Consider the following 524,080-nt stretch of genomic DNA (forward strand, 5'->3'; position numbering starts at 1 on the left):
TTCTGGGTTATACCATGATATAATGTATTGCAATAATCAAGCCTAGAAACAATTAAAGAATGAATGAGAATGTTAAGAGCTTCTGGTTTTAAGACTTTTGATAAAGATCTAATAAGACGTAACTTATAGAAACAGAATATTCTGCGCTGGGCAATCTCAGATTCACTGGGATATTTAACTTTTCGCAAGACGCTAAAAACCTGACTCTTTTCTTCTGCATTTCATACTACTAATTAGTAAAACTGGGTTATTTTCTCTTAGTAATAATAGTAATAACTTTATTCTTGTATACCGCTACACCATCGCAGTTCTAGGCAGTTCACGGGAAAGAGAACTGTACAACCAGTGAAAATACAAGCACTAGGGAAATAACCAGTCAAGAATCAAGTGACAAATTTATCAAAAAGGCAGGTCTTCACCAATTTTCTAAAAGAATAATGACAAAGCATGTGACATAGGGCTTCTATTACAAAGCCGCGCTAGGGCCTTAATCCATGGAATAGTGTGCGCTAAATTGCCACGCGCACTAGCCGCTACCGCCTCCTTTTGAGCAGGCAGTCGATTTTCAGCTAGAAATAGAAATAGATGGCAGATAAGGGCCACAGCCCATCTAGTCTGCCCACCCCAAAGACCCTCCCCTGTGCGCGCACTAAAACCGCTAGCGCGGCTTTGTAAAAGGAGCCCATAGTTTCACTTAGCCAGGCGTTCATTTGGCCTGCTTGAAATGGAAGAGTTCTGTCCAGAAGTCTCTTATAACGGCAAGATTTTAATGTCGGATAGGCAAATAGACAAGAACTGCAGGTGGCCTTGATGGCATGAGCCAGCTCAAAGTGGGAGGAAAGGTAAACGGGAGCCAAACCAAATAGATATTTAAAGCAGATGCAAGAGAATTTCAACAGAACTCTCGCCTCTTATCGGTAACCAGTGCAATTGACAATAAGAAGGAGTGACATGATCATATTTTTTAAGCCGAAATCAATCGAACAGCTGAATTTTGAAAGATCCTTAGTAATGTTGTTTCAAATATGTATTTTTCAATGCATGGTGTTGTTATTCAATTTCATCACAAGAATATGAGAAATGTCATATAAAACATAAACAGTACTGCTTTGGTTCAGTTAAGGAAAAATGGAGGAAAAAGCCTCAGACTGACGCCCTCCCACCTCCACAAAGTTGTACCGATCAACAAAGTTGAAAGTTTCTTTCTTCCATCATCCAGCACAGACAGCCCTGCTTAAGGTTTTTATACTGTGGGAGTGCAATGGAGGTTTTTTGCCAGTGAGGTTACCACCCAACCATCTTTAACCACCTTTGTGGAGGTGGGAGGGCGTCAGTCTGAGGCTTTTTCCTCCATTTTTTTATGGCACACCTTAACTGAACCAAAGCAGTACTGTTTATGTTTTATATAACATTTCTCATATTCTTGTGAAAGTGTATTTGGAATATATTTGAGCTTTTCACAAATCTGAGTTTTTCTAGTTGTTATTCAATTTCAACATGGTTTTTTTGGTGTGTGTTTTTTTAATAATCCATGCATTAGTTTGTTAAACATAAGGATGCTAACTGAAACTGGATACTATTGAGCATTTACATATACACTACCACAGGCTATCTCTACAATGTGTGCCCAATGCAGCGCAAAGTCATATGAGTAGTTGTGTGAACTCTTGCCTGATCTTACTGATCTCTCGCACCAGCAAAGGAGCAATGAACACCATGGTCAGACTTGTCATTAGAATGAAGAAGTTGAAAACCCACATTCAGCCCAGTTAGTTCTGGATCAGAGGCATCAAAAATTGGCCCCAATTCTTCCTATGCCATCAACAATGCCAGGGACGGTAGCCAAGGACTCACTGCTGCCTTTAATCTTGTCCTGTCGCCCCCAGATCCTCACCGATTCCATTAACTGTGACAATTATGGGGAGGGGGAAAAACCAAGCCATAGCTGGTCTCAGAAGCGGAACAGCAAGCCCATGGACGGGAGGAAGGGTAGAGCAAAGCCTGCTTTGCCATTGCCTTGTGCCAGTCATACCTCCTGCCCTTCTCTGTCCTGAAGTCCATAAATCTCACCCAAGACCCTCATCTCAACTCCTCCTTACCTTTCCTAATTCTCCACCCCTTATCTAACTTACACCCTCATCCCCTTATTTAATCCCTTTCTTCCTCATCTTTTAATATCTCCCTTCACCTGTGCCATGCTCTTGCTTTTTGCCTATCAGGAATTTTTTTTTTTTTTTACCATTAATATAACATTTTTCCAGCCAGCCTGAAATTACAATCAGGCAGACATTCAGTTTCCTTAATCCCTCTTCCTTTTGCTTACTCAAACAATAACAATAAATTAAAACCCAAACTCTAAAGCCACTTAGCTTGGGGCTGCAAATAAATATTGAGTGACATGGTGAGAAAGTGGGGCCCTCATGAGGCTTTTGCACTGTAACACATGGGGAAGGGGGGGAAATCTATTGGCAAAAAGTACCGTATTTTCGCGGATATAACGCGCGCGTTATACGTGATTTTACGTACCGCGCATACCCCTCGCGCGTTATATGCCTGAGCGCGGTATACAAAAGTTTTTAAACATAGTTCCCACCCCGCCCGACGCCCGATTCACCCCCCCAGCAGGACCGCTCGCACCCCCACCCCGAACGACCGCTCGCACGCGCTCCCACCCGCACCCGCATCCACGATCGGAGCAAGAGGGAGCCCAAGCCCTCTTGCCCGGCCGACTCCCCGACGTCCGATACATCCCCCCCCGGCAGGACCACTCGCACCCTCACCCCGAAGGACCGCCGACTCCCCAACAATATCGGGCCAGGAGGGAGCCCAAACCCTCCTGGCCACGGCGACCCCCTAACCCCACCCCGCACTACATTACGGGCAGGAGGGATCCCAGGCCCTCCTGCCCTCGACGCAAACCCCCTCCCCCCAACGACCGCCCCCCCCCCAAGAACCTCCGCCCGTCCCCCAGCCGACCCGCGACCCCCCTGGCCGACCCCCACGACACCCCCACCCGCCTTCCCCGTACTTTGTGTAGTTGGGCCAGAAGGGAGCCCAAACCCTCCTGGCCACGGCGACCCCCTAACCCCACCCCGCACTACATTACGGGCAGGAGGGATCCCAGGCCCTCCTGCCCTCGACGCAAACCCCCCTCCCTCCAACGACCGCCCCCCCCCCAAGAACCTCCGACCGACCCGCGACCCCCCTGGCCGACCCCCCCACCCCCCTTCCCCGTACCTTTGGAAGTTGGCCGGACAGACGGGAGCCAAACCCGCCTGTCCGGCAGGCAGCCAACGAAGGAATGAGGCCGGATTGGCCCATCCGTCCTAAAGCTCCGCCTACTGGTGGGGCCTAAGGCGCGTGGGCCAATCAGAATAGGCCCTGGAGCCTTAGGTCCCACCTGGGGGCGCGGCCTGAGACACATGGTCGGGTTTGGCCCATGTGCCTCAGGCCGCGCCCCCAGGTGGGACCTAAGGCTCCAGGGCCTATTCTGATTGGCCCACGCGCCTTAGGCCCCACCAGTAGGCGGAGCTTTAGGACGGATGGGCCAATCCGGCCTCATTCCTTCGTTGGCTGCCTGCCGGACAGGCGGGTTTGGCTCCCGTCTGTCCGGCCAACTTCCAAAGGTACGGGGAAGGGGGGTGGGGGGGTCGGCCAGGGGGGTCGCGGGTCGGTCGGAGGTTCTTGGGGGGGGGGCGGTCGGTGGGGGGAGGGGGGTTTGCGTCGAGGGCAGGAGGGCCTGGGATCCCTCCTGCCCGTAATGTAGTGCGGGGTGGGGTTAGGGGGTCGCCGTGGCCAGGAGGGTTTGGGCTCCCTTCTGGCCCAACTACACAAAGTACGGGGAAGGCGGGTGGGGGTGTCGTGGGGGTCGGCCAGGGGGGTCGCGGGTCGGCTGGGGGACGGGCGGAGGTTCTTGGGGGGGGGCGGTCGTTGGGGGGAGGGGGTTTGCGTCGAGGGCAGGAGGGCCTGGGATCCCTCCTGCCCGTAAGGTAGTGCGGGGTGGGGTTAGGGGGTCGCCGTGGCCAGGAGGATTTGGGCTCCCTCCTGGCCCAATATTGTCGGGGAGTCGGCGGTCCTTCGGGGTGGGGGTGCGAGTGGTCCTGCCGAGGGGGGAGAAGAATCGGACGTCGAGGGGGGGCATCAGGCTTTCAGGATGGGGACAGGACTTCAAGGGGGGACAGGCAGATCTTCAAGGGGGACAGGCAGACCTTCAAGGGGGACAGGACTTCAAGGGGGGACAGGCAGACCTTCAAGGGGGGACAGGCAGACCTTCAAGGGGGGACAGGACTTCAAGGGGGACAGGCACGGAGAGGCGGGGCAGTGCACCGAAAGTCAGGGCGGGTGAACGGTGAGTCGGGGCAACCAGAGGAGAGTCGGGGCAGTGCACCGAAAGTCAGGGTGAGTCGGGGCAACCAGAGGAGAGTCGGGGAGGGCGAAAGGAGAGTCGGGGTGGCCAGAGGAGAGTCGGGCAGCATGCGCGTTATATGCCTGAGCGCGGTATAGAAAAGTTTTTGTACATATCATCGTGATTTCTGCGCGCTATACCCCTGTGCGCGTTTTACAATGGTGCGCGTTATATCCGCGAAAATACGGTACTTCCTGTTTTTTGCCTGGCAAAAACAAGACGAACCATGTCAAAACTAGGTTTGCGGCACTTGCCAGGACTAAAGTCGATAAACAAGATTACATAATCATAAAACATATAAAATCAGATATCAAGAACACAATGCAGGCTCTGCCAAAGATCATTCAAACAGACTTCTCATGCCGTTCCTCAAATATACAAATCTCTGCCATTGTCTGCGCCATCAATTAACAATAACTCAAGCCAGATCCAGCCAATGACTCTCCGCATCTGACTTACAGCTACTACCAAATGCTGCCATAAATAACCACTTTTTAATTTCCCCTTAAACATTTTAGTCTCCGTCAACTTTCTAATTAAATTGGTAAATGATGCTGCTCCACGGGGCCTGCACCCCAAGATTGGACAAGACAACAATTTAGCAAATGCTACAGAAAGATCAGTTGAAACTAGAAAGAAAGCACTGCCCTCTCGCTCTCACAACAGATTATCCACAACAGGGGTCTCCAAAGTCCCTCCTTGAGGGCTGCAATCCAGTCAGGTTTTCAGGATTTCCCCAATGAAAATGCATGAGATCTATGTGCATGCACTGCTTTCAATGCATATTCATTGGGGAAATCCTGAAAACCCGACTGGATTGCGGCCCTCATGGAGGGACTTTGGGGACCCCTGATCCATAATATATTAATGTAGCTCTCATCTTATCCCCAATTTGGATCTGAACAGTGTTATATCACAACAGCTCTTTCTGTTACTTTCTCCAGGAAAAAAAGACGTTTGGAATAGGCCTTTAATTTCCCAATATAGAAGTGAATAGTTTTTTCAAGCTGAACTATGTGCATATATAGATCTTCCCCACAGGAACGGTAAGGCAATCAGCCTTTGGTAAAATTATGTTTTTATTTGCCTTGATTACCCAGACTTTTGAAAGTAATTGAAGCTTATGTCCATCTATGGTAAAGTTTATTGGTGAGGTATAAATTTAAAAAAAACCAAAAAAAAGCCTGCTGCACTTTTCACTACACCGGAAATGAGTGCCTGTGGAACATCCACCTGAATAATGTGCCACTGAGAAACATGTAAATATAGAGAATAATCCATGAAAACCGAGAACTCCACCAGGCACTATAATGAGAGACCAGAATTAAAGCTAGCAGAAAGACTTGTGATTTATGTGGCTAATAATGAAACAAAGGGGGATTAACAGCATCTGGCTAATCTAACTTGCTGTCTTCCAGCTGCTGCCATGCTTTCAGCCTGGCCTTACACTGTCTAAGCAGCTAGAGATTCTTAAGAACATAAGAATAGCCTCACTGGGTCAAGACCAATGGCCCATAAAGCCCAGTAGTCCGTCGTCACAGTGGCCATTCCAGGTCCCTAGTACCTGGCCAAAACCCAAGGAGTAGCAATATTCCATGCTACCGATCCAGGGCAAACAGTGGCTTCCCCCATGTCTTTCTCAATAACAGACTATGGGCTTTTTCCTCCAGGAAATTGTCCAAACCTTTCTTAAAACCAGCTATGTTATACGCTAAAGCCAGCTACGCTTTTCCAAGCTGAAGAGCCGTAACCCACTAGGAGCCTGGATTGGCCACCGTGAGAACAGGCTACTGGGCTTGACGAACCATTGGACTGACCCAGTAAGACTACTCTTATGTTCTTACTTGGGGCAATGGGGGGGACTAAGTGACTTGCCCAGGGTCACAAGGAGCAATGTGGGTTTGAACCCAAAACCTCAAGGTGCTGAAGTTTTAGCTTTAACCACGGCGCCACAGCCCTTTTAAGATTTACATAATTTAGTCACAGATTTTGATGTTGGCATTGCACCTTTTGGTAGCCATTTTTGGACTGCTCCCAGCCTCAGATGCAAAGCAGCAAATTAAAAGCATTCTGCGTACTGATTTCTATCATCTGCCCTGTTTCAATTCACTTAGCAACTGATTAGTGTATATGTAGGAAACAGAGATGAATAATAGAACAATGTATTAATCAAAATTACTCAGTATTAACATTTGGCAACCAAACAATAGCAATCTGGATGGAAAAACACCTATAAATATGTCACTGTGTAATCACAATGTTGAATCATGCAGTAATTCTTTCTCGAGAGATTAGACAGTTGGTGCAGAAATTGGAGATTTTCTAACCGCACAAAATTTGGTACCTCACGATTCTGCATCCTTTTTCTTTGCAACAGATTCAGGTGTTGTATTAGATACATATTGGTGTCAGTTTCAATGCTCTGTGGTTGACAGAGATAGGCTTAGTTCTAAACTAAACTAAACCTTAGGTTTGTATACCGCATCATCTCTACATTTGCAAAGCTCGACACGGTTAACAAGGATTAGGGTAGAAAGGAACTCCAGTGGAGGGAAAATACAAAATGAAGAGAAAATTTAGGACAGAGTAACCAAAGAGAGGAAGAGTTACATTTTTGAAAATAACCAGGTTTTCAGATGTTTACGGAAGAGTTGGAGGGAGCTCAGATTCCTAAGAGGGGAGGTAAGGTTGTTCCAGAGCTGAGTGATTCTGAAAGGGAGGGAGGAACCTTGTTTTCCTACAAGGGAAACACCTTTTAGAGAGGGAAAGGAAAGTTTCAGTTTTTGGGTAGATCTGGTGGAATTGGGGTTAGAGGAATTCCAAGAAAGAGGAATAAAAGGGGGGAGGATGCCGTGTAGGATCTTGAAAGTAAGTTCAAAGAGATTTGCTAACTGTTGAAGAGTTGCCCAACTTACCTGATGTGATCTGCCACAGATGAATTTATTTTCCATTTAATAAAATGTTTAACAAAACTTTTACTGCTGGGAGGTTTGTCTAAGGATATTGGCAATCTTATTTTGACACCAAATTCCAAACAACTCTAGGTTAAACTTAACTCCCCCCCCCCCCCTTTTACAAAACCAGTGCCAGTCGGCACGCTGAATTCGCTGCACTGCTCTGACACTCATAGAGTTCCTATGAGTGTTGGGAGCAGAGAATTTGGTGCGCCGACCAGCGGTTTTGTAAAAGGGGAGGTAGATGAAGTAACCAACTACATACGAGCATCTTCCTATTCCTTCTGCTCGTTCTGTTCATTATGAACTTATTAGAGAAAGCATTTTTTTTTCTTTCACCATCTCTTTCATCTTTAGTGCATCTTGCATTGACATATTTAATAATAATAATAACTTTATTCTTCTATACTGCCACAATCTTGTGACTTCTAGGCGGTTTACAATCAAGAGTGCTGGACATTCAGCAAAATACAATAAGTAGATATTCAGAGGAAATACAGAGATCAGAGACCTCAGAGGGCAATAGTATAGAAATACAATTTGCTGAGCGAAAATGTAATATGTATATTTTAGTAGGTAATGTCCGACAGGACCTGTTGGGGATAAATAGCAACATAAAGTTACGATAAGATGAAGATGACAGATTATATTTATAACAGTGCTGTAAGTTCAGGTGGAATAGGGAGGGGGGAGGGAGAGGGAGCGCGGGTCAATTGTTTAGGTATTTCTGGAGCAGGTATGTTTTTAGGCGTTTCCTGAATTCCCCGTATGTAGTGGGCGAAAGCAGTTGGTCTAGGTCTTTGCCCCATAGGACTGCTTGGTGAGAGAGAAGGTGTTTGTGGTGTTTTTTCATTTTGCAGCCTCTAAGTGGAGGAAAAATGAGTTTTGGGGGTGTGTTTCTCTTGAGTTTGTTATTAGAAAATGCGAAAAGGTCCGTTATTTACTTGGGGGTCAGGCCGTATAGTACTTTGAAGCAGAGGCAGGCAAATTTAAACCTTACTCGGGCTTCCGTTGGTAGCCAGTGCAGCTGCCGATAGTAGGGTGTCACGTGGTCGAATTTCTTCAGCCCGAAGATAAGTCTGACTGCAGCATTTTGCATTATTTGAAGACGTCTTATATTCTTTTGTGAGATTGCTAAATAGGCAATGTTGCAGTAGTCAATAATAATAATTTTATTCTTACATAACGCCAAAGCCATAATAGTTTGAGGTGGTTTACAATAAGAAGAGCTGGACAATCAGCGATGATAGGCACAATGAAAAGTCAACTGAATACATGTAAGCAGGATTCAGAGATATGAGGAGCTGGAACAATCAGCGCATGATCAGCGAAAATAGGCACACTGTGAAGTCATCAAGTAAGGTTTAAATTTACTTAAATTTAAGGTTTAGAACTTTGTTAAAGACATATTTGAACAGGCTTTTTCTATTCAGTTGGATGGCTCTGACATGGTTCAGATTTGCTTGCAATGCAGCCAACAATTTTGAATTAATTTAATTATGATTATTATTTTACCCCTTCCCTCTTTTACAAAACCATAGTATGGCTTTTAGCAGCGGCAGTAACAGCTCCAACGCTCATAGAATTCCTATGAGTGTTGGAGCTGTTACCACTGCGGCCAGTGCTAAAAACTGCACTACGGTTTTGTAAAAGGATGTGGGGGTTAATTGTTATTTTTAATTTTAACTTGTTTTAATTTATTTTATTTGTGAAGTAGTAGGTTTTATTGTATAATTTATTAATGATGTGAACTGCTCCATTATTGTTTTATTGAACCGCCCTGTTATTGTATAAGAAAGGGCGGTACTGCATCAATATCATTGCTCATTAAAATGATGGAGGGGCTGTGGAAAGAATCAGGTAAAAGACAAACGGATGCACAAGTTCATGCCCAAAATAGAGGGTTTGTCCCTCCCAGGAGTTGCTAGAGAATAGTTGCCCAGGCGTGTATCAACCCGATGGGGTACACCTGTCTGACATCAATCTGGACATATTTATTAGTACCCTGCAGCATTTCATCGAGGCCATCTTGAAAGATGTGGGCTGCAACCATAAGCCAAGAAGGAGAACCCAGGATAAGCAAGGTTTCACTATCCCAGGGAGTGGCGGATGCCATAGTGGAGTCGCATACACAGTGACGTAGCGAGGGTGAGGCATCCGGGAGGGTGGTGCCCCTCCCCTGTGCTCTTCTCCACCACCCCATCCGCTCCTTCCCTATCCCCTCCTGTTGCACGTGTTCCCCTTCCCTGTACCTCTATAATGTTCCCGGTGCAAGCAGCAACCCTAACCTACTGCTCGCACCAGCGTCAGCTCTTCCTTTGATGTCACTTCCTAGGTGCGGTTCCAGGAAGTGATATCAGAGAAAGAGCTGATGCTGACGGGAGTAGCAGGTTGGGTGCTTTAACGTTCCCGGCTGCTTATGCCGGGAACATTAAAGAGGTATGGAGGAAGGGAAGGGGCATGCGTGTGAGGGGACAGAGAGGAGGATGGGTGCTGGCACTCCCCCTCCAAGACGATGCCCTGGGCATCCCCCCTTACTATGCCACTGCACGTAGACAGCATCCAAGCTAAGAGAAAAACACTGTTACATTTGCTGATGGCGAAAGAAAAGTGGGATATATAGTAGTGCAGAGGCAGGTGATGTGAACACTCAAGAGACATGTCTCCAGGGAGACCGCATGGCCTTGACTTCAACATCTGACATTTGACTATACCCATCCTTGAACGGGATGGCAAGAGGTGGGGCATCTTGAACAGCACCCGCAAAGGGGAGAAGGATAGCTGGGCCGGATATGCTGTGCAACCCACGGACAGGATGGCTGTTATAGGATTATATGGATGGTGTGCAATTGTGTGCATAATGTTCATTATTGATGGTTTGAAATGCTGGTATTTACCAGAGACTTCAGGACCCTGGAGAAACCAAGATAAAGGCAGACCTAGGTCCAGTAGTAAAAGGAGAGCAGGAGATTCCTTGCCTGTGAAGCCTCACCAATTTCCAGATGGCTATAGAATCCACCAATAGCAGAGGATGAACCCATGGAAGTGGGTGGGGAATAGGCAGAGAAAGGAGAGCAGGTGGGAAAAATACCCGTGAGAGGAAAAAGGCAAAGCTGTATGAAAAAGTTGAACCTATGAAGAAACAAGAGCCAGAGGAAGAAATAGGAAGTTTGGCTAGACAGCCTGAGGGTGGTGAGCCAGAAAACCTTCTTATGGATTTTGAACAACCCTGTTATTCAAAGAGTATGGCCTAGATTCACTAAACTTACCGATCCTCTAACGACGGTCGCAAAACCAGTTTTACTGGTTTTGCGATCGTTAGTGTTTGCCGACCCGATTCACTAAACTGCCTCCCGGTCAATCTCCTACCTGATCAGATCCACCCATGCAAAATGGCCAAGTGATTGATTCACTATCAATTGCTTGTCTATTTTGAAGTGGGTTTTACTATCCTAAAACCCAACTGCCACAGACCTGTTGGTAACACATCTACCACCAGTTCTGGAAAAAAAAAAAAAGTATTTCCTTAGATTACTCCTAAGCTTATCACCTCATATTCTGGAGTTTCCTATCCATTGAAAGAGACTTGCCTCATGTGTATCTATGGTATTTAAATGTCCCCATCATACTCCCCTCTCCCACCTTTCTTCCAAAGAATACATATTGGAATCTTTAAGTTTGTCCCTGTACCCCGTAGGCCAGTGTATTTCAAACTATGTGCCAAGGCACACTAGAGTGCCTCCTGAAATTTCAGGTGTGCCGTGGGTACACTGGGGAGGAGGAGAGGTGCCGGCACCAGCTGACTGCCAACGGGACGTGCCTTGTCCTGTAGACAAGCAGTGGGTGCCAGCGCCTATCCTACTCTCTGGCCTTCTTCCCTTTTGGCACCCCACCCCCCACTGGCATCTCAGGGCCCACCTGAAGGGCCTTCACACACACGCGGACATCGACATGATGATGTCACACATTCGCGTCACGTCATCACGGTGATATCTGCGCACTTCCAGGTGCCTCGAGCCATGGCCCTTACTTTTAGTGTGCCGCGGCTCGAGAAAGTTTGCAGGACACTGCCTTAGGCATTAGAAGCCAAGCGAAGAGCATTACGGAATGTGGCAATCAAGCTCTTAACACAATGTCTTTCTTTTGTTCTAGCTGACCAAGCCGATCCATGTCAATTTGGAGCAGGCAGTGGATTTTCAGAGTGCATAATACATTTCATGGACAATAGCAGGAGACTGCATTTGTGAGCCAGTTTATGCATTTGCAAGTTACTACTACCACAGCGCTGTACATCAAAACACAAAAGAGACAAAGAGCTTACAATCTAGTTGAGACAGACAAAATGGACAAGAAGGTCCATCAATACAGAGGGTTCAGGTGGGGGAACCACATACAGCTGCATTATGATGTCATCAAGAATTCTGGATATGACCTAGATGCATTGTGATGTCACTGAGCAGTCAGACAGATTCTACTACTACTAATCATTTCTTTAGCGCTACTAGACATACACAACGCTGTATATCAAAACATAGAAGAGACAATCCCTGCTCAAAAGAGCTTACAATCTAATCGAGACAGACAAACTGGGCAAGAAGGTGCATCAATACACTGTGCTCAGGTGGGGGGAATTACAGAGGGAATGATAAGGCAGATATTAGTGCTTAGAAGGTGGATTGGTGCTTCAAAGAAGTGGGCTTGGAGTCTGGATTTGAAAGCTGCCAGAGATGGAGCTTGACATACCGAGACAAGCAGTTTGTTCCAGGCATATAATGCAGCAAAGTAGAAGGGATGGAGTCTGGAGTTGGCCATAGAGAAGGGTACAGATAAGAGAAACTTATCCTATGAGCGGAGTGCCCGGGGGGAGGGGGGGAAGAGAGAGAGATATTGAGGAGCTGCAGAGCAAATACACTTGTAGGTCAGTAAAAGGAGTTTCAATTGTATGCAGAAACAGATAGGGAGCCAAATGACTTGAGGAGAGGGGAAACGAGGGCATAGCAACATTGGCAGAATACGAGGCGTGCAGCAGAGTTCTGAACAGATTGAAGGGGAGAGAGATGGTTTAATGGAAAGCCATTGAGAAGCAGGTTGAAGTAGTGTAGGCGAGAGGTGATGGGGTATGGATGAAGGTCTTAGCAGTGCGCTCAGAAAGGGTCTGATTTTAGCGATATTGTAGAGCAAGAAATGACAGATTTTGGCAGTCTTTTGGATATGTGAAGAGGAGAGAGAGGAATCAAAGATTACCCCAAGGTTGCAAGCTGAGGCAGGAAGGATGAGGGTGTTGTTCACAGAAAGAGAACGGGGGAAGAGGAGAATTAAAACCAAACTTTTGTGTCGATTTAAAAAAAAAAAAAAAAGCAAAATAGTTTCCAGCTAAGGGGAAATGCAGGCATGTGGTTTATATAGACAGCATCATTCTGAACTTCATCAAGGGTTTTAATGATTGATTAGATTCCAAGAATCAGCAGTAAAAACAGATTGACCAATATAAATAAACATTTAAAACAAGTAAAAGCTCAGATGAAAATGAAGCTTTAAGGTTAGGTAGACATTTCTAATACTTAATCAACTGTTTTACCCTGCATTATTTTGATAGCATGCACAGTGATGTAATGTAATGTAATGTAATTTATTTCTTATATACCGCTACATCCGTTAGGTTCTAAGCGGTTTACAGAAAACATACATCAAGACTAGAAATAAGAAAGGTACTTGAAAAATTCCCTTACTGTCCCGAAGGCTCACAATCTAACTAAAGTACCTGGAGGGTAATAGAGAAGTGAAAAGTAGAGTTAGAGGAAAAATAAAAATAAAATAAACATTTTAACAAGACAGCATTGATCTAAATACTTTGGAAGGTAGAAGAGAGGAGAGAAAGGAATAGAAGCAGAAAGGGGAGCCGTTGAACAGTAGAATTCTGGAGAAATTTAAATGATAGAAATAGAACAAAACAAAACAAAGACAAAAGGCAAAACAATAGATAAGATTAATGATGAATTAAGATGATGAATTCTGCGAGACCAAAGGATAGCGGATCTGTAGAAATGCAGCAACCTCATATGCTACAAATCTATATTCCATTTTGCAACAGTGGGTTTGTAGCCAGTTCGATGAAAATGAGGCCATAAATTTAAACAAATGAATGGCTGATGGGAAGGTGAAAGGCAATTTTGTGCATCTCAGGAAGCAGAAGGATTAAAAAAATAAAAAGGCCACTGCAATAAAGGACAGGGTCACACAGGAATCAGTTTTTGTCTCTGATAAATTTTGTTCCATGAGGAAAATCATTTCAAAAAGTTCAGTAACTGGTTTTCAAGATATTCATAGTTTCCACATGCGGTAAATTTTTTATTGTTAATTTCCACCTGTTGACTATCATGACAAGACCTGTTTGTGACCTTGAGGAACGTAGAGAATGACACGGTGACAAAATTTATCACCGTTCCCGTCTCCGCAGATAACCGTAGGAAACCATCCCCGTGCCATTCTTTAAGGAGAGAGGGAAGAATCAGAATATGAATGGCCATAACCACTGACCCTCAAGCCTTGCATTGAAGAGAATGCTAGTGTGGAAGGACTGAGGTTCAAATAGATACTAAAGAATGACAATGTTTGTCCAAGTGCCAACTTAGGCCGATTTTTGGACATTTTTCTTTTTTGATTATGAGCCCCTTAGCTTTTTGCTGCTATAAGATATATTTTGGCACTGGATTTAAAAAAAACTAATTTCACAGTTAGTATCAGGTCCTAACTGCATCAGTGATCTTGATCTGTTCCCCCTCTCCCATGCCTTTTTGGTGCAGTCCAATGTATATTGTTACATGTATTCCCACAAATGAAATGCCCAAAGCGAGGGACATAAGCAGGAGTAATTACACTAGTAAAACATATAATATAAATATATTCTGAGAACAAACTGGTTGTACTAAAGAGAACAGTACTGTAAATTACGTTTGCTCCAGAAACGCAAAACATCATCTCTTGTGACTGTGTGCATGCAAAAGAATTAAAGTTTATTTTCCAGTCATGACAACACACAGCTTAGGGCATGGCAATTAAACACATCAAAATATTTCCCTCTTCGCAGTGAGGATTTTTGTTTCCAAACTAGCCTATAGCATCTTCTAAATATGTATATTTACAGTTACTACCTAAAAACAACTGCCCACATCAGCTTTAAAAAGATATCAGATCCAAGATGGTAGATGTGTTGTGATACAGGCTATTCTGATAATGGTCAAGAGAAAGGGAAAGAGTTTTTTCCTTCAGGGTCCTTTTTCTGTCCAGGCTTCCATGCTGCAATTTGCAGTCATCAGTGGAGTCCGACGACTCACATGCTCTCGGCCTTGTTCTACCACCAGCATCTGTTGCTGGTTAACACCAAACCTAGAGTAAGCAGCAAATCTTGCTATCTCAACTACAATGGCAGGGTGGCATTGACATTTCATGCTGCTATCTCCAGTGAGAAAGTTATGTTATGTTATTACAGATTTGTATCCTGTCATATCCTCACAACACAGGACGGATCACATTGATAATATAAGTACATCCTTCTAACCCTAATAAGGTGCCAGAGAAGGAAAATCATATAAACTTATTTTTAAAATAGTTTGGTTTTTTTTAACAAAAAATAAAAAACATAAAAAGGAACCAAATTTGTAAAGGTAATGAATGAATTCCAAGCCTTAACCATTTGGAGATTTCAGCAGTTGGAACCTAACCCAGGTAGAGCTTTGGATTCTTGCCCAGAAATAGCTAAGAAGAAAAAAATTTAAAAAAATTTAAATTGAATCAGGTTGGGCAGACTGGATGGACCATTCGGGTCTTTATCTGCCGTCATCTACTATGTTACTATGTTTCTTTTCATTGATGGAAAATGTAATAACAAATGGTCCTGATTACGATTCTTGGTGAAGCAACCCAGTAACTACATAAGGAAAACCTTTTGGTACCTCCCCATGCAGAGCTTTAAAGAACAAACAACAAACTCAATGCAGGAACAAAGCTGTGGCTGTTAGATAGCAACTGCAGGACCAAGTAGTGCTAGTTTCTCCAGCAGGCCTGGGAAGGCCATGCTTGTGGACCCCCTCAGCAGTTAAATTTTCTTTAATACCAGCATAGCCTCACATGGTCATCTTGGGATCCGTTTAGTGGGCAATTGGTACCTTGGCAATACTGCAGATAACAGTGAGTAAAGTTTACGTCTCTTAAGAAGATGATGCCCTGAGGAAACGTCAGAGCAGAGGAAGAGGAAACCTATAAATAATTCTCTAAAGCATTGATGCGCATCTCTACTTCAATTTACTATACATTGGAATGAAATCCCTCAACATCAGGGTTCTCATGGCCAGTAAGAAGGTGGTGATGTGACCTCATTTAGAATATTGTGTATAATTCTGGAGACCGCACCTTCAAAAAGATAGAGAAGGATGGAGTTGGTCCAGAGGAAGGCTACTAAAATGGTTGGTGGTCTACATCATAAGGTGTATGGGGACAGATTTAGAGATCTCAATATGTATACTTTGGAGGAAAGGCAGGAGAGGGGAGATATGATAGAGACCTTTAAATACTTACATAAATGTGCATGAGGCAAGTCTCTTTCAACTGACAGGAAACACTGGAACGAGGGGGCATAGGATGAAGGTGAAAGGGGACAGACTTAAGAAGTAATCTCAAAAAATACTACCGGTGCCTAAGTTAAGAGGGAAACACCATTTGTCGCCTCCATTTAGCACCTCCCTAGGTACAATTCACCTCAAAGGAAGCACCGGAAATGGCCTTGAAAACCCTGGTCTACGTTTCAGGTAAAAATGGAAGGCATCAATTTTCTCTGCAAAAACACTACCAGGCGCAGACTGTGGATCTGATCACCAACTCTTTGCAACCAAAGTCAGGGTCAGATTATGCAAGATCAAGCATCCATAAATGCAGAGGAAGTTTGATGTCAAGTGAGATCCCTGTGCAGTATGCAATTGAAGTGAGTAACAGGTTCAACCTGCTCAAGCAGGAAGGAGGGGGCTCAAACGAATTGTGGGCAGTGATCAAAGGAATCCTCACTTGGAACAACCTCCAGGTGGAGGTGGTGTATGCAAAACGTGTATCTGAATTCAAGAAAGCTTGGGACAAGTCTGTTGGATCTCTAGGGGAGAGGAAGTGATAGCAGATAGCATGGTTAGGCAGACAAGATAGGCCAAATATCCTTATCTGCCTTCATTTTTCTCTGTTTCTATTTTGTAGAGACAATCCTGTGCTTACTTGTCTTTATAAATCAGGCTTAACATACGTGTTTCAAAAGCTGCTTTCACTAGTACTGATTTACAAGTGGCCTTGTATAAATTTAGGTCACACCTACAGGTACACATGGCAAAACTGTCACATATTGGTTCAGTAGGCATGCTTGGTGTTTGGGCAGTATGGGAAGAGTCACAACTGGCACGTTTATAGTGGGTGCCAACATATATGCCTGCTTGAGCAGACATACTAGTAAATTCTATATATGGCATTCAAAATTGTGCTTCCAAATTTGGGTGTGAACCTACATGTGCACAATTGAATAATGAGCCAACTAGCATCAATAGTTGGGCACTATTAATTATTGATACATAAGAACATAAGAAGCGCCATCTCCGGATCAGACCTTCGGTCCATCAAGTCCGGTGTTCCGCACAATGTGATCCTAAAAATGAAATTTTAAGATGGAAAATACTGAAATTTTAAAATCAAAAGGTTGAACTTTACTTTATCTTGGATAGCTCAACTGTAATAGAAATGCATCACACAACTGGAAACGGGATAATGCTCATACAAAATATATTCCAATGTTAGGACAATGTACGTTGTTTAAAAAAACGCATGCCATTCTATTTGATTGTTGAGTCCGTGAGGTTCAAGCGAATGTAATCTTGAAATCCAATGTTGTTCCCGTCTCAACAATAACTTGTCACGGTTACCCCCTCTTCTGGATTTGAATATCCCTGTCAGGTGTACTCCTGGCATAATTTTTAGTCACCCATATCCTTCTATACCTCTCGTAAGGATCTAGTCTGATTTTGAATCCTAGGATGGTCGATTCCGCAATAATCTCCTCTGGGAGAGCATTCCAGGTGTCAACCACTCTGAGTGAAGCAGAACTTCCTGATATTAGTCCTGAACTTGTCCCCCCTTAGCTTCATTCCGTGTACTCTTGTTCATGTCAAATTTGACAATGTAAATAGTTTCTTCTGCTCTATTTTGTCGATTCCTTTCAGTATTTTGAAGGTCTCGATCATATCCCCTCGCAGTCTCCTTTTCTCAAGGGAGAACAATCCCAGTCTAAGGGGAGGGGGGATTCAACAGAGCATTAGTGTGTGTAAATGTATTTGCATGTGCTAACCAAAGATGCCCATTATATTCCTGTAGGTATCTTTACCAGTTAGTGTGTTCTAACACATTAGCACGTGTTAATGTGACTAACGCTCTTTGAATTCCCCCCCCCATAATTGGCAATAATTTAAATTTACATGTGCATCTTTGTAGTCGGTATTCTATAAAGAAGAGTGCATAAATTTTTATATGCAAATCCAAAGAGGACATGACCATTGGGGGGGGGGAGGCATGGGCGGGTTGGGGTATTCTGAGAATTCTAGTATTATAGAATACAGCAGAACTGCACCTAATTTAGGCACAAGGATTTACAGCAGCTTTCAGCTGGTGAAAATCTTCATGCCCCAAACTGGAATGTAGAGCCTGGTGCTAAGTGTTCTCCTTTAAACAGAAGGCTATTTCTAGAAAAGTGCTTAGTGCTTTTTTCAGTGCCCAAATTTGGAGAATCATGTACTAAATTTAGCCCATAATGTCTGTGCCTTTAATATAGGCCCAATTGCTACAAGATATATACAGGCATCTATGTATCTTTACAAAATAGGCACCTTCTTGCCCTATAACCTAAGCATCCTGTTCTAAAATTATCCTCTAACAGGAGATTTTCTGACCATGATCTAATTTACTATGGGAAACCACTCTGAAACATCTATAAACTGGCTCCATGTTTTTTCAAGGACTTTTGTCCTGAAGAGAAAATATTTTGGAAACGGTTTTGTCTGTAATACATTTAGAACAGGATTCTCTAAATGGTGCCAGTCACATGTCAATCATGCAAAGGTACTACTATTACTACTATCCATTCAGTCGTGTCTGACCCTTGCATACTCTGTAGGCCAATCCTCGCCATGCTGTTTTCCACAGCTTCTTTCACTTCCTTGATGTTCATTTCCATGTCATTCTTGATGATATCCAGATAACGGGCCTTTAGTCTCACCTCCTTCCTTTTGCCATTGACCATTCCGAGTAGCACCTTCTTTTCTAGTGAATTCACCCTCAACACATGTCCAAAATAGGGCAGTTTCTGTCTGGTAATCTTGCCTGCCAGGGTCAACCTTGGGTTTATATGATCAAGAACATCTGTGTTGTTGATCCTAGCTGTTCAAGGGATTCGTAGAAGTCTTCTCCAGCACCACAGCTCAAAGGCATTGATTTTTCTTCTTTCTGCTTTTGTGAGTATCCATGTCTCGCATCCATATGTTGTGATTGGGGACACAATGGTAGTGGTCAGTCTTTGGTGATTGAGATATCCTTGCACTTCCATATTTGGTCCATGCTCACCATAGCTGCATGCCCCAGTGCTGATGCTTGATCTCTGCTGTCAAACTGCCACTGTGATCAGTGAAGGACCATGGAAAATGAAGCTGTCAATCACTTCTATTTCTTCATTGGAGATCTTTATGTGGACCTTCTTGTTGGCAGTAGTCATGATTATGGTCTTTTTGATGTTCAGGTAAAGTCCCATCTTCTTTCTTTCTTTTTTCAGCTTCAGGATCAACTTTTTGAGGTCCTTCTCACTCTCTGTCAGCAGGGTAGTATCATCTGTGTATCTCAGATTTCTGATGGTTCTTCTATTTTCACCCCAACATTCGAATCACCTATGTCCAGCTTCCCCATGATTACTTCTGCATAGAGGTTGAAAAGAAAAAGGAGAGAGGATGTATCTTTGTCATGTACCCTTTTTGATCTTGAACCAGTCTATATCTCCATACCTAGTTTGCACTGTAGCTTTTTGATCATAGTAGAGCAATCTGATTAACTGGATCAGGTGCGCTGGCACTCCTATCTCACTCAGTGCTTCCCAAAGCTTGTTATGCTCAACACAGTCAAAAGCCTTGATATAATCAATGAAGGACATTTAGCGCTTCTTCTGGTATTCCCATGCTTTTTCTATGATCCACCTCAAGATTGTGATGTGATCATGGGTCCCTCTGCCCTTACAGAATCCAGCTTGAGTATCAAGAAGTTCTTGATCAAGGATGTTGCTCAAGCGCCTCTGGATGATCCAAAGAAGCACCTTGCTGGTGTGGGGGATCAGAGTGATTGTTCTATAGTTGGTACAGTCCCTGGCATTGCCTTTCTTCAGCGGTGGGATAAAAACTGATCTTTTCCAGTCCTTTGGCAAAGTGAAGGTCCTCCAGATCTTCTGGCATAGCCCCATCCATGTGGCTCTTCAGACTAGTTTGAGCAGCTCTGCTGGGATTCCATCAATGACAGGTGCTTTGTTGTTTGGCAGCTGCCTCAGCGCACAATCCATTTTACTTTCCAATAGGTATGGTGCTAATGTATAATTCCTCTGTGTATTCTTTCCATCTCTGCTTGATGTCCTGCTGGTCATTAATTTCATTCCCATCACAGTTTTTGATGGTTGATTGGCGTGCAGAGAAAGACTTTTTCACTTGTTTCACCATGGCAAATAATTCCCTGGTATGGCCCTTCTTTTAAGTTTATGCATTGAGCATTCAGGAATTTGTTCTTGTCTTTCCTGGCTGCTCTTTGAAAATCAGCATTGACTCACCTCACTTCATTCAACCTGCCCTTAGCCTTTGCCTATTTCCTCTTATTAGCGATTTGGACAGTGGTTGCAGTTAACCAGTTCCTGCCACATACTAGCTTCTTGCATGACACATGCTTTTCAGCAGTTCCAGTGAGGATTCCTTTGATCGCTGCCCACAATTCGTCTGAGCCCCCTCCTTCCTGCTTGAGCAGGTTGAACCTGTTACTCACTTCGATTGCATACTGCACAGGGATCTCACCATCAAACTTCCTCTGCATGTATGGATGCTTGATCTTGCATAATCTGACCCTGACTTTGGTTGCAAGGAGTTGGTGATCAGATCCACAGTCTGCGCCTGCTAGTGTTTTTGCAGAGAAAATTGATGCCTTCCATTTTTACCAAAACATAGGCCAGGGTTTTCAAGGCTATTTCCGGTGCTTCCTTTGAGGTAAATTGTACCTACGGAGGTGCTAAATGGAGGCGATAAATGGTGTTTCCCTCTTAACTTAGGCACCGGTAGGGCAACTACTACTGGTGCCTAAGTTAAGGTACTGTTTATAAAATATGTGTCTTAATTAGAGTGGGTTTCTTTTCTCTTATTTCCTTCTTAACAAATGGTATTATAAAAATGCAAACCAATTTCATACATATACTATCTAAGAATAATCTTCAACAGAGACAATCTTTAAAAAAATGCATTACTTGCTCTCCCTATGCATGATACAAAATTCTAATTCCATGTCTTCTTTGTGCAGATTTGGTGATTATTACGCAAAATCTGGAACATTTGGTTATAATTCTTTCCTAGTGACAAAGCAGAATAACCATTAAGAGGAAAAGCTTTGAGTATGAAAGAACAGAAATATGGAAGAACAAAACCCAGTTTTACCATTTAGAAACATATGAGAACATTGCTTTTTACTGCTTTGGTAGAAACCAGAATACATAACATACCATACATATGAGTAAGAATATCGTTGGGGGATTATTCAGCCTTTTAAAGTACAATATCTGCACCCCCCCTGAGTAGATGTGCTTATCACTTCAAAAAGCTGTATTGATTTGAAAAGACAGTATATAAATCTGACATTTTATGCTACAATACTAAGAATTATTTTGATCCTTTTCCTTAAGAAATATCCTTTGATAACTCAGCCCTCTCAGAACAAAATGGCAACACTTCTTCCCTATCCCTCAAGAAAGCAGTAGATTATTTCTTGCGACACTGGTTGTTCAAACAGATGAAAAGGACTTCAAAATAAACTATATCATGTCACAATTTATAACAGACGTATAACACTGGAATATTTTTTATGAAACCAATACATTCTTTGGCTGTGTTACTTCTGTGATATATTTAAACCATCTTTCTACAGCATGTTTTAGAAGGCAGTAGAAATTGCATACATAAATGGGAAGAGTGATGATGCCGTCATAATGAGATAGATATGTGGTGACAAGGACCAACCTTTCTGAATTCAAGAATACGTTGGAATGGTTACATATTCTGAGGAACCGTCAGAGGCAAATTACACTAGATTTTAAACGTCCCATTCTGCAGAAAACATAGGTTTTTTTTTTTTCCATAGTAGATGACGTTAGATAAAGACCCGAATGGTCCATCCAGTCTGCCCAACCTGATTCAATTTACTTTTTTTTTTTTTAAATTTTTTCTTCTTAGCTATTTCTGGGCAAGAATCCAAAGCTTTACCCGGTACTGTGCTTGAGTTCCAACTGCCGAAATCTCTGTTAAGACTTACTCCAGCCCATCTACACCCTCCCAGCCATTGAAGCCCTCCCCTGCCCATCCTCCTCCAAACGGCCATGCACAGACACAGACCGTACAAGTCTGCCCAGTAACTGGCCTAGTTCAATCTTTAATATTATTTTCTGATTCTAAATCTTCTGTGTTCATCCCACGCTTCTTTGAACTCAGTCACAGTTTTACTCTCCACCACCTCTCTCGGGAGCGCATTCCAGGCATCCACCACCCTCTCCGTAAAGTAGAATTTCCTAACATTGCCCCTGAATCTACCACCCCTCAACCTCAAATTATGTCCTCTGGTTTTACCATTTTCCTTTCTCTGGAAAAGATTTTGTTCTACGTTAATACCCTTCAAGACATTGGTTCCTTCATATATAAAAATTTGTGCGAGCGTCAAGACTGGTTCATTCTGTTTATCTAATGTTCGCTTCGTGCTGACAATGTCTGTCAATTTCTCCTAGCATTCTAAGGCAACTCGAGTTTGGAAATTTCCCCCGAAGCAGACCCGGTCAGGGTTGAAACGCCTCCAGAAAGAAAAGGCGTCGGGAGTTTTTTTTTAGCATATCAACATTGATGGTGGCTGGTTCAACCTCACGATAAAGCTAAGTGTTGCCTTTTTTCTTTCCCCCTCCTTTTTTTATTTAATACCAGCCGTTTTGCACACTATATTACACATACTTAAGAAGCTGTTTTGCACATATTACCGTACTTACATTCAAGAAGCTCTTGCAGGCATTTGCACACTTTAGGCGCACACATTTTAGTTCATTCAATAAACACCCATTTTCATTTCATAGTCAATCAATTGAAGGCTTTTCACATGCACTTTAAAAAAGTTTTTTCAAGCTATAAATTCACTGAATTTCCAAAAGAACTTTTTAAATTTATATGAATTTAACACATTAATACGAATTAATATTTTAAGTCTCTTATCTATTTGTCTTATTCTATTTATCATCAAAAATAATACATATTATAATATCAAAATTAGTTATCATCAAAAACAATATATATTATAATAATATTAAAATCAGTTATAATAAATTTAGTAATAAAACATTCATTAGGGAACAAAGTGTTAATAAATTTATTAGGGAATAAAATTTCAAATTAAACAGTTGAATAATAAAATACTTTTTGGTAGGGGGTGGTGGACAAAGATGATTATAACAGCATTTAGTGACGATTCCTTCTCTTAAGGTTATTAATACGAGACAGCAATTTATTTTTTCTGTTATGGCCCCTCAAATTTGGAATTCTCTTCCTATTTATTTGAGGGAAGAGTGCAATCTGGAGAAATTTAAGAGTAATTTAAAAACTTTTCTTTTTAAAGATGCCTTTAATAACTAATTAGCCAGTTCTCTGGCAAATTCTATTTCTGAAGTATAATACTATGGAAATTTTCTGTTTCCCCTGCCTTATGTATTTTCCTTGATTGTTCTGCTTTCCTTTAAATATTTTGTAGTTCACTTCCCTTTCCTTCCTTGTGTTTATGGGTTTGTTAAGTCTGTTAATAGTCCTGTATGGACTTAATTATTAAATATTGTATTGTTCCCCAAATATTGTAATTTTTATTATGTTCATCGCTCAGAAATATGATTAAGCGATCAATCAAAAACCTTATTAAACTTGAAACTTGAATATACAAGACAGGAACCTGTAATGGTATACATCAGGGGTAGGGAACTCCGTTCCTCAAAAGCCGTATTCCAGTGGGATTTCAGGATTTCTCCAATGAATATGCATGAGATCTATTTGCATGAACTGCTTTCAATGCATATTCATTGGGGAAATCCTGAAAACCCAACTGGAATACAGCTCTCGAAGACCAGAGTTCCCTACCCCTGGTATACATTATAAGAGGTTCCAAAGACTGAAGTCTGTATAATTTATGATATGTCCACCACTTTTGCTTTAAATATTTAATAGGAATTGTGATTCAGTATTAATACTTTTATGAATACACATATAGCCTTTAGAAATCATTGATCTAAAACTTTACTTATTAGATGCTATGATGGCTTTGATACAATTATGAGCATAGTCAGAATTGGAAGTTTCACTACCAGCAGGACCTCTCAAAGTGGACAGGTTTCAGCAGAGATGTTAGACTAACGATGTCCCACCAATCTGGGCGGCAGCAGATGGGCAGTGTTGGAGACAGAGGATCGTGTTTGATGTGATAACGGCAACAACATTGAATGTATTCTGCGCAGAAAGTCTCAGCAATCTACTTCTAGAACATAAGAATTGCCGTTGCTGGGTCAGACCAGTGCTCACGCGGCGGCCCTCTGGTCAAAGACCAGTGCCCTGAGACTAGCCCTACCTAAGTACGTTCTGGTTCAGTAGGAACTTTTCTTTGTCTTGAATCCCTGGAGGGTGTTTTCCCCTATGACAGACTACGGAAGAGCTTTCCAGTTTTCTATCACTCTCTGGGTGAAGAAGAACTTCCTTACGTTCATACGAATCTATTCCCTTTTAATTTTAGAGAGTGCCTTCTCGTTCTCCCTACCTTGGAGAGGGTGAACAATCTGTCCTTATCTATTAAGTCTATTCCCTTCAGTACCTTGAATGTTTCGATCATGTCCCCTCTCAATCTCCTCTGTTCGAGGAAGAAAAGGCAGTTTCTCTAATCTTTCATTGTACGGCAACTCCTCCAGCCCCTTAACCATCTTAGTTGCTCTTCTCTGGACCCTTTTGAGTAGTACCATGTCCTTCTTCATGTACAGCGACCAGTGCTGGACGGAGTACTCCAGGTGAGGATGCATGAAAACTTGATAACATGAAAACGTGATAACATTATCAAGTCGTGATAACATTATCAAGTCACTAGGACTCGAACACGAGTCGATGGCACCTAATCGCATAGTGTCAATATTTGTATGAAACTAATTTAACGTAGACATCATTCTCAGTTTGTGTTATTACTGAAAGGTTTACTCTTGTGCATTTACATTTTATTTATTTAATATTTACCGCACGACTTTTCAGTGGTAGTGCCCCTTTTACAAAGCCACGGTAGCGCTTCTTCTGTGGCAAATGCACTGAAGTCCATTCAATTCCTCTGGGCTTCAGTGCTGCAGGAGAAGCACTTCTGCAGCTTTGCAAAAGGGGCCCTAAGTTTGTACCTGAAAAAAATAAAGGGTTAAGTGACTTGCTCAAAGCAACAATGAGTGGGAGTGCGATTTGAATCCTAGTTTCTCCGGTTCCCAACCTGATGTTCTAACCCTGTGTTTTCCATATCTGCCCCCTCAATGTTTTTAAGTCTGGGAGTACCCCTCACTAGTCAGATTTTCAGGATATCCACAATAAATATGCATGAAAGATTTGCAGACAGTGGAAGCAGTGTATGCAAAGCAAATTTAATGCCTGAAAACTTGACTAGCAAGGAGGTACTCCAGGACCAACTTGGGAAAACACTAGACACTAGGCTACTCCTCCACTCCAATGGAACGTTTAGTAGAGTCACTGTTACAAAAATGTTTTAATAATTAAATGATTCAATGGGTCTGCAATTATCAAGCCCTGCTTGCTGGATGTAGCACAAGTTTATTTCAATTAAATATTACACATTTACCCAGAAGACACCACTAATAAAGATAGTTTTGCTATGTGTTGATTCTTAAGATGTTCACAAAAAGACCATGTCTTAAGCCCTTTTCCTGTAATTAAAAATGCAAGCCAACATTCAAAGCATGTTATGGACTTGCCAAAGAGCACATAATTTGCTTCTATGTATATTTTTGTAAATTATACAGACAATACTGGGCTATTTAAATATTTCATGTCCTTGTTGCAATTTAACTGAAATATTTTAAGCATTGCGCACATGAAAGGGTTACTTTTCTAAATATCTAGAGTATCAGTATAATTATGGGCCAGATTAGGGCAGAGACAGAAACAGCACTAAAGAATGGCCTTTGAGAGCTGATGCTTGGTTGCTAAACAGATAATTTATCTTTTTAGTTTGTGCCTGCTCAATGCAAGGCTCAAACTAAATGGGCAGTGTCTTTACAGTCGTCAATCACCAAGTATATTCAGAGCTGTAGTATAGTGGCCTCTCCGACACTGGAAGTTTACCTAGAGAGAAAGTGAGCATCAGAGTTATGATACGTTACATTAGTATTTTGTGGATTGCTAATATTCCCCATGAGGAGTTCTATGCAATTCACAAAAAAAATTAACTGGATAGATCCAGGAATTACATTATTACATTCTATGCATGCATAGGGGTTACAATCTTATATGGGGTACAAAGGTTTTATATTAAATAACAACTCAGGGGTGATATGATAAGAGGTCTATAAAATACTGAGTGGAATGGAAAGAGTAGATGTGAATTGTTTGTTCACTCTTTCTAAAAATACAGTGGTACCTTGGTTTGCGAGCATAATTTATTCCAGAAGCATGCTTGTAATCTAAAGCACTCGTATATCAAAGTGAATTTCCCCATAGAAAATAATGGAAACTCAAGACGATTCGTTCCACATCCCAAAAACTTTAATAGAAAATACAGTACTGTATGTACTTGTATTGCAAGATCTCTCATTTTGAACAGTCGCTACCACTGCGGGTGAATTGGGCATGATGCTTTTATTATGTTCAGCCGCACTCAGCGTGAGATGTGCTTATGTTGTATGCACTTGAACTGCGGGTGCATGTATTACATTCAGCCGCGATCAGTGATGTGACGCGCATATATTGTGCGTATTTGACGTGACGCACGTATATGTGCTCGTGCTGCAAGACATTGCTCGTTTATCGAGTTAAAATTTAAGAAAATGTTTTGCTCATCTTGCAAAACACTTGTAAACTACGTTACAGGGTTTGACTGTGCCAGGATTAGGTGGCATGTGATGAAGCTACTAAGTAGTAGATTTAAAACAAACTAGAGAAAATATTTCTTCAAATGTGTAATTAAACTCTGGAATTTGCTGCTGGAGAATGTGGTGAAATCTGTTAGCTTAGCAGGATTTTAAAAAGGTTTGGATAATTTCCTAAAAGCCCACAGGCCATTATTGAGATGGCTTGGGGAAATCCACTGCTTATTCCTAAGATAAGCAGCATAAAATCTGTTTTACTACTTGGGATCTAGCTAGATACTTGGGACCTGGGTTGGCCACTGTTAGAAACAGGATATTAGACTTGATGGACCTTTGGTCTGTCCCAGTATGGCTGCTCTTATGTGAGTCAAGTCTAGGACAATCAAGCCATTGTGACATCACTGATGAGGTTGGCTCTTAGGCATTGGTGGAATGAGGCATTATGACATCACAATCTCAGCTCTGGAATGTTGCTACTCTTTGAGTTTCCACCAGGTACTTGGGACCTGGGTTGGCCACTGTTGGAAACAGGATACTGGGCTTGATGGACCTTCAGTCTATCCCAGTATGGCAATTCTTATTTTATAGCGGTATACAATAAATAAAATTATTATTATTTTCTTAATATATCTATTAATAGAGAATGAGATGAAGACAAATTTCCCCCCGTCCCCGTGGGAACTCATTTTCCTGTCCCGAGTTCTTTTCCTGTCACATCCCCATTCCTGCAAGCTCTGTCCTCATCTGCAGAAGTCTCAAACACTTCAAAATCATAAAGTGTTTGCGTTCAATGAATTTGCGCTCAATTGTCGTTGCGCTCAATTGTCTGCGCGCATTTGTCTTGTGCGCATTTAACTTGCCACCGCTTACAGGAATGGGGCAGGGACAGCGACAAAACTCGTGGAGATTGGACGGGGAAATTGAGTTCCTGCGGGGACGGGGACAAATGTGTCCCTGTGTCATTCTCTATCTATTAATTTAAGGGCCCTTTTACCAAGCTGCATTATGCCTAACATGTACCTAACACAATTTAAAATGGCACATCACGGGCACCCTCTGTTAACTTAAATGTGTGCATGCTAAAAAAATGTATCTCTTTTTGAGGGGATGGGTCATGGGGGCAGAGAGCGGGCATTCCTGCACTAATCAGCACATTTACATTACTGTTATGTTCAATCTTATATCTTGGTCGAATCCTCATAGATTAGAGTTCTAGACAGGTTACAAGCAACATATTGTTACATAGAATTTTGTATAGCGCTAAATATGTTATAACAAATTATACATGCTACATGAAATTATCACATTTTTATCAAAGTATGCATACAGTCTGAGGTAATATATCATAAATAGCAGCTGACCATTAACAGTGTGTACTGAGTGCAGGAATACCACGTGAGACCTTACCACAAACATAATGGGTGGCAGTAATGTAATATAATGTAATGTAATTTATTTCTTATATATCGCTACATCCGTTAGGTTCTAAGCGGTTTACAGAAAATATACATTAACCCTTTCAGGACCAAGGGACATATTTGTCCCATAACTTAAAAATCCTATCAATTTTGATTGGGATAGTCTACCGTTCTAAATTTGATATGTACGGATTCCATATGATACTGCCTTTATGTAAACAAACTGGTTCCGACATTCATTCATTAGCGTCGTTGCCAGATTGACGAGAAGATTCACTTGCCACACTGTCCATAAGCCAGAAGTGTGATTTTTTAAATAAAAATGATATTTCACAAAAAAAATCAATTTTTTGGCATCTGCAAGCCCTTTTTACCATAAAAATGTCGTCAAAACCACAAAAATTGGCCTACGATCCTTATGGTCCTGAAAGGGTTAAGATTAGAAATAAGAAAGGTACTTGAAAAATTCCCTTACTGTCCCGAAGGCTCACAATCTAACTAAAGTACCTGGAGGGTAATAGAGAAGTGAAAAGTAGAGTTAGAGGAAAAATAAAAATAAAATAAACATTTTAACAAGACAGCATTGATCTAAATACTTTGGAAGGTAGAAGAGAGGAGAGAAAGGAATAGAAGCAGAAGGGGGAGCCGTTGAACAGTAGAATTCTGGAGAAATTTAAATGATAGAAATAGAACAAAACAAAGACAAAAGGCAAAACAATAGATAAGATTAAAGATAAATCATAAGCTGGAAAGAAAAATAAAATAAACATTTTAACAAGACAGCATTGATCTAAATACTTTGGAAGGTAGAAGAGAGGAGAGAAAGGAATAGAAGCAGAAGGGGGAGCCGTTGAACAGTAGAATTCTGGAGAAATTTAAATGATAGAAATAGAACAAAACAAAGACAAAAGGCAAAACAATAGATAAGATTAAAGATAAATCATAAGCTGGAAAGAAAAATAAAATAAAACTTTGTCTTCAATCCACAGTTTCAGCGTCAGTGATGAAGTGGAGCAAGTAAGTTTAGGAGGAGCGATTGACGTTTCCAGAAAGGGCTTCTTCAGGGAAGAGACTTGGCAGGTTTTTACGGCAACATTAGTGCATGGCCATTAATGGGAAAATGAGAAAATTGGACATCTTATGGGTGCAGTAAAAATAGCCTTAATGCATGGGGAAGATCCATGTAAGGGCCTGCTAAAGCCATTTTTTTTGCTGGAGCTTAGTAAATGAACCCCTCAAGTAGCAGTGCTGATGCTTAAACCGACCTGAAGAGTTAAATTAGTCTCACTTTTCAGAATGCCATCGACCTAATTAGGTTTAACAATCTTCGTTTTCTTTTTGCTTGTTTCTTTTAAGGTATGGTTCTGCTATTACAGTGTAAGGTGAAACAACTGTACAAAAAGTACACAATAGCTGACAGACTTCAACATAGATTTATTTACTGTATTGGAATTTTCAGTAAAATCATGTTAGGTAAATTATTGAAAAATACAACCCAGAGTCTTTTAAAAAAAAAAAAAAAAAAAAAGAGGAAAAAATATTTAACTCTGGTGGAGGAGTGCTTCTGCTTTATGGAACGATTAAAAAAAAAAAAAGAATACACATCAAAATCTGAATTTGCATGTTCTAAAGATTTTTTCTTTTACAGTAAAAGATAATGGCCTGCAAGCAGTAGCAGAGCAAGGGTAAAAGGCACCTGGCTCCCCTCCCCTCCTTCTCCGCCATGTGTGCGTGCCCCCTTCTCTTCCTCCCGCACCGCTAGTTGCTCACCGCTGTGACCAACAACTTCAAAATGCTTCTTGTGACCATATCCTCTCCCTCTGTCACTTCCTACGTGTGGCACCCGGCGGTGACGTCAGCAGGAGCAGACGCAGTTGCGAGAAGCATGTTGAAGTTGTTACTTGTGGCAGTGAACAACTAGAGATCCGGGGGAAGGGAAGGAGTGGGAAGAGGCAGGGGGTGCCAGCTCCCCCACTATGATGGTGCCCAGGGCAGACCACCCCCCTCCCCTTACTATGCCACTGCCTGCAAGGTTTAAAATCATAAATAAATACAACTTCAGTACCAAGATACTTCAACAGACACTAAATCATTAAATGGAATGTATTTTCCCTGTCGTCACTGACTAGCAAATGAAATCAATCTTCTAAACATAAGAGTACTGTATTTGCCAAGCTCTACGAGCCAAATTTTAAGGCGCATGTCCTACTTCGAAGCCTATCCTGGAATAAATGCTGTGGGATACCTCTTTAGTACCTAATGATTCTTCAACAGTCTACAAAAAAAAAAAAAAGCTAGAACAAGTACTGCAATTTTACTGTTGAAGGAGTTAAGTCAATCCAAGACTTAGGGCTCCTTTTACAAAGGTGCGCTAGCGGTTTTAGCGCATGCACTGGATTAGCGTGCGCTAGCCGAAAAACTACCGCCTGCTCAAGAGGAGGCGGTAGCGGCTAGCGTGCGCTATTCCGCGCGTTAAGGCCCTAACGCGCCTTCATAAAAGAATCCCTTAGGAGGGAAGCTTATAAAGGTGGATTTATTTTTACCTCTAACTTGTGCTATTTTAGCACAGGTCCCATTTTACGGAATGAGACCTAGTTTATCCTGAGTTAACAATAAAATAACCCATTTTCAAAAAATTTATCCAGATATCTTAACCCTCCCCCCCTTCCCAGGTTAATTCCCCTCCCAAAGCCTCCACCTAGGTAATCTCCTCCTACTCAAAATACCAACCAAGAATACAGATCCCTGAAATGTAATGTAATCTTTATTTGCAACCTAAATGTAACCTATTTGTCATATTACCTAGAAATGTCCAGTCATCTTACTATCTAATTGCAAGTTCTTCTGGAAATTATCCAGCTATCTTACCTTCTATTCCGCCTTGAACTGCAAGGTATAGACGGAATAGAAGTCACTAATGTAATGTAATGTAATATCTTCCCTCCTTAGTCTGTTACTAGCCATTGCCTATACCCCTTTCTTTTGGTGTCCTACCTTGTCAAAACATAATTTTGTCATGACCTCTCTACTTTTAAGAACACATGAAGTGTCAGGCACAAAAGGAGAAGTTAAAAAAAAACAAAAAACCTAGTAGAGTGGGGAGAGAGGAAACAAATATATATTCTTAAAAAATTAATTAAATATTTATTATTTGCAACTAGCCACAGTTCTAAGTGAGGAAGTAACCTAAATGTCCTTCACCTTAATTAACATTGCTTTCTCCACAAGTCACTGAACCAAGCTATCCAATATCTTCATTATACACTTCTCCCTCCATATTCGCGATTTCAGCAATCGTGTTTTCGATTATTCATGGTCTTTAGCTTGCTGGTTCCTCCCCCCAAATTATGTCCGCTTGCATAGAGAAATCGCTGATTCCAAGCTTTTACAGAGAAATTAGATGATTCCCAGCACTTTCTTCAGCGTGTTTTGCCTCTTCTTCAGGAACAGGCCAGGTCTCCCAACATGTTATTTGCGGCTTCATCATATTCACGATGGTTTTTAATAGAAAACAGCAAATAACATATAAAAAAGTTATTCGCGATTTTTCTGTATTTGCGGTTTTGTTAATCCCCTATCACAGCGAATACGGAGGGAGAAGTGCACTTAAGGCTTTTCAACTGGAAAAACTCGGGATTAAAACTCACAAAAGTTGTCAGGTAAACATACAATTTGAATTTTGTCATTTGACGTCCAACAAGCAATGGAATACAGTCATTGGCCAGTGGTATTGTAGCAATATTCTAGGACTATTAAATAATGGGATAAATTTCCTTCTTTGTTTTTATTATACTTTTTATAGACCTAAATCTATCTGGAGGCTTTTCAGTTTTAGTATGACTTGGGCAAATAAATTTTTAGTTAATACCTAGGAGCTATCTTCAGTAGAATAAAGCTAGTGTTCATACAGTAGCATACAGTGTTATCAACATTTAATTCAGCAATACACACAGTAGAAACTCTCCATCTATCACCAAATGGCTTTGTAGCTCTTCTCAATATTTAAAGAAAACCATTTCACTCAAGGTCCATAATATACAAAAAAAAAAGAAAAGTCTAAGTTGCAGTCTCTTGAAGGAGAAGTGGAAAAGTTAGTAAATAGACATGATGAGCAGCTTTCAGATGAGAAGTATACCCCAACTTCCTGGAAAAGAAGTTTAAAAGTTAAGGTCTTGGAATTCCATTTAAGAGAGAGAAATTGCAAAGACCTTCTCAGCTAAAAAATAAATTTCTATAGGGTCACATAGCTAATGAACTCTCAACACAAAATGAGACATCAAGAAGTACAAACTGGCAAACCCCTGTGATTAATAAAATCTGTTCACTTTATATTAAAATAACCCTTGAATGATTATGGAATGTTGAGATCCTTGGGCAGAGGAATTCCTCCCTTTATATTGCTACCATGGTTCTCAGAGCTTTATAAGATATGTGCAAATGTATTTTTTTGTTTTAATTTTTCAGTTGGTTCTGCAGCATGGCTGTTGCGTATGTTGGCCGAGCTTGTCTACTTTCAATTGCATTTCGGAGGTACTGGACCCCTCCACAGCGCTCCCAAATCTCTTCAAATTGCCTGGGCAAAATTTCAGCCCCCCTTTTTCGAGTTAGGCCAGTCTCCTCGAGATTTAGCTCACACATTTCCATGTCATCCTTCCCTGAAACAAAAAATACAAAACCAAGTACATTACAAACATATCCTCGGTTATAAGGTTTTCATAATGCGGATGTCATGAGGTGTTTGTGCTCCTTGGCTAGCACATGCCTAAAAAGGGGTGGGGGAAGTTATCAATACTAGCTATTAATAAGATGGGTTGGGAGTACCCTAATAGTGTGGTGGCATGAGATCATGGATAACTGAGTTCAATTCCCAGTGCAGCTTCTTGCGGGCCTGGCAAGTCACTTAACCATCTATTGCTCCAGGTACAAAAAAACAGCTTAGATTATGAGCCCACTAGGGACAGAGAAAACATCTGTATATAATATGTACAGTACTGCCTATAGAAATTATCGGTAGTTATCGGGGTTATTTTTCCATCGGGGTTATTTTTCCATCAACTTGTGCTATTTTAACATAGGTAGGGCCCTTTTTATGTAATGACACCTAGTTAATGAACACTTCTTAATGGTAGCCCACATTGATAACTTCCCCACTAAAATGTTTTACACTAAGAGCATAGAGACTGGAACATAAGAATTGCCACACTAGGCCATCTAGCTCAGTATCCTGCTTCTCAGCAGTGGCCAAGCCAGAGTATCTGGCAGAGTAGCCTGATTCCATGCTATTAACCCCAGACATAAATTATGGCTTTCCCCGTCTAGTTTAATAGTAGTTTATGGGCCTTTCCTCTAGGAGAGAAGGAAGGGGGGAGGGGAGATATCATACAGATGCTTAAATACTTGAAAGGTATTATTATATAGAAACAAAATGTTTTCCAGAAAACAGAAGATGGTAAAACTAGAGGACCTGAATAGAGGTTGTGGGGTGGTAGACACGGGAGTAATGTCAGGAAATTCTTTTTCATGTCAAGGGTGGTTGATGCTTGGAATGATTTCCCAAGTGAAGTGGAGGAGATTAAAACTGTGATGAAATTGAAAAAGGCATGGGATGAACACAGAGGATCTCTAATTAGAAAATGAATGGTATAAAAACAAACCTTATATGGTTGCATGTATGTTTGATGTGCTGAGAGGTGCTTAGAAGATGAATCTGGCTGCAAAGAAGGAAGGTACTGGGAAGACTGCCATTGCCTGTGTCCTGTATATGGCAGTCCGGTTTAGGAAGGGCTGGAGAAGACTTCAATAGAAACTCCAGTAATTTAGAACGTGAGGACAGTGTTGGACAGTTTGTTATGGTCTATATTCCACAAATGACTAAATAGTTAGGATAGGCCGGAGCAGGCTTCGATGGCAACTCCAGTAGTTTAAAACTAAGGACAGTACTGGTGGACTTCTATGGTCTATGGCCCAGAAATGCCAAAGAAAGACAATTTAATCATGGACTAATAATGTGTGTGACTAGTGAAGACTGGATGGACTATTTAGTTCTCTTTATCTGCTGTCATTTACTATGTTATCAATTCTACTTCACTCAGGTTTTTGTTGACCTCTGTCATATAGTATCTCCCTCAGCCATCTCCTCTTCAAGCTAAAAAGCCCTAAACTCTTAAGCCTTTTCTCATATGAGAAAAATTCCATCCACTTAATCATTTTGGTCACCATTCTTTGAATCTTTACAAGGAAACATTATCCCTAGCAAGACTATCACTAGGGATGTCATTTTACAGGTGGTGCTGACAGGGCTGCAGTGAGTGGGTGTCACTTCTGGCTGAAGACTATTGGATTGCCAAGGAAAATGCTGGTAGGACCCACAGGAAAGTGAGGGAATGTGTTCAGAGGGGAAATAGGGGAACAGACCCCTCCCCCCCCCAAGACTACTGGAATAACATTGCTTGTGAGGTGGCTCATAAGCAATTATTCATTTACCAATATAGCCAGCAACCTATGGGACTGTTATACCATGGGTTGCTGATTCCCATGATCAACCAAGGTGCTGTAAAAGCTTGCCTTTTATTGCACCTTGGTAACTTCCTCCCTAAATTACAAATATTTAGAGACATAAGTGTTTTTCTCTTTCTTTAATGGTTAGTGCAGTGGGCTGAGAACCTGGGTTGTTGCCACTGTGGCTCCTTGAGTAAGTCACCTAAGCCACCACTCTCCCAAGTAAAAAAAACACAACTTAGGGGTCCTTTTACTAAGGCACGCCAGCCATTTTAGTTCATTAAAAATTAGCGCGCACTAAATGATAACGTGTGGCAACGCATCCATAGGATAAAATGGATGCGTTAGTATTTAGCATGCATTAATTTTTAATGCACACTAAAACGGCTACCGCACCTTAGGTAAAGGACTACTTAGATTGTGGGCCCACTAGAAACAAAAAAAAATACCTGCATTTAATGAACTGCTTTGGCTGTACCATAGAAAGGTGGTATATCAAAACCACAACTCTTTACCCTTCTCTATGTGCATTAAAAAAATCTTCAAAAGCTAGTTGGAATTAAATAACGACATTGAATATTGGTAACCAAATGATGTGATTAATGTGAAATAGGCAAGACACATACTGATTTTAGGTTCAATAATGTCTGATGCATTTGTTTAACTGATGGTCTTTCCTATGATAAAATTATATGCATAATTTATTGTTTACTGGAAGCTTCTATACCGCTACTAATGACTGGGGAGTCAAGGCTGAGCAGTTTGCATGAGCTTCAGTAAAGGTGTTACAATACCTAGTTCAAATTGATATATACTTTATTATGATGCATACTTATCAATCAGCAGGCTTTGTTTGGTAAAATTTCAATTCTATAAATATAAGTTGTCTATTTCGGACAGTTTCTATAGAATAATATATGTGTATTATACATTTTGCCTCATCTGTCTCAATGAAGATCACAGGTATTCCGATGCCCACTTTGAAAAGTTAACAAAAACTGCACATTAATGATTATTTAGGGTACAAATGAAAATAATAAGACAAAAGGATGGAGGGACCTAACACTATTGAAAAATGAGTGCATGTATTATTTAACAAAATTTTAAAAAACCTCTTGATCATGTGAGAGAATTGAGTGTTTTGGGTGGGGAAGAGGTAGGGAAAAATACCAACCAGCTACTAGGAGTATTGGTGCCTTATCAGGATGAAGTTCCATCTGTCGGGCAATCCATGTACCATCAAAATGGGCATACCACCAGCCTTTCTTCTTGTTCTGAGGATCTTTGTACTGGTCCACAGGGCGAATGAAGGGGATGCGGAAATAGCGCTGCTGACGGTTCATTTCAATTTCCTGCTGCCGGGCAGGCAGCTGAGCAGCCAAATTCTGCTGGGCTGGTATAGAAACACAAGCAACAGTTCAACGGCCAGACTAAAGACCAGAAAATCCCACAACCATCAATCCAGCCAAAAAGAAAGTAGTAGCAGGCATTTAATTCAAGTCAAAATACCATTTTAACAGAAATTACCTACACCTTTTATTTTCTAAGCAACTTTTCGGGGGGGAAGGGGGGGCATAGATTCCCCTATTCCACTATCTCAAAGCAGCCATATTTCCTTGCTTGCTTACCAATCAAGCGGCCGATCTGTAGAGGTTATAGAATTTGTAAACATCAAAAGGAACATGAACCGTTCTTATTCTGTGAGGACCCCTTTTATTTACAGATCACCAAATCCAATGGACTCTTTGCAGTGATGAAAAGCAATACAAGCCATACAAACACTAAAGAGCAAAACATATGAAATACAGATTTAAAAGCAAAGGAAATGGGGGTCCCTAGAACTATTTGCATAAACTCCATTTTGAAACATTTTCTATTTAGATGATGTTGGCCATTACAGTTGCACTTCAGGAAAACTGGAGGAAGAAGAGCTGCTGTTGCTGTTTCCATTGATAATACAGAAAAGGAGACTTTCTGTAAGGGAAAGGGAAAGGAAATACTGATGAGGGACTAGGATCCCAAACTAAAGGAAGGGAGTTCCAACCAAAAGCTGAAAGAGCAGCCAACGGACCCAAAAATTAGGGATCTATTGTTTAACATTTCAGAAAAAGATTCAGCTTCTAGATAAGAGAAAACAGAAATTGGGAAAATATTCTGAATTTCACTTGAAAGTCAAATATCAGTGTTCTGTTGTGTGGATGGTGCCTTAAGGTGCACCACACAAGTGACATAAAGAAGTCATTAGTGAAATGTGTGGACCTATTTTTTTTTAAAAAAACAATTGTTTGTAAGATAAAGTCAGAGGATCGATGACAAACACGGAGTTAGAATACTATTTTCATCTGGGAGGGGAGAGTCAGATTTTACAAGCACAAACCGTTTTCAAATGATATTTGCTTGGTTTGTATACGGAGGGGTCCTTTTCCTAAAATGCACTAACAGGATTAGCATGCTATATATACTAAGGAGCCCGTTTTATACCTTTGGATTTCTTAGCATTTAGTGCACACTAATGGTTAGTGCGCACTAAATCCATTAACATGCCTTAGTAAAAGGACCCCTTAAATGAATTATATTAAAAGCAATCTGAGTAATACAATCATTTATTTAAATGTCAGATCGGAGGCCTGTAGAACAAAACACAAATATATAAAACTGCCAAAAATAATTTTTGTATGCCATATATGAGGGTGTTTCAAAAAGTAAAAGCAAATTTAATATTTTGAGATATATAATGCAATTGGAGATACAAATTCTATGTCATTTTTCCACATAATCACCCTCATTTTCAACACACTTAAGAACATAGCATAAGAACATAAGAATTGCCGCTACTGGGTCAGACCAGTGGTCTATCGTGCCCAGCAGTCTGCTCACACGGCGGCCCTCTGGTCAAAGACCAGTGCCCTAACTGAGACTAGCCCTACCTGCGTACGTTCTGGTTCAGCAGGAACTTGTCTAACTTTGTCTTGAATCCCTAGAGGGTGTTTTCCCCTATAACGGACTGCGGAAGAGCGTTACAGTTTTCTACCACTCTCTGGGTGAAGAAGAACTTCCTTACGTTCATATGGAATCTATCCCCTTTCAATTTTAGAGAGTGCCCTCTAGTTCTCCCTAACTTGGCGAGGCAGAACAACCTGTCCTTATCTACTAAATCTATTCCCTTCAGTACCTTGAATGGTTCGATCACGTCCCCTCTCAATCTCCTCTGTTCGAGGAAGAAGAGGCCCAGTTTCTTTAAACTTTTGCTGTTTGGCAACTCCTCCAGCCCCTTAACCATTTTAGTCACTCTTCTCTGGACCCTTTCGAGTAGTACCGTGTCCTTCTTCATGTATGGCGACCAGTGATGGACGCAGTACTCCAGGTGAGGGCGCACCATGGCCCGGTACAGTGCCATAACAACCTTCTCCGATCTGTTTGTGATCTCTTTCTTTATCATTCCTAGCATTCTGTTCGCCCTTTTCGCTGCTGCCGTGCATTGCGTGGATGGCTTCATCGACTTGTCGATCAGAACCCCCAAGTCTCTTTCCTGGAAGGTCTTTCCAAGTACCGTCCTGGACATCCTGTATTCATGAATGAGATTTTTGATACCGACATGCATCACTTTACACTTATCCACGTTGAACCTCATCTGCCATGTTGATGCCCATTCCTCGAGCCTGATTATGTCACATTGCAGATCTTCGCAATCCCCCCGTGTCTTCACTACTCTGAATAACTTTGTATCATCCGCAAATTTAATCACCTCACTCGTCGTACCAATGTCCAGATCGTTTATAAAGATGATGAAGAGCAAGGGTCAAGTTTCAAGTTTCAAGTTTATTATATTGTTTGATTAAACGCTTTTAAAATTTCAAAGCGTTTTACATAAATAAAATAGAGTAGACTTACTTATACAATTACTATTCGTATAAACATACTGGGAAACAAATTTGGACAAGAAGACAGCTGATAACATTAGGAAGGTGGGGAGGAAATACAATATTTATTTAAAGATTACATAAAAGGAAAACACAATGGGGAGATAAGGGAAAAAATGAGAAACCGAAAGGAAATCTGAAAAAATGAGAAATTGTAATCTGTCAGTTAAAAGCTTCTTTAAAAAGAAGACATTTAAGATTCTTTTTAAATATTTTTAAATCCTGTTCTAATCTGTCCAAGCACCGAGCCCTGCGGCACCCCACTGGTGACGATCTTCCAGTCCGAGTATTGTCCATTTACCCCCACTCTCTGTTTCCTATGTTCCAGCCAGTTTTTAATCCACATGAGTATTTCACCCTCGATTCCATGGCTCACAATTTTCCGAAGTAGTCATTCATTCAGAAGACTGTGAAGACTGCCTCTTGCTTTCAGGCTCATAGTGATTCACCCAGATTTCATCCTCTGTATCAATACATGCCAGAAAGCCTTCTTCTCCTTCATCGTTATACCATACCAAACAGGCTGTGAAAGTCTGCACATGAATCATCTTGTGCTCATCAATCAGAATCCTACGTACCCACTGTGCACACAACTTGCGATACTTGAGAACCTCCATGACAATGGTATGTGCAGATCCAATACTGACATTCAATTCCCTGGCCAGAATTTCTAAAGAAATGTGCCTGTTTTCACAAATAATGGCATCAGCACGACCCACCTTCTCAACAGTGACAGCTGTGTTGGGATGACCGGAGCATTCCTAACAGGATAAGGAAGATGGTAAAGTAGGATTAACTGGAACCATCCACAAATACAAATTATCCCACTTTAGAGTGTCAAATATAGAAAAGGAGGGTAAAAGGGTCTTAGAAACCCTACTTGATTAAACACACGTGTGGTATCCAGACTTAATGGGTTAGAGTCATTGACGCTTATCTCCATCGCTTCCCCAGTGTTTTGCTTAAATATTACTGTTACTGATTTGGTATATAATCAATTTTTTATAAGACATTATAACAGTAAGTATTTTTGAAGGGGTCAGCAACCTCTATTATGATTTTGCCTGAAGGAATGTGGGCCTTGCTCACTATTTTAGGATAAGTTTCATTTCCTTAGTAGGGTGCCTTTTTCTGGGAAATCACGTGTTATATTTCTGTTTCTGCTGTAAGAAAGTGATAATGTACCTTGCCCTCCTGAACATGTATCAAAACTGCAATGCTTAGAAAAGTTGTGTATTTACTATAGTCTCATAAGGACACCCAGATGACCAATGGTATGCTTTGCATTAGGACCAATCATGAGTTGTAAAAATGTCTGTAACTAACCTATAGGGACCCCCCCCCCCCCACCCCGGTAGCATCCCGACATGTATATGAGAATGGTATAAAATAACTTGCTTTTCCTCATTTGGACACTTCTGAGGCAGAACTTTTATTGCCCAGGAGTCCTGCATATGCTGAATAAAGATACTTTTGTACTTTCTTCATGTGTATGGTTTTTGTGGCTGCCCAAGTGACCTTTCATTTTCACTTATCTTTAGTGTGCGGTGTCAATTTGCTGTTACTTCTGGAAATGCCCTTGTACAAATGACCTTCTTCAAATTTTCAAGCCCTGTGAGGCAGTCACTGTCAGTTTTGATAAGGTGGTGGTTCTGTTTGGTAAGTTAAGGCATCAGGGCCTTTTATTTATGGTTTCTAGATTTTTATTTTTGTTGGTTCCAGCAGTATTTCCTCTCCTTTTATCCTATGGGGATTCTCTTTTTCTGTGAGAGGGTCCTTTGTTATTGTCACCGGAAATGGCTGCAGCAGCTCTTCTTCCTGTTTTACTAACACGCAACTGGTTGGCATTTTCTAAATAAGAAACTTTTCAAAATGGAATCTTTGCTATTCATTCTAGGAACTCCATTTCCTTTCTGTCTCATATAAGGCAGGACAGATCAGAATGGGCTGGAGTGGGATTTGACAGCAACTTCAGATATTGGGACATGGGGCAATGCCAGAAAGACTAACAGTTCGAGCCTCAAAAATGGCAAGGACATATCAGGATCAAGATGAAGAATGAGTGTTTTATATCACATTCACACTGTATACAGTATTATGACTATAAGTGATGTATGTATCAGTGAGAGAGAAGGCATCGTGAAGTGGAACTCAGCAAGTAAAATACTGTAATAATACTATTGGACTGTTGACTCAAGAATGAATGTGTAAGTGGGCAGACTGGATGGACCACCAAAGTCTTTATCTGCTGCTATTTACTATGTTACTACATAAAAGGGAAGTCATCTGTCCCCCCCCCCTCCACAAAAGCCAGTCAGAGTAGCAACTGTCCTAGGTAAAAAGCCACGGACCTGCACTCCGATTACCACCTATGGGTGTCCATATTACTCTATGGCTTAAATCTAGGCTTAGATATATCTAATGACCATATAGAAATACACTTCTCCCTCCATATCCATGGGGGTTAGGGGGCAAAGCCGACCCGCAAATATTAAAAAACTGCAAATAATATTCGGGACGGCTCTGACCCACCCCTCTGCTTCCTACGCTCCTGCCCCGTGCAGATCACTCATAGGAAATGGCTGCCGTGAGCTCCCATTGTAGTCTCTTAGCAGCCATGTTAATTATATTTTTTATACTATATTATTTCTTAAACAAACTCAGAAACAGAGCTTTTTTTTTCTCTGGACATGCTTAAATGTAGCCATGAACTGCTCTTTCTTTATTAAAGTCTATGGTTTTCACTTCCAGTAGCAATCATACTGAATATAACTATTAAACAGTACATATAGCTTTTAACCTTCAAAGCCAGACACCCTCACCAAGGCTAGACTTGCTTAAGACCCAAGCTCTGCAGATTTTTGCTACAGTAAAATGAACATCTTTTATAGCTATAATAAACTATAGTAGATCATTAGTTCACAAGGCAAACATTTTGGCTCATTTTCTGGTTGCCACCCACCCCACCCCAACTTTAGGATGATTTTTTTTGGGTTCATGTCGCATAATTTAAAAAAAAGCTAATGTATATTATTAATTTTTAATGATAATTAAAAATGTGCATCAATTTAGCTTGCACTAAATTTTTTTCAGGTACTTAGGGACCCTTTTACTAAGATATGCTAAGAAATTAGCTTAGCGCTTTCTAATGCAAGATTTTCCCATGTGCTAAGTCTATTTTTTACTGTATCCATAAAATAAGCTATTTAAAAAACGTTTGTAGGTCTTGTGCTAATTTGTTCATAAGTGCCGGCTCTTTAGGCACCATTAGGTGCCTTGAAATTCAGTTAAAAACATCGTTTCAATGGCATTTTTTACTGAGTTTGGCAGCACTTTTTAGAGAATCCAGGCCTTAATGTGCAGTAATATGGATGTGCTAAGTGGTTAGAGCAGACATTCTCACTCTGTCCATTAAAAATGAAAAAAACATGCATGCTTAGCCCATGAAAACAGGAAAATTTCTGCAGGTGGCTTGCACATGTCCTCCAGTAAGTGTTTTTCAGTCAGCGTTAGGGTTTAGCACACCTTGGCAAAAGGGTCCCAAAACATGCACGTCCTTACAAGTCACAGACAAAAATACCATGGTGTATTTCTAACAAAACACTTGAAAAACTAAATAATATAAATAGCGACTGTATATATTACTCTGCAGAAAATAGGCAAGAGCTACGTACACCATGGTTAAGTGATCTAAATATTTATACTTCTGTATACTACACCCTTGGATCTGGTCATATCACTGTAGCAAAATATTTTAGATAAGGTTAGTTGTACAAAGCTTATGGGGTCATCCCCCTCCTGGAAGTTAGTCTGAACGCATTACCATCTCCCATTACCACCACCACTTACGTGTGTTGTTCAAAAATGGAGCAAAATCTGCAAATAGATATTTTACATTGTAAAACCATATTACAAGTACACTGCTGCTTATAATTGAACGTACACATTCCATTTCATAAATCCAGGTAGCCAGACTCCTGGGGACTTCTGACTGACTCCAAATATGTCTTCAGTTTTTATTATTTTCCAAGCAGAAAGCTAGTTAATCCATTAGATGTCCAAAATCATCGCCAATAACACTGCAGAAATTAAATTAAAGACCTCAATGGAATGCTTGCATTGAATGGGCAAGTAGACCCAGTGATGAAGCAGTAAAATCATTTTTATTTTCCAGCCACAGTAGGAGCATAACTATGTATTTACAGTCAGCAAATATTTACTAAAAGAATGCCAGTGAGAAAAAACCCCCCTGTCATTCTATATCATCTATAAACCTTAACATGTTAAGAAAAATTGAAGTTGTTCTTTTTGATGTCTCTACAGCAGAAAGACCAAAGGTTAACACCTGTCACTATTTGCTGTCTTCTAACCTGTAACTTGCAGTAGTGTGTGTCATCAGCACCACCTTCCTGCTAACCAAACATCAATTTTAAATGGCATGTCTCAAAGTTCTTCAGCAAAATACAAATGTGTTTCCTGAAAAGAAAACATTCGTAGCTCTGAAAAACACATAAGGGGCAATTCTATAGCTTGGTACAAAGATGTAGGCACCACAATGGAGTAGGCTTAGAGATAATTTTATAATGGCACTTAGGAGTACCTCAGTTTCTAATACTAGCACAAAGCAATGGTACCAGGGCTGTGGAGTCAGAGTTGGAAGCAATTTTGGATGGAGTCAGACTCCCCGATATTTAAAACTATTCAACCAGCCAGGAACAGGTTAAATATCATATTGATGCTGGCTATTTTCTACTGAATATTCGCGATTACGCTAGCTGTTAACTGGCTAAATCGTGCAACATAGCTGGCTAGGCGTGGATATTCAGCGCTTAACTGGGCATATTTAGCAGCTAAAACAGGCTGCATGAATAGCAGGCCTGTCTTTAGCCAACAAGAACTTAACCAGCTAGTGCCAAATATCAACATAACCAATTAACTTGCTGCGGTTAAAAAGAAAACTAAATATACAATGCAGGTCACCGAAAACAGCCCAGCACTGAATATTCAAGTTGAGTGCTGGCATCAGGTGGACAACACACTGCCCAGTGCCAGCTGAATATCGGCCCCAGTTGGTAAAAATGTACCAGTTCTGACTGAAGCTTCAAAATAAAGAATTTACAACATTATGATATATGATAAATTTATCATTTTATACCTATATAATTTTATTCAGGTTATTTGTTCTAATTTCAAATAAATATATTTTGTGATCCTAATTTTGTACATAATGAAATATCCTATGTTTCTGTAATTAATCAAATTCTGTTCTTAGATTTACTATACATTTATGAGTTAGGGTTAGACAGTAGAAAAATAAAGACATTGGCATCAAAGGCTTGGTATACCAACTCCACAGCCCTGATTGGTACACTAAAATGTAGGCACACCTACTTACAGCAGGTCAATGGCTGGTATAAGTTGGCATGTCGATGTATGTAATGCAATGCGTGTAAGTAAAGGTATTCTATAAGTTGTACATGTCACTCAGTGATGTGCACATGTATAGGCCCCCTCAGAATTAAGTACTCAGTAACTTTGGCGTATACTTTATAGTAAGGGTCATCCATCTCGGTCCTCAAGGGCTGCAACCCAGTTGGGTTTTCAAGATCTCCTCAATTAATATGTACAAGATTTATTTACATGCACTGTTTCCACTGTATGCAAAAAGATCTCATGGATATTCATTAGGGAAATCCTATAACCCAACTGAGTTGTGGCCCTCCCCTGCTTTATAGGATACACTTATGAGCATAAACATCAATTTTGGTGCTTTTGACAGGCTTAATTGCTACTACTCTATTGACACCAAGTTATATAGAATGAGGGGGGAGTGTTATTTGGATTGTTTCCTGCCATTCATATGCAATAAGGCTCTGCAATTAAAGGACACATTAGGGCAAAGGTGTCTCCTGATGGGACCTAGCAGAGGGGAGCTCTGGGTTGAGTAAGTCGTAGAGACCTCCAAAAGTACCTTCTAATTTCAGATATAGGTCAAGTCCTGAAATGATGGGGCACATCAGTTATACTTTAAATGGCTGGCTTCTTTAATGGGGCACAATGGTAACAGAACTGACCTCCAAGTGGACAAGCTGAAGGGCTACTTTACAGACATATGAGATTTGGAGCCATAATCAAATCTGCGACAGACAAGTTCATACATATGCGGGAGTACTGAGAAAAAGGTTCATTTTATATACTTATCAAAATTTCAGTCTATATACATTAAAAAAAATCTGCTTTCCAATGTCAGTTTAGAGGAGCAAGCTCAGGAAAGATAATGCGCAAGATACAGAACAGACCAGAGTGTAGTTTTGCCAAGAATGGATCAGACTTTCTCAAGGTTACATTAGGTTGGCTCATGAAGCAGCCAAACTCTGCTTCAATATGTAATTTATACGCTTAACTTCACAATTTGTGAAGCATGAACTATATGTCGGTATGACATAGCATCACTGTCCCACCCCCAAACACACACACACTTTTCTACTTTTATGCAACCTCAACCCACTTCTGCATACCTTTGTCTTACCCCACATAGCAAGCCGGGCTGACAATGGAACCTGTGTTGTTCTGAAAGCAAGAAGAGAGTCTCCTCTGGACTAAGCATCAGCGCCACTCTTTGGCCAGAGAGGACCCACCAGTAATGCCTATAGTCTTAAGCCTCTTTATAGGTTTCAAGTGATGGACTCGGGCCACGCTGTCCCAATCTCCCAACCTGCTACATGAAGCACTGTGGCCTAAGCCATCTTTAATATTTTGAAATTCAAATGAATTTATCAGAATATAAATAGATTTGTAACATATAACATTAGTGCAGTTCTTCAGAAAATGGCATAAGATACATCTTTTTCATTCATAGTATTCAAAGCCAAAGACTGTCCACCTGATATTCAGCACTATTTAGTCTGCTAGGAACAACTCCTACTACTACTACTTTTTATCAGCTAAATAGCACTAAGTTGGCTAATCGTTAATATTCAGCAGGAAGTAGCTGCTATATATCCCACTGAGTAGCCAGTCAGGACCAATATTCATTGGCTGACCAGCTAAGATTAGTGGCCAGATAGACTCACCTAAACAGCAGGTTTATCTTTGACCACTGACTTAGCCAGCAAAGCCGATATTTAGTGACTCACCGGCTATGTCATATGCAGCAAAAAAATAGACCAGAAATTCAATGTTGGTCACGCACATGACTCTGACATTGAATTTCCAGGGTCATTGCTGACCACAAGAGGTAGCCAGACTGCCTCCTATGGCCTGAAAATCAGCCCTTGTGTGCCTAAAAGTAACACCTATTGTATTATCTCACCTGTTTTTCATGCATGCTAGTCTAGTTCATTATGGCCAGCAGATGGCATATCTCTATGGTCTACTGATTACAACAGAATTGGGACAAAGGGCAGTCCAGGGGATCTGGTGGGGAGTGGTCTTGCTTTGGTTCTGGGAGTGGGGTCTTGCAACATTCAAGAGTACGGTAAGTGAGTAGAAAAGGGAGACTTGAAAGGGTGGTTCTAGATATGCCAGGGGGATCGTGAGGGAAGGAGGGAGGAAGACAGCACTTCATTCCATGACCCAAAAGTTAACTTGACATGAGTCAATATTCAGTCCAGTATCCAGTTGACTCTGCATCAATGGGGAAACCGAGCCTGTTAAGCAAACTAGCTAGTTTTGGCATGGGTGTTTATAGGGGATATTCAGTGGCGCTATCCATTTAAGTGCTGCTGACTATTTTCAAATAGTCCCAGACAAGCAATTTAAACAGCCAGAAGCCTCTCCTGGTAATTTAAAATGTTTTGAATATCTACTCCATAATTTTTCCTCTACATACCTAAGAGAGCAGCTTTCTAAAATGGCTGTTACTCTGCAAATGACCCCAGTAGCAGCATCACAATTCAACAGACAGTTCCCACCCCCAACAGTACCCTCCCTTCCAGGACAGGGCTCTCAGCAGCATCTGAAATTCCCCCCAATGAGGGAGGTCCACCACATATGGGCAAGAGCCAGACACATGGCAATCTCCCCAACCAGGGTTAGGCACATCAAAGTTCAAGCCCTCAAGCAGCCCCTCCCATACTGCCCTTAACCTAACAAGGGTCCCTGTTATCTAGTGGGAGAGGAACAATGTCTACTCCTTCCCATTTTGTTTTCCTGCCCCTTCAAAATGGTCACCAAAATTGAGAAAGAATGCTATGTGTTGGGCTCCTGTCCACATATGAGGGGGATATTCCTAACCAGTGAGGGTGCATGGGAGGGAGGTGGGAAGTTCAGATGCTGAAAGGAAGCAGTATACTTTTGGGAAGGGGGGAGTCAGCTGCTATGGAGGTTAGCAGTTACTCAGAGGAAGGGAGAGTCATGCTGCCATCAGGTGGGAGACATTGCATATGGGTCCTTGGTTAATCAGGAGGTTGGGGAGCTAGCATTTTGGGGAAACTGGACATCGGTGTTTACACTTTCCCTTAGAGCAGACACTTAAATGTGTCTTAGGGGAAGTGTAAATAAATAAATACACCTCAACATCCTCTTCACGTCTCCTTACTGTTTAGTTGAATTGCCCCTGTTTTGAAATTCAAAATACAAAACGTTAAATGGTATTCATACTTCTGGGTCACTCCAGAAGACATTTAAAAGCTGCCACTTACAAGTGGAGAAGCTTTTAAAATAATCACTATGTTCACATTTTAGAGCTCCATGTTCTGAATGACTATTTATTAAGGTCATTTTTAATTTTTGACTATCAATGAATCAATTACATTGGTTTTGACGTTATCCTGCACTTAGACAGGATCAGTGCTGTGCAGAATCTATTTTCAAAATGAAGCTTTCCATGATCAAATCTTCATGGCAGCCCTTTTGATTTTTTCCCCAACTACATATACAGAATTTTAGCTAACCAGCGCTGAACTTTCTAATGAAGATCTGTTGCAAAAGTTACTTCCTTCAGACAAAGGATTAGTCTTACCATAATCTGTGACTGATTTGGGAGCACGCTGGTCTGTTTCTGCATTACGCTTCTTGTTCTTGGATTTCCAAGCATGATAAACTTTTAGCCGTCTGTGAAACTCCTCTCTGCAGGCTGCTAGCAGCTCAATATCTTAAAAACAGAGCAAAATATATGTGAAGCACATTTAATGCATACACATACAATGCAACACCACAACACCACAAAAACAGTAACACATATCCTCTAATACTGTGCAAAATATAAAGACAGTAGATGTAAATTTGAAAAAACTGATACATAACAATCACCACTTTACAAATTAACAAATAAAAATAAAACAAATAATGAGAAATAAGAAAATACCATTTTATTGGACTAATCCCTGTAAGCTCGGCCCCCATCCCCGCAAACCACCTGATTCCATCCACACAAGCCTTGAATTGTTTTATATTGAACTTATTATATTAAAGTATAAAAAGAAACAATATTCTGTACAATTGTCAATTTATAAATCAGCGTCTTCTCCCCACTCTCTCTTCCCCATTTCCCTTCAGCACCCTCAGCCCACTCTCTCTCCACTTTCCTTCAGCGCACACACATAAAAACAAGCAAGTAATTTTATATCATTTTCATTCATAGAAATTAAAGTCTAAATAATGCCAGTCACATAACAAAACATGATTTTACAAAAATAATTCCCTGCACAGTCAAGCCTGCAAGGATTACTAGATGTCTTTCAGCAGCTCCCCTCCCTCCCTCCCCCTTACCTTTGTGGCCAAGTCAAAATGATCTACCAACAATAAAATTTAAAAAACACAAAGCACACTGTACGCAGAGAGAATGTTAATTATCATTTATATTCCGCGGGTTTTCAAAGAGGTCAAGGCAGATGACTTTATGCAATGTCACCTCAGTAACAACTATACAAAAATAAACAAATATACCCCCTCCCTTTTTACTAAACCGCGATAGTGGTTTTTAGCGCAGGGAGCTACGCTGAATGTCCCACGCTGCTTTTGACGCCCATAGGCTCCCTGCACTAAAAAACGCTATTGCGGTTTAGTAAAAGGGGGCCATAGTGCAAAATATAGATAGCATATATAAATTCTCAAAACGGACACATTTTGATCACTAAATTGAAAATAAAATCATTTTTCCTACCTTTGTTTGGTAATTTCATCAGTCTCTGGTTGCACTTTATTCTTCTGACTGTGCATCCAATATTTTTCCCTTCTTTCAGCCTCCTGTATGCTTTCTCTCCTCCAGACCTCATTCCCTCCCCCAACTTTTTCTTTGTTTCATCCTGCCCCCTTCTTTTTTTTCCTCTCTCCATGCCCCCTTTCTTTCTGTTTGTCTGTCTTTCTCTCTCTCTCCGTGCTCCATTTCTTTCTTTTCACCCTGCCCCCTTCTTTCTTTCTCTCTCCATGCCCCCTTTCTTTCTCTATGTCTGTCTTTCTCTCTCTCTCTCTCCGTGCCCCATTTCTTTCTTTTCACCCTGCCCCCTTCTTTCTTTCTCTCTCCATGCCCCCTTTCTATCTCTATGTCTGTCTTTCTCTCTCTCTCTCTCCGTGCCCCATTTCTTTCTTTCTTTCACCCTGCCCCCTTTCTTTCTCTATGTCTTTCTCTCTCTCCGTGCCCCATTTTTTCTTTCTTTCTTTGTTTCACTCTGCCACCTTTCTTTCTTTCTCCCTGCCCTCCCCCATGCCACCGCCATTAGGAAACATGCTGCTGCCACTGCCGCCGGGGAAAGGCTGCCACTGCCACTATCGGGAACAGGCCGGCGCTGAGTTCTCCCTCCCTGCTTTTCTTCCCCTTGGGGCCAACCAACTCTCGCCGCCCGACATCAATTCTAATGTCGGAGAGGATGTTCCGGGCCTGCCAGGCAGCGATTGGCTGGCCCAGAACGTCCTCTCCGATGTCAGAATTGACGTTGGGTGGCGAGAGTTGGTCAGCCCCATGGGGAAGAAAAGCAGGGAGGGAGAACTCGACGCTGGCTTGTTCCCGATGGCGGTAGTGGCAGCCTATTTCCCGGTGAGTGGCCAGTTGTGCACCCCCTTGGGGCTTGCACCCGGGATGGACCGCTCCCCCGCCCCCCCCTTTGGTACACCACTGCAACTACATACAATTAGTAGAGGATATGCTCTTTCATTTCAAAAGGCTTGGCTATAACATGAATGTTAAAAGTCCATTTTCTGCACAGTCACTTAGATCGTTTTCCAGAGAACCTTGGTGACTTAAACGAAGAGCAAGGTGAAAGATTTCACCAAGACACAAAAATAATGGAAGCCAGATAACAAGGAAGATAGGATGCACACATGATGGGCAGACTATTGTTGGAATCTTATGCAGGATTATTCTGGCAGATCCTACTCTTGGAAGTCTTACAAAAGAAGCTTCTTGTGTGTCGAATGACTGGAAATTTTGTATCATAAATTTGTGCTTTTGGTATGGAATAAGTAGGTATCCATGTTGTACACTTTCTTTTAATTTTTAATATGTTTCCTTCATGCTTAAAAGATATTAATTTAAACACTGATACATTAAAATATCCTGATTTTTTAATGGGTGAGCAGAGTGAAGAGTGGTATATGGCACATGTTCTGTATTTCAAAAACTAGAGCTGAAAGGAGAAAACTGGTGCTATTTTTGGAGCATCAGCAGGTCAAATATACCCAGAAACAGGTCTAACATTTGAGGCACCAAAATGAGTGTTGGCCAGTGTTATCATTATAGTTCATTAAAACAGTCAGACAATTTAATTCTTAGTGAATTCCCTCTTAATGAGCAAGAAACAGTGTTTCTGGATGAGCTCCTATTACAAAGCTTTTCTTTGTCCTTCAGAGATTCTAGCAATTGATTTGGATTTTTAAAAAAATTGCATCCTCTGATGGAAGATTAAGCATTTACAGAGACATTTTAAATCATAAAGTGCTTCAATAGACAAGCCTTGCTCACAGGAACTTTCCTGTTTCAGCTGAGTGATTTTATTTACATCCAGGAATGCCCTAATTTTTCAGCCACTAAGTAGATAATTTCATGGAGAAAAGCGGTTTACTGATCAAGTCTCAGTTTGTTTCTTTTACACAAGTCACCTTTTGAGCTGGAAAAGTTGGCATCTTTGAACAGAGAAACTAAGATACAACCAAAACACCAAGAAACATGTTCTTCAGATATACGATTCTGACCATTCCCCACAAGCTGAGCTAAAGGGAGATGGCAAGTGAATCGGATTCTCTTAGAACACTCATGACTAATAAATATGATCATTTTGATTTACAAACATGAGTCTTGGGAGTGCAGTTGAATAATAATCTTGCAATGGATCATCGGATCATCAAATTAAATTACTCACTAAAAAAGATTGAGGGTAATAAGAACATAAGAACTACCATCTCCGGATCAAACCTTCGGTCCATCAAGTCCAGCGATCCACACACGCGGAGGCCCAGCCAGGTGTACACCTGGCGTAATTTTAGTCACCCATATCCCTCTATGCCTCTCGTAAGGAGATGTGCATCTAATTTGCTTTTAAATCCTAGAACGGTGCATTCCGCAATAACTTCCTCTGGGAGAGCATTCCAGGTGTCCACCACTCGCTGCGTGAAGCAGAACTTCCTGATATTTGTCCTGGACTTGTTCCCCTTTAACTTCAGTCCATGTCCTCTTGTCCGTGTCACATTGGACATTGTAAATAATTTTTTTTCCTGCTCTATTTTGTCGATTCCTTTCAGTATTTTGAAAGTCTCGATTATATCCCCTCGCAGTCTCCTTTTCTCAAGGGAGAACAATCCCAGTCTCTTAAGTCATTCCTCGTATTCTAAGTTCTCCATACCTTTTATTAGCTTCGTTGCTCGTCTCTGCACCCTCTCCAGCAGTTTTATATCCTTCTTTAGGTTGGGAGACCAATGTTGGACACATTATTCCAAGTGTGGTCTGACCATTGCCCTATAATCTGTAAATATTTTGAGGAATCAGCATTTACTCTTGTTGTGCAGGCTGTTATACTACTGTAATATAGGGCTCCTTTTACGAAAGTGCGCTACCGGTTTTAGCACACGCAGAAGTTTAGCATGCGCTAGCCGAAAATCTGCCACCTGCTTAAAAGGAGGCGGCTATTCTGCGTATTAAGGCCCTAACGTACCTTCATTAAAGGAGCCCATAGTGTATATAGGTTGTCCTAAGTATCTCTTAAAATTCTAGAACATTCAACATATCACAGTAAGGTTGATATTTTCTTTATCTAAATTTGACAGGATTACCCTTATGTGAAGTTATTGCATTGGCTTCCTGTTACTGCCTGTATTCAATTTAAAACCTGTACAATGGTTTTTTAAAATTCTATAATGGATTTCTCCTTTGTATTTACTGGATTTAACCTCTTTACAATCAGGGCAAACAGGTCACCACCCTCAAAATTTGTTTAATATTAAGTTCCCAAGTCCTAAACAGATAAAACAGTTTAGTCATTGGTTTAGGTCTTTTTTTTTTTTTTTTTTTAAATCAAGCCTACAATTTGAAATAATGTTTTTTGGTTTGTTTGTTTTTTTAAATAAAAGCTGAAGATAATTACATGACATTTAGGAGATTATTAAAAACACATTTATTTACAAACTTTTTAGGCGATTGGTTGAAGAGAAATTATTCATATTATGATTGTTTAACTGGGTTTGATCCTAGTCATTGCTTTTCTTTGTGATCCAATTTGAACTCTTCAGGGTAGTAGCAAAATATAAATCATAATGTAATGTAATGCTGGAGAAAGCTTAAAAATGCCTACGTAATTTTTGTTGAAGCATTTTCCAGGCTCTCAGTCTTCCCAATCATGCTATGCAGTATTAAAGCAGCTGCAGACCACAGACTTGTACTTGGATCCGGATTATTGCTGTTGCAAGGATAATTTGAGGGAGGCCACGCAGAAATAGAGTTGTCACCATCCTGGAGACATTGCACTCACTGCCTACTGCTTTCAGTCCTGCAGTAAATTTAAAATGCTTATGGTGATATCCAGTCTTTGTGAGAAGGGAAACTAGGTTATTTGGTGGAAAAATGAAACAAGCTGACACTATTAAACTTACTAGGCTAGACCCGTAGATCAGGACAGGAGCTTCTTCTTAAGGTGTCGATCAAGAAAGAACTACGGAACATCAGGATGTGAAAATAGGACTAGCAGCAGATTTGTGGAACAGTATGACAAGGAAGATTAGAAAGAATATCCTTGGTATCAGCTAGAGAATGACACGGTGACAAAATTCATCACCGTTCCCGTCCCCGCGGGAAACCATCTTCGTGTCATTCTTTAAAGAGAGAGGGAAGAATCAGAGTATGAATGGCCACAACCACTGACCCTCAAGCTTTGCTTTGAAGAATGCTGGTGTAGAAGGACTGAGGTTGAAACAGACACTAAAGAATGACAGTCTCTGGTATCCAGAGCAGATATTGTGATGTCATAATGCCTCATTCCACCAGTGCCTAAGAGCCAATCACATCAGTGATGTCACAATGGCTTCATTATCCTTGGCTCACATAAGAATCAGAGTATGAATGGCCACAACCACTGACCCGCAAGCTTTGCTTTGAAGAATGCTGGTGTAGAAGGACTGAGGTTGAAATAGACACTAGAAAATGACATGGGATTATTTCCCGCGGTGATCCGCGGGGACAGTGATGAATTTTGTCACCGTGTCATTCTGAGAGAGCCTACTTTTGGGTTGGGGATAGGGAGGGAGAGGTGGGATCCTCTGACGTTATATCTGTCAGCTGATACTAAGAGAATATATTATCAGTGTGTGTGTGTGTTGATTGGAGGGTAAGGGAGAGTAAATGATTTTAAGTGAACAGGATTGATCAGGAGTGTGTGAGGGGGAGGGGTAAGACATGAAGGGAGAATTATGTTAGGGCAGTGGGTGATTTGTGGTGGGAAAGATAAGGTGTGGCTGATATTGTAGTAATTTGTGCCCACCCTCCCTTTTGTTAGAGCTTTCTTTTGGGTAGGGGGGAGGGGGTAAGGTTTTGTTTTGGGGGAGGGGGTTGGGGGTTGTATTAGTGAGGGCTGGCAGTCAAAGCTGGTATAAACATAAAAAAGGATGGATAATTCCAGTTGCAGCCTTTAGCTGCGAACAGGGCACAAAAAAGAGAGAGGGTAATGGAGTGCTTCCAGCCACTGCGCATCACTGCCATAAGTATAGCCAAGGGCTTAATATCACTAGAATATTATAACATAAGAGTTGCCATACTGGGACAGACAGTATTCTGTTTCCAACAGTAGCCGATCCAGGCCACAAGTATCTGGCAGGATCCCAAGGAGTAAAATAACTTTTATGCTGCTTATCCTAGAAATAAGCAGTGAATTTTCCTAAATCCGCACATTTAAGTGGAGGAACTCTCAAAGTGGTTATACTTGTTCTTTATAAAAGCTAAGTCGATACCAAATAGCTGATTAAAAGATAATAGTATTGGGGGGGAGAAAGCTGCCCTAGAAGGAGTGGGAAGTGGTTATAGAAATTATTTTTTATATAATCTGTTGTACCGATGGTGTTCCATCCGTGCAGCCAATGTTGTACCCATATTGGTGTATATATATTGCCTTTGTTGGCTCTTGGAGTTTAATTCCTATATAGAGAATGCGAGAAGTGGTGCAAGTGCTGATGTATATGTAAATGGATTACGTGGTTCCACAGACTAGGTAAGCAACATTTCTATAGGAATAGTCTAGGGGCAGACTCTAGTAGCACAGATATTGCAGCAAGGTTACAGGGGTAAGCAGATATTTTACTAATTTTAACTGGATTCAGCAATTTTAATGTATTTTACTTTACATTAAAACAATTTTATTGATGACCATGCAACATCATCCATAATTTACAAATAAACCCACCAGCCCCCTTCCCCTATATGCCTCGCTTTAAATGACAATTGACAATACAGTGGTACCTTGGATTATAAGCATAATCCGTTCCAGGAGCATGCTCGTAATCCAAAATGCTCGTATATCAAAGCAAGTTTCCCCATAGGAAGTAAGGGAAACTTGCTTTGATATGTTGCCCCCCCCCCCCCCCCCGAGGCCAGCAGTGCTGCTCCCCCCCCCCCACGAGAACTGGCATTGCTCCCCCCGAAGGCCCCCCCGCGAACCGGCACCCCCCCCCCGCCACCATCGGGCACCCCCCCCCCCGCCGCGACCTGAGGTCCCTCCAACCCACCCGAACCCTCTTCTTACTTTTCTGTAGCCTCCGCAGCGGTACCGGCATCAGCATGTCCTGTATATGCCGGTGCCTGAAGATCTGCTTCCTGTGCTAGGCCTGAGAGTTCACGTTCGACGTGAACTCTCAGGCCCAGCACAGGAAGTAGATCTTCAGGCACCGGCACCACGCACAGGACATGCTGGTGCCAGTGCCGCTGTGGAGGCTACAGAAAAGTAAGAAGAGGATTTGGGTGGGTTGGGGGGACCTCAGGTCGCGACGGGGGGCTGCCCGCTGGTGGCGGGGGGGCCCGATGGTGGCAGGGGGGGTGCCGGATCGCGGGGGGAGGGTGCCGGTTCGCAGGGAGGGCGCTCGCAAATCGAAGCGCGCTCGGTTTCCGAGGCGCCGATTTTGCGAATGTTTTGCTCGTCTTGCAAAACACTCGCAAACCGGTGCACTCGTAAACCAAGGTACCACTGTATAACCATGAAGCAATCTTATTGCTACTGCTCGGTCAGCATTGCCAATGAGCAAAAGCCAACCTTCTCCCCTTCCACTCTATGTACGCAGCCTGTGCAATCAGAAACCTTACCCCCAACAATCATCATTGCTAACTTTGTCACTGTTCACATTCCTGATCCCCCGCCCCCTCCCTTTATGACCCACATTCCAAATATAATGTGAAAAACAAATGGGCCAAAATTAATGCATCTCAACTTATGGGAGCTCATTAAATAACAGACTGCAACTCTTTGGGTAAGCCGAGAAAGGTAACATTACCGTGTTTTCAGGAATTGGCATTTCTATTTACGGGAGGTTTTGGCATCCCTCGCCTCCCAGAATGTAAGCTGGTGTAACTGTGTTAGTGCCAATACCCAGGCAGTCCAGTAGTTGTCTAATATTGAAGTGTACTGTACAGTACCAAGCACAATTTCCGACAAAACAGTCTTGTAGCACTGTTCAGGGGTCGAAAAGCGCCCGGTATATCCAGCACCATCTGAGTTGCAGTTCCCAAAAAGGGTTTGTTCAAAAATTCCACTATATAATGTCTCATTGCAGTACGAGAACCTCCAGATCAACGGACATTTTTATTTATTTTTCATTTAATTATTTATATTCCATATATTCTACAATTCTATGCGGATTACAAATTATTCAGGTACTGAAGCATTTTTCCCTATCTGTCTCGGTGGGCTCACACGCTATCTAAATATACAAAATGCATGCCCAAATGAGTTATTCAGATTACCACACTTGAGATAGCACTACCCCTCACTGTCAAATGTGCACAAAATAAGTCTCTAAAGTAGCACACTCTCAACAATGTACTTTGTGACTATAATGTTGAACTATGAGCATTCCTTCCCATATCCCCAGGTTTATGTGCAGATCAAGTTTCCATCTCTTCCAATAGTCCTGATAATCTTTAAGAGGTAACAGATTACTCAGAATCTCGGAAAGAGCGAGACCAGAAGGCCTTGAGCAAGCGCAAATGCTCAAGGCCCAGTCCAGCCCAGCACAAGCAAGAGGAAGGATCGCCGATGCATCGCCCAGCCCAGCACAGAAGAGGGAGGATCTTCGGGCACCGGCACCAGCATGTCCTGTGCGTTGGTGCTGGTGCCCAACCGGGGTAAGGGATATCGTTTTGGTGCTCGGGGGAGCATGTAAGATCGCGGGGGGGGGGGGGGGAAGAGTAGACGACTCGAGCGGGGGGGATGCCAGATCGCTTTCCGAGGCACCGATTTTGCAAATGTTTTGCTCGTCTTGCAAAACACTTGTAAACCGGTGCACTCGTAAACCGAGGTTTGACTGTACTTTTAACAAAAACTTCAAGCCTGTAGCGGGGATTCCATGGCCTGCCAAACTACTAGAATTCTGTGTAAGTACGCAACTAGCTAAATTCATAAACCAAACAGATGGATTCTACAAATCGCAACATGGATTCAGACCAAGGCACAGCACCGAATCTCTGTTACTTGAACTAACATCTAAAATAAGACATCAACTCAGCAAAGGCAAACAATCTATTGCTACAATTTGACATCTCTGCAGTATTTGATGCAGTGGACTGCTCTCTCTCCTACTTCTCAAATTAAATGAACTTGGAATACAGGGCACTGTACCACAATGGCTTTCATAATTTTTAACCAATAGAACATATAAAGTCTGGAAAGATGACAAGAGATTTCAACAATGGAAGGCCAACTGCGGTGTCCACAAGGCTCACAACTATCACCCACACTATTTAACATCTAAAGCACTGAGAAACAACCTGCCCTCGACTGGGGATCACATTTTCTGTTATGCAGATGATATCTTCATTCTCTGTATAGCCAAAGAATCCTTCAATAGCACCCTAATTTACCTGAAAAATAGTATTGACGAACTAAGTGCATGGATGATGAAAAACTTCCTCAAACTAAACAAATCTAAAACAAGAATATTATGGTTCCAATACTACAACTTACTACCTAGCACAGAACTAGAACTATCTGAATCGCGATACAAGATGGCGACAGCATAGGTTGGCTGTACGTTTGCTCCCGACAACCTTCTGAATTTAAACATAATTTCCTACCTCAAGGATGCCTAAACGGAGAGGGAGAAGCGTCACTGGGGCCTCGCGGCGCTCCGGGACTCCCGTGGTCGGCGGTATAGAGGAGCTTATCCGGCGTGTGCAGGGCATGTCGACAGAGTCAGGGCTACCCCCGCTGGAGATGCTGCAGGGAAACGGCATGCAGCAGTTCTCCTTGGGGCTTGAGACAACCTTTAGCCCTGACATGCGAGCACCACCCCCGCATCCTCGAACAACCAGTTCCCCGAGGGAGAGGGAGCTTCCGAGAGCCGGAGTGCTTCCCCCTCCAGAGGCAGTAGAGATCAGTTTGGGGGATGGAGATTTGGGCTGCCAGCTGTCTTTGGGGAGCCTGAACATGGAGTTGGAAGCTTCAACAGCTGTGGGAGCTGGTCTGGTCCAGCCTGAACAGCAATCGGAAGACTTGCCAGTGGGTGAGCATAAAACTATACATTTACAATTTCCTCAATTTAATAAACCCCAGGAAGTAACGTTGGACGCTTTGTGGGACTTGGTAGCTACCATTCCTAAAACTATAGCTTCTCAACTTTACCAAGTAGAAGAACAGCTTAAAGAGCACGATAAGGACATTTCTGGACTACAGAAAACTACTAGTGATATTAAATCACAAATAGAAAATCAACAACAAAATATTAAATTCTCTAAAGTAGTACAGGAGGCACTAATTAAGGATAATAGAAATTTAAGAAGAAAGCTTGAATCACTTGAAAACTTCTCAAGAAGTAATAATCTTAGACTAATTAATTTTCCTAAGATTACTACAACTCCTAGAGAAATGGTCAATCGTTATCTAACGGAAATACTGGAAATTCCTGAATCTTCTATTCCACCTTTCACTCAGGTTTATTATCTTCCTGTTAAAGACACTAAAGATCAAAATAATCCACAAGAAGTGATTCAAGAACCATTGGATATATCAGCCTTATTAGAATCTTCAGATAGGGAAGTAGCACTCCGGCTACTTTTTCAGTTGCTCTTACATTGGACAAAACAAGGCTATTGAAATTATACTTTAAAAATAAACATAAAGAATTTTTGGGACTAAAAGTTCAAATGTTTCCTGATTTGGCCAGGGACACACAGAGGTGTAGAAAATAATTTCTGTTGTTAAGACCAGCAATTACTGCCCTGGGTGCTATCTTTTTTCTTCGGTATGCTTGCAAATGTATCATTTACTAAAAGTTACATAAATTTGTTTTCTTTGAACCCTCACAATTGACAACATTCCTATCTCTGTCAAGGCTGGAGAACGCTCATGATGGATAGATGACTGCCTTAGCACAGTTTAACCTATAACTGCTTTTTTTCTTCTTTAATTGATTGCTTACATTCCGTTTAATTCAATCTTGGATCCCATATGAGGACTGGAGCGAGACTTAAGATAGAATTTATCTCTTGATATTATGTTTGATGTTGTTTCTTTATTTCTTGAATCTTGCTTTCTGTACAAGTTAAACGATTGTTTATATTTGAAAATTTATAAATAAATAAAAAAAAAAGAACTGTCTACAGGTGAGCGTCTAAAGGCAGAAAATTCCTCCAAAGTACTGGGCGTTACCCTAGACTTGAACTTAACCTTCAACACACATATCACCTCCTTAGTGAGAAAATTCTTAAGATGAGACAACTGAGAACAATTAGACCAATCCTGACAAAGACTAGTTTCAGGACAGTAGCACAATCTGTCCTAATACCATACCTGGACTATTGCAACTCACTATATTGCGACATTACAGAAAAAGAATGGAAGAGACTATAACTACTACAAAACACAGCTGCGGACCCAGCAGTAATTAACTCTCCCCTTCCACCCTTCCCAAAGAAGGGCCCTCAGGCCCCAACCACATCCGTATCTCCACTGATCCCCTCTTTTACCCTCCAACACCTTTCTCCAGATCTCTTGTGTAGGTCCTAAAAGCTTCCCCTCCTTCTCCCCTCCTCCCCATGCCCACCCCTTCCCCTTCCCTCTCCCCTCTGTTCCTTGCCTCAGTCATGCAATCCACTGAGGACCCCTAGGAAGAAGTTCCCACTACTCCAACAGGGTGTCAAGTTCCCACCACTCCTCAACATTAACCCCTATATCTTTTATGTATTTCCCACTCACTCTTTACATATAGTCCCTCCCATATTCATTCACTTTCATATCTCACACACCCTCTCACACAAGTTCAATAGCAACTGGTGTGCTCTCGGTGCAATGTAACTCTCTGTCCCGCACAGCTATTCATGGAGGCACCACTCTCTTGAATACTCGGCCCTGGTGTCTTTCTTGGTGGGCACCCTATACTTTCTGCCAAGATGCAACTGGGGTTTCATCCTCTCTCAAAAGTGTCCTGGCTTCCTCTGGTATATCTGCCACTTCCAGGGAGACCAAAGTGGCCCATACCTTCCTGGGAGGTTTAATTATCATGTAGAGCCTCCCACTGTTATAGCCAGGGCAAAAGGGTGCAGCCAACAATACCTATGTCCTTCCTGGTGTAAATAATAGGTCACTCCTTTCATTTCCCTTTTTTTCCTCAGAGTGGTCACTGATAAGTCTTGATAGACATCTAGCCTGGTACTGCTCCATTTGTAATCCCCCAGCTTTCTAGCTGTGAAAAAGATTTCTGCCTTAATCCTATAATTAGTAAGATACAAAACAATGTACTGGGGTCTTTTACTGGAGGGTCATCCCAACATTCTGTGAACACACTCAATTCCTATCTCAAGAAGCACATCCTCTTCTCCTTGTGCTTGCCTCAAAAGATCTGTACAGATATCCTGGGAGGCTTGCATCACATTCTTGAAGGCCTCTTCCTCTAGCAGCCCTCTGATCTGTAGACTGCACCGCCTTGAACAATTCTCCAAATAGGCCACTTTGTCCCACCGCTCCTGATTAGAACTGCAAAGTGAGGTTAACTTGTGCTGGGGATCTACCAACTTCTCAGCCACATGATCAAGTCAGGACTCCACATCCTCCTGTTGTCACACTAACTCAGCAACCTCCCATCTAATGCCCATCACTGCTTGTTTAAAAAATGGCCCGGAGAGACTGCAACTCCATTCAAACCACTGCCATCAGTTCCGTCATGCTCTTTGATTGAGGCACACCCAATTCACTGCTCTGCTCTCCTTTGCTGCTCACCTCCTGTCTAGACTTAGGGCTTACAAACGGGGAAAATGTTTCTGATGTTACAATGGGTGATCATCTGGCATCCAGTGGTACAGTTTAATATTAAGATAGGTATAAAGAGGGCTCATTCAAAAGCAAAGGTTCTAGACTTTAAAAAAAACTAACTTTGTTCGGATGGGGGTTTACATCAAAGAATAGTCTGGGTGGAAGGATTGGAAATGCGGTGGGCAAAACTGAAAGGAGTGATTATAAGGGCGACAAACTTTTTGTAAGGCAAGTAAGTAAAAGTAAGAGGAAAAGAAGGCCGCATTGGCTCTCAAAAAATACGGTAGCTGAGAAGATAAGGAATAAGAAGTTAGCTTTCATAAACTACCAAAGATCGCAGAAAGAGGAAGACAGGCAAAAATATCTGGAAAAGTTAAGAGAAGTTGGTCATGTAGTCAGGAAAGCAAAGATGTAAATGGAAGAAAAAATAGCTGACACGGTAAAACGGGGAGACAAGACATTTTTTAGATATATTAGTGATAGGAAGAAGTGAAAAAGTGGCATTGTGAGACTCAAAGGTGAAGGGGAGGAATATGTAGAAGCTGATAAAGAAAAGGCCTAATTGTTTAACAAATATTTCTTCTGTGTTCACGGCTGAAGCACCGGGAGCGGGACCGCAGAAGACAAATGTGAAGATGGTGTACATCCGAGGGTGCTGTAGGAACTTAGGGAAGTTCTGGTAGCTCTGCTGACTGACCTTTTCAATGAGTCTCTAGAGCCGGGAGTAGTACCGGAGGATTGGAGAAGGGCGTTTGTGGTCACTCTCCATAAAAGTGGAAGTAAGGAAGAAGTAGAAAATTACAGGCCGGTAAGTCTGACTTCTGTGGTAAGCAAATTAATGGAAATGCTTTTAAAACAGAGAATGGCCAAGTTTCTGGAATCCTGTGGATTACAGGACTGGAGGCAACATGGATTCACTTAGAGGTAGGTCTTGTCAGACAAATCTGATCAATTTCTTTGACTGGGTGACCAGAGAATTGGATACAGGGAGAGCCCTAGATGTGGTATATTTAGATTTTAGCAAAGTCCTTGACAGTGTTCCATACAAGCATCTAAAAAATAAAACGAGTGCCTTCGGTATGGGCCCCAAAGAACCAGACTTGTCCAAGAACTGTTTGAGTGGAAGGTGACAGAGGATAATGATCAATGGAGATTGCTCTTAAGAAAGGGATGTTAACAGTGGTGTGCCTCAAGGTTCTATTCTTGGGCCTGTTCTTTTTAACATTTTTATAAATGATATTGTTGAAGGGTTGTTGGGTAAGATTTGCCTTTTTGCAGACGATACCAAAATCTGCAATAGTGTAGACATGCTGGGTGGTGTGAATAACATGAAGAAAGACCTGGAAAAGCTTGAAGAATGGTCTGAAATTTAGCAGCTAAAATTTAATGCTAAGAAATGCAAGGTCATGCATTTGGGCTGCAAAAACCCGAGGGAACAGTACAGTTTAGGGGGTGAAGAACTTATGTGCATGACAGAATAGCGGGACTTGGGTGTGATTGTATGTAATGATCTTAAGATGGCCAAACAAGTTCAAAAGGTGATGGCGAAAGCTGGAAGGATGCTAGGGTGCACAGGGAGAGGTATGGCCAGTAGGAAAAAGGAGGTATTGATGCCTCTGTATAAGACTCTGGTAAGACCTCATTTAGAATATTGTGTACAATTCTGGAAGCAGCACTTTAAAAAAGATATAAAAAGGATGTAGTCGGTCCAGAGGAAGGCTACTAAAATAGTGTGTGGTCTTCAACCTAAGGCATATGGGGACAGACTTGAAGATCTCAATCTATATACTTTGGAGGAAAGGCTGGAAAGGGGAGATATGATAGTTATTTAAATACCTATGTAATATAAATGTGCATGAGTCGAGTCTCTTTCATTTGAAAGCAAACTCTGCAATGAGAGAGCATAGGATGAAGTTAAGAGGCGATAGGCTCCGGAGTAATCTGAGGAAATACTTTTTTATGGAAAGGATGGTAGATGCATTGAACAGTCTCCCGGATGAGGTGGTGGAAACAGAGACTGTGTCTGAATTCAAGAGGGCCTGTGATAGGCAATTGGGATCTCTCGGAGAGAGAAAGAGATAATGCTTAAAGTGGATAGGCAGACTAGATGGGCCATTTGGCCTTTATCTGTCGTCATGTTTCTATGTTTCATGTTGAAATATCAGTGCACTAAACTATTTTGCTTTTGTTATTTAAACACACCATGCATAGTACTATAGGGGAGTTCAGATCTCCACCTGAATTAATGAGTTCAAGGTGGTATAGTTCTTCATCATTTCTTGTAAGTTAAGTTAATTATAAATTACAATAAGTTAATTTTCCACCATTTCTTGATAGAGTTTTCACTACTTCATTTTAAAATAAATAAGTTCATAACTTAGCTTTGTAATAAATGATTCACCGTCCCGACACGTTTTGCTTGACTTTATCAAGGTCGGGGGAACTTAGAGCTAAAGCCTGCGGCTGCTCTGAATGGGAGAATGGAAGGACAGAGAGAGATGTTGGTTGGGGAAGGGAATAAGGTCCAGAGGACAGGAAGCATGCAGAAGGCAAAAAGAAAGAAATATTGGCTGCACAGTCAGAAGGAAGTGCAACTAGAGACTAGAGATGGATAGATGGGTATTGTCCTTCTAACAATTTGCTGAACAGAGTTTTATGAAAGAATATGCCTGGTCCTTTTAGAAAGTTGAAATGCTGAGGAAGGTATTGCCAGGGACAGGGTTCCAAAAGGTGTGGCAGAAAATTCAGAGGTTGGTTGGTTTCTCAGAAGCTGAAACCCTGCCATAATCGCACTTCTCTAGTGTTTACTAGAGCTGTCCAATTCATGAAAAATTTTGACTCAATTCAATTTTGCCAATTGAATCGATTTTTCAGTTTCATACACTTTCTGTGATATAGCTTTAAAATTAGCTGCCGGGTTTATTTTGCAGCCTCTTCATCCTCCCCTTTCCCTCTCCAACCCCAATGTAAAACCAAACAAGCCAGATTAGCACAGATCGATCCTACAGTCAATACCAACAGAAAAGCATGTCTTTTTTCACACACACACACACACACAACAGATACACTCTCACCCAGTATAGAATAAGTAACCACAAACTAAAAATAGAATATGTAGATAACAATGAACCTGCACCCTAAGAAACCAGATTCTACATACAATACAGCACCACAGAAACAGTGATTCATGTCCTTTAGTACTGTGTAAAACAGGGCTGCCCAGGTTTTCAGGATATCCACAATGAATATGCATGAGAGAGATTTGCATACCAAGAAGGCAGTGCAGGCAAATCTCTCTCATGCATATTCATTGTGGATATCCTGAAAACCTGGCCTGCCAGTAGATCTCAAGGACCGGACTTGGGCAGCCCTGGTGTAAAATATACAGGCAACAGATGTAAATTTGAAAAGACTGACAAATACCAACCACCACATAGAAATAAAACAAAAATGGAAAATAAGATACCGTGTTATTGGACTAATACATTTTTCTATTAGCTTTCAGAGACCAAAATCTCCTTCCTCAGATCAGTACCATATACTGCTGTTATGGTATCCTTTCCTGACCTGAGGAAGGGGGTTTTGGTCTCTTTAAAGCTAGTCAAAAATGTATTAAAATTAGTCCAACAAAAAGATCACCTTCTTTCCATCTTCAAAGTATTAACGCTTATTAACACAAATAGCACAGATACTTAACGTAACAGGTGTTATCCGGAGACAGCAGGCAGATAGTCTCACTTGTGTGAGAATATGCTGCCTGCTTGTCCTAGGATAAATATTACTTTATTTTCAAGCAAAACCCCCCAAAACTTTTGTTATCTCTGGGTTTCTGCTTTCCTTATTTTCTCTTTCCTCTCTCATTCCTTCCAATGGCTTTACCCTCTTTCTCCCCAATCCATCTAGCCTGAAACCCCATCTCTCCTTGATCAAGCATTTCCCTTCTGTGTCCGTCAGTGTCACCATTCCACCTCTTTTCCAGCATCACCCTTCTATGTGCCTATTTCACCTATGTCCCTTTTCCAGAATCTTCATTGTGTTCCTGTCATTATACTCCCCCCATATTCACCATCTACCTTTGGAATGTCCTTATCTCCCCCTCTCCTTTTTCAGCATTGCCCCATCAACCCTCCATTTCAGTATTATCCCAGTGTGCCTATCTAGCCTTTTTCAGCATTGCCTCTCTCTGAAAACAAATCTACCCCCCTTTCAGAATTGCTCCCCCTGTGTTCCTTTCTACCCACTTTCAGCATTTCACCTTATTCTTATTGACCCTTCTCTGTGACACTGTTTGTCTCCATTTCCAGCTTATCCCCCCCCCTTCTTCCTTTGTTTCCGCATCCTGTAGCCAGCATCTTTCCACCCTTCCTCCTCCCCCCAGCATGACATGTTACCCTCTTCTCTTTCTCTCTCCCGTCCCCATAGTATGACATCTATCCCTCCTCGCTCCCCCCCCCACCCTGCCTCTCTCCATGAAGTCCTGCATCTGGCATTCTCCCTTCCACCTGCTTCCCCCTCTCTTTCCTTGTTCCCACACCTTATAGCCAGCATTTTTTCATCTGCCCTCCTCCAATCCAGTATGACATCTTTCCCTTCTCTCTCTCCCCCCTCCCCCATGAGTTCTGCATCTGGCCCTTACCCTTGCACCCACAACCCCTTCCCTGCAGCCTTATTCAGTGACTTAGCAGGGGCAGCGATTAAAACAGGCTTTCAGTGGCGGAGCCTTCCCTCTGTGAGTCTCGCCTACTTTGTTTCAACTTCTTGTTTTTATGCAGGCGGGATTTGCAGAGGGAAGGCCCCGACACCGGTCATTGCCGCTACTGAGTCACTGAAGAGGGCCAAGGGGAAGGAGGTGCGGGTGCAAGGTAGAGGACCAGATGTGAAAGCTGCCGAAGAGGAAGGAGTTCCCAGAGAATGATGCCAACCCTGGGAGAACTCAACACCCCACTCTGGCAGAGGAAAAGCTTGAATCGGTGAGTACAATTTTTTTCCAAAACAAATTGATTAGAATTGATTCAGCCACAACTGAATCGCTAAATCGATTTGAATCAGGCAGCAATAGTGTCTATCCCTCTCCCAAGGGAACTGCAATGGATAGGAGATGTATGTGGGCAGATGGTGGTATGGAGTGTGTTTGTGTATATGTGTCTTTCTCACATGTCCTTCTATAAACTTTTCCTCCTTTTCTGCTTTACTCACCTTTCTAATGCCAATCTCTTAACCTTTCTTCTCACCTTTCTCCATTTCTAGTATAAATAGCAAACAAACCTCTTGCACTAATAATCTCTGAACTGAATTAGCTCCACTTGCAAAACAAAATTGAAATTTCATTTCAAATTAAATTTTTTTTTACATACCACATGAAGTATTGATTGCATCACGCAGCTCTGCATATTTCCACTTGCTTAGGTCATGTTTCTTAGAACCAGCAACAGACTTGGTGGCTTGAACCTGAGCACTTCTGCAAATGTAAAAAAAAATAAATAAATAAAAAAAATTAAGCACAACCTTAGTAAAAGGACCCCTTAATATGGGGTAAATATGCAGACTTAAGCACAAGTTATTTTTCTTTTCAAAATTTGGGACCACCCTCTGCATAACTTTTAATAGGAAGGGATCCATGGCAGCTAAGATTTAATGCAAACAAAAATGCATTTGGGCTGCAAATGCCCAAGAGAGCAGCATAATATAAGGGGTGAAGAACCTTTGTGCAAGAATGAGGAGTGGGATTTGGGTGTGATTGTATGAGATGATTTTAAGGTGGGCTGAAGGCTAAGAGGTCCTATGTTGGGCAGCAGCAACATAGCAGAGCCACACACTGAACGGGAGAAAACAATGGCAAACCACTCCTGTACTCTGCCGTGAAAAACATCACAGGATGGATTCTTGTGTTGCCATGATTCGGTGGCCGACTCAGTGGCATAATCCAAACAAGTAGAAAAGGTAACAGCGAAAGCTAGAAGGATGCTTTGATGTATACAAAGTGGAATAGCCAGAAGGAAGAAAGTGGTGATGATGCTCCGGCGGTGATCCCAGGGGCGGAAATCGCAGTGCTGGGCTCAAGCCAGGTGGGAGGAGCACCCAAGGAAATGAACGCCGAGCAGTCAACATTTGGAGCCGCGGCAGGTATCCCGCTGCCTTCAACTCCTCCGGTGGTGCCCTAGAAATCATTTGGCAGGCCTTGGAAAGGCTCGATGATTTGCTGATTAAGTCTACACAAGAGGTACTTAATCTCTCAGGGAACGTAGATTATTTGTCTAAAAATATCGAGAAAATTAAACAGGACTCTACTGAACAAATATTTCAGGTTAAATCTGAGATAAAAGATTTAAAAGAAACAACATCAATTTTGATTAAAGATAAGAACTTTGTACACCAAAAGATGGAACAATCACCAGCCTTAAATCCAGTCGACTACTTTAAAAAATATCTACCGTATTTTCGCGGATATAACGCGCGCGTTATACGCATTTTTACCTACCGCGCATACCCCTCGCGCGTTATATGCCTGAGCGCGGTATACAAAAGTTTTTAAACATAGTTCCCACCCCGCCCGACGCCCGATTCACCCCCCCAGCAGGACCGCTCGCACCCCCACCCCGAACGACCGCTCGCACGCGCTCCCACCCGCACCCGCATCCACGATCGGAGCAAGAGGGAGCCCAAGCCCTCTTGCCCGGCCGACTCCCCGACGTCCGATACATCCCCCCCCCGGCAGGACCACTCGCACCCCCACCCCGAAGGACCGCCGACTTCCCGACAATATCGGGCCAGAAGGGAGCCCAAACCCTCCTGGCCACGGCGACCCCCTAACCCCACCCCGCACTACATTACGGGCAGGAGGGATCCCAGGCCCTCCTGCCCTCGACGCAAACCCCCCCCCCCCCCCCCAACGACCGCCCCCCCCAAGAACCTCCGACCGCCCCCCCCCAGCCGACCCGCGACCCCCCTGGCCGACCCCCACGACCCCCCCACCCCCCTTCCCCGTACCTTTGGTAGTTGGCCGGACAGACGGGAGCCAAACCCGCCTGTCCGGCAGGCAGCCAACGAAGGAATGAGGCCGGATTGGCCCATCCGTCCTAAAGGTCCGCCTACTGGTGGGGCCTAAGGCGCGTGGGCCAATCAGAATAGGCCCTGGAGCCTTAGGTCCCACCTGGGGGCGTGGCCTGAGGCACATGGGCCCAACCCGACCATGTGTCTCAGGCCGCGCCCCCAGGTGGGACCTAAGGCTCCAGGGCCTATTCTGATTGGCCCACGCGCCTTAGGCCCCACCAGTAGGCGGACCTTTAGGACGGATGGGCCAATCCGGCCTCATTCCTTCGTTGGCTGCCTGCCGGACAGGCGGGTTTGGCTCCCGTCTGTCCGGCCAACTACCAAAGGTACGGGGAAGGGGGGTGGGGGGGTCGTGGGGGTCGGCCAGGGGGGTCGCGGGTCGGCTGGGGGGGCGGTCGGAGGTTCTTGGGGGGGGGGCGGTCGTTGGGGGGGGAGGGGGGTTTGCGTCGAGGGCAGGAGGGCCTGGGATCCCTCCTGCCCGTAATGTAGTGCGGGGTGGGGTTAGGGGGGCGCCGTGGCCAGGAGGGTTTGGGCGCCCTTCTGGCCCAACTACACAAAGGTACGGGGAAGGCGGGTGGGGGTGTCGTGGGGGTCGGCCAGGGGGGTCGCGGGTCGGCTGGGGGACGGGCGGAGGTTCTTGGGGGGGGGGCGGTCGTTGGGGGGAGGGGGTTTGCGTCGAGGGCAGGAGGGCCTGGGATCCCTCCTGCCCGTAATGTAGTGCGGGGTGGGGTTAGGGGGTCGCCGTGGCCAGGAGGGTTTGGGCTCCCTCCTGGCCCGATATTGTTGGGGAGTCGGCGGTCCTTCGGGGTGAGGGTGCGAGTGGTCCTGCCGGGGGGGGGGTGTTGTATCGGACGTCGGGGGGGGGCATCAGGCTTTCAGGATGGGGACAGACCTTCAAGGGGGGACAGGACTTCAAGGGAGGACAGTGCACGGAAAGTCAGGGGGGGTGAACGGAGAGTCGGGACAGCGCACGGAAAGTCAGGGCAGTGCACGGAAGTCAGGGGGGTGAACGGAGAGTCGGGACAGCGCACGGAAAGTCAGGGCGGGCGAAAGGAGCGTCGGGCATCATGCGCGGTATACCCGTGAGCACGGTATACAAAAGTTTTTGTACATGTCATCGTGATTTCTGCGTGCTATACCCGTGTGCGCGTTTTACACGGGTGCGCGTTATATCCGCGAAAATACGGTAATTAGATTCTCAAATTTCCTCAACAAGCTATTCCTCCATTTAATAAGATGTATTATATTTCTACTTTGTTTCCAAAGCTGCTGATGAAGAAAATTTAGTGCAAGGAAAAAAAAATTGAAAAAGATTTATCTGCTATATTGGATGAATCCCTTTCCGAGATAAAGGAAAGGGCGACATTGCTTGTCTCTTTTCTATTCGAGCAGGACTTGAATTCTGTGATGAAACTATTTCCGCAACTCTCATTTAATTTTTTCTGGGGAAAGGATCTGGATTTACCCATACATTTCAAAAATTACACAAGATTGTAGAAAAGAATTTTTGTCTATGCGAGATGAAGTTAAAAAGTTGGGGGCTTCCTACTTATTAGCATACCCCTGTAAATGTTTGATTCGATATTTGGGGATTAAGTATACTTTTTTTGTACCATAACAATTAAGAGCCTTTCTAGACCTTAAAAAGATTTCTAGTGATTTACAGATTTAACTGGAAAATTTAATTATTGGAGTTATTGATCCTAATAAATAATAGTTTTCTTAATAATAGTTTTCTTTTTGTAAATCCTCTCCATGGGTTTAATGGACGCCTCTTGTTAAATGGTGGTCTAAGAAAGAAAATATTTTGATGTCTTCTGTTAATAATTTTTCCTATTTCTAATACGTTTACCTTTCTGTATTTCTGTAACAAGTGTTGTGTTATTGCAAATTTAATAAAAATAAAGTTTAACCCCCCCCAAAAAAAAAATCTCAGGGAAATGGCTAGTACAGTCTTGGAAGTTTACTAAATATTTAAGGAGCAAGCTTTCCAGACTGCAGAAGTCTTGGCTTTGAGCTAACCTTTTTAATACTAATTTTATAGGTAATAATGAAAAACTAGTATTAGTTCCAACAGTCTGTTTGGGTAAATGCCTTTGTTAAGATAAACAGTTATCTTAAGAACAACATTTATCCAAATAGACTGCATTGGAACTCTTAACTAAGTTTTTCATTATTAACTACACTGCTGATAAGTTCATTGGCTGTGGTCACAGTTGTCTTGAGGAAATAAAGCTCTACAAACTGATCTAAGAATTGTGGTTTCTTATGTGAGCAATATGGCTTATATTTTAACCAGCACAATTAAATTACCAGAAACATATTTCTCATCTTTGATTAATATAGTATTATGCAATGCACAATATTAAAATGTGGTTCACCAACTTTCTCCCATGGCTTCCCTCTTCCGATTCTTTGCTACTGATTTCCCTCACCCCAAATTTATGGAAATTAAACCCCTGGAATTCAGAAGATAGCACAACAGAGAAGTTTGGACAGAAGTGAGTCCCTTCTGTGTGCTTTCTACTATAGTCTCCAATGCATTACTAGTCCTGTATACTCACTCAAACAGCTGAGATGTGCAACCAGGAAGTAGGATCATAGGACAAAAGTATTTCCTGCTCACTTTCTTTTTGGCTGTTACTTTTTCAGTACTGACCAACCCTCCCTCCCCCCCAAAAAACAAACAAAAACCAGACAGTTGTTGAAAAGAATCTGACAAACTCAGTACTGCACAGAAGTGTAAGAGAGACCAAAGCGAGGGCCAAGCCCTCCTCTATATGTCACTACAATTTCTCAATAAGCACACACTCACTTGGCAAAAATTCAAGTTACACAGCGCTATATTTAACAACTAGACTCTCACATTAATTAATCAAATCGAGCCACAGACAAACAAGCAGGACATTCAAGTCCAAACTGAATATTAAAAGCCACAAAGGCTTAAAGTCTAATAGATGCTGGCATTGTTGTCTCGCGGTAGGGACATTGGATCATTTACTGTTCTATTGTCCATTGATACTTAAATTTTGAAGATCCATCTGGGATCAAGTGAACAAAATATTGGAAAATCCAGTGGCATTGACATACGATACCATCTTATTTGGTACATTAATGAGGGCTAAAAGCCAAATATCTGCTCGGAATAACAAACTTCTCTTTATAATGGCAGGGGTTGTCATACAACTTATTTTGAGGAACTGGAAAAACTGGGATCGGTTAAATTATACTTTTTGGTGAGAATCTCTATGTCATACATTTAAAATGGAACGTATAGTGGCATTATACGAAATTTATGGATATTTGGGAGCCATTGACAAAATTCAGTAAGGAGTGATTGTTGATTTTGCCCTTTGATAATATACGTCCAGGGTGGGTGGGTGGGAAGATATATTTTTAATTTTGAGTGTAAATTGTTGGATAAATATAAGGGGGATGATATATGTATTTGTTATGGAATATAATTCTGATTGAATTTAAGTGCTGTTAAAGTGTAAGATGACTGTATAATATGTTGCACTTATTTTTGGCTTTAAAATGAATAAAGATTTATTTAAAAAAAAAAAAAAAAAAAGAAGAAGCACCTTAGATATTTTCTTAATGTGCATCTAAGTTTATACTAGCTTGTTTTTCATTCAGTACTACAGCCATGCTGCAACCCCAAAGATCAAGATGGCAGTAGGATGGAGCAGCAGTTACAATCCACAAATTCTGGATACACAAAAAGCATTGAGATGAACTGCATGGAACAAGAGTTAGCAGATAAGACTAGCCATACTGGGTCAGAGCAATGGCCCATCTAGCTCAATCTCCTGGGGCAAGCAGTGACTTCTATGTCTGTCTCAATAGCAGACTACGGTCTTCTCCTCCAGGAACTTGTCCAAACCTTTCTTAAACCTAGATATGCTAAACACTGTAACCATCTCCTCTGGCAACAAGTTCCAGAGCTTAACTATTCTTTGAGTAAAATAATATTTCCTCCTATTTGTTTTCAAAGTGTTCCCATGTAATTTCATCGAGTGTCCCCTGGTTTTTGTACTCTTGGAAAGGGTGAAAATTCACTTTTACTCGTTCTGCACCACTCAGGTTTTTGTAGATCTCAATCATATCCCTCCTTAACTGTCTCTTTTCCAAGCTTAAGAGCCCCAACCTGTTTAGTTTTTCCTCATATGACAGTATCTCCATTTTGGCCACTCTTCTTTGAACCTTTTATAATTCCACTATATCCTTTTGGTGATCAAAACACTGACGTAACTCATACAGAATGGCAGTCACAATCCTAAAAGGCAACGGCACTACTTTGAAAGGTTAGGTGAGAGACATGGGGATAAGGGGAAGTGGATGTTGAGTTCCATGTTGGAATTTGTATGCACATCTACCAAAGTGGATGAACTGTTGCTTCAGAGCTGCCAAAGGGGCAGACCCACTCAGTGAGAGATTCAGGGCCAACCCCCAGCTCGTCCTGCTCATCACTCTGCTCCAACCATTGCTTCATCAAGATCTGCCTATCATTCCCACCCCAGTCTACCCATTGCTCTGTCCAACTCCACCTCTGGCAAAATTGATTAGCGGCCAGAGGCAAAAGGAGTTGCCTCCTTGAGCCAGGGCAGCATGAAAGGCTTCCATGAAAAGTTATCTCGTGGCAGCAGGAAATGACCTTTAGGGGTCTTTCATGCTACTGCGGCATGGAGAGGAAACTCAGCAGCAGATCCCAGCCCATCCGTGGGAGAAGATCCGCGAGTCTCCCGCTGAAATCAGGAGACTTGGTAGGTCTGCTACTTGTGTGCTCTGGATGTCCATTTTTATATTTAAATGCCATAATTTACTATGCTACCATATAAATACAAAATATTTGCTTAAATGACAGCGAATTTTCTTTTAGATTTTATATTTGTAGGTAACAAAACAGCAACATAATAGGCTTAGTAAACTGAAATCAAAATTAAACAGAAGAAAACATTTGCGCTACTTGTATAATTTCAACATTTAAATTTATATAAATGCTCTTTGTGCACTCAACTTGCAGAAAAATTATCCCCTGAATGTTATAAGCTGACAGTGAAGTACATTCTATGTTACTGTATAACATTTAAGCCATCAATTTTTTATAAACAATCCAAAGCATAATTACAATTTCAAAATGTCATCTTCTCTAAAATTGGAACACAATGAAATAGTGAACTGGCAAGAACATCATTCAGGACAAGCTTAATTAGGATTTTAAGACTCAAAATGCTATTTGAATATTAGCAGTTCAGTGCATTAAAGGACAGCTAATAAGCTTCCCCCAAAAACAAACAAACCAATTTAAATAAATCCTAAGGCATTTTCATATAGCAACTATCTTTTGAGCAGTTCCTGAAATATCTATGCTTAACAGAACCAAAAGTAAAGATCTTTAGTAGAACAAACAGTTTTCAAGGCATTAATTCAATTGAGTGGCTCAGCATACAGTATAGTTTTAAAGGTAATAGGCCTTCAATAATGACAAAACCATAGCCACTTAGTCCTTAAATCTCTTCATTTCTGTATCTAATAGAGCTTACTAAATCTGTTATAGTGTAGTGGAGAATTGCATATTACACACAACAACAAAAACGCTCCACTCTTTTGGCTAAGAGCAGTGCCTTGAACGGAAGAATAAGCCTCAGGTTTTAAAGTGACGCCACGTTTACACTTCCAACACTTACAAGAGTTTTGCTACATTAAGCGATTTTTGCCCCGTGCTGGAATTTATCAGCCTAGCGGCTAGAGCAAAGCCTGTACGGAAGTTTTTTGGAGCCAATGATGTGGGTGGATGAGGTTTAAAAGACCTGAGGCTTTTTCTTCCGTTCAAGGCACTGCTCTTAGCCAAAAGAGTGGAGTGTTTTTGTTGTTGTGTTTATCTAATAGAGCACACAATGGGTATGTGCCAAACCCAGCTCAACAAACTCAACACTACACAGGACTGTAGACATTTTCTCATCTATTCTGCAAACTGACAAAACGAACTCACCCACCTGCAACATTTTATTGTGAACTGATCATCATAAATGAAAGTATGGTAATCTCCCTACTTCAATTAAGTAATCAATAAAGACATCTATCATTTACCATTCGTATTCTAAAATCATAACATTATGACAGAAGAAGTAACCCCAACTCAGTCAGTTTACTATAGTCAGTCAGTTTAGAAATAAACAGTCAAAGCCATGAATCTGAATTAGTCAATACTTTACTACCAGAACTGAGAATTAGTCAAATGATACCATATCACCATCCCATTAGGGAATAACTGAAAGACACATCTTTAGCAATTCAGGAGTCTGTGATTACCCCAAAATTAAGGATGTTGACATTCGGGGAGGGGGAGGGGATTGCAGCGGGTGCGGGCAGGAAAGATTGAGAATCTCTCCTGTCGATAATCTTTTTTTTTTTTGGGGGGGGGGTTACGGCAGGTTCTAGCAGGAAAGATTGGGCATCTCTCCTGCTGCGATTGGGCAATTTTTTTTCCCGAGAATAGAGCTTAAAAGTAGACATAGTGGCGGTTTGAGTGATTAAAGGCCTGAACGTACAGGCCATTCTCAACCCCCCCCCCCCCCACACACACACACACACACACATTTTGGCCGTTTCTTTTGAGAATGGACATTTTCCTGCTGCCTACTTTGAGCGCCTAGGGCCTTAGGCCAAAAAGGGACTTAGCCTTTTTTTTTTTTTTTATTATGCCCTTCTAAGTAAATTAAATCTAGCATATGTCCTTTATCCGATTCTCTGGTCACACAATCAAAAAATTCAATCAGGTTTATTTGGCACGATTTATCTTTAGTAAAATCATGTTGCCTCAGATTCTATAAGCCATTAGATTCTAGGAATTTCACTATCCTTTCTTTCAGCAACACTTCCATTATTTTTCAATAACTGAAGTGAGGCTTCATCTCTACGACCACTTTTGTGAATAGGGACCACATCTGCTCTTCTCCAATTCCCAGGAACCACTCCTGTCTCCAGAGATTTGTTGAACAAATCTTGAATAGGACCTGCCAGAACCTCTCTGAGCTCCCTCAGTATCCTGGAATAGATCTCATCCGGTCCCATTGCTTTGTCAACCTTCAATTTTTCAAGTTGTTCATAAACACTTTCCTCTGTGAACAGCACGGAATCTACTCCATTTCTGTGTATAACTTTGCTAGTAAATCTCAGTCCTTCTCCAGGATTTTCTTCTATGAACACAGAAGTATTTGTTTAGCATGTTTGCTTTTTCCTCATCACTCTCCATATATCAGTTCATAGCATCTTTTAGTTTTGAAATTCTATTTTTCATCTGGGCATAAGTCTCTATTTGTAATTAAAATTGCTACAAAAAGGCAGTAAGCTTCATGTCAGCGTCTATTCTGACAGTGTTGTGTCGAGTCATTTTATTGTCCAATTCTTCATGTCGTGTAAATTTGTAGTGAAGTGGAAATTCCTTGTATGGACTATTATGTAAAAAATTTTAATTCCATTTTGAATAAGGTTGTTTTCAATTAATAAAAAAAAAATCTAAAAAAATAGCTACTGGCTCAATACGTGCTGCTTTGTTCTTTTGATATGACTGGACTGTAGCATTCAGAACTCTTGTTTATTTTTTTCTAAATCTAGGCACCAGGTTACAAAATTAAAGAACACCAAATTCATCTGGTGTGATATAACATTAGCTGAGCTGATGTCACCTGCTGGTAATATTTATTGAATGATGGTGTGGGTAAAATGGGGGGGGGGGGGCAGAGGGTGAGGGGAATATATGAGGTGTTGTCAAGGGTCTGTAGAATAAGGATTAACAAGTTTATAAGAGGAGGTAAGAAAGGGTTAATAGACAGAACTTGTAAGAAAGAAAAATGATTAGGGAGGTTTCTAAGGTGATGGGGTGGAGCAGTCACATGACTGGTTGAATGTTGTGGCAGGATGGAGTGAATTCTGTGAGGAAAGGGGAACAGTAGAGTAGTCTCTTCAGGAAAAGATTATCCCTCCCTCTCATTTTTGCTGGTGTTATGTTTTGTGTCAATGTTATGGGGTGGGGTGGGGGGTATAGGTTATATGTCGACTTGGGTGGGTTTAATGGAGCTTATGGGGTTGGGGGAGGTGGTAGCAGCTTTGGGTGGGGTGGAAAATGGGGTTTGACCCAGTTGGATCTGGGAGATGAGCAGTAAATAAATAAATAAATGTAACACTCGTATGCAATACCGCTGCGAGGGGAAGCATGGCCTTGCGTCACTGTGGGTCATGTTTGGGGGAATGTTATAAATTTAAAGACTTAACGGGAGCTAATTTTGACACCAAATAGCTCCCTGGGGGGGGGTGTGAAATATGCATTGGGGGTTTGTTGGTTTTTGGACACGGATTGTATTATAAGTAGAGATAATATTCAGATAGATAATAAAGCTGCAGCCAAATAAAATTGAGTTGTGTGATTATTGATTGATGGTGATTAGCTTTCAGTTGCAGGTGACGGGAATGCGAATGCTAATGTTAAGAGTAAATGTATTCGGCACTAAACTAAAACTAAACTAAAACTTAGGTTTGTATACCGCACCATCTCCACAAGCGTAGAGCTCGGCACGGTTTACAGGGTTAGGTTGAAAAGGAGCTACAATGAAGGGTTATAGGAAAGGAGCTAGGAAGATAAAGAGGGACAGGGTACCAAAGAGCGGGAGGTGTTAGATTTTTGAAAAGAGCCAAGTTTTCAAGTGTTTGCGGAAGGATTGGAGGGAGCTTGAAATTCTGAGCGGGGATGTGAGGTTGTTCCAGAGTTCTGTGGTTCTAAAGGGGAGGGATGTTCCTAGTTTTCCTACGCAGGATATACCTTTTGCAGAGGGGAATGATAGTTTCAGTTATTTGGAGGATCTAGTGGAATTAGGGTTAGAGGAGTTCCAGAAGAGTGGGATAACGGGAGGGAGGTTGCCATGTAGGTTCTTGAAAGCTAAACAGGCACATTTAAAGAGGACTCTGGAGTGAACTGGGAGCCAGTGAAGTTTGGACAGGAGTGGGGAGACGTGGTCGAACTTGCCTTTAGCGAAAATAAGCTTGGCCGCGGCGTTCTGGATTAGCTGAAGTCTATGGAGTTTTTTTTTTAGTTAGGTTTAAGTAGATGGAGTTGCAATAATCCAGTCTAGAGAGGATGGTGGATTGAACAAGGACGACGAAGTGAGAATGATGAAAGTACGATCTCACTTTCCTCAGCATATGAAGACTAAAGAAGCATTTTTTTACCAAGAAGTTGAGGTGGTCATTGAAGGAGAGAGAGGAGTCTATGATGATGCCAAGGACTTTGCTTGAAAACTCAAGCTGAAGAGTGGAGGCGGAAGATAATGGGATGGAGGTGGGTAAATGACCTAATATTGGGCCGAGCCAAAGTAGTTTTGTTTTGGACTCGTTCAATTTCATTTGTACAGAATGTGCCCAGGATTGAAGGTTCATTATACATGCGGATATGTTCTCAGCGAGGTTAGTGAGGTTCGAGTCGGTCTCAAGGAGGATGAGGATATCATCAGCATAGGTGTAGAGAGTTTCCAGGGGGGGATAGATGAAGGAGTTTCAAAGAGGACATGTAAATATTGAAGAGGATAGGAGAGAGGGGTGAGCCTTGCGGGACTCCACATGTCGGCTTCCAGGGAGAGGATGAGGTAAGGTTTATGTTAACGGTGTAGGAGCATAAGCGTAGGAATTTCGAGAACCAGTCTAGGACTGTGCAACTTATGCCTATTTCAGAGAGTTGGAAGATTAGGATATCATGATGGACGACGATGAAAGCTGCGGAGAGGTCGAATTGTAGAAGTACAGCAAATTTGTTGCGAGAATGAAGTTGTTGTACCTTAGAAATTAGTGAGGCTAATAGGGATATGGTGCTGAAGTTGGGTCTGAAGCCAAATTGGTGGGGTAGGAGAATAGAGAATCTTTCTAGGTAGGATGAGAGTTGAGTGGATATGATGGATTCTAACATCTTGGTTAGGAGAGGGATATTTGCTATTGGACGGTAATTGGAGGGAATAGAGGGGTCAAGGTTGGTCTTTTTCAGTAGAGGGGTTAGTGCAATATGTCCCATTTCGGAGGAGAAAAGGCCCGATGTTAGAGCATCGTTTATAAGTTTGGTGAGGAAAGCGATGGCCTGTGTAGAGATATTCTCAAATAGGTAGGAGGGGAAAGGATCCAAGGTACATTTGCAAGTTTTTAGTTTGAGGCAGAGTTTGGAGACTTGCAATTCGGAAACAAGCTTAAAAACGGTCCAGGATCTGTCGGCTGGAATGGGATTGGAGACATGTAGGGAAGGGTTGAGGTCAGTAGAGATTAGGGAGTTATAGGGGACTGTAGGAGGGAAGGAGCATCTTAGGGTGGTAACCTTTTCATTGAAGAATTTTGCAAGGGCATTTGCTGATAGAGACGAGGGGAGTAAGGATGGGTCCTTTTTTGTACTTAAGAGCACCAAATGTTAAACAACGCACTGATCTGGTTGTTGGATCTGGAGATTTTATCTCCGAAGAAATTCTTCCTGGCTTTTTTTAGTAATGAATTGTAAAGTTTAATATTGACCCTCCAGGTCTGTCTATCTGAGGGGGATTTAGATTTTTTCCTTTTACGCTCCAAAGAGCGACATTTCTGTTTCAGCTCTCTATGGAGCGGTAGATACCAAGGGGCCTTTCGGGGGTAGGAGATGGTTTTTGTGGATATTGGAGCGAGGGAGTGATAGATGGATTCGGAGAGGAAGATACAATGCACCAGCAGGATTCAGAGTCTGTAGGCTTAGGATTGGAGGAGAGTTGGTTGAGAAATTTGGACCAGAAAAGATTACTCAAAATTTTCTTGTGGAAGGTTATTGAATGGGAGGAATGGGATGGGGATTCAAGGTGTGACATGAAAATGGGGAGGCAAGTAGCCCCTAAGAAGTGGTCAGACCAAGGGACTTGTTCCCAATGGGTGTCATCGGTTGAAGTTTTGAAGGCAGTAAGGTCGAGGAAAGTGGTGAAGTCTAGTGTATGTCCTTTTTCGTGGGTTGGAGAAGAGGTAGGTGAGGGAAAACCTAGAAAGGTAAGGAAGTTGTTAAATTCGATCATGTCCTTGCTGTTGGTGTCATCAAGGTGGAGATTAATATCACCAACAATCAATAGTCTTTGAAATTTAAGAAAGGCGTTTGTTATAGCCTCAAAGACGAGATTGGAGGAGTTGTTCCAAGGGGTGGGTAGGCGGTATAGTAATAAGATGCCCAATGGGTGAGTGCGGAGGTCATCATTGACAGAGACAAGCATATATTCTAGAGAGGCGTGAGTGCCCTTCTCGAGGAGCTGGACGTCAAAGAAAGATTTGTAGACCAGTGCCAGTCCGCCTCCTTTTCGGTTGGATCTGGGGGAGAAGAGGCCTTGATAACCATGGGGGAGGAGTTCGTTTTGTGTAAAAAGATCATGAGAAATGAGGATGCTCATACAAACAGCACTCCAAACATTCATCAGATGTGTCTGGTTTGATGCTATTGACTGACTTCACCATGATGTTTTCAGTAGCTTTACTTATTTAATAGACTTCTTGTTGGCCCCCTCTTAATTACTCCAGAACTCTGCTGCCTAGCTGTTGCTCTGGGGGTTTTCCCATGACTCAGCTCCAATGGCATCCTGTAAACTTCCACTTTTTCCCCACTCCTTCTTTCTACTCTCCCTTCTCCTCCAACTATATTCCCTTCCTATCTTCCTCAGTGACTCCTATATCAACAAAGTTAACTTATGCATACATACCTTTTTTCTACTAGCCCTCTAACTTTGCTACCTCTCTAATTAATTCTTTTTCTGTTCAGTTACATACCCACTTTTATCATTTCTCTTTCTGCTTCTCCATTTTTCTTACTTATGAACTTTTATATTGCTTTTCCTAGTGTTTTTTATACTGCAAAGAATCCAAGCCAGGATACCACATCATATAAGACAAAAACAAAGTGCTAGATTCAAACATGCAGCATGTTTCTTTGTACTGTAGAAATGTGATGTCACTTTATGACCATTTCAGCATGTAAAAGCAAAATTTTAAACTCAAGTTAAGAATTTCAAAAATGTAAATGATTGTGAGCACGTGCACTGATTTTCAAACACCCTCAAAATAGAGGAAAATCAAATTTAGAAAGTAATTTTTACATCTGAATTATTGATAGGTTTAGTATGAATTCATTTCAGTTTAGTTTATGATTGTAGACTATGTGTTTTCAGAGGGTTTATTTCACCCACCTATACAAAAGTTCAGACATTTCTTTGGCCATTTCATCCCTAAAGAGAAAATTAAGATACATTTTATATGGTAGAACAAACCATCAATGGGGAAATATACAGTAATTTTTCAAAAATTTATGTAAAACCTAAACCAATCAATCCACCTTATCAATCCACAAAATGATTTCTCCTTACTGTCCTATTTCACAGTTTAAGCTGAGCTGACTTGTAGTAAGTAATCCTATATAATAAAACGCTAGCCGCGCATGCGCACTCCCATCAGCGTGCTTCCGTGATCAGTAGGTCTGTGGCCGCAGGAGTGCACATACGCGAATCCCCAGCACCTACCTACACTCGCCGGAAGGACTGGACCCCAGCGCTGGACATCCTGCTCTCCTGTTGGCTCCTCTCACTGGCGGGGATCGAGAGGAGCTGCGGCGAAACTTCAAGGGGCGGGAAGGGAAGCTCCGAAAAAAGACTCCAGCCACTAGGTCGTCGTCTTCGCTCCTCTCCCCGGCACACCTGAACCCCCGTTCATCCTCCCATCCTCCCATCCCTTCGGCTCCCTTAGTCTCTTGCCGCCGCTCCTCTTCTCTTCACCCCCCGCGGTCCCGCCTCCCATCCGACCCTCCCTTCGGTTCCCTTAGTCTCTTGCCGCCCCGCGGTCCCGACAAACGTCCTGACTCCAGCAGGGGCCGCAGAACTCTAAACACGCTGCTTCGCGGCCTGCTATTGCCCTGATTTGCTCTGCCCGACACGGCAGAGCAAATCAGGCCAGTAGCAGGCCGCGAAGCTGCGTGGTTAGAGTGCTGCGGCTCCTGCTGGAGTCAGGACGTTTGTCGGGACCGCGGGAAAAGGGTGCAAATAAGAGAAATCTGAAAGGTGCTTGAAGGAAATGAGAAAAACGTCGGCAGTCAAAAGGAAAATGATATGACAAAATTATATTCATACCGATGCTGTACAGGAAAGTGCAAGGTAGTCACCCCCCCAGCTCCCCCCCAAAAAAACCAAACCAAACACCCCTTGAACTTTATTTATAGGACATTATAAGGTATTCTGGAGGTAACACACAACTCGAGGTAAAAAAAATGTGCTGCGAGGCAGACAGCTTTGCTTGGGGGGGGCGGGAAGACAGAAGGGGGGCCACGGAGAGACAGTCAGGGAGGAACTGGAAGGGGAGAGGGAAAGGGGCCTGCTTTGGGGGAGGGACGTGCTGGGAGACAGACAGCTTTGCTTGGGGGGGGAAGACAGAAGGGGGGCCACGGAGAGACAGTCAGGGAGGAACTGGAAAAGGAGGCTGCTTTGGGGGGAGGGGTGTGCTGGGAGGCAGACAGCTTTGCTTGGGGGAGGGGAGACAGAAGGGGGCCACAGGGAGACAGTCAGGGAGGAACTGGAGGGGGAGAGGGAAAGGGGGCTGCTTTCTAGCACCCGTTAATGTAACGGGCTTTAACACTAGTATAGCCATAATTGCATGTTAATGAACTAAGAAATGAGGATGCTCATACAAACAGCATATAAAGAGATCATGTACTTACTTTGGTAAGCTCTTTTCCAGAAGATAAGTGAGACATTCTAGACAGCTGGGTTATTTCCCCATACCGCATGCTTCAGAAGGAATCCACTCCGGCTTTTTAACTCTGCCTCTGGTGTATTTCATTGTGCTGTTTAGCTCCCTCTAGAGTTAATACCCAAGTACCGAAGGAGCACCTAATATACGTGAAGTAGAGGCACCTGTAGCAACAGGCAAAATAAATTGCTCTGCTCAAAAGTAACTAAATAGTACCATTAACCGCCAACACAGGCTTCAAAGGAGCACAAAAACTACTCCCCAAGAAATGGAACATATATACAAATTCTTCCCGGCCCCCAAGGGCTGACAGGCATCCAAGAATCAGCTTGGAGAAGCATAAACAGACTGAAATATGTAAGCAGGCACAGGAAGGAGCCTGGAATGTCTTACCTATCTACTGGAAAAGAACTTACCAATAAGTACATAATCTCTTTTTCCAGTGCAACAAGTGAGACATTCTAGACAGCTGGGACGTGTTCATAAGCAGTCCCCCCCCACCCACCCAAATAGCTAGGGTGGGCTTGTGTGCCGGCCCTTAGGACCCGAAATCCGAGTCCTGTCTAGCAACAACATCTACTCTATAGAATTTGGCAAATATGTGAAGAGAAGACTACATTGCCGCCCTGCAAATCTCCTCAGGAGATACAGATCTAGCTCCGGCCCATGAAGAAGCAACACTCCTAGTAGAATGCATCTTGGTGGAAACAGGGGACTGTTTCCCAGAAAGAATATAGGCTGACGAAATGGCCCTATGGATCCATCTGGAAATCAAGGCCTTGGACGTGGGAATGCCCCACTTAACAGAATGTGTCAGCACAAACAGATGGTCAGAGAGGCAAAACTCGTTAGTGACCTCCAGATACCGCAGAATAACTCTGCGCACATCCAGTTTCTTCAACAGACAATCCTGTGTCCTGGAACTTGTCAGCTGAAAGGCAGGCAAACACACTTCCTGATTAACATGAAGGTCGAAACCACCTTTAGCAAAAAGGAAGAAATCATCCGAAGGGAAACCCCTGCCTCTGAAATTCGGAAAAAAGGGTCTCGGCAAGACAAAGCCCTATATTTCTGACACATAACACGCTAAAGTAGTGGCAACCAGATGAGCAGAACACACACAACTGCAGTCATGCGTGCATAAGGAAAAACTGTAGGGTGCTAAACAGCCACACCGGAGGCAGAGTGAAAAATCCGGAGTAGATTCCTTCTGCAGCATGGCTGTATGGGGAAATAACCCAGCTGTCTAGAATGTCCCACGTATTGTACTGAAAATATATTTTAACATAAGTTATGTGTTAAAGTGATTTCAGGAGACCATCTTATTATTTTGCTGATTTTGTTCATTTTTTTTTTTTAGAAAAGCAAAAATGAGCAGGATTAGCATCTCAGTTCTAACATCCTCATATCTCACTTGCCTGCTTTTGATGTTAGAGATGCTCAAGTCTGACTTGGAGACTGAAAAAGATTATGTTTGCATAAAAGGAGGATTAAAAAAAATGTCAAAAAACACCCTAAAGTTCAACAGATTTTTGATGTGTCTAGATTTAAGTAGGTTAATGTTATAGGACTTGTTTGATGCATTTGGGGAAGAATATAAATTTTGCCAAGCAATTAACCTTCTATTAACTTTGTCTCGCCAAAGGATATTTCAAGGGTAAATAGGACTAAGGGTCCTCTCCTACCAACCTTGTCTAAGCTTGGTCCCTCAGGGGCCACAAACGGGCCAGCTTTTCAGGATATCCTGTATGGAGTTGCACAAAATAGAGATAGTAGACATGCAAATTTCTCTCATGCATATTCATTAAGGATAGCCCATTTGTGGCCCTTGGGCTAAACTTGGTTAAACCTGCTCTGGACTATTGCCTCATGTAGATCTGGCCACCAACATCAAGCTAACAGAATTTTCTGCTCAGTTCAGAGGATGCTGTTAGGAGAGTATCAGAAAGATTCAAAGAAAACTATTCAGGGTAACCTAGTACATCAAATCATGTGGCAGTGAAATCAATAATCTCATTTGGTACCTGGAAGAGATGTACTGACAAAGGATGAGTAAACTGAACAGTAATTGATTGCAGGACAACATTTTTATTCTCTTCCATTCTGTAAGAGTGCATCAAGGGACTTAGAAGTGCCTTGAGGGCTTGTGCTGTTCATTGTCTCCCCCCCCCATACACACACATACAGCTTGGCATCCAGAGAGGGCCACTTACTTAATCTGTGATGTTTTGTAAAGAAGTGTAAAGAATGCCAAGTTGCATCTTTCTATCTCCCTTCTTCAGATGTGTATGTTCTATGAGCACAGTCGTTAGCTACCAATCTTACAGAATGTGATTTAAATGAAAGAACAGGCTTATTTGATCTCATACAAGTTTCTGAAATGAATCTACCCCAACAACAACAAAAAAACCTGATAGCTTTATGCACTAAACATAAAAAAGATCTACTAACCTCAAAGGATAAACAATGTTCAGATTTTTTACAAGTATGCTCTTTGTAAATAAAAAATGAAGCCCTTTCAACATCTAAAAATTAAGTTTTCTTCTTACAAAATGTATAATTAAAAAAGAGTCAAAAGCACAATTTTTTGATTACGGTGAAAAATAGAATTGGCTTTTAGAACATTATCTAATAAAATTTTTGCAAAAAAAAAGGTACATTAAAGTCATGTTTTCAGAAATCTCACATAGATATCCTGTGGAGATAATCTTAAATAGGCTGCCAAAAGGTAGGTGCCAAAACATAGGCAAAATGCTGGGCATTATAGTATTCTATATCATAAGTTATACTTGTGTAGGTTCTGCCCATGTGTACACCTTCTTGCAGATATACACTGTGGGATGGATTCAGTACTCACAATTCAACACTAAATGGTATTCTATAATTATAGGTGTTCCGGGATGGGTGTGTTCCAAGAATTGGAATATATGCTAACAATCATGGAATTACACCATTAGTGCCTTCTTATATCCTCATAGCATTCCCCCCCTCCCTCCCTCACCCCCCCTCATCTGTCTAGTTCATCATAGCTTATTATCCTATCCGGGACACACTGAGTTGCTTGTCCTTAAGTACCTCTCTCCTAAGGATTCAATGTCAGCTTGATGAGATGTACCATATATACTCAACTATACGTTAACAAATATGGGCTAAAAAAGGCATTAAAAAACCCATAATTGTCTTATCTACAAGGCCAAAAAGAATTAAGCACCCCTCTAACTCTGTCAGCAGCATGATCTCTTCCCTGTCAGCCTATGGGTTCAGCATTTCAAACCCAACCCCCCTCCCTTCACATCTGAGCCAACAACTCTCTCCCTCCCACCTCTGGAATTCAAAATGTCTCTCTCTCTGTCAGTACTGACATGTTAACTGCTCTCCTTGCTTGTTTGTGTGTCTTCTGTGGTTGCCCTCTGTGTCTGCTGCAGTTGCCCTCTGCTCTCCTTTGCAGTGACTCGTCCTTTCTTAAGGCCCTTCGCAAAGGCGCTTTCGCTAAGGCGAGCGCCTTTAAAGTGCCGAATGGCTGAGCGCTATTGGCCCCTCCCCTTTTAAGGGTTAGTTCCGGTGGATGACGTCGGGCGTGGACGGAGCTAACTCTCACCGCTGTCCCTTGCTCTCTCCTGCCTTCTCTCCCTTACTGTTTCTCTCCTGCCTTCTCTCCCCTATTGTTTCTCTCCTCTGTCTCCTCTCCTGGCTTTGTTCACAAGCCTCTTCTACCCGAGCGCTATTGGCCCCCTACTACAGATGATTTTAGCGATAGGTTACAGATCACTTACAACAGATCAGCAATTTCATGTTTGAGTTCTTTCAGTACTCTGGGATGTATACCATCCGGTCCAGGTGATTTATCACTCTTCAACTTGTTAATTTGGCTTAGTATGTCTTCCAGGTTCACCACGATTTCTTTCAATTCCTCCACCTCATCACCCTTGAAAACCATTTCCAGATCAGGTAGATTTCTTACTTCTTCTTATGTAAAGTCAGAAGCAAATAATTCATTCAGTTTCTCCGCTATAGCCTTATCCTCCCTGAGTGCACCTTTTACTCCTTGGTCATCCAATGGTTCCACGGATTCTTTCAGTTTTTCTGCTTCTGATGTACCTAAAAAAAACTGTTACTATGAGTTTTTGCCTCTTTGGTAAGTTGTTCTTCATATACTTGTTTAGCTTTCTTTATCAATGCTTTGCATCTAAGTTGCCAGTGCATATGTCTCTTCTTATTTTCTTCATTGGGATCCTTTTCCAATTCTTCAAAGGATGTTTTCATGGCTATAATAGCCTCTTTCACTTCACCTTTTAACCACGCCGGCTCTTGTTTTCTCTTCTTTACACCATTTTTTAATACGTGGAAAACATCTGGTCTGGGCTTCCATGATGGTATTTTTAAAAAACATCCATGCCTGATTTACACTTCTGACTTTACAACAGATCCTTTTAGCTTCTTTTTAATCATTTTCCTTATTTTATCATAGTCGCCCTTGCAAAAATTAAATGCCGCTACAATAGATTTCTTTACTGATGTCACTCCATTTATCAGCTCAAATTTGATCATGATCACTGTTTCCCAGCGGACTCAACACAGTTATCTCCCATACTATGTCCTGCATTCCACTAAGGACCAAATATAAAATAGCTCCCCCTCTCATTTTCCTAATTATTGGCCATGCGCTAAATTCGCCATTGGTGCATGTCATTAAAAAAGTTACTGTGCGAGCCACTACCGACACCTATTTTAGAGGCGGAAAGGACCCATGCACTAACCCCATGTCAATCAATTATTATGCAGCAATGCCTCAGGCACTAACTGATTAGTGTGTTGATCACATACTACAAGTGGGGGAAACTGTGTGGCTTAGGAGGAAGGGGAAGGCAACTTGACTGGTAAGTTGAATACTGTCAGCAATACACCACAAATTATCCCCCATCGTGGTTGGCATGGTGGTGACTTCACAACTAGCAATTAAACATGGGCATACTCAGTGTGGTAGGTGAGGCCCTGTCACCTTATTGAGCAGACTGGATGGACAATGAGGGTCTTTTTCTGTGAGTCTCATTTATATTCAGTGAATTTCCATGAGATTTTTTTTGCATGCACTGCCCATCCCTAATCTATATAATAAAAACAGGGGGGCAGGGGGAGGGGGAGGCCCTATACCTCTTTAATAGCTTAAAAATTTCTATATTCTTATGGAATATTGGTCCCAGCTGTGTCTAAGCAATATGTTCACTAAGGGGTCCTTTACAAAACTGCGGTAAGCACCAACACACGCTTATTGCAGATTAAAATTCACTACAATGGAGCATCCTGCAGGAATTCTGGCATGTGTGCATGCATTCCACATGCTGATAATGTTTTAACACTGGGGTGGGGGTGTATGAGGGCAGAGAGTAGGCTTGCCCAGCGCTAATCAATTAGCACAGCTACATCGCTATATGCTAAACAATTAGCCTGTGGTTAGTGCACTAACCCTTTAATGTCTACAAAAAAGATGTAGTTAAGGCAGAGTATCGCCAACATTTTAAGGTGAGGCACACTAATCTCATGGCTATGGCTGGAGGGCACCCAGAAATGTGCAGATGTCAATGTGATGACATCACAAGCATGCGTGATATAATCACATTGATGTCCGAACATGCGCGGAAGTCCTCCAGCCACGGCCCTGAGCATTCTATTACTGCCGGTGGTGGGGGAGTGCTGCAGAAGGAGCAGAGGCACAGGTACTGACTGACTGATTACAGGACATGCCTCTCGCCTATGATTCTTCTATCTAGAGCTCTGCCTAGGTTCATAAATTAAAAAGTAATCTACTTCCATATTTACACGAAATAAACAGCAAAACAACATTTCTAAGTACAAAAAAAAAAAAAAAATTAAAACCAAGTCATACATTGTCATTTTCGGGCCTGGTACACCAGTTCTGCAAACAAAAAGAAATCTGGATTAGTCTCAACATTTCTTAATTAGGCTTCTGACAGACAGGAGTGTGAAAAGGTTAGTTGCTCATTTTTTTTTCCTCCTTTTGATTTCATATTTATTGATTTTTCCTTGAAGCAGTCAAAGAAAGTGACAAACAAACCAAAACTACACAACTATAATTTTCTAGAAAATTATTTCACTGGCTAATTTGATTAGATAATATCACATTATAGATAATTACTTAAAGCATAAATTTAGACTCAATCATATTTGCCTTAATTTATCTGTGTTTATGTTATTCTGATCATACTTGTTTAAAAACTATTTTATTACTGTAAATCAAAAGTTGAATACATGCAAACATAATTATATAGATATATATCCTGCAATATAAAATGTCTGTCCTTACTTAGCAGCTAATGAGACAGGTTGAATGATTTCAGTATTCAATCTGTAAAAAAAACCAAAACTTGCAGGTAAAATACAAAAACAAAAATGACAAATATGACTCACATAAAACAGGTGTAACACTAATGGATATTAGAATTTACTCTCATACCCCCAAATTCTGAATATGGCATCTGAAGTTGCACGTGTATATCGGTGTGTATACCCAATGTATGTGTTCAACTTAACTGATAGGCCTCACCAATGCTGATAATTGGTAATTAACACCTCATAACATATTAATTGGAGTTAATTGAAAGTTACACACACATATGAACAGCCTTACTGGGTCAGACCAATGGTCCATCAAGCCCAGTAGCCCGTTCTCACGGTGGCCAATCCAGGTCACTAGTACCTGGCCAAAACCCAAGGAGTAGCAATATTCCATGCTACTGATCCAGGGCAAGCAGTGCCTTTCCCCATGACCCTCTCAATAACAGACTATGGACTTTTCCTCCAGGAACTTGTCCAAACCTTTTTTAAAACCAGCTACGCTATCCGCTCTTACCACAACCTCTGGCAACGCGTTCCAGAGCTTAACTATTCTCTGAGTGAAAAAAATTCCTCCTATTAGTTTTTAAAGTATTTCCCTGTAACTTCATCGAATGTCCCCTAGTTTTTGTAATTTTTGACGGACTGAAAAATCGATCCACTTATACCCGTTCTATTCCACTCCCCTCAGCCGTCTCTTTTCCAAGCTGAAAAGCACTAACCGTTTTAGTCTTTCCTCATACGAGAAGAGTTCCATCCCCTTTACCATCTTGGTTGCTCTTCTTTGAACCTTTTCTAGCGCCACTATATCTTTCTTGAGATAAGGAGACCAGAATTGAACGCAATATTCCAAATGAGGTCGCACCATGGAGTGATACAGGGGCATTATAACGTTCTTAGTCTTAACCATCCCTTTTTAAATAATTCCTAGCATCCTGTTTGCTTTTTTGGCCAACGCCACACATTGGGCGGAAGGTTTCATCGTATTGTCTACGATGATACCCAGATCCTTTTCTTGGGCGCTAACCCCCAAGGTGGACCCTAGCATCCGGTAACTGTAATTCGGGTTATTCTTTCCAATGTGCATCACTTTGCATTTGTCCACATTAAATTTCATCTGCCATTTGGACACCCAGTCTTCCAATTTCCTAAGGTCCGCCTATAATTTTTCACAATCCGCATGCATTTTAACAACTTTGAACAGTTTAGTGTCATTTGCATTCTTTTAAGTTATGAGCAAGTTTTTAGCTTGTGCACCAATGTGCACACAACTTTGGCATGTTTTCCTTGGCCTAAAAGGGTGCATCTAAAAGTTATGACACATAACCATTGCAAAGCGTGATTCTACTTAAGTTGCAAATAACTTTTATAATATTGCACTTAGCGCCACAGTCAACATCAATTTTTTAGGTGTGATATATAGAATCAGCCCATGGTATATGAGATTTTTTTAACATGCACCTTTAGTAAACATGGCTCTAAACATGCTTGATACGTACAACTATGCATTCATGTGAACGCATGATTGTATATGTAAGTACATATAATATAGAGCAGAGGTGCTCAATGTTGGTCTTTGAGGGCCACAACCCAGTCAGATTTTCAGGATTTCCCCAATTAATACGAAGGATATCTATTTACATACATGCCCCCCCCCCCCCCCATTGTATTCAAATGGGAAAAAAGCCAAGCCGTCATCTAATATAAACTGTTTCCATTAATTTGAATTTTAGAAAAACTCTACAACCCTAATCACACTCGTTGTCAACCATGGTACCCAGCAGGGTCGGCTTAAGGGACTGTGGCACCATGAGTCAATTTTTGCTTTGGGGCCTCCAACTCCATCCGCAATCTGATATCCCTTCCTCTACTCTTTCACTCTCCCCTCACCTGTGATCCGATATCTCACCCCCCCCTCTTTTCAAGTGCTCCCCTCCTGCTGCACCAGGTGAAAGACTAGCTCAGGGTGCTGGTGATAAAAGGTGCCATAATCCCAGACCTACATCTATCCCTCCAAGAGCTGAAGGTAGACCGGCATCCTTTATCAATGGTGCCCTGGACTGGGGTCTCACCTCGTCTATAAGTTGAGCCAGCCCTGCCTTGCAACAATTAACTAATAAAACCTGTGTAGAACAAAGCTTACAGAATACCATGGTGGAACCTAAACAGATTACTGAAGATTAGAGAAAGATAATGCACGTAGATAAGAAGAATTTGAGTTGTTTTTGCATAGTAATATATGTCATGAGTACGTTTAACTAATAGACAAGCGAAAACCCCTTTGTTTCCTAGTGTCAGGGAAAAACACAAAAACTGCAATATTATACAAGTGCACTTTAACAGAATCAATTTTTTTAGCTACAAGAGGGGCTTTCCCTTAATATTTGCTAGCAATTATGTCTGTCATTTTTTTCAGCAGTACAGTCCTTTATGTTACCGTTATCTGTTGTATTGTGTCATACGTTAAATTCAATGTTTTTGGAAATAAGAGCGATTTCCATTTATGAGTACTCAATATCATTAACAATATAAAAAGAGAAATTGATTTCCTTTATTTATGTAATGTAATGTAATGTAATTTATTTCTTATATACCGCTACATCCGTTAGGTTCTAAGCGGTTTACAGAAAATATACATTAAGATTGGAAATAAGAAAGGTACTTGGAAAATTCCCTTACTGTCCCGAAGGCTCACAATCTAACTAAAGTACCTGGAGGGTAATAGTGAAGTGAAAAGTAGAGTTAGAGGAAAAATAAAAATAAAATAAACATTTTAAAAAGACAGCATTGATCTAAATACTTTGGAAGGTAGAAGAGAGGAGAGAAAGGAATAGAAGCAGAATGGGTCAGCGTCAGTGATGAAGTGGAGCAAGTAAGTTTAGGAGGAGCGATTGACGTATCCAGAAAGGGCTTCTTCTGGCCGACAGTCCCAGGATGCCTATGTCTCCTCCCCTGCGATGTTCTCCCATCCATGCATTCCCTCCCAGACACACTGCCCGTGCCCCAGCCGCTCCAAGGAGGCTGCCCCAGATGAGGTCCACGGTGAATGCAGGATTCTCTCCTCTGCGGGAAAGCCACCCGGAGCCGACAGTTGATCTTCTTAGCGGATTGCAGGGGGGGAAGAGTTCACATTCTTGGTAGGATCGGGTCTGAGTGCTCTCGGTGGTTGTGGCTGGTCTCATTGCTGCTTAGATGTAAAAGCAGTTGATCTCCACTGCTGCTGATATTTAAAAGCAGGCAGATTGATCTCTCCAATGGACTGCAGGGGGAGGAGTTCACGCTCCTGGCAGGATCGGGTCTGTGGGCTCTTGGTGGTTGCGGATGTACCCGCTGCTGCTTAGGTGTAAAAGCAGTTGTTTTCCCAATGCTGTTGATATTTAAAAGCAGGCAGATTGATCTCTCCAACAAATTGTATGGTGAAGAGCACACATGTCTGGCTGGATTGGGACAAAGGCTCTCGATAGTGGCGGCTGGTCTTGGTGCTGCTTAGGTGTAAAAGCAGTTGATCTCCTACTTCTGATAATATTTAAAAGCAAGCATATTGATTTTTCCAACGGAATGCTGGGGAAGAGCTTACTTGTCTGGCTGGATCAGGGCAAAGGGCTCTCGGTAGTGGTGGCTGGTCCTGTTGCTGCTTAGGTGTAAAAAACAGTTGATCTTCCTAGTGGACTGCAGGGGGAGGTGGAGCTCACACTCTTGGTTGGATCGGGTCTGTGTGCTCTTGGTAGTTGCGGATAGTTCCGCTGCTGCTGAGGTGTAAAAGCAGTTGATTTCCCACTGTTGCTGATATTTAAAAGCAGGTAGATTGATCTCTCCAATGGACTGCAGAGGGAGGAGCTCACATGCCTGGCTGGATCGGGGTAAAGGGCTCTTGGTAGTGGTGGCTGGTCCTGCTGCTGCTTAGGTGTAAAAAACAGTTGATCTTCCTAGTGGACTGCAGGGGGAGGTGGAGCTCATATTTACCCTGATTCTGAGGTTCTAAGAGTTTTTCTTTCTCCCTGATGTTTCTTGAAACTTGCAAAAAGAAAACGCTACTTCCCTTTTTTTTATTATTATTATTTATCTGATGCATACAGGGTTACGTCCTGGTTTCTAACATTTCCTGGTTTCTAACACTTCCTAGTTTCTAACACTTCCTGGTTTAGCTTTATTTAAAAACCATTTCTAACTTTGCTTAAGAACTTTTCTAATAAGTTGCTGAAGAAAAAGTCCAGTTTTATTGATTGAAATTCAGAATGTTAGTGAAAGTCTTTTTAGACTATTAGTGAAAGTCTTTTTTTCCAAATTTACCACATACCGAAGCGACCAAAGCGAAAGTAACTAATTTCTGCTTTTTATCTCCCCGGTCACAAATAGAAATGCTTTGAGTGTTTCAACTATACTGTTAACTCGTTATAGGCTGTTCACTGCTTGTTAGGAAAATCATGTGTCTAAACAACATGTATTACTTTATTTGTTTCCTTAGCAAAATATATTATGAGCCAAATGAAACTGTACCCATGCTTTGATAGAATTTCATGGGAAAGACATTTCCCCCATAGATCCTAATTTGTTTTAATTTTTAGGTTGTATCATTTTTTTTGTTTGTTTCAGCAAAGTTTCAATATTTCAATATAACCTATGTGTTAATATGTCCATCCTTTTACTTGAGGTTGATTTTCTTTGATTCTAATTCCTGTAGGCTGACAAATATAATTCAGCCTATCCAAATATTAGACCTTAGGTTATTTAAATGAAAGCAGTTAAGTTTTTGGTTTCTTTTATATTTCATCCTTTAATGCTGTACCTATCCTGTTAGTAATATTACCCAGGTATAGTTGGAAACAAATTAAATGATATACACAGTATAGATATTTCTGCCTTATTAATTGCAGATCACTTCACAAAGGCAATTGCCATATCAAGGGAAGCTGGTTTGCTACATGAAAAATCCGTGTTGGTGCCTTTCGATGTCTGTTAATGACTTATTTGCACGATCATGGACTAATGCTATTTGAAATATCATTGCTGAGAATCTTCATCCGTATGGCACCTTGATGATGGATGAGTCCCAGCGGAAGGACCTTGCTACCAGAGAAGGAATCCCTAAAGACCTATCAGCGAAGACTTCTTGACTACTGCTACTAAGAACGGGATGACTTTCGTGACCTTGAACTTCTACAGCTTTAATTATGGACTTATTGATTTACACTTTAACTCTTTTATGGACTCATGTAGTATATATATATATATATATATTCATCTGTTTGTGATTATTTCTAACAACCCTATTGCAAGATCCATGTGTTTCACTTGATTGTGACTTTTATGCATTTTCATCCTGTTTTGACTCCCACAAATCGCTCCTTAGCTATAGCTATTTTCCATTTTCAATTAGATTATTTCCATCCCCTTTCTTGCTACTAAGTTGAGAGAAAGTGCAGTGAAGAAGAAGCAACGAGCCCAGCTGACGTAAGAAAATTTGATGTGATTACCTGGACGTCCACCCTGGCCTTGAGCATAACTTGATGGTGTCTGGACCCAGTCGAGTCTGCACTGATCCCAGCTATTTTAGAGGGGCATGGAAATAATCTAACTGGTTAATTTATCCCTTTTGGATATAGTATGATCATGACAGGATGAAGCCATAAAAGAAAGGTATATTAAAATGTTAGCCACCCATATTCACTGTGAACTTGATCCACATCCTGAATATCAGATCAGATTTTGAAACCCCCCACCCAGATTATGAACCCCCCCCCCATTCCCCCGCAGATGCTTAGTTGCTCGAACTATCTCAAAAGTTGAAATAGGGACTCCCTACACCTACAATATTGCCCATGTGGATCAGGATATGACAAGTTATTAAGAGTCATTGGTATAGCACCTTCTTTGCTTATCAAACGATAAATTAATACTCTATCACCATTATTCTTTTCTACTAATAGTTGCATATAGAATTGCTGAGTTATACTGTGACACATGCCATTAAAGTTTAGATGGGGTTGGGTTAGTTTATTTGTCCTCTTAATCCATATCAAGCCTACTTATTGAGCATCAGGGCCTTATGCCTATGCTCCGTGACCAATAACCTGCATGACCTTCAACCACACCTTGACCTTGGAGTTGAAGATTTCATAATCTTCAAACAGGGGGATGAGGAGGGGGAGGAAAGTCCTGTAATAATGAATATAATTAACCAATGAAAGTGTGAAATGTAACAGGCACCAACGTGGGCCAGAGCTGCTAGAATCATATAAAAGAAAGCTCCCTAGACCATAGTTTCAGAACTCATCGGAGGTTTTCCATCAGCCTGGCCAGCCTGGTGTATGCTCTATCACTCTATATGCTGTGTGATTTGTTCCTGTAAGATGTTACTACTTGATTATTAAATTCATACCAGCATAAAGAGAGTTGAGTGGTCTATCTGTGAAGCCTAGGGTCTTCAAACCTTAAGTATAAGTTTCATTCCCCTTGATACTACTCACTATGGGACCTTACATAAATTGTTTAGTGCCCTCAGACTCAGATTTTAGACTGCATGATAAAGGTGCCTACAGGATAGGGGCTTTAACAGTACTACAGATCATCCCGCACAACACAGTGCAAATAGTAAATCTTTAATAAATCAGGTAAGTCAAACTTATCTGTACCCTTCTCCTTCACCACCAACTCCAGACTCCGTCCCTTCTTTCTTGCTGCACCGTATGCCGTACAGGCTGCCAGAGTCAATGCGTCATGCTCAGTCTCTAGCAATATTCAAACCTAAGTTAAAAGCCCTCTCATAAGAACATTAGAAGATCTCATACCCTTTTTATATTTCCACCTGTAAAGGGCTGCAAAAGTAAAAAATACCACGATCGTACCCTTGCTTTTTAGGCAGCTTTTTATGATAAAGACTTTCAACAATTTCTATCTTTGTCCCATGCTTACCCACATTTTAGAAAACAATTGAAAACAATTAAAAACATTTCTTTTTTCTAGGTTTATAGCCAACTAGACCTTACCTACATGATGTCCTCCCAATTGTGTTTCTTTTTATTAATCTTTTGTAAACCATGTTCAACTTAACGGCTATGCAGTCTAGAAATCCTACGTTATGTTATGTTTTTTGAAGCTACTTTTGACTCTCAACTCCCAATCGCTATCAGTTAACTATACCCATTGCATTATTCCTTCTGCCAGAAATTTCCCAACCTTGAAATGTCCTGTCTGTCCAAATTAGATTGTAAGCTCTATTGAGCAGGGACCATCTAATGAATGCCTATGCCTTTCAATGCTATAGAAATGATAAATAGTAGTAATAACATTATCAAAGGCATTGAACATTGCACAAAAGTCTACTTTACATACAATTAAAACTATTCTACTCAAGTTATTGTATTAATGGATGTCTACAATTCATTTTCATTCTTGCACGTAAAAGATATTCAGGTACAATAAATAATAGCAACTTACTGTTCTTGCAAACTAAGCTATTCCTAGTCATCACTGTTTTATGGCTATCAGGATTAGCTGGCAGTGCTGTATTCCTGCAAAGCAGATCACATCAATAACCAGCATTTTCTTTTTCCAAAATGAATAGCATACAATGAGAATAAAGCAGAAGCACTTCACTCATCAAAGCCTAAGATTTCATTTCAGAATATTGCAGAAGTGGCTTAATAAGAGGTAAATGAATGAATAACTAACTGACAAATCACTGCTACACTGGCTTTCAGTTACTGTGCGTGTTCAATGCTACTGATCTGAAAAACATAACAAATGTTCTGCTGGGTCAGACTTGGACCAAAGGCCCATCTAGGCCAGTTTCTTGTAATGACAGTAGCCACCCCATCACTAGCAATATTTGGAAAATCCTAGAGAATAGATTCATTTCCTTCAGTTTCCTAATTAACTTATTTTATCCAAGGGTTTTGTAACCGGATAATTCTCTTCCTCAATTGTCTCTTCTGTGTTGCAAAAAGCCCTAATCCGCTCAGCATTTGTTTGTTAAAAGCACCATTCCATTTCCTTTATTTATTGATTAAAAATTTTATAGCCCACTCTTCCAGCCCCACTCAAGGATAACCAAAGCCTATTATACAAATAAAATAATACAGTACTGAAGTAGTGATGCATATCTATAAATAACCAATATAATCAGTACCGAAAACAGCAGACTAGGGAAAATTGTCAAGGGAATAGCCCAAGTCTTTATCTTCTTGGAAACTTTTAAATTGATTCAATTCCTTCTGGATTCCCTCAAGCAATTTATTCCACAACATGGATGGCACAGCTCCATAATATATTCTGGCTCTAGCTCATAAGCTCTATAGAATATTAAAAGTAGGAATAGATAGTGTTGACCACAATAGTTTGCCGCTTGCATTATCCAAGTGGCAACTGTTGTGGTCAACATTGTATTTCATGATACCACAAAAGTTGGAACCAAGATCTTAAACTGAGCACTCTTTGCTTAAAAATGGAAAAGCTGGAATGTCTTCCAATTTCACCAAAATCACGCTGGCTGCTTCATTTTGGACTAGTTAACACCTACATACGAGCCCATTATGATAGTCCAAATGGGCTAATACCAGGGTCTCTATCTCTGTTTTAAAAGAAATGTAGTCCACAAGTGGTTGAAGCCTTTATACTATTCTTAATTTAAAAATGCAATCTTAATAGGCCTTCATTCATATAGGAACCAAGGAAAGGCTCCAAGCAAATTCTACATTTTAAAAAACCCATTTATATTCAGGATGTGATAATCAGTGGTATAGAGAGGGCGAGAGGCACCTGGGGCGGTGGCGCTCCTTCCCCACCCACTCCTGCGTGCCCTTTCCCTTCCCCCATACCTCTAACGTTCGCGGCGCAAGCAGCAACCCCAACCTGCTGCTCACACTAGCACTGGCTCTTCCTCTGATGTCACTTCCTAGGCGTGGGTCCAGGAATGATATCAGAAGAGCCAACGCTGGCATGAGCAGCAGGTTAGGGTTGCTGCTCGTGCTGCAAACGTTAAAGAGGTATGGGGGAAGGGAAGCAGCACACACATGGTATTGGGGGGTGGCAGGGAAGGAGGGGGGCAGAAAGGAGGATGGGTGCTTGCGCCCCATCAAGAGGGCGCCCGGGGGACCCCCCCCCTCACTATGCCACTGGTGATAATGCCAGCATCCCATTTCATTCACCAAAGACTCACTATGGGCTCAACAGTCAAAACAAGTATATTTTAACTCAAAAACTACTTAATCTTGTCCAAGATAACTTAAAAATGAATAACATTATGCATACTTTTTAGACTCCTAACACTGAGCTGAGAACTTCAGGTACTGTCTACAATGACTCCAAGATCTTTCTCATGGGTAGCAACTCCTAATTCTGAACCTAGCATTGTGCAAGTATAGTTGAGATGTTTCTTTCCTGTATTTCACTTTGTGATTGTCAACATTAAATTTAATCAGTGATTTTGACACCCAAACTCTTTTGCAGTTACATAGAAACAACTGCAGATAAAGATCATATTGACCTTTAAAGATGTTCAGTTTCTGGGACACACTGTGATTAAGGTGCTTTTGACATTTGAACTTTGAAGGTTAGTAGGGCAATTTTGTATGTTATTCTATAGTTTATGGGCAGCCAATGTACATTCTTTAAGAATGGTGTGACATAATCAAATTTCCTCTTTATGGTTTATACCTATATCTGAGAGTAATCGTGGTTTATAACTATATCTGAGAGTAATCATATCAAAATGACGTGATGGAGTACATCAAAAGCCAATGAAAGATCGAATTGTAACAAAATTGCATAGTGATTTTAGGACAACAGACTTTGAATTTTAGAAATTAATGATATTAATAGAGTTTCTGTGCTAAAGTTGGATCGAAAGCCGTGTTGAAATGTGAGAAGAATGGAAAATTTGTCCAAATAATTGGAAAGTTGTTTAGAAATGATAGATTCTATCATCTTGGTTAATAAAGGAATGTTAGTTATTGGACGATAATGGGATGGAACCATTGGATCTTAATCTGTACCCTTCAGTAATGCATTCATTTTCAAGAAGATAGTTTCTCAGTAATGTTAACCACGAAACAACTTGGGAGGAAATATTACAAAAGATGTAAGAAGGAAAAGGATCTAAGATACAACTATTTTATCCAAGTCTTATCACATAACTTCTTAAGTTGATTATCATTTACAGGTTCCAAAGTACACCATGCTCTGGGATCATTTTGAGTTCCCAAATTGACATCAATTTTTAATTTTGTTTAATAAATACACAAAATCAAACTGCTTGCTGGCCAAATGTCCTTCCAAGATTATGAAAGTTGCAGCACTCGATTTTAAAAGGGATTTATTTAATTGGTTAACAACTACTCTTATCAGAGGGTTATTCTGTGAAGAAATGGGACACATTTTGATAACACCTATCCCTAAGAACATAAGAAACGCCTTCACCGGATCAGACCGAGGTCCATCCAGTCCGGTGTACACGCGGCGGCCCATTTAGGTACTCCTTTTTGGAGACCCGACTTTACCGTATCCCTCAATATGATATGCAAGAAGGTGTGCATCCAACTTGCGCTTGAATCCCAGTACAGTAGTCTCTGCCACAACCTCCTCCGGGAGTGCATTCCAAGCACCCACCACTCGCTGTGTGAAACAGAACTTCCTGACATTTGTCCTGAACCTGCTGCCACTCAGTTTCAGGCTATGACCTCTTGTCCGTGTCACCTCTGAATATGTTAGCAATGCTGCTTCCTAAAGACCAGAAGAACTCAATTGCCTTGAAGTCCAACTACAGGCCCATAGCAAGTATCCCCTTATTTACCAAACTACTGGAAGGATTGGTCAACTTGGAACTAATGAATTATCTAGACAAATTTAACATTCTTAGTGAACATCAATCAGGATTTAGAAAAGGTTTTAGCACTGAGACAGTTTTAGCTTCAATTCTTAATCATCTTTACAATCTTTTTAGTAAAGGTACCAGTGCTTTGATCTTGCAACTAGATTTTAGCAGTGCTTTTGATCTAGTTGACCATGAAATAATGTTATATTACCTAGATGCAATGGGGCTGTCGGGAAGAGTTTGGAACTGGTTTCAGGGTTTTCTAACAAAAAGATCATACCAAGTGGTTTGTGATGGGGAATACTCTAGTTCCTGGAAAAACCCTTCGGGGGTGCCTCAAGGTTCCCCGCTATCACCCACCCTATTCAATATTTACATCTCGTCCTTAGGACATCTATTACAAAAGTTAAATCTAAAATACTATATATATGCTGATATTTCTATGTTAATTCCTTTGAATAGCATAACCAATGAAATTTTAGAATACATTTCCTACATTATGACTGAAATAGAACAATCAATTTTAAATTGAAATTAAATACAAAAAACCAAAAGTTTTCTTAGCAAGCCCAAAGGATAAAATTACTAGAACATCGTTACACCTAAATGGTCATGATTATCCGATTTCTAAAACTATAAAAATATTAGGAGTCACATTAGACACCCGTTTGTCCATGGCTGAACACATGAACTTAGTGGTGAAGAAGTGCTTTTTTGCACTGTGGAAATTAAAGACCATTAAAAAAATATTTTGATCCTTTATCTTTTAGATTATTGGTGCAGTCATTGGTTCTATCTACATTGGACTACTGCAATATCATTTACTTGGGTGTACCTAAAAAAACTGTGAAAAAATTAAGAATAGTTCAGAACACGGCTGTCTGTTTAATATTTGGACTGAAGAAAAGCGATCATGTTAGTCCCTACTATAGATTACTGCACTGCTTACCAATGGAGGCACGGATAATGTTTAAGTTTTCTTGCATTTGCTTTAAATTGGTTTGGGGAATAGCTCATACCTATCTCTTACCTCATTTTGTGCTATACAGCCCCAGAAGGACAACCAGAAACTGTAATTTATTTGCCTATCCAAGAATCACTGGTTGTAAATACAGGTCCTTTCATGTTTCAAGCAAGTAAACAGTAGTCTTGGTTAGGTAATTACATCAATGGAGCCAGGTTGACCAAAGGCTCATTTCGGAAAGAAATTAAGACTGCATTGTTTGACAAATTTATTTCCTAAACAGAAGTCATACTAAATTTAATAATTCTATTCTGACTATTCTTGAAAAATATGTTGTACTTTTACTATTTGTATTTTGTAATTCGCCGATTGTCCAGTTCTCTTCAATGTAAACCTAGAAATCGTATGATTGTGGAGGTATAGAAGAATAAAGTTATGTTATGTACCAAGTTCTATCTACTGGTAAATCCTCTGGACTTTCTTCTCCGTAGATCGAATCATGATGATTCATGTTGGTAAAAGAGGACCTTATAATCCTGATTTTATCATTAAATAATTTACCCAGGTCATCTACAGTTGGTCTATGAGTCAAATTGTTTGCATTGGTAAGAGATTTCCATAGTCCAAATAGAACCTTATTCTGACCTTTAGCTCCACCTTAAGTAGTGTTCACTTTGGACTTTGCTTGCTATGCAAAACATGCTTTTCAAAAATGGAAGAGAAGGCTATATTCAGTAAATGGCACTCAATGCTATTCTATAACGGGCACTTAAAGATGAACACCCATTATAAAATAGTATTGCATGCTGATTTTTGAGTGCCAGGACCTTTGCTTGCTGAAACCAGGTGTAATTCCCAGTGCCCAATTTAGGCACACATTCCTGATATTCTCTAATGCTTTGTGCAAATTTTAGGAATACCCCTAACCCATCCATGGCCACACCCTATTTTGGGTTGAGTGCTATGGGATTTTGACACACATTGTTATAGAATAACGCTTAGCCAATTAGTGCCCGATTACTGGCATTAATTATCTCATTAGCCAATTTAGTTGGGCACATATCTTAAATCGGCGTTCAAATATCAGCGCAAAATTTTGGGTACCATATATAGAATATGGGGGAAAATGGTAATATGATAAATGCATGCACAAAATTGCTCTGAAGCAGCAATAACACAACATCAGCTACTGTGAGAATACCCCCATCCCCCTACCCCAACATCCTTTTTTATTTATCTCAGCTTGGGAATGTTTAAGAATGTGGGTGAGGATTTTGAGAAGCAGCAACACTAAACAAAATTAAGGATTTTGATTCATCCATGGAATCCAGAAATGGAACTACAACTGGTTCTTAACAACCCTTAGGTTTTAGATTGCAGATTAACACTCTAACACTAAAGATTCCTTACAAGAGTTAAAAGACAAAAGCTATAAGACAAAAACAAACAAACAACAAAACACCCCCAAAACCCTGTTTAGCCCTGTTTGTAAAGTAATGGTTTAAAGATCCTAAAGGTAGTTTTGAACTATTTAGTTATTTGCATTTCAGATGATATATATATATATTAAAAAATTATCTTAAAAGTTGCCCTATTTCTTTTATGACAATCTAAGGGGTCCTTTTACTAAGCTGCGAAAAGCACAAATGTGTGATTATGGCAGCAAAAAATGGTGAACCGTGGGGTGCACTGAGGCTCCCATGATAATTTTGCCATGTGTGTGTGCTACTCGAATGATGCAAAATAAAATGTATTTTTGGGTGTAGGAGGCATATCTGAGGGAAAGAGAGTGGGTGTAAAGTGGGTGGCAGTAGGGGCTCATGTGCTAATACCCATATGCTAATGGGAAAATTACAGTAAACTCCCGCAAATTAGCGAATCGCAGACTCAGTAATTCGCGGTATTTTCCAACTGCCACTTCCTTATACTAAAATCATGGTTACACCAATCAGGAGCTGCTTTGGCACGCTATCTGGCCCATATGACATCAATTCAAAGTTCCAGTAATGGACAGAGAAAGATACTTCACTATCAACTGATTCATCATATTATACCGGACCATGGTGTGCCCTCACCTCGAGTACTGCGTCCAGCACTGGTCGCCGTACATGAAGAAGAACACGGTACTACTTGAAACCATCCAGAGAAGAGCGACTAAGATGGTTAAGGAGCTGGAGGAGTTGCCATATAGTGAAAGATTACAAAAACTGGGCCTCTTCTCCCTCGAACAGAGGAGATTGAGAGGGGACATGATCGAAACATTCAAGGTACTGAAGGGAACTGACTTAGTAGATAAGGGCAGGTTGTTCACCCTCGCCAAGGTAGGGAGAACGAGAGGGCACTCTCTAAAGTTGAAAGGGGACAGATTCCGTACAAACGTAAGGAAGTTCTTCTTCACCCAGAGAGTGGTAGAAAACTGGAAAGCTCTTCCGGAGTCTGTCATAGAGGGAAACACCCTCCATGGATTCAAGACAAAGTTAGACAAGTTCCTGCTGAACCAGAACGTACGCAGGTAGAGATAGTCTCAGTTAGGGCGCTGATCTTTGACCAGAGGGCCGCCGCGTGAGCAGACTGCTGGGCACGATGGACCATTGGTCTGACCCAGCAGCGCCAATTCTTATGTTCTTATGTTGAAAAGAAAGGAAGGAAAAAAGTTAATTCATAGCTATATGGCATAAAAACCCACTAGGACTTTATCAGGGAGAAAGCTATGTCAGCAGGAGCCACAACAGAAGCCTGAAGCTAATTCAAAACCAAAAAAGAAATATAAATATTGTGCAAAAATGCATTTTTTTCCAATCTTGTTTAATTTTGAATTTCTGCAATAGAGCCTGCCGCTCTCTGGGCACCAACAGCCATATCAGATCTACTCCTGTAAGAATGATTCCAGCTTCTTTGTTGGCACTGGAAAGGCAAGTACATGATCATTTGGATTTAATGTAATTTAATATGTTTTGCTAAGCTGCAAGAGCTAGTGCCACACTGCAAATGCTCCAATGCCTATGGGCGTTGGAGCATTTAACATGTCAGTCTGTGTTATCAGGCTTGGTAAAAGAGAGGGATAATCAGCAGAATGCATTAAAAACATGTTACATCTAAAAAAAAAATAAAACAATGACCTTTTCCTTCCCTCATCCCTATAGCCCCCTCAACTGCTCCACTCCCAGAAAAAGATCTATTTGTATGCACTGCTTTCATTGTATGCTAATAGATCTCATGCATATTCATTGGGGAAATCCTGAAAACACGACTGGATTGCGGCCCTCGAGGAGGGACTTTGACACCCATGGTCTAAATGATTACCTTTAACAGTGCATTCATAATATCTACTAGCTGGATCACTCTTGCAACATTTAATCAAATCTAACTGGACATGTTTTAACGCCAAAAAGTGTAAGGTCATGCACCTTGGCAACAGAAATCCATGCAGAACTTACACCCTAAATGGTGAGACCTTAGCAAGAACTACAGCAGAACGGGACTTGGGAGTAATCCTTAGCGAAGACATGAAGTCTGCCAATCAAGTGGAGAAAGCTTCATCCAAGGCTAGTTAAATGATGGGTTGTATCCGAAGAAGCTTTGTCAGCCGGAAGACCGAAGTTATAATGCCATTGTACAGTTCCATGGTGAGACCTCATCTGGAATATTGTGGACAATTCTGGAGACCGCATTATCAAAAAGATGTGCATAGAATGGAGTCGATTCAGCGAATGGCCACCAGGATGGTCTCAGGACTCAAGGATCTCCCATTATGAGGAAAGTCTGGGTAAGTTGCTATACTCACTCGAGGAGCGTAGAGAGAGGGGAGACATGATTGAGACGTTCAAATATGTCACGGGCCATATTGAGGTAGAAGAGGATATCCTTTTTCTTAAAGAACCTACGGCGACAAGAGGACATCTGTTGAAACTCAGGGGTGGGAGATTTCATAGTGACACCAGGAAGTACTTCTTCACCGAAAAGGTGGTTGATCATTGGAATAGTCTTCCACTGCAGGTAATTCAGGCCAGCAGCACGCTGGACTTTAAGAAAAATGGGATAAGCATTTGGGATCACTTCAGGGAAGAATTTAGGGGGTGGGTCATTAGAGTGAGCGGACTTTTGGGGCTGTGGCCCTTTTCTGCCGTCATCTTCTATGTTTCTATGGATCTAAACAACAAAAAGCAGATCTGGTACTGAGATAATATCTCAACAACCATGGATAGAAGCTGTAAAATTTCTATTAACTCATACTCTTTAGGAATACCATTCAACAAACAGGATGTACGAGACTGTCTTCTCTGTGAGATGTTATTTCTGGTCTATTGGATTATCTTCCCTTCTACTAAAACTATTAATTATTACTATAGCACTACCAGACATACGCAGCACTGTACAGAGTCACGAAGGAGACAGCCCCTGCTTGAAGGAGCTTACAATCTAAACATGATGCCATGGATACAGTTATGGGGAATGGTTAATCTGCTGGCTGGGTTGGTGGGCAGTGGGGAAAAGAGTTATGGATTAAAGGCTACATCAAAAAGGTGGGTTTTTAGTTTGCTTTTAAACAAGGGATGGGGTGTGGCAGACAAACTCAGGTAGTTTATTCTAGGTATAGGGGGCAGCTAGATAAAAGGAACAAAGTCTGGAATTGGCAGTGGAGGAGAAGGGTACAGCTAAGAGCAGCTGATCTGAGGAACGGAGTTCTCTGGGAGGTGTATAAGGAAAAAGAAGAGAGGAGAGATATTGAGGAGCAGCAAAATGAATTCTATTTCTATTGGAATATTCTTCAAATCATTAAAAAGAATATAGAGAATTTTTTCACAATTCGGGTCCGAAAGGGACAGCTCAGGTACCTGCTTGTAATTTTCTCAACAAATCATTTATCACAATTTTAGGTCTACTCCTTGCTCTCTCAGTGATTCCTGAAAAAATTTTTATTTTTAATTTTGGAATCATTAAGGTTCAACATTCAATTTTATTTAATATGCTGCAAATTAACAAATTAAGGGGTTTATGAAGTTATATTAGACATAATAAAATTAATTAAAATTAAAGAAATAAAATAAAGGAAGAAAGAGGGAAAAATCACACAAGGATGCTAGTTACAAGTGTTCATAATTATAAGAAAGGGAAGTCAGGAAGGAAACCATTAAACCCTAGCAGAACAGAAGGAAGGGAGGGAATAAATGAGATACATGCATTGATGAGGTACTCTCTAGGGTCACAAAAGAGAACATCCTATCAGTGAAAACCCAACAGAAAACATACCATATGCTTTAGAGAAAAAAATATGTTTGAAGTGCAGCCTTAAAGTTGTTTAATCAACTTTTCAATACAAAGATTAAAAAGGATTGCATTTTAGTTGGTAGGTGCTATAAAAGAAAAATAAGTGGATCTGGCATGATGGGAATAGATCTGCAAAGAACATAAGAGTTGTCATACTGGGACAGACCAAAGGTCCATCAAGCCTAGTATCCTGTTTCCAACAGTGGCCAACCCAGGTCACAAGTACCTGGCAAGATCCCAAAAGAGTAAAATATATTTTATGCTGCTTATCCTAGAAATAAAACGTGGATTTTCACAAGCCCATTTTAATAATGACTTTTGTTTTAAAAAATTATCTACACCTTTTTTTAAACCCGGCTAATCTAACTGCTTTCACCATATTCACTAGCAACAAATTCCAGAGTTTATTTACACCTTGAGTGAAGAAATATTTTCACTGGTTTATTTTAAATCTACTCTAAGTAGCTTCATCGCATACCCCTAGTCTTAGTATTTTTGGAAAGAGTAAAGACGCGATTCACATCTACCCATTCCACTCCACTGAGTATTTTATAAACCTCTAACATAGCTACCCCAAGCTGTCTCTTCTCTGGGCTGAAGAGCCCTACTTGCTTCAGCCTTTTCTCAATGTGAGCTGCCCATCCCATCACCTTTCTTCTGTAACTTTTGTAATTCTACTATATATATTTTTTTAGATGCAGCAACTAGAACTGCACACAGTATTTGATGTGCAGCCGCACTATGGAGCGATACAAGGGAAAGGTACTGTTACCAGATGTTAATTAGCATTTTTTCACACAACTATCCAGTTTTAGACAGGATTTCATCCTGTCATTCTGTTTGTATTTTAAATGCCACACAACCTTAATTTGTTTTAAAAGGTCAGAAAAAACCATGAAGAGGATTTCCTCTTTGTCCTATACACTTGCTTTAAAGGCTCAATAGCATCGAAGACTCCATATTCCTGATACCTAGATAAAACAAATTTGTTGAGGCAATTAACAAGTCACAAAACAATTCTTCATCTATTGTATTCTGAATAATTTTGATGTCCCTATTATATCATTGATTAAGCGCAATATACAACTCCATCTGAAATTCCAAGAATAAATGGTCTGGATAAGGCACTATGCAAACGTTATTTACCTTATCACTAATTTTTTTGTGTACACATAATTAACTTTAAATTGCACCCTAATCTGTGGGTTAGGAAATTCATTAGAGTCCCTCATTCAATTACCTCATGAACAAAGTTAAAAGAATAATCTGAACTTTTCTACAAGAAGATTCACCAAGCAGAAAATTAAAGTCACATATTTAAAAAAGAAAAAAAATGGAAACTTTAAGTACCATTTTGTGACTGAATTCTCTTAAAACCTAATCTTGGTGGGGAGTAGACAAATAATATTCATCCATGTTCACTTAGGCTTCCACAGCTGGCATCATGATTGTTGTCTAGGTCATATTGTGTCTAAGTAAGTGGAACTGATGTTTCAGCCATCATGCTGTGGCTTTCTTTAGGGGTATGCACTAGTGCTGCCTGATTCGAATCGGTTCCGAATCGGTTCAAAACAACAACTACAAAAAAAACAAACGGCTTCACGATTCGCCTGACCCTCCCTCCTCGCCCCCTAAAGCAGAAGTGGCAGGAAGTGCTGCTGTCAGCTCCCCTCCTCCCCCCGGCTTCTGGCTCCCACTCTCTCGGCCTTCCGCTCCCCCCGCACTGTTTACCTTCTAGCTGTAACAGCCTGCCAGCAAGATGGCAGTGTTAGCGATCTTAGTACCGCTTTGGAGCTGGTTCCTCCGTCGCGGTCCCGCCCCTCCTCTGATGTCAGAAAAGGGGTGGGACCGCGACGGAGGAACCATCTCCGAAGCGGTACTAAGATTGCTAACACTGCGATCTTGCTTGCAGGCTGTTCCGGCTGGAAGGTGCGGGAAAGCCAGGTGGGGAAGCGAAAGACCAGGGGGTGGAGCTGGACACCGGGGGGGGGGGGAGGAGTGAGCAGTCCTTCGGGGTGGGACAGGCAGGCAGGCTTTCAAAGGGGTGGGATAGGCTTTCAAGAGGGGACAAGCCTTCAAGGGGGGAGGCAGACCTTCAAAGGGGGGGGGGACAGGTCTTCAAGGGGGGACAGGCCTTTAGGGGGGACAGGCAGGCCTTCAAGGGTGGGATAGGCTTTCAAGGGGGGACAAGCCTTCAAGGGGGGGTGAGGCAGGTCTTCAAAGGGGGGGGACAGGTCTTCAAGGGGGGACAGACCTTTAGGGGGGGACAGGCAGGCCTTCAGGGGTGGGATAGGCTTTCAAGGGTGGATAGGCCTTCAAAGGGGGGACAAGCCTTCAAGGGGGGGAGGCAGGCCTTCAAAGGGGGACAGATCTTCAAGGGAGGGGACAGGCAGGCCTTCAGGGGTGGGATAGGTCTTCAAGGGGGGGACAAGCCTTCAAGGGCTGAGGCAGGCTTTCAAAGGGGAGGCAGGCCTTCAGGGGAGGGGGCCCTGGTATTTTCTGTACACGGAGGGAGGGAAGGGGGGTTCAAAGAGATGTGCATATGCTGGACTTTGGGGAGGAAGAAATGGGTCTGGAAACAGAGGAGAGGGAGCGAGGGAGAGAGATGATGGACAATGGGATTTAGGGAGGGAAGGAACAGAAAGGGAGAGAAGTTGGACGCAAGGGATGGTGTGGAGGGGGGATAGAGATACTGGATAGGAGGGTAGTTGGGAAAAGAAAGGGAGAAATGGTGGACCCTGGGGTGGTGGAGAAGGAAGGAGAGATGCTGGATGAAAGGGTAGTTAAGAAAAGGTGGATCTGTGGAGGGAGACGAAAAAAAGGAAAGATGCCAGACCTCCTGGGGAGGGAAGAGAAACGGAAGTGGAGGACAGAGATGGAAGATGGATGGTTAGCAGGGAGAAAGAAGAAAGAAGGAGACCCTGGCAAGCAAGTTATCACAAGACAATCAGAGCCTGAGACCAACAAAATTGGAATAATATCCAGACAACAAAAGGTAGAAAAACTAATTTTATTTTCTGTTTTGTGATTACAATGTCAGATTTGAAATGTGTATCCTGCCAGAGCTGGTGTTAGACCGCAAACGTGAGCTAGGATTTAATATAGAGAGGAAAAGTCTTTTTTGTTTGTTTATTTTGTTTACACCACAGCGCCAGTGTGGTTAGGAGAAGGCAAAGGGGGTGAAGAGGCTGTAAAATAAACCCACCAGGATGTTTGAGAAAAAACACCCAATTGGGCAGGAAAATCGAATCGAATCGAAAAACCAATTCAATAGGCTGAATCTAATCAAATCGAAATTTTTTTTCCTGAATCGGGCAACACTAGTATGCACTGTGTGGTCTGTAGTTTGTCTTTATATATAATGAGTTCTCAAATCTGATTGGCTGATTCTCAAACTTATGACCAATGAACTTTCCTGCAAAATTCAATGGACTTTCCTACTTCAATTTGCAGCCAAAATCTCCTTCCTTCCTGAGGAAACCATCCATCTCAAATCCCAACCAAATCAGGTTTAAAAACCCACTATATAAAAAGACAAACTGCAGACTTCCTAACATACCCTGAAAGAAAACTACAAAACGGTGGCTGAAACATTGATTCTACTTACTCAGATGCAGCAAGACCCAGACAATTGCAACAATCAATATTCATGCAATTTTCTTTTTTTGTAATTATTATTATGCAAATTTACATTACAAAGTAAAAAAAGACTTCACTCCATTAATATTAATACAACAACACAGCTGTGCACCCAATGAGTTTCTACCTTTTCTCCTCCCTTCCTCTCTTCCACCCCAAAGATTCTTCTTCTCTCTCCCTATGTGCAGCATATTTCCTCCCCTCCCCCTGAGTAGCAGCTTTCCTCCCCTCCCACCCATTTCCCTGTGTAGAAGCTTACCATCCCCTCCCTCCCATCCCCATGTGCAGCACACCCCACCGACTCTTCCATCGTGAGACATGACAAACTTCTTAATCCTCTTAAAACAGCAGTGGTGGACAGTCAGCAGCAGCATCGCTTTGAACCAGCTACTCATAGACCTGCCCCACTAGGGCTTCCCTCTGCTGCCTCATCAGGAACGTTATCAGTGAGGTGGCACAAGGAAAGCCCTGTCAGGGCAGGCCGCAAGCAGCTCGTTCAGACCGATGTTGCTGCTGAACATCCACCACTACTGCTTTAGGAGGCCTCGGAGGTATGTCGGGGGTGGGGGGGTGGGGGGGAGGAGGTGAGTCTGATTTTCTCAGGCAACGTATCGATTCACTGAAGTAAACTGGTCAATCAATTTGAATCGGCAAATCAGGCAGCACTAGTAGAGGCATATCATTTTATTATACCAACTAGAAATGTCACCCCCATCTTCCTGTACCTGTTCCAATAGCTCTTTCCAGTAGCCTCTCAAATTTCTTACTCAAACATGTATTTACCAAATCAAGGATGGATTCCTGTGTAATCAGTTATCTTTTTTTAAAATTTTTTTATAATGCAAAACAGGGAAATGATTTCGAGAGATAATGGGAGGACAACAACAATCAGATCCTACTTAGGCACTGACAAACTGCAGACTTTATAACATACCCTGAAAGAAAGCCAGCACTATGTAGGGACAGGAACTCTGTAAAAATAAAGCAGCTGATACACAGTATAAGAACATAAGAATTGCCATACTGGGACAAACCAAAGGTCAATCAAGCCCAGCATCCTGTTTCCAACAGTGGCCAACCCAGGTCACAAGTAACTAGCTAGATCTCAAGTAGTAAAACAGATCTTATGCTGCTTATTCTAGGAATAAACAGTGGATTTCCCCAAGCTATCTCAATAATGGCCTATAGACTTCTTTTTTAGGAAATTATCCAAGCTTTTTTTAAGTCCCGCAAAGCTAACTGATTTCACCACATTCTCCAGCAACCAATTCCAGAGTTTAATTACACATTGTGTGAAGAAATATTTTCTCTAGTCTGTTTTAAATCTACTGCTTAATAGCTTCATCACATGCCCCCTAGTCCAAGTATTTTTGGAAAGAGTAAACAAGTGATTCACATCTATGCTTTCCACTGCACTCAGTATTTTTTAGACCTCTATCATATCACCCCTGAGCCATCTCATCTCCAAGCTAGTCCTAGCTGCTTTAGCCTTTCCTCATAGGGAAGTTGTCCCATTTTTGTTGCCCTTCTCTATACTTTTTCTAACTCTGTTACATCTTTTTTGAGATACAGCAACCAGAAATTGCACAGTATTTGAGGTTCGGCCGTACCATAAAGCAATACCATGGGCATTATTACATTTTCATCTTTGTTTTCCATTCCTTTCCTGATAATTCCTAATGTTCTATTTGTTTTTTAGCTGCTGCTACACATTGTGCTGAGGGTTTTTAACATATCCTCAACAATGACTCCTAGATCCTTTTCCTGGGCACTGACTCCTAACTTAGAACCCAACATCATATAGCTAAATAGTTCACCCACATGCATCACTTTGCACTTGCTTACATTAAACGTCATCTGTCATTTTGGCGCCCAGTCTTCCAGTCTCACAAGGTCCTCTTGCAATTTTTCACAATCCTCTTGCAATTTAACAACTTTGAACAACTTTGTGTCATCAGCAAATTTAATTATCTTACTACTTATTCCCATCTCTAGGATTATCGATAAATAAGTTAAAAAGCAGAAGTTCTTCCCTTATTTCGCCCATTCGGTTGTATCAGGAAGTTGTGGGAGAGTTAATATTTTTCTGGGTTGGGGAGAATGGAGGTTGTCAAAATGATGGACCTACCTCGCCTCCTCTTCCTCTTTCAGGCTCTACCGGTGTGGGTTCCTCGGAAGGTGCTACTAGGGGTGCAGCGTAGTATTTTTCATTTTATATGGGCTGGTCGTCGTCCGTGGGTGGGTCAACGGGTTCTATATTTGAGCAAAAAGGAAGGGGGTCTTGCGGTTCCTAATGTGGTGAAATATTATCAGGATACCCAACTCTCCTTGAGTGGCAGACCCAGGACCCGAAGCTGTGGGTGGACATAGAGTGGCCTTGGAGGGAGTGGGGTACCGTTACTACATCTTCCATGGGTGCCAGGGAGGGAGGGGGTGAGTAGGGCCTTATCCTCTGTCCGAACATCCTTGAAGGTATGGGGTGCATTACGGCGGGTATTGTTACAGGGGAGACATTATTCGTGGTTTACCTCGCTCCGTTATAATTCTGAGTTTGTCTCGGGTTGGGGGGAAGGGGTGTTCGTGAGGTGGGAGGCTCAGGGATTAGTTTGTTTAGGACAGTTTTGTAACCTGGGTTTGAAGAGGGTCCGACCCTTTGGGGAGCTTCAGACTTGTTATAATCTGCTTCCTAGAGATCTTTTTCCCTACCTGCAGGTGGTGCATTATATCCAAATCTTGGGCTTTTGGGGGGGGTGGGGAGATGCTGGCATTTGAGCTCTTACTGGGCCCGGTTCTCCGTAAGGGGGCCTTGTCGGCGATCTATAAGTGCCTCAATGCTGGGGGAGCGCTAGCGTTGCCTTATATGAAAGCCTGGGAGGAGGATTGGGGGTCTGTTATCCACAGGGAGGTGTGGGAAGTGATTTAGTGAGAGGTTTCTTCTGGCATTGCTACTTTTGATAGTTGAAAATGGATTTAAGGTGCGCTTTCGGTGGTACTACACCCCTAAATTATTGGCAAAGATGAGGGGGGAGGGAGGGGCCAGTACCTTTGGTCTTTGCTGCTTGAGACCCTTAATTATATTTTTTGGGATTATGGATTTGGGATCTGTCACTGGGGGCAGGGAGGGGGTATGCTTCGTTATGATATTCTCATGGTGAGCTGATGTCTGTCCTGGCAAGCTGTTTGATTTTGGGCTTGCTTTTCTGGTTTTGTTCTAGGGAGACATGATCGCTGTTGGAGCTCTATTTACTTGTTGGATTGTTGTATTTTTTACGCCTGCGATTTCAGTGTGTGCATTTTTTCAATAAAAGTTTTAATTATTCAAAAAAAAAAAAAAAAAAAAAAAAGCAGCGGTTCCAGCATAGATCCCTGGAGAACCCCACTATTTATGCAAAAAATACCTCTCTGTTATACTTCTTTTCTATACGTGTTTTGTTTGGAAGAGATGGTGATAAACGCTCTTCGCTATGACTGCGTCTCAAATATGTTGTTAATTATTTAAACAACGTTGAGAACTCCATTGCCCTGACGCAGCTACATAGCAAAAGGTTGCAAAAGTGGACCGGCAAAGACAGCAGGAGAATTAATATGCCTGCAGCACATAATTGAGGCCCTGCCTAAGTTAAGTTCTTTGCAATATTCTTTTGTTCATGAAGTGAAATGTTCTTAAGAGTATAACACTTTGAAGTGTAAATTAGCATTGGACGATTAACACCTAGGCACCTAGGCAGGAGCGGAAGGGGAGCCAGTGAGGTATATTCCCTTTCTAATGCAGTTCAGTTAACATATTTCACAACGCACGGAGATCTGAGGCTCCTTCCCCTTTTAAATAATTAGCAACATATTTGAGACACAGTCGAGGAGAAGTGCGTTTATCGCCATTTGTTCCAAACAAGACAACACATACAGAAAAGAATTATAACAGAGAGGTATTTTTTGCAGGAATAGATCTTGTCTCTCTAATTTCCACATACAGTGGAACCTTGGTTTACGAGCATAGTTCGTTCCAGAAGTTTCCCCATAGGAAAGAATGGAAACTCGCTTGATACGTTCCCCCCCCCCCCTCGAGGCCACCGGCGCTGCTCCTTTCCCCCCCTCGAGGCCATAGGCACTGCTCCATACCCCTTCCCTCCTGCAATCCTACATCCCTCGCCGAGCACCCAAATAGCATCCCTTACCCTGATTTGGCACAGGCACCAGCACCAATGCACAGGACATGCCGGTGCCCGAAGATCCTCCCTCTTGACTGGGCTGGAATGGGCCTTGAGCATTTGCGCATGCTCAAGGCCTTCTGGTCTCGCTCTCTCCAAGCGTGCCATCCTGTGTGCTTGTACGTGGTGAGCGTGTTGTCGGGGCAGCGGCTGGCTTGGCTCAGGAGAGGAGCGGTCGTGCGCATAGGATGGCGGCCGGCTTGGATCAGGAGCCAGGAGGCGCTGACAGATGGCAGAGGCATCGACCGAAGCGGGAGGGCAACCGCACGGGGACCCCGAGGGAAGGAAGCCACCACGCTGAAAACGCTGCAGCACCCACAGGTAGGTGCCCACCTTTGCTGAGAGCTCATTTATCGGAGCGGTGCTCGGTTTGCGAGACAAAAGTTTGCTGAGTGTTTTTCTCGTCTTGCAAAACACTCGCAAATCGCGTTACTCGCAAACCGAGGTTCCACTGTATATTTTATTTACCCTTCTCCATTGAGACTATTGACCATTTAAACCTACTCTCTGTTTTCTCTGTCTTTCAACTAGTTCTTAATCATAATAGGACATTTATTTATTTTAAAAAATTAATATTCTGCATATCCTACAATTCTATGCGGATTACAAATTATTCAGGTACTCAAGCATTATTCCCTAACTGTCCTGATGGGCTCACAATCAATCTAATGTACCTGGGGCAATGGGGATTAAGTGACTTGCCCAGGGTCACAAGGAGCAGTGCGGGATTTGAACCCACAACCTCAGTGCGCCGAGGCTGTAGCTCTAATCACTGCACCACACACTCCCACATTAACTTCTATCCCATGACTTTCTAATTTCCTCAGAAATCTTACATGAGGTACTTTATCAAATGCCTTTTGAAAATCCAAATACATGATACAACAAGTAAATACAGGGAAAAATGCTCGAGTACCTGATTGTAAAACCGCTTAGATAACCCGGATAGGCGGTTTATAAAATCCTAATAATGGTATCAACCGGCTCACCTTTATCCACATGTTCATTCACCCCTTCAAAGAAATGCAGTAGATTGGTGAGGCAAGATTTCTCTTCATTAAACCCATATTGACTTTCTCTCATTAATCTATGCTTATGTATATGTTTTTGTCATTTTGTTCTTTATAATAGGCTCTACCATTTTCCCCGGAACCAACATATAAAATAATTTAACCTACTGAAAACCACTATTAGTGACAACAGGATAAGCAGCCAAGTTGAAAGTTCTATGATTTTACCCTTTCCCCTTCTGTACTTGTATGTTTTGCTATATGTCTTAATGTAATAAATGCAGTCCGTCTCCCCTAATTTTTAACTGTACATCACTTTGAAATTTGAAACTGTGATTTAATCAAACTTTTAATTAAACTTGAAACCTTATAGTATCAACTTAAAATCTTTCATATGGCCTCTTTCAGGGATTCTCCAAGGGGTATTCCTCCTTTGGTTGTGGGTGTCCTGAAACCTAACTACCGGTATGTCCCTAGTACTGAGTTGAGAGCCACTGCCTTTCAATGTTATACTGTATATTGTTAAGGGACCCAGAATGTAATACTGTTGTACTTCTGAATTACATTTTAACACCTTGTTAAGCTACTTTGGACAATCTATAGGGCTAATAAGGCAGGAAATAAGGGTAAGATTACATCAGCTATTATTTTTTAAATTCAGTAGGAGAATCTCAGTTCCTGATAACTAAAAAGCAGGTAGCAGGCCAAAGCCTGTAGAAGGATAGGGAGAGAAAGAACCAAATGCTACCATGAACAGAGCTAAACTAGAAGTCCTCAAAATGTTAATGCTGTGTTAAGCAATAAAACTCAAATTAGCAAGATGTTGCCAGTCAAGTAATGGCTATAATAAACCTCTCAGTAACCTTTTATGTTAATAATGTAAACATGTTTATTTCTCCTATGCTTCCCTGGCAATGTAATTGGCTGTTCTGTGATGCGACATAAATGCTGAGAGTACAGGCTTCACATTCTGTGCCACACTCTTTGCTCCTCAGGCTCCTCAGTCGTTCATGCAAAATTTATGCTTCACACGCATCATTTGATGGCTGCCCAGGGCTCAGCACAGTGTGGTGGCTCTTCTACATGGTTCATGAGACAACTGATGCATTCGGCATCCAAAAGTGAGCAAAACGAATATGATCTTTCAAACATCTCCATCTGCTCTCCAAATGGTACAGAAGTATTTCTTTACTCCATGGTTACGTGTTCACGATCTCGCACACAGATTTTTGTAAAAACAGAAACAGCGCACTAATGGGATTCTCACCCGTTCACAAAGGTACTATTACCTCTTATCATTTCTATAGTGCAACACTGTAAAATGCAATAGCACAAATATCACAATCATAATACATGAACAATACATAATATATCACAGCATCAATAAAGCATAGTTACTTACCGTAACAGGCGCTATCCGGGGACAGCAGGTAGATATTCTCACAGATGGGTGGCATCAAACAGGTTGAAAAGGTGACAACAAAAGCTAGAAGGATGCTAGGTTGCATAGGGAGAGTTATGGCCAATAGGAAAAAGGAAGTATTGATGTCCCTGTATAAGACTCTGGTGAGACCTCATTTAGAATATTGTGTACAATTCTGGAGGTCGCACCTTCAAAATGATATAAAAAGGATTGAGTCAGCCCAGAGGAAGGCCAGTAAAATGGTGTGTGGTATTCATGATAAGGCGAGTGGGGACAGACTTAAAGATCTCAATCTGTATACTTTGGAGGAAAGGCGGGAGAGGGGAGATATGATAGAGATGTTTAAATACCTACGTAATGTAAATGCACATGAGTCGAGTCTCTTTCATTTGAAAGGAAACTCTGCAATGAGAGGGCATAGGATGAAAAGAGGTGATAGGCTCCAGAATAATGTGAGGAAATACTATTTTACAGAAAGGGTGGTAGATGTATGGGAACAGTCTCCCAGAAGATGTGGTGAAGACAGAGACTGTGTCCGATTTCAAAAGGGCCTGGGATAGGCACATGGGATCTCTCGGAGAGAGAAAGAGATAATGGTTACTGCGGATGGGCAGACTAGATGAGCCATTTGGCCTTTATATGTTTTTTTAATTTTGCAATTCTAGAGAACTGACTTATCTTTCACAACTTCTACTAGAATAGAACTAAGATCCTATTGCTGATCAATAACAGCCTTAGGCCTCAAAGACTTTCTGAACTAGCTCTATTAAAATGTGAACAATGTAACTTATTTTACTGGAGCAGCATCCCAGTAGAGCAGTGGTCCCCAACCCTGTCCTGGAGGACCACCAGGCCAGTCGGGTTTTGGGGATAGAAACATGACAGCAGATAAAGGCCAAATGGCCCATCTAGTCTGCCCATCCACAATAACCATTATCTCTTCTTCTCTCTGAGAAATCCCATGTGCCTATCCCAGGCCCTCTTGAATTCAGACACAGTCTCTGTTTCCACCACCTCTCCTGGGAGACTGTTCCACACATCTACCACCCTTTCTGTAAAACAGTATTTCCTCAGCCTCAGATTACTCCGGAGCCTATCACCTCTTAACTTCATCCTATGCCCTCTCATTGCAGAGTTTTCTTTCAAATGAAAGAGACTCGACTCATGGACATTTATATTACTTAGGTATTTAAACAACTCTAACATATTATAATAATAATAATAATAATAACAGTTTATATACCGCAGGACCGTGAAGTTCTATGTGGTTTACAATGATTAAAAAGATGCTACAAATTGAGTGGAACATACATAGTTAGAGATTAGTGGCTAACAGTTTAGGGATCAGATTTAAGGGAGAGATTGTGATGGGAGCGATTCTCCAGATTCGTTACCTAGGTACTTCAAGAACAGGTATGTTTTTACATGTTTCCTAAATTTGCCATAGTTATTCACGTGTATAATTAGTTTTTCCAGGTCTTCGCCCCATAAGGCTGCTTGATACGATAGAAGATGTTGATGGTGTTTCTTAAATTTACATCCTCTAGCCGATGGGGAGATAAACTGCAGGTGTGTACTCCCCTCTCTTGCCTTTCCTCCAAAGTATAGCGATTGAGATCTTTAAGTCTGTGCCCATATGCCTTATCGCGAAGACCACACGCCATTTTAGTAGCCTTCCTCTGGACTGACTACTTCCTTTTTAGATCTTTTTGAAGGTGCAGCCTCCAGAATAGTACACAATATTCTAAATGAGGTCTCACCAGAGTCTTATACAGAGGCATCAATACCTCCTTTTTCCTACTAGCCATGCCCATCACCTCCACTATATGCAAATTTCTCTCATGCATATTCATTAGGGCTATCCCAAAAACCCGACTGGCCTGGTGGTCCTCCAGGATAGTGTTGGGGACCACTGCAGTAGAGAAATTAAAATATAAAAGGTGGAAAGAAATAAGGATAGGCTGTCACTGAAGCAAATTTACAAATTTAAGGGCTCATTTTACAAAACTGCATTAGGCTTTTTTTATTGCTGGCCCCGACAGTACCATGAATCGGTAGTATGGAATATTGCTACTCCTTGGGTTTTGGCAGGTACTAGTGACCTGGATTGGCCACCGTGAGAATGGGCTATTGGGTTTGATGGACCATTGGTCTGACCCAGTGAAGCTATTCTTATGTTCTTATTATCTCCAATGCTCATAGAATTACCATACTATACTTTTTTTTTTATATACCACAATTTTGCCCTAGGATTCACTGCAGTTTACAACAAGATTTAAGAATAGAACATGTACATTGAACAAAGAGTTGGGGGATTCAATGTGTTACATCAAGATTTAAAAACAGGACATGAGTATAGAGCAGGGGGGAGGCTATAGGTCCAAGGAGAAAAGATGGATCTTAAGATTCTTTCTGGCATGGTTGTTGCAGGTGGAGGGGAAGACCATTCTATATCCCGGGTCCCTGGTATGCAAACGTTGAATCATGCAGTTTCTTCCTATGTATGTTTGAAAAGGGGGGGAAGGCTAGTTTGTACAGTTGGAGTGTTCTAGCATTGAGGAAGGAGTGTTTAACTGTGATGTCTGTGATAAGTCCTGTGAAGTTCTTCCCGTAGATGGCTTTGTGTACCATGCAGGCTGTCTTGTATTATATTCTGCTCTTCACAGGAAGGAAGTGTAATTCATTCAGGAGTGGAGAGACACTTTCATATTTTCTCTTTTGGAAAATCAGTCTTGCTGCCGTGTTTTGGAGTAGTTGTAATCTTCTGTAATCATATTCTGCAATGCCTATTGTATAAGGAATTGCAGTAATCTAGGTAGGGGAGGAGGACCGCCTGAGTGAATATTCTGAAGTTGGATTGCTGTAATTTCTGAACCATAAGACTTTGGTCTTTAGTTTGTTCAGTTTTAGGAAGTTTGTTGTAGCTCATACACAGAAGTCATTGTCTAGTCATCCTATGTGTGCTGTGGCTTTGGTGAAGGTTTTCTTTAACAGGAGGCGGTATAAAGATGCCATCCGCGTAGGAGGGGGCCTGTGAATTTCCTGCCAAGGGTACTTAGGTATATATTAAACAGAGAGGAGGACAATGGTGGGCATTGTGAGATGACTTCCATGTTTGTGACTTGTCATGGTCCTTTCTCACCTCGTAGGTTCTGGTGGATAGGAATTCTGTGAACCACTTCAGTACCATGCCTCCTATGCCCAGTTCGCTGAGTTTATATAGTAGAAGTGAATGGTCCACGGTATCGAATGCTGCCGAAATTTCAAACTGTAAAAGAATTGACTTTGTTTTGTGCCCTTGCTTAGGTATTCTTTTGAGGTCAGCTCTAGTAGAAGCGACTGTGCTATGCAAAGATCTGAAGCTATGTCGTGTGTGGTGTAGCACTTCTGCTCTCTGTAGATATTCTACTAATTGGGCATTGACACATAGTAACATAGTAACATAGTAGATGACGGCAGATAAAGACCCGAATGGTCCATCCAGTCTGCCCAACCTGATTCAATTTAAAATTTATTTATTTTTTTTTATTTTTCTTCTTAGCTATTTCTGGGCAAGAATCCAAAGCTTTACCCGGTACTGTGCTTGGGTTCCAACTTCCAAAATCTCTGTTAAGACTTACTCCAGCCCATCTACACCCTCCCAGCCATTGAAGCCCTCCCCTGCCCATCCTCCACCAAACGGCCATATACAGACACAGACCGTGCAAGTCTGCCCAGTAACTGGCCTTAGTTCAATATTTAATATTATTTTCTGATTCTAAATCTTCTGTGTTCATCCCACGCTTCTTTAAACTCAGTCACAGTTTTACTCTCCACCACCTCTCTCAGGAGCACATTCCAGGCATCCACTACCCTCTCCGTAAAGTAGAATTTCCTAACATTGCCCCTGAATCTACCACCCCTCAACCTAATCAGTTTTGCAGGCCATGGGATTCTTGCTACTGGCCTAAAATGTTCAGGTTTGGTACAATCTGATCCTGTCGCTTTTGGGACTGGTGTCAGGACGATGGCAGATAAGGATTTGGAGTATTTGCCCAGTGCTAAGCTGAGTCTGGTGAGGTCAGTTAGCCATTGGATGAATGTGGTTGGTGCATGAGCTAGCAGGTGTGATGGGCAGACATCTAGGCAGCATCGTTTTTTTTATAGTTTGTTCAGTAGATCTGAGATTGTGCTTAGGGTGGTTGGTTGGAATTCATCCCAGCCTATATCTGCTGGGATGCCTGTGTTGCTGTCTTCTGCCTGGTAGTCCAGTTCATTATTTTGATCCAAGCTTTGTTTGAATGAATCCCTGACTGTTTTTATCTTGTGCTGGAAGTAGGCGGACAGATTGTTGGCATCAGGTTGCTTCATACTGGGGTCAGCTGTTAGTTCTTTTGTAGATATGAGTGCTGTGAAAATCTTAAAGAGGTTTTTAGTGGCGTTTTCCGAGCAGTTAATCAGTTTTCATAGTAGACCTTTTAGCGTCTACTATGGCCTTTTTGTACTAATTCACTTCTCTTCTCCATCAGACATAGTTGTCATGGTTTTGTGATTTTCACCAAGTCCTTTCCAGCTTTCTCACTCCTGTTCTCAGTGCTTGTAGACAATTGGAGAACTACAGGTTAGCTTTATTCTTTGGTTTTACTGTTTTCATCGGTGCGATGTCATCGAGGGTGGATGAAGTTAGCTCTTGCCATTTCACTATGGAGTTCTCTATGCCTGTTTTAATGGGGACCAGTCTGACTGAGATCCATTCCCAGAACAGTTCAGGTGAAATCCTGCCACGCCGAACTTGTAAGGGTTTGCACAGTTTGGTGTTGTAAGCCTCTGGCAAGTTCAATTGGAAGGTGAACGAGTAGTGAGCTGACCAGATAGCAGGATCCCATCTACCTAGCTCTGCCATTGTGTGTGGGTTATTTCATAGGGGGAGGATGATAAATTCAGCTAAAGTTGCAAATTGCAGAATAAGTTTGCCTTAGAGTCTGTCTGGTACTCCAGATGCAGGTTGATGTCACCAAGTATTAGATTTGGGAAAGAGGTTGAGACGTGTGAGATGAGATTGTAGAGTTTTTTTCCATCGCAGCCCAGTTACCTGGCAGTTGGTAAATTAATAATATGCCTAGGTCTTTTCCACCTTTGTGGTTAGGGCTAATGCAACACATATATTCTAGATTTTGGTCTGCTTTGCTATCGATAAGTCTGAATGAGAGTGGTGATCTGTACAGGATCAGGAGTCCACTTCCTTTCTTTCTATGAGCATCGGAGCTAATATCGCAAAGATTGGTAATAAAAAAGCTTAACACAGCTTCGTAAAAGGGGGATGCAAGATGGCAGAAATGGCAGATTCACCCAGAAACACACTTACACACTCATTTATAGAATAGTGTCTAATTATTTCTGCGGCAATTGGCAAACGGGGTGTGTCCATGGGGGCATAGGCAGCTCAGGGGTGTTCCCTTAAAATGCATGCAGTGTCAAAGAATAGTGCAGATCCATGTGCAACTTGCATGCTGTTATTTACACCTGGTTTCAGCTTGTGTATCTCCTCACGGTTAAGTTGGGCGAAGATCCCAGTGCTATATGCTATTCTGTAAAGGATGCTGATCCTGGAACACCCATTATAGAATACCATTCAGGGCTGATTTTTTTTCACTACTGAAATTTAATCACCATTTACCAAATCTAGACCATAGTGTGCACTCTTTCTGGACTATCCATGCATGCACACATAATTGGGAAACAGTATACACTAGGTGCAAAGTGTGTAGTACTGGATTCTATAAATGGCACCTAAATTTGGGTGTGATCCCAAGATGCGTATGCAACCTAGTTGGCTAATATGTTGTTAACCATGACTAATTGGCTGTTAACAACTAACTATTGACATTCATTGGCACTAATTAGGACTTGCATGCGCATATGGCTGTGTGCTATTCTATGTTGGGTGCCCAAATCCAATAGCGTACAATTCAAAAGGTGGTGTGGTCATGGGAGGGACATGGGTATGTAAGGTGCATTCCCAAACACTGCATGTATTGTTACAGAATAATGGGTCAGCGCACCCAACTTGGCACCAGCGTTTACATCAGGTGTCAGCAGGTGCAAGTCTGGTATGAGAATCGGCGCTAAACATGATTCGATATAATATGTGTATCATTTATAGGATCACACTTAGTGCTTGTCTTTTCAGACATCCATTTTTGACAGCCATTTATAGAATCCGGCCCTTTGTGCATAAATTTTTTTTTTAAAAGGCAGAGAAAACCAACAGGAAAATTTTCTGGCTGCCCATCCCTAGAAAAAAATGTTTTCAAAAAGTATCTCTGTAAATGCATATGTACAGTTGCATAGTAAAGGGGGAGGGGAATGGTCCACCCCAGGCGCCGTTTTGGTGGGGGTACCGGCACTTCTCCGAACTCCTGCCTTATGCATGCCTTTCCATCCATCCCGTGTACCTACTTAGGACCAGATGCACAAAGCTGCGACACCACGGTAAAAAATACCATGGTGGGAGCGATTTTTCTTTTATCAGCGATTCTCAGCACAATAGCATGCAAATAATATGCATGCTATTCGTGCGGAGAATCATGGGTACAAGGGAGGAGGAACTGTGCCTTGCACTTGCTCCTCCTCCTCCACTTTCTTGCCCTGTCAAAAAAAAGCAGCCCCTGCTCTTCATGCCTGCTGGTACAGCTGATCGGGGCAGGGGAATCCTCCATCATCTGAGCCGGCAGGACACCTCAAAGCTATGGCGGCTTTGAAGAAGTCCTGCCGGCTCAGCTGACTGGGGATTCCCTTTCCATGATCAGCTCAACAGGCAGGAACGGGCTGCTTTTTTTTTAATAGGCACAGCTATTGTGCTCACACAGCTGAGCCCATTAAAAAAATAAAATCACATGAGCCCCAAACCGGGACCCCCTGACACACCCTATCCCCTACCAAGCCCCCCCCCAAGACACCAAGTCCCCTGCCTTCCAATCCCCAACCTCTCCCACCACTCCCAAACAAAATCCTAGTGGTCTAGTGGGCTGTGGGGGGGAGGAGAAATCTGGTCAGACCCCCCGAGCTCAAGGACCCTCCACCCCCGATACTGCCCCTCCCCCGTACCTTTTGTCAAAAATCAGGCAGGAGGGATGCCAACTCCCTCCTGCCTTGAAGGGCCTCCTCTTCAAAATGGCGTCCCTTTACCCTCCAGGTGCATTCCGGGATGCACCGGGAGGGGCCTAAGACTCTGATTAGCTCAGACGTCCAAGGTTCTTCCCCCGGAGTGAGGTCTTATGTGCCTGAGCTAATCAGGATCTTAGGCCCCTCCCAGTGCATCCCAGGATGCACTGGGAAGGGGGAAGGCCACCATTTTGAAGAGGCAGCACTTCAAGGCAGGAGGAAGTGGGCATCCCTCCTTCCTTATTTTCAACAAAAGGTACGGGGAAAGTGGTGTCAGGTGAGGAGGGTCCTCCTGTTTGGGGGGATTTGACTTGACCCCCCAGCCCACCAGGATTTTATTTTGGCGTGGTGGTCAGTTAGATCAGAAGGAGGGGGCTTGTGTAGGAGGGGTGTCAGAGGGTCCCAATTTTGGGGCCCCCTGTTAGCAGGGCTGTGCTTTTTTTAATGCTGTTGGGTTCCCTTTTGTGCATCGCTAGGAGAGCTTATTTAAATACTAATGAGCTCCTAGTGATGTATTTGCAGAGGGTTATCATTGGTACGGGGGTTTGGGAAGGGGAGGAATGCAACAGGGGTGGGCGGGGAAGTGCAACTCCGCCTCGGGCGCCCCTTACCCTTGTTACTGCATATGTATGCCATATTAAACATCTATTTAATATTTTCTTTGATCATTAGAAAGTTTCTAGAATGAAGCTAAATACACTGAATATACTGCTGCTTCCAACTATACAATCCAGTAGTGAGAGGTGAAAGCAATTACAAGTTAAGTTGGCTGATGACAGTGTCAGACATTAATGTGGTGGATGCACTCTATCTTCCGATCAGTAATGTCTAGTTCAATTCCAGAGGCTATAAATCGCATTGCATATCTTGCAAGAGGCACCAGACTCATTCCATGGCTCTTGCAGCTGGCAAAGTTTTTGGATAAACAAATTACAATGTTGAAATGGAATTTGACAACTTACAGAATAAGCAATGTGCCGAACTACCCTACTCCGCCCCTTTTCTGCTGCAGAAAAAATAACTTTGGCTGCACCCCAGGAGTTTAGTCTTGGATTGATTCTTTAGGATGCGGTGATATATTTTTTCCCTCTATCCTAACCACATCTGCATAGCAAATAGCAAGAAGCTGAGAAAAAGTATTGCATGCACTAGCGTCATCCCACTGGCTACCCATTGCCAAACGCTGCATTTTCAAAGGCTTAAGGCTTGCATTAAAGTCCATACACAACATGGTGCCCTGCTGCATATCAGCTAAACCAGTGTTTCCCAACCCTGTCCTGGAGGACCACCAGCCAGTCGGGTTTTTGGGATAACCCTAATGAATATGCATGAGAGCGATTTGCATATAATGGAGGTGAAAGGCATGCAAATTTGCTCCATGCATATTCATTAGGCTATCCTGAAAACCTGACTGGCTGGTGATCCTCCAGGACAGGGTTGGGAACCACTGAGCTAAACTATGACGCTACGTCCCGAATCGACCCCTCCACTCATGGCTACAATTACCCCCTGACCAGAGCCTCCGACTAGAAACTGCCAGATGTAGATCCTACTCCCAATTCTTATCAAAATACTGGAATCAACTACCTCTACACATCAGATCCCTCAAAGAACTTTTGAACTTTAGGAAGGCAATAAAAACCTACCTCTTCACATAATATTTATTCTGTATCACCAACTCAGGATGAATTTGTATTACACTACTTCTACTATAAATCACCACATAAACGTATTCCAAAAATCCCACTGCCTTAGAGGAATAGAAAGAGGTAAGTTCAGCAAAAAGAAAAATATCTTTAAGCAAATGGAGAAAAGACCTCAGTTTTTTTCCAGGGAAAATTTCACAGGGACCTCTATGCCAGCCGTATACAACTTATAGCTGCATAGGAAAAAAACATCCTAGGTCGATAAAAACTCCATATGTTCAAAAATCCTTAAATATCTTATAATTTATAATCCAAAAGGCAACACTTATCTCAATAATTTACTGTCCTCCAGGCATGGTTTGAATCCAAACAGTTCACACTCTTCTCCCAATGCCGTTGTAATTAGCATGGAAATTACAACGGCATTGGGAGAAGAGTGTGAACTGTTTGGATTCAAACCATGCCTGGAGGACAGTAAATTATTGAGATAAGTGTTGCCTTTTGGATTATAAATTATAATCTTTCCTGTCTAAACATTGTAATTTCTCCCCTATTTATCCTCACTACTCATGTATGTTTTCACCCATAACTAACATTTTTTTTTTCATATGTATGTATTTTTATATAATAACAAAAGTTAGTTTAAATATTGACACCAATGTTTTATTTGTATTTTTTTGTAGCATTGTACATCGCCTAGTAATTTAAAATAGGTGATTCATTAAGAATAAATAAACTTGAAACTTGTATACGGCTGGCATAGAGGTCCTCCAGGTGAAATTTTCCCTGGAAAAAATTGAGGTCTTTTCTCCATTTGCTTAAAGATATTTTTCTTTTTGCTGAACTTACCTCTTTCTATTCCTCTAAGGCAGTGGGATTTTTGGAATACGTTTATGTGGTGATTTACTACTTCTACTATAGCCATACTACCTAATTAATTGTATCTTGTTTGTTTAAATTATTATGTATGTTACCTTGTACCCCGTTCTCAGCTCTTTGGGGAGGATGGGAAATAAATTGAATTAAATAAATAAATAAATCAGCTATAGTATACCTGCGTAAGGCTATGTCGGGCTGGCCCTCTTCACTGATTAATTCTGCTTCACTCTGTGCAATTCTCATGGCAAGCTCACGGTCGCGGCGCTCTTGTTCAAGAATTGCTTGCTTCTGGTTCTCCTCTTCCCGCTCAAGTGCTAGCTGCAACTCTACTTCAGCCTGTAGGACAAAAAATAAGATTTCTATCAGGACTTCTCTGTTCCCCTCCTTGCCAAACCTGAACACCTTAAACCAAAATTAGTTAACCAATTCGCAATTCTTATCTCCTTAAAATGAAGAACGTTTTTATCTAGACCTGTTTCAGTTCTGTTCAAGTTACAAAAAGTGTTCTGATTGAGCAGCTGACCAGAGAAACTAAAGCTTGCCCTCCTTCTTAATCCCCCTCCAGTGGTTGTCTTCCCTCTCCCTCTCCCCTGAAGGAGGAACTGTAAGTTTCAAGTATTATGGCCATTCTGAACAAAACAACAAGCAGGTTAGAAGAGTAGCCTGGTGGAAGTATAAACCAAGGGACAGAATCTTACTTTTTTTTTTTTGGGGGGGGGGCTCCTTCCAGGAATATTTATTTATTTTAAAAAATTATATACCACCTAAAATCTAAACAGTTTACAAAACAACATACAAAATAAATAACAATACAACATATACTCTACAAAAACTGTCCTACATCCTACATTGCTAACAGTACTCATTTCATTCACATGAATGCATTAAAAAAATAACTGTCTTGAAGAGTTTTTTTAAATACAGTGGTACCTTGGGTTGCGAGCATAATTCATTCCAGAAGCATGCTCGTAATCCAAAGTACTCGTATATCAAAGCCCATTTCCCCATAGAAAACAATGGAAGCTTGGACGATTCGTTCCACATCCCCAAAACTTGTACCGGTAGTACGTAGACGCAGAAGAGGAAGGGTTAAGTGACTTTGCCCAGAGTCACAAGGAGCTGCAGAGGAAATTAAACCCAATTCCTTAGCCAAGCCAAAAGGAGCTGGAACAAATGAGAAGACCGACTACTGTACCTACCTTCCTCACTTCACTTCCAGCTCCTCCAGCGTCGGGAGCACCACTGTCACCTACGAAGTCCTCCGTCAAGTGTCACCCACTAGCTGGTTGCCAGCATCTCTGCCTCTAACAGCCACAAGTCCTCCAGTGGGGTCCTTTTAGTCAGCGGCCACCTTTTAAGCAACCCAATGCCCACCTGAATTTGGGAAAGCGAGTCGAGCAGAGGATTGCCCTTTTAAGGTTAAACGGCAGCGGCCCTGAGCTCGGTTTCAGTTGCCAGTGACCCGCAGTTGGGCAAGAAGCGGCTGAATAGGCGCACACGCAGCTGGCGGGAGGATGGGCATTTGCCCGACCGCCCTGGCATTCTCAGACTCCGGCGATGTTTGAGTCGGCAGCAGCGGTGGATGTGGTGCCGGTGTCACCGCCTATGCAGCTTTTGCCTTCTGTGCCCTGGTAGTGCGGCCTCAGGCTGGAGTTGCTGCCGTCAGAAAAAGGAAGAGTAGACACCAACCGTCAGAGGCTCACAGGCGGTGCGTAAGTGTTCATTTACTGAGGCAACGCTCGGTTTGCTGGTCACAGTTTGCTGGAGTGTTTTGCTTGTCTTGCAAAACACTCGTAAACCGCGTTGCCTAGTTTCTTTTGTAGAATATTAGTATAGCAGCGCAGTATCTGCCTATAATTTAAGCTATAGATCTGATATAAATGCTTGCACCTAATGTAGACTGCTGAAAATGGATGTAAATTAGAGCATTCTATAATTGCAACATGTAACTATGCGCCCCACCCATGCATACACTCACCTTCAAACCACACACCATTAAATCTAGACGCCATCTTATAGAATAGCATCTATATGGAATACTAGTATTTATGTGAGGATATTCTGGTAATTTATGCTTGTTCTTGGCCCCTAAATGTTGGCACATTCTTTACAAAATAACCTCCTAAATGTCTTTCGGTACCTGCATTTCTAGTTTGATTTCTGGCTTTGAATACAACACAAATTCCATAATGTTTGCCTTAACATAAGAACATAAGCATGGCCTCTGCCGAGTCAGACCATGGGTCCATCATGCCCAGCAGTCCGCTCCCGCGGCGGCACCCCCAGGTCCATGATCTGTAAGTGATCTCATACCTAAAACATTCTATTCCTTAATCCTTTAATATCCTGAATGGTAACCCTCTAACTATACCCTTCAATCCCCTTTTCCTTCAGGAAATCATCTAATCCCATTTTGAAACCCAAAATCGTACTCTGCCCTACCACCTCCTCTGGTAGCGCATTCCAGGTGTCCACCTTCCTAGCATTTGTTTTGAATCTGTCTCCTTTCAATTTTTATGAATGCCCTCTTGTTTTTGTTGCCCCCGTTAGTCTGAAGAATCTGTCCCTCTTTACCTTCTCCATACCCTTCATGGTCTTATAAGTTTCTATCATGCCCCCTCTAAGTCTCCGCTTTTCCAGGGAAAAGAGCCCCAGCTTCTCTAGCCTTTCAGCATATAAAAGGTTTTCCATGCCTTTTATCATCCTTGTTGCTCTTCTCTGGACCCTCTCGAGTATCGCCATATCCTTCTTAAGGTACGGCGACCAGTATTGAACGCAGTACTCCAGATGCGGGCGCACCATCGCCCGATACAGTGGCAGGATAACTTCCTTTGTTCTGGTAGTGATACCTTTTTTGATAATACCCAACATTCTATTCACCCTCTTTGAGGCCGCTGCGCATTGTGCCGCCGGCTTCATTGTCCTATCCACTAAAACCCCCCAAGTCCTTTTCTAGTTTGCCTTCTCCCAGTACCATCCTCTCCATCGTGTAGTTATACATCAGGTTTCCTTTCCCTATGTGCAAGACTTTACATTTCTCCACATTGAAGCTCATCTGCCACTTGACTGCCCACTCACTCAGTTTGTTCAGGTCCCTTTCTAGTTCTTTGCATTCCTCCACAGTTTTAACCCTACTGGAGAGTTTTGTGTCTTCCGCAAATTTTATAACTTCGCACTTCGTCTCTGACTCCAGGTCATTTATGAATATATTGAACAGCAGCGGTGCCAATACTGACCCCTGCGGGACGCCACTCATGACCCCTTTCCAGTCAGAGTAGTGTCCCTTTACTCTTACCCTCTGTTTCCTGTCTGCCAGCTAATTTTTGATCCATCTGTGCATTTCCCCTTATATCCCGTGGTTCCACAGTTTCCTTAGTAGGTGCTCATGGGGTACCTTGTCGAAGGCTTTTTGGAAGTCCAGATATACGATGTCTATAGAGTCACCTTTGTCCAATTGTTCATTTATCCCCTTAAAGAAGTGCAGTAGGTTCGTTTGGCATGATCTTCCTTTACAGAAACCATGCTGGCTTGTTCCCATCAGATTATTTCTTTCTATATGCTCATGGATACTGTCCTTGATCAATGATTCAGCCTTGACTTGATTTCAGCAAAACTTTGATGGCGGAGAGTATGACTATTTGAAGGGATGGTATTTCTTATTTCCAAGCTACTTTCCTTGTGCATTTTGTGATAAAGGTCAAAGCTAATGAGTCTGGCTTTCATTATTAAACCATGTGACATGACATTTTGTATGCACTTTATATATATGTTTAAACAAAACATTTGTTTTAAAATCACATCCATTAACTTCACAGTCCAGTTGCTCATGCTGGATAAAAAGCTCTGGGTGTCATTATACAGTCTACAATTTGAAACTAAGAGACACCTTTTGACAATACTAATGCCATGACAGTGATTTGAACTTGCACTGAATGTTATGGGTATAAAGGGAACATAAGCTCTGATTGCAGCTGAAATGCTAAGTGACCTGTAAAACTCAGAAATCAGAACCAAGCCTGCACTTTTAGCGAAACTGCACCCACTGAAATAAGCATGATTTGTGAACCCATTACTCGGATGAAATGTATAAAGAAAAAGACAGCAAGGATTTATAAAAGAAGGAAACTGCAGATGTCCATCATTAGGCTCTACTTTATGGAAGCCTACAATGTAATTTTTAAATCCTTTCAGGCATTATCAGACTAGAGAGATAAAACAGCAAAGAGATGAAAAACCCAATAAACCTGAACTGTATTCCCTTCAACGTCAGCTTCATTGCTTTCATTGTATCATGCTAAACAGAAGATTACTGGCATGCATGGAAAATCAAATAAGTAGAATTTTAATTAAACCAGAGATTCTCAAAGCTCTGTTTGATTTAATCAGTTACCAGTGTAAAGGAATTCTTATTTTATTTTTACACTGAAAATGCTATATTTCATCCTGCTGTGCCCCCTAAATTGTGCTGGACTATATTAAGACATCACTGAGAACAAATTCTATTTTTCTTGAATTGTTATATTATGGGGCTAATTTTCAAAAGAGAAAAATGTCCAAAACTTGGCAGGGGGATTAGCACTATAAGAGGAAAAGCTGGCCACTCCCCATTAGAAACACAATAGGGTGAACACAATAGATATGTTAAATAAAGTATAGGATACAAAAATATTCCTCCTATGAACAACCAATACACTGGGAGATCACCGCAAAGAATGAATGTCAAACATTAACAATAATGGTGAAATGTTACATTAATAAAATAATTAAATTGTGATAATGGGTCCTCAGTTTACTGAGGAATCTTAAGGATCATTTAGTACGGTCAACTTTCCTCACTCAAGGACCAGGTGACACTGACATTGGCTCTCACACAGCGTGCGGCAGTTGTGCAATGTGCACTTTGACTACTCAAAAAACTTACACCTTACGGGCCTAGTTGGACAGTATATGTGATAATCTGCCTGTGTGCCCTTGTTTATGTAGGGTGCACGATTTGACCAGTACAGACCCACTTAATGGAGCACAAGAGCCGCATAAACACAGGATCTTTTACTTCACCGATGGTCCCACACTGCCAGGAATTCCATCATGTCTTTATTGACCTTAAATGGTTGGTTATTGAACCAATTCCATTGAATTATAGAGGCAATAAATTACAACGCTTAGCGTTACGGGAGCAATTCTGGATTTTTTATTTACAATCTGTCATCCCTTCGGGTTTGAACGATGGGATCGAGTGGCACTCTGTTATCTGAGGTTTAAATTTTGAGCGCTATAGTGATCAGTTTTTTCTGGTTGAGCAATTTGTCAGTTATACGTCAGCTGGTTTGACGTTTACATTTTTTGACGTCATTCCGTTACTATTTGTTCTGCAGTGATTCAGCTGGGTGACTCCACGCCGAAGTGCAATTTTCTTTTGGAAATCAACTTGCAGTATTGCAGTTCTCTCTTGAATCGGAGAAGTCTAAGCTTCAGGTCCAGATGAAGGAGGTTGAGATCCTCCGAAATGGAGCCCTGTTGAGCTTTTCAGTTTGATTGGCATGGACAATATTGTGGCAGGAATAAATGGACTGTCAGCAATTGTGAGATAAGTACTCTTCTGTTCCTTAAAAAGCTGGGCATTTTTCACATTGATTCAGTATTGAAAGAGGACAAATTTGAAAGTTGATATTACCATTCAGGATTTTGTAGCAATATATATACAGTATATATATACAGCAATATACAGTAATTACTAAACATTTGCCCTATATATATATGCTTCATAGAGAGAGAGAGAGAGAGAGAGAGAGAGAGAGAAAATGTTTAGTAATTACTGTAAAAGACAAAATGTAAAAGATATGTAAATGTATTACAACATCACTACAGAAGTTCTATATTGTAACACTATACGGAAGCTCAAGGATTGTAACACCATTTTAGAAGCTCATGTAAACTAGAGAGTTGCGCGGGGACAGAAATCCCACCCGTCCCCGCCAAAGTCCCACCCATCCCCACCCGTTCCCGTGAGGAATCCCACCCATCCCCACGAGGAATCCCTCCGTCCCCACCCGTCCCCACGAGGAATCCCCTCCATCCCCACCTGTCCCTATAAACCAGTGATTCCCAACCCTGTCCTGGAGGAACACCAGGCCAATCGGGTTTTCAGGCTAGCCCTAATGAATATGCATGAGAGAGATTTGCATATGATGGAAGTGATAGGCATGCAAATTTGCTTCATGCATATTCATTAGGGCTAGCCTGAAAACCCGATTGGCCTGGTGTTCCTCCAGGACAGGGTTGGGAACTGCTATAAACTACAGAAATAGTTATTTCATTTAATTATGCTACTGAATTAAAGGCTCTGGTAGAAACCCATTTACAAATAAGCAAAAAGACTTTATTAATTTGGAAATATTAATTGGGAAGAATACATACTTTGTAAATGGGTTTCTATCAGAGCCTCTAATGTTTATAAATTTTTATCAACACAACTAATATACTACTTTATCCTAAAGCAAAAAAAAAAAAGAAACATAATTTTTTTCCTACCTTTGTTGCCTGGTTTCTGCTTTCCTCATGTTCTCATTCAATTCCTTCCATCCACTGTCTCTCTTCTCTCTGCGTCTTCCATTTGCTCTGTTACTGTGCCTTCCTTTCTCCCCCCTTCCAAATTGGTCTGGCACCCATCTTCTTCCTTCCACTCCCCCCATAGTCTGGCATCTCCGTCTTCTTCCCTGCCAGCGTCTTCTCCTCACTCTCTCTTCCCCATTTCCTTTCAGCGTCCTTCTCCCCCCATCTTCCCCATGTCCTTTCAGCATCCTTCTCCACCCCCGTCTTCCCCATGTCCTTTCAGCGTCCTTCTCCCCCCCGTCTTCCCCATGTCCTTTCAGCGTCCTTCTCCCCCCGTCTTCCCCATGTCCTTTCAGCGTCCTTCTCCACCCCTTTGTCTTCCCCATGTCCTTTCAGCGTCCTTCTCTCCCCCCATCTTCCCCATGTCCTTTTAGCGTCCTTCTCCCCCCCATCTTCCCCATGTCCTTTTAGCGTCCTTCTCCCCCGCCCCGTCTTCCCCATGTCCTTTCAGCATCCTTCTCCACCTCTTTGTCTTCCCCATGTGCTTTCAGCGTCCTTCTCCACTCCTTTGTCTTCCCCAGTGCTTTCAGCATCCTTCTCCCCTCTCAGTTTTACCTTAAGCGCCTTTTCCTCTTCACTCCACCTTTCCTTCCTTTCTCCCTCCCTGCCCCTTACCTTTGTGGCGCTTACCCGCCCGACTGACAACAGAACAGGCCCGGTCCAACAAACTTCCCAGCCCTGTAGCCGCAAATCTAAATTACCTTCTTACAGCAGCTGGAGTATTGAAGCTGCTGTAAGAAAGTAATTTAAATTCACGGCTACAGGGCAGGGAGGTTTGACGGACCGGGCCTGTTGTCGGTCGGTCGGGGGACCTGGTTGGCTGTGCTGCACCTGGGGCGGACCACCCTCCCCGCCTTGTACCACTGCCTTTTCCCTGCCTGCCCTGCCGCAACACAGCCGACCGGAAGTCTTCACGATGTCAGTGCTGACGTCGGAGGGAGGGAGGGCTTTGCTTAAGCCCTCCCTCCGACGTCAGCGCTGACATCAGGAAGACTTCCGTTCGGCTGTGTGTGGCAGGGCAGGTAGGGAGATGAGCCTCGCAGCTGAATACATCCAGCCCCGCAGGAACCCCTCGACCCTCGGAGTAGAGAGTTGCGCGGGGACAGAAATCCCACCCGTCCCCACCCGTCCCCGCCAAAATCCCACCCATCCCCACCCGTCCCCGTGAGGAATCCCTCCGTCCCCACCCGTCCCCGTGAGGAATCCCTCCGTCCCCACCCGTCCCCGCGAGGAATCCCCTCCGTCCCCACCCGTCCCCGCGAGGAATCCCCTTCGTCCCCACCCGTCCCCGCGAGGAATCCCCTCCGTCACCATCCTTCCCTATAAACTTCAGAAATAGTTATTTTATTTAATTATGCTACTGAATTAAAGGCTCTGGTAGAGACCCATTTACAAATAAGCAAAGAGACTATTAATTTGGAAATATTAATTGGGAAGAATACATACTTTGTAAATGGGTTTCTACCAGAACCTCTAATGTAAATATAAAATATAAATACTCAGCTGATGAGAACCCACAAACTGTCAGCTGAGGACTTCCTTTGCAGTTGGCCTGGGGTCCCTTTTGCCAAGCTTGGCAGGCAGCAGTAGCGTCCCTGAGTCACAGATGCTGGCACCTCAGTGGCTCATGGATGCTGCCAGCGACTGCTGCGCTTGGTGGAGGGGAGTTCTGACCATCTCTAGAGGAGGTCCTCTGCTGGCGGTGCTTGGGGATCCCCACCAGTCACAGCAAGGGCCAACAAGTACTTCAACACTGTAGAAATAAAACCAGAAATGCATTTCCTTTTCTTTTGAACACAAAACAAAGATATCTGCCATATACATTTCCCAAGGCAGATGACTCTATGCAATGTCACCTCGGTAACAAAATACAAAAATAGACAAATACACCCCCTCCCTTTTTACTAAACCACAATAGTAGGTTTTAGCACAGGGAGTTACGCTGAATGCCTCGCGCTGCTCTCAATGCTCATAGGCTCCCTGCGCTAAAAAACAATATTGCGGTTTAGTAAAAGGGAGCCATAGTGCAAAATATAGACAACAGATATAAATTCTCAAAACAGACACATTTTGATCACTAAATTGAAAATAAAATCATTTTTCCTACCTTTGCTGTTTGGTGATTTCATGAGTCTCTGGTTGCACTTTCTTCTTCTGACTGTGCATCCAATCTTTCTTCCTTTCTTTCAGCCTCCTGTATGTTTCCTCTCCTCCAGACCTCATTCTCTCCCCCAACTTTTTCTTTCTGTCTCCCTGTTCCCCCTTCTTTCTGTCTCTCTGTCTGCCCCCTTTCTTTCTTTCTCCGTGCCCTCCCCCAAGCCACTCGGTTTGCTGCCACCGCCATCGGGGAATAGTCCCCAAGCCACCGCTGTCCCAAGCTTTCCCTGCAGAAGCGTCGCGCTGACCAGCATTCCGCTCCCTGACGTCAATTCTGACGTAGGAGAGGAAGTTCCGGGCCAACAAGGCATTTCTCCTCATTCCATCCAGCCTGAGCCCCATCTCTCCTTGATCCAGCATTTCCCTTCTGTGTCTGTCAGAATTACCATTCCACCTATTTTCCAGCATCACCCTTCTTTGTGTCCATCTCACCTATATCCCTATCTCACCACTTTTTCAGAATCTTCATTTGTCTCTGTCCTTATCTTTACCCCATATTCACCATTTGCCCTTTCAATGTCTTTATCTCCCCCCCCCCACACACACTTTTTCAGCATTACTTCTATGTCTCTATTTCACCTCCTCTTCATGTCCCCTCTGTATCTCTATCCTTATTCAGAAGGTCCTGCTTACCCTTTCTCTTCTTTGTGTCACTATCTCCATTTTCAGCTTTCCCCCTTTTTCCTTTGTTAATGCACCCTGTAGCCAGAATCTTTCCACCCTCTCTCCACTCCGGCCCAGCCCAGTATGAAATATTTCCTTTTGTTTCTCTCCCCTCTCTCTTCTCCTCCCTCACCCACGAGTCCTGCATCTGGCCCTCTCCCTTCTACCTGCACCTGGCAACACCCCCCTGCTCTCTTAAGCAACTCGTCAGCAGCGGTGATCAAGACAAGCTGCCGACATCGAGGCCTTCCCTCTACGAGTCCCACCTTTGTGGAAAAAGGAAGTTGAAACAAGCGGGACTCGCAGAGGGTAGGCCCCGACGCCAGAAGCTTGTGTCGATCGTTGCTGCTAAGTTGCCGAAGAGAGCCGCAGGTAGAAGGGAGAGGGAGATAGGAAGGCTGTAGAAGCTCCGGAGCATGACACCGAACCCGGCCAGGATGATTTCTTTTTCAGGCTGCTGCTGCCGCTACCATCCCCCACCCGAAATGACAAAAAACAGCCTAATGCCCGCGTCGGGAAATAGCCATGCTGAGCAGTGAGCTCAGCACGTACACAGATGAAAGCCTTGCTTGCTGATTGGTCCGGCGGCACGGTGGGGCGGGGCCGCCGGACCAATCAGCAAGCAAGGCTTTCATCTGTGTACGTGCTGAGCTCACTGCTCAACATGGCTATTTCCCGACGCGACGCCAGACTTGCATCGCCAGAATTTAGGTAGGTTGTTTTCATCCCCGTGGGAGTCCCGTGGGCAAGGGGGCGTCCCCGTGGGAGTCCCGTGGGTCAGGGGGGCATCCCCGTGGGAGTCCCGTGGGCCAGAGGGCGTCCCCGTGGGAGTCCCGTGGGCCAGGGGGGGAACCCGCGGGATCCCCGCGGGACCCGCGGGATCCCCGCGATCCCCGTTCCCGTGCAGACCTCTACCTCGGAGGCGTCCCCACGGGATCCCCGTGACCCGAAAGGGAAACCCGCGGGTCCCGCGGGATTCCCGTCGTCCCCGTTCCCGTGCAGCTCTCTAATGTAAACTGCTCTGAATTGACATCCCAGGCATTAGTAGCAGTATAGAAGCTTTCAATAAACAAAAACATGGCATTTGGATATTTTACTAGTACATCTAAATTGCCATTTTCAAAACACATTTTTTAGACAGTTTTCTATGCTGTTTGTCTGAAGTGTGTCTAAATCTCAAGGGGGCATATTTTGGGCAGGATTAGGGTGGACCTATGATCTGGACATTTTTCTGCAATAATGGAAAATTGCAGAATACATCCAGGGCAAAACTTGGACGTTTGAGGCGAGACCTGTTTCAATACCGAATAAGTGCCAAAAAGGTGCCTACCATTTTATGGCACCTTGAAAATAGGAGATTTTCTATGTCTGCTGAATCCATCTAGTGCTTCAATGGTCATGAACTGTGAGTTAGATTTATTAACACCAGTGGCTCAAGATCTTAAACTCATTATGGTCTGAAGAAAAGTGAAAAACCATTTAAAACCTTCTCTGAGTCATTGATACAGAATCAAAAATTCATTCTACCACAATTAAAGCATTATAGTGAGTAATAAAGAAACTACTGGGCTATATGACTCTACCTCATGCTATGACTAATGGCCAACCAGTATATCATAGGCCCAAGTCCCCAATTGTAATCATTTTATTTTTAATCTTTCTTAATTTCTCTGCACATAAAAACATAAGAACATAAGAACATAAGAAGTTGCCTCCACTGGGTCAGACCGAGGTCCATCTCGCCCAGCGGTCCGCTCCCGCGGCGGCCCATCAGGTCTGCGACCTGTGAAGTGGTTTCTGACCACTTTTATAACCTACCTCAAGTTCTATCTGTACCCTTCTATCCCTTTATCCTCCAGGAACCTATCCAAACCCTAACCAAACATAAAGACTTATCTTGGACTATTCAGTAGTTCTAGTAGTCCAATCATGAGGGGATGTTAGGAAAGTATATACTGAAGTAGTGGAATTATTGGGTAGAACATACATATTTGCTCACAAATCACATCCAGATAATTTTTACATATGAGAGGAGGGACAGAGGAGAGCCTTATGAGGTTCAATATGCAATTGGGGAGTGCATTGGATTGACTGTGCTGACACAGAAGGAACATGAATATTTCAAATATGGAGGTGTGCCTAGTCAATCTAGACATCTAACTTAATATTTGTAATTGGCTTAATCAGCACTGATTATTGAAAGCACCATTAAAAACATTAAAAAAAATTAATAAGTCAGTAGGTACCTACCACTTCGAGGTAGTGTCAACACCGAGATGCCTACTGGCAAGTAGGCATGGAAAGGGGAGGATTTGGGGAAGATTTTGGATGTGGTTTCACTTAGGCATACTCATTTAGGCCAAGAAACCCCTGGCCTAAATGGCAGTATGCTTAAGAATGCTTAGGCGCCGCTAGGCCCAATTTTATAAATGGCGCCTACAAGATGATTGACAATTGTGCTCAATGGTGCCTAGGATCTAGGCATTGTTTATAGAATCAGGGCCTAAATACTCACACACTATTCTTGCACTAACCAGTTACCATGTACTAATGTAGCTGTGCTGATTAGCGCAGAATGCCCACTCCCTCCCCCCAGAGACACACCCCATCAAAACAATTATTTTTCTATATTCTTCAGCATAATTATTGTGCACACGTTTGGTACTTCCCGCAGGGATACCTGATCACCATTTCAAATTACATTAGGAGAACATTAGTGCTTAATGCAGCTTAGTAAAAGAGCCCCTAAGTTCGTACCTCAGGCAATGAAGCGTTAAGTGATTTACTCATTATCACGAGAGCTATCAGCGGGATTTGAATATTGCCTTTCCTGGTTCTCACCTCACTACTCTGGACGATTAGGTTTTTACCTGAATAATCTTCTTTCTGTTCATACACATAGGAGTCTGTACTCTAGATGAATATCCTTTGGTCACAAACTGTTGCAGAAGGATGTCAATCACATTTTTCAGCTCCTCTTCCTTCACCAGTGGAGTATAGAGCCATCTTCAGTTTAAACCAAAGCAATAAATATCCACTATAATAGAAGAAAGTAGAAGGAGGAACATGGGGAACTTCCCAAAACAACAGTACATTTAACTCATGAAAAAGAACAATAGCTAGCATGAACTAACAAAATAGGTGTTCCAACGAATCACCCCGAGGTGTGCAACTAACACAATACAAATGGAGCTCAGGAACTCAACAAACTCATTGCTTTATTAGTCATATAGATTACTGCAATGCCATATACTTAAGCCATATAGATTACTGCAATGCCATCTATTTAAGCCTATCAAAAAAAAAATTCTTCAAAGACTCCAGCTAAACCAGAATACTGCAGCCCAATTGATCTTTACAAAACGCAAATCTGACCATGTCTCCCCACTCCTTGCCAAACTTCATTGGCTCCCAATGATCTCCAGAATCCATTTCAAATGTTCCTGCCTGGCTTTTAAGATCATTCACAACATCCTTCCTCCCCTTATCCCACTATCTTATAACTCCTCAAGTCCCGACTCCTCCAGAACCACCTAAAGGTATAAACTAGCCTCAATTTCTGTCAGAAGTGATCCAAAATTGAAGATCTTTGGGCTGACTGTGAACTCAACCCCCTATGGATCCTCACCCTGCGATGGGGGGGGGGGGGGAGTGAAAAACATAGCCGGCTCCCTGAAAACTGTTAAAAAGAAAAAAATATGATTGTGATTGAGTAATTAGTCTTTGCATAAAGTAGAACTGGATGGTCCATTGTACGATGGTTCTTGAATATGTGACTAGGCACTGTTTGCACTCAGTATAATGTTAAAATTATGGAGGAATCTTTTTTCCCCCCTTTGACTGGTACATCCTTCCCATTAATGCATCTGTCTATGGATAGGGTTTTGACATAGATGCTAATTTATTAACCACTGCAGAAAGAGGGTTGGTTTACAGTTACAGTTTACTGAAAGTTGGTATACCACCAATTCTAAAAGTAGGCCCAGGCAGTGAGGGTATTTGAAGACAGCAACTGTAATATGGCAGTTAGTGAAATATAAGCATTCCTTAGGTTCTAAGTTTTAACTGGTAGCACCAACTATTACTGTTCAAATTTCTTCTACTCACTGCTTTCATATTAGGAAAACAACAAAAAGTGAAGTTTAAAATAATGAGTCATTAGAAAACAAACCTTAATCTGCTTTTCTTCTTCTTCCCTCTTCCTCCTCTCTTCTTCCACTTGTTTCCTCTTCACCTCCATTTCAGCTTTTCTGTAAAAATCAGATTCAGGAAGACAAAAAAAATCACCCCACATTCAAAATGAAGCAGATACTAAAAGGGCCAGATTCTATAAATGGCGCTCAACATTTGACATCCCAAAAAATCAGCGCTGGATGGTATTCTACAACAGGTGTTCCGGGATTGGTGCTGGAATCCACACTCAACTTTAGGTAAGAGAAGTAAAACAACTGTAACCAGGTACAAATTTTGGTGCACAAGTTGGGCACAGATCCGAATTATTCTTTAACTGTGTATATTTTAAGGAAATACCCCTTACCCACCCCATGCTCCTGTGATAGCCACACTCCCTCTGCAGATCCACATGGAAGCACTCAGGCACTAAAATTGGACGCTTAAGCATGTTTTCACTCGGATCAACTGTTTTTGCTCCATTTTCACCCTGCACCTGTTAGAATGCTTTTACATACCGAGGTAGCACTGATCGTTCAGTAAGCATATGGGAGGCTGATGAGTTGCAACCGAGTTGAGTGAGTGGATGAAGATTATAATAGGGAAGGAGATTAAATAAATGGCTCAGAAATGCTGAAGGATGCTGAGTGAGTTGACCAATGGATGATAACATGCAGGAGGGCTCAAAGTGAGTGAACTAAGGATGAATGAGTAGCAGGTCCTTGATTGATTGGTAGGTGATTAGTGAGTGAATGGGGGAAGGGGGAAGAGCTATGTGGTTACAGATACTGGATGTGGATGGAAAAAAGTGAGAACCAGGATGACTCAGTCTCTCCCTTCCCCTTCCCTTCTATTCCTCTCTCATTACCTCCTGCACTCTCCCCTTCCCTTTCATATCTAAACTATGACTTTCCCTCTCACCTAACTGCCACTTAGGCATGCAGCCTGCAGGTTCTGACCCTCTTTAGCATGGAGGGGAGCGAAATCATCTGCCACCTCTTGAAGAACCTGAACCACCAACTCCCACTTACCTGTAACTGGAACCCTCCACAGGCATAGCATATACAACAAAACTGTGCATGCATACAATCGGATAAATAGACACTTTGGCCATCAAAAATATAAGTGGCATTATCTCCTATGGATCGCACCCAAAAATGTATCACGACATAAAATGGTCTCATCCCCATGAACACTCAGATAGCTACATCTGAAGGTACAAATTAATTGTAGGCTCCAAGACTCAAATAGGCAACCAGCATAAAGACTTTGACATATGCAGTCTGAGTCTATGAGTAATATTAGAATTCACTATTAAAGATACTAAACAATTAGACAACAATGAAAATTTAAGTAGATACTATTTGGATTGTAAAATTAATCTCATTACAGTGCACTGGGAGATAATCCCAAATAGACTCTTCAGGACTACTCAGTAAGACAAAGTGTTAGTAGAAATTTAAAAAAATTAAAAAAAACAACCAAATTCCCATGCTGGGTGTCTGTTTGGGAGCACAAATCTTAAATTTCCGTTCTTTAACACTCACAGTCGCCTTTCTTCCTCTTCCTTTCTGCGACAAAGCTCCTCCTCCTCACGCCTCTTCCTCTCTTTTTCCATTTCTTCCTGGATGTGGCGTAGCCTTTCAGCTTCCTCTTCCTCCTGTTTCTTTTTCTGCAGTGCGCTAAGAAGCTGCCCAGAGCTTTTCACCAGAGAATCATACTCTTTCTGAATCTGTTCCCTAGTCATTACAGTAGCCTGAGAAAAACACAATATCAAAAACAAACTATATATATTGTTTTAAAGAATGACTAAATGCACATGGTGGGCTTATTGCTTAACAAATAGATTAACAAATGAAGGCACCTGTATTATGATATGGGAGAGAAGACTGGGACTGGGCCTAAACATGCCACAAACTTTGGGGTCTAGCCTTTTAAATTGTTGATAGTTTTGTTTATTAAATGTGTTATAATACCTTTCCTGACACACATAGCAAAGTGGTTTACAGACTCAAATATGAGAAAAGAACACTAATAATATGACAGAAAAGGAGAGAGAAGAAAAAAGGGAAAAAGCAGGAAATTAATACACACAAACTGACTAGAGAGAGAACAAAGGGACAATAGGAAGGGAGGAACAGGATAAAAATGAAAGTTAAAAGACACAGATGCAATGGGACCCACTACAATCTGTCAGATCACTAAAAGCCCAAGTATTATAAAAAAAGGGTCTTGAGTGCAGCTTTAAATTTCTTGAGGGCTAGTTCTGTGCATAATGAAAGTGCAAGGGTGTTCCAGAGCAGTAAGGAAGTGCAATAGAAAGCACTTTATTTAGACATTAACATTTACTTTATGTTTATGGCTGACATACATGTTAGCACCTAAATGCAATATTTAAAACACGTCATTCCTCATTTTGTCCTCTTGAATATTATGTAATATAGCATTCTAGTGCATAATGGCCACCCGGATGGTCTCGGGACTCAAGGATCTTCCGTACTAAAAACGGCTTGACAAATTACAGCTATACTCGCTCGAGGAGCGCAGAGAGAGGGGAGACATGATCGAGACCTTTAAATATATCACGGGGCGTATAGAGGTGAAAGATGATATCTTCAGTCTTACAGGGCCCACGGTAACCAGAGGACACTCGCTGAAAATCAGGGGAGGGAAATTTCAAGGTGATGCTAGGAAGTACTTCTTCACCGAAAGGGTGGTTGATCATTGGAACGAGCTGCCTCAGCAGGTGATTGAGGCCAACAGCGTGTCAGATTTTAAGAGAAAATGGGATATTCATGTGGGATCTATAGGAGAGTAAGAATCAGGGAGTGGGTCATTGGTATGGGCAGACTCGATGGGCTATGGCCCTTATCTGCCGTCTATTTCTATGTTTCTATAATTACCGAATAATAGGTAAGCACACTACTGTAATTTCTATGCCTAGGTGTAACTTACATGGGTAAATGCAGGTATTCTATGCAACTGGAAACCTGCTACAAGGTGAGCAGGTCAGTGCTTTTAAAGATACCATTCTAGAGTTATGCATAAGGGGAAAGAATGCCTTGCACACCTGATTACGTATGTCTGCTTAATTACCATGCCATCAATTTCATAACACAAATTTTCAAAAATGGATTCAAAAACTCTAACAGACATCCGGATTCATAACAAAGAGAAAACGGTCAAGGGTTAACAAATACTCACTGTAATTTCCTGACCTAGCAACATGCTCATCCAAACTGAATCAACAATGTGGCCTGAAACACTGAAGCAAAAGACTGCTGCGGTGCACTTAATTCTTTGAATTTAAATAAAGGATTGTAATTGAGGGAATGGAAAACATACATTATGGATGGTATTTTAAAATGGAACACCAACTCAGAAAGCACAGTTATTTACCGTAACAGGTGTTATCCAGGGACAGCAGGCAGATATTCTCACATGTGGGCGACATCATCCATGGAGCCCAGTATGGACAGTGCTAAAACTGTATTGCCACTAAGTTTTTAGAAACAAGTGGTGTTCCACAGGGGTCGGTGCTCGGACCGCTGCTATTCAATGTATTCATAAATGATCTAGAAACAGGGACGAAGTACAAAGTAATAAAATTCGCAGACGACACCAAACTATTTAGTGGGGCTAGGACTATAGAGGACTGCGAAGGTTTACAAAGGGACCTGAACAAACTAGGAGAGTGGGCAATGAGATGGCAGATGAAGTTCAATGTAGAGAAATGTAAAGTCTTGCACATAGGAAACAGAAACCCGAGATATAGCTACACGATGGGAGGGCTGTTATTGAGTGAGAGTACCCAAGAAAGGGACTTGGGGGTACTGGTAGACAAGACAATGAAACCTTCGACGCAGTGCACAGCGGCTGCTAAGAAAGCGAATAGAATGCTAGGTATAATCAAGAAGGGTATTACAACCAGAATGAAAGAAGTTATCCTGCCGTTGTATCGGGTGATGGTGCGCCCACATCTGGAGTACTGTGTCCAATATTGGTCGCCGTACCTGAAGAAGGATATGGTGATACTCGAGAAGGTTCAGAAGAGAGCAACACGTTTGATAAAAGGTATGGAAAACCTTTCATACGCCGAAAGATTGGAGAAACTGGGGCTCTTTTCCCTGGAGACGCGGAGACTTAGAAGGGACATGATAGAGACTTACAAGATCTTGAAGGGCATAGAGAAAGTGGAGAGGGACAGATTCTTTAAACTTTCAAAAACTACAAAAATGAGAGGCCATTCAGAAAAATTAAGAGGAGACAGATTCAGAACCAATGCTAGGAAGTTCTTCTTCACCCAACGGGTGGTAGACACCAGGAATGCGCTTCCTGAAGGCGTGATAGGACAAGGTACGGTATTGGAGTTAAAGAAGGGTTTGGACAAATTTCTGAAGGAAAAGGGGATAGAAGGGTATAGATAGAGGGTTAATATACAGGTCCTGGACCTGGTGGGCCCCCACGTGAGTGGACTGCTGGGCATGATGGCCTCTAGTCTGACCCAGCAGAGGCACTTCTTATGTTCTTAACTTCACAACTGCGAGTGCCTTCCCGCCTTATGCCAGTTCACGGTATCTCAGTTCTTTATGCAAGCTAAGATACCAAACAAGGGAGTTGGGAGGGATGTGAGAATATCTGCCTGCTGACCCCGGATAACACCTGTTAAGGTAAGTAACTGTGCTTTATCCTAGGACAAGTAGGCAGCATATTCTCATGTGGGACTTCCTAGCTGAATATAATGGGATGGAAGGAGAGTTAGCCATTAAGAAGAAAATAAATTCTGTAATACTGCTTGGCCAAAACAACCATCTCGCCTGGAATAGAAATCCAGACAGTAGCAAAATGTGAATGTATGAATTGAGGATCAAGTAGCTGCTTTGTAAATTTAATCAATGGGAGTGGAACATAAGAAAGCCATTGATGCTGCCATAGCTCGGAACTTGTGTGCTGTAATGCATCCTTCAAGCTGCAGCTCAGCCTGAGCATAGCAAAAGGAAATGCAAGCCGCTAACCATGTGGAAATAGCTCTCTTGGTTACAGGCCGACCCAGTCTGTTAGTATCAAAAGAGATGAACAGTTGAGATGAAGACCTGTTTAGCTTAGTCTGTTGTATGTAGTAAGCCAAGGCATGCTGTTTCTTCAGGATGAGAATGAGGCTTTGGGAAGAATACTTGAAGCACAATGGATCAATTAAGGTGAAATTCCGAGACTACTTTTGGAAGGAATTTAGGATGGATCCGGAGAACCACCTTATCATGATGAAATACAGTGTACGGTGGCTTGGAGACTAATGCTTGAAGCTTACTCACCCAACGTGTGACAGAAAGTGACAGAAATCAAGAAGACCACTTTCCAAATGAGAAACTTAAGATGAGTAGATGTCTGAGGTTCAAATGGTCGCTTCATAAAATTGGTGAGAACTACATTAGGATCCCAGACAACTGGAGATGGTTTGACCAGAGGTTTGGAGATGAAAAGTCCCTTCATAAACCTGGAAACAAGCAGAAAAGTGGCCAGAGATTTAAGGTTGATAGGAACATGAAAAGCACTAATAGCACTGAAGTGAACTCTGACAGAAGCAGTTTTCAGGCCAGAAGTGGATAAATGGAGATGGTAGTCCAAAACTGAAGAGAGAGAAGAGGAGGAAGCATCTTGGTGAGGGAGAGTACACCACAAATTGAAGAGTCCAGTTCTGTTGATAGTACTGCTGAGTAGAAGGTTTTCTTGAAGCAGTTATAATGGCTTGTACCGATTCAGAAAGATTAAAATCTTCTGGAGTCAGACCGAGAGGTCCCAAGCTGTCAGATGTACAGATTTCAGTTGGGATGTAACAGAGAACCTTGACTCTGAGTGAGCAGAGATGGAAAGGTTTGCAAGGGAATTGGATCCTTGGCATTCAGCTGAAGTAGAAGGGAGAACCAAGGTTGTTGAGGCCACCGAGGGGCTAACAGGATCATGGTGGTTGAATTGTTCTTGAGCTTCACTAAAGTCTTGAGAATTAGAGGTATTGGTGGAAATGCATAGAGGAATTTGTTCATCCAATCCAAAAGAAAATCATCTGCCTTCAGATGATGAGGCGAGTACTGCTATGAGCAGAATTGAGGCAATTTGTGATTGTGGACAGACGCAAACAGGTCTATCTGAGGAGTCCCCCCATAGTAAGAAGATGTGTCGTAAACTCTGGAGTTGAGTTTCCATTTGTGAGGCTGAAGAAATCTGCTTAGTTTGTCGCCTAGAGTATTCAGCTTTCCTTGTACAAAGACGACTTTGAGAAATATATTTCGAGCAATTGCCCAGTTCCATATGCCTTCTGCCTCTTGACAAAGAAGGAAAGAGCCTGTTCCTCTTTGTTTGTTGATGTAGTACATCACTACTTGATTGTCTGTGCAAACAAGGAGTACCTGGTTGGAAAGATTCTCTTGAAAAGTTCTTATAGCATTCCGAATTGGCCGGAGCTCCAACAGGTTGATGTTGAATGTCTTTTCCTGAGCAAAACAAGTTCCCCCCCCCAAGCATAAATGGATGCATCTGTGGTGAGTACTTTCTGATGTGAAGGGATGTGAAACAGCAGACCCCTGGAAAGATTTGAGGCATCCATCCACCACTGAAGGGATTGACGAAGGGGTGAGGTGACTGATCAAGAGCTTGGAACCACTGAGATGCTAGAGTCCACTGAGCTGTTCTGAGAAGTCTGGTGAAGGGGGTAACATGAATTGTGGAGGCCATGTGACCTATGAGGTGCATCATGTGTCTTGCTAAGATGGATTGCAGAGCAGAGACTTGAGTGCAAAGATTAAGCAAAGTGTCTTGTCTTTGTTGAGGTAGAAAAGCCCTGAGGTGAATGGTGTCTAACAGGGCTCCTATGAAAAGAAGTAGTTGAGCTGGATGAAGTTGCAACTTTAGGAAGTTAAATTTGAACCCTAGGAGTTGAAGAAATTTTATTGTGAATTGCGTTGCTGATTGAACTGCTGGAGAAGATGCAGCCTTTATCAGCCAGTCATCTAAATATGGAAACACTTAGAAGCCATGAATACAAAGAGTTGCTGCCATGACCACGAGGCACTTGGTGAATACTCTTGGAGATTAAGCCAGGCCGAACAGCAGAACTTTGAACTGAAAGTGTTGATGAGCTATCTGAAAGAGAAGAAATTTTCTGTGAAGAGGATTTGTGAAAAGGATTTTCTGTGAAGAGGATGTGAGTGTAAGCCTCTTTGAGGTCTAGCGAGCACAGCCAATCATTTCGTTCTAGGAGAGGGTATAAAATCCCTAAAGACAGCATGCAAAACTTCTCTTTGACTAGATATTTGTTTAAGTCTCAGAGGTTGAAAATTGGACAAAGACCTCCCAACTTCTTTGAAATTAGAAAATTCCTAGAGTAGAACCCCTGATTTTTCTGAGAACAGGGAACCACTTCTATGGCATTTAGTTGAAGCAGAGCTTCGATGTCCTGAAGTAGAAGGGATGTCTGCTGAGATGTGGGTGTGGTAACGAAATTGAGCTAGTAACCTTTGCTTGATGACTTTGAAGACCCAAGAGTCCATTATGATGAGAGTCCAACGCTGATAAACCAATTGTAGATGACCTCTGATAGGTTGGGGAAGAGGCTGAAGAGGACCATGTAAGTTCAACTTAAGTAGCTCTTTAAGAGGTTTATCGAAATCTAAAGTATCCACTAGTTCGGCTCTGGGTTCAATGTCAGCCTCCAACTTGACAGGGAGAGCCTTTTCCAACTGTCTAATATATTTAGTGAAAGAAAGTCCATCAGGGGAAGACCTTCTTCGAAGAGGAGGCAACTGATTTGAAGGAAGACCATAAGATTCAGAAGCTGATAAAGCAGGCTCATATTCAGAATCAGAGTGGCCACAAGAAAGATCAGAGTAATAAGATTCAGGTGACCTATGGGAACGGCGAGAAGAGGTTCTTCGATGTCAGTACCAATCCAATGAGGATGATGAAGACTGGTGTGAAGATCTTATGAACTGGAAACATGATGCTTTGATGAAGAACTTTGATGAAGATCATCGTAGCTTCGATGGTGATGTTTGAGATTTCAATGCAGATTGACAATGCCTCAAATAGGAGGAACAGTGCCTCGATTGAGAGCGTCAGTGTCTACTGGAGGAGTGCCAATGGGAAGTAGCGTGGCATGTCAGTGTAGACCTGGAATCGGTACCCTGAGGCCTCAAAATATTATGCTTAGGCTGGGCTGGAACTGAGAGACTCGATGCAACCACCGGAGTCTAGTGCAATTTGAACAAATCACCGATCTCCCTCCGGAAAAACTCATTGAGTTGTTCCTTGAATACTTGCACTGGTACCCTATGGTCAATAGCTGGTATCATCGGTGCGGCAGGGTGTCGAGGGGTGGGTGATCTTGAGGAAGATGCACACCCTGTAGGAGCCACAGCCTGCACTGAAGGATAGCATTGGCATCGACGCTTTCCTGCATCGATGGACTTAATGCTATAGAGGCCTGCGATGCTTGCTGGGATGAGGATGGCTTCTGAGCAGGCTTCCCTGATGCTGGAATAACTTCCGATGTTGGTGTCACCAGTACTGAGGGTTTGAAACAACTCACAGAGTCCTGGGCAATCCAAATATCTTTTCTTGTTGGATGCATCGAGCTTTCAACGAACGTTTCTGCAGTGTGGAACAATGCATATAGGAGTCTACCCAATGTTCAGGCCCCAAACACTGCCAACACCAACTATACGGAACAGTAATGGAAATAGGGCGCTGATACAGACAGCACTTCTTAAACCCGCTCGATAGTTTTGACATGGGTGGGAAACTCTCGGCAACAACGTTAAACTCAATTTTGGTGACAAAAAAAGAAAAATATACTGAGGGAGAAAAATGAGGGCCAAAGGCCTGGTTGTAAGAGAGTAGGAAAAAATTATTAGATTATTTTTTTTTTTTAAACCGATCATAAAATAATGAAAGAAAGAAAGAAAAGAACTTGGCAAAAATTTTTTTTAAAAAAAGAGATGTTAATGAGAGGGCAACGATCGCATTGGACAAAGTCCAGAAAAAAGCACTTCTTTGCTCAGTGGAAAATAAAGAACTGATGTACTGTGAGCTGGCATCGGGCAGGAAGGCACTCACAAATGCGTGGTGCAGGTAGTCGCGAAGTTTCTAAAAACTTAAAGTGGCAATACACTTTTACCACTTTCCGTACCGGGCTCCATGCATGACGTCTCCTAAGTGAGAATATGCTGCTTGCTTGTCCTAGGACAGGGGTAGGCAATTCCGGTCCTCAAGAGCCAGAGCCAGGTCAGGTTTTCAGGATATCCACAATAAATATGCATGAGATAGATTTGCATCTCAAGGAGGCAGTGCATGCAAATCCATCTCATACATATTCATGGTGGATATCCTGAAAACCTGACCTGGCTCCGGCTCTCGAGGACCGGAATTGCCTACCCCTGTCCTAGGATAATAAGGATGTTCAAGGTCAATACGTCTGTGATGGTGCTTGTATTTTAGAACAGATCTACCAATTTACTTTAGAGTCTATTCTAAAAGATATTGGAGAAATGGTTATCCATGTGCTGGCAATGTCCAGCATGGTCATCCATTTTGCAAACTGAAACATCTAAAATACAAATGGGGCAAACCAGCACATGGATGTCCATGTTATGAAATAGCCACACAGATATTCATGTGCTGGAACATAAATGCTTATGTCAGCCATATTAATGCCATGAATGTCTATATTTCCCAAAGCTGTCACAGGACCCGATATCCCTTGCCAGAGCTGCTTGGGGTGGGGGAAAGGGAGATGGGGATGGACAGCAACCACTAGGGAATTAAGGCGTGATTTCCCTTAATCCCTCCATGAAGTGCCACACAAATCAGATCAAGTTTCTGACAACTAGACAGGGAAGCAGGTCTGCATTCCAAGATCCATGTTTTTGGACTGAGGCATCTGTTCCCTTTCTGAAATGGTGACTGGATGTTCATATTTTGCAACTATCCTATTCCAAACCAAAACTCACACCATACCCCCTTGCCATATGGACGTACTACAGTTTTTGACATCTGTACCCCAGCTTTATAAAATTGGGATTTAGATGTCCATACAATATGGACATCTAAATTCTGATTTGATAGGTGCCATCGACTCACATTTGAGTCCTAGCGACTTGATGAACATCCATCAAGTTTTCATGGCAGAATACAGAAGTAGATTGCTTGGCCTTTCTTCTGCACAGTATAAATTTGATTTTGTCACAGTTGTTGCATCAAACACAATCCTCTGCCTCCAACACTGCCCATCTGCTGCTGCCCAGATGGGTGGTACATCGTTAGTTTGACATCTCCACTGAAACCTGTCTGGCTTGGGAGGTAGTGAAACTACCAACAGCATAGCTTTCAGCTTCTCAGATGTGCACAAGCCCCAGAGGTACAACAAGCCCATGTACCGTTTACAGATTTACAGAAGTCTAAAAGCTGAATAAAGATTCTATAATAAAAGCCTATAACCCAATGCTAGTGGTCAATCAAGGCAGCAGATCTTAATGACAAATCCATTCCTTATGATTCATTACCAGCTCCTGGCAGTAAGAGGTAGCACTCCCCATGTCTATCTGGCTAATAGTTGTCAATGAACTTGTTCTCCAGAAAGGTGAATAACCAAAGTTTAAACCCAGTTTATAGTACAGGCATTGAACAAAGCAATTCTACAATATACTCATGCATACACCGACAACCACGTTCTTAAATTTATTTTAATCTTATCACTTAGGAGCCCTTTTACTAAGCTGCATTAGGTGCTAATGTGTGCCTAACACAGCAAAAAATGAACTACTGCAGGAAGCGCTAGAGCATCACGGTGTCAGGTCAAAAGCACACCGGGACAAAGGCGCGCGCAGACAATTGAGTGTAGCGTGGAGGTGCGCGCTGCAGAAAATTACAGTTTATACGGCTGCGACGGGGGGGCGTGGGGGGAACCCCCCCACTTTACTTAATAGAGATCGCGCCGCGTTGTGGGGGCATTGTGGGGGATTGTAACCCCCCACATTTTACTGAAAACTTAACTTTTTTAACTTTTTTAGGGAAAAAGTTAAGTTTACATTAAAATGTGGAGGGTTACAACCCCACAAACCCCCCACAACGCCGGCGCGATCTCTATTAAGTAAACTGGGGGGGCTCCCCAACAAAAACCCCCGTCGGAGCCCCTAAAAACTGTAATTTTCTTCGGCGCGTGCCTCCGTCTTGCGCTCAGTTGTCAGCGCGCGCCTTTGTCTTTTGCGGGGTTGTCTATGAACCGAGCATCACGTCATGGTCTTTGAATGCGTAAATTGAGCATGCACGAGGGGTGGAATGGCAGCAGCTCAGGAACACTGCCGGGTGTAAGTGCTCTTTCTGTCAGGAGGATCCCCACCAGCCACGCCAAAAGAGAACTGATTTTTGAGTGGATCTGAACCCAAAGTAGGGAGCTCCAGGCTACCCAGGCCCACCTGGGGCTAAGCCATTGCTTCTTCCAGGCATTTCATTTATTCTAACTGGAAGCATCCATTCCTTCAGGGCTTCCATTCTTTGACTTCTCTAATAATTTCTTCTTATTTTCCTTTTAAATTCCTCCTTACCTTTTTCTCTCACTTCTTTTTCTAATCTCTCCTTGAGCATACTGTCCCTTTGCAGCAGAAACCACTTTTCAGGCTCTGATGAAATGCAATTAATCAAGTCACCCAAACATAGAGAGATTTTGCACAACAGAAATCTCATATCAGCAACAATGTGCTAAAAAGCTCATCACTGTTCACAAGAAAATTGCCAGCCAGCTTTCTCCAGGTCTGAAATCTTCTACCTTCTGTTGCCATTATGACATCATGTCGCCCTAGTTACAAATTTTCATATAAGCTCCACCTTGCCCCAAACCACCTCAGTGATATGAGTGGTTAGGGCTATCTATTAAAAATTATTCTTTCTACTATATTATGATTAATTTTTTTCAAGTTTATGTTTTCTAACAATTTTCTATTACACAATAACTGCATATGACCATTTGAGTTCTCTCTCCTTGTTAGAGAGCTCCCTCCACAGGTTCATAATATTAAATAGCTAAGTTTTGTTCCCATAACCTTCTGAAACACCACTCAAGATGAGAGATAATACCTAACTATCTACTATAACAAAACTCTAAGCGCGCATGCGCACTCCTACCTGCGTGTTCCGTGATCCATATGTCCGTGGCAGCAGGAGTGCGCATGTGAGCTTAGGGTTCTATTAACTTGGGAGAAAAAACGGCACCACACTCACGGAACCCCAAGGATGTTCTGAGCGAAGTTATTTTTAAGTTCTAAGCCGCGGTGGCGGCTCCTCTCATGAGCCCCACCTGAGTCGGAGAAGTCTTCCAATGCAGGCGGGGATCGTGAAACGAGCCGCCACGGCAGATTTAAACTTTAAAATACCTCCGGCACAGAACAGTCGGCATAAGAATGTCGGACATGGGCACGCGATCCCGGCCACTCCTCACACACACTAGCGGGCAAAACAGCTTCCCACGCACCCGAGCAACCTCTAAGCGCGGGCCACCCTGTACTTTAGCTCCTCCAGGCAGCGGCAGACCTATCCACAACCAGGAAGTACTGTAAGCCCTCTGCTGCTCTTCTGTCTGCCTTCCTCTTCTAAACAGCCAGATGCTGGACAGGGGAATCAGGTAAGGGGTGCTGCAGTACAGGGGGAGCAGGGAAGAGGTGCTGCTGGGCAGGGGAGGAGGAAAGAGGAAGGGAGGCCTACTGCAGTACAGGGGGAGCAGGGAAGAGGTGCTGCTGGACAAGGGGGGAGGTAACAGGAAGGGAGGCCTACTGCTGGACAGGGGGAGCAGGGAACATGTGCTGCTGGGAAGGGGGAAGGTAAAACGAAGAGAGAAGGGGTGCTGCTGGACAGGGGGGGGAGGTAAAAGGAAGGAAGAAGGACTGCTTCTGGACAGGGGGAGCAGGGAAGAGGTGTTGCTAGACATGGGGGAGGGAAAACGAAGGGAAAAAGGCTGCTGCTGGACAGGGGGAGGAAAGAGAGACAGAAAGAAAGACAGACAGCAGGAGGGAGAGAGACAGATAGACAGACAGAAAGCAGCCAAGGAGAGAAAAAAAAAAGAAAGACAAAGACACACATCTATTCTAGCACCCGTTAATGTAACGGGCTTAAAGTCAAGTATAAATATATAATATTTGCCTCCCCCCAGTATAATACAGCCATTATCCTTCATATTTAAAGACCAATTCTTCAGTAAATACATTTTTGAAAAGCATTTTGTCCCCGGTTCTATAAGTGGCACCTAGATTGGCAGTGTCTCGCCAAATTTAGCGTGGAACTTAAAACTGTTTAATTGGTTTAATTGACATTAAAAGCCAATTACATTACATTACATTAGTGATTTCTATTCCGCCATTACCTTGCGTTTCAAGGTGGATTACATATGAATTGTTAGGACATTTAGAGGTACATAAGGAGTAGTCTAGACATTTTCTAAGTTGCAAAGGATTGGAGAGTATTGCAGGTGATGCTTGAGATAGATCTAGCTGTGTTAGTTTGGCTTTATGTATTTTTTGAATAGTAGGGTTTTTCTTTCTTAAATTAAACTATTACAGTTCCACATTGAAATTGGCAAGGCACCTACACTAAAAGTGAATGTGGTTGGGGTGGAATTTGGGTGTGGAAAGTGTTAGGGCATGGCACAGAGACAAATTTTCCCCATGGAATCTCTCTATTCCCTTCCTTTCCCCATGAGCACTGTCCCTGTCCCATTCCTGCAAGCTCTGTCCTCATCTGCACAAGCTTCAAACACTTTAAAATCATAAGTGTTCAAGAGGCTTGTAGGGTTAAGGCAGAGCTTGCAGGAATGGAAGAGGGACAAAACAGGGATATTGAGATCCCGCAGGGATGGGGACAAATTTGTCTCTTGTGTCATTCCCTACTAGATGTCGGTAGGCATCTCTGTTAGGCCAACAAAATCTGGTCCTAATATAGGCACCACTAAGCATGATTCTATAAATGGCGCCTAGTCGTTGATTGACAACTGTGCCAAGCTATGTCTAGCCACCAGACACAGTTCATAGAATCAGGGCCTTTGTCTTTTCCCAAAGTGCAAACTCATTCTTACCTTTATTTTGGCTATAAGTGCATCAATGGAAAGTTCCAGATCTTTAACCTGCTTACTCATTTCTTGTTTTCCTTCCTTCAGAGCACAAACCACTTCATTGAACTTGTCCAGTCGTGATTTCAGTGTGTGCACCTTCACTAGGCCATCAATGCTACAGAAATAAAGTTCCATTATGAATTAATAGAAAAGATAATTTGCTATCTCACTTCTGATTGAATCTGTTCTCACCAACCTTGAATTGATGAAACAAACCACTTTGACAAATACATTTGAAGTCCATGAACTATGCATTAATAAACACTTTCAGGCTGTCAAGAAAACCTAAAGGGGCCCCTTTTAATAAGTAAGATAAAATTTTTCACTTTCTGTGCATCATATGCAAACATAAATGCAAAGTCCTATGATTGAATGCTAACTGCTGGGGGTGATCCCAGCATGATCCCATATAGCTACTGCAAGGAAATGTTAATCATCTCAAAAGAGTTTGCATCTGTGGTCAGGCACTTATGCTGTTGGTTGCTACAGAGACAGACTGTTGAGTGCCGCCATCTTTTGATTTTATGCTGCTCTTATCTGGTTGGTGATGCAGTTACAGGATTTTCCATCTGGTAAAAGAGGATGCATGACCCTGCCCTTTTCCACCCTGGGATTGCCCCATCCGTCCCTGGATCCACCCAGTTCCACCCCCCAACCCAGCCCCATACAAACCTCATCTCTTCGGGCCAGAGCTGGAGTGCATCTGCGGATGCAACGTAATGACATCGCATCCACGCATGCGCAGATACACTCCAGCCCCAGCCCCAATCTCACCAGCTTTTCAAAACCTGGACAAAGTGCCGGGTTTTAAAAAACCATCCGCACGCCTAGACATGTCCTCTAAAAGAAGACATGTCCAGGGATATCCTGACGTCTGGTAACCGTATACTAGCCCCTTATGTAGCCCTTAACATGGATGAAACATAGCCTGTGTCAAGTTATTTTATTTGTGTTTTATGTCTGTGTAAGGTCATGAAATGGTTAACTGTTGTTTAAAATATTGCTCTGGTCTACATAGCTGAAGAAAGTGTACAATCTATTGACTTCATCTGCCTAAAATGTATGTCCCTACCTTACCACATTGTAAGCTAAATAGATAAGAGTTTGAGCCATGATGTACCCTGCCCTTCCGTACATTTAGAACTGTAAGAGTTAGATAAGTGACCTGCTAGTGTGAGCTTAGGACCAATAATAATTGTAGAAAAGTTATAGAAGTAACAAATGAAAATTGTAGTTTTTGCATATATTAGTTTGCAAAAAGGGCATAAAAGTCTGTGTATTTCCTGTTTCTGACACTCTAGTAGGCAGGCTATTAATTGCACTAGAGTCCGGTATACCGTAATAAATCTCTTGTACTTTCTTCACGCCTCTGACTTTGTGTGTCCAAGTGACCTTTCATCTGCACTACAATAAATCGTCCTCAGTCACTACATTTTGGCTGAGCTGCTGTTATAACCACCTCTATGGATTCTGCAGACCACCTGCCTGTTGTTTTCTATGACCCAGTTGATATTCAGACCTTAATCGGCCACGGACTGCCACACAAAGATAAGTCTGGAATGCCCCCCCCAAGATAGCCAGCTTTCATTTAGGCACGAGCCACTAATTTTCAGCGGCACTTAAAACAGTTATCACCACTAAAAACAGCAAACACTTAACCAGTCAGCAGCCATTTCTGGCCAGTTGAATTGTTTTGAACACTGACCGGCATATGCACATTAAAAACATTTCTAAGTCCTTTCTCAGAATTTTGACAGTTTGAAGGCTTCTAGATTGGGCATTCAAACACAAAGCAACCCTATTAGAAAGGCTCTGTCTTGGTAATGGACTAATCTCACTGCAGTTCCCAGAAAGCTTGATAATTCATTTTCTTGAGATCACAAGAAACACTGAGAAAAACATCATCTCCTGCAAATAAATAGGACAAATTTACTTTGAACCTTAAAAACCAATATCAATATTTTTTTTATATACTGAATCCAGTAATGTACTGGTAGCCAGTGAAATCACACCACTACAGGAGAAACAGGATTACATAGTAACATAGTGGATGACGGCAGATAAAGACCCGAATGGTCCATCTAGTCTGCCCAATCTGATTCAATCTAAAAATTTGTTGGATTTTTTATTTTCTTCTTCTCCTTAGCTATTTCTGGGCAAGAATCTAAAGTTCTGCCCGGTACTGTTCTTAGGTTCCAACTACTGAAGTCTCCGTCAAAGCTCACTCCAGCCCATCTACACCATCCCAGCCGTTGAAGCCTTCCCCAGGTCATCCTCTCCCAAATGGCCATATACAGAAACAGACCGTGCAAGTCTGCCCAGTACTGCTTAATTCTTCAATATTTACGATTATTTTCTGATTCTAGATCCTCTGTGTTCATCCCACTGTGTTTGTATTAACTGTAAGTACTGTGCATTCTTTTGGGGTAATCTTAATTGTGCTGAGGACACGTGGAGGGGCATTATCAAAAATGTGCCTAAAGTCTGAGGTTGGACATTTTGTGCATGACATCCACAAACCCAGCAGGAAAATTGTCCATTTTCAAAGCTACCAAACGTCTATCTTTTATATTTGAAAATGAGCAAGGTATAAGTTTTGGTCCTTAGGACGTCTACTTTCTTTTTGCCCATTTTCAAAAATAAAACGTCCCTGCAGAAAAACGTACAAAAGCATGTTTTGTAACTGTACCCACCAACTACCTTGTCTGATCGCGGCAGAAGGAATCCCCATCAGCTGAGCCGGTTTTGGGGATTCCTGGTGGCTCACCTGATGGAGATTCTCCCTGCCAGGATCAGCTGAGCCGCAAATCCCTACACCCCTCCCCCTGACATCCCCCACATCCTGCATCTTCCTTGACATCTCCGCCACCCCCCCCCCACACACACACACATCCCTGGGCCCCCCTCCCACCATACCTTCGGAAAAGCAAATGGCAGGAGGGAAGCTCAATCCCTCCTGCCTATAGGGCTGTGTGCTACAATGATGGGGCTTCCCCCTCCCAATGCATCTTCAGATGCAGTGGGAAGGACTGAAGGCCCATATCGGCTTTACAATGGTCCTGATGAAAGCTTACCTGATTACTATTAAAATCAGGGTCACTTCTAGTATCAGATTTTGCAAAAGTGCATATTCAAGAAGAGCCCCATTAAGGAGGTGAGCTTAAAAATTAGTTTTTTCTTTCTTTTTTTTTTTTTTTTTTGGGGGGGGGGTTTGAATTTGAGGTTGTTTGCAACACCAGAGAGATGAGCACAAATCTTCCCTCAATCATTCTTCCACACCCCAGGTCCATAGCTGATAGGTTCATGTGCTTTGGAGCATATAAATGCTGATGGGAAGATTTTTTAAATATTTGTGTATTTCCATTGTAAAACAGGAAGAATGCATATACTTAATCTGTGCATGGCATAAGCAGTGCCTCTTCTAAAATCACTATTTAAATGTGCACAGCAATTTATACATGTAAATAACATTTGTTTATAGGTATAAACCTTATATAATCACCTCCTAAATAATGAAGCAACCATAATGAAAACATTTTTTACAGGTTTGTTAATAATCCTGATTTTGAAGATGATTTCTCTGCAATATCATTTTCCTAATCCTATAATCTGGCTCAGACTATACTGTATGTCTTCAACATTAAGAGGGAACTAAAACCAAATCTATGTAGCATCCTATTTGGAATAGAATGAAGAGTGAAGCAAAATTATCAAACTTACAATATAGCCCTGGAAAAAAAAAGGCCTGTCTGGGAATTCAACAGTGGGCTTCAGTTGCTGAGCAGACTTCTTCAATCTGGGTCCCATAAATGGCAAAAACTGATCAGGATCAAGGCTAGAATAGGCTTCAAGGGCAACTAGTAGTTGGGAACTATGGCAAGTACATCTTCCACAGCTGTGTTTCTCAACTTGGCCCTGGCGTTCCCATTGCCAGTCGGATTTTCAGGATATCCACAATGAATATGTATAAACTTGATTTGCATACACTGCTTCCATTGTATGCAAAAAACTTTTCATGCATATTCATTGTGGATATCCTGAAAAGCTGACTGGCAAGGGGGTACTCCAAGACAGAGCTGAGAAATATTGTTCTATAGTCTATGCCTCAACACTGGCAGGGAGAATGGAGCAAAGAAATGGAGAGAAGCAGCAGAACAGCCGAAACGTCATTGAAAAGTTGAGGTAATTGGGCACGGAAATCAGAGCAATCAGAGCTCTGCTATCTGCCGTCTGCCATCCTGGTTCTCTCTCTCCTTCCCTGTACCGTTTTATCTTCATCGCAAGCAGCCATGAAGTAGCTGCTCGCGTCAACTTTAGTGCTCTCTCTGACGTCACTAACTACCGCGTTTCCCTGAAAATAAGACAATGTCTTATATAAATTTGGGGCCCAAAAAATGCACTAGGTCTTATTTTCGAGTAGGACTTATTTTTTTCATGTACATGATCATCTCTCCCTTCCTCTCCTTCACCCCAATTCTTCCTCTTCCCTTTCTCTCCCCCACATGTGCAACATCTTTCCTCCCCTCTCACCCATCCCCTTGTGCCTTCCCTCTGCAGCATCTTTCTATCCCTCCATCCCTCCCATTCCCCTGAGCAGCAGAACCCTTATACACCCGCCGCCACCCCCACCGCGCAGCCAAACCGCCGAACCCCTTCTGACCCTCCATCCGAATCCTGCCGACCACGACCATAAATACCTTCCAGCAGAGTAGCGTAGAGCCAGCAGCACTCTACACCGGCTGCTTTGCGGCCTTCTGTGTGCTGCATTACTGATGACATTATCAGTGACGCAGCAGGATTAAGTATATTAATCATGAAAAAGTGGAGCGTGTGCAGAATGCATGCCCAATTCAACTCTGGCCTCCTTGCTGGGCATACTGGATGGGCCATGCAGGTCTTTGTATGTTGACATAGCACAGTTACTTACCGTAACAGGTGTTATCCAGGGACAGCAGGCAGATATTCTTGACTGATGGGTGACGGCACCGACGGAGCCCCGGTACGGACAATTTTAGAGTGATTGCACTCTAAGAACTTTTAGAAAGTTCTAGCTCGGCCGCACCGCGCACGCGCGAGTGCCTTCCCGCCCGACAGAGGCGCGCGGTCCCTCAGTTAGTATAAGCCAGCTAAGAAGCCAACCCGGGGAGGAGGGTGGGACGCAAGAATATCTGCCTGCTGTCCCTGGATAACACCTGTTACGGTAAGTAACTGTGCTTTATCCCAGGACAAGCAGGCAGCATATTCTTGACTGATGGGTGACCTCTAAGCTAACAAAAAGAGGGATGGAGGGAAGGTTGGCCATTAAGAAAACAAATTTTGTAAAACAGACTGGCCGAAGTGACCATCCCTTCTGGAGAATGCATCCAGACAATAATGAGATGTAAAAGTGTGAACTGAGGACCAAGTGGCAGCCTTGCAGATTTCCTCAATAGGAGTGGAACGGAGGAAAGCTACAGATGCTGCCATTGCTCTGACTCTATGGGCCGTGACAGAACCTTCCAGTGTCAGTCCAGTCTGAGCATAACAGAATGAAATGCACGCTGCCAGCCAATTAGACAACGTACGTTTAGAAACAGGACGTCCCAATTTATTCGGATCAAAGGACAGAAAAAGCTGGGGAACTGATCTGTGGGGTTTCGTACGCTCCAGATAGTAAGCAAGAGCCCTTTTACAATCCAAAGTATGCAGAGCTTGTTCCCCAGAATGAGAATGAGGTTTTGGAAAGAAAACCGGTAGAACAATGGATTGGTTGAGATGAAATTCAGAAACAACCTTGGGGAGAAACTTTGGATGTGTACGCAGAACCACCTTGTCATGGTGAAAAACCGTAAAAGGTGGATCTGCAACCAGTGCATGAAGCTCACTGACTCTCCTGGCAGAGGTAAGAGCAATAAGGAAAAGTACTTTCCAAGTGAGAAATTTGAAAGGAGAAGTAGCTAAAGGTTCAAATGGAGGTTTCATTAAAGCTGAAAGAACCACATTGAGATCCCAGATAACCGGAGGGGCTTTAAGAGGTGGTTTAACATTGAAAAGCCCACGCATGAACCTGGACACCAGGGGATGAGCTGAAAGAAGTTTTCCATGGACTGGCTCATGAAAAGCTGCAATGGCACTGAGGTGGACTCTGATGGAAGAGGACTTTAGGCCAGAGTCAGACAAAGAAAGAAGATAATCTAACAACGTCTCCACTGCCAGGGAAGTGGGATCAAGATGATGAAGAAGACACCAGGAAGAAAATCTCGTCCACTTTTGATGGTAACATTGCAGAGTGGCTGGTTTCCTGGAGGCATCCAGAATGGAACGAACGGGCTGAGACAAAAGAATATCAGTCGAGTTCAGCCCGAGAGATACCAAGCCGTCAGGTGTAGAGACTGGAGGTTGGGATGCAGAAGGGTTCCCTGCTGTTGCGTAAGCAGAGAAGGAAACAGAGGAAGAAGAAAAGGTTCCCTGGAACTGAGTTGAAGTAGAAGGGAGAACCAATGTTGCCTGGGCCACCGTGGAGCAATCAGAATCATGGTGGCTCGTTCCCTCTTGAGCTTGAACAAGGTTCTCAACATGAGAGGTAGAGGAGGGAAGGCGTACAGGAACAGATTCGACCAGTCGAGGAGAAAAGCATCTGCTGTTAGACGGTGCGGAGAGTAAAGTCTGGAGCAGAATAGGGGCAGCTGATGATTGTGAGGAGCTGCAAAGAGGTCTATCTGAGGAGTGCCCCATTGATCGAAGATAGACTGCAGAGTTACGGGATCGAGTGTCCACTCGTGAGGTTGGAGAATTCTGCTGAGTTTGTCCGCTAAAGAATTCTGAGCCCCCTGAATGTATACAGCTTTCAGGAAGAGATGATGATCTATGGCCCAAGTCCAGATCTTCTGGGCTTCCTGGCATAAAAGGCGAGAGCCTGTCCCACCCTGTTTGTTGATGTAGTACATCGCAACCTGATTGTCTGTGCACAACAGAAGGACCTGAGGAAAGAGAAGATGTTGAAAGGCCTTGAGGGCATAAAACATCGCTCTGAGTTCCAGGAAATTGATTTGATGTTTTCTTTCCTGGGCTGACCAAAGACCTTGAGTCTGGAACTCGTTCAAGTGAGCTCCCCATGCATACAGAGAGGCGTCGGTGGTGATGACTAGTTGATGAGGAGGCTGATGGAACAGAAGACCTCTGGATAGATTTGAGGATACCAACCACCATTGAAGAGACTGACGAAGAGATGATGTCACAGATATGTGTCGTGAGCAAGGATCCGACACTTGGGACCACTGGGTAGCAAGGGTCCATTGAGGAGTGCGCAGGTGAAGACGGGCGTGAGGTGTGACATGAACTGTGGATGCCATGTGCCCCAAGAGTACCATCATTTGTCTTGCTGAGATGGACGGCAGTGGAAGCACCTGCTGACATAGAGACTGAAGAGTCTGGAGACGATTGGATGGTAGGAAAGCTCTCATTAGGAGTGTATCCAGGATCGCTCCAATGAATTGAAGTCTCTGAGTGGGAATGATATGAGATTTGGGTAGATTGATCTCGAATCCCAGAAGTTGTAGAAACTGGATGGTTTGGTTGGTGGCCAGAAGAACTGCTTGAGCGGATGTGGCTTTGATCAACCAATCGTCCAGGTAAGGAAATACATGAAGGTGGTGAGAGCGTAGAAATGCCGCTACCACAATGAGACATTTGGTGAATACCCTTGGAGATGAGGCAAGGCCGAAGGGCAGCACCTTGTACTGGTAATGACAATGATTGATCATGAATCGGAGATATGGTCTTGAGGTTACATTGATCGGTATGTGAGTGTAAGCCTCTTTGAGATCGAGGGAGCATAGCCAGTCGTTTTGATTTAGAAGGGGATAAAGGATGGCTAAAGAAAGCATCTTGAATTTTTCTTTTACTAGATGAATGTTGAGATCGCGAAGATCCAGGATGGGTCTGAGATCTCCTGTTTTTTTGGGGACTAGAAAGTAACGGGAGTAGAATCCCTGCCCCTTTTGATGTAGAGGAACTTCCTCTATAGCGTTCAGAAGGAGGAGGGATTGTACCTCCTGAATAAGGAGGGCCGATTGAGGACTGTTCAAAGCAGACTCTTTTGGCAGGCTTTGAGGTGGAAGAGTCTGAAAGTTGAGAGAGTAGCCGTGGCGGATGATGTTGAGGACCCATTGGTCCGATGTGATTACTTCCCACCGGCTGAGGAACAGAGAAAGTCGACCTCCTATAGGCTGAGGCAGGAGAGCAGGAATAGGGATACTGGCTATACTGTGGAGAATGAAGTCAAAAGGGCTGTGACTTCTGCTGAGGAGGTTGTTTTACAGCTTGTTGCTGCTGCTGTTGTCTGGGAGGCTGACGTTGTTGTTGCCTCTGACGCCTAGGTTGCTGAGCAGTGGTAGTTAATGGACGAGCTGTGAAGCGGCGTTGATAGGCCGATTGCTGCCTATATGGTCTTGGCGGAGGAGGCTTCTTTTTATTCTTAAGCAGGGTATCCCAGCGCATCTCATGAGCAGAGAGCTTTTGTGTGGTTGAGTCCATGGAATCCCCAAAGAGCTCATCCCCTAGGCATGGGGCGTTGGCTAACCGATCTTGATGGTTAACATCAAGCTCGGATACCCGAAGCCAGGCCAAACGACGCATAGCTACTGACATTGCTGTCGCTCTGGATGTTAGTTCAAAGGTGTCATATATGGATCTAACCATAAACTTACGTAATTGGAGAAGAGACGACAAGCATGTGTGAAAAGCGGGATGCTTTCGTGAAGGAAGATATTTTTCGAAAGAAGCCATGGTGGTAAGGAGATGCTTTAAATAAAAAGAAAAATGAAAAGCATAATTACCAGCCCTATTTGCCAACATAGCATTTTGGTAGAGCCTCTTACCAAATTTATCCATGGCCCTTCCTTCTCTGCCAGGAGGGACAGATGCATATACACTGGCTCCTGAAGTCTTTTTAAGGGTGGATTCGACAAATAAGGATTCATGTGGAAGTTGAGGTTTGTCGAACCCAGGAATGGGAATTACCTTGTATAGAGAATCCAGTTTACGTGGGGCCCCTGGGACAGTTAAAGGAGTCTCTAAATTCTTATAGAAAGTTTCCCTCAAGATGTCATGAAGGGGAAGTTTCAAAAATTCCTTTGGGGGCTGATCAAAATCAAGGGCATCCAAAAAAGCTTTAGACTTTTTGGATTCAGCCTCCAAAGGAATGGACAAGGACTCGCACATCTCTTTCAAAAAACTGGAGAAAGAGGAAGTGGCCTGTTTGGAGGATGGGTCAGGGACAGCCGAATCCTCCTCCTCTGAGGAACATTCGCCTTCAGAAAGAAAGGGTTCCTCTGAGTCTCCCCACAGATCAGGGTCTCTGACATGGGAAGAATGGTCCCGAGACTCAGGTGTCGACGTTTGAATGTGTCGGGTTTTGCGCACCGACTTACCCGACCTCATCGATACCGAGTCAGGAGAAGTTATCGGTCGCACCGGTGCCGAAGTCTGCACCGATTGATGGTGAGCTCTCGGCTCCGGTGCAAGGACTGGCATCGATACCGATGAGGTTAGGTGAAGCGGTATCGAGACAGTGGAAGCGGGTAACACGGGTTCCACAATCGGTATCGATACGGGTTGTTCCACAACCGGTACCGATGGCTCGGTGCGGACTGGCACCGGAAGGTTCGGTGTCATGATAGCAGGAAGGAGTCGTTCTAATTGCTCCTTAAGCTGCACCTGAAGGATGGCCGTAATGCGGTCATCGAGGGATGGCACCGGTACCGCTTTTTTCTTCTGCGGTACCTGCGGTGCCGCTCGACGCCCCGGAGATGAGGAGCCCGATGTCGAGGGACTCACCTCTATAGGGGCGGAGCGCTTCCGCTGGCGTCTTACAGGCGGCAGGATTGGACTCACTGCACTCGAGGCCGGAAGACGTTCCAGCGGGGAAGGCTTCTTAGCCGGCTTACCTGACTGTTGAGATGCCGGTGTGGAATCACGCGGCGTCGAAGACGAGGGTGCCGACTGAATCGGTGCCGAAGCCGGAGTTGAAGGAACGGGGTCGGACATCTCGGCACCGAACAACAATCGTTGTTGAATTTGGCGATTTTTTAAAGTCCGTTTTTTTAAAGTAGCACAGCGGGTGCAAGTAGAGGCCTGATGCTCAGGACCCAAACACTGTAAACACCAGTTGTGTGGGTCCGTGAGAGATATAGGCCTAGCACACCGCTGGCACTTTTTAAAACCCGGTTGAGGGGGCATGAAAGTAAAAACGGCTTCCGCCAAATCGAAGGCCGAGGCTTCGATGGTGGCAGAAGGCCCCGCCGGGGAAAACCGAAAACTGAAGAAAAAAAATGAAAGTTTTTTTTTTTTTTTTTTTTTTTTTAACAAAATTGAAAGAAAGAAAAAAGGCAATGAAGCCAAAACGTTTACGCGAGCGGGAAGGCAAGTTAGGAAAAAATTTCAACAGCCGTTGAAAACGCGTCTTCTTAGCTCCGCGGAAACTAAGAAACTGAGGGACCGCGCGCCTCTGTCGGGCGGGAAGGCACTCGCGCGTGCGCGGTGCGGCCGAGCTAGAACTTTCTAAAAGTTCTTAGAGTGCAATCACTCTAAAATTGTCCGTACCGGGGCTCCGTCGGTGCCGTCACCCATCAGTCAAGAATATGCTGCCTGCTTGTCCTGGGATAATTACTGTTACTAGATTAACTAACTACTTATGTCTTTCCCTATGATGATTTCCATGTGCCTACCACTTCAGAGCAAGCCAAGGTCAAGGCATGGCGAGTCATTCTTAAGCTAACCCAGTAAGACATTTGCATGACAAATAAAACTGGCATGAAGAACCAAACAACCAAACATTAAGAACTGTGAGGTAAGCTTTGCTTTCACTAGAACAGATTTTAATTGCTGTGGTCTCTCGGTGCTACTTAGCCATTCATGACAACACTTGGCTACAAAAAAAACTAAAAAGCATTCTCACAGTAAATGCACAATAATTTCTCTAGCATCTAAGTCTGATGTAAGCAATCAAATTTATAGCAAATACGTCTCCAGCCTGTTGTATGAAGAAGGTGTACTGCATAACAATTAGTGTTTAGTTTCTTCAAACACCAAAAGATTGATGCCGCAGTGTGGATTGCCTTCTCTGTGTATTACTACAGGTCACCACATCACTTTATCTCTGCTGACACTAATAAGCAAGATACTTGAAAGACAAAATTTAATAACTACAATGGCTGCTAATGAAATTACCATTTTCTTCACAATGAATTCTTACAACATACAAATGGCCACTATTTAGAGGCCGATCAACAGTTTGAAGAGTAATATTACTCCCCTATTAAGGGACCCTAAATGAACTGTCCCTACTTCTGAGACCTAGCCAGAAGTAAGAAACAATGCAAATTGAACAGAGAGAAGGGGGGTCTGCTCATAATGCCAAGGAGAAAGGTTATAACTAACAACCAGCTCAGATGACAGTGCCACCTACCTTCCCTCTTTTCCATTTAGTCCTTGGAGTCTCTAGACAGGGCCCAGTTGGGTTATGCTGAACTGTTTTGTGTCTCAATCTAAGGTGGTTGCAAATTCGATTCACTGCCTATTGCTTGCATGGGTATATTTACATTGCAGATTTCTTTCATTTAATTTTATACTGTATCACACCCAGGGCAATGATAGCGTACAAATAAGTTGTCAAAGGTTTGGCTTGTTGAAGGTTATCAGTTTGCCATTCCTCAATCTTTTACATCACAGGTTCCCAGACTTGGGCCTGGAGGCACCCCAGCCAGTCAGGTTTTCAGGATATCCACAATGAATATTTATGAGAGCGATTTCCATGCACTGCCTCCTTCTCAATTCGTTAAAATAGCCTTAAACTACACAAAATTTATATACCATAAGAAAAGCTATTTAGTTCATCTAAAATTATTTTTATTACAAATTTTGCAGATAATCTTATAATAAATATCAATCACATAATACAAATTTTACTATCACCAATCATACAAATAACAAGGAACCCTTCCAGTCTCTCTACAATTATAAATTCTCCCTAAAGTGTCCAGTTAGATATCTAATCTTATTTTCACTCAATATACCACCATTTTACAAATCATTCATAATAACTTGTCACAGATGTTAGGAGAAATGTTAGAAAATTATTTTTCACAGAGAGGGTGGTAGATGCCTGGAATGCCCTCCCGAGAGAAGTGGTGGAGAGGAAAATGGTGATGGAATTCAAAAAAGTGTGGGATAAACATAGAGGATCTCTAATTAGAAAACGAAGAATGTAAATTAAAGAGCTTAGGCCGGTACTGGACAGACTTGCATGGTCTGTGTCCCATATGTGATAATCTGGTGTAGGATTGGGCTGGGGAGGGCATCAATGGGAACTCCTCTAACTTGGAACATGAGGATGTTACTGGCCAGACTTTATGGTAGATATCCTGTAAACAGGATGGTTGGATAGGCTGGAGTGAGCTTGGATAGCAACTTCAGTATTTGGAACCTAGGACAATACCAGGTGGACTTTACAGTCTATGATCCAGAAATATCAAAGAAACAAGTTAATTTAATCATGTATTTTTAATGGGTATAACTCAAGGGCAGACTGGATGGACCATTCAGGTCTTTATCTGCTGATATTACTATGTTACTATATGTTACCTAAGAGATGCAAATGAGTTATAGGCTCATATATATCTTTAGATAAATGTTAAACGACTTTCTCATGCATTGCCACAGAAAGGAACCTCCTGTGGCCTGATATTGTAGCTGTGTATGAGAAAAAAAAATTAAAAAGAGAAAAATGACCCCGTTCACTCAGAGATGACAAACAACAATGCCTCCCAAAGCTTCACATCACCCAAGGGATCAGGTGGAGGATGCACTGAAGGCAGGAGCCATCCTCATTTGTTCCTATCCCACTGGCAAGCCTATTCAAAATGTTGCTTGAGTCAAGATGCTAGGGAGAGGGCTGGAGAGTGAGTAGCAAGTCAGGCTGATCAGTTCCTTACTTATGGAGAGGTGGTGCTTCAAGGAGATGTTTCCTACATATTACACTACTCCTCAAAAAACCCTCATTGGACCCTAACTGGCCTCCCAACTATCATCCTATATCCCTCCTCCCCTTCTTACCAAAGCTACTTGAATGTGCTGTTCACCACCATTATCTTGACTTTCTTTCATCTCAAGCTATTGGGTAGGGTTAAATGGCCTTTTTTTCAATGGAGGAGGGTAAATAGTGGTGTGCCGCAGGGATCTATACTGGGACCAGTGCTATTTAACTTACTATAAACGATTTTGAAATTGGAGCTTTAAGTAAAGTGATTACATTTGCAGATTACACTAAACTGTTCAAAGTTGTTAAAACGCATGTGGACTGTGAAAAACTGCAGGAAGACCTCAGGAAACTGGAAGACTGTAAATCCAAATGGCAGATGAGATTTAATGTGGACAAATACAACGTGATGCACATAGAGAAGAATAATCCAAATCATTGTTACTGGATGCTAGGATCCACATTGGGGGTCAGCGCTCAAGAAAAGATCTGGGTGTCATCATTGACAATACGCTGAAACCTTCTGCCCAATGTGCAACGACAGCCATGAAAGCAAACAAGATACTAGGAATTATTGGAAAAAGGATGGTAAACAAGACTAAGAATGTTATAATGCCTCTGTATCAACTCAATGGTACAACCTCACCTTGAGTATTGCATTCAGTTCTGGTCTCCTTATCTCAAAAAATATATAGCGGCACTAGAAAAGATTCAAAGAAGAGCGACCGAGATGATAAAGGGGATGGAATTCCTCTCAGATGAGGAAGGATTAAAGAGGTTAGGGCTCTTCAGCTTTGAAAAGAGACGTCTGAGAGGAGATATGATTGACGTCTAAATCCTGAGTGGTCTAGAAAGAGTAAAAGTGGATCAATTTTTTACTGAACCAAGATTTACAAAGACTAGGGGACACTCAAAGTTAAAGTAATACTTTTAAAATCAATAGGAGGAAATATTTTTTCACTCAGAGAATAGTTAAGCTCTGAAACGCATTGCCAGAGGATGTGGTAAGAGTAGTTAATGTAGCTGGTTTAAAAAAAAGGTTTGGACAAGTTCCTGGAGGAAAAGTCCATAGTCTCCTGTTGAGACATACATGGTGGAGGCCACTGCTTGCCCTGGATCGTTGGCATGGAATGCTGCTACTATCTGGGTTTTCGCCAGGTACTTGTTACTTGGATTGGCCTCCAAGAAGACAGGAAACTGGGCTAGATGGACCACTGGGCTGACCCAGTAAGGCTATTCTAATAAGAACATAAGTATAGCAATATTGGTCCATCTAGCCCAGTATTCCTTCCTCACAGAGGCCCAATCCAAGTCACAAGTACGTGGCAAAAACCCAGATAGTAGAGGCATTCCATCCCACTGATCCAGGGCAAGCAGTTCTTATCCTTAACCCGCTTCAATCAGGCTTTCACCCTCTTCATTCCACAGAAACTGCCCTTACGAAAGTCTCCAATGACTTGCTTCTAGACAAATCCAACGGCCTCTACTTCATCCTCACCCTTCTTAATCTATCCGCAACTTTTGTAATGGTAAATCACCACTTACTTATCGATACACTGTCTTAGCTTAGATTTCAGAGCTCTGTTATCGCATGATTTTCTTCCTATCATTCTCATTACATCTCTAGCAAATGCTGTGGTGGATCCTCCTCTACCGCCATCCTGCTGTCATTCGGTATACCTCAGATTCTGTCCTGGGACCACTTCTTTCTTCCATCTACACTTCTTCCTTTGGTGTTCTAATCTCCTCCCATGGCTTCAGTATCATCTCTATGCTGACGACTTGCAGATCTCTCTCTCTCTACATCTGAATTCTCGACAGACATTCAGTCCTAGGTTTCAACTTGCTTGTCTGACATTGCTACCTGGATGCCGCCATCTAAAATTAATTCTCTAAACAGCACTATAATTGAAATAAAGGTCTTCTCTGAGAATATTAATGTTAATTTTTAACACCTTCAGTAACTCCTCACATCAAATTTTGCACATCGTTGAATTAATTTCAGTGGTCGATTACAGCGGCGGTAAGCTTAATAAAGGGATATGAGCCTTGAAAAACCCCTTCAGGTGAAACATGTTGGCGGTAAAATCCCTGAAAGTAAGACAACAATTTTAAGCTAAGTACTTTAACCATATATACAATAAAGGTGGTAAAATAAATCTATAAAAGTTTAGATAAAAGTTTCATGATCCGGTGAGGAAGTAGTACATAAAGCCTGGTACAATAAATATACTTGAGTCCTAGGTGGTACTTCTGAGGATCTGTAAATGTACAAAATTTGATGTGAGGAGGATGTTCTGGTTAACAGCCATCTAAAATTAAACATGGCCAAGACTGAGCTCCTTATTTTTCCAACTAAACCTGTCTCTTCTCTTCCCCCATTTTCTATTTCTGTGAATAACACCTTCATCCTTCCTGACTCATTGGCCTGCAACCTTGGGGTAATCTTTGTCTCTTTCTCCAAAATATCACTAACATCAGACCCTTTTTTTCTGAGTACACTGCCAAGACCCTCATCACCTCTCGCTTAGACTACTGCAACCTGTTTCTCACTGGCCTTCCGCTAAACCACCTCACTCCCCTTCAATCTGTTCATTACTCTGCTGCATGCCTCATATTCCATCAATGTCACTTCATTGGCTCCCTATCTTTTCGCATACAGTTCAAACTCCTCTTACTGACCTATAAATGTATTTGCTCCATGGCTCCTCAGTATCTCTTCTCTCCCCACACTCGCCCTCCCCCTCCTCTCGGGTACTTTACTTATCAATAAGTCTCTCTTATCTGTATGTACCCTTCTCCTATACAGTCAACTCCAGACTCCATCCCTTCTATCTTGCTACACCGTATGCCTGGAACAAACTTATGCCTAACTTGATAAATCAAGCTCCATCTCTCGCAGTATTTAAATCTAGATTCAAAGCCCACCTCTTTGAAGATGTATTCAATTCCAAACTCCAACCTACCTTCTAAGTATCAATAGCTGTCTTATCATTCCCTGTGTAATTCCCCCACTTGAGAATAGTGTACTGATGCACCTTCTTTTCCAGTTTGACTGTCTTGAATAGATTGTAAACTCTTTTGAGTAAGGACTCGCTCTTCTGTATTTTGATGTACAGCTTTGCGTATGTCTAGTAGTGCTACTGAAATGATTAGTACCACCAGGGAGTTCAAGACCATTGGGTGGAAGGGATATTAGGATAGCTCCATTTTGGACCAGTGGGCCCTTAATTTGTTTCATGGTGCCACCTGAAGGACACTTTTTTCACAACTGTTGAGCTGTATTTTCCACTAAGAACAGACCATGAAGCCTTTTTGTCATGTTCCACTTCACATTCATGAGTTGCTTTGCATGAATTTGGATCACAGAAGTTTATTAATGCCAAATTTGCATAAACATTTGCATGAAAAGTTTACTTTTACAATGTGACTTCATGTAAAACAACAAAATGCCTGGACATGTGCAAAATTGCCAAAATATAGGCATTTTATGCTATTTTATGCACAAAGTGCACTTTTGTCCTTAGAGCCCAAAGTCAAGAGAAAAAGTATCACCTACAACATACTTTGACATATGTAAGTAGACTAACATGGAAATTAAACCACCTTATTCAAGTGGTAGGTACAGAAAGAAATTATGAACAATTTCTACTTTCAATTCTCAATACACTGTCATTTCCTTCTTACCGTGGTTTGTGTTTTCGTTTGCACAGCCACATACGAACAGTCTTCTGAATTTTAATGCAGGCACCAGCTCGGTATTTGATTTTGTTCTTCACTGAAAATACAGATATTCTTATAAACATGTATATTCCTGTACACATATAGGCACATTTAAGTAAACTGCATTTACACTCACTAATACATGTTACTGATTAAGTATGCAATGAATACGTTATAGATTATGTAGGTTATTGTTTTGAGTTCGTTAGTCAATTTAATTTGCATACACTTCAGAGGTATGCACACAAAGGTAAATACAATAATTAGAATGCAAGGGTTAGAGTGCTAAATCTGTTAGCGCAGGTTAATATATGCTAAATCTGTTAGCGCACCTTAGTAAAAGGTATGCTAACAGATATATACGGTAGTTTACTCTAGCTGAGCTATGTACTGGGGTTATTGCATAGAAATCGTGGTATACAAATAGCCCTTTTTTTTTTAACTGGGTGCTAACAATTAAGTTCTTTCTTTATTTAGAAGCAACAGTCAAAATCCAGAAATACAAATCAAGAAAAGAGAAAAATACAGCAAAAATATCTTATCCTTACATGTCATAGAAACATAGAAACTTGATGGCTGATAAAGGCCAAATGGTCCATACAGTCTGCCAATCCGCAGCATCCACTATCTCCTCCTCTCCCTAAGAGATCCCACGTGCCTATCCCATGCTTTCTTGAATTCAGACATTGCCTTTGTCTCCACCACCTCTACCAGGAGAATATTCCATGCATCTAGCACCCTTTTTGTACAAAAGTATTTCCTTAGATTACTCCCGAGCCTGTCACCTCTTAACTTTATCCTATGCCCTCTCATTCTGGTGCTTCCTTTCAAATGAAATAGACTCGACTCACGCGAATTTACACCATGTAGGTATTTAAACATCTCTAAACATCTCTATCATATCTCCCCTTTCCCACCTTTCATCCAAACATATTGAGATCTTTAAGTCTGTCCCCATATACCTTATAACAAAGGCCACTGACCCATTTTAGTAGCCTTCCTCTGGACTGACTCCATCGTGTTCTAAATGAGGTCTCAGCAGAGGAATCAATACCTCCTTTTTCCTACTGGCCATACCTCTCCTTAAGCACCCAAGCATCCTTCTAGCTTTCACTGTCACCTTTTCAATCTGTTTGGCCACCTTAGGATCATCACATACAATCACGCCTAAGTCCCGCTCTTCTGTTGTGCACATAAGTTCTTCACATCTTACACTGGAGGTATTGATGTCCCTGTATAAGACTCTAGTGTACAATTCTGGAGACTGTACCTTCAAAAAGATATAAAAGGATGAAGTTGGTCCAGAGGAAGGCTGCTAAAATGGTGCATGGTCTTCGTCATAAGGCACATAGGAACAGACTTAAATATCCCAAATTTGTTGCCTTCAGCTCTTGGATCCCTCTTTGACCTCTACCCCTCTCCTATCTTGGTGTCTGCTCTTTCCATTCACTTCCTCCTATTTTGGCCTGCTGGGGGATGTGCCTGTCTTCAGTTTCTTCAAGACACAGCCAATAATTCTCTCTCCTCTGGCAGGTATGATGCCATTGACTGGGATAGCACTGCTGCCTACCACTTCTTTGCATGGCCTCAAAGCAGTTCTTTCTCTCACCCAGCAAAGGTTAAAACATTTGTGTGGAAACTGTTTGAAGACAGTCTCAGCTCTCTTTTGCATTGATCCTTCCTTGCTTTACCGGCCTTACATATGTAGTGAAGTTAAGGTGCTCCTTTGGACCGGAGTGATGATTGGACTTAGAACCAGACTGGAATTTATTTTATCTTAACTCAAAACTTAAGTTTTTTTGCTGGGTTTGTTTTAATTTTTCTGTTTTATTTCTTCATTTTCATTTTTCTATTGTTTTTTTTTTTTCTTGATTTGTAATTTATATATTCAATTTGTTAGATCTACTATTCAAATTTTTGAAATGTAACCTTTATTTTATTCTTCCTGGATACTTTGGGTTCTCTGTTGCTAATATTATGATGTTTTTTCTGGGGTTTCTTCTCCTTTCTTTCCTCCTTTCAATTTATCTTTTTATAAAAGTGATGTTGTTTGGGGTGGGGGGATGCTTTCTTCTGTTTCTGACTGGACTTTGAGGTCTCCGTGAAGGACGAACATGGCGGATCTCCTATTGTCAGCATTTACCAAGTTGTATAGTGGTGTTGTATATTCTTTCTTTCTTGGTTGTTTTATGATTTGTTATATGCTGTTTAAAACTCAATAAAAACTTTTTTTTTTAAAGTTCAATAAAGTTTTATTATTTCAAAAAAGTACAAGGATAACAATGTACAAGAGTAATATAGGGAAAAATACAGAAGTGGATCCATACACAATTCAAACGTACAGTAAGGCCTTCACCACAATGAGAGGACTGAATAGGAAAGGCATAAGTAATATACAGAAATGAGAGAAACCCAAATGTATGAGTAAAAACTCAGTTCAGCTGTGAGGAGATACGGAAACATCCAATAACAACTTCCAAGTGCGCTCAAAAGAGCACGAGGACCTATTTTTAAGGGCCGCTGCCCTTTCATATTTGGCTATGACACATATTCTCAGTTTTGTAATACCAGCTTGATAGCCAGTTGTAACAACAAATGGAAAAGTTTCGAGTCACCCATATTCAGGGCAATTGAAAGTTGATGAGTGCCGAGAAAAAAGTGATGTTTTTCTCTTAGGCACTTTAGTTTAGATTGTGCCTAAGTGGTACCTCAGTCAATATATCACTACAGTAAAATGTGTTATTTTACCATGGCTTTGTAACAACTCATTAAATGCTTCTTCAACATGACATTAAGAAAAGACTTTCCTTTAGGGAAAAAATGTCAAAATGCTACTACAAATTGAATTTTCTGTTCTCTATAACCAAGTATTTTGGATAAGGTTAGCTTGGCATCACTTCACTATTTATACAAAAGAACAGACTATAAACACTCCATTGACAGATATGTATCAAATAAACCTCTAGAATTCTTATCAATAGGGAGAAAGAGTTCAGTCACAGACAGTTTAACTATTGCTGACATACACACAAATGGACTGGATTCAGTAAATAGTGCTCAAAATTTGGCACTGAACTGTATGCTATAACAGGTGTTCTGGGATTGGCGACCTTTATAAAACAGTGCACATCTCCAAGATCTCTGCTCAACTTTATGTATGAGGAGATAACGGTTAATGTAGCTTGTTTTATGAAAGGTTTGGACAATTTCCCGAAGGAAAAGTCCATAGTCTGCTTTTGAGATAAACATGGGGGAAGCCACTGCTTGCCCTAGACCAGTACTAACACAATTAACTCCTAAACGTTTCCAAAAGGTGCTTACAAAGATACAAAAAAGGCAAAAGTGTCAAAAGGACTCTATGAGTGTAATCATCAGCCGATCACCACAACCAAACCATAGAACACCAAACAATAAATATAAATTTAGAAATAGGGGCGCTCTCAGTGTGAGGTTTTAGCGACGGGAAAAACAACTCCAGCGCTTCCACATACAAAGACAAAGGTGAATCACCCCCGCCTGCACACCTTTCCCCCCCCCAGCCGGTTCTGTTCCAGTCTCATGGTCCTGATGAAGAGTTTTTCCCGAAACCGGGCTTGGTTGATCTAGAGACTATTTTTGTCTCCTTCAATCTTCATTGACTTCATTGATGTCTGGCTCGTCCCAAAGCTAAGTTGGCTGCGGTTTTATTATGCATCTTGGAGATTAGGCTGGGGAGGACTCTATGAGTGTTTTTTCAGTTTTTCACTCTTTACAACAGTTCACAGTTTGTGATTTATTTATTGATATTGATTCAGCACATTTGATTTCGCACACATGGGGCTCTCTATGATGGTGTGCAGGCGGGGGTGATTCACCTTCGTCTTTGTATGTGGAAGCGCTGGAGTTGTTTCTCCCGTCGCTAAAACCTCACACTGAGAGCGTCCCTATTTCTAAATTTATATTTATTGTTTGGTGTTGTATGGTTTGGTTGTAGTGATCGGCTGATGATTACACTCATAGAGTCCTTTTGACACTTTTGCCTTTTTTGCCCTAGACCAGTAGCATGGAATGTTGGAACTATTTGGGTTTTTGCCAGGTACTAATGACCTGGATTGGCCACTGTGAGGGAGGGCTACAGGGCTAGATGGACCATTGATCTGACCCAGTAAGGTTATTCTTATGTTCTTATCTGAAACCAGGTATAAATCCCGGCACACAAATTGGGTGCAGATTTGCACTACTCTATGACACTGCATGCATTTTAAGGGAATGTGTCTGACCTGCCCATACCCCTCCATGGTCAGGCCACTTTTACAGAGACTTGCAGAAACATGCACTATTTTGTAAATGTATATCTCATCAGAATGTATACCAGGACTTAGTACATATCACAGATGTTGAATTACATTCAGTGGCACGGTATGATGGAGTAATGTTCTAATAAGGGATGATAAGCCTTGAAAAAACCTTGTTCAGGTGAAACATGTTGGCTTCTATTTCCCTCAATGCAAGACCACATTAAAAGCTAAGTACTTTTAAGAATAGAATATCCCCTAAGGGGTGTTATAAAAATAGTATGAAAATAATACAAATTAAAAAATAAAGTTTGTTGCTCCAGTGAAGAAATAGTACATAAATCCTAGAGCAGAATAGAGAATGACACGGTGACAAAATTCATCACTGTCCCCATCCCCGTGGATAACCGCGGGAAACCATCTTCATGCCATTCTTTAAGGAGAGAGGGAAGAATCAGAGTATGAATGGCCACAACCACTGACCCGCAAGCTTTGCTTTGAAGAATGCTGGCGTAAAAGGACCGAGGTTGAAATAGACACTAGAAAATGACATGGGATTATTTCCCACGGTTATCCGCGGGGACGGGAACGGTGATGAATTTTGTCATCAGTGAAAATCTTTGAGCCAAGATGGTACGTCTGAGGAGCTGAGCCAAGATGGTACTTCTGAGGAGCTGGGGATTAGTTGTTGGATGTGAGGAGTTTGTGATATGCACTAAGTCCTGGTACACATCCTGATGAGATACACATTGATGATCCTCACAAAAATATTATAATAAGAAAGTGAGTGCTGCATGGAAAATTAACTATTCTGTAAATGGACACATAAGTGTGTTTTGGCATGGATCTGCCATTTCTGCCCTGTTTCGGCACCTTTCATCCATTAAAACGCTTTTCTGCACTGAAGTAGCACCTAACATTCGGTGCCATATATATAATTCTCCTGAAAATAATTACCTACTGCTAACTCTAATATTTCCAAACTTATTTCGGCTCTTTAAAAAGTACAAAATGGCAGAGGCAGTAAATAGAAAAGTTACATACATTTAATGACGGACAGCACACACCACTGAACCTTTTTCCAGCGGCTGCAGATAAGCCAGTGATCGACGCGCTTAATCAGCTCTGCTAAATGATCAGGATCGGACTTCATGATCTGATCAAATTCTGCAAACTGAAAAGGGAAAACAATGAGTTTAGAGAAGTACCACTGAAGAGAGAAATCTACAAATTTCTGTACTGTAGCTGCCTAGAAAACCAAATTAAGTACAATGCATTATTCAATTTTTCAACCTTGTAAGATGTTTAACGTGCTGATTCACAATAAAGCAATCAAATTCCTCCACTTGGCAAATTTGTAACTAAGAGCCTTAGAACAACTGGCACGCAAATGTTAAAGGCTATTAGAACAAATGTCTTAGGATCTCGTTCTAACAGAATGGTTTTTCATTATTCTACATTCATTGTGCCCAATTTAAAAAGTAACCACTTACCTTGCCAGGTCTGAAAAACACCTTAGTTAAACCAAATTTGTAGTCTTGGTCATTTAAGCCTAAAGCTTTGAACAGAGCCTGTAACATAAAAGTAGTATTAATCAGTTGAAGTTATGCTCAATAAAAAACATTCTTCAGAGTACGCAATAAAATTACTAAAAGCTGAATAATTTCAGTTTCACTCAGTTCCAGACAGAAGGGGAATTTGCTCCAGGCCATTGACTCTGGTAATAAAGATCTTAATACCTTACAGAAGAGCCGGGGGTCCAGGCGAGAGAGCTTAGCAGGCATGTACTTTTTATACATGTTGTAGAGCTCATGAAATGAGGCCCGTGATGGGAATCCACCCTGCATCAAGTCCAGGACAGACACCATGCCTGCAAGCAAATGAGCAATAAAGATTACTTGAGAAAATTAAATAGTGTACTGCAAAGATACAAATGGTTAGTTAATACTGGCAATTACAGAAGTCAGAAACAATAGTCATGTGCTGGGTCTAAACTAATCAGTTACATGTTGTAGTACTTTCCAGCACCCTGTTCTTCTGAAGAGGGGCCTAAGACTGTTCCCAAACTGCACTCTAACCAATGATGTGATGATCAAAACTAAAGTGTAGTAAAGTATTTTGAAAGCTACAATGGCGACACAATTGACAAATTCTTACATTTTTAAATTAAGAGAGGTTTGGAATTCAATTCCATCTATGATAAGAGACTTGAACTCCTTTCAATTATTTCGTAAAGCACTAAAAACCTTTTTATTTTCTAAGCATTTAGCAACTCGCTCTGTTTAAATTTCTTTTTATCATTACTTGTACATTTATGTTTATCTGATTTTTTTCGTCTTAGTCTTTGTTTTATTATTACTGGTTCACCTTATGATTGTTAACCGAGTTGAGCTTCAATGTTTTGAAGATGACCCTATCTATAAATTTAAGGTTTAAGCTTAGTTAGTTTTAGTTTAGTCTGAAATGAGGGAAGCTACTGCTTGCCCTGGATCGGTTCATAGACAAAAGCGCGCGCCAACAATTGAGCGCAGCATGGAGGCGCACGCCGCACAAAATTACAGTTTTTAGGGGCTCCGACGGGGGGTTTTGTTGGGGAACCCCCCCAGTTTACTTAATAGACATCACGCCGGCGTTATGAGGGGTTTGGGGGGTTGTAACCCTCCACATTTTACTGTAAACTGAACTTTTTCCCTAAAAACAGGGAAAAAGTTCAGTTTTCAGTAAAATGTGGGGGGTTACAACCCCCCACATCCCCCTCAATGCCCCCACAACACGGCGCGATGTCTATTAAGTAAAGTGGGGGGTTTTCCCCCCCCACGCCCTCCCGTCAGAGCCCTAAAAACAGTAATTTACAGCGGCGCGCGCCTCCACGCTGCGCTCAATTGTCTGGGCGCGCCTTTGTCGCGGTGCGCTTTTGACCTGACACCCCCTGGATCAGTAGCATGGAATGTTGCTACTCTTCAGGTTTTTACCAGGTACTAGTGACCTGGATTGGACAGAGTGAGGAAAGGCTATTGGCCTTGGTGGACCATTGTTCTGAACGGTGTCAGGTCAAAAGCGCGCCGGGACAAATGCGCGCGCGCAGACAACTGAGCGCAACGTGGAGGCGCGTGCCAAAGAAAATGACTGTTTTAAAAGGCTCTGATGAGGGGTGTGGGGGGGGAACCCCCCACTTTACTTTATACAGATCGCGCCACGTTCTGGGGGCGTTGTGGGGGGCTTGGGGGGTTGTAACCCCCCACATTTTACTGAAAACTTCACTTTTTCCCTAAAAATCAGGGAAACAGTTAAGTTTCCAGTATAATGAGGGCGGTTACAACCCCCCAAACCCCCCACAACGCCGCCGCGATCTGTATTAAGTAAAGTGGGGGGGGGGTTCCCCAACAAAACCCCCCGGAGCCCCTAAATACACTCTTTTTCTTTGGCGCGCACTTCCGTTTTGCACTCAGTTGTCGGCGCGCGCCTTTGTCTTCCGCGGTTTTGTCTATGAACCGGTCTGAACCAATAAGGCTATTCTTATAGTCTGCATATGAGGTGTTAATCAAAAACCTAGACCTCAATTTTGACCTGCTCAATGCCAAAACATCCATGCAAAACCCCATCAGTGGAAGCACTGTGTCTATGATCAGACAGCTGACCTTTTGTTTAACCATTCAAATGCCCATCTGTCAATGACAAGACAGACAGACAAAACTGCTAGTTCATACATGAAGTGTTTTGGGACAAACGCAGAGCAACAGGGGGGATTATGCTAGGAGTACTGTTCATTGATTTGGAGACTTTTTCTGTGCAAAAGTACTTGTACAGGAGGTAGCGTTTCTGTTTTTAATCTGTGGGTAACATTCTTGTTTGATACGTTCTATCCTTGCACTTTTCATAGTTCAGATATTTATTTATTTAAAAAATTTCTAACCCACTTAAGCCTAAGTGGTTTACATAAAAAAAAAAACAATCAGCATAGGCAAATAGATAACTACATTTAAAGCATTTACAATCTGAATCATAATTCATTCAAGAGAATGCCTCGACAAACAAAGTTGTTTTCAGAAGTTTCTTAAATTTATTTATTTAGTCATTCAATTTTCTATACTGTTCTCCCTAGGGAGCTCAGAACAGATTACATGAATTTATTCAGATACTCAAACATTTTTTCCGTCTGTCCTGGTGGGCTCACAATCTATCTAATGTACCTGGGAGAATGGGGGGTTTAAGTGAACTTGCTCAGCACCCAAAAGCTTCAACTGTCTATGAATTGTAAGTCTCATGTTCTTAACTTCTACATCTAGGGGCCATTATGGATCTTCATTCCATCCAATCAGCATCACATCTGCCTTAGCCAGGTTCAGTTCTAATTTGTTGTGTTCAGTCATCCATGTATCTAAAGCTTGCAGACATCTCAACAATGTCCTTTGCAAATCAACTTTCCAGTCATCCATAGGGAAAAAGAACTGAATATCGTCAGCATAAAAACAATAACTGATGTTCAATTCCCGAAAAACCTTCTGCAAAGATACTCTATAGCAATTAAAAAGTAGAGTAGAAAGTGCCGATCCTTGTGGGACACCCCTATATATAGCTACAGTACTTAGATTTTTGAAAGATTTTAAACCTGCATTAAAATGATGGGGCACCAGGAATAGTTATGTAAAAAAAAAAAAAAAATGGATCAAGAAAAGAGGTACGATACAGAAAAAGAAGAGGTACGAACCAGCCACAGCAAAAGTCCAAATCACAAAACAGCCGTTAAAAGGAACAAACCAGCAGCCATCAAATAGATGAACTGTATTAAGAAAGCAACCTTTAGTAAACAGTGTGTTATTACTATCACATCACAGACATTTTTTTTAGCTTTTCGCCTCGTATCTCCTTAGTCTTAATTTTCTTCTTCTTTCTTAACCCTTTTCCCCCCTCAGCTCAAGCCCTCCAACCACTGCAATATCAGAATCGTATCCTTCTAGGTGACTTTAACATACATTTTGACCTAGTTTTAAATTCCATCACCTGCTTGATGACCTCTATCATACCCAACACATTTAAACTTCCACTCATGTAGCTGGTCACACCCTAGATCAGGGGTGTACAATAGGTCGATCGCAATCGACCGGTAGATCTCCAAGGCAACGCGAGTCGATTGCGTTGCCTTTGCGATCTTTTTCTCCCTGCTGCTTCCCCAAGCCAAGCCTGGCACGTACAAGCGCCAGACTTACAAAACTTCACCTCAATTTTGACGTCGGAGAGGAAGTTTGGGGCCAACCAATCACTGCCTGGCTGGCCTGGAACTTCTTCCCCAACGTTAGAATTGACGTTGGAAGTGAAGTCTTGTGGGCCCGGCGCTTGTACGTGCCAGGCCTGGCTCGGGGAAGCAGCAGCAAAATGACAAACTCCTGAGAGAAAGGCAGCGTGCCTGCCAGCATATTCTCCATATCTGCCTCCCCCTGCATCTTTAACTCACCAACAGTCCCTGCTGAACAAGAAGGACGCACCTCTACCACCTACGAGAGCGTCGCCTTCTTATTCCCAAGCGTGTCTTTCACATGTGGAGCCAGCGCGCACTCCGGAGCCAACAAAGCTGCCGCCGCATCCCCTGAGCAAGCGACAGAACACACTCCTGACAGCGTACAGCGCTTACCCGCTTCCGCCGTCATGACTCCAAACAAAACAGCTGTACTCACGAATCTGAAAGGCAGAGTCCTTTTACTACCGCACAAATCCTGTGCCGGTGAAACCAGGTTTGGTGAAGCGGTGGTGGCTTGGGGGCGGGGGTAGGGAAAGAATCGAGGAAGTGAAGAAATCGGCACGATGGCTTGGGGGGTAGGGGGAGAGAGAAAGAAAGGCAGAAATAAAGAGGGGGGCAGGAGGGCAGAGAAAGAAAAGCAGAAATAAAGAAGGAGGGCAGGGGGAGAGAGAAAGAAAGAGGGGGCAGGAGGAGAGAGAGAGAAAGAGGGGGCAGGGGGAGAGAGAGAGAAAGAAAAGCAGAAAGAAAGAGGGGGCAGGGGGAGAGAGAAAGAAAGAGGGGGCAGGGGGAGAGAGAAAGAAAGAAAGAAATATTGGCTTTACAGAAGAAGGAAGTAGAATCAGAGACTCATGAAATCACAAGACAAAAAGGTAGGAAAAATGATTTTTTCAATTTAGTGATCAAAATGTGTCTGCTGTCTATATTTTGCACTGTGGCCCCCTTTTACTAAACCGCAATAGCGATTTTTAGCGTAGGGAGCCTATGAGCAGCGCAGGGCATTCAGCGCAGCTTCCTGCGCTAAAAAACGCTATCGCGGTTTAGTAAAAACGAGAGGGGGTATATTTGTCTATTTTTGTATAGTTGTTACTGAGGTGACATTGCATATTTTAAAATCATCTGCCTTGACCTCTGATAAAAACCCCGAATACAAATGATAATTAACATTTTCTCTAAGTACAGTGTGCTTTGTATTTTTTAAAATTTTATTGTTGGTAGATCATTTTGACTTGGTCATTTTAAAAGTAGTTCACAAGCCCCAAAAGTGTGGGCCCCCCTGCCCTAGATGCTGTCATATCCACATATCCTCTTTTCCAAGACTTAAGAATAGATTCCCCCCAACTGCAGAAACCTTGGATGGACCGTCTTATTTGTTTCTCATTATGATTCCCAGAATCTTCCTACCCTTAATCCCCCTGCCTAAATTCACATGTGATCTTAGCAATCTTACCAAAGATATGTCTGAGGAAAATCTCACTCTAAAAACTCAAACTTTTTCGGATCTCTCTCTGCAGGGACAATCTTCCCTAAAGGGATAAAGAATTGCAAACCCTCTACAATTAATTAGCACCTACCACACTTCTTCACCCTCTTTCTCTTCTGTGTGTTTTAGTCCTAGTCACTGAAAAAACATCAGTGGACAATGACAATGTAGTCATATTAGGACAAAATTCAAGAAAGAGAATGGGAATAGGGGATGGGATTTGGTTTACTGCTTTCTGTGGTTACCATCAAAGCTGTTTACATACAGGTACTTATTTTGTACCTGGGGCAATGGAGGGTTAGTCACAAGGAGCTACAGTTCCCCTGGTTCTCAAGCCACTGCACTAATCATTAGGCTATTTATCCACTCATATTCCTACTCATGATTTACATCATGTCTTCTTTATCAACAAAGAGAATATGAAATGAAAATTGCAATTCCAGGTGATTCAGTCTTGTTCAGAATTATGTAATTAAATCCTAAAAGATTTCAGATAAAAGTTTGAGATTTGCTGCTCTAGAAAACCCATAAACAGACCTCCAAGTTATTTATAAAAAGCCCATTACCTGAGCATTGAAGCTGAGACAGGATCTGTGCCCCTTCAAACTGGTGGCTCGTCATCTTTAAATTGGGCTTGATACAGCGAATAAAACTGGAGCCCTATTGATAAAACAGCAAATTCATGGAACATGTGACTTACAGTTCAGTATGCAATTATATAAACTGAGTAACACAACTTGCATTTTTTTCCAGCCCCAGGGAGCCTGAAGAGAAATATGGACAAGATTGTCTCAAGGAACTAGGGTGTCCTGAGCAAACTTTTGCATCGCTATCCTTCTTCATTGGTGCCTCTTGAATCACACCTTGCCCATGATCTAGTATCTCGCCCTCCATTCCCTCTGTCCACTATCCAGTACCTCCCTCTCTTTCTCAAGTCCCCGCTTCAACGTACTTTCAAACTTGTCTTTACCCCTAGAGGTCGCTGGCAGTGATTCAGCCAGCCCTGGAGCCTTCTCTCTGCCACATGCAGCCCTGCTGCAAACAGGAAGTTGCATCAGAGAGGGTAGGATATGAGAGAGGAAAGCTCCAGGCCAATTGAAGGCAGTGTGCATGAATCATTGGCACTGCTAGCAACAGAGGGGATTGGGGGGGGGGGAGTATTGAGAGAAAAAGGGGGGTGCTGGACAATAGGCAGGGGGCGCACAAAAGATCTTGGGGAAGCCTAGAGGGAACAGGGATTTTGACATCCTTTATCACCAGCACCCTGAGCTGCTGCCTCAACAAGTCCACAGGTTAAGCCAGTCCTGAGTGTAGACAAAATCCTTACATCTTGCCCACCAAAATTCCCACACATACAATATATTCTCAAATATAAGCGGAGATTTTGGGGCCAATAAAATGGCCCCAAAATGGAGGTCTCAGTTTATATTCGGGTCAAAGCTGAGCCACCCCCTCCTGAACCTGTTGCAGTCCTCTGCCGGGCCTGCCGTGAGAACTGGTGGTCCAGCGGTGGCTGGGACCGGAAGCAGTCGTCAATCAACTAGTGGCTCTGCATGGGCAGGAGTGAAGGAAGGTTGTTCCTACTGTGATTCACTGCTGGACTAACAGGGATACTAAAGGTATGCAGGGGTAGGTTAAAATTCTTAGAATTGGCTGGGACAGGAGGCGGGAGGGATCTCTCCTGTCCTGGCCACTGCTGGACCACCAGGTCTCACGGCAGGCCCGGAAGTCATCAGGAGAGCGGGGGGGGGAGGGGGAACAGAACCTGACAGAGAGGGAGTGAATCTAGGTGCAGAGACTGGTGGGGCAGGGGATGGAGGGAGTGAGGGGGCTGGATGCAGAGTTTGCCAGAACAGTGAGGGAAGGGGAACAGGGTGCAGAGTCTGGCAGGATAAGGCAAGGCACTACAATTGAATATTAACCCTCCTGGTTTATATTAACCCTCCAAGTTTATATTATTTTTTCTCCCTTTTTTGGGGTGGGGTGGGGAAGGTTACCTCGGTTTATATTCGAGTATATACAGTACATTCCAAGCAATACTGAAAACAAAAGATTTGTGATAATCTTGACAAAGCAAAACTATTATGGCAAGAACATTTACAGTTCTCACAAAAGCAGGCCTTGTAACTTACAGATATCAAACCAGTTTTTCAACTAGCAACTACAATTTAATGCAATGACATAAAAAAGAAAGTTTAAGATTGATATGTCTAGAAGGAATCCTATTCTGCCACTAGTATATTTCAACGTATGATGTTAGGTTTCAAAGTCCAATCCCCTGCATTACGATCTATAGTACCCATCTTTCTTTAGTCTCATTCGTAAGTATAATTCTGGTATTAAATACTATCTTACTGAAATACTAGATAAAATCTCTTAAACAGCAGCTGAAGCATTTCACTAAATTGTAAACCATTATGGAGAGCTTAATCCTTTTTATTTTTGAGCTGCAACACCATAAGAGGCACAATGGGTAAGAATTTTTCTGCAGTTTTAAAAACAGTTAGAAACATGAAAGCAGATAAAAGCCAAATGGCCCATCCAGTCTGCCCGTCCATAGCATCCGCTATCTCCTCCACTCCCTAAGAGATCCCACCTGCCTGTCCCACACTTTCTTAAATACAGACACAGTCTTTGTTTCCACCTCCTCTAATGGGAGACTATTCCAAGCATCTACCACTCTTTCTGTAGAGAAGTATTTCCTTAGAATACTCCTGAGGCTATCACCTCTTAACATCGTCCTATGCCTTCTCCTTCTGTAGTTTTCCTTCAATTGAAAAAGACTAACCTCCTGTACATTAACATCACAAAGATATTTAAATATCTCTGTCATATCCCCCCTCTCCTGTCTTTCTTCCAGTGTATACATATTAAGGTCTCTAAGACTGTTCTCATATGATTTATGACAAAGACCACTAACTAATTTTGTAGCAGCCCTCTGAATTGACTCCATCCTATTTATATCTTTTTGAAGGTGTAGTCTCCAGAACTGCATACAGTATTCCAAATGGGGCCTCACAATCACCTTCCTTTTCCTATTGGCCATTCCTCACTTTATGCACCCAAGCATCTTCTTGGCTTTGCCCATCTCTTCTTCTACCTGTTTTGCCACCCTGAGACCATCAGACACAATTACCCCCAAGTCCTGTTCTTTATTGTACACAAAAGTACTTTGCCTCCTATACTATACCGACCCTGAATTTTTTAGCAATAAATCTTAGTTGCCAATTACCAGACCATTCTTTAAGTTTTGTCCTGCCTCATGTTATTCACACCCTATTACAGACCATGGTAACATCCGCAAAAAAAGCAAATTTTGCCATAGAATCCTTCAACAATATCACTCACAAAGATGTTAAAAACAGCCGGCCCAAATCCATCCAACATTCCATTAACAGCATCCTCTTACTCTGAGCAAACTCCATTTACCACTACCCTTTGTCTCCTTCCACTTAACCAGTTTTTAATCCAGTTCATCATTTTAAGGCCTATACCAAAGGCACTCAGTTTACCAACCACCTTTGCAACGCCATGCCATAGACTTTGCTAAAGTCCAAGTAAACCATATCTAGTGCCCTGCCCATATCTAACCGTTTGGTCATTCCCTCAAAGAAATCAATCAGATTTGTCTGACAAGACCTGCCTCTTGTAAAACCATGCTGCTTCGGGTCCTGCAGTCCATTCAATTCTAGAAACTCACTATCCTCCACTTAAGAAGTATTTCCATTTACTCACTACTGAGGTCAGATTAGACAGACTGTAATTCCCAATCTCCTTCTCACTTGCACTCTTGTGCAGAGGAACCGCATATGCCCTTCTCCAGTCCTACAGAAGAGTCCAGTCTCTAAAGAAGCATTGAACAGATGATACAACGGCGTCGCCAGAACCTCTAAGTTTCTTGAGTACCCTTGGATGTATTCCATCAGGCCAGATCGCTTTGTCTATTTTTAATTTAGCTAGCTCCTCACAAACACGGTCTTCTGAGAATGTCTACCACACATCCATTTCCATTCGTTTTCTGCGGTCCTAGCCCCAAGTCCTTTATCCATGAACATAGAACAGAAATAATTGTTTAGCCTTATCCTCATCAGTTTCTGTATATTCTGTCCCTTCATCTTTGAGCCTCACAATGCCATTTTGACACTTCTTTCTATCATTTGCATATCTAAAAAATGTTTTGTCCCACAATTTTACCATATCGGCCATCTTTTCTTCCATTTGCATCTTTGTTTTTCTGACAGCTTCTTGTAACCTTTCCACATATTTTTGCCTGTCTTCCTCTTTCTGTGATGTCTCGTAATTTATGAAGGCTAATATTTTTTCTCTTACCTTTTTAGCTACTACATTTGAGAACCAAAGCAGCCTTTTTTTCCTTTTACCTTTCTGTACTTTTCTAACATAAAGGTTTGTTGCCTTTAAAATAGCTCCCATTTATTGTTCTACTTCGTTCAGCTGTTCCCATCCAACTAACTCCTCCTTAAGGTATTTCTCCATTTTGACAAAGTTAGTTCTTTTGAAGTCTTAATATTGAACCACATCATTTGGTGATCACTAGATGCCAAATAATCGCCCACCATAACCTCAGAAACGCTTTCCCCATTTGTAAGCACCAAGTACAGAATAGTTCCATCCCTTGTGGGTTCCATTACTAATTGTCAGAACGATTCTTCCTGTAGCAAATCCAATATCTCCTTGCTTCTAGATGACTCTGCAGCAGGGACGTCCAGCATATTAAAATCATCTATCAGTAGTACTTCCCCTTTCCTAGCTATTTTGTGAATGTCTTCAATTAAATCTTTGTTCATTTCTTCTGACTGCGAAGGAGGCCTGTATATCACGTCAACTTAAATACATTTTCCATTCACTCTTTCCAGATTAATTCAAGAGTGCTTCTTTTTTACCCTCTATGTCCTGCAGTTCTGTCACTTAACATATAACGCCATTCCCCCACCCTTTTTACCTACTCTGGCCCCAATTCACTAACCTGCCCGATCGTGTCCGACCTGTGGCAGGCCGACAAATTTTCAACGTGTCCTCATACAAATGGGGGCAATCAGAGGCACGGCCCCCATCGACCACACGGATCACTGGAGAGTGATCCTGACGCATGCACAGCTCATCTTCTTTGCCTGTAGATGGTCTGTGCATGCTCACCGCGAAAGAAGAGCTGGAAACTTTTTTTTTTAAAATACAGAGCTGGAAACTTTCACAAGCCCGTGGTTTTAACCTGCGGGTTGAAAGAGGGGCTGCACCGCAGGTTAAAACCACAGAGTCAGGACAGACAGCAGGGCGGCAAGAGCAGAAGAATCGGGGCAGAGAGCAGGAGAAGCAGAATCAGGGCAGAGAACAGGAGAATCTAATCTAACCATGCTCTAGTTCAGTGGTCCCCAACCCTGTCCTGGAGGACCACCAGGCCAATCGGGTTTTCAGGTTAGCCCTAATGAATATGCATGAGAGAGATTTGCATATAATGGAAGTGACAGGCATGAAAATCTGCTCCATGCATATTCATTAGGGCTAGCCTAAAAACCCGATTGGCCTGGTGGTCTTCCAGGATAGGGTTGGGAACCACTGCTCTAGTTAGTCCAATAAAAAAAGGTATCACTTGGATTCTTTTTTTAATTTATTTTTATTTTCTAGATATTATGATAAAACAAGAAATCACAGCAAGTTCAGAATATAGCTGACAAAAATCTAGACAGATTTTAAGAGGTGGGATCATATTTCTTCTGTTCTATTAATGCTTCATTACTTTCCAGAGTATTATAGGATTCAGTTTAGAGAGCACATGGTTTGACACCTTACGTGAAAGAAAAGCCATAGGTTTATTGACCTATTAGCAGCTTGAAGTCTTTGCAAGATATGTATTTAAAGGTCCCTTTAATCTCTAGGGCTAGACTTGCAAGCAGAAAAGGCAGCTTTTCCAGTTTAAGCACTTCCTAGGGTCTTTCCTAGGGACCCATGCCTTTATGGAGAATGCATGCCTTTTAAGCTGACTTTAAATGTATGTTATTTTCAGCAGGTGTTTATAGGCCAAAGTAGCTGGATGGCTATAGTTGATCTTGGGGTCCTTTTACTAAGCTGTGATAAGCAATAACGCATACGTACTGCAGATAAAATAAAGCTACTGCAGGGAGCTCTGAAGACTAAAAACAGATTTTTATTTTTTTTTTAGCACTGGCAAAGTATCTGGGGCAGAGACTAGGCGTATTCTGCGTTCATCGGTTAGCACAGCTACATTAACACATGCTAACTGATTAGCAAGTGATTAGGTGGCAGTAAGGGTTCACTTGCTAATGGTCACATACTAATGAAGAAATTATGGTTATTTGTATGGATATGTTATCACACTTATTATAAGTTTAAAAATGAATAAAGATTAAAAAAAAAAAGAAAAGAAATTAGCACATGGTCATTAATAGAAGGCTCAAAGTGCAGGAAAGAACCACACTGGGATAGCACTGGTTACTTTTTAGCACTGCTTAGTAAAAAGAGCCCCTTTATCTGCATCTGAGCTAAAGAAAATATGGGATAAGCACAGAGAATCTCGACGGGAAGAGGACAGGATTGCCATCATTTTCTATGTTTGTATTGTATCCTAGTTATTTTAATGCTGTTTGTATTTGTTGCTATTTAACATTGGTTATTTTTATTGTGCATCACCCTAGGAAATGAATTTTGTTGAATAGGCATAAATTAAATGGATATATATTTTAAAACTCATTTCTCCCACATTACCGTTTAAAAAAATTTTCTCACACACATTATGTTATAGAATATTGCAAATGACCCCTTTCAAAATGATTTCATAACTTTCTAAAAATTCATACTTAAAAAATACAACCGGAAACTACCTCCAGTAGACCTGCAAACTCACTTCATTCTGCACAACCCCACACGAACAACCAGAAACAAAAATATCTTTGCATACCCAAAGATCACCGGCTGCAGATACAAATCCTTCCTGGATAGAACCTTCATGCTCCAAGCGTATAGACAGCAAGTCTGGCTGAGAAACTGCATAAATGAACCCAAACTGACTTACAATGCATTCCGAAAATCAATTAAAACCGCCCTAGTCAACAAATTCATTGACTAAAACAGACCACCCTCTCTCACTATGATATTCCCCTCTGTAAATGCTATTTCAATCTCTCAGGAAGCTTCAATTTCCATGCATTCTTTACCCAAGGAACCCCAATTAGTATGTAACTTTTCTATTTTAGGCTCCTTGTTATTCGCTGACGGTCCAGCCTTCTTTCACTGTGAACCGCCTAGAAGTCGCTTGACTATGGCGTATAGAAAAATAAAGTTATTATTATTATTATGTGTCACTCTGCAGACCCTTCCTAAGAATACCCTTAATGGGAGAACTTCAGCTGAGTGAACAGGTAATATTGGCATTATTACACCATCACCAGATGCTATAAAGCAAAATGTTGCTTTCATGTGAATGTGTCAGATGACCATTCTGCCTGAAATGCAGAACAGAACATCCAAGCTATGATGAGCATTGCCAGCACTGAAAACGAGCAGAAAATAATTTGTCGCTGCATGAGGAAATGTGTGGTGACTAGCTCAGCTGGATATTCGACCAGGATGGAAAGAATTGCTGATCTGAAGCATGTTCACAAGCTGCTCACATACCTAGGGGGCTCATTTTAATAGGTATTTCTGCGGGTGGCACAGTGTTTTATAACACTGCTTGAACTATATCAACGTAAACTGATGCACACAACTCCGTATACGTAGAACCTGTATCCCATCTGAGCAGGAGCATTCCCAGGGACAGGGCTGAGAAATGCTTTTAAAAATGTACAAGTGCCCATGCAAAATAAGGCAGGAAATGAAAATACTAGTAGATATACGTATTTCTAAAAGGAGAGAAAGCTGTTCAAATAATAGAAAACACAAAACAAAGAAAGAAAATATATACAAAAGGATTTCAGGTCTTACATATTCCTTTGTGACAGTATCTTGTTTTTCAATTGGTATCTAATAACTTAAAAGATTGGATAATGTTTTGGAAATAAAAGCAGTTTGGAACATTTTACCTGGAGAGTTGTTGTTTTTTTTGGGGGGTGGGGCGGGGGGTTATGACCAGTGATTGGAACAGCTGTCTTTCTCTACAACACACTGTACAAGTGGTTAGAATCTGAGGGGGGTTATATAAACTTTTATAAATATTTAAATATCTCTGAGGCATTAATACATAGTCTTTGTCAAATGAAGGAAAACTCGGAAAGGAGAGGACAAAGGATGAAGTTAAAAGATGATAGGCTCAGGAGTAATGTAAGAAATTACTTCTTTACAGAAAAGGTCGTAGATGTGTGGAATAGCCTCCCAATGGAGGTGGTGAAGACACAGACTGTATCGAGGAACATGCATGTGGGATCTTTAAGAGAAGAGATAGTGGATACTGTGGCAGGGCCATTCAGCCTTTATCTGCCATCCTGTTTCTATTTGGAATACATGTTTTCTTTAACTTATGTTGATTAGGTAAAAAAAAAAAATAAAAAACCCAACCAAAAAAAACCTTTTAGGGCGGGAGCAAAATAATTAGTATTAATAACAAACACTCAACAATCCAATCTCTTCAATGTCACATCTTAATTACCATAGTAAGCAGCTTTAAACTCATCCATGGCCTCAGAGGTGATTCATTTCACATGAACTTACAGCCTGTGATTCACATAAACAGTCATTGGCCATTCACTTTATTTTAAATTGACATATTTTGGTTTTCTTTTTTGTATAGGCAGTCCCCGGGTTAAGAATGGGTCCATTTTTTAAACCATTAAGTTGAATTTGCATGTAACTTGGATCCTACTATTCTTCCCACCTCCTTGAGGCCCCTCTTGTATCCTTTTCCTTCCATCCCACTATTCCCTCTCTACCACCACATCCAACATTTCTCCCACTCATCTCTCTCTTCTCCATGCAACTCTACCTCACTCTTCTCCCACCATCATGTCCAATAATTCTCTTTCCCTCCCTATGCCCAACAATTCTCTTCTTTCTTCATTTCCCCATGTGCACCATCTCTTTCCCTCTCACTCAGACACTCAATTCTCCCTTTCTATTCCCTCCCCCACCTCAGCATCTCTTTCCCTCACTCCATTCTTCAGTCCTTTTGCCCAAGTTCATGCCCCCTCCCTCCTTCCTTCCAAAGACTAGGGAACACTCAAAGTTACAGGGAAATTCTTTTAAAATCAATAGGAGGAAATATTTTTTCACTCAAGAGAACAGTTAAGCTCTGGAACGCACTGACAAAGGTTGTGGTAAGAGCGGATAGAGTAAGGTTTGGACAATTTCAAGGAGGAAAAATCCATAGTCTGTTATTGAGAAAGACATGGGGGAAGCCACTGTTTGCCCTGTATTGGTAGCATGGAATGTTGGAACTCTTTGGATTTTTGCTAGGTACTAATGATATGGATTGGCCACTGTGAGAACGGGCTACTGGGCTTGATGGACCATTGGTCTGACCTAGTAAGGTTATTCTTATGTTCTTTTCCTTTATTCAGGACTGTGCTCCCTCCCTTCGAACATGCCCCTCCCCCTCCCCCATGTCCCAATATGCACCTCTCTCTCCCTCCCTCCATTCCATGTCTCAGGTTTGCACCCCCCCACCTCCCACAGTTGTTTACCTTCTTCTGGCCAGCTCCTTCCCCCTTCCAGCCGCAGTCGTTTCTCTTGACAAAAGATGTGGAAGCGGACATCAGAGGGAAGGCTTCTGGGTCAGCCATAGGATGTCAGAGGGAAGGCTTCCGATTCAGCCATAGGAGCCATGCATAGGAGCTGCTGCCCGCAGCTTTTGTCAAGAGAAACAACTGTGGCTGGAAGGAAGAGGGAGACAGCCAGAAGGTAAACACCCATGGCAGAGGGTTGCAAACCTGGGACACAGAATGAAAGGAGGGCGGGGAGAGAGAAGGGCACATTGGGATATGGGGGGGAGGGGCATGTTGGTACTCGGGAAGGAGGGAGAGGGGTGCGTTGGGACACCAAAGATTTAATGAGGACCCCATTTGTGTGAATCCGAAGTTGGATGTTCATAAAACGGAGATTGCCTTTATTTATAATTAATTAATATATCTTATTACTAGTCTTATAGCCCATTACATTAACGGGTGCTAGAATATATGTGTGTGTCTCTCTTTATTTCTCTCTCTCTCTCTCCTTAGTCGCTTTCTGTATTTCTGTCTTTCTTTCTTTCAGTTTTTCTTTTTCCTTGGCTGTCCACCACCACCCCTTGCCTGCTCCCCCTGTCCATTCTCCCTTCCTTTTACCTCCCATGTGTCCACCACCACCCCTTCACTGCTCCCCTTATCCAGCAGCAGCCTTTCTCCCTTTGTTTTACCTCCCCCCGTCCATCATCACCTCTTTCCTGCTCCCCCTGTTCAGCAGCAGGCCTCCCTTCCTTTCCCCCTCCCCCCGTCCATCAGCACCTCTTCCCCTGTCCAGCAGCACCTCTTTCCTGCTCCCCCTGTCCAGCAGTAGGCCTCCGTTCCTTTTTCAAGCCCGTTACATTAACGGGTGCTAGTAAAGCCTCCTTCCCTCACATGTCCCCTATTTTCAGCCCCAGCTCCAGCTCCAAACCCATTTTTACCCCCCCAGCCCCCTTCTCCCATCTTTTCCCTTTCAGCCCCAGCACCCTTTTCTCACCAGCAGCATTTCCCTCCCCACTCCACTTCCCTGTGCAGTAGCAGCAAAGTATACCCTCCCCCTCCATTTCCCTGTGCAGCAGCACCTCTGCAAGTCACCAGCTTCACTTGGAGAAACTTTTGCCACAGTTCCTCCTCATGCATATCCCTGCCCCTTCTCACCTACTCCCCCAATCCGTACTCATCTTAAAACCCCTTGCCTAAATCCTTCCCAGACATCATCTGCAAAGATCTCTTGCCCCTCTTCTCTGCACCCAGTGTTCCCCTGAAAACCGTTCTCTAGCCCTTTTTCTTTATCCCAGCCGCTCCTCTCCGTGTAACCTTTGATCGAACCCCTCCTCCTTAACCCATTAACTTGGAGAGTATACTACCGTAACCCCTCCTCTTCTGACTTGTGCACTAACCTGAAAAAGCCCTCTCCTACCACATCCCTTCACACCTCCTGTGCTCACCTGGAGAAGCCCTTGCCGCAGTACATGTGGCACATGTACAGTTTGCCCACGGAAAAAAACCCCCAAAAAAAGAGTGAAGCCGAGTTGCCATGGTGAGGGGCAGAGGCGGGCAGGAAGGAGGAAACTGACGACTGAGGCTCGGGAAGGTGACGGCAGGACTCCACGTTCGCTCCCTCCGCCGCCATCCGCGTCTCCTCGCGGCCCGATGGCGTCTCACAAGCTGGAATGCGACATGGTAAGGTGCAGGCCATTTACGGCTGTTGTGTGGTGACGTAGTAAGCACTCTTGCCGCCACAGCCCAACAGATCAGGGAAGCATGCGGTAAGAGTGTGCATGTGCGCTTAGCGTTTTATTATATAGATAGATTATAGAAATAAAATAACCTCTGAATCATACTGAAATGAAATAGACAATTCATTAATATTCCTCCTCATCCTTGACCATTGGAAAATGATCAATAAACAAACCCTAAACAATTAGCCCTGCTGAAATGCAGCAATAGAATCCAAAAATCATCAGAGAAGTGGTTCGATTCAGTGCTTATGTCTCTAAAAAGAGTTTGTCAACAAGCCAAGCGCCATTGGCGAAAACACCCATCCTCAGAAAATAAGACTAAGTGGGATGCCAGAAAATCCTAAAATATAAAGAAAGACTATTAAACTGATCAACACAGAAGATTAACTTAAAATCAACAAATTGTTCTCAATATTAGACAGCCTTACCAACACAAACAAGATCACAAAGAGCAACAACCCCTCTATTCCAACAGCCCCAGAACTAGCCAACTATTTTAAAGCAAAGATTCAATTCATACGAGACCGGCTACCCCCACCATCCAGCCAGATATACCAGCAGACAGATCTTGGAATGATTTTGAAGAGATTACATTCAAAGACACAAAACAGCTTCTCCTAAAATACTCCAAAGCATACTGCAGTCTTGACACCTGCCCGCCTTACCTGATCAAAGCAGCCACCCCAACAACCATAGGAAAAATAACCCAATGGCTCAACGATAATCTAAAAACTGGCCTTTTCCCCCAAATCAGGAGATGGAATTATCTTAATGCTCTTTCCCAAGAACTCGTGCCTAAATTTACACACACATCTTAATTAAAACTAATTAGCGTCAATAATTGCTCATTAGGTTTGTTATTCAATTAAACTGCACATTCCAAAATTTGCACATGCAATTTTTAATGCTTTTTATAGAATTGGGGGGAAGTGGCCCTTAGCAGATGCATTCATTTAAATGCTGGCACCGTAAAGAATGAGAGAAAAGGGTAAATTATAGTAATGAGCAGAACCAAGCTTCCATCACAAGGAGCAGTCCGACCTCCCATTCCTATTTTATCTTTCCAAAGTACTGACCATCAATAATAATAAAAGGCTAAGCGCGCATGCGCTTTTCAAAGATCGTGATTCCTGGTGGCGTGAGGTGTGCTTCTGTGTCACACCTCACGGCGCCTGCGCTAGCTGGAGGCGCGTGTTCCAGGGACTCCTTCCTCCCGCTGCCGCTGCTCTTCAAAGCGGCCTGCTGAGGGAGAGAGAGAGAGGGCGGGTCAGAGGGCGGACTAACTCAGGGCAACGCCCCCTATTTCCCGGTGCCCGGGCTGCTGCTACTGGTGCTCCAGTCTCCCCGGTAACCGTCTCCAGGGGCAGTAAGCAGAGCGAGAGAAAGATCCCGGAGCGCTGCTGCTCAGGTACCGGGGAGGGGGCCGAGGGGGGGGGGGGGTCGCAATAACCACCGAAGCCCGGGATCGGCTGAACCGGGCAGCTGCAGGGTGCGGTCGGGGCTCGATCTGTCTCGCTGGTGGATCTTCAGACCCTTCCCGATGCAATGTAAGAAACAAAAAAGAAAAAAAAGCAAATCCAGGTAGGCGAAGGCAGGACGGAGGCTGCGATCGGCAGTGGCTGCTGCTACTCCTCCAGCCGCCTAGCTCCTCTCCGCCGGCCCCGGCCGGCAGCCCCCTCCACCCCGTCCTCTCTGCTCCGGTGGCCCACACAGGAGAAGGAGCGGATGAAGCATGATCACAAGGGAGACTGTGCAAAGGGAAATGCAAGGGGGTTGAAAAAGCGAAAGGTGGGACAGGAAGGGAAAAGGGAGGTGGGAGGAAGCCTAAAATGAAAAAAAAACAAACTACTTTATACAGGAAGAGGAGTCTCTAGCACCCGTTAATGTAACGGGCTTAATGACTATCATAAATAACCTTTACCATTTGAAGCAACTAAAGGAGGCTGAAATGAAACTCTGTGGGAGGACAAATGAAAAGAATACTCACAGTGCTCCGCAACTTTTCAAGCAACAAATTTAACTGAGTCTGAAAAACAAGGAAAAAGGAAAGTCGTTATTACAAGTGCCCCAGTTATAAATAAAATCTTTAGTTTCATTACAAAATAGCAAGAAAGACTCTCAGTGATAAATACTATCTTCATTAACAGCTTTGTCAGCTCTTCCAGTCAAAGCTATTTGTGCTCCCTCCCCCCTCAAAGAAACCCCTTACCACTGTGAGAGAATGGAAAATCTGAAATGGTTGGACACAATTTACCTTTTCTGTGTTCACATGCCAATTAGATTGAAATGTAAGATTTTGATGTTATCACCTAAAGCTCTCTTCAAGTTACAACCTACTTTATTTATCATCATTGGTAATGTTCTATGCTCCCGGTGGTTATAACATAGTAACATAGTAGATGACGGCTGATAAAGACCTGAATGGTCCATCCAGTCTGCCCAACCTGTTTCGATTTTAATTTTTTAATTTTTTTTCTTCTTAGCTATTTCTGGGCAAGAATCCAAAGCTCTACCCGGTACTGTGCTTGGATTCCAACTGCCGAAATCTCCGTTAAAACCTACTCCAGCCCATCTAAACCCTTCCAGCCATTGAAGCACTCTCCAGCCCATCCTTCCCCAAACGGCCATATACAGACATAGACCGTACAAGTCTGCCCAATACCGGCCTTAGTTCAATATTTAATCTTATTTTCGGATTCTAGATCCTTTGTGTTCATCCCACACTTCTTTGAACTCAGTCACAGTTTTACTCTCCACCACCTCTCTCGGGAGCGCATTCCAGGCATCCACCACCCTCTCTGTAAAGTAGAATTTCCTAACATTGCTCTTGAACCTACCACCCCTCAACCTCAAATTATGTCCTCTGGTTTTACCATTTTCCTTTCTCTGGAAAAGATTTTGTTCTACGTTAATTCCCTTCAAGTATTTGAATGTCTGAATCATATCTCCCCTGTCCCTCCTTTCCTCTAGGGCAGGGGTAGGCAATTCTGGTCCTCGAGAGCTGGAGCCAGGTCAGGTTTTCAGGATATCCACAATAAATATGCATGGGATAGATTTGCATCTCAAGAAGGTAGTGCATGCAAATCCATCTCATACATATTCATTGTGGCTATCCTGAAAACCTTACCTGGCTCCGGCTCTCGAGGACCGGAATTGCCTACCCCTGCTCTAGGGTATACATATTCAGGGCTTCTAGTCTCTCCTCATATGTCTTCTGGCTACTCTGTTATCTTTAGATGATAACAGAGTAGCTTTACCTCATGTTTCTAAAGCTCATTTGGCATCTACTAGAAATTGTGCTTTTTTTCTACCTAGCACCAGTTTTATGGAATACCTTTGGAATTAAGTAAAAAAAATCCTTAGTAAGGAAAGAGTTTAAAGTCATATTATTTTTAATTAGCTTTTTCTTTGGATTCTGCAGTCTGAATTCTATGTTATTTTCGGCATGTGAACTAATATGGTGTGTTTGAATTATCTTTCCTATTTTAATGGAGTTCTTTTATGGCTGTATTGTAATATTTTTGTAAACCGTTTTGTTCTTAATTGTAATATAAGCGATATAGCAAGAGTTTTAATAAACACAAACAAACATTATGCCCTTCCACAAAAAGCTGTGAAGACAAACAGTAACAGAATTTAAGAATGTGTGGGATAAACACAAAGGAACATTATATAGAAAAAGGATAGAATCCAATTAAAGCAACATTTAAAATATGACTCACTGGAGCAAGGCTTTCATGGCAGCTTCAGAGGTTGGGAAGCAAGACCAATGGCGGACAGACTTCTATGGTCTGGGTCTCATAAATGGCAAAAACTGAACAGATTGAGATCAAAGCCATACAGTAGTGGGCTTAAGGCAGCAACTCCAGTAGTTGTGGAATAAGACTGCACTTCTCCCTCCGTATTCGCTGTGATAGGGGATTAACAGAACCGCAAATACAGAAAAACCGCGAATAACTTTTTCATATGTTGTTCACTGTTTTCTATTAAAAACCATTGTGAATAAAGTGAAACCGTGAATAACATGGTGGGAGATCTGGTCTGTTCCTGAAGGAGAGGCAAAACACGGTGAAGAAAGTGCCAGGAATCAGCGATTTTCTCTGTAAATGCATGGAATCGGCAATTTCTTTATGCAAGCTGATGTAATTTTTTTGGGGGGAAGAGCCAGCAAGCTAAAAACCGCGAATAATCGAAACCGCAAATGCTGAAACCGCGAATACGGAGGGAGAAGTGTAATGCCAGGCAGACTTCTGTGGTCTGTGCCCCCAGATTGGTAGGGAGAGACAGAGATTAAGTATACCAGTAGAACCCATACAGAGTGCCAGATTCAAAACTGGCCACCTTGATGTGCAAACCGGGTGGACCTCTTTATCTGTTGACATTACCATGCAGTGGTGTAGGAAGGGGGGGGTGGGGGTGCAGACTGCCCTGGATACAGACACATCTCCTCTCCACCCACCGACCCCTTCAAAACTTCACCGGCAGAAGCAGCATCTCCTATCTGCTGCTCGTGCTGATCTCATCTCTGCATCCAACATCACCAGGAAGTGATGTCAGAGGGACAGCAGAGGCCAACGTGAGCAGCAGGCAGAAGATGCTACTCGCAGCCAGATACTTAATAATTAAGGCAATATGGGCTGAAGTGGAATTCATCTAACACAGTTCATCCTAAATTGGAGATACAGAACAAGGATTTATAACCTACGGATAGTTCATCTTACATTAACAATTTCAGAGATATGTTAGCTTCACATATCGTTCACTTATAGTTGGATTATTTAAAGTTAGTTTTGCATATAACTGGATCGTTTTGAGGCATGCATCGAGAGAGTTTATATATTATTTATTTTTATTTACTTATTAATTCAATTTTCTATACCGTTCTCCCAAGGGAGCTCAGAACGGTTTACATGAATTTATTCAGGTACTCAAGCATGTTTCCCTGTCTGTCCCGGTGGGTTCACAATCTATCTAATGTACCTGGGGCAATGGGGGGATTAAGTGATTTGCCCAGGGTCACAAGGAGCAGTGTGGGTTTGAACCCACAACCTCAGGGTGCTGAGGCTGTAGCTTTAACCACTGCGCCAAAGTACACACTTGGCTAGAAGGATTTTTATCAAACAGAACATACAGCATAAAAATGAATGGAGAAAGATGAAGAATGGTCAGCAACAAGAGTACCCCAAGGCTCACCATTCTCCCCAATACTTTTCAGCGTATTGATGTCAACACTAGGACATTACGACAGACAAGAACAACCTCATTTCTCCTACTCAGATATTAGTTTGTCTTTTACAGACTGTATGGCTGAAGGAAGAAGATAGTGGTTCACATGGTCTGGTGGTTCACAATGATGATGTGTGGAGAGTGTTGGGTGCTTTTACTTTCTGGTACTACTTTACAATTAACATTAATACCTGTTTAGGAGCTAGATCTTCAGCTACTTGTTGAGTCTCATTTTTTTAAATTTTCCTGTGAACCTGATTATGTGCCGCAAAAGTTAAACCGATTAAAATTTCTAGAGGATCAGTAAAGTATCTCTGGTCCCAGGGGAAGAAGGTACCGTATAAATTACCACACAGTCAAAATGGAAATTGCAGTCTGTTTACACTGCTCAGAGTATATATTACTAGTATTAACACTGGATTCTATAGTAAAAATTCTTTTCTGTAACAGTATACCTGGATTACTATAGATGCTGGTTATTTTGTAACTCTGCAAAGTTTCAGTTCTCTTGCATTACCACAGTGTTTATCAACTGTTTTGTGGCCATAATCACAGCCAAATAAAATTGCGTGAGCTCCTGGAAGCGCAATATAATCTCATTTGCCTCTTTTTGTTTGGTTGCATTGTTGTATTGTGAGGCAAATTTCTTCTTCTGTTTTGCATCTATGGAAAGCCCACCCAGGTCATGAGGGATGCCCAGTTTAAAAATAGGATGTGTGGCCTCACCCCATTTGCCCACAGTCCTGCCCCACACAAACTTCGTATCTTCAAGACCACATCTGGAGGGCCTCTAAGCATGCACCACATTAAAAACTAAAAAGCTAACCAGGGTGCAGGAACATTACCAGAGTGAAATGTGCCCTATGTGACAAACCTCCAACTGATGTGGTGCACTCCTGACCTGCCCACTTTGGTTTCCCTGATGTCACCAATGGATGGCTAAGGTACTGTCAGGCTGATACCTCTGGGAGATAGCACTTTGTAAGACCAGAGAACTGCATCCAGTGACTTTATGGTCAGAAAACTAATAGGGAATTTTAAAACAATTCAGGAACATAAGAACTTTGATGATGACATATTTTGACATCCACCATACAGGACTTAAAGATCTGGGATTCCTAACACATTATAAATCATAAAATTATACTGCTTTGATATCCCTCCATCTCACCCTGTCTCTTCACCCCCACCTCCACCCCCACACACACCTAGACTTTCCCTGTGAGACTGTCACATATGATTCACTTATATATTCAGTTATTTGGCATCTTTTGTCCATTTTCAGGCCTGAAAAAGATTTGACACCTAGTCAAAAACATATTGTAAGTCCAATAAAAAGGGTAACATTTTTTTTTAAAATTATTCATTACCTTTAAAAGTGGGTTAATATGGCTACCACACCATCTGATTCTCAGATTAATAACCTCCAAGATTACTGACATTTTTGCAGCATTACTCTCAGTGCCTACTTCTAGCAGCTGAGATGGTGAGAACCCAAAAATTGGTGCTTTTTTTTCTTCTTGAGCCAAGATTGTGGCTTTTCATTCCCTTAAAGGCAATGTTAGAATAGAGATATCTAGCATTTCATGTGATTAATTGGGCAGGAGTATAGGCAACTTGAGAGTAAAAAGGGGATTATCCTCTATTTGTGCATACTAAGTTTATATGGTGGGGAATGTCTTCTGCTAATGTGTAGTGAGAGTATTTTTCTGGCAAATTGGGAATTCAGAGGAGTACAGGGAAGGTTATGGGGATCAATTTAATTGTGCAAAATTGTGCCTTTTAAACTATTTTAGCTTTTATTGTCATTCACTTTGGGGTTCTTTTAGACTTGTCTCAAAAAATTATCCTACTTTGTTTAATTAAACAATAAAATGGTGAATAATTTAGCAGTGATTCTTGAAACACTAGAAGATAAAGGCCTACTAGCATGCTAAAATAAGAAGATACAGCAAGATGGAGCCCAAGATAGATGCACGAACAAGTCGCACTATTTGTTTTTTTATTTCATTTAAGTGCTTGCCTTTAATTGTTTCTTTTCTTTCGTGCTTACCTGCGAAGCCTTTCATTAACGTCTACCCAACTTTCTACCCACCTGGTCCACGCGCCGCGCCGCGCCGCGCCGCGATGAAGAGCCGAAACCAGAACGCGGCAGAGAGCCAAGGCCAGGACGCTGCGGAGGCCACCGCGAGAGGCCTGCAGCAGTGTCGCTCTCCACCCGAATACTGCCGCCGCTGCCCACAACAGCATGGCTCTCCACCCAGGCGCAGGAGTGGAGCAGAGAGACCTGGACTGAGGCTGAGAGGAGCGACTGTACTCCCAGGCGCCAAGATGAGGAGCCAAACAGGGAGCGCTGCGGAGGCTACTGTCACCTTCGGTGGCAATGATCTTCACTGAACAGCCATCGCGGAAGAGAGGGAGAAGACTGAGGCAGCGGCCCCTGCCCATCACCTCGGGGACGAAACCCGCTGAAAGCCCAATCGAAGCTGCAGAAGCAGCATCGAAAAGTCTCAACAGTGCAGGATCCATCTACCTGACCAAACTCAAATCTGTACTCTATTTTACTCTTTTATTTACCAATTTATTTATTTATTTTTTCTTTCTTTTCTACCACCTCCATCTCGTATTTTTACTTTAATTTACTTTATTTAATTTACTTTATCTAATCTACTATATTCAATTTACTTTATTTAATTTCAATTTTTACCTTATTTAATTTCAATTTAATTCATTACAATTTACTTCATTTAATTTCATTTAATTTCAATGTAATTACTTCATTTAATATCAATTTAATTACTTCATTTAATATCAATTATAATTTACTTATCTAATTTCAAGTTTAAACCTCCTACCTCTCCTGACCCTGCAACCCTCTTCCATCAACGATCCGAGACGGGACTTGGGCATGGAAGAGCACTCCACCCCTCCCCATTACAACTACTTGCTGAACTAGTTGGAAGGCTCAGAGACTCAATACTGATCCTTCCTACCTCTCCTGACTCAGCCACCTCCTCCCATCGGCTGACCGAAATGGGACTCGGGTGTGGGAGAGCCCCTCCCCCCCACCACTGCCAGTCGCTGAGCCAGTTGGAAGGCCCAGCAACTCAAGTTTGAACACTTCCTGCCTTCTCCTGACCCTGTAACCTTATTCCATCGACAGACCGAGAAGGGACTCGGGAGTGGGAAAGTACTCCGCCCCTCCCTACCGCTGCTAATCGCCGAGCCTTCTCCAAACCCTGCAACCCTCTTCCATCGACGCAGGAGGGCACTCCACCTCTACCCACCATTACAATGGTCGCCACACTTAGCACCACCATGAGAACCACACCACCAAATTACCCACAAGCAATCCTACTAATAACACTGCTCCTAACCAACTGGAAAGCAACTGCAAACAACATCTCTCCAATACCAACTATAGCAAATTCTAAGGGAATTACCCAACCAACCTGGCATCTCACAATAGACAGAAACTCAAACTATCAGATCTACACATACCAACCTGCCCCACAATCAACAAGAAGAAAACCAACAAACCCATACAAGACCAAAAAACTACCCCACCAAAGATCACTCATATACCCGAAAACAACACCAACAGACTACACCACTCTCAAATGTGTATATGTGAACACCAGAGCTATAGGCCCCAAAACAGAACGCATAAAAAACTGGATAGAAGAAGACAACCTAGACTGCCTCTTCCTCCCAGAGACCTGGCTTATCTCTGACTCGGACCCTAGAATAACTGAAATTTGCCCAAAGAGCCACAAGTTAACATTAGTCTGCAGAGAAAATAAAAGAGGACGAGGAATTGCCATCATAGCCAGAAACACCATAAACCTAAAAATACAAGACAAAACAACCAACCCATATTTACTAGCCTGTCAACTTTCAAGCACACCACTCAAAGGAACACTAACATGCTCTCTGCTACATAACCCCAAATAACTGGAACACAGCAAAACCAATATTTGAAGAATTCATATATCGAAACTCACTAACAACCTAATCCTAGGAGACCTCAACCTTCACCTCGAGAACCAATCCTGCAAACATGTAGAAACCTTACTATCACACCTCGAGGCCTTAACACAGGGGTGCCCAACACGTCGATCGCAATCAACCGGTAGTTCAGGAAGGCAACGTGAGTCGATCGCAGAGCCCATCCCGGGCTCCGTGATAGACTCGTGTTGCCGTCCCGATCTACCGGGCCTATCAGCCTTCCTCTCCCCGACGTCAAAGACGCCGACATCAGGCTGTTTTTGTCATTTCGGGTGGGGGGTGGCAGCAGCAGCAGCCTGAAAAAGAAATCATCCTGGCCGGGGTCGGTGTCATGCTCCGGAGCTTCTACAGCCTTCCTATCTCCCTCTCCCTGCTTCCGGCCACACCCCCTGCTCCGCGGCTCTCTTCGGCAACTCAGCAGCAGCGATCGACACAAGCTTCTGACGTCGGGGCCTACCCTCTGCGAGTCCCACTTGTTTCAACTTCCTTTTTCCACAAAGGCGGGACTCGTAGAGGGAAGGCCTCGATGTCGGCAGCTTGTCTTGATCACCGCTGCTGACGAGTTGCTGAAGAGAGCCGCGGAGCAGGGGGATGTTGCCAGGTGCAGGTAGAAGGGAGAGGGCCAGATGCAGGACTCGTGGGTGAGGGAGGAGAAGAGAGAGAGAAAGAGAGAGGGGAGGGAAACAAAAGGAAATATTTCATACTGGGCTGGGCCGGAGTGGAGGGAGGGTGGAAAGATTCTGGCTACCGGGTGCAGTAACAAAGGAAAAGGGGGGAAAGCTGAAAATGGAGATAGTGACACAAAGAAGAGAAAGGGTAAGCAGGACCTACTGAATAAGGATAGAGATACAGAGGGGACATGAAGAGGAGGTGAAATAGAGACATAGAAGCAATGCTGAAAAAGTGGGGGGGGGGGGAGATAAAGACATTGAAAGGGCAAATGGTGAACATGGGGTAAAGACAAGGACAGAGACAAATGAAGATTCTGAAAAAGTGATGAGATAGGGATATAGGTGAGATGGACACAAAGAAGGGTGATGCTGGAAAATAGGTGGAATGGTAATTCTGACAAACACAGAAGGGAAATGCTGGATCAAGGAGAGATGGGGCTCAGGCTGGATGGAATGAGGAGAAATGCCTTGTTGGCCCGGAACTTCCTCTCCTACGTCAGAATTGACGTCAGGGAGCGGAATGCTGGTCAGCGCGATGCTTCTGCAGGGAAAGCTTGGGACAGCGGTGGCTTGGGGGCTATTCCCCGATGGCGGTGGCAGCAAACCGAGTGGCTTGGGGGAGGGCACGGAGAAAGAAAGAAAGAAAGGGGGCAGACAGGGAGACAGAAAGAAAAAGTTGGGGGAGAGAATGAGGTCTGGAGGAGAGGAAACATACAGGAGGCTGAAAGAAAGGAAGAAAGATTGGATGCACAGTCAGAAGAAGAAAGTGCAACCAGAGACTCATGAAATCACCAAACAGCAAAGGTAGGAAAAATGATTTTATTTTCAATTTAGTGATCAAAATGTGTCTATTTTGAGAATTTATATCTGCTGTCTATATTTTGCACTATGGCTCCCTTTTACTAAACCACAATATCGTTTTTTAGCGCAGGGAGCCTATGAGCATTGAGAGCAGCGCGAGGCATTCAGCGTAACTCCCTGTGCTAAAACCTACTATTGTGTTTTAGTAAAAAGGGAGGGGGTGTATTTGTCTATTTTTGTATTTTGTTATTGAGGTGACATTGTATAGAGTCATCTGCCGTGATCTCTTTGAAAAAACCCGGAATATGAATAATTAACATTTTCTCTGCCTTTCATTGTGCTTTGTGTTTTTTAAAAATTTTATTGTTGGTAGATCATTTTGACTTAGTCATTATAAAAGTAGCTCGCAAGCCCATAAAGTGTGGGCACCCCTGCCTTAACATATAAAATCCTAGATCCTCAAACCACACACGAAAAAGGACACCAACTCGACATTGCAGCCTACATGTCCTAACAACTCACACAACCAGAGATCCAAACATAAAACGGAAAATGGAACCGTTCCCTTTGGTCTGATCACTACACAAACTCCTTCGAAATCAATTGGACCAATAACAAAAGCATTCCAATTAATCAAAAAATAACTTACAACTCATGCAAATATATCTAACCCACCATATTCTGGACAAAAGCAGACACCATAATCCAATACTACACACCCAAAGACTTCGTCTCACAATGGAACCATCTAAGTACTGCAACTCTGGACGAACTAGCCCCAGAAAAACCCAAAACCAAAATCCACAGAAAATCAGACAAGTGGTTTGACAACGAACTACTCCAACACAAAAGGCAATGCAGACAACTAGAAAGAAAATGGAGCAAAAGCAGCCAAGAATCCACAAAAACAGCATGGAAAATAATGAACCAAAAATACAAGCAAAAACTGAAAGTAAAAAGAAAAACATACTACTCAAAGCAAATAGGAGAAGGACCCCAAGACACAAAAAAGCTATTCCAGCTACTAAAAAATCTCACAGATACCACACTTTATCTAGCCAACAGCAACTCCCTCCCTCCCTCCCTCAGCCACCCTCTTAGCCACATACTTCAAAAGCAAGATCGTAAACATCAGAGCCACGTTCAATGGAATTCCCACTCACATAGGAGACCTCATTTCCCCCCACAGAAAAAGAATCAGTTGCAGCAGACAGAACCTGGTCCCACTTCAACAAACTATATAATAAATACAGCCACGCAGCCTGTGACCTTAACCAATGCCCCTCATACTTATGGAAAGCCTCAAGTATACTATTCTGCTCCCTGCTCCTACAATGGATACAATCTTTACTTTTAGATGGACATTTCCCACAAGATCTCAGCGAAATCATCATAACTCCGATACTAAAAGACCCCAAAGGAACAACAGACCAACCATCCAACTACAGACCCATAGCCTCAATCCCACTGTACGTCAAACTGATGGAAGGCCTCGTAGCCAAAACCTTAACCTCATACCTAGAAAACCACAACTTACTCCACCCCACACAGTCAGGCTTCAGAACCAACTACAGCACTGAGGAATACTAATGGACACAGCTAGACAACATCTATGTACAGGCAAGAAAATCCTGCTCGTACAACTAGACCTCACTGCAGCCTTCGACCTGGTAGACCATGACATCCTCCTACAAATACTAGACTCCATAGGAATCTCAGGCAAGGTACTCACATGGTTTAAAGGCTTCCTACAATCCAGAACCTACAGGGTTAAAACAAATAAAGAAAAACAGAGCCATGGTCCAACCCCTGCGGAGTTCCTCAGGGATCACCTCTATCTCCCACACTATTCAATATATACATAGCCTCCCTCAGCTCCTACCTAGACAAGCATGGCATAACCTCATACATCTATGCAGATGACATCACCATTCTCCTCCCCTTCGACCATCCAGAATCCACCATGACAGGCACAATACACAGAACTCTCGAAACAGTAGCAACATGGATGACAAATCACAAACTAAAACTTAACTGACAAAACAAAATTCATCCTCCTAGAAAACAGCAAAATTCCAACCTTAACAAACCTAGTAATAAAATCGATATCATACCCCATTCAACCCACACTAAGTACTGATTGACAGAGGCTGTACCATGCAACCACAAACCAACAAAGTAATAAAAACATCATTTGTGACTATGAGAAACCTAAGACAAATCCCAAAATTCTTTGACAGGAAACAATTCCAACTTTTGGTACAATCTCTTGTCCTTGTACTAATAGACTACTGCAACATACTATACCTCCCCTGCCCAGTAACCATGATAAAGCAATTACAAACAATACAAAATACAGCCCTAAGACTCATCCACTCATTGAAAAAATATAATCACATCACAGAAGCATACCACGACTCACACTGACTCCCAATACAAGCAAGAGTACACTTCAAATTCTACTGCCTACTATACAAAGCTATTAATGGAGAAAGCCCAACCTACTGGAACAACCAACTAACCCAATCCATCTCAACCAGGCACAGGAGAACCCACTCACTATTCACACACCTACCAACCAAAAATGTCAAAAGAGGAAAACTATATGACAACCTAATGGCCACCAAAGCAGCTAAACTAGACAGACAAATCACCAATCTGCTGCTATCTATGACCACAGACTACAAAACCTTCAAAAAAGAAACTAAAACCCTACTCTTCAAAAAACACATAAAACCTGTTTAACACGCCCAGTACCTTCCCTAACTCCACCTACCACACACTCCACCCATATCTAATCTAAAATGTTTCTTATTACCCAACATGTTGCTCCTTAAGTTCTCGACAATTCTTATGTAATGCTTACCACAATTTTTATGTAATGTTACAATTCTTGTAACCTCCTGACAACTCTTGTGTAATCCGCCTTGAACCGCAAGGTAATGGCGGAATATAAATCACTAATGTAATGTAATGTAAATACAGGTTTTCTATACATTTGAAGATGCCAAATGGACAATTTTGTAAAACAAAAAACCCAAAGTGCAATCGCTTATCATCCTTACAGCAGCCTTATTAACAGTGTTTTCAAACAATTAACATGTCTAAGGTTTGGCTCTTTGATCACTTGTTGGTCTTTTTCCCAGGTCATCTATTTCAATAGTTTTTCCATTTTTAGGAGAGGAGGAGGATCAGCTTTTACAGTTATTGCTGCTTGGCTTTAAAAATCTGCTCTCCTCATTCACACAATAGCTTCAGTAGGAGGCTAACAGCAATTTATGATGATACACCAACATAAGAGTTACAAAATTCCCTGTACATGGATCTACACACATTTTTCCTGTACAATAAATACAGTTTTTTGATAAAGTGTCACTGCTTTACAGTACACTTCTCCCTCCATATTTGCAGGGGTTAGGAGCAGAGCCAGCTCATGAAAAATCGTGAATAACTTTTAAGGCAGACTCTGACCCATCCCCGTCTCCCAGACCTCTCCACACCTTACCTGGTGGTCTAGCGGTGAAGTGGGGCAGGAGCGATTGTCCTATGCTCCTGCCCTGTGCAGAGTCATCAACAAAAATGGCTGCCGTGAGTTCCTGTGGTCTCATGAAACTACAGCGGGAACTCATGGCAGCTATTTTTGTGGATGGCTCTGCACAGGGCAAGAGCTCAGGAAGATCGCTCCTGCCCTGCTTTTCCGCTAGACCACCAGGTAAAGCATGGAGAGGTCTGGGAGGCAGGGGTGAATCAGGGTTTAGAAATTCACGAATAACCAAAGTCACAAGTCCTAAACCCATGAATTTGGAGGGAGAAGTGTATACACATAGAAAACCCTTTTCAAGTGTCTGTTAAACACTCATTGAAAAAGAGTTGGCAAAAGATGTACGAAAGACACATGTCTACAACATGGTCAGTACTCTTGTCATGACAGACACACAAATAAGGAACTGGAAAGTAAATGGTTTACCTGCAGCCCCCAGCTCAAACAAGAAAATTATTGCTTTTATGGGATTCCATCATCAAGAAGAATTAACCTTGGAACACAAGTCAAGGAACCTAAAACAGTGAAGTGTCTTCCAGGATCCTTGGCTACCAGGAATACCAAACAGACACTGTTTATAACTAGGGAAGAAACTAAGAATTCTAAAGCTGATGTTGTTATCCACTTGGGAACAAATGACCTAGCAAGCAATGCCCCACTTGTGGCACAGAAAGCATTTTGAGAGCTAGAGGAGGGGTTAAAACCTTTTGTAAAGACTTTAGCTTTGCCCAGAAATACTGCCTACATATGGAAAAAGGAAAGAGAACTATGTCAAATTTATCCTGTAAATTGCATGTTATGTATATTGGTATTAGATCCCTAGTATGCGTCAAATTAGGATAAATCCAGTGCAAATTGTAACCTGTTAACTATATATTATGTTCAACCTTTAACCCGTTCTGAGCTCTTTGGTGAAAATGGGATAGAAAACAAATTAAATAGATAAATAAAGAGACCTTCAATAGGTGGCTCAGAGCCTGGTGTCATCAAGAAAGCTTTAGGTACATAGGAGGATGGGGAAACACATGGAACAAGATACAACCTTCGAGGTTGCTGAAATACATGGAACAAGAAGAGATTACATTGGGGCTGAATCTTATTATGGCAGGTAAAAGAATCCTTGCTGAGAAATTCAGACAATATGTTTCTAGGCATTTAAACTAGAAGGACACATATGGTGGCCAGCCCCAGCAAAAGACAAGATGTGATGGTAGTAAAGATAGCAATGTACCCAACAATATTAGCAATACACTTCTTAGCAAGGCAACAGGAAGTGAGACAAGACAAAAAATGAAATTACCACAGAAAAGTAGCTTAGGCATTGCTTATGTTCTTATGGAAAGCAATGACCACAAATGCTCGCAGACTAGACAACAAAAATCATTATCTGCAAGCCCTAATGTTAGAGGCAGACTTGGATAATGTAGCAATCACAGATGGGACGCAAACATGCCGGATTATAATCTTTTAAGGAAGGACAGAGACGGTCAAAAGGGTTGAGGAGTAGCTCTCTTTGTAAAGACCAATATCCAAGTGACTGAAATGCAGGGGGCCTGGGGAGAAGAAGCGAGATGGATAGCTTTGAAAAGAGAAGATGGAACTTTATCTATGTGAGCATTGTATACAGATCTCCAACTCAAGTGCACTAAAAGGATAAAGATCTTGTTGCATATATCCAAAACCTAGGGGAAAAGAAGAGGTACTGTTGCTGGGTGATTTCAACCTGCTGGTTGTGGATTGGAAAGTTCCATCTGTGGAATCAGAAAGAAATATAGACAGTGGATGCCCTTCGAGAGGCTCTGCTCAGACAAATGGTGACGGAATCGACTAGGGAAAAAGCGATACTGGCTCTAGTGCTCACAAATGGGGGGAGTGTCCCTAATGTCCGCAGGGGTGCTCACCTGTGAGGTAGTGATCATCAAACGGTTTGGTTTGATATAACAACTAAAGCAGAGGGCAGCCACACATAACTCAAAGTCCAGGATTTCAAACATGTGGACTTTAGTAAAATGGAGGAGCATCTGAAGAAAGAGTTAATAATATGGGAGGGCATAAGAGAAGTGGAACAACAGTGGTCCAAGCAGAATGCAGCAATATAAACAATAACAAAAAAAAGGCTTCTAAACAAGAGAAAAAGGAAATCTATATGGTTCTCCAAACTAGTAGCGGAAAAATAAAGGCAAAAGAGTTGGCGTACATGAAATATAAAAGTACTCAATTAGAGGAGCACAAAATGGAACACCGGATGAAAATGAAAGAAGCCAAGAGAGAGATACATCTGGCAACAGCACAGGCGGTAGAGCAAATGGCTAGAAATATTTTTAAAAAAAGGAAGACAAAAAAATTTTAAGACGAAAAATGAAATTGCAAGACTGAAGGAAGCTATGAACCGCTATATGGAGAGTATTAAGGGAAAAGCAAATGTGCTAAACAAATACTTCTGTTCTGTGTTCAAGGAAGAAAGTCCTGGAGAAGGACCACGAATGGCAGGCAAAATTACATGTGAGAATGGGGTGGACACCAAGTCATTCATGGAAGAAATTATTTATGAACAATTTGAAAAATTGAAGGTGGACAAAGCCATAGGCTGGAAGGGATTCATCCCAGGATATTGAGGGAGCTCAGAGAGGTTCTGGTAGCTCCACTTAAAGATTTGTTCAATAAATCCCTTGAGATGGGAGTGGTTCCGTGAAATTGGAGAAGAGCAGATGTAGTTCCTCTTCACAGAAGTGGCTGCAGATTTGAAGCAGAAACTACAGGCTCGCTATTGGAAAAATAATGGAAGTGTTGCTGAAGGATAGTGAAATTCCTAGAATCTAATGGGTTACAAGATCTGAACAACATGGCTTTACTAAAGGTAAATCGTACCAAACGAATCTGGTTGAATTCTTTGACTGGGTGACCAAAGAATTAGATCAAGGAAGTGTGCTAGATATAATTTACTTAGATTTCAGCTCTTGAACAAACTTGACTGGCTGAAATTAGGACCCAAAGTGGTAAACTGGATTAGAAACTGGTTGACAGACAGACATCAGGAGGTGGTGGTTAATGGAATCTGTTCGGAGGAAGGAAAGGTGAATAGTGGAGTGCCTCAAGGATCGGAGCTGGGATAGATTCTGTTCAATTTGTTTTTGGAGCAATATTGGTGAAGGGTTAAAAGGAAAGGTTTGCCTTTTTGCAAATGATACCAAGATTGGTTAACAGAGTGGAAAATATGAAAAAGGATCTGCAAAAGTTGGAAGAATGGTCTGATGTCTGGTATATAAAATTCAATGCAAAGAAGTGCAAAGTGATGCATGTGGGGAGTACAAATCCAAGGAAGATGTATGTGCTGGGAGGTGAGAGGCTGATATACACGGATGGGGAAAGGGACCTTGGGGTGATAGTGTCTGAGGATCAGAAGACAACAAAGCAGTGTGTCAAGGTAGTGGTTGTAGCCAACAAGCTGTAAAGAGAGAAGCGTAAGCAACAGAAGAAAGGAGATGTTGATGCCCCTGTACAGTTTTGGAGGCCCTACCTGGCCAAGGACATAAAAAGATTTGAAGCGGTCCAGAGAAAAATGATAAAAATGGTAGGGGGTATGAGAAGAGACTAGAAGACCTCAACATGTATATTCTGGAGGAGAGGAGGGACGGGGGTGATATGATACAGACATTTAAATATTTGAAAGGTATTAATGTAGGACCAAATATTTTCCAAAGAAGGGAAATTGGTAAAACTAGAGGACATAAATTGAGGTCGAGGGGTTGTAGACTTAAAGTATTATTAGGAAATTATTTTTCACGAAGAGGGCGGTGGATGCATGGAATGCCCTCCCAGGGGAGGTGGTGGAGAGGAAAACTATGATGGAATTCAAAAAAGCATGGGATGAGCACAGAGAATCACTAATTAGAATATGAATAGACTAACTTTCGTGGTCTGAATCCAGCAAAGGAGATGGTTTGAATAGGCTAGAGTAAGTTTCAACGGCAACTTCAGTAGTAGGAAACTAAGGACAGTACTGGGTAGAAACAACAAAGAAAAAAGACATTTTAATTTAATCATGAAATTGTAATGCATGTGATCACAAGGCAGAATGCATGGACCATTCAGGTCTTTATCTATTGTCGTTTACTGTGTTATGTTATATCCTCTTCATTTTCCTACAATCCAGTTCTAGTCATCATGAGTCAAAATAAATCAAGGGATTGGGACTTGTATTCCACCTTTTTGAAGTTTTACAACCACACTCAAAGCAGTCTACATACAAGTACTTCAAGCATTTTCCCTATCTGTCCGGGTGGGCTCACAATCTCAGGGTGTTTTAACCACTACTCCACACTCTCCTCCTGCAAAACTAAAGCAGCTGAGAGAGAAACTGGGATAGGAAACAAGTAGAGAATGAAGGTCAGCTTTGTAGAAAGCAGAAGAAAAGAACATTAAGCATTACAGTTAGGTACGAAAGAAGAAAAAAAAAACTGCATATCTTAGGGATGAATACAGTTATTTTCTTTCGTTCAGTACTGGGGAAAGAGAACATTCTGAATACCATAATTAAAAGAATAAAACCTATTAACATGTCATTTCCACAGTTATTCAGCATTGTACACAGTGCTTAAATTAATTGAAAGTAGCAACGCAGTACTTCTTATGGTTTTTGTCATTCTCCTACCTTGAATTTATTGCCCACACTGATGAAGCTCAGTTTTCCTGTTTTCTGTTTGGCGTCCTTATTGTTGCTGACAGTTTCAAAGAGTTCCCGGACAAACTTATCTTTCGATTCACAAACCAGTGATTCAAGAGACATATGCAAAGCATCATTATTCTTCTCAACAAATTGGGTCTGTAAATGAAATCATAGCAGGAGAATGTTAATACTCCATTTCTGAACTAGTGCTGATTGCTTTATTAAAATAAACAAGGTAAATCACTCAAGACTGAAAATTAATAATACATTCATGATGGGCATAGTTTTGTCACTACACAACTTAATAAGAGTTAATAGAGAAACAAGTTCTGCGTACTTCATCCTATGCCCTCTCATTCCAGAGCTTCCTTTCAAATGAAAGAGACTCGCCTCATGTGCATTTATGGCACATAGGTATTTAAATGTTTCTATCATCTCTCTCCTCTCCCACTTTTCCTCCAAAGTAAACCTATCGAGATCTTTAAGTCTGTCCCCATACACCTTATGACCAAGACCACCAACCATTTTAGTAGCTTTCCTCTAGACTTGACTCCATCCTGTTTATATCTTTTTGAAGGTGTGGTCTCCACAATTGTACATAATAGTCTAAATGAGACCTCATCAGGGCCTTAAACAGGGGCATAAATACCTCCCTTTTCCCACTGGTCATATATCTCTCCCTATGCACCCTAGCATCCTTCTAGCTTTTGCCATAGCCTTTTCAACCTGTTCAACTCTTGTAACTTCATGCCTAGATTACTGCAATCTGCTTCTAATTGGTCTCTCGCAGTGCCACCTCTCCCCCCTGCAATCTGTGCAAAACTCTGCTGCACGACTCATCTTCTATCAACCTCGCTATACTCATGTCACTCCTCTCCTTGAATCATTTCACTGGCTCCCTATCCACCTTCGCATACAGTTCAAGCTCCTATTGCTGATTTACAAGTGTGTTCATTCTGCTGCCCCTCAATATCTCTCCTCTCTTCTCTCTCCTTATACCCCCTCCCAGAGAACTCCGTTCCTCAGATCAGCTGCTCTTAGCTGTACCCTTCTCCTCTACTGCTAATTCCAGACTTTGTTCCTTTCACCTAGCTGCCCCCTATGCCTGGAATAAACTACCTGAGTTTGTCCGCTATGTCCCTTTCCTTACCTTGTTTAAAAGCAGACTGAAAACCTATCACTCCCCACTGCCCATCAACCTAGCCAGCAATTAACTATTTCCCTTAACTGTATCCATGGCATCCTATTTGTTTGTCTTATATGTTTAGATTGTAAGCTCATTCGAGCAGGGACAGTCTTCTTCATGACTCTGTACAGCGATGCGTACTTCTAGTAGCGCTATAGAAATTAGTAGTAGTAGTTTGGCCACCTTAAGGTCATCACATACTATCACACCAAGTCCCGTTCCTCTTTCGTGCACAAAAGTTCTTCACCCCCTAAACTCTACCGTTCACTCAGGATTTTGCAGCCCAAATGCGTGACCTTGCATTTCTTAGCATTAAATCTTAACTGCAAAATTTCAGACCACTCTTCAAGCTTTGCTGGGTCCTTCCTCATGCTATTCCCACCATCAGGGGTGTCTACTGTAATGCAGATTTTGGTATCATCTGCAAAGAGGCAAATCTTACCCAACAGCTCTTCAACAATATTGCTTACAAAAATGTTAAAAACAGGCCCAATAACCAAATCTTAAGACACACCACTGGTAAAATACCTTTCCTCTGAGTGACTTCTATTGACCACTACCCTCGCTGAAGGATACTAAAGTAAGAGCAAACGCTTTAAGTAATTTACTGACCATCTAGCTAAGAGGGCTATTTTTCTGGACATACATTCAATGGCATCTCTACAAAAGGCAATTTGCAGCACTAGCAGCACTTGTCACAAGGTGGCATATAATTTATAAATATCTTATACCTCAAGATTGCTAGTGGCTTCAAAGTACTCAATAATTTTATATCAATTCCACCAAGTAACCTGAAAGCAGATTAAAAGCTCATCATGTTTAGCCATATTCAATTATTCTGGACATCCCCACAGACATGAACCAGCACAAAGCAAGGAATATTTTCTCTGTGTGTTAACCTACCATCAATTCAAATGACCTCCCCTTAAATCAATACATTAATGTGATGTTAACTACAGCAACTGATCTTTTTGTCCACTAGTGACTCCTTCAACCTCCTATCAAATAGAACCAATGATATCAGGAAGCTTCTACAAATGTATTCTTTGTGTGTCATGCTCCATCCAACTGATATCACATCTGTAATACAGCAAGAGAGAGTTCTCAGTTACCTACACAGAAACTATGAATTTCATTCCACTACAACCACGCAAATCACTGAACTCCATTTAGGAAATAAATTGTGGCCAATATACTGCAGCCCAAACATATATAGTACCATTTTAGACAGGTCTGAGAAGTAGGAATGGAGACAAACATGTCAGTGCATCTCAATTTCACCTGTATTTTAGAACAGAATCTCAACATAGAGCCTGCTCTAAATTACAGGGAAAAGAAAGATTAGGTCCTTACCTCAATAATCTTTTCCTGTAGATTGTCTGGTAGTCCTGAATGCTAGAGTTATGCATTTGAACCTGCAAGTTGCTCGCAGAATGATATCACTCATCTTTCAACTCCGCCTCCTTCCCAGTAGGCTTGCTCCTGTCTCCTCAGTTTGTACAAAACAGCAGTCAAGAACCACTATAATTGAAGACATAACAGGAAGGAGGGTAATGGGGAGAACTACCCAACACTATACTGTTCTGCTCTGAAACAAGTATAACATTATCAAAATTATACAAACTGCTTGAAACCAGCACTAACATTTATGGAGTTCACAGCTACTCATATGTCCTGCTAAGAAGCAGAAACTCAGACTTGATGTCTCTTTTTTATTCAGCTTAACTGAAAGACAGATAAATTCTTCACAGTCAGACACAGATGAAAACTGGGACCAAAGGCAGACAAAGCCCTCTCACAGGGTGGGGCTTCAGGACTACTAGACACATCTACAAGAAAGAAGATTATTGAGGTAAGAACCTAATCTTTCTTTTTAGTGCAATGTGTCTAGTAGTCCCAAATGCTAGGGATATACTAAAGCAGTCCCCTCATTCTAGGATGGTACTACTGAGCCTACCTTTAATACTAAAGACACAAAAGCGGCATCCTCTCTGACTGCCACCTCTACTCTATAGAACCTGGAAAAAGGTATGAAGAGTAGACCATGTCACTGCTCCAAAATTCTCCACAGGTGAGACCCAGGGCCGGATTAAAGGGTATGCCCAGGAGGCACATGCCTAGGGCCCGAAATTGTGAGGGGGCCCCAGGGCCGGCGTTAGGGGGAGCAAACAGGGCAGCTGCCCTGGGCCCACAGATCCAGGGGGCTCCGCGGTCCGAACTTAAACATCTCCCTTAAACCCTAAATGTTCCTTTTCAGAGAGGCCCCGACATGGCAGCCACTCTCACAAACTGCCGGCAGCTGCCCCAAAGCTTTCCCTCTGTGGCGATCTGCCCTGTTGGAAATGGGAAGTTGTGGCAGAGGGAAAACTTCGGGGTACTACTACACAAGAGTATAAAATCCAAGCTCAGATACTGTGTGATATGATGTCACAATAGCATTAACTTATCTGGAAGGCCTATCACTAATTCCACCCAAAAACACAAACAATTGCTAAACACAAGGAAGCACTGCAGATGATCTGGGACAGTCTGAACTTTGCCACAGGGACTGATTGGCAAGACTGTTAAAAACTTCCCAAAGTGACTGAAGGCCTCTATTAAAGCTGGGGGGAGGTGGGGGGTTGTCACTGAGCATTCACAATGACTGCACAATTCTAACTGTATCATTAGACAGACGTTATGTTACTGTGATTTAGCTCAAACATTTTAATGTGCAAAACATTGCTAGGTAATAATGCTAAAATGTCAGTATCATCAACATAGCTTAAGATAAATGTTGTTTAATCAATTCAAAAGTGATACAAGGAAAACAGCAGCGCGTAGGGGGGAATTCACCAAAGGGTGCTACTAAGTGCATGATAAATGCTAAAGACCACCATTAAATTCCTATGGGTGTGTTTATCATGCACGGACATGGTAGCATCCTTTGATTAATTCCCCACTTAGTGGAGTAAATGTAAAAAGGCATCTAGATCTGTTCCATAAAAGAAAGAATGTGCCTGTTTTCCTTTACAGATAACCAGCACAATCAGGTCTATCAAGCCTAGCATCCTGTTTCCAACATGGGGTCAACCCAATTGACATGTGCCTGTCAAGATCCCCAAAACAGCTAGAATCAATTACCATCAGCTCAACCTTTGGACAAGGTGAGGCGGTCCTGAACACTGGTGATAAAAGGCACCAAATTCTCAATCCAGTCTACCTTCAGATTTTTAGAGGCATAGATGCCAAACTGGGAATCTGGCACCTTTTATCATCAGTGCCCTGAGATAGTGCCTCACCTGGGCCAGCAAGAAGGGGAGATACTGGTCCATAGGTGGGAGGGGGAAGAGAGAGATACCAAACTGGGGGGGGGGGGTAAAGGGTCACCATTGCAAAAGTTGGCTCAGGGTATCACAGTCTCTTGAGAAAAGCCCTGGATTCCATATTACCTATTCCCAGGGATAAGCAGTGACTTTTCCTAAATCTACCGTAATAAAAGTTTACGGACTTTTTCCCCAAGAGCTTGTTCAAACTTTGTCTTAAAGACCAGCTATGCTATCTGATTTTCCACATTCTCTAACAATGAATTTCAGACTTTAATTGTAAATTGACTGAATTTTTTTTTCTCCAATATGTTTTAATTTTGTGATTTAGTAACTATGCATATTCTAATATAAACAATAAAGATAGGACATACCGTTTCATAGCAAACAGCGCCAGCAAAATGTCTAATGATGAAGCCTTCGTCATCTCTGACATTCCTGTGGACAGTCAATTTAGACTTCCTGGGAATCTAGAATCACAAAGCAAGTATCAACTGAGATTCTTCCAAAAAAGACCTGAAAAAAAAAGGCACTTCTTCTCAGAATTATATTTTTGCTTCACAGCCACTGCTGCAGTACATACTTGTATCACTTTAACTACTCCCCGATGTACCTAATGTCCAAGCTTCTATTAAATTAAGTAAAACAATCCTGTTACATATTAAAATCTCATGAGAAACTGAAAACAAATAGGAAGCATTCTGCGCTTTTACTTTGTATCAACAATGGACGAAAGAATTGGATTTTTGCTATAATATTTTTGCTATAATATTTTTGCCTTTTTAGAGACTCATTTAGGTTCAATATTTTGTGATGAACCAAGACATCCCAAAAAAGTAAGAAATTGTGTACAAATAAAAAAAAAAGAAGGAAAAGAAAACATTTCTACAAACAAGAGATGACTATCTTGGGGACCTAAAGTCAGTTACTGACCACATGTCTGTCAAGGATTTTGTGCACACCTTTTCAGTAGTCAAGATGAATTACAGTCAAGTACAATATATCTATGTGTTTCAAAACAAGGGAACTCTAAATAAATACTGGACTGTACATCACATCCACAATTTATGCTGATATCATATACCCTTATCATTGGGAAATACAATCAAAATTTTACATCTTATACAACCTGAAAGGAAAACAGACAAAGCTACACTAATGCTTCAATGTGAATAGATTTTGAGGCAATTTGTAACGTGCATTAATGGAGACAAATATACAATAATGCTTTCATATAAAAGGGGCATGCTCACTATTAGGGGAAAAGATAGGAGGGAACAGCCACTGCATTCCTGTGGCGATCTATACTTCAAATGCGATTAACTATCCCCCTCTTATTAACGCATAGCGTGGGTTTTAACACCGGCGGTAACTGTTCCTATACTCATAGAATTCCTACAAGCGTCAGAGCAGTTATCGCTGCTGCTGGCGCTAAAAACTGTGCTACGCCTTAATAAAAGAGGGGGTACATCTCTGATACTGTTACAATTCTATGGTGAAAAATCTGTTACCATTAACACATATTCATCTGTGGGGAATCCCTTGAGCGCCACCCCCCCTCCCCTCCCACGTTTAAATAACAATTTCATGTCAGCAGTTCAGTGAGGATTTTATAAGACATTAGTGATTCTTGAACATATGATATTTTAATGTGTGTTAAAAGAAGGAAAAGAGCAATGGAGGAGTGATCACTTTCTCATGGCAGATCCTCTATAGGAGCTGCACTGTGTCCACTGTTGCATTAGAAATAATAGCGATAATAACCAAGTTAAAGAAAGGCATGTGGTGATCATTTGTAAAGAATCTAAACTTCTAGCTTGACAAGCTGAAAAATAAGAGGTACATTTCATACATAGTAGAATGCATACAACTGTTGTGGGTGGATCAGTGCAACATAGGAAAAATGTTATAACCAACATATTAAATAACATAATAATTTTATTAAATGTGGCTTTTAATTAGTATACCAAGGGCAGGGGGGGGGGTGCAGGCTGTGGAGAGATGTGTGTAGCAATCATGGGCTGCAGTCCACATACGCACGATCGTCAACTCTGCTGGCCTCTACCCATTTTGAAATCAATTTCCTGTTCTGGGGCAGAGGAGTGGTAAAGTAGATGGTCGCAAGCATGTGGACTATAGCTCCATGACCACTTCATGTACCCCATCACAATGCCTATGGGGGGGGGGGTTCTCTACCCCAGGTGGCCACCAAGCCAGGTACACCACTAGCTTTTTATTTGTTCCTGTCATTGAAATCTGTGAAGTATTTAAGCATAGATGTATCGCGCAATGGTGCGCCCGCACCTGGAGTACTGTGTTCAATACTGGTCGCCATAACTCAAGAAGGACATGGCGATACTCGAGGGAGTGCAGAGGAGGGCGACTAAACTGATAAAAGGTATGGAAAATTTTTCGTACGCTGACAGGTTAAAAATGCTGGGGCTGTTCTCCCTGGAGAAGAGGAGACTTAGAGGGGACATGATAGAAACCTTCAAAATCCTAAAGGGCATAGAGAAAGTGAATAAGGACAGATTCTTCAAACTGTGGGGAGCCACAAGCACTAGGGGTCACTCGGAGAAATTGAAAGGGGACAGGTTTAGAACAAATGCTAGGAAGTTCTTTTTTACCCAGAGGGTGGTGGACACATGGAACAAGCTTCCGGAGGATGTGATAGGCCAGAACTCTGTACAGGGGTTCAAGGAGGGTTTGGATAGGTTCCTGGAGGATAAGGGGATAGAGGTAGGTTATAGAAGTGGTCAGAAACCACTTCACAGGTCGCGGACCTGATGGGCCGCCGCGGGAGCAGACCGCTGGGCGAGATGGACCTCGGTCTGACCCAGTGGAGGCAACTTCTTATGTTCTTATGTTTTTAGGTGACTGGGGCCTACACAGAGCGATGGACCAGGCAATTGACACATTGCTGAACAGACTGAATGGACTGTGCAGATCATTGCACTTATAGGAAATACTTTGTGCCTGTGTCTATGGATTAAAGGTGGAGCATAAATAATCTCTGTGAAGACACCTACACTGAGTCGAAAATGGTCCTTATGCTTCTGATGCACTACTGCCGTGAAGTGCTGGTCACTTGGCTGGGGAAGGCGGTTTTCTTCATCCAAAATATCCAGAACACCTACTAATTTTCCTTCAATCAAATCTGTTTGTTAAAAAAAAGTACAAGTTTCCAACACTCTGTAACAGACTGAATTACAAAAATCACCACTGCACAACTATAAAAGAAAAAAAAGAATATATATACGCACACACACTAGGGAAGTAGTATAGAATCTCCTTCATAACGTAAACTTTTGGAGATTTATGGACACAAAGCAGTAGTGGACATTTGTGTCTTTCTTTTGTAGGCTTATTTGAGAAGGAAAAAAAGTACGTGAAGATTTGAAAATACTACGTACATATACACTGTTTAAAAATACCTCTAGTAATGTTCTTTTGCAATGCAACTAAGTGCATGTTCATTGTAGAACATCCCCCAAATTCTGTATATGGAGCCTTAAGTTGTGCGCTCAAATTTGTGCACACAACCAGTACCAATAAGTGGCAATTAACACTTCATAATTGACCTAACTGGCACTAATTAAAATATACGCATACAACTCAGAAAGTACAATTCTTTAAAAAAGTATGCAACAGTTACAGTGCATAAATTTGAAAGGGGGCATGACCAAGAGCAGATCTTGGGCATTCCTAAAAGTTAGGAATATTGTTATAGAATAAACCTGATCCAAGCACAATTTAGGCACAAGCATTTAGGCCTAGTTTTAGCTGACCTAAATGGGTGCACCTAAATTATGCAACGTACACAGGTGCTAAGCGCAATTCAATAAAAGGTATACACACCTTGTAGAATCGTGCTAAGCACCATTCTAATAGGCACCAATTTTTTGGACATTATGCTGTATATAGAATCAGGACCTACTGTATGTACATGGGGGAGAAATTATCAAACAGGTAAACTAAACTAAACCTTAAGTTTGTATAACGCATCATCTCCATAAAGATAGAGCTCGACATGGTTTACAGGTAATTCAATAAATGAGGGAAGGACATAATAAGAAATTAGAAAACACTTCTACTCTTAAAGGGCTCTATTTACATAGCTGCACTAGTAATTCTGTCGCAGTAAATACACTGAAGCCCATTCAATTCCTATGGGCTTCAGTGTATTTACCATGGCAGAATCGCTACCACGGCTTTGTAAAAAGGGCCCAAAAATTGCTTCTAAAGCTGTCCTTATGACAAGACTATAGTACCTAATCAGTCCCTTTCTTGTTCTCATTTTGTATTTCTTCTACTTCTTGTGGCTCTTACGCTCACTTCATACTGAAGATGTATACTTGGTTGAGAAGATTTTGCTAGCTTTACTATTTATGGAGATTTATTTTTTTTATAGAAGTTTATCATAAGAATTCACAGAATATTATAGTTTTTGTTATTCCTTTATGAGAATAATTTAATTTCGGATTCTGTTCTGCCTGGATTCAGTGGAAAAAAATTAGAGCTGTGGTATGATATACTCTACCTATACAATCCTGATTATCCACATAATGCACTTCATTGACACCAAGACCTTCTTTCTGATACAGTTCTTGCTCCTAAATAAAAAGGAAAAAAGATACATTTCCATTTTCAATTTTTTTTTAATGTTGGGCTTATATGTAGACAAGTGGGGGACTTACATCATAAATTAGTACTATTAAGGGTTACTCCCAGATTTGTCTCCCTTGTCCACTGGGTTTGCATGGTGAGAGTGTGTTGCAGACAATTAAAGGGAGGATACACTTACTACAGTGCTAGCAGCACTCATTGGCAGGCAGAGGCCATCAGAACACATCAGAGAAAGCACCCTTTAAGAACTTGGAAGAAAAGTCTTTAATCACTGCATTCTATTGAGATTAGAATAGCAGTTCACTTTTGGATTAGTATTGTGAGTTTTTTTGTTTGGTTGTCGGGTTTTTTTTTCTGCGTGCTACTATCCTTGCTACATCAGAAGTAACCGTAGCATACAAAAAAGCGTGCTAAACTGGTAATAAACCACTGCACTGAATTTGGTGCAGTATATTACATTGACCCAATAAATAAAAATATATAGATAGTAAGAAATACAGAAAACAGAGAGAAAAATAGAGACAACTGAATTAAGGAAGTGCTTTCTCTCAGGATACTGGTGTTGCTAGGTCATACCAGCTGGGAAAGAAAGGTGGGGGAAGGTTGGATATATCATAGAAAGAAAAAAAGTCTAATCTAATCTTCCATTTGTGTGTCGCTCATACCCATACAGGTTCTAGGCGACTTATAGAGGGAGGGAATAGAAGAGGGCAGGGAGGACTATGAAGGGCTAGAAAGGAGTGGAGGGTAGAGAAGCATGAAGGTTCAGTAGTCGAGGATACACAAGAAGAACCACCTTTGGGGCCCTCTTAGAAAATCACATTAAGTATTAATGTGCATTTAACATGGGGAAAAAAGGCTTATTGCAAAACACATTAAGGAGTTTTGCAGTACTTTGCCCTTCAGCAAGCACTAAGCGCACACTATTCTGGGGGGTATTTACGGATGTATCATGGGCAGGGAATGGATGAGGAAGCGTCGTCCAGCTACAGGGTGGATTAAAAATAAATGATTTTTTTAAAGTTTTTTTAAAAATCAGACTTTTTAAAAATTTAAATCAGATTGTGGTAGACCACAAACTGAAACTAAACTCAGATAAAACAAAATTCCTTCTGCTCGAAAAGGCCAAAACTCCCACCATTACAGAACTGAAAATTAAAAACACCAAATACCCAATACAGCCCGAACTCAAACTCCTAGGAGTAACGATAGACAGATGCTGCACAATGCAGTCCCAAATCAATAAAACAACCCAGAAAGCTTTTTTAATTATGAGAAATCTACGTAAAATAAGAAAATTCTTCGACCCAGCACAATTCAGGCTAATTGTCCAATCCCTAGTCTTAGGTCTGCTGGACTATTGCAATTCCCTCTATCTACCTTGTCCTGCCAACATGATAAAACAACTTCAGACTATAAAAACACTGCCCTCAGACTGATCTACTCCCTGAGAAAATATGACCATATTACAACTGCCTTCCTAGATTCTCACTGGCTACCTATGCAAGCACGAATTCAATTCAAATTCTATTGTCTATTATTCAAAGCATTAAACGGCTCCGCCCCCCTCCCCCCCATCTAAACAACCGCCTAAACCAGATTCTCACCTCAAGACAAAGAAGAACTCCGAACCCTTTTGCCTTCCCTCCACTCAAGGGCACTCAGCGCAAAAAGATGTTTGATAACCTTCTGGCGACGCAAGCAGCAAAACTTAACCACTCCATCTCCAACCTGTTGACGGCAACGGGCGACTTCAAAACTTTTCAAAAAGAAATCAAAACCCTACTTTTCAAAAAATTTATCCAGATATCTTAACCCAACCCTTCCCCCTCCTCCTAGATAAATTCTCCCCCAAAACCTCCACTTAAATAATCTCTTCCTCCCCAAAACACCAACCAAGTATTCAGATCCCTGAAATGTAACGTAATCTTATTTGTAATCTATTTGTTATATCACACAGTAACGTACAGTCAATTTAATATCCAATTTGCAAGTTCTTCTGGAATTAATCCAGGTACCTCTCCTCCCTTGTAACCAAAAAAACAAAACCCCAAAACTGTTGTAACTTCACTGGAAATGTCCAGTTAGCTCTTTTGTAATCTGCCTTGAACTGCAAGGTATAGGCGGAATAGAAGTCCCTAATGTAATGTAATGTAATTCTTTTTAATAAATGCTATTTTGAGGAAAAATCTATCTAAAATTAGTTTTCTATTTAAAAATACATTATAATCTAAAATTTAATCATGAAATAAAGATTAGTTATTAATTATGTAGCATGAGGCTGTGTATTCATGCAATGTTTAAATATTTTGGTACGTCTTGATGGATGGAATGATGTCTACAATGATCCCATTGTATGTGATTCTATTAACAACATAAGAAGGGAATGTCTTCCTTGCAAAAACAATCGATAACAATGGAAATGCACATACAGCAGAATACTTACAGGAAGTCATAGCAAAAGCTATAATAAAATATGAACAAAAATTCAAATGTCTAGTACACAGTTTAGTCACAGACAATGCTGCACATGTATCCAAGATTAGAAGAAATTTAGAAGAGCATGACGAGAATACCAAGCTAATAATATATGGTTGCAGTGCTCATTTGCTGCACCTCCTAGCCAAAGACTTGTGTCCCAGAAATAAAGACCGATATCACTGAAATTGCTAAATACTTCCGTTAACAATCATTCTACAGTAGCTCTGTAAAGAATGGGTGTAACCAAGCTAAAGCACCCACAAAATGTTAGATGGAACTCTGTGGTGGACTATTTTGAGCAATGTATTAAGAACTGGCCTATTTTGATGACATCTGGTTGTGAATATTAAGATTGTACCAGCAAGAATGAGTCTAAAGAAAACCATGATTTAAATCAAATCTACCCTGTCCAGCTAGCTCATTCACATTAGCATGTTCTAAGTAGATAACACAGACTTAACACAGAGAGCACTTCTCCTGCATTAATATTTCTGCAGGTCTCACATGCTAATGGAAAAATGAGCACAGGACCTGCAAAAAGAAAAAAAGCCCTAATTCTGTGCAACATTAGAAATGGGTTTATTATTATGCAGGGAAGCCCTGAATTAAAATGTGCTAAACCCATTATTTAAACACTTACTCATCAAAAAATCATTTAAAATTACGTTTTCTTTTCAGAGCCTGGAAACAGATAAGCGTCTAAACCAGGGATGTCAAAGTCCCTCCTCGAGGGCCGCAATCCAGTCGGGTTTTCAGGATTTCCCCAATGAATATGCATGAGATCTATTTGCAAGCACTGCTTTCATTGTATGCTAATAGATCTCATGCATATTCATTGGGGAAATCCTGAAAACCCGACTGGATTGCGGCCCTCGAGGACCGACTTTGACACCTGTGGTCTAAACTGTAAACACACATATTATAAGAATTGCTTCTAGCCCTGCGCTGAACATACAGTATACAGGGACAAAGACATTGCTACACAGCATAAATGAAATGTCACTAAGGGTTCCTTTTACTAAGCTGCGTTAGGGCTTTAACGCGCGGAATAGCACGCGCTACAGTGCCGCACGTGCTAGACGCTAATGCCAGCATTGAGCTGGTGTTAGTTCTAGCTGCATAGCACTGGGTTAGCATGCGCTAATCTGCTGAGTGCGCTAAAAACGTTAGCACACCTTAGCAAAAGGAGCCCTAAGAGGTTCTTTTAATAAAGTTTAGTGCATACCAATCCCCTAATTCTATAAAAAGCAACAAAAACTACAAGCACAATATAGTGCATACCCAAACTGTGTGTGCAATTTAATTGAACAAGCTAATTAGCGCTGATAATTGGCATTTTAACAAGCAAGTTAAGGGTTATATTCCTAAATTTTACATGAAAGACAAAAAAGAGGGCATGGGAATTACAGAATTAGGAATTCTGTACCTAAATTTAGTTATGGTTCCCAGACATACGCACTATACAATAACCCAAGCCTAACTTTATGCGCAGTTTATAGAATAGCACTTTTTTCCGGTTCTGATTGGGCACCTAACATAGAATTTACCCCTAAATGGCTAGGGAAAATTTGTTACGCACTAGCTTTAGCAAAAAAAATGCCCCTGAGTCTTCTTGATCATAAAATCAAAATGGAATGTAACTGATAACGCTTCCAGTTTAGCCCTGATCACTGGATTACATTAACAGTATGTTTAGATGTAAAAATACACTAACCTCTTTCAGAATCCTCTCATTAAAGAACTGTTGCAGCTTTTCATTGCAGTAGTTAATGCAAAACTGTTCAAAACTGTTATGTTCAAAGTATTCTGGAAAGAGAATGCAAAAGGATTTCAATAACAATAATCAAAATCAAGTGAACCAGAACGCACAGTGTTGCAGTTTCATGACACCTCCTTAGACCACTTTTTTGGGGAGGCCGACCACTTCCCCTGGACTGCAGTGGCCTCTCAGCCAAATAGGCTGGCATCCATTGTGACAATCACTCACAAAGCTATTCTTAGGGGCATGCCCCATAATAACGACTTTGGATGAAACCACCAACTCATACTGCTGCAAAAATCCAAAAACCATGGGAGTGTCATTTGAAGGAAGTCCAACTGTGGGGACTACCATGACAGCAGTGCACTCTGGAGAGGACTCATATAAACCTTTGCCCATGGAGCCACATCTATAGTGACTGCTATGGAGCCTAGCACTTGGAGGTAGTCTCATGTCCAAAATCTGAGTGCAAAACTTCTGTCTGCGTGAATCTGGAAGACAGATATGGCCTTCCACCATGTTGAGTAGAATTCTCAAGTAGCCCAGAGATTGGGACAAAACCATTGGCACTTTTAAAAATGTATAATCCAGCCCAGGCTCTATAAGACCTGGACCACTTCAGTCATTTCCTGTTCTCCTTCTGAGAACGATGGAGCGCTGATCAACCAATTGTTCAGATATGGATGTACTTACAATCCTGCCCAGCGGAGATGCGCTGCTACCACCACTTTGGTGAATGTGCAGGGTGCTGTTGCCAACCCAAAGGGGGGCAATAAAAACTGATAATGTCTCTCTGGCACATGGAATCTCAGGAACCTCCTGTGCTCCTGAAACATGGGAATGTGCAGGTAAGCTTGTGTCCAGTCTGGGGAAGCTAAAAATTCTCTTGGAGCTACTGATGTGCTTACTGACCTCACTTTCTCCATATGAAAGCGTGGAACCTTCAGGGTCTCATTGACATGTGTGAAATCTATCTTCTGAGCCTGTCTTGGACACTATGACGTATATGGTGTATCTACCCAAACCCGATTTTACTAGCAGCACTGGTTTTATGGCCTGAATTTACACAAATCTCTGTACTGTTGCTAAAACTCTTCATGACTTTTCTGAGCACTCCACTGGACAGTCTACAAACCAGTCTGTTAAAGGATGGGTGAACTCAAGCTTGTTCCCTCCTAAATGATTTCCAGCACCCAGCAGTCTGACAAGATCTGCGCATAAACCTTTATATACACCAAAAGCCTTCCATCTATCCTCAGGAGGAAGGCTTTGGCCCTAGCATCATAGTGCTTACTTGGAGATTAAAGTGAGATAAGAACTGGAGACTTGGACTAGCCTTGGTCCTCATACAGAACACTGTGGTCTGTCTCATTTTCGGGTTGAAAAAGTATGACCACATTACTCCATCTTATAGACAGTTGCATTGGTTGCCTTTTGAGGCTAGAATATTATTTAAATTTGGTTGTACCTGTTTCAAAGTGTTGTTTGGTATGGCTCCTACTTACTTGTCTCTATGCTTTTAACATTACAAACCTAACAGAATTACTCGAGGCCAATATTTATTTGTTATTCCAACCATCAAACATTGTCGATACAAGAGATTTTTTGATAAATTGCTCAGTTTTCAGGCAGGTAAAATGGACCAATGGCTAAGTACTATTATCTCCCAGGCTTACTCTTATATGTCCTTTAGGAAATTACTAAAAACTGATCTATTTGATAAATTTGTAAACTGATGTTCCAGAATATTGACAGGCAAATTGTATATTGATCTTGTAGCCAAAATGTTCTTGTGGATTTCTACTGTATTTTAGCAAATCATATCTTATTCTTTTACTGTATAATTTTAGTACTATTTAGAGTTTTGTATTTTTATTCATTGATTGTATAATGTTAGCAATGTATGTGAACCGCCTAGAACTTTGCAGTAGGGCAGTATACAAATAAATTATTATTTATTTATTTTTTTAGTTCAATAAGTTTTATTGTTTGCAATAAAGAGATAATAACAAAAACTAACCATAGATTATAAAACAAGTCACAAAAGAGGTACAATCAAAAGAGATAACATTGTACAATATGCAGAAATATAATGAAGCTCTCAAGGTAATGGACATCATACTTAATTAACAATTATCAACATCTATGAAATACAGGAAATAGCATTAGGAGAGATGTTGAAAATCACCATCATGAGGAAATACCAACGGTCATTTATCCAAGATAGTGAGCAGTAAGTCAATAAAGGTGACCAAATGTGACAATAGTTATAATCAACATTACTCAAGTCTTTCCAGTTGTGAAGGACATTTTGGAGTACTGATGCAGTTAATATACAAAAGAGCTAAGTCTCAGGAGAACCATTCAGGTAAGATACTATAGTCACCAAGAAGTATGAGAGAAAAAAATCAATGGCAGTGGGTAGGGGGATTGCTGACAATGTATGCCAGACCCTAGACCAATAATTCTGAAGTAAAGGGCAATAAAGGAGCATATGAGCCAAGGTGCCGGAGCTGATCGAACATGACCAACAAGAAGAAGGTGAGAAGGAATCAATTCTATTGGATAAAACTGGGATCCATGTGGCTCTGTGTAACATGAAGTATATTGATTGGAGTAAGGAGGCAGATTTAAACAGATTTGAAGAGGTGTGTCCAAATTGACGACCAGGAATCTAACTCAGCATTGTGATGCAGATCATCAAACCATTTGGATGAGTTAACAGATTGAATCAAAAATTTTTTCATTTGGAGGAATTTATATCACTCCCATGAGAAGTAATGGAGAAAGCTTGTTCATGAGTTGAAGATGAAGATGAAGATCTCTTGGATCTTTGATGCTCTTTATGCCTGCGACCCGCTGATGTTTCCCACATAAATATCCATCTTCCTGGACATTATTCCCTAACTTAAGTATGTTACTTGTTTATTTTACAGCAGCGGGGGTACCATTCTAGTCGGCCGGCTACGCCCCTGGGCCTGTGGGCTAGGCTGAAGCATTGTTTTCCCCTGCACCAGCGATTATTGGCGCAAAAACATTGTTGTTCAATCCTGCTGTTTCTGATATTCCAGACTCTGTAAGATTTTTTTTAATTTTTTTTTTTTTTTTTTTTTTGGGGGGGGGCTTTATGCGACTTGCCTACCTGTAAAACTTTGGATCCCTTACTGCATTCTATACCTCCTTCTACTGTTAGGCATTAGATATAGATGTACTTGATTTTGTTCTTGTTTCTCCTTATGCATGTCTCACACCTTGCTTATTTTTGTCTGCCCTAAACCTAACAGTCTCTTTTAGATCTACCTGTATAGTTTCCATGAGTGTGTGTTATTATTATGGAAATGACTCCTACCTTCTGTTTTGTCTTGGGCTGCTGTCTATGTCTCTTATTCTAGATTACTCGCTTGTGCTCATCTAACTTTTCTTTTGATCTTGCCTCACAACACGACTGAACAGGGATGATCGTCTCTCACTACTTCTCTACACTAATTTAAGTCTCTGCATCTAATACTAACCTTTCAAAGATTATTTCTCTACTTGTTTAATATGCAACACTCCTTATTATCGTCCTTTCTTTTGATTACCATCCCTGATTAGCCTTTTTTTTTTTTTTTGCACATTGATTAGTCATATTGCTTATGTTATATTTGTGCTCCCATTCCACACTCATTTGTAGTCATCATCTTTTATCTGTTGCTTACGTACTCTGGCTGCATTATGTAATCTATCTTACCTTTTACTTGAACATCTCTACTGTTCTAGTTTATAACCCAGTGACTATAGGCAGGTTGCACTGCTAGTTTGTCTCTCCTATCTCTAGCCATATGTTGCTCTAGATAATGGTTATATTACTGTCAGTAAACCCCTGACATTCTTTGATGGTCTGTACATTCTTTACCTATGCCTTTCCTACAGTTCTCTTGAATTGCGCAGGAAACGTTCTCATAACACCCTTGTGGCTGTACATAATGGTAACTATTCATTTATTACTGCTAAGTACCTCATACACATACACTCTTTGAAATGTTAGCCCTTTTGGCTTGTTCAATCATTTATTTGACTCTTGTATTGTATTTTTCTTTTTTTTTTTTTTTTTTTTACATTAACTCAAATGCCTAACTGAATTGCTGAAGTATATACTGTGTAGTATACTATGTAAATTTAATATTCTATCTCTGACACTTCTACTTAGTTGTACTCATACCATATATGCGTTATTCTGAGTACGGGTCTCTGTTTGCCTTATCGGTCTCCCAGCTGTTTCTTTTCCCTCTATTTATTGCTGTTTTTGATATGATGTCTGCTTCTGGTAGACATCCTGTTACTGTCACAAAGAGATATTTTCCTGTTTATGTTATGTTGTACACTATATGCATTGGTATTGACAAGACTTTCCTCCTTAAGCTATCTGTAATCCTTTCCACATCTGAAGTCACCTGTAGTCTCAAATGACACTATCAATAACATATTTAAATACCAAAGATCTCAATAACCACATCAAAGCAAACAAGATTAAGACCTATGTAGAAGCTGACTTCCCTGACATTATTCTCCTGCAGGAGACCCATTTTGGTCCTGCTGATTCTAAGAAACTGCATAAACCATGGGCTCATCCAACATTCTTCTCCCCTGCTGTGGAGAAGAAGGGAGGTGGCCACTATTATTCAAAAGAGCTCTCACTTATCTATTCTATCTTCTTCATCTGACCTGAATGGTAGATGGGTCAAAACTGTTATCCGTTATCACCAACAAGTAATCACAATTTTAAATATATATGCCCCTAATGCTGACTCACCATCATTCTTTTCGGAGTTAACTTCTACTTTGCTTAACGAGATTGACACCGCTTATATCATAGGTGGAGACTTTAATCTCATATCCGACCCTACCTTAGATAGGAAATCACAAATACGTTACAGAAAACCTAAAGCCTGGTTCTCCTTTCATAATATGATCTCCGAATTACAATTGACTGACATCTGGGGAACTTTACACCCCAAAGATAGGGACTACATTTTCTTTTCACATCCTCACCTCTCATACTCTTGGATTGACTATTTTCTTATCAGTGGCTCTTTAGTTGCTAATGTCACTAACTCAGCGATCAAACCTATTTTCATAACTGATTATGCTGACATTACTCTAAAACTCAAAAGTGGTCCTCCTTCCATACCTGTTAAACATTGGTGCTTTAATTCCTCATTATTACAAGAGGGCTTTAAAGAATTAATTACCAAAGAAATACACAAGTTTTTCAAGCTCAATAGACCAGAACATATTAATTGGATTTGTCTCTGGGATACCATCAAAGCATACATTCGAGGGGTTATAGTCTCTTTTACTGCTAGACTTCATAAAAAACAAAAACAAGAAATTCTTACCATGGAAAACTCTATTTAATTGCTCGAAACATCCCATCAACAAAATCCTCTTGACTTGCAGACCTTACAGAATTTACATAAAACCCGCTTGAACTGAACACTATCTTAAACTCTAAATCTGCAAATGCATTACTGCTACAATCTGCATCATATTACTCGGACAATAATAAAAGCGGCCACTTACTAGCTTCTTATTTAAAGAAAAGGGAAGAACGTAATCACATATCCTGCGTTCGTAATAGCTCAGATGAGCTTATTTCAACCTCGGATTCCATCGCAAAGAAATTTCAAGCTTTCTATTGTGAACTATACACTACAGAGCTAACATCCAATAATCTAGATTTATCTTTTACAGACGACCTTACTCACCCTACCTTATCTTCTGCTCTAGACAGCCCCATTACATTAGAAGAATTATTAGACGCTCTAAATGGAATGGCTAAGAAAAAAGCCCCTGGCCCCTGGCCTTACAATAGAATTTTACAAATCCTTTCATAAAGAGATTCTACCTCATTTCATGCAATTCCTTAACCATGTGGAAGACCTCGACAACTTACATGGAAGCCACGATCATTGTTATACCCAAACCGGGGAAAGATCCTCAGCGTATACAAAACTATAGACCCCTTTCTTTAATTAACCTAGTGGCTGAGAAAATAAAGGCGAAAGAGTTGGCGTTCATGAAATATAAAAAAACCCAAGAAGAGGAGAGCAGAAAGGACTACAGGGTGAAACTGAAAGAAGCCAAGAGAGAGATACGTTTAGCGAAGGCACAGGCGGAAGAACAAATGGCTAAAAATGTAAAAAAGGGAGATAAAAATTTTTTCAGATATATTAGTGAAAGGAGGAAGATAAAAAATGGAATTGCTAGGCTAAAAGATGCTGGGAACAAATATGTGGAGAGTGATGAGGAGAAAGCAAATGTGCTAAACAAATACTTCTGTTCTGTGTTCACAGAAGAAAATCCTGGAGAAGGACCGAGATTGTCCGGCAAAGTTACACGAGAAAATGGAGTAGATTCTGCGCCGTTCACGGAGGAGGGTGTTTATGAGCAACTTGAAAAACTGAAGGTGGACAAAGCGATGGGACCAGACGGGATCCATCCCAGGATACTAAGGGAACTCAGAGAGGTTCTGGCGAGTCCTATTAAAGACTTGTTCAACAAATCTCTGGAGACGGGAGTGATTCCTGGGGATTGGAGGAGAGCGGATGTGGTCCCTATTCATAAAAGTGGTCACAGGGATGAAGCAGGAAACTACAGGCCGGTGAGCCTCACTTCAGTTGTTGGAAAAATAATGGAAGTGTTGCTGAAAGAAAGGATAGTGTATTTCCTTGAATCTAATGGGTTACAGGATCCGAGGCAACATGGCTTTACAAAAGGTAAATCGTGCCAAACGAACCTGATTGAATTTTTTGATTGGGTGACCAGAGAGCTGGATCAAGGACATATGCTAGATGTAATTTACTTGGATTTCAGCAAAGCCTTTGATACAGTTCCTCATAGGAGGCTGTTGAACAAACTTGAAGGGCTGAAGTTAGGACCCAAAGTGGTGAACTGGGTCAGAAACTGGCTATCGGACAGACGCCAGAGGGTGGTGGTTAATGGAAGTCGCTCGAAGGAAGGAAAGGTGACTAGTGGAGTCCCTCAGGGTTCGGTGCTGGGGCCAATCCTGTTCAATATGTATGTAAGTGACATTGCTGAAGGGCTAGAAGGAAAAGTGTGCCTTTTTGCAGATGATACCAAGATTTGTAACAGAGTAGACACCGAAGAGGGAGTGGAAAATATGAAAAAGGATCTGCAAAAGTTAGAGAAATGGTCTAATGCCTGGCAACTAAAATTCAATGCAAAGAAATGCAGAGTAATGCATTTGGGGATTAATAATAGGAAGGAACCGTATATGCTGGGAGGAGAGAAGCTGATATGCACGGACGGAGAGAGGGACCTTGGGGTGATAGTGTCCGAAGATCTAAAGGCGAAAAAACAGTGTGATAAGGCAGTGGCTGCTGCCAGAAGGATTCTGGGCTGTATAAAGAGAGGCGTAGTCAGTAGAAGGAAGAAGGTGTTGATGCCCCTGTACAGGTCATTGGTGAGGCCCCACTTGGAGTATTGTGTTCAGTTTTGGAGACCGTATCTGGCGAAAGACATAAGAAGACTTGAGGCGGTCCAGAGGAGGGCGACGAAAATGATAGGAGGCTTGCGCCAGAAGACGTATGAGGAGAGACTGGAAGACCTGAATATGTATACCCTAGAGGAAAGGAGAGACAGGGGAGATATGATTCAGACGTTCAAATACTTAAAGGGTATTAACGTAGAACAAAATCTTTTCCAGAGAAAGGAAAATGGTAAAACCAGAGGACATAATTTGAGGTTGAGGGGTGGTAGATTCAGGGGCAATGTTAGGAAATTCTACTTTACGGAGAGGGTGGTGGATGCCTGGAATGCGCTCCCGAGAGAGGTGGTGGAGAGTAAAACTGTGACTGAGTTCAAAGAAGCGTGGGATGAACACAGAAGATTTAGAATCAGAAAATAATATTAAATATTGAACTAGGCCAGTTACTGGGCAGACTTGCACGGTCTGTGTCTGTATATGGCCGTTTGGTGGAGGATGGGCTGGGGAGGGCTTCAATGGCTGGGAGGGTGTAGATGGGCTGGAGTAAGTCTTAACAGAGATTTTGGCAGTTGGAACTCAAGCACAGTACCGGGTAAAGCTTTGGATTCTCGCCCAGAAATAGCTAAGAAGAAAAAAAAAAAAAAAAAAAAAAATTTAAATTGAATCAGGTTGGGCAGACTGGATGGACCATTCGGGTCTTTATCTGCCGTCATCTACTATGTTACTATGTATGTTACTATGTTAATACTGATGCCAAGATATACGCCAAACTTTTTGCCTCTAGGTTGCAATCTGTCATTAAGACGCTGTTTGCACCTGAGCAATCCGGATTTATTAATGGCAGGTTATCCCACAATAACACCAGATTACTATCTAATATCATTAATCACCTTCAAACTTCTGATCAAAAGTTAGCTGTTATTGGTCTTGATGCCGAAAAGGCTTTCGATCGGGTGGAATGACCTTTTTTTATTTCATGTCTTGTCCTGGTTTGGCTTTCCACCTAGCTTTATCCGAATGGTCAAGGTCCTTTACACCTCTCCCACCACTAGTCTCAACATTAATGGCATCTTATCCAATTGTTTTCACCCCTCCAGGGGCACCAGACAGGGATGCCCCCTCTCTCCACTGCTGTTTGATCTTGCTTTGAAACCCTTACTCTTGGCCATACGTCATAACCCTCTCATTACAGGTTTTAAAAATGGCGGCATTGAAACTAAACTTTCGGCTTATGCCGATGATATTCTATTATTTGTCACTCCTGACTCCATACCCCCTCTTTTGTCAACCATAACTCAATATTCCTGTTGCTCTGGTTATAAACAAAATACTAACAAGACTGAAATAAGTGCCCTTAACTGCCCAGAACTGCAGAGTGAGGTGGCTGAACTAGATTTTCAGTGGACTGGTAATAAAATTAAGTATCTCGGAGTGTTCTTTGGCCCCACTCTGGAAGAAACTGTGACTCATAACTGTGAATACATCACCTCGATTATCAAAGTCCTGGTCAACCACTGGTCCCCTCTCCATCTAACATGGTGGGGATGCCTGGAATCCATAAAAATGATCTCTCCTAAAATCAATTATATCCTTAACATATTTCCTTTCCTATTACTGAAATCTTTTTATACTTCCCTAGATTCTATTCTTTCATGATTTCTTTGGAATAAGAAGCAACTGCGCATTGGTCTGTGTAAGCTTAAGGCCAACAAAACCCTTGGCGGGGTAAACTTTCCTTGCTTTTACCACTATCACATCTCCTTCTTATTACGTCAAAATACGCTCTAGTCGGTTGATCTTCCCACGGATGACATACCATGTTGGGTAACACTGGAGCAAGACATATATGGAAAACATTTCCTGCACAATCTAGTTGCCTCAGAAATCCCACCCTTTCTTAAAAAGGACCTCATCCTGACCTCAGCAAAAATTACACTCATCTATGTGGACAGTCTTATGGACGCTGGTTGGGGCACGTCTCTTCAAACTCCCCTCTGGAGAAATCCACTGCTAAAAATACAAAATGCTACTATTGCCTGGTCTATTTGGCAAAAATGCGGAATATGGTCGCTACATCATGTAGTTAATTTCTGCAGCTGGATGAGTTTCTCAGAAATTGTTTCAAAATATAATCTTCCTTTGTCACAACAATTCAGATGGCTCCAACTTACTCATTGTCTACAAAAGGCATTTCCTGATCTAACCAAATAAATTATTATTATTATTATTATTATTATTATTAAATCTCTGTCATGATCCCTGATGGGATCCCTGAACTGAGGGCTAGATTCACTAAGCAAACCGGTCATGTACGATCAGTTTATGACCCTTTGCAACCTGATTTTACTCCGGCCCAATTCACTTATCTCTGTGCCGATCCGATTCCGATCCGTGCATGCAAAGTTGGCAGGGATGCGATTCATTAAAGAAATCTTGGAAACCGACTGAGCTGGAAGATCAACACAAGAAGCGACTGCTGGGGACCAGCAGCAAATGCCCTTTCCGACTATCCTCGGCCTGAAATCCCAGCCCTGCAGCCCATCTCTGCCGCTCTGCTCTCTACCTCTTCCAGCCGAGCCCTGCTCTTGCCATCCCAACTCTCCTGCTCTCTGCCGCCCTTCCCTGCAGTGCGAGCCCATGATTTTAAAGTGGGGCTGCACTGCGGGGAAGGGCAGCAGAGATCAGGAGAGTCAATAATTGCCTACTTTTAAAAGTCCTCTGCTATAAAGTAAGGTAACTGTCCACTTCCTGACACCACGAGCCCTCCTGGCAACATCCTGTTGAAAACGTGTTAGCTGTGGCTCTTCACGGCAGGGACTCACCGGGGTGGTGAACTTGTGTCAGCCGCCGGGGAACGCCCTTCCCTGGGAGAGCAGGAGAGTCGGGGCCAGTAAAAAAAAACAAAAAAAACTACCCCAGCAAAAACGGACACCAAACACATGCACAGACCGTCTACAGGGAAAGCAGATGGTCTGCGCATAAGTCAGGATCGCACACTAGCGATCTGTGCGGTCGGAAGGGGGTTTTCCTCCAATCGCCCTCATTTTAATTTTTTTGTTTCATGAATTGGTTGGGCCTGCACGGATTGAGCACGGAGAGTCAGGTTAGTGAATCTAGCCCCAAGTCTCCTCCTGAGTACTGTTGAAAGCGCCTGGAATTACTAACATTAGAATGACCCAGAACCAGAGCAGGGATATCAAATGTCTGTCCTCGAGGGCCGCAATCCAGTCGGTTTTCAGGATTTCCCCAATGAATATGCATGAGATCTATTAGCATACAATGAAAGCAGTGAATGCAAATAGATCTCATGCATATTCATTGGGGAAATCCTGAAAACCTGACTGAATTGCGGCCCTCGAGGACCGAAATTTGACACTCTTGCTTTAGAGACTTGTGGTCTGCTGTCAGGCAGAGATTTGGGCCAGCAATCTGCCATGCCGACCATTAGATCATCCAGACCCTTTCCAAATGGCATCTGTCCTTTGAATGGGAGTCTGCTGAAGGTAGCCTTGGAGGCAGAATCTTCTGCCCATTGCCTGATCCAGAGCATTCTGCGGGATGAAATGGAATAAGCCAAGACTTTGCCCAAGACTCTGATTATGTGGTAGAGAGCATTGGCCACATAATCCACCTCTGCTAGCATAAGCTGGGGCAAAGGCTCACTCTCTGTCAGAGTGATCCTATACATCTTAATATGACCCTATACAAGCGCGTACCATAAACGAGGTTGCTGTAGCTGCCTTAATTCCTAAAACCAAAGCTTTGAACTGCCATTTTAGGACCACATCCACTGTGCGATCCAGTGTATCCTTTAATACTACATCCCCCTCACTTGGCAGGGGCATACGTTTGGTTACCTCAGCTACCAAGGAATCTGATCCACCTTAGGCTGAGTGAACATCTCTTGACAGTTTTGTGCCATATGATACAGCCTAGACATTGTTTTGGTTACCTTGAAAGAGCCCTCAGGAGCATCCCAATAGTCACCAAAGTTCCGTGACTAACACACTCATATCAGGATGCCAAGGAGAAGATGTGGGCTGTGCTCTCACTCCACTAAGGATAGACCACTGAGGCCCATATGCTCAAAACTCACCAAGCTTTTAACGACTGATGCTAATCCAGTTTTAATCTACTTAGCATTTAAGTAGTTCAGCAATTAATGCCCAAAATGGCTAATCGTGGTCTTTTCCGTGGTTTGTAACAGCCACCGATAATCATATGTAAATAGATTACAATGAGCTCATCAATATTAAAATGAGCACTCAGATGATCCATAAAATGAAGCGCTGGTTTTTAAAACTCTGAAATTCTCTGAAGTCTCCAATCACCACTTGGCTTTCTCATCAGCCCATATATATCCAAAGATCTTTCTGAAGAGGTTTATTTCTTTATTTTTCTCTTATCTTTAAAATGACCAAAAATCATAGCACTTAACTTTGAGTTGAAATTTTGACCCGTAGCCAACGTGCATGTTTCACACCAAAATCTACGTCAGGTCACATTTTTCATACTGCCAATCTCCTGTGATTTATGGCAGTTAGGTACATAATTGATAGTATTTTATAACATCATGCTTATCGTCCCTTGATCTGCCTGTGACCCTCCCATGGCCATGCCCCTTTAGAGTTGTGTGTTATGTAATTTAGACACGTTATAGAATAGGTCACAGAGTAGATCCGCTTATAAATCCTAATTAATGCCAATCAATGCCAATAATTGTTATCGCTTGATTAATTTATTTATGTGTGGATATGGTATCAGTGGCCAAAATTGTATAACCAACTTTTGGTGGCCTATATAGTATCCAGTGGTTACTGCATTCTTCATTATCTTCCCTTTAGGTTTGTTGTAACTTTACTGCATGCAAGTTAAGAACAGCTGGATATTAAGAAATTTTTATGAGAGTAAACCTGCCCCATTTGACTGCAGCTAAAAAGTTCACATGCTGGATGATAACACATACAGTACCTTTCACTCGTGCTGAAAATGTGTGGCATTGGGGTGGAAGACCTACTTTGCAGATATTTCAGAGTGCAGGTCTATGAATACTTTCTACAAATGGTACATGAGTGCCAGGTCTGAAATTTTCAAAGGGACTTTAGTGGGAGTTTTCTTTAGAAACTCTGCTTGCAGGCCCCCAAGGGTACAAAGTACAGAAGGACACGGGGACAAATTTTTCCCCATCCCCACAGGAACTCATTTTCCCATCCCGTTTCCATGAGTTCTTTTCCTCTCTCTGCCCCATTCCTAAAAGCTCTGTCCTCATCTGCACAAGCCTCAAACACTTTAAAATCATAAGTGTTCGAGGCTTGTGCGGATGAGGCAGATCTTACAGGAATGGGGCAGGGATGGGGAAAGTGACAAAACTTCTGGGGATGGAATGGGGAAATTGAATTCCTGTCCCTGTGTCATTCTCTAGTACAAAGCTCCCTATGGCGATTAAGTTTTGCCTCCTTTATCTGTACAGCCTGTTATAACACAAGTGGCTCTTCCCTAAATGCTATTTAAAAGGTCAAATTTCAATTAGCTACGTTAACTAGAAGATTCAATATCACTATATCCTTACCAGAAATTTAGAGCCAAGTATTATGACTAGCAAGCAACCATAGTCCTCTGAATTTCAGCTGGAGCATATGGCATCCAAATTTTTAGTTATATCAAACTTCTCCAATTTAACAACCAATTCCATAAATGCAAATAGAAGTTCAACTTACCAAAGCCAGCAATATCTAGAACTCCAATAAAGAAGGAAGAACTCTTGAAAGGGAAGCACAGATTTACCCGATTTACAACACGATCAAAAAGGCGAGCATACACAGCCTTAGCCAAGGCATCTCGGGCGTTGTTTGCCTGTTCTACTTTCAGAGGTACTCTGAAGCAAGGAAACATAATACATTACATTAGAAGCATTTGATACAGATTTTTACATATGCTGTTACTTAAAAAACATTTAAGGATAAATATGAACTTCAAAGAATATGGTGCTCTCTTACTAAAGGGCATTAAGCCCTTAGGCCTGGATTCTCAAGACAGCACAATTCGGAAGGCACCTAAGTGTTTTAATTGGCAATTAATGGTGTGGTAATTGACCTTGCCATTAAAAACCAATTAAACAATGCTCACAAATGGACCAAACTATCTGACACATATCAATGCTAAGCTAATTCAATTCCTATGGAACATATGTATTATACTATTAGATTGAATTCTCATACTGCACACCTTGATTGCAAAGTTGTAACCCATGCACTGCCAAATGGTAACCCTAAAGTTTATTGTAACCTATGAATGTCAACTGTAACCCTATGTAATGTTTATTGAAACATTGTACATGCTAAACTGGAACCCGCTCTGAGCTCTCTGGAGAGGATGGGATATAAATCCAAATAAATAAATAAAATGTTAGACACCGCGAGGCACCTACATTGCTTCTACGCAGACACTTACCAGTGCTGAGCATCAAAAGAGGCATGGTTATAGGCAGGGTTGATGTTTTGCACCATTAAGCGTGTTTCTATGTCGAAGATGGGCACTGGAAATGTAGGCCTGTAAAACCCTGGCCTACATTTCCAGCGCCTATCTTCAACGTAGACTGCAATTCTCAAAATGGCGCCATAGTTTGAGTGATGTACGACCAGCACTATTTTTCAGGCGCTGATCAATTTTGGCACCGTTTAGAGAATCCAGGCCTTAATGTGCAGTTAGCACAAAGTAACAGGCTACCATACAAATACATTTAATTATGATAGTTCCTGTTTCTGCACGTTAAACTACTAAATGTATTTTTTTTAAGACATTTTCATTCAGGGGGCATGGGATGGGTAGACAGTGGGCATAGAAGAGTTAGCATATATATACTCTCAGTGCACATTGACTAACAACACGGGTGCAGTTAGTTCCTCTTAAATAGGAGGTGATAAGTGCTCCATCATTAACTCTGCAGGTACCATTCAATAAAGCTACACATTTGTACACAACCTGCAAATAAAGTGGGAAAGCCCTCTTGAAGTGCATAAAGTCCGATGTGGAACTGTGTTAGCTGTAAATTTTAGAGCACTTTAGTAAGAGGGCTCCTATATATTTTTGACCCACTGGTCCCAACTAAATTTATGCTCAGGTAGCAGAACTCTAGACTGAAATCCACATTGCTTTCATGGACATGCTTTACAAAGTGTGGTAGAAAAATCTGAAAATATGCATCAGAGTTACAATCAACTTAAAACCTTATAAAACTTAAAATACACAGACAGACTAAACAGATCCTTCAGTTGCTCATCTCATTCAGAATAACAGTCATGCCTTAACTAATTTTTGAAATCTTATATACAGTACAGACTCGATTATCCAACTTAAACAGGACCAACCCCTTGTCAGATAAACGAAGCATCAGCTAATATGGAAAACATACTTTATGCATACACAGGCATATGGTATCTGAATTTAAAATATTGTTTATTAACACTATATCAGCAACACTAAAAAAAAAAAAAAAAGGAATAGTAGAGAAACATGGTCTCAGATCAAAAACAGTTCCCTCAATGAAAAAGTGGGGACATGTCCAAAAATTGCTGCACATACTGGAAAAGCATGGTCTCAGCTCAAAAACATGGCTTGTTTGCAGCATGTGAATACTAAGAACAAGAGGAGAAGCCATGCACTTCCTGAAGGTGACACAATGATGTGATGGGAAGGGTCTGTTGGATATGCCAGTCGGTCAGATTAGCAAAGGGGTGCCCAAAAGGTCGATCACATAGGCAACATCAATTCTGACATCGGAGAGGGAAGTTCCGAGCCAGCCAATCGCTGCCTGGCTGGCCCGGAACTTCCTCTCCGACATCAGAATTCACATCGGGGGATAAACTGGTCGGCCCGGCGCTTCTGTTTACCGTGTCGGGAAGCAGGGAGAGCTCACAACTTGATAGCAGGCGGCTTGGGGGCCTGTTCCCCGATGGTGGTGGGGGAGGGCAGGGAGAAAGAAGGACAAAGAAAGAAAGGGGGCACGCAGGGAGACAGAAAGAAGGGAAACAGAAAGAAAGAAAGAGGGGACAGGGAGACAGAAAGAAAGAAGGGGGCAGGAAAAGAGGAAGAAAAAGTTGGGGGAGGGAATGAGGTCTGGAGGAGAGGAAGCATACAGGAGGCTGAAAGAAGGAAAGAAATACTAGATGCACAGCCAGAAGAAGAAAGTGCAACCAGAGACTCATGAAATCACTAATGTTATTTTTTTGTTGTTGTTCAAGATGCTGTTCAGGGTTTCTATTGGGAAAATAGCCAAGCCACTTTGCACCCTTTTGTTGTCTATTTCCAATGCAATACATGAGTGTTTGTATCATTAGTGATAGCTTAAGGCATGATACAGTGGCAGTGCACTTTTTTGGAAAAGCTGATTCTTCACATAAAAAGCTTATTTTCTGCCAATGTTAAGTACATAAGATATTTCAGTGATGGCTCTGCTGCACAATACAAAAACTTTAAAAACTTTGTTAATCTCTGTTATCACTATTCTGACTTTGATTTTCATACTGAATGGAATTTCTTTGGCACAAGCCATGGTAAGTAACCTGCGATGGAATTGGTGAAACTGCTAAAAGGTTAGCAGCACGTGCAAGCTTACAATGGCCAAAAGAAAACCAAATTCTTTCACCAAGTGACCTGTTTAAGATTAGTGACCAAAATTTGACAAAAATCAAGTTTTTGTTTGTTTCGAAAGAAGAAATTAAGTCTGCTAAACTCAATCATGAAAGAAGAATTGGGACTGCCTCTACAATTGCTGGAACTCATGAAAAACATCAGTTTATCCCTGATGGGATACATAAGATACGTGTGAATCGGATATCAAATGATTGTTCATCATTCATTGTAACTATTGGTTCACTGGATGACTCTCCAATTAATGCTTCTCTAAAGATAGAAAATATTCAACCTGGACAATACATAGCATGTGTTTATGATAACAAACGGTGGACTGTAAACATTTGTGCGACATCAATTGAAGAGCATGATACACTCATAAATTTCATGCATCCTCATGGACCAATTCACTCATTTCATTGGCCTCCTAGGAAGGACACTTGTTGGATTTCTGAAGACCACATTTTTGCAATTCTGCCTGCACCAAGCACAGTAACTGATCGACAATACACATTTACAGAATCAACAATTCAACTCATTGAAGATACATTTCATAACATTATGCAATAAATAAAGTGTGACTATGGCTTGGGAACCATAAAGAGACCCAATTAAGGCTTGGGAACCTTGGCTAAGAAATCCACCCACCCGTGGCTGGACTTGCCTGGCTATCGGGTGTGACCTCTTAGCGATGGGGTTGTCTGTTTGAATAAACTGGCAGTGGTTAAACCAACATGGACCAAAGCAAGTTTTGACAATATTTTAATAACTATTAAAAACATATGTAGTGTGCTTAATACTACTAAACAACATCCTTTACTGCTAACTAACATTCTTAGTGCCTGGCAATATTTAGCCATGTTCCACAATTAGGTTTTAAAACAAACAATAAACAGTAAATTTTGTGTGATGTACATTTCTTTCCTAGTTCAACTTGAATATTTGAAGATCCCTCCAATGACAAATAGAATTAATACTTTTAAATAGTTAGTTAAGCTGCTGAGATTGCTGGTGTCAAAACTGAAATACAAAGCTTCAAAAATGGGTAATTTGTTATTAATATTTTTGCTGCTCTGTTTGACTTGCAATATCTTTGCAAATAAACGGAAGCAGGCCTTGAAATTTTCACAGATTGATAACAATCAGTAGTTGAGTAGGTGTACCAAGTGAGAAGAAACCATTTAAATTTGTTACAAATCTATGGCACCCCAAAAATGAAGCAAAAAATTTGTGATTTGAGTTTTTGGCCAACTTTAGCATTAAGGCATTAGAAGAGCACTCAGCCTAGACTTTTGAAACTCTAAAAGCATAAGCACAAAAAGTTGTATATGTAGATTAAATTTCAGGCTAATGTTGGCAGTACTCTTTTGTACAGGAGGTCCTTGAAGTTGGCCATTTGTTTCGTACAACGCGCACAAAAATTTTAGGGCCTCTACTTAGGCACCTCTTAAGAGGCCCCTGTTACTACATGAATTTCATGTTTTTGAGGATGAAACTTTGCAGGGCTATTTTTCACCACCGTGAGAACGGGCTACTGGGTTTGATGGACCATTGGTTTGACCTAGTAAGGCTATTCTTATGTTATGTTCTTTCAAGCCAGAGCATCTATGTGCCAAGTTTTATTGAAATTGGAGACGGTAAGGTGGGAATCATTCAGAAAATTTATACAGTTGGTATGGAATGACCCTTATACAATGTACTGGTGATGATTTTTATGGGATGTCATCACGTCTTATCATCTAGTTCTGGTGCCTATGTTTTGGTTTTGTCCCGCAGAGTGATGAACTTTGTTGACATGAAAATGGCCCGATAGATGGCAATGAGATTAATGACATTGTATCAGGTGACATATGCCAGATTGATTGATAACTGCTTGTGCAATTTTGATCTGAATCCTAATAAAAAGGCACAAAGCTTGTAGGAAATCTTTGAGACAGGCCTGAGATTCAGTTGCCTTTAAACTGACCAGGTCTTGCCTTCAGAAAGCCTTTGTGATTATTTGCAAATGATCCTTGTGTATTTGTGTGAAGTTTTTTTTCTCTCTTTCTCCCTTAGCATTCCAGATGGGAAACAAAGGTTTGTGTTCCTGTTAGGATCATGGAGCTGACAAAGGGAGAAATGCAGTCAGCCTCGATTCTGGATAAGACCACCACAGGAACCACTCAGTCTGCATTCGAGCCCACTGCAGAAAGAACTTGGGGTAAGTCATTCAAGTCCACTGCTGATGAACCTGGGGTGAGATTGCTCCCAAGGGTAGGGACTCACAGAACTACAGAAGCAGACTGGCTAAACAGGAATCATGCAAGGCATGTGCTTGTGGGCAACAGAACTCAGCCTTGAGAGTCTGTATCTTCACACAGTCAGAGATGCCCCGGGGTGATCAGAATCCTCAACAACACCAAAAGCCTGCGATAGGATAATTAAAAACCCTTAAACTCTTAAATAATAAAGATTAAGTGCAAGCAGGACAGGCTCCCTACTCCTCGCTTGAAGAGAGTAAGACTGAGTGGGTGTAGCATGAAAACAAACAATGGGCTCTCTAAAACCCTCGCAACTAATGATGGTTTAGCCCAGGGATCTCAAAGTCCCTCCTTGAGGGCCGCAATCCAGTCGGGTTTTCAGGATTTCCCCAATGAATATGCACTGAAAGCAGTGCATGCACATAGATCTCATGCATAGTCATTGGGGAAATCCTGAAAACCCGACTGGATTGCGGCCCTCAAGGAGGGACTTCGAGACCCCTGATCTAACCCATTAACCTGTATTCAACAGTAACCAATCCAAGTCACAAGTACCTGGAAGAAATCCAAACAGTAGCAACATTCCATACTACCAATCCCAGGGCAAGCAGTGGTTTCCCCTATGTCTGTCTCTCAATAGCAGACAATAGACTTCTCCTCCAGAAAACTGTCCAAACCGTTTTTAGGCACAGTTATGCTAACCGCTGTTACCACATCCTCTGGCAACAAGTTCTAGAGTTTAACTATTCACTGAGTGAAAAAAAATATTTCCTCCTAATTGTTTTAAAGGTATTTCTATGTAATTGATGCAGCTAACTGAAAAACTGGCCACCTTGGAACTGGATTGTTTAACCTTTGAAGCAACAGTGTCAGCCCAGCAAAAGCTAAGTGTTAAATTTCTGAAAAGAATATTTAAGCTCAATGCTAACATAGAAACAAAACATTGTGGGCACATTAAGGCCAAATGGCCCATTCAGTCTGACCATCTGTAGCATCCACTACTTCCTCCTCTTCGTAAGAGATCCCATGTGCCTGTCCCACACTTTCTTGTATTCATACACAGTCTTTGTCTCCACCACCTCTACTGGGAGACTATTCCACACATCTACCACCCTTTCTGTAAAATAGTATTTCCTTAGATTACTCCTCATCCTATGCCCTCTCATTCTGGAGCTTCCTTTCAATGAAAGAGATTTGCCTCATGCGCATTTATGCCACGTAGGTATTTAAATGTCTCTATCATATCTCCCCCTCTCCCGCCTTTCCTCCAAAGTATACATATTGAGATCTTTAAGTCTATCCTCATATGCCTTATGACGAGGACCACCAACCATTTTAGTAGCCTTCCTATGGATCGACTCCATCCTGTTTATATCTTTTGATTGTGTATTCTCCAGAATTACATTACAGTAGAGATTTCTATTCCGCCATTACCTTGCAGTTCAAGGTGGATTACAAAAGAGTTATAGAAGGAAGGTTACAAAGTAAGATCACAGGTCATTTCCAAAGAGTAGATCGTGTAGTATCAGTGAGTTAGGGAGAGGAAAGGGAGAAGGAAGGTGCTCGTGGTATTACGTTTTTTTCAGGGATTTCTTGAAGAGTATAGTTTTTATTTCCTCTCTGAACATCTTGTAGTCTGGGGTTGTTATCAGTAGATCGGAGATTTGGTTATCTAATTTTGCTGCTTGAGTGGCTAGGAGGCCATTGTATAATTTTTTCCATTTAACTTCTTTGATTGGGGGGGATGTGAATGGGGTGTGTGTTTTTCTATGTCTGGTTGAGGTAGTTTGGATGAGGCGGTTGTTCAGGTAGATTGGGCTGTCTCCATTTATAGTTTTAAATAGTATACAGTAGAATTTAAATAATATTCTTTCCTGGATAGGAAGCCAGTGTGAGTTGAGGTATGCCTCTGTAATGTGGTCATGTTTCCTTAATGAGTAGACGAGTCTCAGAGCTGTATTTTGAATCGTTTGTAATTGTTTAATCATTGTTGCAGGGGAGATAGAGGATGTTGTAGTAGTCCAGAAGACCTAGGATTAGGGATTGTACTATGAGCTTGAATTGTGTTCTTTCGAAGAATTTTCAGACTTGTCTAACGTTTCTCATAACTGCGAAAGATTTCTGTATTGTTTTATTTATTTGTGGTTGCATGGTGCAGCATCTGTCAATTGTCATACATAGTAGTTTTAGGGTAGTTTGAATGGGGTAATTGATTGAGTTGATTTCTAAATTGGTTATGGTTGGCACTTTGTTATTTTCAAGGAGGAGAAATTTAGTTTTGTCTGGATTAAGTTTCAGTTTGTGGTCTTCCATCCAAGTCGTTACTGTATCTAGTGTTCAGTGTAGTGTGTCTGTCATTGAGAGCACTGTGAGAGAGAATAGTACACAAAGTTCTAAATGAGGTCTCCGTAACAATCATGTATCCCTAAACTCATTTCATTTGTCTCCTTGGACCATCAGTCTTTAAACTCGGATGAAACAGCGGTGTTCCCAGCTATTCACCGAGAATTTGTCATCAGTCCTCATAAGGAAAATATCATTTACTTTCTTTCATTTTCATTCAAGTATAATTATATGTGTATTCAATGCACTTGTGATTTAAAGTATTTGCACTTAGTTCCTTAATATATTACTTCCTTCAAACAGTAACTTATTCTTCAAAGAATCCAAATTTATATCATGGGGTGCATTCAGGCATTTTGAGGTAATTTTGGGATCAGTACACTAAAAAATAAAATTTAAACGTGTGTGCAACTATGATAATCAGTTAGTACATGGCCATTGCCATGTGCTGATTAGCATATGAGTCCTTACCACCTACAAAATAGGTGGCAGTCAGGATTCATGCACTATTGGCCATATGCTAATAGGAAAATTAGTGGGCCATTATTGAAAAAAATAGAAAAACAAAACCAAAACTGCGTTTTACTAGCTGTGCTAAAAGTGACCTCAACGTGCAGTAAATGTCGTCAGCCATTTTACTCCAGCAGTATAAATGGTCTTAGTGTGTGGGTATGACTAGTGTGACCAAATGGCTCCAGAAAAAAGGGGACGGATTGAGACATTCATTTTACTTCCATTGAAAGCAACCAAGATGTCTCAATCTGTTCTCCTTACTTCCATTGCTTTCAATGGAAGTAAAACCCGGATGTCTCAGTCCGTCCCCTTTTTTCTGGAGCCATATGGTCACACTAGGTATGACACAAGTAAGGGCTTGCTAAGGCTACTTTTTACCTCTGCTTGGTAAAACAACCCCTAAGTGATTTGCATTATTCATGGAAACAAAAATTTGGTAGCTCTTTTAACAAACAGTGCTAAAAAGTGGCCTTAACATGCCCTTACATAACATAACTTTATTCTTCTTTACCGCCACAATCATACGACTTCTAGGCAGTTTACACTGAAGAGAGCTGGATAATCAGCGATTTACAAAATACAAATAGTAAAAGTACAACATATTTCTCAAGGATAGTCGGTATAGAATTATTAAATTTAGTATGACTTCTGTTTAGGAAATAAATCTGTCAAACAATATAGTCTTAATTTCTTTCCGAAATGCGCCATAGGTCAACCTGGCTCCATTGATGTAATTGCCTACGTGGGTCATATCTCAGTGCTAAGGCCATTTTTACTGTTAGGGTAAAATGGTTGATATTTCTGTTTTCCTTATTAAAGGCCGGCCACACGCTGATTGTGCCATTAGTATGTGAGCCCCTACTGCCACCCATCATGCAGGCAATAAGGGTCTGATTCTTTAAATGGTGCCTAACTCGGTAGGTGCCTAGGAAAACAGCACCTGCCACAAGTCAATCAAAGTAGAATCGTGTCTAGCAGCCCTAAATCGAGTTAAGAACCAGTAGGCACCTGGTATATTAGACTAGGGTTGCTGGAATATTAAACTACGGTTTTCATGAGCTAAAATACAAGTGCCTAACTCAATCCACACCCAAATTCTGCCCCCTAACTACGCCTACTCTTCGTGTAAGCATCTCGGTGTAGACATTTATCGTGAGGAAGTAGACGCCTGCTAAGTTAGGCATCTACTAATTACTTTTTAAATTGGTTTTTTTTTTATCATGTTTAAAGGTGCTTTCAATCAGTGCCAATTAACCAATTTAAAAAAAATTAGTAGCCTACATCAGTAGGCGCCTCAATCTAGGCACCTACCAGTAAGCGCCATTTATAGAATCGAGGCCCAAGGGCTCAAGCGCTCACATGTTAGCACGTAGCAATGAAGCTGTGCTAACTGATTAGTAGAACATCTCAGCGCACCTCAGAGTAAGACATTTTTTGGATGAATTACTGTGATTCTCACATGCAGAAATAAAAGTTTAAAAAATCTGAAAAAATATAAGGCGATACCTTTTTCATAAGATTAATTTATCATACTCTACCACAGACAACAAAACCTTCAAAAAAGAAACAAAAACCCTACTCTTCAAAAGACACATAAAACCAATATAGCACAACCAGACTTGTCCCAAGCTTCACCTGAAACACTATCTACCCTTAGCAAATTAGAAAATGTTCAGACTATTCCTAAAGTTCTTCTTAATACCATAATAATTCTTATGTAATCCGCCTTGTACCGCAAGGTAATGGCGGAATAGAAATCACTAATGTAATGTAATACTTTTTTAGCAGCTTTTTTGAGTTATATGCCCTTCATCAGGTCAAAATAAGCCAGTCAAAAACAAAAGATGAATGTTTATTTAGTAATGTTCCATCTAAACTGTGCAGAAGTCCTTCAACCACATCCCTGTCAATGGGGAATGATGCTTCAATACAGTGTTTTCTCTCTTTCTTTTCTTTTAACTTTATGTCATTGAAAATTCTATATATTTTAAGCAAGAGACTTATCTTAACCTGAAAACTTTTCCAAATTCAATACAATCAAATAAGGAAATATATAAACTCAGTAATGTTAAGAAAATTTAGACCGCAAATTATAGGGAGACCCAAAGAAATCTCCAGAGAAGAAATCGAGAAACAACAATTTAATTACTTGTGACAGTTTTGCCTCTAAGCTGTGTGAAAGTTATTCAGAGATTGCCTATCTCTTGCTATTGAAAATAAGATACTGAAATGCCCTCCACTGGCAGAAATGTACTTGGAGAACTCATACATAGCTTGGAGGCAACATCATATATTTTGTTTACTTCTCTTCATCTCCTAAACTTCGACTTTATGATCATTTTCTTATGTAGAACTGTCATATGGTATAATTCACAACATGAAAAATTTAGGTAATGCCATTTTTATGGATTAAAAGTTACAATCCTTATAACATAGCCATACATTTGGTAGACTTCAATCATATCTCCCCTTAGCCATCTCTTTTCCAAGGAGTTCTATCCCCTTTACCACCTTGGTCGCTCTTCTTTGAACCTTTTCCAGTGCCACTGTATCTTTCTTGAGATAAGGAGACCAGAATTGAATACAATACTCCAGGTGAGGTCATACCATTGAGCGATTCAGAGGCATTATAACATTCTTAGTCTTGTTAACCATCCCTTTTTTAATAATCCATAGCATTTTGTTTGCTTTTTTGGCCGCCACAACATATTGGGCGGAAGTTTCATGGTATTGTCTACAATGACACCCAGATCTTTACTTGGGCACTAACCCCCAAGGTGGACCCTAGCACTGTGATTCAGGTTATTCTTCCCTTTGTCCACATTAAATTTAATCTGTCACTTGGACGCCCAATCTTACAATTTCCTAAGGTCTGCCAGTCTGCCTGCAATTTTTCATAATCTGCATGCATTTTGACAACTTTGAACAGTTTTAGTGTCATCTGCAAATTTAATCACCTCACTTATTGTTCCAATTTTGAGAAAGAGGGGAGCAGACACTGAATGGAAGTGGAGATAGGGGGCAGATGATGGATGGAAGTGGACAGAGAGGCATAGATGCTGGATGGAAGGGTTAGAGAAAGAGAGCACATGATGGAAGGAGGGGATAATTTTTTTTTAAAAAGGGGGAAGAGGATAGAGTTAGTGAAATATTGGAGAGGTGAGGGAAAGAGATGGTAATCCAGAATATGCAGAAAATAGAATTCATGTGAGAGTCTGAGCTTTTACCACTGTGGCCTGCAATAAAAAAACCTTAACGCAACTTTCATAAAAGGGGGGAAGGGGTTATTTGTTAATTTGTAAAGTGATGACTGCTATTTCTCTGTTTTTTCAAATTTACATCTGCCATCTTTATATTTTGCTCAATATTAGGGACATGAATCACTATTTTCTGTGGTGTTGCATTGTATGCAGAGTCCAGCTCCTTGGAGGTTCAGTTTAACTTTTGTCTATATATTTCTATTTTACCCCCCCCCCCTTTTTTTTTCTTTTTTTACAAATGCATAGCGTGGTTTTTAGCGCCAGCCATGGCGGTAACAGCTCTGATGCTCGGAGCTGTTACTGCCATGACTGGTGCAAAACACTGTGCTACAGTTTTGTAAAAAGGGAGGTGGCGGGGGTAGCATCATCTACACCCCTCCCCCGTTCCAGCAGGGGAGAGAATTACAAGAGGAGCAGCGCTGACGGTGCTCAGCACCAACTGCCAGTTTCACTAGTGGCCAGATCGGGAGCCCTTTCCAGCAGGGCATCTAGCATCATCTACACCCCTCCCCCGTTCCAGCAAGGGAGAGCCGACAGTTGAGAGCTGCAGTCTGACGCTCAAACCAACGGGGCTCCTTTCTGACTAACTCACCGCCCTCCCCCTCCTTGGCTTATCGAGATCCACTGGGGGTCAAATTTTATTACTGTCTATACTCTTGTTTTAGCTCCATATTTTTTATTATTGTCCATGCTCTTGTTTTAGTTGCCTAAGTTTATTACTGTCTGTGCTTTTGTTCAGTGCCAAATTGCATTACTGCCAAAGGTTTCGCCTTTCTTCCCTACTCTTGATTATGCACTCAGCCAGCCTAATTAAGTCCCCTGCCCCTTCCTTAGCTAACACTAATCCCCCCCTGCTGCAGACTTTCACACACCAATCATCCGGCCCTAACCCCGCCATGAATCCTTTCTTCTGGTTCCTTCTCCTCCTATTCTGCTCACCTCTCTACTCTTCCCTCTGTCTGATACCCCCCTCCCCCAACCTACTCAACCCACCAAACACCAATAATATTTGCCCTGGCCTCAGAATCCCCCCTTTCAAGAAAAATCTCCGAAAAGTCAACCTAAACTCACTAAAGCCCCTGCCCCCAGCCAATCTTCCCAATGCTGTCTCTGACTCTCTCATCCCAGTCCCGACTCTTTATTGCAATGCCAGATCAGCATGCAATAAGACCCAAATCTTGAAGGACTTCTAGATGAGTTCGACCCTGGATTCCTGTGCATCACGGAATCATGGATTGCCAAAGATGATCTTTTAACACAAAATGAGCTCCTCCCCCATGGTTATCAAGGCCTCTTCTCCCCCAGATCCAACCGAAAAGGAGGCGGACTGGCACTGCTCTACAAATCTTTCTTTGACGTCCAGCTCCTCAAGAAGGGCACTCACGCCTCTCTAGAATATATGCTTGTCTCTGTCAATGATGAACTCCGCACTCACCCATTGGGCATCTTATTACTATACCACCCCTTGAAACAACTCCTCCAATCTCGTCTTTGAGGCTATAACAAACGCCTTTCTTAAATTTCAAAGACTACTGATTGTTGGTGATATTAATCTCCTCCTTGATGACACCAACAGCAAGGACACGATCGAATTTAACAACTTCCTTACCTCTCTAGGTTTTCCCTCACCTACCTCTTCTCCAACCCACGAAAAAGGACATACACTAGACTTCACCACTTTCCTCTACCTTACTGCCTTCAAAACTTCAACCGATGACATCCGTTGGGAACAAGTCCCTTGGTCTGACCACTTCTTAGGGGCTACTTGCCTCCCCATTTTCATGTCACACCTTGAATCCCCATCTCATTCCTCCCATTCAAAAACCTTCCGCAAGAAAATTTCGAGTAATCTTTTCTGGTCCAAATTTCTCAACCAACTCTCCTCCAATCCTAAGCCTACAGACTCTGAATCCTGCTGGTGCAATTGGATCTCCCTCTCCGAATCCATCTATCACTCCCTCACTCCAATATCCACAAAACCTATCTCCGACCCCCGAAAGGCCCCTTGGTATCTACCGCTCCATAGAGAGCTGAAACAGAAATGTTGCACTTTGGAGCGCAAATGGAAAAAATATAAATCCCCTCAGATAGACAGACCTGGAGGGTCAATATTAAACTTTACAATTCATTACTAAAAAAAGCCAGGAAGAATTTCTTCGGAGATAATATCTCCAGATCCAACAACCAGATCAGTGCGCTCTTTAACTATAAAAAAGGACCCATCCTTGCTCCCCTCGTCTCTATCAGCAGATGCCCTTGCAAAATTCTTCAATGAAAAGGTTACCACCCTAAGATGCTCCTTCCCGCCTACAGTCTCCTACAACTCCCTAATCTCTACCTACCTCAACCCTTCCCTACCTGTCTCCAATCCCATTCCAGCCGACAGATCCTGGACCGTTTTTGAGCTTGTTTCCGAATTGCAAGTCTCCAAACTCTGCCTCAAACTAAAAACTTGCAAATGTACCTTGGATCCTTTCCCCTCCTACCTATTCGAGAATATCTCTACACAGGCCATCACTTCCCTCACCAAACTTATAAACGATGCTCTAACATCGGGCCTTTTCTCCTCCAAAATGGGACATATTGCAATAACCCCTCTACTGAAAAAGACCGACCTTGGCCCCTCTATTCCCTCCAATTACCGTCCAATAGCAAATATCCCTCTCCTAACCAAGATGTTAGAATCCATCATATCCACTCAACTCTCATCCTACCTAGAAAGATTCTCCTACCCCACCAATTTGGCTTCAGACCCAACTTCAGCACCAAATCCCTATTAGCCTCACTAATCTCTAAGGTACAACAACTTCATTCTCACAACAAATTCGCTGTACTTCTAAAATTCGACCTCTCCGCAGCTTTCGACGTCGTCCATCATGATATCCTAATCTTCCAACTCTCTGAAATAGGTATAAGTTCCACAGTCCTAGACTGGTTCTCGAAATTCCTACGATTACGCTCCTACACCGTTAACATAAACGGTACCTCATCCCCTCCCTGGAAGCCGATATGTGGAGTCCCGCAAGACTCACCCCTCTCTCCTATCCTTTTCAATATTTACATGTCCTTTTTGAAACTCCTTCATCTATCCCCCCTGGAAACTCTCTACACCTATGCTGATGATATCCTCATCCTCCTTGAGACCGACTCGAACCTCACTAACCTCGCTGAGAACATATCCGCATGTATAATGAGCCTTCAATCCTGGGCACATTCTGTACAAATGAAATTGAATGAGTCCAAAACAAAACTACTTTGGCTCGGCCCAATATTAGGTCATTTACCCACCTCCATCCCATTATCTTCTGGCTCCACTCTTCAGCTTGAGTTTTCAAGCAAAGTCCTTGGCATCATCATAGACTCCTCTCTCTCCTTCAATGACCACCTCAACTTCTTGGTAAAAAAATCTTTAGTCTTCATATGCTGAGGAAAGTGAGATCGTACTTTCATCATTCTCACTTCGTCGTCCTTGTTCAATCCACCATCCTCTCTAGACTGGATTATTGCAACTCCATCTACTTAAGCCTAACTAAAAAAAAACTCCATAGACTTCAGCTAATCCAGAACGCCGCGGCCAAGCTTATTTTCGCTAAAGGCAAGTTCAACCACGTCTCCCCACTCCTGTCCAAACTTCACTGGCTCCCAGTTCACTCCAGAGTCCTCTTTAAATGTGCCTGTTTAGCTTTCAAGATCCTACATGGCATCCTCCCTCCCATTATCCCACTCTTCTGGAACTCCTCTAACCCTAATTCCACTAGATCCTCCCAAAAACTGAAACTATCATTCCCCTCTGCAAAAGGTATATCCCGCTTAGGAAAACTAGGAACATCCCTCCCCTTTAGAACCACAGAACTCTGGAACAACCTCACATCCCCGCTCAGAATTTCAAGCTCCCTCCAATCCTTCCGCAAGCACCTGAAAACTTGTATCTTTTCAAAAATCTAACACTTCCCGCTCTTTGGTACCCTTTCCCCCTTTATCTTCCTAGCTCCTTTCCTATAACCCTTCATTGTAGCTCCTTTTCAACCTAACCCTGTAAACCATGCCGAGCTCTACGCTTGTGGAGATGGTGCGGTATACAAACCTAAAATTTATTTTAGTTTAGTTTAGTTTGTGATTACATATTACAGACTGGGCGAAGGTGGTTTCTGTGTTCTGTGTGTACGAAAGACATGGTTCTCTGTTAACACTGACTGTGCAGGCTCAGTCTGTACTAGTCTGGCTTGCCTAGTTTTACAGTAGGTGTATTGATGTTCTACTGCTCAATGCAGTATGTAAAATGCTGCCTTTTCCTAGGTACACTCTTGTTGGTATGTTGGCAGTACCACACTCAGGAGATAATAAAAAGCAGAAGAAAAAGTGGGATTCTAATGATTTTGCTTCTACAGTTGAACTATCTAAAACAAACAACTGTGTTGTTTCTGATGTTGCTACCTTAGAGGCCCTTTCACAAAGTTGTAGCAGAACAAGTGGTCTTAGCATTCCCTTAAGCCGTTTTTCATACACTAAGGCCATTTTTACCGCAACCGTATAAATGGCCTTTTTCTATTTTCTGCACTAATAGCAATGTGCTAATGTTGCTAGTAGCACGCGGCCATTTTAAAAAGCTAATACATATGCACTTACTGCAACCTGTTTTGGAGGTAGTAAGGGCTCATACGTTATTTCTGCGCTAATAAGGTACTGCGTGGTAATGTAGCTGCACTACTTGATTATCACAGGAATGTCCACTCTCTGCACCCAGACACATTATAATTGAGTTTATAAAATTGTAAAATTAACAAAAAATTAAATTTGATAGTTATTTAAAGTTCTTTAAGCTATGTATGGGTAATTGTAATAACGGTGAAACTAAAGTAAATAGAATAGAATTGCCAATCAATGCAATGGATGAGTTTGTAATTGAGTACAAATTAACTCAAAACGCGACTCTATAATTGATAAGCAAACACACATTTCATTATCCACAATTTGAAATCATTCTCTTCTTTTTATTTAATTTCTGTCAGAGCTGAAAATCCAAGTTCGCAAAGATAAGAAGATCCAAATGATAACAAAGCCTTGATTGCTTTGTTGCTCAAGTTAGAGTAACAACTGCATAAAGAGTAAAAATAAAACTAAAATTACTTTCCGTTAATTTTCAAGGACCAATCACATCAAAGAATGATGCTTGTCTTGAGCGATTGAATCCTTATGCACACAGAAGCTCATAACATTGACAAACTCTTGAGTACGCAACATACATGTCATCTATCCTAGTGTATACTTATGAAGGGAATTTTAAAAAATAAAGTAAAATTCTGGAATTTCTCATGGCACACCCAGAAGCTCTTCGAGGCACACAGTTTGAGAGACATGGCCCTAGAACCAAGTTATCCCCCCCTCCCCTGTCCCTCTCAAACCTCAGCAAACTTTTCTCTGCCTGGAAAGTCTGGTATCTGTCTGTGTATTCATTACCTCCCGCCTCTTTGGATGCTGTGGCATTTGCTTTGGAAGTTTTAGACACTACTGGGACAATGGGAAGCAGAATACATCAGAGGGTCAATGCATAATGGGCAGTTAATAAATCCTTCTCCCAGCTGATGACATAGATTGCTGATGTCACCCCCATTTCCTGTGTGCGCTGATGCAACAGATGTGACTGATTATATCATCCCTAGTCTGCACAAGGCCAAGGTAAAGCCTTACTCTGAACCTTAGGCTTATCTCTAGTTTGCCTATGCCTAAATCCTGCCCTGCCCAGGAGCACAGCTTGGAGAAAGCAGAAGCCTACATATGCAGAAAGTAGAAGCCTACACATGCAGAAAGTGAGAAAGTGTGACGCTGGAGAAAGTGTGACGCTGTGTGAGAAGATTTGTGCACTATTATTCTAGAAGGTTATTTTATAAAGCAACATGCAGGCATACATTGCCTTTCTAACATAAATGTTGTTCAAAATCACCCAACTTGAATTCATGCTTTGTTGAAAATGTGTCAGTGATAAATATGTTTGGTTCACCTTTTAATCATACTGTATGAGAAAAAGGTGCACCAACTGTACACAGGTCTTTCAAGCTTTTTTTTTTTATAGGTGCCTCACTATAAAATTAACCCTGAAGGTTTGTAACCTAAATGTTCTCCAAGCTGAATTATGCAATGAAACATATCACTAAAGAATGTGGGTGAAGGTTACTAGTTTATTTTATACCCCTCAGTAGTAAGGCAATAAAGGAGACCTGAACTTCTCTTTTATTAAAGGCAGTTCTTTTAAATAAGAATTAAGGCTAAAATACACAGATCAGTTTATACTGTACAATAAAAATATATGCTCTCAGTTTCCTTACTGCACTGAAAGAAACAACAACAACAACAAAAAAAAACCCAACCCAACAATTTCCAAGCTTACTTGATAACTGTGCCTTTAGTGCCCCCTGCTGTTGTAAGCATGACTCTGGAGGTTAAGCTGACTCGCAGATCCTCCTGATCCAACCCTAGCAGTTCTGCACATGACTCCAGTGACTGACTAGATTTGTTCTTTAGGGTGCATCCACCTAATGAAGAGATTAAGAAAAACAATTAGCCACTTTCAATACCAAAGACACCAGTCAACTTACAGTCTAAATTCTATATTACCAGTAATTTAGGATCTAACTAAGGTTGTTATAAATACTGGACAGAGATTTTACCCAGTTGTTCAAGATACACAAAAGGAAAAACATACACAGTCTAAATATTCAGTTGGCTTTGAGTGTGAACAGAACCACAAACCTTAAACATTAAAAAAATAGAGTTGACTTAAGAAACATTCACTAAATACATAATAGCAATCTCTCATACACACACTATTTCAAAGTAACTTTGCAATATCAGCAAGTATAAAACTATTCCAGGAGTGTGCTGGACCATGGGCGAAAAACAGCCTATATGTTTCTCCACACATCTGCACAGCTGTAAGACACTGCATTGATTGAGATGTCAGGGTCTGTTCTACATGCAGCACTGAATAGTAACATCATAAATATCAGTCAGTGAAGAACTGAATGGTCTATCCAATCTGCCCAACAAAGAGGCCATTCTGCACAGGTTCCACTTCATGATTAAATGCTGGCATACTGTAACAGGGTGCATTTCCCGTCACCGGCCAGCAGAGGGAAGACTCGTTGTATCGGGCAATGGTGCGCCTGCATTTGGAGTACTGCGTCCAATATTGGTCGCTGTACCTTAAGAAAGATATGGCGTTAGTCGAGAGGGTTCAGAAGAGAGCGACGCGTCTGATAAAAGGTATGGAAAACCTGTCATATGCTGAGAGATTGGAGAAGCTGGGTCTCTTTTCCCTGGAGAAGAGGAGACTTAGAGGGGATATGATAGAGACTTATAAGATCATGAAGAGCATAGAAAGAGTAGAGAAGGACAGATTCTTCAAACTTTCAAATAATAAAAGAACAAGAGGGCACTCGGAAAAGTTGATAGGAGACAGATTCAAAACAAATACTAGGAAGTTCTTTTTTACCCAACGTGTGGTGGACACCTGGAATGCGCTTCCAGAGGACGTGATTGGGCAGAGTACGGTACTGGGGTTCAAGAAAGGATTAGACAAATTCCTACTGGAAAAGAGGATAGAGGGGTATAGATAGAAGATTACTGCACAGGTCCTGGACCTGCTGGGCCACCGCGTGAGCGGACTGCTGGGCATGATGGACCTCGGGTCTGACCCAGCAGAGGCATTTCTTATGTTCTTAAGTTCATTTGCATGTGTATACTGCAAAGATACCTGGGAGCTCTCTACTCACCCTGAGTGGAAAATGGGTTAGAAAACACTCCCAGAACAAAAAACCTGGAACTGTACAGCTCTGGTGACCCTTGGTAATCCTAATTATCTGAGCAACCGGAGCATCCAGTGGGAAGTGGGACCAGTGTGCTCAGGGAGAATATTTGAGCGACGAGTGACAGGAAGGTCCACGGGGAACAGTGGTATTGTGATTCTGAATGACTGGTGTTAGGAAGGTCTTTGAGGACCAGAGTATCAGTTGTATCCTGGCTGATGGTGACTGGCTGGTGGCAACCAGCAGAGAGATTGGTACTGGTACCGGAAGCAGCCAGAAAACCCAGAAGTCCAGGGACTGGTAGAGATCGGCACTATCTGTGGTGGCTACATTAGACTGGGGTAGGATGTCCCGAGGTGCCTGGTGGTGAAGTGACTACTCAGCCCATCACATATACTCAATCTCTCTCCCTGCCAATTTGGGGGACACAGACCATAGAAATCAGTCCAGCACTAGTTCTACTTCCCAATTATCAAAGTTGCCATTGAAACCTATTCCAGCCTTGATCCTGATCTACTTTACCATTTATGGGACCCAGACCATAGAAGTCTACTTGGCACTGGTCTTACTTCCCAACCTCTGAACAAAATCATACAGTCCATGCCACATACTTAGCTGCCACCTTTCCAAATCCCATGTTCAATCACACTATGTAAGACACATGAACTTACCCATTAGTAAGCACAGATATTCAATGTGCCAGGTAACATGCAATTAACTAATAGCATGTAAGACTATTCCCAGGTAGTAGCACCTGAGAGTTTTCAAACTCTGAATATGGCCAATTATTACAGATCAATATCGTAAAGTAAAAAATCCCAGATTACAAATGCCTAGGCAAGTTCACTATGCTGTTTGAACATGCGATGTAAATTTGAATTTGCTAGCTTGTTAAATCACTAGTGAGTATATCTAAAATAAAATTTTAAAGCAGGCAGAAAGAAAGCACTATGGACAGAGTACCCGACTTGTGCTCTTCACAGAGTTCAATTCAATGTGAAAGCCACTAGACAGGTACCATGGATCAATGTTTCTCAACTCTGTCCTGGAGTACTCCCTCGCCAGTCAGGTTTTCAGGATCTCCACAATGAATATGCATGAAAGAAACTTGAATATAATGGAGGTAGTATATGCAAATCAAGTTTATGCATATTCATTGTGGATATCCTGAAAACCTGATTGGCAAGGCTGTACTCCAGGACCGAGTTAAGAAATGCTGTCATGGATCACTGTTTAGTTTTATTTATTTTTCTTTACCACAGGATACATTTATGCAGACTTGTGGAAATGATAAATACATCTAATTGCAGAAAAGTTCAACAAAGCCATTCTATATGTTTATTCATGCACAAGTGAAGCAGATTCTACCAGGGATGGCTCAATCAAATAGGTACCTAAGGCAGGTGCTTCTGGGGATTGCCAAAGAGCAGCTAAAACAAGGCAAAGCAATAGGTCCTGAGAATTTGAAAAAAAAAAAAATCTCAAAGAAAAACCAGGATGTATTTTTACTACTACTGCTATTATTTCTATAGCAGTACCAGATATACACAGCACTGCACAGAGTCACAAAGAAAGTCCCTTCTCAAAAAAGCTTATAATCTAGACAGACAAGACAGACAAACAGGATGTCATGGATAAAGTTAAAGGGAACGGTTAATCTGCTGGCTGGATTGGAGGACAATCAAGCCATTGCGACATCACTGATGAGGTTGGTCCTTATTGGTGGAATGAGGCATTATGACATCACAATCTCAGCTCTGCTTCCCAAAGACAAACAGGATGTCATGGATACAGTTAAGGGGAATAGTTAATCAGCGAGCTGGGTTGGAGGGCAGAGGAGTAGGGTTAAGGATTGAAAGCTATATCAAAAAGGTGGGTTTTCAGTCTGCTTTTAAACAAGGGAAGGGGCTTGACGGACAAACTCAGGTAATTTATTCCAGGAATAGATGAAAAGGAACAAAGTCCAGAATTGGAAGTGGAAGAGAAGGGTAAAGCTAAGAGTGGCGGTGTTGGAAAAAGGGCTCACATGCTCATGTGCTAATTTGGAAATTAGCGTATATCCAATTAATGGAGGAAGGCGGCCATTGTATACCAGTGCTAAAAGCAGCCTCAGCGCACTTGAAAAGCACATGCTAGCCATAGTGCAGGCTACATTTTTGCACAGCTTAGTAAAAAGGCCCTTTAATGAGGTTAAGTTGAACAACCAGATGTAAATGAAATAGCACCATCTTTTTAGAAAAGACAATCTTTAATACAACAGTCAGTGCAATCTAATGTGTTATTATCAGATGTTAATACTATCGGCAATGGAATTCCATCTGGTAGGTATTGATCTTCTTTTGACTCAGTCTCTCATGATTATACAGTATTATCCATGCCATTTTGCTGATTGGATTGCTGTCCGATTTAGTTACTTACTCCCTCCCTCTTTTACAAAGCAATGGTAGTGGCTGCTGCTGCAATAATCACTCGGAGGCCCACAGGAATATAATGGATGATGGAGCATTTGCTGCACAGCAGCTGTTACTGCCGCTTTGTTAAAAAAATAAAAATAAAAAAGGGGGGGGGGCTAATATATTACCTTTGTGAATAATGCAATGGACATGTTTTTACTGAAAGAGCATTCCGCATACAACTATTTTCATTCTGAAATGAGTACAATTATTCTTACACCAATCCCTAAATCTTCTAATTTAGACCTGACACTACCAAGCAATTATAGGCCAATTATTAGGATACCATTATTCACCAAATTGTGTCAGGCCATTTTACTCAGAAACATAGAAACATGACAGCAGATAAAGGCCATAAAGTCCATCCACAGCATTCTCTATCTACTCTTCTCCCTGAGGATTCCCACATGTCGGTCCCATGCTTTCTTAAATTCAGACACATGTCACCACCACTTCTACCAGGAGACTGTAACACACATCTACCACCCTTTCTGTAAAAACATATTTTCTTAAATTACTCCTGAGCCTATCACCTCTTAACTTCAGACTAAGCCCTCTCCTACTGGAGTTTTCCTTCATTTGAAAAAGTCTCTCCTCCTGTACATTAATCACATGGAGATATTTAAATTTCTCAATCATATCCCCTCTTTCCTCTCTTTCTTCCAGAGTATACATATTAAGGTCTATAAGTCTGTCCAGACTACTGACCAATTTTGTAGCCACCCTCTGGACTGACACTATCAGGGGTGGAAAATTTCACGGCGACACCTGAAAGTATTTCTTCACAGAGAGAGCGGTTGATCATTGGAACAAGCTTCCAGTGCAGATGATCGAGGCAGACAGCGTGCCAGACTTTAAGAATAAATGGGATACCCATGTGGGATCCCTACGAGGGTCAAGATAAGGAAATTGGGTCATTAGGGCATAGACAGGGGGTGGGTAAGCAGAGTGGGCAGACTTGATGGGCTGTAGCCCTTTTCTGCCGTCATCTTCTATGTTTCTATTTATCTTTCTGAAGGTGTGGTCTCTAGAACCGCACACAGCATTCTAAATGAGGTCTCACTAATGACCTATAGCAGCGGTCTCAAACTCGCAACTCGCCAGGTACTATTTTGAGGCCCTCAGGATTATAAAGAATGATTTATAAAACTTGCTCCTTGTCCAGCGGTCGTGTTCTGGACCTTTGCTCGCCTCACTGCTGTAACCTCACGCAAGCGCTTTCCTGCATCTGTACGCGATTGTCCTCTCCACTACACCTCACAATCTTGTGCAGACGCAGGAAAGCGCTTGCGTGAAGTTACAGCAGTGAGGCGAGCAACGTTCCAGAACATAAGATAACCATTGGAGGCAGTGCCTCCAATGGCACCTTGTGCCTCAAAATAGTTGGTCCAAAATCTTGTCTTTTGCAGTTGATACTTTGAGTTTTTCACTTTCCGCATGTTGCACTGCTTTCAGCTGGGTATAGCTGAAATTATCAGAAGCAATTGCTTCTGATAATTTCAAATTTCAGATGATCCACATTTTGGATTTATAGGTACTTACCTTATGTAAAGTTGCCTTTTCTTTAATAAGACATTAATTATTTTTTCTGCGGCCCTCCAAGTACCTACAAATCCAAAATGTGGCCCTGCAGAGGGTTTGAGTTTGAGACCACTGACCTATAGTATAAAATGGCATTATCACTTCTTTTTTCCTACTACCCATTCCTCTCATTATGCACCTGAGAATCTTTCTGGCTTTGTTACCTTTTCTATCTATTTTGCTACACTGAGATCATCAGATACAAATCACCCTGAAGTCGCGCTCTTCTTTCATACTTCACCTCCTATACTATATTCTGTTCCCTTGGATTTTTGCAGCCCAAGTGAATGACCCTGCTTTTTTTAGTATTCAACCTTAGTTGCCAATTTCTGGATCATTCCTCCCTCATGCTATCCAGGTTGTCTACCCTATTACAGAATTTAGTATCATCCACAAAAGACAAACCTTACCAAAGAAACATGATGGCAGATAAAGGTCAAATGGCCCATCTAGTCTGCCCATCCGCAGTAACCATTATCTCTTTCACTCTCTCTGAGAGATCCCATGTGCCTATCCCAGGCCATCTTGAATTTAGACAGTCTCTGTTTCCACCACCTCTTCTGGGAGACTGTTCCATGCATCTACCACCCTTTCTGTAAAATAGTATTTCTTTAGATTACTCCGGAGTCTATCACCTCTTAACTTCATCCTATGCCCTCTCATTGCAGAGTTTCCTTTCAAATGAAAGAGATTTGACTCATGTGCATTTACATTACGTAGGTATTTAAACGTCTCTATTATATCTCCCCTCTCCTTTCTTTCCTCCAAAGTATACAGATTGAGATCTTTAAGTCTGTCCCCATATGCCTCATGACGATGACCACGCACAATTTTAGTAGCCTTCCTCTGGACCGACTCCATCCTTTTTATATCTTTTTGAAGGTGCGGCCTCCAGAATTGTACACAATATTCTAAATGAGGTCTCACCAAAGTCTTATACAGGGGCATCAATACCTCCTTTTTCCTACTGGCCATACCTCTCCCTATGCACCCTAGCATCCTTCTAGCTTTCGCCGTCACCTTTTCAACCTGTTTGGCCACCTTAAGATCATCACATACAATCACACCCAAGTCCTGCTATTCTGTCGAGCACATAAGTTCTGTACCGTTCCCTCAGCTTTTTGCAGCCCAAATGCATGACCTTGCATTTCTTAGAAATAAGGGCTCCTTAAACCGCCGGCCACGCTAGTCGCTACCGCCGCCTCTTGAGCAGGCAGTAGTTTTTGGCCAGCGCGGGGCTAAGCGCATGATTAAAAGTTGCGTGGTTTGATAAAAGGAGCCCTAAATTTTAGCTGCCAAATTTCAGACCATTCTTCAAGCTTCGCCAGGTCTATCTTCATGTTATTCACACCATCTGGCATGTCTACTCTATTGCAGATTTTGCTACTACTTTTGAGAACTAAAGCGGCTGTTCTAGAATTGATGCTATTTAACTTATTTATAAATGATCTGGAAATTGGAATGGCAAGGTAATTACATTTGCAGATGATGCAAAAATATTCAAAGTTGTTAAAAAACATGCAGACTGTGAAAAATTGCAGGAAGACCTTAGAAATTGGAAGATCTGGCATCCAAATCTGAAATGGAATTTAATGTAGACAAATGCAAAGCGACACACATTGTGAAGAATAATCCAAATCTTAGTAAGCAGTTATGGTCCACTTGGGGAGAGTGTGGCATAGTGGTTAAAGCTACAGCCTCAGCACCCTGAGGTTGTGGGTTCAAACCCACGCTGCTCCTTGTGACCCTGGGCAAGTCACTTAATCCCCCCATTGCCCCGGGTACATTAGAGAGATTGTGAGCCCACCGGGACAGACAGGGAAAAATGCTTGAGTACCTGAATAATTTAATGTAAACCGTTCTGAGCTCCTTTGGGAGAACGGTATAGAAAATTTAATAAATAAAATAAAATAAATAAAAATTTAGGGGTCAGTAGCCAAGAAAAAGATCTAGATCAGTGTATCTCAAACTGTGTGCCTCCTGAGATTCCAAGTGTGCTGCGGTACACTAAGAAGGAAGAGAGGCACCTGCCAGCTGACTTCCCTATGCGGTACAGCGCCAGCGCTACCTGATTCGCTGAAGGCCTGCATGTTTCCCCCTTCTCTCTAGTATCCTCTGGCTTCCCCCTCGGCCTGCTGGTCTCACCTTTAAAGCTAATTACAGCCGCCTGCAGAGGATCGCAGGTAGGTAAAATGATTTTATTTTTAATATAGTGATTGAAATGTGTCAGTTTTGAGAATTTATATCTGCTGTGTATATTGTGTGTATATGAAAAATGAATGGAAAAATTGCATTACAATTACTAAAGGGGATGGGATCTGGGGCAGAGCTTGGGTGGGCCTAGGGAGGTCTGTGGTTGGAGTACTCAGTTGATATTTGTTAGACTTAGGAGTACTTAAGCTTGAAGTAGTTGAGAAACACTGCTGTAAGCAATCAGCTGGCGTCAGTGCTTCTCCTTCTTTCCGGCCCTCTTCCCTGCTGGCACCCCCTACTGGCGGTTCAGGGCCCATCTGGAGGGCCTCTGCACATGTGTGGACATCGACGCGATGATGTCACGCATATGTGTGATGTCATCACCGCAACATCGGCGCACTTCTGGGTGCCTCAAGCTGTGGCCACAACCTTTAGTGTGCCCCGGCTCGAGAAAGTTTGAGAGACACTGATCTAGATGTTATCTTAGACAATATGATGAAATCTTCTGTCTAATGTGCAGCCAAAAAAATCAGATAGGATGATACAAATTATTAGGAAAGGGATAGTATCTAAGACCAAGATTATTATTATACCTCTGAATCACCTTGAGTATTGCGTTCAGTTCTGGTCACTGTATCTCAAAAAAGATATAGCAGAATTAGAAAAGCTTCAAAGAAGAGTGACCAAGATGATAAAAAGGATGGAATGCCTCTCATACGAGTGAAGAAAGGCCTAAAAGTTAGGGCTCTTCAGCTTGGAAAAGAGAAGGCTGAGGGGAGATATAACTGAGGTCTACAAAATCCTGAGTGGTGTAGAATGGCTAAAAGTGAATCGCTTTATCGTTCTCTCAAAAATTACAAAGACTAGGAAGCACTCAATGAAGTTATATGGAAATAACTTTGAAATAAATAGGAGGAATTTTTTTTCACTCAATGAATAGTTAAACTCTGGAACTTGTTCCCAGAGGACATGGTAACAGCAGTTAGTGTAGCAGGTTTTAAAAAAATGTTTTGACAAGTTCTTGAAGGAAAAGTCCATAATCTGCTATTGAAACAGACATGGGGTAAGCCACTGCTTGCCCTGTGATCAGTAGTATGGAATGCCGCTGTTGGGTCAGACCAGTGGTCCGTCGTGCCCAGCAGTCCGCTCACTATTTTGGTTTCTGCCAGGTACTTGTAACCTTGATTGGCTACTGTTAGAAACAGGACACTGGGCTAGATGGATCACTGGTCTGACCCAGCAGGGCTATTCTTATGTTTTTAGGGAGATGACATGGCAACAGTTCAGAGGAAGATTCAATGAAACTAGTATACCAAAAAGAGAAGAGGAGAAGACCAAAAAACGGAGATAGCCAAATGTCACTAAAGCTACAGGTTATTAATAATAATAATTTTATTCTTGTATACCGCCAAAGCCATAATAGTTTGAGGCAATTTAAAATAAGTTGTACTGGACAATCAGTGAAAAAAATACAGTACAAATCATCAGAAATATATACAAGATAAAAAAGATAAAATAATTAAACAATGACTCATTAGGTTACAAATCGATCAAACAACTGTGTTTTTACTAATTTTCTAAAAATAAAATAAGATGGAGCATGGATAATAATATTACCCAGCCAGTCATTCATTTTTCCTGACCGAAATGCAAGAGTTCTAATCCAGAAATCTTTTAAAACGACAAGCATTTACTGTTGGGTAAGCAAACATATGAATTCTGCGTCTAGGCCTGTTAAAAAGGTCTAGAAAAAAGCAATAAGTTGATCCAATAAAGACTCTTCTGAACTCATGAGATTTTGAAATCTTTTTGTTCAATATTGTTCTTTTGGATCAACCTATTATGCAAGAAGCTTAATGTTTGTGCAAACACGTTGAGCTTATTCTCATAAAGGAATAAGGACTCTTGATAGAGGCACTTGTCAAAAACTTTGCCACGTCAAGGTATCAATAAATCTTTAACCTGTGTGGCTCTAGAGATTAATACAAACCAAATCATTTCAGAAACAAATTATTTGTTATGAAGTTAAGGTAAAAAGCAATTTTGAGTGGTGCTAAGTATTACTCCCCACAGTACAATCTTTGGTGTTTGATGGACCTTCGGTCTGTCCCAGTATTGCAATTCTTAAAACTGGAAAGGTAGTTGTATGTTTACGATTAGTAACATTGTCATTTTTACCACATTATCCTTGGCAGCCTAGGAATCAAGTAATAGAGTAAGGTATTGTGTTGTTAGGATCAGGAAACAATAGTTATCCTGTTTCCCAGAAGGCAAGCCTAAACACAAGAAGGCGAGTGTGACATCTATCAACATGTGATATTTCAGATGCAAGAGTAGTTCAAGCTCACACTAAATGGTAAAGGGTCATGGGCTTTGATAAACTGTCTTTTTGTAGTACAACCAAGGCATCAATAATAATAAAACGCTAGAGCGCGCATGCGCTCTCAAAAATTCGTGAGTCCTGGCGCCGTGAGGTGTGCTTCTGTGGCAACATTCTAATTGACACCTCACGGCGCTTGCAGGGGCTGGAGGCGCATGCGTGCGACTGTGCTCTCTACAAACCTCCAGGCTCCAGCGGAGTAGGCAGCACCAGTGGCAGCAAACGAGTGGTGGACAGCAGCCCCGCTCCGGCCATTGACCCTCCACAAACCTCCCGGCTCCAGCGGCGTAGGCAGCACTATAAACACGCTGCTTTGCGCCCTTCTCTGCCGAGTTCCTCTGCCGCGTCTCTGATGACATCATTGGAGACAGACGCGGCAGAGGAAATCGGCAGTAGAAGGCCGCGAAGCAGCGTGTTTAAAGTGCTGCCTACTCGGCTGGAGCCCCGACGTTTGTCGGCGGTGGGAGGGTCAGGAGCAGGCCAGATTGGGCAGTAAAAGAAGGGGGAGGGGCCGAACAGAGCAAGGAAGAGAAGGTAAGAGAAGGGAAAGGGGGGTGGGGGAAAATGCTGCTACTGCTTCTGCACAGGAAAGAGGGGGGGGCAGGAGGGAAATGCTGTTGCTGCTGCATAGGGAAGTGGGATGGAAATGCTGCTTCACAGGGATTTGGGGGAAAATGACAGACAGACAGCGGGAGGGAGGGAGACAGAAAGAAAGAAAGACACAGGGGCAGGGAGAGGGACAGAAAGACAGACAGAGAAAGGGGGCCAGAGAGAGAGTCAGCGGGAGAGGGAAAGGGGGCTGCTTTGGGGGGAGGGGTGTGCTTGGGGCAAACACCTTTGCTCTGGGGGGGAGACAGAAGGGGCCATGGAGAGACAGGGAGAGGGAAAGGGAGCTGCTTTGGGGGGGAGGGGTGTGCTGGGGGGAGACAGAAGTGGCCATGGAGAGATAGGGAAAGGGGGCTGCTTTGGGGGGAGGTGTGCTGGGGACAGACAGCTTTGCTCTGGGGGGAAGACAGAAGAGGGCCATGGAGAGTCATTTGGGGGGGGACGTGGGTGCTGGGGGCAGACAGCTTTGCTCGGGGGGGAGGGGGAGACAGAAGGATACAGACAGCGGCCAAGGAGAGAGAGATAAAGAAAGACAGACATCTATTCTAGCACCCGTTAATGTAATGGGCTTAAAGACTAGTGTATATATATTTTACTTTCTCTGTTCCTAGTGGGCTCACAGTCTCAGGCCCTCTTTTACAAAGGCGTGCTATGAATTTTAGCACAGATTTAGCACAAGCTAAATAAATGCGTGCGCTAACCGCTAACGCATTCATAGGATAACATGCACGCATTAGCGCTTAGCGCACGTCAAAAAGTTTAGCGTACCTTTGTAAAAGAGGGGGGTAAGTTCTGTAGCTGGGGCAATGGAGTGTTAAGTGACTTGCCCAAGGTCGCAAGGAGCCACAGCGGAATTGAACCCAGTTCCCCAGATTCTCAGCCCACTGCACTAACCATTAGTCTCCTCCTCCATATAGAAAAAGCTTCTCACCAACTCATTTTTTTCATAGAATTATTTTTGATCCATTTACTCATATCAACCAAGTTCATGGTAAGAAACAACAGGGTTAAATGTGGTACAGTCACAAAAATATTAACATAGAAACAGTGCCCAACACAAAATTGTTTTTGTATAGTAGTTCAAACATTTGTTAAATAAATCTATTGGCAGTAAAAAAAAAAATAATAATTTTTTCCTCTCTCTGTTCAAATGTTCAATTAATTTTAAAGAGATTTTTTTTTTCTTCTGATTAGATGAATACGGCTCCATACCGGTTTCAGGCAAGGACAGCATTAATTATCTTAAAACCCTGGATGCCCTGCATGTATGCAGCTGCAGGGAGAAGCAAGTGGTATTCAAGGAGGTATTTCCAAGAAAGAACACTGACTAACAGCAATTACAATTCACCTGAGAAAACTAAATATACACAAGTTCAGTTGAGGGTGAGAGAAATGAGAAAAAGGCTAAGGTGTGTTTTTTGTTCTTCCACTTGCAATTTAATAGAAGGCTTCTGGAAACACTGGCATAAAAGCCCGATGCAGAAAGTAACTTGCTTATTATTATTTGAGTCTAAACTAAAACTAAACTAAACTAAACCTTAGGTTTGTATACTGCGCCATCTCCACAAGCATAGAGCTCGGCACGGTTTACAGTGTTAGATTGAAAAGGAGCTACAATGAAGGGTTATAGGAAAGGAGCTAGGAAGACAAAGAGGGACAGGGTACCAAAGAGCGGGAGGTGCTTTTAATGCTATGGACAAGGATAAAACTGCATTTTCTAGACAAGCAGGAAAACAAACTGCAACTTTAATGGATGAGAGTGTGGTGAAGCATTCAGCGCAAGTCACTTAATCCAGGTCACTTAAGCCCAAATTCTGTAACCAGCGCCTAAAGTTAGGCACCTAAATAGATAGGCGCCTATCTAAATTGAAGAACAAGCTCAATTAAGCTTTTTAATCGGCACCGATTGAAACCTAGGTGCCTATCAAGAAAGTGCGATTCTGTAACAAGGCGCCTCTGAAAATTTAGGCGGCCTTCAAAAAAAAATAGGCGCCATGCATGTTAGGTGTGGGCGTGGCTACATATTAGGCACCTTGTTGCAGAATCACTGCTCTTAAGTGCGCTTCAGCGCTCAGCCACGCACCTAACTTTTAGTTGCGCCTAGAGCTGGGCACCTGCAAAACAGATTCTACTCAGCATGATTCATTAAACACCACCCAATTTTACTTAAATCTAACTTTTGGGCGCTTCTTATAGAATTTGCCCTTTAATCCTCCACTTCCCCAGGTACATTAGAAAGACTGGGAGCCTGCCGGGACGTAGGAAGCACTCAATGAAGTTACGGCGTCAGATGAGACGTTACGGCGTCCTGCTTAAAAGTTTTGATCGGACTTTGATACACCCTGAGGCAGCAAGTTAGTGAAACGCTGGGTGTACAGATCAACAGAGATAAGTGGAAAGTTTTTTTTCTTCTATCAACTATGCATAGACAGCCCTGCTTATAGTTTTCTATTTTGGGAGTACAACGGAGGTTTTTGCCAGTGAGGTTACCACCCTACCACCTTTATCCACCATTGTGGTGGTGGGAGGGCTTTTGTCTGAGGCTTTTTCTCCAGTTCAGTTGGAACTTTCTCCTTTGAACTAAAGCAGCACTGCCTACATTTCTATATGACATTGTTCTTTTCTTTTTCTTGTGAAAGTGTGTTTCATTATACTCTACAACACTAAACAGCAAAATACTTTGTATATATAGGGTGCCCTCAGCGTGAGCGAGCAGCAACGGGAGACAAGCTCCAATGCTTCACAAAACAGGCAGAGGTCATGAACCCCCACCCGCACACCATCAGGTGGGGGTTCATGACCTCTGCCTGTTTTGTGAAGCGTTGAAGCTCGTCTCCCGTTGCTGCTCGCTCACGCTGAGGGCACCCTATATATACAAAGTATTTTGCTGTTTAGTGTTGTAGAGTATAACATTTCCTCTGAGCGACCCCTTTCTTGAACCTGTGACTATTCTGCCTTTTTGTAGTATCTTAACACACACATTAAAACATCATAATAGCCAGCAAAGGGGACAAGTTTGGGGTGGAACATATAAACAAAGAGTAGCAGGAGTTTAGATCACTTAATGAAAAAATTGCATGTAAAGTCAGATAAGATGCATGCAACTGATCTCAGCTAAAAAGGGTGTGGTCAGCTGCTTTGGTTCCTCTACTGCACCCAATGGTAGCACTGGAGAAAGTAGCACTGGAGCCATACCTTGAGGACAGTGAGCCTTGGGAGGTTAAAAGATGTTTAGATGATGTTAACCGAGTCGGGCTCCTCTTGGTAGATGACCCGGTCTATAAAACTAAGTTTTAGTTTAGTTTAGGACCTCTTCTATTAAACTGCGCTAGCAGTTTCTAGCGTGGGGAGCCGCACTGAATGGCCTGTGCTGCTCCCGACACTCATAGAGTTCCTATGAGCATTGGGAGCAGCGCGGGCCATTCAGCGCAGCTCTCTGCACTAAAAACTGCTAGCGCAGTTTAATAGAAGAGGGGCTTAGTTTAAAGATGTTTAGATTTTGCTTCAAAAGACCAATTTGTTTTAAACTCTAGGTTACAACAAACCCAAGTGCAAACAGTACAATTGCAGCGGTGGCATTGCTAAGGGTGGGCATGAGTTCACCCAAATTTCTGGCACCTTTGTTACAGCTGTTGAGAATCCCCAAATCCCGTCAGCTGCGTGAGGTATTCCATGGCCAGAACAGGTCTTTCTCTTACTCCTGCAGCCGGTGGCACTGTTCAAGCACTGCCGCCATGACGTGACATCCCATGTACATGCTTGATTTTCATGCAAATCTGAAAACTGAGTATATGAGGGAGGGAACAAGCTGGCACAGCAGCAGTGTGTGGACAATGCCACCCATGGCAGCAAGTAGGAGAAAGACCGATTCTGGCTGTTGGAGTACCTCTTTCAGTTGGTATGGGGCTTGGGGATCTTTACCACCTCAGATATTTATTTGTTGGAAGGGGGGTCACTGAAGCAGGTATAAAATCAGGGGTTGGTGTAGAAAGCATGGGGAAGAGGGATATTATATGTTCATCCATTTCAGGCTCAGGTTTACCCAAAATAAATCTGGCTATACCTATGATTTGGGAATGTCCCAAATTAAAGATGCATTATACATAAGCAGGTAGAAAACTTGGAAAATCTATATAGGACATGAAATTTGTTGTTTTTGAATTTTCTACACACTTGTCTTCTGTCACCTATGATTTTGCTGAGGTCTTGCTTAAGGGATGTGTTGAACCTGGTTAATTCTGATACTATGGTTAAATCTAAAGAATATTATGTTTTCTCTGCCACTCATTTACCTAATAGCCAAGCAGGGTGAAAATCCTTCAATAACTAACTTAGCAGATTTTTTTGAATCTTCACATGATCTACTAGAATATCCCTGGTGACTACTTTTGGAACTGATGAGGATAAAAGTTTAATACTTAAGTCTTTTTTTCCTTAAAAAATAAAAAAATAAAATAATCCTTTTTTGGTCAAAAGATTAATATTTTTCCACAATTTAGGAGGAAACTATTTTAGCACATTAAAAATCACGTTTTGGCTATAAGTGAGATTTTTTTTTTTTTTTTGCTTTCCTTGTAAGTGCTTAGTTTCATATCAAGGAGCCAATTATGTGTTTCTAGATCCTTCTCAGTTGGAAGCCTTTCTTCTTAATAAACAATGCCTCAATTTGTCTCTGGGATTTCCTTAGTTACTATTTCTTGTTTCCCTGGGTATTTTTTCCTTAATCAACTACATTTTTGACCCCAGACATAACAGACAAATGAAGACACTTTTACAGAAACTAGGAATGGTAATAAGTTTGGCAACATTATAGTAATGGGCAATTGACCAGAACCCTCAAGCAACCAGAAAAAAGATCTAAGAAATACTGTAATACTTTAATAAGTTCCTGTGGAATGGTAAGAAACCTAGATTGGCATATAAAGTAGTTGCATCCCTGAGGGACAAAGGGGGATTGGGGCTATTGAATATTCAATTATTTGCGGTGGCATGTCAGCTCCATCATATTAATGACTTGTTCAGAGAGATCTCCAAATTTTCCTTTACTCGTGCAGAAACTGCGTTATTACATCCTTATCACTTTAGTGTCTTATTTCATGCCTCTTTGAAACATTTTCATCCTGTTATTCAAGCCTATCCCATATATTCCACTATGAGAGTGGCTTGGAGGTGGCTCTGCTCCTTATTGAAGGGGCAGGCAAGCAGGAGGCAGGAAAAGAGAAGGAGAGAAAAGCAGAGCAGAGAACAAGAGAGGGGAAGAAGGAGCAAAAAAGGCAGGAGAGCGCAAGGGGCATCACGAGAGGTAGCTCCGCCCACCCCCTGACATCATCCACCGGAGCTCCTCCTTAAAAGCGGAGGGGCCAACGGAGCTCAGCCGTTAGGCGCGTGCCAAATGTGAGCATTAAAGGCGCTCGCCTTAGCGAGAGGGCTTGTGCGAAACGGCCTTGAGAAGGGATAAGCCACCACTAAAGGAGAGAAGAAGGAGACCACAGCAGGCGCAGAGGACACACAACCAGGCAGACACAGCAGGTACAGAGGATACAGTAGACATAGAGGACAGCCACAGCAGGCACAGAGGACACACAGCCAGGCAGACACAGAGGACACAGCAGGCAAAGGACACACAACCAGGCAGACACAGAGGACACAGCAGGTGCAGAGGACACACAACCAGGCAGACACAGCAGGTACAGAGGACACAGCAGGCGTAGAGGACAGCCACAGCAGGCGCAGAGGACACACAGCCAGGCAGACACAGAGGACACAGCAGACGAAGGACACACAGCCAGGCAGACACACAGGACACAATAGGCACAGAGGACACACAACCAGGCAGACACAGAGGACACAGCAGGTGCAGAGGACACACAACCAGGCTGACACAGAGGACAGCCACAGCAGACACAGAAGACATCCATAGCAGACTGGCAAGCGGGCAGCAATGGAAGCAGCAGACAGAAGCAGGATATTGAGCTGCCCAGTTTTCTGCACCATCTGCTGTCTTAAGTATGCGCTCGATGCGGCGAACTGGAGAGCCTGAAGAAATAAGTCAGACTCCTAGAGGGCAAAATACTGGAACTGGAGGCACTTTAAGTAGTGGAGGAGGAAGACAAAGATGCAGAGAACATCCAGACAGAGGACACAATCAAGGAAGAAGTCCGAGAGCTAGAGAAGTTCATAGAGGAGGCATACAGGGAGGCCGTGGAAAAGCACCAGCAACAGTGGAACTGCCGAGATACACCTACAGATAGTGTGGACCACGCGACGGACAACCACCAGGAAGAAATGGGCGATACAGCAGCGAGATCTGGAAACACAAGAAGACGAGTCCATTGCAAGCCAACACCAGGATGAGAGAAAATGGATGGGAACGAAAGACACGGACCTACGGCTGGAGAGATGGACACACCAGGGAAACGGACCTGCGGCTGGAGAATCAAGAGAAGATAGAGAGGACAGCAATCATCGGGGGGGACTCCATCATCAGACAAGTCAACAGCCACAAAGCGGGAGGAAGACTGGATCGGCTTGTGACCTGCCTACTGGAAGCCAAGGTAGAAGACATAGTGAGCCGCATCAACAGGATCATCGACTGTGTGGAAGAAGATGATACAGCGGTGGTGATCCATATGGGGAAGAACAATGTGAGCAACAGGAACTACAACAGGAAAGTACTGAAGGACCAGTTCAAGATTCTAGGAAGGAAGCTGAAGACCAGAACGCAGAAGGATAGCATTCTCAGAGATCCTGCAGGTACCCAGGGCCGATGAAAAGAGGCAGATGGAGCTGCAAGCATTCAACACGTAGATGCGGCACTTGTGTGAGGAAGAAGGATTCCACTTCGTGCGCAACTGGACGACGTTCTGGGGGAAGAGCAAGCTATTCAGGAAGGACGGACTCAACCTCAGCAGAGACGGAATGAGGCTACTTGCAAGCAACATCAAGAAAGAACTTGAGAAGTTTTTAAATTAGGAAGAAGGGGAAAGCTGACAGTCGACCGAGAGAGAAAGTCGATGGTTTTGGAACTGGTATACCTGGAGGATACTGTGCAGGAAGATAGAGGGGAAGACTCACCAATCACAGGCAAGACAGATCGAAAGGAGCATAAGACGGAAGGAAATGCAAGAAAGGAACAAGCCGCAAACTCAAGTGTATGTACATGAACACAAGGAGCCTAAGGAATAAGATGGGTGAATTAGAAGCTATGGCACAAAAAAATAACGTGGACATCATCGGCATCACGGAAACATGGTGGACTGAGGAAAACGTCTGGGACACTGTGCTACCGAGATACAAACTATACAGCAGAGACAGAGTGGCTCAAAAAGGTGGGTGCACTTCCATATACGTCAAAGAGGGAATTGAATCTACTGGAGAGAACACGCCACAAAAGATGGATAAGTTAGAGTCTCTATGAGTCAAAATTCCGGGAACAAATGGAACGGAAATGAAGATCGGCATCTACTACCGACCCCCAGGGCAGTCCGAAGAAATTGATGGAGAAATGACAGATGAGATTAAACGCAACTGCAAGGGAGGCAATGCAGTTATCATGGGAGACTTCAACTATCCAGGATAGACTGGAACCTAGGCACCTCCGGTTGCGCTAGGGAGACCAAGTTCTTGGATGCTGCAGGCGATTGCTTCCTGGAACAACTTGTCAAGGAAAATATAAGAGGAAATGCAATTCTAGAGTTAATTCTGCTAGGTGAACCATCAGTCTGCTCCAGTATGGTTATTCTTATGTTCATCTATTTTAGTGCATAATTACACTGCACAACAAATTTTAACTTTTCTTCTGAGGCAAGAAGAAAATGAGGTTTACTTTATAGAATTTGACCTCATGTATATGAAAATAGCCTCAGTTTTCTCCTATCATGTATAGTTTTTGAGCAAATTGTAAATATTTATAGCATGAGAAGTCATAATATAGCACATTGCGCTGATTTAAGAGTTCCTATAAATATTATTTTCTAGAATCATTTTGCTGTTTAAGTGCGTTTATAAACAAGATTAGGAGCGTCTCTAATTAATGTCCAACAATAGTCAGCCAGCATTGATGAATTCCATCTGTCCCTGATATCGTTTCTCCATTGTAGCAATGTCCTGGTGAAACCTTTCTCCGTGCTCATCACTAACACTACCAAGATTATTGGAGAAAAAAAATTTAATTTGAGGCAACCTGTTTTAATATTTCACAGATTGTTATCTCCAAGCACTAGAAAATATAGCGAAAATGTTAATTTTTTCATTGTAATGCTCTTTTGCCAAAAACAGAGGGTTATACCAAAAAAGTAAGGTCAGTTTTGAATTCAGCAACCCCAAATCACTATAGAATACCCACTACAATTCATGCCCCAAAACCTCTGTTACACAGTGTTATTACTAACAGAATATAAAATCATGGCCAAACACTTGAAGGAGAACACTATGTAAAACCATTTTGGTTCCTGGGCAATAAGTGTAATTTCCCAATTGCTCATGCCTAAAAAGTAATTTTCTAGTCTGTTATTTCCATAAAACTTTGCTTTTTTGACCAAGATAGTCAGATTTTGCAATTTACTTATTTAAAATATGAAAAACACCACTTTCATCTTTTCATTCTTATAATGTCATAAAAAGCATATAATGTCTTTTCATTCTTATGTCATAAAAAACAACACGTGAATCACAATTAACATGTATTTATTTTCAAGTTATATAAAGATGATCACAGAAGATTTAAAAGGAGAAGTTTTCAAGGTTTGAGATTTCACAAATCAGCCCTCAGATGTAGTCTCCCTTCATGTTGACGTTAGTAGCGGCATTCAAAGTCCAGTATATCCTGGTGGAAGCGCTCACCTTGCTCCTCTGAGTATGCTCCCATGTTCTCCTTGAATGTCTCAAGATGAGCATCAAGCACATGGACTCCAAGAAACATCCTAAGCCCATTTTACTGTAATTCTTCAGCAGATTCTCAACCAACTCTACATAGTTTTCAGCCTTGTGATTGCCTAGAAAACCCCAAACCACTGTGACAAAGCTGTTCTCCTTACTAGTTAGCTCTTGGGAAATTCTTTGCACTCCAGGATCTATTTTATCTGTGGTCCAACGAAGACATCAGTTTTGACCTTTGTCTCAGACAGATTAGGGAAGATATCTTGAAGGTACTTGAAGTCTGCCAACTCCTAATCTAGAGCCGTAACAAATTGTTTCATTAGGCCCAATTTGATGTGCAGTGGTGACATCAGCACCTTTTGGAGGTCCACCAGTGGTTCCCACTTGATGCTGTTTCTCCCAAAAGAAAACTTGGTCCACTGTGGCCAGTCCCGCCTTTGTGTTCCTGCTGTTCCAAAGGCAGAGATAGCAGAGAAACTGCCTTGAAGGCCAATTAGAAATGCCACCATTTTTAAGTATTCAATGACCTTCTAGCTGTGCTCATCATACTTCAAGGCACCTAGTAAACTTTGTCCACTGTGGCCAGTCCCGCCTTTGTTTTTCTTGCTGTTCCAAAGGCAGAGAAAGCAGAGAAACTTAGTAAAACTGCCTTGAAGGCCACTTAGAAATGCCACCATTTTGAAGTATTCAATGACCTTCCAGCTGTATTCATCATACTTCAAGGCACCTAGTAAGATATTGATGCTGTTGTAATCTATTTGAGGTGCACTGAGCCAATGGAAGAGATAGGTACTTGTTCCCATTATGGAATAGCACGGCTTTGATGATCCTGGATGAGCTATCAATAAAAAGACAACACTCTTTCGGGTTACAGGCGATTCCAAATGCCTCAGACAGACTGGTCTCATTGTGACAGAAGCAGAGTCTATCTTGATGGGTAAAGAAGGTGGAAAAAGCTTGGTGATGCTTCCTCTTGATCTGTGACTTGCATGCTTTCATCCAACAAGTTCCACTACTTGAGCCTAGACGTCAAAAGCCTCGACATGAGACTTAGTGACGTCGTTGAGGTCTTTTTGGTTTGGATAGTATGAAATTCTCTCATCAGCTGTAATTTTGTAAGCTGGATTTACAACATCCCCCTTACTCTCTGACTTGCTGCTTTCTTCTGAAGACAGCTGCTTTCTCTCTGGAGGAGTGGGTGTGGGAAACTCAGAGCAATGTGGCACCAGAGCAATGGATGAAGGAATGTCTGGATATGGTATTACAGATGCATGCTTGCCAGTTCGATATTTGGAAGGGTCCACCATGCAGAAGTAGCAGTTGTTTGAGTGGTCATTGAGTTCCCACCAAATTCTTGGGATAGCAAATTCCATGGGGTTTTTTTTTCCTCTGTATCATCCTGTAGAAGAACAAAATGAAATTGCTGTAATGAAAACAATACATTTATTTCACCTATGCCTAATGTGTATGAGATTCTCACAACATATTTCATATATGATATATTTTCAAACATTGAAAATTTTAAAATTTAAATATTTTTTTAAATTAAACATCCTAGGAAATTTTAGAGCAGAAAATTCCACCAACCTAGTGAGAAACAAAATGGTCTTACCTTCCAGAGGGTTTTTTGGCAGTGCTTGTATGTGAAGTGAGGTGCCCAAGGTTTGTCTTGATCCCCAACAGGCATACCAAAATATGCCTTGTAGGCATCACACATCATAGCAGATGCTTCTATGGAGTACTTTTTCCCTCTTGTCTTGATAAATTGGCCATATACATAGCAAAATGCATCTACTAGATGTTTGCGCCTTAGTAAAAGGGCCCCTAAGTTTGGAACAATCTGGAATGTTCTGCAAAAAAGGCAAATTTCAAAATATCAATGTCTTGGACACAAAAGCAACATTTGAGGGGCATGATAGATATTTTCTATAATTTTGTAGTATAGGCAATTAAGACCGATCACTTATTAATCAGGCTCAAAAAAAAAAAGGTTACACAGTGCAAATTATCCTATTCTTCAAAATCAATGAATGAACTTTATGCAAACAGTTAAGACTGGCTATTTACTATGGGCTCCTTTTATCAAGCCGCGCTAGCGGTTTAACGCGCGTAATACTATGCGCTAAACCGCCAGCCGCGCTAGCCGCTAACGCCTCCCTTGAGCAGGCGGTAGTGTTTAGGCCAGCGCAGGGGTTAACGTGTGATGAAAAGTCACGCGTGTTAACCCCGCTAGCGCGGCTTAATAAAAGGAGCCCTATGTCACTGTTCACATATTTTTTATGCATGACAATTAAAGGATTCCCAAGCTAATTTCTTTCTGTTTCTAACACTTTCAGATTTACAATCAAGTGATTTAATTAACTTTCCCGCAGCATTCATCCAACCATAGAGTGTGGTGAATAATTTCACTGCTTGTGAATATAATGAGAATGAAGAAGAACATATTTAGTAAAAAGTGTTCATGTACAGCTGGTAGTTAAAGAGGTTAGAGCAGAATGATGCAAACGTGGGAAATCTGCTTTCATTTCACTAATTATTTTCTTTTACCAGGTGACCTTTAGGTAAGGCAAATGAAGAAATGATAACACTATCTAATGATTTGTTTATATATTTACAATTGCAATTTTATAACTGGATACCCTTGAAAAAACTACCTATGCTTTGAGAAGGTTTTTCCCAAGGATACATAATTATTACTCTAGATAAACTGATTTTAAATTTTATTGCTCTTAGAACCTGAATGGGAAATGTATAAAACCTAATTTCTTTGAAATACAGTTATTTATCCGAAAGGAAGAAAAACACGAGCTCTCTGAGAGACCCAGCCATCAAATCCATATTTTTATCGTCTTTCTATCAGTTAATTTAATCTTTGCTTAATTAAACAACATTTATTAACCTGCCTTCAGACTTCAAACCTCTTCCCCAGTTCCCCAAACACTTAATTTTGTCTGTCTATCTGATCTGGAAGGTAGGCTCTGCAGAGTGCAGACTACAAGGCTGCTTTTACAAGAGAAACCTAATTGATTCTGCATATGGTCCCTTTCCCCACAGGTTTCCTTCCCATAAAATTATCTAGAGCAGGGGTGCCCAACACGTCGATCGTGATCGACCAGTAGCTCAGGAAGGCAACGCGAGTTGATCGCGGAGCCCATCCCGGGCTCCGTGATAGACTTGTGTTGCCGTCCTGATCTACCGGGCCGATCAGCCTTCCTCTCCAGTGTTCTCTCTAGGGCCTTTTAGCTGGGCGGTCCGCCCAGCTATCATCTGCTGCTGCCGCCGCTGCTGAACATTAAAAAAACACATAAAAAACCGGCTTGGAGATTTCAGCCCGTAGCGAACTTATGCTCTGTGACTCTAACGTGTGCGTGCCGGCTTCCCTTCTCTTCCCTCAGAAACCGGAAGTTATGTCCGGGGGGGGGAGGGGGGAGAAGGGAAGCCGGCACGCACATGTTGAGAGCCCTGAAGCAAGCGTTCGCTATGGGCTAAGGCGGGAGACAGGTTAGTGAAGCATTTGCTCTTCTTGCTGCCGGGTCCTGCCTACTTTCTGTTTCCGCAAAGGCAGGACCCGGCAGCATTTCCCCCAATAGGTCGATCGCGATCTTGGGCCAATCAGCCTTCCTCTCCCCGATGGCAGAATTGACGTCGGGGAGAGGAATGCTGGTCGGCCGAAGCAGGGACAGCTTGGGGTGGCGGCGGCTTTCGGGCCTGTTATTGGTGGCGGTTTGGGTCCTGGTCCCCGATGGCAGTGGCTTGGGGGAGGGCAGGGAGACAGAAGGAAAGAAGAGAAACAGAAAAAAAAGAAAGGGAGGCAGAGAGAAAGAAAGGGCAGGGAAGAGGAAGGAAAAGTTGGGGGAAGGAATGAGGTCTGGAGGAGAGGAAGCATACAGGCTAAAGATTGGATGCACAGTCAGAAGAAGAAAGTGCAACCAGAGACTCATGAAATCACCAGACAAGGTAGGAAAAATTATTTTATTTTAAATTTAGTGATCAAAATGTGTCTGAATTTATATCTGCTGTCTATATTTTACACTAAAGTCCCCTTTTACTAAACCGCAATAGTTTTTTAGCGCAGGGAGCCTATGAGCGTCGAGAGCAGCGCTGGCCATTCAGCGCAGCTCCCTGCGCTCTAAAAACTGCTATCGTGGTTTAGTAAAAAGGGAGGGGGTATATTTGTCTATTTTTGTATGGCTGTTACTGAGGTGATAGTGCATAGAGTCATCTGCTTTGACCTGTATGAAAAACCTTGGAATAGGAATGATAATTAACATTTTCTATGCGTACAGTGTGCGTTGTGTCTTTTTTTTTTAATTTTATTGTTGGTAGATCATTTTGACTTGGTCATTTTAAAAGTAGCTCGCAAGCCCAAAAAGTGTGGGCACCCCTGCTCTAGAGGCATCACTCCTTGCAGCTGGCCCTGGCGTTTAAGTCAAACATCCTCCCCATTCATGTTTTTCTTCTGTTGCTTGTTTGACTGTCTATTAGACCACAAACTTCAAGAAGTAGGAACAGTCTACCAAGTATATCTATGAAGCATTATGCAAGCCTGGCAAGGTTATACAATTAATACTCTTAAATAATCTTACTATCTATTTCGACTAAACCACACATCTAAAAATTGGCTATTCACCAACTTGTAAATCATATAGTATTTTGTAAAAGGAGGAAAAGACACAAGTGCTCCAAGAAGCAGGGTTTAGATATTGTCTTGCCCTGTTTCTCACAACAGAGCTATCACTAGTTATAAAAACCTCCTTAATCCAATTAATAACTATGCAGTTCAATTCTATTTATTATATTATTTTACTAAATGTCCAAATTTTTTTGTTAACTACATCCAGGCAATGTTTGCTGTGCTCTTACTAAGTGTTCAAAGTTTCACTTAGCTGAATCCAGACCTGGATCTAGCTTTGAAAAAAATTTGGACATTTAGTAAAATAATGTAATAAATAGAATTGAACTGCATCACGGGAGACAAAATCTCACTCCTGCTTGTGTTGCTCAGCGGCTGAAAAAACGATCTTGCAACAGCCGGTTAGAAGAGGGGTAGGAATTGGGAAAGTTCGCTCCTGCCCCGCTGCACCTCCACCGGGGATCGGCAGATGAGGTACGAGGCTAGGGCAGGGAGGGTGCTGGGGGCAGAGCCTGACAAGGTGCTGGATGCAGAGCCTGACAAGGGAGGGAGGGAAGGAAGGGTGCTGGGTGCAGAGCCTGACAGGGGGGAGGGAGGGAAGGAAGGGTGCTGGGTGCAGTGCCTGATAGGGGAGGAAGGGAGGGAAGGGTGCAGTGCATGGTAGGAAGGGAGCTGGGTGAAGTGCCTGACAGGGGAGGGAGGGAAGGGGGCTGGGTGCAGAGCCTAACAGGGCAGGGCACTTGAATATTAAAAGCCGCCCGACATATTCAAGTCAACCATTTTTCTTCCTTTTTGGGGGGAAACAGGGGGGTCTCGACTTACATTCGGATTGACTTATATTCGAGTATATACAGTATAAATAGAAAATATACTGTTGGCCCCAAAATACACACACCAGCTCACTTTGGTTAGTTGTAGAAAAAAAAAAAATCATCCCAGAACCCTAATGGAATTAATATTGCTGTTGAAGAAACCAAGAAAGCCAATCAAAACTCAAAATAAGCCATGTTTCAATCAAAGATCTTTATCAGGGGCATTATCTAAGGTTACCATATTTTTCTCCGGGAAACTGGACACATGACTCCACCCAATTTCACCTCCAGCCCCACCTCCACAAAACCTTCTCTCTTCTTCCAGATGGGCTCCAGCTCCATCTGGAGGACCTGGAGCATGCATGGATGTGTGACATCATCCATGCATGCTCAGAGGCTCTCCAGATGCGGCAAGCGCTCGTTGGGGCTTTCTAAAACCTGGACAAATGCCAGGTAATGGAAATTCTATCCAGGAGCTCAGACATGTTCTTTTTTCCCGGACGACTGGTAACCCTAGTATTATCATCACTGAAAACTTCATCCAATTTATTAATGTCATATTTTTGCATCCTGCATTATGCACAATGAATCTTTATTGCCTTCTCTAAAATCCTAAACAAAAAATGCCTCTAAAATGACCATGTATTTGATTCTCAGCTCATATGATCTGGTCCATTGGATTAATATATGCTGCAAAATCAGTGCTCATAGACCACAGAAGTACATAGTGTGACAGTCATCATGCAATACCAATACCCTTTCATCAAATATAAGGCCCATTATTGCAGGGGTCTGGAAGCAGCCCTAGCGCATAATTTCTCTCCAACTGCGCACTCTACACATTGAGTGTAGTTGCCATAACGGATTAAGTAAATTGAAAGGTGACAAGTAAGAACAACAATACCCAATTAAATGCAGAAGGTGCCTAACAGAACATGAATACCAAATGCAAAACAAACCCATAGAAATGCAAGATCACAAACATACCCACATATACATACATACATACATAAACACATTTTTTTACAAGAAGAATTAAGAAGGATATCAGAAGTAATCAGAAACAGAAGAGATAAAGGAAGTAGATATGAAGATAAAAGACAGACAAAGAAGCGAAAGATTGAAGGGTGAGAACTCAAGACAAATAATAATAATAATAATAATTTTATTTTTATGTACTGCCACACCATATAGTTCTAGGCGGTTCACATTCAAAGAAAATTTATACAAACAGTAAATAAAATACAATTGATTTAAAAATATATATTAAAATCAGGCTAACAGTCTAAAAGAATAATGTACATTTTACCAGTCAAAATTTAAAAAACATCAATTAACAAATTTATTAAATAAGCCAGTTTTCAGCAGCTTCCTAAAAGACATATATGAATGAGCCTGAGAAATGAAGGTACATAACCATGAATTCATTTTACCTGCTTGAAACTCAAATAATTTATCAAAGAATCTCTTATATCGGTAGGATTTAATAGTTGGTTGTACAAATAAATAGTGTCCTCGTGTGATCCTATTAAGTTTATATCGTTCAAAGCATAAAGATAGATAAGTAGGAACCATTCCAAACAAAACCTTAAAACAAATACAACCAAACTTAAACAGCACTCTAGCCTCAAAAGGGGTAACGAGCACTTTTTTCAGGACCCACGCTAAACATATCTGTAATGTAATATGTAAACATAGCAACTGTAATGCTCAAACTGAATAGTATTCAATGCTCCAGTGAACAACAATATACATTAAACCTGATATTTTCATAGATCTTTTCATTTTGCTCTTGGGTTGCTGTAGGTGTTTCCTCATACTTCTTAAATCTTTGGTTTTACTAGGATGAAATTAATTATTAGTATATGGGGTTGGATTTATGATCATTTTTATCAATTATGGGTGGAGGGGTTCTTACCAGAGGTGTGGCCAGATTCCTCAAAATCAATGTTTCCAAGGTGCAAGACCCCAGCTACCACACGAAAAAGATCAAGCTTTTCTGCATCATCCAAACCAATCTTTTTCATAGCTATACACATTCGGTTAAAATCTCCATGGTCATCTAGCAGTGGGTCTTTCAAGGACCCTTGTTTCAAGTACTGTAAAAGAAAAAAGGGGGCATCAAATCTCCAAAAAAATTGTAAACCAACATAATAAATGATATATAGGATGCACTCTTGTTTTGAAGGGCCACTGTCCAAGAAGTATATGAGATGCATTCCTTGAGGCCCTCCTTTGAAGAAGAGAAATAGCATATGGTTGCAGGAACACATATATACTGTGTTATATTGCCATCAGATAGAATATAAAGCAGTAAAAAAAAAATAAATCCCTCTCTTTCAAAAGATCCTTATAAGTGTCATCAGAAATCTTAGATACTTGATTACAACCAGTGAAAGAGCCTATAGGATGCTAAAACTCCCCCTGCTGGATATTCCCTCACAGTGTTAGGGCCAACTTTAATTTCCATAGACCATCTCAAGCGGGAAGAGCCATGAGAGGGGTGGAGCAAGGAAAGCAGCTACCAGAAGTATAAAAGATAAGAGTTGCCATACTGGGACAGACCAAAGGTCTATCAAGCCCAATATTCTGTTTCCAACAGTGGGATACTGGGCATGATAGACCTTTGGTCTGTTTCAGGTAGGGCCAGAGTTGGGTTAATAAGGCCAAGGAAAGGAACCAGTGATCACCAGAATGTTTTGACTACATGCATCTAGCTATTTTGGTTGGCTGATATAAGCTAACCTTTTTTCCTACTGAACACTTGGAAGTCCTGATTAAGGTCTGGCTGGGGCCAGACCTTGCACCCCAAGGAGACAGACTATGTTTAAGGTATGGCAGCCAGACGCCTGCCTCCAGATTCTTCCCTCTGAACCAAGGGTCTCCTTCTTTGTTCCTGATCCTATGAAGTTAACAGGCTTCAGAGTTTTGAGTTAATAAATAATTTTACTTTATTCTTGCAACAGTGTCTGACTGTGTGTAATCATGAAGCCCACCCCAGCCCTTGCTCACAGTACCACATGACCATAGATCTAGCAATGTATTTCTTTAGAGAACTAGAGAAAGACTATTAATTCCATGCAGCCAAAAGTGAAAAAAACATGCAAGATCATTTTTCCAGGTATTAAGTTAGAAGAACAAGTATTTGTAATTCATATTAAAAAATTAAATACACAAAAACTGGCTGGAAGAGTCCACAGAAAATCCAGAAACATAACATGCATTTTAAAAAGGAAGGCACTTCACAAAAACATGTCTAAGAATCACTAGAATACATCAAACGTGTAGATTTATATAAAAAGGATCACCTCATCATCCTGATAATATATGGGAAAGACAAAGAAAGTAATTCAAGTAAGTGTGCAGTTTATTTGCATCTCTCATAATACATATCAATACAAAGTAGCTGAATGTCAATTATACAGAAGCAAATACAACAAACTCAAGTTAGAAAAAATCATTTTTAAGGTACTGCACATATAATAACTGAAGTAAAACAAAAATGCTAGTTTGGGGAATCCAAGATAATCTGTATTTCCCATATCCGGTTCTCAAGAATCCTCAAAGTTCTAGATTTTGGTGATACCAAAGCAAACAAATTATTCCTGTTAGCGTTGAAAATGTAAATATACCGTATTTCATGGCAACTAATCGGGGGGGGGGGGGGGAGAGGGAGGGAGGGAGCATGAAAACAAGTGTGCTGGGGTATGCAGAACTTGAATGTGGAAACCAATACTAGATCTTAAAATATCTTTCAATTCATTTTTCTTTTCCAAGACATAACTCTAAAGCAATAACAAAGCTTGCCTCTTGCACACATATTTGTGTCTGCAAGGAGTCTCAACGGGGGTTCAGGTGTAAAGCAAAGAGAACGCTAATTAGAATTGCAATTGATTCTAAGAACAGTTTACTGTGCACAATGACTAAGGAATGAAAAACAAAACAAAAAGAAAAACCTGCTGTCAACAGCCTGCAAGTGGTAAACAAGCAATCACTGTAGCTAGAAAGAGTGTATCAGCCATAAATAAGAGAATACAGTCGACTCCGCTTAAGTGCAAGGCCTTTGGACCGAACCACCACGTGCGCTTAAATGGAGTACCACTTTTTAGTCATGAAAAATCATAGTACACTGCAGTCAAATGCAATAAAACTTTTATTCAGCAAAAAAAATACATAAAACAATTCTACACATAGTAACATAATAGATAATGGCAGATAAAGATCCAAATGGTCCATCCAGTCTGCCCAACCTGTTTCAATTTAAATTTTTTAATTTTTTTTCTTCTTAGCTATTTCTGGGCAAGAATCCAAAGCTCTACCCAGTACTGTGCTTGGATTCCAACTGCCAAAATCTCCGTTAAAACCTACTCCAGCCCATCTAAACCCTCCCAGCCACTAAAGCACTCTCCAGCCCATCCTCTCCCAAATGGCCATATACAGACACAGACCGTACAAGTCTGCCCAGTAACTGGCCTAGTTCAATCTTTAATATTATTTTCTGATTCTAAATCTTCTGTGTTCATCCCACGCTTCTTTGAACTCAGTCACCGTTTTCCTCTCCACCACCTCTCTCGGGAGCGCATTCCAGGCATCCACCACCCTCTCCGTAAAGTAGAATTTTCTAACATTGCTCTTGAATCTATCACCCCTCAACCTCAAATTATGTCCTCTGGTTTTACCATTTTCCTTTCTCTGGAAAAGATTTTGTTCTACGTTAATACCCTTCAAGTATTTGAACGTCTAAATCATATCTCCCCTGTCCCTCCTTTCTTCTAGGGTATACATATTCAGGGCTTCCAGTCTCTCCTTATACGTCTTCTGGCATAAGCCTCCTTTCATTTTTGTTGCCGTCCTCTGGACTGCTTCAAGTCTTCTTACGTCCTTCGCCAGATACGGTCTCTAAAACTGAACACATACTCCAAGTGGGGCCTCACCAATGACCAATCACCTTCTTTCTTCTACTGGCTAAGCCTCTCTTTATACAGCCCAGCATCCTTCTGGCAGCAGCCACCGCCTTGTCACACTGTTTTTTCACCTTTAGATCTTCGGACACTATCACCCCAAGGTCCCTCTCCCCGTCCGTGCATACCAGCTTCTTACCTCCCAGCATATATGGTTCCTTCCGATTATTAATTCCCTAATGCATTATTCTGCATTTCTTTGCATTGAATTTTAGTTGTCAGGCATTAGACCATTCCTCTAACTTTTGCAGATCCTTTTTCATATTTTCCAGTTTAGAAACAGCACTGTTCCGTCTAATATTCAATATACTGGAAACCTTTTTTTAAACCAACATTCTACTGAAATAATCAATCATTGTTTTCTGCACGCAGATTGCACAATTCAGGCTGTATATCTGACTACTGATGCTGTAAAACTGGCCATAGTTGCGACATCCATTTATCTCCATATAACAACGCAGCATGTGTAGGGACTTCAGCGCATCCAAGAAGAAAACAATCTCTGCAGGTGTTTCATTAGTTGTGATAACCGCAGAAGTATCTTCATCCTCATCAGATTCTTGGTTGCCTGCAGTGTCCTTTATAACTGTACAGATATCGGAATTAGTGCTGTCAGACGATGTGGGCTCATCGTTGTCAACAGCGACATACAGCTCAAACTCTTGTGGCAAGAGTCCAACTGGGAGTTCAATGGACAAAGTGTCAGCTTCAGTTGTTTCAACAGATGCGTGAATTAAGCTCACCCGTCGATAGCAATTTGAAATCGTGGATGATGAGACTCAACTCCACACCTCCCGTATCATGTGAAGAGAGTCGAGAACCATCATTTTTCTCACGAGCTCAGCAGCTGGATTCCATGCTTGCATCAATCACTGCCATCACATATCTTAAGATGAGCGACTTGCAATGACGTTTGAAGTTGGCGATTATCCCCTGGTCCATCGGTTGGATCAAAGAGGTCGTGTTTGGTGGCAGAAACTCAAGTTTGATGTTGGTTAGTCATACGTCATTGCTGTGTGCTGCACAGTTATCACACAGCATTACAATGTGTCTCCTATGCCTTCTCATCAGATTGCCAAGCTTCTGCAACCATTCAATCAACAGTGTTGCCATCATCCATGCGTTTTTGTTGCTTTCAATGTTGCATTTAATGTTTTTGAAGCACCGAGGATTTCGATTCTTCCCAATCACCAGTGGCTCAAGTTTTTCACTACAGTCCATATTGCAACTGAGCAGCAATGTCAATCTTTCCTTTGGCATCCAACAGTTTCAATGCGTTTGAAAGCCAATATTCCATCAGGGATGGCACGCCAGAACATGCCTGTCTCATCGGCGTTGAAAACGTCGCATGGTTCATATCCACCAATGACAGATGGCAACACTTCCATGATGCATCTTTCTGCACCAAACTCATCAGCGTCTTGTTTTTCATCATGCTGCTTCTTAAATTTTATACCGTTATGAACTTTCCATCTCTCTAGCCATCCGTTTGTTGCTTTGAAGTCTTCTACGCTCAGTTCTTTGGATAGTTGTGCTGCTTTCTCCATCAGCAGGTCCACTGATTGGCAATTGCCAACTTCTAGCTTCAGCAAACCATCGCAACAACGCCTGTTCAACGTTTCCAGCCTTCCCAATTCTTTTCCGTTTTCTGGTAGGATTGCTGTTGTTTTGCGAGTCTTTCAATATGACTTACTTTTTTTTGTGAATCCTAGAAATCTGGCTAGGATGAATGCTGTAATGTTTTGCAATAGTGAACTGACTCTCCCATTGGTCAAGTCTCTTTAAGACATCGATACGTTTAGCCAAAGCCAATGACTTTGTCCAACATGGTGGACACGTTCAGCCTGAGACAATGACTTTTGACCAGGATGTTGGGACACGTTCAGTCAAAGACAAAGGTTTTTCTCCACGAGACGCAGTTTCGAAAGTTCGAACACCTGGCCAGGCCTAGACTGCTGATCCAAAACACGTGGCTCATCAACGTGAGAACGTGATTGCTTTTAACCGGAGTGAACATAACGTGAACGAATAGAGGTGGGACTTATAACATCAGTGCGTATAAACAGATTGTGTGCTTATCAGAATTGAAATTATCTGGAGTTTACGTCCATTGATGTTAATGTAAAAAAAATATGGGACCATGGTGGTAGGCTGCAGATATCCGAAGCATGCGCTTAACTGACGTGCACTTAGGTGGAGTCGACTGTATTGGTGCACAGCGTTTGCCTTGCTCATAGTATAAGATTTGACCTGATCAGAAACATATGGACCAGTACTGCAATCTAAGACTGCCACAGTAATTAAATGAATATACTAAATGGTTTGATTTCTTTAAACTATACAAATCTTTCTTTAATATGTCACTCTTAGACTATGTAAGTCAGGGGTGTCCAATGTCGGTCCTCGAGGGCCGCAGTCCAGTCGGATTTTCAGGATTTCCCCAATGAATATACATGAGGTCTATTTGCATGCACTGCTTTCATTGTATGCTAATAGATCTCATGCATATTCATTGGGGAAATCCTGAAAACCCGACTGGATTGCGGCCCTCGAGGACCGACATTGGATACCCCTGATGTAAGTCATCACAGTATGGGAACTCTGATGTTTGCGTTTACTTAGTAATTCAGTGATCAAAAATTACTGATCCAAATTCTAATTCAATAGCCTGGGGACAAAGACTTCAAGTGCTCACAGTTACCAGACTTTAGATGAATCTTGTCCGGTTACCATTTGTGAGCTATCATTAGATCTTTCAGAAAAACCCTTTTGCTTTATGGTACATATGGTCTTCTTTGTGTTTTATTTTTTTCTATTTGTTTTTCACAATTTATTTCTCACTTCCACATGCTACCTGTTGGCTACGTTAATTACTATTTAACAGTTACTTAGCTTAGATTTCTTTAAACACATTTTTCCAAGAAATAGAAAGTGATAAATTCATATCTAGTTTTAGAAAGGCAAGAATGATTACAAATGGCAAGCAATTAATCATTTAAGAATACAATAGCCTACCTCAGGACTCTTGCGGTTCTGTAGTATCTGCTTATCTGTTTCTTTTGTTGCAAAGTACCTCGTACAGCCACGATTTAAATACTGTTTATAAAAATAGAACCAGAAATATCTCATGACAATTTACATACACAATTATATTGAACTAAAGTGCAAAATGAACAGGCATGAGACAAAACAGATAAAATATGAATAATTCATAAGGATAAGCAAATGAAAACACTGTGTTAATATAGGTATTACAACAGAGAGAAAGCCTATAGTTTTGCAATATTCCCGATACACTTTTTTCCCTAACCTTCCACAAATCACTTAACCCTCCAATGCCACGAACAAAATTAGATTATGAGCCTTCTGGAGACAGGGAAATACCAAGTATACCTGAATGTTGTAGGGGTAAAAGCCCCTGCCACAAGGTAAGTAGTGTATTAAAGAGACTGATCATGCCAAACCTGCAGTACACTTTATTTAGATCACAGAATATGCAGTGCCTTATGCTCTAATACGGAAAGCTTTTGCTATGATTAAACCTTACATAGTCATGCCCTCTCTGAAGAAAGAACCTGTGACTCTGGCTGATGCAAGCAAAGGAACGTGGGCATCTGTGACAAAGACATTTGTTCATATCAACCCCAGTCCAGTCTGCCTGAAGCCAGAATTTGGGAAAAGCCTCCAGAAAAACATCAGGAGGCATTTCTGTCATATCATCAGGGCACAGGCTAATCATCTCATATGAAGTGATCTAATCATTGGAAAAACTGCTGATATCAAAATGATATAAAAGAGATTGACATCTTAACTCATCTCTTCAATTGAACATCATTAGAACACATGAGAGAATGGAGGCTGATTCCAGACAGACTTGTATGGTCTCTATTCTGCACATGGAGAGAGGCAAGTAAAGCTTAGACTCCAGTGTGTTGATCATCTTATTGTCACATACCATGAGGGGGGGGGACTGAGCAGCCTAGGAGGGAGGGGTAGGTATCTTGACTGATAAGTGGTATACTGCAGATAATATTAAACTTCTCATCCCCATTATGTTTGGCTGCCTATATGGTTGACATGGTGGTGACTTCACATCCAGCATTTAAATCTGGGCAAAGCATTGATAAAGAAAGCTAAGAAAGAATATGAAGAGAAACTTGTAAAAGAGGCAAAATCTCATAACAATTTTTTTAGGTACATCAGAAGCAGAAAAACCTGTGAGAGAATCTGTGGGACCATTGAATGATCAAGGAGCAAAAGGGACACTCAGGGAGGATAAAGCCATAGTGGGGAGACTGAATTAATTATTTGCTTTGGTCTTAGGTCTGCTGGATTATTGCAACTCCCTATATCTTCCTTGTCCAGCCACTATGATAAAACAACTCCAGACCATACAAAACACCGCCCTCAGATTGATCTACTCACTCAAAAAATATGATCACATAACAACTGCCTTCTTAGACTCTCACTGGCTACCCATACAAGCACGAATCTAATTCAAATTCTACTGCCTGATATTCAAAGCATTACACGGCTCTTCCCCCTCCTATCTAAATAACCGCTTAAACCAAATCTCCACCTCAAGACACAGAAGAACCTCGAACCCTTTCGCCTTACCCCCACTCAAAGGCACACAACGCAAGAAAATGTTTGACAACCTACTAGCAACACAAGCAGCAAAAATCAACCATTCCATCTCCAATCTTATGACAATATCAGACAACTTCAAAACATTCAGAAAAGAAATCAAAACCCTGCTTTTCAAAAAATTCATCCAAATATCTTAACCCCTCCTTTTTTACCTCCAGAAGATTCACCTACCTTCAGATAACCTTCCCCCAAATTACCCACCTTAACACCTTCCAATTAAACAAATACCATAAATAGATTGTAACCTACCCTCTCTAACTGAATTCCATATGTATTTTTCATACAGTTCTTCACTGTCAGTTTAATTTCCATCCTATAAATTCACATAGAATTTTTCTTTTTTCAACCATCTTTATTTTCTCTTCTTTATTAATTTCCAGGTACTTTAGTTAGATTGTGAGCCTTCAGGACAGTAAGGGAATTTTTTAAGTACCTTCTTACTTCTCATTTATAATCTTAATGTATATTTTCTTCAAACCGCTTAGAACCTAACGGATGTAGCGGTATATAAGAAATAAATTACATTACATTACATTTATGGAAGAAGATGTAAGAGATCAACCTGAACCGGAAATGGTTTTCAAGGGTGATCATGCGGAGGAACCAAAAGAATACTCAATGAATCTGGAAGATGTACTAAGCCAAATTGGCAAGTTAAAAAGTGATTACCGTATTTTCTCGCATATAACGCGCGCGTTATACGTGGTTTTTACGTACCGCGCATACCCTTGCGCGTTATACACGTGAGCGCATTGTACAAATTTTTTTTTACATAGTTCCCCCCCGACGTCCGATTCACCCCCCCGCAGGACCGCTCGCACCCCCACCCCGAAGGACCGCTCGCACGCACTCCCACCCGCACCCCCACCCTGAAGGACCGCTCGCACCCCCCACAGCCTCCCGACCCCCCCCCCCATCATGTAGAAGCTCCTACCGGTGTCCTGCTGCTTCCTCTTGGCGGTCCCGACCCCGACACGATCGGGGCAAGAGGGAGCTCAAGCCCTCTTGCCCCCCCCCCCCCGACTCCCCGACACGATCGGGGCAAAAGGGAGCCCAAGCCCTCTTGCCCCGCCGACTCCCCAACTCCCCGACAATATCAGGCCAGGAGGGAGCCCAAGTCCTCCTGGCCCTGGCGACCCCCCTCCCCCGCTAGTTGTTCGGGCCAGGAGGGAGCCCAAACCCTCCTGGCCACGGCGACCCCCTACCCCCACCCCGCACTACATTACGGGCAGGAGGGATCCCAGACCCTCCTGCCCTCGACGCAAACCCCCCTCCCCCCCAACGATCGCCCCCCCCAAGAACCTCCGACCACCCCCCCAGCCGACCCGCGACCCCATGTGCCCAAGGCCCCGCCCCCAGGAGGGACCTAAGGCTCCCAGGCCTATTCTGATTGGCCCAGGCGCCTTAGGCCCCACCAGTAAGCGGAGCTTTGGGACGGATGGGCCAATCCGGCCTCATTCCGCTGTTGGCTGCCTGCCGGACAGGCGGGTTTGGCTCCCGTCTGTCCGGCCAACTACACAAAGGTACGGGGAAGGGGGGTGGGGGTGTCATGGGGTTCGGCTAGGGGGGTGGTCGGAGGTTCTTGGGGGGGTGTTCGTTGGGGGGAGGGGGGTTTGCGTCGAGGGCAGGAGGGCCTGGGATCCCTCCTGCCCGTAATGTAGTGCGAGGTGGGGGTAGGGGGTCACCGTGGCCAGGAGGGTTTGGGCTCCCTCCTGGCCCGAACAACTAGCGGGGGGGGTTCGCCAGGGCCAGGAGGACTTGGGCTCCCTCCTGGCCCGAACAACTAGCGGGGAAGGTCGCCAGGGCCAGGAGGACTTTGGCTCCCTCCTGGCCTGATATTGTCGGGGAGTTGGGGAGTCGGCGGGGCAAGAGGGCTTGGGCTCCCTTTTGCCCCGATCGTGTCGGGGAGTCGGGGGGGCAAGAGGGCTTGAGCTCCCTCTTGCCCCAATCGTGTCAGGGGTGCCGCGGTTGGCTGGGGCAAGAGGGCTTGAGCTCCCTCTTGCCCCGATCGGGTCGGGGGTGCCGCGGTTGGCTGGGGCAAGAGGGCTTCAGCTCCCTCTTGCCCCGATCGTGTCGGGGAGTCGGGACTGCCAAGAGGAAGCAGCAGGACACCGGTAGGAGCTTCTACATGATGGGGGGGGTCGGGAGGCTGTGGGGGTGCGAGCGGTCCTTCAGGGTGGGGGTGCGGGTGCGTGCAAGCGATCCTTCGGGGTGGGGGTGCGGGTGCGTGCGAGCGGTCCTTCGGGGTGGGGGTGTGAGCGGTCCTGCGGGGGGGGGTGAATCGGACGTCAGGGGGGCATCAGGCTTTCAGGGTGGGGACAGGACTTCAAGGGGGGGAGGAGAGTTGGGGCGAGCGAAAGGAGAGTCGGGGTGGCCAAAGGAGAGTCGGGGTGGCCAGAGGAGAGTCGGGGTGGGCAAAGGAGAGTCGGGGTGGGCGAAAGGAGAGTCGTGCGGCGACGGGAGAGTCGGGCAGCATGCGCGGTATACAAAAATTTCTGTACATGAATTTGTGTTTTTCACGCGCTATGCCCGTGTGCGCGTTTTACACGGGTGCGCGTTATCTACGTGAAAATTCGGTAATCACCTGAACTGGATGGTATACATCCCAGGGCACTAAAAGAACTCAAACATGAAATTTGCTTTCCTGCTGTTAGTGATCTATAACCTGTCACTAAAATCGTTTGTAGTATTGAAAGATTGGAGGGTAGCCAATGTTTTGCCGATTTTTAAAAAGGGTTCCAGAGGAAATACGAGAAATTACAGAACGGTAAGCCTGACTTCATTGTCGGGCAAAATAGTGGAAACAATTATAAAAAATAAAACTGTGGAAAACGTAGACAAATATGATTTAATGAGAGAGTCAGCATGGGTTCAGCTGAGGGAGATCTTGCCTCACCAATTTCCTTGACTTCTTTGAAGGTGTGAATAAACATGTGGATAAAGGTGATCCAATTGATGTAGTGTATCTAGATTTTCAGAAAGCTTTTGACAAAGTTCCTCATGAGAGGCTCCTGAGAAAATTAAGCAGTCATGGGATAGGTGGCAAAGTTCAATTGTGGATTAGGAATTGGTTATTGGATAGAAAATAGAGGGTAGGGTTAAATGGTCATTTTTCTCAATGGAGGAGAGTAAACAGTGGAGTGCCGCAGGGATCTGTCTGGGACCGGTACTATTTAACTTATTTATAAACGATCTGGAAATTGGAATGATGAGTGAGGTGATTAAATTTGCAGATGACATTAAACTATTCAAAGTTGTTAAAACGTGTGCAGATTGTGAAAAAATTGCAGGCAGACCTTAGGAAATTGGAAGACTGGGCATCCAAGTGGCAGATGAAATTGAATGTGGACAAATGCAATGTGATGCACATTGGAAAATATAACTTTAATCACAGTTACCAGATGCTAGAGTCCACCTTGGTGGCTAGCATTCAAGAAAAGGATCTGGGTATCATTGTAGTCAATACAATGAAACCTTTCGCCCAATGTGTGGCGGTGGCCAAAAAAGCAAACAAGATGCTAGGAATGATTAAAAAAGGGATAGTTAACAAGACTAAGAATGTTATAATGCCTCTGTATCACTCCATGGTGCAAACTCAAAGTACTACGTTCAATTCTGGTCTCCTTATCTCAAAAAAGATATAGCAGCATTAGAAAAGGTTCAAAGAAGAGCGACCAAGATGATAAAGGGGATGGAACTCCTCTCATATGAGGAAAGACTAAAAAGGTTAGGGTTCTTCAGGTTGAAAAAGAGACGGGTGAGGGGAGATATGATTGAAGTCTACAAAATCCTGAGTAGAGTAAAACGGGTACAAGTGGATCGATTTTTCACTCCGTCAAAAATTACAAAGACTAGAAGACACTCGACAAAGTTACAGGGAAATACTTTTAAAACCAATAGGAGGAAATATTTTTTTTACTCAGAGAACAGTTAAGATCAGAAACACATTGCCAGAGGTTGTGGTAAAAATGGATAGCGTAGCTGGTTTTAAGAAGGGTTTGGACAAGTTCCTGGAGGAAAAGTCCATAGTCTGTTATTGAGAAAGACATGGGGGAAGCCACTGCTTGCCCAGGATCAGTAGCATGGAATGTTGCTACTCCTTGGGTTTTGGCCAGGTACTAGTGACCTGGATTGACCACCATGAGAACAGGCTACTGGGTTTGATGGACCATTGGTCTGACCCAGTAAAGTTATTCTTATATTCTTATAAGGTTAAGAAAAACAGCAGAGTATCACAAAGAATTTCAAATGCTATACCCTCTCCCCTCCCAGCCAAAAATAAATAAATAAAATAAAATTTGTCATTGAAACCACGCCACTAGTCTTTTGGTATAGTTTTTGGGGGAAAAAAATGTGTGTATATATATATATTATATATATATATCTATATATATAGTAAAGTTTCCACTTCAGGGCTCCCCTCAAAGTAAATACAAGTAGCGTAGATAAAAGAAAGAAAGATTTAATAGGTGCTCCAGAATGATATGAAAAAGGTACATTAAAATTGATACATAAATTAGTAAAATGTCCTTTTCCAGCATACTCACTCTAAAATTATCTGGAGAGGATAAATGAAGCTTTTGTCGAATTTCTTCTGGAGCACCTGCACAGAGCCTATAAAATATATGATAATTTCTTTCATCTTGACCTTGTACACAGATCCTGGACTTTTCTAGAAGGTAATGTGAAACAAATCCACCGACAACAGAATTCTATGAACAAGAAAGCAAGAGAAACAAAGTTATTCACAAGGCAGGCTTATAACTATCAAAACAAAACAGAAGGGCAAATTTAACACAGATCATCTAAGTTGAGAGGGCATGAGAATTATGGCTAGATAGTTGCCATGGACTTCTGTACCTGCTGCGAGCAGGGGTAAATGTTACCATGTACATACATCATAACTCCGTCCAAGCTTCACCTTTTAACATGCCTGCTCACAAGTCATATAAAAGTACACATCTTTGCACTGCATATACTTTTACCCTTATAACCCATGGATTAATTTTATAAAAGCAGTTTATAAATAATGTATTCTATAAATCTTCTAAGGGTGGCTCACCGGAGGGAAATCCCACTATCTCTCCATGTCTGAGAAATTTTCTCATCTCACAGACTCCAATCTCACTCTATTACAATGGTTAACCAGATTTCAGAGCTTTTGAGTACCATCAGATCCAAGAGATTGGAAGCACCTCTGACCGAGCATTGGTTACAGAATAATCATTCCATCGAGAAACTTAGATTTGCTTTGTTAAAGGTCCATACCTTAAGGGGTGAGGATATGGCTCAATCACTGCTGTTTAAAGAGCAAAGACTGATTTTTCAATGGAACACTATAGCCCCGTTTGGGTTAAATCATGAAATTGAATGGTCACTAATATATTGAATCAGTAGTATTGCGTAATCGGCTTTACGTGTGTGCTTCATCACCTACCAGGGGTGGAACAGTTCTGGTTAACCATTATAATAGAGTGAGATTGAAGTCTATGAGACAAGAAAACTCTCTCAGACATAGAAAGATAGTGGGGTTTCCCTGTGGTGAGCCACCCTTAGAAGATTTATAGAATATTTCTAATTTAGAAGGAAATTTCAGAAGGAAATTGTTATATTTGTTTTATATAATTACAGTTATCGTTAATGCAGAGTGACAACCCAGTGTATGCAATTACTCCTCTTGAAGAAGTACAACGAAACTCAGCTTGAGTTGAGGAGTTTATCTAGATGACTATTTTACATCTTATATTTGACTCTATGTTATTCAGTCATTTGTGTTGGATTGTGTTGGACACTGGGAGTTTAGGAGGAACCAGAGAGTTGTGCACTCACGGTCACTTCCCAGCTTTATTACAACAGTGTGGGTTTTGACTGGTCTATGCTCTGGAGCTCTTATGACAACCATCATAAGACATACTGGAATGACTACATCTTCCCCAGTAAGATAAGTAAAAAAAGGTTTATTCTTTTTATTATTACAACTGAATTTAGATCAACAAGTTGTGTTAAAGAGAATGGAGGCGGTATTGTGAGGAACGGAGTGCTGCAATGATGGTTCTTCTTTCACATTGATCTAGCTGTTGAAGTACTGAGCGCACTTATTTAATTATTTAAAATAATTTAGTTGACAATACAAAGGTCACAATATTTTGAATGTTAAAATATGGTTAGAATACCTAACATCTGACCATAAGATACCTGTTTTTATTCTAAATGAGTATCACCAAACACAAAGAATTGCCATTACTCTAGTTCTAAAGATGCAAATTAAAGAAAATGATCATAAGTGAACATTCTAAACAAACCCTACATTTAATGGATGACTACACATATGGTGGCACAGCTCCTCATTAATGGACACTACAGATATTGGGGTGGGCACTGACTATTCCTTTTATTCTGCTTCCGTGGCAAACTGGTTTACCCATGGTGATAGATTGTGTAGCCACTTATTCAGGCAATTCAGTCTTCCTACGAGAAAGGCAACCAAAGCTAACAATCCAGGGCAAGCAGTGGCTTTACCCATGTTTGTCTCAACAGCAGACTATGCTTTTTAAAACCAACTAGGCTTTTTTAAAAAAACTACATTAACCGCTCTTAGCACATCCTTTGGCAACATGTTCCAGAGCTTTACTATTCTCCGAGCGAAATTTTTTTTCCTCCTATTGGTTTTAAAAGTACTACCAAATTTTCACTCCATAAGACGCACTTTTTTTTCACCCAAAAGTGGGTGGAAATCTCAGTGCGTCTTAAAGAGCGAAGATACAATTTTTAAACCTCCCATACCATTTTAAAACACCCTCTTCCCCACCACACCTTTTAAAACATCCTCCCGCCTGCCACCACCGTAGTACCTGGTGATCCAGTGTGTATCCCTCCCTATACGTCAAAGAGGGAACTGAGTCTACCGGAGAGAACACGAAGAATAAGTTAGAGTCTCTATGGGTCAAAATTCCAGGAACAAATGGAACAGAAACGAAGATCGGCATCTACTACCGACCCCCAGGACAGTCTGAAGAAATTGATGGAGAAATAACGGATGAGATTAAACGCAACTGCAAGGGAGGCAACGCAGTTATCAAGGGTGACTTCAATTATCCGGGGATAGATTGGAACCTAGGCACCTCTGGCTGCGCTAGGGAGACCAAGTTCCTGGATGCTGTAGATGATTGCTTCCTGGAACAACTTGTCAAGGAAAATACGAGAGGAAACGCAATTCTGGACTTAATTCTAAATGGACTACGAGGACCAGCGCAAGGTGTAGAAGTAGAGTGGATGCTGGGATCCAGTGATCACAATATGATCTGCTTCGACCTGGACACAGGGGTGAAACATTGATCCAGAACGACAGGCACAGCGCTGAACTTCCAAAAAGGGAATTACGAAGGGATGAGACTCATGGTGGGGAAGAAGATTAAGAAGAGGATAAGCATTGTAAAGATGCTAGAACAAGCATGGTCCCTTTTTAAGGACATGGTCACCGAAGCGCAAAATCTATATATACCGCATATCGACAAGGTATCCAAGAGGAAAAAGAACAAGGAATTGGCGTGGCACACTGTAGCGGTGAAGGAAGCAATCAGAGACAAGATGACTTTGTTTAAGGAATGGAAAAGGTCGAAAACAGGAAAACTGGAAAAAGCACAAACAGCATCAAAGCAGGTGCTATTCAGCAATAAGAGGGGCCAAAAGAGACTACGAGGAAAAAATAGCCAAGGAGGCGATAAACTTCAAGCCGTTCTATCGATATATTAAGGGGACACGACCCGAGAAGGAAACTGTAGGACCGTTGGATGACCATGGAATAAAGGGAGTGCTAAAGGAGGACAAAGCCATCGCCAACAAACTGAACACATTTTTTGCGTCTGTGTTTACCAAAGAGGATATACACAACATACCGAACGATGACAGGGTATATGCGGGAAACCGGCATGGTTGACAGTCAATTTAGAAGAGGTATGCAGGCAGATTGATAGGCTTAAAAATGATAAATCCCCAGGACTGGATGGCATCCATCAGAGGGTAACCAAGGAACTGAAAGGGGCTATAGCTGAACTGCTTCAACTAATAGCCAATCTGTCGATCAAATCAGGAAGGATTCCAGAAGATTGGAAGGTAGCGAATGTTACACCGATCTTCAAGAAAGGTTTGAGGGGTGATCCAGGAAACTACAGACTGGTGAGTCTGACCTCAGTACCGGGAAAGATGGTTGAGGCACTGATAAAGGACTGCATCATTGAGCACTTTGACGGACACAATCTGATGAGGACCAGCCAGCACGGCTTTAACAAAGGAAGATCTTACTTGACGAACTTGCTGCACTTCTTCGAGGGAGTAAGCAGGCTTATAGACAACGACGACCTGTTCAACATTGTATATCTGGATTTTCAGAAGGCGTTCGACAAGGTTCCGCATGAACGACTACTTTGAAAAATTGTGAGCTATGGAATCAAGGGTGAAATACTCACGTGGATTAAAAACTGGCTGGCGGATAGGAAACAGAGAGTGGGAGTAAATGGACAATACTCAGACTGGAAAAGTGTCACCAGTGGAGTGTCGTAGGGTTTGGTGCTTGGGCCCATGCTCTTCAACATATTTATAAACAACCTAGAAATTGGCATGACAAGTGAGGTGATTAAATTTGCAGACAATACGAAGTTATTCAGGGTAGTGAAAACACAGGAGGATTGCGAAGATCTGCAACGTGACAAACACGTTTGAGAAATGGGTCGTAACATGGCAAATGAGGTTCAACGTGGATAAGTGTAAGGTGATATATGTCAGTAACAAAAATCTTATACAAAAACACAGGATGTCCGGGGCGGTACTTGGAGAGACCCCCCAGGAAAGAGACTTGGGAGTACTGGTCGACAAGGCGATAAAGCCATCTGTGCTATGTGCGGCGGCGGCAAAAAGGGCAAACAAAATGCTAGGAACGATTAAGAAGGGGATCACGAACAGATCGGAAAAGGTTATCATGCCACTGTACCAGGCCATGGTACACCCCCACCTGGAATACTGCATCCAGCACTGGTCGCCGTACATGAAAAAGGACACGGTACTAATCGAAAGGGTTCAGAGAAGAGCAACTAAAATGGTTAAGGGGCTGGAGCAGTTGCCATACAGAGAGAGATTAGAGAAACTGGGCCTCTTTTCCCTTAAAAAGAGGAGACTGAGAAGGGACATGATCGAAACTTTCAAGATACTGATGGGAACAGACTTAGTAGATAAAGACAGGTTGTTCACACTTTCCAAGGTAGGGAGAACGAGAGGGCACTATCTAAAGTTAAAAGGGGATAAATTCAGTACAAATGTAAGGAAGTAGTTCTTCACCCAGAAAGTGGTGGAAAACTAGAACGCTCTTCCGGAGGCTGTTATAGGGGAAAACACCCTCCAGGGATTTAAGACAAGTTCCTGGTAAACCGGAACATATGCAGGTAGAGATGGTCTCAGTTAGGGCATTAGTCTTTGACCTAGGGGTCGCCGTGGAAGCGGACTGCTGGGCACAATGGACCACTGGTCTGACCCAGCAGTGGCAATTCTTACGTTCTCACTAGCAGCGCACAGGTCAGAAGCAAGCTTTCTGCATGGGCCCGCGCCACTATCTAAATGGCTGTCATCAGTTCTCGCGGGACTGCACTGCAAAGGGTTTAAGTTTGAGACCACTGGTCTACATCATAAGGCATATAGGGACAGATTTAAAGATCTCAATATGCAGACTTTGGAGGAGAGGTGAGATATGATAGAGATATTTAAATACCTATGTGGCATAAATATACATGAAGCAAGTCTCTTTCAATTGAAAAGAAACTCCAGAGTGAGAGGGCATAGAATGAGGTTAAGAGGTGATAGGCTCAAGAATAATCTAAAGAAATACTTTTTTGCTAAAACGGTGGTAGATGTGTTGAATAGTGGTGGTGGAGACAAAGACTGTGTCTGAATTCAAGAAAGGATGGATCAGACATGTGGGATCTCTTAGGGAGAGGAAGAGATAATGGATGCTGCGAATGGGCAGACTTGATGGGCCATTTGGTCTTTATCTACCAACATATTTTTATGTTTTCTAGTTATATAATTGGTGCCTAATTGGAAAAGGTGGAAAGTGCAATAGCTTATGTGAACTTCAAGTACCTTGTGACATTCCCCTACGAGATTATCTAAGTATTAGCCATTTCTCAGAATCGGAATATTTTGTAATATCTTTATTATACAAATTAAATAAATATGGGACAGGAACTCAAGTTAGCTATGTTCTGGTTAAATATACATTACTCTGGCAAAGCTTCGTGTAAGTAGCATTTTACTTAAGCACAACAACAAATAGCAGAAAAAGACCCGACGATCCATCCAGTCAGCCCAACAAGGTAGCCAGCCATGCTTGCCACTCTCTGCAGGCCTGGTCATACATGTTCAAGTGCCGGTTGTGAAGTCACCACCATGCCAACATTATAGGCAGCCGAACATGATGGGGATGATTCATGATTATAACCAAGACTCCAAGTATATAAAACCAAACTTGCTTCTAGTGTAGATTTTTTCAGGTTATATTCTGTCAAAGCTTTTATGATATTAACTACTGCAAATATTGCTTTCTTCTGTGATATCTATAACATCTTCTTTGCTCAGAAACTGTTCCATCATTTTTTTTTCAGAATGCTTAAAGTCTTACAACTAAAGAGAGAAATTTTCTGTAATCATTTCTCTAACCATGGTGGCCTTCAATAAGGATGTAAAAATGGTTAACAGAAACCTTATCTAGTTATTTCACCTGGGGCTACCAGAATGTATATTCAGGAAATCTGGGTGGTTCAGTGAAATGACACAAACAAAATAAGCTTTTCAGCTTTTAATTGCTGTTTAGGTGCCAGTCTGTGCTGATAATACCTTTTATCTAAAAGTTCTTTCTTCATGAACAGGTGGAGTGGGAGATACTGTATGAAGCAAGATGAGTCTCAATCCTGTTCCCCCAGACAAAATACTATATATATTTTTTTTTTTTTGCTCATAAGAATTTTTATTGAAATGTAAACATAATTAAAACATATAAATAGAAAATCCATTTTAACAATATATATATATATCCGTAAACATAATAGCTATAAATACACTCATGTCGTATCAAATCCCTCCCTCCCCCCTAATATCAACTATATATTAGGATCCAGATCTCTTCATAATTCTATAGATTCAATAAATTCAATTTCTTGGTGATGACAGTCCAAGTTTGTAATGATTGTTGATAATACCCTCGACGTTTAGCTACATAAATTTCCATCTTCCCTATCATTGAGAGTTTCACTCTCCATTCATATTCATCTGGTATCTGGTGCTGTTTCCAATAAGCAGCTATAAGGCATCTGATCGCTGCTAACCCCATATGTAATAAACGTATTTGCCATCTAGTCTCACAAATAGTATGCAACCCCAGTAAGCAACATTGAGGAGTATTGGGGACCGATACTCCCAATAAGTGGGACAAAGAGTTAACTACTGTGGTCCAACAAGGTGTTAATACAGGACATTCCCACCATATATGTAAAAAATTGCCTTCAGCATTATGACAACGCCAACAGCGATCTGAAATCTGAAGGTACATCTTATGGAGTCTTTCTGGAGTGTAATACCAACGACTCAATACTTTATAAGCATTTTCTTGAATCAATGCACAAACAGATATTTTGCGTACCTCTACACAGTGTCCCATTCTTTAACAGTAAATACACAGTGTAAATCCCTTTCCCAACTTTTTCGATAACTTAATTTAGGAATTTCTCTCCCCTGTAGATATTTATATATAACTGATATAGTTCTAGGCACCTTCTGCAGTGTTACCCATAGCTGTTCTAACTGTTTAGTTCCAGCAAACGATATCTTATCCCAACCCTGGGCCACCACATAATGTTTTACTTGTAGATATGCCAAATAATCCCCCTTTTTTACCCCTGGGAGGCATAATAAAGCTTCAAACGAAAGCAAAGTCCCTGTATTTAGGAAATCTCGAAAAATAGACAACTAATTTTTTCCCCACAATTTACCCCATATTGTAAGTAAGTGTATTATATAGGGATTGTCAGTTTCTAATTTCCACTGCCGGATTGTTTGTGAAGACCAAAGACCGGTAGACAATCTATGTTGAGGAATCAGAGACTGTTCTATCAAAACTCCCCACTTATATAAATTCAATTTCCAATCCAGTAACATCCGTATTTGTGCTGCTTGATAGTACCATCTAAGATTAGGAACCCCTTTTCCACCTCTTTATCTACCCACATCACCTTCTGAGAGATTCTAGGTTTTTTATTTACCCAGATAAATTTATTACCGTATTTTCACGCATATAACGCGCGCGTTATACGCGTTTTTACCTACCGCGCATACCCCTCGCGCGTTATATGCGTGAGCGCGGTATACCAAAGTTTTAAAACATAGTTCCCACCCCGCCCGACGCCCGATTCACCCCCCCAGCAGGACCGCTCGCACCCCCACCCCGAACGACCGCTCGCACGCGCTCCCATCCGCACCCGCATCCACGATCGGAGCAAGAGGGAGCCCAAGCCCTCTTGCCCGGCCGACTCCCCGACGTCCGATACATCCCCCCCCCCCGGCAGGACCACTCGCACCCCCACCCCGAACGACCGCCGACTTCCCGACAATATCGGGCCAGAAGGGAGCCCAAACCCTCCTGGCCACGGCGACCCCCTAACCCCACCCCGCACTACATTACGGGCAGGAGGGATCCCAGGCCCTCCTGCCCTCGACGCAAACCCCCCTCCCCCCCAAGAACCTCCGACCGCCCCCCAGCCGACCCGCGATCCCCCTGGCGACCCCCACGACCCCCCCACCCCCCCTTCCCCGTACCTTTGGTAGTTGGGCCAGAAGGGAGCCCAAACCCTCCTGGCCACGGCGACCCCCTAACCCCACCCCGCACTACATTACGGGCAGGAGGGATCCCAGGCCCTCCTGCCCTCGACGCAAACCCCCCTCCCCCCCAAGAACCTCCGACCGCCCCCCAGCCGACCCGCGATCCCCCTGGCGACCCCCACGACCCCCCCACCCCCCTTCCCCGTACCTTTGGTAGTTGGGCCAGAAGGGAGCCCAAACCCTCCTGGCCACGGCGACCCCCTAACCCCACCCCGCACTACATTACGGGCAGGAGGGATCCCAGGCCCTCCTGCCCTCGACGCAAACCCCCCTCCCCCCCAAGAACCTCCGACCGCCCCCCAGCCGACCCGCGATCCCCCTGGCGACCCCCACGACCCCCCCACCCCCCTTCCCCGTACCTTTAGTAGTTGGCAGGACAGACGGGAGCCAAACCCGCCTGTCCGGCAGGCAGCCAACGAAGGAATGAGGCCGGATTGGCCCATCCATCCTAAAGCTCCGCCTACTGGTGGGGCCTAAGGCGCGTGGGCCAATCAGAATAGGCCCTGGAGCCTTAGGTCCCACCTGGGGGCGCGGCCTGAGGCACATGGGCCGACCATGTGCCTCAGGCCGCGCCCCCAGGTGGGACCTAAGGCTCCAGGGCCTATTCTGATTGGCCCACGCGCCTTAGGCCCCACCAGTAGGCGGAGCTTTAGGATGGATGGGCCAATCCGGCCTCATTCCTTCGTTGGCTGCCTGCCGGACAGGCGGGTTTGGCTCCCGTCTGTCCGGCCAACTACTAAAGGTACGGGGAAGGGGGGTGGGGGGGTCGTGGGGGTCGCCAGGGGGATCGCGGGTCGGCTGGGGGGCGGTCGGAGGTTCTTGGGGGGGAGGGGGGTTTGCGTCGAGGGCAGGAGGGCCTGGGATCCCTCCTGCCCGTAATGTAGTGCGGGGTGGGGTTAGGGGGTCGCCGTGGCCAGGAGGGTTTGGGCTCCCTTCTGGCCCAACTACCAAAGGTACGGGGAAGGGGGGTGGGGGGGTCGTGGGGGTCGCCAGGGGGATCGCGGGTCGGCTGGGGGGCGGTCGGAGGTTCTTGGGGGGGAGGGGGGTTTGCGTCGAGGGCAGGAGGGCCTGGGATCCCTCCTGCCCGTAATGTAGTGCGGGGTGGGGTTAGAGGGTCGCCGTGGCCAGGAGGATTTGGGCTCCCTCCTGGCCCGATATTGTTGGGGAGTCGGCGGTCCTTCGGGGGGGGGGGGGGAGGGATGTATCGGACGTCGGGGGGGGCATCAGGCTTTCAGGATGGGGACAGACCTTCAAGGGGGGACAGTGCACGGAAGTCAGGGGGGGTGAACGGAGAGTCGGGACAGCGCACGGAAAGTCAGGGCGGGCGAAAGGAGCGTCGGGCAGCATGCGCGGTATACCAGTGAGCGCGGTATATCAAAGTTTTTGTGCAAATCATCGTGATTTCTGCGCGCTATATTCGTGTGCGCGTTTTATACGGGTGCGTGTTATTTGCGTGAAAATACGGTAAATTCTGCTTGTAAAACCTTAAACATTCGAGTGGGCAAGGGGATCGGGAGAGTTTGAAACAGAAATAATAGTCGGAGTAATACATTCATCTGGATATCCACAACCTATTCCAACGTTGTAAATCTCCCCGTATTTTCCGTAGAATTGGTCCGTAATTAGCCTCATATAGAGTGTCCGGGTCTATTGGTAAATAAATACCTAAGTATTTTATGTACTTAGATGTCCATTTAAATGGGAACAGGCGTTGAAGGTCCTCTACTTTTGATGGCTCTAATGTGAGGTTCATAATTTCAGTCTTGTCTAAGTTAATCTTAAATCCAGATGCTTCTCCATATTTCTCAAAAATTTGCAATAAGGGTCCCACAGTATGATTTGGGTCTCCCATATATAAAAGAATGTCATCAGCAAATAAAGCTATGCGATGTTCATTACCCCCGATCTGAATCCCCTTCATCCGGGGATGGTTTTGAATAAATATCGCTAATGGTTCTATGGATAAAGCAAAAAGCAGTGGAGAGAGCGGATAACCCTGTCAGGTGCCTTGGCAATGGAGAAGAATTCTGTATATGTCTGATTAATCTGAAGACATGCTCGGGGCTCCCAGTATAATGCTTGAACCCATGCATTAAAGAGTCCCCATAATCCCATCTTTTCCAACGAAAAAAAAAATTAAATTAAATTAACAAAAGGTGCTGGGAGACTCACTGAGCCTTCCAACTGGCTCAGCGAAGTCACGTCGGGTTGTGGGAGGGGCGGAGTGCACTCCCACATCTTCAAGCCTCCCTGTCTGCTCCCGGTTCCAAGTGACAGGGCCAACGAACAAAAAATTAAATTAAATTAACAAAAGGTGCTGGGAGAGTCGCTGAGCCAGTCATGTCGGGTTGGGGGAGGAGCGGAGTGCGCTCCCATGCCTGCAAGCCTCCCTATCTGCTCCCGGTACACAAATGGCCTCAAATTCCATCAGAAACATCAACTCAACAGTGAAACCATAGTCTCCCTTAGTGAGTTTAAGATATTCTCATTGGCCCGGTAGCAGGAAAAAAGCGAGAAAAAAAAAACCCTCCAAAACATGAGAAAAACACTTCTCAGGTCAGGAACCAGTAGAGAATGACACGGGAATAGAATTTGGCCCCATCCTTGAGGTTAACTAAGGAGAAAGAAGAATCAGAGTACGAATAGGCACAGCCACTGACCCTCAAAAGCCTTGCATTGAAGAATGCTGGTGTATAATGATTGAGGTTGAGATAGACACTAAAGAATGACACTAGATGGCTACCCGTGGTTATCTGTGGAAATGGGGACAAATTCTGTCCCTGTGTCATGAGGCCTCCTGACTGCTGGACCCACAGAAGGAACTAGAGTCATCCAGGACTGAATCTGAGTCCTGAGACAAAAATAACATGAAATCTGACCAGTCTGGCTCTGAAAGGTCACTAGAGCCATTGACCAACTTGCTTAACTGAGAGGACAACACAGGATGAGAGGACACTTCTTGGGTCAATGGCTGTGCATGCAGGCTGCGCAACCTGTTCTGGTCTTGCCAGAAAATCTTTCTATATCAGATTTATATAAATTCTGGAGAGAAGCCTTGTGCAGGGGAAGCAAATGAAGCCTGCAGAACCTCCAGCTGTGCTCTGCAGACTCCATGAACCCCTGTTTCATGTCATCATAAAACACGGGATTGTGTATAGGACTTTCTACCCATTTCTCGGACCAACAGCAGTTCACCAGCCCTGGAGGACATGGATGGGGCTAAGCTCGAAGCTCCTGCCCTCGTTCTTGTACACTACAGCATGCGGTACACAGATGCTCCTCCACTGAACATCCAGCACAATTTTTGCAAGAAACTGTGTTCTCACACACAGAAGAGTCCATCATAGTCGATTAACATAAAAATTGAGGGGTTTTGAGGCAGCTAGAGGCTTTTAAAAAAAGATCAATTGAAATCCAAGATGGCCGCTGTCAGTAAAATCACACAAACAGCCAATGGAAACTTTACTAAAAACTTAAAAAAAAGTGAAAAAGGGATTTTGGAGGGAGGAGACCTAAACCTTAACCTCAGAAATCCTTAAATTTAAGATTTTCAGATCAAAAATAATGGGGTTATACTCACTGTTCTGTAGAAGAGCCTGCCTGTCAGCTATTTCAGAGTAGCTGGAAAGAAGGAAAGGACTTTCTGCCTCAGATGCTTCCAAATCCAACTCCACACCAAGAAATTTTTGGGCTTCCAGTTGGACCGATCCTAATCAAGATCTCCACTCTCATGGGAACTCATAGTTTGCTCACCCCCATCGCGCTATGTAGCCGGTGCCCTAATACCCCAAAGGTTCTTACACAGGTTGCCCACAGCCTGCGCTCAAGCCACTGAGAAACTCAGTAGGCGAGTTGGCTCCAGGGAAACAGACCCCGAGCCCTTAAGTCTCATAGTAGGCTGGCTCCCCAGATCCACCCGAAGGCTTTACCTGCAGAGCTATAGTCCAGCTCAGAGGAACTACATCCTTTCTCAGGCAAAGGAGCCTCAAGAATGGAGTCTCAGAGCACCAAAATCTCAGGAAAAAATGAACTTAGGCTGAAAAGAAAAGGAAAACTGAGCAGATCAAAATGTCTCTGCACAGTTTGCTTGCAGAAGAAAAACTGGAAGGGAGCACTGTACACCAACTCTATGTGCGAGGTGCTCAAAACTTACATATTTACACTTCCACAAGTCCAATTCATGGGAATGGATTGTTCACTATACGTACAAACTCCTGAGTAGATATAACAGAAACATAGAAACATAGAAGATGACGGCAGAAAAGGGCTACAGCCCATCAAGTCTGCCCACTCTGCTTACCCACCCCCTGTCTATGCCCTAATGACCCAATTTCCTTATCTTGACCCTCGTAGTCTATTATCAAGAGACTTGCAATCGATCTTCAATTCCCACTTCAGATCTCCATTGCCCCAGGTATAAAGACTTAGATTGTAAGCCCACGAAGGACAGAAAAGTACCTGCATACAACAGATGTAAACTGCTTTGGTTATACCCACAGAAAGGTGGTCTTGCAACAAGCCAGGGCATAAGCGGTACTTCTACACTCCTACCCGTGCAGTCTCCGCAGTAAAAAACGGTTGCCGTGAGTTCTCACAGCAGTTTTGTGAGGCTGCCACAGGAACTCGCGCCAGCCATTTTTTTCCTAAGGAGACTGCACGGGCAGGAGCGTAGAAGGATTGCTCATGCCCCGGTTCACTGCTGGTCCACCACGAAAGTAAGGCAGGTCTGCACTGGGAACAGGAGGCAGAGGAGGGGGCAAGGAAAAGGCTGGTGAGCTGGCAGATAGGACACTGTAGGGAGGAAGGGAGGGATCACTCCATACCATTATCCGTACAATTGGACCACCAGGGCAAAGGGACAGGGAGGTGCAGAGGGAGGGTCTGGGAGGGGTGGACTGGCTGGCTAGCTGGAGAGTCGGCAGACAGGACACCACAACAAAGGGATCTCTCCTGCCTCGGTACTTGAATACAAACCATCGGTTTATATTTGAGTTAACATTTTTCTCCTAAAAAGGGGGGTGAAAAATGTTCTCGGTTTATAGTTGAATAGGTTTATATTCAAGCCTATATGGTACTCCCCTATTGTGCTAATCTTGGAATTACAATTACTTCTATATTTACAAAAGTTTTATGTATCGCTATTTGTTTAGGGTTTTTTAGTTAAATAAATATATTTATTGTAATTTGTTTACTATTATATTTTACCTTTGGATGATTTAGGAAAATATAAGAAATAAACATAATGAACAAATGTGCCAAAGTTTCCTAAGATCTGAGAAGAATCACTTTTTTTCTGAATGTTTTAATTTTTCCACCAAACAGAAGTATGTATAAGCAGTCACAGTTTAACTCTTCAAAAGTTAATGAAAACCTGCTGCAAAACTCCAGCTTCCAAATGGCAGGAGACTGATTAAAAAAAAGAGACTATCTATGCATAGACACAAACATCTATATATAGATTTTTGTTTTTCATTCACTGGGCTGCTACTGGTTATGTAATCATTTATTTCAGCTGAGTAATACATTAGCTCAGTTTTAACACAGCACTACCAGCCTGAACAAATTTTAGGTACAGCAAAGTTGCTCATCTCTAAAACATGATCTCACATATATATGACCTGTGCTTCTGATCAAATGGCCCATATGTGCAATTTTGATTTATTTAAATAATTGCGTTAGCAGTTAACACAAAATCATTAAGATCCCCTGTGGCAGAATAGAATAAAGCCAGCCTGATTAAAAATGATGGCGCTCTCCAGAGAGCTGCAAGTTCAAATCCCAAGATCTCTTCTCAGAAGAAAACATGTTTCTGGAATCTACTGTAACCACTAAATACCTTCATTTGTATTTTTGTTTCAATGGTGCTTTTACATTTTCTCCTGTCCCTGTTTCCAAAACATATACAAAAAAACAATAAATGAAGCAAGTAATTCTCATCACATAAAAATGGGACTGTATTTTATGCAGTCCAATTTGGCAGCTTATCTTACTTACATGGTTAAGTGTTGAATATCAGCACTTAAATGCCTAAGGCCCAGATTCTAGCAAGGGTGTCCTGAAGATAGGCGGCATAGGCATCCTACCGCTGTCTAACTGACCAATCGGGATGCATGTTAAAAAAACAAATCAATGCAACGAACGGCACCTATGTTGAAGGCACCATTCGCATGCCTACGGAAGTGTGTATACAAAGTAATCACTCAAAAAATGTAAGTGAATGCTTATAAACATACAACTTATTCATAGAGTTTTTTGGAGCTCAGAGAAATGGAGGTGATAACAGGGACGAATCCCAACACTACCACCTCACCGCCCAATCATTGCTACAACTCTAGAATGCTTGTTGTGAATGATGTCATTATTTAAAGAGTGCTGAAAGCTACTTCTTTTACAAGATGTAAAACAAAGCTATAAAGGTATGGAACGGCAAACTTAACTTTGGCTTGCAGGTTCCGACGGACTTGGCCCATTTTGTTCCTGCTTCAGGGAACCAAAAAAGGGTTCAAAAAGAGAGTTCTAATAATGGGCGCGATGGACCTCTATTGTATATACTAATCTTTCTTAACGGCGTTCTGATGCAACTATCTCCTCATAGCGTGTCCGCTGCTCCTAGCGTGTCTGAGCTCCCAAAAACTCTATGAATAAGTTGTATGTTTATAAGCATTCACTTACATTCTTTGAGTGATTACTTTGTATATTTTGCCATATTTTCTTTAATCACTCCCTCTCGAAGTTTTAGAGAGTTTTTTGCTCCTTTTTGTCTATTTTACGGAAGTGTGTAGGCATGCCTGAAGATGCCTGAGGCCAGCATCTACTGGCCAGGTTTATACAGCTAAAACAAGAACCAACTGCAAAACTGATCATGTGATCTATATGATCATGTGCCCTTGCCCTAAAATATATATAGGGCGTACTAGTCGACCCATGCATATTCGACTCAATGAACTCAAGTCACGTGTTAATACTGGAGTTGAGTCTGCCCCATTGGTTCGCCATTGGTCATTAATGAAGCACAAAATCAGCGATCTTAAATGGCGTATTATTGATACAGTTCATGTCGGGTGGGAGGGAGGAAATTATGAACATAACTTAAACATTAAGGAACTGCGATGGATGTTTAAGCTTAACACCATGTATCCTCATGGTTTAAATCTAACCAGCGATTGGCTTACAGCAAGCATATGACTTTGTCAATTGACAGGTGGGGTGTTTTAAGTTAAAGGGTCGATTGTGTGATTTTCATTGGCCAGTTTTGAGTCACATGATTTAGAATTTGAAGTTTATAGCCTCCATTTTACCGGCGGGTTTTCACTTCCGGCTCGCAAACTAAGGATTTAGCATTTTGCTAACATACTGCTCTGGTAAGCTTTGTAGCAAATTCTTAAGAAAATCTTTTTTGCTGGGTTTGATAATCCGAAGCTAATATAATGCTTTGCTCTTTACAGTGTTCTCCTTCCCCGACCCTGATGAAATAATGAAACGCGTCGGTGGGGATTGAGCCAGACCCAGTTCGTTTATGAAAAAGCTAAGTAATAGACATATTTGCTACTATAATATTAAGCACAAGCACTTTATAACTTGAAAAAAAAGTAAATATAATATGAAAAAATCGCATAATATAAAGATTCCTATGAGGACAGCTACCATACGTTAAAATCGTGTGGCACTCTGAGGAATTCATGCGTTACGGCTTGCCTAAAGCCCATTATTTTGGTGGCTAGTTAGAGTGAGGCCAGCATGGGCATGGTTTAAGCAAGAAGTGGCCTTAGGCGTCCTTAGGCAACCCTAGGTGCTTACTTAGGCACAAGACAGATGCCTTAAATGTAGGCCTGAAAAATGGTGGCCTGCATTTAAGGTGCCTGTTTTAGAAACAATTCTATAAACGTCACCAATGCATGATTGACATGCGATCAGCAGCCATTTTTAGGCGGCCACCGATACCGGTGCCATTTATAGAATCCAGGCCTAAGTACATACTCTGCCCTCAGACAACCCAGAAAATAACTGGCTTTTAGTTTAGTGGTCTGTGGTGATATTCAATGGCATTAACCAGTTAAGTGCCACTGAATATCAGAGGATAGTCTCGCAAAAGTGATTTAACTGGTCATAAGCCATTTCTTGCTACTTAAATCATTCTGAATATTGATCCGAATGAAAATAGGCCCAGGGACCAACACTTAGGGCTCCTTTTACTAAGGTGCGTTAGCGTTTTTAGTGCACGCATAAGATTAGCGCGCGCTAGCTGAAAAATTACCATCTGCTTAAAAGGAGGCGGTAGCGGCTAGCGTGCGCTTACCGCTAGCACACCTTTGTAAAAGGAGCCATTAAAGAAAGAGGTAAGACAATATTTCAAAATCCTTAGATAATGCCCCTTCTTTAATAATAATAATAATAACTTTATTTTTATATACCGCAATTTACAAGGGAAGAGACCGTATACAGACAGTGACATTACAGAGAACTTTCGAATTACATTGGCATGTTAAGTTTAGTCAGGTTTATCTGGAAGTGTTTTGGAAGTACATCATGTTGAGGTACATCAAGTTGAAGTGGGGTAAGAGAAATTTGTCAAAGAAATAAGCTTTTATTGACTTCCTAAATGTTTGGTACGAAAGTGCGTTTGAGATGAAGTTGGTTAAACATTTGTTCCATTTGCCTGCTTGGAATGATAGTGTTCGATCGAGGTATCTCTTGTAGGTGCAGCCCTTTAGGGATGGAAAAGTGAACAAGTAGGTACTGCGTGTATTAGTTGTGCCTGGGAATTCGAATTGGTGAGACAGATAGGTTGGGGATGAACTTGTTATGGTTTTGAAGCAAAGGCAAGCAAACTTAAAAATAACCCTTGCTTCCACAGGCAGCCAGTGTAGTTTTTTGTAATATGGGCTTACATGGTCTGATTTCTTGAGGCCATAAATGAGACAGACTGCAGCATTTTGGCTGATTCTCAGTCATTTGATGGTTTTCTTGAGAAATCCCAAGTATATAATATTGCAGTAGTTTAAGGTACTTAAGATCAGGGATTGAACCAGAAGTCGAAAGGAAAAGAAATCGAAGTATTGCCATAGAGTGAGAAAGCATTTTTTGACTTAGTGTGATCTTCAAACATCAGGCTTCGGTCCAGGGTGACACCAAGGATTTTGGTTGTGGGATTAATTGGGTAGTCTGATCCATTTAATCTCAAGGAGGTGTTCACAATCTTGTTATTGGGACTTGCCAAGAAAATCTTGGTTTTTTCAGGATTCAGTTTTAGTTTGGAGTGCATAGTCCAATGTTCTACCTTGGTAAGGACGGAAGAGATGAATTGTTCTGTCTCTTGGGTCAATGAGGTTATCATCTGCGTATATGTACGATTTCAGTTTTAAATCGGATAATATATTTCCCAGTGAAGCCATGTAGATATTGAAAAGTGAGGGGGAGAGTGGGGAGCCCTGTGGCACTCCGCAGGGATTGGACCTCACAAAAATGAAATGGCAACATTTGTGAGAATGAATAATACCAGATATTAATTTACAAACATATATATTATTAATTTGACATATTTTTTAAAAAGGACTTGCACTTTACCTTTTCATTAAAATGAATTTCTACAAATTTTCCAAAACGACTACTATTATTGTTGCGAACTGTCTTGGCATTCCCAAAAGCTTCTAAGAGTGGATTAGCTGTTGGAAAATAATGGAAACAGAAACACACATCAGTTATTTTGCAAGCAGAAACAATTCAAAATGAGCAAATATGTAATATTTGCACTATGAAACATGAGAAGTGAGGGAAGAAATAAAGAGGGCTGAAAACCTTTGATGGCAATATATATATATATATATATATGTGTGTGTGTGTGTGTGTGTGTATGAGAAAATTTTTTTTCGGCCAATGCAGCCCAGGGAAGCCAGATGTGTTTAAACACCTGCGAACCAGCACCCCTCCGCCGTGATCAGGCACTCCGCCGCAACCTGAAGTCCCCCAGAGCCCTCCGTAGCACCGGCATGTCGGCCTCTTCTTCTGTGCTGGCCTTGAGCACATGCTCAAGGCCTGCGAGTTCACGTTCTCTTTGAGAGAGCCAGCCAACCAATCACCTTGCTGCCGCCAATCCGTGCACATAGATCCGCTCGGTGCTCCCTTTGCCGAAGTCCTTTCTTCTAATGTAACTTCCGGTTTCGCAAAACCGGAACTTAGATGGAAGGACTCTGGCGGTAGAGGGAAAGGCCGAACGGGTCTCTACAGTAAGGGGGCCGACGATTCGGTGAGTTTGGGTTTTCTTAAAAAACAAATCGATTCACGCGGAGTTAATCGGTGAATCGATTCAAATCGGAAATCGGGCAGCACTATTCCTCACTAGTTAATTCCATCTCTAGATCATTGATAAATATGTTAAAAGGCAGCAGTCCCAGCATAGACCCCTGGAGAATCCCACTATTTAACCTTCTCCACTGAGAACATTGACCATTTAGCCCTTCTCTGTTTCTATCTTTCAACCAATTCTTAATCCATAATAGGACATTATCTCCTGTCCCATGACTTTCTAATTTCTTCAGAAGTCTATCATGAGGTACTTTGTCAAATGCCTTTTGAAAATACTGATATACAAGTCTCTAAATTCATCTGCTGTTGATGACAAGGAATGCATAATTCATTTCACAGAAATGTGCAATAAAATAGGAAGCACTTCTGCATGTAGATTCCGAAAAGGCTTTAGATGGAGTAAGTAAAACTAGCCTGTGGTCATTGAGAGATAGTATATGGGACCGTTAAAACAGTGAAATAGTCTAAACACTTCTAAAGGCAAGCAAACTGATTAACAGTTATTCTATAGGAAATCATAAAGGAAACAGAAAGATCTACATCACAAAGTGTAATAATATTTCATTGTATTATCAGCCCCTAATCATTATGTAGGAGTGTTTAGTAATTTGCCATTCGCCATGACACTACCTTTTTCTCCCTCACCTCCCAACATCCCCATCACTTACCTCCACCCCAACCCTCCCCCACAAGAGCATCTCTCTCTGCTCTGACAGTTATATGTCAAGAGCACAAAGTGGAGCACATTGAAAGAGAAGGATTTTAAGAAATGTTTTAATAAAACCACAGAGTTTTCTTCATGGCATAGCCATTTGTACAAGTCTATAAGCATTAGACCACCTGGCTGACAAAATACTTTGCTACTCATTTATAACTTTCCTTAGTAAAATAGAATGATCACAAATCCTAAAACACCAAGTTAGTTTAATTAGGACGTACCTTCTACAATTCTCTCATCAATATCCTGACCTGTGCCATAGGATTCAGTTAAATACCTGCGGACAGAAAAGGAGAACAAACCATAGGTAACTATGCAAGAAAAGCATTCATTGCTACAATGCATCATCATACATAGACAAGTGCCTGCATTTGATTAAACCAGAAGGTGGATAAGTACAAATAAACTGATGTAAACATAGATCCTTTTCAGTTTAACTGCTTTTATATATATTTTATCTATCATTACTTGTATTCTACATAATAGTCAATAGCCAATATAAAAATATCAAATCGCGGCAGAGGGTGTTACCAAGGGCCGACAAGGTAAATGTTCCAACCCTCATTCAATTCCTATGAGCATCATAGCATGTACCTCACTGACCTGCGGTAAAACCACAAGCTGGCATATATAAATAAGCATACACACAAAACAAACTAAACTAAACCAAACTAAACCTTAAGTTTATATACTGCATCATCTCCACGGAAGTAGAGCTCGGCACGGTTTACAAGAACTTAAAAATGAGAAAGGGTAGGAAAAGGTTTACATAAGTTTATAAGTTGAGTGGAAAAGTAAGGGAAAAAGAAATTACAAACATTAATTACATAAAATAAAAAGTAGAAATACAACCAACAAGAACATAATTAAGATGTACTTTTTATTTTGAAAGAGAGTTTTTTTGTCGATGCTTTCTCCAATCCTATACATTTTCAAAAGTGAAATACTGAGACAAGGAATAACATAAGAATTGTCATACTGGGACAGACCAAAGGTCCATCAAGCCCAGCATCCTAAACAGCTATGTGAAAATAAAACATCTTTGCTGCTAACAAGATGGCTGTTTCTAACAGCTCATATAGATCATTTGGTTCAACCAGTTTACACATTAGTTCCTACTTAATGTGCCACTGCGATCCTCATGTTTTTGTTCCCGTCACTCTAGTGTTTGAATTCTCTCATTGTTTGGGTCCAAGCTTCTGCTGAAAGCTTGTTTCAGGTACATACCAGTCTCACAGTGAAGAAGTATTCTTTATTATCCCATATTCCAACTTAAGAATAAAAGGTTTTCATTTACTAATACACTTGATAGATGATAGAAAATATATTTGGCACTGGAAGCAGGGCCAGTTTGAGACATGCTGGGGCCCAAGGCAGAAATGAAGGAGGGGACCCTTCTCCCAATTTCCCCACCCACCATTACTATCACATATAAAACAACTTTAAATGGCTTCTTCACACACAAAACACAAACAGACCTTCACCAAATACAGAACAATGGATCACAAATTTGAAACAGAAATATGAATACCAAAACTAAACTTAAAACCCCAAAAAGTACTTCATTTTGTACTGAACACAATCAGTGGCATAACCATGAGAGGGGACTGGGCCTCCCACTTTGAGCTTAGGCTCCCTTTAAAATGAATATCTTCCTTGCTGTAGATAGTGGAGATCCCAAGCCTCACCAGCTGATGACCACCTCCTTCAGGTCCAGTGACCAGAACTTTCTTATCAATTTTACATCTCCTTTCAGTCCCAAGCTCTCCCATCTCGCTCCTTTCCCAGCCTCTTATCTACTCCCAATTACCACATTTCTACCATTGTTCTCACTGTTCTCTCAGTCACCTTCTTGTCATCCCCCTTTTGACCTCTTCCACATGGCTCACCACTTCCAGAATCCTCATCCCTCTCTCCACTCTTGTCAGGCTTTATCTCCCTATCCCTTTCTCTCCATCACCTTCTTATCCCATCTCTCTTCCCTGTGCCCCTCCCATAGGTCCATTTTTCCTCCATGCTCTCCAGGTCCAACAATTCTCCCTCTCTTTTCTGTTGTTCTTCTTCCCTCCCTCCTTTACAACACCAGGTACAACTTCTCTCCCTTTCTTTTCTCAACTGTCCTCCCTTCAAGTATCTCTTACCCCTTATTCTACCCCACCCCACATCCAACTTCTCTCCCTTTCTCTTCTCTACCTTGAAACTATTGTCCACCACCTCTCTCCCCCCTCTGTTCTGGCCCCATAAGTTCTTCCCCCTTCACTTCCCCACACCCCAAGTCTGACACTTCTTGAACCCCCTTCCCTGTTCTTCTTTAAAAAAAAAGTGGTCCAGGCTTCCTAAGCCTAGCATGTCCTCCCCCTTCTATCTATGCTAGTCTAACATCACCCTCACCTTTAGTCTTCCTGACAAAAAATATTTTTGTTACAGGGGACTGTCAGATGACTGCAATTCTGAAGTGCTGCCTGCAGCCCCTCTCTGTACTTTCTTTCTACTGCAGTCCATCACCAATGGTGCAACTTCCTTTTTCTGCCTGGATGGACCATGGCAGAAGGAAAGCATGGGAGGGGGAGGTGGAGCGAAGGTAGCACTTCACAATCACTGCCAAAGCCGGCGGTCCAATGCAACAAAAATGTTTATGTCAGCAAGAACGAAGGTGAGAGTGATGTCAGACTGGTGTGAACAGAATGGGGAAACCATGCCAGCCTACAGAGTTCCCCCTCCCAAGAGTCTTGGGGCCCAGGGCAGTTTGCCCGCCCTCCCCCCCCTAACGCCAGCCATGACTGGAAGCATATACCATACAGTTTATAGCACTTAGATCATAAGATCAGATCAAATTATGGAACAGATAGCAGTTAAGGAAAGTCTCTGTTTAGTGTTGTTCTGGCGGTTCCACTGGCTGATCTTTGTTTCTCTAGAATTCGGAGTGGTACCAGATAACTGGAGAAGGGCGGATGTGGTCCCTCTCTACAAAAATGAAAATAAGTAAGAAGTAGGAAACTACAGGCCTGAAAGTCAGACTTCTTTGGTAAGTAAATTAATGGAAATGCTTTTAAAACAGAGAATAGTGTTGTTCCTGTAATCCAGAGAATTACAGGACCCGAGACAACCTGAGTTCACTAGAGGCAGGTCTTGTCAGACAAATCTGATCAATTTATTTGACTAGGTGCCAGAAAATTGGATAGAGGAATGCACTAGATGTGGTGTATTTACATTATAGCAAAGCCTTTGATAGTATTCCACATAGGCGTCTAATAAATAAACAAAGTGCCCTAGGTATGTGCCCCAAAGTGATGGACTGGGTCAGGAACTGGTTGAGTGGAAGGCAACAGAGGGTAGTGATCATTGGAGATCACTCTGAGGAAAGGGATGTTATCAGTGGTGTGCCTCAATTAATTAGTGAAGCTCTTAAATTTTCTTTTAGCCCCACTCTTTCTTGGGGGCTTGAAAGAAGATGAATTATATCAATGAGTTCGATTTCCTTGATATTTTCTTGCTTTTAGTAATTTTGTGGTGCATTCACTCTATTATTATTCAATTTTGCAAACAAGACTCACAAGTAAATTACATGTAACAGAAAATAAAGTTTTTTAAAAAAGGAAAAGATATGCATGGAGTATGGATGTGATTTAAACACATTATCTTCTAAGCCCAGACTAGATGTATACTATGCATTAAAAGGAAGCTCACAAACCTGAGGACAAATTTGGTGTTTTCTGTTTTGCCAGCTCCTGATTCTCCAGACACAATGATAGACTGGCTCATCTTCAGTACTTTCATATCACGAAAGGTTTTATCAGCTGGAATTTAAGCAATATTTCAAAAATAAAAAGCAAACATTAAAGAGAGAATTGAATTTTTCAATGTAACAGGTTATATGCAGATGATTTTTTTTTTTTTTTTTTAATAACCTACTGGTTCAAAATGTTTTTTTATATCATGACATTCCATGGTTTCCATAGCAACTCCCCACCCCCAGCATCACCACTTTCCTTACCCCTCCCTCCCCATTCTCCAGCAAAACTACCATCACTTTACTTCACTCCTTCACATCACCATGTTTCCCATCCCCCATTCATCCTACATCATAAAAGGCGCCACCATATAATTCACACCATCCATCACCATATGAGGGCAGGTATCCTCCTCCACAGAAAGTACAGGGTGCAATTTTGAGAGATAAGCATGTGACGCAAAGGAGGCTGCCATCACAGCCTTGATACATGAAGAAGCCACCTCAAAAAGCCCTTTCAGGATAAAGAGCATGCTGTGATCTTGGAGTCATTTAGTAGAACACCCTTCACTGCTAGAGAGGGCCTTGCACCGGGTGACCTGCGCCACAGCAGAGTCCACCTTTGGCTGCTCAAAACTGCTGAACAGCAGCAGCCAATGGAGAAAGTGTAGCAATAGCTTTACAGTTGGAAAGAGCTTACTGGAATCCCACTGGCCCGTCACCAGACAGAAAAAAGTTGAACAGCACATTAGAACGGTCCATGACCAAACATTGAGATATAGAAGGCTGAGAGTCCAATTTAAGACCTTTCAGGGCATCAGCATAAAATGGTGGACAGAGACAGACCTAAAAAGGCTGCGGACGCTGGGGTCCTCACCCAAATCCAGACACTCCGAAGTATCGCGCTGACAAGTCCCTGCAAGGGTAGCAGCAGTAGCATCCAAAATGTCAAGAGACAGGATAGGCATAATATCGATGCAACAACTAACGCAATCGAGATTAGTCAGAGCCAGAGGAGAGGCCTCCCGCAAAGGGACCTCAGGCACTGGAGTAACCAGCCTGGAAAAAAGTGATGTGCCCGCCAACTGTGTCAAATGAACCAGGTCCGAAAAGCATGCTCCACAAAAGAGCTGAAGGAAATCCGAGGAAAATGCACACCCTACAGTCACTGCTAAGTCCAGCTGAGGTGCTCACACTGCACCAAAAGAATCCCCAGACTCAGAATGCTGACGTTGGGCGCCAATGTCCAGAACAGCTAGTGGGTGAGATTCTTAGCCCAAAACACGGACCCAGGCCAGTCCTCAGCCCTGGAAGACCCAGAGGAGGCAAAACACGAAACTCCTGCCCTTCCTCCCCGTGTGCTATGGCACGCAGTACACAAATGCTGTTCTGGTGCCAATTTAGCACAATCCATAATGCAGTCAACAGATTAGGGGCTAAGGAGTCCATCCCAATTGATCTGCAACAAAATCGAGGGATTTGAGGCAGAAATCAAGCTTTGAAAAAAAGATCGATTAAAATCCAAGATGGTTGCTTACCAGCGAATTCATGCCAAAAACGGCAAAAATAAAGAAAATCCAAAAATATAAAATAGCAATTTGGAGTTTTCGGAGGTGGGAGACTTGAACTCTACCCTCAGAAAGAATGGAAGTGTACTTACAGTCTGTGAAGTACCTGCCTGCCAGCTCTGTTACACTGCAGCTGAATGAAGGAAAAGGATTTTCTGTCTCAGAAACTGTTCCAAATGACCAAACCTGAAGATCTTCAGACTGCCAGTCGGACAGACTGACTGGAACCTCCACCTCCACCACAACTCTCCACACAACTGGAAGCAGGAAACCCAGCCTGCACCCTGAAACCCATATTGTGCTTGGGACGCATACAGCCTGTGATTAAATTCCTGACAGAGTCAGAGGGCAAGCGAACTCCCAGGGAATGAACCCTGGGTCTGAGAAGGGTGGCAAAAGCAAGCTGGCTCCAAAGATCCACCAAAATTTCTCTGTGAATCAGCAGTTCGGCTCCGTGGAACTTCTTTCTTTCCTTTCTTTCCTCCAGCAGAGAACACCACATGGGATCTCAAGGCACTAAAGCCACCGAAAGAAAATGAACTTTAAGCGAATAAAATAAGAAAAAGATGCAGAGCAGATCAAAAGACTTCTGCACGGATTGTTTGTAGAAATTGAAACTGTAGGGGGCTCTAATTCACTCTCTAAGGTAGGAGGTGCACATGCTCATAAAAGTGTTTGGATTTCTGCAACTCCCAAATTGCAGGAAGGGATTGAACACCTAGAGCTTGGATTCCAGAAAGGAAATAACAGAATGATCGCTTTGTGGGAGTCAATCAAGGACAAAAGATAAGGACTAACTCATAGCAAGTGTACTGCTTCTCCACGACAATGCACCAGTGTACCTGCCTTGATATTTACAGGCTGCCATTCGAGAATGTATATTTCAGCAGCTGAACCATCCACTCTACAGTCCCAACTTGACTCCTTCAGCTTATTTCTTGTTTCAAGTTTTGAAGAAATCTGTCCATGGACAGAGTTTTTCAAGTGATGAAGATGTCAAGGAAGCTGTGACATCTTGGTTTGAAGGTCAAACAGAAGAATTATGTTAAAAGGGGTTAAAGTCATTGCAGGTAGAGAAATTATTGATCTCTCCTAATATCTATTCTTAGACATGTTCACTGTGTTACAGATCTTTGAACGTTCCACAAAATGACATTTTTTTTTTCTTCCTCACAAAGATAGTATACAAAGACAACAGTAGCAGCTGGAACATTGGGTTAAGGGGGGCACAGGAACAGCAAAAAAGGCAAGCACATGGAGTTGGTGGGAGAACAAATGTAATAATAGAGGTAAAAAGAAAAAAGGTTTTTGCAGAAACATCCAGGATCTCAATTTTTGGTGTAAACCAATTCTATCAAATTTCTAGTCAAGTATGGTTTATCAAAAGGAGGGGATCTGTTTATACTAAAATCAGGAAGCTCTTATGCCACAAACTGCCCCAGAAATTGATCCATAGACTGCAAATTGTGCAAAATACAGCAGTCCATCTTTTGTCTGAGAACACATTACCTGTACAGTATACTTTTTGGTGGACAAACCAAGATACTGTACATTAAAATATGCTGTCCATGAAAAAGGCATAGGCCGCTTCTTCAGTATCATCCTTGAAAAAAACTCTTAAATTACTCAAATAGGAAGTCTCAAGACTGCCAAAAATCAAATTGCTAATCTTTTTAGGCAATTTATGTGGTTTTCGATTTATCCTGCTTAATGACTTGCTTTATAAGAAAAGTTCAAACCAACATATGTACATTATTAAATGATCAATGATACATATAATTAGCCAATAGCACAGCCATCCCCCCTCCATTCAACATCATCTTTAGCCTTCTCCTCTCAATCAGCCCTATACCAATAAAGTACTATTTTGAAAACTATCACCCCATTTTCCCTTCCTAAGGAGAAAAGATGACGGAAGTGCAATATTGACACTGATTCTTGACTATTGCAGTGCCCTTTATTTGGGTTTACCAAAATATGTAGTTCAGGCACGGCATGATTGATTGTTGGTGCTACCAAGTTTGAGCATATAACACCAATATTGCTCCAGTTGCATTGGTTGCCCATCTCTGCTTGAATTGAATTTAAAATGCTCTGTTTGATCTACAAGTTGATACATACACAACAACCGATAGCAGTTAGTCTTCTTTTTTAATATCAACCAACTAGGAAGTTGTGATCCGAGGAACACTGTTTTGAAGTGTCCTGATTTAAGCAGGTGATACTAGGGAGTTGTCGTCATTCCATGATAGCAGTTCAAGGCGCGTTATGGAATGCCCTACCACTCGAAGTAAAGAAAGCGTCTACACTATTAAGTTTTAGGAAACTGTTAAAAACTGAATTGTTTGTGCGATATTTCTCAGAATTATTTTTTTCTACTTGACAGTTCTATAAGGAAGCTGAATTGATGTTTACCAGTAGGTATTATTTGTACAATATGTCTTATAAGTATTATTGAAATTTTAATTGTGAATGTAATTTTGTAACTCACACAGAATGTTGGGAGTAAGAAATTTTTCAATAAAAAGGGGAATACTCATTTTATTGCCACGATGTTAATAGGATGACCAGTTTTCTTGTAACTTTATATTCTGATTGACAGAAGCAGGTAACACTTTAAAAATTAACCAATTTATTAAGGCATGAGCTCTCAAGGACCAGAGTCCACTTCATAAGATTATCATCATGATTATTTTGTTGTATCTCATCACCCTTAAGTACCTCTCCAGGTACACGGGTGATGAGTAGTGAAATAAATATATCACTAGTCACCTACCTATTGCATATACATGTGGTGGTAATGTTCCAAGGGATTTCCCCTGATACTTTTTAATGGTTTCTGAAGTATAAAGTTTAGGTACATCAAAGTATGGATTCACTGCTATCAGTATGTTGGCCACATAAGTCTGTGAAGAAAGAAAACATATGAATCATGGGCAAAAAACATCATTCATTTAACATTTCTAACCAAGCTTCATTGTATAGATCACAAGTCTCATAAGAAAAAGAAAAACATCAAAGAGACTTCTTCATCTTATTGGAAGATGGTCTAATATAGTTAGTACTGCAGTAAACTAGAAAAAAAAATTAAAGAAAATAACAAACTTTTAATTTTTTTTATATCCAGACAAGACCAAATTAAAGGTATTGAGCACTTTAAAAATTGGCACAGACCAGTGGTCACTGTAAGGTTAGACCCCCCAAAATGTTTTCCCATAGGCCTTTGCTGACATTGGTTAGGCCAACTGAAAATGCTGACTGCTAGCAAATGCTAGGATGATAGTCATCAAATCCAATCCTCGAGGTTGTATGGACCCCTTTGGCACACCACAGTTCAGTGTCCAAGGTGCCCAAAGTGCACTGAACAGAATCAATTGTAGTCTGTCTGCAAATAGAATTTGAACCATGTAAATATTGTGTTTCAGATACAGTTTAGTACCTGTTTCTGCTAGTCTTGTAAGTATAACAGTATGATCCATAGTATTGAAGGCTGCTGAAAAATCCAGCAACACTAGTATCGAAGCAGATGGGGATCACGGTTTCTGTATGGATCATCAAGAAGGGACACTCACTAACTCAATAGGAGCAGTAGAGGGAAATTAATATACACTTCAATTCCAAAAGACCCTCCACTTATTAATACACTAGACACCAGAAGAAGAAGGAGCACAAGAACTGACTTTGCTCCATAACCAGGTCTGCGGCCAGACTGACATGGGTCTAGTTAATTACTTTCAATTAGCCAATCGTTGAGTTGAACACAGGCTGTCTGTTCTATAAGTTTTGTCAGGAAAGGATTGTTAGACTGGTTGGTAGTTTTTGAGCTTGTCTTCATCAAGGGAGCTCTTTTTCAGTAGGGAGTGCATCACAGCTCTTTTTAGTATTGTTGGTAGTATCTGATCCCAAATCTCCTGCTATGCTCAATGTCGAATCAAAATGTTTTTCCACACTGGATCTTTTGGGCTTTTAGGGCCTGATTCTATATACACAGCGCCCTAATCACAAATGCTTATCGACATCTAACTAAAATCTATGTGCAACTTGTTTTTTAATGGGTTAAATGGCATGGTAATTGCCACACAATTAAAAACCCATTAAAAAATAATTTTAATTGCCAATTTAGGTTGTGCATGGATATCAGTGAGGTGTCCTATGACGCTTAATGATGCCTACCTTTCAGGTAGACGTAGTTAGGTGTGGAGAATAGGCATGGTTGACTTAGGCATTGTTAGGCGTCACAGTTAGGCACTGGTAAATTAGGCTAGGTAAAACATGGCTTAAAATACTGCCGTCTATGTCAAGGATGCCTAACAGATGACTGACAACTGTGCCTACCAGTTAAGTGCTATTTAAAGAATCGGGCCCTTAGTGGCCTCTTTTGCATACATAGAGATCACAATGAATGTCCAGATGGTCAGGACCCAGACACTGAATACACCAATTATGGGGGGTCAGAGTTTGAAATGATCCAAATTACATCGAGTACACTTCTTAAAGCCATTTGGCACCCACTTTGACATGGAGGGAAAAAACAGCCGATGCAAAGTAAAAATGCTCGATGGTCTGGGTAGCTCAAGTGAAAAATCTACCAAAAAACGTTAACACTCCCTGAGAGGAAAAAGGTCTCAAAGTGGCCCAAAGCCCAAAAATTCAGAGGTTGATCAAATTTAACTCAATAAAATTACCAAAAAATGATAAAAATTAAGAATTTTGAAAAAAAAAAAAAAAAAGAAAATAATACCAGGAAGGCACAAAAAAGCTTCAAAGATTTTGATATGCAGAGGAGAGACTGAAAACAGAGCTTCTCAGGTCCAATGAAAACTTAGAATTGATGGTCCCATGTACCGATGTCGAGCAGCAAGGCACCTGCACACTTGCAGTGTGGACATTGCCTAAAAAGATTTAAAGTGATTGTGTCTGTACCAGGTTCCATGGATAAAGTCACCTACATATGAGAATATTATGCTTGCTTGTCTTCAAAGAACCAGCAGTTCACTAGGCAGATGAATTATGTTTCTTTTCTCTTTGTTTCTCACTTTCTACTCTGCTTCTACTTTTATTGAGTTACACTGTCTTTCTTCTAGCTTTGTTCTTCTTTTCTGTTTTTTCTGTTCTCGCTTTCATATAATTGACTGTTTTTAAATTGTAATATTATGTAAACCACTCTGATTAACTTGTTGAAGGGAAATAAGGAAGCACTAAATAAACATGAAAATCAATAAATGCTGTTACTAAAATATTTTCAATATCTTTATCTAATGATCACCTGAATAAGGAGAAATTATGTTCTTACCTGCTAATTTTCTTTCTGTTAGCCTGTAGACCGGTATAGTTCCTTTATGGATGGGTATTATACCTCACTGCTACCAGCAGGTAGAGACCGAGATCAAACTTGTATATCAGTATAGTTTCCCCTCTACTAATCCAGTCTGCCAAATAGCCAAACAGAACATAGGAAAATTCTTAACTGAAAACAGTAAAATACGCTCCGAACAGGAGTGGAAAAATAACAAACATCCGGAAACAACTGTTGGAACATGTTTAGAACTTTATCCGGGAAAATAAAACATCCCCACAGCTCACCAGCTAAATTAGCTGAGCCAACGCCGCTGTTCTTAATTCTCCCCGGCCCTAGAAAAATACTAGAACCCGTAGAAAAATTCAAAATCTGCACACGAGCAAAAACCCGCAATCACCGCACAAAGACAAATAGGGTGGGAACTATACCGGTCTACAGGCAAACAGAAAGAAAATTAGCAGGTAAGAACCTAATTTCTGCTTCTGTATCACCGACACCGGAACACGTTCACCAAAAACCGTGTCCCAATGCACTTGAACATCCACACAGTACTGTCTGACAAAGGAATACAGAGAAGACCAAACTGCAGCCTTGCAAATATCCACTGGAGGCACTAGAAAGGACTCAGCCCAAGAAACTGCCTGACCCCTAGTGGAATGAGCCTTGAGAAATTCTGGAACAAGCTTCTGCTTCAGAAGATAAGCAGAAGCAATAGTCTCTTTGATCCAGCGCGCAATAGTAGCCTTAGAAGCGCCTTCCCCCTTACGAGGACCCACTAGAAGGACAAAGAGATGATTGATTTTTTTGATCTCCTGAGTCCTCTGCACAAAAGAACGAAGGACCCGACTGACAGCCAACTTGCGCAGCTGTCGTTGCTCAGAAGAGCCCTCCCAACTACCCAACACCGGGAGGACTACAGATTGATTGACATGAAAAGGAGAAACTACTTTTGGCAAAAAAGAAGGAACAGGCCTCAAGACAACCCACTCCCTAGAAAAACTCCAGAAAAGGAGCCCTACAAGAGAAAGCCTGCAGCTCAGAAACACGTCTAGTTGAAGTAATGGCCACCAAGAAGACCGCTTTAAGAGTAAGGTCCTTCAAAGAGCAGTCGCCCAACGGTTCAAAAGGAGGGCGCACTAGAACTGACAGAACCAGATTCAGATCCCAAGAAGGAACAGAGGGCCGCAAGGGAGGCCTGAGCAACTTGGCTGCCCAGAAGCAGCGAATCACACCAGGATTGGCAGTCAAACACTGACCTTTCACTAACCCCCAAAATACTGACAAGGCCGCAAGCTGAACACGGAGAGAAGACCAAGCCAGTCCCCTAACCAGGCCATCCTGCAAGAACTCTAAGATGTTAGGCAGGGAAGCATGAAAAGAGACAACTCCATACGCATCACACCACTCCTCAAATAGACGCCAAACCCTCACATAAGCCTGAGAGGTGGAAAGCCTCCGGGACCCCAAGAGAGTTGAAATCACTTTATCTGAATACCTCTTCTTACCTAGGCGACCCCTTTCAAGAGCCAAGCCATAAGACAAAAGGGACCCGGATTGAACATTGGAATGAGACCCTGAGTCAGAAGGTCGTCCAAGAGAGATGGAGGAAGAGAATCTGCCACCAGATGCCTCACCAGATCCACATACCATGATCGAGGCCAATCCGGAGCCACCAGAGCCACGAGGCCCAGATAATGGCGAATTATCTGGAGAAGAACTCTGCCCACTAATAGCCACGGTGGGCATACATACAACAGCCCCTCCGTTGGCCAGGGTTGAACCAGAGCATCCAGGCCCTTGGCCTGACCATCTTTGTGACGACTGAAGAAGCAGGGAATTTTGGGGCTGACCCCAAGACTGCACTATCAACTGAAAAGCCACCTGGCTTAGACACCACTCTCCGGGATCTAGCACCTGACGACTCAGGAAGTTCGCCTGAACATTCTCCACACCGGCTATGTGGGATGCTGATATTTCATGAAGGTGCGACTCTGCCCAGACCATGAGCAGAGTTACCTCCTGTGCCACCAAAGTGCTCCTGGTGCCCCCTGATGATCGACATAGACCACAGCCATGGCATTGTCCGACAGAACGCCAGACGGATGGCTCTGGTCTCCAAGACATTGATCGACCAAGAAGCCTCCTCCATGGACCAGGTGCCCTGAGCTGAGTGAGCTATACACTGAGCTCTCCAACCTTTGGATGAGAGGAGTAGAGGGGGGCAAAACCGCCGCTGTGTGGGGCCGCGCCAGGGAAGATGTCGAGGGTAAACACCCCCTCCCCCCCCGAGACCCCCCCGGAGTGGACATGGAACCTCCTGCCGCCATAAGATTTACAAAGTGCTAGCTTAAATTCATGGGGAAAAACCCCCGGCAGACCCAAGGGACTCCCTGCCCCAGTAGGGGACCCTGTTATACCTTGCCCCTGTATTTTCAGAACAGGGGGAAGGTTACCTGAGGTAACTGAGAAGAAGGAGGTTCCCGCCGAAAATGGATCCGAAACCGCCAAAATTGGAGTTCCTGAAGGCTACCACATCTGAAAAGTCTGGGACTTTCCTGACACTGAGGCCTAGGAACTGACCAACGCGAAAAGGGAATCCCCAGCCGGACCGGCGATAAGAGAATCTTTTCTCCCGGACCATTGGCAGCTGGGGAGCCCTCTACATGAGCATCGGGGGAAACCGGGCTTCCCCGCGATCCGAAACCAACTCGCAAGGCACCATCATTGGGGTGCCCTGGACACGGGCATCCGCTGCCAACGAGACTGCCCCACTGCTCCGGCCTGCACAATGCTTGCTCAGGCCGGCTGCGAGTACCTCATGTATGGATCACAATGAGCAGTTTTGCCCTTTAAAAGTGCTCATTGTGCCAGAAAACGTCCTAGCTGAAAGAAAAAGAGCCGGTTAGTTGTGAAAAACACAAATAAACAGGCAGTTTTACATGGAAATGAGTCCTGTAGACCGACACACTTTTTTTTTTCAATCGGAACAGACTCCACAGCTCTCAAGCTGGAGAGCTAACCAACCAAGGGGCCAGGCTGCCTGCTGAGGCACCTCTACAAAAATATGGGGAGGTGAGGAAGGTGGGGGGGAGGGACCCAACACAAGACCTGCTGGGTTTTACACCCCCGAGGTTGGACAGATCCCCAAACAGAACCTGTCCAAGCTCTATCCGGCACAAAAGGGGAACCAGGAGTCCAAAAACAAAGTTCCAACAATACTTAGAGGGGAGCCGAAAATCCTTACTACCTGCTACCAGAGACTGAGGAAGACTGGATTAGTAGAGGGGAAGCTATACTGAAATACAAGTTTGATCTCAGTCTCCACCTGCTGATAGAAGTGAGGTATAATACCCATCCATAAAGGAACTATACTGGTCTACCAGGCGATACAGAATTTAAATTATCCATACCTATCCAACTCAGTGTTATATTTCTGTTACTCTGCTTCATAGGTTCTTGGACATATGTTATTCAATGCACAATTTTCTCCTGCTAATCTTATTCCCTATACAGTAAAACATTTTAGCCCAGCAAAATTAGTGGTAAAATCACTACAATATAGGGTACAACAGTAAGCAGAAAAAATACATGCAAATTGATGAACAAAAATTGCTCCTGATGCAAAAACAAAAAACTGTGCTAAAATGCAGGACAAATCTTTTTTACTCTTCTCATATAGACCTGAATCTTTATGCCACGCAGGGCTAGAGTAGAAGGGTAATCTGAGATGAATTGTGGCACTTTACCTCAAATTATCCAAGATCCCCAGTAGTTCTACTGGGCATCCCAACCCCCAACCACCTCCCCCTGACAATACAAAATAATACACTGATGGTTCAATAAGACCCCACCAGATTCTCCAATTCTCCTCAAAGTTAGGAGTCAGGAATGATTCCCACTTGCTCCTGCTTCTGGCATTGCTGTCTTCCAAAATGGCAGTGCCTGACCCCTAGGTATAAGGAAAGATGTTGAGTGTGCATCACTCTTGCCTTCCAATTACAGAGGTGGGGAGATGCATAAGTGCCTATAGGAGTCACCCTGGCTCAGACACCCTCAACTTCCAAGCCTCCAGTGTTGGACTGAACCCTTCCCTGTCAACCTGGGCTTGGGAGTGTTTGGAAATTGTAATGAGGGGTTTGAGAGTGTCAGATTGGGAGTGGGGGCCAGAACCACTGGGTCACCAAAGAAACTTTTGGAGATTGAGGTTTCAGGACAAAACTGAATTTTGGTTTCGGTGCTGAAACTGGCAGGAAATCCGTATTCAGTCTTGTTTCCGTTTCACCCAAAATAATAATAATAATAATGAACTTTATTTTTGTATACTGCCATATCAATGAGTTCTAGGCAGTTTACATCAAGAAAAGCTGGACAATCAGTGAATCATATAAATACACCACATATACATATCATAAGTACAATACTAAAACAATTAAGATATGAATTAGTTCCATCATAGACCCAACCACAATCCCGCCATCCCAGGGCCTAGGTACAAACACCTGACAGTGTCAAGTCAGGGCAGGAGCTCCTGCCCAAGCCATGATTGTTACTGGAGTTCAAAATAACTATTTTGAGATTGGAGCTGGAACAGGCAGGAGCGACTAATGATCACTGTTGCCCTGACTAGACACTAGACTGCTAGTGGTTGTACAGTAGACCTGGGGGGTGATCCTTTTGTTCAGGAGGTGGGGGCTCCTCTTTGAGAGAGCTGTTCCTGTTCAGTCAACAGTTTCAGTTAAAACCAAGTGGAAAATTTCATCCACAGTTTTGGTTTCAACTGAAACATTTAAAACAAAAATGGTTTCAATCATCTTCTAGTTGAGGACCCTGGCTGGTCATTTTCTTTAAAATGTCTCCCTTTCTATCAGTGTGTGAGCCAATCCCTGCTTATGCACTGAAAGGAAGAGAGATATTTTACTCATGATGCAGCAACCGACTGCATATTATCATGGTGGTGTAAGCTATTTTTTTCGATGATAGCTTCCTCTTTTATAATGCCATAAGTTTTCTGTACCAAAGCATAAAAAATATTTTTAACCCATGCGTTAAAATACTATGCAATGAAGTTTAGTACAACATTCTAATACACTATTTGCTGCCTTGTGGTCCTAAATTGAAAAATTATTCCCTGTCCTTCCAGATCTATTTACACAAGCTAACAAGCTGAAATAAACTACACAGTAGACTCTCAGATAACCAGCACCCATGGGAATTGATAGATGCTGGATAAATGTAATTTCTGGTTGCTTGAGAGCTACTATTAAAAAATAGGCCTAACTAATACTATACTCCATACTATGCCATACCATAAACTGTTCCAGACAAACTACCGGACATGTGGTAGGCAAAGCATGGGCATACTTAGGTGTGGCATGCCAAGTTTACACTTAAATTTTACAGTATCACTGCATGTGTCAACACGTTTTAAGGCAGTGGTATCTTCTATTGCTGGCAAAACTTACATTTTAAAATAAGAAAGTTCCATCAGGAAGCCCAAATTATGAGTGTTCCTTAGAACCTTAGTCTTCACTCCCAATTCTTGGAGGCTAGAGATATCCTGAAAAACTGATCTGTTAGGCCCCAAGGAATTAGAATGAATACCAAAGTACTAGAAAATCATGAAGGTTATCAACCTAACCTAAGAAAATGTGAGTCAGGAGTCACCATCTCAGAAAGTCTCCTTCGTCTATTAAAAGCCACGCCACAGCCAGGTTGCATCACCCAACTGATAGGTATGTCCTATAACTCTTCATGCGGCTAGCCAGTCAGCATGCTTCCATTTTCAATTTTTCCTCTTTTGTTTTGTTTATAGGACCAAGGAAATAATTTAATTTTCTTTCCTTAGCTCAGACTCTTGCAGCAGTAGGAAACACAGCACCTATTGCAGGCCTCTTGTTTCCTTTCTATCTTACAGCTGTCATTGCTAAAGCAGATGGCAAGACTAGCTCCTTAATGTGGTCAGACTGAATTAAGTACATTAGGAAAACTGATATCAATATAAAAGATTAAACCTGTCACCTGAGCCAGGAGGTGCCAAAGGAGCAGCATTTACTTGGTTTATAAATAATGAAGAAAAGAGAAGTTTCTTTTATTGGTAATTGAGCTATTGGCCAAATACTATAATCACAAAGCGGCTGGTGCACCATTAAAGCTGGGTACATGCAATATTTGGCAGAAAGGCCACATAAAGATAGCAATGCATGTTATATAAGTGCAAACTTACATGGGAAAGTTATGTACGTAACGTTAAGACCACTATTTATAAAAGTTTTCTTATACAGACAGCTTTATCCAGAGCAAATGAATACCAACGCTCTCCAGGTAAATTTAGATCCTATCTCTAAAATATATCAGCCCTTCTTAAAGTTAGAACAGATATCCATTCATTTTCCCTCCTTTTTTAATGTGGATATGGTGATGTACTTATAATACTTTTTTCTTGCATCATTTTGTTATGACCATCAATAAGATTCAATGGATGAAAGAAAATATATAAGGAAAGATAAAACAGTATGTTAAATCTTCTATAACCCATCAATCCCCATACCCCCCCTCCCCACCCTCACCAAGAAAACTTTACAAAACCATGTGCTCCATTCTAGGTGCTTTCTTGCTAGTGCAGAATCATCCTGTGGTAAAATTCCAATGTGCAAAAACCAACTATGCATTATATAAAAAAAAAAATCCCTAAATTTTTCTCAGAGGGGCGTGTCTAGGGGGCGAGTGGAGAGTGAGCATGACAGTGTGAATCAGTTATCAAAGCCACATCAGTACACGCTAATTAGCACAATGGGTGATGGTAAGGACCCATGTATAATTTTTGCTAATCACTGCATACTAATGGAAAAATCAGCCAATTTCCAGCTGTGGTAGAAATAATAATAATAACAACAACAGTTTATATACCGCAGGACCATGAAGTTCTATGCGGTTTACAATGATTAGCAATGTTACAGATTGAGTGAATAAACAAAATTACAGATTGAATGAATAAACAAAGTACAGATTTAGTGGTTCTTGCGCTCGGTTGTTAAGGACTAAGATTGAATAGGTTGGTTTCCTAAGTATTTCAGGAATAGATGTGTTTTCAGGCATTTCCTGAATTCTCCATAGGTAGTAGGCACAAGCAATTAGTCTTAGCAAGCAGGAAAACCCCACCTAAGGGCATGCTAAGTCCACTTTTTACCACCACTTAGTAAAAGGATCCCTTAACTTGTTTTGAGCTTGGGGAGAAAAGGATAGAAAACTAATTAAATAAATAAAAGGATAATCCTACCACATGAAAGAGTGACTCACCAATCTGCAGTTTGGTTAGCTTCACTGAGAGATTTAAGGCCCAAATTCACTAACGCTCACCTACCTTTGGGATACATTGGCGATCCGGGGCCGAGTCTTAGCGGGCGACCAATTCACTACAGCGTCTTCATGCAAATGAAGTGATCAGACGCCTGCCCCTTACCAACCCCACGGATTGCAGAAGAGCGATCCTAACGCATGCGCAGACCATCTTCTTTGCCTATAGATGGTCTGCGCATGCTCTCCGCGCTGTGGGGAACGTGATTCCTGTTTTCTTTTGCAGCTCTGTTTAAATGGGAGGCAGCTCCTGTGCAGGCTTGCACAGCGTTCAGTATGGACGCAGCAGTGAAAAGATGATCGGTCCACGTTGACGGGGTGCATGTGAATCCGGCAGGAGAACAAAACCGTTTCCCCTTGCTTTTTTCTCATCCCACCAATCTCTCAAGCGAAATATGGCTCTGGGATCGCTAGAGTTGAAATGAGCCCCTCCCCCGCTGCTGCCTCCAGTGATCCTGGCCCGGGGGGGAGTGGGGGTTGGTGGTAGTGGAGATGATCCTTTTCCTTTCCCACTGTCCGGGCCGTAGTGCTAGTGGGAGAACCAGTTCATCATATGTAATCCTGCCCTGTGCTTATTGTATTGCAAGCTTCTTTTGTTTTCTCTCTGCCTTTTCCGAAGTCGTTTATTCTGCTTTCAGCTCTCCTTTTCCCTCTCTTCTAGTTCAGCAGACTCCACTAACTTGGGGCAGCAAGAGTAAGGAGAGCCAGGGAGGCAAGAGTGGGAGAGTCAGGGTAGCAAGAGCAGGGCGGTTTTTACATTTTCAGGGCTGCAGGAGGAAAGGACGTGAGCGACTGGTCCCCAGCAGTCGCTTCTTTTTTGATCAGCCAGCCCAGTCGGTGCTACTGAAAATGTTTTGTGAATCGCAACCTTTCCTACTTTGCATGCCGTTCCCCCTCATTTGCATGCGCGGATCGGATCGGGAGTAAGGTTAGTGAATCGGGTCGGGGTCGCAAAGGGCTCGCAAACCGATCGGTACACGATCAGTTTGCTTAGTGAATCTAGCCCTAAGTATACCTTATTTATTCTTGTTTGGGATGGCATGCACTCTAAATTCTTCAACTGAGTATGCAACAAATTTAAAGAAATAATGGATGTAGCGGGATATAATTTTTTTGAATGAATGAATAAATAAATAAAATTGTGTTTTCATTTTGATTTTTTGTTGTATACCATTTTGATTGTTGTATACCATTTTAGACAAGTCTGGTTTTTGACTGTGCAGACTTTAATATGTGAATGTAATATGAGAAAAAAAAAAAAATATTGCCAGCCAAAAATTTCCATATTCAAATAAACTTGGAATACCTCCCCCAGCACTTCAGATATTTATGAGATAGGATAAATGATCCATTTTCTAGAATCCCGTATAAAAATAATTCAGGTTTTTAGGGGGAAATTCTGTAACAGATGCCAGTTTCTTCAGTCGCCTAAGAAGTGGTTGAGAATCACACACCAGTGTCTTATACAGAGTTGTGACTGCCCTAAAGGACAGATGCCCAATTCTCTAACTGGCTGGGTGCCACAGGCACTGGTTAGAGAATCCCACCTGATCCCAGCAAGGAAACCTTCCTGGAACGATCAGCTAAGCAGCTGCAGCAGAGAACTCCCAAACCCCCAAGCAAACTCAGCCAGCAGGAGGGTTGCCCATTCCCTCCCGCCAGAACTCCCCAACCCCCACTTATGAAATAACTCCCCCCCTGCCTGGAGTCGCCCCCCTCCAAGACAAGCAGGGCAGGAGGGATGCCCACACCCTCCTGCCAACACCCCCCATACCCCTAACTTTACCCTCAAACACCCCCCCTCACCGTACCTTTTAGTTGACTATCTGGCTGGAGGGACGCTCACACCCTCCAGCTGGCCTACCATTTCAAAATGGCAGGCCTTCCCTTCCCATTGCATTCTAGGATATACCAAGGAGGTGCCTAAGGCTTGGCTCAGGTGCTAAGGCCCCTCCCATTGGAGCCGCCTTAGACATCTGGGCCAACCAGAGTCATATGCCTCCTTCTCAGTGCATCCTGGGATGCAGTGGGAGTGGCCTAAGACTCCAGTTGGCCGAGTCGGTTAGGCATCTGAGCTAATCAGAGCCTTAGACCCTCCCCAGTACATCCTAGAATGAACTGGGAAGGAGAAGGCCTGCCATTTTGGAGTGATGGGACAACCAGCTGAAGGGTGTAAGCATCCCTCCGGCTGGACATTCAACTAAAAGGTACAGGGTGGGGGGTTCCAGTTCTGGGGATGGCAGCAGTAAAGAGTGAATATATCAAACACGTATTGTAGATAATAGTTAATAGCAGGGATTCATTCAGGCCACATAAACTCGAATTGCTGACAGGACATACAATGTATGAGAAATCATAATACAACGGAGAAAAATAAACCTCAATTGTGGAAGGCTGGGACTACACAAGTACCCAAACCTAAGCACATCATCACGGGTTTATAAAAAAACTCCGTATACATGTAAATCAATAAATGAATCAATCACTTCCTTTCATACAGAATCAAATTTTTCAGAAGCTTTTTGTAGTAACAGCTATGTGTACAAAGTTCAATGCATTATTCGTGTTCAAATAGTGGTGACCAGAAACCCAAACTTAACTACATTAATGGCGAGGGCTACAGCTCATTCACTTATGTAGACGGTTTGTGGAGGCGTGGAGCAAAACGTCACAATCAAGGAAAAATACACTCATCTGAAGGTGTAGAACTTCAAAAGAGGCTTTAAGCTCCTGGTCCCGACAGAAAAGGCTTTCTGTTTCGCCTGGAAAGGCTACTTCAGGGGATCTATGCAGTATCAAGATGTCTCCTCGCTTCTTATAACCAAACAATAGTGAAGCCGGCTCCTCTCAAAATGGTACTGGGACTGTGAGACGCGCCCGGCTCGAATAAAAAGACAGACGAACCGGGCGACGTGACGTCATCACTAAACGTGATGCGTGATAGGCTAAACACCGGCTCCTATAAAACCCCATATAATGAAAAATTAAATATAAAATAATGGATTTCAGATTCAGAAGAAAGGTTGCCATTCATAGACAGTATTTAAACCGAGCGGTTCTAAAGTTTGTAATCGGTTAATCCATTGTTGCTCCTTCTGCCACAACACTCTTCTGATGTCTCCTCTTCTCTGAGAGGGAGGCATTTTCTCAATCACCCAACACTTCAAATTTTCAAATCTATGCCCACATTGAATACAATGAGCAACTATAGGAGCTGTCAATTTTCGAGTATTCAGACAACTTTTGTGCTCTGTTAGTCTCACAGTTAAGAGTACGTGACGTTTGACCTATGTATAGTAGGTCACATGGACATTGAATTGCATACACGATGTTCATAGATTGACATGAAGAAGAATGATGTAAAATATAGTTCTTACCATTATTCGGGTTAATGAAATTAGAAACAGTGACCATTATATTACAATTAGAACAATGACCACATGGCCTATGTCCCAATGTGGTATTAATGTCCTCATCCCTAAATTTTTCTTTAGAAGTATGAAAGGAAGTGATTGATTCATTTATTGATTTACATGTATACGGAGTTTTTTTATAAACCCGTGATGATGTGCTTAGGTTTGGGTACTTGTGTAGTCCCAGCCTTCCACAATTGAGGTTTATTTTTCTCCGTTGTATTATGATTTCTCATACATTGTATGTCCTGTCAACAATTCGAGTTTATGTGGCCTGAATGATTCCCTGCTATTAACTATTATCTACAATACGTGTTTGATATATATTTATTAGCTATTACGATTGTATTCCAGAAAATTGTCAGCAGTAAAGAGTGGGCATCCCTCCTGTCAGACTTACCTCGGTGGGTGGGCGGTGGGTTCCAGCGGGAGGGAGTGGACATCCATCCTGTTGACCGACTTTCCAAGGAGGAGGGGGGATTCCTGCTGTGGTCGCTCAACTAATCGTGGCAGGGAGGTTTCCTTGCCATGATTAGATCAGTGGCTGCATCCATTTGAAATGTAGGCCAGCATTTTGCTGGCCTACATTTCAGACAACTGGAATGCCGCTTAAACTCACCAGAGTCCACTTCCGGGCGAAACCATGCCCAGCCTTGGGTGAGCTTAGGTGTCCCTATGCATTTCCCTAGACCCATGAAAATACCTAAACTGTAGGCCACCTAACTCAGATAGGTCTTTTCGAAAAACATGTGTCCAATTGGCTGACAGACAACGGTAGGATGCCTACTGCTGCCTACAATCAGGACGCCCATTTATAGAATTAACCCTTTACTGCCTGAGCTATCAAAAACCACCTATTCAAACTATACCATATTGTTTCTTATACCCCGCAAATGTCAACTGAGAATCATTGTGGCTTACATAAGATTAATAAGGCCTCTTAATTCTTTGAAAAACAAAATGTCTAATTTGAAAATAATCAAGAGATGCAATTTATCTTCCAAGTTCCAACACCACTCAATGGATTTTCTATTGATAAAGTCCCCTAAATGCAACACTTAAGAATATACAGTACTTACATAAATTTTGTCCTTACTGTATCGAACTTTGATATTGTGAAGAAGAGTGGCTTCGTTCAAGTACATTAAAGAACCTAGAAGTTTAACAACAGCACATTCAATGATTACAATGAACTAAAAACAAACAGGCAAAAACAGAGCATTTACCTCCTACACCCCACCTTGAATACACAGTTAAAATTCTATATAGCAAAAAACATACAACTATTTCACTAGTCAGTCTTTATATGTGGGTTTCATTTCTACTTCAACAAGATCTATTTAGACATCTTTCCATCTGGCTGCTGATTCTGTTGGCACCTTCTTGCCAGTATGGTTTAAACAAGCTTAGGTATGATGAAGTGCAAATACTGTATTACAATAGACAAAAGTCAAAAGAGCACAATCATCGGATTTCTTCTGTCCCAAGGAAGATTTTTTGTGTTTTGTGTGAACTTTTCTGTTTTATTTTCTCTCTTAAGTCTACGATTATTATTCAAGTTTCAAGTTTATTTAAAATATTTGATTTGATCGCAAAATCCAAATCCAATGCAATTTACATTTAGGACTCCTTTTATCAAGCCGTGTTAGTGGGGTTAGCGTGCGCGACTTTTAATTAAGCGATGGCCAAAAAACTACCGCCTGCTCAAGGCAGGCGTTAGCGGCTAGCGAGGCCGGTGGTTTAACGCGCGCTATTACGCGTGTTAAACCGCTAGCGCGGTTTGATAAAAGGAGCCCTTAGTTAAAAATTAGGTTAAAATAAAAATTAAAAAACAGGACAATAATACGTTTGAAAAAGGGAGGCGAAAAAAAAGTGGCTTACATACAATTCAAAAACAAATAAAAAGGGATAGGTAATGAAACAAGAGGTTGGGGAACGTTACCCACTTAATTTTCACTTGGTAGTATTCTTAGACCAATGTAAAATCATAAAATTTAAATGAATCAGTTAAAAGCGTCCTTAAAAAGCCAACTTTTTAGGAGACTTTTAAACTTGCTGAGTAATTTTTCTTCTCTTATGTTGATCGGGAGCGAATTCTAAATTTGAGGGGCTGTAACAGGGGGGAAAAAAAATCACATCCCTCCTTGAATAAATGAATTTTAACGAGTGACTACTAGCAAAGATTTTTCTTCAGATCTTAAGGATTTTGTGGGAATATATGATATTAGAAATCTTTCTAAGAATGCAGGAGCTTTGTTTACTAATATTTTATGTGTGAGTAATGCCTTAAAAATTTGTTGTGGAGGGTGGCCTATAAATAAATTGTGCATATAAAAATATATTTTCTGGACAGTACAATATTTTATATTTATTTATATGATAGCTTTGTAAGACTCTACTCTCCAGGGATATAGACAGTTTACAAAAAAGAAAAGAAAAAAAAACATTATTAATCAAATTCAAAACATACAACAAACAAAACTAAAATCAATTAAAAATTATAACATTACTAAACAAAATATGCATGATGCATGAATAATAATTATAGAAAGTTGTAAATCGATCTTCAAAATCTGTCCAAACAAAAATGCCTTAACCCTTTCTGAAACTACTTAAAATCATAAAGTTCCTGGATCTCAAATTGAAGTGAATTCTAAATGACTGGAGCTGCCACTGCAAAAAATAATCTGTCCCCAAGTACTATGCTTCCAAACACTCTTTGCTGAAGAAATTACAAACAAGTTCTAGTAGGTCAGAGCTAGATGGCTGAAGCAATGATGATATAAGGAAAAGATATACCATGCAGCATGAAAGCACAGTTACTTACTGTAACAGGTGTTATCCAGGGACAGCAGGCAGATATTTTCATTGCTGGGTGAAGTCACTGACGGAGCCCCGGTACGGACACTTCAAGAACTTGAAAAAGTTCTTGATGCCCACACCGCGCATGCGCCTTCCTGCCCAATGTAGGCGCGCAGTCCCTAAGTTAAGATAAGCCAGCTAAGAAGCCAACCCGGGGAGGTGGGTGGGTTGTGAGAATATCTGCCTGCTGTCCCTGGATAACACCTGTTACGGTAAGTAACTGTGCTTTATCCCAGGACAAGCAAGCAGCATATTCTCACTGATGGATGACTTCCAAGCTAACAGAGATGGGATGGTAGGAGAATTGGCCAAAGAAAATACGGTGTCAGGTCAAAAGCGCGCCGGGACAAAGGCGCGCGCCGCAGAAAATTACTGTTTTTAGGGCTCCGACGGGGGGGGGGGCGTGGGGGGGGAACCCTCCCACTTTACTTAATAGAGATTGCGCCGCATTGTGGGGGCGTTGTGGGGGGTTTGGGGGTTGTAACCCTCCACATTTTACTGAAAACTTCACTTTTTCCCTGTTTTTAGGGAAAAAGTGAAGTTTACAGTAAAATGTGGAGGGTTACAATCCCCCAAACCCCCCACAACGCCGGCGCAATCTCTATTAAGTAAACTGGGGGGGCTCCCCAACAAAAACCCCCGTCGGAGCCCCTAAAAACTGTAATTTTCTTCGGCGCGTGCCTCCGTCTTGCGCTCAGTTGTCGGCGCGCGCCTTTGTCTTTCGCGGGGTTGTCTATGAACTGAAAATACAATTGTAAAACATAATGGCCCAAGTGCCCATCCCGTCTGGAGAAAGACTCCAGACAGTAGTGAGAAGTGAAGGTATGAACTGAGGACCAGGTGGCAACTGTACAGAATTCCTCAGTAATCTAATATAATAAAACCCTAAGCCGCACATGCGCACTCTTACCTGCGTGCTCCTGTTTTCCGTGAGCTGTAGGGCCCCAGCAGGCAACAGTGCGCATGCGCGCTTAGGATTCCGTTTCCCTGTAAGAACACTCGCACACCAGAAGGTGTTGTTTTCTATAAATAAATTGCTTAGGAACATCTTTTCTAAAGTTCTTTGTGCTCCCTGATCCCTTAATGTCCTTTCGGATTGTATTTTTAAGTTCAAAGACGCAGCGGCGGCTCCTCTCACGATCCCCGCCGCGGCAACTTTAAACTTACTAATAATTCTGCCAAGGTTTTTGTCTAAACACACTCGCTGGCCTAAAGTTTTATGTTTTAAGTTCTGCCTTGCTCCCTGTTTTCTGTGCTGCTGTTCGGTCTGGCCTGCTCCCTGCTCGCCTTGCCTTAATGTATTTTTTAGTTGAAAGACACGGCGGTGGCTCCTCTCACGATCCCTGCCTGCGTTGGACTTCCGATGCCTGGCAGTCAAAAGACCCTGAGGCTGTAGAATGCCCATATGAACCCCCCAGACAGAAAAAAGATGCAGCAAGCATGAAGACCATGTAAGGAGATAACAAATAAAAAAGGGAACCTCCGTAGAGACTAGAGGAGATAAAAGATATATAAGCTTTGAGACAAGCCCTCGCCTGGTACCACTGGAAAACAAAAGACCACTGAGGAGTACAGGAATGTAGTCCGACCCGTGGCATAACAGAAACAGGAGAATGCCTATTGTTCCAAAGAAACAACATGTGGAAGATTGAAACAATCTGAAAAAAAAAACACTCTTAGAAGATTGGAGTCAAAAAGTACCCCAAAGAAACACAGACAGGAAAACGGATACGGAAAAAGAAACAGTAAAGAAAATGAGATGGGTGAGAAAAAACGTCTGAACCATCACTCAGGGGAAAAACAACCGGGTAAAAACCAGATGTTCAGGAATGGAAAAACAAGAAGGCCCTGTATGTCCAGCACAAGTAGACACCCCCTGAATCTGGGAGGAAACAAACCAAAACAGGTAAGGAGAATGGTTGAAGAACACAGCTGGAAAGCCGTATGAATTGGAGCTTGTAGCGGTGGCCCGGAAAATCAGGAAGCAGAGCTAGGAGGTCTGAGATCCCACCCCCCCAAAAAAAAAACCACAAAAAACCACCAGCATCCAGTGGCTTTGACAATTAAGAGAAAGACCAGTAAACGAAGTGTTTAATTTGTGGAATTTGCTGTTGACAATCCAAAATAAAGTGATTTTCTAAAATATATCTTTGAAGTGTTGTAGAATCACTGTTAGAATTAATTTTTGTTTAATACCCAGTCTGAGCAAAGTCAAGGCAGTTTACAAGACGGTAGTATGTATAAACTTAAAGCTCTGAGGGCCATAAAAAGATTTCCTTGTATTCACACTGCAGCCTTGTACATGAAAAGGAATACACTTCCTCCTCCCTATTCGCGGTTTCGATTATCCACATTTTTTTCCCCAGCCCCTCCCCCCCTGAGAATCATTGGCATCGGAAAAAAACAACCCCAGGACTTGGAGGGAGGCGATCAGAGGCAGCAGGGGGGGAGGTGATCAGAGGCAGGGGGAGGCAATAAGATGTGGCGGGTCGGTGATCGGAGGCAGAGGAAAGAGATCAGAGGTGGCGGGGGGGCGATCGGAGGCGGAGGGAGGCGATCAGAGGCAGTGGGGGGCGATCGGAGGTGGCGTGGGGGTGATTGGAGCATGGACCTTACCTGGTGGTCTAGCGGTGACGTGGGGCAGGTGCGAGCTTCCTACACTCCTCCCCCATGCAGAGCTGTGCTGTGAGTTCCTGTGATCTCACGAGACTACAACAGGGAGTTCCTCTTGTAGTCTCATGAGACCATGGGAACTCAGCAGCATGGCTCTGCATGGGGCAGGAGTGTAGGAAGATCGCTCCTGCTCCGCGTCACTACTAGACCACCGGCTAAGGTCCGGGGGTGGGTCAGAGCTGGCCAAAAGTTATTTGTGATTTTGCCCTATTCACGGGCCGGCTCTGCCCCTAACCCCCGCGAATAGGGAGGGAGAAGTGTATATCATATACATATTTGGTCTTGGTCTGTCCTTGCTATTTTCAAGGCATATCCTGTATAAGTCTGCCTGGCACTGGTCTTATTCCCCAACTACTGGAGTTGGCATTGAAGCCCAGTCCAGCCCATCCAGACATAATCAAAGCCTCTTCTAACCGCATACTAGTTTTATCACTTTTCTTTGAACCACTTCAAGTCTTTGGACAGCTGGTCGTCACTCTTCAATAGCTTCAGCTTTTGTGAAACTTTTCAGAGTTTATCAAGGATATTTTCAGATTAACTGAGAGATACTAGGCTGCATTAGACACAGGCAGGATTAGAACTGCTGTACCAAAAATTGAAACTTAGATTATTTTTATTCCCTTATTTTTTCTGATAACCTTCAGGGGGTATCTTTCGCATCTGGGTTAAGTAGGTTTGTTTTTCCAGTATTCCTTGGGGATACTGTGGGGCGACAGTGATTCCTAGAGGTTTGTGGAAGAAAATTCACAAAGAACTGTGCTGCAGGTTAGAAAAGTGAGATTTTTTTGTATGAAGTCTCTTGAAAGATGGCTAGCTCCCCTCTCCTCTCCCCCCCCCCCCCCCCCCATTCATCAATTCTGAACCATGGCCAGTTTAAATGTTTCTCACTTACAGTTATCTTCCACGTGCTTTGTAGTATCGTCTTCTGCAGGAAAAACTTGATTGATGGCAGCAAAAAAAGTCTGCTTAAACAGAATAAAATGACAAAATAATTACTTGTGTAGGAAAATTAAAATTAGAAAGGAGAGTATGGTTTATGTTTATTTAACATATCACTCTTTCTTATACAATAACAGTTTCTGAATATTTTGTGATACCAGATAGCAATAAGACTTTCAAAAGTTCTGTGATAAAACAGATTTTGAATGCTAGAAAAAAAACTCTTGGCAGTTGGCGGAGCCAGGGAATCCCTGCCAGCTACATTAACGATTTGTGTCACAACCAGGTCCACCCATGGCTAAGCCACAGGGAGAATACAAAACAACAAAAACTCAAATGTACTAGAGATGTAAGCTGAAAACCAGAGCTGGCTAAAAATGTCCCTACTAGAATTGGGTAAATTTACTTATTTATTTATTCAATTTTCTATTTATTAGGATTTATTTACTGCCTTTTTGAAGAAATTCACCCTAGGTCAGGGGTCTGCAACCTTTAAGACAAAGAGCCACTTGGACCCGTTTTCGAAAAGAAAAAAAAACTTGGAGCCGCAAAACCATTATAAAACAAATCTAACACTGCATATATTGTTTCTTATCTTAATGCTATATACAGGATCACTAAATTGAAAATAAAATCATTTTTCCTACCTTTGCTGTTTGGTGATTTCATGAGTCTCTGGTTGCACTTTCTTCTTCTGACTGTGCATCCAATCTTTCTTCCTTTCTTTCAGCCTCCTGTATGTTTCCTCTCCTCCAGACCTCATTCTCTCCCCCAACTTTTTCTTTCTGTCTCCCTGTTCCCCCTTCTTTCTGTCTCTGTCTGCCCCCTTTCTTTCTTTCTCCGTGCCCTCCCCCAAGCCACTCGGTTTGCTGCCACCGCCATCGGGGAATAGCCCCCAAGCCACCGCCGTCCCAAGCTTTCCCTGCAGAAGCGTCGCGCTGACCAGCATTCCGCTCCCTGACGTCAATTCTGACGTAGGAGAGGAAGTTCCGGGCCATCAAGGCATTTCTCCTCATTCCATCCAGCCTGAGCCCCATCTCTTCTTGATCCAGCATTTCCTTTCTGTGTTTGTCAGAATTACCATTCCACCTATTTTCCAGCATCACCCTTCTTTGTGTCCATCTCACCTATATCCCTATCTCACCACTTTTTCAGAATCTTCATTTGTCTCTGTCCTTGTCTTTACCCCATGTTCACCATTTGCCCTTTCAATGTCTTTATCCCCCCCCCACTTTTTCAGCATTACTTCTATGTCTCTATTTCACCTCCTCTTCATGTCCCCTCTGTATCTCTATCCTTATTCAGTAGGTCCTGCTTACCCTTTCTCTTCTTTGTGTCACTATCTCCATTTTCAGCTTTCCCCCCCTTTTCCTTTGTTACTGCACCCTGTAGCTAGAATCTTTCCACCCTCCCTCCACTCCGGCCCAGCCCAGTATGAAATATTTCCTTTTGTTTCCCTCCCCTCTCTCTTTCTCTCTCTCTTCTCCTCCCTCACCCACGAGTCCTGCATCTGGCCCTCTCCCTTCTACCTGCACCTGGCAACACCCCCCCTGCTCCGCGGCTCTCTTCAGCAACTAGTCAGCAGCGGTGATCAAGACAAGCTGCCGACATCGAGGCCTTCCCTCTACGAGTCCCGCCTTTGTGGAAAAAGGAAGTTGAAACAAGCGGGACTCGCAGAGGGTAGGCCCCGACGTCAGAAGCTTGTGTCGATCGCTGCTGCTGAGTTGCCGAAGAGAGCCGCGGATCAGGGGATGTGGCCGGAAGCAGGTAGAAGGGAGAGGGAGATAGGAAGGCTGTAGATCTCCGGAGTATGACACCGACCCCGGCCAGGATGATTTCTTTTTCAGGCGTGCAGCTTACAAGTCCGGCGTCGCGGCGGGAAATAGCCATGCTGAGCAGTGAGCTCTGCACTACACAGATGAAAGCCTTGCTTGCTGATTGGTCCGGCGGCACGGCTACTATGCTACTTACAATGTCACCCCAATACACAATAAAACGTCTTAAATAGGTAGCATATGGTGTAAAAAAAATATATATAGCAGTTACATACCTGTTAACTGGTTAAAGAAACACTTGTACTGTCTATAGTACAAGGAGCTGCAGATTATGTGTCTTATTCAGAGGTATTGTACTAAGAAGAGGAGGCAGAAGCTCAGCTAGCAACTTAGAAGACCATCTTCCTCTCTTCAGCAATTTAAAATCGGACTTAAAAAGATTTCTTTTTTTCCATTGCCTATGGCCAAAACCAGCCTCTAGTTTCTGCTATGGGAGTGTCGACAGCTAGCTCGACTAAACATTTTCCTTCCTGGCACTGTTCCCTCTGAGTCGTGTGAGAGTCCTCCAACTGCAGTGCTGCCAGTAGGGGGTAATGATTCAATATTGTGTTTTCAATCTCTAGGGGCAGGCAGGTTACCTGTAGTCCAGAAGAGCTTACCTCTCCCTCTCGACTGAAAATGTGATTGTGAAAGAGCACACCCCCACCCCAACAGTCAGGACTGTAGGTAGATAACTCAAAGGTTCACAAATTAACCTCGAGTTCTCAACTAACAACCTCCTCTAACCCTCTCTACCAATCTCCCCCCCCCCCCCTCATCCCTTGCCATCTTATCTTCCTTTCCTAAAATTACTGAGGAGGAAACTGCACATTTTCTTTCTTCCTCCAAACTCACCACCTGCTCCTCTGATCCCATCCCCACTCATCTACTTACCATTATCTCTCCTACTATCATCCTCTCTATCTGCCATATCATAAGAACATAAGAACATAAGAGTTGCCTCTGCCGGGTCAGACCAGAGGTCCATCGCGCCCAGCAGCCCGCACCCGCAGCGGCCCATCAGGTCCATGACCTGTTAAGTGACCCTGTCTTTCCTGTATCTATCTCTATGTTTATCTGTACCCCTCAATCCCCTTATCCTGTAGGTATTTATCCAAACCTTCTTTGAACCCCTGTAGCGTACCCTGCCCTACCACAGCCTCCGGGAGCGCGTTCCATGTGTCCACCACCCTCTGAGTAAAGAAGAACTTCCTAGCATTTGTTCTAAACCTGTCCCCTTTCAATTTCTCCGAGTGCCTCCTTGTATTTGTGGCTCCCCTCAGTCTGAAGAATCTGTCTCTGTCTACCTTCTCTATGCCTTTCAGGATTTTAAAGGTTTCTATCATGTCTCCTCCAAGTCTCCGCTTTTCCAGGGAGAAAAGCCCCAGCTTATCTAACCTATCAGTGTATGAAAGGTTTTCCATACCTCTTACCAATTTAGTTGCTCTTCTCTGGACTCCCTCAAGTACTGCCATGTCCTTCTTGAGGTACGGCGACCAGTACTGGACACAGTACTCCAGATGGGGGCGCACCATTGCACGATACAATGGCATGATGACTTCCTTCGTCCTGGTCGTGATACCCTTTTTGATGATACCTAACATTCTGTTCGCTTTCTTTGAGGCCGCCGCACATTGTGCCGATGCCTTCAGTGTTGTATCCACCAACACACCCAGGTCTCTTTCAAGGTTACTTACTCCCAGCAATGATCCCCCCATTTTGTAGCTGAAGATTGGGTTCTTTTTCCCTACATGCATGACCTTGCATTTCTCTACGTTAAAGCTCATTTGCCACTTTTTTGCCCATTTTTCCAGTTTCGTTAGGTCCTTTTGGAGGTTCTCACAGTCTTCCGTGGTTCTAACACTGCTGCAGAGTTTGGTGTCATCTGCAAATTTTATAACCTCACAATTTGTCCCCGTCTCCAGGTCGTTTATAAATATATTGAACAGGAGCGGTCCCAGCACCGACCCCTGCGGAACTCCGCTCGTGACCCTCCGCCAGTCGGAGTATTGGCCCTTTACTCCAACCCTCTGTTTCCTGCCCTCCAACCAGTGTTTAATCCATCGGTAGACATCCCCTTCCACCCCGTGGTTCCACAACTTTTTAAGCAGCCGTTCATGGGGTACCTTGTCGAAGGCTTTTTGGAAGTCAAGGTAAATGATGTCAATGGATTCCCCTTTGTCCATCTGGCTGTTTATCCCTTCGAAGAAGTGCAGTAAGTTCGTAAGGCACGACCTTCCCTTGCTGAAGCCGTGCTGGCTCACCCTCAGCTGTCCATTGCTTTCCATGTGCTCGCAGATGCTATCCTTGACCAGTGATTCCATCATCTTTCCCGGAACCAATGTCAAGCTCACTGGCCTGTAGTTTCCCGGGTCTCCCCTAGATCCCTTTTTGAAGATAGGTGTGACATTCGCTATTTTGCAGTCCTCCGGGATCTCCCCAGTTTTTAAGGATAGGTTATAGATTTGCTGGAGTGTAACCGCTATTTCATTTCTCAGTTCTTTTAGTACCCTTGGGTGGATTCCGTCTGGGCCTGGTGATTTGTCACTCTTTAACTTGTCTATCTGTCGGAGGATATCCTCTTGGCTTACCTCTATTTGCTCTAGCTTTTCGTCCTGACCCCCACTTATGATTTCCTTGGGTTCTGGAACATTGGATGTATCCTCGCTTGTGAAGACCGACGAGAAGAATTTGTTTAACCTGTCGGCTACCTCTTTTCCCTCTCTCACCACTCCCTTCTTATTTCCATCATCCAAAGGTCCCACTTCCTCCCTTGCCGGTTGCTTCCCCTTCACGTACTTGAAGAATGGTTTGAAGTTTCCCGCTTCCCTAGCCAGTCTCTCTTCGTATTCTTTTTTTGCTTCCTTAACCACCCGGTGACATTCCTTTTGTTGTTTTTTGTGTTCCTTCTGGTTTTCCTCAGTTTGGTCCCTTTTCCAATTTTTGAACGATATTTTCTTGTCCCTTATCACCTCTTTCACTGCATTTGTTATCCACACCGGGTTTTTTGCTCGATTCTTTTTGCACCCTTTCCTAAACCTGGGGACGTACAGGTTTTGTGCTTTGTGCATCGTGTCCTTGAGTAGGGACCAGGCTTTCTCTACGGTCTCCATTTTCCCTGAGCTGCTTCTGAGTTTCTTTCCAACCATCTTTCTCATAGCGTCATAATTCCCTTTTCTGAAGTTTAGCGCTGTCGATGTGGTTCTCTTCACCTTTGATGTTCCTGCTTCTAGTTTGTACTGGATCATATTGTGATCGCTGTTTCCCAGTGGTGCTATTACTGCTACCTCCTTTGCGGGTCCCCCTAGCCCGTTGAGGATTAGGTCGAGAGTGGCATCTCCTCGCGTTGGGTCCTTGACCAACTGTTCCATGAAACAGTCCCTCACAGCCTCCAGGAATTTTGTTTCTCTCACGCAGTTGGAGTGTCCAATACTCCAGTCTATCCCAGGGTAGTTGAAATCCCCCATCACTACCACATTTCCTCCTTTGCATTCCTGCCTTAATTCAGCCTCCAGATCTTGGTCATTGGCTTCCGGCTGTCCCGGTGGGCGATAGTACAGTCCCAGTTTAATGTCAGCCTCATTTCTTCCTGGTAACTTAACCCAAAGTGATTCCAAAAAGTCCGCCCTTACTGCTGTTTCCATCCTGGTCGAGTGAATGTAGTCTTTTATATATAACGCTAGTCCTCCACCCTTTTTGTACGTCCTGTCCCTCCTATAGAGTTTGTACCCCGGTAGGACCACATCGCATTTGTTTTCCTCGGACCACCATGTCTCTGTGACTCCAATTATGTCTAGGTCCTCCTTGTTGGCTATGACTTCCAGTTCTCCCATTTTGGCTCTCAGGCTCCTTGCGTTTGTGTATAAGCAGTTATAGTCCCGGTTGTTCGTTTTCCTTGCTGGTTTCTCTTGTGGTTTGTTGCTCCCGCTGACCCCCTCTAGGGCTGCCAGCTCTCGAGTTTCGTTTTGTTCTTCCTCCTTCTGTGTTGTGTCCCCTTTATCCTCAGCCAGCTTCCCCACTTTTACATGCCCCTTTAGCTCCTGCTGTTTGCTCTTCTTTATGCTCTCCAGTTCCAGTTGTTTCTTGGACCACTGTATTCCATCCTTAAGTCCTCCTCTATAGTTTTCCCACTCAGTATCTTTGTTCGATACTCTAGTCCGATGTGTCGTTGTTGGATCGACTGTCGGCTTTCCCCTTCTCCTCAGTTTAAAGCCTTGTCTATCGCAGTCTTCACGTTGTTCGCCAGCATTCTTGTTCCCGCCTTGCTCAGGTGCAGTCCGTCCTTCCCGAAGAGCTTGTTCTTCCCCAAAAAAGTTGTCCAGTTCCTTACAAAGTGGAAACCTTCCTCCTCGCACCATCTCCTCAGCCATCCATTCATTTCTTGCAGCTCGGTCTGCCTCCTCGCATCCGCCCTCGGTACTGGCAGGATCTCAGAAAAAGCTATCTTCCTTGTCCTCCGCTTCAGTATCCTCCCCAGGGTCTTGAACTGCTCAGTTAGTGCAGTCCTGTTGTAATTTCTTCTGCTGACATCGTTGGTTCCAATGTGGATTATCACCGCTGTCTCCTCCGTCTCAGTTCCTTCCAGGATCCTCTCTATTCTGTCAGTGATGTCCTTCGTTCTTGCCCCCGGGAGACATGTCACCAGCCGGTCTTCTCTCCCTCCTGCTATATGACTGTCCACTTCTCTCAGGATCGAGTATCCCACCACGATCGCAGATTTCCACTTCTTCTTCAGCTTCCTTTTTGGTCTCCAATCTGTGTCCTCGGTGCGATCCGCAGCTGATCCCTCTGGGCTCTGGTGGGTCTCAGCCTCCTCAGACTGCTCGATACCTCCGCAGGGTCGTTCTCCCTCGGCGCCTGGTGGGTTCAGTACTCCATCGGTTGATTCCTGTCTTCCATCTGTTGGTTCCTGTCTATATTGCTGGTGATCCTGTACCTCCACCATCCTGCAGGCCTCCTCGATGAATTTCTCGAGTTCCCTAACTTGCTCCTGGAAGTGGTTCTCTCTGGTGGAATCCTCAGCTGCCCAGCACGATTCTTCTGAGGTGCGCAGGCCCTCCAACTCCTGGACCTTGATCTGAAGTCTCTCAACCTCCTTCTTCAGGCTCCCCAGTTCCAGACACCGGCCGCACATGTACGCCTGCCTTCCGGACGGGAGGCAGTCGTACATATGACATCCGGTGCAGTAAACTGGGAAGCTACGCTGGGTTTCTGCTGCCTCCATTTTTCTGTCCTTCTTTCTGTAGCCCTTCCTTGTCTGGAAGTGGTGTCCTGGAGTGCAGCTAGTTTTAGGGTCTCTCTTTTGGCTCCTAGCTTCCTGGCTCCTTCGCAACGGCTCCTTCGTAAAGGCGCGCTCGCTAACGGCTGCGCGCCATTGGCTCCCCTCCTTTTCAGGGGGGAGTCCGGGCTAGGTTGCTCTGACGCGGTGGGGGTGGGCGGAGCTACCTCTCGCCGCTACCCCTTGCTTCCCGACTCTCCTCTGCCTTCCCTTTACCTCCTCTCCGCTCCTCTCGCAGCTTCTGTCTCCTAAGCTGCTCCCCTGCTTCAACTTCTGCCTCAACTAACACTCTCCACCACTACTGTGCCCAATGCCTTCAAATATGTCATTGTTACAGCACTCCTCAAAAAAACCCTCGCTGAACCCCACATGCCCTTACAACTATCATCCTGTCTCCCTCCTCACCTTCTTATCCAAGCTATTTGAACATGCTGTTCACCACCATTGTCTTGACTTTCTTTCATCTCAAGCTATCCTTAACCCACTTCAATCTGGCTTTTGCCCTCTTCATTCTACAGAAACTGCCCTTACGAAAGGCTCCCATGACCTACTCCTGACCAAATCCAAAGACCTCTACTCTGTCCTCATCCTTCTTGATTTATCTGCAGTTTTTGATATGGTAAATCATCACCTACTCATCAATACGCTGTCCTCGCTTGGATTTCAGGGCTCTGTTATCAAATGGTTTTCTTCCTATCTTTCCCATCGCACCTTTAACATATGCTGTAATGAATTCTCCTCCTCCGCCATCCTGCTGTTGGTCAGGGCTCTATCCTGGGAGCACTTCTTTTTTTCCATCTACACTGCTTCCCTTGGTGCTTTAATCTCTTCCCATAGCTTTCAGTATCACCTCTAAGTCAATGACACGCAGATCTCTCTCTCTAAACCTGAAAATAGACAATTAGTCCTGGCTTTCAATGTGCTTGTCTGACATTGCTACCTGGATATCTTGCAGCCATCTAAAATTAAACAAGGCAAAGACCGAGTTCCTTATCTTTTCACCTAAACCCATCTTTTCTCTTCCCCAGTTCTCTATTTCTGTGAACAGTCCCCACCCCCCAAAAAAAAAAAAATCCTCCCTGTCTCGTCAGCTCGCAACCTTAGGGTAATCTTTGACTCATCTCTCTCCTTCTCTTCATATACCCAACAGACTGCCCAAAACTTTTTTTTTCCTCTACAATATCTCTAAAATCAGAACCTTCCTTTCTGATTTCACTGCCAAAACCCTCATCCATATCCTTTTCACCTCTCATCTAGGACTACTGCAACATGTTTCTTACTAGCCTTCCACTAAACCATTTCTCTCCCCTTTAATCTGTTCAGAATTCTGCTGCACACCTCATATTCTGCCAGTGTCTCTATGCCCATGTTACCCCTCTCCTCAAGTGTATTCATTCAGCAGCTCCTCAGTATCTCTCCTCACACTCCCCCTCCCAGACACTGTGCTCATCGGATAAGTCTCTCTTATCTGAACCCTTCTCCTCTATAATAATAATAATAATTTTATTTTTGTATACCGCCTTACCCAGGGAGTTCTAGGCGGTTCACATCAGTTAATCAGAGTTACAAACAATGAAGTCATTGAAATTAACAGGTTAGGAAAGTACAATAAAAAGGAGTAGGAGGAAATTCCTGGCCATTAGTGGGTGGTGATGAAAGAAGTAGAAGTCAAGTGTATTAAGAGTTCAGTCTGTGGAATAAGTGTGTTTTGAGTTGTTTTCTGAAGTCAAGGTAGGTGGAGGCATCGAGCACAATTTGGGCTAGCCATGGGTTCAGTTTAGCCGCCTAGAAGAAGGTTTTGTCAAGGAACCTTTTGAAATGGCATAATTTTAGTGGAGGGAAGGCGAACAGGTGAATTCTGCGGGAGCTCTTATTGTTGTAGTTTAAATTGAAGTGTGGGTTGAGGTATTTTGGTGATATTCCAACAACTGTTTTGTAGCAGAAGCATGAGAACTTGAACAGGACTCTGGATTCAAATGGTAGCCAGTGCAATTTATGGTAGAAGGGGGTGACGTGTTCCCATTTGTTCAGGCCAAAAATGAGGCGGACGGCGGTGTTCTGAATCAATTTCAGTCTTCTGATGGTTTTCTTCACGGAGCCTAGGTAGATGATGTTGCAGTAGTCCAGGATGCTGAGAATGGAGGATTGTGCTAACAAACGAAATGAGGTCTCGTCGAAGTATTTTTTTATGGTGCGGAGTTTCCAGAGCACCGAGATGCTTTTCTTAAATATTAGATTGGTGTGTTTCTCCAGGGTAAGATGTTTGTCTAAAGTGACTCCCAGTACTTTTAAGGTTTGTTCTAGGGGAAAATCCGATCCATTCACTTGAATTGTGGTGTCCTTGATTTTGTCATTGGGTGTTGCTAGGAAGAATTTAGTTTTTTCGGAGTTTAATTTTAATCTATAAGATATCATCCAGAGTTCTATCTGATTTAGTGTGCTTGATAGAGAGTTTAGCAACTCTGGTGTAAAACTGGTTAGCGGGATGACTATAGTGATATCGTCTGCGTAGATGAAGAATTTGAGCTTTAAACTTTGCAGGCGGTTTCCCAAGGAGACGAGATAGATATTAAACAGGGGGGGGGACGGGGGGGGGAGCCCTGTGGAACCCCACAAGAGTTATCCCAGCTATAGGAGAAAGAGTCGTCCTTAAACACCCTGTATGATCTATTTCCCAGGAACCTGCGGAACCAGTTGAGAACCTGGCCTGAGATGCCAATGTTTGCCAGGAAGTCCAGGAGAATAGTGTGGTCAACCAGGTCGAATGCACTACTCAGGTCAAGTTGCAAGATCAGGGCGCTAGAGCCCTGGCTAAAGAGTGAGTGCAGGTGGTCGAGCAGTGAGGCTATAATGGTTTCGGTGCTGTGGCCTGCATTAAAGCCCAATTGGTTGTCATGTAAGATACTGAATTTTTCCAGGTATGTGGAGAGTTCAGCATTCACCACCCCTTCTGCTATTTTGGTGTCTAGCGGGATGCTAGTGATAGGTCTGTAATTAGATGGGACATTAGATGGTTCTTTTGCGTTTTTTATAAATGGAGATATCATGATATGGCCTTGTTCTACTGGGAATTTTCCTGTGGATAGTAAAAAGTTTACCCATGCTAACAGTTTGGCTTTGAAGTTGATCGGGGCAGTTTTCATGACATTTGGGGGGCAAGTGTCCATTCTGCAGTAAGAGTTGGTATATTTATTGTAGTATTTGCTAAAAGTTTGCCAATCAATGGTTGTAAAATGGTTCCAATTCAGATCAGCTCTGGACTCTAGGTCAGATTTGGACATGTTGGCGTCTAGGAGAATTGGATAGCACCAGTGGGGTTTGGCCGGGGCAGTTATAGATGATCTTAATTTTTGTGTCTTAGAGTTAAAGAAATCTGCTAAGGTGTTTGCGGTTAAGGTAGATTCTTCGTGGGTGTTAGTGAGTGTTTCAAGGTTGTAGAGGTCGTTGACCAATTTAAAAAGGCTTCTACTGTTAATTGAAACATTTCCAATTTTTTGGGCATAGAAATTTTTGTGTTTTTCCTTGGTGAGGTTTTTTAATTTTGATCTCCAAGCAACTCTGTGCTCCTGAGTTCCAGATTTAATCCATTGTCTTTCTGATTTTCTTAAGTCCCTCTTTATCATTAGCAGCTCTGAATCAAACCATCCCTCTAGGTTTTTAGTTCTTATTCTGCGGGTTTTAATGGGGGCTATTTCATTTAGAATGTTTATGCTATCTTTAATCCAGGAGGTCATAAGTTGATCGGTTTCTTCGTTTTGTTTTGAGATGATATCATAGTGGGACCAGAATTCAACTGGGTCAATCTTGCCTCTAGTAGTGTGAACTTTATTATTTCTTGTTTTGTTGTTTTTGTTTGTTGATTTGGTGGTTTTTAGTTGGCAATCAATAGTAAAATTACATAGTCTGTGATCAGACCACAGAGAGTCTGTCCAGTTATCTTGCTTCCAATAGAATTTGGGGTTGGTTGGTTCTTTGGAAGAGAATGTAACCAAGTCTAACTGATGACCTCTTTGATGGATTGTGACTGGAGAGGGTTTGAAGTAGCCTAGTTGGGAAATAAGCAACCAAAAATCCAATATTTCTGGTTGGTCTATTTGCTCGAGGTGAATGTTGATATCCCCACATAAGTTGTATGGGCTTGATAATGAGTTAGTTAGTAAAAATTCGGCAAAGTCCTCTTTGGCTAGATTCCATTTTTTTGGTGGAACATAAAATAAAGTAGTTGTAAGAGTGGCGGTTAGGGACTTTGAAGTTAATGAGAGTGATAATATTTCTAAGTTGGGAGAAGATTTGGAGTTAAGTACGGAACAGTTTAGGTAGTCTGAAAATTATTGCTAATCCTCCCCCCTTTCCCAGGTTCTGACTAGAGATAGAATCTTGAAGCCAGAGGGAAGACAGTCTTGGATAATTATATCGTTGTCTGATAGCAACCATGTTTCTGTAAGTAGAACAAAGTCAGGGTTAATTTCATTCAGCCAATCTTTGATCAGTATAGATTTGTTCCTCATGGATCTTATGTTTAGGTAGAAACCTTGTAGGTTCTGGTAGCTAACATGGTCTGGGGAGAAGAAATGGGAATAGGCTAGCTTTTTTAGTGAACGTTGTTTTTTCGTGTGGGGCTTGGTTGATCCGTGGGGGGTGGTAGAGTTGGGATTGGGAGTGGACCCGCCTCCTGATAGTCATATGGTATATGGTGTGTGAATGTTGGGAATTTGGTCTTTACTGAGCGGTATGAGGAGTAGTGAACTGGGCCAACTCTAGACTCCATCCTTCTACTTTGCTGTACCGTATACCTAGAACAAACTGCCTTGAATTGGTACGTCAAGCTCTGTCTCTGGCAGTTTTCAAATCCAAACTCAAAGTCCACTTCTTTGAAGAGGCTTTCAATTCCCACCTTCTAAGCACCAATATCACATCATTCTCTCTCTAATTCCCTCACCTGAACGCTGTTTATTGATGCATCTTCTTGTCCAGTTTGTCTGTCTAGACTAGATTGTAAGCTCTTTTGAGCAGGGACTGACTCTTCTATATTTTGATGTACAGCACTGTTCATGTCTAGTAGCACTATAGAAATGATAAATAGTAGTACATTAGAATAGCCTTACTGGGTCAGACCAATCGTCCATCAAGCCCAGTAATCCATTCTCACGGTGGCCAATCCAGGTCCCTAGTACCTGGCCAAAATCCAAGGAGTAGCAATATTCCATGCAACCGATCCAGGACAAGCAGTGGCCTCCCCCCTTTCTCAATAACAGACGTATGGACTTTTCCTCCTGGAAATTGTCCAAACTTTTCTTAAAACCAGCTACGCTATCAGCTCTTACCATAACCTCTGGCAATGTGTTCCAGAGCTTAACTATTCTCTGAGTGCAAAAAATATTTCCTCCTATTGGTTTTTAAGGCATTTTACTGTAACTTCATCGAGTGTCCCCCTAGTGTTTGTAATTTTTGTACCCATTCTACTCCACTCAAGATTTTGTACACTTTTATCATATCTCCATTCAGCCGTCTCTTTTCCAAGCTGAAGAGCCCTAACCTTTTTAGTTTTTCCTCATACAAGAGGATTTCCATCCCCTTAATCTTGGTTGCTCTTCTTTGAACCTTTTCTAGCGCTGCTATATCTTTCTTGAGATAAGGAGACCAGAATTGAATGCAATACTCCAGATGAAGTCGCACCATGGGGCGATACAGGGGCATTATAACATTCTTAGTCTTGTTAACCATCCCTTTTTAATAATTTTTAACATCTGGTAACTGTGATTTGGGTTATTCTTCCCAATGTGCATCACTTTGCATTTGTCTACATTAAATTTCATCTTCCACTTGGATGCCCAATTTCCTGTCTGCAATTTTTCACAATCCGCATGCGTTTTAACAACTTTGAACAGTTCAGTGTCATCTGCAAATTTAATTACATCACCAGGCGTTCCAATTTCCAGATCATTTATAAATAAGTTAAATTGCACCAGTCCCAGAACAGATCCCTGTGGCACTCCACTGTATACTCTCCTCCATTGAGAAAAATGACCATTTAACCCTACCCTCTGTTTTGTATCCGATAACCAATTCCTTATCCACAACTGAATTTTACAACCAATCCCATGACTCTTTAATTTTCTCAGGAGCTTCTCATGCTTAGCTTAGAAGAACAGTGCTCCCTGGTGTGTATTTCCCACACACACACTTTCCTATTAGTAGTACTTATTTCTATAGTGCTGTTAGACGTACACAGTGCTATACATTAAAACATTCAAGACACTGTAAGCTCTACTGAGCAAAGACTATCTAATCAAACAAACAGGACAAGTAGGGGGTTAGGGAGTTTCTCAGGCATAGGTACTTAATAAATGAATTGGGGTTAGGAGTTAAAAGCAATCTTGAAGAAGTGGGCTTTTAGCCTGGATATGAATACTGCTAAGGTTGGAGCCTGACATACTGACTCAGGCAGTCTGTTCCAGGTGTATGATACAGCAAGAGAGAATAAACATAGTCTGGAATTGGCAGAATTATGAACAGATTGAAGGGGAGAAAGATGATTACGTGGAAAACCTGCAATAAAAAAGTTGCTGTAATCTAGGCGAGAGGTGGTAAGAGTTTGATAAGGGTTTTGGTAGTGTGCTCAGAGGAAGGGATGAATTTGGGAGATATAGAAAAAGAAACGATGGTCTGTTGGATTTGTGCAGAGAAAGAGAGAGGAGTCAAAGATGACCCTGAGATTGCAAGTTGATATGAGAGTGTTATCCACTGAGACAGAGAATGGGGGAAGAGAAGGGTAGCTTTAGGTGGAAAGATAAGTAGCTCAATCTTGGTCATGTTCAGTTTTAAGTGGCAGTGGGACATCAGGCAGCATTGTCAGACAGGCAGGCTGATACTCAGGCCTGGATTCCTGTAGAGATTTCTGGTGTAGAGAGGTAGATCTGTGAGTCGTCGGCATAGAGGTGATATTGAAAACCATGGGAGGAGATCAGAGCACCAAGAAAATAAGAATAGATAGAGAAAAGGTTCCAGGATAGACCTTTGGATACCCTGACAGTAAGTGAAGGAAGACCCACCACTGCATACACTAAAGGTGTGATATGAGAGATAAAAAGAGAACCATGAAAGAACAGAGTCCTGAAATCCAAATGAGGACAAGATACCAATGAGAAGGTGGTGGTCTACAGTGTCAAAAGCAGCAGATAGATCGAAAAGGATGAGGATAGAATAGAGGTCTTTGGATCAAGCTAGGAACAGGTCATTGGAGACTTTAGTAAGGGTGGTTTCCGTAGAGTGCAGGAGGCAAAAGCCTGATTGGAGAGGGTCAAGAATAGCTAGGGATGACAGAAAGTCAAGGCAATGGCGGTGAACAGTAAGTTGAAGCAGCTTCGTTAAGAAGGGGAGGAAGAAGATGGGGGTGATAGTTGGAAGGGCACGTAAGGTCCAATGAAGGTTTTTTGAGGAGTGGTTTAATTATGGCATGTTCAAAGACATCAGGGACAACTGTAGTGGAAAGTGATAGATTGAGGATGTGACAGATGTTAGTTCAAACCCATATTTCACTGTTCTTTGTCTTACTATCCTCGACTATATTTTCCTTCAACTATAGAATGTAAGCCATCCAAACAATGGGTTTGAATAAACTTGAAAAACTTCAAACTGGGGAGATACCTAGGAAGCTATAAATAAAGGCTGGTGGAATTTTATTGCAGTATGAGTTGGAAAGAAAGTTAGCTCAGTCATGAACACATGGTCCCACATATTCCTTTTATTGTGGCAAACAACCAAGAGAGTGTCCAATTATATGGTTCAGGACATGGAAAGGAAAAAAGCACATTGGAGATGAACAATTGCAACTGCCAAGCACTTCCAAAGCTGAACAGGATAAGGCATACTTTAACAAAACTATACTTAAAAAAATAAATAAAAAAGGAGACCCAACAGATTTGAAAAGCCTTCCTCCTTATTTTAGACATTTCCACGTCAACTGTATCCTACCATCTGCAGCATTGTACTACTAGTAGGCAATATTGTTTTCTAAAACTTCAGGATGCTGTTTTTAAGAGCCTGGATCACTCCCCTCCCCCCCCCCACTACACACACACTCTCCATTCCAGTATTTTGGCTACAAAGGCAGCTACACACAAACCACAGACTTCAGCCCACCCCCCAAAAAAATAAATAAATAAACACTAGGAAAAAGGAAGTTCCTCAGTTGCCCTTCTTAACAGGGAAAAGAAACGTATAGCACCGGACTTTGATCAACAGCATACAAACCCATTGCTACTGTAAACATTTGGGAGCCTCCTGCTTTTGTTCAGGCCTTTATCAAGAAAGGCAGCAGGATGCAAAAGCAGAATGCCACCTGCGTCTGAACTATGGCTATCTGCTAAGGAAATAAACAGAGCCTTTTAAAGGCTCAATCGTCATGGGGAAACAGGCCCCTTAAAATGAACTGTTGTTCAGAACCATAGATGGAGGTAATGGGGAGGGGGCAGTCTAAACAATAACAGGAGAGGGCCCAGGCCAGCAAAAAAGGACCTGTCTCAGTATCTATGGCATTCTGTTTCTCTGTTTAGATTGCAAGCTCCTTCAAGTAGGGACTGTCTTCTTCGTGACTCTGTACAGTGCTGCATGTGTCTGGTAGCACTATAGGAATAATTAATAGTAGTAATAGGTATCAAGGGCTGTAGTAACTGGACGAGAGAGGGTGGCATCAATTCAGCACAAAGCACCTAACCTAAAACAATAAGATATATAGATTTAATTTATGATGGATTATTTTGTAGTTTAATGATTATTGGATATAATTTATGATTAGTTTTTGTTACTGACCATTAATTAAAATATGTAAATCTATTAATAAGGCAATAAACTGAACTGAAATAAATAACTGCAAAGGGAGTTAAAAGGCCTAATGTGGGAAGGGAGCTTTATTACAGCAGCACCTCACCAGAAACTCCTTTAAGTTTCAGCCCTCCCTTTTCTCATATACATAATAAAAAAATACACTTAGAATCTGCTATAAATTTGTCTACTTGGACCCCCAAGAGAGCAACCATGGCACTCTTATCCAGAGGGACCTGGATCAACTTGCCAATATACAAAAACACCTGGTCCCAATAAGGACCCACCAACATTGGAAACAACTGGTGGCACCTACCTTGCAACACATGAGGGATCGTTTAGGGGGGGATGGCACCAATATCGTCTGACTGCTTTGCTAGGTCGTCAGTGGCAGTCCTTTCAGGCTCTCTGGGGACGATATTTGGAAGTGGAGGGGAGTCTCCAGCTTGGTGGGACATTATAGGGGGGTGGATTATGCGGGTGGAGTGGGGACTGAAGTCTCTGGATTTACTGTTGTTTATGTTGTTTATATTACGGGGGTTATATTGTGAGGGACAATTTGTTGCTGTTCCTTGGTTCGGGGGAGGGGAGGGGGGGACTTGGGGTTCTTTATCCTTATTTGTGAACCTGTATAGTACTCTGATTCTCCATTGTTGTTCTACTTGTGCGGTGTAGATTGGTGGCCCGATTGTTGTATTTGGCCTCCTTTTACAAAGCTGCGCACCGGATTAGTGCGTGCTAGCCGAAAATCTACTGCCTGCTCAAAAGAAGGCGGTAGCGGCTAGCGTGCGCTATTCCGCGCGTTAAGGCCCTAGCGCGGCTTTGTAAAAGGGGTTCATAGACAACGGCGCGAAAGACAAAAGCACGCGCCAACAATTGAGCGCAGCGTGGAGGCGCGCGCCGCACAAAATTACAGTTTTTAGGGGCTCCGACGGGGGGTTTTAGGGGCTCCGACGGGGAACCCTGCCAGTTTACTTAATAGACATCGCGCCGGCGTTAGGGGGGGTTTGGGGGGTTGTAACCCTCCACATTTTACTGTAAACTGAACTTTTTCCCTAAAAACAGGGAAAAAGTTAAGTTTTCAGTAAAATGTGGGGGGTTACAACCCCCCACACCTCCCCACAACGCCCCCACAACGCGGCGCAATGTCTTAAGTAAAGTGGGGAGGTTCACCCTCCACGCCCCCCCATCGGAGCCCTAAAAACAGTAATTTAGAGCGGCGCGCGCCTCCGCACTGCGCTCAATTGTCTGGGCGTGCCTTTGTCCCGGCGCATTTTTGACCTGACACTGTAAAAGGAGCCCTTTGTGCTGTGCTTCACTGTTCATAAATAAACAATTACAAAAACAAAAAAAGAATCTGCTAATATATCTGTTATCATTCCACACCACACCCCAAATATTTGCTTTATTCTTTGTCCGTGCCCAAAATTGGGTGGATCCTAGCGCTAAGCGTTCTTTTATAAACAGCGCTTAAATTTGGATGCTACTTATAGAATAACGCTTAGCACTCTTTTTTTGTGCCCAGCTTTGGTCACAATCTACAGAATCCAGTCCCTTATATACAGTAACAGATTGCAGGTGAAAAGGGCAGATTTAGAAAACTACTTAAGGCACATTTATTTGTAGACGCCTTTTTTTAGCTATTTCTGGTAAAGTTGATGAATTATCTTCGGAACTTGAGCTCTCTCCAAGTTTTCCGCAAACATCTGAAAACCTGGCTTTTCTCAAAAAATGTAAGTCTCCCTCCAACTTAGGAATCAAGGAAACTCTTATATCTTGGCATCCCAAGTCCTCTAAATTTTCTTCACACTTCTACCTCTAACCCTTTGTTGTAGTTCCTTCCTATTTCTCCTACTGTAAACCGCGTTGAGCTCTACGGACGTGGAGATGATGCGGTATACAAACCTAAGGATTAGATTAGATTAGATTAGATTTTTATTATCTAAACTATGGTATCTTTCTGAGGTTGTCTATTTTTATTATGTATTTGCTTTCATCATGTGTCTATTTTAAATATTATGTGTGTAAATTGTGTAAACTGTTTAGTTTTAAACGGTATATAAATTTTTAAAATAAATAAATGCTGTTTACTGAAAGGGATTCAATTACTTCTGGTTTGCGAAGAGCAAGAGTTTTATGTTGAGATTTCTTTTCTTTCTTGGCTTAACTTGATTCTTAATAGCTGACTGAATCATTGTTTCCAGATCATTTTTTTCTTCCACTTTAAAGATTAGCATTTTGGCATTGGCACTGTGTGCGTCACAATAGGGCTGTTGACATTTTATTTTCAAAATGGGATACCACTGAAAGGCAGGCATATTCTCTCTCCCACACACTTTGATTCTGTAACTGTGCTAGCGTAGCTCAATGGAATTCCAGAAAAAGAGAAATTCTAATGCCTCATCCTTTTGAATTGTATACATATTTCTTTAACATATTGAATTATCCAGTCATGGTTGACTATGTCTGCTCAAAAACCAGGAAGAAAAACACTAAGGTAAATGTGAAATGAGGATGCTATGTGCAGATTTTATATCATACAATAAGGGGCTCATAATCGAAAGAGAAAAACGTCCAAAAACCGGCCTAAGTCGGCACTTGGACGAACATTTCCCAAATACGTCCAAGTGCCAATACTAAAAACGGGTTTTGGGCGTATTTCTAAACAACCTAGGTCTTCATAGTGCTGCTGAACGACCAAAGCTAAACAGGGCGTTTCGGGAGGAGTGTTGAGGGCGGGACATGGGCCGGCTTAGACTTAGTCGTACAGCATGTAAACCGAAAGTAATACAGACCCCCCACACACTACCCCGGTGATCACCGACCCCCCCACTCCCATAAAAATATTAATCATATCAATAAAATTCAGCCTCCAGATTATCATTACTTGACCGCCTGGCATAGGAAGGCCTAGTTGTCCAGCACAGAGGCGGCTTAAGCTGTCTTGGGGGTGGGTTAGGGATTCATGCAGAGGAGGACCCATGCCCATAAGCCCCTGTAATCACTGCATTGATACTTAAACATGTGCACTCCCCTATACACCCCCAAAACCCTTTTTTACTGGCATATAAGTGGCTCCTGCAGCCATAAGGGCTATTGGGGTGGTAGATAAGTGGGTCTAGGGCAGTGGTCTCAAACTCAAACCCTTTGCAGGGCCACATTTTGGATTTGTAGGTACTTGGAGGGCCTCAGAAAAAAATAGTTAATGTCTTATTAAAGAAATGACAATTTTGAATGAGGTAAAACTCTTCATAGTTTATAAATCTTTCCTTTTGGCTAAGTCTTATTAATAATATTGTCATTTATAGCTAAAGAGACATATGATCAAGAAACTGTTTTATTTTATTTTTGTGATTATGATAAACATACCGAGGGCCTCAAAACATACCTGGCGGGCCGCATGTGGCCCCTGGGCCGTGAGTTTGAGACCACTGGTCTAGGGGATTCTGGAGGTGGTGGGGAGCTGTAGTGAGGAGAAGACATGGCACCCTTTTTGTGAGTTCACAGCAGTGCCCTGTAAGGTACCCCACTATTTAGGAGCCATGTCTGGGTGTTCAGTCAATCACTTTGCAGACCCCTCCCACGTCCAACAGGGTTTGCTCTAGGCATTTTAGACTTGGATGAAAAGTTGGACGTAAATGTGGTATAAAGATGGACGCTTTAGCGACTTGGACAATCAGATCAGCAGGATGTATAATTAGACGATTTTCGAAACAAAAAAAAAATTTGGACGTATTTTTCAAAAATGTGTCTTAGGCTGTTTTTTTTTTTTTACTTTGGATGACTTGTGAGGTGGACACAAACGGACTTAGACGTCCCTTTCAATTATGCCCCTCCACGTATTTATTTGTTTTTAAACCTTATATGTGGCACTATCAAGTCTAGATGGTTCACATATCAAACATTCACAATTCAAATTCAATCATAACAAATAGTATATACAAAAAAAAACTGCAAAAATAAGCCACAATGCCCATCAGGGCCAATGGTACATAAATACTGTACTTAACATTTTGCAAAGGCCTGATGAAAAAGCAGTCAAGTTCTTTCCTAAACAAACTCCCATTCTGAATATAATTTTAAAGACATCTTTGAAATGACTAAGCAAATATAATAAAGAAATCATCTTAGGTTTCTATTGTTTTAAAAGAGTCTGACCCATTTTATTTTAGATTCTTTGCTGCAGTATAATGCAGACATTTTGGAAATTGTTTTCTACATTAGTTTTAATACAAATATGTTAATATGTATTAATGTTTAATGTACGCAATTTCATAGACTAACAAGTATGAAATTGATTTAGTGCATACTAAATTTAAAGTGCCTCCCTCTTATCACCATCTGTGCTACAGAGCAGCAGTTTACATTAAGTGGCCCGTGCCCACTATGGTCTAACTCAGTGGTCTCAAACTCGCGGCACGGGGGCCACATGCGGCCTGCCAAGTACTATTTTGAGGATCTCGGTATGTTTATCATAATCACAAAAGTAAAATAAAACAGTTTCTTGATCATATGTCTCTTTAGCTATAAATTACAATATTATTAAGACTTAGCCACAAGGAAAGATTTATGAACTATAAAGATTTTTACCTCATGCAAAATTGTCATTTCTTAAATAAGACATTAACTATTTTTTTCTGAGGCCCATCAAGTACCTACAAATCCAAAATGTGGCTCTGCAGAGGGTTTGAGACCACTGGTCTAACTGACAAGCTGTTTAGGCAGCATACAGAATAATAGTATAATGAAGGAAGAAATGTATTTAAAGATTGCAACATTTACACTGTGAACTGAAAAAAAACAACAACAAAAAGGTTTTGTCGTATCTTCCACAGAACTCGGCCAATTCTTATGAAATTTAGTGCGTCGTGTCCTGAATGAAGTTGATGTAAAATGTTGGAAATAGTTTCCAGTTAATGTAGATGGGTTTAAAAAAGTTTTGGACAAGTTTCTGGAGGAAAATGTCCATAGTATGCTATTGAGACAGACATGGAGAAAGCCACTACTAGCCCTGGGATCGTAGCATGGAATCTTGCTATTTGAGTTTCTGCTAAGTACTTGTGACCTGGATTGCCTACTGTTGGAAACAGGATACTGGACTAGATGGAGCACAGGTCTGACCCAGTATGGCTATTCTTATATTCATATGACTGGCCTATCAGAATGATTGTTCACCCTCTCCAAGGTGCAGAGAACCAGAGGGCACGCGCTAAAGTTAGAAGGGAAAAGATTCCGTACAAACGTAAGGAAGTTCTTCTTTACCCAGAGAGCGGTGGAGGTCTGGAACACTCTCCCGGAGGCTGTTTTAGGGGAAAGCACCCTCCAGGGATTCAAGAAAAGGTTAGATAAGTTCCTGCTGAACCAGAACGTACGCAAGTAAGGCTAGATTCAAATAGGGTACTTGTCTTTGACCTAAGGGCAGTTGCATGAGCGGACTGCTGGGCATGATGGCCCACTGGTCTGATCCAGCAGCGGCAAATCTTATGTTCTTATATGAAAACTCATTTACCCATACTCTTTTTGTAAATTCTCCCTTCATTGGAAAAATGACTGTACAGTTCACTATAAAGTGCACTTTTTCTTAGCATAGTTTTGTACATTGCCCCCCCCCCCTATAATAACCCTTTATTTCCTTCTAGCTCACTCAGAGCAAATGCCAACAGCCTGTTTTTAAGAGATTTTATTACCAACTACCCATGGAACTTATTCTGGAGAACATCTCTCCATGAAGTTTGACAACAAGGTTTGACTATTTAAGAAATCTTATTTGAACTTCTGTAATTAAAACAGGCTAAATGCATGTCTATTTTAATTCTGAAGGTGCTTTTAAGTTGTTTGTATTATTCTGGATTCTTTTTGTATGTTTTATGTTATGTTATATTATATGTTAATCAGGTTTTCTATTCTGTCTTTACCTATTCAATACAAGGTCAAATTACATTACAAGAGGTTGGGTTAGTTACCCAGGAAGTTAGAATGGGCAGACTGACGCGGACATTCAATCGAGTTGCTAGTACAGGAAGATCAGTATAACTATTAATACAGTATGTCATAGTTTCAACTATATAGTTTCAAGTAGGTCATTGTTGGTTCTTTGTTTTGTCCCGGGAGTTGCATTAAACAGTTTAGGAATGTGCTTTCACAATTACCCATTTCAATTACTTCAGGGTTGGCTCCCTGTCTCGGTACAGAAATGCTTTTAGAAGTCCTTTGAACTTGAGGTAGTAATCACAAAATCGTAGTGAGAATAATAGTTGGTTTCAGATTTTGCCAATTGATATTGGATGGATAAGGTAATTTGCCTGGTATACTTTATATTTTTGCATGCTAGGAATTTTAATTGGAAATGATTTCTGGTGGAATATCTGTTGGAGGCACCCTGAAGCAGGATGGCCAACTCTGTTAGGTAGTCAGGGGCATTGACTATCAGGATCTTAAAGGCAGCGATACCTAATTTAAACTTGATCCTTGAGGTTATTGGCAGGCAATGTAGCTTCATATATTAGGGCCGCAGGTGTTTCGATTCCATGTTGCATACGATGATATAGGGCTCCTTTTACTAAGCTGCGATAGCGTTTTTAGCGCAAGCAGAATTTTAGCGCGCGCTAAACCCACGCTACATGGCTAGAACTAACGCCAGCTCAATGCTGGCATTAAGGTCTAGCGCGTGGCAATTCAGCACGCGCTAAAACCGCTATCACAGCTTAGTAAAAGGAGCCCATAATTTATGATGACCTATACTGAACTCTTATTAGAGTTTAAGTTGAATACAAATACCAGAATTAAACTGCCTAGAGAATATTTGCCTAGGGTCACTAGGATTATATTTGTGAGTTTGATATGCTGCCCTTCTTAGCAAAAATGTATTTATTTATGTAAAATTTTATATACCATATATTATCTATATGGTTTACATAATCACAGTCATAAATGTTGGACAAACATTTTAACTAATTATAAGAACTGTACCATAAAATGTGATTATTAATCAGATAATACATTATGCAAAATCTCAACTCAGAAAGGCACTACGAACAATTTGGTCTTCACCATCTTCCTAAAACCCATTCTGACAGCTGTTTACAAAAAAAAAGAAAACCAAATAAGAGCCAAAACAACTCTAGGAACGAAGAGGAGAGCTTAGGCATTGCCCTCCGGCTCCTGAGCTAGCCATAACAGCAATGGTGCCAAGGTCAACACATAAATCCCAATGCTCCTTCTGAAGAATTGCATCGTGAACACTAAGGGACAACAGTATCATCGAAGGCTGTGAATGCTGAGCCACCCCCCTTATATAAATTTTAAAATAAATTGTTTTGGCTAGCAAAGCTGACAAAAAAAAAATTCATCCTGAGCAGAGGAACAATAAATTTTCCTAAGTGAATAACAGTCTAGCACATAGCAGAGAAAATAGTTATTTAATTTTTGTAACCGGGATGTCCTGCTCCTTGTATAATATCAGCAAGCACAGTTTATTAAAGCAAAGAGCACATCTTTTGCATCAAACAGTTAAAAGGATGCCTTCATGCACAGTATTATTGAGTAATAATGGGACTCACCTTGCCTTTTTGATTCAGAGGTTCTATAGTCAACGTGTCGGGACCAATGTCCACAATATTGCCCAACTGAAACCCATCAGCTGGGTGTGGCGCCCAAACTGGCTTCCCTTCATCCATTTTATTATGGTACTATCTACTGGTTCACTACAAGAAGAAAAAAAAAAAAAAAAAGTTTTGTACATACATCAGAGCTCCAGCAATATTACAAGACAAACTGAACTGCTTAAACTAACACATACATAGCCTTGTACCATATTTTGGCTGAAATTTTGTACAGATTTTATAAAGCTTGTTTATCCAACATGATGGCCCAGTATTCTAAATACTACACCCAAACAGGAGATTCTACCTCGTCGTGGTAGAACAAAATTAAACAAAAGAGGCGCCTCTTTTGTTTTCCAGTCCTCTAAATGACATATTTTTCATGTTAAGATATTTCCATGTAACCTTGGACTGTACTCACGCCATCCTTGAAAATGATCTATATCAATATGGAATTAACAACAGTTCCCGTGGGGGTAGGAGGATACATTAGAGATCAGTTCTGTTTTGTTTTACATCATAATGACAATTTAACACAAGTAGGTCAATGGCCACTGCAGCTATATAAGATGTTAACAGTAATGCAGGGATCTAGCCATCATGTCATGTAGTGTCTTATAAGCAAGTATTAAAAGTTAGAACTAACTCACTTAGGGACCCTTTTATGTGCCTAATGCAGCTTAACATGGTATACTGTGAGCCACGCTCTGACATCTTTGGTAATTGCACTAAAACCTTTGAAACTTGGCTAAAGTACAAGACACCATTACCCACAACAGGTAATATAGAGAGGTATCAGGGATCTCAAGCGCTCACAGCTAAAAGCCCGATGTTTGTTTCAGGGCTAATAAGTACAAAGCGAGCTATCATTGGTCCCATACACTCACTGAGTTTTTTATATGATTTAGTGATTTCCTATGCCATGCTTTCTCATTGTGAGATTCAATATAGAAGTACTTAGCTTCAATGTATAATCTTGACGACGGAAGATCTCCGTTTTGCTCCTATCATTATACAGGAGCTTCGTCAGGACAGGCGCCACAGGCAGCACTATTTACACTGCCGGTGCCACAAAATCACATTTGTTAAAGAGTCTAGCGTCATAAAGACACGAGCATTACGGTGTCCAGCCCCAACTAGGAGCCTGAGAAAGCATGGCATAGGAAATCACTAAATCATATAAAAAACACAGTGAGTGTATGGGACCAATGATAGCTCACTTTGTAGTTATTAGCCCTGAAACAAACATCGGGCTTTTAGCTGTGAGCGCTTGAGATCCCCGATACCTCTCTATATTACCTGTTGTGGATAATGGTGTCTTGTACTTTAGCCAAGTTTCAAAGGTTTTAGTGTGTTTCACAATATTTTGGAGTGTTTATCTTTGGTAATTATCAAATGTGTGTGCGCTAAGCATAATCTGAATTTTGTTTGAGGGGGCAAGATGGGGGTACAAAGAGTGGGTATTTACATGCTAAACAGTGCATCCACATTAGCACATGCTAACTGGTTAGCACAGGAATACTGAATGAGCCCACATCGCCTCCAAAATGGGTGGTATGTGTTCACGTGGCAATTTTTTTAAATGGCCACGCACTAAGGCAATATTATTACATGGTCATTAATACAAAACAAAATAGAAAATTGATCATTTTAGAGCTGCGGTAAAAAGTGGCTTTACTGTGCCCTTACATGCGTCTTCCCTGTGTACTAAGTCCATAAGAATAGCCTTACTGGGTCAGACCAACGGTTTATCAAGCTCAGTAACCCGTTCTCATGGTGGCCAATCCAGGTCCTTAGTACCTGGCCAAAACCCAAAGAGTAGCAACATTCCATGCTACTAATCCAGGTCAAGCAGTGGCTTGTCCCATGTTTTTACTGCAGCTTAGTAAAAGGACCCTTAGTACATTTTGGATTGTGAGCTAAAACCATATTTCCCTGAAAATAAGACAGTGACATATTCATTTTGGGTCCAAAAAAGGACTTGGGCTTATTTTCGGGGGATGTCATTTTTTTTCATATACATTGATCATCTCTCCCTTCCTCTCCTTCGCCCCAATTCTTCCTCTTTCCTTTCTCTCACCCACATGTGCAACATCTTTCCTCCCCTCTCACTCATCCCTTTGTGCCTTCCCTCTGCAGCATCATTTTATCCTTCTCTCCCATCCCCCCATGCAGCAGAACCCTTGAGCAGCATCTTTCTATCCTTCCCTCCCATCCCCCCGTGCAGCAGAACCCTCCCTTCCGCTCATCCCCCCATGCAGCAGAACCACGCCGACCCTCCCACCGCGAGACCGACATACCTCCCTACAAACAGCAGTGTCGGCAGCACTCTACACAGGCTGCTTCTCAGCCTTCTCCCAATGGGGCCTTCCCTGTGCCGTGTCACTAATGACATCATCAGTGATGCAGCAGAGGGTAGGACTCAGCGGGAAAAGACTGCGAAGTAGCCTGTTTAAAGTGCTGCCAATGCTGCTGTTTGGAGGGAGGTACGTCGGTCTCATGGTGGGAGGGTCAGCGGGTTTTGGAAGGGAGGGAGAAATGGAAAGATGTTGCGCAGGGGGGGAGAAGATCGTGTTGGGACACGAGTGGGAGGGAGCACAAACTTTGTTGTTTTTTTTTCAAAAACAAACTTTATTCATTTTCAAAACTAATACAAAGTGCCATGAATTATACAAACATTAATAATCAACAAAAGCACTTAAATTCCATCAATAACAACACAGAAGAAAAATATCCCTCCCCTCCCTTCCATCAATTTAATCAAGAAATAAACCAAAAAGATATCCCCTCCCCCACCCACCCCGTCCTAGATATGTATAAAAATATACAGAAAATTAAATAAAGACAATTATATTGAAGTAACAAAAGAAGGAGGGCACATGAGCCATAGGATTGAAGAATGGAGGGAGTGAGGGAAGGAATAGTAAGGGAGAATTGGGTGTCTGAGAGACGGAAAGAGATGGTGTACATCATGAGATGAAGAAAGAGAACTGTTGGGCAGAGAAAGGAGGGAGGGAGAGAGAGAGAATTATTGGACATGGTGGTGGGAGTGAGGTAGAGATGCATGGGCGCGGAGAGAAGGGGATAACATGGAGCCTCCTGGACTGGTTTTTTATTTGTTTTTTAAAGTACAGAGGAGGTGAGGGGGGATTAAGTACAGAGGGGGGTGGGTATTAAAAGAAGTGCCAGATTAGGCATGGGGGAGAGCTTATGGGGCCAGAAACAGAGAGAGAGAGAGAGAGATGGTGGGCAATGGTCTGAAGGAAGAGAAGTTGGACCTGGGGTGGTGTGGAGGAAGAGTTAAAGAGATATTTGAAGGGAGAACTGTTGGGAAGAGAAAGGGAGAAATGGTGGACCTGGGGGAGGCAGGCAGGGAGAGCAATGGGAAGGGGGGGCAGTTGGAAAGAGAAAGGGAGAGAAGTTGGATCTGGGGATGGAATGGAGGGAGAAATGTTAGGCCTGTGGATGGAAGGCAGAGAGATGCAGCATCTCTCCTTTTTTCCCTCCATTTCATTGTTCAGCATGAAGGGGGGGAGGGAAGAAGAAAAACAGAAAAGAGGGAGCAAAATGTTGGACCATAGAAGAGGAGAGATGGACCCATGGGAGGGTAGGAGGGAAGAGAGCTGGGATAAGAAAATGCTAGGCAGGGGATGGAAAGAAAGGGACAGGGAATTATAGCCTGACCAGTGGAGAAAAGGAGGGGGATTCTGAAAGTGGTGAGCCATGTGGATGAAGTCAAAAGGGAAACATTTATTTATTCAATTTTCTATACCGTTCTCCCAGAGGAGCTCAGAATGGTTTACATGAATTTATTCAGGTATTTAAGCATTTTTCCCTGTCTGTCCTGGCAGGCTCACAACCTATTTAATGAACCTGGGGCAATGGAGGGATTAAGTGACTTGCCCAGGGTCATAAGATGCAGCGTGGGTTTGAACCCACAGCCTCAGGATGCTGAGGCTGTAGCTTTAACCACTGCGCCAAAGTGAGAGCAGTGAGTACAGTGGTAGATATGAGGTAATGGAGAGTAGATGGAAGGAAATAGGAGGCTGGGAAAGGAGTGAGAAGGGAAATGGGGGAGCTAGGGACTGAGAGAAGATGGAGAATTGAGAGGTAGCTGAACACTTAAAAAGAAGAGTGAGAAAGAAGGCAAGATTTGAGTAGACAGAGGCAAAAAAGAAAAAAAAAGTTAAGAAAGTTGAAAGGGAAAAATCAATACACTGGATACAGTAATAAGGAGGAAATAGAACAAGAGAGAAGAGGAGAAAAAATGGACAGCAGCCACTGGAAAGAGAATTAGTTGAAGATAGACAAAAAGCAGAAAGAGAAACTGGGACCAAGATGATGGAAAAACAAAATATCCAAACAACAAGGTAGAAAAATTTGTTATATTTTGAATTTATTAACTGGAATATGTTAGCTTTGAGATATGTGCATCACAATTATTTTTGTATTCAGTGGCGTAGTCATATACAGATGATTTGGGGGAAGAGACTGGAGCCAAAATTAGTGGATGGGCACCAAAGTTTCTCTCTACCTGAATGCAATTTATAAATACTTGAGCTAGTGGGGATCTCCAAGCCCTGCCAACCAAAGACATCTTTCACCAGTCTGGCAATCCAAAATCACCAAGCTTTGCAGGCAATATCAGTATCCTCAAGCTGCCCCTGCTTTCATGCATGCATGAAAGCCAAGGGAGGAGGGAAGGCAGCAGCTTTGCAATATTGCTGCCAGCTGCAGAACTTGGGAAGTTGGAAGGGGAGAAGGTGGCCGTCAGATGGTGAGGCTTAGGGATCCCTACTAGCTACAGCAGGGGGGGATGTTCATTTTGAGAGAGCCTAAGCTTAAAGTGGGAGGCCCAAAAAAGCAGTAATATTTACCCTGACTGAATGATCCTCCACGTATGCCGCTGACAGCTGATTCAGCACCCCAGCTCTGATGAGGCTCACCTCTAAAGAGGCTCACCGTAGCTGTAATAGAAGTAAATGGGAGAACCAGGAGTGTGCATCCCTGCTCATCATAGTGGGGATGTGGAAGCCTGTGGCTGCTCCTACTGTCAGCAGTGTATGTGGAGGATCACTCAGTCAGGGTAAATATTACTGATTTTTGGGTTCCTCTCCACAGTGTCCCTTTAATGAAGGTTTATTATTAGATACGTATATCTTCTATATTAGTGATTGCAAATTTGGGACCTGCTCAACCTTTTTTTGCTCCTCAGCTACTATGAGCATTTGTGCGGCCCCAGAAATTTTTTTTTTCGTCCAATGTGGCCCATGGAAGCCAAAAGGTTGGACACCCCTGCTTTAGTGCAGGGATCAGTACAAAAACAGCTAGTGAGAACATTTATTATTATTATTATTTATTATTCTTTATTCTTATATACCGCCATACCCAGCGAGTTCTAGGCGGTTTACATCAATTAGCAAATGACCTGCATTGACAAGCAGATTTACAACAAAATTACAAGCAGATTTACAGCAAATTACAAGCAGATTTACGATAAATTACAACGATTTACAGTAGTCAGCAATGGAGTTACAGCGATTTACAACAGTCTGCAATGAGGGGAAGATTTACAACAATTTAACAGAAATTGCAGCTTTGATCGAACTAGACAAGGGAAGTAGAGAGTGGGAAAAAAGGGAGGGTCTGGTGAAGGAGGAAGGGGGCAGGGGTGGGGCAAGTGTTATGTGAGGTGAAGGGAATATTAAGGGTCGTGTTTGCTGAATAGGTAAGTTTTTAGTAGTTTTCTGAAGGCAAGGTAAGTGGGGGCCTCGAGTATCATCTGGGCTAGCCATGGGTTCGACTTGGCTGCTTGGAAGGCGAAAGTCCTATCGAGGAATCTTTTGAGAGGACAGTGTTTTGGCGAAGGGAAGGCGAACAGTCAGGGAATGGGCTTATTTTGTTTTTTGAACTAAACAGAAACTTCAGTTCAGGCTTCCTGATTTAGGCAGGCATATCAGTAAATTTATAACACTCAGAGTAGAGGGTTTTTGGTTTGGTTTTCTCCTTTTAATTTGGATAAAGTCGGGTTTAGGAAGAGAAAGAAAGAATTAAAGACAGATACAATAAGAATATACCAAGAAAGCTGGAAGAAAAAAAAAGATTTGAGACTGCAAAAAGGACTTTATTTAAAAAAAAATAAAGAGCCACCAGAGTTATCTGTGCTCTGACACAGAAAAATGGAGTAAACCATAAAACTTGCAAGTTGATAGTATCAGGTATAAGAGAAAAGTTACATAACTTGTTTTGAGTGAAATCTTATATTTTTTTTCTGTAAAGTTACAGTAAATTAGAATGTAGAAAACTGGCCAGTAGGATTCACTTAGTCATTTTTAAATTATAACACTTATATTACTATTGGTTTCTTTAAAAGATTCAGGACAGTAAATTTTAAATGTTGCACTTTATTCTGGTGCAACTCTTGGTTTTAGATGTTGTAACTCAAATTGATTCTTTGACATCTTCATTTATATCTATTTCTCCTGTTTTTGGCATTGCCAATGTGGGAAGAGGTTTTATTTTCTGTATCCTGCTCTACTGAGTGAAGGCTCCGACTCAGACCTCGGCAACCACGACTACACAGATTTAGAGGTCAGAGTCTCGCTCTCTCTCAGGAGGGTGGGTTACACAAAGGACTATCTGTCATGATAGAATCTTGTATAAGGTGGATTTGAAACAAGGGCCTGAAGCTCACTAACTCACCAAGCAGACACAAGAGCTATAAGTAAAACAACCTGGTTATTTTCAAGAAGCAAGAATGAAACAGTTTTGAGGGAAAAATGGTCAATGGAAAAAATAAAGGAAATAAAGGAAAAATATCAAACGTCTGATGCGCTGAGAGAAAGAATGAAGAACACAGCTTTTTAGCTCGCAGAAAACTAAAGACTGATGCTCCCACATGTCCAACATAAAGCGATAAGGCACCTCCTGCACATGGTCTCTGTAGATGAAGTCACCCACATGTAAGAATATAACGCTTGCTTTTCCTCGAGAAATGAAGTTACATTAGAGGGTGTGGGATACAGCACAGGGAACGTTTCAGGGCAAGCACAGACAGCCTCATGCAAATCATTACTGCTGCTGGCTGCCTCTAGGGGGAGAAGAACAAATTTAAAGGTAGATAGATGGGGAAAGCTACTGAACCACGGGGGTGGGCTTGAGAGAAATGGAGCTGTTAGAACACAGATGGGGCAGGACGGTTTAGAGAGGGGACGGTGTAGAGAGATGAAATATGCTGGACAGGTGTGGGGGGGGAGGCGACATTGCCACTAGCTGGGAGCAGGAATCTCAATGCTACAGGGGAGCTAATGAGACAGGCTTTTGGCATCCTGAGCCAATGCTCATGTTGTCCATGATTTGAGCCATGAAAGCAAAGATGCTAACAAAGTTCAATCCATGATGCCCGAGTTATTCTCTACTAATCGAAGATTTGATTAGTTTCCAGCTTTTCAAATGATTTCACTAGCATACTTATTAGATACAACCCTTGGGATGTGTCCCAAAGTGACGGGCTGGGTCAAGAACTGGTTGAGTGAAAGGTGGCAGAGAGTAGTGATCAATGGAGATCACTCTGAGGAAAGGGATATTACCAGTTCTTGGGCCTGTTCTTTTTAACATTTTTATAAACGATATTGCTGAAGGGTTGTCGGGTACAATTTGCTTCTTTACGGATGATATCAAAATCTGCAATAGATTAGACACGCCGGATGGCGTGAACAACATGAAGAAAGACCTGGTGAAGCTTGAAGAATGGTCTGAAATTTGGCAGCTAAAATGTAATGCTAAGAAATGCAAGGTCATGCATTTGGGCAGCAAAAACAGAGGGAACGGTACAGTTTAGAGGATGAAGAACTTATGTGCACAACAGAAGAGCGGGACTTTGGTGTGACTGTCTGTGATGATCTTAAAGTGGCCAAACAGGTGATGGCACAATCTAGATGGATCCTAGGTTGCATACAGAGAGGTAAGGTCAATAGGAAAAAGGAGGTATTGATGCCCTTTTATAAGACTCTGGTGAGACCTCATTTAGAATATTGTGTACAATTCTGGAGGCCGCACCTTCAAAAAGATATAAAAAGGACAGCGTCGGTCCAGAGGAAGGCTACTAAAATGGTGTGTGGTTTTCGTCATAAGGTGTATGGGGACAGACTTAAAGATCTCAATCTGTATACGCTGGAGGAAAGGCGGGAGAGGAGAGATATGATAGGTACATTTAAATTTAATTACTCAAAAAAAAATGTTATTAGCCAAGTGGTGGAACTACCCATTTAAAAATCATTTAAGTAAAGTGGAGAAAAAGCCTCAATTTAATTTCATATGCAGATGGCAACCCAATGAGTTTTTTAGCCATTCTTAATGTATATTATGGGCAAAAAACTCCACTACTTCTCAAAATGTAATCTTTCAAAATGGGAACATATTTCACCACTGTGCACAGGGAACAGGAAAAAGAACCTTAAGGAAGGTTTCACTTATCTTCACAGCTGATGTTAAGGGCCAGGATCGCGATCCAAAAATGCAACAATCTTCCCACAATCACATTTTCAGCACTGAAGAGAAGATAAGGAACCAGTGTCCAAATCCAACAAGGCTCTTGTTTCACCAACAAGTGGCTGCTTCTGCTGTCCTGTTTACGATGTCGGGAAGCAGGGAGAACACGAAGGCAATGCGAGTCTATCACGGAGCCCAGGATAGGCTCCGCAATCGACTCGCGTTGCCTTCGCGATCTACTGGTCGATTGCGATCAACCTTTTGGGCACCCATGCTCTACATGATGGATCTATGACCTAGGCACAGCTACCATCTCTCTCAATCTACCTCAAGAGAGCAAATTGAAGGGAGGGAGGGAGGAATTCTACTTCTCCCAGCATGCCCAGAGGCAAGCTCCAAAAGGCATTGAGAGCAGAGGTTTTCATAAAGGCTAATCACAGAGGACCACAGAAATTCAGGGACCTGTTCCATGCTATACAACTTAATAAATATACAGACACATGACATATATTCAGACACATATTGACACATATACAGACACATATGTTAAACACAGACAGCACAAACTGTCCTATGTAATGGACAGGGACCGATACACTAGTATACAGACAAAAATTACTGTTCCGTTCTGGAGATAATACAGAACACATTTTTTTGTGATCCATAAAATGTGGATTTGTATAATAAAAAAAAAAAAAAGTCTTTATGCCTGGATCTCAAAAAACAAGCATCAGATTTGATTTATGAGAACCTGAAACTTCAACCACAGTCTACATAAAAGAAGAAATACCACATAATCCTGGTCATGTGCTGTTGGTTAGCAAAATAAATCCTTTGGAACAAGATTTAGATTATCTCTCAGTTGGCAAATATCTGCCATTCACTTTTCAAATTCTACATATCTGATTGCAGAAAGATAGATGACATCTCCATTTTTATGTATGTCTCTACAGACTACAAGTACAATTCATAATATACGGTAGCTTTTGTTGATGTTCTGGTTAGGGTTTATTTTTGGATTTATAAAAGCATTTGACTTACATAATCCTGCAATTTACTTTTATGAAAGTTATGTAAAATGAATGGTTCTATAAAACCAACTACATACGAGAAACCTATCTGGCAAAAAAAATACAGTGCCAAAACCACGTGACATATTTATCTGCAAATACATCACAGCAGAAATGAATGCATTTAATCGCTTCCTACTTAAATCTGTTTCAAAAGTTGGTGAGAAACAGTATGCCTTCGTGTGTTTATACATCGAAACATTTTCTCCTTCAAACCACCAACCTTTTATTCCCCACATTTCTAATTAAATACTTTTATCCAAAGGATAATTTACAATCTAATAGTAAGTTAACATTCATAACTGTTCTAAATTCTCTTGCAAATCTACTTCAAGACTTATTTATCTACACTCACTATGAATATACTTGGGTTATGCCACTAGTCTAATCGAAATAGCTCCAAGTAAAATTTAAAGAGGCATTTTATGGGAAATGCAACGTCGGCAGTGGGACTTCTTTTTAAAGCTATCATTAAACATACCATGAGGCTTGGCCAGTTGTAATCACAGCTGGAAATCTGTTTCCTATGCCACTCTGTCATAAGAAGCACACACCAAGACAACAGAATGTGATGTGATCCAAAGCATGGCCAACTCAGCCATGATGTGATAGCCAGATGACCCAGAGAGAGCATTTGACTTCTTGTATTTTTAATTCTGTTAATTTTATAATTTACTGTGGAGCCTGTAAATAAGCTTTAAGAATTTAAAAATCAGATGCAAACAGCTGAATTTGTTAGAAAGAATCTTTCAACATGAAATGCTACTTGAATTTCAAACCGTTAGTTTGGATTTCCTTTTAATTGCATTTCATTAACCCTTTTTTTAGGAGTAGCTCCAGGAGAGTTATATTCAGGTACACTGAGAATTTCCCTACCCCCAAAGGGTATACAATCTGCAACCCCCTCCCCCTCCCCTTTCAAAGCCCCGCAGCAACAGCACCGAAGCCCATAAATTGCCAATTAGCTTGGGTGCAATTACTGCAGGCCGCCACAGTAATCAGCTTAGTAAAACAAGGCCTAAGTTTGTACCTGAGGAAATAGAGGGTTAAGAGGTATGTTCAAGATCACAAGGAGCAGCAAGCAGGAGGATTTGAACCTAGCTTGGCTGGTTGTCAGTCTGGTGTTCTAACCACTAGGCTACTCCTTCACAGAATCAACTACACTCAGAATAGACAAAACCAGATAGCACATCAAAAGCTGACAACATTCAAACTGTTAATTCCATAATAATATAGGGGAAATTCATCAAGCAGTGGCCATCCCTCTTGCTAGTCTTCTAGTCAAGGTATGGGGAGGGGATCATTCAGGCAGGTGGGAGGGGCATCCCTCCCGCCAATTTGGGGTGCTGGGAAGGTGTTGGGGTGTCCTCAAGCAGGAGGGAGTGGGCATCCCTCCTGTCAAATGTGTTGGCTCTTCTGCCCACCACCGCTGCTTTCCCTGCCGGCTGAGCTAATTGCAGGGGAATCCCCAGTCAGCTGAACCGGCAAGACTTCCTGGGCTTCCTCTGCCAACTCAGCTGTTTGGGGCTTCATGAAGTCCTGCTGGCTCAGCTGATCTGGGATTCCCCTGATGCAATCAGCTCAGCTGGCAGAGAACAACAGTGGCAGGCAGAAGAAAACTTTTAAAATTTTGACAGGAGGGATGAGGGGACAAGCTGTGCCTAGTGATTGCACAACTCTTTTACACCCCACCTGACTTAACTTGTTTCAGTTGATATGTATTATCTTCTGTGATATGTATTATCTTCTGTGATATGTATTATCTACGGTGATATATATTATCTTCTGTGATATGTATTATCTACGGTGATATATATTATCTTCTGTGATATGTATTATCCTCTGTGATATGTATTATCTTCCATGATATGTATTATCTTCCGTGAAATTGAAGTATCATAATTCTTTACGGTTCCTGTAACTTACTCTTATCCTGTAATGTAATTCTACTGGAAATGCCCAGATATCTTCTATATTGTAATCCGCCTAGAACCGCAAGGCACAGGCGGAATAGAAATCCCTAATGTAATGTAATGTAATGTAATGTAATTGCTTTTCTGAGCAGACACTAGGCACAATTCCTCCCTCTTTTACCAGGGCTATTCCGCAACCAGATGTGATTCTCTAACCAGCAGTAGGCGCAATTCTCTAACCAGCATTGTCTGGAAGCTCAGACTAGATATATTCCATGTATTTAAAAAGGAGGAAGGAAGACCAAATGGCAGCCAGCGTGGTAAATGAGCGAGGTGAAGGAAGTTATTGGAGCTAAATGAGAATCCTTCAGAAAATGGAAGAAGGATCTGACTGAAAATAATTGTAAACAGCACAAGGAATATCATGTCAAATGCAAGATGCTAAGGAAGGTGAAGAGAAATCAAAAGCAAGAAGCTAGGAAGAGAATCAGTTGAACTGCTAGATGACAAAGGGATAAAAGGGGCTCTCAGGGAAGACAAGGCCATAGAAGAGAGATTAAATGAATTCTGTGCTTCAGTCTTCACTGAGGAAGATGTGGGGGCAGTTACTGGTGCCAGAAATGGTTTTCAATTCTGATGAATCAGAGAAATTTATACAAATCTCTGTAACACTAGATGATGTAATGGGTCACTTTGACAAATTGAACCTTTGCAAATCGCCTGGACCAGATGCCATATAGCCCAGAGTGCTGATAGTATTGAAAAATGAACTTGCAGAGCTATTGTTAGTCATCTGTAATTTTTCTTTAAAATCCAGCATAGTATCAGAAGACTGAAGGGTGGCCAACGTGATGCCAATTTTTTTAAAGTGTTCCAGAGGTGATCTGGGAAATTATAGACTGGTGAGTCTGACATCAGTGAAGGGCAAAATGGTAGAGACTATTATAAAGAACAAAATGACAGAACATATATGTAAGCATGGATTAATGAGAGAAAGCAAACATGGATTTAGGGAAATCTTGCTTCACCAATCTACTGCATTTGTTTGAAGAGGTGAATGAACATGTGGATAAAGGTAAATCAGTTGATACTGTATATTTGGATTTTCAAAAGGCATTTGACATAGTACCTCATGACAGACTTCTGAGGAAATTAGAAAGTCATGGGATACGAGGTAATGTCCAATTATGGATTAAGAACTGGTTGAAAGACAGAAAACAGAGAATAGGTTTAACGGGTCAATATTTTCAATGGAGAAGGGTAAATAGTGGGGTTCACCAAAAATATATACAGGAATGAGAAAGAACAAAATAATCTCACAAAATGCCCTTCTCACAAAACTTAAGAATAAGTAATGCCTTATCAGAATCAATTGGGAGGTTGTTCTGCAGCAAAAAAAAACCTCTTGGCTTGTTTAATTATCTTAGTTTTTGTGAAAAGGGGAAGAACAAAGACTAAGATAATTAAACAAGCTAAGAGATTTTTTTGCTACAGAACAACACTCCCGATTGATTCTGATAAGACATTATTTATTCTTAAGTTTGTGACAAGGGTATTTTGTGAAAGTAAATAGTGGGGTTCCCCAGAAGTCTGTGCTGGGACCGCTGCTTTTTAACATTATTTATCAATGATCTAGAGATGGGAATAACTAGCGAGATAATATTAAAGAAATTACATTGATTGCCAATCTGTTATCAGGTACAGTTTAAGATTTTGAAAATAATCCATCAAAGGTGTGTATATATATAAAATGACACTCTAACCAGACTACCTGACCAAATACTTGAAAATATATGAACCTAGTAGAGTTTTGAGATCGTAAAATAGGATGCTGCTTGATGCAAGAATGAGACACAAAATTAGGTATGTCTCCACTATAAAATCTTATTTTCAATTGCAGGGCCAGCCCTTTGGAATGGTCTGTCCAGCGCAATATTTTTTTTGTAACAATATACCGCTATTTCAAAAATTACTTAAGGCATATTTTTTCATCTTAGCTTTTAGCTGTCTCTCTTGCGTCTAATAAGATATTAGACAATGACTAATATTTTTGTTGAATATAAACAAGGCTGATTGATGGGGGGAAGTTTGTTTACCATTTGACTATGTAAGTTTTGTAATGTGATGCAAAATATATTGTAAACTTCAACCTTTACCATGTATATTTACTTGTAAACCGCTTGGTTGATAAGCAGATAATATGTTTTTTTAAATAAATAAATTAAATTTGTTAACGACACAAAGTTGTTCAAAGTTGTTAAATCACAAGAGGATTGTGAAAAATTGCAAGATGACTTTGAGAGACTAAATGTCAAAATGTCAGATGATGTTTAATGTGAGCAAGTGCAAAGCGATGCATGTAGGAAAGAGGAACCCGAACTATAGCTACATGATGCTGGGTTCTATGTTAGGAGTCACTGCCAGGAAATGGATCTAGGTGTCATTGTTGAGGAGACATTGAAACCCTCAGCTCAATGTGCAGCTACAGCTAAGATAATAAAGAGAATATAAGGAATTAACAGGAAAGGAGTGGAAAACAAAGATGAAAATGTTATAATTTATTTAAAGACGCATATGACTGTTAATTAGTCTATGGAACTTTTCTAGCCCATTTCAATATAAAAATTCATTTTCCATACAAAATTAATTTTTCCCTTTCCCTATGTTATTATTCTTAATTATTCTCTCTTTCTTTCAAATTGTATTTCTCCCCACTATCCTATTGTTTCATACAAATAATATTATGTCATTAATATTTTAACTGAACCCCTTTTTAAATTTTTTATTGTAAAATGCTTAGAATTTATGATTAGCGTTTTATCACATTTTTAATAAACTTGAAACTTGATAATGTCCTTTTATCACTCTATGATTCAGCTGCAACTTGAATACTGTATGCCGTTCTGATCACCATATCTAAAAAATATATAGCAAAATTAGAAAACGTACAGAGAAGGGCGACAAAAATGGTAAAAGGTTTGGGATGACTTCCCTATGAGGAGAGGCTAAAGTGGCTAAGACTCTTCAGCTTGGAGAAGAGATGATGCAGGGGTGATATGATAGAGGTCTATAAAATATTGAGTGGAGTGGAAAAGGTTGATGTGAATCACTTGTTCACTCTTTCCAAAAATATTAAGACTAGGTGGCATGTGATGAAGCTACTAAGTAGTAGATTTAAAACAAACCAGAGAAAATATTTCTTCACACAACATGTAATTAAACTCTGGAATTCAATGCCAGAGAATGTGGGAAAATCAGTTAGCTTAGCGGGGTTTAAAAAAGATTTGCATAATTTCCTAAAAGAGAAATCCATAGGCCATTATTGACATGACTTGGGGAAGTCTACTACTTATTCTTAGGACAAACAGCTAGGTACTTGGGTCTGGGGTAGGCCACTGTTAGAAACATGCTTGATTGACCTTCGGTCTGTCCCAGTATGACAATTTGCCAGTTGAGGGTATCATTTTGACCAATTAACTCCCCATGTTTCCCAACAGTTAACTGTACTACATACAAAAAATAATTCTGTTGTGAACACTCAAGTGGCATTGCCCCTACCATCAGTAATTTTCCATTCATCAGTAACTCAAGAACTAGGGGGTTGATATTCAAAGTGATTAAACCATGCAGAAACAGCTCCTAGTTGTTTAAATTATTTGTTTGGGGCTATCTGTTGGTATTTAGCAAATCTTAACTAGTTATAAAGCTGAATATCAATACAGACCATTGACTTCAATGCTAGGGAGTGGGGAGTGGGGGAGGGAAGGAGCAGAGTCAAGAATTATGGGGTTAAGTGCCAACATTCAGCACTTAACCATCTAAGTTTTACAGTCAAAATCAGACTGCATGAAAGTCAGTCATCTTTATGTGGCTCACTTTATTTATTTATTCATTCAATTTTCTATACCGTTCTCCCAGGGAAGCTCAGAACGGTTTACATTAATTTATTCAGGTACTCAAACATTTTGCCTGTCTGTCCTGGTGGGCTCACAATCTATCTAATGCAGTGTTCTTCAACCTTTTTACACCTATGGACCGACAGAAATAAAATAATTATTCTGTGGTCCGGCAAACTACTAGGACTGAAATTTTAAAAAACTGTTTCCGCCCCGTCTCCACGAGCTCGGTCCCACAAACCATCTGATCACATCCACACAAGCCTCAAATAGTTATGATTTTATATTGAACATATTTTATTAAAGTATAAAAAGAAACAATATTCTTTACAACTGTCATTTTATAAATACAAATAATACAGAGCAAGGATCAACAAAACCCCTGTCTCCCCTCCCCTTCACATATATCCCCTCTACTATCAAGAAAACTGAATAAGCCAAATTATTACAGAATGCTACACAGAAATATCATGCTAACAGAATATCGCAGTCACACATGACAGGAATAGAGGAGTGCAACTAGGGCAACTGCCCCCTGATCAGAGAGAACCCTAAGCCAGCTGGAAGCTAAAGAAGCACTGCCTGGGCTTTGCAGCCTCCAGTTATGTCTAACACCAGTTCTAGCAGGATATATATTTCAAATCTGATATATTCTAATCACAAAATAGATTGCAAAAGCTAGATAGCTCAAAATCTAATAGATGCTGGCACTGTCATCTTGATATAGGGACGCTGGATCATCTGTTGTTCTATTGTCCTTTGATACTCAACTTTTGGAAGTCAATATGGGGACATATTAATCTGATTATGGAGACAGTGATTCCATAAACAGTAATCTTATAAAACAGTAATCTGTGGGACACTATTATCCCCTAAGCCACCAAAAGATAAGACATAAAAACAAATTGTTAGGAATCATGACTGGGATAGCCATCCAAATGATCACAACAAATTGGACGAACTTGGATCGCTTGAATTTTAATTTTTGGTGGCACTCACTATGTCTTTGTTATAGGTTGGAAAAAATTATTACTGATCAAAGGGGAAATTTTAAGTTATTTCAATTAATATGGAGTATGTTGACTAACATTATCAATGATAATTGACTGATTATAACTTACACATCCAAGGGGTGGGTAGGAAGGATGGGGGTTTCTTTGACTTTTACAGATGCTAACATGGGGAAGGTTATTGATTGAATCTATATTTAGTCATTTGGGTGGGAGGGGTAAAAGTGATTGCTCATAGTTTTTGAAAGTTGAAAAGTTGAAAGTATTTTATCTGAATTTATTAAATGTACATCTAATTGTTAATGCGCTGTTGATAGTTTGGAAAATCAATAAAGTTATATTTAAAAAAAAAAGAAATAAAATGATTTTTCTCTACCTTTTGTTGTCTCTGGTTTCTGCTTTAATCTTCTTTTCACTCTCTTCCTTCTAGCGTCTGACCTCTCTGTCTCTTCAATCCAGCATCTGCTCCTTCCATCCACTGTCTGCCTTATCTGTCTCTTCAATCCAGCATCTGCCCCTACCATCCACTGCCTGCCCTCTCCTCTTCCATATGATATCTGTCTTCTTTCTATGCCCCTCTCCCCTTTCCATCCAGCCTGCACCCCCTCTCTCCTTTTTACATGATTCCAGCTTCACTGCTCTCTTCATTTTTATCTCTCCTACACCAGATTTAGCATATTTGTCCCTCTTTGCTGACCCCTTCAATCTCTCTACTTTCTCAGTCCTGTCTCTACCCTTCCCCTCCTCTAATCTCCCTGTCAGCTGTTTTCTTCCTTTTTTTCCTTCTCCCTTCCCTCCTCCTCCTGTCCAGCAATAACTCTCTTCCCTTCCTTTTCCCTCCTCCCCTCCCAACAGCATCTCTCCTTCTCCCTCCTTCCAGGTCCAGTAGCAGCTGTCCCTTTATTTTCTCTTGTCCAGCAGCTTCCAAGACTCCTTTCCCTCCTCTCCTTTCAGCAGCATCTCTCCTTCTCCTTCCCTCCAGGTCCAGTAGCAGCTGTCCCTTTTTTTCCCTTGTCCAGCAGCTTCCCAGCCTCCAACAGTGGCTTTCGCTCCTCCCAGTAGCTCTCCGTATTTGCCAGCGCAGTGATTCACTAAGGCAGCCTTGGGTCCTTTGATGGGTCGCGCCGCCTCTCAGGAAAGAGAAGTTGCATCATCAGAGGCGGCCGCAACTCAGCAAAAGCCCCAAGGCTGCCTTAATGAATCGCTGCTGGGAGGGGTGAAAGCCACTGTCGGAGGCTCCCCATGATCTCGCCGGCCCTGTGCGGACTGGCAGGAAATTGCAGCTCAATCTCGCCGGCCCTGTGTGGACCGGCAAGAATTTCCTGCGAATCGACACTGGTCCACGGACCGGCGGTTGAAGAAGACTGATCTAATGTACCTGGGGCAATGGGGGGGGTTAAAGGGCACATTCTATAAGAAGCGCCCAAAAGTTAAGTGTTCATATAGGGACTGTTCAGTGCGATTCAAGTAAAATTGGGTGCTGTTTAATGAATCACGCTGAGTGGCACCTATTTTGGGAGGCGCCCAATAAATAGGCTAGCTCTAGGCACAACTAAAAGGTAGGCACCTATGTGAGCGCTTAAGTACGCTTAAGAGCAGTGATTCTGCAACAAGGTGCCTAACACATAGCCACGCCCACACCTAATGTGCATAGCGCCTATTTTTTTGAAGGCCTCCTAAATTTTTAGAGGTGCCTTATTGCAGAATCACGCTTTCTTGAAAGGCGCCTGTTTTGATAAACAAGCTTAATTGAGATTGTTAATCAATTTAGATAAGCGCCTATCTAGTTGGTGCCTCCAATATAGGTGTCTAACATTAGGCGCCAGTTACAGAATTTGGGCCTAAGTGACTTGCCCAGGGTCACAGGGAGCAGCATGGATTTGAACCTACAACCTCAGGGTGCTGAGGCTATAGCTTTAACCACTATGCCATACTCTCCCCTTTTTTAACTTTTTTTTTTAATTATTACTTTTTCATGTGGATGATATGGGTGTTGGATAACTTTGCTTCTTAAATAAATGAAGTAATAATTGAAACTGCATTATGTGTATACTCAGATTTCTTTTGTAATATTTTAGGGGAAATTCTATAACCAGCACTAAACTTAGGCACCGGTAACCGCCCTACCAGAGCCTAAGTTAATTGACAAACTGTTAGAAATAGCGAAAAACCCCAATGTTATAAGGTTAAGTGCTAAATATCACACTTAACCACATGGCCAGTCACATAAAGCCATTTATTCAATGCCAGTACCCAGATTTTATTATTATTATTATTATTATTATATGGTCTGGCATTTAATATCTGGAAATAACGTTGGCAGTGGATTAAAAAAAAAAAAAAATAGTCAGTGTCACTGGCTGAATATCAACTCCTCTGACTTCAGTGAGTATATCAGTTCTAATAAGTTTTGAAAAAGCTTTTCTTGCACCCGCCCCCCCCCCCCCTTTTTTTTTTTTTAAACAAATCCGTAGCACGGTTTATAGCACCGGCCGCAGCGATAACAGCTCTGACACTCATAGAATTTCTATGAGCATCAGAGCTATTACCACTGAAGCCCGCGCTAAAAACCATGCTATGGTTTTATAAAAGGGGGGGTTAATTGACTTAGACTTATCCAAACTGAACTATTGCTCGTTTACCTCCTGAAATCATTTTCTCCACAATTTAAAACTAGCCACATGAGCTAGAAGAATTTGTTAGTTTCTTGGTGACACTCAGATGCCTGTGTTAAAAAATATATATATATATTAGAGATGGAATTACAGGTCCACTCAATTATTTGTTGAACATTAAATATGGTTTCTTTGGTAAATTACTGAGATTTTTCTCAGGGTTAAGGAAAGGTATCAGCACTGGAGCCTCTCAAAACTACCAAAGGGAAAAATCCAGGCAACATCTAGGTGGTAAGTCTGGTTTATGGCACTTGAATTTTACATGTGTCAGGATATTTCATAAGACAAATGAGAACAGAAGCAATAAGCAATCTACTGGACGATGATATCCAAATTAGCACTAAAATATTTTTATTATGTGCAAATTCATACAAAGTGCAACAAAGAATACGACATGGGCAATATTTCCTTTAAAGTATTTTGCACTTTCACCCAGAGAGCATGGAAATCTATTTCCTGTAGGCTTTTTAATTACTGTACATGAGAACGTGCAGCCCGGATGGGGATTACTGCATCTCATTCCTGCCCGAAATGTGCTCAAGCTCACGCTTCATTGGGACATATGCTTTGGACTTGCCCCAAAATTCAGCAGTTTTGGAGACAGCGGGGACATTATATTACGATGCTTTGGGGGAGACGTTGGCTTCCGCAACCGAGAGCATTATTTGGATATTATAATATAGCCACGCCTAAACCCAAAGGAATGTCAGCCTTCGTCACTAGAGTGCTCTTGATGGGGAAGAAAGCAATTCTCACTAACTGGCTGTCCCGAGATCCCCCTTCATACGCCCAATGGAGAGCTTTGATGATACTTCATGCAACGTTTGGAGCGGAGACAAGTGGGAGACTTGGATCGTGGACCAGGTCGCAGATTCAGTCAGACCTGGGAATGTTTCTGGCAGGACCTCACACTGTATGCTCGCAGTAGACTCTTGAATCATTAGGATTTACCCTCAACTCTCAGTATTAGTAGTGGCAATGGGTTCTCGGGGTGGGGAGGGATGGGGGGTGGTGTGCACTTGTAATGTTATTTCTTGGATGACTTTGCTGATTGTCTTTGTTCGTTTATTGTTGAAATAATAAAAATCATTTGAACATAATTATTGTACATGAAAACAAATTTTTGGCCTAGTGAGAATGAAGTAAATGTTTATAGGAAAACAAAATAAAATTTTATAGAGAGCAACACATTTTTCATTCCATCACAGGAATATGGATCTAAAGAACAAAGGCAGAAACTTCTCAAAGAACATCTAGACATGAGCAAAACACTGCTTGAGAGTTCACAGCTAGCCCTTTCTCTCTAACACCATAGGCCTGAAACCACAAAGACAGCAGGGAATGCTTTTTTTTTTTTTTTTTTTTTCTGCAGGACAGCCCAACACCAGGCCACGTTTATTTACAAAAGGACAAAATAAATAACTACTACAGCTTTTTTTCTCTATTTAATTTTCATTTAAACAGAACACCATGACTCAAAAACTACCCCAGCCACTCCCTTGATTTAATTATACCAACTTTCAGCAGCATTCAAAGTCAGCAAATTCTTGGTTTTAACCAGCAACCACCGAGTTAGACAAAATGGTTATTAAAAGTGGTAGACATAAGCATTCTTAAACTTTCATAAGGTTAGAACTTCTATAATTTCTTCTCTAACATAGTTTACTATCCTGTACTTATATAGCATGGATGCTAACAAAACAGCTACAATAATCTACAAGCTGAAAATTATATTCAAATATAATTTAACTTAACACACGAGCATGTAACACATCAATATAAAAAAAAAACAAAAAAACACACTGTCCAAATTGGGGCACACAATAAACCACCCCTCATCCAAACTAATTCTTCTCACCCTAACCCTTTCAGGACCATAAGGATCGTAGGCCAATTTTTGTGGTTTTGACGACATTTTTATGGTAAAAAGGGCTTGCAGATGCCAAAAAATTGATTTTTTTTGTGAAATATCATTATTTTTTTTTTTTTTAAATCAAACTTCTGGCTTATGGACAGTGTGGCAAGTGAATCTTCTCGTCAATCTGGCAACGACGCTAATGAATGAATGTCGGAACCAGTTTGTTTACATAAAGGCAGTATCATATGGAATCCGTACATATCAAATTTAGAACTGTAGACTATCCAAATCAAAATTTATAGGATTTTAAAGTTATGGGACAAATATGTCCCTTGGTCCTGAAAGGGTTAAAAACTGCAAGACAACATAAAAGCTAACATTTAAAATATTCCTCAAACAACCAAGGCGCTCTTTTACTAAACTGCATTAGATGCAGAAATACCATGTGGACCCTTAACACCTACAAAATGGGTGGTGATAAGTGCACACACAGTAATTTTCTTTTAATGGCCACACACTAATGACATTAGCACATGGCTATTAATACAAAAAAAAGAAAATTGGCCATTTTATACAATAGCTGTGGCAAACAAAGGTCAAGTAAAAAGGACTCCCCAAGTTGTAAAACTGCTTCTAGAGATCAAAATAGTCCTGAAAGAGTTTCAGCTCCTCTGGGAGTTTATCTTAAAGCTTTTGGATCTGCCCCTGGCCCACTCCATGCAGTGAGATGTAATTCTGTGTGCAAGCTCACCAAAGAGCAAAAGCATGATAAATCATTTGGTTTCCTTAATCTATCACCACTTATTCTTTGGTAAAAGAACACAAGGGTATGAACATATTTTTAAATCCATCTTTTCTCAGTCCTCAAGTCTTTTCTCTTGCATATACTCAAATATAAACAGATTTTGGGGCCAAGATAAGGGCCCAAAAATGGGAGTCTTCGTTTATATTCGAACCACCAACTGATCACCTCTTCCTGCTCCCAGCTGAACTCAGCATCACTATCCTGTATACAGAGGTCCGCTCCCCCCCCCCCCCCCCCCCGCGCCACTATCCACAACACACGCACCCTGGAGCCGATATCCACTCCCTGAGTCACTGGCCTCCATATACCCATTGGTGCAATCACAGATTCGCTGAACTCCATGTACATAAGAACATAAGAATAGCCTTACTGGGTCAGACCAATGGTCCAGCAAGCCCAGTAGCCCGTTCTCACGGTGGCCAATCCAGGTCCCTAGTACTTGGCCAAAACCTGAAGTGTAGCAATATTCCATGCTACTGATACAGGGCAAGCAGTGACTTCCCCCGTGTCTTTCTCAATAATAGATAATGGAACTTGTACAAATCTTTCTTAAAACCAGCTACGCTATCCACTCTTACCACATCCTCTGGCAACGCGTTCCAGAGCTTAACTATTCTCTGAATGAAAAAAAATTTCCTCCTATTGGTTTTTAAGAGTATTTCCCTATAACTTCATCGAGTGTCCCCTAGTCTTTGTAATTTTTGACAGAGTGAAAAATCGATCCACTTGTACCCATTCTACTCCACTCAGGATTTGGTAGACTTCAACTTCAGCACTGAGTCCCTCCTAGTTTCCCTAATTTCAAAGGTTCAACTACATTCTCGTAACAAATTCGCTGTTCTTTTACAATTCGATCTCTCTACAGCTTTCGATGTCGTCCACCACGACATACTACTTTATTAACTTTCTGAGATAGGAATTGACTCCACCGTCCTAAAGTGGTTCTCAAACTTCCTTCGCTCTCGCTCCTACACTGTCAACACAAATGGCACCATGTCCGTACCTTGGACACCATCTTGCAGTGTCCCTCAGGATCACCCCTATCCCCTATTCTCTTTAACATCTACATGTCCTCCCTGAAGCTCCTCCAACTTTCCCCCTTGAAACAATCTACACATACGCTGATGACATCCTTGTCCTCCTTGAAACAGACCAGAACCTCACCAACCTCCACGAGAACATTACATCTTGCATAATGAGACTCCACTCCTGGTCCCTCTTGGTACAGATGAAACTAAATGAAAAAAACAAAATTACTCTGGCTCGGCCCAAAGTTAGAACACCTGCCCACTATCTTCGCACTACCCACAGGCGTTGCTCTGCACCTTGAGTTCTCAAGCAAGGTCCTTGGCATCACTATTGATTCTTCTCTCTCCCTCAACGACCACCTCAACTCCTTGGCAAAATCATGCTTTTTCAGCCTCCACATGCTGAGGAAAGTAAGATCCTATTTAAGCCAAAAACATTTCGCCGTCCTCATCCAATCCATCATCCTCTCCGAACTTGACTACTGCAATGCCATTTACTTATGCCTAACAAAAAAAAGTCTTCAAAGACTCCAGCTTATCCAGAATACTGCAGCCAAGTTGATCTTTGCAAAACGCAAATCTGACCATGTCTCCCCACTCCTGTCCAATCTTCACTGGCTCCCAGTGATTTCCAGAATCCATTTCAAATGCTCCTGCCTGGCTTTTAAGATCATTCACAGCATCCTTCCTCCCCTAATCACACTATCCTTTAACTCCTCGAGTCCTGACTCCACCAGACCCGACCAAAGATATAAACTATCCTTCCCCTCTCTACGCGATATTCTCTATGCAGATAAACTGGGAAAATCTCTTCTCTTCAAAATCTGGAACGACCTTACTATCCCGTTGCGGAACCTGGGCTCTGTCCAACTATTCTGCAAGCAACTGAAAACCTGGCTTTTCACTAAAATGTAATTCTATCCCCCCCTTACTCTTCTCTTCTATATATAAGTTCATGTAAACCTTTTTTTTTCATTCTCTTCCTATATTTTAAGTTCTTGTAAACCGTGCCGAGCTCCACTTCCGTGGAGAGGATGCGGTATATAAACTTAAGGTTTAGTTTAGTAGACTTCAATCATATCTCCCCTCAGCCGTTTCTTTTCCAAGCTGAAGAGCCCTAACCATTTTAGTCTTTCCTCATACGAGAGGAGTTCCATGCCCTTTACCATCTTGGTCACTCTTCTTTGAGCTGCTGACCTCCATACACTTGTGGGTTGTGCCACCACAAATCCGCTGTATGTTGAACTGGGCGGTATCTTGAGCATCTGCCACCTTCTCTGAGAATCTCAGAAGGGGAGGGAGCATGCAGAAATGCTCAAGGACCCACCCAGTTCAACATACAGCGGATCGGCGGTGGCACAACCCACGGGTGTATGAAGGTCAGTAGCTCATGGGAGAGGAATGCATGAAGGTCAACGGATCTGCGCTGATGATGCCACCAATGGGTATATAGAAGTCAATGACTCAGGGGTGGGGGCATGTATGGTGGATAGTGGCTCTGGGGAGGATGCGTGTATTGTGGATAGTAGCTGGGGGAAGGGGAGGCGCATGCCCCTGTATGCAGGATAGTGACATCACATCAGTATTCAGAGCTGGCACTAGATGTCTTCAGCATTGAAAGGTAAATCTTTCATTACTTGTTAGGGGTCATTTCCAAAAGTTACTAACAGAAAAGCTTTGGATGGACTTTTTTTCTGGGTAAAAGTGGAAGTCAGGGACTGTCCAGCTTTTCTTAATGTAAACTGCCTAGAACTCACTGGTATGGCGGTATACAAAAATAAAGTTGTTTATTATTATTATTATTATATTATATACAGGCTGAATCAGACCAAGCTTCATTGAGCCTACCAGCATCCATTGAGCCTACCAGTGGCCCGTTTGGGTTACAAGTACTAGTAAAACTTGGGGAAGGGGGAATAGGAATAACTATAATAATAACTTTATTCTTCTATACCGCCACAATCTTGTGACTTCTAGGCGGTTTACAATCAAGAGAGCGGGACATTCAGCGAGTTACAATGTGCAGATAGTCAGAGGAAATACAGAGTGCAGAAACATTAAGGAAGCAAAATTATAGATATACAATTTGCTGAGCGAGAGTGTAAGGTATACATATTGGGAGAAATTCCCAAGTGGGCCTGTTAGGAGAAGGCCGTGCAATTCAAAAAGTACAGCGAAAATTGCGATATGATAATAATAACAATTTATATATATCACAGAACCAAGAGTTCTATGCAAACTTAAGAGGGGAAGAGAGGAAAAGGGTAAGAGGTCAGGAGAACCGTTATTGAGGAGAGAGAGAAGAGCAGGTCAGTTGTTTAGGAGGTAGGAAACAGGGGGTTTATGGTGGGAGGGATTGTTTATCTAAATGGTTATCGTTTAACCTGCTGTTATTATGAATGCACTGAAAAATATTTAATGTTAAAAAAATAATTGTGTTAAAACTTATGGCAAGGATGCCTAGTCTTTGTAGACTGGCTTACCAGGAGCTCCCAAGTTTCAAATCTGGGTTTATATTCGAGTCAACCTTTTTTTTTTTTTTTTTCCTTTGGGGGGAAGGGTCACCTCGGTTTATATTCGGAACAGTTTATATTTGAGCATATAAGGCAATTTAATAAAGAAGTCCTCCTTTTCTCTCTTATTCTGCAGGAAGATCCCCTTTACTACGCACAATTCTATTTCTTTTCTTACGAAGTTAGAACTGAAATCTAACGAAGTAACCCCAGGTAAGTCAAACTCTGGCTGAGCTAGGAGCCTAATGAAGTAGGAAAACTAGGTTTTGAGCATACACAAAAGAAAAACAACAGACATAACAGCCATCACAATTAATTTAAAATACAGTTCCTAGATGGCCTCATCAGGACAGCCCCAATAGACTCCTGAATCCACTATAATGACTGTGACCACAATGATGTGTATTAGCATACCCAAGTTCTGGATCATCCTCCAGATCTAATAGACATAATTCCTTACTTAGATCTATGGACTGTCCCAACACTCTAATTTGCCCTCAAATTGCTTGTCCAAAAACTATCTTTGGGCACTCCCACCAAGTGTACAGTATATACAGTCCTTCAGAAATCCTAAACTTCACACAAACTTTCTTTGGCAAGCCAAATGGATGCATATACAGTCAGGACAGGATTGTACAGTATAATAAATTTCTCAAAACTGTACACTTTAAAACACTCCATCTACCAGCCCCTCCAAAAAAATCTGCTTCTGTATAATCTGTAGCATCATATTTTGTCATGTATATTAATAGTATTTTCCAATTCAACCTTTAACTATACTCTCTTATGACCAAAAGTAATCAAATGTCTTTGGGTCCCAAATCCCTGGATAATAGGTTATGAGTCAATTAATGAGTCATTAACAAATATCTCTAGTGATCCCTATACCCTAATCCATGTCTTTTTCAATGCCTCAAAAGAGATCACTTGGATTGCATCCTCCTGTTTTAAAACTGTCCTATCTGTACAATCCATTTATCTTTACATGACTTAAAACCCATATCTATAAAATCTGGAGTAAAATCCTCATTAGTAATGGAACTTATATTCCACCAACTCCCTGATACCAGGTTCAACAGTGAATAATATATAATTAAAATATATTACAGTTAAAAGAAAAATCAATTCAATTGGCTAAGAATACCATGCTGTAACTGCTTGATAGGGAAAGGAAGTAAGCATAGATTTTTTTATGCTTAATCTTGACAAATGAGGGAAAACTAGAATCATTAGCTCGAGAAGTCATCAGAGACTGAGGGAAAGAGAATAAAGAAATTACATATTCCTGCAAACTTATAGACTCAGTATGACAGTTTGAAAATAAGCAGAGTTTTAATTGGAAGCCATTGAAGTCTGATCAAAGCAGGAGTATTTTGAAAAAAGTTTGTAATCTAGAAATTATATTGGCAGAAACAAGACAATACATAAAGACCATTACAGTAATCTACCATATTTTTTGCTCCATAAGACGCACCTGACCATAAATTTAGAGGAGGAAAACAAGAAAAAAAAACATTCTGAACAAATTGTGTACTGATATATACCAGGCTCTGCACCCAGCCCCTCTCACTCCCTACCAGGCTCTGCACCCAGCCCCCTTTCTTCCCTGCCCTTCCAGGATATGCTGGATCCTAGTGCAGGGGTGCCCACTTTTTTTTGTAATATAAAGCAGTTACTGTATCTCTTCCCAAGTTTGGCCAAACTAGTCTTTAGTGGAGGGACACAATTCCACGTCTGGAGAAGAACCTTAAAGCAGCCCTGCTTTCTGACAATATTTCTGGCTACCAATTAAAGCCTGGCTATAAGCGATATAACCCGCTACTAAGCAAAGTCAGGAGCTCCTGGAGCATTGGTTGCCCCGCCTCCTTCATATGAGCTCTGAGAATCGGCAATCGCTGTGGATCTGGTTCACGGGCTTCTCGCTCCTCCTCAGGTACTTGGGTAGACTCTGCTCTTTCAGTCCTGGGACGAACTTGATAGAGCCCCTACCCGCTTTCTTCTTCTTTAAAGATTAGTGTTGAAAAATTATTTAAAATTGAATTTATAAAATAAGATGCATAAAGACTAATTAATTGAAAGTTGATTGGGGTGTGTTAAGTCTGTATGTTGAAAATTTATTCATACAGCTACACAGCCGAGGTCAAATCTTTTGAATTCAGAGTAAGAATTTGATAATGTGTGGATAAATACCTATGTGGCATAAATGTGCATGAGGTAAGTTTCTTTCAACTGAAAGGAAGCTCTGGAATGAGGGTACATAGAATGAAGGTAAAAGGGGAAAGATTCAGCAGTAACCTCAGATGTCAGAACCTTAGGCCCCTCCCCATGCATCACATGGGATACAGAGGGAGGAGCCTAAGGCCCTGATTGACTCGGGCACCTAAGGCCCCTCCCCTTAGCCTAAGGTCATCACATAGTGCACTGAAGAGGGGAAGGCTCATCATTTCCCCATGTGCGGGCTTTGGAGCTGGAGGCACTGTGGTTACCTCCAGCTCCCAACGTCTACCAAAGGTATGGGGGGGGGGTGAAGAGTGGTGGAAGGGGAGCATCCAATGGCATCAGGGAGTGGGCATCCCTCCTGCCTTTTTTTCAGGAGGGAAGGGGAGGGGATGGTTGGGGAGGTGTCAGTGGTACAGAGGGTCCAGGACCGGGTGGGGGCATAGCGTGGGGGTATTTGGCCAGGCAGGAGGAAGTAAGCATCCCTCCTGCCATTTTTGCTGCTGTGGTAGGGTCATGGTAGGGGACTTTTTTCATTTTTTTTAATGGGATAGATGACCTGTAGAGGGGCATCAACACCTTCTTCCTTCTACTGACTACGCCTCTCTTTATACAGCCCAGCATCCTTCTGGCAGCTGCCACTGCCTTGTCACACTGTTTTTTCGCCTTTAGATCTTCGGACACTATCACCCCAAGGTCCCTCTCCCCGTCCGTGCATATCAGCTTCTCTCCTCCCAGCATATACAGTTCCTTCCTATTATTAATCCCCAAATGCATTACTCTGCATTTCTTTGCATTGAATTTTAGTTGCCAGGCATTAGACCATTCCTCTAACTTTTGCAGATCCTTTTTCACATTTTCCACTCCCTCTTCGGTGTCTACTCTGTTACAAATCTTGGTATCATCTGCAAAAAGGCACACTTTTCCTTCTAACCCTTCAGCAATGTCACTCACAAACATATTGAACAAGATTGGCCCCAGCACCGAACCCTGAGGGACTCCACTACTCACCTTTCCTTCCTTCGAACGACTTCCATTAACCACCACCCTCTGGCGTCTGTCCGACAGCCAGTTTCTGACCCAGTTCACCACTTTGGGTCCTAACTTCAGCCCTTCAAGTTTGTTCAACAGCCTCCTATGAGGAACTGTATCAAAGGCTTTGCTGAAATCCAAGTAAATTACATCTAGCATATGTCCTCGATCCAGCTCTCTGGTCACCCAATCAAAAAATTCAATCAGGTTCGTTTCGCACGATTTACCTTTTGTAAAGCCATGTTTCCTCGGATCCTGTAACCCATTAGATTCAAGGAAGTACACTATCCTTTCTTTCAGCAACACTTCCATTATTTTTCTAAGGCATAATTCCCTTGGAAGCTCTCTCCATTGCTGACATATTCAAAGCCCGCCCAAGCATCATTCTTATTCTTTGAACACTAGAGCAATTTACCAACAATTAGATCAAGTTCACTCACCTCTTGGTAAACTCTTCAATGCACATATTAAAGGACATAGGAAGGGGAATACCATACTAAAACTGCTTTGGTTACCTTAGTTGAACCCATGCCAACTCATCCCCATTAAACTGTGTTTTTCTATATGGTTAGTAATTTTATTTTTCAGTATAGCTTCAACCATTTTGATCCTACTGATGTCAAGTTCATAAACCTAAGTTTCCCCGTTCACGCTGGAGTTCTTTTTAAAAAGTGATTGGAGAGCAGCCAATTATAGCCATTTTAAATGGCAGGTTAACGATTACCAGAAGCAGGTTAGCAATTTCATATTAGAACTCTTTCAGGACTCAGGGTTAAATACCCTCTAGTCCTAGTGATTTGCTGCTCTTGAGCTTGTCAGTCTGATCTATTATGGCTTACAATGATGTGTTTTAGTTGCTTTGAATCATCACCACTATAATACCCCAACATCCTCCTCAATAAAGACAAAAAAAATTAATTGCTTTTATTATTTTATCCTAAGTCTTACAATCTTTGGTTGCATTTCTGGACAATCAACTTCATCACAAGCAACAACGGAGAGTCTTGCAAGGAGATAGGGAGGGAGAGAGTGAAAGCTAGGAATTGAATATAGGAGAAATTTGCTCTGTTAAGGCAAACATATAAAATGCTTCCCAACTGTCATTATAAGAAAAATTAGAACATTACCATTTAAACTGCTGTTTCTCCAAAAAGCTCAATTTTACAGTATTAATGATCATTAACTCAGATCACACAATTCACAGAATTCTTATTTCTGACTCTCTACTACTGCTACTTATCACTTATATAGCACTGAAAGGCGTACGCAACGCTGTACATTTTGACATTTATAGACAGTCCCTTCTCAGAAGAGCTTACAATCTAACTTGAACAGACAGACATGACATATAGGGTTGGCAATATAGAACCCAAGGTGAGAGGACTTAGGAGTTGAAAGCACTCTCAAAGAGGCTTTTAACTGGGCCGTGAACACTGCCAGAGAAGGAGTCCGCCGTAGGGATTCGGATAGCTTGTTCCAAGCATACAATGCAGCAAGGCAGAAGGAACGGAATCTGGAGTTGGCAGTTATAGATAAGGACACAGATAAGAGGAACTTACCAGCTGAGCGGAGCTCACAGAGGGGAACACAGGGGGAGTTAAGCGAGGGAAGATAGTGAGAAGCAGCTGAGTGAGTGAAGGAGTAAGAGGAGTTTGAATTACAGTATATTCGAAAACCCTCTGAGGGAAATCTTAGTGGCAGAGGCCTTCATCAGCACACTCACTGGGTTATCTCTCCACTGCATGGGAATCATTAATGACAGCCAGTTTCAGCTCCACGGATGGACCAACCATTGGAATAATACAGCAGTGCCAAAGGGCCAACGGCAATAGGGGGCCCACTCCTTCCTAGCTTTCAGCTAATTTAATCACTTCTGATTTAGTTCTGAGTTAGAGGCTCATAATCTTTATTGCTCAAGGGCCCATCGTGCTCAGTCTGCACCTGCTTAGTTCAATAACTAATCCTGTATCATAATAGCTGGAAGACTTAGGTTTGATTCTTATATGAGTTTACACTCTCCAGGCCAGCTGGGAGAACTAAAAAGACAGCTCTCTTTCAAGGGTGACACAAAGGGTAATACTGTAATCTAGGTGCCCGCAGTTATACATTTATGTGTTTAAGGGTTTAAGGGGTGTGTAACACTAGCACTTACATACTTACCCATAAAAGTGCCAGCAGGATACTTTGCTGCTGTACTTCAAAATACTGCTCTGCCATCATCAATACCAAATCTAAAAGCTCTGACCCTGAGGCTCCCTCCAAACTGTGGCTTGCAAGGTGCCCCCTTTTTTGTGAGGAGGGAGAATGGGTTAGTGGCATGGAGGGAGGATGGAGTTGGGGAGAGATGTGGCACCACCAGGTATATACCCCCTTAAAAGTAGGCACCACTTAGCCTAAACACCCCCAACTTTAATGAACTGAGAAACTCAAAAGAGGAGCAAAGTAGCCAAGAAGACCAGGAGCTCATGAGAAATCATCTATCTGCCTGCTGGAGACAAAAAAATACTGGCTTACCATGAAGTTTACCATCCTATATATAACAGAGCTTAGTTTTTGTGTTCTCTATTTCTACCTGCTAGTAGATGATCATCTGCTGCTGATGACAAGGAAACTTCAAATACTTGCTTAACTTACTTAGAACACATTTGCAGGGAGCCCACTTATGCACAAACCTCAAGTAAAATTATTAGACACACTAATACTAGGATGCTCAGGTACCATTAAAAAACAAGCATCTATTGTATGTCCTCAGAATTTCCAAATGGAAACATCCAGTTGTAGAGATGCCTCCTTACACACCAAACTTATCCACATTCACCAAGTAAGAAGTCCCTGGATGAGAACTATCACTATGACGACAATACAGAAGGGATATAAAAAAGGAGGGGGAAATTTAAATGGTTGTAAATGAAAATTCATGTACTGTAGACCAGTGGAGGAGGCAAACTTCAAAGGGCAAAACAAAAATCTACAGTTATCTGTCTTGCTAACTTCATAAAAAATGAACTATGAACTAAAGAAAAGCAAGTTGCAACCAGAATGAAATCTGTAGATAGATACTTCACTATCACTGGCAGCTCCTTGAATGATTTCACAAATACCTTTGACCCTGAAAAGAATTTCTACATAACAATGGTTGAAAAGTAACTAGAGTCAGCCTTCATTTATAATTAAGTTCACTTACAAGAAGTCAGTTTTTCGACAGCCACATGAGCAATCCATTTATTTATAGCCTTTTTTATATCACCTTCCTGGCAAAAACTCATCCAATTCAGATTACAAACACATTTAAGTATATTCAAGTAGCATTAAAAAAACATTTAAAAAACAATAGATCAAATCAATATTTTAAAGAAATCATCTGCTAATTCAAGGAAAGATGAAGGAGTGGCCTAGTGGCTAGAGCTGCAGCCTCAGCACTCTAAGGCTGTGGGTTCAAGCCCAGTGCTGCTCCTTGTGACACTGGGAAAGTCACTTAATCCTCAATCGCACTAGGTTATGTTAGGTAAATTGTGAGCCCACCAGGACATGTAGAGAAAAATGCTTGAGTACTTGAATGCAAAGACCGCTTAGATAATCTCCATAGATAGGCGACATATAAATACCTAAAACTCGGAAACACTACTATTAAACATTTACTACTTCATAATAAGCCTACTGGTGTCCTATCTCCATACTCAGCATGTTATTTAAAAAATATACTTTCAATCCCTTTCTGAATTGCAAAATGTTTGACTTGCTTTTCAGTGGTTATTCCTAAATAGTGAAATTACCTTCTTTGGTGGGGGAGGGGGTCCATCAAACATTACAAATTATTTCTAAGGAAAGTAAAAAAAAAAAAAACTCAATCTTAAAACTAGTTATTTTCTAAACAAGTTGCAGATCTGAGGCATATAGTTGCCTTGTATAAGAGGCTTAGGGAGGCTAAGTCTCCTCAACAGCAAGTACAATGCTCACCTTCCTACACCACGATTCTTTCTCTCTCTCCATGCACTGGCCTGCTGCCAACAGATTTCCTTCTCTCCCACAGCTCAACAGTGCTGCTATCTACCTTGATTGCTGCTAGTAGAGAGGCACCCCTTGACTGAAAGAGAGACATCCCTTGATTGAAAGGAGCTGCCTCAGGTACTCTGTTCTTTCTTATGACAGGTCCCACCTCTTCCAATGCAACTTCATGTTCCCCGTAGTAAGACACATCCATAGGGAAGAACAGAGGACCTAAGGCAGCTTCTTTCAATTGTGTGATGCCTCTCTAAAAGTAGCAATCAAGGTAAATAGTAGCACCAGTAAACCTGAAAGGAAGTAAGAGGAGGAACCATGGACCTGAAAAGGAGAGAGAGCGCGAGAGAGAGACTCTGACTGGGGGAGGAGAAGAAATTTAAAAAGAGGCTGGATGGAAGAGAGGGGAGAGATGCTGGAGACCCAGGAGGGGAGCCATGCTGAACTGTGAGGGAGTGTGGATGGGAAGCAACATTACATTAGTGATTTCTATTCCGCCATTACCTTGCGGTTCAAGGCGGATTACATTATTACAGTTTACAGTATTACATATTACAATACATAAAATTTACTAAGATGGTAAGGATCAGGGAGTGTTGCAGGTGATGCTTGGGTCAAGTCTGGTTGTGTTAGTTTAGTTTAATGTATTTTTTGAATAGTAGGGTTTTTGTTTCTTTTTTGAAGGTTTTGAAGTCTGTGGTCGTGATTAGTAGGTTGGAGAGTTGGTGGTCCAGTTTTGCAGCTCTAGTAGCTAGGAGGTTGTCATATAGTTTCTTTCGTTTGACGTTTTTTGTCGACAGGTACATGAATGGTGTGTGGGTTCTCCTGTGTCTGGTTGAGGTGGATTGATTTAGTCGATTATTCCAGTATTCTGGGCTGTCTCCGTTTATGGCTTTAAATAGTAGGCAGTAGAATTTGAAGAGTACTCTCGCTTGAACTGGGAGCCAGTGTGTTTCGAGGTAAGTCTCTGTGATATAGTCGTATTTGTTCAGCGAGTAGATAAGTCTTAGGGCTGTGTTTTGTATTGTTTGAAGTTGTTTTATTATGTTTGCTGGGCATGGGAGATATAGTATGTTGCAGAAATCTATTAGTCCTAGGACTAGGGATTGTACCACGAGTTGAAACTGTTTTCTGTCGAAGAATTTTCGAACTTGCCTTAGGTTTCTCATAACTGCAAATGATTTTTTTTTAATCGTTTTGTTGATTTGTGGCTGCATGGTCCAGCATCTGTCTATCAGCACTCCCAGGAGTTTTAAAGTGGGTTGAATGGGGTATGAGATAGAGTTTATGACTAGGTTTGTTATGGTTGTGGTTTTGCTGTTTTCTAGTAGAATGAAGTTTGTTTTGTCAGGATTTAGTTTTAGCTTGTGTTCTTTCATCCATGTTGATATTATTTTGAGTGTTCTATGTATTGTGTCTGCCATGTAGGGTATTGGTTGGTCAAAAGGAAGGAGGATGGTTATGTCATCTGCATAGCTGTAAGAGGTTAAATTTAGTTTATCTAGGTGGAAGCTGAGGGAGGCAATGTATAGGTTGAATAGCGTGGGTGATAGAGGTGATCCTTGGGGTACTCCGCACGGATTGGACCATGGTTCTGATTTTTCATTGTTTGTTTTGACTCTGTAGATTCTGGATTGTAGAAATCCTTTAAACCATGTAGAAGGATGTCATGCTCCACCAGATCAAAAGCTGCGGAGAGATCTAATTGAATAATCAGCATTTTTTTTGTCTGTGGAGAGGTGTTGTCTAGCGGTGTCCATGAGAGAGCCTAGGAGGGCCTCTGTGCTGTAGTTGGTTCTGAATCCGGACTGTGTAGGATGGAGTAAGTTGTGGTTTTCTAGGTATGAGGTTAGGGCTTTGGCTACGAGGCTTTCCATTAGCAACAGAGAAAGATACTGGCCCGGGGTGGGGATGGAGACAAAGAGAAGATGAGCATGGAGGGAGAAGGAACAGGGACACAGACTACTACTTTTCTAGAGCACTACTAGATGTATACAGCGCTGTTAGACAGACAAACAGGATGCCAGGGTGGGGGATGGTTAATCTGCTGGCTAGTGTGTTGAGCAGTGGGGAGTAGGGTTATGGATTAAAGGCTATAAAAAAAAAGTAGGTTTTCAATCTGCTTTTAAACAAGGGAAGGGATACAGAGGGAGCAGCAATTGGGGCTTTAGGTGTTTGAGCCAATCAGGGCCTTAGGCCCCTCCCTATGTGGATAAAGGTGAGCCAGTTGATGTAGTGTATCTAGATTTTCAGAAAGCTTTTGACAAATTTCCTCATGAGCGGCGCCTGAGAAAATTAAAAAGTCATGGGATAGGAGGCAAAAGAATTGGATATTGGACAGAAAGCAAAGGGTAGAGTTAAATGGTAATTTTTCTCAATGGAGGAGAGTAAACAGTGGAGTGCCGCAAGGGTCTATACTGGGACCGGTGCTATAAAACTTATTTATACATGATCTGACGAGCGAGGTGATTAAATTTGCAGATGACACTAAACTGTTCAAAGTTGTTAAAACGCATGTGGATTGTGAGAAATTGCTGGCAGACCTTAGGAAATTGTTAGACTGGATGTCCAAGTGGCGGATTAAATTTAATGTGGACAAATGCAAAGTGATGCACACTGGGAAGAATATTCCAAATCATAGTTACCAGATGCTAGGGTTCACCTTGGGGGTTAGCGCCCAAGAAAAAGATTTGGGTATCATAGTAGACAATATGATGTAACCTTCCACCCAATGTTCAGTTGCGGTGTGCCACTGGATCTCTCCTGCATCCTGATGCCTCACCCCTCATGCCCCCTGTATCACTCCTGTACCTGTTCAAATAGACAGCATGCTCGCAGGCCTACCACTCCAAAAAGGTGGGTCTTCACCTTCCTAGTGCATCCTGATTGACTTATATGCCTAAGACCCCCCCCCCCCCCCACCAGAAAAGGGAAGTTTAAACTGATGGTCTTGGTTTTTAAAGTATTATCCAGTATAATCGTAAGCCTATATTGAGAAACTTTAAGAAGATAAGAATATCCTTACTGGGTCAGACCAATGGTCCATCAAGCCCAGTAGCCCGTTCTCACGGTGGCCAATCCAGGTCACTAGTACCTGGCCAAAACCCAAGGAGCAGCAATAATCCATGCTATCGATCTAGGGCAAGCAGTGGCTTCCCTATGTCTTTCTCAATAACCGAGTATGGATTTTTCCTCCAGGAAATTGTACAAACCTTTCTTAAAACCAACAACCTGGAAGTGATTTCAGAGGAAGCCAGGCCATCCCTTCGTAGTTCCCTTTTCAGAAGTTCAGTGCTGTGGCAGTCGTTCTGGATCGATTTTTTGTTCCTGTGTCTAGGTTGAAGTGGATCATGTTGTGATCACTGTTTCCCAGCGCCTCTTCTACTTCTATACCTTGTGCTGATCCTCGTAGTCCATTTAGAATTAAGTCCAGAATTGCATTTCCTCTCGTATTTTCCATGACAAGTTGTTCCAGGAAGCAATCACCCACAGCATCCAGGAACTTGGTCTCTCTAGGTTCCAATCTATCCCTGGATAATTGAAGTCGCCCATGATAACTGTGTTGCCTCCCTTGCATTCATATTTAATTTGGTCCATCATTTCTCCATCAGTCTCTTCAGACTGTCCTTGAGGTCGGTAGTAAATGCTGATCTTTGTATCCGTTCCATTTGTTCCTGGTATTTTGGCCCATAGAGACTCTACCTTATTGTTCGTTTCTGGCGTGTTCTCTCTGGTAGACTCAATTCCCTCTTTTATGTATAAGCAATACCCCCACCTTTTTGTCCTACTCTGTCTCTGCAGTATAGCTTGTATCCCGGTAGTACAGTGTCCCAGACGTTGTCCTCATTCCATCATGTTTCCATGATACCAATGATGTCTAGGTTATCTTTTTGTGCCATAGCTTCCAATTTCCCCATTTTATTCCTTAGGCTCCTTGCGTTTGTGTACATACACTTAAGTTTGTGGCCTGTTACTCTCTTGCACTTCCTACCTATCTCCCTTGCTTCTGTCCCTTTCGATCCGTTGGGATTTCTATCTTTCCTATGATCCGGTGAGTCTTCCCTGTAACCACTTCTTACCAGTATTCAGACCCGCTGTCAGTCTAGACCCGTTACTTTACAACATGACGGCGGCGTCTGTGTGACAATTTAAATATCCATTCATCACGTGTTTTTGAAAAACAATCAAGACAGAGCAATCTACATAGCAGCGGGAGATTTAAAGTTACGTGAAAGACGTCCATTCCACTTCGCTATTCAGGCCATTAGGTGTCACAGTATTTAGATCAAAGATCCATTTTTGTTCACAAAAATTTAAGAAACTATCAGTGTTACCACCCTCCCACCCAATTTTTATAACCTCTATAACTCTCCATTTAATTTCTTCCATAGTATGACCTGCTTCTAGCCAGTGCACTATGAGTGGAGCTTGCAAATTTTTTGTATGTATGCATGATTTGTGTTCAGTTAGAGGTATCTTTATTGGTTGACTACTCCTACCTATATAGATCTTATTACAGGGACACAAAATCATAAAGACTATATATTTGCTGTTGCAATCAGAGTAATCCCTGACATATAGTTCTCTACCTGTGTTGGGATCAACATAAGAACATAAGAAACGCCTTCACCGGATCAGACCGAGGTCCATCTAGTCCGGCAATCCGCACACGCGGCGGCCCATTTAGGTACTCCTTTATGGAGACCCGGATTTACCGTATCCCTCAATATGATATGCAAGAAGGTATGCATCCAACTTGCGCTTGAATCCCAGTACAGTAGTCTCCTCCACAACCTCCCCCGGGAGTGCATTCCAAGCATCCACCACGCGCTGTGTGAAAGAAAACTTCCTGACATTTGTCCTGAACCTGCTGCCACTCAGTTTCAGGCTATGACCTCTTGTCCGTGTCACATGTGAAAATGTCAGTAATGCTGCTTCTTGGTCTATTTTATCAAATCCTTTTAATATTTTGAAAGTCTCAATCAAATCCCCTCTCAGTCTTCTCTTCTCAAGGGTAAACAGTCCCAGCTTCCTGAGTCGATCTTTGTAGCTCATATGTTCCATTCCTTTAATAAGTTTCGTGGCTCGCCTCTGCACTCTCTCTAGCAGAGTTATATCCTTTTTAAGGTATGGAGACCAGTGTTGGACACAGTATTCCAAGTGCGGTCTGACCATTGATCTATAAAGTGGCATTATAACTTCTTCCGATCTACTCGTAATCCCCTTCTTAATTATGCCCAACATCCTATTTGCTTTCTTCGCCGTCGCCGCACACTGTGCCAATGGCTTTAGGGTACTGTCAATCAGTACCCCCAAATCCCTTTCCTGTTCGCATTTTTCCAACTTGACCCACAACATCTTATACTCATATTCCTTGTTTTTCTTTCAAGAGGATCCATTAATATTCGTTTCACACCATTGACAGTTTGAGCAGATAGTATGGAGTCCTTCCCTATCGATCCTGGTTGTGTTTTCCATTACGGAGATTTCTTCAATGTTTTTAGATCGTTTGTAAGCAAAAAGGGGGCTCTCTCTAAAGCATGGATATAGTTGCATGATATGCCAGTGTTTTTTTATAATAGCTATGAATTTGCCTACCAACAGAAATCAGTAGTCATAAATGTATCAGGCACTGCTCTCGATGAACATCAGACCTCAGTACTGGAGCTTGGATTGAATTACATCGCCTCCACTTACTATGATGTGGATCGCTATTTTTGCTTTCCTTAGAAAACTACAGATACGAATATTCTTTAATGAGAATCCATCTTCTATTGATATATCTTTAGTTAAACCGGTCTCTAGATGGTACCCTCCTGGACCTTTAGACTCGAAGGTAGCGACTTTTAGAGATTTAGTTTTGAAGGACTTAATATTGCTTGAACAGAATAATCTCTATAAGAAAATTCAATTTAATCTCAGTAAAGCTCAAAATACGGCGATTAAACAGCTTAAAGAAAACTTGAATATTACCATTCTTAGAGCTGATAAAGGGGGCTCTATTGTAGTACAGAATACCTCAGATTATAAAATAGAAGCATATCGACAGCTCCTTGACACTACATTTTATAGAACATAAGAACATAAGAAGTTGCCCCCGCTGAGTCAGACCAGAGGTCCATCTTGCTCAGCGGTCCACTCCCGCGGCGGCCCATCAGGCCTAGTGCCTGAACAGTGATCCCTGATTAATTTTATAACTTACCTCTAATTCCATCCCTATAATCTACCTCTACTCTTATCTGTATCCCTCAATCCCTTTGTCTTCCAAGTACCTATCCAAAGCTTCTTTGAACCCCTGTAGCGTGCTCCTGTTTATCACATCCTCCGGTAGTGTGTTCCATGTATCCACCACCCTCTGTGTGAAAAAGAACTTCCTAGCGTTTGTTCTAAACTTCTCCCATTTCAATTTCTCTGAGTGCCCCCTTGTACTTGTTGATCCCCTTAATTTGAAAAATCTGTCCCTGTCTATTTTTTCTATGCCCTTCATGATCTTGAAGGTTTCTATCATGTCTCCTCTAAGTCTCCGCTTTTCCAGGGAGAAAAGCCCTAGCCTTTTCAGTCTGTCAGTATATGAGAGGTCCTCTATACCCTTTATTAGCTTAGTTGCTCTTCTTAGAACTCTCTCAAGTACCTCCATGGGCTTCTTGAGGTACGGCGACCAGAATTGAACACAGTACTCCAGGTGCGGGCGCACCATAGCACGATACAGTGGCAGGATGACTTCCTTCTTTCTGGTCGTGATACCCTTCTTAATGATACCCAACATTTTGTTTGCTTTCCTTGAGGCTGTTGCACACTGCACCGACACCTTCAATGTTGTGTCTACCATCACTCCCAGGTCTCTTTCAAGATCGCTCACCTCTAGCGCTGATCCCCCCCATTTTGTAAGTGAACATTGGGGGTTTTTTCCCTATATGTACGACTTTGCACTTCCCTATGTTGAAACTCATTAGCCATTTACCTTGCGATATAGTTTGGTGTCATCCGCAAATTTAATAACCTCACATTTTGTTCCTGCCTCCAGGTTGTTAATGAATATGTTGAAAAGTAGCAGTCCCAGCACCGACCCCTGTGGAACTCCACTCGTGACCCATTGCCAGTCTGAGTAATGGCCCTTTACTCCAACCCTCTGTTTCCTGTCCGCCAACCAGTTTTTGATCCATCGGTGGACCTCCCCTTGCACCCCGTGGTTCCATAGCTTCCTTAGTAGTCTTTCATGTGGCACCTTGTCGAAGGCTTTTTGGAAGTCAAGGTAAATGATATCTATGGATTCCCCTTTATCCACCTGGCTGGTTACCCCCTCAAAAAAGTATAATAAGTTTGTGAGGCATGACCTGCCCTTGCAGAAGCCATGCTGGCTCGACTTTAGCTGCCCATAGTTGTCGATGTGTTCCCAGATGCTGTCTTTAATCAGTGCTTCCATCATCTTTCCCGGGACCGAGGTCAAGCTCACCGGCCTGTAGTTTCCTGGGTCTCCCCTTGAGCCTTTCTTGAAGATGAGCGTAACATTTGCTATTTTCCAGTCTTCCGGAATCTCTCAAGTTTTTAAGGATAGGTTGCATATTTGTCGAAGTGGTTCAGCTATTTCGTTCCTTAGTTCCTTGAGTACCCTTGGGTGAATGCCATCTGGACCTGGCGATTTGTCGCTCTTTAGCCTGTCTATCTGCCGGAGGACATCCACCTTGCTTACCTCTAGTTGAACCAGATTTTCATCCTGCTCCCCCTTTACGATCTCCTCAGGTTCCGGAATGTTGGTTGTGTCCTCCCTTGTGAAGACTGACGTGAAGAACTTATTTAGCCTGTCAGCTATCTCATTTTCTTCTTTTACCATTCCCTTTCTGTCCCCATCATCAGGGTCCCACTTCCTCCCTTGCTGGTTGCTTCCCCTTAACGTACCTGAAGAATGATTTGAAGTTTGTTGCTTCCCCCGCCAGTCTCTCTTCAAATTCTCTTTTTGCTTTCCTAACCACTCGGTGACACTCCTTTTGGTGTTTTTTATGCTCCTTTTGGTTCTCCTCTGTTTTGTCCTTTTTCCATTTTTTGAATGATGCTTTCTTGTCACTTATCGCCTTTTTTACTGCATTTGTTAGCCACACTGGGTTTTTTGTTCTATTTTTTTTGCACCCTTTCCTGTACTTGGGGATGCACAGGTTCTGTGCTTCATGCACTGTGCCCTTGAGTAGGGCCCAGGCATTTTCTACAGAGTCCATCTTCCTTGCGCTATCGTTGAGTTTCTTTCTCACCATTTTCCTCATGGCGTCATAATTCCCTTTTTTGAAGTTAAGTGCAGTCGTTGTAGTTCTTTTTACCTTTGATGATCCAATCTCTAGCCTATACTGGATCGTGCTGTGATCGCTGTTTCCTAGTGGGGCTAGTACCGCCACCTCCTTAGCGGGTCCCCCTAGTCTGTTGAAGATTAGGTCAAGAGTGGCATCACCCCGTGTTGGTTCCGTGACCAGCTGTTCCATGAAACAATCCCTCGTGACCTCCAGGAATTTGGTCTCCCTCATGCAGTTTGAGTGCCCAATACTCCAGTTTATTCCCGGGAAGTTGAAGTCTCCCATCACCACCACACTTCCGCTTTTGCATACCTGTCTCAGTTCAGCCTCCAGATCCTGGTCGATTTCTTCCGTTTGTCCAGGTGGGCGATAGTACAGACCCAATTTTGTGTCTGCTCCAGTTCCTCCTGGTAGCTTAACCCATAGTGATTCCAAGTCACCCACCCTTACTGTTGTTTCCATCCTGGTTGAAGGTATGGATTCTTTTATGTATAACGCTATTCCTCCACCCTTCTTGTGTGACCTATCTCTCCTGTATAGTTTAAAACCTGGTAAAGCCACATCCCATTTATTGTCATCAGTCCACCACGTTTCTGTGACTCCAATTATGTCTAGTCCCTTTTTGCTGGCTAGGACTTCCAGCTCTCCCATTTTAGCCCTTAGGCTCCTAGCATTAGTGTATAAGCAAAGTAAGTCCCGTTTGTTCGCCTTTCTTGCTGTTTTTCCTCGTGGTTTGGCGCTCCTGGCGTCCCCCTCGTGAGTAGCCAGACCCCAAGCCTCGTCTCGGTCATCCTCCTCCTGTGGTGTGTCTGTTTCGTCCTCAGCTTGTTTCCCTGTTTTCAGTTGTTCCTCTGGAATCCGTTGTTCTCTATTAGTGCTGCTTGCCAGTTCTATTCGTGCACTAGACCCCTGCATTTCTTCCTTAGGTCCTTTTTCAAAAAGTTCCCACTCAGTCCTGAGCCCTCTTTTACAGTGTCCTTGCTCAATATCTTTGGCCCGTGTCCCCTGCATTGCGTCCTTAGGTTCTTTTTCCAAAAATTCCCTCTCAGTCCCGATCCCTTTTTTACAATGTCCTTGCTCCATGTCCATGGCTCTGGGCCCCTGTAATGCATCCTTAGGCCCTTGTTCCAAAAATTTACACTCAGTCCCGAGCCCTCTTTTACAATGTCCTTGCTCAGTATCCTTACTTGATACTTTTGTCCGATGTGTCAGATCGACTGTCGGCTTTCCCCTCTTCCTCAGTTTAAAGCCAAATCTATGACGCTCTGGACGTTGCGTGCCAGCATCCTCGTCCCCGTCGTGCTCAGGTGCAGTCCATCTCTCCTGTAGAGCTTATTCTTTCCCAAGAAAGTTGTCCAGTTCCGTGCAAAAAAGAAACCCTCCTCTTCGCACCATCTCCTGAGCCAACCGTTTATTGCTTGTAGTTCGCTCTGCCTCCTTGCGTCCGCTCTCGGTACTGGCAGGATCTCCGAGAAGGCTACCTTCCTTGCCCTCAGTTTCAGTTTCCTCCCCAGGATCCTGAACTGATCAGTTAGTGCAGTCCTGTTGTAGTCCCTCCTGCTGACATCGTTGGTTCCAACATGGATTACTACAGCCGTCTCCTCCGTCTCGGCCCCTTCCAGGATCCTCTCGACTCTGTCGATGACGTCCTTCGTTCTTGCCCCCGGGAGACATGTCACTAGACGGTCCTCTCTCCCTCCAGCTATGTGACTGTCCACTCCTCTCAGGATTGAGTCTCCCACTACGATAGCAGATTTCCCCTTCCTCAACTGTCTCTCTGGTCTCAGGTCTGTGTCGGTGGCGCAGTCCTCAATTTCCTCCTCCGGGTTCTGTCGGGTCTCCTCCTCATCTGCCTGTCCAGATTCTCCGCAAGGTCCTACTCCCATGGTGTCTGGTGGATTCTGTCGTCCGCCCATTGGTTCCCTCCTGATGAGCTGGTGGTCCCATGCCTCCACCATCCTGCAGGCCTCCTCAATGAAATTCTCGAGCTCTCTAACTTGTTCTGTGATGTGTTCCACTCTGGCGGTGTCCTCCGTTGCCCAGCATTGTTCCTCTATGGTGCAGAGTCCCTCCAGCTCCTGTATTCGAACCTGCAATCTCCCGACCTCCTTCTTCAGGCTATCCAGTTCCTGGCATCGACTGCATATGTACGCCCGTCTCCCGGAGGGGAGGTAGTCATACATATGACATTCGATGCAGTATACTGGGTAGCTCTGCTGTGTTCCTACAGCCTCCATTACTTCTTTCTCGTTCCTATGTCCCACGGTATGTATGGTGGTGCCTGGCGCGCAGCTAGCTGAAAGAGTAGAGAGAGAAGAGAGAAATGAGTATAGAAGAGGTACCTGTGGTTTATTTTCAAGAAGTTAGATGTCATTGCTGGGCTGCCCGGTCTCCTGGCTCCTTCTCAAGGTTCCTTCGCAAAGGCGCTCTCGCTAAGGCGAGTGCCTTTGCTGTTCGCCTTCGCCGCACGCCGAATGGCTGCGCGCCGTTGGCTCCTCCCCTTTTATGGGGGAGTTTGGCTGGTGATGTCGGGGGTGGGCGGAGCTATCTCTCGCCTCTTCCCCTTGGCTCTGCTTTGTCTGGTTTCGCCCCTTGGCTCTCCTCCCCTGCTTTCAGCTCCACTCTCCGGTTGCCTGCTTTTAACCCTCTCACTCTGTCCGCTCTGGTCTCTGTCCGCTCCGCTCTCTGTCTCTTCTCTCTTGACTGCTTTTAACCTTGACAGAGAATCTTACTAATGAGTTGTTGGAAGACACCAAGGAAATTGTGAAATCAGTATCATCTAGAGCAGCGATGGCGAACCTATGGCACGCGTGCCAACTGTGGCACGCGAAGGCCTTGCAGCTGGCACGCGCAGGGCCGCCATCAGGGCAGTACTACCAGGGGGTGCACAGGAGAGAGAGCTGAACGGGGACGATGGGGGACCCGCAGGGTTAAATATAACTCGAGCCGCGAGGCTCGTCTTCTACTCCGACTGCCCTGCCGCTCACACAGCCGATCGGAAATCTTCCCCGACGTCAGCGCTGACGTCGGGGAAGATTTCCGATCGGCTATGTGTGCGCGGCGGGACAGGCAGGAAATAGAAGACAAGCCTACGCGGCTCGAGCTACATTTTGCTGAGAAAGTTGCTAAGATGGGCTGGGAGGCAAACGGGAAACACAAAAGGGGGAGTGAGTGCGTTTTGGACACAAGGCATGAACTTGGGAGAGAGGAAAGGAGGGAAAGAGATGCTGAGGTGGGGGAGGGAATGGGTTTTTTCACACAGAAGGCATGAACTTGGGAGAGAGGAAAGGAGGGAAAGAGATGCTGAGGTGGGGGAGGGAATGGGTTTTTGGACTCAGAAGGCATGGATTTGGGAGAGAGGAAGGGAGGGAAAGAGATGCTGAGGTGGGGGAGGGAATGGGTTTTTGGACTCAGAAGGCATGGACTTGGGAGAGAGGAAGGGAGGGAAAGAGATGCTGAGGTGGGGGAGGGAATGGGTTTTTGGACACAGAAGGCATGGACTTGGGAGAGAGGAAGGGAGGGAAAGAGATGCTGAGGTGGGGGAGGGAATGGGTTTTTGGACACAGAAGGCATGGACTTGGGAGAGAGGAAGGGAGGGAAAGAGATGCTGAGGTGGGGGAGGGAATGGGTTTTTGGACACAGAAGGCATGGACTTGGGAGAGAGGAAGGGAGGGAAAGAGATGCTGAGGTGGGGGAGGGAATGGGTTTTTGGACACAGAAGGCATGGACTTGGGAGAGAGGAAGGGAGGGAAAGAGATGCTGAGGTGGGGGAGGGAATGTGTTTTTGGACACAGAAGGCATGGACTTGGGAGAGAGGAACGGAGGGAAAGAGATGCTGAGGTGGGGGAGGGAATGTGTTTTTGGACATAGAAGACAAGGACTTGGGAGAGAGGAAGGGAGGGAAAGAGATGGTTGTATACATGGGGAATAGAAGAAAGGAGAATTTTTGGTCATAGGGAGGGAGTGAGGTACAGACAGTGGCATACCAAGGTAGGGGTGGGGGCGGTCTGCCCTGGTTTTACGCCCCAAGGGGGTGCACAGCTGGCCACCCTCCAGTGTTCTCCCTAGGCTGGCAAACTGCGTCTCTTTAGCCACTTGAGTGCCACCGCCGCCATTGGGAACAGGCCGGTGCCAAGTTCTCCCTGCTTTTCCCTGTGGGGCCGACCAACTCTCGCCACCCGCGTCAATTCTGATGTCGGAGAGGACGTTCTGGGCCAGCCAATCGCTGCCTGGCTGGCCCAGAACGTCCTCTCCGATGTTAGAATTGACGTCGAGTGGCGAGAGTTTGTCGGCCCCGTGGGGAAGAGAAGCAGGGCGAACTCGGCGCCGGCCTGTTCCCGATAGCGGCAGTGGCAGCCTATTCCCCAGTGGCGGTGGCAGCATTTTCCCAATGGTGGTGGCATAGGGGAGGGCAAGGAGAAAGAAAGAAAGGGGGGGGACAGGGAGCCAAAAAAAAAAAGAAAGAGGGCTGGGTGAAACAAAGAAAAATGGGGCACGGAGAGAGAGAGAAAGACAGACATACAGAATGAAAGGGGGTATGGAGAGAGAGAAAAAAAAAGAAGGGGGCAGGGTGAAACAAAGAAAAAGTTTGGGGAGGGAATGAGGTCTGGAGAAGAAGCATACAGGAGGCTGAAAAAAGGGAAGAAATATTGGATGCACAGTCAGAAGAATACCAGAGACTGATGAAATTACCAAAGGTAGGAAAATGATTTTATTTTCAATTTAGTGATCAAAATGTGTCCGTTTTGAGAATTTATATATGCTGTCTATATTTTGCACTATGGCCCCCTTTTACTAAACCACAATAGCGTTTTTTAGCGCAGGGAGCCTATGAGCTTCAAGAGCAGCGTGGGGCATTCAGCGCAGGTCCCTGCGCTAAAAACTGCTATCACGGTTTAGTAAAAAGGGAGGGGGAATATTTGTCTATTTTTGTATAGTTGTTACTGAGGTGACATTGCATAAAGTCATCTGCCTTGACCTCTTTGAAAACCCGCGGAATATAAATGATAATTTAACATTTTCTCTGCGTACAGCGTGCTTTGTGTTTTTAAAATTTTATTGTTGGTAGATCATTTTGACTTGGCCACAAAGGTAAGGGGGAGGGAGGGGAGCTGCTGAAAGAGTCTACCTTGACGTGGTTGCAGGCTTACAAATCTTTTGGTCAAAGAGTGCGGTGACAGAGAAAAGTATGTGTGTATTCGGCCCATGAATGAAATCATTAAAACATTATTAATTGCCAATAAATTGAAATGAAAACCAAAGGATTGTGAATCAAATTGATTCTCTGACAATACAAAGATTCCAACCTTTAAAAATGATGTTACATAGTTCAGGCAACTTTATAAAGAGTTTTTAGATACTAAAATCTTGTTATTAAGGTTTAATTGACGTGCTGGCACTTTGAGGAAATTCTTTGGTTTTGTGCGGCAGTTTGGGCACTCGGGCTCAAAAAGGTTAGCCATCACTGATCTAGAGGTATGCTTACATCAAAAGAAACTACTTTTCTTACTAACCAGAACCCTTCTACGCCATTTATATATTTTTTGCCTAAAGTACACAAAAATCTAACACCACCGCCTGGACGGCCAATTGTTTCAACTAGAAACTCTATTTTAGAACCTCTGTCTCAGCTAATTGATAAATTGCTGCAACCTTTTGTGAAATGAATCGCTTCATTTATACAAGATTCCTCCCAAATGATATGCCATCTTGAAGATATAGGAGAAATTGCTGATTCAGTGATCTTGGTTTCTATGGACGTCAATACTTTATATATGAACATCCCCCAAGATGAAGCAATTTTGATTATAAAAGAGACTTTAGAACAATGAGAGGATATAGATAAGAGAATAACTACCGACTTTCTTGTATATTTTGCTGAACTGGTGATTAAAAATAATTTATTTTATTATGATGGAGACTTTTTTGAACAAATACATGGAGTAGCCATTGGGGCTACTTTAGCCCCCTCGGTGGCCTCTCTATATATGTCTAAATTTGAAACTAAGGTTATCTACCCCTCCCAATATTATCAGAAGATGATAACCTAGAAGCGTTACTTAAATGACGTATTCTTTTTATGGGATGACACATTGAGGAATTGCTAGCCTTTTATGATTGGCTTAATGTTCAAAATCCTTATCTTAGGTTTGATCTTAAACATCATAATACCTCTATTGAATTCTTGGATTTATGGATATACAAAAATAATAACAAACTACATACTACTCTTTATAAAAAAACCTGTCGAACGTAATACTTTATTACGTTTCAAGAATTTTCATCCCTACCATTTAAAATACAATCTTCCTATTAGCCAGTTTTTGCATCTTCGCAGGTTATGTAGCTCCCTGGCTGAATTTAAAAAGCAATCAAAATTATTACAACTTCGATTTATTGAGAGAGGCTACTCTAGAGGTTCTATTAGAAAAGCATATTTAAGAACTCGATACACCCAAAGAATCTTCTGTTACAATATCGTAATGATGAAACAACTGATAGAATTGTGTGTGTTAATCCCTTCTCTATACTGGTAGGCGAATTCATAGCTATTATAAAAAAAACATTGGCATATCATGCAACTATATCAATACTTTAGAGAGAGCCCTCTTTTTGTTAACAAACAATCTAAAAACATCAGAGAAATTCTCCGTAATATAAAACACAACCTAAGGAACTGCTCAACTTGTCAATGGTGTGAAACGAGTATTAATGGACCCTCTTGGTTTGATTCCAACACAGGTAGAGAACTATGTGCCAGGGATTACTCTGATTGCAACAGCAAATATATAGTCTATATCAGGGGTGCCCACACTTTTTGGGCTTGCGAGCTACTTTTTAAATGACCAAGTCAAAATGATCTACCAACAATAAAATTTAAAAAAAAACACAAAGCACACTGTATGCATAGAAAATGTTAATCATCATTCCTATTCCAGGGTTTTTCAAAGAGGTCAAAGCAGATGACTCTAAGCACTATCACCTCAGTAACAACCATACAAAAATAGACAAATATACCCCCTCCCTTTTTACTAAACCACGATAGCAGTTTTTAGCGCAGGGAGCTGCGCTGAATGCCCAGCGCTGCTCTCGACACTCATAGGCTCCCTGCGCTAAAAACCTCTATTGCGGTTTAGTAAAAGGGGACCTTAGTGTAAAATATAGACAGCAGATATAAATTCAGACATTTTGATCACTAAATTTGATCATAGAGACATTTTGATCACTAAATTTAAAATAAAATCATTTTCCCTACCTTGTCTGGTGATTTCATGAGTCTCTGGTTGCACTTTCTTCTTCTGACTGTGCATGCAATCTTTCTTCCCTTCTTTTAGCCTGTATGTTTCCTCTCCTCCAGACCTCATTCCTTCCCCCAACTTTTCCTTCCTCTTCCCTGCCCTTTCTTTCTCTCTGCCTCCCTTTCATTTTTTTCTGTTTCTCTTCTTTCCTTCTGTCTCCCTGCCTGCCCTTTTTCTTTCTTTCTCCCTGTCCTCCCCCACGCCACTGCCACTGCCATCGGGGACCAGGACCCAAACGCCACCAATAACAGGCCCCAAACTCTCCCTGCTTCGGCCAACCAGCGTCAATTCTGCCGTCGGGAAGAGGAAGGCTGATCAGCCCAAGATCGTGACCAACCTATTGGGGGAAATGCTGCCGGGTCCTGCCTTCGCGGAAACAGAAAGTAGGCAGGACCCGGCAGGAAGAAGAACAAATGCTTCACTAACCTGTCTCCCGCATTAGCCCGTAGCGAACGCTTGCTTCAGGGCTCTCAACATGTGCCTGCCGGCTTCCCTTCTCCCCCCCCCCCCACCGGACATAACTTCCGGTTTCGGAGGGAAGAGAAGAGAAGCCGGCACGCACACGTTAGAGCCCGGAGCATAAGTTCGCTGCGGGCTGAAATCTCCAAGCCAGTTTTTTTGGGGGGGTTTTAATGTTCAGCAGCGGCAGATGACAGCTGGGCGGACCGCCCAGCTAAAAGGCCCTAGGGAGAACACTGGAGAGGAAGGCTGATTGGCCCGTAGATCAGGACGGCAACACGAGTCTATCACGGAGCCCGGGATGGGCTCCGCGATCGACTCGAGTTGCCTTCCTGAGCTACTGGTCGATCGCGATCGATGCGTTGGGCATCCCTGGTCTATATGATTTTGTGTAATAAGATCTATATAGGTAGGAGTAGCCGACCAATAAAGATACGTCTAACTGAACACAAATCACGCATACACACAAAAAATTTGCAAGCTCCTCTCATAGCGCACTGGCTAGAAGCAGGTCATACTATGGAAGAAATTAAATGGAGAGTTATAGAGGTTATAAAAATTGAGTGGGAGGTGGTAACACTGATAGTTTCTTAAATTTTCGTGAACAAAAATGGATCTTTGATCTAAATACTGTGACACCTAATGGCCTGAGCAGCTAAGTGGAATGGACGTCTCACGTAACTTTAAATCTCCCGCTGCTATGTAGATTGCTCTGTCTTGATTGTTTTTCAAAAACACGTGATGAATGGATATTTAAATTGTCACACAGACGACGCCGTCATGTTGTAAAGTAACTCTAGACTGACAGCGGGTCTGAATACTGGTAAGAAGCGGTTAGATTACTGATAATGTGAAATGCTTTACTTTTTAAAATATTTATATTTTGATATATTCTTTATTTAGAGGCATCTCCTTGAAACAGCCTTAGCGAAACATGGGTCCATGTCAGAGTCCTGTTAAAACGCCCAGATAAAGAAAGCTAAGTTATTACTACTAATTTAATATATAAAGATATACTGAATTTAAGGATATAAGAATACTTAATTTAAGAGAAATAGCGAAGGCAAGACCAATGAGGAGGCCAGCTACGTTGAAATTCTGTATGACAACAGATTTGGTTCTGTACAGATGTAGCCACTGAGGTCTTACCTTATAACTATACAAATAGAAATGAAAGGAAAGGAATTGAATAACATCAGGAATATATAGAAGATTGATTGTGAAATACTATGAAATATACCAGAAGATATATTCTAAGAGATCTCTTATATAAAAAATTTTTTTGCTCTTTTTATATATCAATGATGATCTATCTTTATGTTATGAATGACCTCTAGTGAGAACCTCATGAAAATTGGACTACAAAATTGAGACTGCCTATTATACTTATAAGAAATTTAGAAGAGCATATGGTCAAGCCAATCAGGGTCATAGACTCCTCCCTTGATTGGCTCATGTACCTAAGGCCGAAAGGCCTTATGCATCTGAGCTAATCAGGGCATTAGGCCCCCTCTCCATGCATCACATGATGTACCGAGGAGGGGTAGACCTGCCATTTTAGATTGGCAGGCCTCGGAGCTGGAGGGACCGAGCCTTCCTCCTGCTCTCTTCAGACAAAGGTACGGGGAGGGTCAGGAGGAGCATCTGGTGGCAGTAGAGTGGGTATCCCTCCTGCCCTTCTTGGGGTGGAGGGGAAAGGGAGAAGAATTCAAGGGGTGGCACCTGACACCAGGGGGAGGGTCTATTGACAGAAGGGAGTGGGCATCTCTCATTTTCTCATGCAGCGGAGTCAGTATGGCTGGACGGAGTGGACAACCCTCCTGCCATTTTCACTTCCATTGGGGAAGGAGGGGGTCTCAAGTGCCAGTTCATTGGTGAATGTCAGAGAGGGGGGCTTTTTTCTTTTTTAATGGGCCCATTAAAAAAAAAAAAGGTTTGGCATGTTATAAATATTTTTGTATCGGTGGGACAGGTAAAACCAGTCGCTTTTTTCAGATCGCTAAAAGAGATCACATTTTTTTGTGCAGCAGTAAGCCATGTTAGAGCATCAATCGCTCTGCATTTCAATATTAATGAGTTTATCTGCACGGTTGGATTAGAGAATGAGCAATTGTGCAGAAAACCACACGGTGAGCTGTTTTCTGCATCCGGTCGGCAAATGTGATTGGCGCTAAACCAGTAAAAACATTTATGCACTACTGGAGAAGAGTGTGCTCAAGGAATTACAGTGGCTTCCAGTGTACCTTAGAATTCAATTTAAGTGCGTTTGTATTGCATTTAAAATTATCTTTGGCATTTTTATTACTTTGGTTCCTTTAGATTGGAATGTACACAGATCTCATCTTGCTAGGAATTCAAATAAATTAAAAATTACATTTCCTTCCCTTAGGGGTAAAAATAGAACTTTCAAGAGTTTCAGCCACTCTTTCATTTTCAAACTAACTGAGCTCTGGAATGAGTTACCGCTTTCACTTAGAAGTCTAGGCCCCTTCATTTTATTGCGGAAAGCTCTGAAAACTTTCTTGTTTACCAAACACTTCTTCTATATTTATGTACTATACTGACATTATTGTAAACTGAGTCAAGCACCTTTTTGGTTGAAGACCCAGTCTATAAAATTAAGTTTTAGTTTAGTTTAATAAGAGTGGATGTTGTTAACAGCAAACATCCCCTTCCCTAGTTATAACAGAATCTGACTTTTGAAACTAAGTGCTAAACATTACATTTTTTAAAGAACTGCATGACAGAAGGACATAGGAAGAAGACATCTTGGATACTGTGCTACAATGGCTGGACTAGATGGAAGTAGGTGGGTCCTGGGACCCGGAGGAAAGCCAGGCCCAAAGTACCTTAAAGTGCTAGAGCCATGGCGCAGATGCTCCTACAAATCGACAAGCCCTGGGAAGGGCCCAGGATCTAGTCCATAGAAGCAATAGAATGAGCAGTGAGACCAAGAGAAGTAGATCAAGGCTGCACAGGAGGGGAACAGAAGGATAGGGCACCCTGGGAACAAATGATGAGAGTGCCAGTCATGGAGAGGAGAGGGAGGCCGCATGGTGAAAGCGACAGCCTCGGCACCCTGAAGCTGTGGGTACAAACCCACACTGCTCCCCGTGAACCTGGGAATGTCACTCAAACACCCCCCATTACCCAAGGGACAGTAGTCCCACCAGAACAGAGAAAGAAAAAAGCTGAGACCTGAACAAAGTCATGGAAACCGTTCTTAGCTCGGAGGGAGGGAGAGAGAGAAGGCGCAGAGAGAGAGCAAGAAGGCCTTTTTATATTATATTTATTTATTACCACCACACGGGAAGACCAAGGGCCAGACCCTAAAAGAAAAAAGGCAAAAGGGAAGACTGGAGCTGGACAAGAGATCTCCCCATCCTAAACTCAGGAGGGAAGCAAAGGGAAAACAAAGCAAAGGAATAGATACTCACTGTGGGAAAGACCAAGTGCATGTGCTGCAGCATTAATGCATGTGAACACCCCAGCTCACTGCACACCCTTATGGCTTGCCTGTTCAAATTTGGTAATTTTCTCTTTTCTTTTGTTTTTAAAGGTGAGGAGGGAGTTGAAGTGCAGGGAAATAGCATAGGGGGTCCAGGAAATGGGTAGGGAACCAGCATACCCAGATAGGCGCCATGGAGGCCTAATCCCCTTGCTCAGCTGAGGTGGTACAGCCAAAACAGGGGGGCAGGCGAGCATGGCAAAGACAATCTGACCTACCACATGCAGGCCCTTCATCACACAGATGAAACTAGGAGCAGGAGAGAGACCATCTATCCGCCTGCGGAGATAGAAAAAACAAAGCTGAGCTCTGTCATTTATATGATGGTCTGCTCACTAGTACTTCAGTATTCTCTATCTCCACCTGCTGGTAGGTGGACTTAACCTACTCGTCTCTGGATTCATCTGCTGTGGATGACAAAGAATGAGGTTATTTATTTATTTATTTATTTTAAAGGGAGAAAAGAGAGAGATAAACACACCTGGAAAGTGTCCATAAATGCTCATGACACCAAACATGTAGCAGAGACTGTTTTTAATTCAGCTGAAAGAATACAAGAGCACAAGAAAGCTGCATGGAAATAAAAACATTAGTTATCAAATAGACTGTTACAAATTAAAACCACAGTAGTACAAGAATCTAGGAAAGGAAAAGCTATCAAAAACCAATCTTCAACTAAACAAAACAGTTCTCTCTCTATCTTCCTCTGCAAATTAGAAATAATCTTCCGACGCCAAGCACTTTAGTCACAGTAAACCACAATATGAAAATAAACTGGCATGTGCATAATATTGATTTTGTTCTTATGCATGCCTAACCTCGTAATCCATTTAATGATCCCAAGGAGACATACCCACAGCTAGCACTATAGTGCAATTAAGCACACCTAGGCGTGCTCAGCCTGCAACTCTTGATCACACCCCTAGGTGTGTGTAATTAGTAAATATATGATGACATCCACCTGCTCAGGTACTATGGCTTAAATAGCATTCACCTTTATTCTGATAAAGCCAACCACACAAATGGGAAAATGGACCTACAAATCAAAAGGCTCATATCACTTATCAATTCTTTTTTCCAATTAATTTTGTTTTGGATCCTCGTTTAAAATAACAAACATTATGCATTTCTAACACTGATACTTCCAAAGTATTTAGGAGGTAAGAGCAAAATCAGAAAGGCATCAGCTATATGGTCAGTTTAAATACCATGCAACCAAACTTTTCACGGTGACCTCTTATCATTCTACAAAATAATCAGATCTTTTAGTCCCAAAATAAATTAACATAGAAACCAGATTCAAAAAAGGGTTTACTCTGCTCCTTATGTTCCTCTCTACTTAAAGCAAAATTCTCTGTAAACACTGGTGAAACAAAATACACATTTTTCATTTCCACTACTTTTCCAGCACCCAAAATTCCCAATCAGAAACACGAGTCTGTCCACTAGCGCCAATTATTTATTTTGTTTTCTATCCCGTCCTCCCCAAAGAGCTCAGAACAGGTTACAGGTTAACATACAAAATATACAGTTAATAGTTTACAATTTGCCACAGTCATAGCACAAGGTTTTTGGAGGTTTTTTGGAAGGGGGGGGGTCGGTACAAGCTTTTATCCTAACTCAACATATACTAAGAATCCAATACCATTATCATAATATACTGAGAAAAAGAAGAATACAATCTGAATATTGGGTCTGTGCAGACATTTTTCTTTTGTGTGTGTTTAAATATATTATATGAGCCACTTGGGCAGCCTGCACAGAATGATTCAAAACACTTATGTTGGTTAATTTGCTGTTTAGTAGAAGTAGTGCATAGCATATAATGCTCTAGAATACGCTCTTTTGATCACTTTAGTAGAATATTCTCTTTTTTATGAGCTTTTGAAACAATACAGTAGCTTCCAATTTAAACTGAGAAACAGAAGTACATATACGTCATTCTCAAAAACTGACCGAAGAAAAATCTTTCAACTTGCATGGATGACAACTGGAGTAATGTAGATAAATTATTGTGATCAGTGGATTTCATAAAAACAGAAGTGTCTAAACTCTCATTGCATTTAGATACAATTTCATTTTTGGATATAAGAGTATCTTCATGGTAAATTTAAATTAGTATCTAAAGCACATGTGTCAAACACAAGGCCCACAGGCCGAATCCAGCCCGCCAGCTGTTTTATGCGGCCCACGGTTCAGGGCCGGCATTACGGGGAAGTAAACAGGGTTTCACGATGTCGCCTTGCTTTCTGTTTTGGGCCCTCACCTGACGGCAGCAATAGCACTTATGGGCCACGGCGATCATCAGCTTGTGTACGTCGGCAACACAACAAAAACTACACAAGCGATGCACCCCATTGCCGGCCAGTAATTTACACCAACTTGCACATGCTGGCAGCGCAGCAGACATGAATTTAACTGTGCCATCCCCAGCTGGGAAGCATCGCTGGGGCCAGCACAGTTAAATTCATTTCTGGTGTGCTACTGGCATGCGCAAGTTGACACCACACCAGCGGTGTAAATTACTGGCCGGCACTGTTAAATTACTGCTGAAGAGAGGAGGAAGCCAGGCCATAAAAGAAAATTGAGGCAGCAAGGGGGGGTGCTGATTATAACCGTAGGCTTGCCCTCTTGATTTCCACCTCCAGCTCCACCTCCCCTCCTGACTTCCTCCTCCAGCTCCACCTCCCTTCTGGTCTGGCCCAACAGTACAATGCGCGTAGGGATGGGGGAGCATGAGTACCTCTCTTGCCTCCAGTAATATTCTGCATAGCTGCAGTGGTGAGGGAGGGAGACGACAAAGGTAGGGGAAATGATTTTATTTTCAATTTAGTGTTTGAATTGTGTCAATTTTGAGAGTTTTAATCTGCTATCTTTTGCACTGCTCAGAAGAAATACATTTATTTATTTTTCTCCGAGGTTGTATAGCATACAGAGTCTTGAATCTTAGGGTTTCATTTTTATATATTAGTACTTTTAGTTTTTGGCCCTGTATTTGCATAGGGGTTATCTATGTTCTGGTAGGAATGAATATCGAGAAGCATACGGTGTGTTTTGTGTAGTTTAATTTTGTGGTTAACCATTACCATTATGTGTTAATAAGATTATATTGTGTGTATATATGAAAAATGAATGGAAAAAATTGTGTTATAATTAGTACTATTATGGGGGCGGGGTCTAGGGCGGAGATTGGGCGGAGTCTGGCCCACGACTTTACCTGTGTTTTAGAATTCGGCCCCTTAGTGTGATTGAGTTTGACACCCCTGATCTAAAGTGTTCAGCCATTCAAGAAATCTCAAGTTCTTCAGTGATAGACAACCACACCATAATAATGGTATCTATAAATCGTAGTCCAAACTGAACAACACAAAACCACTTTGTCCAGAACAGAACTCGGTATGGCTGTTCCTTTAAACTGTGCAACTCAAGCCATCAGAAGTGGTGATATGCCTCAGATTATGGAGCAGTGTCCTCAATTAAGGGTTATCTTGTGTAAAATCTTTACACGCTCCTAATGGCATCACAGGCAACCAACCACCTCCCTACTTTTATTTAATTCATCTATTTAAATTACTTCTTACTTTATTAAATTACTTGAAAACTTGACCCATGGCTGTTGGTTGGTTGACTGGAATCAGCAGAAGAGTGGTGCATTACTGAAAAGACGCTGTTGCAATAGAATCCCTGACGCAGCGGGTAACCAGTGGGTCCCGCAAAACGCAGGCCGCGTCGGTCTTGTATTCAGTTTAAGCATTACAGCAACGACTCCAGAAACAAAATCGGCAGTACTTCCAAATCAGTTTCAAACACAAGATAAGTACCGTTGTTTGTACTATGACATTTTAAATGAATGCTGTGAAATCAATTTTGAAGAAATTAAGTTTGGCCTGCACCATTCTGTCGATTTCCTTCAGAAACAGCCTGTTTGGCATAGAATAATGAATTTTGGATGAAAATTTGGGCATGTGTTGTCGTTTTAAAAAATAGTTTTCAAGTAATTTAATAAAGTAAGAAGTAATTTAAATAGAGTAGTGAGGTAGTTGGTTGCCTGTGATGCCATTAGGAGGGTGTCAGGTCAAAAGCGCGCCGGGACAAAGGCGCGCCCAGACAATTGAGCGCAGCGCGGGGGCGCGCGCCACAGAAAATTACTGTTTTTAGGGCTCCGATGGGGGGGCGTGGGGGGGAACCCCCCCACTTTACTTAATAGAGATCGCGCCGCGTTGTGGGGGGTTTGGGGAGTTGTAACCCCCACATTTTACTGAAAACTTGTTTTTAGGGAAAAAGTTAAGTTTACAGTAAAATGTGGACGGTTACAACCCCCCAAAACTCCCATAACGCCGGCGCGATCTCTCTTAAGTAAACTGGGGGGGCTCCCCAACAAAACCCCCCGTCGGATCCCCTAAAAACTGTAATTTTCTTCGGCGCACCTCCGTCTTGCGCTCAGTTGTCGGCGCGCGCCTTTGTCTTTCGCGGGGTTGTCTATGAACTCATTAGGAGCGTGTAAAGTTTTTACACAAATAACCCTTAATTGGGGACACTGCTCCATAATCTGAGGCATATCACCACTTCTGATGGCTTGAGTTGAACAGTTTAAAGGAATAGCCATACCGAGTTCTGTTCTGTTCTGGACAAAGTGGTTTTGTGCTATTCAGTTTGGACTACTTTTTGAACCACTAATAATTGTTTTTGCTAGTATCTATAAATCGTAACCATGTCTTAACTTGAATTCACCAGTTGGAAGAATATAGTCAACATTCGTAATAAAAGCTCTGTTGTCCCTCAGCTCCATATAGTGCTGATCAAGCTTTGCAAGCTTATGTAAAGAAATTTTTGTATACCGCGCATGCCGCCCCGACTCTCCTGTCGCCGCCTGACTCTCCTTTCGCCCGCCCCGACTCTCCTCTGACCACCCCGACTCTCCTTTCGCCCACCCCGACTCTCCTCTCCCCCTTGAAGTCCTGTCCCCACCCTGAAAGCCTGATGCCCCCCCCGACATCCGATTCACCCCCCCGCAGGACCGCTCGCACCCCCACCCCGAAGGACCGCTCGCACTTGCACCCCCACCCCAAAGGACCGCTCGCACCCCCACAGCCTCCCCACCCCCCCATCATGGAGAAGCTCCTACCGTTGTCCTGCTGCTTCCTCTGCTGGCGGTCCCGGCCCTTCTGTGAGCCCTGCGTCTGCGCTGCTTCCTCTTCCGGCGGTCCCGCCCTTTCTCTGACGTCAGAGAAAGGGTGGGACCGCCAGAAGAGGAAGCAGCGCAGACGCAGGGCTCACAGAAGGGCCGGGACCGCCGGCAGAGGAAGCAGCAGGACAACGGTAGGAGCTTCTCAATGATGGGGGGGAGGCTGTGGGGGTGCGAGCGGTCCTTCGGGGTGGGGGTGCGAGCGGTCCTGCGAGGTGAATCGGACGTCGGGGAGGGGAACAATGTAAAAAAAAAAAGTTGTAAAACGCGCTCACGCGTATTAACACTCATGGTTATGCACGGTTTGTAAAATCGTGTATAACGCGCGCGTTATATGTGTGAAAATACGGTAATCAGTCCTATTTTTACCACAGTTTTAATAGCTAGCAAAGTACAGCTCTCCCTACATATGACTCAACAGCTGAAAATTGTCCAATCCCTACTTTTCATTCATTCTCAAATATGATCCACACCTGGCAATCCATTGCACTTCTTCAAAGAGGTAGCAGAAGATATAAATAACATACACACTCTTGTGCAAGAGTTAAAAAGAAGAGAGCTCTTCTGCAGTGTCATCTGCATGGTACAGTAAAGGTGTGCCAGGAGTGCTCACCTTTGAGCTATTACCAAAACAAATGATCTTTGCTTTATAGGAACACTCAAATGTGTCAGCTTGTCAGCTTATGTTTTTCTGGTTAGGCTTCCTTAACTTCGGTATGACTGGGTGTGTGTTGCATTTCACTCATATTCCTCCCTCCAATTTCTGCAAATGCCAAAATTAAAAAGGTAGCAGCACCTAAGAAGAGTCTCAAAATATCAACTTTGTTTTCTTGGAAGGAGACACCGGAAACAGAGTACAAAAGGAGAAAGAAAACAAAAGTTGATATCCAACTAGCAGCCAGGCTCTATGGCTGGCAATTGGAACATATCAGCAACATAGCAATGGGTGGGCTCAGGTGGGACAGGAGCCAGGGCTGCTTTTACCAATGGGCAAAGGGGCAGCTGCTCCAAGACTCTGAAATGGGGATCCAGCCACTCCATTGTCCAGATAAATTTATCCTGGATTCCCATCTCTTATCCCCCCCCCTCGCTGCTGTTGTGCAAGCCCTGCACCTCTTTGTTTCCCTGCCCTCTCCCATCCCCAGGGTTCTCTGACACCAGCAACGTCGGACTCTCTCCTTGTGCACGCCCACCTACTCTGATGCAACTTCCTGTTTTCTGCATAGGTGAAATGCGCCCAAGAAAGCCCAACACTGGAGGAAGGATGAGTATCTTGATCACCAGTGCTGGAGAACAATAAAGGAAACCAGGGACAGGACAGAACAGATAAAGAGGAGCATGTGCATGACTCAGGGGGAAGGGGGAGTTGGAGGAGGGAAGGATAGATTGGACTGAAGAGAGGAAGAGAAGGGAAAAGATGCTGGACCATAGAAGCAGGCTGGTGTCAGGTCAAAAGCGCGCCGGGACAAAGGCGCGAGCAGACAACTGAGCGCAGCGCGGAGGCGCGCGCTGAAGTAAAAGACTGTTTTTAGGAGTTACGACGGGAGGGTGTGGGGGGACCCCCCCCCACTTTACTTAATACAGATCACGCCGCATTGTGGGGGCGTTGTGGGGGGTTGTAACCCCCCACATTTTACTGAAAACTTAACTTTTTCCCTGTTTTTAGGGAAAAAGTTACGTTTTCACTAAAATGTGGGGGGTTACAACCCCCAAAACCCCCCACAACGCCGCCACGATATGTATTAAGTAAAGTGGGGGGGCTCCCCAACAAAACCCCCCGTCGCAGCCCCTAAAAACAGTCTTTTTCTTCGGCGCGCACCTCCGTCTTGCGCTCAGTTGTCGGCGCGCGCCTTTGTCTTCCGCGTTACTGTCTATGAACCGGCTGGGGAGATATGTGGGCCCTGAGATGGAATATGCATGAGATACATTTGCATACTAAGGAAGAAAGATATACAGATTGATCTCATGAATGTTCATTGTGTATATTCTGAAAACCTGACTGGCTGGAGTTCTCCCAGGACAGTTTTGGGAATCACCGGTGTAGAGATCTGTAGCAGTCCTGTTTCTTTTCTTTTTTTTTCTTTCTTTCACTAGGTGGTCTATTGGAGCTCTGGGGCCCAGTTTCATATTTATAGGGCTGCCTTTTTCATGTATAAGTTTGTTCTTCCAAGTCCTGAAGTTAGTGCTGTTATGGCTTCTGAGACTATTTTTGCACAAGTTTGTGCATAGTGCTTTGCAACGAAAGGACGGTACAGGGATTCAAACAGGGATTGGACGGATTCCTGAAGGATAAAGGGATCATGGGATACTGAGGGAGGAGTTGGGATGTAACACAAGTATAGAAAGCTAACCAGGTAATGAGTATAGAAACCAAACCAGGTTGTGCATGTGCAAGACCGGAGGGTTAGGACTTCGACAGGAAGACAGGACTTAAATGAGAAACCAAGGTGGCAAGGGAGCCCCTTCTGGTGATACAGACAGGTCGTGACCTGTTTGGGCCGCCGCGGGAGCGGACTGCTGGGCGGGATGGACCTGTGGTCTGACCCGGCGGAGGCACTGCTTATGTTCTTATGTTCTTATGACTGTGTGTTAGCCTTACTGAGATTACATCAAAACAAATATAATTTTAGTTTGTTATAATATTAGATGGAATTTTAGAACATGTTGCAGGACCCGATATGTGTCGAGGTGGTTGTCTTATAGCAGATTTTTTTCCTGACGAGGTTTAAATTAAGACTGCCTCTCAAGGGGTTTTTAAATACAACTACACTGTTTCCATAGGCGTGTATGTTGTTTGGTTTTGGTAACTGCCTGAAATAATTGAGTTTAAAATACGAAACATGGCATGATACAGAAATCTGTTTTTAAAGTTCACATGAAGGTATTAATTGTCAATTAAAAGTAGCCAGCAGCCTTTCTTCAGACCTCATTCCCTTCACCATTGTGCCAAATTTATACCCTGAATGCACCAGGAGAAAAATCTCACTCATTAGTCTTCAATCTTACTCTTTGGGATGGGCCACCCTTGGTATCTCTGGTGTAACATCTTTCCTCCCTTTCATTCTCCTACTCCAGCAACTTCCTACCCTCCAGCCCATCACAAGTCCTGCTGCTTCCAGGTAAAAAAGAAAAAAAAAAAAGTACAGTATAGGTGTGGAGTAGAGAATGACACGGAGACAAATTTGTCCCCATTTCTGTAAGCTCTGCCTTAACCGCACAAGCCTCTAACACTTATGATTTTAAAGCATTTGAGGCTTGTGCAGATGAGGACGGAGCTTGCAGGAACGGGACAGGAACAGGAAAAGAACTCGCAGGGACAGGACGGGAAAATGAGTTGCCACGGGGACGGGGAAAAATTTGGCCCTGTGACATTCTCTAGTGTGGAGCTGCTATTGGGGCTGCACAGCTCATGGCTCTTTTAGTCCTGCCTCTTTTGACAGGGTTTCCTGTTTTTAAGGTGCAGAACCAGCAGCAGAATGATCTAGACAATGGCTCCTTATCTTTAAAATGCATTTGTTTCAGTGGGACAACTTGGCTGGCATGGGTTTAAGAAACCTGTGCCGCTGGTTTGGGGGGGAGGGAGCAAATCCATAAAACTTTGCCTAGGGCCCCATAGGTGGTTAAAGGGGCCCTGGCATAGGCCCACCCACTTTGACCCAGATTCTATACACTGTGCCTGAAGTTATGATAGATGTCTAGATCGGCACAGCTAGCCAATCTAGGCATCTAATTTTTAAGTTAGGCTTAATCATCGCCATTAAAAAGCAATGAATTAGCTGGGAGGCGCCTAACTCAGTAAGCACCTACCACTTCAAGATAGGCATCTACTCCAAGGCACCTACCAGAAATTAGGCATGGTTTGGGGTAGGTTCTGGGTGTGGTTTGGAGGTACACATCTAGGCCAATTAAGCCTTGGCATAAATGGGAGTGCGCCTAAGGTTTCAATACCTACTAGTGCCTAAGACTGCTCAGGCACCACTAGACGTGATTCTATAAACAGCACCTACAGTGCTCCTCGGCACCTAGAATTAGGCATCATTTATAGAATCAGGGCCTTTGTGTATATAACCACCAAGTAGTGCTGAACCCCCAGGCCCCGTCAGCTGAAGACATCCTCTGAAGGCACCCAAAACTCCCTGCTGCTTAACTCAGCAGTTGGCTTCAGCATTCCTGAGCCGACACCTGCGCCCAGCACATGCTCGGTTCTCAAAAGGACTAATAACATTCAGGGTGGCAGCATCAACAGCTTTGAGCTACTACTGACCGCTAAGCCTGGAAGCAGGGAATTCTGGGCCCCTTTGGAGGTGGTCTTCAGCTGGCAGAATCTAGGGATCCCCGCCAGCTCAGGTATTTATATTTTAAGTGGGGAGGGAGAGGTGGGGGACAAAAAGGGCATGCCCATCCACTGTGCTCATTGGACCAGCTCAGTGTTTCTCAACTCGGTCCTGGAGTAGTACCCCCTTGCCAGTCAGGTTTTCAGGCTATCCACAATGAATATGCATAAACTTGATTTGCATACACTGCCTCCATTATATGCAAATTTCTTTCATGCATATTCATTGTGGATATCTTGAAAACCTGACTGGCAAGGGGGTACTCCAGGACCAAGTTGAGAAACAATGATCTAGCTACACCACAGGAATACATCCTTGACACTATGGACAGGAATAACTGAGCATACTGGATGGCACAATTAAATCTTCTTCTACTCTCAATTAAAGTGTCATCCCAAAGATTTCTATCTATGTTTCAGTTTGTAGTTCTCATTTCTATTCTCTCCAAATAAATTTTGTCCTTTATATTTTTGATAGGGATATAGACTAATGTGCTGGCCATTTCTTTTCAAGGGTCTGTCACTTGAATGTAATAAGTCATAATATAAGTATGAGTTACTGGAAGTCCTGAGAAAGTACGACCTATGAATCCCTCAAGGAAAAGACCGATTTTTGCCACCATTCTGACTAGGAACAAGCAGCTACTACCATCACAATCTACACATAAAAGAAACCAGTGTACAAACAACATGCTAAAGGTGCAAAATCAATAATAATAAATGTAGCAAATTGTAAAAACTGTCTCTACCCCTCATCCGGGGAAAGTGAGCGACCAAAATCAGCCAAGCAGGCACAGGTGAAAAACAAAATCAAATGCAGGAAGCTAAGTACTTGTTTTTCACCTGTAGAAAAATATCTATAGAGCCATGACTAATATTTATCATTTCTATGTACTATCATTCTGATATTTCCATATACAGTATTTGTATGAGTATGTACGTTGGCGATCAACAAATGAATTAAATAAAGAGATGTATTTATTATACTGCTCAATGTTGTCAACATGACATTGTGCTAGTCAGGGCCCACTCACAGTGTTAACCAAAAGCATCTGGGAGATATTACAAATGTCTGTTCCTTGGTGATGTCACTGTAGGTAGACTGGATTACCGTAGTTGGCCTGATGTAACATGGAAAAATGAGCTATAAAGTTCTGGAATAACTATTAGACTATTACATTTCGTGATTTGTAGTACTGGATTAGCACATTGGGAATTGTGGGAGTCACATACCAACTTGTCATGTTGTAAAACGACTATAATCATCACCTGTGGTTTCGCATACAAATCTTGCACATTAGAATGATAACTGCATAAGACTAATGTAAATACAGACACTCAGAATGTTCCTCCACTTCAACCCACTGAACAGTGAACCACAAACTGCTAGTGGGAAATCATATTCATGCTGTAAAAGGTATAGCTTTGATTGTTTACAGAATAACTAGAAAATCCAGACAGATATGTTATCTGTCCTGAGAGCAGAAAGCAATCAACATGCAAATTAAATTATAAGGACACATTATGGGAAGCATTATTCCAAATCATGTTCCAGGAAATGGCACATAAAAGGACCTCAGGAGCCTAAAATGCTGAGCAAAAAGTGAACTCTGATTTATACAGAGCCACAATACAATTGAACAGTTCAAACATCTTAACTCTTCTGTTCTTGGATTAATAACTCTTGTACTAGGTTTTCAAATTTTTTACTCTGGCTTCGTGTATCATTTTATTCACAGTGGGAAACAAATCCAGGAAAAATTAACGGTTTATGTGTTCATATTTAATAAATGTACCAAGGCCCTGATTCTATGAAAAGCACTTACCATTAGGTGTCTAGATTGGTGCACCTAGCTGATGTAGGCATCTCCTAACTTAATTTTTGAATTGGTTCAATTGGCACTGTTATCTGAACAGCACCAATAAAAAAAAATCAATTGAAGATCAATTGTAAAAAAAAAAAAAAAAAATGAATTTTCGGCTAGGCATCTACACAGAGGCGCTTACCCAAAAAGTAGGCGTGATTAGGGGGTGGCAATCCACACCCATCAATGTTAGGCATCAGTAAATTAGGCCAAAAAAATCCTGGCCTAATATACTGACACTAAGTTACTGCTAAGTGTGATTCTACAAACGCACCTAGCTGTTGACAACCATGCTTGCTGAGTGGCACTTAGCCACCAGGCACAGTTTACAAAATCAGGGCTTAAGTTCATATCTTTATTCAAAATCAGTCCAGCAATGGGTCGACTCATCATATGCTTAAATGCGAAGTTCCACAGGGATCTGTATTTTCACCATTATTGTTTAATTTATTCCTTAGTTCACTGGTGCTTTTCATACAATCTTGTAGCATAAGATTCTATTCGTATGCTGATGACATTTCATTAGTCTATTATACTTCACCGAATTCTCCGGACCTTCTTCCATTGCAGACTTGCTTATCAGGGATATCCGTTTGGTTAGAACAGCCTTTCCTCATACGGGAGATCACTAAGCCCCGAGACCTTCAGGTACTACAAATGACTTTAGTGACAGGTTTCAGATCACTAACAGTAAGTCAGCAATTTCATGTGAGTTCTTTTAGTACCCTGGGATGTAATCCAGTTGCTGGTGTCAAACATTTAGAAAGGAGTTTTAAATTTGCTCACAGAGAACAGCTGACACTCACTCAAGTCCAGCGATTCCCAAACCTAGCGATTCCCAAACCTGTCTGGAGGGAACCCCACAATGAATATTCATGAGATAGATGTACATGCCAAAGACAAAGCTTCTGCAGATACAACCCATCATTTGTCCAAGGCTAGACAAATGATGGGTTGTATCCACAGAAGCTTTGTCAGCCGGAAGCCCGAAGTCATCATGCCGTTGTTCAGATCCATGGTGAGACCTCACCTGGAATATTGTGTACAATTCTGGAGGCCACATTACCAAAAAGATATGCTGAGAGTCGAGTCGGTTCAAAGAATGGCCACCAGGATGGTCTCGGGGCTTAGGGATCTCCCGTATGAGGAAAGGCTGAATAAATTGCAGCTGTACTCACTCGAGAAACGTAGAGAGAGAGGAGATATGATTGAGACTTTTAAATATATCACAGGCCGTATCGAGGTGGAAGATGATATCTTCTTTCTTAAGGGGCCCTGGGCCACAAGAGGGCATCTGCTAAAAATCAGAGGAAGGAAATTTCATGGCGACATCTGGAAGTATTTCTTCACCGAAAGGGTGGTTGATCATTGGAACGAACTTCCACTGCAGGTGATTGTGGCCAGCAGCGTGCAAGATTTTAAAAGTAAATGGGATAAGCATGTGGGATCTCTAGGGGGGGTAAAGTCGAGGGGGTGGGTCATTAAAGTGGGCAGACTTGATGGGCTATGGCCCTTTTCTGCCGTCATTTTCTATGTTTCTATGTTTCTAATGTATATACATCAATCTCATGCATATTCATTATGGATGACCTGAAAACCTGACTGGCTGGGGTTTTCCTACGACGGGTTTGGGAATCACTGACTCGGACAGATACTAGCAAATGAGAAAGCATACCCCAACAGAAAGATTGTCATAAAGGCTGAAGTAGCTTTACAGCATTTTTATAAACTGCCAGACTTAGGTGTGTGTGTGGGGGGGAGGGGGGGAGAAGAGATAGAGGATGATGTGGATGACACATTAGTGGCCTTTATCTGCTATCATTTTCTATGCTTCAAGGGCAAATACAAGTTTAAAAAAAAATAAAAAAAAAAACCACAAAGTGCCTATATGCAAATGCTAAAACCAATAAGTTAAAAGACCAGAAAATTTTAGTGTCACATCATATGAAGATTACAGACATAGGCACATGGATCCAGCGAGGACAACCCGTGAGGTCCGGGATATACAGCACGGCAGGCCGAGTTTGGCAGTGGAGATAGGAGAAGACTTGTCAGTGCCGGCGATCCCAGCGGCGCAGACTCCACCAAAGGGAAAGCAGCTCCCAACTGTCATTGCCCTGCGAGTACTGCAATGGTCATCACGGCATTTTGTGGTATTTTTGTCAAGCACTGTTAGGGCAAGTCACGTCGACGAAATTGGCCGAGGTGGAACTGAGGGATATGGGCTAGGAGAAGCCCCCGGTGCAGACACACACCCAGCTCCTCAACCCCATCATCACCATCACTCCCGTCACCGGGGAGAAGCCGGCCGCTGGCGGCGCCTAGCCCAGACTCCAGCCGACCCTGCTGAGCAGCGTTAACCCGGCGAAGGCACTGCAACCGCTGGCTTCAGCCATGGAGAGGAGCGTCCCCCACAGCCACCGCCGCCACCGCGAAGGGGAGGCCATGGTTAGCCCGGATGGCATGGTCGCCGAGGAGCCACGCACAATCAAAATGGCACAATACCTGTCCAAAAAGAGATAAGTTCATCAGGTTTGGCATGCAGGAGGAGAATGTGAACATCTCGGTCGAATTCGAAAAGCAGAGACACTGGATCTGGGGCTTCCGGTGTGTTGGCAAGGATCGGATGATACCTGGTGAAATTTGGCGGCCTAGCAGTGAAGTCATCTCAATCTGGACTTTAATCCGACTGTTCTGATTTTTATTTTCACTTTTTTTCCAGTTTATGTTTTATTGTTAATTTCATTCATTGATTTGCCCCTTGTTTTGTTTTATTTTTAACATTTAAATTTCTCCAAAATTCTATTGCTCAACGGTTCCTCCTTTCTGCAGCTATTCCTATCTCTCTTCTTTTCTACCTTTCAAAGTCCTTAGATCAATGTAGTCTTGTTAGAATGTTTATTTTCTTATTTTTTTCTTCTATTTCTTACTTTTATTACTCAACTAATTGTTATTTTTCCAGGTACTTCAGTTAGATTGTGAGCCTTCGGGACAGTAAGGGAATTTCTAAGTACCTATTCTTTATTTATTTATCTTATTTTTATTGTATCCTTTAATGTATATTTCTCTGTAAACCTATATTACTTATAATTTTAATGCACACTATTGTCTATTTTCTGTAAACCGCTTAGAATCCTAACGGAGTTTAGCGGTATATAAGAAATAAATTACATTACATTACATCTCAGAGACCTGGTAAGAGGTAAGTAACCAAGAGGTCATAGACACAAGGACACCAATTATAACAAAATGATAAGATAGATTAAATTGATAGAGCAGTGGCAGTATATGTAAAGCATGGTAAAGAGTCAAGCAGAATTTAAAAAAAAAAAATCATGTACACACCAAAATGTGCTGCGAACACCTTATAAATCAAAATTTCATATGCAATTAGGCAGAGTAGGGGTAACCCAAACTTGTTCTGGGGGTATCCAGCCAGTCAAGTTTTCAGGATATCCACAATGAATAGTCATGAGATTAGTTTGCATACACTGCCTACTTGGTATGCAATTCTATCTCATGCATATTCATTGTAGATATGCTGAAAAACTAACTGGCTGGACCTCCCTCAGGACAGATTTTGGAATCACCGCCTGGCCAAAATGAAGAAAAAGCGAAAAAACACAGGCATAAGAAAAGCTAACACATTTGGCAATACATTAATAATGGGAGATTTCAGTTACCCTAGTCCTGATTGAGAAACTCTCATCAACACCTGCAAGGGAGGTAAAGTTTCTATTTGTCATAAACAGTTGCTTCATGAAACGCTTCCTGGTATCAGTGAAAAGGGACTGTTACTTCACATACAGTTCTCACTGGAATGCAGAACATTTGACGAGGTCACATGGGAACACTGATCAAAATGCACACAAATTTGATATGATCACTAGAGAAACAATATAAAATAAAGCTATTCTAGTGGTAATTGACTTTAAATGAAAGGGGAGGACTAAAAAGATGAATAACAAAGGTTAAAACTTTGAATACACACTATTTAAAAACACCATTTCAGAAGCCCAGACCAAATATATTTAACGTTAAAGGCTCTAGTTACTAAACTGCAATAAAATATACTGTATTACTTTACAATATAAAAATTTACCATAGGATTCACTGGCCTACAAACCTGTTAGCAAATCTAGCAATAAATTTACTTTTGTTTTGCTGCAGCCGGAAATATCATGCATTCCTGGCACAGCAATAGAAAGATAGTAGGCCCAAAGTAAGTCATGCTATCTTTAAAGCACAATGCTTGGGGGGGGCGTGGCCGTGCAGAGAGCAGGGAGAACGCGTTTTCCCTGAGCTCCGCTGTTCTTCCCCTGCCCCGGCTTCCCTGCACTAAAATCAGCGACTATCAACTCCACCAAGCGCCTTCCTTTGCTCCTTGGGGGCCCATGTACAGATTCATTCACAAGGGACCAGTGGATATGGCCTCCAAGGTAGGCAAAAAAGATCGGGAACGGGCGAAATCGGGTCCCAGCCACGAGGACAAGATGGCGGACCCGGGCGATTCGGCGGCTGCAGGGGGAGCGGATTTGATTGCGCGCCTCACCGAAGCAGTTGTCCTAGCGCTAGGGACGCGCCTGGACAAAATGCAGGGATCTCTGGATGCTTTGTCCACGACGGTATCAGACTTTAACTCCCGGATCACTGAGGTGGAACAGAGGGTTGGCACTGCGGAAGACTCCATTAATACACTGCAAACTGAAGTTCAGCAGTTGCAAAGCAAGGTGGGACTATTTGAAGAAAAACTGGAGGACCTGGAGAATCGCTCCAGACGGAACAATCTGCGGCTGGTGGGAGTCCCTGAATCTGTGCAAGACGGAGACCTGCTTATCACGCTGGAAACCTGGTTGGCGACAGAGTTGCTGGGAACGCGGGGTCTGGGACCCTTGCGCATAGAACGGGCGCATCGGCTGGGTAGAAGACAGGAGGGAGCGACCAGACCGCGTGTGGTGATTCTTCGCATATTGAACTTCGCCATCAAGGACCTTCTCCTCCGCAATTATCGGCAGCGCAAGGATTTACAATTTCAGAACCAGCGTATCCTCATCTTTCAGGACTATTCTGCTCAGGTGGCCTCACTGCGAAGGGGCTTTTCGTCTGTCTGCAAGCAACTCACTGAGAAAAAGCTACGCTTCACGCTGCAGTTCCCTGCTAAACTTCGGGTGATCTATAATGGCCAGCCCCATCTTTTTGATTCCAGTACAGCGGCCAGAGCGCAAGTTCTTCAATGGTACCCTGATCTGGGGGCGGGCACCTGAGGGTTCTTGACACTACCTCTATTATCTCAGTTTGATTTGAGTGGGGAAGCCTGCGAAAAGCGGGAGCTATCCTCTTTGGTACTGTTACTTGGCACATGTTGCGCCTGTAATTGGTTTGTGGTTCCTCCCTTAGGAGGGTAAGACTATATGACATTGGTTCCGGGCTGGGTCCTGTATGATTTTGTTCTTTCTCCTGGTTCTATGATTCACATATAAGCACCTGGGTTCTCTCTTTGGGTCTCTTTTACCTAATTCTGGCTTGGTGGATGTTATGGAGTGTTGGGGCGGGGGTGGGACTGTAGGCCCTTTGTTCTTCCCCCCTCTGGAGTGGTGGTATGGTGTGGGTCTGAGGGTGCGGGAGGGGGTAGGGGGTGCTTGGAGTGGGGGTTGGGGTGGGGGGAGGGGGGTCCGGGGGTGGGTGGGACTGGGGGGTTCTGTGTGGGGGATGTTGTGGTTGTGGGCCTTGGTATGTTGGGTGGGAGGAGGGAGTTGGGAGTTCAGGAGGGGGGGGAGGGGGGAGGCTCCTGACATGTGTGCCTGTTATTGATTCTTGCGAGGCTCTACAGTGGAGACTGGGCTGCTGGGGGATGGGCTGGGACCTCCGGCAGCTGTTTTGTGCTCTTTTTCTCTTTTGGTATCTCTGGTTCTTTTTTCTTTCTTTCCTATGCCTGTTAAGAGGGGTTTGAGATGTGTGTCGTGGAATGTCTCAGGTATCAACTCTCCTATCAAGAGAACTAAGATCTTACAATGCCTGGCTCGACATAAGGCTGACATAGCGGGCCTGCAGGAGACTAAGCTCACTGAACGGGAACATGGTAAATTGTGTCAATCCTGGGTGGGGCAGTGTTACTCGGCCTCCTCTTCCAAACCTAAGGCAGGGGTGGCGCTGCTGATCCGCAAATCAGTATCTTTCACTGCTTCCAGGGTCCTTTCTGATCCGGAAGGCCACTATGTTATTGTACAGGGTTCCCTCCATCAGCGTCCTGTAATTTTGGTGTCTGTCTACGCTCCCAACAGTGCACAGCGGTCCTTCTATAGGAAATTATTGGGGGTACTGCTGTCTATCTCACTGATCCATGAGTCTCAGAAAATCTTTATGGGAGACTTTAACTCGATATTGGATCCGCTTTTGGATTCCTCTAAGGGATCCTCTTCCACCTCCGGTAGGTCCGATAATGGGCTTGCAGCTTGGCTGGAGGCCTTAGATCTTGTGGATGTCTGGCGGACCCTACACCCATGGGAGCAGGATTTCACCCATACGTCTAAAGTGCATGGTTCCTCCTCTCGAATAGATTATATCTTTCTTTCGCGATCATCCTTCTTTGCGGTTCATGCGGCTGAGATTGGAATACTGGCTATCTCGGATCATACTTTGGTGTGGATGGACATCGGATTCTCGGGGGGAGCCTTGGGGGGAGGAAAGCACTGGCGCTTCCCGCTTGCGCTATATTTGGATCCGGATTTTAAACCTTACCTGGAGCAGCAGTGGCGGAACTATGTAGAATTTAATGGGGACCATGTAGATAATGGTACTCTGTTTTGGGAGGCGGCTAAGGCGGTGCTTCGGGGGGCGGTGATAGCTTATTGTGCACGGCGTAAGAAACTGCTCACGGAAAAAATCTTGGTTCTTGAACGCAGTAGACTTCTGGTTCTTCGGAACCCTACCCTAACACATAAACATGCTTTTCAGGCGGCCCAGTCAGCACTTCACGCACTCCTTCATGAGAGAGCCCATAAATCCCTTTTTTATTATAAGTACCGATTATATCGCTTTGGTAATAGGCCGGGTAGAATGTTGGCCCAGTTAACTAAGACGAGGCGGGGTGCCACCTTAATTACTTCGCTTAAAGATGATGGGGGAAGGATGGTCACGGAGCAGCCTCAGATGGAGCGGCTCTTTGTTACATTTTATAGATCTTTATACACAGCGGAAGTAGTAGGCCAAGAGGCTCGGATTCAGGCCTTTTTGGACTCGTTGCCCCTACCTAAACTATCGAAGACGGATTCGGATGTATTGGCGTCCCCTATAACCAGAGAGGAGGTGCTGGGGGTTATCAAGCATCTTCCCCTTTGTAAATCTCCAGGCCCGGATGGTTTTGGGGGGGAATTCTATCGTCTCCTACAGGGGCATGTGGCTGATCCGTTGAGGGGCTATTTTGCAAGTGCGGCAGAGGCTGGGCAGTTTCCTCTAGGAGCAAATCGAGCGTTAATTACTGTATTACCTAAACCGGGTAAAGACCCACTACTTGTGAGCTCCTATAGACCTATTTCGCTTATTAATGTTGATCTCAAAATCTTAGCTCGGGTTCTGGCTAACCGTCTGGCCCAGTTTGTTCCTTCTCTGGTGGGTGCAGATCAGGTAGGGTTTGTGCGGGGGCGTTTGGCTTGCCATAATGTTAGGAAGCTCCTCATTGCTCTGGCTCATTGTGATTCTCGGAAACAACCTGCGCTGGCTATCAGTTTTGACTCCGAAAAAGCCTTTGATAGAGTAGAGTGGGCCTTCCTATTCCCCTTGTTGCGCCACTATGGGCTGGGGGGGTTTTTTATGAGAGCTCTTGGGGCCCTTTATTTTCATCCAGTGGCGGCCGTATTGGTTAATGGACTGGCGTCTTCGGATTTTGTGCTTCAGCGGGGCACTCGTCAGGGCTGCCCCTTGTCCCCTCTCCTTTATATTTTATTTTTGGAACCCTTGTTGATTTCCCTCCGAGGTACTTCTCAGTTAGTAGGAGTAGAGCTGGGGAACTCCTCTTTGCGATGTATGGCCTTTGCCGATGATATTATGGTAATGTTGACTGACCCGGTTTCCGGCCTCCCTGAATTATTAGAGATGTTTGGCCGGTTTGGGGAGCTCTCGGGCCTCAAACTCAATGTATCTAAATCGGAGGCGCTCCCACTTCATGTTAGTATTCCGCATACGTGGGCTGATTTCCCGCTCCGGGAAGCTCCACAACAGGTAAAATACTTGGGGGTTTTGATTCCGTCCTCCCTCTCACGACTTTATGAGATCAATGTAAAGCCCCTACTTCGGGACACGGTGGGACTCCTCCGCTTGTGGGGTGATTTGCCGGTCTCTCTTGCGGGGCGAATATTTCTATACAATATGATGATTGTACCTAGGTGGCTTTATCTGCTTCAAACTCTTCCGCTGTGGTTAAGGACCGGGGACTTAGCTCGGTTATACGGGGCGTTGAGGACTTTCTTATGGCATGGGCGCAGGCCTCGGCTCTCTCTACGCATTTTGATGTTGCCTGAGCCGCAGGGGGGATTTGGACTGCTAGACATCCGCGCCTATAATCTGGCATGTGGGACTAGATTGATTCGGGACTGGTGTATGGAGAGCTCCTCTTTTCTAATGTTTTCTGTAGACAAGGATTTTCTACACCCCATCTCTGGGTTGTTTTTGTTACATGCCCCTGCTGCCCAGTTGGACTCGGTCTACAGGGGACATGTTGTATGGGCCTATATGAGACACATTTGGAAATTACTATGTAAACAGTTGGGCGTCAACTCTAATATCACTCCTCTACTCCCGTTGGTGGGTAATCTGCATTTTAAACCGGGCAGTCACAGGCAAGGTATTTCGGACTTGGCATGCACATGGATTTCGGAGATTGGGGGATGTTCTTTCTGATGGAGGCGCTCTTCTCTCCCCTGCCGAATTGGGGTCGCTGTATAGGCTGGATAGGGTGGATGCTTTCGGCTACCTACAGCTTCGACATTATGTTCTTAGCATCTCTGGAGAGCACTTGAGCGGTGAGGTGGCCCGGAGCCTGGGGAAGTGTTTGGCGCTGGGGGAGGATCAGGCACCACGTCTTCGATATTATGTCAATGTTCTGGGCCCCCTCTTACTAACTGAACGGGCTGATTGGTTGGCAGGGGCGTGGAGTGCTGACTTGGGTTGTATGGTTTCGTCTGAATTGATATCTCGCTGTTTTGTCCTTGTGCGTGCTATTTCATGCAATATGTTACATAGGGAACAAGAATACAAATTCATTAACCGGGCTTTTATATCGCCTCATAGAGCGCACCGAGCCGGTATTGCAGATCACGCGGGGTGTCCTAAATGTTCCACAAATCCTGCTTCCCTGGGGCATATGTTCTGGGACTGCCCCTCAGTGGGAACCTTTTGGCAGCGCGTTTGGTCCTACTTGTCTTCATTGTTTCCGGGGATGCCGAGCTGTAGCCCATGTGTAGCTCTTTTCTACCAGGAGGCGGAGCTTCTGGGATGCACTGTTGGACAGCGGCAGATGATTTCTAAGGCACTACTGTTGGCTAAGAAAGCCATTTTGACTTTTTGGCGTGAGCCGCATGCTCCCTCTTTCTCTCGATGGCAGGGATCTCTTTATGATCTAGCTCTCTTGGAAAGACGGACTGCGGGCACTAGGGACGAACGCAGTTGGTCTCGATTTCAAGACGTTTGGGAGGAGTATTGGCTGACCCTTCCTCATCGTGAGCGGAGTCTCCTGTTAAACTGTTAGTCTCTCTTGGGTCCTTTGTCCTCCTCTGTATTTCACCACTTTAGGCTCTTTTTCCTGCAGATCATAATACGGGTCTCTTTTTTCCTTTTTTCTTTTCTTTCCCTTTCTACTCTTTTAGTTCTCCTTTTACTTGTAGGTTTCTTTTCTACTTTTCTATGACACATAATTGGTCAATGTTTGTCTATTTCTTGCCTCTCTGTAAATCTCCTATATGTTTCTCACAGGTCGGGAGCAGGGACGGGGGTGGGGAGGGGGTGGGGGGGCTTACCCTGAGGTTATAGAGGTTATTTGCAATGGGTTTTGATATTGAGGTGCCCCATTGTGTTCTTGGGGGATTTTGGAGGGTGTTATACGGAAACTGTATTGAGCACCACTTGTTTTCTGAGCAATCTGATCTTCCATGTGTTTATCCTCATTTGCTTTGTGTACGCCCGAATGGGCGATTTGTGCTGGATTATTGGATGTTCTTGTGCACTGTTCTGTTTTATGTTTGATGGTTTGCTCAATAAAGAAATATTATATATATAAAAAAAAAAAAAAAGCACAATGCTTTTAGAAATTCCTCCACCATCTGCTCCCCTTTCCAAAATAACCTGACCCCACTCTCCCTTTCAAGAAACCCCCTTGGCACCTATTAGGTTTCTCACTGGTGGGTAGAGGTTTCCCAGTCTCAAAACAGTGGACCCTGTGATCACTCCTGCTCCATCTATACCCACCAGGGAGAATCCTGGGAAAGGGAACTGGGGCATAGGAGTGCACTTTTTGAAGTTTAAGCACTAGATAGTTTAAGCACTGGATAAGAAAGAAAACAGAGTAGGGTTAAATAGAAAGTTTCTTAATATACTGTAGAAAGAAGCAAATCATGCAGTACTGTGCATTTTGCAATGAGTGCCATATTAGAATTGTATTCTACAGTATATGAAATGTCCCTGAAGAAGCCCAAGTACTGGGTGAAACCAACAGCCAAAGATGGATGTAAAATGAAATCAACCGTACTTTCTGAAAGAGTAAACAAAGACTAGTGGGCACTCTATGAAGTTAGACAGTTAACATTTAAAACAAATAGGAGAAGGGGAGAAGCCAAGATGACAGCATGACCCTGGCTGTTTGATCGGATCTCTTCTAAATTTGTTGTTTGTGTCGGACCCTTGTCAACAGACACTTCTTCATCCCTGCAACAGAGTATTCGGAGTTTCGCCTCCAGATTTCCTTCTTATACCAGAGAGCTAAGCCCTGTGTTGTCGGCAGTTAAAAAAGTGACTGCTGCATTGGAGCCGGAGTTATCTTTATCACCTCCAGAAATGCGTAACACCTCCATGCCCGGTGGTACTGGCTGAAAGTCAAAGAAAGTCCGATACCAAAGAGGTTGCAGGGAATTCGTCTGTTGAAGGACTCAAGTCAAGTGTGCCGACCGTAGTTGGAAAAGAGATTCTAGGGGCAGTATTCAACCTGTTGCTCCCACAGAGGTGACTTTGGAAACTATATGGAAAACACTTCAAAAACTGGTTAGGACTGTGTCAAAATCCACTGAAGAAATAAACTTCCCTGGTATGTAAAGTGGTTTTCTTACTAAGTCTGCAGAAGATATTAAACGGGAAACTGTGTCAATGAAGAAATATCTTCTTTAAAGACCGTAACAACTACTTAGTTTAAAGATAAGATGTCAGTGCATAGAAGACTGGAACAATTGGAGAATTTTAATAGAAGACTTAATTATTACAAAGGGATGGTTAACAAGACTAAGAATGTTTTAATGCCTCTGTATTGCTCTATGGTGCAACCTCACCTGGAGTACTGCGTCCAATTCTGATCTCCTTATTTCAAGCTAGATACAGCAGCACTAGAAAAGGTTCAAATAAGAGTGACTAAGATGATAAAAGAGATGAACTCCTCTCATATGAGGAAAGACTAAAAATGTCAGGGCTCTTCTGCTTGTAAAAGAGACAGTTGAGGGGAGATATGACTAAAGTCTACAAAATCCTGAGTGGAGTAGAACGGGTTCAAGAGGATTGATTTTTCACTCTGTCAAAAATTGCAAAGACTAGAGGACACTCAATGAAGTTATAGGGAAATACTTTTTAAACCAATTGGAATAAATATTTTTTCACTCAAGAGAATAGTTAAGCTCTGGAACATGTTGCCAGAGGTTGTGGTAAGAGTGAATAGAGTAGCTGGTTACAAGAAAGGTTTGGACAATTTCCTGGAGGAAAAGTCCATAGTCTGTTATTGAGAAGATATGGGGGAAGCCACTGCTTGCCCTGGATCGGTGGCATAGAATGCGCCTACTCGTTGGATTTTTGCCAGGTACTGGTGACCTGGATTGGCTACCGTGGGGATGAGCTAATGGGCTGGATGGACCACTGGTCTGACCCAGGAGGCTAATCTTATGTTTTTATGTTCTTATGACTTGGCTGCTTTTAGAAGCAAAATACTGGACTAGTTGGACATTTGGCCGGACCCAGTATGAGAACTCTTACAAAGAAAGGTAAAAAGTTGATAAAAGGGTTTGGAACATCTTTTTTATTTAGAAAGGCTGAAAAGAAAGAATAGAGCATTTTAGCTTGGCGAACAGATTGCTGAGAGGGTATGAAGTCCATAAACTCATGATTAGGACAAACAGGAAAATAGAGAACCATCGTTTATTCTTTCAAACAGCACACAAAGACTGGAAGATATTCTGTTAAACTAAATTAGTACACTTCTCCCTCCGTATTCACAGTTTCAGTAATCGCGGTTTCAATTATTCTCAGTTTTTAGCTTGCTGGCTCCTCCCCCCAAATTATGTCAGCTTGCATAAAGAAATCGCTGATTCCAAGTATTTACAAAGAAAATCGCTGATTCCCAGCATTTTCTTCACCATGTTTTGCCTCTCGTTCAGGAACAGGCCAGGTCTCCCACCATGTTATTCGCGGTTTCACCATATTCACGGTGGCTTTTAATAGAAAACAGCAAAGAACATATGAAAAAGTTATTCGCAGTTTTTCTGTATTTGCGGTTCTGTTAATCCCCTATCACAGTGAATACGGAGGGAGAAGTGTATATTTAAAACAGAGAAAGTATTTCTTTCCACTCCACACACAAGCTGTGGAATTTCTTGCCAGACAATGCTCAGCAGACCAGGCCAGTCTTCAGACACAGCACAGTGAAGGGGAAGGGAGATCGAGTCGTCCCCCTTCACTGCACTGGAGAGCAGATCATGTTTGGCAGTTAGCCCCGCCCCCAGCAGCCATGTCTTCACCTGGCCTGCCTTCCAGCCCTCTTAAGGGCTCAGCAGACCAGGCCAGTCTTCAGATGCAGCACAGTGAAGGGGAAGGGAGATCGAGTAGTCCCCCTTCACTGCATCGGAGAGCAGATCGTGTCTGGCGGTTAGCCCCACCCCCAGCAGCCGTTTCTTCACCTGGCCTGCCTTCCAGCCCTCTTAAGGGCTCAGCAAACCAGACCACCTCCCTCATTACCCGTTCCACCTTTCTAGCCCTCTTAAGGGCTCAGCATGGACGTCCAGGCCACCCTTTAAAAAAAAAAAAAAAAAAAATCTGCCCCTGTGGTTTCCACTAACTTTCATCATGAAGCCACCTCCTTGGGTCCTTCTTCTCCTACTCTACTCATTTCTCAATACTACTCACTGCTCGAAACCTCTCTTCCCCAATATATTTCACTCCACTAATGTTAGTGAGATCTGCTCTGGTCATAGAATCCCTGTGTAGGTGCGCACCAGAAACTAGCCCTTTTAAAAAAACCTTCGAGGTGTTAACTATGCTTCTTTAAAGCCTGTACTTACTGCCAACTTCACTCCAGTCCTGACACTATATTGCAATGCCAGATCAGCTGTAACAAGACTCAAATATTAAATGATCTACTAGGGAATTTCGATCCTGGATTCTTGTGCATTACGGAATCATGGATCGCAAAAGATGATTCATTTACACAAAACAAACTCTGTTCCCGTGGCTATCAAGGCTTCTTCTATTCTAGAAATAGCTGAAAGGAGGAAGCCTGGCACTTCTCTACAAATCATTCCTCGACGTTCAGCTCCTTGAAAAGGGTAGTGACACATCACTAGAATATATGCTAGCTACAGTCAACGATGAGCTCCATTATCACCCATTGGGCATTTTGTTACTATTATCGTCCACCAATCCCTTGGAATAAATCCTCTGAACTCGTTTTCGAAACCATAACTAACGCTTTCCTAAAATTTCAAAGATTACTGATTATTGGTGATATTAATCTCCACCTAGGATGCTATTGATTTCAACAACTTTCTTACCTCTCTGGCCTTTCCCTTTCCTGAGTCCTCCCCAACCCATGAAAATGGACACGCTCTAGACATCATCAGCTTCCTTGACCTTACTGATTACAAAACTTTAGCCGAAGGTGTTTGCTGGGAACATGTCCCCTGGTCTGATCACTTTTTAGGTACTTTCTGTCTCCCCATTTTCATGTTGCACTTTGGGGTTCAACCCTGTGCCATAAAATCTATTACCTTCCGCATAAAAAATTGCAATTTCTTAACCAGTTTTCCTTCTGTCCTAAACCTGTTGCCCCGGAAACCAACTGGCACAACTGGGTAAAACTCTCTGAGGCTACCTACTGCTCTCTGGCTCCTCTATCTACTAAAACTGAAGCAGAAATGCCAAGTACTGGAGTGTAAATGGAAAAAAATCAAAATCCCCTGCGGATAGACAGTCCTGGAGGGAAAAGTATTAAGTTCTACAATGCAGCACTAAAAAAAAGCAAGGAAGAATTTCTACAGTGATAAAATCAACAGATCCAATAACCAGAGCAATACAATGTTTAACATCTGGCGCTCCTTAACCTCTAAAAACGACTCCTCTATACTCCCCTCCTCTCCAACAGCAGACGACCTATCAAAATTCTTCAATGAAAAAGTGACCACTATAAGAAGCTCTTTTCCATCAGCAGTCACTTACAATTCTTTGGTGCCCTGCGATATTAAACCTATCCTAGTAGACAGATCCTGGACAGTCTTTGAGCAGGTATCCGAAGCCCAGGTTTCTAAACTGTGCCACAAATTAAGATCCTGCATTACCCTAAGTGGGCTGGATATTATTTTGTTACTCGTGTCTATATAGTATTGGAAAGGACGCCTCAGCCCCACCACTCCACCGCAAAAATTATTTAGATCGCGGGAAGCATTGTGTGGTGCTTCATCATTGGCTGTCTTTTCTGAGTTTAACCAGCTTAAGTGTTTTTACTTTATTTTTGCATTTTTTAACTTCGTTGTTATAATTTTGATCTGGTCATCTCTTAAATACACCACTATTATATTATACTTATTGATAGTGATCAAACTTTGGGATAGTACTTATCTCAGCCAAACCTGGGGAGCCAGACCCGACATGTTTCGCACATAAACTGTGCTTTCTCAAGGGTCTCCCTACAAAATATGGAAACGGAACCGTAAACATACAGTTGTGTACAGCCCCCCTCCCTATCAAGAGTTATAACATTAAAACCAGTGTAATAGAGTACGACTCACCGAGGTCGCCGCCGTCATCCGACTCCAAAAGTTTAAATGAGCAAAAGATGGCGCCGGCGTCCTCGGGACTTGATTTAAATACTTCCTTCTCATCTTCAAGTACACACCCCCCTGCAGCTTATTGGCCGGGCTCGTAGTGAGCTCACATCACAGAACTCCATTCAATCATGTTGTTTAACCCGCGGGGTTCAACTGTATCGGTGAGTCGTACTCTATTACACTGGTTTTAATGTTATAACTCTTGATAGGGAGGGGGGCTGTACACAACTGTATGTTTACGGCTCCGTTTCCATATTTTGTAGGGAGACCCTTGAGAAAGCACAGTTTATGTGCGAAACATGTCGAGTCTGGTTCCCCAGGTTTGGCTGAGATAAGTACTATCCCAAAGTTTGATCACTATCAATAAGTATAATATAATAGTGGTGTATTTAAGAGATGACCATATCAAAATTATAACAACGAAGTTAAAAAATGCAAAAATAAAGTAAAAACACTTAAGCTGGTTAAACTCAGAAAAGACAGCCAATGATGAAGCACCACACAATGCTTCCCGCGATCTAAATAATTTTTGCGGTGGAGTGGTGGGGCTGAGGCGTCCTTTCCAATACTATATAGACACGAGTAACAAAATAATATCCAGCCCACTTAGGGTAATGCTGTTTCATTGACGTTTATAAGGCTGGATCAATATTATAAGATAAGTGGCCACTATAGTAGTTGCTTTAAGTGGAAACAAATTAAGATCCTGCATATGTGCCCTAGACCCGTTTCCTTCTTACCTATATGAGAAAATTCCCATGCAGGCTATTTCATCTCTCACCAGCCTCACAAACTCTGCCTTACTATCAGGCCTTTTTTCCGCAGAAATGGGTCGCATTGTCCTGACCCCATTACTGAAAAAAGCCGACCTAGACTCATCCTCACCATCTAGCTATCGTCCTATAGCAAATATTCCTCTCCTGACCATAATGCTAGAGGCTATCATATCTACTCAGCTCTCATCTTATTTAGAGAGGTTCTCCATTCTCTTACCTTGGCTTCAGACACAATTTCAGCACCGAATCCCTACTGGCCTACAAGTTTGCTGTCTTATTATAATTCGATCTATCTGCAGCCTTTGATGTTGTCCACCACGATATTCTAATTTACCATTTTTCCGAGATAGGCATTGACACCACAGTCTTAGACTGGTTCTCAAAATTCTTACAATCCCACTCTTACACTGTTAACATGAATGGCACCAAGTCTTCTCCTTGGAAACCGTTATGCAGAGTCCCACAGGGATCACCTCTGTCCCCTATTCTTTTCAACATGTACATGTCTTCTCTGAAACTCTTCCATCTATCTCCTTTTGAAACATTATATACATATGCAGATGATATCCTTGTCCTTCTTGAGATAGACTCAAACCTTACTAACCTCACCTAGAATATAATAGCATGCATAATGACACTCCAATCCTGGGCCCTCACTGAACAAATGAAGCTGAACGGATCCAAAACAAAACTTCTCTGGCTTGGCCCAAAATTAGATCAGCTACCCACGCTCAACTCATTACCTTCTGGTCCCACTGCAGATTGAATTCTCAAGCAAAGTTTTGGGCATCATTATTGACTCTACTATACTTTATTTTAACGACCATCTCAACTCTCTGGTAAAAAAATGTTTCTTAGTATTCATATGTTGAGAAAAGTGAGATCCTGATTCCACCAACAACATTTTGCTGTCCTTGTACAATCAATCATTCTTTCCAGACTGGACTATTGTAACTCCATCTATCTAAGCCTAACCAAGAAAAGTCTTCAAAGACTTTAGTGGATCCAGAACACTGCGGCTAGGTTGATCTTCACAAAAAGTAAATTTGATCACGTTTCCCCACTTCTGTCAAAACTTCACTGGCTTCCAGTAATTTCTAGGATTCACTTTAAATGTGCCTGCCTAACATTCAAGATCCTACATGGCACTCTTCCTCCCCTAATTCCACTATCTTGGAATTCTTCAAGACTTGACACTATCAGATCCACCCAAAAACTTAAACTATCTTTCCCCTCATTAAAAGGCGTCATCTATCCAGGAAAATTGGGGAAATCTCTTTTCTTCAAATTCACTGAGCTTTGGAATAACCTTCCTGCCCTGCTGCGGAATCTGGGCTCCCTCCAATTATTCCGTAAGCATCTGAAAACTTGGTTATTCTCAAAAATGTAAATTTCTCTACCCTCTTTATGATCACTAATTCTTATTATGTTTTCCCTTCCTTATTTTAACATCCTGTAAACCATGCTGAGCTCTATCTTTATGGAGAGGAAGCGGTATATAAACTTAAGGTTTAGTTTAGTTTAGTGGTCAAGGCAGTTAGTATAGTCGAGGGGGTTCAACAAGCTCCTAAAGGAAACGCCCATAAACCGCTATTAACCATTAGAGACTTGTCAAACAGGAATAAGTAGTGCCTTTCTGAACTGTAAGGAATGGATTTGCTTTTTGGTCTCCTATGGGGTATTTGTGAGCTGATTTTTTTACAGGATCCTGGTCTCAGTGATTCATTGATATAATGTTCATTTTCCACTGTATCTTCTGTTCCCTCTCAGTGATATCTACAGTATGTACAGGGTGTCCACAGAAAAGTAGCCCGCCTCTGGCGATAGTATGACAAGCAGCACAAGCAAGTGGATTGGTTTTATTCACTTACCCACAAGTTACAACAGATGGTGAAAGTGGTCCACATTCACATCTATGCAACTTTGGGCACATCAGATCAGGTTGGCTGATAGTACTTGCACCTCTTCTTTTTTTTTCTTTTTTTTCTAGATCAGTTTCACGTAGTTATCTAATTGAAGCAGAAAGTTGCAAGTCCAAAGAAAAGCACTAAGTGGCCCTGGTGCTACGGAAGTTTCCTGTTCTCCCTTTCATTCCTGCCTCTTGCTCATCTTCAACACCACAAAGGTGAGGGAGAAATTGCAACAGCAGCATAAGAACATAAGAATAGCTTTACTGGGTCAGGGCAATGGTTCATCAAGCCCTTTCTCACGGTGGCCAATCCAGGTCACTAGTACCTGGCCAAAACTCAAAATAGCAACATTCCATGCTACTGATCTAGAGCAAGCAGATGCTTCCCCCATGTCTTAACAACAGACTATGGACTTTTCCTCTAGGAATTCGCACAAACATTTCTTAAAACCTGCTATGCTATCCACCTTTACCACAACCTCTGACAATGCACTACCGAGCTTAACTATTCTCTAAGCGAAAAAATATTTCCTCCTATTGGTTTTAAAAGTATTTCCCTGTAACTTCATCAAGGTGAGATACTCAAAGTCTTTTTAATTTTTGATGGAGTGAACAATCGATCATTGTACCCATTCCACTCCACTCAGGATTTTGTAAGGTTAAATCATTATCTCCCCTCAGCCTTCTCTTTTCCAAGCTGAAGAGCCCTAACCTTTCCTCATACAAGAGGAGTTCCATCTTTGAAGCGATCGGCTGCGCCCTTCTTGTTGCCACCGCTGCCATTGCTGTAGGTGCCCTTGCCGCCATGTCCATAGCCGCCAGAGCTCTTGCCACCGCTGCCGTAGTTGCTCTTGCCGCCGCCGCCATTGGTATGCCGTTGACGCCTTTACCGCTGCCGGTAATACTGCTGTAGCCATTCTTGCCATTACCACCAGACCCCTTACCGGGGGAGATGATGGCACAGCAACAGCGACACTTTGTGGCCAATCCATCAGGCGATGTGGAGTGGCCATTGCTGACGCAGGAGCGGCACTCGCACATCATGCCGTCGGGGCCCATTGCTGAAAGGGCAGAGCTGCAACACAACTCAGTGATGCTGTGGATAGTGTTCGTGATGTTCTCCTTGAGTTCATCCAGGATATGTGGATTGTGGATGCACACTTTCTGCTTTAAATTTCCCCACAGATAAAAATCGCATGTGGACATGTCATAACCTCTTGCTCACAGTTCATGAACCCATGCCAGTGAGTCGCGTGAGGTGTGGCATGTTGCCCCATCTTATTGGAAAAAGCAGTACATTTTTCTTCTGGTGTTAGTTGGTCATAAAAATGTTCAAAGATGTCCAAATAAACCGCAGTATTCATAGTTGATTTGAAGAAACACCATCTTTCTGGCACCGGTATTAGAGGCGGGCTACTTTTCCATGGCCCACCCTGTATAATGTCATAATTAAAAGTTGTGGAGTGGGGATCTATAAAGGTTTCTACATTTTGATGCTGAAATGTAGCGTGCTGAGCACAAATTCTATAATAGCATCTGGGTGCCCAAATTCTGTTATAGCAGTGTTCTTCAGTGCAAGGCCAAGGGGGCAATGGTGGCTCCCAGAGACTCTGTTGTCTTCAGGGGGGGGGGTGGGGGGGGGTTCTACTTTGCCTCTCTACCCAGGGTCAGAATAGAAGAGGGAAAATTGATGGAGGGAAGAGCCGCATGCTTAAAGGACATGTCATTTCTCATTAGACAAAAGAAAATGCATGTGAAAATGCTTACGTCGATTGCGATTGACCGGTCGATCACTCAGGCAACCCCAGTCGATCGCGGAGCCATGCGGTTTCCCTTCTGTGCTGTCCGGCTATCTCTCTGACCTCCCGCGCATCCCTTTACCTAATTTTAGCAGGGAGCAGCCTGCAGAGAGGATCACCAGTACTTTAACGATCTTTGCAGGTTGCCATAGGCCTCAGAACTGTCTTCCCTCTGCCGCCATCCTGCCTCTGACATCAGAGGAGGGGCAGGACTGCGGTAGAGGGACGACAGCTCCTGAGGCCTATGGCAACCTGCAAGGATCACTAAAGTACTGGTGATCCTCTCTGCAAGCTGATCCCTGCTAACATTAGGTAAAGGGATGTGCAGGAGGTCAAGGAGGAACACGCAGGTCTTCCGAGGGGGGGTAGTCCTTCAGGGGGAGGGGGGGGGGACAGGCCTTCAGGGGTGGGGGTGCAGGACTTTGAGGGGGTGCAGGCCTTCAGGGGAGACAGGCAGGCCTTCAGGGGTGGGGTGCAGACCTTCAGGGGTGGGATGCAGGCCTTCAGGGAAGTCAAGGAAGATGACTTGTCACCTCAGTAACAACTATACAAAAATGGACAAATATACCTCCTCCCCTTTTACTAAACTGCGATAGCGGATTTTAGTGCAGAGAGCTGCACTGAATGCCCCGTGCTGCTCCTGCCACTCATAGGCTCCCTGTGCTAAAAACCACTATTACGGTTTAGTAAAAGGGGGCCTGACAGAAATTAAGTCGAAAAAAAAGAACAGTAGATGGTGTATGATGACATGTTTGTCGACTATTGAGCTGGGTTTTGAGTTTAATTTGATCTTAAAAACAAGCACACCCATTGCATTGATTACAATTACCCATACATAAATTTAAAAACATCAAATAACTCTCAAATTGAATTTTTTGTTGGTTTTGCAATTTTATAATTTCAATTATAACATGCCGCAAAAATCATTTGCTCTTCTTAGTATGCCAGAGCTAAAAAAAAGTTTGAGAAACACTGAGGTAGAGACAAGCCCTGATGCAAAGATTGGTGAATAACAATCTGAATTTAATAAGATCTAATACAGACAGCCCCAGTTTAAAAATTAATGAAGATCATTGTATTAGAGAATCCCCATATAAAATTTGCAGTTATGCACCAACATTTGAGTGCACCCACTTTTGCCGTGTCAACAGCCAGTGTAAATGCGTACACCTAAATGGCAGTATTCTATAAGCTCTGTAATAGTATAGTACAGTTGCAAAATTCAAAAAATTCATTAAAGGATATGCTATAATTGCAAAAACAAACTATTCTCAAAAACTCTACATATCCAAAAAGCAGATTTGTTCAGGACCATCAGAGGTGAGATACTCAAAATTATTTTAATGAGAATACTTGATCACTGTAAGCTCTTCATTAGTCTTTTTCATAACACTGGTCCATTTTATGCAATATATTCACTTGAATAATTCAAAAATTTTTCACTTATATTCCATAAGTTACATATATAGAATAGTGACATGCCCTGGTAACTCCTCCAGTGAATGCCCCCTTTCATTTACACATTATCCTCCAAATTCTGTACAGCTCGCCCAAAGTTAGGTATGCAATTTTGGGAGCATATCACAGATACACTTGTTGTGATAATAAATAATTGGCCCTAACAAGTGCTAAATGGCACTAATTACTGCTTTACACCTCTATTATATACTGTATTTTTCGCACTATAAAAAACGCACCTGACCATAAGACGCAACTAGGTTTAGAGGAGGAAAACAAGAAAAAAAATATTCAGAACCAAATGGTGTACTAATACAGTGGTACCTCGGTTTACGAGTGCACCAGTTTGCGAGTGTTTTGCAAGACGAGCAAAACATTTGCAAAATCGGTGCCTCGGAAACCGAGCATGGCTCGATTTACGAGCACACCCCCTCCCCCCCGCAATCCGGCACCCCCCCCTGCAATCCGGCACCACCCCTGCCTCGAACCGGCACCCCCCCACTACGATCTGACCCCCCCCCCAACATGATTGGGCAACCCCCCCGCCACGATCCGAACCTCCCCCCCGGACACAATTGGGCATCCCCTGCCGCTTCTTACCCTCATCTGGGCACTCTTGAAAATCGGCTTCCTCCTCTGCTGGGCCTTGAGCATGCTCAGATGCTCAAGGCCCAGCAGATGAGGAGGCCGATTTTCAAGAGTGCCCAGATGAGGGTAAGAAGCGGCGGGGGGGTGCCCAATTGTGTCGGGGGGGGGTCGGATCGTGGGGGGGGGTGCCCAATCGTGGCGGGGGGGTCGGATCGTGGTGGGGGGGTGCCGGTTCGAGGCAGGAAGGAGCCGGATCGCAGGGGGGGTGCCTGATCGCGGGTGGAGGGGCCTTCGAGGGGAGCAATGCCGGTTCTCGGGGGGGGGGGGGGAAACGCATCAAAGCGAGTTTCCATTATTTCCTATGGGGAAACTCGCTTTGATAAACGGGCATTTTGGATTACGAGCATGCTCCTGGAACGGATTATGCTTGTAATCCAAGGTACCACTGTATATTTAAAAAATATAGCAGAACAATATTTCAACCATGTAAAGTCAACCATGTAAAGTCAACCGCGGTATTAAGAACCATCATCACTGTCATTAACAAATGAGGAGAGACTTTAAGGTTCAAGCACTCTTCTAATTTTCTGTACACTGTCCCCCCTCTGGTGGTCTAGTGCAAGGGTAGGCAATTCCGGTCCTCGAGAGCCGAAGCCAGGTCAGGTTTTCAGGATATCAACATTGAATATGTATGAGATGGATTTGCATGCACTGCCTCCTTGAGATGCAAATCTATCTCATGCATATTTATTGTGGATATCCTGAAAATCTGACCTGGCTCCGGCTCCCGAGGACCGGAATTGTCTACCCCTGGTCTAGTGGTAGGCCGGGTCAGGAAAGATCCGTCCCAGCCGACTAACAATTCACATAGACTCCCATCCGGTACCTTTTTTCACCTTTTTAAATCCTGATGGTGCAGCGGTGTAGCAGCTGGAGCGAACTTTCCGTGCTCCTGCCCCATGCTGAGTCCCTCCTTCGCTGGACGGCTGCCTCAGATCTCAGCGCATAAGGCAGGAGTGAGCTCTTCGCGCACCAGCCTGGGCCCTCGCCACTCCCTGAATGGCTGGCATCAGTTCTCACGAGATCTGAGACAGCCACCAGCAAGGGAGGGGCTCAGCACGGGGCAGAAGCGCAGAAAGCTCGTTCCTGCCGATACACTGCTGGATCACCAGGATTTAAAAAGGCAAAAAAGGTATGTTTCCCTGGCAGACAGCCAGGCACTCACCTAAATTAGCCGGACAGAGCACCCGGCTAAAAGACACTAGGGAGAACACTGCACATCATGGTCTGTGATGCAATATTCACTCCATAAGATGCAGACATTTCCACCCACTTTTAGGGAAAAAAAAGTGCGTCTTATGGAGCGAAAAATACTGTAACCCGTGTGCCTAATTCAACTCCAAAAGGAAGGAGTGGTGTAGTGGTTAGAGCAACAGCCTCAGCACCCTGAGGATGTGGGTTCAAATCCCATGCTCCTCCTTGTGACCCTGGGCAAGTCACACAATCCTCCATTGCTTCAGGTATGTCAGATAGATTACACTGCACAACAAAGTTTTTGCTTCCTGAACACTGCTGGGTGTTTCTTATAGAATTTTGGGTGCTGATCATGAATATTACATCAAAAATTACCCATCACGTACCATTTCAGAGAAATCTTCAATTTTGTCGTGATTTTTTCTTATATTTGGATGCAAACAATTTTTTCTCCCATAAGTGTCTTATCAACAACGGTTTGTGCCGCCTGGGTATGTCCATGCATAAAATCTAGCCAGGTTGGAAGCTGTTTTATGGAAGATGACATCCTGGGCATGTCTGGGCAGGTCTGAACGAGCTTGCGCTGTCTCACCATGCTATAATGGTGGCTTCCATACACCGATCCTGCTCATTTGGTTAATATAGATAGTCCGTGTGTGTATATAGTATCAGTATAGTAAAGTATAGTAGTATAGTAGCTGTAGCAATATAACAGTAAGTAAGCTTGATGCTATAGACGTTTTGGTGTCGGGCAATATGTCTCGTCGGTGTCGTAACAGCCGCGACACATTCTGCTATATCTGTGGGGAATATACACTTACGCCTCAGAGACGTTCGATGACTGCCCTTGTAAAGAAAGCCTATCATCTGTATTTTGGCTGCAAAATAGGTGATCAAGACAAGCAATGGGCGCCTCACATTTGCTGTGCGACATGTGCTGTTAGTCTGAGAGCCTGGCTCAGAGGTACTCGAAAGACGATGCCATTTGCTGTTCCGATGATATGGCGAGAACAGAAAGACCATGTGACGGACTGTTATTTCTGTTTGACTAATGTGTCTGGTTTCTCTGCCAAAAACAAGAAGTCAATTGAATATCCTAATCTGCCTTCAGCAATGAGACCCATGCCACATGATGACAGTCTTCCAGTTCCGAAACCACCAGAGGATTGGACCTTAGACGAACCAGATGAAGAAACTGCAGTGCAGGGTTCTAACAGTGACATTGACCCGGATTTTGAACCATCCTCATCAGGCGATCCACATCTGATAACACAGTCCGAATTGAACGATTTGGTCAGAGATTTGGGTCTGTCAAAAGCAAAAGCTGAGCTGCTAGGTTCGAGACTGCAGGAATGGTGTTTGCTATCACCAGGTACGAAAATTTCTGTGTTTCGAGACCGGCATCATGATATAACCAAATTTTTTGCACAAGTCGACAGTCTCTGTTTCTGTTGTGACATTGAAGGATTGTTCTCGGTCTTTGGTTGTGATCACAACCCGGAAGAGTGGCGTCTTTTCATTGATTCGTCAATGTTAAGCCTGAAAGCTGTTCTGTTGCACAATGGCAACGTTTATCCTTCAGTACCTGTTGGCTATGCAGCACATATGAAAGAAACATATGAGAATATGGAAATGTTACTAAAGTATGTCCAGTATACCAGGTATAACTGGAATATCTGTGGAGACCTCAAAGTCGTTGCTCTGTTACTAGGACTGCAGCTTGGCTATACAAAGTACTGCTGTTTCATCTGCGAATGGGACAGCCGAGACAGAGAGTCGCACTATTCTAGAAAGAACTGGCCACTCCGTAAAAAGTTAGTTCCAGGACAGAAAAATGTAGCACATGAATCGCTTGTTGACCCGACAAAGATATTTTTGCCTCCTCTTCACATTAAACTGGGACTCATGAAGAATTTTGTGAAAGCAATGAACAAGGAAGGGGAAGGTTTTCGTTATTTAAGACAGATGTTCCCAAGAATAACTGATGCCAAGATCAAAGAGGGTATTTTTGTTGGCCCCCAGATCAGACATGTTATGAGTGACAAGCGATTTGAAGATCTGTTAGTTGGGCCGGAAAAAATTGGCTGGAAAGCCTTGAAAGACGTTGTTGACAATTTTCTGGGCAATTACAGAGCCCCAAACTACATTCAGCTGGTAGACAAACTTCTCAAAGCATACAAGAGAATGAAGTGCAATATGTCACTCAAGATTCATTTCCTCCATTCACACTTGGACTTCTTCCCCGCAAATCTCGGTGCTGTGAGTGACGAGCACGGTGAAAGGTTTCATCAAGACATAGCTACGATGGAGAAACGATACCAGGGCAATTGGAATCCGTCAATGCTTGCCGACTATTGTTGGATGCTACAACGTGATGCACCAGACACTGAATATAAAAGAAACTCGGGAGCAAAACACTTTTAATTCTGTTTCATTTAGTCGCTTGTGCGAAACGTAAACTTGACTATATATTTTATTGTCAGTAAACATAAAAATGTCTATTTCTCATAGTTCTTACGTGATGCAGTAAAACCAAAACCATATTTGAGCATACCAAGTTGGTACCTGTCATAATCACCAAAAACTTTTCAGGAATCAAGACTTAACCAAAAAATTGTTGTGCAGTGTTATGAGCCCACCAGGACAGATAGAGAAAATGTTCGAGTACCTGACTGTAAATCGCTTAGATCAGTGTTTCTCAACTCGGTCCTGGAGTACCCCCCCCCCTTGCCAGTCAAGTTTTCGGGATATCCACAGTGAATATGCACAAACTTGATTTACATACACTGCCTACATTCTATGCAAATTTCTTTCATGCATATTCATTGTGGATATTCTGAAAACCTGACTGGCAAGGGGGTACTCCAGGACCAAGTTGAGAAACACTGGCTTAGATACATTTGATAGGCGGTACATAAATACCTAAATTAAATAAATAAAATACCAAGGGAGAGGCATTCCCAGGATTTAAGCGTGATGTTATAAAATATTCCAATTCCACAATTGACAAGAGTTAGGCACAAGCATTTGCACCAGCCTTTGGCACAAAAATTACTATTCTATAAAAACAGTTCCACGGAGAGCTGCCTTTATACAAGGGTTCTTCAAAAAGTTCCAGCACTTTCATAGTTTCGTAGGAAATAGTTGAGGTGGGAGAAGTGGCAAGAAGGGTGATTATGTGGAAATGTGATGTAATTTGCTTTTGAGATATTTAATGAATAGTATTTTTTTAAAATAAAAGTGCGGAAACTTTTTGTAGATTCTTGGTAGAATTTGTGCTTAGCACACACTATCCCATGCGTAATTGTGAGCACCCTTGTTAAGGCCCGGTTAAGAGTGCTTTCGACTCCTAACTCCTCTCACCTTGGGTTCTGCATCCCCAACCTTATATGTCATGTCTGTCTATCCAAGTTAGATTGTAAGCTCTTCAGAGCAGGAACCGTCTATAAATGTCAAAATGTACAGCGCTGTGTATGCCTTTCAGTGCTATATAGATAAGAAGTAGTAGCATGCAACTTGTTTGCTCACATTATAGAATACTGCCAAGCGTGCACAAAATGTTACATTCACGCACATTTAACTGCTAGTGTTCTATAATGTTAGCGTGCAAATGGCACTTTCATTTAGGTGATAAGGCTAAAGAATAAGGGGGTTCGAGAACCAGTTATATATGTACCTGCAAGTAACTGCTCTTACAACAGGTACTATTTTGAGGCCCTCGGTATGTTTAGCGTAATCACAAAAGTAAAATAAAACAGTTTCTTGATCATATGTCTCTTTAGCTATAAATTACAATATTATTTTTTTTTTTTTTTTTTTTAAGTCCTACTATTTCTAGTAGGACCTTCAAAAATTTAACGAAACTCATTAATGTTCCTCTCCACGGAAATCTTTAGTAAAAGGCGAAAGATTTATTTGATTTGAAGAGAAACCAGAGATTAAGACTTAGCCAAAAGGAAAGATTTATAAACTATAAAGTTTTACCTCATGCAAAATTGTCATTTCTTTAATAAGACATTAACTATTTTTTTTCTGAGGCCCTCCAAGTACCTAGAAATCCCAAAATGTGGCACTGCAAAGGGTTTGAGACCACTGTCTTACAATGTAAATCCAACACACCATAAAATTTACAAGGATGTTAGGGAATGGGATGTTGGCTGAAAATTGGTCAAATCTGCAACTTAGCAACAAAATTATGCAAACTGAGCAACTAAAACTGATTTGCAGGTCTTCAGGTAGGGCTAGCTTACCCACCAATTTCCATCTCCCTACAGCTGCACAGAAGAAAATGAATGTAATCCAGGAACTTTAACCACAGACAAATTTTTCAGAACATGTACCGTATATAGAGAGCACAATGTCCTAAGTCCTTGGACATATACATAAAATCAAATAGCTTTGGTAAGCGGTTTCATTTTGTCATTCCCCCACAAGTGAAGCAGCAGAAAAGAAGTGAACAAAATTATGTCAGGAGTGCAGCAAAGAATGGATTTAACTCTTTCAGTTTGCACAACTTATTAGAAAGGGGAAGACAGCAAAGGTTATTACTACTATTAACATTTCTATGGCACTGAAAGGTGTACAAAAGATGTACATTTGACATGTAAGATGGTCCTTACTCTGAAGAGCTTACAATCTAGTTTGAAGAGACAGGACATATAGGGTTTGGGGAGTTACCTGTTCAACAGATTAACAAGCTTGTCAAAAATGAAAAACGGCACTTTTGTCAATTACTTCTGAAAGTCAAAACTAGAATAAGAAATACCAAATGTTGCGATTCTCCAATCTCTACTTTATGCAATTAACCCCTCATCCTCCCCCACAAAAAAAACTTAACTCAAGAAAGATCAACATACTTTCTTCAGAGAGTATTAAAGACCTCATGGTAAAACTATGTTTGTAAACATTACTTAAATTTAGGGGTCCTTTTATCAAGCTGCGGTAGGGGTTTAACGCGTGTTAAACCGCCTGCCGCGCTAGCAGCTAACGACTGCATTGAGCAGGCGTTAGCTTTTTAGCCAGCCGCGGGGGTCGGCGCGTGATGAAATGTCCGACACGCTAACCCCGCTAGCGCGGCTTGATAAAAAGACCCCTTAGAAAAAAAAGACTCAGATGTTCTTAAATCAAACTAAACTAAACTAAAACTTAGCTTTATATACCAGCTCATCAACCAGAGGAAGCTCGACATGGTTAACAATAATTAATAATGATATGCTGCAATAGGAAAGAAACTGTCTAATGTGAGTTTGGAACCCAGTGATTTTGTATGGTGTTTCTAGTTATTGAATGCTAAACAAAACAGAGAACAAATTTAGCAAACAGTTGAACTTACCAAGATAAATAAAGCCCAGTTCTGTCCTAATTGTCCTTGTGAATGAAAGACAGCCTTATAACTATTAAGTAGGATACACAACTATTGCTGCTCAGTTTAAGCTATATTTCTATGCCTGCCAGATCAAGATCGTTTGTATTTTACAGCCTTAACTTAATTCCAGCTACATCATCCTTCCTTACACGGCTGAAAATAAATTCCCATCGTCACTTTGTGCTTCAGAAGCTGCTAAACAGCCAATGCATTTTAACTCTTTCATGGCCACAGTTTGCAACCTCCCTATCAACAGGGACACAGTCCTATTTGGTATTTGTTTATTCGGCATCGGGCCTTTTTCATTGATGAAATGTGCATTTGGATTGCAAGCAGAGGAGCCAGCTCTGCGGAGGCTTAAACAATACTGAACAAAGTCTTTGACTATATCAAGGGACAGAGGTAATTTATGCCGGGTTTAGCACCCCCCCAACAATGATGAAAAATCGTTTCCTACCATTGCCAAGATTACATTTATTCCACCTTCCACAGCTCCTTTTTAAAGCAGGAGAAAACTTTGGGGAACTGCCAGATTTTTCTCAGTAACAGAACTGCACTTTCAGCGAGTAGGCTTGAGAAGTTCACAGAGGAATTAAAAGTCCCGGTTGCTGAAATCCTCATTCTGTCAAGATCATGCCTTACTATCCGGCTAATCTACCCTTTGCTCCGGGTATCGGCCACACTATGCCCACCCTTTAGGTAACACCAACTTGCAAAAAATAAAAAGTTTTTTAAAAAGACTGAAAACCTACATCTGAATGAAATCACTGTTACTCTTTGAGACAGCATAAGACATCTGACATCCTCGTTACTTTAATACGATCGTTTCATTGCAACCATAATGAAAACGGTGGTTTTGTGGTTTGTTTTGTTTTTTTTGCTTTCTCAGCTGAAGTCGACATCCGTCAGAGACAACTTCGGCCACTGTAAAACCCGACCCGGGGCAGGCAAAACGGCCGCCTGAAGCGATCTACACCGGGGCGGGGGGGGGTGTCCAAGTCCCTCCTCGAGGGCCACAAACCAGTCGGGCTGCAGTGGTTGGAGCGACAGCCTCGGCACCCTGGGGGTTGTGGGTTCAAACCCCGTGCTGCTCCTCAGTCCTCCCTAGCCTCAGGTACGTTAGACGGATTGTGAGCCCACCGGGACAGGTAGGGAAACCTACTCGAGTACCTGATTGTAAAAACCGCTTAGATAATCTTGATAGGCGGTCTATAAGAAAACTTGAAACTTAAACTTTTGAAAACTTGTTTCCGGGATTTCCCCCAATGACTATGCACGAGATCTATTAGCATACAACGAAAGCAGCAGATCTCACCCGTCGTCACTGGGGAAATCCTGAAAACCCGACTGGTTTGTGGCCAAAAACGAAAAGGAAGCGCCTGGGAATCTGGGCTCAAGCTCCCGGGGATCCTCCTCCCGAGCCAATCATTCACTAAGAAACAGAAAGTATTCGCTTCTCGTCTAATCTCACGCCCCCACCCCAATAAACAAAACCTAATTAGAGCCGGCGCGTCGGGAAAACAAGGGGCGAGTTTTGTTTGCGCAGCAGCAACTCAGGCTCCGAACTGTCCCAAAGTGACGCCGCGCAGGAGTCTCGCTCCTCGGGACGCTCAGCTGTCAGCAGCACCTGCCCAGACGGCCTCGCGCACCGGGAGACCCGCGCTTCCCTTCTCGAGGCGCTCGGCAGAGAGCCCCGCTGACCCTCCCTCCCCTTCCAGGGCCCCGGAAGCAGGGAAGACGACGAGAGGGGAGGGGGGGGAAACGAGGGGCAGCGGCCTGAAACTCACCGGCTTCCGTTGCTGCTGGGGACGGAGGAACGGCTCTCGCCCCCTGCTCTCGGTCGCGTCTCCTCTCTTCCCGGCTCCCCGAACAGAGTCCAATAGGAGAGAAGAGGGAGGAGGAAAGGGTGTGGAACGCCGGTGACGTCAACGCTTCGCCGAGGCGCAGCGCGCGGAGAGAAAGGGAGGGGGGGGGAGGCGCTGGAGCGCGCGCAGCGACGGTCTCGCACCTGCACCGGCCGACGCTGGGAGCGCACCTTAGCGGTGGAGAAAAGGTGTCCGTGTGGTGAGGAACCCTTGCCAGCGATGCCAAGACTCGCTCGATGGAAGCGTACAGTAATGTACAAAAGTCTAAAAACACTTGTGAATTTTGCATTCTTTCACCTTTCTGACCTTTATTTATTTTTTGTTAACCCAATAGATTTGTCTACATACCACATTTTAAGGGATACATTTTGACTATCAGAATCAACTTTTTTTTAAGATCACTTGTTTCTAATGTCCAATCAGCACGCATTATTTCTGACCATGAAGGAGGCTGCTTTTGTCAGTCAATCACAATCCAGATGTCTAGGTAATAGAGCAGTTACAAATAGCACAGTTTTTTTGGTTTTCATACACTTTCTGCATCAACCATGAACAAAGACTAGGAAGGAACCTGAGGTTGGAGGAGCATATTCATGTGGCAGCAGTGAGTGAGGAAGGATTTTCAGGCCACCCTATCTGGCCAACAAAGTCAGCTGCAGGCACAGCACCATAGTAAAGATTGTACAAAAGAAGAAAGCGACGGTTTCATTGGTAGACAAGTCTCGGTCCACATGCGTCAACATCACACCAAGACTGTGCATTTTGACGCATTCCATTGACCAATTGTAAGTTGACCTCACCTCAGCTACTGCATGAGTGGGAAGGCGAGTGTCATGTTGGGGTCAGCACATCAACAGTTCAGCACCGGTACCTCTTTTAAAAAACTTTTAAAAACTTTTTTATTCAATGATGCTTTTAATGAATAATTTTTCTCTTATTTTACAACCCTTCTTTATGTTTTTTTCCTAATATATGTTTTTTTCCTTCAACATTAGAAAATATGTAACTTTTCCCCCCTTTCCTCCCTTTCTCATGTTTGTTTTTAATGTATTATTTAATTATTTAACAAATACGTGTTTTATTGTGGGTTTTTTTTTTTAATGTTTTACTAATATGTTTGAATGTTATCTTATAACTTGTTTTTAAATGTACATCGCTTAGAATGTTTTAAATAGGTGATTCATCAAAAATAAAGTGAACTTGAACTTGAACTTGTCTGCTGGACTGCAAAACACTCAACAAGCCGCTGCTGAAAGACATCCAAAGGTGCGACTGGAGCAAATGGGTGTGGAAGCACTTAAGCTGGAACTATGAAATGTAGGAAAAGGTGTTTTTCAGCGATGAAAGCACCTTCTGCCTGTTTGGTAACTGGGCTCACACTTGCGTGAGGAGGTTTTCTGGAGAGGAGCTCAAACTTGAGTGTCTCTCAACCTCACTGTGAAGCATCTTTTGAAGGTCATGGGTCTGGGACTACATGGCTGCCAGCGGCATCAGATATCTGCACCTCATCAATGCAATGGTCAATGTGAGCAAGTACATCACTGTACTGCAAAAGTACATTTTTTTTTTTTTTTCTCAATTTTCTATACCGTGCTCCCAGGAGAGCTCAGAACATTTTACATGAATTTATTCAGGTACTCAAGCATTTTTCTAGCAGGCTCACAATCTATCTAATGTACCTGGGGCACTTGGGGGATTAAGTAACTTGCCCTGGGTCACAAGGAGCAGTGTGAGTTTGAAACCACAACCCCAGGGTACTGAGGCTGTAGCTTTAACCACTGCACCACACTCTACCATCTGCACAGCAGCTGTTTCCAGAACTCCAAGATGACAATGCACCTCGCCATCATCCAAACAGGTGATCAACTAGAAGCATCAAGTCGATCCACTGGCCTGCCCAATCTCCGCTTTTGAATACGATCGAGAGCTTGTGGCACAAGGTGGCCTGGGAGATATCCAAGAGCCCTCTATCATCAAAACATGAGTTGATCGAGTCACTCATTGTAGCTGTGAACCGCATTGTCACCCATGATCACCTAATCAAACTGGTTCGCTCAATGACAACAAAGGGTAGACAGGTGATCAAGAACAGAGGGTGGCCCACTAAATACTGAATCCTCCAAATACAGAGCAACTCTGTGGGGATGGTCTACGTCACAAAGACCCCTGCGGAAGGCTATATTAGTCAAAACACAGCCTGTGTAAAGTCTGGTCACCGTTGATGCAGTATTATTACTACAGTTTTTGTGATATTTTATTTGTTATATACACCAATAAACTTTGTTATTTTAAACTTTTGAGAGTCCAGAAATTGGTTCCACACATCTGTTCTTCTGTATTACCACTAAATACTATGCCATTACTGACGCACACTTTATCAAGGCCACCTACATGACTATGAAGGACAGATGACATTCGTGTGTACTTATTGGCAAGTACATTGCTTGATTTACGCAGAAAAATGATTAACATGACAACTTTAACAAACAAACTCAGAAATATAAGGCCAAACTAGAATACAAAGTACTGTATTTTTAGCTCCGTAAGATGAACCTAACCATAAGACCATTAGAGGAAGAAAACAAGAAAAAAAAACCCATTCTGAGCCAAATTCTCCCTACTAGGCTCTGCACCCAACCCCACATTCCTTGTCAAGCTCTGCACCGTGTCCAGCCTCTGGTGGTCTACTGGTAGGCCGGGACAGGGCACACAGGCAGGCCTCCTCCTCCCAGGCTTCCCCCCCCCAAGCAAGCAAGCTAGCAGGCCTCCCCCCTCCCAGGCAGCCCCCCCTCCCAGGCAAGCAAGCAGGCTTCCCTCCTCCCAGGCAGCCCCCCTCAGGCAGGCAAACAGGCCTCTCCCCTCCCAGTCAGCCCCCTCAGGCAAGCAAGCTTCTCCCTATGTTTAATTCGGCAGGCAGGCCCCCCCCCCCCATTACCTTTTTTTTCCATTCTGTCACCCTCGCTAGACGCGGGTGACTGCCTAGTCCCGGTGATGGCTGATGCGGCTGGACACTTCTTCTTTTCCCTTGCAGCAGAGCGGCGCACAGTTGCTGCCTGCCTGGTCCTGTGCCGCTTCCCGCGAACAGTCTCGTGGGAAGTGGCGCGAGACCAGGCAGACAGCCCTGTGGAGAATAGAAAGATGAGAGGGAGAAATGTTGGATGTGGTGGAGAGAGTAGATTGAAGGGGATGCAAGGGGGAGGGAGGGAGAAGTGTAGCATTGTGCTGGAGAGGGGTGACAGAAGGAGAAATGGTCATGGTGCTGGTGGGCAGTGGTGAAAAATGCTGCACATGATCCAGGGGATGAGAGGGAGAAATGTTGGATGTGACAGTAGAGGGGGTGGGAGAAATGCCTGGATCTCTCAAGACAGATGGATAGTGAGAGAGAGAGGGAGACATTTTGCCAATAGGAGTGGAGGAGAGAGGAAGAAAAGTTGGACTCATGGAGGGACAGAGAGAGATGTTGGTTGGGGAAGGGAATGGGGTCCAGAGGAGAGGAAGCGTGCAGGAGGCAGAAAGAAAGAAATATTGGATGCACAGTCAGAAGGAAGTGCAACCAGAGACTCATGAAATCAGCAAACAACAAAGGTAGGATAAATGATTTTATTTTAAATTTAGTGATCAAAATGTGTCAGTTTTGTGAATTTATACCTACTGTCTATATTTTGCTCTATATTTGTCTATTTTTCTATAGTTGTTACTGATTGCATATTTTAAAGTCATCTGCCATGACCTCTTTGAAAACCCCCCAAATATAAATAATTAACATTTTCTCTATGTACAGTGTGCTTTGTGTTTTTTTTAATTTTCTGGTTACCATTATGTATTAATAAGATTATATTGTCTGTATATGAAAAATGGATGGAAGAAATTGTGTTACAATTAGTACTGTTGTTATGGGGATGGGGTCATGGGCGGAGCTTTGATGGGTCTGGGGCAGAGATTGGGTAAGGGTACTTGGTTGGTATTTGTTAGGCTTAGGGCAGGGGTGTCCAATGTCGGTCCTCGAGGGCCGCAGTCCAGTCGGGTTTTCAGGATTTCCCCAATGAATATACATGAGGTCTATTTGCATGCACTGCTTTCATTGTATGCTAATAGATCTCATGCATATTCACTGTGGAAATCCTGAAAACTCGAATGGACTGCGGCCCTCGAGGACCGACATTGGACACCCCTGGCTTAGGGGGTACTTGCTTGAAGAAGTTGAGAAACATTGATCTAGAGCAGGGATCTCAAAGTCCCTCCTTCAGGGATGCAATCCAGTCAGGTTTTCAGGATTTCCCCAATGAATATGCATTGAAAGCAGTGCATGCACATAGATCTCATGCATTGGGGAAATCCTGAAAACTCGACTGGATTGCGGCCCTCAAGAAGGGACTTTGAAACCCCTGATCTAGAGTGAAAATTATGTCTAGCTTGTTACCTGAGGAGTGCGTGGGTGAGCTGACCATCTGGGAGAAGCCTAAGTCTGATAGCATTGTCGTAAAGTTTAGCTGAGCTCCTGTAACTGCAGGATAGTCTTGAAAGTTGAAATCTCCTTGGACTATTCTGTTTGTAGGATACCACCAGCTTAGTGATGATTGCCAGTAGTTGCTCTAGAGCATTCAAAGGTGAATGGGGTGCCTAGTAGATTAGGACAAAGATGGTTTTCTTTTCGTGCCCTATTGAGAAGATAAGGCCTTCCAGGGCATGTAATACCATCGCATCAATGAGTCGGGGATTTGTGTTGGTTTTAATATTGGTAGCTACCTCTCCTCCTTTTTTGTCAGGGCAGGAGAAGACAGAAACAGAATCAAGGCTGAAGTTGGTTTTGAAGGCAACTCCAGTACTTGGAAAGTAGTGCTGGCACAGTGGTTAGAGCTACAGCCTCAGCCCCCTAAAGTGGGTTCCAATCTCATATTGCTCCTTATGATCCTGGGCAAGTCACTTAATCCCCCATTACCCCAGGTACATTAGTTAGATTGTGAGCCCACCAGGACAGAAATCTTTGAGTAATTGAATGTAAACCACGTAGACTAGAAGTGGTATATAAATACTAAAACTAAATAAATGACAGGGAAAGATACAGATTAAGTATACATACTGTATATCATATGACATATGCAGCACCTGCAATCATGGCATATATTTTGAATCTCTATGGAGAGAGGGCTGGAATCCTGATATTAGTAAATATATTATGCTAATTAACAGTGGGAAAGAGGATTTTTTATTTTAAAAAACCCACAAAAAAACCACTTTTATCCCACATATCCAAACAATCTATGCAGGTTACAAAAGTACATGCACAAAGAAACAACACAATTTCTTAAAAATGAACGCTAAAATCACATACAAAAAAAATAAACAAAAACTAATGATTGAATAGCTCAATTGATCAGATCTCCATTCCCAAAAGCTTTCTGTTACTATGTAATTTATTTGAATTACAGATACATATAAATTAATTTCATTTAATATTAATACATGGTATTATATCAAATAATTTTGACACACCTTATATGACATATGTAATACTGAACAACAAGAGAAAACCCAAAACCCGAGAGAAAATGAATGAAGCAAAAGGAGAAAAATCTCCCAAGACCCTCAAAAAACAGGGTGAGGGGAAGAGACAGCTCAAACCAAAAAATATTTATAATTGGTGAACAGGATGCCCTCAGTCACACAGCTCGCAGTGGGGACAAGCCCCTAATGCACCAGCTGTCACTAATATACACCCAAAGGGGTGTTATCTGTGAAACATCCCCGGGCTAACCCGTGAGTGGTAATAAATGTAAATATAACAGTGCACAAACAATGTTATAATGGTGGCAAGTGAATAAACAACAAAATATATATAAATATCGTAAGAACTGTCTCTGCCTCTCATCCGAGGGTGCAGGAGCGACCAAAAACAGCTAAGCAGGCACAGGCAATGTACAATCTATTGGAGGTACTTAGCTCTCCATAATGATGAGGAATTAGCCAGCAGAATGAAATTCTTCCAACGGGTCGAAACCCCCTTCCTCAGGAACCAGCTGTGCTGAAACGAGCAATTCTCGAGTACCCGCCGAGGTGGAAGCAAAGTTGAAAATGGCAGTCAGCTGGGTGGAATGCCTCCACTAATTTAAACTGCAGAACGTGTGACATCACATGTAATTCGATCCTGAAAGGATTCGCTATGAAAAATTTCAAAACTCTAATATACCGCAAGGGACAGCGCTAGAACGTATATCGAGAATCTTTATGCAGGATATTCACCATGATCGTATCAGAGCTGATTTTCTCATCCAGCTGGCTCAGTTAGTTCTCAGCCAAAGGTATTTGACTGTTTGTCTTTCAAATCCAACATCTAGTTTAACTGAGTGTTCATAATGTTTGGAAAGCAATTCTTTTTTGTTTTTTCATAAGACCTCAGAACTAGAGAATGACACGGTGACAAAATTCATCACCGTTCCCGTCCCCGCGGATAACCGCGGAAAATAATCCCATGTCATTTTTTAGTGTCTATTTCAGCCTCAGTCCTTCTACACCAGCATTCTTCAAAGCAAAGCTTGTGGGTCAGTGGTTGTGGCCATTCATACTCTGATTCTTATGTGAGCCAAGGATAATGAAGCCCTTATGACATCACTGATGTGATTGGCTCTTAGGCACTGGTGGAATGAGGCATTATGACATCACAATATCTGCTCTGGATACCAGAGACTGTCATTCTGTAGTGTCTGTTTCAACCTCGGTCCTTCTACACCAGCATTCTTCAAAGCAAAGCTTGAGGGTCTGTGGTTGTGGCCATTCATACTCTGATTCTTCCCTCTTTCCTTAAAGAATGACATGAAGATGGTTTCCCGCGGTTATCCGCGGGGACGGGAACGGTGATGAATTTTGTCACCGTGTCATTCTGTACTCAGAACCACCACTCCTCCGTCCCACTAAAGTGTATATATGGGGAGTTACAAATGGTGAAATCCTCACCGGTCTCTTCAAAGTTTTAAATAACATGCATTTCTTAGTGTATTATTACTTAACTTAGTAATGGTGAAATCTTGTTTTTCATGCGGACTGAACGGTAAGACCCGACATGTTTCACTGAAGTTTCGTCAGGGGTCTGCCCACTACCGCAGCTGTGCACTTCAAATCCATTAGTGTTCTAACTATAAAATGTTATAAAATGGAGCCCCATTTTAAGAGTTTCATTCTGCTGGCTAATTCCTCATCATTATGGAGAGCTAAGTACCTCCAATAGATTGTACATTGCCTGTGCCTGCTTAGCTGTTTTTGGTCGCTCCTGCACCCTCGGATGAGAGGCAGAGACAGTTCTTACGATATTTATATATATTTTGTTGTTTATTCACTTGCCACCATTATAACATTGTTTGTGCATTGTTATATTTACATTTATTACCACTCACGGGTTAGCCCGGGGATGTGTCACAGATAACACCCCTTTGGGTGTATATTAGTGACAGCTGGTGCATTAGGGGCTTGTCCCCACTGCGAACTGTGTGACCGAGGGCATCCCGTTCACCAATTATAATTATTTTTTGGTTCGAGCTGTCTCTTCCCCTCACCCCGTTTTTTGAGGGTCTTGTGAGATTTTTCTCCTATTGCTTCATATGCAATACTGATACATTCTATACAGTTCACAAAATATATACTGACATATACAGTACATAAAGGGTTAATAGTATCAATACCCTTTCCCATTATAAAACAATAGGAACAAGAACCGCATTTGTAAAAGCCACAGGGAAGATGACTTTCTCTCTGTTCGTACGTCTAAGCAATATACTGCTGGACTAAGAATGTCTGAGATTCCTGTCATGTGAAAATGCAACTCTGAGGGAGACATCTTTAAATAACGGATTAGTTTGCATGATTTTCCAATTGTTTCTTAAAATCGTTGCTGGTGCATTACCCTGTGCTCTAAATCTCATCACACATGTTTGTATGGGTTCATCAGACGTATTATCAGTTTTATTTTTATTGACGATGTGCAATAGTAAATCTCTGTTGGAATATTTTGCATGTTTAAACATGTGGTGTAGTACTAAGGAAGGATAACCTCGGCTGATCAATTTGGAAAAAATCTTGGATTGAGATTTAAATTTGCTTAATGTAGAACAATTTTGGGAGAAAGGCAAATTTTGTCCCTCAGTCTAACGGGATGACAGCTTTTATAATCCAAGAAAGTGTTTCTATCAGTAGATAGGTTGCATACGCAGGAGTTTCGTCAGCCATAAGCCTGAAGTCATTATGCCATTGTATAGATCCATGGTGAGACCACACCTGGAGTACTGTGTGCAATTTTGGAGGCCGCATTACCAAAAAGATGTGCTGAGACTGGAGTCGGTCCAGAGAATGGCCACCCGGATGATCGCGGGTCTCAAGGATCTCCCGTATGAGGAAAAGCTGGATAAGTTACAGCTCTACTCACTCGAGGAACGCAGAGAGAGGGGAGACATGATCGAGACGTTCAAGTATCTCACGGGTCGCATCGAAGTGGAAGAGGATATCTTCCTTCTCAAGGGTCCCACGGCAACCAGGGGGCCTGTGGAAAATCAGGGGAGGGAAACTGCACGGTGACACCAGGAAATTATTTTTCACTGAAAGAGTGGTTGACCGCTGGAATAGTCTTCCACCTCAGGTCACTGAGGCCAGCAGCGTGCCTGATTTTAAGGCCAAATGGGATAGACACGTGGGATCTATTCACTGAGTTAGGTGGGGGAGGGTCATTGCGGTGGGCAGACTAGATGGGCCGTGGCCCTTATCTGCCGTCTATTTCTATGTTTCTATGTTTCTAGATTTGATATGTAAATCTGTTTCAAAATGATCAACTTCTTGAATGCATATAACATCTCAGGGTAAAGAATTCATCAATATATCAGATTGTTAAAAAATTTTGATTAATCATTTTTTGACATGCAGCTCTCATTATATCATTTATGTCATCACTTGTGCTAAGATTTACTTTGGTAAATCCGTCCGCCTGTTTAAAATTAGGATGAGTGAGCAGAAATCTAATTTAAAATGGAACAAATTGAGTGCTCCTTTAGTTTAACACTGTGTAAAAGCTAAACACGTTTTCAAATATTTAAAATGCTTGTGCATAGACAAGGAAACAAAACAGAGTAGGGGAGGGGATCGCCAGAGAAAGTTACTTCAACGTGTAGTCCGTTGGATTTTTAGGCTAAATTTATTGAAACCTATAGGCTGGCATTCTTTTTTCTAAGTTTTTATTTATTTATTTAGATTTTTATCCCGTCCTCCCAGTTGCTCAGAACGGTTTACAAGTAAACATTCACAATGGAGTGAATTGGACATACAAGATTATACAGTAGATTTAAATATTTGGACATACGAGACTGTGCAGCAGTTTAGATATAGGGACTATACAGCAAATTAAGAACAGTACGGTAGTTTAAATATAAGTAGTTTAGTTTAGATACAAGTTATTTGAGTATAGACTGAGAGTGAACTATAAAGAAATTTAGGCAGAAGATTAGAATGGAGAAAGAAGGGTAGAGGTGGGGTTTAAGGGGTTGGGTGTAGACTGAGGGTGACCTTTAGTTGAAGAGGAGGGTCTTAACCATTTTCCGGAATGTCATTAGTGAGTTCTGTAGTCTGAGTTGAGGGGGGAGTTGGTTCCAGAGTTGGGGAATGAAGTGGCTGTAGGAGCGTTTGCGGGCGGTTTTTTTCTGAGCGGAGGGAGCGGGTGGGGATGTAGATGGGTAGCTTGGATTTTATGTAGGAGGGGGTGGTGGCATAAATTATTTTGTGTGCTATTGCCAGGGCCTTGAATGCACAGCGTTGGCTATTTGGGAGCCAGTGTTCAGCGCGGAGTGCTGGGGAGTTTAACTCCTTTCAAAGTTTCCACCCATACAGCAAATATTTTTTCAGCTGATTGGGCAAGAATGCAGTGACATCACTATTTTTGGGGGTATAATTGCTCAGCATTTATTTATTACCGGCGCCATTTTTGACAAGCCATGAAAGTTTAGCTGAACGCAGTGAGTATTATTTCAGTTCAATTTAATGTTGGACAACTTGTGGATACCACTATTTTCTGGTTATTTATTGCACTTTTTCTCCTTTGTAGTTTTCAAAAAAAGCCCCAAGGAAGCCAAGAGAGTTGGCGAAATGGGTCCCCGTCAGACTTAAACAATATCTGACAAGCACCGAGATAAGTGCATTATTTTGTTTATTTATTTGATGCTGACTTGATTATAAGCAATATATAAAGTTACATAAACAAACATATTTGGATCAGCATTTGAGAGGTTTTTGACTGATGAAAGAAAACCTGAACCTGCAAAAGCTATTTTGGAGTATTAGTGCAGGCATCTGAGGCCTTTTCCTCTCAAATTTCACCTGAGTTGTGTTAAGAAAACCTGTTTTTAGCTCTTCCCAGAAATCTTTGCAAACCACAAATTTGCAAATAACAAAACAATGCGTTTGTGGGAAAATAAATGTTAGGTTCCAGCCATACATGTGATGTGGTTCCTCAAAACTGCAGAAAGTTGAATAAAGGCTCCTATAGGAAAAACAGGGTTAGGCTCCTGCATAGGACAGCATTGACAAGTCATATAGAACATTTAGAATGTTGCAAACATATATATATTTTTTTAATTTGCAGTACTGCTTATAGAAGTACAGTGGTGCCTCGCATAACGAACGCCTCGCACAGCGAACGCTGCGCACAACGAACTTCATGTCTTGCTTCCTACAACGAACTTCGTTTCACACAACAAAGTCGCCCGAGCTGCATCCTTCCGTGCAGGCACTGCGCTTAACTGCCCTCTCTCCGCCTGGCTCCCTGTGCAGTGGCGGACCGTCGGCTCGCAGGGGCCCGGCGCCTACTGCTGATGCGTTGGGGGGGCGGAGCTACTCTCGCCGCTTCCCCGATGCTAGAAAAAAAAAAAAAAAATGAACAGTTAAGTCCCAGTTTTTGCCGCTGAGACTCTGCCCTCTCTCACTGTAAAAGCAGGAAGGTGATTTCTGTTGAAATGAAACGGGAAATAATTAGAAGGAGTGAATGTGGGGTAAATTTATCTTTTTTTATGTCATCTTAGCATATTATATGCTACAGAACGAATTATTTTTTTTAACATGTATTGTTATGGGAAAACGCGTTTCACATAACGAACTTTTCGCATAACAAACTTGCTCCTGGAACCAATTAAGTTCGTTGTGTGAGGCACCACTGTATTTATTTATTCAATTTTCTATACCATTCTCCCAGGGAAGCTCAGAACAGTTTACATTAATTTATTCAGTTACTCAATCATTTTTCCCTGTTCCTGCAGGCTCACAATCTATCTAATGTACCTGGGGCAATGGAGGATCAGGCAACCTGTCCAGGGTCACAAGGAGCAGCATGGGCTTGAACCCACAACCTCAGGGTGTCGAGGCTGCAGCTCTAACCACTGTGCCACACTCTTAGACATAGTATGATAAAAGAAAGCATGGTAAAAACATTGTCCGACAAGAGATGGCAAAACATATCCCCTCCTTTACTAACGTGTAGCTCGGGTTTTAGCACCAGCAGCGGCGGTAACTGCTCCTACGAGCATCGGTGCAATTACTGCCAGCGCCAAAACCCGAACTACGCGCTAGTAAAGGAGGAGGATAGTAAAGAAAACATGGTAAAAATTTATCATTCTTAAAGAAAAAAAATTGCAAAGAGTAATTCACTCCCTGAACACTTGGTAGTCATTTTCAGAAGTAAACTTGAAAGCAAAGAAGGCCGATTTTTGGTTCATAGACAAAATCGCGCGAGACAACGGCGCGCCGACAACTGAGCGCAAGGTTGATGGCGCGCCAAAGAAAAGCACTATTTTAAAGGGTTCCGACGGGGGGTGTTGGTGGGGAACCCCTCTATTTTACTTAACAGACATCACGCTGGCATTGTGGGGGGGGGGGTTTGGGGGGTTGTAACCCCCCTCATTATACTTGAAACCGGAATTTTTGCCTGTTTTTAGGGAAAAAGTTCAGTTTTAAGTATAATGTGGGGGTTACAACCCCCCACAACGCCAGTGCAATGTATGTTAAGTAAAGTTGGGGGGGTTCCCCCCCACACCCCCCGTCGGAGCCCTTTAAAATAGTGCTTTTCTTCGGCACGCTGTCACCCTTGCGCTCAGTTGTCAGCGCGCCGTTGTCTCGCGCGATTTAGTCCCATCATCCCGATTTTGTTTTTTTTTTTTAATTTCAATAATTTTATTGAATATTATAAATAATATACAAAAAGCAGTTCAAGTTTCGAACCTAACGGATTAGCGGTATATAAGAAATAAATTACATTACATTACATTACATTACATAAAGATTGAATAAAAAAAAATAGTGATGTATAAACAAGAGAAACCATAATTGCATTCATTTGCATATAACAGACTAGTAAGAAGAATTCAATGTATTTGAAACTGCTAAGAAAAGAAATAGAAAGGATAGATGAAGCAGAGATGATGAAATAAAAGAAAGGAAAAGAAAAAAAAAAAGAGAGATAGAGAAAGAGAGAGAGAGAGAGAGTGAGAGAGTGGCAGAAGTGTCTACGAGGCAGAGTGAACATATGAATCTAATTTTTAAATATGAATCCCGATTTTTAAATGCACAGGTCCATGGATAAGTGAACACAGTGATGCAAATGGCGAGTAGCGGACACAATTTGCATACCTGCGGATACGCAAAATCACAAGAACGTACTGTATTTCAAAGAGGGCTTTATACTGCAACCAGTATCATCCATGTTATTCTAAAATAAGGCAGTGATGTACCCATGTGCATCTCATTGTTAAAGGAGGTCAAGTAGGGCAGTACGTTAACACCGCAGCTGCTTCCCACTGCACAAAGGGGTGTCAGGTAAAAAGCGCACCGGGACAAAGGCGCGCCCAGACAATTGAGCGCAGGGTGTTGTGGGAGGGTTTGGGGGGTTGTAACCCCCCACATTTTACTGAAAACTTTACTTTTTCCCTGTTTTTAGGGAAAAAGTTAAGTTTACAGTAAAATGTGGACGGTTATAACCCCCCAAACCCCCCATAACGCCGGCGCGATCTCTATTAAGTAAACTGGGGGGGGGGGCTCCCCAACAAAAACCCCTGTCGGATCCCCTAAAAACTGTAATTTTCTTTGGCGCGCACCTCCATCTTGTGCTCAGTTGTCGGCGCGCGCCTTTGTCTTTCGCGGGATTGTCTATGAACCGCACAAAGGTTGCCAGCTGCATTGTAGAAACCTCCAGATGAACTGACTCTCAAAACTGCTTAGACATAAGACATAGTGTGCATTGGGGGGAACTTTTCATCAAGCTACATAAGAAGTTGAGCTCCATTTTGAGCATGCAAAAATCCTCTGAAAACGTTTGTATTTATGGGATAAGTAGATATCATATTTTGGAATGAAGTCATGAGCTCTCTCTGATGAATGAGACGTAGGAATATTAGTTGTACCAGCTGTGATGTAAATAATTCTCTAGCTAGGCAGAGTTGTTCCATTTGAAGCCAGAGGTCACAGATTCTAGCTGAGTTGCATTTCCTTACACAGGAAGGAAGGACAGCTTTATTTATTGAATGGGAATGCGGGGACTGAAATGGTGAAAGGACTGCAAGGCAAATGCATCCACTACACAAAGATATCTAATCTTTTTCAGAGGCAGGAAAGCAGTAGAACTAGAGGTCTTGAATTGAGGTTGCAGGATGGGAGACTTAAGAGCAATGTCATAGAAACATGACGGCAGACAAAGGCCAAATGGCCCATCTAGTCTGCCCATCTGTAGCAACCATCATCTCCTCTCTCCGAGAGATCCCACGTGCCTATACCAGGCCCTCTTGAATTCAGATACAGTCTCAGTTTCCACCACCTCTTCTGGGAGACTGTTCCACACATCTACCACCCTTTCCATAAAAAAGTATTTCCTCAGATTACTCCAGAACCCATCTCCTCTTAACTTCATCCTATGCCTTCTCATTGCAGTTTCCTTTCAAATGAAAGAGACTCGATTCATGCACATTTATATTACATAGGTATTTAAGCATCTCTATCATATCTCCCCTTTCCCCCAAAGTATACAGATTGAGATCTTTAAATCTGTCCCCATACACCTTATGATGAAGACCACATAGCATTTTAGTAGCCTTCCTCTGGACCGACTTCATCCTTTTTATATCTTTTTGAAGGTGCGGCTTCCAGAATTGTACATAATATTCTAAATGAGGTCTCACCAGAGTCTCATACAGAGGCATCAATACCTTCTTTTTCCTACTGGCCATACCTCGCCCTATGCAACCTAGCATCCTTCTAACTTGCGCCGTCACCTTTTCAACCTGTTTGGCTATCTTAAGATCATCACATACAGTCGCACCCAAGTCCCGCTCTTTCATCATGCACATAGGTTCTTCACCCCCTAAACTGTACCGTTCCCTCTGTTTTTGAAGCCCAAATGCATGACCTTGCAATTCTTAGCATTAAATTTTAGGTGCCAAATTTAAGACCATTCTTCAAACTTTGCCAGGTCTTTTTTCATGTTATTCACATCATCCAGCTTGTCTACTCTATTGTAGACTTTGGTATCATCTGCAAAGAAGCAAATCTTCAACAATATCATTTATAAAAATGTTAAAAAGAACAGGATATACTCTTTCATAGAAAGGATGGTGAATGCAGGGAATACCCTCCCACAGGAGGTTGGCGCCTAGGGCAGAAACATCAGAAGGGAGGCAAGGCTGGTGTAAGCAGCAAGTGGAAAATGCTTCTCACCCCAATGAACAGTTAAAGAGGTATGCGCGGGGGGTGGGGACTGAGAGGTGCCAGTGCCCTCTGCTGATATGGTACCTGGAACTGACTGCCCTCTCCGCTCACTATGCCACTGTTGTGAAGACAAAAACAGTGATAGAATTCAAGAATTAAAACAACACTTAAATAACCTCATTAACTGAAATTACCTTTGATGGCAGCTTCAGTGGTTGGGACATAAGACTAACACTAGGCAGCCTTCTAAGGTTTTGTGTCCCATAAATGGCAAAAAAAATAGATCAGGATTGAAGCTGGAATGGGCTTCAGTGGCAACTCTAGTAGTTGTAAGTAGGACAGGTGCCAAGAAGACTTCTACTTTCTGTGCCCCAAAAGGCAGGGAGAGATGGAGATAAAGTATAATAGGATTTAATGATTAAGAAGTGGAACCTGTGCAGAGTGCCAGATTCAACTCTGGCCCCTTGATGGGAAGACTAGATGGATAGTGCAGGTCTTCATCTGCTAACATTGACTGTGGCCCAAATTCTGTAAACAACGTGCTGCAGTTAGGTAGCGGTAACTTTTAGAATCTCTATTAGGGTTTTATATAAAAAGTGTTTTAGTATAGATTAGTATTTTAGGCTGCATTTCAGAGCATAAGATAATATCAGTAGAGTATGATGCAGGGAAAAATTTGTCCCCGTCTCCACGAACTCCATCCCCATCCCTGCAAGTCATCTGATCCCATTCACACAAGCCTCGAATAGTTATGATTTTATATTGAACTTATTGTTATTAAAGTATAAAAAGAAACAATATTCTGTACAATTTTCATTTTATAAAATCAGAAATAATACAGAGCAAGGAACAACAAAACCCCTCACAAATAGCCCTTCCACTATCGAGAAAATTGAACAAGACAAATTACTACAGAATGATACATAGAAAAATCAAGCTAACAGAATACTTCAGTCACACATGGCAGGAATAGTGTTACGGGAGTGCAACTATGGCAACTGCACCCTGGTCAGATAGAGCCCTAAGCCAGCTGGAAGCTAAAGAAGCCTGGGCTTTGCAGTCCCCAGTTATGTCTAACACCAGCTCTAGGAGGATACATATTTCAAATCTGATATATTCTAATCACAAAATAGAAAATAAAATTATTTTTTTCTACTTTTTGTTGTCTCGTTATTTTATTCTTCAAATCATGTTGATCTCAGACTCTGGTCTCTCTTTTCTTTTGCCTTCTCTTAACTAACTTGCCAGGGTCTCCTGACCATTTGACATTTCTTCTATCTCTTTGTAAGTATTGTTTCCCATGTTCAGCATCTCCCTTCTCTGTCTCCTATATGTCATTTTCTAGATTTCCCCTGTGCCCATCTCCCTGCCTTTATCATCTTGCCATTCTATGATCCCCTCCCTCTGTGTTCAGTATCATCCTCTATATTCCTATAATAATAATTATTATTATTATATTCCTATGCCCCTCCTAAGTCCATTCTGCATTCTTATTCTCCCCCATGTCTAGCCATCTTCTATGTCTGCATTCTTATTCTCCCCCATGTCTAGCCATCTTCTATGTCCATATACCCTCCCATGTCTGACATTACCCCTCTGTCCATATACCACCCCATACAGCATTCCCCTTTTTGACTCTGTTCCTATGCTCCTATCATGCCCACTATCTCCCCTCTTATTTATATATCCCTGTGTCCAGTTTCTCCCCTCTTTTACTCCCTTACATCAATGTGTCTTCCTCTCTCTATTTCCTCCCTCTGCTATGTTCAATATTTCACTCACTTTTCCTTCATCCCTTTGGTTCAGCTTCTTTCTTTCCCTCACCTTCTCCCTCCTCCTCCCTGCAGGTCCTGCACCTGTCTTCATACCCTCTAGCCCCCTTCCCATGAGTCCAACACCTCTATCCCCTCCAGGTGTGGGTCTGGCACCTCTCCCCTCCAGCTCCAGTCCCCCCACCACATAGGCCCATCACCTCTTTCACGTCAATCCCCAGACTAGATCCAGCACTTATCTCCCTTCCCTTCAGCTTTGGAGACAGCCAGTCACCCTCCCCCCATTGGTCTAGCAGCCCAAGCTACCCCATTACTCCTTTGCGGGTACAGCAGCAGTCCCCCTCCTGATCATGAGTCCAGCAGTCCCCTCCCTCCCGATCACGGGTCCTGCAACCCCAGAAAACCCTGCCCCATGGTTTAAAAATGACATCCCCTCCATGACTCCCCTACCGGGTCCTCCCCTATGTGCCTACCAGCATCTTAGAAGCTTCAGCAACCAAAGAGGCAGTGTTGCAGGCCTGCTTTGGGACCTTCCTCTGGCCGAGTCCCTCCTTACACTATAACTTCCCCACATGGTTCTAAGCAACCTAGCATCCATACCCTCTAGCCCCCTTCCCATGAGTCCAACACCTCTATCCCCTCCAGGTGTGGGTCTGGCACCTCTCCCCTCCAGCTCCAGTCCCCCCACCACATAGGCCCATCACCTCTTTCACGCCTCCAATCAATCCCCAGACTAGATCCAGCACTTATCTCCCTTCCCTTCAGCTTTGGAGACAGCCAGTCACCCTCCCCCCATTGGTCTAGCAGCCCAAGCTACCCCATTACTCCTTTGCGGGTACAGCAGCAGTCCCCCTCCTGATCATGAGTCCAGCAGTCCCCTCCCTCCCGAACACGGGTCCTGCAACCCCAGAAAACCCTGCCCCATGGTTTAAAAATGACATCCCCTCCATGACTCCCCTACCGGGTCCTCCCCTATGTGCCTACCAGCATCTTAGAAGCTTCAGCAACCAAAGAGGCAGTGTTGCAGGCCTGCTTTGGGACCTTCCTCTGGCCGAGTCCCTCCTTACACTATAACTTCCCCACATGGTTCTAAGCACCTCTCTCCTTTCCTACCAGCCCTAGCCCCACCCTACATGGGTCCAGCACCTCTCTCCTTTCTCCCCAGCCCCCAAACCAGATTCATTACCACCCATCCCCTTCAGCTACAGCTCTAGAGCCAGCATCCCTCCACCATGGGTGTAACCCTTGAGCCAGGTGACCCCCCCTCCCCCCCAGGTGCCCAGTATGCTCCTGTGCATGCCCATCAGGAGTCCCCTTTGGCTGGGCCCCAGCCATGGTCCAACGGTTTTTCAAACACCAGTCATCACCCAGCTGAGTCCAATCACATTTCTGCCATTTCTGCACTTGTGGAGCCCTCTCTGCTCTTCCCAGCCCACCTTGTTTCTTCAGTGCGCTCTTCGGCCTGCCTCAGCTGCTCTTCCCAGTCCTAGAGACACAAGGACCAGTGGGCAAAAGCCCTCACAGCCGCTCTCAGGTGCCTCCTGCTTTGGAGCCCCACACCCCAGCTCATGCCCCAACACAGCCAGACTCCAGTTTCAGGGACTCCCCACTCCCCCCAGTGGGCTATAACTTTTTAAAAAAAACTGGTTACAAATAGTAGCAGAGCACACACACACACCCTGCGCCACCATGACAAATCTTCAGAGGCCTGCTCCAGGGCCATCTTTCTGCTGAATTCCTCCTTTATATAACTTCCGGCATTGCTGATGGATCTTACTATCAAGAGGAGGGTGAGGAGGGTTTTGGAGCTTCAGGCTCTGCCATGCAAAGATCCTTTCCTCAGGTTCATGAAAGCTAAGGTCTCTCTGCACACATTTCCCTCTTTTCTGCCAAAGGTGATTTCAGTTTTTCATGTGAATCAGGAAGTCCAGCTAACCACATTCCATTCCACAGGTTTGAAAAAAAAAAGGACAACGTTTTATCATTGATGGATATTAAAAGAGCTCTTCTGTGTTACCTTGAGGTGATAAATGATTTTCACCTATCAGATCATCTCTTTGTGTTAATGAATTCTACCCATCTGGGGAAGCTGACTTTTAAGGCTTTCATTATCAGATGGATTTGTAACGGTAATTTCTTCAGCGTACATTGGGTGTGACTTCTTCATGAGCAGAGTCCTGGGTAGTGCCATCCGAGGAGATTTGTAGGGAAAGCACTTGGTTCACCCTTCATTCTTTCACAAAGTTTTATAGGGTGGACATAGTAGTGAGTACAGACATCGCTTATGGGTCTTCTGTGTTAGGAGCAGGCTCATCTCTCCACCCTAGGCTTGAGGGACTGCTTTGGTATTGGTCAAGACTCATATGCCTTTTGTACTAGAAGGGAAGATTAGATTCTTACCTCATAAGAACATAAGAATAGCCTCACTGGGTCAAACCAATGGTCCATCATGCCCAGTAGCCCGTTCCCATGGTGGCCAATCCAGATCACCAGTATCTGGCTAAAACCTAAGGTATAGCAATATTCCATACTACAAAAATAGGGCAAGCAGTGGCTTCCCCTATGTCTTTCTCAAAAACTGACTATGGACTTTTCCTCCAGGAACTTGTCCAAACCTTTCTTAAAACTAGCTACACAATCCGCTCTTACCACATCCTCTTGCAATGCAGTCCAGAGCTTTACTATTCTCTGAGTGAAAACAAATTTCATCAAGTGTCCCCTTGTCTGTAATTTTTGACAGAATGAAAAATTGATTCACTTGTACCCATTCTACTCCACTCAGGATTTTGTAGACTTCAATCATATGTCCCCTCAGCCATCTCTTTTCGAAGCTTACCGGTCTGTAATTTCCCGGATCTCCCCTGGAGCCCTTTCTAGTAGAAAGACATATGAGTCTTGACAGCCTGCCCTGGTAGATTTTCTTTTCATCTGCTTACTGTCTCAGACAGATGTGTACTTTCCTTATGCTTGACCTGCTGTCACAGGATCTGAAAAGAATTAAATACCTGAAGGTATCCTCAGTATCAAAGGGTGAGGCTTCTTAAGGAGAGGCACCATGTAGCTGACTCTTCATTAAAAAACAAACAAAAACAAAACACAAGGTAAAACAAACGGGAGAATATGGGAGTCACGTTAGTGCTGGTTGCACTCAGGTAGGTGGCTTGTGAGCGCACTTCATGCACTGTGGCCCAACATATAGGGTACCTTATGCCAATAACTCATACACAAACATGTATTTTCATAAACATAATATTTATTTAATGTATATCAAATTAAACTTGAAGTTAAGATTAGAATTAAATCACCAATTAATTATATGTATTACGTGCATTTCCTTAAACCATAATTCCATAAACATTCTGTGTATGAGAGGGGTCAAGGACTAAGTGGTTCTTGTGGAGAGCATTTCTCCTCCCCCAGATCAGAGGCTGGGGGCTTGCTTATAAACTTTTGCAATTATCAGTGACACGTCACTTCAGTTTTCCAATGCTTAGTTCTTAAAAGGCGGGACTATTGTAAACAAAGACATTCCTTAAGCTTTTACAGATAACAGGCTTAAAGAAAAGTTTTACAAATTATACAAGTTATATATTTCTAAAACATTCCAAATATGTATTTAGGATTACATAAAATCATATGAAAAAATATATTTCCAAATGAACTCCTTAGCTTAATATAATAAAGCTGATAATTTACCCAAAAAATGCAAAACTTGTTTTTAGAAAGAAATGATATATATTTTCCTTACCCTGTACCCTTCTTATATAGTCTTAAAGAATTAATCACAAAACTCTTTCTCTGACCAGTGAAGATTTTCCTTGGAAAATTGACAGTTTGTTACAGACACCAACTAACTTCTCTGCCTCATGGAAAAACTAACAGTTTTGGGGCACAAAAACAACAACGAAGGAGACCAGATGGTGCTCAATCCTTTTTATTGTAAAACAGACTCGACACGATCGTGTTTCAGCTCAAGAAGGCCTGCCTTGGGAGTCTTGGTGTCTAATGGTAAAACCAAAGATGTGTCAATTCAAATGTCCATGTATTGCAATAAAAACACTAAATAAAAATGACTAAAAAAAGACCACAGTGATGGCTAACAGCAAATGGAGCAAACAACACAAAATTAACTAATTTCTTCCTCAATACCTTTGCTTTAAGATTACAAGTTTTCTCTATACTAAGACCAGTTTTTGAACAGAAAATATTCTTAAATTAGGAAACCTTATATTGTAAATTTAGTTTTAAGTCATTTTCCCTAAACTTTGCATTGACAAATAGATGACCTATCTCCCATCCTGGGCCTCACATCCAGTGAAAGATCAAGAGTTACCAGACATCCGGATATACCTGGACATGTCCTCATTTCGGAAGACTGTCCGGGCGCCAGACGGCTTTTCAAAACCCAGCACTTTGTTCGGGTTTTGAAAAACTGGTAAGATCGGGGCCAAGTCTGACATGCATCTGTGCATACATAGATGCATTCCAGACCCAGCTCAAAGAGACAAAATTTTCATGGGGTTGGGGTTGGGAGGCAGAATGTGGCGGAATGGGACAGGGCCAAGTGTCCTCTTGTACCAGATGCAAAATCTGGTAACCCTAATTAGACCACAAATGTAGAAAAAAAGTATTTTATTTCTGAATGTATTATTTGGTCTTGATATACCACTTTTAAATGCAAAGCGGCTTATAATTATACAGAAATAAAAATTTAAAAAATATTTTTAATTTATTTATTAATTTTCAGAAATACAATTCAAGATAAAAACTTATACAGAAAGCTTTTAAGTCAAGAAATCTAATAATAAAATAAAATAAGTTCAAAGAGATTAATTTAACTTAAATCAGCTCAAGTCCTCAAAAGATCCAAAATGTAAAATATAAACGGAAATACTAGGTAATAATAACTAAGGAAAAATGATGCAAGTTAACTGATATGGGCATCTAAATCCATTCTATACTCCTCCCAGTGGCGTACCTAGGGGGGGGCGGGCCGCCCCGGGTACCAGCTCATTAGGGGTGCTCGAGCCTTGGAGTCATGGCCCGCGAACTTCCCTGCTATGGCCCGACTCCAAGGCTTCCGCGAGTCCCCGAAGTGATCCTGCCTAAGCCCTCTCTCTTAACTTCCATTCCCCCACGGCCACACCCCGCGTCGCCGTCGGAGCTTGGTCAGCAACTTCCGGTTTCCGGCTGGGTGGAAGCAAGAAAGGGAGCCCGAGCCGCGTGGGACACTGCAATTAAGGCAGGAACTGAGGGTGAGTATCGTTGAGCTGCTTGGCGGTGGTTTTATTGTTATTTTTTTTTTCTGCCCGAATCAATTTTTTAAAAACCCCAAAATCGGCCTCCGGAATCATCAACTGACCCTCCCCCCCTAAAGCAGGATCAGCAACTTCCTCTTGCTAGCCAGTTCCTGCTTTAGAGGGCGAGGGGGGAGGGTCAGTTGGGAATTGCTGCAATGTCCTGCTTCCCCTCTGGCCTCCTGACCCGTACCTAATTGCATTAGACAGTACTAGATGGGGGGTGTAGGCCTTAAGGGGTGGGGTGTAGGCCTTAAGAGGGAGGTGTAGGCCTTAAGGAGGGGACAGACCTTTGGGTGGGAGGTAAAGACCTTCGGGGGGGGTGTAGGCTTTCAGGGGGGGACATATCTTCGGGCGGGGGGGCGCAGGCCTTCAGGGGGGGTGCAGGCCTTCAGGGGGGTGCAGGCCTTCAGGAGGTACAGACCTTCGGGGGGGTGCAGGCCTCCAGGGGGGTGCAGGCCTTCAGGGGGGTGCAGGCCTTCAGGAGGTACAGACCTTCGGGGGGGGTGCAGGCCTTCAGGGGGGTGCAGACCTTCGGGGGGGTGCAGGCCTTCAGGGGGGTGCAGGCCTTCAGGGGGTGCAGGCCTTCAGGAGGTACAGACCTTCGGGGGGGGTGCAGGCCTTCAGGGGGGGTGCAGGCCTTCAGGGGGGGTGCAGGCCTTCAGGGGGGTGCAGGCCTTCAGGAGGTACAGACCTTCGGGGGGGGTGCAGGCCTCCGGGGGGTGCAGGCCTTCAGGGGGGTGCAGGCCTTCGGGGGGGGTGCAGGCCTTCAAGGGGGTGCAGGCCTTCAGGAGGTACAGACCTTCGGGGGGGGTGCAGGCCTCCAGGGGGGTGCAGGCCTTCAGGGGGATGCAGGCCTTCAGGGGGGTGCAGGCCTTCAGGGGGGGTGCAGGCCTTCAGGGGGGGTGCAGGCCTTCGGGGGGGGTGCAGGCCTTCAGGGTGTGTACAGGCATTCGGGGTGGGTGCAGGCCTTCGGGATGGGTGCAGGCCTTCAGGGGGGACAGACCTTCGGGTGGGGGGTACAATCCTTCGGGGAGGGTGCAGGCCTTCAGGGGTGGGGTTTAGGCCTTCAGAGGGGGACAGACCTTCGGGTGGGAGGTAAAGTCCTTCGGGGGGTGCAGGCCTTCAGGGGTGGGGTGTAGCCCTTCGGAGGGGGGACAGACCTTCGGGGGAGGGGGGTCCTGGTGTAAAAGTACACAGAGGGAGAGAGGGAAGGGGGGGTTCAAAGATACGTGCATATGCCAGACTTTGGGGGTTAGAAATAATGGGTCTAAAAACAGAGGAGTGGAAGAGAGATGGTGCATAATGGGATTTAGGGAGGGAAGGAACAGAAAGGGAGAGAACTTGGAAACAGGGGATGGTGTGGAGGGGGATAGAGATACTGGATAGGAGGATAGTTGGGAACAGAAAGGGAGAGATGGTGGATCCTGGGGTGGTGGGGAGTTGAGAAAAGGTGAATCTGTGGATGGAGACAAAAAAAAGGAAAGATGCCAGATCTCCGGGAGAGGGAAGGGAAACGGAAGGGGAGGACAGAGATGGCAGACGGATGGTTAGCACGGAGAAAGGAGACCCTGGCAAGCAAGACAACAAGAGCCTGGGACCAACAAGATTTGAATATTGACCAGAGAACAAAAGGTAGAAAAAATAATTTTATTTTCTGTTTTGTGATTACAATATGTTAGATTTGAAAAGTGTACATGAGACAGCTTGAAATGGGAACTTTTCTATTTTTGTGAATGGCAAGGCTGAGTTCAGTTAAAATATATGCTTTATAAGAAAATATAATAATGTGTTTTATAAAGTTTATAAGCATTGCTGGCATACTCGGTGAGGTGTTCCTAGTGTTGGTGGTGGTGGTAGCATGTCAGTGTGTTGAGAGGAAGAGGTAGTCTGGGAAATTCTGCTGAGCAAACTCTGGGCCCATTTCTACCCCCAGTTAGTCCACTCCACTCAACTGGTTCACACACTGAGTGGGTCTTTGGGTGTTATTTCTGGGTAGTTGTTTTAAAATCTCTTCCAGTGGTTTGTCAGTATCTCCTTCTGGTCCAAGGAAGAAAACTTTGTCAACCTTAGCATTGACTTTCAGAATATGTTTGTAACAGCGCTGCTTGTGTGACATTAGGCTATGTAGTGATCGAAAGAAAAAAACAGACTTTTGCACATTTTTGCACTATATGGTGGGTGTATGAGGAGATTAATTTCCTGCACAGTTAAGTCCGTGTGAAGTTACCTTGTGCTGTATTTGACATCTAGCAAGGTCTCTGTTTGGAAGGAAAGATCTAAGCTTAAAAATGAAGTGGCCAGAAGTTATGTTAAAAGTAGATAGCGTAGCTGGTTTTAAGAAAGGTTTGGACAAATTCCTGGAGGAAAAGTCCATTGTCTGTTATTAAGACATGGGGGAAGCGTCTGCTTGCCCTAGATTGGTAGCATGGAATGTTGCTACTCTTTGGGTTTTCACCAAGTACTAGTGACCTGGATTGGCTACTAGTGCTGCCCGATTCACGATTCGAATCGGTTCACCGATTCGAATCAGGTGAATCGACGAGTTCGGACTATTTCACGCCGCCGGACTCTTCCCATCTAATGTAACTTCCGGTTTTGCGAAACAATAAATTACATTGGAAGAAACGAAAGGAGTGGGAGAGTCAAGCGGCGAGCAAGCGGACCTCGTGCAGCAGACCTCGGCACTCAGCAGCAACAAATACTAGTTTTGGCTGGCTCTTTCCCCGCATTTCTCCTCTCTTCCTCACAATTTAATATCCAGTTCAGGCAGTAAGTAAATGCATCGGCAGGGGGGGTCTGGTAAGTCTTGGGGGCTGGGGATGGAAGGTGAGAATCAGTTCTGTAGGCTATCAGAAATATGCTTAATTATCTACTCACACAGAAAAGCAGTAAAGTCAATAGGTTCTCTGAGTGGGAACAATCTGTTTGATCTTGCACTCTTGTGATTGACCAATTGTTTATCACTGTTTAATTTATCACATTGATTAATTTGAGCACACCTGAGGTGTCCTATGATGGTGTGCACTGCAGGCAGAGGGTGATTAACCTGTGCCTTATTGTGTAAAGCGCTGGAGAATTCTCTCCTCTCGCTTACTTCTCACGCTGAGGACACCCTGCTTCAGTATAATCATTTATATGATTTATCTTATAAACATTATTACGTGGTATTTTCCTCAAGTGCTGAGACATCAGGTTGTTCCCACTTGGAGAACCTATTGACTTTTACTGCTTTTCTGTGTGGCTTTAACATTTTTGCTATTTAGTATACCTAAACTATTATTCAGTAAAAAAAATTTGGTTTGTTCAATCAAATCCTGTGTGGACATTGGACTTCTATGAGTGAATGTTCTGCTTGATTGAACAAACTAAATTTTTTCTACTGAATAATAGTCTAGGTACAATGAAAGTAAATAGCAAAAATGTTTGAGTAGATAATTAAGGAAATCTTTTTCATATTGCTTGCTTATGGACTGGGAAAAAAGACTGTTCAAGCAAATGTCTCCAGAACTGCTTTAATGGAAAAATGTGATTTTTTTTTTAAGTACTTTGTGAAATTTATTGTTGTTGTGAAATTTATTGTTGTACTTTGTTTAAACTTAAAAAGCGGTGTCATTAACAGTGAATCGAATCGAAAAATAGATTCAACAGGGTGAATCGAATCGAATGAAATATTTTTCTCTGAATCGGGCAGCACTATTGGCTACCATGAGAATGGGCTACTGGGCATGATGGACCATTGGTGTGACCCAGTTAGGCTATTCTTATGTTATGTTCTCATCTGTAGGGGCCTTTGTTTTCACTTCTTATTTTAATGTATTTTTTTCCTGGGAACTTATCAGTGTTTTTTTATAATGGGAACAAAAATGGAAGAGAATTAATGTGTGTGGAATGGGGGGGTAACTAATTTCTTCAGCTAAATAATTCAATCCACTTCAAACAGACATAGGAGAACTCGCGCACCATTCACACACCCTCCAACCAAAAACGTCAAAAGAAAAAAACTGTTCGACAACCTCCTAGCCATTCGAGCTGCAACACTTGACCCCCAACTCTACAACCAATTGATATCAACCACAGACTGCAAAACCTTCAAAAAGAAATAAAAACCCTTCTATTCAAAAAACACATAAAACCGAACTAACACAATCAGAACTGTCCCAAGCATCACCTGCAACTACTCCATATGTACTTCTAATGTTATGACAATTTAGACATAATTTATGTTATGTTATGTTTGGAATAATGGTTACATATATGAGGTTCAATAAAAGAAAATTTTCACTGCCTGTTTCTATTCTGACCATTTATTCCATTTCATGGTTATTGCAAAAAAAAAAAAAAAAATTTTTACATGGGGGGGGTGGGGGGGTGTCAAAAAATGATGGGCCCCGGGTGCCACATACCCTAGGTACGCCACTGACTCCTCCTTTCTTTTCCTTCTCAAGCCGAGATAGAGAGAGAAAAGAAGTCAGTTGGCAGGGCTCAAAGAAAACATATTTTTGAGAATTATAATGTATAATACATTTGCAAGGATAACGAAGGTAAAAAGTTGCTCCAAGAGCTATTATTCCTGGTTTTTTAACATAAGAAATTCTTTTCTTCGCTTTTGTGTGTCCCTAGCCAAGTCTGGGAACATTTTTATCTTAAATCTTAAGAATTCTTTTAAACGGTTTTTAAAGAAAAGTCTCAAAATCCAGTTTTTATCCATCGACAAAGCTAAAGTTGCTACTAGTGTTGCAGGAGTAGCCATTTCTCTATCTGATAAATCCAATACAGCTGATACATCTATTGGTCCTTGGCTATTTTCCTGTTGTTGAGGTAAATTTTTCTTGGGTAAATAATAAACCTGTGCAAGTGGAGGTAATGAAGCTTCAGGAACTTCCAATATTTCCATCAAGTATCGTTTTAACATCTCACGCGGAGCAATTGTTGTAATTCTTGGAAAATTAATCAGTCTGATATTATTACTTCTTGAGAAATTTTCAAATGTCTCAATCTTCCTTCTTAAATTCACATTATCTTTAACTAAAGTTTCTTGAAGTTGTTTGGAAGATTTTAATTCGTTTTTGATACTCTCTACAGATAACTTAGAATCACCCACATCTTATTTTATCAAAGTAATTTCTTTTTCATGATCTATTAACCTCCTCTCCACTTGCACAAAATTTAAAAAATATAAAATGGCAGACAGATTCACATGAACAGTACAGACATAACCAGTGTTCCCGCTAAGGTGCGTTGGCCTGCGCGCGCGCACAAAATATTACATCGCAGCGCAAAGTTTCTCTTCACAGCGCACACACGCGTCGCAAAGGTAAGGGGAGGTAAGGTAAGGGGACGCATTGGGGGGATTGCACTTCCCCACAATTGCCATGCTTCGGTTCCTCTTCTTCCTTCCTTCCTCCCCCCCCCCCCCGCGGGACCCTGCGGCACCATCAACTCTTACTCCCTCTAATGTCGGCCCTGCAGCTCCAGACTTCCTCGCACCTTCTCCCCTCCCCCTTTGGATCGCTATTATTTTAAATGTTATAGCCGCGGAGCTGTATCCATCAGTGGAGATGTCTAACCTCGGCCTGCCCCGGAACTCTTACTGCAACAGTGACTTCCTGTTCCTGCCTAGACGGGCGGCTGCTGCAGTAAGAGTTCCGGGGCAGGCCGAGGTTAGACATCTCCACTGATGGATACAGCTCCGCGGCTATAACATTTAAAATAATAGCGATCCAAAGGGGGAGGGGAGAAGGTGCGAGGAAGTCTGGAGCTGCAGGGCCGACATTAGAGGGAGTAAGAGTTGATGGTGCCGCAGGGTCCCGCGGGGGGGGGGGGGAGGAAGGAAGGAAGAAGAGGAACCGAAGCATGGCAATTGTGGGGAAGTGCAGAGCTGCAGGGAAGAGTGTTGCGGTACCCAGCTGGAGGGAGAAGGAAGATGAGGGAGGGAATTAAAGGAGATGCCAGGGCTTGGAGCGTAGGAGGAAGGTATGCCAGTCTAAGGGAAAAGGAAGGGGGAGATGTGAGAGCATGGAGGGGGAACGAAAGATGGAAGAAAAGGAAAGGAGAGAGATGCCAGAGAATCAGGGAAGGGGAGATACCAGACTATGAGGAGAGGTGTGGGAGAGGGAAGGCGAGGAGAGAGATGCCAGACCAATGGGGTGAAAGGAGAGATGGAAGGGGGAGGCATACAGTTTCTGGAAGGGGCATAGAAGGAGAGAAGATGCCATATAGGGGAAGAGAGACGGCAGACAGTGAATGGAAGGAAGAGAGTTACAAGAAGATGAGGAAAGGAGAAACCACAGAAGACAAAGGTAGAAAAAAATTTCTATTTATTTATTGCTTTAGGAGACATGTGTCACTGTTTCTGTGAAGCATTGTATGCAGAGTCCAGCTTCTTGCTGGTTCAATTTAACCTTTGTCTATGTATTTTTATTTTATCCCCCCTTTTACAAAACTGTGAAGCGTTTTTAGCACCAGCCTTGGTGGTAGCAGCTCTGATGCTCAGAATTTTATGAGCATCAGAGCTGTTACCTCCGTAGCTAAAATCCACACTACAGTTTTGTAAAAGAGGGAGGGGTTAGTTTGTGATTACATATTCCTTACTAGGCGAAGGTGTTTTCTGTGTTCTGTGTGTTCGAAAGACATGGTTTTCTGTTAGGATTGACGGTGTAGGATTGATCTGTGCTGGTCTGGCTTGTTTAGTTTTACAATGGGTGTATTGATGTACTGCTCACTGCAATATGTAAGATGCTGCCTTTTCCTAGGTACTCATGTGTGACGTGTGGTTTGTTACTAAAAATCATGTTTTTCTTACAGATGGGGGGGGTGCCAAAAAATGATGGGCCCCGGATGTTACATATGCTAGGTACGCCACTGTATGTAAAGATACCAGAAAGCTGGCGTAGCAAAAACTTCTAAGTTTTGAGTATTTAACCCTCCCACAATCTCACGGGCACTCGTTTCAAGTTTATTGAGATTTTGATTTAAACGCAATATCAAATATTTTCAATGCGTATAACAAAAATAAATTTGGGGAAATAAATAAAACCATTTGAACCAGTGTTCCCGCTAAGCTGCGCTGGCGTGCGCTGGCGCACAAAATATTACATCGCAGCGCACACGTTTCTCGTCACAGCGCACGATCGGAAGAGGCGTACGGCAGATGGCAGGGCGGCGAGAGGAGAATCGGGCGAGTTGGCTCATAACTTGCTGGCGCCCGATATTTTTGGCTCACGGTGAAAAAAGTTTGCTCACAACACCCGCCCGCTTAGAGGGAACACTGGACATAACATGATACATAAGGGTAAATGGGAAGGATACATAGAAGAAAAAGAAAAGGGAAAGTGAAAAACAAAAGGGGTAGAGGGAGTCTTTAATGTTAGGCCTATTGTCCGAGTCTTATAAGCATCTTTGAAAAGAAATGTTTTAAGACTAAATTTAAAGTTATTGAGGTTATTTTCTTGTCTCAGGGCAGGGCATTCCACAATGTCGGTGCGGCTACTGAAAAAAATTGTTTAACATGTTGTATCGTAAAACAACTGACAGACAGAAGGAACTGCAAGGAGATATTGTTGGGAAGAACATAGTGACCGTTGAGATTCATAGAGCAGTATTTTTCAACCTTTTTACACCCGTGGACCGGCAGAAATAAAAGAATTATTTTGTGGACCGGCAAACTACTAGGACTAAAATTTAAAAACCGCGAGCTCGGTCCCCGCAAATCATCTGATTCCATCCGCACAAGCCTCAGTTATGATTTTATATTGAATGTATTTTATTAAAATGTAAAAAGAAACAATATTCTGTACAATTTTCATTTTATAAATACAAATAATACAGAGCAAGGATCAACAAAACCTCGTCTCCCCTCCCCTTCACATATATCCCCTCTACTATCAAGAAAACAGAACAAGCCAAATTATTACAGAATGCTACACAGAAATATCATGATAACAGAATACTGCAGTCACATATGACAGGAATAGTTTTAGGGGAGTGCAACTAGGGCTACTGCCTCCTGGTCAGAGAGCGCCCTAAGCCAGCTGGAAGCTAAAGAAGCACTGCCTGGGCTTTGCAGTCCCCAGTTATGTCTAACACCAGCTCTAGCAGGATATATATTTCAAATCAGATATATTCTAATCACAAAATAGAAATAAAATTATTTTTTTTCTACCTTTTGTCGTCTCTGGTTTCTGCTTTCATCTTCTTTTCACTCTCTTCCTTCCAGCGTCTGCCCCTTCCATCCACTGTCTGCCATCTCCCCTTCCATCCAGCCTGTGCTCCCTCTCTCCTTTTTACATGAGTCATTCCAGCTTCAGTGCTCTCTTCATTTTTATCTCTTCTACACCAGATCTACCATCGTTGTCCCTCTCTGCTTATTTTTTTGCTGACCCCTTTCTATCATCAATCTCTCTACTTTCTCATGCCTGTCTCTCCCCTTCCCCTCCTCTAATCTCCCTGCCAGCTGTTTCCTTCCTTTTTTCATTCTCTCTTCCCTTCTCCTCCTGTCCAAAAGTAACTCTCTTCCCTTCCTCCCCTCCCAGCAGCATCTCTCCTTCTCCCTCTTGAGTAGCAGCTGTCACTTTTTTTCCCTTGCCCAGCAGCTTCCCTTCAGGTCCAGTAGCAGCTGTCCCTTATTTTCCGTTGCCCAGCAACTTCCCAGACTCCTTTCCCTCCTCCCCTCCCAGCAGCATCTCTTCTTCTCCCTCTCCAGTAGCAGCTGTCCCTTTTTTCCCCTTGCCCAGCAGCTTCCCAGACTCCAATAGTGGCTTTCTCCCCTCTGCAGCTCTCCTTTACTTCCCAGCGCAGCAATTCAGGAAGGCAGCCTCGGGTCCTGTGTTGGGTCACGCTGCCTCTGAGAAAAGAGGAAGTTGCATCATCAGAGGCATACGCGACAGCAAAAGCCCCGAGGCTGCCTTCGTGAATTGCTGTGCTGAGAAGTAAAGGAGAGTTGCAGAGAGGGGAGAAAGCCACTGTCGGAGGCTTCCCAAGATCTCTCCGGCCCAGCGCGGACTTCAGCTGTTGATCTTGCCGGCCCTGCGCGGACCGGCAGGAAATTGAATTGAGTCAATATCGCCAGCCCTGCGCGGACTGGCAAAAATTTCCTGCGGACCGGCACCAGTCCGCGGACCGGTGGTTGAAGAACAGTGTCATAGAGCAGTGTTCTTCAACCACCGGTCCATGGACCAGTGCCGGTCCACAGAAATTTTCTGCTGGTCCACAGGGCCGGCATGTGCATCAGGCCCAAAACAGTGTTCTTATCTTCAGGCCGGCTCCCTCTTCCTCACTGACTCAGTGCACAAAGCCATGGGCAGCGGCTCCTACGCATGTCCTGCGCCTGAACTGAAAGCCTTCTCTCTGATGTCGCAACATCAGAGGGAAGGCTTCCAGATGGCCCACGACTTAGCTCAGTATTCTTCAACCGCCGGTCTGCAGATGGATGCCGGTCCACAAAATAATTCTTTTCTATCTACCAGTCCATATTGAAGAACATTGTCATAGAGGATCAGCAATCTGTCTATGAATAAGGGAATTTGACTAGATTGAACTCTGAAAGCAGGAAGAAGAGTTTTGAAAGTAATCCTAGAGAAATAGGTAACCAGTGAGCTTTTTTAACGAGGGGGCGGGGTGACATGATTGAAATCCCCAGGAATGTGCCAAAGGATTTGGACACTGAACTACCTCAGTCCGAGACTGTTTTTTCACTCCTTTATGTCTGACTCTGGGGAAAGTGGATTCCGCTGTACCCATGGAGCTGATGACAGAATGGACTGCCTGGAGTTTGGAGATTGGCTGGTTTGTGTGAGATGCCAAGGTGAATGTGGAGGGAGGATTTCTGGCACACCCAGAGCTGCTGGAGGAGGGAGTCCTGCCATGGTTAATTCCTAACATTCTATTTGCTTTCTTATCCCCCACTGTGCATTGAGCTGAGGGTTTCAATGTATCCTCAATTATGACACCTAGATCCTTTTTCAGGAGAGAGTAAGGTGCCATGTCTTGCCCAAGAGGGGGTGTGAAATAGTGTTCCTCTAAGGTGATGTGATAAAATGGGGAGTATGGTCCAAGTTTCCTTAAAATAAAAGGATGCCTGGGAGGGATGAAGTAAGAGAGATGTCATTTGAAAATGTTTTGACTATGGTAAATAAAGGTGTTATTGGAAAAAGAAATATGCAGACGTTACAATGTGAGTGTGACATGTATTATGCCCCAGTTGTGAAGAAAGAAGGGGGTATAAGGTGGTGCCCTCTGAGGGGGTGAGTGTGACACCCCTGAAAAATACCTTTGCTGTAAAAACAGTGGTGGAGGACTTTTCAGGTGGTCACTGAATCTTTACTATGGCTAGAGGAGAGCTATGGAAGAATTGGAGACCCTTATCCCAGGAGGGAGAGGGGAGATTATAAAAATGAAAAGAGGGGTTTGATCTTGGCTTTTGGTTATTCCTTTCTCCCACCAAAGCCCAAGACCAAGGGAGACTCTCAGAGCAATTTGGGAGGGAATGGACAAGACTGTGTAAATAATTGATCTTTAATTGGAAAGGAGATGATAAGAGACAATCCTTTGGTGGATCAGAGTACCTGTTTCATGGAGTGAGTGTAAATAGTTCAGAGATTGGTTTTAAATCAACTCTGAATAAAGTTCCAGTTTGGTTCACTCATACCTTGGACTGAGCTGTTATTTATCCAAGTGGATGGTGAAGAGTTCAAAGGGAATGAGTGAGATCCTGGAGTTGCCCATCTTCTGGCCTACCGGATCTGTCTGGCTTTGGCCTATGCTCAAGCTCAAGTGTGGATTGCGAGTTCATGAGTGACTGTAACCACCAGTATTGTAGAAGCATGATGAAAAATCAAATTCTTTTTGTGAGCCCTGTTATCAGGCAGATGACCCCCCCAACCCGAAAAGCTGGCCAGAGCCCTGCGGAAACCAGGGCTCTATATGTAACTATATTATTATATTGAATTTTAAGAAACCTAACAGATTTTGGGAAATTTGCACGACTTTGGGAAATGTGCAAATGATATCTTGCATTTTAGTTTCTATTATTGTGACAGGTACTGGATATGTGTTTGATTTTTGCAGGGTTTATTTACTGCAGCTCTTTCCCATTCCTCCCATCCCCACTTTCATGGCATTATAGTGGGGACCATCTTAATTTTGCCACCTGGGGTCTATTTAGTCTTAGCTACACCAATGCCCTAGAGCAGTGTTCTTCAACCGCCGGTCCGCGGACCGATGTTGATCCGCAAAAATTTCCCGCTGGTCAACAAAGGACCAGCGTCCCCCACAAGCATTGAGGAAAAAAGGCAACTCACTGCAAACGCCTCGTGGCCTACCCAGGCAAAAACACCAGTGCAGTTGTCCGCCAACACCTCCAGCCAGCGCCGGGGCCGCCAATGGGGAGCTTGCGTGAATCCGGCACGTTGGCCGATGAGCAACTCTGGGTCAAAGGCCACTGGAGAGCTGGAGGCGTGTGAAGCAGGTGCCATGCAGCAAGTCCGCCGACCAGGCTGTCCAAAGGCAGCCGCTGTGAATGCACAGAAAGCCACCGTTGCCCCGGCCTGTGCTCTCCTCTCGGTCCTCCCCGGGCCATCCGCAGAATGAGTGGAAGGTTCCCCCGCACCCAGACCCGGCCAATAGTAATGAAGGTCCCGCTGCTGCAACACGCGGCATGGAACTGGAACAACAAGACAGAGAGCGTGAGATGCGACCTCCCGAGCCCCCCAGATAGGCTGAGGAGGAGAAGCCGGTTCCCGCCACCCAACTGCATCTTTCAGGAAGGCAGGGCCTCGACCATGCGGGCTGGAGACCAGAGACTCCCCGGATCAGTGAACGGACCGGTCCAGTGACAGCACTGATCGACAGCCACATAAGAATATAAGAATTGCAGCTGCTGGGTCAGACCAATGGTCCATCGTGCCCAGCAGTCCGCTCACACAGCAGTCCACTGGTCAAAGACCAGTGCCCTAACTTAGACTAGCCCTACCTGCATACGTTCTGGTTCAGCATAAACTTGTCTAACTTTGTCTTGAATCCCTGGAGGGTGTTTTCCCCTATGACAGACTCCGGAAGAGCGTTCCAGTTTTCTACCACTCTCTGGGTGAAGAAGAACTTCCTTATGTTCGTATGGAATCTATCCCCTTTTAATTTTAGAAAATGCCCTCTCGTTCTTCCTACCTTGGAGATGGTGAACAACCTGTCCTTATCTACTAAGTCTATTTCCTTCAGTATCTTGAATGTTTCGATCATGTCCTCTCTCAATCTCCTTTGTTCGAGGGAGAAAAGGCACAGTTTCTCTAATCTTTCACTGTATGGCAACTCCTCCAGCCCCTTAACCATCTTAGTCGCTCTTCACTGGACCCTTTCAAGTAGTACCGTGTCCTTCATGTATGGCGACCAGTGCTGGACGCAGTACTCCAGGTGAGGGTGCACCATGGCCCGGAACAGCAGCATTATAACCTTCTATGATCTGTTCGTGTTCCCCTTCTTTATCATTCCTAGCATTCTGTTCGCTCTTTTCACTGCCGCCACACATTGCATAGACGGCTTCATCGACTTGTCGATTATAACTCCCAAGTCTCTTTCCTGGGAGGTCTCTCCAAGTACCGCCCCAGACATCCTGTATTTGTGCATGAGATTTTTGTTACCTATATGCATCACTTTACACTTATCCACATTGAACCTCATCTGCCATGTTGATGCCCATTCCTCAAGCATGATTATGTCATGTTACAGATCTTCGCAATCCCCCTGTATCTTCACTACTCTGAATAACTTTGTATCATCCGTAAATTTAATCACCTCACTTCGTCATACCAATGTCCAGATCGTTTATAAAGATGTTGAAGAGTACGGGTCCAAGCACCGAGCCCTGCGGCACCCCACTGGTGATGCTCTTCCAGTCAGAGTATAGTCCATTTACCCCCCCACTCTCTGTTTCCTTTGCTCCAGCCAGTTTTTAATCCACATGAGTATTTCACCCTCAATTCCATGGCTCGCAATTTTCCAAAGTAGTCGTTCATGCGGAACCTTGTCAAACGCCTTCTGAAAATCCAGATATATAATGTCGACTGGGTTGCCCTTGTCTATCTGTCTGTTTACTCCCTCAATGAAGTGCAGCAAGTTCATCAAACATGATCTACCTTTGCCTAAAACCGTGCTGACTGGTCCTCATCAGCCCGTGTCCATCAAGATGATCAATGATGCAGTTCTTAATTAGCAACTCTACCATCTTTCCCGGTAACGAGGTTAGACTCACCGGTCTGTAGTTTCCCGGATCTCCCCTAGAACCTTTTTTGAAGATCGGCGTAACATTCGCCATCTTCCAGTCTTCCGGAATCTTTCCCAATTTGATTGACAGATTGGCTATTAGTTGAAGCAGTTCAGCTATGGTCCCTTTCAGTTCCTTGATGACCTTTGGATGGATGCCATCCGGTCCCGGGGATTTATCGCTCGTAAGCCTATCAAATCTGCCTACACACCTCCTCTAGACTGACCATCAATCCTGTCAGCTTTCTGTCTTCGTTTCCAGCATATAACCTGATGGGTTCCGGTATGCTGTATACATCTTCTTTGGCAAATACAGACGCAAAAAATGTGTTCAGTTTGTCAGCGATTGCTGTGTCCTCCTTTAGCGCTCCCTTTATTCCATGGTCATCCAACGGTCCCACCGCTTCCTTCGCGGGTTGTTTCCCCTTAATACAGGGGTAGGGAACTCCGGTCCTCGAGAGCCGTATTCCAGTCGGGTTTTCAGTATTTCCCCAATGAATATGCATTGAAAGCAGTGCATGCACATAGATCTCATGCATATTCATTGGGGAAATCCTGAAAACCCAACTGGAATACAGCTCTCGAGGACCGGAGTTCCCTACCCCTGCCTTAATATATCGAAAGAACGGCTTGAAGTTCTTCGCCTCCTTGGCTATTTTTTCCTCGTAGTCTCTTTTGTCCCCTTACCGCCTTATGGCACCTACGTTGATGTTTGTGCTTGTTCCAGTTTTTGTCCGTTTTTGACCTTTTCCATTCCTTAAACTAAGTTTTCTTGTCTCTGATCGCTTCCTTTACCTCTACAGTGAGCAAAGCCGGTTCTTTGTTCTTTTTCCTCTTTGATCCCTTGTTGATACGTGGTATATATAGATTTTGCACCTCAGTTACTGTGTCCTTAAAAAGGGACCAAGCTTGCTCTAGCGTTTTTACAGTGCTTATTCTCTTCTTAATCTTCTTTCCTACCATGAGTCTCATCCCTTTGTAATTCCCTTTTCGAAAGTTCAGTGCCGTGGCTGTCGTTTTGGACCGATGTTTCTCCCCTGCATCCAGACTGAAGCAGATCATATTGTGATCGCTGTTTCCTAGCATCCCTTCTACTTCTACATCTTGTGCCGGTCCTCACAGGCCATTTAGAATTAAGTTCAGAATTGCATTTCCTCTAGTATTTTCCTTGACAAGTTGTTCCAGGAAGCAATCGCCTATAGCATCCAAGAACATGGTCTCTCTAATGCAGCCGGAGGTGCCTAGGTTCCAGTCTATTCCCGGATAATTGAAGTCACGCAAACAGTCAGGACTATGCTCTCTCAAAATTACACATTGCACCTAGCACTTGCGGTGGGAAGGACAGGGGCCCTACCTCTCTGCTCTTCCATCTCTTCCCGAGGTCCGCCAAGCCCTCAGTGAGCACCAAGACCACTACTCCAGCAATGAAAGACTAATGCAAAAAAGTCCAAAAAAAGTGGAAAACCTGCACCCCTCTTCCAATCCCCAAATGATAGACATCTGACCAAAACAACATTCAGTCCTCTTGTGACTAATCAGCACCCAGATTCCACTCAAAATCTGCTGAACTCCATGCCACTCGTTGCGTGCCTGGAAAACTGCTTTAAAAAACATATGTAGCCTCCTAATAGGAAAAGTCACCCCTTCCCCCCCCCCATCTCCCTTGGCAGTCCAGTAGCGGCACCCAAGTCCACATCAGCTGGTTCTCAAAACAATTCCTCCATTTCCACCAGTCCATAGATGCAAAAAGGTTGAAGAGCACTGCCCTAGAGGAACTCATTGGACCAGCAGGATGTGTGTCCTTGTTGGGATACCAAATGGTTGTCCAATGGACTCCTCCTGGGGGTGTGGCTATCCTTTTACTGCCCAAAGGATACCAATTTACCTTATCTACTGATTATTCAATTGCTGTGGCTTTTCTAGCCTTTTCTCCCAGGGATCATGGTTTGATCCTTTGTAAGCCTCAAACTGGCCAAGGAAAAGCAAATACTGTTTTCTTAGTCCCATAAATAGTCAGAGACAAATTAATTTTTGGTTCATTTGGATCCATACCTATTCAGTTCACATAGAGGGAATGGACAAAAAGAGGCCTCATTTGAAACGTGTAGCTTGTTTCCAAATGAATGCCTAGCCCTATATACCTGTATTCAGTTGTTACATTTTGACTTCTTGCTTCAGAGTGTTGGTTTGACTTGATTATAGTTGAGCAAGTTTTGTTCCGTGTTAATTGGATTTGACTTTAGAGAAGCTTTACAGATATTTTTCAGCTGGTCTGAGATACAGAAGCATATATTGAGGAGAATTTTTTCAGGATAGAATATAGGTAAAATTTGCAATGATATGGCCTCAAAGTCATTATGAGTCAAATTGAAATATTGCAGCTTGGTATTCTGGTTACCTGAATCACAATCATTTGTGGCCTGCCAGGAGAATAATATTCTCTTCTCACAGTTTATCAAGGGAACTTGAGACCTATACACTGGGGTTAGTCAAAGGCTAAGGAATAATCTACTAATGACAATGTAGTGTATTAGTCAATTAATACTTCCTGGACTCAAAAGAGCCAAGGCATATGCGAAGCAGGAGAGGTTTTTGTTATGAGTAAAAAAAAAAAAAAAAAAAAGAAGAAAAAATTCAGTCCCAAATATGTCTGGATGTCCAATGATCGCTTTAAAAGCGACATAACCAAGACAAAATTCCTTACCTTTTCTCCCAAACTCATTTCATTGTTTCTGTCTCTATGGATAAATACTTCTGTCCATTGTCCATTTAGTCTGCAATCATGTGGGCATCTGTTGACTCTACTCTCCTGTTCAAGTCTCTACCATAAGGGGGGGGGGGGTTATTAAACTTTATAAACATTTGGGGTCTGAAGCAGAAAGCAACCGTAGGCTTAACTATGCATTTACTGTGGGTTGAATAATGCAGAAAGGACTTTTATGCAGGTGTTAACTCATACAGAGCACTCAAGTTCCTATCCCTCCTGTCCAACAAGTTACAGTATATTAAAATGTATGCTAATTTAGATATTTCATGGTCATTTTCAACAAAGACATAACTCCAAGAATTTTTCTGCTAGAGGCAGGGCAGGATTAATTCGTCAAGGGCCCCTAGTCACACAAGTCCACTGGGCCCCCTGCCCACCCCCCATTTACTTCTTTATTTCCATTTAATTAATTAATTTTTTTAATATATTAGGGGCTCCTGCATATAACGGACTACCTGCTGACTTGCAACCACGGATATGGTAACAAGGGAGAACCTGACGGAGAGATGTGTTAAAAGAAAGCAAATCCGTCTAGAACATACTTGGGCATAAGACGGAATGCAGTTTCCAGGAACAACCATGCATATTTTATAACAGCAAGATGGTTATCATGAGCATTTAACTTGCCCTTTTCTTAAACATATGACTTTGATTGTTTTTCAACTAAAACAGCCAAAGTTATACATTTAAAGTTTTTTATAGAGTTGCCAGCCCTATCCACAATCCACATAAAGGCTTCCGAATGTCAACCCCCATACACTTTCCTCTTTTAAAATCAGGAACTTCTGGACTCCTGAAAAATGAAAAAATAAGCAGTGCTTTAAAAATTCCCTATTTATAAATATAGCCAAAATATAAACTTATTTAAGGCTATGAAGCCACCTTGTCTGTAATTTTCAAAAATATTTTTGAAAATGACACACAAGGTGGCTTCATAGCCTTAAATAAGTTTATATTTTGGCTATATTTATAAATTGAATGTTCTGGCACCTTGATAATAATTTTAATATTTGTGCGTGGATTTGATTCATTAAAAATTCCCTAAGCATTGAAAAGTTATTCATTTGCTTGCGACGATCTGACTAAAATGGCAAAAAAAAAGGATTATACTGCCCTTTTTTAAAATTATTTTTCACTAGGGGTTACAAACAGCCACCTTTCTAACTGATTTTGTTCTATTTGCTTTATGGTTAAGGGGATATGGTCTCTGCACTGAGTCTCAAAATAGACCTATTTCCTTACTCAGCTAAAATGGCTTTAGTCCTGCACAACATATGCCCAATGCTAGCACATAGCCCGTTCACACTTGTTTTACTCTATCATGGACCAGGAGGCTGAAAAGGATCAGTCCAAGCATGTTTCTTTAGAAAGCTAAAATCTCCCCAAATGTTTAAGCCATGTGGATTCTGTTCCATTTTCTTTCTTTAACAAGGGAATCTCAAGGAATCAAGAACACTAGAACATAATTTAAGAGGCACACTAGTTTAACAATTTTTGCTCCTCTGTGCTTCCTACTGGATTTACATTGTACCAGAAGGAACACATTTATTAAACAGAAGCAATGCTACCAAATGTTTAGTTTGAACTTCTACATAGTATGAGAATGGAGAGCATCAGCCCCTGAGGAAACTTGCCAGTGAAACGGCTGGGAAGCCGTCGGGCTATAAGTTAAATGCTCTTCTTAATTATTATTTCAGCACCACATTGATGCATTAGGCCGTATTGCCTGCAGAAAAAAATTTAACAAGACCAAATGATGAACATGTTACCCCAGCAAGGACATGAAATCAAGTGTCTTGGGTATTTGAGGTCTTGGTATAAATATTATCTGTAAATTGGTTTGTTCATAACTAGTTGCTGGCTATTATGATAATAGCATCAGAATTTATAAATCCAACCAATCAGAAGAAATATCCACTCAAGTTTGTGACCTCTTGTGAAACCGGTTTTGTAGTATACTGTATTGTCTTCCTTTGTTTAAAGGTATATGTCGGTCAAACATCTAGGCAATTGCGGTTACGATTGAATGAGCATAGGAGTGCACTAAATAGGCAGATTTTACAAGCCCTGATGGTGCAGCACTGCTTGGACTTTAAACTCAAATTTTTTCAACTAAAGTGCTGTATATTAGATCATATACGACAGGTATCAAGTGGAGGGAACAGACCCTTACACCTCCAACAAAGAGAACAACGCTGGATCTTTGAATTAGACACTGTCAGCCCGAAAGGTTTAAATGCATGTTTAGATTGGTTCCATTTCTATTACGTTATAGTCTCCCTTCAACTCTATATAAGATGTAAAGTACAGTATTTTCTATGTTTCACCGCTAGTAGGATAAACACGCCCATTGAGCATTGATTGTGCTTGTCATCCAATGAGGAGAGGCCAACACTTCCCCTGATGCTGACGTGGAGGGGCGTGGTTGGCTATTCTCCCTTTGAAAACTGAGACAGTGTTTAGGACATTGATGAGATCGTGAATAGAGATTGACACGGGAAAAAAATCTGTCCCCATCACTGCCCCATCACCGGACCCCCATCTCCGCCGTCCCCTTCACCGCTCCGTCCCCATCCCCAAAGCATCCACCCTTCCCTCACGCCACCTTGCATGGTCCGTATATCTCCCTCCCTCCCCCTTACCTTCTTGGCATGTTTTAAGGTTTCAGACTTGTTAAAAGCCGCCGGAGTGTTCATGCAGTCGCGTGCATGTGTGGGCGGAAGCTTCTCTGACACAACTGGAAGTTGCGTCAGAGGAGAAGCTTCTGCCCACACATGAATGCGACCACACATACGCTACGGGGCTTTCGATAAGTCTGAAACCTTAAAACAAACCGCAAAGGTAAGGGGGAGGGAGGGAGATAGTTAGATTCAGGTGGGTAGGTAGGAAGGAGGGAGGGGGCCACACGCAATCGGTGACCACGCGCGTTCCCTCCCTTAAGTGCGAGGACAAGGCCATTCACCGCTCCAAAGGGTGGTGTATGGCTTTGGCCCCATACCTGTGGTGAGAACCTTTCCTTCCTTCACCGTTTTGCGGGTTACCCGTGGCTACTCGCAGTTAGCCACGGGTAACATCCATCGTGTCATTCTCTAATTGTAAACACAACACTGTCAGTAAGTAGAAGTCTCTAATTTCCGATATTATATAAGCAGATAGAAAGTTATATACAATATTTAATTATTTTTACAGCTCTGTGAGAATCAAAGTGAGGTCAATAAGCCCTGAAGAAATGGCTTAGTGCTGTGAAACGTTGGCAACATATCAGACTGCTTTATACAATCACAGTTGTTTTAGCTGCATAAAATCTCAGTCCTTAACAATTTTAAACCTCAATAGCGAACCATCACTCTGTGAAAGTTTTTGCCAATGATGTGGTGGTGGTAGTTTGAGCTTGGGCTTGGGCTCTGCCGATAAAACCTGAGGGTTTTATTCCATTTGAGTAGACTCTCAGCTTCATACAAGTGGAGTCATTTGCAGTATAATTTCCCACTTCACATATTTGTAAAACTGTTGCGTGATTGATTTGTGATCCAGTGGCATATCAAGGTGGGGGGCGGTCCGCACTGGGTGCACGCCTTGGGGGGATGCACAGCCGGCCCAATTTTGAAGGAGACGTTGGACGCTTAGCTGTCCGGTTCTCACTGACTCTAACACCGGCCCTGCAGCTCCGGACTTCCCCACATCTGCTCCCACCCACCTCCCCCCCCCCGGATCGCTATTATTTTAAATATTATGGCAGCCACAGCATTGTATCCATCAGAGGAGACTTCTAACCTCAGCCTGCCCCGGAACTCTTCCTGCAACAGCCGCCCGTCTAGGCGGGAACAGGAAGTCACTGTTGCAGGAAGAGTTCCGGGGCAGGCCGAGGTTAGAAGTCTCCTCTGACGGATATAGCACCGCGGCTGCCATAACATTTAAAATAATAGTGATCCGGGGGGGGGGGGGAGCAGGTGTGGTGAAGTCTGTAGCTGCAGGGGGCTGGCATTAGAGGGAGTAAGAGCTGATGGTGCCACAGAGTCCCGTGGGGGGAGGGAGGAAGAAGAGGAACCGAAGCATGGCAATTTTGGGGGAGCAGGTATGGGGGAGTCCATAGCTGCAGGGGAGAGTGTTGCTGTACCCAGCTGGAGGGAGAAGGAAGATGAGGGAGGGAATGAAAGGAGATGCCAGGGCTTGGAGGGAAGGAGGAAGGTATGCCAGTCTAAGGGAAAAGGAAGGGGGAGATGTCAGAGCATGGAGGGGGAGGGAAAGATGGAAGAAAAGGAAAGGAGAGAGATGCCAGAGAATCAGGGAAGGGAAGATACCAGACTGTGGGGTGCGAAGGAAAGAAAGGAGAAGAGAGAGATGCCAGAGCATAGGGGATGGGGTGGTGACAGAGAGAAAAAAATGGAGAGGTGGCATAGCTGAAATCAATCATGTACAAAGGAGAGAAGGGGCACAGGATAGATAGTTATGAAAGGAGCATAGAAAGAAGGAAGATGTTGTATAGAAGAGAGAGAAGGCAGACATTGGATGGAAAGTGCAGAGAGGGCAGTGACTGGAAGGGACGAGACAGAAGGTGAACAGTAGATGGAAGGGGTAGAGAGAGGGCAGACACTGAATGGAAGTGTGGGGGAGAGGGGGAGCAGACGCTGGAAGGAAGTGGGGAGGAGAATGAAAAAAGGCACATGCTGGATTGAGGGACGAGGATAGAGTTAGATTCTGGAAGGGGTGAGGGAAAGAGGTGGCAAGCTATAGGTAGACACAGTGAAAGAGGGAAATTGAGGACTGAATAATAAAAAAGAATTTAGACAGAGACAGAAAATAAATTGAGAAGGAATACCAGGAAAGAATGGGAGGAACAGAACGGAGAGAGAGATGCCAGAGCAGTGGGGAAGGGGAGGAGACAGATACCAGACCTAGGAGGAGGAAAAGAGGAAGGAGACAGATACTGGATCTGAGGGGAAAAAAGGAGGAGATATGCTAAAATCTGCTAGGAGGGAGGAAGGAAAGAAGGAGAGAAAGAGGCAGAGAAAAGGGGGGGGGGTGTTGTAAGCAGATTAGAAAGACTACAGAGAGAAAGGCCTGGACGAAAGGGGAAAGACAGGAGGAAGATGCAGGACTATGGGAGGTTCAGACAGAGAGGAAGGGAGAGAGAAAAGGGGAACCTAGACCAATGTACAAAGGAGAATTGACACTGGATCTGGGGAGGTAATAGAGGGAAAAGAGAGAAAGACCTGGACCCAAAGGGGATGGGGCTGGATTGTGAAAGAAATGTTGGATGCAAAAGAAAGAAGGGAAGAAAGATTGGATGCACAGTCAGAAGAAGGAAGTGCAACCAAGAGACTAATGAAATCATCAGACAATGAAGGTAGGAAAAATTATTTTATTTTCAATTTAGTGATCAAAATGTGTCTGTTTTGAGAATTTATATCTGCTGTCTATATTTTGCACTATATGTGTCTATTTTTCTATAGTTACTGAGGTGACATTGCATATTTTAAAGTAATCTGTCTTGACATCTTTGAAAAAATCCCTGAAACTCGTAAATGATAATTAACATTTTCTCTGATAATTAACATTTTCTCTGTGCTTTGTGGTTTTTTAATATATTGTATGTTTACCATTATGAATTAATAAGATATTGTGTGTACATGAAAATGAATGGAATATATTGGGGGCGGGGCTGGAGGCGGAACTGAATATTAATAGATGTCCCGTTTTGATGAAAAAAATAAATGGTCACATTAGTCTTACCTCCCCGCTGCTGCTAATCGCCAACAAGAAGTCTTCTTTCCGACGTCAATTCTGACATCGGAGAGGAAGTTCTGGGCCAGCCAATCACTGCCTGGCTGGCTTGGAATGTCCTCTCTGATGTCAGAATTGACGTCGGAAAGAAGACTTCTTGTCGGCGATTAGCAGCGACGCGGACCGGGGGAAAGGAAGGAGATAGGCTTTTTTTTCCCACGGCAGAGAGGGAAGGATGTAGGCAGACAAGCTGGATGGCTTTAGCACAGCAGGGAGGGAGGGAGATAGGTAGGCAGGCAGGTAGGCTGGCTGGCTTTGGGGGTGGACAAAATATGGAAGGCACGGGGGGCACTATGGACACAGGATGGAGGCACTGGGGGCACTATGGACACGGGAAGGAGGCATTGGAGGCACTGGACACAGGACGGAGGCACTGGGGGCACTATGGACACGGGAAGGAGGCACTGGGGGCTCTATGGACACAGGACAGAGGCACTGGGGGCACTATGGACACAGGACGGAGGCACTGGGGGCACTATGGACATGGGAAGGAGGCACTGGGGGCACTAAGGACACAGGACAGAGGCACTGGGGTACTAAGGACACAGGACGGAGGCACTGGGGGCACTAAGGACATGGGAAGGAAGGAGGGAGGGAGGGAATAGAAAGGGACAATTGTTGGGCCTGAGTGCAGAAAGAAAGAAATGAAAGAAAGGATACACAGTCAATTAATAGATGTCCCCTTTTGATGAAAAAAATAAATGGTCACGTTACCTCTGACTTATGTTCTCTGCAGCAGAGTCAGCAGCCGCGCTGAGATGCAGGAAGGTCCCGCGATGACTCGTCTGCTGGCTCTGCTCCGGAAGAAGTAAGTTACGTCGGAGGGGGTGGACCCGGCAGAAGCAGTCATTGAAGGACATTGTCGCAACTCCCTGCGTCTTCCGGGTCCACCCCCTCCGACGTAACTTACTTCTTCTGGAGCAGAGCCAGCAGACGAGTCATCGCGGGACCTTCCAGCATGCGGCTGCCGAGTCCACTCCAGAGCAAGTATGTCGGAGTGGGGTGGACTGGCAGCCGGCAGCTATAGTCATCGCGGGACCTTGCTGCATGAAGGGAGAGAAAGGAGCAGGACTGCTGGAATGGAAGAGTGGTGGAGGGAAAGAAAGGGGGCAGGGTGGTATGGAAGGGTGGTGCTGATGGAATTGATGTACAGAGAAAGGGGAGAGACATTAAGGGGAAGGATATTGGAGGGAAAGAAAGGGGGCAGATGCTGATTGAAGAGGGGTAGATGGAGAGAGAAAGGGCAGACATTGGATGGTAGTGGGGAGCCTATGCTGGATGGAAGTGCAGATGGGAGAGATAGGGGAGCAAACACAGGAAGGAAATGGGAGGAGAGAAAGAGGGTAGCAGACACTTGATGGAAGTGGACAGAGAGAGGAGAAGGTACTAGATGGAAGGGTTGGAGAAAGAGGGTCCATGATGGAAGGAGGGGATAAATTAAAGGAGGGCAAATGATGGGGAGAAAAGGATTGAGTTAGGGAAACACTGGAGGGGTGAGGGAAAAAGGTTGCAAGCATTAGGTAAACAGTAAAAAAGGACATTGATGAGAACGTAATCTAGACAGATGCAGAAAATAAATTGAAAAGGAAAATGAGGGAAAAAGGGAAAGGGATTGCAGAGGAGAGGTGTGGAAGAGGGAAAGAAAGGAGAGAGATACCAGACCAATGGGGGTAAAAGGAGAGATGGAAGGGGGAGGCATACAGTTTCTGGAAGGGGCATAGAAGGAGAGAAGATGCCATATAGGGGAAGAGACGGCAGACAGTGGATAGAAGGAAGAGAGTTACAAGAAGATGAGGAAAGCAGAAACCACAGAAGACAAAGGTAGAACAAAAATTTTCTATTTATTTATTGCTTTAGGAGACATGTGTCACTGTTTCTGTGGAGCATTGTATGCAGAGTCCAGCTTCTTGCTGGTTCAATTTAACCGTTGTCTATGTATTTCTATTTTATCCCCCCTTTTACAAAACTGTGGAGTGTTTTTTTAGCGCCAGCTGTGGTGGTAGCAGTTCTGATGCTCAGAATTCTATGAGCGTCAGAGCTGTTACCTCCGTAGCTAAAATCCACACTACAGTTTTGTAAAAGACGGAGGGGTTAGTTTGTGATTACATATTCCATACTAGGCGAAGGTGTTTTCTGTGTTGTGTATTCGAAAAACATGGTTTTTTGTTAGGATTGACTGCAGAATTGATCTGTACTAGTCTGGCTTGTTTAGTTTTACAATGTGTGTATTGATGTTGTACTGCTTATTGCAGTATGTAAAATGCTGCCTTTTCCTAGGTACTCACTCATGTGTGACGTGTGGATTGTTACTAAAAATCATGTTTTCATACAGTTGGGGGGGTGTAAAAAAAAATGATGGGCCCCGGGTGTCACATATGCTAGGTACGCCACAGATGTGATCAGTGGCCATTTTTAGGCTGACCGATGACAGCGCTATTTATAGAATCTGTTTCTAAGTGGTTTATGTAAAGATAAACACCATCTTTGATTTTGTAACATGTATGGGCGAAGGAAAGGCACGTGGGTGTGCAACAAAAGAGGGACGGGAAGAATCTGGGGGCAGTGAGGAGAGGTGCTGGGGCCCACACCAAGATGGCACCTGGGCAGTCCGCCCCTGCCCCTTTACACCACTGACCATGCCCTGGGATTCATAGCCCAAACCAGCCCTTTGGCCAACAGAAGCACTCTTCCCACAGGTCTCTCTGTCACTCTACTCTTGGGCTCTTTTGGGACAAAACCCCACCGTTTTCAGAACACACCCCTTACTTCCAGATGGAAACAGAACTTACCTAGCAGGGCTTTCCCTCTTATAAGGAAAATATTTTCCTCTCCTTGCTAACAGGGCTTTCTGTCAGCCCTTAAAAGGGCAGGAGTTGGGACTGAGGGCCGCAATCCAGTCAGGTTTCCAGGATTTCCCCAAAGAACATGCATGAGATCTATTTGCATACATTGGAAGCAGCACATACAAATAGATTTTATGCATATTCATTGGGGAAATCCTGAAAACCTGACTGGATTGTGCCTTTTGTTCCTCACCCTCAGCAAGACCATTTATGTGGGGAGTGTGTGGCGCAGTGGTTAAAGCTACAGTCTCAGCACCCTGGGGTTGTGGGTTCAAACCCACGCTGCTCCTTGTGACCCTGGGCAAGTCACTTAATCCCCCCATTGCCCCAGGTAAATTAGGTAGATTGTGAGCCCACCGGGCAGACAAGGAAAAATGCTTGAGTACCTGAATAAATTCATGTAAACCATTCTGAACTCCCCTGGGAGAAAGGTATAGAAAATTGAATAAATAAAATAAATAGTCCATTGAACCTAATCTGTGCTGGGGGTGTTTAGAGTTCCCTCCTGTGGCCTCTTAAGGATAAAGCAGCAGCTTCCCAAACTTAACAGGATCTCAGCCGGTCACAATATAAACTCTATACACTCATTACCACTGTCTATATACCTTGTACTTAACCACCCCCTCCCCTTACCTCACTCCCAAAGGAGTTTGGCATTCTTTCCCTCCATTCCATATACAAGTACATTCCATTATAAATGAGTCAGTATAAGACTTCTTGTTTTTGACGATAAGGATTGCAAATATGGACCCAAATAAATATAGCCTTTTACATTTTTGAGAGGTACTAATTGTGGGAAACCTGAACATTTTTGCCTCACTTGTGCATGAATCCACTGAACATTAAAACATGTTGTGGTATTTTCTAAACATAAGAATTGCTGCTGCTGGGTCAGACCAGTGGTCCATTGTGCCCAGCAGTCCACTCACGCGGCAGCCCTCAGGTCAAAGACCAGTGCTCTAAATGAGTCCAGTCTCACCTGCGTATGTTCCAGTTTAGCAGGAACTTGTCCAACTTTGTCTGGAAACCCTGGAGGGTGTTTTCCCCTATAACAGACCCCGGAAGAGTGTTCCAGTTTTCCACCACTCTATGGGTGAAGAACTTCCTTACGTTTGTATGGAATCTTTCCCCTTTCAACTTTAGAGAGTTCCCTCTCGTTCTCCCTACCTACTAAGTCTGTTCCCTTCAGTATTTTGAATGTTTTGATCATGTTCCCTCTCAGTCTCCTCTTTTTGAGGAAGAAGAGGCCCAGTTTTTAAATCTCTCACTGTACGGCAACTCCTCCAGCCCCTTAACCATTTTAGTTGCTCTTCTCTTGACCCTTTCAAATAGTACCGTGTCCTTCATCGTGTACCGCAACCATTGCTGGACGCAGTACTCCAGGTGAAGGCACACCATGGCCCGATACAGTGGCATGATAGCCTTCTTGTATCTGTTCATGATCCCCTTCTTAATCATTCCTAGCATTCTGTTCACCCTTTTTGCCGCCGCAGACAGCTTCATCAACTTGTCGATCATAACTCCCAAGTCTCTTTCCTAGGAGGTCTCTCCAACTACCGCCCCAGACATCCTGTATTCGTGCATGAGATTTTTGTTACCGACATGCATCACTTTACATTTATCCACGTTGAACCTCATTTGCCATGTTGATGCCCATTTCTCAAGTTTGATTATGTCACGTTGCAGATCTTCACAATCCCCCTGTCTTCACTACTCTGAATAACTTTGTATCATCCGCAAATTTAATCACCACACTCGTTGTACCAATGTCCAGATCATTTATAAAGATGTTTAAGAGCACAGGCCCAAGCACCGAGCCCTACGGCACCCCACTGGTGACGCTATTCCAGTCCGAGTATTATCCATTTACCCCCACTCTCTGTTTCATTTGCTCCAGCCAGTTTTTAATCCACGTGAGTATTTCACCCTCGATTCCATGACTCGCAATTTTCCAAAGTAGTCGTTCATGCGGAACCTTGTCGAACGTCGACTGGGTTGCCCTTGTCTATCCGCCTGTTTACTCCCTCGAAGAAGAAGAAGTGCAGCGAGTTCGTCTACCCCTCCAAATTATTATTGAATGCAACATACTGCCTTAGTACTAACCCTAACACCCACTCATATTTAATCCTATCATGAACACTTGAAGGGTTCAGGTCCTGAATATCTTTCTGGACACTGGCAAGCTTCCACCCACCAGCTGGGATCTTATTTGTCTCTAGCAAGTACTTGCTGTGGAAGCTTCCCCCTAGTGGTTTTTAGGGATGTAGCATGATATGATTAATTGTGCTGGATTTATATTATAAATTTATTGACTGAGCCAAGTTATGATTGATTTTTGCTGGATTTAGCAATTAAAGAATTATAAAATTATTGCCTGATCCAAAGTGCGTTTCTAAAAAAATTCCAGCCTTATGCTGTAAGTTAAGCACCTATTCAGTGGATAGCAAGAGGGCAGGGATATTACCAGAGCTTCTCTTCAGGTGTTAAACTGATATCATTTATTTATTTATTCAATTTTCTATACCGTTCTCCCAGAGGAGCTCAGAACAGTTTACATGAATTTATTCAGGTACTGAAGCATTTTTCCCTGTCTAATCTAATCTAATATTTGTGTGTCACGCATACCTAACCAGGCTCTAGGCGACTTGAGGAAAGGAAAGGAAGAGGGTTAGAATGGAAGGGGGACAGGAAACATAAAACTTAGGCAAATTAAGTAAAGGTCAGGTGCTTATGATGATTCTAGAAGAATTAGTTGTTGAAGAGTGAAGTTTTCAGTTTCTTTCAGAATAGGGCATGGTTGGTTTCTGTTCTTATAGTCACTGCAATGTCATTCCAGATTTTGACTCTGAGGAAGGTTGAACATAGACTGGAAGATTCTTTTGTACTTGTCTGTCCCACTACTCACAATCTAATGTACCTGGGGCAATGGAGGGATTAAGCGACTTGGCCCAGTGTCACAAGGAGCAGCATGGGTTTGAACCCACCACCTCAGTGTGCTCAGGTTGTAGCTTTAACCACTGCACCACACTCTCGCCCCGCACCACATTCTAAAAGCCATGGACAGCAAACAGCGGCTGGAGCAGGACAAAAGACAAGAACTTAAACCATTCAAGACTGAAGGGATGGTCATTCACCTGCAGTTTAAAAACAATGTCCGTCTTTAACTTAGCAAAGACACTATTATAATTCAGTTAAGCACTATCCTGCTAGCATGCCCAGGACAAAGCAAACTAGATGACCTCATATGAGTCTTTTGAGCCACTGCAGCATAACCTTCAATAAAGTGATTTTTTGAACTATACATCCTTGGCTGATCTCTTGACATCCTGCCCTCGTTGTGTGTTTTTGTCTCGTCGTTGAGGCCTGTCCTTTGCTTCCAATTCAATACCCTCATATAGTCAGGAACAGGAAAAAAAGTTTTGAATTTAATTTTTGAGCTGTGATTGGAGACTATGCCAGATTCAGGGACTATTCGATACATATAAATAGACTGACAAACTACATTTCCTGTATCGGGAAATCAGTGTCACAGTAGATGAGACAAAACCAACCAACTCAAAAATGGAAAGCGAAGATCTGAGGGATGTTTAAGATTCCAGCATCCATAACAGGTTATATGTGAAGGGATTTTATTCATTTTTAAAACACCTTAAAATGGTTAATCCCAAGCAGAAAAAATAATTATAAATAAAATAACTGCTAAGGAACACATAAAATACTTATACTATTGAAAAACAAAAATCTTAAGCAGAAAAATGTGTGCCTAGAAAGGCATACTATCTTATCCCCTGAGGGCCTGATTCTATATAGAGCACCCAAAAACTCAGCACTGATTAGAACACTTAGCAAGATGCTACAAGGTGCACGTACCTGTTATAGAATTGCGTTTAGCGCCTGTGTATTTTGCATGTTAGGTGCATCCATTTAAGTCAGCTAAAACCAGGCCTAAATACCTACATAAGTTGTGCACATATCGGGAATATTCTATATCAATGCATGTAACTTTTAGGAACGCCAGCATTCTGCCTCTGGCCATGTCCCTTATCAAATTAACGCACTTCAACTGGAGCATACTTTTTTTTATAGAATTGCACTTTCCAATTTGTGCATCTGACATTTAATTACTGCCAATTATGAGGTGTTAATTGCCAATTATTACCAAGTAGGCCAATCAATTGTGTGCGCACATTGGCTACACATACCAAAGTGTGCGCATAAACTTAGGTGCCTCATATAGAAATTTGGGGTGAGGGCGTATGTAGGCTCCCCCATTTCAATATACACCAAAAAAAAAAAAAAAAACCCTCAAAAATCCAAAAGCAGAAATTATTTAGCAACATCATCATTCAAATAAAATTTAAACAGCAATAACACTTACTTGAAAAGTAGGATGTCCCAATCTTGATAAAAACGTGTACATCTATCAATATAGTCCCAGCTCAAGAGTTCACGTGGCTTAGATTAGAGTCAAATGATTTTTAACTATGGAACCGAATGGCCTAAATACGGAACAATAACGGGTATAGGTTTTCTTATGTACATATTCTGCATCATACAACGGGGTCCCCTTAAATTGTATAACTTAGCTCCCTTCTTCTAATTTCAGTTTAATATACTGAAGTAGTTACTGGAGCGAGCACCCAGGGCTCTTCTGGTGTTTTCTTAAAAAACAAAAACGAATATAACTTCACCAATTTTTGAATGAAGTAAGGTACTGTATTGGCTAAGATGAATTGTTCCATTTTGGGCATTTTTGACGTCATGAGTCAACGGGTCATATGATTTTAGATGATGTCTTGCAATTTGTATCCATTTAAACATGTGAGGCTTTTGCCTTTTTGTCGGTGTGTATATTAAATTTATTGGGTTTTATGTTTACAGCAGCCTGGTGAAAAAGCTTGCTTTTGGCAAGGAATATCGCTTCATGTTCTCTGGCGTTTTAAAGGGCTGCCTATTATGTTAAAATGAAACAGAGGCTTGGATATCCTCTTAGCACGCTTGCGCAGCCCTCTTTAAAATCAGCAGTTGTTTGGACTGCCAGCTGCCTATAGTTGGCGGCGCTGTGAACGCCGGCAGAGTTATTGGAAGGTTCACTCCGGCATAAGTAAGTGTTATCATAATTTTAAATTTGTGGGGAGTTGATTTGGGATCCTTTTTGCCCCTTTCAGTCTGCCGAATCTATATATTTGAAAAATGAATTACAACAAAGATGGGAATAATGGTATTCAATGATAGTATCCTTTCACTATGTTTATAAATCTGGTGTGATTTTATTTTTATTTGTAGTTTGTACTCCTCCTGAGGAAGCCGTTTTTGGTGAAACTTAGGTCTGAGTATGGGAGCAACTTAATTTTAAATTCATGGAGCATCATGTTACTGCAATGAAAAAAGAAAAAAATAGTTCCTGCTGGGCCGGACTGTTTGGGTTGAGACATGTTATGATCAGCACCATGAAAAGATAAGTGATTTCTAACACTAAGAACATAAAAACATAAAAATTGTCACTGCTAGGTCAGACCAGTGGTCCATCTTGCACACCAGTCCGCTCACGCAGCAGCTCAAGACCAGTGCTCTAAATTAGTGCAGCCTCACCTGCGTACATTCCAGTTTAGCAGGAAATTGTCCAACTTTGTCTTGAATCCCTGGAGGGTGTTTTCCCCTATAACAGACTCTGGAAGAGAGTTCCAGTTGTCTACCACTCTCTGGGTGAATAAGAACTTCCTTACATTTGTACGGAATCTATCCCCTTTCAGCTTTAGGGAGTGTCCTCTCGTTCTCCCTACCTTGGTGAGGGTGAACAATCTGTCTTTTATCTACTAAGTCTATTCCCTTCATTATCTTGAATGTTTCGATCATGTCCCCTCTCAGTCTCCTCTTTTCACAGAAACTCTTTTCACAATATTAATTAATAAATGATAAATTCTATTAGATTTTAATATAAGATATGCTTTAAATTTGCTTTAGATTTTCTCTTACATGCTCCGTGTTTTCCTAAGTAGGACTTAGGATCTGATGGGTTACAAGATCAGAGGAGATAATCTAATGGGTTACAAGATCTGAGGCAATAAACCATGCCAAATCTGATTGAATTCTTTGATTGGGCAACCAGAGAATTGGATCAAGGCAATGAGCTAGATCATAGGAGCCAACTTTTCAAATTATTGGGGGTTCCCAATATCCTCAACGAAGCAATTCTCATTCAACAGAATTAAGTATAGGATGGCAAATGGGCTCATAAAGTCATTTACATCAATACAGAAATCCAATGTAGATGTTTTAACTTGGCTCATATTATTGCCTCCTCTATCAAATGCAGCTTATTCATTTACTTCTGTATTATTTTTCAGAAATAAAAACGAATTGACTGCGCAATATCTTTTTACTTATCGTTTTTAATGCAGTGTCTCTAGCAAGCCCCAAATGAGGAAGGACACTGGATAAGAGCTCCTCTATGAACCCTTGAGAAAGCCCTTGTGGGCTTTCCCATTAGGGCATGCTAGAGAACTGCATTAAAAGCGATAAGTAAAAAGATATTGCACTGTCAATTAGTTTTTATTTCTGAAAAATAATACAAAAGTAAATAAACAAGCTGCATTTGATAGAGGAGGCAATGATATGAGCCAAGTTAAAACATCTACATTGGATATCTGTATTGATGTAAATGACTTTACGAGCCCATTTGCCATCCTATACTTAATCCTGTTGAGTGAGGATTGCTTCGTTGTGGTTGTTTCCATTTAGCCTCACTTTTTCATCTTCTACATCTTTGTAGTGCTTACTAGGTTCCCAATATCCTCCCTCACCTGGCCATCACCAAAAAAGAAATAGTCTTCATTTTGTTTAATTGAAGGTGTGGAGAGCTCACCTCAATCCAGATTAGTACAGATTGATCCACCAGTCATTACTAACAGAAATCCATGTCTTTTTCATTCATGCAGAACACAGATACACCCTCATCCAGTAATATGTAATCACAAACTAAAATTAGAAATCTGTAGACAAAAGTTAAATTGAACTGCCAAGAAGTCAGACTCTGCACACAGTGTAACACCACAGAAATAGTGATGCATGCCCCCTTATACTGTGCAAAATATAAAGATAGCAGATGTAAATTTAAAAAAGATGATAAATAATCACCACTTTACAAATTAAGAAATAAATAAAACAAAAGATGGAAAATAAGATAACACCATTTTACTGGACTAGTATATTTTTGCATTAGCTTTCACATGCCAAAACTACCTTCCTCAGGTCAGTACAGTAGACTGCATTTATGGTATCTTGTCCTGACCTAAGGAAGTGCGGTTTGATCTCTGAAAGTTAGTCAAAAATATATCACAATTAGTCTAATAAAAAGATCACCTTATTGCCATTTTCTATTTAAAAATATTTATCAGCTACAATACTACTTTATTCTAAAGCAATTAAAAAAGGAAAAAGTTATTTTCCACCTTTGTTGTGTCTCTGGTTTTTGCTTTTCTAATTTTCTCTTCACTCTCTTCCTTCCATATGGCATCTGCCCTTTTTCACTGCCTATTCTATCCATTGTTTGATCTCTCCCCCTTCCATATGGCATCTGCCTTCTTTCTTTGTCCCTTCCATAAACTGTATACCCTCTCACCCTTCCAAATCTGTGTACATGATTTATTATAGCTTCACCCTGTGTCCATTTTCTCTGCTTTCCCTGTCTTCCCATAATCTGGCATGTCTCTCCTCTCCTTCCTGTCTCACCCCACCCTACCCCATGGTCTGGCATCTGTCTCCTTCCCTTCCATCTTTCCCCTAATGGTTTGGCATCTCTTTCCTCTCCTTTCCTCCCCCCCCCCCAGGTCTGGTATTTCAATCTTCCCTACCATCTCTCTCTCCCATCCCACCCTATGGTCTGGCATCTGTCTCTTTCCCTCCAAGGTTGCATCTGTCTCCTTCCCATCCATATCACCTCCCATCTCCATGCACTGGCATCTCTATCCTCTATCCCTTTCCTCTCCCCATGGTATGGCATCTTTCTCTCTCTCTATCCTAAACATCTCTTCCCATTTCCTTACTTCCCTGCCCCTACCCCATGGTCTGGCATCCTTGTCTCCTAATTCACCCTCCCCTTTCCATGCTCTGGCATCTCTCCTCTTCTTCCCTTCTCCGTGGTCTAGCATCACCTTCTCCTCGCCCTTCCTTTTTCTTTTCTGTCTCAGCCCCCACCCCATGGTTTGGCATCTCTTTTTCCCGTTCATCTCTCTCCTCTGCTTCCTTTCTCCATTATCTAGCATCTCTCTCTCTCTCTCTCCCCTCCCTTCCCTTCTAATTTGGCAGCTTTCTCCTTTCTCCCTCCCTCCAACTGGGTGCAACATTTCTCATACCTCTCCCTCTGCTGCTTGTTAGCTTCAGGCCACCAGCAGCATTAGTGAGCTGAACATGCTGCCTCTAGTAGACCCGGAAGCTTTCCCTCTGCTTCAACTTCCTGTCCCCGCAGAGGCAGAACGTTGCAGCAGAGCGAAAGCTTTCAGGACCACTGATGGCAGTGTGTTTAGCTCCTTAACGCTTCCAGCAGCCTGAAGATTTCAGGCTGCAGCATTGAGGCACCAAACTCTGGACTGGAGCACCCCCAAGAGATGTACCCAGGGTGGACCGCCATCCACTTGGTACACCACTATAGTAGTAGTAGTGCACCTGTGGTTACTTGAGGTCCCAAAAATATTGGGGTACTCAGGCACCCACTAAGGTGGTGCCTATGTGCTGGATGTAATGTACTTTGATTTCAGAAAGGCCTTTGACATGGTTCCTCATAGGAGGCTCTTGAATAAATTTGACTGGCTGAAGTTAGGACCCAAAGTGATGAACTGGATCAGAAACTGGTTGATAAACAGATGCTAGAAGGTGGTAGTTCATGGAATTCGCTCAGAAAAGGAAAGGTAAATAGTGGAGTGCCTCAAGGATTGGTACTGGGGCCGATTCTGTTCAATATTTGTGAGCGACATTACCGAAGGGTTAGAAAATAAGGTTTGTCTTTTTGCAGATGATATCAAGATTTGTAACAGAGTGGACACACCAGAGAGAGTGGCAAACATTAAAAAGGATATATGTTATATATATATCTGCAAAAGTTAGAAGTATAGTCTAATGTCTAACAAATAAAGTATGGTCAAATGCAGGGGTGTGCCGCATGTGGCCCCGGTCGAGGGCAATGCAGTGTTTTCTTCTGCTGCCCCGGGTGTTTACTGTCTTGCCGGCTCCCTCCTCTGTCTTGCTGCAGCATTTGCAAGTTTGTGCAGCCCCAGAAACATTTTTTTTGGCCAATGCAGCCCAGGGAAGCCAAAAGGTTGGACACCCCTGGTCTAATGTCTGGCAAATTCAAAACAAAGAAGTGCAGTGATGCATTGGGGAGTAGAAATCCAAGGGAGTCATATATGCTCAGAGGTGAGGCTGATATGCACAGATAGAGGGACCTTAGAGTGATGGTGTCTGTGGATCTGAAGGTGACAAAACAGTGTGACAAGGTGGTGGCTGTAGACAAAAGGATACTAGGCTGCATAGAGAGAGGCATAACTAGCAGAAAAAAAGAGGTGTTGCTGCTCCTGCCATTGGTGAGGCCCCACTTGGCGTATCATATTCAGTTTTCTCTTCTGCCATCTATAAAACATTTTCAACACACAAGAAAATCACAGTCATGTCCTCAGTTTGTATGAACTGCTAAAATAAAGCCCATTATTTTCAAATGCCCTACTGTATAGCTTTCAGCAGATATGCTCAAATTGTCTGCATGCAGCAGAGCAAGGAGCAAAGCAAAAGGACCCAGTACAATCAGATTCTTAAATGTCACAGTGACTTTTGCAACTACCTAGCAAATGCTCAGCAAGAGATGCATACATTTTTCATGCTGAGTAATCTAAAACTTCTGTACAAGAATTATTAACTGTTATTTTATCCCACCATGAAAACCAATACAACAGATATACCTAATTAGTCAGTTACTTGATAGTTTTCTCTGTACAGAGAGCCATGGTAATTTCAAAGGAGCAGCTTGAGAAAAACAGATCCTTACAGCTTAAACTTACTTTGGAATACACTAGCTTTTACTTAATTTAAAGGGCTCCTTTTACAAAGGTGCACTAGTGGTTTTATCGTGCACTAGACGCTAACGCCTCCATAGAGCTGGCATTAGAATTTTCCGTGTAGCACGGGGGTAGCGCGCACGGCATTGTTGCACGCGCTAAAAACACTAGCACACCCCGATTGCCGCTTCCGCGACGCAGACGGGGATAGGAAAGGGTAAGGGAGCCGAGTCAGCGGGGGTTGGGCTGGGAGGGAAGAGAAGTGGTCTGCCTCGGGTTTATCAAGTCCTGGCTTCTTCGGGCAGTAGCAGCGTTTACAATTCGCTGCTGTTGCCGGCTTTAGGCCTTCCTCTCTGGCGGGTCCTGCCTACTTTCTGTTTCAGGAAGATGACCCGACAGAGAGGAAGACCTGAAGCCGGCAACAATAATGAATTGTGAATGCTGCTGCTGCCCGATGAAGTTCAAGGAGGAAAGGGAGCAGAGGGAGAGAGAATGGCTTGGAGGGAAGAAGAGATTGCAGGGCATGGAGGGAAGTAGGAATGTATGCCAGACCAAGGGAAAAGGAAAGGGGAAAGGAAGGAGGAGATGCCATATGGAACAGAGAGAAAGAGGGTGGACACTGGATGGAAAGAGAAGAGAGGGCAGTGAATGGAAGGGGCAAGACAGAGGGTGAACAGTAGATAGAAGGGGTAGAGAGAGGGAGACAGACACTGAATGGAAGTGTGAGGAGAGGAGGGACAGCCACTGAATGGAAGTCTGAGTGACAGGAGGAGCAGACGTTGGAAGGAAGTGGGGAGGAGAAAGAAAAAAGGGCACATGCAGGATTGAGGGAAGAGGATAGAGTTAGAAATAAAGATAGACAGGGGGCCAGGGAGAGACAGACAGAAAGAATGACAGACAGACAGCATCCAAGGAGAGAGAGACAAATAAAAAAACCCCACAGACATGTACTCTAGCACCCGTTAATGTAATGGGCTTAAACACTAGTACCATCTATAAAGAGCTAAGATGGCTCCCTTTGGACAAATTGTGACGATATCTGTTTGCAATTTCATCAATTTTATCAAGATCTTTACACCTTGGAAACTCCTAATTATGCAAAATTTGATTCCTTTTTGTCATATTTACCTCATAATAGGTTACTGGAAACAGACTTTGAGCATTGCTAGCACCTTTAACTAAACATAATATTCAGGAGGCTATACAGAATATGGCAAAGGGAAAATCTCCTGGACCGGACGGTCTGACCATTGAGTTTTATATGGCCTTTCAAGATCTCCTGGTTCAAGTGCTGTCGCAACTTTTCTCCTACCTTATATCAACGGGTGAGGTTAAGGGCTCCTTTACAGAAGCAATCATAATTGTTCTGCTGAAACCAAATAAAGACCCCATGTGTGTAAAAAAAATTATAGACCTTTATCTTTAATCAATCTATATGCCAAAATTTTCGCTAAACTACTAGCCTCCAGACTACAATTGGTCCTTCCAACATTAATCAACAGAGATCAATCTGGTTTCATGGTCGGTCGACTATCCTCTGACAACACGAGGCTTTTATCCCATATCATCAACCAAGCTCGCACATTCCCACTGCCACTTTGGAACCTATAGCCGTAGCAGGTGGTCCGGTTTCAGACACGGATCCATCCTTGCCGGTTTCCTTCCAGACCATGTTAGAGCAGCAATTTGTTCAGTTCCTAACTAAAATGGGACCGAAGCTGGCTACTCTAATCCAGCCTGGGCATTCTACAGACTCCCGCGAGGTCGAGCCTTCCTATGCCTCAGGCTGAAATTTCACACTATGCAAAGAGTAGATTCTTTGCAAGTGCCTCAACAGAAATCCTACCACTCCATACAAGGAGCAGAGTCTTTGGGAATGCCTCGAGATTCCTCCATCAAGCCTCCTGAGCTTCGATCTACAGCTTCTAGCCCTATCCATTCCCTGGTAGCAACGTCTGCTTCCATCTCTGGGGCGAAGTCTCCTCGATCCTCAAGACCTGCTTCTAAGCACCACTCTCGTCGTCGATCGAGGCCTTCCTCGAGGCATACCTCCAGGCATAGCTGTTCTTCCAAAGAGCGCCCTTCTTCAACTATGCCTCGATCTACACCTTCCAGCTTTTCCAGACCACCGACTCCTCGATCGAGGTCTCCACTTCCAGACCTCAAGGACTCAGCGGCTTTCATTGCCTCGTCCAGGTCTCCTTATTCTTTTTTTTTTTAAACATATGTTTATTAACAGTGAAGCAGCACATACAGTCAGGCGGCAACAACGCCAGAACCAACAAGCAATTATCACAAAAGATATAGAAACAACTGGGAAATGCAAAACAAACCAGAAATAGCAGGAATTCAGAAAGAATCCGTAAACAAGAAATACAAGGAGAATCCCCGCCTTAAGGCAGTGCTAACTTCACCTATTTGTCCATACCCCCGAAAACAACCAAGTAGACATTCCCCAAGCCCAACTCAAAATTCATGCACACCAAGCACACACAGAGCAACAGGCACACCCCCATTCTCACTCACCCCCTTCCCCACTCAAACAAGCAAGCATCCTCCCTCCCCCCCAGTCCTAGATGGGAGAGCTGCCAAAGAATAAAGAAAAAGAAGAGAAAGGCCTCCAGAAGGAAGATGGAAGGATAAATAATAAAGAGAAGGTCACCCAGGTAATCATATGACTCCCAAGAACCCCCAAAAGGGGTCCTCGCCTCGGGACTAGGGACCCAAAAATATCAGTCTCGAGACACTGGCTCAGGAGCAGAGATCGAGTGCAACAAGCCCTCCCACAAAGCCACATAATATCTTTTATCAGAGTTAGAAGATCCCACATACCACTGACGTTCAAAAGTGGGCATGTCTCGCAATTTGGCATGCCACAACGCAATGGGAGGAGGGATCTCAGAAGTCCAGCTAGAAAGAATTGTTTTCTTAATCACTAGGAATACATTATAGAGGAAGCGCCGCTGAGGGGCAGACAAACCCTGTTCAATAAGTGGCTCCTGCAACCCAAGAAGTAAAACCCCCAAGTCCCACTCCACCGACTGCTGAAGGATAGCCTCCAGCTCGGCCAGTACCTCCCTCCAGAGGGTAAGTTTAGAGCAGTCCAGAAAAGAGTGGAGGTACGTACCCGGCTGACATTTGCATTTAATACAAGAGGCATCCGCCCAGAGTCCCAAGCTGGCTCCCCGCTGTCGAGTGAGATAATATCGGTGCAAGAGCTTAAATTGAGTGTCCTGGTACTCAACAGATTTAGTAAATGCATAAAGGGTGGCAAAACACTCCTGAAACTGATGCTCATCAATAGACACACCCAGATCACCCTGCCAAACCTCTCGCACCCTGGAGATACCATCAGTGGGACTTGAGAGCTTCAAAAGTTTATACCAGTGTGAAAGTTTATTCATAGAGTCCGGGGTGGATAGAAATTGAGTGTCGAGCCTCCCAAATGACCACGCTCCGGGACATCGGATACGTTCTGCGTCCCAGTAGTGGCGGACCTGAAAATAGGAAAACAAAAAGTTGTTGGGGAGGTCCCATGTTCGCTGAATCTGGGAAAAAGAGGGAAAAGTCTGGGGATCCAACTCAAGCAGCTGCGCCATGACCGTACAACCCCGAGACGCCCAGCCCCTAAACGCGGAAGTCCCCCAGCCCGGTTTAAAGTTGGAATTTCCTAAGAAACGCAGGAAGGGAGATACCGCAGTGCTAAGCCCCTGTCGTCGCCTCCACCATCGCCAGGCCTGCCGCAATGGCCACATAAATTGCATTTGAACTCTATACTGGTGGGAAGGATCGGATTGGGAGTGGAGCAGATTCACGAACTGAAAAGGATGAGACCAACCCTCCACCCATCCCGGCGGAGAATATCGTTCACACCCCACATGTCCTGGCAGAACCGTTGGCCGTGCTCTACAATCTCTCCCTGAGCACGGGGATAGTTCCCCTGGATTGGAAAACAGCTAACGTTGTTCCCATGCACAAAAAGGGCTGCAGGGCAGAGGCTGCGAATTACAGACCGGTGAGTCTCACATCAATAGTGTGTAAACTCATGGAAACACTAATTAAATGCAAATTGGACATGGTCCTGAATGAGGGGAATCTTCGGGATCCCAGTCAACATGGTTTCACCAAGGGTAGGTCCTGCCAATCCAATCTCATAAGCTTCTTTGATTGGGTAACAAGAAAGCTGGACTTGGGAGAGACTTTGGACGTCGTGTACCTGGACTTCAGTAAAGCTTTTGACAGCGTCCCACACCGCAGGTTGCTAAGCAAGATGAAATCGATGGGGTTAGGAGAGAAAATAACAGCATGGGTCGAGGATTGGCTAAGTGGCAGACTTCAGAGAGTGATGGTCAACGGTACCCCCTCTAAAACATCGGAGGTGACCAGCGGAGTGCCACAGGGCTCAGTCCTGGGTCCACTCCTTTTCAAATTATTCATAGGGGATCTGACTCAAGGGCTTAAAGGTAAAATAACACTATTCGCCGATGACGCCAAACTATGTAATATAGTAAGTGAATGCAGTTTACAGAATTATATGGCGCAGGACCTGCTTACATTGGAAAGTTGGTCCTCAATCTGGCAGCTAGGCTTCAATGCTAGGAAATGTAAGGTAATGCACCTCGGAAGCGGAAATCCATGCAGGACGTATTTCTTGAACGGAGAAACTTTAACTAGACTTCAGCAGAACGAGATTTAGGAGTAATCATCAGTGCAGACATGAAAACTGCCAATCAAGTGGAGAAGGCTTCATCCAAGGCATGGCGAATGATGGGTTGTATTAATAGAAGTTTCATCAGCCGGAAGTCTGAAGTCATAATGCCATTGTTCAGGGCCATGGTGAGACCTCATCTGGAATACTGTGTACAATTCTGGAGGCCACATTACCGTAAGGATGTGCGCAGAATTGAATCGGTTCAGCGGATGGCCACCAGGATGATTACAGGCCTCAAGGGTCTCTCGTACGAAGAGAGGCTGAACAAATTACAACTCTACACTCTCGAAGAACGTAGGGAGAGGGGAGACATGATTGAGACATTTAAGTACATCACAGGACGTGTCGAGGTAGAAGATGACATATTCTTTCTCAAAGGACCCTCGGCCACAAGAGGACATCCGCTCAAACTCAAGGGCGGGAAATTTCATGGCGACTCCAGAAAGTATTTTTTCACGGAGAGAGTGGTGGATCATTGGAACAAGCTTCCAGTGCAGGTGATTGAGGCAAGCAGCGTATCAGACTTTAAGAACAAATGGGATGCCTATGTCGGATCCCTACGAAGGTTAAGTTAAGGAATTGGGTTCTTAGGGCATAGACTAAAGGGGGTGGGTCAGTAGGGTGGGCAGATTTGATGGGTTATAGCCCTTTTCTGCCGTCATCTTTCTATGTTTCTATGACTCGCATATAACTGACTTTCGGATATAACGGACAACTATTTTGGTCCCGAGAGCCACTTTTAGCTGTAATTTTCTTTGGTTATAATGGACATGCAGGCTCTGCCTACAAGGTGCGTGGCATGCCAGTGATATAGTATCAAAATGGAGCCCAGAAGAAAATGACAGAGTATTTTTCTTTCCAGTACTGTACGATATAATACTTTAGAACATCTTTAAGTGTTCTGGTTTTGAAATCATTTCATGCCATACCAATGTTTTGCTGAGTTTTGTTCTTGATGTTGCTGATATGGTTGTGCAGTGACTGTTGTTCATTGATTGAACGTTGTTTCAAGTTGACCTAAATAAAGTTGAAAAAAAAATGCAACCCTGGATATAACAGACCGTTTTTCCAGGTCCCTTGAAGTCCGTTATAACAAGATTATACTGCATAAAAAGAGACAATATTCTGTATAATTGTCATTTTATAAACAAATAATGCAGAGCAAGGATCAACAAAACCCCTGTCTCCCTTCCTTTCACAAATATCCCCTCCACTATTGTGAAAATTGAACAAATCAAATTACTACAGAATGCTATATAGAAAAATCAAGCTAACAGAATACTTCAGTCACACATGGTAGGAATAATGTTACAGGAGTGCAACTAAGGTAACTGTCCCCTGGTCAGAAAGAGAGTACTAAGCCAGCTGGAAGCTAAAATAGCACAGCCTGGGCTTTGCGGTCCCCAGTTATGTCTAATACCAGCTCTAGCAGGATACATATTTCAAATCTGAAATATTCTACCTTTTGTTGTCTGGTAATTTTATTCTTCAAATCACATTGGTCTCAGAATTTGGTTTTGGGTTCCTTCTGTCTTCATCGTGGCATGGCTGGCTCCTGAAGGTAAAATAGGTGCAAGAGGCGCTGAGGAGGACATGCCGACTCTGACACAAGCCCAATTTTTTTACCACAGGAGCAAGACTTTTCACTTCTTCCACAGGATGGTAAAAGGTCTTGTCCCCGTTCCCGCAGGAAGGTGATAGGTCTTGTCCCCATTCCTGCGGTAAACCAGTTGAAAATGTCTCCATTCCTGTGGATTTACTGTGGTGACCGTGGATTTACTGTGGTGACCATGGTTTACCGTGGTAAACGGTCCCTCTGTCATTCTCTACCCTGTATAAGACTCTGGTGAGACCTTATTTAGATTATTGTGTACAATTCTGGAGACCGCACTTTCAAAAAAGATATAAAAAGGATGGAGTCAGTCCAGAGAAAGGCTACTAAAATGTTGTATGGTCTTTGCCATAAGGTGTATGGGGACAGACTTACAGATCTCAATATGTATACTTTTGAGGAAAGGCAGGAGAGGGGAGATATGATAGAGGCGTTTAAATACTTACATGGTATAAATACACGATTCAAGACTTAATTTGAAAGGAACCTCTGAAATGAGAGGGCATAAGGTGAAGTTAAGAGGTGATAGGCTCAGGAGTAACCTAAGGAAATACTTTTTTACAGAAAGGTGGTAGATGCATGGAAGTCTATCTAAGGAAATACTATTTTACAGAAAGGTGGTAGATGCATGGAAGTCTCTCGGAAGAGGTGGTGGAGATAGAGGCTGTATCTGAATTCAAGAAAGCCTGGTACAGGCACCTGGGATCTCTTAGAGAGAGGAAGAGATAATGGTTACTGTGATTGGGCAGACTGGATGGGCCATTTGGCCTTTACCTTCCATCATGTTTCTATGAATACCTGCAGAGGCATCATGTGAGCTCGTCTATGGGTCTACCTTCAATCTAAGCACTTGTATGCAGTTCCAGACATAAAAGTTCTGTTTGTATAAAAGCAATTTGATGTGATTAAAGTTTCTGCACCTGGTATTCTGAAAGAACATAATTTTCTTTCTAGGTATCAAACTGGATGCCAAAATTGTTGAAATTTACTACCTATCCTAGAGAATGAAGAATTGGTAACATCTTTATACTGAAGAGATCCATACATTTTCTTCTATACTGCAAGTTTCGACAAGAATTTGATGCGATTTACAGTAAGATTTCTAATCAGTGAACATGAACAGAGAGATACAGATTAAAGGTATAATGTCTATACTTTTGAGCTGAAAGCAAAGAGATTGGTCTTCAGCATTTTCCCAAGAAGATGCTTTGATTAACTATGCATCCCAAAAGGGGTGAATCCTGACCCCATGCATCAAAGGAAGACTGAAACAACTATTATGACCTCTAAGAAGGTCCTGGGATTCATGGTGAGACCAAAGGGCATAGCTTAGAGCTGAAAATACTAATTTAGCACTACAAAACACAGAACCAAATTGGAAGAAGATAGTAAGCCTCTTTGAGATCTAGGACAGTAAAACTCCTCCAGCCAACTTGACACTGTCATTGATGGAGGGTATCACTTGGAGACAGTGATTCACATTCTTGAGGTCTAGGGCAGGCCAGAAGAAAGCTTCCTTCTTGGGAACAATTAAATAATCAAATACCTTGCTAAACCTGCTCATGTTTGGGAACAGAAACCAAGGTTTCCAAATCCAGGAAACTTTGCAATGTAGATTCTACCTCTTGCCTTTTGATTAAAGTTCCTGAAGGAGAACCCAAGAAAATAAATTTCTGTAAGAGAGTGAGAAAACTAATTTTAACCCATCTTGATCATGTCTACCACCCCACAGATGGAAAGTTATTCTGAGCCATTCCTCAATAAACTTTGACATATTTCCTATTAGCATTGTTGAGGAAGGGACCTGAATCTCATCATTGGGAGGAGTGAAAGGCACTGGTAGGATGCAATCTCCTTGAGGTTCTCCCATCTTATCCCTTTGAAAGGAGAGCTGTCTAAATTGGAAGTGGAAACATTTAACAGAGTCTTAATGGCCTGGTCTAACATTTTGAGTCCCCAAACCAAGCCTGGCTAGTGATAGGACAAGAAAAAGAGCTAGATTTATCCTCTGAAAGCCTCTGAGGTTAAACTTCAACCATATCTTTAATAATTTCTCAAGATCTTCCTGAAACAACAATTTTACCCTGAAGGGGAGTTTGCTGAGCCTACACTTAGAAGCTGAGCCTACAACCCAATTCTTTAGCCACAAGAGATGTCTGTAGAAACCCAGCTCAAATCAACGATTTTTATCCAGAATCTCTACCAAGGCCGAGCGTTCATACAGAAACCTATTAAAGACCATGTATTTGAAACTGCCTTATTCTACTATTGACCAGATGTAGTTAATGATGTGCATTTGTCCCATTTTTTTTTCTGCATCATCCAGGTAAACTTGAAAGTAGAGTGCTGAGTGAGTGTTACTCTTCCAATTGGCCTCCCAGTATAGACGGGTCCCAGCCTCCTTACAAATGCTAATACAGTCAAACCTCGGTTTACGAGTGCCTCAGTTTGTGAGTGTTTTGCAAGATGAGCAAAACATTCGCAAAATCTGCGCCTCGGAAACCAAGCTTGACTCGATTTACGAGCGTCCCCCCCCCCCCGATCCGGCATCCCCTCCCGTTCGCATCACCCCCCCCCCTCCCCCGCCGTGATCTGGCATCCCCCACTCACACACCCACATTCTCTTACCCCTATCTGACACTGGCACCAGCACCAACACACAGGACATGCCGGTGCCCGAAGATCTTACCTCTTCCTTGTACTGGGCCTTGAGCATCTGCGCATGCTCAAGACCTTCTAGTTCTCTCTCCGAGAGCAAGAACTAGAAGGCCTTGAGCATGTACAGATGTTCAAGGCCCAGCACAAGGAAAAGGGAAGATCTTCGGGCACCAGCATGTCCTGTGCATTTGTGCTGGTGCCAGTGCCAGATAGGGTAAGAGAATGTGGTTGGGTGGGTGAGTGGGGGATGCCAGATCGCAGGGGGAGGGGGTTGGAGCAGCACCAGTGGCCTTGGGGGGGATAAGGAGGGGGAGTAATGTAGAGCAGTGCCGGTGGCCACAGGAAGTGGGGGAGGA

The 524,080-nt window shown here is 42.6% G+C and overlaps 1 protein-coding gene and 1 non-coding gene across 12 annotated transcripts; both read right to left on the bottom strand.

Moving 5' to 3' along the window:
• Nucleotides 1-31,340: 31,340 nt before the first annotated feature.
• Nucleotides 31,341-458,316, bottom strand: MYO6 (myosin VI). Of its 11 annotated transcripts, none has more exons than XM_033936475.1 (36): nt 458,188-458,315; nt 364,496-364,639; nt 340,975-341,044; nt 335,627-335,700; nt 321,259-321,388; nt 316,876-316,981; nt 313,406-313,461; nt 311,729-311,826; nt 293,794-293,958; nt 287,612-287,692; nt 281,554-281,734; nt 254,684-254,828; nt 237,029-237,186; nt 223,778-223,869; nt 219,497-219,569; nt 217,986-218,113; nt 215,331-215,426; nt 210,451-210,621; nt 193,540-193,578; nt 180,712-180,805; nt 175,169-175,299; nt 174,923-175,000; nt 174,474-174,603; nt 169,120-169,210; nt 152,382-152,532; nt 139,819-140,027; nt 138,273-138,351; nt 124,845-125,005; nt 87,651-87,692; nt 87,213-87,242; nt 79,780-79,818; nt 65,863-65,966; nt 47,602-47,733; nt 42,489-42,515; nt 35,894-36,112; nt 31,341-32,876 (listed from the first exon to the last, which is right to left on the bottom strand). In XM_033936475.1, the coding sequence occupies exons 2-36, from the start codon at nt 364,610-364,612 to the stop codon at nt 32,674-32,676; spliced, it is 3,900 nt and encodes a 1,299-aa protein (XP_033792366.1). In that variant the 5' UTR covers nt 364,613-364,639; nt 458,188-458,315; the 3' UTR covers nt 31,341-32,673. The 11 variants fall into 11 exon arrangements, with proteins under 11 accessions (XP_033792366.1, XP_033792368.1, XP_033792367.1 ...); XM_033936477.1 differs by lacking the exon at nt 458,188-458,315 and adding an exon at nt 456,368-456,388; XM_033936476.1 differs by lacking the exon at nt 458,188-458,315 and adding an exon at nt 417,069-417,157.
• LOC117358322 lies at nt 454,857-454,975 on the bottom strand. Its single transcript, XR_004539019.1, has one exon. It is a non-coding gene; the product is annotated as a U5 spliceosomal RNA (small nuclear RNA).
• Nucleotides 458,317-524,080: the final 65,764 nt, after the last annotated feature.

This window comes from Geotrypetes seraphini, chromosome 3 (genome assembly GCF_902459505.1).
Source record: "Geotrypetes seraphini chromosome 3, aGeoSer1.1, whole genome shotgun sequence".
Taxonomy (NCBI): domain Eukaryota; kingdom Metazoa; phylum Chordata; class Amphibia; order Gymnophiona; family Dermophiidae; genus Geotrypetes; species Geotrypetes seraphini.

What these genes read in the sequence shown, in the direction of transcription:
- MYO6 (XM_033936475.1), bottom strand. Translation starts at nt 364,612, where the DNA reads ATGGATGAAGGGAAGCCAGTTTGGGCGCCACACCCAGCTGATGGGTTT. An exon ending in GGATAATCAGGATTGTATAG is followed by an intron (nt 218,114 to 219,496) that starts GTAGAGTATATC and finishes TTTAACAAACAG; the next exon opens with ATTTGATTGAAGGAAAATTA. An exon ending in TGTTTTTCAGACCTGGCAAG is followed by an intron (nt 174,604 to 174,922) that starts GTAAGTGGTTAC and finishes TTCCCTTTTCAG; the next exon opens with TTTGCAGAATTTGATCAGAT.